This window comes from Microcebus murinus, chromosome 5, assembly GCF_040939455.1.
Source record: "Microcebus murinus isolate Inina chromosome 5, M.murinus_Inina_mat1.0, whole genome shotgun sequence".
NCBI lineage: Eukaryota > Metazoa > Chordata > Mammalia > Primates > Cheirogaleidae > Microcebus > Microcebus murinus.
Genome location: NC_134108.1, coordinates 34,997,113 through 35,573,828, shown reverse-complemented (window position 1 = coordinate 35,573,828; position 576,716 = coordinate 34,997,113). Strand labels below are relative to the sequence as shown.

The window sequence follows — 576,716 nt, the reverse complement described above, 5'->3', positions numbered from 1 at the left end:
ATAAATAGGAAAATTTCCACCGCCCCCACAAAAGTCTCAGGTACACCAAACGAATATAATACTATAAACCTTGGGAGAGAACCTGTTCTTTCAAGATTCGCAGACCAATTTTTCAAGATCAAAAGTGTTTATATAAGCTTACAAAATTTTGAATCTTTTCCAAGACTAAGTCTCTAATACTTCTGAGGTTGGCCTATTACTAATATTTACAATATTTTTGACATTTCATGGGATGGACTCATAGGCCTTTGTGATAGGTAGGCTTCTTAACATCATGCAGTAACGGAACAATTTGCTGTATGTGAAAAGCAGTCAGATGGAACTGGCATTTGGCAACAGGAAGGAAATGATTTATAGGTACTGTGAGCCTGTTGTATCTTGTCAGCTTTGGTAGTTTAGAAATGTCACTGGGGACCCATTATTAGTACACAGATGACTGTGCTGCCCACCTGAGAAGCATGGCTTGCCAAAGTGATTCGAGACCTGTGTTCAGACAATGTTCCTTCCTGTAGTATATTACCTTTCCTTACAGAAAACTTTTAGAGAACGGCCCTTAAGTATGCTGATTCTCTTAACCCTTTTGAACCAAGACCTACAATAGCATCGTGCCTTCCATTTACTAGGCCATTATAATAAGACCTTTCATGAAGTCCATGCCCTTACCAAAGTGGTCCATGTAAAATAAAGTATATTCTAAACTTTCTAATGATTCATTTATCCACCGTGATTTTTTTTTTTGCAACGTTTGCTCATTTCTAACAATGCTTCCTTTAAACTGGAAAACAGTTGTAAAATTATTGTACTATGGTGCCAATGACAAAAATAGGGTAAAGCCACAGGAGTTCAGGCTTTTCACCCACCAAATTAGGATTCTCCTCAAAATCAGTATTGTTACTCAGACTCCTTTAAGAGATCCATTTCTCTGGATTGTGAGGGTTCCCACCTGCAACGTTCATGCTCAAGCTTCTCCAATCTTGAAGTTATTTTGTGAGAATAGATGTAAGAAACTCCATTAAGTACAACAAAGATGCGTTAACTACAGATGCTGCTCTCAGAGAGCTTCAATCGAATAGCGGAATCAAGACAAACACATATCCAGGCAGTACCACTTATCAATCGCCAGCAAGTGGTATTAGAAAGCAATGCTATAGAAGTGGGTCAGATGCCCTTAGTGAACAAAAATAAGCGGACTGATAATTATATGTTTCCCTCTGCCCTTTAGAGAATGTGAGCTATAAATGAGCAGAAACTATCCTCCTTCAACCATCCCCCAGCCCCAGTTCTCCCACCTCTGGCAGCTCAGTCCTCTTCCTGAGGACGCTGTGCTTCCTCCTTCCTCACTCTCAACAGCGTCCAAGCCTTTACCCTTTTCTTTTGTTACCCTCCCCTAGCCTAGCTCGGTATAGGACTCTGGTCTTTCACTTGCCAGAATCCTCAGCATGATGAGAAAGGAACCGTTTTAAAGGACAATAGAAAAAGTTAGCACACCCTCAAGGATGATTCCAACTGGGGTTCTCTTCCCCCAAGTAGTTCCACATTTATTAACGTGGTTGGTAATTTCTACCTTGTAGTCCTGCAACATAGCCTTAGGCTGTTTCCAAGGCAGCTCCCAGGTGACCTGGGGCAGCTCTCAGCAGTGCATTTCAGGAAGCGAGTAAGAGCTGCCCTCTGAGAGTCCAGCCCTGTCAGGATACGTCCTGTAAAGCAAGGCTGCCAGTTGAAAGGAATAATGAGGAGTGGCTGCCTTACTGCTATGGTGATAGAAACTTAACCCAAGTGTTTTCAGGTAACCGCCAGCCCTGGGCCTGGCTGCCTTCCACGGGTCCCACAGCACCTAGCCCTGTGTGAAGTGGGTGTTTTACAGCAAGTGACAGCAACACAGCTGTTTGCATTAGAACTTAACCTAGGTATGGCAAACAGCTGTGCCAAAGCAAGTCTACTGTTTCATTAACTCAAAAGCAACCTACATTAAAAAAAAATTTTGAATCTGAGTGCTTGTTTCAGTTCTTTCTTGATAAAAAACGAGTTATTTAATTCAATTGAATAACACGTTTTTGAGTACCTACTATATGTTTGCTACCTAGGAATAAAGAAGGTACAGGCCCTAAGCCAAAGGCAGGGATATCACTGCAACCTTTAAGCCAGTTTTTATCAAGTAGGGACACACACACAAACACACACACACACACGTGCGCGCACACACACACACGTTATTATTCAACGATAGATATAAAAATAGAAATAAAAAGGAGCTCAATGGCGATACAGAAAAGAGAATGGTAACTTCTGTGTAGAGTAAACATAAGGACTTCCCCAAAGTGATGTTATTTAACTGGACTTTATAGGGTAAATAAAAACTCTCTAAGCAGAAAAGAGAGGGACCTGCCCCAACAGTCAAAGGGAGTATAACTCACTGAGGTATGGAAATGCGAAATAGAATGCTGCTGTGGAAGAAAAATGAATAGCTCAAGTTTACTGAGGCTAAAGTGAAGTCAAGGATAGTGATTTGAAGGTGAACAACCTTTCATTTTTCTGATTGAGTTGAAGGCAAATTCACGACCAATCTTCCATCCAGGCCATATAAATGTATGTGATGTTTAGACAGACACAATTAACACAGCAAATAGTGGCTGTTTCCACATCTGTATTAAAGACCTTCTCAACTTAGAGTTGTGACTCTGGGTCTGAGGAATAATCTTCCACACTAACGATATTTGTGCAGTATATGAACAATATGAGTTATAAGACACCCTAAATAAATATATCTAACAGGAATAGGCCTTCTAAGTACTAATTGGTGGTTATATTCTATATGAACCTCTCACAGTAAAATAATTAGAAGTCTTACATCATATTAATTTGTTCATATTCCCTCATCTCTCTTCTCTATATTTCAATTAAGCCATTAATCCACACCTTAATGTCTTGAGGGGAAAAAACAGAATCTAGCAGTACCTCAGGGTCATAATTTTGACCTCTACTTTTCATAGTACAATATACACTGAATAACAAAAAATGTAAGGATTTTAAGCTGGTATGTACAAAATTTAAAACAGACCATTGAAATTGTTTCAGTTTTGATTTTATTTGTCTGTTCTTTCATTTAATACATCACTCCACTGTCAAAAAAAAAAAGTTACCCATTCCTTTGACAAAACAGCAAAGGCAATGTGATGGAGTAGAGATAGTCTTTTCAACTCATGTCCCAGTCTTCTGGGACAAGTGAACATTCATATGCAAAAAAAGATTCATCTAGATATAGACTTTACACCCTCTATTTTATAAGAAATAACTCAAAATGGATCACAAACCTAAATGGAAAATGTAAAACTATAAAACTCTTAAATGATAACATAGGAGAAAATCAAGATGTCCTTGGGCATGGCAATGACTTTTTAGGTATAACACCAAAGTAATGGTCCATGAAAAAAAAATAATTGACAGGCTGGGCTTCATTGAAATTAAAAATTTCTACTCTACAAAAGACACTATCAACAGAATGAGAAGACCAGGCACAGACTAGAAAAAAACATTGGCAAAAGACATGTGTGATAAAGGACTATTTTTCAAAATATATGAAGAGCTTAGAGTCAACAATAAGAAAACAAACAACTCAATTAAAAAATAGACCAAAGATCTCAACAGACACCTACCTCCTCAAAAAAGATATACACATGACAAATAAGCATACAAAAAGACACTCCACATCATGTTATTAGAGAAATGCAAATTAAAACAGTAAGATATCTCTACACACCTGTTAGAACAGCTAAAGTCCAGACCATTGACAATTCCAAATGCTGACAAGGATGTAGAGCAATAGGAACTCTCATTCACTGATACTGGGAATGCAAACTGGTACAACCACTTTGGAAGACAGTTTAGCAATTTCTTACAAGACTAAATACACTCTTACCATACAGTCCAACAATTGTGCTCCTTGGTATTTACCCAAAAGAGTTGAAATTTATGTCCACAACAACAACCTGCACATGGACATATTTAACAGCTTTATTCATGATTACCAAAACTAGGAAGCAACCAAGATGTCCTTCAGTAGGTGCATGAATAAATAAACTGTAGTTCAACTAGACGATAGAATTTTATTCAGTGGAAAAAAGAAATGAGTCATCAAACCATGAAAAGACATGGAGGAAACTTAAATGTAATTACTAAGTGAAAGAAGCCAATTTGAAAAGGCTACATACTGTGTGATTCCAATGATATGACATTCTGGAAGAGGCAAAACTATGAGATAATGAAAAAATCAGTAGTTGCCAGGGCTTACAAGGGAGAAAGGAATTAATATGTGGAACACAGGATATTTAGGGCAGTGAAACTACTCTATATACTCTTATAATGGTGAATACATCTCATTACACGTTTGTCCAAACCCATAGAATGTACAACACTAGGAGTGAATACTAATGTAAACTATGGACGTTAGGTATTATGACATGTCAGTGTAGGTTCATCAATGGTAACTAATGTTACCATTCTGGTGGGTGGTGTTAGTAATGCGAGAAGCTGTGCATGTGTGGAGACAGGAGGTATATGTGATATATCTGTACCTTCCTCTCAATTTTGCTATGAACTTACAACTGCTTTAAAATAATAAAGTAAAAATAAAAAGTATAGCTAAATATGTACATTAAAAAACTAAAGGTGATCACTAATCAAATGAAAATAAAATCAGTAAATTTCAAAGCAGCAAAGGAAAAGGAAAAGAAATATAGAGAAATCAACACAAAGAAAAGATAAAGTTATCTATCCCTTTATCATTTCTCAGTCCCATTCAGCCTTTGTGCAATGGCTGATGCTATCAATCATTCCTTCCTTCCAATTTTGATTCCCTCTTATCCTCCAAGATTCTCCCTTCTTCTGCACAGCATGTGGTGGTTTTGTATTTTATTATGGTCACCTGTGCACCAATTCCATCCCTCTTTCTAAATGACAAGTTTCTTAAGGGAGGCCTTGGACCCTATAAATCCATATGCAAATACCCCTCTGCAAAGTGTGTCTGTCTGTCATAGCAGGCACTCAATTGAACTGAACTGTCCTAAATATTGTGATAACTCCTGCCATGAATCTAGTAACCTCATCTGAAGTGTAGTAACAATTATGCACAGGGCCAGCTTCATGGGTGCGTGGCCTGTGCAGTTTCACAGTTTCACCTCACATTTGGTTAATGCTCTGCTGTTGCAAGTGAAATTTATTTTAAGATTGTAATAATTTCTGAACAAGGGACCCCACACTTTCATTTTACACCGGCCCCTGCCCATCATGCAGTCAGTCCTGACGACACAGTACTATTTCCATACTCATCCATATACATAGACAAACGAGCAACCAAATGACACAACCAGTTTTTCAAATATTAGTTGAAGGAAGGATTTCCTCAGTCAGGCCCATTCGCAAAGACACTTGAATCTTTAAGTGGAGCTTGGGGGATGGACACGCTTGAAGCTCTTACTCGAGGGGGGAGGGGGGCATGGGCAACATATGTAACCTTAACACTTGTACCCCCATAATATGCTAAAATAAAAATAATAATAATAATAAAAATAGCTTTGAATGTTCTGATGCGCGCAAACATAGTCTTCTTTACTATTCATCCACTGACACCCTGAAATAACAGTCAGGTCAATTACTTTACAATACAAACCAAAGCAACAACCAGATTATTCAGTTACACTGGAATGCCATGTATCCTCCATTATTTTAAACAAACAGGTCATAAATTGCATGTTGAAAGTCTTTTTTTCTTTCCTTTCCTTGGTAACATATTTTTTCATTGTAATGTTTATTGTAACAGAACTTGAATTGCCCTGTAGCTTTTAAAGTACAAATTGCCATTCCCCACCCAATTTCCCCACATACTTGCTAAAGTTTACAAAGATAGTATTCAAAAATTCCAAAGAAGGTTGAGAAGAGTTTCATGTGGATAATTGAGACTGAATAACCGAACCCACTTAGGGTTAATGCAGACAGATTTCCGTGGCTTTAAGAGTTAAAACAACCAGACCCCCATCTCTTGACATCTGTCCCCACTTTACATATGAGAAACTGACAGAGCCCAACCAACCTCAAGGCAGGACAGAGCTGTGCTGGAATGCCCGCCCATAGCGGGCCAAGCACACACAGCGTTTGACTTTTCGCCCCATTAGTCAGCTCTGCCCAGATTTCCAGGAGAAGGGCAAGCCCACCTCCTTCCCTACTGCCCTGGTGCTCCCAGAGTCACAAAGAAACTTGCAGGACAGTTGCTGTGAGGTCTGAGACTCCCCCAGCACTGAAGCAGTTAACTTTTAGGAAGATCCAGAGAAAGAAAAACAGACTAAGAACTGCCTTGTGCTGGGAGGAGGGTTAGAAAATGAGGCTGTTGCTGTTGTTTTCATTGTGTGCACTCTAATCAGGGAGAGTAAGAACAATAATGCATGTAATGCTGATTTTGGAACGTGTCCATGCAGCTTTTCCCAGGCTAGACAGCCTTGGGAACCACTGATAGAGTGGCACACCAGGGGCACAGCCTCAATCACCAAGCACAGGGCAGGGCAGCCTTTTCTGTGGATAAAATATGTGAGGGATGACAAGAATCTTCCCAGCATGGGAAGTGGCAGTAACAAAAAAATATACAAGTGTTGGCGGGGGAGTGGTGGCTGGAGGCCTTGCATCTCACAGCCCAGCCATGGGGACATGATATTTGAAAGATACAATATTCCACTCCATCCCATTTTCCTTTTTTGTTTGTTTGTTTCCCTTTTTTCATTCAACTTGCCCTCCCTTTTATCCCCATTCCCATCCCCCAGACTCCCTCTGCCACACTTTGAAGCCGAGATGAAAGCCGTGTGTTGTGGCTGCTGGCACCAAGCAAGTGCAGAAGTGTGCTTTAGTTTAAGATGCTGTACTTTTCTCCCAAGGAGAAGGGGGGGGGGTAGATCAGCTTGAAACAATACATTGCATTTTGCTGGAGAGCATGCTTGTATGTATCTAGGACTCAAACATGGTCCCAATTTTTCAAAGCTTTTGTTTCCAAGGATAAGGCAATAGCTAAAATGTGGCATCCTCTCTCTAAGTGAATGCATGTAACTGCAAGGGTTTTGCAGTGGTATTGTTTAATAAAATAAAACAAGAAATAGACAGAAATCAGGCACATGAGCTTTCTGGTGTTGACACAACAGCAGATTGTAACTATCTTTAAGTGTTGTTGAAACAACTCCCTTACTTTTAAACAGCACAATCAAGCTATGCTGTACTGAATGATTTTGAAGGAATAACTTCCATATGTTTACTAGTTGTTTGGTTATCATATTTAGCAAATAAAAATTCAGGACATTCAGTTTAATCAGAATCTCAATTAAATAGCAATAAACTTTTAGTATAAGTATATCCCATGTGATATTTAGGATAAACTTATACTAAAAAGTTACTTGTTGGTTATCTGAAATTCAAACTTAACTAGGCATCCTGTATTTTATCTGGCAATCATACTTATGATATTTTAAAAATTGACACAGCTTTTTGAAAAAAAAATATGTTAAAACATTTTTAAGAGCCTAATGTTATAATGGTGAATTTATTTGAGACTCATCATATTTGAACATAAAGGGATAATCAACATATTATTCTCACTACAACAGAGACAGTCTGTAGTAAGTTCCTTTCCTTGCCCCTGTCAACTCGTCCCCTAAACACACATACATATATACAATAGCTCACACTAGACACACATGCACACAGAGAAAGGTTTTTAAAGGATTTTATACATGTATTTTTTTCATCAAAGGCAATATTGGCTAATATATTGCTTAGAGTAATACATCATTATTAAAAATCAACTCATACCATGGAAAGTGCATACAGCGCCCACTTGGCCATTACTTAAAACTATAGCTGCTTTGTCAAATAACAATAGCTCATGAGCTCTGAGGCATAACTATTTTCAGTTAAAACTTTTCCCCAATTTATCTACTTAATGCCCTGAATCCTAGTTTCATTATTTAATTATTTCATATTTACTTAAGAAAACCCACGTGCTTATAGACAAACAATTAGTCCAAAGGAACCCCTAGGAACGCTCAGTTGCCTTGGTCCTGGATGCTACGTCTGCAAACCCTCATATCCACTCTTGTTCGTGTGATCTTGTGTTCACTGGAACTTGGACCTGAGGTATTTGTGCCTCATAACTGCCATCCTGGAACATGACCTGTGAGGCTGGAGAACTTCCAACTCATGGGGACTGAAAAAGAAGCTAAAAGAAAGTCTAATAATATGAGGAGGAAAGTGCTAGAAGAGAAGTATATAGGGCCATTTAGAAGTCCCAATATATTTGAAATTCAAGTGGTGCTTAGATAAGTGGCGAAAGTCGCCCCCTGTGGCTGGAAGACTGGTGGGTGTTGTCCAGAAGCAAGTCTCCCTTGCAGGCCATTTTCCTACCAAAACTATATTTTTGATTAAGTAAAAGATTACTTTGTTAGAAAAGCAGTTCCTATTAATCAGTTTTCAGTGTAAGTTCACTTCTGCTTCCTCTTAAATCAACACCAGAAAATAAATCATTAGAAAATTTCTTTTACGTCAGTAAGCTTTTGAGGAAAACTAACAGAATTTCAACTTGAGGATAATCTTGAACCTAGATAGGCTTTACATGAGCATAATATTACGTGATCCTTTGGTATCCAGTTTTCTAAATATAATCAAGATAACTCAAGTGAGAGCAAAAATCTACTTTATTCATTAAAAAGAATAGAAGAACTATAGTTATCTACCTCATTGCCCCACTATTCCCACACCCCCCATGCTCATTCCCACTTCCACACCTCTGCTGGTACAGCAAGATAGCGCATTTAAACAATGAATTCATTGCCTGTTTCACTGCTGGGATGATATGGTGGACTGACAGTCTGGAGAATTGGTTCTAGTTTCAGCTCTGATGCTAATGACTGGATAAATTTGGACAAGTCTATTCTTCATTCTTAGTCAACAGACTGAGAAAAAACAAGATAGTTTCGTTGGTATCAGTTTCCTCACTTGAAAAATAAAAAAACAACTGCTCAAAAATTCCTTCTTCTTCTGAAATTCTGATTCTATATCTGTTTCCATCAATAGGTCCTATTTTCTACTCCAAGGAACAGAAGGCAATGTTTGTGCCAACTAATTGCGTTTATTAAACATTTTTTATGGTAATAGTATATGGACATACTTTTAAACAGAGGCAAAAAGAAGCACCTGTAAAGGAGTGAAATTGTCAATGATTCAGTCTATAAACCCTGTACCTTGGGAAGTTAGAATTTTTGAATATTGAATTTGGCCAGTGGATTTTCAAGCAAAGTTAATACACGGGTATAAAGGAGTATCTATTTATTCAAATGATCTGCCTATTTGTGGACAATCACCAGTTCCAGGATTTCAGCTGCATTTGGGTATAGACAAACAGACACCAAAATAAAACACAATTTTTTAAGCATATAAATGACACTAGCATTGCTTTCAGCAGTGTAATCAAATATAAAAGGACTTGGATCAATTATGGGATTGATATGGCATATGGCAAACGCTATTCTTTTAGGAAACACACACACACAAAATATGGAGACTGGGAACCAGGAACCAATCAAGCGAGTATCTGAAAAATGAACAAACATCCAGCCTGCTGATCAGAACCAGGACCCAAGGATTATTGTGGAGACATCATTGAAATCATCAATAGGGCCTAGGGAGAGTAGAAATGACAACCTGGATAAAGGGATACAGGGAGAAACGGCACAATAAAAGTATCATGAGGGAGTCGTTAGAGCCCCAGAGCCCTTTCTTCAGAGCGCTGAGCCTCCAAGGTCAGCTTTCTTCTCTCTGCACCTCCCCGGCAAGTGGAATCCACAATTTTCCTGTTCCCTCTTCCCAAATTCAAACTTCAGAGATCTGGAGGCAGAGTGATACCAAAAGAGGGAATTTGTTGCTTTCTCTGTTCTTAAACATCTTCTTTTTTTCCAATATATCTTTTCAAAGTCTTTTTATAATGAGATTGCATAAAACTGACATCATGTACCAAGTTATGATGCATGACTTCACTGCTGCCAAAATTTTCTTGGGATTAAAGCTTTAGCCTACCTGTGTAGTTCACCCAGATATTTATTTGAGGGGAAAAGATTTTTATATAGCACATGTGATTTACTTTATGTTCGTTTTATTAGTTTGTCCATTATTTTAAGAATTAATCACATCCTTTAAAATACAAATGTAGATCAAGAACCTGTCTATAACATTCTCTCTCCCTAATACAAAGGCATTTACACTCAAAGCTAAAGTTGCTTGCCATGCCTCCTTTAATTGAGCTGAATTATTATTTAAGTTGGCTTCCTGCTGCCAACGAATTGTCTCCCAATCAACTATAATGTACACAACATTTCCCCTAAAATAGATATAAAAATACCATACACGGAAGCACACTTCCACGCTGATTTCCAAGTTCAACTTAGAACTATGTTTTCTATCTGTGGAAGGAATAGAAAGGGGACCACTAACAGCTTTCCCAGGCCACACCTTAGCTGGATAAGACAACAACAGAAGAGAAGAGGACTCACAGGGGTTTATAACAGAGGAAACTCATAGTTCCTCCCCTAGACAGGCTACTGAAGACCCAGAGATCAGAACATTGATCTCAACCCAGATGAAAAAGTTCCCTTTTTCTCCGAGACACTAAAAGTCATTTTCTTCATTCTGACTATAGCATGGACATTCCAGTTGGTGTGTCCCACCCTCCTTCAATCTTGCTGGCAAGACCTGGAAGGACATGGAGATCCATGGAACACGGATCTCTGGCACTGCCCTCTTCCTCCTCATGTCACTGGGAGGCAGATGGGTGTCATGTCTCGTTTGCCTTTTTCTCAGACTATAGTCCCAGGAGAACAAGGATTTGTTCACTATTTAACAATTATTTAACAAATACTACATGAGCAGGGGGAGAGGACATGACAACTTGGATGCTTAATGTACACAAATTAATTGAGAAAAGTTTCCCCCAATATTATGCTCTTCTTGTGTACTCACTGTTTATAAACTTATATCACAATCTAGTAACAATATTAATTTTTTTCATCATTAACATGCAAGAGGTATTGATAAGTTTTGTATGGTATCAATTTCTATCTCATCTGACTTTACCAGCTCCCACAAACAATGATGTCCACCTTATAACGGCTTTGTCTATTCCCAACTTCTGAAATAGGAAGGTTATCCTCAGCTTTAGGAAGTTGCCCTCTTTGTGTCTGAATGAGATAATTATAAGTCTTCTAAATCACCATTTTTTAATACCTATACATAAAGTAAATATTTGCTTGTGAAATTTTAAAACTAGCAAAGTATCAATTAAAAAGAAAAAGAAGGCCGGGCGTGGTGGCTCACGCCTGTAATCCTAGCACTTTGGGAGGCCGAGGCGGGCAGATTGCTCAAGGTCAGGAGTTCGAAACCAGCCTGAGCGAGACCCCGTCTCTACTATAAATAGAAATAAATTAATTGATCAACTAAAAATATATATATACAAAAAATTAGCCGGGCATGGTGGCGCATGCCTGTAGTCCCAGCTACTCGGGAGGCTGAGGCAGTAGGATCGCTGAGCCCCGGAGATTGAGGTTGCTGTGAGCCAGGCTGACGCCACGGCACTCACTCTAGCCTGGGCAACAAAGTGAGACTCTGTCTCAAAAAAAAAAAAAAAAAAAAAAAGAAAAAGAAAAAGAATACAGTCAATCCAGAGATAAAAGATGCAAAGTAATAAACTTTAGGAGCTCATGTATGTACACAAACAAACTTTTTCTCTCTTTACCAAATAGAAAAATGGGTGATAATAGATGTCAAAATACTTGATTCTTTAAGGGGTTGCAGAATCCTCCAGTGACTTTAAAGCCCTTAGACTCCATTTCATATCTTTTAGATGTGGAAATGATACAGCTATACTATACTTTCACACGTACCATAAACTTTTTCCAAAATGTATTAATGATACTGATGGTGGTACTTCTACCATTTATTTTTTTTCAAAATTCTAGCACAAATCTTTAACAGCTAAAAATAAATTATTGCTACAATAATAAGCTGTGCCACTTGCTGGATGTGTAATCTTGGGCAGGTAACTTTCATTTTTCTCATCTGTAAAATGAGTGAATTAAGACCTATCTTACAAGATTATTGTCAAAATTAGAGATAACATGTGAGGTCTCTTGGACCAAGTGAGCACTCCATGAATTGGGGTGAGATAGTGGTGATTAAAGGGGATTGTTATAAGGTTCTGATAGTTTAATTTATTGTCCAAATAACAGAAAAAAACATAGAGTCCCATATGTAAATCATATCATGAAAATAAGAAAGCTTTAATGAAATAGTTCCTTTTTATAAAGTGAGAAGAGGACTCAATCATGTAGTTGCCTAAACAAAGAAGTTCCTACATGAAGTTACACTGTTCAGGTATGGTGAAACAGCTGGCATATAAGGATGAGACAAAAGGAAATAGACTTAAAATTGCAGCCAGAATGACCTCTGGTTGTGAGACACCAGAGTGGGTGAATAAAATAAAACTGAGGCATCTCCCTGGGTGGTTCAGTGAGTGCAAGCTCTGTGTGTGGTTAGCTGACAGCCCACCAGAAGAGTGAAGAAGAACTGGGGAATCTATCAGGGTCCCCATGACCCACTGGAAATTTTCCATTATGTCTAGTAATGAAATTAAACTCAAATTAAAGTGACTAGAATTGTGTGCCACAATTCTGCATGTGGTATCATTTTATCCACTAGAATAGTTTTTTCTTACAGTTTACAGGAGTAACTACTACCTACTTCTATGTGATTGAGTCAACTAGCAAAGTCAGCTCCCACAGAGATACTATGACCAGTTTAATAAATTATTCTTATTCGCTTTTCAAATGAAATTTATTCCAAAGGACATTAAAGCTGTGTAAGATAGCTCAGTATGGTTACCAGTTGGTGTAAACTTCTTAAAATTGTTTTCAAAAGCCATGATTTTGCCCTTTGTCAATATACGAACTAACATATTCTGCTTTTGGTAAACAGACACTTGTTCCTTTAAATTTGTATATTTATTGCTTAAAATCATCTATAAAGATAGTTCACTGGAAATATTAAGCTGGTATTCTAGATAGATTGTTAATAATTTAGATGTAAATGTTTCCTGACTTAACCACTTGGAGAAAACGACCCAATTTTCATTCTCTAAAATAACTTGAAAAGTACTTCTGTTGCAAATTGTATAACATATGTTATCCATACACAACTCTTTAAATAGGATTAGGTTAATCCATGGCCTTAACATTAAAAATATTTGACTCTGAGTAACATGGTCTCCAAATGTGTGAGAAAGACACGTGAACCTGTCCTCACCACCATGAAATGCTTAAGGAGTATCCATCAGACACTTGAATCTCAACTGGACACCATGGATTTACATATTCTAATGTGTCTTCTGTTCCCAAGGAACTCCCTTGTTCTGAGGAATTTACAACTTCTGGGTTTGGTTAGCTGACAGCTGCCCATATATACTATATATAATATATATAGGGTGTGTATGTGTATGTGTGTGTGAAAACTTAATATTAAGAAAACAAACAACCCAAATTTAAAAATGGGCAAAAAGATTGGAATAGACATTTCAATGAAGATTTACAAATAGCAAACAAGCACCTGAAAATATGTTCAACAGTCATCAGGGAAATATAATTTAAACCACACGGGATATCTCTATACATTTCTTAGATGGACTAAAATTAGGAAGACAGATCATATCAAGTACTGGTAAGAATGTGGAGGAACCAGAACTCTCATAAACATAGCATGGTGGGATTATAAAATGATACAACTGCTTTGGAAAACAGGGGCTCTTGATAAATGCATCGGAATTAATCTGGGAGGAATATTAAAGGCATACAGTTATATAGGTTGCACACTGCAAAGTTCTCGAGAGAGCCGTTTGCAACCTAGTCTTTGTGTAAGGTTTGCTCCTGGATATGTGCACAGAATAATCTGGTGGCCTTCTGTGGCAGATCTTACTAAGGAAGTTGGTTTTGAGGTGAGGAATAGGATGTGACAGGAGTGAGGTGCGGCAAGAATAATATATCTGGAAACTGAAAAAAGAAGGCCATTCTTGAGGGGTAATATGTCAGTTTTGCCACCATCCACTGTATAAAAGTTACTAGTAGTGAAAAAGAGGATGTGTGTGATTCAGTGGGCAGGCCCCAGTGACATTTGCTTCCCATGCTGGCAAGTAAGGAATGCAAAAACTCACTCAACAATACAAATCAACACCAGAGTTTGAAATAAAGGAAAATGAGCTAAAATAAGTGAAATTGCTATAATGGGCAGTTTTTCTATTAAGCAACATTGACCTTTAGAAGATATGAGAGCCATATAAGAAAATGGCAAAAGTTCTGCCATATAAAAAAAATGGCAAAAGTTTCTCTCCCAAACCTACACAAGTTCTGTAGGGCTGGTGCACATGGAGAGATGCTGTTCCAAGTTTCTTAAAGAGAACACAGGCAGGGAAGAATACTAGGAGAAATAAGATTCACTGAGCATCTGTCTGCTGGATGTGGATTTACTGTGGTGGGAAAGCTAAGGATTAATAATACTTCACTAAGTGCTCCCAACTCAGTGGTAAACAGTCTTTATGGGTAGTCCAATTCAATCTCCATAACAACCAAATGAAATAATGTCTATTGTCCTCATTTTATAGATGAGGATAGTGAAGACTAGAGACTTAAGGAACTTGCATTGACAAACAGCATGGAAGAGGAAGAGTTGGAACTTTAACTCAGATCTTAGTTAATCTTTCACTTACCCAGAACTGAGACCAAGGATATAAAACTCCGTTCTAAGAAAGAAAAAAAAAACTCAGCAAATAACATGATTACAAAAACTTCTACTTAGCAATTAATGTCACCAGTTGACAAAAAGAGAAAGGGAGTGAGAGGCTGAGACAGAGGAAAGAGTGAAAAGGGAGACACTTGGTGAGCAGTCTCCATTTTACAACCCTGTCCCACCCTGCAGTTCTCCAGGGTCATTCCAAGACAGCAATGTCAATTTTCCCTGTATAATCTGTCCTCCCAAGGGATTTGCAGTCTTGTATGAATCAGAAAGCAGCTTGTTTCCTATTTAAACTTCAAATTGCACTTTTGAAATGAAGTTTGATTTTTCCCAGAAATCCTGAACATTTTCAATGATGGGAAGGAATGATATAAATTTGCAATTTTCTTTTCCCAAAAAAAAAAATATTTAACTTTACAATGGTTCTTGACCCAGGTCTCACATCAGAATCCCCTGACAGACCAAAGCCCAAGACCCCACGTCAGATCGCAGTGAACTCAGAATCTGTGTGGGATGGGCATAGGCACCCACATAGTCTCTCAAATGACTCCTCCCCCAGGTGTTTCTAATGTGCAGCTAAGTTTGAGCACAAAGTTTGGAACCAAAGTTCTAGTTTACAGTTAATTTATTTAACTAGCATCCTGCAAATCACATGGCATCGAAAAGCCATCTGATGGCTCCAACTTTCTCTTTGAAAACTCAAAACTGACTCATCCTTCTGTGCCTGAATGTCTCATTCAAGAGGAGACTAAGCTTTTCCAGTTCTTGTACTCAGCCTAAAGAAATGCAATGGAGCTCTGGATCGCAATTCAATTCCTCATCTTGGATGTAGGTAACAGGGGTCCCATCCTGGGAAGGAAGTGGGAAAGGGTTGGCCCTGCCAAGAGAGACCAAGTGACAATTTCTCAGCTGTTTGGTTTTTACACTGGAGCCTTTGGCAAAAGCTCAGGAAGGCAAAAACACATATGTGTAATTTCTGCAGCAACATAATGTCCAGAATTTTTCAATTTTCCAGAGCTAAATGGAAAGCCTTCCACCTACAGTTTATCAGGGAAGGAAACATATAAGTCAGGAAAGACTTAACAGCATTCAATTGTAAAAAGGATTTGAGGCCTTGAAGCCATCTCTTGCACCCCCAAGCACCCACGCTGCAGGTACTTTGTGAGCAATGTCTGGGTGCGATGGGACTAGGTAACAATCAGAAAACTGTGATTCAAGTCTAGGATCAGGCACTAGTAACTGTGTCACCAGAGGTAAGGTACTGACTGCAGTGATCTGTAGAACGGGGGGGGGGGGGGGGGGGGCAGTACAAGTCCTGCCTATCTCTGGATGCCAAGTCAAAGACGAGATAATGCATATGAAGGCATCATATATGGAAGCCCTATGTATGTAAATTGCTTTCATTATTTTTTCATTTGCATTACATGAGTTTTAGCACCCTCCCTCTAGGCAGGAATGAAGCTAAACCTCTTGCTAACCTCAGACTAATTGGAACCAACCTTACACCACTTCCCATTGGCCTGCTTCCATGTGCTGTGGAGTCCTCAGACTTGCCTTTCCACCCTCAGGCCAGTGGAATGGCTAAAATAAAGTGTAGGCGATCTTATCTTGCACTTGGAACACTGGATTGATTAAACATTGGCAATTATTGGGAAACGTCATGTTCTTGATGACAGGGGGATCCTGACTCATTGTATTTATCAATATCCCATAAATTATTTTTGTAAAGAAACTCTGCTTCTGTCATGCATTTGGTATGAAGACACTCACAGACTCTTGGGCACCTTCAGCAGCCTTATAGAACTCTTCATTATCACTGCACATTGCAAAGCCCTTGAAGAGCAGATTTCTACCTAGTAAACAGAAATTGAGAAATTGAGACAATAAGAGAAAAATCACACTTTTGATTGGATTAATCAAATGAAAGGTTAAATGATTCTGACAAATGCAGACCATCTTCTCCACTTTCCAATATAACAGCCGCTATCCACAGGTAGGTCCTGAGCATTTGAAGAGTGGCTGGTCCAGATTGAGATGCACTGTGCACCAGATTTCCAAGATCTAGTTCCAGAAAGAAATGATACAAAATATCTCAATAATTTTATAGTGATTACATGTCAAGGTAATCAACATGTAATATTGGTTTATTGGTAATATTTTACATTATTGGATTCAATTAACTTTATTATTAAACATAATTTTACCTTTTTTCTCTTTTTTAATGTGCCTTCTGAAAAATTTTAAATTATATATGTGACTTGCATTATATTGCTGTTGAACAGTGGTGATTTAGATCTTCATTTTACCCTCAGGAAAACTGTTTATGGTTTTCTAGTTGCTTCTATAATGCTCATCTGGTTAGAGTAGGCGTCCTCAAACTATGGGGCCACATGTGGGTGTTTTTGCCCGTTTGTTTTTTTACTTCAAAATAAGATATGTGCATAGGAATTTGTTCACAGTTTTTTTAAAACTATAGTCTGGCCCTCCAATGGTATGAGGGACAGTGAGCTGGCCCCCTGTTTAAAAAGTTTGAGGACCCTTGGGTTAGAGCTTGTAATCTAAAGGACACAGCCATAAACATACAACTAAATAGGAAAGTGCACCTTAAGTTGTCACTGGTTATCTCTGTGTGTGTGTGTGTGTGTGTGTGTGTGTGTGTGTGTGTCTGTAAGTGGGACAAAGAAGAAAACATTGCCTCATCTTCCCTTAGTAGCTCTAAATAAGAATTAGTCAACTCCCAGAGCAGTGGAGAGGAATCAGGAATCACACTCAGTAGCAGCACCACCTGGAACAAGTAAGCCATGCAAAGTCTCCAGCCCCACCCCAGACCCTACTGAATCAAAAATTTGGGGAATTTGGGAGGATACTGAAATTTGTGCTTTGATAAGCCTTCTAGGTGACTCCAATGCATGCTAAAGTTTGAGAACCACTGTGTAGACAAACCAAAGGCTTAGGACTTTCCCAGATTTGGTATGCTTGGTTTTACCAAAGCACACCAGCTTCTTCTAATGCTTAGAATTCTTTGTCAGCAAAGCACACAGCCCAGACAACCAAATGATGACTTAAAATGAGATTGTTAACTTTCATCAGTTTCATCATGTTTCTACTTAGTAGAAAGGTCATTATTTGTTAAATTTAAAATTTCTTGCACAAAATAGATGCTCAATGTATATTTGATCATTAATTGACTTTCAAATTTTTCTGGAACATTTTATAGTTCACAGAAAGAAATACATTAAATATTGTAGTTCACATTGTTGGTGACCCTCCCAGATCATCTTTAGCGATCTGTGAGTCCATTCCTCTAGCTGCCACCAGTGGTGAGCCAAAGGCTTACACCCGTTACTTTCTCCAGAGAGTTGTCCCCTGTTGATTGGAGTCACTTTATCAGGAAGCCTTGGGAGGATACACCACCACCATAACCGCCACTACACTCATCACCACCATCACACTCATCACCACCATCACACCCATCACCACCATCACACCCATCACCACCATCACACCCATCACCACCATCACACCCATCACCATCATCACATCCATCACCACCATTACACTTATCACCAATATCACCACCATCACACTCATTACCACCATCACACCCATAACCATCATCACATCCATCACCACCATCACACCCATCACCACCATCACACCCATCACCACCATTACATCCATCACCACCATTACACTTATCACCAACATCACCACCATCACACTCATTACCACCATTATCACCATCACCATCATCACCACCATCACACCCTCACACTTATACTTTACTCTCTGCCTCCAACAGGTGGCCCATGACTGACTAATATGAATTGGTACAGCCTGGCTCCTTGTCCTTAAGGTGGGAAAACTCTGCAGTGAAATTTAAATTACAAAACTTGCCCTCCCCACACTCAGACCAAGGATCATATTCTTGTAACTCCCCCTTCCACCAATCTGTTTCCTTATCTTTCTTCACTCCTTCCTTTACAAGAGTTTCCTGAGAATCCCACTCCATGAATTACATATAACTATATGCCTGTCTCAGGATCTCCCTTTAGGCAACTTGACTATGACAACTGTATTTAAGTTATCTACTTTATGTGTTATCCATTGAAAATTTTAAAACAGGGTCTTCTCCTCATTACCCAACCAACTGCAGAATGCTTCTCCCTGCCATCAAGCCACTGATCAGGAAGCAATGCAAAATAATTTAATAATGTCTAAAACAAAATGTATATAACAAGGTAAATCTGTAACTATTCAGCTTTCTAAAACTCCAGCAGATGTCAATATTAGCTAACTAGCCAGGGAGATGAGACTAACATTAAATCATTCAAAGAACCAAGAGAGAGATTTGTTTATTTGCTAAGTTTAGAATAATAGTTTTTAATCATTTAGAGTACTGAAAGCCTCTGAGAATTTGATAAATGTTAGGGATCCTCTCCCACAAATAGGCATAAAAACACATACACACAAAATTTTTCATAAATTTTTAGAAACAGTGTTAGCTTTCTGAAGTAAATCCTAGATTCCAAGCAAAGAATTTCTGGCTTATAGTAATGTGACTCCACTCATATGAAGGGTTGATAATTATTTGAATTTAGTGCTTGCTAAGTTAATGCTAAAAATATATATAATTAGTTTGATATTCTATATTTAACATAAAAGGCAGAATCTACAAGGACTTTACCCAAGTGCAGACTTGTCAGGCTCTCTCCCTGGTATTGTGGACCTGACTTCTGGGAGTCTGACTGCATAGACTGTTCCGAAGAGCATTTTAGACACCAAGAAGCCAAGACTGCTGGCTCATGACCATTTCAGCCCACCTGTCTTAGTCCGTTTTGTGTTGCTATAATAGAATACTACAGATTGTGTAATTTATAAAGAAAAATTTATTTCACAGTGCTGAAGACTAGGAAGTCCAAGGTCAAGGGGCTGCATCTGGTGAGGGCCATCTTGCTGCATCATCCCATGGTGGACAGTAGAAGGGTAAGAGAGCATGTATGACAGCATGAGAGCAAGAGGGACCAACTCACTGTACAACAAACCCCCTCTCAATAACCACCCACTCCCAAGATAACAACATCAATCCACTCATGAGGGTAGAGGCTTTGTGACCTAATCCCCTCTTCTTGCGCATCACCTCCCAACATTGTTGCATTGGGGATTAAATTTCCAACCCATGAACTTTGGGGAACACATTCAAACCACAGCACTGCCCTACTCCCAAATGAGACTAAAACTGAAGAGCACAGTCTCAGATTTAACACCATTTGGAATTAATACCATCTCCCCTCTGTCATGCCTTGTTACCACCCAAAACATGACACCCTCCAGGAGTCCCTCCTTTTAAAACTTCACCTCCATACTGTTTGCTGCTTCCTTTCCTCTGTCTCCTCTCTGATCATACAAACCTTTCCATCCTCCCAGCTAAATCCCCCATGCTACGATAAACAAGCCACTCTATACCCATTACCTCTTCATTGAAAGTTTATTTTCTTCACTTCTTTGCCTTAATTAAAATTGGAATTTTTCTCCAAACACAGCTAGAACAGTTGTTGCTATTCAATCTTCCATGCCCCATAGATCAGAGGAATATTAAATTATTTTGTTTGTCCAGAGCAGCACACCACTTCTAGCACATTCCTCTCCAACCAGATTCACAAACTTACAGTTCAAAAACCAGCTGCATTTTCACCACTTATTTTAGGATATTTTATTACATACCTATTTAGGGTAGAAGACTTTATATTAAATTCCTTGGTAGATAATATATGAAACAGGTGACTTTAATGCAAATGTCTTAAGCCAGTTTCTCTAGAAACATCCTGAGACAGGGACTCAGTTGTGCGTGGTGCAGTATTTACATCAACATGAAATATTTGGGGAGTGTGGAAAGAGGGACCAATATATGCTTGATCTTAGCCAAACACAGATTCCTATGAAAACCTCCAAAATGCTTGAAAAGTTTCCATAAAAAGGATTGAAAAGGCTCTGCAGACTTCAAAGGGCTGTTTAAAATGTTTTGATGAGTTACGTGTAAATGAACATGCAGATTAAGTTTCCATCTAAGTCCACATGCTCTTAAAACATTGAAGGGAAAGGTTTTGCCAAACATGCTCTGGGTTTTTCTGAACTCAAAGCAGTTTGCAATATTCAACAAACCTAAATGCTCACTCGTTCCTTCTTTGTCTCCTTACTAATTCAAAGCACAGTCACTAACCACCAAGTGTCAATAAGAAAGGGAATTGTATGCGGAAGATTAAAATGAATAGAGCCTTGTTTTCTCTCATTTAAAGAAGCCGATGACTATCTTATAGCTATGGAAGTTTGTTTCCTTCTCTGAAATTTATTTGGACACTTACTGGTTCAATCAACAAACATATTTTTGAGCACTTACTACATGCCAGACACTATAAAAGAATCAAAGAGTTATATGAAATTCCTCTTGGCTTTCACAGGATACAGAAGAAAGATTTCTTTTGCAAGCCTAAATATAGCACCACTACCTCGAGGACAGTGTCCAAGTGTAAATGAGCCACAGGAAAAATAGGAGGAGTAGAAAATGTTCACATACATAAATTCTCCAGCTAACAGAGCAAGAAATGGACACCCTGTAGTTTAAGTACTCTTGAGGTAGTTTCAGGGCTAGAAGTGGCATCCTCAACCTGGTGCCCTGCTCAGCAACTGCTAGTCCTGCTCGCCCTAGATCCCAGCATCCCAGCTTCCTGGTTGGAGTTAGGGCATGTAAGTCCAGGTCACAAAACACTGTTGACTGCCTCAAATGGGCCCAGAAATCCAATTGTCAGCAAATAGCCTGGTGACAAAACTAAAAGAAGCATAATTTGGGGTTTTGCAGATGTAAAAAAGAAGTTCTGTGCATGCTGGGCAAAATTCCCTATTATTTAAGGTCTTGATCCCAAGGCAGGATGAGATTCTACCTGATTCAAATGTGGCTGCTACTAATTAACACTTTAAAAGCTTCTCAGCCCGTTCATATGTTCCTAATGAAGAATAAAATGCGATCATCTCACTGTCCCCCAAGGCAGACCCCAGAAAGGCAGGAGGACAGTTGAGTGACTATGCTTAAAATCTTCAAAAGAGAAAAGATTACAGGAAATGGAGCCTTTTGATTTTAGGCATTCAGAGAGCAGGGACCTCACATTCTTTTTCATGCTTCCCTATAATGTCTAATTCAAAAAACACTCTCCAGTAACTAATGAAACCTCTCAACGCTAAAATCAAGGTCAAAGGAGGGAAGGGCAGGGGTTGCAGAGGAGATGGAGGGAGGGGAGGGCAAGTCCCAGAGGAAGGACACTCTGGTGACAAACTACAACCTTTTCCTCTTCTGCTCCTGGTTTGCAGTGTTAGTCATTTCGGGTGAGGTGAGAAAGGAGAACATTCCCCACTTGAGTGACGATACACGTTTAACTCCAAATCTCTAGCACATTCCCTGGGCAGACTGAAAACAAACAGGACAAGAGAATGAAGGAGGGAAAGGCCTGTGCCCTAGAAGTAAAAGGGCTTTTTCATGCAGGTTGTTGCTATCAGTTCTTTCCTCAGCAACTGTCACACGGCGATTGAGTTACATTAGATATTGTGGGAATGAATTGTTATGCTGGCTGCAGCCTCATGTTCGAGAAACTCTCTTCCCCAGATCAAGGGTCACAGAACTAACCAAGAAGAAAAATGCACTAAAAAATCTCTTCCGGAATGTAGAGGTTGTTGAATTTCCATTTGAGTGGTGTTGCATCCTTGCCACATACTCTGAGGTCGTATGCTGAATTCTCAATTTTTGACCTGCTTCTGAGCTTCGCAAAACAAAAGACTCACCAAATCAGATTTTCCCAGTACATAAATTACATTCCGGGAGTAAATCAGGCACCTTTGGAAGCAGCATGGACTTTTTTAGGCCACCAGGACTATAACTGAATGATTGCTTCTGTGGAATAAGTAGACTCTTGTCTTGATCTTAGTGAATTCAGTTTCTTAAAGGGCCAAATCTAGTATTTTTTGAAAGACTGGAGGTTCAACAGCAGGCGGGTCACATGTCAGAGGGCTATCCCTGGGATGGCCATAGGTTCCTGTGGGATCAAGGCAGGTCAGTCTGGTAGCCAGAGAATGTGATAAAGGCCTGTGGCAGAGGGTCAATGACTTCACTGATGCATATATTCCTGAAACTTCAAAATCCTGTGTCTCTTCTCATGCTCATTTCCTTTTCTTAAACTCAATGGTCTTGGGCGAGACGAGGGAAATGAACAAGCAGGCAAATGCCAAAAAACTCCAGCCCAAATAGGGTAAGACTAAGACCTGTGCTGAAATAACACCTGAGATATGGACTGAAGGGTTGGGCACTATCTCTTCTCCTAACTGTGCCTCATCTTGATCACAGGAATCTTTTGTGGGTTGTGTAGTTAATTTGCTAGCTGAAAAAAGATGACTAAATAGTATATGTGTTTGTCTAGGTATTAGGCAAATCAAGAAAGAATGATTTTATACATATACATTTAATTATGAAGCCTCTAGAGAAAAACAATCAATTTCACTGATACTTTTAAACCAATGAATATCTTCAAACATAAAAATAAAAAAATTACAAGAAGCAATAGGATACACTAAATGATATAATTAAACTTTTTGTATAAGAGGTAAATGTTTTAAGTGCTTAACATATTCTAAAAGTTATTTTAGGCACTTTATATTTTAAAAATTGTATTTCTTCCTGACATGTAAATATATATTCTAGAATAATAAAATTTGATAGTATCTAGAGAGTATTTAGCCGGATCACTTCATTTTTGTCAGTTGGTTTTCTATTAATATTACACTATATTTGTAAATATTTTTACTTGAAAAATATTTTTTAAAAAGAGACATTCATAATTTCACAACTTAATTGCCTCCTTGAAAAATTTCAGAAGCTATAAGAGTATACCTCTCCAACTCTACCACTAGAAACAGTTTGAAGACTCCCTTTCTGACTTTTTGCTATGTTGATCGAGATATTTCTTCACTGAGAAAGAAATAAAAAGATAGGGAAGGAAGGAGAAAGAGAGAGAGAGGGTTTCTTTTTTTTTTTTTTTATCATGTTCTACCTTTTTATTCAGATAATGCATTTTCAATTTATAATAAATCAAAGAAGCTCTTCATTCTTTCAAATGGTTGCATAGTACTGTATTGCATTAAGAACCATAATCTAGTCAATTCTTCCTCTATTGATGGGCCATTAAATTCTTTTCTACCTTTTTCTATTATAACCTAAGCTAAAATGAACAATCTCACATATACATATATATACATCATGTATATATACATATATATGAATCATATATATCCATGCATGTGTGTATACATATATATGTAAATTTTTCTGGGCTCTGGGTTAAACTAGCAAAAGAAGATCCTAGATTAAAGACTTCCCATTTGGCACACAAAGGAACTGATGCCCTCAGCATGGGTCTACAGAGATTAGCTTGATTTAAGCCAGGAAGCTTAGTGTCCCTGAAATGGGGAAAGAAAAGGGAACAGAGGAAATGTCAAGTGAGGAATTAGAAGTCAAAGACTCTTGTTTCACTCTGCAAGTTAGGAACCTGCTTGGGGTGATGTGTCACTATCAAAGCCTCATTACAAAAGAAGGACTCTGGATGGAGTGAAGAGATGAATCAGAGGCCTCAAACCCAGTGGAAGACCAGCCACAGTGGAAGCGGGGAGCCTAGTGTCTGATTGCAGCCGCTATGGTTTGAATGTATGTGTCCCTCTAACATTTACATGTTGAAACCTAATGACCAAGGTGATGCTATATTAGAAGGTGGGGCTTTCGGAGGTGATTAGGTCGTGAGAGCTCTGCCCTCGTGAATCGGGTTCATGCCCTTACAGAAGAGGCCTCAGAAAGCCGCCTTGCCCTGTCAGCCAGCCCTCTGCCATGTGAGGACACTCACTGGTCTCCTCCAGAGGACACCAGCAGCAAGGTGCCATCTTGGAAGCAGACAGCAGCCCTCACCACACACCAAATCTTTCAGCACCTTAGACTGCCCAGCCTCCAGAACTGTGAGAAATTAATTTCTATTATTTATAAATTACCCAGTTTAAAGTCTTTTGTTATAGCAGCACAGATGGACTAAGGCCCAGCCCCTGAGGACAGGAGAGTGGGCGGGACTGGAAACAGGGAGAAGAAGAGAACATTACAACACATTGAGGGAGAAGGGGCCAAGCCCCACAGCAGCTGGTGAAGGTCACAGACGACAACATGCTCTGAGGGGTTTCAAGTTGTTGCCCATTCCATGACACCTCCCCTTTGTCCCCAAACCTTCAACGAAAGCTGCTGCACATCAAACCCCTGTATTGGTAGGTTCTTGGGGAATAAAGCAAATAAAGCACAAGTTCTGGGAGAGGCAAAGGCAGCAGAGCCTGGAGTCAGGTGGGGAGACGGAGGCAAGAGCAGAAGCAAGCTGGTGCTTGGAGGGACCCGGAGCAGAAGAGACATAGACCAATCTACCCACACGTGCTAGAGTAAGGTGACCTGGAAGAGGGATGCGGGGTCCTGACTCTCCTATTAATATTTTACTGAAATAGGGGCTGTCCATGCAGCAGACACGTGGGTCAAAAATGTACAGCCCTGTAATCTTAAATCTTTTGCATTTTAGCAAATGTACCAAAAATACATTCACTTCTAAATCCAATAGCAGCTTCAATAGGATTTTTTGTCATCTATTCCTTGCCATACAGATCTTAAATTCGAAATACCGTATCTCTGTGCTGGCTCTCAACTGTTTGCTTCTAGCACTTCCCAATTCTGCCGGCCCCTCACCCATGCTCAGCCTCTGTCACTTTGCAGCCTGCCTCCCACTGGCCCCAAGCCACAGCTCGATGGCTGTGCCAGTCTGGCCAAATGCTCCTAGCAGCAGCACATACACACTTGGCATGGAGGGGAGAAGACAAGGACTTATTTTTTTCTATTCTAATGGATCTCTCTCTTTTTCCTCCCCTCTCTATTTCTCTCTCTTTCTCTCATGTTGCAAGTCACAAATCAAAACACATTTCCCTCTACATCCTTCAGTTCTCTAGGCACATGTTACTTGGGGAAATACAGCCCATCAGATTTTAATGTAGTGAAAAGACAGAGAAATAAACTGTAGTGAATTCTCCAGGGAAGACCATGTCCAAAACTAAGATTCTTGTAGTTAATCTTTCCATGTATCCTTGCTCACAATGTTGCAGTAAGTAATTACACCGTTCCTGTTCAGCCAAAGAACCTGGTGGAATATAAACTCCACCCCCACCTCCCCGGAAAAAGTTGGATTTTCTGACACAATGATTGTCTTTATTAGAGTTAGAGCTTAGGAGAAACAGCTCACTCTCTTGCTTTGTCCTTTAGACATTGAGTTCAGTTGTAGGGTTCAATACTGCGTATTGTCTTTTCTGTGATCACTACACACTGTGGAGCAGCCTATCTGCACTGCTCAGTGAAATCAGCGGGTTTCTGGGTCAGGACTTGCTGCCAGGAAAATTATGTATGTTATTTGTGAAGGGAAAGGGCTTCAAGGAAGCAATATGGTGGACAGGTTCTTTGCTCTGGATTGTTAGTTTCTTGCTCAAATGGAAGAATCACATTCACCTCACAGGGTTAAATCAGCAACATACACCAAATAAAAAGTAAAATCCCTCCCATAAAGGATCTCAGGATAGTTTTTCATTACTTCTGCCTGTGAGGCTCTAGAATTTGTGCTTCTTGTCAGCTTACCTCATGGGTAAGCTCCGTTCCTCCTACCAGGATCTATTATATTATGACTATTTGATAAAGGTCTATGAAATTACAGATAAGGGCTGTAATTTCAAGCAAGAAAAAAGAGAGGGAAAGAGACTGTCTTGACACATATTGGGTGTCTTCAATGCACCAGTGTATTGCAAGGAACTTTATGTATTATTGTCTTTACTCAGGTTGCTTGGAAACAGATTTTGACATGGAGAATTGCATGCAGAAGTTTAACTGAGAGGTGTTCTCAGGAGATGCACCTGCAAGGAAGTGAGCGGGCCAGGATGGTGCAAGAGAGCAATGCTGGCCTGCAATGAAGTAACAGCTGAGGCCTCAGCTTACCATGTGGGAAGCTTCAGAGCTGGAATCCTTTCACAGTTATCCCAAATTGAGGCAATGGGTTGGCTTTTGCATGTCCACATAATCCAGTCATTGGCCAGAGACGACCCCTGAGAGGGAATATACCTTGGAAGTGGCCGTTTCATGTCATCAAGGGCAACTCCTACAAGGGCACAGCAGCCAATATCACAAGTGAGCGAATATACTGGGCCTGGGGGTTAGGAGGGAGATCCAGATGCATCATCCCTGAAGAGAAGGTACTGGCAGAGCAATACCACAGTATCTACTACAGTCCACCCCTTGCACCATTCAGATCCACTTACTTCTAACCATAAATTTTCTCCATCTGACAATAACTTCTCCAGATTCTAGCTGGTCTTGTTCCCCAGTGACCTTTCAGAAAGGACAGGGAATGAACCAAGCCACTGCTGCTGCAGCTGATCTGAAAGCCATAAATGATAGTCACCGTTCCTTTTCCACAGTCTACACTAGATTCCTCCACTTTTACCTAGTACCTCTGCTGGTCTAGGCAACTTGCCTGGGATGGTAACTCATACCCTCATCCCTGGTCACCATGCATTTCTCTGGCCATGGCTGAATACTTGTCCATTCACTGTTGCAGCTGGGTGTGTGAGCACCAGACATGTTCCTTCCTGTGCTCACTGTGTAGCAGCAGCCTTACCTCCGCCCAGTGACCAAGGTCGATGACTCCCATCAGTATAGTGACTCCTTTCCTGTTAGTCTTGTGGCACAAGGAGCCTGAAGCAACCCCAGATGACAGCCATGACTTCAAGTTCATGGCACTCCTGCTACTCCCTGGTGGAAGCATTTGGCTGTGAGAGCCAGAACCTCTACTCATAGAACCTGATGGTTCATACCACATTTTGGAGGATGATGCCCCATCCTTGGAGATGCATTTAAAAAGCCCATCATACCATTCTCTCAGGCCAGCAGTTTCCATGTGTGATGGCATTAGGTAGGCATGTTGGGTAGGTCATTATGAATATCAAAGAAACAATGGAGTCACAGTCTTCATTTGTGAGATCCAAGCTACACACAAGAAGTCTCTAGAAGAGCTTCAGCATTTAGAGTCCAAACATCTAATGAAGCTCAGTGTCATAGCAGTAATGGAAAGGTGTTGGCATAATTTCTCAGAAACCTGAAAGAGGGCTTCTGCTTGCTTTTAGGGGAAAGCATCTCAAGCCAAAGTACCCAATCCACCCTTCCAGAGTTGACCTATTATCATTAAAGAGCCATTGCTGGTCTTCACCTGAACTCTCCACTGTCCATCTTCTGATAGTATTAATGTCTCATGCTCTACAGGGCATCAAAGGGGTGTTAAATAAGAAGTCTCCAGCCTCAGATCCCACTTTGTTTTCGCCTCATTTTCTCAGTGTTGGGAGACATCGTTGGTGACATCAGCCACAGTTCACTCGAGGAAAATGTTTGCAACATTATTTTTCCTTCGCTATTGTGTAATGAGATGTCCTAGGGAGAAGATCCACGTATATTTCCATGGCTACTACCAGATACTCCTTCAAAGCATCTAAAAATGAAATTAGTCCCAGAGTTTGCCAGAGATTGAGTTTCAGTGGCCAAGACTCACTTCCAAGTCATTGTGGTCAGTTCACTAAATTGGTATTAATGAAGCTCGGAACTACTGATTTGGTTGAAGTGCAGAGCAGTTAGCCTTGTTCTCATCTCTGATTATGTAGCCCCTAATCCCAAACCCAGGCAGCTTGGTCCCAGATGCAGACTGGGTCACGGTGGAACAGACGGGGCATGTGAATGGACCACAAATGAAAATCACAGCCCAAAAGTCACCCTTCTGATAGCAGGCCAGCTCTCTTAACCTCCACAGGGAAATAAAATCACTGCGAGGGAATATGAGCACTTAATTATTTGTGAAATTAATGGATAAACTCCTTAAATGGGGGAATTGTTCTCTGGGTTTCACATGTCTGCCCACGGTTTGTCTGTTTCCGTGTTAAACTAGAAATTGATGCTGAGTATAGCTTTCCCTCCTCCTCATCCCCTGGCAGGAAACATATCATGTCTCAGCTCGCCAGGGGATACCCGGTGACCTGCTGGGGAGCGTGAGCTGGAGCAGTTCCTATGACAGCATGTGCCACTTTGCCTTAATAAAAATTACCAAACTTAAAACAGATGACAGCTGCAGACGCTGAGAAACTGAAACATATAAACAATCTCCCCTACTTGGTATGATTTTCTCATTTGGTCGGTCTTTTTTGGACCAATTAAGTGTGTGCCGGTATGAGTGTGTGGATGTGGGGGTGTGTGAGTGTTGTCTGTGTGTTAATGGACAGTGTGGGAGGCCCGTGGCCAGGTGCTGTGCACAAGGCTGTGGCCTGAAGAAATAGCTCCCTGGGACACTGACCAGATTTAGTTAGATGACGGGGTGGTCTGTTCTAGAAGAATCTGCCACCCACAGGGGGTCTCTTTTGATTATTTCTACTTTTGTCATCAGACAGAAACAATGGGAACTCTATTTTCCTGATTGTTCCTGTGTTGTTCTCCCTGTCCTGCACCCTTTTCCTTTAGGTCACTCTATCAGTCAATGATACCTATTAAAATCCTGTTGGAGGCAGAACACCTCCATTACATTCCGTGAAATACAAAGAAAGAAGCAAGATATCCCTGCATACAGATTAGTGTAGGAGAAACCATACACGAGCATGTGGCAACTTGACATTTCATGAAAGCAATAACATACCACAGTGTATAATGTCGTCAGAATCAGAACAGAGGGCAATAAAGCATGGGAAAAACTAGAGTTGAGCAACTAGAGTTCAGGAGCACAGGCCTTCTAGAAGGGGTAAGCTTTAAAGAAATTGCTAACATATCCACATACTACATTCTAAGTGGCAAATGATTCATCAAATTATCAAGTTCCTTTGATTCTAACTTCAAATTTTCTTTTGTGTTATTTTTTAAGCCTGCTTTTCCTACCACCACCACCAAGCCATAAAGCACTTTGCTCATATAACATATTTTAACTGGCCTTTAAGTGTCCAGCCTCTCTTTTATTCCATCTCTGTATTGTATGATTGTCACATTTCCTTTGTGAAATGTAATTAATTCCATTAAATCATTGACCTGCTCAAGGACCAATAATGGCTCCACGGTGATTCTCAGAAGAGGATAGAAGAACTACACCTATAGAACCCATGCATAACCTACAAATAAGTAATCATGTATCAGGTAAACAACACTATATATGTTATTATTAAATTCTCGTTATTACAATATAGTTAATTTTTTAGTAAATTGCCTGTTCTTGTTGTCATAGATTTGGTTTCATTATTCAATGAGAATTATTTGAGTCTGAATTAAAAGGATATCATCAAGCTATGAACTTGAATCAGGTAGAAGTTAACAAAATTTGGAATCATTACACTAATGCTTGGAGTGCAGAACAAAATAAGATATACTGTTTTAAGCTAGGTGTACCATCCTTTACCCAGATACCCACCAGCTCGATGGTAAATTGATGAGGCAGCAAGCAGGAAAGATCTCAGGCTACAAGATCTAATATTTAAATTAACATCCCATTCTACAACTTCTACACAAAGAGGTGACTTCGTCTTCTTTTCACTCTGTAAATTTTTTCTTACTTATTATTTTTTGAGAGATAGAAGTAAATCTTACCAAAGACCCTAGTGGCAAATAAACTAAGTAAATAAAAGTGGATACATAAGCAAGAAGAGTTGGAAACCTTTTTAATGAAGGGAAAACTAATCCTACCAGAAATTATAATATATAGGAAAACTAAAATAAATAAAACAGTGTGGTACTTGTTCATAAATAGACAATCATATTAATGAAACAAAATAAAGTCAAAAAGTAGATCCAGTTACCTATGGAAATTTAGCGTATGTAAAGGTCACATTTTAAACCAGTCATTAAAAGATGGTGCTCAGATGAATAGGTAAACTCTTCAGAAAAAAAAAATACTTGTTTTCCTACCTCACCTCTAATTTCAAAACAAAATTCAAAATATATATAAGATTTTAATATATAAACAAATGAAAGTTAAATATATTTTTTAAAAACTCAAGAAGATAATGTGCAATAATATTTTATAAAACAGAATAGAGGGGAAGCTGTTTTATAAGACAGTTTGCCAACTCATTGAAAAGTTAAATATAGCTACTGTAAGACCCAACAATTCCAGTCTTAGGGAGATAGCCAAGAGAATTGAAAGTATATGTTTACACAAAAGCATTCATGCTTGTGAATGTTTATAGCAGTATTAGTCATGATAGGCAAAAAGAGAAAGCAATCCTAATGTCCATCAACTGATTAATAAATCAACTAATGTGGTATACCCACACAGCGGAATACTATTCAGTCATGAAAAGTTGTAAATTATGGATACATGATGCAACATGGATGAACCTTGTAAACATAATGCTAAGCAAAAGGAGTCAGAAACAAAAGGCTATATATTGTATGGGTCCATTTATATAAAATATCCAGGATAGGCAAATCATAGAGACAGAGAGTAGATTAATGGTTGGCAGGAACTGGAAGCACGGAATAATGAGCAGTGACACTAATGGGTATACAGTTTCTTTCAGGAGTAATGAAAATGTGCAGGAATTAGGTAGTGGTGATGGTTGTACAGCCTGGCAAACACACTAAAAACTAATAAGGAAATTGATTTTCTAATTAAAACTCTCAAAAAAGAAATCTCTAGGACCAGATGGTTTCCCTGGACATCAACCATTTAAAGAAGAATTAATACCATATCTATACATTCTCCTCCAGAAAATAGAAGGGTAGGGAGCACTTTTTAATTTGTTTTATGAGCTACTATTACCTTGATATCAAAGTCAGATAGCATACAAAAAGAAAATTACAGATCATTATGCTCCAAGAATTAAGACACAAAAATTCTTAATGAAATATTATGAAATAGACTTCGGTGATATCTAAAAAGAACTGTACACCACGACCAAGTGGGTTTATTCCAGAGATGTAAGGTTTGTTCAATATTGGAAAATCAATCTATATAATCTACTATGTTAATAGGCAGAAGAATTTTAAAAATTACACAATGATACTTATTCATAGCAGAAAAGGCGTTTGATAAATTTAATACCCATTCATACTAAAATCTCCCAGAAAATTAGGAATAGAAACGAACTTCTTTTTTTTTATATCGGCATATTATGGGGGTACAGATTTTAAGGTTTCAATAAATGCCCTTTCCCCCCCTCCCCCCACAAATCTGAGTCTCCATCATGACCATCCCCCAGGTGGTGCACATCTCACTCATTATATATGTATATACCCGCCCCCCTCCCCCCTCCCACCTGCCCAATACCCTATTACTGTAGTACCTATGTGTCCACTTAGGTGCTGTTCAGTTAATACCAATTTGCTGGTGAGTATATGTGGTGCTTGTTTTTCCATTCTTGGGAAACTTCACTTAATAGTCTGGGTTCCAGCTCTAACCAGGAAAATATAAGATGTGCTATATCACCGTTGTTTCTTAGAGCTGAATAGTACTCCATGGTATATATATATACCACATTTTATTAATCCATTCTTGGATTGATGGGCACTTGGGCTGTTTCCACAGCCTTGCAATTATGAATTGTGCTGCTATAAACATTCGAGTGCAGGTGTCTTTTTTGTAGAGTGTCATTGGATCTTTTGGGTAGATGCCCAGCAATGGCATTGCTGGATCAAATGGTAGATTCACTTGTATCACTTTAAGGTATCTCCATATTGCTTTCCACAGAGGTTGAACTAGTTTGCAGTCCCACCAGCAGTGTAGGAGTGTTCCTCTCTCTCCACATCCACGCCAGCATTTATTGTTTGGAGACTTTTTGATAAAGGCCATTCTCACTGGAGTTAAGTGATATCTCACTGTGGTTTTGATTTGCATTTCCCTGATGATTAGAGATGTTGAGCATTTTTTCATATGTTTGTTGGCCATTCTTCTGTCTTCTTTAGAAAAGTTTCTGTTCAAGTCCTTGGCCCACTTTTTAATAGGGTTATTTGATTTTTTCTTGCTGATTTTCGTGAGTTCTAAGTATATTCTAGTTATCAGTCCCTTATCGGATGCATAGGATGCAAAAGTTTTCTCCCATTCTGTAGGTTGTCTGTCTACTTTCATCACTATTTCTTTGGCTGTGCAGAAGCTTTGCAGTTTGATCATGTCCCATTTATTTATTTTTGTTGCTGCTGTGATTGCCTTTGGGGACTTCTTCATAAACTCTTTGCCTAGGCTGATGTCTAGGAGAGTGAGAAACGAACTTCTTGAACATGATAAATAATGATCTACAAAAATCCACAAGCTAATATTATATACTTAGTGAGAAAAAACTGTATTATTTTCCCTTAAGATCCAGAACAAGGCAATGATATTTACTCTTATTCAACACAGTACTGGAAGTTCTAGGCACTGAATAGGCATGAAAGGTTAATGAAAGCTATACAGATTAGAATGGAAGAAATAAAACATTCCCTATTTGTTATCTGCAATTGTATTTCCATATACTAGCAAGGAACATGTGGACACTGAAATTAAAAATATAATAGTATTTACCATCACCTAGAAAAAAATGAAATATTTAAGTGTAAATCTAACAAAACATGTACAGAACTTGTATGCTGAAAACTACACCACAGCAATGAAAGAAATCGATGATCTAAGTAAATGGAGAGACATATCATGTTCATGGATTAGAAGACTCAACATAGTAAAGACATTAATTCTCCCCCAAATTAATCTAAAAGTTTTTATCAAAATTCCTGCGAGATTTTTTTGTAGATATGAACAAGATTATTCTAAAATTTATATGTAAAGGCAAAGAAACTAAAATAGCTAAAACAATTCTGCTAAAAAAGAAGTGTGAGGAATCTGTCCACCCAATCTGAAGATGATTATATAGCTATCTTAATCAAGACTGCGATATATCCAGAAAAATACGCCCAAATGCTTTCTTACAAAGTTGCAAAAGTAATTCAATGGAGGAAGGATCACTTTAACAAATGGTGCTAGAGCAAAATTGGACACAGGCAAAATAACAAAGAAACTAACTAACCTCAGCCTATGTCTCACATCTTACACAAAAATTTGCTCAAAATAGGCTACAGACTTAAATTTAAATCATAAAACTATAAAACTTTTATTTAAAAACATAGAAGAAAATCTTTGGTATCTAGAACTAGGTAAAGAGTTTTTAGACTTGACACCAAAAACAAGACCCACAAAAATAAAAACGATAAATTGAACTTAATCAAAATTAAATTTTTGCCTTGTGAAATACTCTGTTAAAAGGATGAAAATACAAGCCAGAGAAAAGAAAAGATTTGCAACTCACAGATTGGATAAAAGACCTACTAGTACATAGAATAAAGAGTTTTCAAAGCTCAACATTATTTTTAAAAAACGTTCAATTTGAAACTGAGTAAAGATAGGAACAGATATTTTGCCAAACAAGATAAACAGATGACAAATAAGCACATGAAAAGTAGCTCAATATCACTAGCCATTAGGGAAATGCAGATTAAAACCACAGTAAGATATCACTACACACCTATCAGAATGGCTAAAATAAAAAAATATCAACAACATCAAATAGATTCAGAGAAATGGGATCATTCAAACATTCCTGGTGGAAATGTAATATGGTACAGCCACTCTGGAAAACAATTTGGTAGTTTCTTAAAAAAAAATGTATATATATATATATATATAGAGAGAGAGAGAGAGAGAGAGAGAGAAAGAAAGAGAGAGAGACATTTACCATATGAACCATCACTTTTACTCTTAGGCATTTATCCTAGAGAAATGAAAGCATAAAAACCTGCACATGAATGTTTATATCAGTTTTATTTGAAATATCCCCAAACTAAAAACAATCCAGATGTCTTCCAATGGATGAATGGTTGAGCAAACTGTGCTACATCCATACCATGGAATATACTAAGCAATGAAAAGAAACCAACTGTTGATACATACAAAAACGTAGATGGATCTCCAAAGAATTATGCTGAGTGAAAAAAAAAAGCCAATCTCAAAAGATTCTATATTATATGATTCCATTTATATGACATTTTTGAAATGACAAAATTTTAGAAACAGAGAAGAGATTTGTGGTTGGCAGGGGTTAAGGAAGGTTGGAGGCAGGTGTGAAGTAGCATGGCTATTTGATGGCAACATGAGAAATCCTTGTGTGATGGAAATATTCTGTATCTCGACTGTACTAATACCCTGGTTGTGATATTGCACTATAATTTTGCAAGATGCAAATTTGCAGATGTTCCTCCATTAGGGGAACTACTAAAGGATACACGGGATCTCGCTATATTATTTCTTACAACTGCATGAGACTCTACAATTATCTCAAAATAACAGGTTTAATTAAAAGACACAAAATTGAGAAAATCATTCTAAGTATAAAATAAAACACAGAAGCCATAAGATAAGAGGTTGATAAATTTGACTACATAAAAATATCTGCATGGCAAGCATCATGTAGGGCATAGAGAAACAAAAACATGGAAGTAAATGTTGGCAACACATATCAATCACAAACTGTGCCTATCCAATATGAATTTCCCTTTAATTTCTTACTAAAAGAATCCCAATTTTGTTTAGAGTAGCTATGTGCTTCCCCAGCTTCTTTAGTACCTAGGAGTGGGTGTAGGACACAATCTGGCCAATAAACTATACCAGAGTCTCTTGGAAAGAAAGGGATCTCATAAAACAACAAGAGTCTTACAGAAAAGGTCCTTCTGCTTTCTTCCTGCCTGGAACTTGTTCTCAATGCCTGGCCATCTTGTGATTTGCAGACAAAGGCCATTTGCTGAAATATAAAAAGATCACACCGGTATATTTGATTTTCCTCAGCCTGTAGAATAGAAAAAGATCATCTAAGAAGGCTATTTCAGTAATCCAGTTGGAATTGTCTCAGCTCTGGGAAGAAGAAAAGAAAAATTACCCATAAAACATGATGAAATCCAATAACGAGGCATAAAAGCTCATTTCGTTTTTGCTGGGAACAGACTAGATGACAGAGTCACGAGAGAGCAAAGCACATACCCATCTAGAACAGTAAAGCCCAACTCTGGCTTCTCCCTGAGCATCTAGCTCTAATGGATCTGATTCACAGACACTTGATTTCTTCTATTTCTTTCTTGACTTCAACGCAACTAGTACCTTTCCACATTTTATTCCATAATTAGTCCAATCTACATAACATGGAAAAATTTGAAAGATGACATGCACTAGAGAAAGGTTTCAAGAAATACAGAAACGATTTTTGTCATTGTTCTCAATCGACGCTTAGTCTCTCCTGCTCTGCCTGCCAATCTTAAATAATTTAATTGACCCTACATCTTCCTTAGCTTGTCTTAGGCTAGCCAAGTCTCTACAACACCTTTAAGACTCCCTTTAGCACAGTTCCCAGGCACTGAAACCTTTGAGATATTGTTCTCCTGTACCTCTACTGACTCTGGAAAAATAACCAGATGTGTTTTTGTTTTCCATCTATTTCAAGAAAAGCTTTATCCCTTCATTATACCCTTAACATCCATCTAAACCAGGCATCCTCAAACTACGGCCCTCGGGCCACATGCAGGTGTTTTTGCCCGTTTGTTTTTTTACTTCAAAATAAGATATGTGCAATGTGCATAGGAATTTGTTCATAGTTCTTTTTTTTAAAACTGTAGTCCGGCCCTCCAGCGGTCTGAGGGTCAGTGAACTGGCCCCCTGTTTAAAAAGTTTGAGGACCCCTGAATTCTAAACAATCGGCTTTTCTTCAATTTTCCCTTTTATGGTCAGAGGCCCCAGAAGAAAGAACATTATTAGCCTTATTTAGTGCTTGCTTTGCGCTCCACCTTTGCTGGCCCTTCCACCACACTGCACAGTCTCTTCCTGTCCCCACCCTTCTCAGAGCTCTGAGCTCTGGAAAAGCCCCTCCTGTGCCTTGTAGAATGCTCATTCAGCACCGCCCTGGGCAGCACACTCACTTTCACAGTCACGATCAAAAGACTTGACGTTTCTAAAATCCTAGCCAATATTAATCCTAGCACTTTAATTAGTTTTTAGTTAACCAGAATTTTCTAAATGGAAATATGAAAAAAATAGATGTATAAATATAACTCTGCAAAGAAATTAGATATAATCTATCATTTTAAAGAGAGAAAACCAGCCTGGTTAAGGTCACTCAGAAAGTCCGCAGCTGTGTCAAAAGAAAGTGTTTTATCTACACTGTTTTCTGTTGCTAGCTATTAAGAACTTTATATTTCCAATATGTATCTTCACGTTGGAATAAAAATAGAAATGCCAAGCAAAGTTTCACAAGGCAATAGCAAATCTCTCTCACACATGAAATGAATTTCAAAGGACAATTTTTAGATAGGTGGAAATCTAAAAGCACCTATCTGTATGGTGAAAATCAACAAAAAGCAAACCAAAGATTATACTCTGTAACACAAAGAAGTAGCCATAATTGAAGCATGATTTACCAACTCGTTTTTTTTTTTTTTTGAAAGGAGGGATTCCACATACCACTCTTCCACCATTCTTCAGCACCACCATTCTCAAGTTATCAGGATATAACTTCTGTAATTATGGTCAGCTTTCACAGGATCTTTTGACTCTCCCAACTTAACCAAAATTTTTAATTCCCTTTTTTTCTCTAGGGTTGTAATGACATCCACCTCATTTAATTGTGTTAGCATTATATCAATGGCTTATTCAATCATTGTAGATATGTGTTATAAATATTTCATATTCTGACATTTTAAAAACAATGCTGTTTTTAAATAGAATGACTCAAGGCTTAAATGCCAGAATGAGCTAAAAATATAAATCCAAAGTGTTTCTCATCTTCTAAAGTAAAGGTTACCTAAAACGTTTGGAGACTGACCTTCTATCACTTTGAAAATCCCAGAAATAATTCCTTATATTGTATAAGGCTAGTAGATCTTTGAAAAATTATTACACATATGTAACAAATTTCTAACAACGTTGTTACCACTTGAGAAATTGAACTTTATAATTAGAGAAAGTACAATTTAGAGTTAGAAGGGAATCCTGGAGCTCAACCCCCCATTGCACAGATAAGAGAACTGAAGGCTAGTGAGGGTAGAGAACTTTCCTGAGATCACACACTTTATCAGGGACCAAGCTGAGATCACCAACTCTGGGACTAGTGTTTGTCAATGCACCGTACTTGGTCTTCTATTGCCTTGCGTGTGTCCATCTCAAATCCCCATTATAACCTGACCACAGGAACCATGCATTTTTCTTCTCTTTCATTTCTCCTGCAGCACACTATATGCAATAGATTCTTATTTTTACATGTGTGTGGAGCTATCCTTATTTCACTAAATGCTTGAAATTATCACTAGTCAGTTTTTTACTGGGATTATAACCTACAACATCCAAGACTTTGCTATAACTTTTCGAGTCATTTGCATGTATTTTCAAAGAATCCCAACCCTAACACAGACCACCAGGTGCATGTCCCGATGCATAATGATATAAAAATAAGAACTCAATGCACAGCAACCAGTAGCAATACTCACGTCAAGTGGAAATTGTTCATTTTACTCTTACCATATATCTTCCCAAAGGTGGAAAGATCAGGTAATTAGATAATTGGGGAACCCTTTTCAACTTATAGCCTTGGATATGGGTTGAAATTTACTCTAGAAACTGAACTGTTAAAAAAAAAAAAAGTGATAGAGGGTGGAGAGGTTCCTTTGCCTCTATCCAGCACAAACATCACACTTAGTTTTAACTCAAGTGAAGGATTTGACTTCTCGTTTTCAGATTCATTACCCCAGCTAACACTGTGTTCTCTCAATAAGAGAGGAAACACAAGAATGACTCATTTAAGCTTTCTAACTCTGTGGTCTGTGAAATGAGGATAATCCTTGTTAGTGATCATTATTTCACCATTAAGAGTTCACTGGGGCCGGGTGTGGTGGCTCACACCTGTAATCCTAGCATCCTGGGAGGCTGAGGCCAGCGGATCATTTGAGCTTAGGAGTTCAAGACCAGCCTGAGCAAGAGCGAGACCCCGTCTCTACTAAAAAGATAGAAAGAAATTAGCTGGACAACTAAAAACTAAAAAAGAAAAAAAAGTTCACTGGGCCTTGAAATCCCAAAGACTTTACCTATTCTGCATTTTTTTTCCATGTTCCATTCCTAAATTGAGCTTAATACTGAATACCAGAATATACTAGTGTTCCTAGGCATTTTCCCCTTCCTCTGGACAGAGAAGCAGACCTTTAACAGTGCCTACAAGTCATGGAGGAGAAAATGCCTTCTACATTGAAATAAAAAAAAAATCTCACTACTTTAAGTAAAGAATTCTATTGTTACTTTTAAATCTTTTTATTTTGATATAATTTCAAATGTATGGAGATGTTATAAAAATAGGACAAAAACTTTCATTTATCCTTTATCCAGATTTACTAATTGTTTATATTTTTTTCCATTTGTTGTCTGTCTTTCTCTCAACCATTTGTAAGTTGCAGATATCATGACACTTTACGCCTAAACTCTTCATTGTGCATTTCCTAAGCGCGAGGCCATTCTCTTACATAACCACAGTAGACTTCTCAAAATCAGGAAACTTAATATTGACATCATGTATTGTAGTTACTTTTTGAAAAATAAGATGCTGATTTTTACACGCTTTCTTGAAATCTGCTAATTTTAAAACAATGATGGTTTTTAAAAATGATGTTTTTTCAATTCATTGGTCCTTATTATGTACCCGTCACTTTTCTAAATACCAAGCCCAACAAGTTATAATTGACGGCAGAGTTAGGAGCTGGTGCATGTGCAGACCCACACATTACTGTGCACTCTGACAATGCCTCAGGGTCCTGAGGTTGTTCCTGAGTTGGAACAACCATTGCAGCTAATATCTACCAGCAGAGCCCAGAAGAGTGGGAAAAGTTGTACAATAACCCGCAGGCCACATCCTGTTAAATCATTGGCGATCTGTTGGCATAATGACACACTTGATTTCCCTGCTCACATTTTCTAAAGTAGGAAAAATTAAATAAGAAGAAATTAAATAAGAAATGTGGAAGATATGAAGAGAGTGATTTATAAAAGAGAAAGCTGAGTATCAACTGTGACCAAATGTGAACCTGAAAGAGCTAGTGCTTAAAGATAGATCCTGAGTGGCTACTTGGACCGACATTTTAAATGGAGCCAAAGAGCTATTTTCTGACTAAGTTCGCGGAAAACTCACACCTCTGTTCAACTTTGGGACTTTCATAGCGTATCTGAACCAACCAATCAGAGCTCACCTGCCTTGGCCAATCAGGGTTCAGCTGTAATCCATTAATCAGAACTCAGCTATGGCGACCATTTAGAACTAATCAGGTCTGAATCCTACAGTTGCATAAACAGGCCTGGTTGGGAACCTGGGAGGGAACTTTTGCTATAAAACCAGAACTCTCCCTTTGTTCTCTGGAACGTACCTTCATTTTACACGGGAGGCTATGTCTCCTGTGTTTGCAAACTGTTCACTGGACTAAAGTCTCTTTCCTCCCAAGTTTCTTTTTCAGAGAATTTTTGTTCACACAACTAAAAGAGAAATTTCAATTTTAAAACTCAGCAAGTCTCCCTCAGATTTCAGCATTCATGGACTACAGATTTTGGTTATCTCACTACTCTGTTTTTGAATTTTAAATTATGCAGCTCCCATGGAGTAACCAGTTTATCAAATAGTTTACCTTTCAAATTATTACTTAAAATATGACTAGAATTAGGCATAAAGATAAACCCAAAAGCAATATTTTTATTTATACCCTACCTTATTCCAAAAAGAATTATAAATGTTTACATAAATGTATAAAATATAACAAGAAAAGATAGATTTTTAAATCATTGGATTAGAAGAAAATGTGACAAAGTTAAGTTATAACCCAAAGTAAAGTTAGAACACTGTTGGAAGCACCCTTCCCAGCCTCCTGTTCAGCATCTAGCTGTAGTCAATAATTATTTGTTGATAACAAAGGCAAACATTTATAGAGTGTTTTCCATGTACTACATTCTGTTCCTAAGGGGGGGGGAAAGTATTATTTCATTTAATTCTCACATTCACCTTTGAAGTACATTCTATCATTATCCCCATTGTACAGACGCTTACACTGAGGTTCAGAGGGTAATTTGTCAACTGTGGCAAAGCTGGCCTACAAGCCCAGACGGGCCAATTCCTAGGCTTTAAACCAGGGCACTTGCAGCCTCCAGAGTTAACTGTCTCCGAATCCCTGCTCATGAAATCCCTGGTAAAGGACAGAGAAGTCCTTTACTGGCATCACCTCAGCTCTGTTGATTAAATGGAGGCATAAATGAATGTGATTGGCCATATATTTAGTCCTAAGCTTTCTATGTACAAAAACAAGGAAGACGACTTTAATTCTATGATTCAGAAAAAAGCAAACCAACTTCTTGAGAGAAGCATAAACAGTAATTTATAATTTCCTGGTGCACACAAGGATCAGAAGACAAAATGGAAATAGTGACAGTGGAAACACCAAGTGTAAACAGAAATATTAATATTGGGAATATATTTTTCTTTAATTAGGGAGAATTTCAAACAAACATTAAAATATAATGACATAATGAACCCTTATGTTCACATCACCCAACTCAATCATTACCAATTCAAGGCAAATCCCATTTCTTCTGTACCCGCCCCCACTATATAATTTGAAGCAAATCCCAGACATATCATTTCATTCACTAATATTTCACTATGGATTTCTTAAAGATAAACTCTACATTTTTCTTAACATAACCACAATACCATGACTATGTCTAAAAATAGAATGATTCCTTAATATCTGCTAAATGTTCACATTTTCAGTCATCTCTTGAATGTCATCATTTTTAAAAACTTGTTTGTTTGCATCTGGATCTAGAAAAGATCCATACATTTTAATTTATAGCCACTTCATATGAACTCACAGAAATGAGAAACCAGTTGATTTAACTACAATGTATAGTGGAAAGTGTGCTATTCCAAGGGTGAGGAGTCACGTGGCAAAATAGAAGATCTAGGTGCAAGTCCAGTTTCAGCTTTACCTTGAAAAGTCACATGACCTCTGTTTATAAAATGAAGGGGGTACAAGATGATTTTCTCCATTTCCTTCAAAGTGATGATGACTGTTCAGACCTTTCTGCTTGATAAATGACAGGCTGAAGATCAGAGAGTTGAGTGGATCACAGAATTAGATTTATAATAAAATAATTATTTGATATGGTTCATCAACTCATTCATAAATAAGTTCTGAAGAAGCTTAAAGCAACATTCCTCAAATGACTTGGAGCCTTTGCTTCTTTTCAATGATGAATTTCACCCTTAAGTTTTTATGGGCTCAATTCTGTGCCATCCTGGTTATCATCAGAAGCAATTCTAAAAAACTCAATACCTTGACTATTCAATATACATATAATGTTTAGCTTCAGCCCCTCAATCAGTCTTTTTCCCTGAAGTTAATCTACCTAGCTGATAAATTAACTGGGATAGAGGGAAAAGAGCGAGAAAAATATTTATTGAGCTCCTAAGCATTTTTCACAGGCTGTCTTGTTTAATTCCTGGGAAGTTAGGTGAGACAGAACAGGAATCTGAATCCAACATCACTTTTCCAAAATCTGTGCTCTAATGTTGTTTAGAAAATGAGAAATAATAGTCTCAACTTCAGAGCAATGTTGTAAGTATTAAATGAAATAAGAAATGTTAAAAAAAAAGTTTTAAGTGCTTTATAAACCATAAAATCCTATGCCCATATACAATAGAGCACATGCTTCGTAAAGAATATTTTATTTATAACTTTTAAGATGTCCAGACTCAAGATTGGTATAGGACATATCTGGTTGCTTCTATGGGCTCCCAAATAGAGTTCAGAAAAATACATTGGGACATCCTTAAATTCTGACTTCTCCTTCCACACAAATTTCCATCCACAAACAACTGTCCTGAACCTCACCTGTCTTCTCCCTTCTTTCTCTAGGACTTCCCAGTGCTATGGGAGAAAAAGAAGCCACATCAATTGTTACACCCAGCCAGATGAGCACGTAGCATGAGACATCCAGGAAGTACTTTTCAAGACATTTGATTGCATTAAAATCATCACCCTTTTATTTCCCTATAAATTGGATTTCCTACACAAACAGCAAGCTAGTGGCCATAAAAGTTCAGACTCCATGTGGCAAACCCAGCATTAAGTATGGATTCCTGTCCCATTAAGGGAAGGGTATTGTCAGGTTTGAACCCATGAGAGAGAAACTGGGATACTTAACACAATCAGAGAGAGGAGCGGCATACGCCCACCGACTTGTGGTGTTCATTCTAAATGGGTGACACATGAACTTCAAGGAACATTTTACAATGCATGGCATAGTCAAGGGTGGCTGGAATTGAAGAGACAAAACAAACATTTCCATTTCTAGCTAGAGAGTTAACCAACTGCAGTGAGCCCTGCTCGTTAAAGTCAGGGTCTGGACTAAAAAGTGTAGTGAACATGCAGAGCTCATTATTGTGCTTCCTAGTAAAGTGAACAAAAAGCCCATTTCTGAAATAACGTTTATTACCATATCGTGTATTCTCTTAAGAGGCTCAACAGCTGCTGTCTAACCACTGTCTTAATGGAAAGCAAATTTAGAACTCTGGAAACTTTTGGTGGTGTTAGGGATTGGACAACTGGCATTGAGAGAGGGCTTCCTTTCTTCTTTTCCTTCCTTCTTTCTTTCATTCTTTCTTCTATAATTTTGCAGATATTTTAATATTAGATTGGCTGGGTTATTTAACTGATCAGTGAGTAAATCTCAGGCACGCCAAGTATAAAAAAGACTAAAGTTTATGCATAGAGAAGGGATTTTTTTCCCCAAATAACTAAATCGCTGACCACTCCAATGCATTATCCTCAAGAAGAACAGTTTGACCATCCTACCAGAAAGGAAGACGAATTCAATTTATTTTTGCAAAACTTCCCAACTTCCCTGAATTCAATACACACTGAGTTTGCAGACTCACTTTGCAAGTCCTTAAGTAATTCTTAACAGTAAGTAAAATCTTTGCAACTTATTTTCTCATCCTGTTCCACACAGAGAGACGTTTTGGCACAGCAGTCTTCCAAAGTCTCTACACTAACCAAAAACAACCTCTTCAGACTATGTAACAAAGGTTGGGCAACCCAATCCAAAAATAGACACACACACGCAAAGTCTATTAATGTCACAACATACAACAGAAGAACGGCCAGGTGACAGGTGTGCCAAGAGCCAAGTGATGCTAGGCTGCCTTGGGAAAATAGCATAAACTCTCTGAACAGATGACTGGCATGTATGGGCAGAGCATGAAGCAACAGCCCAAGAGTCCCTGAAATGTTATTTAAAGCCCAGAATTTCAATCACCACTCCCAGGATTAAACTTGCTGCCTTTAAGTACTGATTCTATAAACCTGTAAAGTTAGATGAAAAGGCAAAAAAAAAAAAAAAAAAGAGAGAGAGAGAGAGAATAAGGAATATACAAACTGAGTACAATATTACAAAAGGAAAGCACTCAGGGAAAATCAGCACTTTAACCCGGAATAATTCTTCATATTACTGCAGATCACTGTGGTGGCTACCACCAAAATGAGCATGTGTTTGGTACTAATTAGGTGTTATTATACACTTTGGGGTAAACTGATTGAGCTTCCCCATACCACAGAACTTTTAGATTCATCCCATTTCCTGATTCCTCATGATTGGTTCTCATTGTCCGACTCTAGATCATCCCAATTACATTTGTAGCTGAGCACATCTGCAGCACAGCAGTGAACACTGTAGACCTCAAAGGAAAGTCATCCACATGAAATCCATGATGTGTGTTTCCAATGTCAAATGCAATTAATTTTTAAATGGAGACTTGAGCTTTAGGGGTATTCACCCAAGGCTCACACTGGTGATTGCCTGAGTGATGAGTACAGTTCTGCTCATCAAGGGCAGCTGTCCCTTCCATCCACTTGCTCCTGGCAGAACCTGACACCCATCCAAATCTGCTCAGCGCATATGGGCAAGAGTATCACGTACATGCCCATTCACAACCATCTCCCAAAACAGGAGGACACTGGGAGGCAGAGACAATGTTTGTGAGAAACATTCTCCACTATTTTACACCATGATTAGGATTTTCTTAATCGCTCTTTGCAATGTGCAGACTTTAGGTATAAATAGATATTGGAGTATAAGGTTTAGACTTCTCTATTTCCTATATAATTATACATCTGCTGTAATAATAGGCAGCATTTCGTTGGGGTTTTCTCTCAGGAGAAGCCTTATTTGTGCTGACTGTAAAATAGTTCATTTTTCTGCTATCATTATTTCATCATCCTGATATTCAGAAATGCTTTAGATCCTTTCCTTTCTCTGTCCCCTCACATTTCACTCACATGTGAAAGTTTTTAGATCATGGTTATTACAGGTAAGTGGTTTCTCCTTAAAATTAGTTATAGTTTATTGTGCATTGGGAAATATGTAGTCAAGATCAGAGCTTGAGTCTAAGTGGGATTCAGCTATATTTGGGTCTGTGGTTGCCCAAATTGTGGGAAGGACTCTCTGAAGCCATTTGTCTGTGGCCCAGGGCACCTCCTAGGAGCTTTCACACCTGAGATCACAACCAAGAGCACTGGTGTGAGGGAAGGGATAGTCCTGGTGTACCTGTAACTTCAGTTTCCCTACTAGCCAGCCCAGTACTCACCCTTCCCAACCCTGAGAGCAGGAGGGGTATAAGTAGAGGAGGGAGGGTTGTTTCTCTAAAGACTCTGTAAAATTTTGGATCGTAAGAACGGTTGCTTTAAGACTTCTCTAACAAGAGTCACACAGCACTCTCCCACATCGCTGTAAGTCACTACATAGCTGGGCACCACAGGGATTCAGAGCATCCATGGCCATGGAGCCTGGAAAGAGCAAGGTGGAGGGTCTGTTAAACACATGCACAACACCCCGGAGACTCACAGAAGCATCTGGGGAGGAGAGGGGTTGTACATCAGCAAGCGAAGGAAAGAGCCAGCAAAATCCAGGCTTTGATGCTATTACAACCCATCTATACCCACAGGTGGTGAGGGTGGAAAGACCAGTTTACACTGGTTGATGTGCAGGAGGGGCTCTGTCTTGTCCCTGGCCAATTAGAAAGACTGATCAGGCCAGGTACAGTAGCTCACGCCTGTAATCCTAGCACACTGAGAGGCCGAGGCAGGAGGATTGCTTGAGGCCAGGAGTTCAAGACCAGCCTGAACAACGTAGGGAGGACCCCATCTCTACCAAAAAAAAAAAAAAAATACAAAAATTAGCTGGGAATGGTGGCACTTATCTGTAGTTCCAGCTACTTGAGTGGTTGGGGCAAGAAGATCACTTGAGCCCAGGAGTTTGAGGTTGCAGTGAGCTATGATCATGCCACTGTACTCCATCCTGGGTGACAGAGCGAGACCCTATCTCAAAAAGAAAGAAAAAAAAAAGCATAAAATAATAGAGATATTGATCAGTGAAATAGACTACTTAATTTCAACTGATTTTGGAGTTCAGGATTAGGATTCAAAACCACCATAGGAAATTAGTGATGGCACACAGTGCCACTATCTGGTGAGTGGGGCAGGCTTTCAAGGAGTTCTATATAAAAAGCCAGATAGAGAAATATAAATATGAATAAATGAATGATGAAGCAGGCCTATTCTCCAGATGATTTTATGGTAGGATTTTGGTTTTTAGGGGTTTTTAAAGTTCATCCTGTAGTATATCCTGTTGGCTGTCAAGTCCTCACCTCTTCATGTGTTGGACAAACCTACACCCTGATGGGGCTGCCAAGACCCTGCTGCCTGGGCTGTGAGGGGGAAGTACAGGTTCAGACACAGCGCAATTCTATCCAAAACCCCTGGCAAAAGTACCTGCAATTAAGCACATTAGGTGTGTGACTGGTGCTGAATTTCAGATATAAATATTAAATGGAAAAAAAAATACCCAAAAGGAAGTGGCTGAGATTTGGAATTTATTTACCAAAAGAGAGGAGAACTAATCTGGATTAAATGGCACTCTTGAAGAATTGTACGCTAATGATGATTTTATGACAAGAGATCAGTTGATACGCAATGATTTCAGACTGTAAAACAATTTAATTCAGTTTAACACATGCTGAGTGCCACGTCAAAGCCCACACTAGCCAGTGACTGTCCAAGTTCATGGTAGATATTTATGTTGTACAGAAAGAAAGGTTTCCGTGCATGCGTGTTATTAGGCAGTGAAACTCATTGTGAGAAAAAAGATGATTGTAGAGTATTTTTTGATGATTTTTAAGAGTAAACATCCACCTTCTATAGGTAGAATAGGGAAATCTATCATATCATCTAATATGTTTCTTTTTTTACTTTTTTTTTTCATTTTCCTGTTTGGACCTCTCTGAATAAATTATGATAATAGTGACCTAAGACTTTAGATTTGCCTAATGCGTATGATGTTCCACAGTCACTTTTGCCCCCTCATCAAAGAAAGAGAGGCAGACTCTGGGATGAAGAAGCACTCTTACTGCAGACTGTAATACGAGCAGACCTGGACATGGTACCAGAGAGCCTGAATTAGCTTTCTGGCCCTGCCACTTATTAGCCAGGTGACTATAGGAAAATTATACAACTGTCCAAGTGTCATTGTCTTCATGTATAAAATGCTGATATTGAAAATGCCCATAGTAACATTCTTAAGATTAATTAACTTCTGGAATATAAGCTTCCAGCACCTAGGTAGACACCTGGTCCATAAAATATGCTTAATAAGTATTCATTATTGAATAAATAAATAATCCCATAAAATACATATATGCATTTATTTTCCATAATTATTAGGAAAAACCAGAAACTGGCATAACCTCCTTGGTCCCACTGCACTTCTGTAATCATGACATGTTATTCAAGGATCTTATAAGAATGCCCAGTAGGCAAGCTGCATGCTGTAGCTATAGCTATAATCATTCTTGTTATTCCTGTCATTTGTCGAGATGTACCATGTGCCAGGCACTGTGCTCAATGCTTCACATGCACAGTTCCTATAATCCTCACAGTAACACTCAAAGGTAACCAGATTTATTTCCTTCATTTTACAGATGAGGAGACCAAAGCTATAACAGGTTAAGTAATGTTTGCAAAGTCTCCCACCTACTAAGGGTTGGAGCTCAGAATGAGAACACAAATATCCGAGTTGAGAGCCCACGCTCATGGAAAAGAGCAATAGTTTGGAACAAGGAAGCCTGGATTTGAGGACAAGCTCTGCCCTTTACAAATGTGAAAATACTGACGTAAGCTTAACTGCTCCCAAAAGTGAACTGCTCTCAGCCTAAATAATCATATCTCAGAAAGAGAAATCCTGCCTCATGGGGTTATTGTGAGGATCAAATAAAGTTTACTTCCCTAAGAATTTTCTGAGAGTAGACCATGTCCTACTAATACTTAAAGCCTGAGCACCTAGTACATATAGTAGATCCTTAGGAAATTCTGTTAGATAAATTACTAATATCTATTAGTTGCTTTTTAGCTATCAATCACTTTATAAATTTCAATTGTCCTCATTATAGACAACTTTACTGTGTGTTGACCAAGGGCCACCAGACTGTAGAATCTAAGTGATTCCAAAACTCTCTCAATGAACCTGTACTCTTTGCAATACAGAGACGACTTTGAACACCACTGTCCATGAAATCCTGATCTAGGCCTTATAATACAAGACATGTAGCTGGTCACCCTAATTACCAACAGATGATTTCAGAAATGAACATTTTTTTTCAAAGAAGTAGTTGAAAAATCATTAGAAAAACATTCAAAATGTGGTCAACAGCAGGGACCCAGCGTGGGGCTTGAAGCAAACAGTGGGATCTTTGGAAGCCTACCCTGTGTGCCCGAGGTCAGGGGAGCAGACACAAAGCTCACTGCCGCGCAGAGCCACCGCGGGAGCCAGAGCACTTCTTCAGCCATCTTGCCTTTGGCAGGAAAAAAGGATTATAATAAAAAACAAGGAAAGTAATATCGCCCGTAATATAAATATCCCAACCACGGACCCCGCCATATATGCTATCTCGTCTACTTAAAATAACCCATTTCCAAAACATAATTTGTCAAATGTGTCCTATTCTGAGATGAGGTGAACTATGGCTAACTGTACCCTGAGACGGATTGTCCTAAAAACTGCTGGTCACCTACCTGGATACGGCAGTAAGTACTTCAGTGGGTTCGGCAAAAACGTAGAAAAGACCCAACCCCTGGCCATTCTGCTTATGTGATCTGAATATGTCAAACAAGACAAAGGTTGAAAAAACATCAAAAGAAGTTCAAATCTTAGCTCTCGAGAGGCAATTTAGCATATGGTTTCACTTTTAAAACCATCAATATCCATCAATTCTTTCATTAAAAAATATCTTTCATGATATGACACTCAACATAAAATAGGATAGACTAAGGGTGCAAAAATTTTATGAAGATCAGAAATTCCTTTTGACCTGAACTTGGAATACTACATTTTAAAAACAGAGACAATGCATTTACTTCTAAATCTTTTCTTTCATAAAAACGATTACAGTATGTATCAGAGAGCGTGTGTGTGTTGGTGAAGAAGAGACTACTAGCCTAGAAATCAGGAGCCTGAAGTTCTGTTCCTGGCTCTAAGTCAGCCCCTTTTGGTTTCTTCATCGAAGAACACCATCACGCTATTGCAAGTTGGACATGAACCATGTGCCATGTGTTTCCAAATAGGTTACTTCATTTAAGCCCCTCATTATTAGTCCCACTTTGCAGATAAAAAAACTGATCCACATGAGGCCAACTGTTAGATGTAGTGAGAAGAGCAGAGGATGTGGAGTGTGAAGATTTGGGGTTGAGTCACTGTCTACCATACACCATTGCATGGTCTCTAGCTTAAATTTATGTAAAGTGTATCTCAGCGCACCCTAGAAATACAAACTCTTCTTCCGTAGGGACTCTGCTGGCCTCTTCCTCCATGCTCAGAGACATAAAACTCTGGAGCACCCGAGCTAGAATTCAAATTCAGATACATTGATTTAAAGGTCCATAAATAATCTTTATTTCTCCAGAGATAGTGACAGGGACTTTCTGAGCAGGAAGGTGACTCTGAGAATATACCAAGAACAGAGTTGAGAGAGCTCAGAGGCAGGGACCAGCAAGAGACCATGAGGGCTGCCCTACGTCCTCCTGCCCACCTCTGATGAGTTGTACTGTGGCAGCCTGCAAGACACTACTTGGCAAGCAAACCAGTGTTCACATCTCCTCCTTGCTGATTCTAGAAATATGTCCAGATGTTGGCTGTGGAGCCGCAGGGTTTTGCAAAGACTTAGATTGAGGAAACTTCTCATTCTAAATGACAAATATTTTTAAACATAAATTATGTACGTTATTTCACAGAAATCTGGATTATAAAACATGCCATCTCTGGAAATAACAAAATAATGTCTGCTAATAACAGGGGAAGGGGATCTCAGCAAAATGTTAACGGTTTGGTGTGTTTACATCCAGTATCTTTCAATGCATATATGTTATAAATTTGCATAGCACATATATATAAATATGAAATTAGAATCACACTGTTTGCACAGCTTTGTACTCTATTCTTCTAAATTAACTGAAATTGTTTGTGAACAAAATTTTTCAGACTGTAATCCCCTCCTGCTAAGTACATTGGTTATTTCCAATTTTTTACCATGGTAATAAATACTACAGTGAGCAACCTTGTACATAAATTTGGCAAAGCTTTTTTCAACATGCAGAAAGATGTTCCAGGTACACTTTCAGCATGGTACGAGTGTTTACTACATGCCAAACACTGTGCTATATTTTACAAACATTATCCAGCTCAATTCTTGCCAAAATCCTATGTGATGTCTCTGATTACTATTCCGTTTTGCATATGAGAAAATTGAGCAGACGATAGGTTAAGTAACTTGTCCAAATTTGTACAGAAGTAACAGAGCCAGGATGTGAACACTCCAGCCTATCGCCAGAGCCTACATTTTTGCTGAGAAAATCGCCTGACTTGCCACGTCTCTGAACCCCATGCCCTATGCTCCCTCCCTTTCCCTCCACATTGGCTGTAGTGCTAGGGAGTCCACTCTTCCCTTTAGAGAGTCCAGCTGGGATGACCTGGAAGATTTGGAGCTGCCCTTGGGTTGCTCTGGGTCCAGATGTCATCAACATGTAACCTCCCAGCTCCAAAGTCCACCCAAGCCCAGCTCCTGAGTCCACCCTGTACAACAGAAAGGCCATTTATTTCAAGATCGCTGACAATGCACAACCTTATAAAGCCATGCTGCAGACAATTCTGCAGGCCTTTCCTCTAAAGTTGATTTTTCATCTTGTTGCTTAACAGCATGTGTCATTCTGTACCAAATTTATCTTGCTCCCATTTTTGTGCCTGCTGATTAATTGTTGTCAAGTGTATCACAAAGTTGACCTGTGAAGAGTAAGCCTACTGAGAATACATATAAGAGCTTTATAATTCGGTTTTTTGGGGGGGAAGAGTTACAAAATGTACAAAAACAAGCAAAAACAAGTTGTTTATAACACCTGACTTTATTTGGAAGCTGAGATGATCTGCTCTGTGCTAAAGAAAGATGCAAACAAACTATGGCAGATGGAATCCCAAAGAGCAACCCTCGCTGTCTTCAGGACTGAGGGTAGGATGTGTACAGAAGAGTGAACAACCTGAAAGTGGTTTTAAAGTGTGTAGTCGGGGAAGGCAGGAAACAGCATGCAGCCCCCGGGAGGGGAGAGGGCTTGGGTACAAAGGCTGTGCCTGGGTGTAACGGGATACAGCTGAAGACGGGAAAACTCGAGATGCATATCAGAGGAGACTTCCTGGCAGGGAGAACCTCTGGATTGGAGAATGGCCTCCCCAGGGAAAGGCGGGAAGCTCCCTCACTCAGGACACTGGAAACCGGACAGAGCCAAACAGTGGCGGCTCCGCTGAAGGAGGAAACCCTGCACTAACAGAGGATGAACTGGATAACCTGCGAGGCCATTTCTACCTGGAGTTACTTTGATTACAGTAATATAATCCTGCAGGGATGTAGGAAAAGTTGTAGGGGGTGGTTTGCTTTAAATTTTTGAGTGAACTTAATTCTGATGGAAGGTGCTGGACTGACATCCTAAGAGACAAAAGCGCTCTATTCACCCATACAACGGATACAACATTGACAGGGATACCTTTCCCCACTGGGCTTTACCAAATGTGTCCCCAGTCCGGGCATTAAAGTAGAAGGGAAGCTGGATCCTTTCACCCCTTGACTCTTTCTTTGCTTCTCCTTGTGGCTCCACAACAACAAAGGGGGTGTTGGTTACCAAGATTGACCCTCAGATTGAATCCCCTGCTCCTCCTGCCCCAAACCCTAAAAACAGAATTGCTACATTTTGAAAGGACCACATAGAACTTTTTAATGCATCTATCTGGGAAGCATTAAAATGAAGCAAATCACTTTCAAAAGACGGAGTGTGGCAGCAAGCCTTGGTGTCGTATTCTCTCTCCTGCATGAGCAGATGTTAAAAAGGCTGGCTGGATAGATGGATTTGCATATAATTCCTACATATCTTTGGCTTCTAAGTCATGAGCAGGAGGATTCCATGTAACTTCCTTTTCTTTTTCTTGTCCTTCTTTTTCTTCCATCTCCCTTTCATCCTTTTCTCCCAAAAAGTAATTTTTATCTTCCCTTAAATTTACTTAGAACATGCCAGGCTAAGAGATCTCAGTTAGAAGAGGATAAAGTATAGATCTTCACCCACCAGACGCTGTGCCAGTTAATTCAGCTCCCTTGAACACTCCTGCATCTCTCCTGAGTTACTGGTTTCCTATTTTCTTTATTTGAATTTTTGCAGAAATGACCTCAAAGTGCTGGCAAAGGTCCGCACATAAACTAAACAGTAACATTTATCTGAGACTCAGCTCTTTGATCTTCTCTGCAAAGTGTGGGCAAATCTGCATGCTTTATTTTCTAGGTGTCTCATCTGCTCAAGCCCAACAACACTGGCATGGCCACATAGCTGCCCATCTTCCTGTTACACGAAGGCTTGGTCTCAGTCCATCCCAGTGCAAATTTTTAAATCTACTTTTCTAGCCTCAAATTACCAGAGGATGTGAGAGCAGAATGCATGCTACCTCTTCATTTTATGTTGGGCAGGTATTTCTGACCAGCCATACCTGCCATTTATTCGAATGCAAACCTCAGAGAGGCAAAACCTTGGACTCAAACAATGGTGCCAGGGGTGTGACTAAGCTTGCCTTGGGTCTGAATATTGATCTCAGGGATATTAGGCATAAAGGGAAAGTCTAGTTTTGACTGCCCCTCATTTTGTGCAGTGATGGTTAACAAAATTCCCTGCATGTTCTAGCAAAGAGTATATTCAATTACTAATTTCCTACAGAAAGTTTCTTTTACATTGCAATCGACAGGTGAAAACAAGTCCTCTCCAGGGGCCCCACAGGGTTCGGATGGCATTCTAGCTGATGCTTGCTCACAAAGGTTGGGACTTATTTATCCCCTCTATGTTTAAGTAATCAAAAGAACATCTACTCCATGAGAGAGAGAGAACTGAATTTGTCAGGAAGTAGTTGTTACCTCTGATTTCCTGCTCCTTCATTACAAACAAAAGCCTGCTATATAGTTACCCACAATTGGCGTATGGTGTACATGACAGACCACAATGTAGGTGGGTAATGAATCCTGTGAGAGTCTCAGTGACATGACCCAAGACCCCATTCACTAGTGGAAAGACAATTTGGAGCCTATAAACACATTTTTTCCAAGTTAGTGAAAAGCAATTTTTAAAAAATTAAAATCGCAGAAAAATAGAACACAATGACTGTCCAAACAGAGAGTGATTATTCCCATGGCTAATGAGAAGAAAGTGATTCAATATATACAATGTCTGACGGTAAGGCATGTCCAAATATAGAAAAGGCTCCTCAGTGAATAATTAACTCCTTGAATCCACTGACTACCCAAAGATCTCCTGCCTTAGGACGCAGGCATCTTCACCTCTGAACCAGCTAGCAGGAGAAAGTTTCCTTGAAAAAGTATCTGATGTAAACTTGTAATGTAGTAGAGCCATGATAACCTCTCCATGGCCCCGGGAATAAATGTATCGCTCTATCTGTAGACACGTCTGCTTCAACTCAGCATCAGTACATTGATTCCCTTGTACTTCCAACACTGAAGGTGAATTATCACTTCCTTAGTCCTTCAGTCCCTAAGCAGGAGCACAGTTTGCCAAGAGTGTCTCTCCTGAACAATAGGTCCACACCCCTCGCCAGGGTGTAAGATGACTAGCTCAATCTGTGCACTGTCAGTCAGTGAGCTCCAACACAGGTGGCAGGGTCATGGTAGCCTTGCATCCCTGCATCTAATCCACTGGCCATATCATGGCTAAGGTAGTACCCGGGTAGTATCCTTTTACACAGGGACCAGTTTCTCAGCTAAAAAGACCTGATGTCTTTCTTGATTGAGTATGAATTCAATCATTTCCACATGGTTTTTATTTTCCTTTTAACTCCCTCATAAGTAGACCTCCCATTCAGCTGGGTCACTAACATAGTAAAGAAGCATTTATTCTGAACAAATAAAATAAGTCATAGGTATATAAAGAGTTAGTCTATTGTCCCAGATCTGCTTTGCGGCCTTACACCAAACCCACTTCAAGAACTTGGAATGCTCTGGCCAATTCTGCACATGAAGGAGTCAGGTTCTTTCAAAGCCTTCTTGATTTGAACTCTGACTAACTAAGAGGACCTTGTCTATAAGCTTCCCAAGATACTACCTGCCACGTGACTTAATCTGAAATGTCTTTCCATGAGAACCCAAGCACAAAAAGAAGGTCGTGGTTAAAATGTTCATAGCTGACTAAGCAGCAGCCTGCTTGTTCTCTCCCATTACTGCCCAACTGTAACAATCCCCTCATTCCTATTCATGGCTTTCATAACATTATTTCACAGAAATATCTTTTAAAACATGTTTTATTTTATAGAAATAGCTCTCAAACATCATTTCTAGAACACTTGAAGGACCTCCACACATGATCTTCCTCTTTTTTTTTAAAGAAACTTAGTGACTTCAAACAACCATTCTATTTCACTTATTATTCTTTGTGGAGCAAGCTGGGCTGGGTGGGCAGCTGGGAATGGAGACCCCTTTTCTATAGTGATCCTCTGCTCAAATGTCTGGTTCTCAGTGCTCCTTGGCCTCTCTCTCTCTCTCTCTCTTTCCACATGATGGCTCATCCTCTAGGGCATCTCCATGTAATTTGGGCTTTTCATGAATTGAGGTCTTGGGACAGTTGGACTTCTAGGAGTTATAAGAGTTATGAGAAAAATCATTCCAAGAGACCCAAATGGAAAATGCAAGGCCTCTTATGACTGAGCCTCAGAAATCCCTGAAAATCACTTCTGTCATATTCTATTATTCAAACAAGTCTACAAAGGCAGTCTAAGTTCAACAGAATGGGAGAAGTAGATTCTACTTCTTGGCAGGGGAATGACATACAGGAAGAGAGGGACTGGGTGGCGGCCATCTTGGACATAAACCACCATGGAGGAAATGCCACTCCTCCTCCATCAGTGTTACATGTTTCCACAAAGGTGTGAAAGCAGTTCTGTTTGTGCCTCAGTTTCTTATAAAATGTTACTTTAAAAGGTCTTTTTTGGCCGGGCGCTGTGGCTCACGCCTGTAATCCTAGCTCTTGGGAGGCCGAGGCGGGCGGATTGCTCAAGGTCAGGAGTTCAAAACCAGCCTGAGCAAGAGCGAGACCCCGTCTCTACTATAAATAGAAAGAAATTAATTGGCCAACTGATATATATATAAAAAATTAGCCGGGCATGGTGGCGCATGCCTGTAGTCCCAGCTACCCGGGAGGCTGAGGCAGAAGGATCACTTGAGCCCAGGAGTTTGAGGTTGCTGTGAGCTAGGCTGACGCCACGGCACTCACTCTAGCCTGGGCAACAAAGCGAGACTCTGTCTCAAAAAAAAAATAAAATAAAATAAAAAATAAAAATAAAATAAAAGGTCTTTTTTTCCCCACATATAGCACCACTTAGTCATAGGCTTCAGATATATATCAATGAGAGGCTGGATTCATGAATGTCATGAGTGAAAAAATCACACTTTACTCAGAAACTCCTCCATGCTAATAATGTGTTATAGAAACAAGCTTGTCTGTTGAACTTGTTCCTACCTTGGGACAATTTCTCTTCAAGGATGCTCTTCAGTTCCATCAAATTCTGAAAGGGTCATCTTGCCATATTATCAGACATGCCTAGACATTCCATACTCTAAAAAGTGACTATAACTCAGGCTCAAGCTGAGACCACTGCTACACAAGTTAGTCCAGCACTTAGGAGATGCTGAACAAGTGTTAGTTCCCATCTTCTTCCCATCTCTGACTATTTAGTAAGACTTATGTTAAATATCGGATTGTGATCCCCATTTACAGATGATAAAAGTGAGGCTCAGAGAAGTTAAGAGGTCTGCACTAATTCATATAACCAGTATGTAAAGAAATTGAAAGATGAGCCCAGGTTTTCTGATGTTTAGCCTAGAGTTCTTTCAACTCCACCAAGGATCATCAGAGTGAGTTTACTCCTTGAATTCAAAGGTTTAAAATAGAGAACAGATTCTTCAGTGTAAAAGAATATAGTAGTAAGAAAGACAGGGTTCCAGGCCAAGCATTGAAATAGAAGCAGTGTACTATAAAATTACATCACCCACTCACCAGTTTTGCCCAGAGCCAGTCTTATTATATTCCCCACAACTATTATTTCAGAGGGTTTGCTCTTGCAAATATATAAAAACGGTGCTCTTTTTGTTCTTCAGGCTAGTAGGTAATTTTTAGCCTTGTGTTGCCCACTCCAAGTCCCATTTAATCCCTCACATCCTGCTTACAGTTAATGGAATGCAAAATTCCATCTCGCCCTGGTCTTCAGATCTCCCAGCAGGACGTCATTGCTGTGTATCAGTTACTAGGTGTGGGTTTCTTTTTGCACCAGCTTGTCTGCCTTCTGAGTGATGAAATGAAGCTTTCCCCAAGGAGAGAACCCAACATCATTGCCTCCTGCCTGGTCAGCTTCCCGGACCGCCTGTGGCAGCCTTTGCTTCCAGCGACAACAGGCTGTGTATCCATAACAAAGACAGCGGGAGGCTGTGATCTGGCCGTCTTCAACTCTTGTCATTTAGCCAACACAGTTTCCAAGCCCTGTCCCAGAGCCCTACGCCTCTGGTCTTTGGTGGCCCTACCACCTGGCAGACACTTAGGTGTCAGCAGACAAGATGAGACTAAGTTCCCCTCTCCCTAATTCAACAGATCCCTCTGACTGTGCTGAGTAAAACTTACTTCCTTTACTAAAACTGCCAGAAGACATTGCTCTCCAAAAAGGTCAAGTCATAATAGGTCAAGCCATAATATAGCACTTTTGGGACAAAATGCATAAATAGTGGTTAGAATTAGGATATGTTATACATCCTGGAGCAAGAAGCAAACACGTGCTTTAAATTCTATGATGATTTTATTTTAAATTATGTCACTGGCACACTGTACTTATTAAAATATATGTGTTGAAATTCTGAAAAGAAGACTAGGGTGAGAATTTCTTCTTTGAGTTAATTTAACTGTTTCTTCTTAGGGAAATATGCCCAGTAGTGTCTGGTATTATAATAAGAATTAGTCCCACTCTAAAAACAACATATTTAACACTAGAGCCAACAAAGCAGGGAGGGGATAAAAGGAAAACAAATATACTATATTCACCTATTTAAAATGGCCAGACTGTAAAACAGCCACAGCCAATCCATTTTGTTAACTTTTAAAATACTATAAATTATATAAAGTCATCATAAAAAATTAATTAAAAAACAAATAAAAAAGAAAAATTAAAATCCCCTGTAATCACACAGTCTTGGCATAACCACTCTAAATGCTTTGGGATATATATTCTTCTAGACCTTGCCCTATGTGTATATATATAATTTTTTAAATACAATTGAGACTGTGGTCTGTAATTTTCTGTCTATATTTAATAGAAGCATGGATATCTTTCTATATTGATAAATGTACATCTATAACTCAAAATATCACCACTTTTTAATTATAAAGGGGAAAATGAGCCTTTAAAATAAAGGAAACTATTATCCCCCAAACAGTCAAGGTTGGCTTTGCCAGTAACTCGATAGCCTGATAGTATATGTGTCTAGACGTGATGTAGTGAGAGGTACATGCACCACCTACAAAGTGTTCTTGCCTGAAATGTTTAACCTGAATCTAATCATAAAGAAACAGATTAATCCAAAGTGTTGGGCATTCTGCAGGAAGTTTTCTCTGGACTTTTCAAAGGACTCAAAGTCATCAAAGAACAGACGGGATGGTGGTCAAAGATTGAAGGGTATTATATAGTAGACAATGTCATGAGTAAAATTGCATTGGAATTTGGATCGGGAAAATAAGAGCTATAAAGAATATTTTAGGACAATTTGAGTATGTTTTTAAATGATTTTATTGAATCAATGATAATTTTCTTAGGTGTGGTAATTACTGGTGTTGCAAAAGAGAATATTCTTCCTCTTGAGAGGTGTGCCAAATGAAGTACTGAAGAGGTGAAATGTCATAACATTGGTAGCCTACTTTCAGAAGGTTTAGCAAAAAGGAAGAATGTACACACATATGCACAGACAGGTTGTTAAGGTACTCATTGCACCACTCTGTCAACTTTTTGGTGATTTTGAAATGTTTCAAAGTGATACATATATTACATATTTATGTGTGTATATATATATACATATAATGTGTATAAAATACATATTTCTATCCCATTCTATTATATGTAATGACTAAATGTGATTCCATTGTATGTATATACCATAATGTAAGAAATTTCTGGTTTTCAACATTTCATTTATTCCAACTTTTAACTAATATGTACAAGTTTCAAAGACAATTCTTATAGTTAATTGTATATATTTTTAATTGTTTATTTAGAATAAATTCCTAGAAGCAATTGTTTAATCAAATTTATGGACATTTTAAAAGTTTTCAGCATGACTACTTATAACACAATTATTTGATTGGGCCTTAAATATTTTCTGTGGCCCTCAAGCTCCAACACCTAACAATTTTCTTTAAAACGATTACAGCTGTCAAATGATAAGACTTCTAACACTGGCATTTTATTTCCTAGGTTACTCATTAAAATTAATGTTCTTAGTTCTTGATAATACTTACTAAATTTTTTTCATACCCATGGACATTTCAACTCTACCAAACTGCTTTAGCTGTAACCATATAGAACCTAGGAATTGTTAGTCATCTTTCCTGTCCTGCCCATCTGTTCTAATTAATGTCTATTCATTACTGGCAGCAATGACATCTTCCGTCATTGTCTCCAACAAATGCAGCACTTCCCTGGCCCGACCAGAGGCGCTAGACCTACCTAACAGTGTACCGCAGCCGTGTGGCACTTTACGCAGTCACCACTCTGGAGGAGATGGAGTTTGAATCCCACCATAGAGATATCACAGCTTTGACTACTGTCTCCAAGGAGTCATCTCCCAACACACACTAGGTGATAAAAACATCTCCAAATCACACTTATTAGGCAATGCTATTAAGTGTTATTAACACTATTAGTCCTATTATTGTTAATAAGATCCATTAAACCAAACTTTAGTCATGCAGTCTCAAAGCTGTTCCTCACAGGTTTGGTCTATTTAACAAGCCATGCTCCCCACTGTTTAACACATTGAGATGCAGCTGGCTCTCACGCTTGCTTTCTCTCTCTCTCTCTCTCTCTCTCTCTCTCTCTCACACACACACACACACACACACACACACACACACATACACACACACTCATTTTCCCTACACTCAAACATGTATATCCAGAATATTTTCCAGGACCTCACTCTGGTTGAGAGACCAAAAAGGAAAGTAAAGAAAAATAGACATAGCCCTTTTATGTAGTATATTTTTTTGCCACTAGAAGTGAAATAGTTGACCCAAGAATCCAAACAAATGCTGTTTTAGCTGGATCCCTTTCAAATAATAATAATGATCAAGAAAGCTTCAAACAACTAGAATGAAAGTTACCATTTATGGAAGCATTGAGATAAACTCGTGCCCATTTCATGCCTCTCACAAGTTGTAGGATCAATATTTTCTGTTACTGGTTCTAGTGTGGTATCCAAGCCCAAATCACGTTGACTAGCAACAGAGAGTGCATCCAAAGAAAACAGATAATGAGTTCTATTAAACCCCTTAATCCCTTTCCAGAAGCAATTATTTTTCTTAGGAGCTCATGGGAGATCAGAATTCCAATCCCTCTTTGCAGCGGTTTTGGCTGCTGTTCTCACTGCAAACACACCGGCCCTGGTTCTTCCATTGACTCATAAGGTATAACACACTGCTTTCCGGATACAGAGCCACAGTGGGATGGATGTTCGTTGGGGTGAGGCATCATATGACGGAGCACACAGGAAGTGCAGATCCAGGTAAGGTGTACTGGATGCCTGGATCACCCGCCAAGACCGTAACCTCAGGCAAATCTCGTAACTTTGTGTTAGCCACAGATTCCACATTTGTGGCTCTGGCAACATTAACTCAAACCCACAAAGTTCCTGTGTGGATTAGGTGAAGAACTCTATAAACTGTAAAAGTTAGACATTTATTATTTTGGTGTGTATTAACTCAAGGGAGAGTATTTAGTACATTGAGATGGTTTTCTGACCTATTTTTAAGAAAAGGTCAGCTAACATGAGACTTAAGAAGAGTCTTATTCTGAGATTGCCATTAAGCTGTAAATAAAATGGGAAAATTTTAGTGCCAAAGAAAATTGTTTGAAAATTTATCACTAAAAAATAATCTTCAATAAAGTATGTTCTATTATCTATATTATATAAAACCAAAAGATATGTACATCTTAATTTTAAAGAATCTCAGAGGCATATTTATCTTATCTATTAGGTCAGTGTTCAGTGGGAGACCATATTCTGCACCTGTCTGCCAGGGATGATGTTTTATCTGGCTGTGACCACACATGGGTCTGGCATTGGGCCACAGCAGGAGCAGATCCCAGCTATTCCACTTAGAAGCGATGTGACTTTGGGCATTTCCTTTATTACCCCATGCCTGTTTCTTTTCCTGCCCAATAGGGACAAAAACTTTTTCTTTGTGCATCTGGTGACTGATTTTTATTAAGAACTGATACCCTCACCCCAGTTTAGGATGACAACTCGCAAATACTACCTCGGCTCCACAACTCTTCATAAGAGTAGCAAGTCTTTGGTTGCAAAATTATTGTAATTCAGCTTCTTCTCTGCCTAATCCTTGTTCCTTACCCCTCAAAGATTTTGTTGCCAAGAGTACTTCCCAACACATCTTCGGTACACAAATCTCAGAGTCTCAGAGTCTGATTCCTGGGGCCTGATTCCTATGACACCCATCTTCAGCAAAAATGGAGAAAATATCTATGTCATAGATATTTGTGATGCTAACATCATCAAAACCAGAGTAAACAACAAGAAAATCTTAGTGATCTAGATTCCCACTTCTTCAGCACATTTTGTTCTGGAATCTTAACTAGAGCAACTTAACTCCAGCGTATATGACAGTGTCTGCTGTGGATCGATGGCTCTCACTCCCTGCAGCAATTCTAAGTGTTTACGTTTCTCTTCAGATTTGCCTCCCTTTCCCATGTCAGTTATTCTTGCTTCATCTTCTAAATATGCAAACCATCCATGTAATGGGATCATGGTGTATCCTCACATGCAAGCACAGATTACATGCCCAGCTCTGACAATGCATGTTCTGACTTTACTTCTCATTCAAGTTGTGTATGACATAGCCAAGTTGTGTATGACATAGCCAATCCTATTTCTTTACTGCCTCAATCCTCAATGACGATGAGAGAGCTGCCCAACACAGAGAATGGGAGAACTTCAAGGCTGACCTAAATTGACTCAAGGAACACTGACGATGAATCCATTTTTCAAAAAAAGTACCAAAGGCCTCCTGAGTAGCATATAAAACCCTCTTTCTGCAAATAGAACCTTTAGGATTGTATTTAGCCCAGGACATTTTCTCCTCCCTTTTATTGCTAGTTGATGTTTATTGTCTCTGGAATCTGGTTCTAGTAGCCATCCAAGAAAACCAAGGGAATGTCTCAAAGTTGTTGCTAGTATCTACCTTCACCATTGCTTCTACATTGCTAAACCATCTAAATACCTCAGTTCATTAGGGACTAGAGGATGGTGACCATCTAGACACCCTCTGCCACAACTGCTGACAGTGTTGTGGCCCAGCCCTGGTTTTCCAGATAAAGGTGAAGGCCAAGTATAAAAACCAAATATTCCCTTGACCGTGCTCACTTTGGCAGAATCGGGCCTTAGAAGCTCACATGTCATAGGCTGAGCTTTCAAACTATGGATTTCAATAACAGCACAGACAAAACGTTAGTAGATCCATTTTGTTTTTAAAAGGGCTTAGAATGTATAAACTTTTAAATAAACACCACTCTGGTATGAACCTCATTTCTGAAGTGCCTTTGTGAGCACTGACTTATTTTTTCTTCTGTTCTTGCCACACCAAAAGGGAGTTGTCCTGCTGAACTCACATCATGCCTGAGACAGACCCGTCCAAGAGGCAATACTTTGCGCAATGTAACAATGCTTATAAATGTCGCATTGTACGTTTTCGCTCATAACTCTAAATAAAGGAATTCCAGTATTTTTTAGCCCGGTTGATTGAAGGGGGGGTTCCCCAATTAGTTTCTCTTTCTCCCTCTCTTTCTCTCTCCCTCTCAACAAACTTCTTAGGAGGTCAAATTTTTTTTATGTCTAATCAGTGACAAGAGAAACCTATGTGTACTTTAGTGAAAAAGATATGAATTTTTATGTTGTGCACACATCATAGCACCTCTTCAAAATTAAGATAAATATTTTTTGCCTCTTTCTCTGCATTATTTTCCCAATTTTCCAGTCTTACATGATATTATGTCATGAAGCAAAAAATAATTGCTTAAGTGCAGTTTGAATAGAACCAAGGAGCCATGATTATTGTGTGTTAAAATTACCTCATGATCAAGAATTAAAACTGACATATGATGAATTGAGCTAAAGGATGAAGGAGATGAATTTTTATCAGTAATGGGTTTAAACTATATCTGGCTCTCCTAAATTTAGAGTAAATCTAACTGAAAATGCTAATTTTTTTTTAGAAACAAGGTCTTGCTACATTGTCCAAGCTGAACTCAAACTCCCAGGCTGAAGTGATCCTCCCAGCTCAGCCTACTGAGTCACTGGCGCTACAAGCATGGGCCACCTCGCCCAGCTCCTATTAATAATATCTTTTAATGTTACATCAATATTTTTAAATAACGAACATTGTATTGTTGAATGGATTTTCTGTACTTAGTTATTTTTAATTATGAAGAAACTAAAGGAAAAAAAGATTGAAATATCTTTATCCTTCTAATTATACCTGTAATTACATTTACAGTTTTTAAAAAAAATGTATAATTACAGGAAAATATTCTTAGAAATCAATGTGGGTGAATCTTGGGAAGCTCCAGGAACATTTTACAACTTTTTGAAATGGAAATAACATAGTAATTAATTTACAATTGATGTTTGAAGTGCCTTTGTGAGCACTGGCTTAATTTTTCTTCTGTTCTTGCCACACCAAAAAGAAATTGTCCTGCTGAACTCACATCATGCCTGAGACAGACCCATCCAAGAGGCAATACTTTGTGCAATGTAATGATGCTTATAAATGTCACATTGTACGTTTTCCCTCATAACTTTAAACAAAGGAATTCCAATATTTTTTAGCCCGGTTGATTGATGTTTGTTTCTTCATGCTTGTGTTTAAAGTCTTTTTCTGTGAGCAGAGCCATAGAAAAAAACAGATTAAGAAAGTTGAAAATAGCTCATGAATATAATTTTAAAACCATTTATAAATATTACTTAGAGCTATAATTTGGTCTTGTTTAATTCTGCATCTAGGATATAAGCTACTGTAGAGGTTCCTGAGAGAGGCAGTGAGCAACAGAACAAGAGTCAAAACACAGGGACGAGGAAACAGTGGCTTCTGTTATGAACAAGGTAAGATAGCCAGCTAAGTCACTTGACTATTCTGAGCCTCGGTTTCCCAATCTATAAAGTGATTGCCAAGGCCTCCAGCATTCTGCAATTCCTTATTCATTCAATAAACCTTACATAGAGCATATTCAATGAAAATTTACCTTAGAGATCATTTTTGTCGCCCTTGTTTCATAGATGCCAATGTCAAATATCACATGCTCATACAACACTTTACTTTTCACATCATCTCCTTTAATCCTCAGAATAATCCTGTTCAGATAGATCAGAAATCGCCAAGATCATTTGTGAATGAGTAAAAGGAGCCACAGAACAACTAAATGACTCATCCAGCACCAGCACAGCTAGCAACAGGATCAGTTCAAGAATTCAGGTCTACAGGATCCAAAGGAATAACCTCTCTCCTCGAGCATCCTTTGCACAAATAAAAGTGCCTGCCGCCATATTACTGCCCTCTTGTTTCTTTACTGTAAGAATATCTTGCATCACATATTCTAGGAGATCTGCTGACACTTGCTGCATAGTACCTGAGACCAGGGCTGTGGCTTGGTCCCAGCCTCTCCTGCAACACCCTGAATGACCCTGGCTAGGGATCCACCCATGGAATAAAGATCTGCAACACTTAGGATATTCTTGGCATCAGGCTGTGTTACTGTCTGAGTATGTTGTGAGGGAAAATATCTGTGGAGTCCTTGAACTCATAAAGAAAGGGGGGATAAGGCAATAAACTTTATAAATAGGCTCCTACCAAAGTTTTTTCAAAAGAGAAAGTGAGCTTTTCCAATCCTTGCTTTCTCAAAGCCATTTCTGACTAACATCTCTTGGTTGTCAAGGCTACAATAAGATCATTAAGACCATCATCATGCTCATTTCCATATTATATCCTCAAATGGCAGAGCTGGTGTCAGATTTCTTGAGGTTTGGCAGAGCGGAGTAATAGGAGACTTGCAAATGCCTGTGGAGGTACTGAAATATTCCATATACCTCTTATACGTTGTGAATGACAGAAAGTCAGACTTTTTCTGTAGCAACAGATTTCAACAGAGAAATTCTCTAGAATCTAAATTCAAGTTAAGATTTCTCCCCCAGAACCTGACTCATCCTTGCAGCCTATTTCAATCACATTCTTTTTATACCTCTTCCTTGGACCTCAAGTGGAGAAACTGATCAAACGCATTCTGCACATTCCACAAAGGCGGCAGATGCAGCCTCCCAGCTGCGGTACTAACCTCACAAATTCACAGACTACCTCCAGTTTCCCCAAGTAGAGCAGCTTTCTTGACTAGAGAAATACCCCAAACCCACCCACATGATTCAACTTGCCTGACTTTCGCAGCTCCGCACTTAGAATCACGGACACCATTTTTCTGTATAATCGGAAGTTACTGGATGAACAAAATTTCTGTCTAATATCAGCAGAAAGATCTTCCTCTCAGTACTCTTGCATCTCCTCATGAGGTGCCAAGACAAAGGTTTACAGTTGGGAAAAATTGGTTTTATGCAGTCTATATGTGAAGAGTTTGGCAGATGAAAATTCAGATATGCTGCCAATGAGGCAAACATTTAATCTTGGAGAAAGCCATTCGCAGGAACGCAGTTGACATAGAGGAAAGGAAACCACAAAAACAACAGGGCAATAGCATTAAAGACAGGTTTACGCACACCAAAAGAAAAGGAAATTTAGAACTGACTTCCCTTTCCCTTCTTATAATTCATCACAACAGTATGAAATATGCAGATGTTTTTTCCTTTATGAAACTGGAAAAAGTACACAAATTTCAAAATCAAATTAACATAAATGTCTAGCTATTCTTTGCACTGTGATAGTTATCTTTCATTTCGGGTTCCCAAAAGACTTTGTAACAATTAATCTCCCAATTTCATAGCTGGGGAAAATGAGATCCAGGGCAGCAAAGTAATTTCTGCAAACACACAGAAAATCAGAGTCACAAATTGAGTTGCAACTTTTTTCTACAATATGTTATAAAAGCCATTTTCTCTACAGTATGCTTTTCTCAAGAAGGAATTTGTTTTTATTTAAAAGCATTCAATAAGTCAAATAGATATTCTGTAAGATCCATTGATATAACAGTAATTTGAACAATGTATGCTTTATATAAATTTTATTTCATTTGTAATAATGTAAAAATTATTTGATAATAGCTCTTTCCCTTTACCAGCTCACCTTCTAGTTCCAATGATTCAATAAAGTTGCAAAGTCTAATTATATCTGATTATCTGAGAATAATTTTTTTTACCTCTTTTCAGTGAGATTTAAATATCAGAAAACAGGCTGGGTGTGGTGGCTCATGCCTATAATACTAGCACTTTCAGAGGCAGAGGCAGGAGGACCACTTAGGCCAGAAATTTGAGACTGGCCTGAGCAAGAACGAAAACCCTATCTCTACAAAAAAATAGAGCAATTAGCCAGACATGCTGGTGTGTGCATAGTCAGCTAGTCAGGAGGCTGAGGCAGGGGGATCACTTGAGCCCAAGAGCTTGAGGTTGCAGTAAGCTATGATGAAGCCACTGCACTCTAGCCCAGACGACAGAGTGAAACTCTTGTTTCAAAAAAAAAAAAAAAATCATAAAACTTTGAACTTACTAAACCCCAAATACAGGGCAGTAGCTTAAATATTTCAGATAAAATTAATATCTACTTAAACAAGTTTTTTGTGTATATTTCTTAGGTATGTGTTGGGAATTTCACTTGATTTCTTCTAAGTAATGTTTAAATTTATAGCTTGATAAATTGTGAGAAAGCTTCTCCCATGCTCCCTAAGATCCTCTCTGTCTCTTCTGTTAATATGTCATCACCAGAGTTTTAATTTTTTGAACCAACCCACCAGAGGTTGTGCCTATAGAAATTGTTCTGAAGTCAGAGCTTCCAGGATTCAAGTCAAACTTGGAGAGAGATTAATTCAGAGTGGCTGGATGCACCATAGCTGGAATAACTTGGGTAACAGTCAAGAAGGGAGCCAAGAGCCTGCCCAAGAAAACTGTGACAACCATGGTCTGAAGGGGCAAAGCATGATCACTAAAGGGAAGAATGTAAAATAGAGTCAGAAGGCAAAAGAAAGAGAAGGCCAGGTAAGTTAGGAGGCTGATCCTATACCTGGAACAAGGCAAGCCAGTGAGGAAAGGGATGGAAGGTGGGAATGATGAGAAGATGATGAAGTTCCCATTTTTAGTGGAGCCATATTGCTGAATGTGGATGGGCTGAGAGGCACAAAAGAACTACTCACAGACTTCTGGGGGGGGGGGGGGGAACAGGCCCAAGCAAATAACACTGAAAGAAAGAAAGTCATGTAAAGGTCAGTAAATTTTACTATGAATTTTTTTTTAATTACTGTTGATTCTTATTGCAGAATAAAGGTAAAACAAAGGCATGAAAAAAGTGCAAAGAAGAAAATCAAAAGAGTTCACCTCTAGCAGACATGCCCCAAAGGAATTCCGAAGGGTGTTCTTCAAGCAAAAGGAAAAGGTCTCAGATGAAAAGATGAAGATCCAGGAAGGAATAGAGCATCAAAAGTGGTTAATATGTGGGTTAACCTAAATGACTGTTGAGTGTACTAAAGAATAATAATGGTAGATTTAAGCCCAAACCTCAAGAAACATGGGATGCAAGGAACAGGATAAAATTGTAGGAATTTCCAAGAACGACAGTCAAGGGAGATCCCAGGATGACAGCTGTACCAGAAAGGGATGACAATTATTAATAGTTAACATTTGAACAATGTGGCTCAACACACAGACTCACAGGGAAGGTTTTATCATCCAATCACTGCTGCCATGTATCTCCTTTCTATTACAAGTTGAGCATGCCTGGTGAGCTGGCCCAGACTTTTATCTGTACTTGGCTTGTGCTGACTACCTGCTGAATGAGTTACTGCTCTCCACCCATGCTGTGCAGCCTAGATCAACTGAGGACATTCAGTTCACTCTGCAGAAGTATTCCCTATGATCTGCTCCTGAGAGCTGGAGGTAGGCTTAGAATCTTAGCAGCAATGGTAAACTGAGAAGCGGAAAATAAAAAGCAAGTCATTCCACTACCATTTTCCTCCTAGACAGCTGGTACCTAGCCCACGACACAGTCCAGGGTGCTGGCCCAACTGTAGTATACCAGCCTGATGTTTCCAAGATTTGCTCAAGATCTTGCCTGATGACTTTCCCAGATGGGGGTCTTATAAACTTTGAGGGATGCTGAAGCTAGCTTGTGACCAACGGGTCTGTACCCTCATCTCTGGGAAGCCTCTACCTCACCCTTTCCCTACACAGCTAGGTTTGTGATTGTTACAGAGTTTTCCAAAACTAAGCAATCGTGTAGGAATATATACCTCACTTGTATGTCTAATAAAGAAGCACAAGAGAATGATCAAAACAAGGCAGAATGATGGTGGCATCTGGGAGGCAGGAGAAGAATGTAATTGGGGAGGTGATCACAAAGGCTTTTGAAGTGCTGGCAATGTTTTCATTTCTTAATCTTGGTGATGAATACTGAAGAGTTTATTGTAGTGTAACTCTTCACATTGTTCCTGTAGGTCCTATACATAATCAAAAACAAATGAAGAAAAGTCACTTAGCCACTCCACTTCTATCTCATCATCCCTAGCTTACAATGCTCGGTATTCTCTTGCTCTTTTCTACAACCCTGCTGCCACCATTGTCAAACTAGTGCCACAACTTGCCTGAAATATTAAATAATTTCCTAATGTGTCTCTCTGCTTCTAACTCTGTCCCCCTTTTCCACAGAAAAGCCTGAGTGATCCTCTTAAAGTCTAATTTGGATCTTGTCACTGTTCTGCTCAAAATCTCCAGTGGCTCCCACCGAAGACAAAATAGGAGATTGTCCCAGGGTCCTAAATGACCTGTCCCTCTGCTCATGCCTGCTGGCTCCCCTTCCATTTCCAGATAGACCGGCCTCCTCACTGCTCGGTGAACTCACCCAGCACACTCCTACCCCAAAGGCTTTCTCTTTCATCTCAGGATGTCCATATAGCTCACTTTCCACTTTATTCATATTTCAGATAAATAACTTCTTATCAGAAAGGTCTTCCTGACTATACATTCTATTTAACTATTATTCCCCTGACCTGCTTTATTTTTCTTCTTAGACCTTATTATGAACACAGGACACATACATTTATTTGCTTATTTCTTTATTCTTTTTTCTCCTGTAACTAGAATGTGAGCTCCATGAGGCTAGAAACGTTGAAAGGATTTTTTTACTGTTGAATGGTGCCAGGCAATATAGTAGAAGTTCTTTTACTATCTGTTGAACAAATGATCCTTATCCTCAGCCAAATCTAACAAAAAATCCTAGATTTACTAGACTCTCTTGTTTTCCACTCAGATTCTTACAAATGATCACTGGAAGTAGAACAATGACATGTCAAATAAGGCACTCAGACAAAAATTTTGAGTTCATAAAAGCAAGGGGATTATAAAAATATTAGTGAACTTTGAAAAGCTCAAATCTGCATTATGTCCTTAATAACAGAAATAAACAGAGTATAGGGATCAAATATAACTAAAGAAAAGAAATACACCTATGAACATGCATGACGTATGACTGATTCTAGTTGAAATCCACACTTCTCAAGAAAGAGAATGTTATGGACTAAATAGTTGTGTTCCCCCCAAATTTATATGTTGATACTCTAATCTCCAATGTGATGGTATTTGGAGATGAAGCCTTTGGGAAATGACTAGGTTTAGATGAGAGTGGGTCTCCCATGTGAGATTAGTGTCCTTATAAGAAGAGGAAGAGACCAGAGCTTGCCCTCCACCACGTTAGACACCAAGAGAAGGCAGCAAGTCAATAACAGGGCTCTTACCAGGAAGACAATCTGCCAGCACCTTAATCTTAGACTCCAGAACTGTAAGAAATAAATGTCTGTTGTTTAAGCCACTCACACTGTGATATGTTATAACATCCCAAGCTGACTAAGACAAAGGCCATTTAACTTACAGTATAGGAAAAGACACACCCTCACCTATCCCCAGACAATATAACTATATTTAAATGATCATGAAAATAAATAGGGGTCAGGGTATTTGAGATTTAAACTACTATGAATTAATTTCATTTAACTGAAGTCATAGACAATTGAAAAGAAATAAAGTGAATTTTAAGAAAGAAAAAGGATTCACAGCCGTATTGGTCAAAATTAATGCTATTTCAAAACTTATTGCTACATCTGTTTTCTTTATCTTTGTTTTTGTCCTTTTTTTTCCCAGTAGAAAAGTTCATGGCAAAATTTGAATCAGTTTTTGTTGGCCCACATTCCCAACATCAATCTTCTTTAGTTCTGTTAAAAATAAACAAGTATATAAATAAATAAAATAAACAAGTAAACAAATAAACCATTAACTCAGATCAATAAGTGACAATAAATTGAAAAAAAATTTAGGTTAAAATTCTTTAATCCTTTATGACAATATGGCTGGATTGCAAAAGTTAATTAATACAGTTCATTCTGGATTTCATTTTTTATTTAATGTTTTAAAAATTCAGATTTTTCATCAGAAACCTAAGATCCATTACCATCATTTAGCCACATTTCTGTCTCATGTAATTTTGGTTTCAAATTTTTGAATATTTATTACATTAAATGCAAAATTAAAGAAGACCTAAATAAATGAAAATACATTCCATGTTCATGGATTGGAAGACTTCATATTGTTTAGATAGCAATATTTCCCAAATTGCTCTACAGATTCAACACAATCCTTGTCAAAATTCCAACTACCTTTTTTGCAGAAACTAACAAGCTGATCCCAAATTCATATGGAAATTCAGGGGTCTATAATTGTCAAAACAATCTTGGAAAAATATAACAAAGTTGGAGGACTCACACATCCCTATTTCAAAGCTAGAGTACTTATTACAAAGCTACACTAATGAAGACTGCATGGCACTACCATAAAGATAGACATATATAACAATGGAATGAAAGAGATAGCCCCCAAATAAACCCATATATTCATCGTCAGTTGATTTTGACAAGGGTGCCAGGACAATATAGTAGGGAAAATAATAGACTTTTCAACAACACATGGTACTGGGACAACTAGATATTCACACCCAAAAGAACCAAGTTGAACCCCTGTCTTATACCATATATAAAAACTAACTCAAATTAAGTCAAAGGCCTAAATATAAGAGCTAAAATTATTAAACTCTTAAAAGAAAACATGGGATTAAATCTTCATGACTTGGATTAGGCAATGATTTTCTAGATATGATACCAAACACAAGCAACCAAAGAAAAAATATATAAATTGGACTTCATCAAAATTTTGAAAATTCTGCTTCAGAGGACACTTTCAAAAAGTGAGAAGAGGCCAGGCATGGTGGCTCATGCCTTATAATGGTAGCACTTTGGGAGGCCAAGGCAGGAGGATTGCTTGAGGTCAGAAGTCTGAGACCAGCCTGAGCAAGAGCGAGATCCCATCTCTACAAAGAAATAGAAAAATTAGAGAAGCATGGTGGCATGCACCTGTAGTCCAAGCTATTCGGGAGACTGAGGTAGAAGGATTGTTTGAGCCTAGAAGTTTGAGGTTGCAGTGAGCTATAATGATGCCACTGCACTATAGCCAGGGTTACAGAACAAGACCCTGTCTCAAAATAAAGAAACAAGGGAGAAGATAAACAAAAAGATGGGAGAAAATATTCACAAATCATTTATCTGAAAAGGCTCTAGTTCCCAGAATATATAAAGAACTCTTACAACTCAACAATAAAAGACAAATAACACAATTAATAAGTGAGCAAAGGATTTGGTTTCTCCAAAGAATATATGCAAATTGCCAATAGGCACATGGAAAGATGCTCACTGTCATTAGTCATTAGGGAGATGCAAATCATAACCATAATAAGATACTGCTTCATATCCACTGGATGACTATAACCAAAAAGACAAACAATAACAAGTATTGGCAAGGATGTGAAAAAATTAGAACACTCAGACACTGCTGTTTTGAATGTAAAATGGTGTGGCCACTTTGGCAAACAATTTGGCAGTTCCTCAAAAAGTTAAATATAGGTCATCATATGACCTGATAATTCCACTCCCAAGCATATCCAAGAGAACTATAAACAAAAGCTTACACACTAATACTCATAACAGCATTATTTTTAGTAGCCAAAAAGTAGAAACAACATAAATGTCCATCAACTGACGAAAGGTTAAACAAACATATATCCATATGATGGAGTATTATTCAGTCATAAAAAAGAATGAAATACTGATACATACTATAATATAGATGAAAGTTGAAAACAATACGTTAAGTGAAGGAAGTCAGACAAAAAGGCCACATATATAATCCTAATTATGTGAACTGTCCAGAACAGACAAATCCATAGAAAAAGGAAGTAGGTTATTGGTCGCCTAGGACTGGGGGAGGAAACAGGGAGTACCTGCCAATGGGTACGGGGCTTCTTTTGGGGAAAATGAAAGTGCCCTGGAATTAGATGGTGGTGATGGTTGCATAATCTTATGGATATACTAAAATCTACTGAATTGTACACTTTCAAAAGGGAAATTTCATGATACATAAATTAAACCTCAATTGAAAGAAAACCTGAATCTGGGGAGAAATGAGTTGTGTGAAATACACTTTATCCTGGGGTGTTCTGTGCTCTGTTACATGCAGGAAGTTAGGGTAAAGTGAAAGAGGACAGGTGGAAGTATATGGCTAGGAAACTGAACAAAGCCAATAATTTTTTTTCTTCAGGCCGTATAGTTCTTATTCACCTATGACGGGGAAGTTAGTGACTATTTCCAGAACCTATGTAGACTGAGAAAAATGAAGTGGCTAGTGCTTAGATATGCCATTTGTGGTTTTGAGACCAAGAAATGCAAGGTGTCTCAGTTCCCAGATCACGGTTTTTTATTAGGTAAACAAAAGTCACGGGATAGTTGTGTTTAAAATTTGCACCCCTCCCCAATCAGGCCCTCTAGCCAAAGACATGCTGTGACATGTTCCCTTGTCCTAGTTAGCATGGTGTTTTGGGTTAAGAGAAAAGAGCGTGTCACCAAAAAAGAGAAAGTAAAAAGAGACTTTATATTTAAAAAGTCTCAACTTTGATGAAAAAAATAAAATATCTGTTGGTTTTATACTTTTAATACAGAGAGAATACATATACATACCATTTTAGTATAATAGTTGCCTCCAGAGAGGAAGCAATGGGAAGAGGAAGGAGAGTAGAGGCTTGAGGACAGTGTTAGCACTATCTTTAACATTACATTTTTATAAAGATGGAGAAAGAGCTAAAGCAAAGTATTAATATTTGTTTAATATATCTGTGGTGATATATTTAATTTTAATGATAGATATATGGGTATCTGTTATTTCATTTTCTGAACTTTTCGGTGTGTTTGAAATATTTCAAAATTGAAAACTATTTTAAATTTTTTAATATTAAAATTATGTTTGCCACTGTAATAATATTTTCTCAACATGAACACATTTTATGCTTTATATTTTAAAAATGTTCCACTTGTAGTTAATAATAGCTAAGTACTGTTCTAAGCTGGCAGAAAGTCCTTAAAAATACATTCGGTCAGTCATGAAACATTTATTCAGGACCTACCAGGGCTCTATGGGCCAAGTGCTATGAAAGTGCTTGTGATACAAAGATAAATAAGACACAGGCTCCATCCTCAAAAAGCTCTTCTCCTGGTGGATAATTCAGATGGGCAAATAGGTAATCTCAACATAATTTAGTAAGTACTATGAGAGATGTATGCACAGGAGACAGGCATGGACTCAGAGAAGCAAATGAAAAAACAAAATCAGTCACGTGTACTCCCTTGATGAATTAAACACTAAATACCTCAAGCCCTTGTGGGAAGGGAAGGAAATAACAAAAAAGTGTTTGTTTTTTCTACCATAGAGACAAACCTACCAAATGTGGGCCACAAAACTATAATTTTTCCCTCTGCAATTTTTAAGGGTTTAATTTTATATAGCTATTTTGATCCAATGCATATAGCCAACCATGAAATTACTGCATACTTTGTACCTAGGAATCTTTTTTGGCTAGCATTTATGTTTCCACTATATGGTGGTCATTATGCATGGAATATTTCACAAAATCTTCATAATGTCTGTGAAAGATAGGTAATATTATTATTCCCATTTTACAGATGAGAAGACTGAGCCTTCTAAGTAGCTCCAAAATTTGTCTAAATTGGCATGTTCATTTAAACAGTCTACTTACCCATCTGTCCATGCTATGTCAATGTTAGTTATATAAGGGAAAAACAAAAGGTCCATACAACCCTCTATTATCACAAGGATTATTTTCATCATGTTGTCTGAAATTCCATCCAATTTTTAAAATTAAGAAAGCGCTTGAAATTACTGGGCTTAATACATTTTAGTAACAGAGTGCCTGTATGTTTAATCATTAACTCTGCAAATTGTGCAAAGGAAAATCAATCTAATAGCATTCATTTTCCATGACCAAACAACTGGATTTGGTTCTGGTCAATTAAAATGGTCTGTCCAGGACTCGGAACAGGGTGATGACTGGTGTCAAGAAAGAGCCCTTATTGAGACCTACTGGCTGCTTTATAAAGAAAACGCACAAGGATGCCATTCCTTAGTGGTATTTGGATGAGGGGGGACACAGCGCCATTGGCAACCAGCAGGATGTTAGAAAAAACACAATGAAAAGGCATGTATTGTCTAATAGAGATCAGCTGCTGAAGAAACACTTATCAGAACCCCCTTTGTTCCCAAGGCTGGGAGGATTCGCCACAGACTCACCAGACGACAAGAACGCAAGCAGGGTCGCACATATGAAAAACACATGAGAAGTACACCCAGGAGCCTGAGAAGCCCGGATGATAGCCACCTCCGAGTGGGAGTGGGAAAGAATGACTGTCCCAGAGGCTTTCCAACACTGTGAGATGTCAGACTTCTGGGGCAACAGAGGCTAAAGCTTCAGGGCTGCCAAGAGACACAGAACTGTTGCCATTTAAATGAAGCCTGAAAGGGACTTGCTGCTCAGTTTTTATTGTTTTGAAGGATTTTAGTTCAGGTCTGTGCTAAGTGAGCTCCTGTGTTTCTCAGTGACCCAGCTGCCTGATGGGCTGCACACCCGTGGGGCCACTTCCCATCCCATCAAATGTGACAACAAATTTGGTCCATTCTCCTCCAGACAGAGCTTGGCAATCACACAGCAGGTTGTGTCTCCCAAACAAAGGCAATTTTTTATATTCCAATGACCCTTGCTTCCATCCCTTATTTCCACCTTTAAGCACCTTCCTCAGACACTATGTTACGTATACCATTGCTTTGGAGGCAGGGGAGACTTCTTGCATTCTTCATTATTTGACAGAGGGTATAGGTCACAATAGTGACAGTGACAGTCCTCAAAGAGCCTGGGCCAAGGGGGGCATCCAACTCCCTGACAATTGTCTTCATTGGAAACAGTGCATAAAGCAGGAATTCCAACTGGATGTCTTGCTTTGAAACTTACTTAGCTTCTCTCTTCTCCCTTTTTTAAGAACACAAAGTAAACAGAAGGCTAATTTCGCTAGGGTTTCAGAAAGCAACATCCAAATGATAAGTCTCCTAAACAAAGTGACTTATTTATTCCTGGGGACAACTATAGAACTATAAAACGAACAAAAGCGCTCTGAATGTATGAAAATGCATATAGCACTGTAAGTTGAAAATTGAACTAAATATTCAGTTTACATTCCCTATTTAAAATTCTAAAAGCTGCCAAGAATAACAAAGATCCGAATTTTAGGTCCTTAGTATGTATGGTAAGGCCACCATTCAGAAACACATGCTTTGTATGTTCATCAGTCTCAGAGAAAATGGGGCCTCCAAGTTTGGGGTTTCTTACAAAAACAGCTCTTCTGTAATGGCTTAGGGTTTCATGTGGTTGTGATATTTCCAGGATGACAGACTAAATCAATCCTGATGAAACTTTGAAAGATGCCACCAAGTCTAAGTGTTTCAAAGCCAACACTTCAACTGCTAAATCATTCCCTCTGTTTTAAGGAGTGATTATTTGATTGGCAATGGGGGTGGAGAGAACTCCTTCACCAGCAATGCATATGGGGACATCCTCTCAATGATTACATATGAAAGAGGATGGGATCTGGGGAAAACCTCCTGATTCATTCGGACATACAAATCATCCAAAGGAGGGGGTTATCCCTTTTTCTCTTGAACTCTAGTAGGAAATTTCCCATGCCATAATTGTATTTGTTCTAGTGCAATGATCAAAGTCAATAAATTCCTCCATCTATTCCCATTCAAGGAAACCATATGGCACGACTAGGAGGATCACATGTAATGCTGGTTTCTCGTATACATGATTAAATACCCATGGGGGAAGGGAACACTGGGGAGAGCAAAAGCATTTAAAGGAAGAGACTAAAAGTATGAACTTCAAGAGACACGTGTATACATATTCTACTTTTTAAAATCTGAAGTGGTAGATCCATACAGAAGACTTACTGCAGTAAGATCATGAAAGGAAAAGAAGATGGATTTCTAAAACAGAAATAGGTGATTTTTCTCAGTAGCTGTGCACATAGAAATCACTTAGGTCTTTATCAGAATTTAGGGCTTCTAGGAGGCAGATATGTCCATTCTGAACATATTAGGACTGCCTGGTTATCGCAGACAGTCCTAATATTCATTGCTCTGTTTTATTGCAAGGAAAATGTCACAATTTAATGAAAAGCAAGGAGATAGCATTTTTTTAATTTTCAGATTAATGAAGATTCAAAAGTTTGATAACTCCCAGAATCAGCATGGATAAGAGAAAACAGGTATTATCAGAGTGAATAAGTTTTTGGAAATGCAGTTTGATCATATTCATTAAAATTTTTAATTTGCATAAGCAATGGCCCCACAAGTCCATGCCTAGTATCTAACAGAAGAACAAGCACAAGAATATATGCCCATGATATCTACTGTAGAATTTCTCATCCTAGCAAAACGTGGATAAAATTTGAATATCTAGCAGTAGAGAAGTGGCTAAATGAATTAGAGTAATCCATGTAATAGAAGAATATGCAACCAATAAGAAGAAAAAATAAAGTAAGTCTACCTGCTTCAGTGTCCAAGATTTTTTCTGAAGTCGTCGTAGAGTGACTCTACTTGTGTAAAAGGAAAAACTTTAAACTGTAGACATACCTGATAAATGTTTGTTTACACTATACATTAAAAACTTTTGGAGACTAATGCAAAAAAATAGTTTCAGTAATATGAAATAATATGAATAAGAAATGAGAATCTGAAGGGGAAAGGACTTTTACTTTTCATTTTATAAACTTTTGTTCTGTTTGACTTTTTTCTTTTAAAATAAGCATGCCAACTCATATAATTTTTGAAAGCTAACTTGTAAAACATGAATCGTAACTCAAAGTTTTCTCTTTTTTTAATCAACCTGTATTGAAGTACAAATAAAATTCACCAATCTTAAGTAAATAATATAATGAAGCAGGAAAAATGTATACAATCATGTAACCATCATCATAATGAAGATATAGTATATTTTCATCACCCCCCAAATTTTCTCCTAACCCTTTGCTGCCAATCCCCTAGGCCCCTGAGCTCTGGAAACCACTGATCTACTTTCTCTCACTAGTTTTCCTTTTTTTAGAATTTCATATAATGTAATCATATAATATGGAATTTTGCCTCTGGCTTCTTTCACTTAGCATAATACTTTTAAGATTCACCTATGTTGTATATATCAGTAATTACTTCCCTTTTATTCCTGAGTAGGATTCCATTGTGTGGATATACTGTAATCTGTTAATCTATTCACCAATTCATAGACATTTGGGTTCATTCCAATTGTTGACTATTATAAATAAAGCTACTCTGAGTTTGAGTACAACTCTATCTGTGAACACATGCCTTCATTTTTCTTGGATAAATACCTAGGAGTGGAATTGCTATTAAATATATTACATTTCATTGATTTTTCTCTTTTTGTCCCCTCTTTTCTCTTCCATTAATCTCTACTCTAATCTTTATTATTTTCTTCCACTGCTTACCTTGTGATTATTATTATTATTATTATTAAGACAGAGTCTCACTTTGTTGCCCAGGCTAGAGTGAGTGCCGTGGCGTCAGCCTAGCTCACAGCAACCTCAATCTCCTGGACTCAAGCAATCCTTCTGCCTCAGCCTCCCAAGTAGCTGGGACTACAGGCATGTGCCATCATGCCCAGCTAATTTTTTTTTCTATATATATTAGTTGGCCAATTAATTTCTTTCTATTTATAGTAGAGACGGGGTCTTGCTCTTGCTCAGGCTGGTTTCGAACTCCTGACCTCCAGCAATCCGCCCACCTCAGCCTCCCAGAGTGCTAGGATTACAAGCATGAGCCACCACGCCCAGACTTACCTTGTGATTAATTTGTCTTTTTCTAGTTTCTAAGGTGGAAATAAAATTAATGCTTTAACTTTCCATCTTAGTATTGCTCTTCACTGCATCCACATGTTTCAATATATTGTTTTCATTTTTATTCTGTTCAAATAATGTCTAATTTTCTGTGCAATTTTTTTCTTTGGCACTTTTTTCAGTATCTTTTTAGCATTTTGTTTCAATTATTTCCAAATACTTGAAAATTCCCCAAATAAATATTTTTCTATTAATTTTTAATTTAAAACTATTTTGATTTAAAATAGTACTTTGCATGATTCCGATCTTTTTAAATTTAGTAAGATTTAGTTTATGGTCCAGAATATAGTCTACCTTGGTGAATGTTCCATGGACATTTGAAAAGAATATTTACTCCGCTGTTGTTGAGTACATTTTTCTGTAAATGTCAGTTAGGTCATTTGGACTGATAGTGTTGCTTAGTTTTCTTTCCCTTACTAATTTTTCTTTATCAACAAAGAGGGCTGTTAAATCTTCAACTATAATTGTAAGTCTGTCTATTTCTCTTTTCACTTATATTAGATTTCGTTTGATATATTTTGAAAGTCTTTTAGTAGATGTATTAACATTTAGGCTTGTTAAATTCTCTTGATGAATTTACTAATTCATCATTGTGAAATATACCTGTTCATTCATGGTATATTCCTTATTATGAGATCTACTTTGATATTAATATATCAATTTCAATTTTCTTTTGAATATTTGCATAGAGTGTCTTTTTACATCCTTTTACTTTTATCCTACCTGTGTCTTTATATTTAAAGCAGATTTCTTACAGATAGCATATAGTTGAGTCTTGCTTTTTTTAAAAATCCAATATGACAATTTTTGATATTTTATTGGAGTATTTGGAACTAAACTGTACAATATGGTAGTCACTAGCCACATGTGGCTATGGAGCACTGAAATATATCTAGTATGAACTGCAATGTGATCAACTTTTTTAGATTCCACATATAAGTGAAACATAGAAACAGAGAGTAGAAAAGTGGTTACCAGAGGCAGAGGGAAAGGGAAGATGTTGATCAAAAGGTACAAAGTTTCAGTTAGACTGGAGGAATAAGTTTGAGTTATCTATTCCACTGCATGTTTACTACAATTAACATAATGCATTGTGCATTTCAAAATTGCTAATATAGATCACTAACATTCTCTTATTATCTCAAAAAATAAGTTGGTGCGGTGATGAATGTGTTAATTATCTTGATTTAATCTTTCTATAATGTAAACAAAAATCAAAACATCACATTGCACCCCATAAATATACATCATTATTTGTCCATTTAAAAAAATAATAAAAAATAAAACTATAGGCCAATATCGCTAATGAACATGGACACACAAGTCCTCAACAAAATACTAGCAAACTGAATTCACCACACATTATAAAGATCATTCATCACAATCAGATGGGATTCATCCCAGGGATGCAAGTATATTTCAATATACACAATCAATAAATGTGATACATCAACCAAATGAAGGTAAAAACCATATGATCATTTCAATGATGCTAAAAAAAATTGATAAAATATTAACCTTCCCTTTATGATAAAAACCCTCAAAAACTGAATATAGAAGAATATTCCTCAACACTAGCCATTTATGACAAACTCACAGCTGAATGGGGAAAAACTGAAAGCTTTTCCTCTGAAATCTGTAATAAGACAGGAATGCCCATTTTTATTCAACATAGTACTAGAAGTCCTAGCCAGAACAATTTGACAAGAGAAAGAAAGAAACAGCAACTAAATTGGAAAGGAAGAACTCAAATTATCCTTGCTTGCAGATTATATTATATCTTATTTTAAAAACCTTAAAGGCTCTATCAAAGAAACTATTAGAATTGATAAACAAATTCAGTAAAGTTGTAGGATACAAAATCAACATATACAAATCAGTAGCATTTCTATATACCAATAAATAGTAAACAGTCTGAAAAAGAAGCAAAGAAAGTAATCCCCTTCACAATAGCTATAAATATTAATAAAATACCTAGAAATAAACTTTATCAAAGAAATGAAAGACCTCTACAATGAAAACCATACAACATCAATGAAAGAAATGGAAGAGAACACCAAAAATGAAACAATTTTCCTTGTTCATGAATTAGAAGAATTAATGTTAAAATGTCCATACTACCCAAAGCAATCTACAGATTCAAACCAATCCCTATCAAAATATCAATGACATTCTTCACAGAAATAGAAAAAATAATCCTAAAATTTATATGGGACCACAAAAGACCCAGAATAGTCAAAGCCATCCTGAGTTAAAAGAACAAAGCTGGAGGAATCATATTATCTGACTTCAAATTATACTATAGAACTGTAGTAACCGAAACAACATGGTGCTGACATAAAAACAGACATGTAGACCAGTGTAACAGAATACAGAACCCAGAAATAAATCCATATATTTACAGTCAACTCATTTTTGACAAAGATGCAAAAAACATACAGCGAGGAAAGGACAGTATCTTCAATAAATGGTGCTGGGGAAACTGGATATCTATTGGCAGAAGAATGAAACTAAACCCCTATCTCTCACCATATACAAAAATCAAATAAAAATGTTTTAAAGACTTAATCTAAGGCTGGGTGCAGTGGCTCACGCCTGTAATCCTAGCACTCTGGGAGGCTAAGGCGGGCGGATTGTTCGAGGTCAAGAGTTCGAAACCAGCCTGAGCAAGAGCAAGACCTGTCTCTACTATAAATAGAAAGAAATTAATTGGCCAACTGATATATATAGAAAAAATTAGCCGGGCATGGTGGCTCATACCTGTAGTCCTAGCTACTCGGGAGGCTGAGGCAGTAGGATTGCTTGAGCCCAGGAGTTTGAGGTTGCTGTGAGGTAGGCTGACGCCACGGTACTCACTCTAGCCTAGGCAACAAGTGAAACTCTGTCTCAAAAAAAAAAAAAAAAAAACTTGATCTAAGACCTGAAACTATAAAACTACTAGCAGAAAACTTTTGGAAACACTCCTGGACATTGGTCTAGGCAAAGATTTCTTGAGTAAGACCTCAAAAGAGCAGGCGACCAAAGCAAAATGAAATGAAATCAAGTTAAAAAAAACTTTTGCACAGCAAAAGAAACAATCCACAAAGTACAGAGACAATCCATAAAATAGGAAAAAATATTTGCAAACTACCCATCTGAGAAGGGATTAATAACCAGAATATATAAGGAGCTCGAACAACTCAATAAGAAAAAAACAAATAATCCAACTTTAAAATGGGCAAGGATCTGAATAGATATCTCTCAAAAGAAGACATACAAATGGCCAACAGGTATGGGAAAAGATGCTCAGCATCACTAATCATCAGAGAAATGCAAATCAATAGTACAATGAGATGTCATCTTATCATCTCACCCTAGTTAAAATGGTTTTTATTCAAAAGACAGGCAATGACAAATGCTGACAAAAATGTGGGAAAAGGCATTTAAAGACACATAAAGTGCTCATGATCTAATGTTAAGTGGAAAAAAACCCCAGAAAACTAGAAATTTTCTACAGTGTCCTTGAAATTGTTTATACTTTGCGGGGAGAGAAGAATGATACAGGGATAATAAATAGGAAGTTAGGTAATTTTTCACTTTTTTCTCATGCATTTGTTTAATAAAATTTTTAATTTGATATATCCTATTGAGTTCAGGAAATGTCTTTTTCATTCAGGATGCAGATTATATAATATCTAAAAGCACTACTAAAGTTTAATTTCATTGTGTGTTTTTTCTGTGCAAAGTTTACCTTCTACATTTTTGTTTTTGCATTTTTCTGAGTTCTTACAAACTCCAAGATAGATATGTTTCTATTCCTCCAGTAATATAAGAGTTCCTTATCTTTTCAAGAGATTTAAATAAAACAAAAGTAGTCTTTATTTTTACCCCCATAGTTACCATTTTTCAGAGCACTTAATTCTTTTGTGTAGATCCAGATTTCTCTCTGATGGCATTTTCCTTCTGCCTGAAGGACTTCCTTTACTATTTCTTATAGTGTAGATATGCTGCTAGTAAATTCATTTATCTTTTGCATGTCTGTGAAAGGCTTTATCACCTTTGTTCTTGAATGATCCTTTCGCTGGCAAAGAATTCTGGATTGACAGGTTTTTTATTTCAGACAATTTAAAGATGATTCTCCACTGTTTGCTGGCTTGTATTTGTTTCCGATGACAAAGCAATGATAACCCTTATCTTTGTTTCTTTGTATTTAATAGGTCCTTTTTCCTGCTAACTACTTTTTATCATTTCTCTTTATTGCTGGCTTTGAGTAACGTTAATGTTTTTATCATGTACCCTGGTGTGATTTTCTTTATATTTTTTCTACCTGAGATTCATTGAGCTTCTTAGATCTATGAAGTTAGTTATGTGCTTCTCTGCTTCCTTCTGCCTTCCAGTTAAGTTTAACAATAGAAGGCCCTGGCAGAAGGTTCAAAGGTAGGAGGAGATGGTGATTCCATCCCCACACATCCTTTGACAGCCAAGGTCATAGCAATCACTGCATTCTTCTAGTTATGGCCAAAGATCTTAGGAGAAGCCCTTTCCCATGGCTCCCACACTTGCCAGCTTCTAATTACACTACTGAATCTCTCCTTGGTTCTTCAGGCCTAGGGATGAAAACAGCTTGACTTTCCATCACTGGGACTTCCTGAGTGTAGCACTATCCCTTGTTTTAGTTTTTGTTTTGCCCTTCCCACACCTCTGTAAACAGTCCCTTTATTAAACCCTCTTCAGTTAATCCTTTAGTGGATCATTCATTTTTTTCCTGAGGACTCCACAACCCCAGGCCACAATATTAATGTTCCACCTCTGAAGTCATAAACTCAACATCCCAGTCTCTGACCACAACTTCCTATCCTTTCAGTGCTCTATTTCCATGACACTTGACCTGCATGGTCTTTCTCTAATCCCTTGTCCAGTCCTCCTCTCTCTGGCTTCTTTCAATCTTTCAGCCATTTTTAGGCTTTGTTTTCTTCACAATCTGGCCTAGATTCAATAGTCATTCATGTCACCTGCTCTTAAGTCACCCACTCTTAAGTCACTCTACATTTCTGAGAGTTCTGACTCAGTTTGGTGATCAAGGTTTTAAAATACTCTGGGCCTTTATTTATAAAGAGTTGGAAAACATATTAGTAGGATAACTATTGCCCAACTGGGTTGCTTTTGAGAGTGAAAGAAGGAGCTATTAATTATTGTACCAGGACAAATGGACAGTCCCCAGGAAATTGGGCACGTGAACCCCTATCTCTAAAAGCCTTCCGGCTATAAAATGCTATGAGTATACTATATATGTTAAAACCAGAAAATGGTTCTCAGATTTTTCTAGAGTCATGAGCTTGGAGTTTCCACTGTTTCGTTTAGTGAATATGACGAAACATTTGGAAGAAATAAAGATAAGAATAAGAAATCAATGACTGGTGGGGGTGGGGCTGTGAAGTGTAAAGACAGAACAAGAAGAAAAGATTGACGAATAAGTGTTTCCTTCCAAATATCAGGCTTATCAGACAGTTGCCCACAAGGGAAGGCCCTGCTTTTTCTGGCAAGCAAGTGGAAGTGGAAGCAAACCCACAAAACAGTCTACCCATTTGAGTACAAAGGAAAAATCTAGTGCCCTCCTCCCTTCTTGTCCTCTCACTTCCATTTTCAGTTTTTAGTTTCTAACGGCACAGAAGCTGATGCTCTGCCCTGCGTGCTGCCTCCTACCCCATAACACAAAGACTTCTTCAACTGAATAGGCACGGTCGCCATGGCAGCTGGGGGCTCATAAACTCCTGAGCTGTGGGTCTTGGCATGATTCCATGCATTATCTGCATCTTCGTGCAAATCAGTCCCTTTATCTAATTAGTAGCCTTACAAATAGCCACCTGCCCTAGAGCTTAACCATTAAAGACGCAATATTGGCTGAATAGCTTGAGACCAGGGGTGAGGATAACAGAAAAAAAAACTGAAAGCTGATCTGAGTGAGGCCCTGTCTCTCCTGGCTACAGACACCTGCAAGTCTTGGCCCACCCACCTAGCAGGAGCTCAAAAGGAGGCCAAGAACAAATCGCTTCTGTCTTCTTTTCATGACTCACCTTGGGTGTCTTCTGATCCACTGGCCCCCACCGAAGTTGGACCTGCTGACCTCTGCCTAAAGGACCTGCTTAACCACTCCTGCTTAGGTGCCCAACTGCTGCCTGCCTCAGAGCTTCCTGCCTCAGAGCTTCCTACCCATGACCACCAGTGTGCTCTCGCTTGCTCTCTCTCGCTCGCTCTCCTCTCTCTCTCTCCCTCAAACTCAATCAACCCCCCTGGCCCACTGTAGTCAACACCCTGGTCTGGACACTTTAGAACCATCTCCTGATTCAATCCAAAGACTGGATCCTTTCTGACTTGTTTAAATGTTGAAACTTTCTCTTGCTAAAGAGACCATACTCCAGACTCAAATCATCCAGATGTTTGTCAGATTCATCTCTTTTCCTTCCAGAAAAGAATTTTAACAACAAAAAACAAAATTATTTTTATTCAACATTTACTATATAAAAGCAAATATCGACAGGGTGGGGTGGCTCATGCCTGTAATCCTAGCATTCTGGGAGGCCGAGGTGGGAAGATAGCTCAAGGTCAGGAGTTCGAAGTCAGCCTGAACAATAGTGAGACCCCATTTCTACTTAAAAAAAAAAAAAGAAAGAAATTATCTGGACAACTAAAAATATATAGAAAAAATTAGCCAGGCATGGTGGTACATACCTGTAGTCCCAGCTACTCAGGAGGCTGAGACAGAAGGATTGCTTGAGCCCAGGAGTATGAGGGAAAAAAAAAAAAAAAAAGCAAATATCTTCCTACATTTATTTGACAGGTAATAATGGATCAAAACTTTTTAAAAGTCGAAACCAATGCATTCTGAAGGTGTACAATGTGGCGAATCTGCTTTTTTTTTTATCCTGAGCTGAATTTCAGAAATACTATCAAGTTTTGGCAAAGGGTGAAGCTAGGGGTATGGGAGAGGAGTCCGGCTTCAGTTTTAAAGTTGATGCTGTGGTACCACCTTTGAGAGTTTCTCTTTTTTTGAGCATTTCTATTATGAAAGCAAAAGAGGGCTCTAATAAAATATATCTGCCATGAACTTCTGGAATCAAAACATACTGAAAACCTTCTCAATTTTCTCATTAATGATGAATATTTGTTCCGTATTTTGAAATTCCTTGCTTTTTATTATTGTACTATAGTTTGTGAGAATATATATCCAGTAGTATATAATTGGTGGATATATATCCACTAATTAAACTAGGAAATGATTATCTTTATTATGCTGGCAATGGTCAAATATGAAAACTAGAGGAAAAAACTCAGAGGTATAAAAGCTTTACTAACTCTTTTCATCCGTTCTCCTGTTAATACAAGCTATTATTTCTTTTGCTTTACCATCATATTACTCACTCCAATGATATCATACAACAGGGTTTCTAATAGTTCCTTAGATATGCTATTCCAGAAGCTAGCAGATCTAACCAATATAGGCTTTTTGATATTCAGATATAGCCTCTTTTCTTGACATTTCCATCATTCCTATTTATTAATTTACATTTTTAAATAAAGTATCTTCAAGGTCTATGAAATGAAAGTCAGTGCTTTGAATCTGTGTCAGCAAAAATAAAGCCAGGCCAACATTCCCTCCCTGCCCACTGTGATTTCTCAGGCCATTCCAGGAGCAACCAGATTAAATAGTTGTGCTCTGAACCAAAGCCCAAAGGCCATTGTTTAGCTTTCTCTTGAGAAAGGGAGGAACTGCAAACTCAAAAACAAGAGCTATCTTTGTGAAAATTCCACTTTTCTCCTCCAACCCTCTTAAGTAAGTATTGTCAAGTATTTGATGTAGTTTGAAATATTCCTCTCTGCATTTATCTTCTTGGCCAAGTCTAACAACTTTTATCTGGAGTTCGATTATAATCTTATTAAACAAAAGTTTTCAGTACTTAAAGAGTTGCTATCTTTCTGGTGTGTAATTACCTGTTCGATGTCTGATTTCTCTCCAGACTTTGAGCTCCGTGAGGGCAGGGACAGTTCATTTCTCAATCACCACTCGATCCTTGTGAACAGATGTTTAGAATAGGAATAAAGTGTGCAATGACCTCTTCATTGTTTAAGAACTATGAAGAATAGTAAGTTAAAATTCTATGGATGTTGAGAATTAAAAATTACCATTTATATTCTCAGTAATCTCTTAATAATATAAACCATATTATCATCAATTAATAAGCGAAAACAGTGTTTGGTCTTCAATGGAAAGGATATACTTGCTGAACCTGTGACTCTAAAAATTAAAGAAAATAAAAGTTTCCCCAGCAACCATTATGTTGAAAGAACACTCATTTTGTAACATGTTGAGTTATTCAGAGGAAGTTGTGTAAGCCTAAATGCATTGTTCAGAAATGCTGGAGATAAACTCTGATTCCTCACTTAGGTGGTCTTTGGGATGTAGCTTTTGACTTAAAGATAACCTTCCCAACTTGACAAATTTATCATTACGAATAATAAGCAGAATCTTTTTTCTTTTCTCCAGACAATCTCATCCTCCTCTGCAAATCCCACAGAGGACACAGTAGAGTGGGCAAGAATGCAAAGAAGTTCTGTGGTTTGGAACTGGCCCAAGCCAAACTGAATTTTTCTGAATATACATTAAACTGTCAACAAAGAGCACCATGACCCAGAGTTTGAATTAAGGGAAAACCCCACAGCACTCTGAAGTCACTGGTTCTATAAGTTATTTTAGGGAGAGAACAGACAACCAGGAATTATTCACATTATTAAACTGTGTCCATCCAAGCCCCGATAAAACTTCTTGATGAGCAGAAAACTGAAATTATTTCCTTTTCTTAATCCCAGATTGAGTGTAAATTCCCCTGAGCAGTTTGGTTTTGAGAGCACTAGCTGGACCTATAGCATCCATCCCCCTATAGCATCCATCCATCTGCTCTCAAACTCACAATGTAGGGTCCTGCCCACATCCTAAAGGAAGGTCCCAGAAAACTGATATCTAAGATCTAGGATTGCAAGATGGTAAGAACCTAAGGCTGAGCAATTGGCCCTAATTCTTCCTGAAGCACTGCCTTAGAGAGACCAGCTTGTGGTATATGATCCCTAGCAGAACTGTGGGGAGGGGGGAGAGGGGACAATGGTGATAAAGGCAGCTCCCAACTCAAGACTGGCTTATCTCCCCTCATTCTGGGGTGACTAGTTGAGAAAACAGGAAGTGGCATCCCCCTTACTCTCATCTGTTTCCACAGGCTTTGGATCACCCACAAAAATGGGAACCATCTACCCTCACATGCTTATTAAGCTCCTAGAGTGATTCTCTGGTGACTATATTGATTTATACTCTGGGAACATGAAACTTAATATGGCATCCTTGACACAGAAATAAAGAATAGATAGAAATCATACAATTAAACAACTTTAAGACTCTGGTGTCTTTTTACCTAGCTGTGTAAATATGAGCAACTGAATTAATATTTCTGGGATCAATTTTCACACCTTTTAAATGAGTAAGATGAGGACAAAAGTTTCTAACATCATGTCCGGCTTTCCAATACGGTTCTCTGTCCCTACTGATGAATTCCTGTGAATAGTATGTGTAAGCCAAGTAGAAAACATGCTGTAAAATGTTCAGTAATGGCTAAGAAGGAATCATGAGGGATAATGAAAATTGGCTGCTTTTTTCTAGTCATCCTAGAGGAATTTGTGAAAGAATAAGATGTTTTATGTGTAAGAATGTCTGCTGAGTTTAAGGGTGCAGGCTTTCTAGACATGAGTTGTAGCCAAGGAAATAAGGCTTAAGGATGGAGTAGAAGCATTAAAGAAAACTTCCTAGAAAGGAACAAATGTAGGGAACAAGATGGGAAAGGCAGATAGAAGTTAGCTCATAGAAAGCAGAGAGCTTTGGAATATAATGTGAGAACCCAGACATATTTGAGAAGTTACATCATGGTCAAAACAAAAGACAGAGAAGATGACACAAGCCCACGAGAAGCCAATGGTGGTGCTCAGTGAGAATGAGGAGGGTAGTAATATTTTACTAATTACTCCCATTCATTGAACACTTACTAAGAATCAGAACTCTTTGCTATGAAATTTACAAACACCTTGTCTACTTTCTAGAAGTCTCTCCAGAAGATATTGTCATATTCATCATACAGATAAGTAAACCACAGCTCAGGAAAAAAAATGACTTTCCCAAGGGCAAACCCAGGTCTGTCTGTGCTATTTTCAGTTATTGTTTGTCCATAAAAGGAAAGCCCCTCAACTAGGGCCTTAGGCGGAGGGAGGGGGTCAGGGGCAATATTTGTAATCCTAACAATATTTGTACCTCCATAACATGATGAAATAAAAGGAAGAAAAAAAAAAAGAAAAGAAAAATAGTCACAGACAACCATTGATAGATCAGATAGAACAATTTCACCTTGAGCAAAGGGACAGTGTTTTATCTGTTTGTTCCCTGCACGTAGCCCAGGATCTGGCACCCTGTGACCAACAGAGATGTATCAGATCCTCCTTCAAGAAAGGATTAGCTGCCCAGCTGCTACAGGTGCAGTCAGAGCCATCAGGGTTGGCCTCAGGCAGTAGATCTGCCTGCATATGTATACAAACCAGATGAAATTGGAAGAAGCAAAAGCACTCAAAGGACTTTGCACACACCTATAACTGCTCTATCCTCAGTGCTGGAACAATAACAGATGATGCATTTTGTCATCTTATTTATCCTCAAAATTCTGCCCAACTCCCTGAATTTTCCCTATATCATGACCACACCATCAACCCCATGCCATTTTGTATCTGTCCAATATTTATTTCCGTCAGTGCACATCTTTGCTTCCCCTTCAGTAATACCAAGTTTCGAAAGGGAAGGAAGTTTTTCCTAATTTTATATTCTGTCATTTAAAATCTCTCCCCTCATACCCTTGTTCTCACCCACTCACATCTCCAACTCACCTTTGACCCCTACGCTTCCCTCGCCTTTTCATCACTAACTTGGTCTGAGTCAGAGGAATGATTCATGGAATCATAAAACTCAGAGTGGTAGAGACCTTAAAGGTCAGCTAATTCAACCACCCAACTAAGTGGAAAAACCAGCTCTTTTTATTCTTTCTTCTTTGACTTCCCAAACTCAATTGCAAACATAAAACAGTGTCTCTAGTTGTTATGGAACTTTCTGCTTTGGATATCTTTTTAACTGGGGTAGATTCTCCTTTTTCTAAGATGGCTTAGGTAGAATCCTGTCCATGGTAGACAATGGATTACAGATGAAGAAAATTCCAAGCAAAAAATCAATGATTTGGAAACCTACAATCCTCTTTCTCTAAGGTTGGCTTAGACAAAAAAGAAAAGAAAAGAAACCTATAATCCTCTGAATATAGAGTTGGTCACTCTTTCAAAAAAACATTCAAAGGTGAGCATATTGTTTCATTACCCCATTTATTCCATGGGACTACTAAATATTGTTCCATTGAAACAGTATTGTCAGGAAGTCCAGAGATAAACTCAAAATATAGTGTATGTGATAAAGACGCAACTCAAGAATCAGGAGCAAATTTAGACTCTTAAATAAATGGTGCTGGGACAACTGGCTAGCCATTTAGAAAATGATAAAAATTCAATCTGTACCTGATACCATAAGAATAAATTAAAAATGAATTAGATATCTAAATGTAAAAAACGAAATCCCAAAAGTACTAGAAGAAAACATGAGGGGATTCCTTTTTAACATGAGTGTAGGCAAAGGCTTTCTAACTATGCCTGGAAATCTAGATGCAATAAAAGAAAACATTGAGAAATATGACTAATTTTTTTAAAAAAAAATAGCATGGCAAAAAACCAAAGCACCATTAAAAAGCAAGATCAAAAGGCAAGAAAAGAACTAGAAAAAATATTTGCAACATATATCACATATATACACACACACATATATACTATAAAACCAAAGGTAAAAAAGGTCCAATACAAAGATGAGCAGATGATATCAATAGAAAATTTATCAAAAATAGAAGATAGAAAAATAGAAACTATTTTTTTCTATAAAAAAATAGAAAAATTAGCTGGGCATGGTGCACCTGTAGTTACAGCTATTCAGGAGACTGAGGCAGAAGGATCACTTAAAGCCAGGAGTTTGAGGTTACGGTGAGCTATGATCATGCCGCTGTCCTCAGGTCTGGACAACAAAGTGAAACTCTGTGCCCCAAAAAAAAAAAAAAAGTTAACATGTCCCATAAATACATGAAAACATAATCAACTTCATTCCTAATAAGATAAACATGATAAATATTAGTTAAAATTACAAAATAATTTTCTTCATGTATCATATGGCAAAAATTAAAGCTGGTACTCTCATACATTGCTGGTGTAACAAAATCTTTATTGTGGACAAGGATTTCTAATATCTAAAAAATCTACATATGTTTATCTTTTGATCCAGCAATCTCACTTTTAGAAATTTACCCTGAATCCAACATTACAAAAATATATCTGCAAAAGATTGTTTAATTATTCATTATGTATTGGTCACAATTATAAAATATTGGAAACAATCTAAATGCCCATTTATAGGAGGGTAGATGAATAAATTATGGTATATCCTCAAAATGGAATACTATACAGCTATAGAAAATAATACAATCTTTATGAACCAATATGGAGTAGTTTCTAGGTCATATTATTAAGTGAAAAAAGCAAAGCATATCTTTAGTAAGTTATTTTTGTATAATAAAGAAGAATTTGGCCAGGTGCAGTGGCTCATACCTGTAGTCCTAGCATTCTGGGAGGCCAAGGCAGGAAGATTGCTTGAGGTCAGGAGTTCAAAACCAGCCTGAGCAAGAGCAAGACCCCATCTCTAGTAAAAATAGAAAAAATCAGCCAGGCAACTAAATAGAAACAAAAAAATAAGCCAGGTATGGTGGTGAGCACCTATAGTCTCAGCTACTCTGGAGGTTGAGGCAGGAGGATTGCTTAAGCCCAGGACTTTGAGGCTGCTGTGAGCTAGACTGACACCAGGGCACTCTAGCCTGGGCAACAGAGTAAAACTCTGTCTCAAAAAAAAACAAAAGAAGACAAAGAATTTAAAAAATAGACATCTGTCTACTCATTAGTACATAAAGGCAGATACAACAGAATCTAATGAGATGGTGAAAAGAATAAAAGGCATGGTGGCGCAGGGCGTTGTGGCTCACACCTGTAATCCTAGCACTCTGGGAGGCTGAGGCGGGCGGATTGCTAGAGGTCCGGAGTTCGAAACCACCCTGAGCGAGACCCCGTCTCTACTATAAATAGAAAGAGATTAATTAACCAACTAAAAATATATATACAAAAAATTAGCCGGGCATGGTGGCACATGCCTGTAGTCCCAGCTACTCGGGAGGCTGAGGCAGCAGGATTGCTTGAGCCCAGGAGTTTGAGGTTGCTGTGAGCGAGGCTGACACCACGGCACTCACTCTAGCCTGGGCAACAAAGCGAGACTCTGTCTCAAAAAAAAAAAAAAGGCATGATGGGGAATGACACCTCTTTTTGTATAATTCTGACTTGTGGAACCATGTTAATGTTTCATGTGCTGAAGAAAACAAGGATGGTGGAGGGGGAGACCTCCAAAACAGAATATAAACATAAACAAACAAATAAACCAAATGGAAGGGGGGGAGGACTAACTCAACGAACACTTGAGTGGAATATTTGGACTATATACCTTTGGGCTAAAGACAAAAAGAATTGGTAACAATTATTGAAGTCCAATCAGTACAGTTTTTTCTCACAGGCATAAAGTTAGCAATTCTGAAACCACTCTCTGTGTATTTGATGATTAGGCAAATAAGTAAATATATTGTGATTAATGGTATCCAGGTTTCTCATTTTCAAAAAAGAAAGTCACAAATATGAAAAGGAAGAAGGTCTTGATCTCTGTGGCTTTGAATACATATCTCCTTAAGTTTATACTAATACTTGCAATTTATATTATATATAATTATATATAATATTATATATATATATATATATATATATATATATATATATAGTACTGTGTATAATTCTATTTCCCAGCTCTGTCTGCTGACAAGGCCTTGAAGCAATGACACCCTTCTCCACTTAAAAACAAAATGTGTCCAGGGTAGGGAAAGAACAACATGAGTCGGGAATATCTTTTTTTGCCAGAAAGTAAGAAAGGGCTCAAAGAATGATAAAAACATATCAAAAGGCAAGGAAGCCAACTCAAAGTGCTTCCCACTAGTCAAATCTTGGAAATTTAAGCATCAAAATAATAATGACAGTAACTTATTCTACCCCCTTGAATAAAATAAGAATCCATGAGTCCATAGTGACATACATACATACCTACAAAAGAAGAGAATGCTCTTCCTTACAACACAAAGCAAACTAATAAATATTAAAAGAACAATAGACTTGTGAACTCATCATTTAGCAATCATGGTTGAAATAATTGATTCAGGCAAGAACATTAATGGATGTTAAACCAGCATGTGCAAACCTGATTGATTAGTAACAAGAAAGCTATATAGTCTCAACATTTCTCCCTCAGTACATTTATTAATTACAATGGGAAAAAAATAGTAGAAACTTTTCAGTAGAGAAACCTAGCAGATACAACTTAACCCAATGGTCAAATATGGGCAGTAACGGTACCTGTCAGCATCATGCACATTTGACTTGATGCACACGAAGGGCATAGACAGCATCACTCCTGTGGAATTCCTGCTTAAAAGGTATAACCTGAATCTAATCAAGAGGAAACATCAGACAAGTTCAAACTGAACATCATTCTATAATATAGCTAGCTGTGCACTTCTAAAATGTCAGTACCATAAAATACAAAGAAAGATTGAGGAACTACTCCAGGTTAAAGTAGACTGAATTGAATGCAATGTGTGATCCAGTTGCTTTTGGTTGGTGTGTGTGTGTGTGTGTGTGTGTGTGTGTGTGTGTGTGTGTGTGTGTTTTGTATAAAGGAAATTATTGGGACAAGTTGAAAAATCTGTATATTAGGTAATAGTTATATATCAATGTTAATTTCCTGATTTTGATAATTATACTTGGTTATGTAAAAGGTCTTTGATTTTAGGATATATACTTGAAATATTTAGAGGTAAGTGGCCTCATATCTGCAACTTCCAATTTTTATCTTTTTGAGAATGTGGGGATCTGAAATTATGTGAACATAAAAACTTAAAAGAAAAAAACTGCATTATCCTCATGTGGTTGATTTCACCCACGACTTATTTGCAGTTATCACATGCCCTTCACTCTACTTCATTTTGTGTCTCATTCTGTGGGGACTTTCACCCACTCATCCTAGCAACAAAACCGAGAATTTGGGTAACATAGGCACATTTTTTATTGTACTAACTCTCAGATGTAAAAAGCATACATATTTTCACTTTTGTTCAACATTTTTCAAGTCCATCTTCGCACACAGTGGTTGTCATAGGAACATATGCTGCTTTCATTACGTCATCTATCAAAGGTGGCTGCAAGAATAAGATGTGGGGCATTAGAGTCAATTCCGACTCTTTTCTATGAATCTATGTAAAGCAAACTGGCCATTCTAAAGCAGCAACACTTGGAGACTTGTATAGTTGGTCCAAAGAAGGTGAGAAGAGACCAAAATAGGTACATTTTACTTTTTTAAAAGTATCTATAAACTTGAAGATGAGCTTGTGTCCACTGTATTTGTGGCTATACAAATGTGTATCATTCATTCATTCATTCAGAAGGCTTTATGGAAAAACGAGTATTTGCAAGTTTCATGGGTAAGTTTTGCAGATTTCAAAGCCAAATAAGAGAATGTTTTTCTTCTGGAACAGTATTTTCAAGAAAGAATAATGTGGTAAGTGCTGTCATTGAATTAATTATATATTATAGAAAGACAAAGAACAACACTAACCTTACAAGAATTGGTATTACATCATAGAAACACAAGTCAAAAAAGCCATAAAGCATACCTAACCTAACTGCCTTTGCCAAACTAAAATCTTAAATTCTATCTGTGGTATTCTTGACCAGTGAACATGAGGAGGGCTGTGATCCAGCCCTGTGCTTTGGAACTGACTCAGAAGCAGAGGCCAGGCAGAGGCCAGGCACTGAGGTGGGTCTTGACCAGAGCCACAGAGCTCCTCCTGGCCATCCACCTCCTCCCATTCATACTGCCTCCACTTTATTTCTTTAAAATATAGGCTTACCACATAATTAATTTCATTTCATAATACTTCATTGGATAAAAAATATTAGTGCTAAATATTTGAAAACTCAACATGAATCTTAGCACGTGATCTCTCATATTCAGGGGTGTGTAGGGGTGTTTTCAAGTGGAATGTAATTCTCTCCATATTTAACATCAAAGAGGCTATGCTAACAATAGTTGGTTTATGTCAAAGGGTATTTATTGATGTATTTATAAGAGTAAAACACTGATATAACTTAAACATCCAGCCATATAATGGTTAGATAAATGCCACATTGTGCCATCTTATGGAGGAATTTTTCAAAGAGCTAGATTTATATGTGCTAATATAGAAGACTGTCCAAGATATATTGTCTAATACACATGTAATTTTATTAGCATTACGATGCTAATGTAGGATGAATCTCAGTTTACAAACTCAGATACATAAGAAATGTAACTTTGTTAAAATAATGAACTTATTTTCTGTTCTAAACCTTATTTTGCTGTGGTGATAGAAATTTAATTCCTGATATTGTGTCCCAGAAAGGCTTCTTTAGGGCCAAGCTGTGGGTAAGGAGAGATCTTGTCCTTGGTTTTGTCATCTATAACTGCTAGAGTCCTAAAATCTATTCTCACCCTGGGTGGCCACTCATTTAGGATCATGCATGTCATTGCTGCATCTTCCTCTTCCCAGGTCTGGCTCTCTCAGCTTCCTCCATGCCTTTCCCAGGAGTCAGTCCATTCATGCTAGGCTGCAGGAAATTCTGAGACATTGTCTAATGTTCAATGAGTCTAGACACAACCAGACAGCATGTCTTCTGCTCCTAGATCCCTGCCACCACCCCTGTCTGAAGGTCTACCAGGGAAGCAGGCACAACCTCTCTACCTTCAAATTCCCTAAGCACACTTGAGTCCTATCTCTACACTACCTAAGTTGGAGACACTGCTTTCTCAGGAATGGGCAAGGTATCATGCCTCATACAGTCACGTGGTTTGAACAGTGCATTTGTGTTCAAAGAGTACACCATACTTGGTTGGACATGACTAAGGCTGAAATCTAGAAAGCCAAGACCCTTGGCATGCAGCCAAGGCTGCTAGAAAAGGGAAGAGCCTTTATCTTTGCACAAAGGTGATGTCATCGGGGAATGATCCACTCAACAAGGTACCTAATTGTAATTCAGCCACCCAAAAGGGATCTTTTTCCAATTTTCAGAGAGAAGCAGTATAAACTGCCAGACATCTTTCTTCCTCTCTGACTCTCTCTCCCTTCCTAAGAATTAAAATCTTTTTTATCTAATCTTGAAAGCTCTAAGCCTTCTTATGACTTATCATATATTCTTCCAAATCTCCTTTTATGCACTATGTCTTTTTCTATTCCCACAAGGGCTAGAAACTCAAAAATTTGACACTGAGAAGTTGTTAGCTCCCTTTAAAAATGCATGCAGTTGAGTCATCTTTTCTCTGAAACTATGAATGCAGAATGCACTAGCTGATGGAATGGGTAAAAGGCCAGGACTATTAGGAAGTACAGAGGGAAAAAAATACCTCAGTTAATATTTTAAAATGTCATCCTGCCATTGTGTATGCATAGAATAACTCTAGAAGGCTACATATTTGTTTGAACTGTGAGCAGGAATTCCCCTCAGGAGTGAAATTTAGAGATGAGACTTCTTTTTGTTTTTTTGCAAGATAAATTTTCATATTTGAATTGTTTTTACAAAAAGTTTGTGTGACTTTTGCAATTTTCTTTTTTGAAAGACAACCTTTTTAAAACTGGAAGAAATGCTCTAGTGTACTTACAGTGATAGCATTCAGAATGACAACTTGCTTGTCCCCCTTTCACATTGCTTTTTTATAGTACACCTCTCTAATGGGGGGAGTTAAACTATTTTTAAGTTCTTATTCATTGCTTACATGATGACATTAGTGTGAATTATAGAAATGGCAAAATTTGCTGATGGAAATGATATGGTTTAAAATGTACACAATGTGCATAACTTACTATGACTTACCTCACAGGCGGAGCCATGAAGGGTTTTGTATTTACCACCTCCTTTTGCAGATGAGGAAAGGCTAACACTTGACAGATAGCGATAAATCCCAGTGGGCGGCCCAGAGGAAGAGAGCCTGAGAGAACTGAGACGAAAGCTCCAGTCCTCACCATTGCTGTCCAGTGTTCTTTCTGTCACAGAGCGCTCTTTCTCAGTGTGGGTTGCTTCTTCTCCACCTCCCTGAATATAGAATGGTGAGCAGAGGTGGATGTGAGTGAATGAAACTTCAGCTTCAAGGGCCTAATTTGCATGTACCCACCCTTTCCATGTGTTCACATGGACACACGGTTTTTGTAAAATTTGCAAAAGTAGTAATTTTTTTAACTGCAATTGGTTAAGGCCACTGTTTCTTTAAGCTCCAGCTTCCCCTCATACTAAGTGGCATTGGGTAGCCATGTGCCTTTTGAGGATTATGAGTAAGGGGCAATTGATTAAGTTGGGGATACATATGATTTCAGTACAGTAGCAGATATTTATAAGTGCTCAGATACTTCTGTGAAAGTTATCGCCAGCTATCCCAGCATAGGAATAGATTCCAAGAATGCCCTTCCTGCCACTGTGCCAACCCCTGGTCTCTTGATACAAAGGTGTAGGGCCAGTGGTACTGGAGGAGAGACATGGTTAAACCATATGGAGCCAGAAGCTAATCTGTAGAAAATTCTTCCAATCACCAAGTATGTAAATTTTAACAGAGAATTTGGTTCTCATCAAGATCTAATCAAAATAGATTTGTTTTTCTTGTCGGGAATATATTTGATAATGCAGCATATACAATTATAAAATCTCCATATTTCTCATATTTTTATGGTGATGGTGTAAAATAAAACTTGTATAAAATAGAATTACTAGGGCTTGAGGAAAACAAACCTGTAATTATTCTAAAAATAGAGAGCAGCCCTACAGCAATTTGACAATATGATAAGATGTTTACCTAATTTGACAACAGTCAGAAAATTTCACATTTACTAACAATGATGGGGTTAAGATTTTGTGAACTATCAATAATTTTTTAAATATTCAATCAGTAATCCTAAATGATCTTTCTATTCTCTCTACAGACTATGTGATTGAAATTTAGCAAAGAGGCAATCACAAAGTATACAACCAAAAACAATATTTTAAAAAGCATAGAAAATAGTATAGTATAGAAAAATTGATTTTCCAGACTTTTTTGGTACTTGTGGACTTGTGAGCTTTTATAAATTTGTAATTTGTGTGATGTTTTTGCACTTAATTTTGTATTCTTTTTTTGAAAGAGGGCCTCAAATTGTATAAACTTTAGATAGCTATTACATCCAGATTTGCCCTGATGGTAAGCATAATTTTAGTTTTCTTTTTTTTTTTTTTTTTTTTTTATTTTTTTTTTTTGAGACAGAGTCTCGCTTTCTTGCCAAGGCTAGAGTGAGTGCCGTGGCGTCAGCCTAGCTCACAGCAACCTCAAACTCCTGGGCTCAAGTGATCCTCCTGCCTCAGCCTCCCGAGTAGCTGGGACTACAGGCACAAGCCACCATGCCCGGCTGATTTATATATATATATATATATATATATATTAGTTGGCCAATTAATTTCTTTCTATTTTTATGGTAGAGACGGGGTCTCGCTCAGGTTGGTTTTGAACTCCTGACCTTGAGCAATCCGCCCGCCTCGGCCTCCCAGAGTGCTAGGATTACAGGCGTGAGCCACCGCGCCTGGCCTTTTAGTTTTCTTTTGACAATTGCCTCTAGCAGTTTCATTAATACATGCATTTTTTTTATTTTAATAGATTTAGTGTCCAGCCTGAGCAAGAGTGAGACCCCATCTCTACTAAAATTAGAAAAAATTTGCTAGGCTAATTTTTGGTGGTGTGGCCTGTAGTCCCAGCTACTTGGGAAGCGGAGAGAGAAGCATCTCTTGAGCCCAGGTCTTTGAGGTTGCTGTGAGCTATGATGATGCTACTGCATTCTACCCAGGGTGACAGAGCAAGACTGTCTCAATAAATAAATAAATAAATAAATAAATAAATAAATAAATAAATAAATAAATAAATAAATTTAGTGGATATTAATCCCTGCATTTTACAGAGACTTCCTGTCCCATTTCTACCTAATTCTTCTGCCCCTCAACCTTGAACACAATAGACACAGAAGCCTTCCTAGGATACCTTATCAAAATAACTGTTTCTCTTTTCAATTTCCACAACAGCCAGTTTTTACCTCTATCATCATACTTATCAGAATCTGCCCTAGATTAATTTACTTGTTGAATATGTAACAAGGATCATTTGCATGCTGCATTCTGTACTGAGTCTCAGCACGACCCTTAGACCCAACTTTGCCCATGCCCCTGTATTTAAAAATTTGTTTAAAGGCCATTCTAGCCACAACCCCCCAAGTGAATTGAGGATCTATGAGGCCAAGGGAACATGCTTATCTAGAGCCCTGGTCTCTTTTCCTAAATCACATTCTGGGTACCTGGGATTCCAGAATTCTTTGCTTAAATCCACATTGAGTCTCCTTCCACCTGAGTGTCTTCCCCCATCCTTCCTCCAGTGGGCATATTTGCCTCTGGTACGCTCACTCCTAGGGTGAAGGAGAAGCTGTTCTTTGGGGTTGAGGGGAGAGGGTACAGTGCTTGGACATGAAAGCTGGGATATCCATACGCAGGTGCCATGTGACCCCACAAAGATAAGAGCTACAGGGGAAAGAAAAGTGGCTACTGGCTCCATTTGTACTCATGCCCTGAACCTACAAATATTATTATAGTTATAGATCTGCTAGACCTATAGTTGAATTTCTATGTCTTGTTTTTATCTCAGAGTTTCCTAAACTTTCTTGGTTGCTATAATTTTTTAGTTTCTCTATAATTTTTTTCATGGCATACCTGGGACAAAAGAAATTTCCAACAGTTCTGTTTATTGAGTAATTAGGTCCAAACAATTTAATAGAAGTAATTTACATGGTATCTGGCAGATGTCACTTGTTTCCTTCAAAAACGTAAAATATCCTGAAGGTATCCTGTGAGTAAGCCACAGAGACCTGGGATGTTTCAATACTCAGTTTGAGGACCATGGTTTTATCCACTAGATAGTGAGCTTCATGGTGGCAAACTGTATTTTCCAAAGATGACCACATTTCCAGTCCCACATGCTTTTCTATTATAGAATCTTATACTCCCTCAATGAGATATGAAGTCTATTTCTCCTCCTCTTGGTTTGGAAGGAATTGGTGACTCGCCTGTAAGCAATAGAATACAGAAGCAATGACACTGCACTGCTTTCAAGGCTCATAAAGATCGTAAAAGTGATATATCTTCTACGCTGTGAGCCTGAACAAGTTGCTCTGAGCTGCCCTATAAGCAGTCCAAGTGCTCAGAAGCTGCCATGCTGTGAGGAAGCCCAATCTAGCCCACTCAAAGAGACCACATAGGGAAGCTAAAATTATAGCAACAGAGAAAGTTTAGGAAGCTCTGAGATAAAAGCAAGACATAGAAATTCAACTACTGTTCTAGCAGGCGTGTAACTAACATTTGTAGGGTTCAGGGCATGAGTACAAATGGAGCCACTAGCCTGCTACACGAAGTCCTCAGCTGTTCAAGCACTCTGCTATTTCAGCTCCAACCACTGTTAGAATACAACCATATTAGATACCCCAAGCCATAACCACCCATTCGAGCCCTTCTGAATTCCTATCCCACAGAAACTGTGATCATAATAAAATGACTGTTGTTGTTTTAAGCCATCAGTTCTGGGGTCATGGGTGATGTAGCAATAGTAACTAGAAAACATTTTTTTAAATTGCCTTGACAGTTAGTATAGTATTTTGAATATTTTGGAAGGTCAATAAATGTTCATCAAATTAAATTGAAAAATCTCAAAGAATCCAAGCTTCAATGATGAGTATAAAGAACAAAATTACAGAAGTATATGTTGGAAATACAACAATTTAGTTTAAATGTATATTGACCCTAGTGCAAACCCTGCATATTAGAATTTAAATTTTTTAAGAACTTTAACAAATCCTTTCATGAGTCTATTTTCTTGCCTTTTGCTTTTGTCTCCTCACAACAAAAAACTGGGAAAAAATTTTTAAATACTCATATATAAACTCACTATATCATGAAGTCATCATAGAGGTCACATATGCTAAAATACTAGTTAATGGAGTATTTTAATTAGGCAATTCAGATAAGCAAGGTACTACTATAATTGGTTAATTCCAGAGGCAGCCATCTGTTCTCTTTGTATTAACATTATGTCATGTGAGTCTAGCATGGAAAAGAATTTGTCAAGTAGAAACTGTCTTAACATTAGCAAAAGGTAGATTCTTAGAAAATAAAAGAAAGGGCTAGAGGAGCAAACTGACTAAAGATCAGAAAAAAAAAGAAAAGAAAAAGCCTATGAAAAAAGGAGGCTATCAAATTATTTACTATGTTAAGAGAATTAAAACTGAACTTAACCTTAGATGTCTGCTTGTGCCTGGCATTTTTCACTGGAGTAGAGGGAGGTAATTAAAATGCTATGTACTTGCTTGCCGTGTATGCATTTCTAAGCATAATTCAAACTCTTATGAATCTGTCCTCTCAAAGAAATAGCTGATTATAGAAACAGAACAAAACCCCTTTGATCTCTCTTGCGATACAACTAGGTCATGAGAAGCAAAGTTCCAAATATATTCTCAGTTTTGAATGATTCTTCATGGAAGGTTTAATTTGGGGAAGTTTCAAAATGAACAATGATGGAAACCAAGGCAGAATATAAAGCAAAAGATTTGTTGGCATGAAAAAACACAAACTCACCAGAGGTTACCTAAATGAACTTCTTAAATATGATTATTTTTTTCTAACCTCCACTGTAACGGGTTTTTTTCCTTAAAAACAGTACCCAAAGAGTACAGGGATAAATATCAGGTGTGAGAAAAGGTGGATGAATTTATTATGCTGTGCAAAACCCTGTAACATATTAGATACTCGTGAAAGTTTTTAAAAAAAAAAAAAGGACAACATTTATGAGTTTCTCATAAACTTGACCTGTTTTCTAGTGACTTTGTTATCTAAAATACATAAATGTCTCTTTGCCTTCTAGTCAGAGAAGAACTTTTGCGCTTTCAGAATTAGTTATACCTCCTTCTAAAAGCAAAAACAGGCTGGGCAGGGTGGCTCCTGCCTATAGTCCCAGCACTCTGGAGGCTGAGGTGGAAGAATCAGTTGAGGTTAGGAATTTGAGTCCAGCCTGGGCAACACAGCAACACCCCACCTATGCAAAAAATAAGAAAATTAGCAGGGCATCGTGGCGCATTCCTGTAGACACAGGTACTCAGGAGGCTGAGGCAGGAGGCTCACTTGAGCCCAGGAGTTGGAGGCTGCAGTGAGCTATGATGGCACCACTCTACTCCAGCCTGGGTGACAGGGTGAGTCCCTGTCTCAAAAACTAAATAAATAAAATAACAAAAGCAACAACTTGATCAAAATATTTTGTGGAGAATCTAGTATTTTAACATTTACATGTAAAATAATAAGATTAGGATAAAGCTGTATATCAGTTAAGCTTTTTTCCCACGTTACAACCGAATATAAAGTAGTTTAAAAAACAGGAGACTTAATGGCTCACCTGACAGTAAAAGTTCATGGGTAGGACTGGCTTCTGGTGAAAGCTCGGTCAGGGACCTGGCCCTGTTGTCCTGCAGTTTTCTTGGTGTTGCCCTTCTCCATGTTACACTCAGGCTTCTTTTGGAGTTCCAAAATGAGTCTCCCAGGAAGATGGGTTTCAGGTTCTCACTCAGATCTCCTAATCCTCTAACTGGCTGAACCTCCCTGGAGCCAATCCTCATGACCTGGGCGCTGCCACATGTACATACATAAGCCCATAGCAAGCACAAGAATGCTCTCATTGGTTGGGTTATACCATATCAACATCCAACCTAGACTAGAGTCAGTTCGATGTCACCTGCCTGATGGCTACTCCACAGGGGTGGTTGTTCAAAAGAAAATCTGAGTATTGCAAGGAGGGAGGGAAAATAGATAATGAATACTAAGAAGATAATTAACATTCACTACAGGTAGTTCCTGTCAACTGTCACAGTGGCACGTATATTTTTCTGGGCAAATGTAACTATGAAATAAGATTTTGCCAGGAAAAAAAAAAGAATCCATCTATTCTGGATTATATAAAAAAGTTTAAAATGAAGAAATAATCCATAAGTTTATCAGAAATAAGTCAAGGAATCAAATTAGCCAGGATTTTAACCAAGGATAATGGCTTAGTAGTGGTTCTGATTCATTTAGCAAATACTATGTGAGTGCCAGTATGTACTAGGTACTGTGCTAAGTTCCTGCCCAGGCTGAGGTGCAATGGCTATTCGCAGGTGCAATCATGGCACACTACAAGCCTGGAACTCCTAAGCTTAAGTGATCCTCCTGCCTCAGCCTCCCAAGTAGCTGGGACTACAGGCACATGCTACTGTATCCAACTATTTTTTTTTAAGAGATGTGTCTTGCTATGTTGCCCAGGCTGGAATGCAGTGGCTATTCACAGGTGCAATCATAGTACAGTACAGCCTCTAACTAGGAGGCTCAGGTGATCCTCTTGCCTCAGTCTCTTTTATTTTTCTATACTAATTTTACACTGGAAAAAATGCCTATCAAATAAACAGCAAAACAACTTGTTTTCCCATTTTGAAGATTGATTAATCAAAGACACATAAAATATAAGAAATTATAAAAGGTGAAAAATAACCAGTGCTGAAACATCAAAGACAGGTGACAATTTTATTGTTGTATTTAGTATCATTGTGATATAAATAGATATATTATTTCTGACAGTCTAAAAAGCATTAGTAAAGATTTAAGTAAATGGTATCACTCTTAGTTTTTTAGAAGTAATGACTGAATAGTACTCCATGCTGTGTGTGTGTGTGTGTGTGTGTGTGTGTGTGTGTGTATATATCACATTTTATTAATCCACTCATGTATTGATGAGCACTTGGGTTGTTTTCACATCTTTGCAATTGTGAATTGTACTGCTATAAACATTTGAGTGTAGATAGCAATGGTGACATAGCACCTCTTGTATTTTCCTGCATAGAGCTGGCACCCATTCTACTAAGTGAAGTATCCCAAGAATGGAAAAATAAGCACCACATGTACTCACCAGCAAATTGGTTTCACTGATCAACACCTAAGCAGACATATAGGAATAACATTTCTCGGGCATCGGGCAGATGGGAGGGGGAGGATGGGTATATACATACATAATGAGTGCGATGAGCACCATCTGGGGGATGGACACTCTTGAAGCTCTGACTCTTGGGAGGAAGGTGGGGGAGGCAACACACGTAACCTAAACATTTGTACCCCCATAATATGCTGAAATAAAAAAAAGAAGTAATGCCTTTTGCCACAAAAATATTCATTACTACTTTTCTGAATCACTAGTGATGCAAGGACTCCAGATTAGGAACTAGGATTAAAATAAAACAAAATAAAAAATGTAAACACATACAATACATATTACATATATAATAGCAACAGTGTAATATAAATCTTATACATGACTGCTACTAACTATAAGGCTCAATTCTCCAATAAGTCATTTCCCAGTGATAAGATACACTCTGATATGAGGCCCCAAAGTTTCTTATTCACCATGGTTATCATTATTATTACAGGCAGCAGTTAGATCAAGCTCAATTTGGGGTTGTTTCTTCATCATATGATACTGAGCAACTCAACCCCAGAAGTCAGGGTGGCACTGAGTATGCAGTATGCAGAATTGATCATAAAAATTAATATACTCAGTATTCAAGTAGCTCATATCACTCACAAATTTTTCTCTAACAAAGAAAAGCATCTATTGTATATGTTAGTAGAAAACCTAGCAGAAGTGTACACAGGACCAGCCAGCCACACAGCTGACTTTGTATCAGCAATGAATACACACAGAGCACCCACCTCCCACTTTTCATATTTCCATACTGCCCACACACAGCCAACCTCTGTTCAGATGATCATTTTTACTAAACGCTTCACCTCCCACAAAGCAATAGTGTGCAAGGTTTATATAATTAATGCTTGTAAGGGGCTATTAGAGCCTTGTTTGAAAGATGCCTTTGAAGAGGAAAGGATTGTTGATACTATGATGTCCTGGATTTCTTATCCTTATCAAGATTGTTTCTATGGGGAAAAGCTACAGAAATGATAGATGGGACCACTTTTATTCAGCACAGTTACAGGTGGCAAAACACGGCTGCAGGACTCAGGCAAGAATGTGTCCCTGGGCAAAATCAACTGTATAAACATGTGTCCTGTCAATCACTAAGAATTCAGGTACCATACTTTATAGAGTAGGGATAATGCTAATTCCATCCTGCTTACAGTGTGCTTTGTACTAGAAAAGTTCAAGGCTCTTTGCAAGCACCATAATTTAGCAAAGCATCAAATGAAAGCTACACAAAAGAAAGTTGATGCATTATGAAAAATTAAGACATTGTTTTTATTCAGCCATTAATCCAGGCAGGATTAACATTTGGTGCTACAAACTCTTTCCTCTATACAGACTACTTTTGTTGTCATTTAGGAAAGGAAGGAAAAGGAAATTGATCTTCACTGAGTATACACAATGAACTATATACTGCTAGGAGTTTCACATTTAACTTATTTGATCTTTAAAACAACTCAGCCAGGTGTATTTTTCAGTAGAGGAAACTAAGACTCAGAGAGAAAAATTAATTTGGCTTAGATAACATAGGCTACTAAGTGACAGCAATGAATTTAACCCAGGTCTGCCTGATTCCTAAGCCAATGCTCTTTCCATCATACATACAAAGCAGAAGAAAATAAACCACCAATCTAGTAGTTTCTTCCTTCTAGTTTATCCTTACCCTTGAAAAGAACAGAGAAAGCTATCTCATACTCTGCTAGCCCTCATTTCTCTTGTCGAACCCTGCCCTGCCCTGTGGACTAAAATATACAACTTAGCATTTGGTTACTTACAGGAAGATTCCATTTTAAAGTAGTACCTGATCCACACCTATCCACTTCCAATCACATACACATACCACCTCCCCTTCCACGGTCACAGGGATCACTAATGTCATTACTATGGTAGGAATTCCAAAAGGAAAAAAAAAGAATCAGTGTATTCGGTCATGGAAAATAGAGAAAATCAAATGGAAAATAGACAAAATATCTGAAAACAACAGTAATGACATAAGACACCTTGTATGGGAAGCTAACCCTCAGTTCAAAAATATGTTACCCATGTGTAGACCAAAATTTTAAAAGATACTTTGTTATACTATTGGAATTCTACAAAATAGCAAATCACTTAAGTTCACAAACAACCTTTTGTAAAATACACATTCCACCAAGAGGGCTAAGAGGCATTAACATTCATAATTTAGGGACAATTAGTTCACATTGTTTCCCCCCCAAAATACCTCTATGAGATTAACTGCACTGAGAAAATGTCTATGTTTATTAGGAGAAAGAAGGTGGAAGTAGATAATTTCGAAGCACAGGGTAGCTTGATGGGTGGGAGGAGAGGTTTAGGGATCAGGGAATAATGCTGGTCTTGGGCTCGTATGAAGCACTCAATACCACCAACCCAGGGAAGTAGCATTAACAGAATGTGAGACAAATAGAAAGGGATATGAGAGGATATTAAGAAGAAATTAGGGAATTGGGGAGAGTTTTAACGAAATGGTTCTAAACTTCTTCCAGAAGTGTAAATACAATGGATGCTGTCAACAGGTGAATGGATAAACAAAATGTGACATATACATACCATAGAATATTATTCAGCCATAAAAAAGAATGAAGTTCTGATACAACATGGAGAATCTTGGAAACATCATGCTAAGAGAAATAAGCCAGACACAAAAGGACAAATATTATATGATTCCAATTATATGGAATATCTAAAATAGGCAAATTCATTGAGACGGAAAATAGATCAGAGGTTACCAGAGAATGGGCAGAGGAGGTAATGAGGAGTTATCACTTAATAGGTACAGAGTTTCTGCTTGGGGTGATGAAAAGTTTTAGAAATAGGTAGTGATGATGGTTTTACAGTATTGTGAGTACAGTTAATGTTACTGCATTGTACATGTTAAAATGGTTAAAATGACATATGTGTATATATCATGCCACAATAAAAAACATGTTTCTAAAATGCAAGGGAGAAGTTCAGAAAAAAATTTTAAGCAAGAGAAATGAAGTTATCTCTTGTCTATTTACTAAAAGACATTGTTTTAAAATTATAATAATTAAAACAGTGAGATGCTAACACATACACAAAAAACCAAATAAGTGAAATTAAATATAAAGTCTATCAGCAGATCTAATTATACACATGTATTTGGTATGTCACAAAGCAGGCATATATAAGTCAGTAAAAAAGTAATGCATGAGCATCAACAGTGGATTTAAAGACAACTTAATGAACCATTTGAAGGTGCAGCTGCTTGGTGAGGGCGAGCATTCTGCCTGTACCATGCACCAATTTCTCCCCAGGTAAAAGCATGATACCTGGTATATTGTAGGCATGCAGTTAATGTTTTGTTGAATCTATGACTTAAATTCACTCCTAAATAACAAAATATACCAAAATAAATTCTAGATTGAGTGACTTTTTTAAGTGGGAAAAATATAAAAAACTGATCAACTTGATAAGGAAAAAACGTGATGCATTTACATATCAAAAAGTACATAAATAAGATTTTTTAAATGGTAAACTGAAATAAATATATATGTATATTTGTAATATATTAGACAAATATTAAGTGTCTTGATTTAAAATAAGTACTTTTAACTCAATAATAAAAAGATAACTACCTCATGATAAAAATTAGGCATACTAATAGTCAATAAAATTACAAATAGCTAATAAGATTATGAAAAAAATTTCCAACATCATTAATAATAAAAAATTAAAATGATAGATATCATTTCACCTATCAGATTGACATGTAATAAAATGTCTAGTGTTGGTGATGATTCAGGGAAGTGAGTCTCACACATTGTTGGCAGAGGTATAAAGTGATCCAACAGTTATGAGAGGTAATTTGACAGAAAATATCAAAAGTATTTAAAATGTAAACACTATTTTGTCACCTGATTCCATTTCTAATAATTTAGACTAAAGATAATTTAAAACATGCATATTTTTTTGCTACAAGATTATTTCAGCCTTTTCATAATAGAAAAAATATGTAAACATTTAAATGTCCCATAATAAGGAATAGTTAAGTAAATTTATGATACTACCATACAAGGGATTACTATACTATTGGGAGAAAAAAGTTGTTACAAAAAATATTTAATGAAATGGGGGGATGTTCATTATATACATTTAGGTTTTTAAAAAAGGTTACATACTATTAGGTGAAATGATCTCATGTTTTGTGAAAAAGAAAAAAAAATACAAACTGGAAGGAAAATCATCAAAGTATTGACAATAATTGTCTCTGGTTGTCAATTAAATGGCAGTTTAAATGTTCTTATCAGTGCTAACACAATTTATTAATTTTTCTGCATTGAACATGTATTGATACTGTAATATAAAAGCAATGAAACACGTTTTTAATTTTAATAAACAACAACAAAATAAATCAGGGAACTTTATCCCCTGTTCTGAGGAGCCAGGATTAATCAGCTATATCTTTCTCTTTCCATGTGTTAAACATGTTACTAAGCATTTGACATGCATTATTTTATTTGATTTTTATTACATCGTTACGTATCATTAAGCCCACGGATGAGGTCCTGGTTTCAGAAAAAATAGCATGCTCAGGGGCAGGCAGCTAGTGACAGAGCTGGGTATGACCAACCTCCCTAGTGTCTGATTCCAAAGCTTGTGTTCTTAATCACAAACTTCCCTGGGTTTTACTGTGGAGTAGGTAGTCTTTTTGAGGGTAGACTCAAAACACTAACTGCCAAGTATCACATGGTCTCTATGAGAAAATGTTCCGACAATCCAAACAATATATTTATAAATGGCCTTTGGGAAACAGTTTTTTTGTTAAGTTGTGTGTTGCTTCTGCCTGTTTGTGTCTATGTCACATGCATTATTCTTGGAGGCAATGTCCAGTAATGGATAGGAACACTGGCTCAGAATTAGATTCCTTGGGTCGAGCCTGACCATACGCCTTCATACTAATAAAACCACTTAACTTCAGTGGACAGTCACTTAACTTCACTGGATCTCATTCCTTACCAGTAAAATAAAGATAATAATGATTGTACCAACCTCAAGGAGTTCCAGTGAGGATTAAATGAACTAATTTACATGGTGCTTTGTGGATTAGAAAAAGTGTCAGACAGGTAGCAAGCACTAAATAAATGATAGCTATCATGGTCATTATTAATGTATTCTCTGGGTAGTAAATTTCCCAAGAGCAAGAATTACATGTTGCATTACTTTTGCATTCCTTAAAGAGCTCACTAGGTGATTGATCAAGAGATTAAAGCTAGAAGTAAAGTAATTTCTCACAAGAAGTTATCAGCACTAAAAAATAGCCTCTCTGATTTGACAAGAGTGCTCCTTTGTTAACTTTTATTGACTAATAGGAGCCTTGTTTTTATCTCATGTGTGATGAGGTGACTAGAAGAAAATAACTATTTTAGGCTGTCTTGGATTTCCTTATTAAACATCACTATTGTTTACCAATTGAATATTCAACATTTAAACACAAGTTACTTTCATTTCAACAAGGCCTTTTCAGGAAAGATATAACTTTATGTGACTAAAAATAGTTAAATGACACCTGAGTGTAAAATCCTTGAAAGTTTATTTATGGCACCTTGTAGAAGGCTAACTGTAACTTATTTCTTTCAGTAAGAAACTAGCAGGAAAGAATCACGGCTCAATCTTTCAATGAAAGCATTTAATCTGGATAAGTCTGGAGATATCTAGCAGTATTCATGTACTATGTGTTACTTTGAAGTCAATGAAGCTGGAAATCTCACTTTAAAAAGTTCTCTTAATCATTGAGAGTATAACCTTGTTCTGATTTTAATTATGACATGGCAGATTTTAAAACAAATCTGTAAATACTGATGTGCAAGTCCTGGCACAATTACGTGAATACTCCATAAAGCAGATAGTGAACATGTTTTTTCATATAAATTGGGTCATATTAAGTAAATTCAAGCAATTTGATTAAAAGCAGTAGCTTCCCAAGTATTGAGCCAACAGTCAGTCCTACCTAATGATGCTTTTCTAATAGCTAAATAACTTGTACTGAGAAATAAAAAATATCAAAAATTCCATTTACCAAAACAAAGTGTTAGAATATTTCCTCTATTGTAGTTCTTCTACTGTAATGCCTTTAATTTGAGTTGTTAACAACAACTAGAACAAGGAAGAACCTTCACTAGATTGAGCAAGCATATCTAATGAATTATAGCTCTAAACATCTCACTTCTCTTAAAAACCTCCAGTGGCTCTCAAATGAATTCAAGAAGATACTCAGCTCAGAATGCAAGCTTCTCTATGATTTGCCTACAGCCTAACTCATGTTCCAAGACAACTCTCTCCCCTCTACTCAGTTTCCCTCCATTTCACTCCAGCAAAGAAGAACCCATCCTTCCTTAAGAATCACTTGCCCTGTTCAGCCTCTGTGTATCTTTGCAAATGCTGGTCTCTCTCCAAGAAAGTCTATTTAAGACTGTAGCTATTCCACACACCCTTCAAGGCCCTGCTCAAATGCCTCTTTTTCCCTTAACCCCATGATAGCACCATAGAATAGATAAGGGGTTAGCTACCTCCTTCCCATAATGTTTAAGAGCAATATAAAGACATCCCAATAAATATAATATCTAAGTAAAAATAGGTGTGCTTATTATGTAAATGAAGCTTACAGATAAAAATCCTTGGGCCACCACCACCCTTCCAACGGGACCTCTGCCTCTAATCCTGTACAAAAAATACAAAAATTCTGGAGCTACCACTGGTAAACTCTCCTTTTAAAAACAAATCCCTCGGCCGGGCGCTGTGGCTCACGCCTGTAATCCTAGCTCTTGGGAGGCCGAGGCGGGCGGATTGCTCAAGGTCAGGAGTTCAAAACCAGCCTGAGCAAGAGCGAGACCGTCTCTACTATAAACAGAAAGAAATTAATTGGCCAACTGATATATATATACAAAAAATTAGCCGGGCATAGTGGCACATGCCTGTAGTCCCAGCTACTCGGGAGGCTGAGGCAGAAGGATCACTTGAGCCCAGGAGTTTGAGGTTGCTGTGAGCTAGGCTGACGCCACGGCACTCACTCTAGCCTGGACAACAAAGTGAGACTCTGTCTCAAAAAAAAAACAAAAAAAAAACAAATCTCTCTTTGTGGCCATAGCATGTAGTTTTCTATTTACTTTGGTCTGTATACATTCCATCTTGAACAACAGTTATTTGTGTTTAGAATCCCATATTATTTTCCCTACTATTTCCTAAGACCAGGAATTGAATCTTGTTTACTGTTTATCATCCACACTGCTCAGCAGAAAGCTTTGCTCAAAGTAGGTGTTCAATATTTTAATGCCCTGCAAAGAAGAATGAATGAAGGAAGAAAGGCACAGTCTGAAAAATCAAGCCATGATTTATGAAAGTTAGTTTTATTACTTTCAAGTACACACACGAACAGTTTTGTCAATAATCTCTATCCACAAACTCTTTGGTTTCATTTTTAAATCATCCCCCCACCCAGTTCCGTTTATGTAGTCGTAGTCCCCATTATGATGTTCCTACTAGTTCTAAAACTACATTTCTTAATAAGAACAAAGTGTATAGACATTCTTTTCCTGATTCACATTCCAAAAAATTTGGAATGGTTACAACTTTTCAATCTAAAATTATGTTCAAACCTTTATTATCTCAACTAGAATCTATGTACACAAGTATGTAGGTACCTAAATTTAGCCATATTTCATGGATTCAGGCAAAGAGGACATGATTTTTCAGGTGTTCCACCTGAACACCAGAGGAAATCGTTCTCCCAACCCTATAGCATAACAATCTTATTTCCATTACACCAAGAGGCTTAAAATACTAAAGTCTATTTTTCTAAGGGTCTACATTTTTAAAATTGCATAAAAAATGTATTGAAAGTATAAACAATAGGCTAGATAAAAGATAAGGTATTTCAGTGTCTAAAATAAACTGACACACAAAGAATGCCATTTTCAAAAATAGGTTATACAAAAATACATAAAATTTATAAATTCCATTTTGCAAATGGTTGTTTAATTACAAAATGCAGCAATATCCCCTCTAACTTGAGTTACTGGACTGTGCCAGATATTACCATAGGCTTTTATATATCAGCAATCAAGTCCAGTCAACTATAAAACCTTAAATTATCTTGTGCCTTTTCTATTTATCTACATATAGATAGTTCCATTTATTTGTAGATGGACAGATAGTCATATATATACCCATATACATGATTTACATTTGTCACGTATTTTCTATTCATATTTTGCCTTATATTTTCAGACTTTACAAATGTTCCTATTGAGACAGTTATTCTAGCAAAATCCACTGGCCAGCCTTGACAAGTAAATCCTGCAGTGCTGTGAGTTTTGATTCATGATTCAATAATGCCCTAGGTGTCTCAGATTAAAAATGCTATGGAAACGTACAGTGTCCCTTTCTTCCATATTCAAGACACAGTACACTGCCCTTTTCCACCCTGCAGCTGAGCATGATTGCTCTATTAAGCAGCATAACATTCTGTTTCCAAAGAGACTGCATTGCCCTGATGAATACTGAAATTTCTCACCAAGCTATTATTTTATTTAAAGTATTCATTTCCTAGGAATGGATGAGCTATTACTCAAGACAAAATCTATCTTTAAAAGTTCCCAGTCCAATATTCCCAACATATTATTATATTATTAAATTATTTTGAAGGATAAAGCCAGAAAAATCTAGTCAGATTCTTATCTGACTAGAACCAATCCAGCCCTATCTAGGAAAAATGCCTTGCTATTTTTCTAAATTTCTTTTAAAGTACATATTTCAGTGGGTTTGCAAAACAAGAAGGTCCAAAATTAGCCTGTATTTCTTTCCACAGTAAATCTAAAATTAGTAAGTTCTTATTTCTAATCTATAAAGCTTTTTTTCCCTAGAAAGTCACCTACCAATTTGAAAATAAGCAGATAAGGGTATAAAAGTACGTGCAACTACTAAAACTGTTCTAATAAAAATGGCAAGAAAACATAGATGTTCATTTGCATTATAGTGGTAAATACAAATTTTAGTCTTAAGAATTTCCACAGCACTTGATATTTCAGAAAACTATAGAGCCCCTCTCTCTCTTTCTTTCACTTTCATCAAGTAATGCCAACCAAGCAAATTTGGGAATCTTTGATTTAAAATTTTTTTCTGAATCCAAAAGCAGAAACTTTCCTACAGAGAATCCACATTTTTGGAACTCTGTGAGACATTGGTTCTATTAATGTCAATTAATTAATCTTGACAGCTTAATGGATGGCTTATTCAGCTATTAGGAGATAAACTATTGTCTTTATGCATAGTGTGAATGCTATTTTTCATGTTATAAATTATAGAGATACGTGGGAGAGAATTTTAGACCAATAAGGTAATTGTTTTAAATAATTAAAATAAATTCTTAAAAGTCTATGAACAAGGCAAGCATGCAGTTCTTTTAGAATTTAGTAACTGGGTAACGTTTCTCTTTTTTAAAAAACAATGTGTTTTCCTTTTTCTGATTACAAGAATTAGAAAACTCACTATATTTCTCTTCTGACTTGGCTGCCAGGAAGCTCAGGGCTTGGACTTACAGCCCATTCACAGTAAATTTTCCTACTGACATGTGGGCATAGTTTCTTCATCTTTTCGTGGCCTTTTAGTTCATAGTCGCTTATTTCTGTTTTATTATTCAAACTCATGTAAATTGTATATATGGGAAAGAAGATGAGAGTTCATTAATTTTAATAAGAAATGCATTGAAAACCATTTATTGTGCACCTACTGTGTTCCGGGCATTATTCTAGGAGATAGGGATGTAGTTAAAGAACATTTTCATAAAAGAAGTGAATATATTTCATTGTATCTTTAAAAGAGGAGAAAAAAATCTTTCAATCAACCTACTTCAAGAAAAGAGAAATTTAAAAGAATGTCCTTAAAACAAAAGCCTACCAACATCTATTTAACCCCACAAAGAGTAAAATTAATACAGTGAGTGTTCTGATTGTTGCCTAGGGGCATATGGAAACTAGTTACTTCCTATATGGCTGTCTTCTCAAGGGTCCTGCAATGAAACCAGTCTCCATCCTTGGGCATGGGCTAAGCACTAATAACACCATAAAATAAAACCTTTTAAATAAGTTGCCTTTTAACAACAGAGATCAATTTAAACATCCTAACTTCCAGGAAAGGGAGCTTTGGGTCTTAGATTTCCTGCCTTGAAGCCTCTGATGTAACAAATAAGTAGCACCTACTGAAGCAAGCCAAGAAATATGATGCATTTTGTGCAGCTGACCAGGCAAGAAAAATTGTTAACTGGTAAAGCAGCTCCCTTTTAGAGATGACTTCAAGGTTGGTAGGCCTAGATTTGCAGTTGCCTTCAGCTTTGTTTTGCTTTAGTGGTTTGCAAATATGTGTCAGTGACCCTAGGCTGGCCAGCCTGTTGCCAGCCTGATGTTGGGAAAGGAATTGAAATTTACAAGGATCTTGCCCTTGGCCTCCTCTCCCAGGGCACAGAATTCTCACACATTTTAAGGCATTACCAGCTCACTATAGCCTTGTAGTCAGGGAAGGCAGCCCAGCAAGGCTGCCCACAGATATGCACATGCTTGTCACCTGCTCCAGCAATTGTAAATAGACTAGCACTTCTCAGGGTAACCTGTTTGTCTTCATTTTGCAAGAAAAAGCCATGCAAATAACTATAATATTTCACATGGGGCAAAATATTGGACTTCTCGGTATGGACTGTGTGCACCTAGGTTTCTCAGACCAACACAAAGGTTTCTAAATAACAGAGCTGCCTTTATTTCACTAAGAAACTAAAACATTTTTTTAAATGGTGTCATGCCTTAGTGATTTTCTGAGCCAACCAAACACCAGAGTGGCCAACGTTTTTTAAGTAATTGCAAGCAGCATCTCAAAGGATTCAGAGGAGCAACAAATAACAAAGTGTGACAACTGGACTTGAAAAATTAGAGGGCTCTAATGAAGGCAAAAGCAGACCAAGAAGAATTTTAAAAGATCCCCAGTTCGTTCCAAAAATGCTGCAAGGGAGTTTTAGAATTACAGCAAAACAATTACTTCATTGGTTTGTGTAACCAAACTCAAAATTTGGGGGACAAGATAAGACTTGGTCAAGACAGCCAAACTTATCACTAACAGGTGCAAAAGCTGTAACTTTATATTAAATGGGTGAGGAAAGAATCGGAAAGGAGGACCAGGACTACTGAATCTGTTATTTCCAGATCTCTGCCTTGGACATCTCACTCTCACGCCTTTAAGTGAGTTAAATTAATCTCGTAAGTACAAAACAGGCAAGATGACCAATTTCTTTGGAAAGACGACTGAGTCTTCTCTATTCTCTTTAGATCCGTCGTCCTGGGCTTTTTTTGTGTTCTACTGGTATTTCGTTTGCAAGAAAGTCCCTCGTATCTATTGGTCTAATCGACTCATGGTACAAATCTTTCAAAAAGAAAGAAAGAATAGAACTGCAGTTTGTTCTGCGCGCGGACGTCTCTTCTTCTGCCCTGGCGCTCAGTAAGCCTTCAACCAACTTTCGCTGAAAAGGGTATGGCAGAGGGGTGATGAGGCTTGAAATCCCGCCGTTCTCTCATTCTCTCTGCCTACGCCACCCCTACACCTCCCTCACCCCACCCCACCTCCAATCCACAACCGTTTATAAGTCCGCTGGGGTGCTTTAAAGAGTTTCCTCCCTGGATGGCCTCAGACGCACTTTCAGTTGAAGGCGCTCAACCAGGGGACAGGCAAACGGAATACCTGAGAGGTGTGGAAGACCTAAGGAAAAGTCCCGTGTTCCCTAACTGCTATTAAGCATTTTGTAGATAAATAAGCATATTCTTTTGATAGTATTCAAAATGCTGAGCTCTTTAGCCATATGCATTCTTCTTTATTTAACAGACGTAATAGCGCTTACTATGTACCAGGCACTGTTCTAAACACTTTTTAAAAATGAGACGTTTTGTTTAAAAATATTTTAACCAATATTAAATCCGTGTGTGCTTTTGAATGTCCCTGCTATATTTTTCTTCGTAACATAGTTCAGCGGCTAAGTCTTAAAAGACAAATATGGAAAAACTTTAACCAGTTGCTACTACTTTATTACAAATCATTTCCCTCTTTGCAATTTTTCGCTATCGTTATAATGAACACTAGTATTAGTGAGAAAGAACTCTTGGATATTTTTTCAAAGATGATGTCTTGTTTAGCCTCGGGCGTTTGGAAGCGCCCGCTAATTGCTCGCGTGGCAAACGTTAATTGTACCTGTAGGGATTCGCTTTCAGAAAAACCTGCAGAGTTCACGGTTACTGTGAATGAAGGTCGAGTTCGCACGTGTCTGGCCACAGCGCTTTCACCTGTGGCCACGACCGACCCGCCAAGAGCGCCGGGGCCTGGGAAGTGCGGCGGACCACCAGCGTTTGGGGCTCACGCTCTGCGGGACTGCGGGGCCCCGGAGCCGGGGTGGTGTCCGGGTGCGAAACCGCGCCGCCCGGTTCAGCGAGCTCAGGCCGCCCGCGCCGCCGCGCAGCAGACAGGCCCGGCACGCCGCGCGCCGAGCGCCCGCCCTGGGGCTGACCGCAGAGCTGGGGGTCACGGCCCCCGCGCCCGGCCGTCTGCCCCAAACCCCATCTAGCCCCGCCAGGCACCGCCCGGCCCCCGCCGAGTACGTGATTTGCCCCGGGTTACGTTTCAGAAGTCAGGATGAAACGTTTCGGGTTTCTGTTCACACGGTTATTGAAGGCGCTGCGGTGGGGACCGCACAAAAGAGACGAGGGCGTGTTGGAGAGGGGGTTTGTGCTTGAAAGAAGGTTTAACACGCTGGCTGCAGGTCCTCCGCGCCGGCCAGGCTCCTTCCCGCTCTCCCCCAGCCCAAGCCCGCCGGGCCTGTCTTCTCGCGTCGCGTCCCTTCCTCTGCCCGGCCGGCGCGGTCCCGAGTAGGAGAGAATGGAGTGAGTGGCACAGGGCTCTCTCTAGGCAGATCCCCGAGAGACGCGCACCCATCCGCGACGGAGGGCTGTGGCGACTGGTAGGCGTCCCTTTCCCTGAGCCTTTGCTCCTCTGCGCACGGAGCTGTCCCCGCCCAGCGCGGCGGGCTCGGGCCGGACCCCAGGCGACCCGCCGCCCGTCCGGCCCTGCCGCGCCCGAGCGCCCGGCTCCCGCGTCCCGGTCTCGCCGCCTCACTGCCCTCGCAGGGCGCAGTGCCCTGCCCTGCTCAAAAGTCCCGAAGAATGCGGGGACACAGCAGCTTGAGAACATGTTTGAAAGCGCCGCTCGAGTTGCACACAAGCAACCCACGTTGTCCGAGGCGCCAGGAACTGCCGGACACGAATTAGTGCTTTAGGAAACAAGTTCGATTTCCAAGCGCGAACCTTCACGCCCTGGATTCTAATTCGCCCTGCAGCTGCGACTGCACACACACCAGGGGGACTGGAGGGGGAACTGAGGCAATTATCTGGGTAATCCAAGCCCGAAAAACTCGAACTTGAGAGCCTACTAAATTGCGTCCTGAAATCCCCGCGTCCTTGCTCTGGTCCCTCCTGCCACCAGGGCGGACACTCCTCCAGCCCGCGGTCTACTCAGCGGGGTCCCGATCCACAGTTCTGTGGCCGAACACCAAAGGGAAATAACTGACGGACGCCAACCGGAAACCGTACGCTGGCCGACCTCTCGGCCGCTCCGACCGCCGGCGGTTAAGCACCTGGTCGGGGAGGCTCACGTCCTTCCCTGTCCACAGCCCGGAGGCCGCGGACGCAGCCTCGGGAGCTGTCCGAGAGGAAAGCAACTTTGATTTAAGGCTTTCAAAGGCCCCAGAGGGCCGATGCGGCCGCCGGGGCCAGCCGGTCAGCGGTTTGCGGCCCGACGAGGGACAGCCGAGTGGCGCGTCTCGGACGAGCCACGGCGCCCGGCGACGTCACGCGCGCTCGCTCTCACTGAGCCACGCGCTCGGGTCGCTCCTCACACACAGGACTGAAACTTTCGGGGGCGACCGCGGCGCGCGGAGGAGGGCGCTCGGCCGGGTCCAGGGCCCGCCCCTCGCCGGCCCGCCGCGCCCGCGCGCCCCCCGGGCTGGAGACTGCGAGCCCGCGCTCCCGCTCGCCGCGGCCTCTCCAGCCCGCGCGCAGCCCCGGGTCGCAGGTCCGCGGCCGCGTTCCCACGCCCGGCCGGACCCGCGCGGCCCGCATTGGCGAGCGCGGCCCCGCCCCCTCGCCTCAGCCAATCGCGAGGCACGCCGGCCGCCGAGGAGGCGGGGTCGGGCGGGAGGCGGGCGGGCGCGCGGGGGCGGGCGAGGGGGCCCCGCCTGCGCGGGGGGGCGTGGCCGGCGCCGGCTCTTGCGGCCGAGCGGGGTTGCGGCGTGGGAAAGAGCCGCCGGGAGCAGACCGCGCCGCCGCCGGAGCCGCGCCTGCCGAGGCCCTGGGAGGGCGGAGGCCGGCGGGGAGGGTGCTGCGCCCCGCTCGGCGTCCTGGGTTTCGGCCGGGCTGCGTCCCGCGCCGGCTTGGCCGCGATGAAGCGCCCTTGCGAGGAGACGACCTCCGAGAGCGACATGGACGAGACCATCGACGTGGGGAGCGAGAACAATTACTCGGGGTGAGCGCGGGAGCTGCCCGGAGCCCCGGGGCGTTGGTTGGCGGGCGGTGTGCGGGAGCGGCTCTTTGGAAGCCCCAGGCCCCTCTCCGCAGCAAGCAGACGAGAGGGAAAGTTTGCCCGAGAAACTTTGAGCGGGGGGCGCTCGCGGAGCGAGTCGGGGGCGAGGGGCTGGGCGAGAGGATGGAGACGCGACCGAGAGGGACAGTGCGGGAGGTGGCGAAGCAGGGTCCCGGCCCTCAGCGTGGGCGCGCCGACAGGCACGTCCGGGCGGCGGGCGACGCCCCCACCACTGAGACTGTATTCGGGGGCACTTTCAAAATAGGTCAGGGGAAAAGAAGAGCAAGTTGATGTTTAATGTTTAGAGAGGCTAAAAGCACGACTTGCCTTTTGGAGAAATTAAAGCAATCTGCGATGTCAAGGCTGAGAAAGTTGAGCTTTGCAGGGTGACCGTGAGTGACTGGGCAGACGCGCCAGGGAGTGACTGATGGAAGGATCGGAAAGGGCATCATTTCTGTGACTGCTCGTTCTCAAGTCTGGAAAAGATCTGCGTTGTGATCACAGAAGCTGAGACCTCCACTTTCCTGTGACAGAGGGAGATTCCCGAGGCATTTTAGAGCCCAGGCGGGTCAAATGATAATTGCTCCTAATTGTCATCCCCAGAAGCACCTTAATTATTTATCTGCAGCTGTCACTCAAACAGGGAAATTTTCCCTACCATTGGAAAACAGTTTTTCTTTCATTTTGTTATTCCAACACGCACACACCAAGGCCTGAAATCAGCAAGAGCAAAGATACGTGAAACGTTGTTTGCAACGTTTGAAATATGTAATTATTAAAGTGTTGTATCGCCTTAAAAAATGAGGTCTGAAAAAAAACGGAAGATGTCACGTGAAAGGTGAAACCAGTAGAGAAGGGGTGAGAATGAGGGAGACAGTTAATTCAGAAATAAGATCCAGAAGTGAGAAGGTGAGATAATAACAACCTAGTGTGTGCAACATTTCTGAAGTGAAAAAGAACAAATAACAAGAACTTGGGGAATTTGCGAACATAAAGAAGCAAAATATCCATGAATTGTGTAGAGAAACAGACACAAACTAGAAAGCTTTGTAAAATTTATGTGACCAAGTAATACTTTGATTGAACTTTCAATATAAAAATATCTTTTCATTAGTAAACTCAGGGTGGATTGCAGCTTCTAGAAATTTAAGCTTAGATTGAAGCCTGAGAGATACCTTCAGTTTCATTTGCAAAGTAAAACATTCACTTAGTAGTAAGCCTAATTTTAATTTCCCTAACAGTGACATATTTAATTTAGAGCATACTTTTGGAACATTACTATATAAAACATCAAATTTGTCAGTTTTTTTCTGTAGTAAGATATGGCTAACTGAAGTTTTGAAATAATAAGATAACTTCTGTTTATTTTTAAGATTGCACCTAGGGACAACACTTTGACATGTGATGACTTTATATCTGTTTGATAGGGTGCTTAACACTTATTTTTAAAAAGTGATAATACTTTATTCAGTATGCCTGATAGGAGGGAGGAGGAGAGATGCTATTAGAGGAGATTAATTGACTTTACAATGTATATGAGTGGACCTAGGAAATACTAATATCTAATTTCTCACCCTCACTGCCCATGATTATTTCACTGGGAAACTTAAGTAAAAGTTTAGGGATATTTTTGCCAATGGATTTAGCGTCTGGATTACCCATTTAAAAACTTTTTTATACGGTATAATTCCTACCGGAAAAGAGACCGAAAGGCTGAAAGCAAAGTCTGTTAAGAGTGAAACAAGAACTAAGAATAAAATAACACAGACATGAACTGTGGAATCACCCTGAATATTTAATGGGTGCCACCAAGTATCCAGAAGTAACTATTGTTACGTTAATGCAGCACCTGACATACTCTTTCTATTTCTTAGGCAAAGTACTAGCTCTGTGATTAGATCGAATTCTCCAACAACAACATCTCAGATTATGGCAAGAAAGAAAAGGAGAGGGGTATGTGATTTTTTTTTCCTCTTTATTTCATGTAACCCAGCCTAATGTGGAACAGTTGTATTTTTCCATTTGAGTAATTTTATTATTTGTGTATTCATACACTTTTGTTGTTTTGCTTTCTTTGGGGTAGATTATAGAGAAAAGGCGTCGGGATCGGATAAATAACAGTTTATCTGAGTTAAGACGACTGGTGCCAACTGCTTTTGAAAAACAAGTAAGCTACTCCCACCTGAACCCCCGCCCCCAAAAAAGCTCAAACAATCTGATTCTCTCATCTGGGAATGTGGGTTCTTGCTAAAGCTCATTAAAATAATGGTGTATGTGCCCTGATCTGGCACAGAGCAGCTATTTCAATAAAATGCTTTGTTGTGGCAAAACTATTAAAAACATAATCCATCATGAAGTTGAAAAACATTTCCATTCTTTAGTTTACTTTTCCCTTAAGGGTAACAGTGTTCATGCTTTCTCTGTTCTTTCTATGAATACCAGTAGTGGTTTTGTTTAAAACTGTGCTACATGTAGTATTCTTCAAAAGAAATATCATATGTGAAATATAATTTTTTTCTCAAACTGTTAAAAAAAAAAGTAATCTTTGTAATTAGAAAATAACCAAAGCCCAGGAAGTAACATCTCCAGCTCTATTTCCTAAATAATAATACTAATAAAATTTATTTACCAAACCACTTGCTTTCATTTTTAATCCCTGGGTTAATAGAATGACGTTTGATTTGGGGCATCTTTTTGGAAATTTGGCAAAAATCAAATTAGTCATAAATGTCTCTTTTCATAGTGCAAGTATTCCTTTACAAAAACAAACAAACAAGCAAACAACAACAACAAAGATTTTGCACACTTAGAATAGAAAGCCAAATGTTTCAATCTTCCTTTGTGGTTTTAGAAAAGTGGTGTTTCTTCTCCTGCTGCAATGGCTAATGGCACAGATTTCTAAAAGCATCTTTCAAAGGCTATGGCAGCATGTCCTTGTTGAAAATATTTTCAGTTTAATTCAAATAGTGCATATGACAGCAGTTGTTTGTTTATTCCATTTTTCTGTTTACTTCACAAATCCATAAACATTATAAAACAAGTCCTACAAAGCCCTTGGAAATTATCCAGAAACTGCAGTTTCAGTTATTAGTCACTTTCACTGAAACTACTTGTGTATCTTCATGGAAAAGTTGAATACTGACAAAAGTGCAAGTGTAATATGCTATTGACTATACATTTTTAAGACAAAAAAGACATCCAGTCTATATGCCAAGATGGTCTTTGATAAGCTAAATAGAATATGCAAATTGTAGTTTTGATTAGTAGCATTTTCAATGACAATAGCTGCAAATGAAAATGACAGTAATTAAGGATGTTTTTGAAATTTGGAGTACCAAAATGTCTACAGTTATCAGGAGCAGTCAGTTGGGGATTTTTTTCATGGTTTGTTAGATTTTTTTTTTTTCTTAAATGTTGACTTAAACCTAAAAAGCAAACCTCAGTTGTTTGGCAGTTAGTTACCATAAACACGAGCTTTCCCATTTGCAGAGCTTGGCTACCAACCATAGTGAGCTGGCTCTGTCACAATACGATTAGAAGAATGTTCTTTAGAGCAGTTAAATAACTCTGGCACTCTCATTATGTTCTGGATGCTAATAATTTTCACAAAACGAGTAAAGTATAGGAACCTGAAATAAGCTTTAGTATCCTTTTCAAAAGAAATATTGGTATAATTATTTGGCTCTTGCAGGAAATTAAAAGCCACCCACAGCCCCCTGAGACAGATAGAGATGGCTCATTTGTATTTCAGTTGGTTTCCAGAGGTTGCTTTATTTTAAAAAGGGAAAGGAGGGGAAACCAAAATTCCAATTATTTCCAAGATAATTTTATTAAGAACTATTTTTAAAGTTTCAAAAATTCTTAAGCATTTATGATGCTTCCTAGGTAAATAGTAAATTATTCTGGCTTATGATCTTGGAATTCACAGTGACACCTGCTGGTAGTTATGGAAGGAAAAAAGCCCTTAAAAGCCTTCCTTTTTTAATTTTTGGATCTGCTCACCAGTGGTCTAGTTTGAAGTATCTTTTTTTTTTTTTTTTTTTTTTTTTTTTTTTTTTTTTGAGACAGAGTCTCGCTTTGTTACCCAGGCTAGAGTGAGTGCCGTGGCGTCAGCCTAGCTCACAGCAACCTCAAACTCCTGGGCTCGAGCGATCCTTCTGTCTCAGCCTCCCGAGTAGCTGGGACTACAGGCATGCGCCACCATGCCCGGCTAATTTTTTTTTTTATATATATCAGTTGGCCAATTAGTTTCTTTCTATTTATAGTAGAGACGGGGTCTCGCTCTTGCTCAGGCTGGTTTTGAACTCCTGACCTTGAGCAATCCGCCCGCCTCGGCCTCCCAGAGAGCTAGGATTACAGGCGTGAGCCACCGCGCCCGGCCTAGTTTGAAGTATCTTTAAGGACTTATTAAAATTTTCTATATTTGAAAAATCTACTTTTAACAATAATTTGCTCAAATCCTATTTCCTTATCTTCCAGAGTTATACAACTATTTGATTCATCTAGACTTCAGCATTGTATAAGATTATTGGATATGCCATAATAAAATATGTTAATGATAAAGATAGAGATTGGATACAAAGTTTGAGATTTCTGCAGTAGAAATGGTTTTGGTGGAGTGATCTTAGAAGTATAATTATTCTGACGATAACTATTATTTTGCTTTCTTTTTAGTCTTTAAAATTTAAAACGGCAAATATGTGTCATTAAGTATGACAGAGTAATTAGTGCTTTCATGTAAAGTTTGGAAAGAATTCATATTTTTCTGTAGAAAAATTAAACTTGGACTTTTCCAGTGAGAGGGAAAATTTAAATCATAATGCTAAATTCAATGTATAATGTTCCAAATTAGTTTTTGTAGGACTGATGAGACTTTATAATTTGTTTATGAAGGGATCTGCAAAGTTAGAAAAAGCTGAAATATTGCAAATGACGGTGGATCATTTGAAGATGCTGCAGGCAACAGGGGGTAAAGGTAAGTAGGTGACTTCATTTTTTCCCCCTTTCTACCTTTCTCTTTTCATTTTTTTCCCCCTAATGTTGCAGGGAAGTCATAGTTGAACAGTTCTTTAACAAGCTGAGATAGGCGGTCCCAGATTAAAGCTGTGGAAATCAATGCTAATGGCAGGATTGAACTCGTGGGAAAGAACTTTTGGAACAAAAGAAGCACTTGACCCTGGGCTTGTGTTTGCTTTCATAATACTGTGGGAGTAAGGCTTCATTCACAGCAGCCTGGTCAGAGATTTGTTTGGGACTTAAGAAGGGCATGCTGGAATCTGTACAGAAAGAAAAAACAAACACACAAACATCCAAATATAAACAGGAGGTTAGAGGCAATCCTTTTTTCTTCTTTATTCTCTTTCTCTTTCTCTTCCTCTGCTGCTGATTCTTCCTCTTCCTTCTCTTCTTTCTCCTCTTTTCCTCTTCTTCCTCCTTCATTAGATCAAAGGTGGGACTCAAAATTATTTAGCTGTTCGAAAGAAAGCAACTCCAGAGTTATTTTCATTATTGTTTGCAGGTTTTAGTTGGTCTTGGATTTAGAGTAAACAGAATATTGAAAGTTCAGGTAGGAAAGCTCTGTACTGGAAACCATTAATGGAGCAGAGTTGTTCCTGGGGAGAGCAGACAGGAGCAGGCACTCTGGGTCCAGTACCCTAAAGAGATATCCTCTGTACTGAATAGTGACTTAGGGAGGAATTGTGTCAAGGGGGTGAGAGAGGGACCTTCATCTCATGCTAAAAATAGACTTGAGATCCTAAAAGCTCTAATTTCATTATCCTACTTGTGCATACATCACTTAGACTTGCTTTTGCCCTTTTGTGTCTTTTATCACCCTTCAAAGAAGCCTTTGATATTCATCTTATAGACAAGGGTGTTATTCGGTATATTTAACAACTGAACAAGGAGTGGGTATCACAAGGAGTTAAGTGCTGCTACTAAATCCAGGGGGCCTCTCTGTGCCCAGCATTAACCTTTTACTACGTAGTATATGGGTCCTGGATCAGGGCAGAGACAAGGCATTGAAGGGAAATAGCTATTTACCAGTTGGTTTGGAAGTATTTCAGTACTTAACTCCTATATGCCCACAATGCTAAGGACTTGTAGAACATTTGCCCTGATCTCACCCATCTTTTACTTGTGTCAGGTGGTACTGGTGGTGATGGGGTGATGATTGTACAAAGAAACCGACATCCTGCGACTTATCCCAGGTTTCACCTTCTTAAGAAACTATCCTGAATGAGTGAAGAGTGGTGTAAGATGTAGACATTCTTATGTAATAGAGAAGAAAATTGGATTACATCGTGGAAGCCAATGATCCAGCCCAGCTTAGCCACTGCCTTGCCTTTGCCCTAAGACACAAATACTCTGCTATACTTTGAGGCCCACACTAGCAGGATGAGCTCCAAAGGCCTCTCCAGCCCCATGATTCTGTCTCTACAACTGCTACTTCAAGATGTTAGAATTCTGATTAAATTAGTAATGAGGCAAGAAAAATTGCCCTACCTCCCTTGGCATTGTTAGCCACAGGCTAAGTATTCTTACCAGGGTTTCAAATATTTGGCATGAACTGTACTTCTAAACAGGAATATTGTTCTTAGACTTTCTTATAAAAGCTGAGTTCCATCTTGGTTGCTATTCTTGGCTACCTGGACAGTCTTAAAATTGGTCCCGGAATAGTTTGTGAACAGATATTTCCAAGCAGGCTCCATACAAGTTGCCTGACTGCCAGGTCATTAAAGAGATCATTGCATAGGAGAATGCATGGCCTTGAAGAAGGGGGCTGGCAGTTTGTATTCACATTGTCAAAGACTCCCAACTGCCTCAAAGTGTAGTGTGTGAAGGGCATGGACTGTGTTGCCTGATTTCAAATCCTGGCTCTGTCATTTATTAGCTCTGTGACCTTGGGTAAATTACTAAGCCTCTCTGAACCCCAGTTACACTGTCTGTAGAATTAGGACAGTGATAGTATCCACCTCACAAGGTTGTTATGCGTTAATTCACTTAAAGCCCATAGAATAGTGCTGGCACAGAGGAAGTAGTGTAGACATGTATGTGTGCTATTGTTGGCCCAAGATCCATTCACAGGAAACAGCTACTCATGATTATTTCCCTCTGCACTTAACAATAGGATAGGAATTACATAATATATATTTCTTAAGATGCAACAGAGGACTCAGCCATATACAACAACATAGCTGGCAAACCACAAATTTCACTTATTTCCTGGCCACTAATGAAAATTCTTGGATGCTCCTGGGATTCTTATTCTACTGATTCATTCTTTACATCTGTCTTGGTATGACAATAGTTTCTAGAGAGGATTTAGTAGAGTAACCTAAATTTCTAAATCCCTATGGATTTCTGGACTCTGTCTACTCTAATCATTACCTCTTTCTATCTCTCATGGAAATCAGAAGGCTACAAAGCCCTACAGAGAACCCTGAGCACTACAGTATGAAATCTTTCCATGGAGGGCACTTCCTCAGGAATAGCTTTTCCTCCTAATCCAAGGGGCTCTGTTTGCTAACTATGCCAAAGTGCTGGGATGATAACTATTTTTGTTTCTTTCATGTTTTATGATATTCTCTTATATCAGCTTTGTTCTGTTGTTTCTGTCTTAATGGTGTATATATATTTGCCACAAATATCTCTTTGGACTTCTAAATTTGTTGTAATTCTAGCTTTGGGACTTTGAGTATATGTGACTACTATTTTCCAAAGCACTTTGATTACAGATTAAGATAGCCTAATTTTTAATAGATGATAAATGAAACAGGTAATACTTTATTGGTAAAAACATAAAAAGATAATGTAGTAAATGCTATAGATAAAAATAACCTTGTTTGAATGTGATATTTCTTATTCATGTATACACACATCCCAAAAGTGAATAGACTAAACTTTCGGTTTGAAAATTACTTTTTAAAAAGTTACAATTAAAAAGCATCTAAAAGGATATGTTTGTATTTATACCAGAGTTCACTGGTTCACTTATTCAAAGTGGGTGACATTTCCCCAAATGCTTAATTATCATTGTTCTTTAAACTGGTACTATAATAATCAGATGTTGCCATTTTCTATTGTCATATATTATCTCTGGGTAAAAAGAAAATCTAATAAATGTGAACAAGCTTCAGCTATTTTTATGGTAGTAATCATAGATGTAGGGGTGTGTGCATACAGACTGACACAATTAATACACATTTTTTCTTGGGTGGGTGCCAGCAAAAAGTAAGCTAACCACCAAAGGACATATATATTTGAAGTTCAGAAAACCTAGGAGATATAGTATAGCAAATTCATATCAGTAAAGCAGCCTTATATTCTTGACAGAAAAATAAAATCTTCAAATTAGTAACCAAATTAAATAAAAAATTCATTTTGTTTTCATTAAACCTTTTTAAATACAGAGTTATGACAAGATGTTTTCACTTTGTTGATAAAAAAACATTGTGAGTCAAGAAGCATTTATGCATTTATTGAGAGTCTAGTGCATTTCTAAAGAAAGTCCTCACGCTGCTAAGATGCACTTGGCCGCTCTGTTAAAATGCCAAGAGGGTAAGGATATTTCAGATAAGCCCTTTAATCTCCGACTCCTGTGACAGAGACAGACAGACTAGAGCTCTGTATTTCCATGAAAACGTTTCCTGGGGAATTTCACAATCCCACAATACAAAAGGAGGGACACCATTTTCTTTCTCTGGAAGTGTTTGAAACTTGGACGTTCTTAATTTCCCCCCACTGTGATATTTAGTTGCAAGAACAACTGTAGCAAATTGCATTACCAGAGTTGTCACATACGGGAGTTGCAAAGTATACTTCCTTAACTTCAGCAAAAAAATTAAAACCATAAACAACAGGCAATGTTTTCAGAAAGGATTATCGACTTCAGTCTTCTGAAGGACAGAGTGGAACATCCGTGAGCTTTTATTCTTGGTAACTGCATCATTTTATCTGCCCCCCCCATCCCTGCCTCTCAATCTCTCTCCTTTCCCCCACTTTGCTCAACCCCCCGCTTCTAGGCTACTTCGATGCACATGCTCTCGCCATGGACTTCATGAGCATTGGGTTCCGAGAGTGCTTGACTGAGGTGGCGAGGTACCTGAGCTCCGTGGAAGGCCTGGACTCCTCGGATCCTCTGAGGGTGCGGCTGGTCTCTCATCTCAGCACGTGCGCGTCCCAGCGGGAGGCGGCGGCAATGACGTCCTCCATGGCGCACCACCATCACCCCCTCCATCCACATCACTGGGCCGCGGCCTTCCACCATCTGCCCGCAGCCTTGCTCCAGCCCAACGGACTCCACACCTCGGAGTCAACCCCGTGTCGCCTCTCCACGACCTCAGAAGTGCCTCCTGCCCATGGCTCTGCGCTCCTCACAGCCACGTTTGCCCACGCAGACTCTGCCCTCCGAATGCCGTCCACGGGCAGTGTCGCCCCTTGCGTGCCACCTCTCTCCACCTCTCTGCTGTCCCTCTCTGCCACCGTCCATGCCGCAGCCGCAGCCGCCACCGCAGCCGCACACAGCTTCCCTCTGTCCTTCGCGGGGGCGTTCCCCATGCTCCCCCCCAGCGCAGCTGCAGCGGTGGCCGCAGCCACAGCCATCAGCCCGCCCTTGTCGGTGTCGGCCGCGTCCAGCCCTCAGCAGACGAGCGGTGGAACCAGCAGTAAACCTTACCGACCCTGGGGGACAGAAGTTGGAGCTTTCTAAATTTCCCTTGAACTTCTTGCAATAGTAACTGAATGTCCTTCGTTTCAGAGTCAGCTTAAAACCTCTGCACCCTGAAAGTAGCCATCCAGATGCCTACAGATCCACAAAGGAACAATAAAGCTATTTGAGACACAAACCTCACGAGTGGAAATGTGGTATTATCTTTTTTTTTTTTTTTTTTTTTTTTTTTGGTTTTTTGTTGTTTGTTTAAGGCAGCTCGGTAACTGACATCAGCAACTTTTGAAAACTTCACAGTTGTTTCCATTTAGAAGTTTCCTGGAAAGTGTATGGACGGAACCATCCAGCAGTGCATCAGTATGTCTGAAGTGGGGAAGAAATAATGCCCTGACTGAATTCTCTCGAAACTAGATGGGGGGGAAAAAACTCATGTTTCATAAGTGCCTGAGCTAGGAAACTTTTCTTCTGAACATATAACATTGCACAAGTAAAGAAGAGCGTGGAAGTTAGGTTAAGAAAGGAAAGGGACGGAAGTCTTGCAATAGGCCACAGACATTTTAATTCAATTCCAGAGAAGAGTACTCAGCTGAAAGCCACAGGTTTTTCTGGTCAAAAGGATTACTGAAAATAATTTCCAAGTTGAAAGAGCTAGATTTATCTTAGTTTGCTTCCTTTTTACAGACTTGCCAAGTGGTGACATTTAGCAGTGCATTGGTATAAGCAATTATTCCATCAGTGCTCAGATTAACAAGTATTTCTGCTCTGCCTGCAAGCCCCCAGGCACTTTTTCTTTGGATGGCTCAAAATATGGTGCTTCTTTATGGAAATTTTGCATTTATATAGTGCACCTAGGAGCAGTTGCCTACCATGTGCCCACCAGAGGCTATTTGATTCATGCCAACTTGAAAACTCTCCAGTTTATAAGAGTTTGGATTAATTTATTCAGTTTCATTTGGACTATTTTTGTATATTTATCCTCTTCATTTTCTCCTGATAACGTGCAACATCTATTCTTGTCACCTTTTGGGAGAAGTTGCATTTCTGGAGGTGATAAAACAAGGAGAGAGCATTGGGAAGAGAAAAGCCACGATTTTTAAATGCTTTGTCAAGGTAGCGGTTGTATTTGATCCCAAAGCAAGATGAATGTATGCAATGGGATGTACATAAATTATTTTTGTCCATACCTAGACTAGTGCTACATATGGTGTTGTGGTTTTGATTTTTTGATTTTTTTTTGACAAAATAATCTCTTAATACAATGAAATCAAGCACGTGAGACTTTATGTTTGAAAGATAAGAGACACAGCATGTATTATTATGCACTTCATTTCTCTGCTGTGTGGAGAAAGCAATAAATATTATGAGAATGTTAAACATTATGCAAAATTATACTTTTAAATATTTGTTTTAAAATTACTGTACCTAGTCCTTTTTGCATTACTTTGTAACCTTTTTCTATGCAAGAATCTTTACATATCACTAATTAAATGAAGTCCTTTTTGACTATTTTTATGTGGATGAATTGCTTTACAGAATGGAAAGTTGACATGAATTTCAAGTGAGGCCTTCCTTTGCTAATAATTTAAGCCATGGCTTTTCTTTCTCTCTTTCAAAATCATTTGACTGATATAATTCACAGCTGGCTTGAAAATAACATTTATCTGACCTTATAAATCAAATTAAGCATAGTCAGGTAAGACATTTGGAGGCAAGAAGTGATCAGTTTCCTCTGACTTTTATTCTTAACCATGGTTCTTGCAAATGCAAATACAGGATTTCTAAATGAGAGTATGAATACCAAATACATGATAATAAGCTAGAGTGTGTCATACATTTCATAATTCAAAAACATTTGTAGCATTTTTAAACATCACATACGTACAGGATAGGCATATCTGTTTATATCCTGATGGTAAATCCTCTGTACTTCAGTGACAATTTCTTTTCTTGGTGTGGAAATTTTGTGGGTATTTCCCCCTCTTCAGTGGAGCCTAAAATAAGCTATTGCAGAATTCTTGAAGGTATTGGGCCAAACAACATGAAAAGAATGAAAAAGAATATTTTTATTATTCTTGTCACTTGTCAAAGGAAAAAGTGGAAAGGCTTTATATTGTTTTGGTTTTGAAAAACCAAGCATAGAGTTTATCTAATTTCTCCTGTCTATAAATAGGTTAAAAAAAATTGTGCAAAAACAAATCATCTTATTTCTCCTGTCTCTAAGCCCTTCAGTTCTTATATCTTTAGATAGCTCTAATGGAATTAGGTAGCAAATAAGAAAATGGATTTAGTAGTATTTGGAGTTTGCTTTTTAATCACAATTTGTGAATAGCAGACATATACATTTTATGATCAAAAAGTTGATTCAGTGCCTATTGTAGTGTCAGTATTCAGAGGACTTCTCCTTTTTTGAAATGTAAACTGTTTTAGAAATCAGGAAATTTTTAAATTTGGATAAAATATTTCAAGATAAACAGCCTTCCCCCCCTTTTTCTTCCCTTCCCAGTTATACATGGATTATTATTTTTCAATTTAACTAAAATATTTGGAAGTCAACTGGACACATAGCTGATAGGAAGTGTTCTTAAAGGTAATCATTGCCAGTAATTTTAGTTGTTTCAAGTTAATTGGTCTATACGATGTTTCACATCATCAGCTTTTAACATTACACTTTACTATTTATATTAAATTAACCATTGAGTTTGCCATCTCTGATCTAAGTGTTCTTCGAAGGTGGTGTTCCACCTATAGGTATAGTAATTTTCATGTTGTTACCAAAATACTAAAGGAGTTATGCCTTTTACATTATTTTAGGGAAAAAGAACTTTTAGGGTTTGATTTACTCTTGTGGCTTTTATTTGTGTAAAAGTCCCAAAATTAACTCAAAGGGTCGTTAGTAGGATAAAAGGAAAAAGGGAACTTTTTTAGATATTTGGGTTCCCCCAACTGTTAAAAACTACATGTATGTCTAATTAGAACACAGTTTTGTATTTCACATTAGTGAGCCACAAGGTATTTATTGAATAGCTACTGTGTTCCCAGCACTGTACTGTATATGTCAGGTTTTGAATGGTGTGTAGTAGCATGTGAAAGTCCAGTTGTACAGGCTGATGGTGATAGCTACGGCTGCCTCCACAGCGACCCTCAGAAGAAGGAGGTGCAGTGACAGTGAAGAAAGGGGTTTCTGGGAGCTGGTGGGGGAAGCTTTTTGCTCTTCTTCAGATCTTTTGCTATTACAAATATAATATTTCCTACCATATTTGAAGAACTCTGGTGGGCTTTTAAAGTAATGTTGAAACATAAAAAAATCCAAATGTTAACTAGAGTGATGGTTCTCATATCCACTTGTGCACGTGTATTACCAAACTTAATGAAGCCTTTTGGATTGTCTTTTTAATTTATTCAAATTGTTCCTTTTTCCAATCTCTAAATTATCACAAAGAGTAATCATCTTAGATAACATCATCACAAAACAGTATAATTTTAGAATTCTTTATTCCCATGAATCTAAGACTCCATCAGTTGTAAGATATATTATTGGTTGAAGATCAGTTTTTAAGGAAAAAGAACCACTACAACATACCTTTCCACAGTAATCATAAAACTGCCTAATTATCAGAAAAATGAAAAAAAAAATGCATCTTGGATATGAGGCAATGCAATAACACAATATTGTACTCACAATAAATGCAATTTTAGAAACTCATGGCTAGCATTGTACGTAGATTAAAATGTGGCCGAATTAGCTTACTTTAAAGGTTATCTCATTAGGACCCAGTCCTAGTCAAAGCAAAGAATCAAGATTGACTGTGTAAGCCTAATGATCTAAAGATAGATGTATTTTTAAAACTTTTCCTCTTTTCATTGCCCAATGGGACTACTACTAGTAGTTCTGCTGAATTTTACTTAAGAATGGAGCTTGACTTCCCCTTATAATTCTTTTAAGATCTAAGCAATGGCTGAGGTTGTGATTATTTCAGCAACTACAACAAAGCCTTACAGCAAACATGACATCATAAACTGCGACTATAGCTCATATTCTTTGGAAGGGTAAGTCTTTGAACTTGGATGGAAAATCTTAAGAAAAGCCCCTGAGCTTACACAGACAGACAATCTCAAGTGAGGGCACAGAGGCATATGGGAAATGTTTCTCTAGGCACCAGGTGGTGCTTTTTCCCACGGCTCCCTCACCTCTAACTTCAAAGGACAGGAAAGAAATGGCATTGGTCATGGAATCGGGTCCTCTGCTATATGACTGTCAGAACCACCCACTGTAAGATGCGGGTCTAAAAAAGAAAATCGAATGTGTACTAACTGCTAATACTCTTCAGTTGTTCTCTGTGCTAAGGCTTATGCTAAGTGTTTGAAATCTCTTTCCTCATTTAAGCCTCATAACTGTCCTATAAAGTAGATAATATTATTACACTTAATTGCATGTTAGGAATTGGAGAATAAGTGGTTAATTGTCCAAGGCTATTCATAAGAGGTTGAGTTAGGACTCAACCCAGGCCCGTCTGATACTGAAATTCGTATTTTTTACCTTTAGGCGGTGGTTTTTGACATTGTTATTTCTTTGGTCTCAGACTCATTCAGACTCTACCAGGATTTCAACCTGCCTGGGACGACTTTGGACTAATGACAAGAGTAAATCTGTAATGTTAACCTCCATTTCACTCTTTTAATATATGAAAGCATGAAAAAGGAATAATCACATGTTATTCTATGTTACAACATAAGGGGGGAGTTATTTGGGGAATTCTCTAGTTTTAACTTGTCAACTTTAAACCAGGTCACAACTACTTTATCTTAATCAATGAAATCACCCTATGAATAAGGCCACCAAAGAATAGTCCATAATTTCACTCAATGTGGTTGACAAAGGTGAGGCAAAATGGCGAATTGTTAAGACAAGGTGCCAAGTAAATAGAATTTGAAAAACAAAATCATCCCCATTCTTCCATTGGATGTAAAAGATAAAGAGTTGTTTCTTTTTTTGGGGGGGAGGGGAGAATGCTGGATTATTCTGAATGTTTGTACACTCGAGGTCTATCATGCCATAAAACAACATTCTTCATTTGGCCTATGAAGATCTGCCCAGCAACCCATTAACTTTAACAGTTCTCATTAGCAGGAAGGGCTTTCTAACTAACCGAAACTCTTTGGCCCATAGTTAAGAATGTTTTTTATAGCAGTTAACAATTAATATGCATATAATTTTTTTAAATCTCAGGCCAGAGACATTCTTATATGTTCTGAGCCTTCTATAAATATTCAGTTTCCTCCACTTCTGTTGTCATTCTGTTCATCTGTGAGAATGAAGAGATTCGTGCATATGAAATGTTACGTGTGTGTAAGAGAATGCATTATAAGCCTTTTTCTAGGGATACAAAGAGGTTGAATAACTTTGGCGCTTAACTCTAAAGTTTCTTGCATCAAGTTTGCATTGTAATAGCTTTGTGTTTTCATTACAATGAAAACGAAGACACATTTTCTCATGAAGAAAAAAGTATTTTGCGAAGAATGGCTATTATTCATAATGCATCACTTGTATAAGTGCAGTGATAAATTCTAAACTCCAAAAACAACTATCTTAATTGAGTTAACCCCTCCTTTCCTGATTATAAGCTATCAAGCTGAATATTGTTTACCATACTGTAAAACTCTGCTTCCTAGATCTTTCAGCACTTCTTTTTTAACCTTTTCCCTTAATTACAGAGAACCTAAAGACTTTTTTTCACCAAAACAATACCACCGGAGCTTTGCATGACTCTGTTTGTGTAGACTTCCTCCTGAGCCAGCAGTGGCTGGCTTTTTCCCTTGTCCTAGCCAGTCTGTCCCAGCACAGCTGCATTAAATCGGCTTCTTGGGGATCTGGCAAGATGATGGAGATGTGTTTGCAATCAGGAGGGCAAAACACAGAGGCACACAGACCATATTTTTCTCTTATTATAACACATTTCTCTGTCACAGTTACAAGCCACTCTTAGATGGGAACTAAGCTAGTCACTTTTGTCTCACAAGCAGTCCCTATTAGATTTATTTTATTATTTTGACATCTTTCTGACGGCAAAAAGATAAGCTTAGAACAGTACAAATGGTAGAGTGTGGTCTTAATAACACCATCAAAACCCATGTGCAAGTTGAAGCCTGGCGGCATATGCTAGTAGTCTCAGCTGCTCGTGAGGCTGAAGCAGGAGGATCACTTGAGCTCAGGAGTTCAAGGCTGCAGTGCACCGTGATCATGCCTATGAATAGCCACTGCACTCCAGCCTGGGCAACATAGTGAGACCCTGTCTCTAAAAAACTCAAAACAAACAAACAAACCACATGCAGCCTGATGATCATCAGATGAGGCTATAGCCAAGCTTAGTGGACAAGCATTGCCTATAGTGACACATATCCTTTACTGCTACAGTAGAGAGGCTTGAGGGGCCATTGGACCCATCGAAAAGATCTTTATGAGTCTATCACTGCTGAATCATTAAGCAAACTTAAGGCATATGGGCTGCACCAAGAGAACAGAAAAACACCAAGTGCCTCCTGACCATGGCTATCGTGGGAATGGTCTCAGCACTCAACCTGTGAATTATCTGGCCACACTGACCGGTTCTCACACCAGAGCTACTTCTTTGATGTGATCCTCAAACCCCAAAGATTCCCAAGAGTGGAGCCACAGACAAAACAACACAGGAACAATAATTCAATATAAATGCATTTAGCCACTTCCCCAAACACCAAGATCCACCAGACAGCCTCTTTACTTTCAGTATCTGGAGCTTGAGACAAAAGAAGAAACAAAAGTTGGCAAATTGTTTGTCTTCAGGATATGACATAGTGAGAGAAGTGGTGAAAGTTATTTGCCTAATTGTTTTTTTAAAATGTGTAGCTTATGGGTTAAAATTCTGTAAGTGTATCCTCTACTGATATGGTAAAGAAATATTAACAAGGAGGTTGTTTGCTCAATGACAGTGCATCTTCACAGCCATATCTAGGATGATGCATGGTTAATTATGTAAATCATGTCTGTTAAGCAGTTTTATTTAAGATGTAGGAGCTTATTAAAATTCTTGGTGCTTATTCAACAGAGCACTTATAAATAACTTGAAATCAATATTTATAATTCTAGTGAATTTATTTGTATGCAATATTTGTAAGTCATTTTTAAAAATCTTAATACTTCAAAAAGTGTAATAAATAATAATAGTGTAATGACTAAGGACAGGTTCTGAAATCAGACAAGTCCGGATACATCTTGAGATATATTAGCTATGTGATTTTAGACAAATTAATGAATATGCATAAGCTTTTTCTCATTCATAAGATGGGTTTTTTAAAAAAAACTATCCCCAAGGATTTCTGAAGATAAAATGAAATAATGTTCAAATGACTTGGCACATAGTATATATTATCAATAAGTGGTAGTGCAGCTTATTCAAATTTGTTTCTTAAAAATGTCTTAAGATGCACATTGTCCCATTTTTTGTTTTGTTTTATTATTTTTTATTTTATTTTTGAGACACAGTCTCACTATGTTGCCCAGGCTGGCCTAGAACTCCTGGGCTCAAGAAATCCTCCTGCTTTGGCCTCCACGCAGCTGGGATTTACAGGCATGCACCACTGTGCCTGCCTGGCATTAAGTCTCATCTGGTCTTACACACAACTTCTACTTTCCCACTCACACACTTTTTTCAAGTTCATCCCAAGGTAGTCCCCCAATATCCATTTTCTTTATATTAAATTAATAACATGGACATATTACTTTCCCACAGTCACATGAACCAGGTCACCTGATTTCTAATACATGGCTCTTTCTGAGATAATGCAACCATAAGGTAAACATCTTTTTCATATATTTTATATTTTACATGGCCAAAGTTTTTAATTTTCTTGTGGATGAGCTAAAAAGGTATATTTTTTTGTTAAGACAGCACACTTTGTGTTTCCTATCTTCAAAAGCAATGGTGTTTAGTCTGATTCAAAATAAACACAATGGGGTCATGTTCCCTTAAAAGAAAAATCTTAACTCTAATACATGTGGCCGAGATTGAAATTGTATTACTGTTTTTAAATGGTGTCCCCCACTATCAAAAAGCTAATCACACACAGGTGAGCAGAGTTGTGCTGCTATCTAGTACTCAGGGTGGAATCTCTCGTATGTGCAGTCTGATGCAACTACTGACTCTCCAGTGATCCAGCATAGGCTGTGAGCTGCTCCTGCACCCTCCTTGCTGTGGCTCCCTAACGCTTAGTGTGAAGATAAAATTCTTAACCTCACTACAAGGCCAGGCAATGTCTGTCCCCTGCCCACTTCTTAGGCCCCTCTTCACCTCTCTCTGCCACCTCTGACTTGCCCTCCAGTCCGCGTGGCTGTCTTTCAGCTCCTGCCAGTCTCCTCACTCCCTCCTGCCACAAGGCTTTGCGCAACATGTCCCTTCCATTGACAGTTCCTTTCTCTCCTTTTTACCAAGGTAACGCGTCTTCATTTTTCAGATCTCAACAAATGGATCATTCTACTGACACCCCCAGCTGATTCAAAACCTCATTGCAAAATTGCGTGAGCCACACATTTCTCCTTTTTCCTTCACAAAATTTTACAGTCATAATTTAAATTTGTGATTGTGATTACTGTCTCCACCACTACATTGAAAGCAAATGATAGTGACTATGTTTTTGTTCACCATTGAGTCTCCAGGGCCCCTTTGTCCTTTGTCTGTCTGGTACAGACAAGAAGCTTAACAAATATTTGTGGACATTGGTTAAAGGAATAAATATATGAATGCATGACTGACTGAATGAGGAATGAATGAATGAATGAATGTCATATGCTGGACCAGCATACTTGTTGCATTAAATTTATTTGAATGGCTTCCCCCAAAATTTAATCTAATAGCACATTATATATACAAGTAAAACCAAACACAATTGATGATACTACAAGAAAGAAACTAACAGAAAAAACAAAAAAAATCCTCAACATTTCAAAGGTATATGCCATTACTTGGAGCAAAGAATCACAATAAGACATGAGACCAGGATGCCACCTTGTGGTTTATTTTCACATTTACCATTTTCAGCTTGCCTGGAATTTTCCTACTTTAGAAAAGCACCATTTTAAACTGTGGCAATAGAGATAAGAGGAGAGTGGAATTTTGCTCAACTAAATATTACTTGCATGCCATAATCCCAAAGAGTTAACATTATCATTCAATACTTTTAATTTGTTATTTTAATTAAATATTGAATTGATACCAAGGAATAGCATAACATACATATAAGGCATAAATAATCAAGTGAGAATTAATAAATACTTGTGTACCTAACCACCCACCTTAGCACTGCCAGTACTTTAAAAGCCCCCTGTGTGCTTCTTTTCAAACCATTTCTCCATTCTTCAGGAGTAACCAGCTTTATGTATAGTTTACCATCTATGTATATCAATAAACAATATTTTTAATTTAGCATTTTAAAACTTCATGCATTAATAGAATGGGATCATACTGTATTTGAATTTCTTATTAAATTAAACATTATTTTCCTGGAATTCATCATGTTGATAAGACAAGATGCAATTCAATTGTGTGTTTTTTTTTTTTACTACTCTATAGTATTGCATTGTATAACTATACCACCATATACTTAGCCACTATACTCTTGGTGGACATTTAAGTTGCTTTCAGTTTGGGTCCATTATGAATGGTGCTGCTATGAATGTTCTTATACACATCTCCTGGTACACATCCTTGGGGATTTCCAGGGAATTGAATTGAGTATGGGAACCTCCAACTTTACTAGATAATACCAAATGTTTTCCAATATATTTTATTGCACCAATGTACATTCCCACCATTAGTATATAAGACTTTTATTGTTCTACATTCCTGTCAACACTTGATATTGTCAGATTTTTCCATTTTTCCACTTGGATGGGTGTAAAGGGTATTAATATCTCTTTTGTTTTAGTTTGCATTTCTCTGATCATGAAAGAAGTTGATCCTGTTCTCAAAGATTTATTGATTACCCACATTTTTTCTGAGAGGTGCCAGTTCCAGTCTTTTGCCTCATTCTTTCATTTATTCACTCAAGAGTCATTTGAATTGCTACTGTATGCCAAATACTATCATAGCCTGGAAGATACAAAAATGAATACAACATAGACCCTACCCTCCTCTGCGGATCTCTTGGCTTATTTATCATTTTATTGCCTTCAATGGTCAAACTAATTATAGTGACCAAAAAACAGCAAAATTTTTGACCACCAATTATATGATTATCACTTTGCAACACAGAAGAAGTATAAATTACAAATTCTGGCCTCAGAATTTACACAAAACAATGGAAAATGATAAAACGTACTACACATTACAGAAATTCAGAAGATATAATAAGCAGAAAAAAAGCTAACTGATCAACTAGGTCCATAGTTTAAATTTAACTTGGTGTCCTTTTATATAACTAATGTAAAAATATTTTTTCTATAGTGTACTCATTAAAGTAAGAAGATAAAAAATAACCATAAAATAATAATCCACAGGGAGATGTGGCAAAGATTATTTTTAAATGAATAAAAATTGCACCAAAGGAAAAAAACACTTTCATATATCTACTTGCCTACCATAAATGCAAGTATTAAATATAATTGTGATTGTCATTAAATTTATTAATAAAAATTTTTCACATCTTTCTATGGAATCCGGTAACCCCTAATAAGCAGCTACTAGGATTAACTATCGCCAGACTTGTAATGTGTAGAATTCAATTATACGCTTGAAAAAGATCTTGCAAAGTCATATAATTCCACTTTGCTTCTATGCAGCACTCCCCGTGAGCCACCCTATTTGTAATGACTTCTCTAAAGAGGACTTCTCAGTGCCACCAGACAATTTGTTGTAGTGTGGGGAGAGTTTAAGAATGCAGGATTCAGGTTAGGCAAATCCAAAGTGGGAACCTGGGTCCCTCACATACTTGTGTGACTTTAAATGAGTTATATAAACTTTCTGAATCTATGTTTCCTAAACCACAACACAAGGATAATTATTGTAATGACTGATTTGATTGTTGTGATCAGCATCTAATTCAGTGATAAGCATCTTAAAAAGCTCAATAAATGTCAGACATCATTCAGAATAACTCAGTTTAACTCTATTTTACTTATTTTTCTCTTAGCAGAAACATAGGGCTGTCATTCACATAAAGATATTAATAGCATTATGATGAACTCAATCTGTATATCATTTTTAAGTGAAATCCTAGTCGTTTATGTCTTAGTTTAACTGACTGTTTATTTCATTCATTTAACACCAACCATATGTCAAACACTATGCTAGATGCTAGTAAAAGTCCTTTCCTTCCTCCTTCCCCACTCTCAGGCATCCTTATAATTCTCAAAATGCCTCAGTCCAAATCACCACATCCATTGTAATAATCTAACCCTGGATGAATAATGATGCTGTATTTAAAATAAAATAATTGAACAGCCCAGGAAAAATAGTTTTGGTATATAGCAAATAGCCTTTACTTTCTTTAGTGCAGATTAAATAATACCTATTCCTCTACCTTGAAAATACCTCTTCATATTTGGAGTATTTCTGCAAACATTCCATCTGCATCCGCCATTCTTCATAAGCACAGAGTTGAGCACAATACTCTGGCTCTACAAAGCAGCGACTTTGAGCTGTGTGTAGATGGTGTGGTACATTGCTGTATTTAAACAACAGTAGCACTTAGAAAATGTATAATTCTTTGACTACAAAGTATAGTCAAAGTATAATTCTTGACTACAAGAGTATAATTCTTTGACTACAAATAACATCAGAATATGTAAAACATAATAAGGAAGATACTAACTAAAACCTCAAAAAATTTGTTAAAAATTAGCCAAACAGAACACTTAAGAAAATAGGCATAGAAGGGACATACCTAAAAATGATACAAGCCATATATGACAGACCCATAGCCAACATCATACTGAATGGGGAAAGATTGAAATCATTCCCACTTAGAACTGGAACCAGACAAGGCTGCCCACTATCTCCACTTCTGTTCAACATAGTGCTGGAAGTCTTGGCTACAGCAATCAGACAGGAAAATGGAATCAAAGGTATCCAAATAGGGGAAGAAGAGATCAAACTTTCACTGTTTGCTGATGATATGATATTGTATCTAGAAAACCCCAAGGATTCAACCAAGAAACTCCTGGAACTGATCAATGAATTCAGTAAAGTCTCAGGATACAAAATCAATACACAGAAATCAGAGGCATTCATATACGCCAACAACAATCTAATTGAGAACCAAATCAAAGACTCAATTCCCTTCACAATAGCAACAAAGAAATTAAAGTACCTAGGAATATATTTAACCAAAGAGGTAAAAGACCTCTACAGGGAGAACTATGAAACACTGAGGAAGGAAATAGCAGAGGATGTAAACAGATGGAAATCCATACCATGCTCGTGGATCGGCAGACTCAATATCATCAAAATGTCTATACTACCCAAACTGATCTACAGATTCAATGCAATACCTATTAAAATCCCATCAGCATTCTTCACAGATATAGAAAAAATAATTTTACGCTTCGTATGGAACCAAAGAAGACCCCGAATATCAAGAGCAATTCTAGGCAACAAAAACAAAATGGGAGGCATTAATATGCCAGATATCAAACTATACTACAAAGCTGTAGTAATTAAAACAATATGGTATTGGCACAAAAACAGGAATGTTGACCAGTGGAACAGATGTGAGAATCCTGATATAAAACCATCCTCATATAGCCATCTCATCTTTGACAAAGCAGACAAAAACATACGCTGGGGAAAAGAATCTCTCTTCAATAAATGGTGCTGGGAAAACTGGATAGCCACCTGTAGAAGGCTAAAACAGGACCCACACCTTTCACCTCTCACAAAAACCAACTCACGCTGGATAACAGACTTAAACCTAAGATATGAAACTATTAGAACTCTAGAGGAAAAAGTTGGAAACACTCTCCTAGACATCGGCCTGGGCAAAGAGTTTATGAAGAAGTCCCCAAAGGCAATCACAGCAGCAACAAAAATAAATAAATGGGACATGATCAAACTACAAAGCTTCTGCACAGCCAAAGAAATAGTCATGAAAGTAAACAGACAACCTACAGAATGGGAGAAAATTTTTGCATCCTATGCATCCGATAAGGGACTGATAACTAGAATATACTTAGAACTCACGAAAATTAGGAAGAAAAAATCAAATAACCCCATTAAAAAGTGGGCAAAGGACTTGAACAGAAACTTTTCTAAAGAAGACAGAAGAATGGCCAACGAACATATGAAGAAATGCTCAACATCTCTAATCATCAGGGAAATGCAAATCAAAACCACAATGAGATATCACTTAACCCCAGTGAGAATGGCCTTTATCAAAAAATCTCCAAACAATAAATGCTGGCGTGGTTGCGGAGAGAGAGGAACACTCCTACACTGCTGGTGGGACTGCAAACTAGTTCAACCTCTGTGGAAAGCAATATGGAGATACCTTAAAGCGATACAAGTGAATCTACCATTTGATCCAGCAATCCCATTGCTGGGCATCTACCCAAATGATCCAGTGACACTCTACAAAAAAGACACCTGCACTCGAATGTTTATAGCAGCACAATTCATAATTGCAAGGCTGTGGAAACAGCCCAAGTGCCCATCAATCCAAGAATGGATTAATAAAATGTGGTATATGTATACCATGGAGTACTATTCAGCTCTAAGAAACAATGGTGATATAGCACATCTTATATTTTCCTGGTTAGAGCTGGAACCCGTATCCCAAGAATGGAAAGACAAGCACCAGATATATTCTCCAGCAAACTGGTATTAACTGAGTAGCACCTAAGTGGACACATAGGTACTACAGTAATAGGGTATTGGGCAGGTGGGAGGGGGGAGGGGGGCGGGTATATACATACATAATGAGTGAGATGTGCACCATCTGGGGGATGGTCATGATGGAGACTCAGACTTTTGGGGGGAGGGGGGGAAATGGGCATTTATTGAAACCTTAAAATCTGTACCCCCATAATATGCCGAAATAAAAAAAATTAATAAAAAAAAAATTAGCCAAACAAGAGACATTTGCTGTATGCAATGACTGCACAGCAATCTCCAGACTCTTTTCTTCTTTTGTCTTCCTTGACTCTCCCTTTTCCTGACTTTCCTCCTTCAGACTTTCCTCCTTTGTTCTCCTCCAGCCAAAGTCAAGCCTGCAAATTTCAGCTTTTCTTTTTGCTGCTCTCAAATCTCTTGGCAAGCATTTCCACTTTTGAGGCTTCAGTTCTCACTCAGAACTGAATCTCCTTCAAATCTATCATCATGTACAGGACAGCTTCACTTGGACGACCCCTCTTAAGTGCAAATCCAAATGCAACATGGCTTCCTGCTTTGCCTCCCTCCCAAACAGCACCCTTTCCAAATGAATAGGCCATGATCAAAATCTTAATCATTTTCTCCTTTGAGTCCTATTCTATTGTAACAGAGACAGTGTCATTCACTTTTCTATACTTGTGCCTACAATGGTGACTGGCCTGCAGTAAGAATTCCGAGTTTGCTAAATTAATGAATGAATGAATGACAATACCTCTGTGAAGTATGCATGGAAGCTATGAATATCACTGTTGTATACATTAGGATCAAGAAGCTCAGAGAAGTTCAGTCACTTATCCCAGATAACCCAGCTGACTTTGGCACAGTCAGGATTAATTTACAACCTCTGGCTCTAGAACAAGGTGTTTTCTTTGCTCACATAAAACCTCTTTTTCTTCTCCATATTTGCTCTTCCACAACATCTAACTCATAGATAAGTCTTGTCTTTTTCCCCACATTAATCCAGTCCCTCAGCACCTTGAATCATGTTTCTAGCAATGACCTCCCAGACAGACTTCCTTACTGTGGCCTGTCCTACACTAGTCTATTCTGCACCTGTCTTTGCCTAATCTCCTTCATCTTCTCCTTGATCTCTTCATGATATATTATTTTCTTCATTGTTGCTTCCTTCTGGAATATCTCTTATTCCTTTGTTACCTCTCTGACTAGTCTCACTATTTTCTTTGCTAGTTGTTCTACTTCTCCCATTCTCCTATATTATACTCTCTCCTGAGATTTTGCCTTGGTCTTCTGTCCTTTTTATAGATTCTCATCTTGAAAGCGCCCAAATCTTCTCAAACTTCTAAGCTAATGGTTTTAAATCTATACCTTTAACTCGAACTTAGCACCAAGGTTCTATCCTGTATTTCCAGCCACCACTTAGTTATGCTACTTCTGTGGGGATCAAACTGAATTTAACTTCCCCTTTTACTTGGTTTTGCCATCTCAACCTCTCTATTATTTTTAATGTCACCCCAATTTTGCTAACCACACAGAGCATAAATCATGGATTCATTACTGATTCCTCCTTATTTTTAACCCTTTGTATATTATAAAACATCAAGTGCTCTTGGGTTCCCTTTGTACTTCCTTAGCTTGTCTTAAATTTCTCCATAATCTGGCTGCAGCCACCTATCTGATGTCATCCGCACTGTTCCCCAGAACAGGTCCCCTGCTATAGCCAGCCCAACATAGCCATCTTCTTTGCAGATGCCAGGCCTGCCTTGGTCATCCTGGATCCTTTAGATGAAATGCCCATTCTCCTCTTCTTAGGCATTCCAGATACAAGTAGCCTTAAGGTCCGGCTTGAAAAACAGTTTTCAAGTTCTATTTATATTGTGATTATTTGACATGCTGATCAAATAATCAACGAATGATGCCTATTATTTTGTTAATGGCAATAATAATGACAAATATATTTTTGTATTAATTCTCCAATGAAATGAAAGCTCCATAAGGACCAAGATCACATCTTTTTTTCTCAACCCTGTGGCCCCTATCACCATGCACTTCCTGGACCATTAATAAAGACTCAGCATTCTCCTCTTCCAAATCAATCTTAGCACAGCTAAAAGGAAAGCAAAACAAACCCATTTTATTAATAGTTGTAGTCAAGCTTTCAATCCATTTCTATGCTGTTATGAAGTTTTTATTTTAAGATAAAATTTTATTTTAAAATGAAATGGCAAAAAAACCCAACAGCTCAAAAAGTGGAAAAGGTTAGAATAGTATAGAAATTTCACGGCTAAAAAAAGTTAATGTCTATATAACACCTTTTTCTTCTCTTTGACTTCAATACTTCCATATTTTCTTTTGAGGAACTCACAGAATTCTACTGAATAAAAAGATAAAGCAACTATTTTAAGAGTAATTTTAGTTTAAATTTTAATAGGTTTAGTCACAATGTTTTACACAACGTACAGAAAGGGTACAGTGAAAACCACCCTCCCGGTCTTATCCCTTCCTCCTTATTTCTTGTTCCCTGAGATTACCAGTGTTACCAGTTTCTTCTGTATGCTCCCAGAAATATTCTATGCATATACAACAAATATCTAGTTTTTTTCCCAACTTTTAATTTTGAAACATATCAAACCAATAGAAAATTGCAATTATAGGACAATGAACACACATATACCTTTCATCTACACCTGTGCTGTATAATCTAGTAGCTCCAGCATGCGGCTATTGTGCACTAAAATACAAACCCTGAGTGTAAGAATACCTAATGAAACTTAGGTGTATTTTTGAGGGGCCTATATGATTTATACACTGGAAACTGATGCTCTGTATGTAAGAAATGTACTGTATTTGTGTGACTCTCTCAGAGAAAATTTAAAACTTAACAGACAAAATAATTAACTAAAAGGGTTATTAAAAGAAAACATAATAAACCAGCTACTTAATAATTAACCAACCACATATCTAAAAAAAAATCTCATATTCATAAAGGACAGCAGAATAGGAATGGCTTTGATACAGACGAATAGTCTACAAAGAACATAATGTGAATATATAGAAAAAATAAAAATTGACTCTAAGCATAATACAAAGTAGATACAATTCCTCCTAAAACTATTTTCCTGTTTTATTGGTTAAACAAACTAAAGGCCGAATGAAGGCTGTAAAAAAAAAAAAAAAAAATCACTATTTGCAAACACATCCAAATTATTCTTAGAGGCTGAAAAATGCAATTTTAGAATTAGGGATCTTTATGTTGTTTAATTGATTATAAATAATATTTGTAAATAGGTAGGCGTTTTAAATCTTAGATTAAATAAAAGATAAAAACAAATCGAATTTTTATGATCGAAGAAACCCAGTAACTACCAAATCAATAGTAGACAAAACTCAAGATTTCTAGATTTAAGACATGATGAGGGAAGAAAAGATTACACTTCCCTGACCGGGAATCGAACCCGGGCCGCGGCGGTGAGAGCGCCGAATCCTAACCACTAGACCACCAGGGAACTTACGAATGTGGCTTCCGTAACTATACTTGCTTCTTTAAAAATCTGAACCTAACTCTCCCCACCACTAGAGGGTAGCTTGTCGCCTCCAAGCCACATCCACTTTGCTCTTGCTCTGAGTCTCAGCCCCAAATTTAGTTCCTGAAATTCAAGGAAATTCTCGGCGCTTCCCGCCGAGCTCCGCGATGACTCCTTAGAGAAAAATCTGTACCCTCCAAATCTAGTACTCCCTAGGCTGCAGTGCTGGAAAAGACGTCCTGAAGTTCTCATTGCAGATACGTCACGTGCAAATCTTTCTCTACGCCTCGGCAATTGTTACAGTCCTGTCCAGAACCTGGACGTTTGCTTTAGCATTTTCTTAGTCATTTGAGGCGCTCTTTCCCAATCTAACTTCTCCCTCTGACTTTCTGTCTTTCTGCCACGCGAATGCTGAGTTCCACCGGACGTTTCACTACACCTAACGGCAGAGCGCCCCCTGCCGGAGCATCTCCCCGCGCGGAGCCGGCGCCGCGCCTCGCGCGTCCGGGGCACAAAGACAGAGCGTGCTCTGCGCGTGCGGGTGGGGGGGCCTCGCAGCCCCTCAGGATGCGAACTGCGTGTGGCTTATTTGGTGCATTCAGGCTAACGAAGCCGAGAGGGCTGTGGGCGGCGTGCCCAGGAGAAAGCGGGCCGTCCGCACAGGAACCCACGTTCATCCTCCAAACACTCTTGTGTTTATTATCCACTTATTTTCCAAACGGTGCTGTTTTCTGGGCAATTGCTTCCCTTCTGCGCGTATTAAATATACTAGACACGGCCAGGACATGATGCAATTGCCAAAGGGGTCAAGAGAACTTAACAGCCCACTCTCAGTTCAGAAACCGTCACAAGATAGATGCAGGAGGCAATAGGGTGTACCTCAACTTGGAAAGTGCCAGCCGTTACAGTTGAAGAAATATAACCCAGGAGAGTCAGTTCTGCTGCAAGGTGGAAGGAGTCTTAAGTAAGGCATAAATTTGTAATGAACTTGCTCTCAACATCCGGCACCGCTGTGAGTGACAGCTTTCATCCATTACCACAAAACTAGGTGGGCCTGCGTGCTTGGATATTGTTTCTTCTTTTGAGCAACTCAGAGATGGAGTTTGAATCATAGATATAATTTACCTAAAATTATTTGATAATATTTAAACAGGAAGAATAAAAGGAGTTATTAAGATTAATGAGCAAAGATGGAAGCATCATTAGAAGAAATTTCTAAACTGTTACATTTTAGATGGGACACACATCCCTTTCCTATACCAAGAAATCTTAGGAAACGAAGTTCAGTAGGTGGAGCTCTTACCTGTCATTTGAGGGGTTACGAACCCTCAGCATTGGAGTATCTACTTTTGAATAAAAAGATAAAGCAACTATTTTAAGAGTAATTTTAATTTAAATTTTAATAGGTTTAGTCACAATGTTTTACACAACGTACAGAAAGGGTACAGTGAAAACTGCCCTCCCGGTCTTACCCCTTCCTCCTCATTTCTTGTTCCCTGAGGTTACCAGTGTTACCAGTTTCTTCTGTATCCTCCCAGAAATATTCTATGCATATACAACAAATATCTAGTGTTTTCCCAACTTTTAATTTTGAAACATATCAAACCAATAGGAAATTGCAGCTATAGGACAATGAATTTAAATGTTCTATAAGTGTTGAATACAAACTGGATGTTAAGCCTTAGTATGAGAAGAAAAATAATGTAAAATACTTCATTAATACTTCTTACATTGATTGCCTTTTAAAATTATAATAATTAGATATATTGGGTAAAATAAAATATTAAAATTAATTTCACCTTTTAACTTTTTAAATATGGCTACTGAAATATTTAGAATTATGTATGCAGCTTGCATTATATTAATGTTTCTATTTTACAGTACTGATCTAGATTTACCTATTGTTAATATTTTTCCATGTTTGCTTTCTCTCTATTTTTTCTGAAACATTTGAGGTTAGTTGCAGACAATGTGGCTCTTCTAGACACTTTATCTACAAACATCTACTAAGAACAAACAATATAATTATCATGCTCAGAAAATTTAAGTTTTGGGTTTTTTGTTTGTTTGTTTGTTTGAGACAGAGTCTCACTCTATTGCCCTGGGTAGAGTGCAATGGCATCGTGGCAGCTCACTGCAGCTGCAAACTCCTGGGCTCAAGTGATCCTCCTGCCTCAGCCTCCGGAGTAGCTGGGACTACAGGTGCATGCCATGATGACCGGCTAATTTTTCCACTTTTAGTAGAGAGGGGTCTCACTCTTGCTCAGGCTGGTCTTAAACTCCTGAGCTCATGCGATCCTCCCACCTGGGCCTCCCAGAGTGCTAGGATTACAGGTGTGAGCCACCACACCTGACCAGGAAATGGAAATGTAATTCTATATTGTTGTTTGTTATATAGTCAACAATCAAAATTTCCATTTGTCCTAATAATCTCTTTTGTAGTTTTTACTTTTATTTAAAATCCACTCAGAAATGATACATTGCATTTGTTAATAGTTGTCAAGTGTCTATAGTTTCCTTCTTTCATCTGGAACAATTCCCCCAACCTTTCCCTTTTACAACATTGACCTTTTTGAATAGTAGAGGACAGTAGTTTCAGAAAGTCCTTCAATATTTCTTGCTACAGGAAAACTATCCTAAGAGATGAATCTCTCTCAGAGCACTGTATCAGAATGCGCATGATTCAAGAGTTACAAAATTATCTGCAATGGGTAGGTGCGCTAGGCCGAATAACACCCCCCACCCCTCGCCTCCCTGAGATATCCTTTTCCTAATCCCCAGACATGTGAACATGGCAAAAGGAATTTTGCAGATGGGATTAAATTAAGGATCCTGAGATGGAAGGGCTTATCCTAGATTAGCTGAGTGGGTGGGCCCCGAGTCATCACAAGGGTCCTTATGAGAGAAAGAGGGAGGTAGAAGAGCCAGTGTCAGAGTGATGTGATGTGCAAAAGGCTCCACTGCCTCCGAAAATAGAGGAAGGGGAAGCACAAACCAAAGAATGCAGGTGGTTCCTAGAAGCTGGAAAAGGTAGGGCAGGCTCTCCCCTAGAGCCTCGGGAAGGAAAGCAGCTTTGCAAACATGTCAGTTTTAGCCCAGTGAGAACTGTGTTGGACTTCTGAACTACAGAACTGTAAGATAATAAATTTCTGTTGTTTTAAGCCATTAATTCTGTGGCAACTTTTATAGCAGCAATAGAAAACTAATACAGTAAATTTGATCATTTGGTTAAGGTGTCTGCCATATTTCTCCATCATAAAGGTACCTTTTACATTTGTAATTAACAAATAATTGGCAAAAGCAAATGTCATCCATGCAGTAATACTTTGAGACTATGTGACTGTTCTGTTCCTCAGCAAACTTTCGCCCAATGGTTTTGTCATCCCCTAGTGATCTTTGCCTGTATCAATTATTGCTATGGTGATTGCAAAATGGTGATATTTTAATTTTATCATTCTTCTGTAAAGAAGAACTTTTTCTCCTCTCCTCCCTCTTTTTATTCTTTATTTAATTTGTATATGTCAGCTTGGACTTGTATTCTTTTTCTGTTTTGTGAATTTTTATTTGATGTGATATAATTTATTGCTGTCATTATTTATTTAATACTTAATTGTCCAAAATTTGGCCAGAGGGAGTCCCATCACGATGGCTCCTGTGTTCTTTTGGCATATCCCTATAAATTTTTGAGCACTTCTTTACTTTGTAGCACAATGTGGCCCATATGCATGCATCCCGTACTTTATAAAATAACTTAGGGAGAATTAATATCTTCATGCATATATCTATTCTTAATTCTTTTTTGATTTTTACATAAATGGTAGCATACTCTACATACTTTTCTCTAACTTTTTTATTAATATCTTTTGAAGGGTATCCATTACATAAAGAGTTTTCTCATTATTTTTGACAATTGCATAGTATTCCATTCTATAGCTATTTTATTAAAGGAGTTCCATATCATTGGGTATTTTGATTGTTTCCAATCTGTTGCTGTTATCAAACTACTACAACAAATAACCCTGGATCAACAATTTAGCATTTCATTTTTATTAATTTTCCCACAAGTGATTCACCTTATAGAATGCCAATTTATGATTTGAAAATGTTTTTATATATTGGAATAAAAATTATGACATCCAATACAAATTCAGCTATAGTTATAATTTAGTGACAAATTAATTTTTGTTTAATTTCAACCTAACTCAGCTATTCTTCTTTTGTTCATTAATTTGTTCATTCATATAACAAATATTTATTGACTCTAATATATGTCAGGCACCATGTTGGGTACCAAGGACGCCAAGGCAAACAAAACAGAATCTCTGATCTTAAAGCTTAGACTGGTGGGGTTAATGTAATCAGGCAATTACAGTATAGTAACCAAGTAACCAAGCAATTACAGTATAGTAAAAGAAATGTATTGCTATAATAAGTTTATTTAATAGAGTAAAAACTTATCTTTCATCACACATACATGCTGAAGGGAATATAAAATGGTACAGCCACGCTGTAAAATAGTTTGGTAGTTTCTTAAAAAATGAAATTTGTATTTTCCATATGACCCAGCAAATGTATTCTTGGGCACTTGTCTAAAAGAAATGAAAATGTATGTTCACACAAAATCATCAAATGAATGTTCATAGCAGTAGCTTTATTCGCAATGCCCAAAAACTGGAAAGAACTGAAACGTCCTTTAAGGGGTGAATGATTAAACAAACTGTGGTATATCTGTACCATGGACTATTTATCAATAAAAGGAAGGAACTATTGAGACATATTATGACAGGGCTGAATCTCAAGAGAATTATGCTAAGTGGGGGCGGCAGTCCAAAAGGTTACATAAAGGTTACATACTGTAGGATTCCATTTATATAGCATTCTTGAAATTATAGACATAGAAATAGATTACTGGTTACCAGAGAGTAGAGATGTGATGTGGAGGAAAAAGGATGTGATTCTAAAGGGGTAGCTTGTGGGAGCCTTGTGGTGATAGTTCTGTATCTTATTGTGGTGGTGATACAAAAATCTATCCATATGATAAAACTGCATAGAAACACACATACACACAGGAGTGTATGTAAGGCTGGTGAAATCTAAATAAGCTCTCAAGATTGTACCAATGTCAAATATATGGTTTGATACTAGAAATAAGACCTAGTGTTAGATCAGTATGGTGACCATAGTTTACAATAATCTATTGGATATAGTTCAAAATAGATAGAAGAGAAGAATTCACATAGTTCTTCTAACATAAAAGACAAATAGTGACAGTAATGGATATACCAAAAACACTGATTTGATCTTTGCAAATTATATGAATGTATTAAATTATCACATGAACCCCCAAACTATGTACTTCTATTTTGCATCAATTTTTTAAAATGGACAAAAAAAAAGATTGTACCAATGTCAATCCAAACAACAACTACCACTTAATGTCACTTTTAGTTTAGAGATTCAATTCAAAATTATAAATTATGTCTTAGCACCAGCTTATTTAAGTACATTTTTCAGAAAGTGTAGAAAATATATATTGAATTCTCCAGCTACTGAACAGACTATTTTTAGCAGAAATCAGACAAGATGAAACTGTCCAAAAGCAGATATTTTAAAATTAGCTGTGAATAAAAGAAAAGGGCAAATTCATTGGACTGACTCTAAATAACCATAAGTGTGCAGTGCCGACAAGTACCCAGGCAGCAATCCATTTCTATATGTGCCAATATTTCTTTCTCTGTACATTCTGGTAGACTCCTCCTTTCAAATGCCAAGGTGATTTCCACCTTCTCTTCAGATTTATAACAAGCCAAGGGAAGCGCTGAACCTAGATCTATCCACAAAAGGACCCTTTTATATTCTTCTCAAAACTCAAGATGATATCATAATGAACTAATGGACCAATGACTCTAGTTCGTGAAAATGAGCCACTGCCTTCAACACTATTAAATAATAAACTCTCTTCTGCCTCTTTAGATGCAGTATGGCTAAGCATATGCCTGCACAGAGGTCATCAGCATTTACCTCCTGTGTCTCAACCAGCTCCAGTCGGGTGAAGGAGGGGTTTCTCTCTAAACCTGAGAAAGGAGGATAGGTTCACCCATGAAAGCGTGAAAGTTTTTGGTGCCAGCAGCCCAAACTCATCACCCAATGTACAAATCTTCTCTCTCACACCTTTGCAGAGAGACTTTCAAAGAAGTTTCAATACCTCCTGTGGTTGAAAACTCATTACTTATCCAGGGAGCCGTTCCTTTTGGCAAAGTATTCCAGCAATATTTGTTAATATTTCTAGAATTCCAGCTTCATGAGAGGTTACCAGTGCTGTGTGTAAAAACAGAAATACTAGCCATATTTCATTACAGAATTATCTTTAGATAAAAGATAGGTGAGAAAAGTACAAAAGACGTTTGCATGGTTGTTATCTTTGGTGATGCTTCTCTAAGCCCTGGGGTGCCTATACAACCCCTCCAGAAAGTCACTTGGGTGAACACCTGTTGCCTGAACTCAGAGATCCATCTGCCTCCCACTGGTCTGCCTCCCACTGGAGCAAACAGAGGGCAAGGCAAGTGAAATGACCCCTCTTTTCTTTCTTTAAGAGCTGAAGGGATCTCTGCTTCTCTGTACCTATCCTAAAGTCTCATCATACAAGGGTTGTTTATATCAGAAAAAGTAAGGTGACAATTCCATCTAAATTGTCCTATAATGGCCTCTAGCCTTCAACAGAGAAATACATTATTATAATCATGGCTAACTTTTACTGATGGCTACATGCTAGACAAGGTTAAGTAATTTACCCAAGGTCAGCATGTGGTGGAACTACAGTCTGAAGCCAGAGCCTGAATTCTAAAAGATTACCATGTTCTTAAGAAATACAATTTCTGATGAGGTTTGACCTATAATGTACTAAGATTTCCTAAGTTATTTGATGTATTATAGTTTATTTCCCAATCAATATGTGACCTTTTATTTAGGGCAGTGCTGTCCAAAATAATTTTCTACAGTAATGAAAATGTTCCATTCTGTGCTATCCAAAAAGGTAGTCTAGCCATAATTTAAATTTAAATGGCCACACATGGCTAGTGCATACGGTATTGGACAGCACAGATCAAGGGGATAAGGAAATGGTTTTTTTAATTCTGATTTCTCAATACTGTCAAGACTTATGTAAGTCAGCAAATACTCAGTTAATGAAAAAGAATGAGCAAAGAATCAGTAAGGAGGAAATTCCTCCCCTCCTAAGCCAGGGAGAAGAGATCTTTATTATATCAGGACTTTCACTGTAATAAAACCTTATAATAAGCATGTGATACAGCATGCAGCCCTAGAGAAGTTCAAGAAGATAGTGAAGGGGATTCTTAAATTACTTGCAATGTTGTTGAAAGACTGACATTTTATAATTGATGGCTACTACTTCTAAAACCCATACTTACTTTATCTCTTTGTCTAATAAAAAAAAAACCACTGCTTAATTTATTCCTTGACAGAACATGGGATCCATAGAAAAACAAAAGGGAGATGGTGATGAAAGGATGGGAAACTGAAGAACTGAAACTCAATAGACATTTCCTGCAGAGACTACATTCAAAACTTATAAATTTTGTTAAAGAGTAAGCAACTGCCAAATTCTCCTCCTAAGTGACTTCATCCTGTTACTTATACATCACAAATGTACATACACATTCCTATAATCAAATAATTCTCAATTTGGTACAAAACATAATGAATAATAATAGTAATCTTTTTTCACTTTATATAATACAACACATTTTTAATATAAAAACAAATGACCAATTTTATACATTGCATTTTCTTCAGAAAATCTAGAGCAAAGGCTCACTGCATATTTCCATAACAGTTCAGCATTACAGATTGAAAACAACTGTTTAGAAAACGGCTGAACTTCCAGACGAAGTTGACTTCCACTTGATTGTGGAATTCAAGATTTCTCAGATGTTAAAAGCAGTGGATAAAACTTTGCAAGTTGCTTGTGCTTGTTCCAGGCTGTTGCACTGATGAACCCACAGGCTGTATTCTCCATTGCTTTCATCTGTGGTCTTCGCAGCCAATAAGCTTTTTCCTGCACCCAGACCATCATCATCACACACCATCCAGATGATTAAATATAGAGCATGCCTGTGCAAAACATCATACTGATCTGATGTGGATACTTTTATACCTTCCTTGGAAACTCCCATAATACATTCTTCCTCCAGAGAACAAAAGGCAACTTCCATCTTGCTGGGCAACATCTATGTACTTTATCAGGTCTAATGGCCCTTCCAGACATTTTCCCTCATATAGCTTCAGCTTCTAAATGGCACAAACATATTTTATTTGAAATTCTGCACAGGTATCTGAATTATTGTTGCTTTGTCCTGAGCTTTTGGTAGAATCTGTATCAAGACTGGCCACAGTACCGGATGGTGAAAGACACCCAAGGTTAGAATCTACAGTCTTGCTCTTAGTACTGATTTCATTATTTTGAGAACTGCTACTACTGTCATTTTTTGCCTTTCTGAAACATTTTTCACCATAGTTTGATCCAGTGAAGAGCCCTATAGAATCGAACACTATTTTATTGTCTTCAAAGGTTCCACTGAGAGCAGTCTGCACAGAGAGCTTTATTTTCCTTCTGATATGGTCAATTCTTTTTGGAGAAACAACGTACCAGGATAGCAAGAGAGTCTTATTCCAAGGTCTGCACAAAACTGGGTTAACTTCGCTGCCGTGGGCCCATCCCTGGAGTTGCCTGCGCTTCGGGGAGAGTCGGAGGGCCCCAGTCGCTGGTGCCCAGGCAGCTGCTCCAGTCTTCACTCAATAATAGTTGTCTTTTGAAAATAATGTGGGGCTGTAGATCAACCAGAGTCTCAGGAAGCAGCCAAGTCACGTGCCCAAGTGCAGTGCAGCTCCCATATTGCCCCACACCCCAACCTCCAATTTGCTTTAAAAAACTATCTCAAAAAATCCTATTCAACCACAATTTGTACTTGCCATTAATCATGTTTTTCTTTTGCCTTATTTTTTTAATAACCTTAGATTTCAAAATCATAAAAACACTCATCAAAGAAGTGAGACAAGCTGAGTTTCTCTGGAGATCTCAAATCAAGTTCTTGTGACACAGCGAGAGCATCTCCTTCTATTTTAGGAACCTAATTTTCCCTTTTTAAAGGCTAAATAATTTACAATAACACAATGTTTAAAGAAAAAAAAGAGAAAACGCCTAATTCTTCACATTCAAACCAGAAAGATGTAAACCTGGGGTCCAAATTTATACACGCTCAGTACAGAACTGGACGGTTATTCCATATTTGCAACATAGTATAAGACGACAATCTGCAACTGAAGTGTTGAAGGCTTTGCTCCGCCTTCCAGACAGGCTGTTACAGCTTAAGCAGCATCAACGACTCGCAGGAGGCCGCTACCTATTGTGTGTGTGGATGGCCTCTGACACAGTTATGAGACCAGGGGCAGGCTCTTCCTTGAATTTTTTTCTGTGCAAGGGTGAACTCCACGGCTAGAACCTCCTAGTCATCTTGCAGTACTGGTCATGGGACCGCAGAGGGAACAGCACCCAACTGGGGGTGGGAAGCTCACAGGGACAGGCCTCGCTGCTGATGCAACCTTCCCAGCCAAAGTTCTGTCGGGTCTCTGCCAAGAGTTGGCTGGAGGGCCCCATTGCTACGTTCCTATTGCTGTAATGATTGCAATTTGGCAGCATCCAGCGTGTTGTACCGGGAACGGGAGGGGGAGGAGATGGGGGGGCCTCTTTGCTAAACGCAACGCCGGAAGGGACAGAAGGATGAATTTATTGTAGCCAGCAGTCCCGAGCTGGAAGGAAAGTCAAGGGGCTTTAAAGCGTGGGGAGACTCTGTAACTCCAGCTCTGCTCTGCTCTCAAAGCCTTACTTCCCACGAACAGCGGGGGCCAAGGCGGGCCAGCTGTAGGGGATGCGGCGGGGGGAAGGTAAGCCGACCCTCCCAGGTGCGGCTGTCAGGCGGCCGGCGGCGGGGCAGCAGCGCGCTCGCGCTCGGGAGGCGTCACAAAGGGCCGAGGCCTGCGGAGGCCGCGCGCGCAGCTCTCCGGGGCGGAGCCGCCGGCCCGGGCTGGGGCTGTGCCGGGACAACCGCGGCTGCAGCAGCTGGGGGTGGCCGGGGTGCCCAGCCTTCCAGCTCAGCTCCGAGGCCGCGGGGGCAGGGAGGATGCTGCAGCCCGAGCCACCGCGCCCAGCCCCCGAGCTCCCCGGCCCCCGCCGCCGCGGAGGAGCGCAGAGTGTGCCGCGGGCCGGGCGGAGCTAGAGGCGGGCGGCTGCACCGCGTCGCGCCACCGGCAGCTCCCCGCCTTCGGCCGGGCCCGAGAGCCTGTCGCAGCCGATGCCCTGACGGTGGGCGCCGCTGCAGAGGCGGCGAGGCACCGCGCGTGGGGAGAGGCCTGAGAAGCCCCGGCGGCGCCTGCACCCACCAGCTCTGGACGCGGGGCCCGCGGGAGCGCGCCTGGGCGCTCCCGCCTCCTCCCCTCGCTCCTCCTCGGCGCACGGTCCTCCCCCGACCCCTCCTTCCTCCCACCGGAGAGGATGCGCTCCCCTGCGCCCAGCAGCAGAGGCCACCGCTCCCAGAAATGCACGAGCCCGACCTTCTTCTCCCGGACCCCAGGAGCCGGCGCCCCCGCCCTGTAGGTAGGTGGGTAAGGCGGGGCCGCGTTCTCGCCGCCGCCCGCAGCTGATGCTGCCGCCGGGGAGAGGCCGCGGGCAGGGGCCAGGACCGGCCGAACTTGCCTCCCGCCGGGGCCAGGCGGAGCGCTCGGAGGTGTGTTAATGGCGCTGGGCGCAGCCCCCTGTTAACCTGAAAACCTCTTCTTGAGCTCTGGAGGTCGGGCGAGAGGGCGAACGAGAGCTCGACCCTTCCCCGCCCACCCCCTGGAGGCCCGTAGGGTGCAGGCTGGTGCGGGGTTGGGGGACAGGTTGGCCTGTGGCTCATTGGGGGAGAAGACCGTTGGATTTTCAGCGGCTCAGGTAGAAATATATCACTGCATTTTTTTGGTGAAATTAGCAGATACGTTCTTCTTGTCTTTTTCTCTAGAACATGAAGATCGGAAAAGCTCATTGTAGTGACATATAGAAGTCGCTGTGGATTTTTGTGTATTTCCTAGCTGTCCGCATGGTAAATAAAATTGATGGTGCAAACTGTTACCGTCCACATTTTAAGGCCAGTTGCGAGAAGGTCCTAATAGAAGTGAAATTATTCAGGAGATCGATGAGGCTGGGATATTCTTGTGCTGCCTCCTCAGGAGGCTGCTGCTTACGTGAAGGGATGTGTGTTTTGAGTGGCAAGTTTGATACAGGTGTCGAGAGTTGAGATTCTGGTGCAAGCATGCACCGGTCAGCCAGCAGGGGCAGCCTTGCGCTCAGCCTAACTTCCAACTCAGTGCCTTGGTTTGTATTTCTGAGAAACTGGTGTATGAGTTCTTTATTCCCTCCAGGTGTAAAGTTCCTCCATCAGAGCTTTTGGCAAGATTATCTCTTCCCAGGCTGTCAGTTTTTATTTTATATTAAACAATAAGGGTTAGAGTTCTGGAAGATGGATCAGTATAAGCTCCCATGTTATATTAACTCATTTAGGTTTAGAGATTTGGAGAAATGAATCGGTATGAGCTCCAAGAGGACAGAATCTTTGTTTCTTCCAATCCTGTAATCCCCGGCGATTGATGCATAATAGGCGCTCATTAGTTATTTGTTGAATAAATGAACCGTGTTTCAAGCTTCATCTTAAAAAGGACAATTTAGAATCACAATGTATTTGTTCTGTGTCGGGTGAAATTTAACTGGATTTAAAAATTTCTTTGTATAAATAGGCAAACTCGGTTATTTTAACATTTATATTTAAAGCCTGACATTTTTAGGACCATATGCTACCCTTCTGTAATATGTCATTAAATGAGGCAATTCTCCCCAACGATTAAGTTCATCTCATGGCTAAGCTTGCAAATTTTCCAGTCTCATTGGTAATCAAATTTCAATTAAACTTTAAATTTTAAAAGTATAATTCATTTTTAAGTGAAAATGCTAAGTTACTCTGGGGGAACAGTGATCTGGTTAATAAGTGAAATATTAACTTGTTTTATAGTTGAGTTTTTCTGGTTTGATCTAATTATAATGCGTTTTCTTACAGGTAAAGGTAAAAATAAAACATTTAGAAGTGTCTTTGATTCCCAAAGTATCCAAAATATATGGTATAGATATACATTTTAAACTGTTTTCATCAGTATGTAATCATATCAGTTTCCAAGTTTGATAACCAGGGTGGTTGTGAAATGAGGGGTTTGGAAGATACAGTGTCTTTCTGCTTTAAAATGTTATGCTATTTTGAAAAAAAAATCAAGGTTCATTGCATCATATTTTTTTGCTATATTTTTGCACTATGATATTTCTGTTAACATTTTTGTTTTCTTGTCATATAAATTTTATGAGTTAGTGTCAACTTCTTTTCAATCTCTGCTTAAAATTATCTGGGAGTGGTCCCAGATTTTCTTTCTTTTTGTCATTTTAATACATCTTCATCCTCACTTTATATTATCCAAAAGACTTATTTTCATAAAATATGGTAAGCCATAATTTATTACTATTGCTTCTCTAACCCAGGTGGGTTCTTCTTAAGTGGGTGAGGAAATAACACTTCTCTGTAAAGGGTAGTAAGATTAGAGGAACCAATAGTGGGAGGGAACTTATGAAAAAAATCTAATTTGTTAAAACAAAGCAAAAATTCCCGAATGTGATGAAGATAATTAGATTTTACACATCTTTGTAATCAAGGTATGGAGCAGTTTATTTACATTGTCTTCCTTGCTCACCTTACATTTTACAAAAGAGCCCTCCCTTAGGTTACAGTAAATTTTTTGCTTTGTTTCTTATAAGCACTTATTTGTTCATTTGACCAACAGAAATTGAGCATTTAACAATGTGCTATTACTTTGAGCCTTGGAATTAGTCAAATAAGAGCTCCTTCCTAATCTCAGAATTGAAGAGGCATTTTTCTCTTCTGTTTGTCCTGCATCCAAATACATAGTATATCTTAGATTATATGACTCACTTTTTGGGTCCTGCCTCCTGAGCCCCCAGCACTCTGCCCCCACATGCACCACTAGAATGAAATTCTAAGACCTGAATTTTCCGTATCATATCTTTCTGGATCTTCCTAAAGGTTTTATTTTAGAAACCTCTATCCCTTCTTTGCTAAATGTCATTTACCATCCTTTTTAAGATTGCAGCCCAAATATTTTTTTTGTTTAAATCCAACAAGATTCACTCAATTCACATATAGTGGAATCAAAATTGTTACGGTTATCGAAAAAATAACACAGAAAATATACAGAAAATTTATATAATCTCAAATTTCAAATATATAGTTGAAGAATAATTGGTTTCCCCTTAAGAGTGGTTCAGAATGCCTTTGTTGCTACACCTGCTAGAGAATATGAATTGCCTGTTTATAAATTTGATCAGGAGCTTAATTGAGAGAAATGATGTTTACAGAGGTTGGTGAGCGAGGGTCATGACATCTGCCCATTCCCCTCTCCAATTCTAGATATTAGATCAGGAGCCTAGCATGATTTTTCAGAAGCTATTTACCATGGTTACCCTGTTTTGCATCCTTGACCTTACCTGCATCCCCCACCCAACTCCCACCCATTGTGCTCACACTGAGGGATATTATTAATACAGTCAAATGGTATTAATTTGGCTAAGATCATGGTCCCTTTTTACGGCTCCTGTTTGAAGACCCATGCAAGAATTCCATTTCGCTCTAGATGCCAAAGAAAACCTTTACTTCCCCTGAACAGTTAAAATGTGTGTCTTTATCATGCAAATTGAGAATCAGATAATTGATTATATTTCTATTTGGCGAATAGGAAATGAAGAGTCAAATTTGCAACTCAATTTTAATAATCACATAAAAACCTGGGATTGGATGACCATAACCTAATATTGATGTTCTAACTTTCCCTTTGGTCTTGAGCTTCTGTTCTATCTTGTTTTTCTTGATGCTGATGTTTATCTAATTATATTTTCCCATTTTATTGAATTATACTTTTAAGCTGACTCACATCCTTTGTCAAACAAGGCAAAATATAAAACATTAAACCAAATAAATGAATACATCACAGAATTGATTTTTGGACATGGTATGTTTTTGGTGAACAAATTTAATTGGTTACATAAATATATTTTGAACAAGTAATGCAAGTTTAGTATATCTGAGCTGAGATATATATGTATGCATAAATACAGCCAAATGCAAAGTAATGTTATATAGTTTTACAAAACTAAATTCTTATTTTTTTAACTACCTAAATTTATGTACACTTATCCTGAATTTGGAGTTGGTAATGCTATTCAATTTGTCAATTATATCTGGAGAAACTGCCTTATATACTGTATTAGGTTGAACAAGAGTTTCTCTATAATTTAAAAAGTCATTTTTAGCCAAAAGTCTAGCTTAAACTAGCTTAACACTCTACACTGGATCACCATTCTGACCTTCACATCAGTGATACATCTGATTTACCCTTCTTTTAATAAATGAGGTATAGATTCTTTTTTTCTGAGCCTCTTTTATTTACCATGATATTTAAAGGATTGGGCCCCCTGAGTTAATTGATCATACTTTCTTTATTTTGGTGTTTTGACAACTAACTGTTAAGTTGGTTTAACTTAGCCAGGTAAATAGTTCTTTATGTCTATATGATGCCAAATTAAGTTTGATATGTTTATAACCTGGGTCAGCACAGAGATTGGCCCTTCTTAAGGGGTTGGTCATTGGTACACTCTTGAGAGCCCTTGATATAAAAATAATCTGAATTCAAAAGTGCAATTTAAAATGTAGGAAGGGGGTTTGGAGAGATGCCTGGACAGATTTTTATATAGAGGCATCTCATTCTGATAACCTCCATGTCTTTTTTTTTAATTTATTTTTAGAATAGGTAATATGCTCAAGAGATTCAAAAGGTGCAAATGGATATGCAATGCAAGCATTCCCTCTCATTCTCATCCCCCAGTCACCTTCTTCCCCTGTGTTATCAGTTAATTGAGACTCTTCCAAGGACATTTTATGCATATAAAAGTAAATATAAACATAGAGCCTGTTCATTTTTTTTTGCTAACCCACTACTCTAATTCACTCCTGTCCATTTCCACTGCCTTTGTTTGGCTCCTCAGATGTCTTCGACTGTTGCCTGCATTCTGCCTCGTTCTGCATTTCAGCCCTCCACATCTCAACCAGCCTTCCTTCTAAACTTCCTTCAAACCTCCTAAAGGATTCCCATCATACAAGGAAGGAATCCACACATCTTAGCCTGGTCTCTTGGATCCTGAGAGATTCATCTCCTAACCTGCCTCATTCTTAGCTAAGCCTCCCTCCCCCATTTCATGGGCCTTTAAAAAAAGCTGATGCAAGTTCAAGGTGTTATCACACACATGCCATTTGCCTGCATGTCCTTGTTTATGGACTCAAGAATCTCTTTTTTAGCAATGCAAAATTAATTGATACTTCTTGCACATGCATAGAATATAAATTTTCTTCTCCATGCTGTTCTCTCTACCTGGAACACTCTGTCCTCTTGTTTTCATGAGCAAGCCACACTCAGTTCTGGTGTCATCTCTAGGGGCCTTTATTAGTTGCAATTCTATAAACTCATGGAGACTTCTACATGCAATTTGGTATATAATTAGTCCCAAGTAGGCTTCCATACTAGAAACAGGCATTTCTTATGAATAGCAAAGTTGCCTTTCTAGTAAAAATTAACTATGATTAACTATGTACGATTGATTAAGAAAAGAAAAACAAAACAAAACAAAACAAAAAGCATGTACCTGTGGTCTTAGCTACTCCAGAGGCTGAGGCAGGAGGATTGCTTGAGGCCAGGAATTTGAGAACAACCTGGGCAACATAGCAAAACTCTTGTCTCAAAAACAAAACAAGGTTAAAGCTTTGAATTAACCATCCCCCTTCTTCCCCTACCCACTCCTACCTCAATATAATTCAGTTGTCCTTTGGTAGCCTCATGGGGTTGGTTCTAGAACCCCTATAGGTACCAAAATCTGTACATGCTCAAATTCTTGATGTTAGATGCTGTAGTATTTGCATATATACTCATATTTGCATATATGCTTATACTCTTTTGTATTTTAAATCATCTCTAGGTTACTTATAATACTTAATACACAGTCAACACTGTGTAAGTAGTTATACTGTATTGTTTAGGGAATAATGACCAGGAAAAAGTCTGTACATGTTCAGTAAAAACTCAAGCTATCCATTTTTTCCCAAATATGTTTGATACTTGGTTGAATTCATAGATGGGGGACCTGTGGGTACTGAGGGCCAATTGTACATGTCCATACCATTTGCTTAAACAGCCCTTGCTTGCTTTACTAATTCTCTCTCAGTGTGCTAACACTCACTAAAAATAGCTTTCGTATTTATTATGACCCTCATGTGGGAGAGTGCCACTTTTATGCCTCTAACTCTGGGTTATCTTCTGTAGTTGGTGCATAAATAGGGCTAAAACCTCCAATTATAGTGTCACTAAAGTTTAGGGATCTAATAGGCAAAGTGGTTACTCTTAAGAAATTGAAAGTATTAAATATCAGACCTAATAGGTGAAATGAACCATCTGGAGAGTGGCCCAGGCTACAAAATGACTCCCAAGTGTATGAATAAATAAGATATTTTTAATTCCAACCCAAGTAATCAGAGGTTAGGTGCTTAGTTTACTTCATAGTGCCTAACATGAGGCAATTTGTTTTTGATGACTGATTAACAGGATTTAGAGAGTAAGAATTTACTAGTGTTTGTTCAGCATTATTCATGTGGAATTTCTAACTTGTAGGTTTTTCTTATCACTAACCAGGTATGCCTTGTAGAATAGGAATAATTAGATAACTACGTAGGTTTGAGATCCTTCAAGATCTTTTATTTTCCTTCTGTAATTCTGAGCTCACTATGCAAACATTAGATTTACTGATTTGTTTCCCCAGGCTTGTTGATTCCAATAATTGAGAGTGCCCTGAGTAGTAGTGGTAAATATTCTAGTCAATGGATGAGTGTAGCACCTGCTGTATGGTATAAATCACAATTTCAGGTTATTAATCAGTCTGTTCCGAGGGCCTGCTCAGTCCTGTGGTCTCAGGTGTTTATAGCTGAGCCCTCATTTCTAGTTTCTGGAGATTTCCCCCAAGGTACTACCTGTCTATAGGGTCCCACTGAAAAAACTAGTTAGCAACACTCTCTGATATTTTGAATTACAGAGCCTTCCAAAATAACTTCAACTTAACATTCTGTAACTCTTTAAAAAGCACTGTAATATTAGGAATAGGAATAGAAAATTCACAACACAGAAGCTTAAGATGGCCAAGACATGAAAAAATATTGACTTCATTGTATCAAAGGAATGCAGATTATAATTAGATTTTAAAAGTCAGTAGTAATGCTGACAAGAATGAAGTTGTATCAGATCTCACTAATGGTAAGAAGGTATGTTGGTATATATTAGATAGAGAGCAGTTTAGCTTATGAAATCCCTTGGCATTAGTGATTGATTCTATTCTGAGTGTATTCTAAAGAAATAATCAGAGATGGGGTTGAAGTTCAGTGATGAGCCAATGATCTTTAAGAGGAACCTGGCATGGTGGAGCCAGATATATGGCTTGGAATCCTGATCTACCAGTTACCACCCATGTGAACTTAGGCAAGTTAGTTTCTCCACACTTTGATTTTTCTCATTTGTCAAAATGAGATAATAATAGTATCTACCTCCTACTTTGTACAGAGAATTAGGTAGGTTAATTTATGTAAAGTACTTGGAACCCTGCCTGGCACAGAGTAAGCAACATATAAGTATTATTATCAAGGGTAATATTGTGAAAATTCGAGAAAAGTCTGACAGTGGAGTCATTTTTTTATGTAATAGTATGTACGTATGATAAAATAGCCATTAAAACAGTGATTTTGAACAATATTTAATCACATGGAAGACATTGGTAATAACTGAGTTAAACCTAAACTATATGTATAAAAATATCCTAATTTGATTTTAAGATTCATTTGCATAGAAGGCAGGAAAGTGACAAAATATTACTTTCTTCCCATTGGTGGGATCATAGGTGATTTCTTTTTTCATATTCTTATTTGTTATCTGTATGTATTACAATAATTATTAAACATTATAATTATAGAATTCTTATTTTTTACCTTTTTTTTTTACCAAATGCATATTCATTTTGACATATTTTACTTTCTCTTCCTCCTTTCAAAGCTACTATTTCACTTCCTCAAAATCTTCACCCACACATCATCTGCTTGATATTTTCTTGCATTTAGCTCTCTTGCTTTGTGTATAGATCAGCCTCCAGTCTATTTCTTCAAGAATAAGTAGACCAAGTGAAATGATTTATGAGATTTTAGTGGTGATGGCTTTCTCTGGGAAGTTTAAGTCGGAGAATGCTGCTTAGGTGATGATGGCACAGTGTCCTCTCCACAATTCATGCATTCAGCCTTGTCTCCCACTCTGACTCTGCACGAACTTGTCTCTCCAGTGGGATCAGAATCCTTGGTAATCCCACACACATAAGAGGGTAGTTCCTGACTTCAAGCCTTTTGCTGCCCTCCCTATCTGAAATTGTCTTTCACATTTCTTTATTTAAATTCAGTCTTCCACACCAGGCTGATACTTAATTCCATGAACACTTTTCAAGCCATCTATTTTATTCTGATTTCAGTTCTCTTGGCACTTAAATGTATGTACCACAAATGAACTAAATATTGGCTTGCTTTTGCTTAGTTCTTCCAGTATGCTTACAGGGATTGTGTTTTATGTTACTGTATGTCTTTTGGTTTTCTAGCACAGCATTATGCATCTAACATGCATCTAGAACACAGGAAAATTGGATGTTATTGTGTTGATTACATTTTTAGAGATGGATTTTTTAGTTTTCTGCTTCATCTTCCCTTTTGCCCATCATTTTCTTTTCCTTATTTTCAAGATGAGACTGTTACATCAGTTGGTATTCTCAGTCTTAACAGATACTTGCCTGAAAATCTGATAATAGACTTTTCCTTTCTAAAATCTAAAAACTAACGGGTTCAATGGCAGAGAACACCACAGTTAGCAAATGCATTTATAATAGGGGTTTCATAATATACTTATTAATTTCTAGTTGTAAGAAAAACTCTATCATCAATTCTAAAATATTGCTTGTTTGATCTAGATAATTTCACGAATCTGTCAGAGACTGTGTTTAAAGTTTGGAAATGTTTTAGAAGTTCATAGATTTTGCTTTTCCTAGAAAGGACCAAAGCCCAGGAAATGTCTTAACATACTTGCACTCATAGTCTAGACCAGTGATTTACAAAGCAGGGTTCATGTGCCCCATAAATAAAAATAAATTGTTAGAGTGTCTGTATCATTTTTTCATGACTTCTGGTTTTGTTATATATCTTGTAAGGTGTAAGTGCAGAAGACATGTTTTTATAAGTAAAAAAATTAGAGTTTTATGCTCAGATACTTTTATTGATGTGAAATATTATTTTTAAAAGTGAAGACCACTAATCTGAATTAAAGGCAAGACAATAAGTTGTTCCATAACTTGAAGACAGTTTCTGTTTTTTAGCCATAACAAGTCAAAAATCAACTTACTAAACATGAATTCTGTGTCCAGCCTTAACTAGGAGTTGTGACCTGTGTTGGCATGTGTATCTTGGCATGAATGGACAACATAAGACACATTCCTTGCCTTTGGAGAGCTTGTAGTCTGATTGGAAGGAATGTAGGCAAGTAGAACAATTAATGAGATACTGTCACAAAGTAGCGTTAAGTGTGTGCTGAGAAACGCAGCAATATGAGTTAGTCTAAAATTGCTAAAGCAAGTGTGATGAGAGTGGCCTAGTACATGGCAATGCTGCCTTCCCAGAATATTTCAAAGCCCCTTGAAGGTTAAAATATTTCCTCGATAATCAGGTCAGTTCTTAGCCTATGTACTTAAATAAGCTGTCCTTGAATTGTCTCCTGGGCAGAGATGTTAACTGGATGAGCTTTTTACTCTATTCGAAATAATATTTACCAGTTTTCTCAGTGACAAGCCCTGCGTTTCCTTTGAATTGTAAAAGAATGTGACAGAATAGTCATGGTGAGAAAGTAATGAAGTTTTTGGAGCAATATCCTTTTGGAGCAGTGATAGTGTATAGAACGAATTTAGAAATCAGTGTATCAATTTCCTGGGACTGCCATGACAAAGTACCACGAACTAGGTGGCTTAAGACAACAAAAATGTATGTCTCAGAGTTCTGCAGGCTGAATGTCCAAAATCAAGGTGTTAGCAAGGCCGTACTCCCTTGGAAGCCTATAGAGGACTCCTTCCTTGCCTCTTCCTAACTTCTAGTGGCTTGTTGGCAAACCTTGGAGTTCCTTGGCTTGTGGCTACTTATGCCTGCACCTTCACATGACATTCTCCCTCTGTGTCTCTGTCTCCACATGGCCATCTTCTTATAAGGATTCCAGTCATTTTGGGTTAGGGACCCATACCAGTCCAGTATAATGTCATCTTAAGTAATTATGTCTGCATTGACCCTGTTTCCAAATAAGGTCATGTTCTAGAGTACTTAGGATTATGACTTCAACTTATCTTTTTCAGGGTAACACAATTCAATCCAGAACACTAAGTAATACCAAAGTCTATAGATGAACATACCAAGACAATGCACAGTGGCTTGTCAAGTGATACTTTCTTAAGTAAAGCTCTATAGCCATTCAAATTGGTTAGCCGGTGAATGACAGCTGAAAGGAAAGGAAGCTTCCTCGGCTGTTTGTATCAATTGGCTGCTTCTGTCTCTGGGCTTTGGTATCCCAGGCAGGTAGAATTATTTATATAGACAGTACAATGTGCTATGTGGTTTTCATCTTCCTGGTGAAACTCCACAAAGTAATTTGTGGATCAGGATGTTTGTAAGGGTGTATTGGTGTGTGTATGTGTGTGTGTGCACTGCAGAACAGCCTCCAAACCTCAGCGGTTTATATCCACAAATATTTATTTCATGTTGATAGATCTGCAGTTTGACTGTGGTTTGGCTGCTTTTGGCTGGATTCGGCAGGGCTGAGCTGAACTCCAAAGTTGAGGTGAGGGTGTTTAGGTCTGTTGCACATGTCTTCCTTCATCCTTGAGTCCCAAGCTGAAGGAGGAAAACCAGTTACCGGGAGTATATTCTTTTGGTGGAGAGCCAAAACTTGCCAGGTCTCTTAAGTGCCTCAAGTCAATATCAGTAACACTATTAATCCTCACAGTCTATTGGTCAAAAACAAGTCACATGGCAAATTGAATGGAGATATACACTCCACTAGTGCAAAGTGCCACAAAGTTACATAGCAAAGGGTATGGGATGTATATAATTCTCTTACAGTGAGGGAAGTAGTGCTTAGTTAAGTACAACAATCTAGTCTACCAGAGCCCTTTTTCTATTGAACTTTGCAAGACCTTTTGCAACAAGCAGTCCATCAAACTTTTTTTTTTTTTTTTTTTTTTGAGACAGAGTCTCGCTTTCTTGCCTAGGCTAGAGTGAGTGCCGTGGCATCAGCCTAGCTCACAGCAACCTCAAACTCCTGGGCTCAAGCGATCCTCCTGCCTCAGCCTCCCGAGTAGCTGGGACTACAGGCACAAGCCACCATGCCCGGCTGATTTTTATATTATATATATTAGTTGGCCAATTAATTTCTTTCTATTTTTATGGTAGAGACGGGGTCTCACTCAGGCTGGTTTTGAACTCCTGACCTTGAGCAATCCGCCCGCCTCGGCCTCCCAGAGTGCTAGGATTACAGGCGTGAGCCACCGCGCCCGGCCCCATCAAACTTTTAAAAGTATTTAAACCATAGACTTGATTTATTAATCCAGTCTCCTGGAAAATTATAATTGAATATCATATACATAATTTTTTTCCAAGAAGTCATAGTACTTCAGAAAGCTGATTCATTTGCACACTGAGCATGTTTTCTGTCTCTTAGACACTTTTTGTCATGGCTTGTTCCTGAACCCACGTTTGTGTATGTACCACATTTTAGACAGTGTTAGCCAAAGCAGTGCATGCCTCTGTCTGTTCTTATTCAACACATCTAAGGCAGAATCTGGTAGACTTGCTAGCCTGTGGAGTGTGCTCTGATAGAGAATATTTTCATTAAGTATAAAAACTGTTTACAGATGTGATTGTTGATTGTGCAGCACTATTGAAATGTACCCATGACTGGTGGTTTTTGGAGATATCCTTCTTCTAACACCCTCCCTAACAGCACTGGGGCATGTGACCTGGCTGTTTTCTCACTTCCCATTAGCACTTCCTCTGTATATCATGCATTTTATTTATCATAAATATTTCATAAACTCTTTTTTTCTGATTGTTTTGTTTATGTAAACCTTATGCCCCTTGTCAAAAATGGAAGTTTCTTTAGAGCATATTGAGTCCTTTTTATATTCATAGGTTTTAGATAAATAGTACAGTGGTAGGCATAAAATGAGTTCTTAGTAAATGCTTACTGAATTGAAGAAAATTACTCATAAATGTTTCAGGGCACTAAGGAGTAAGTGTAAATTATTTATTGCCACTTATAGTCTCCATGTGAATAAATATGCTGAAAGCACATTAAAAAGAGTAATAAATCAGTTATTTTTTATTTTGCATTTTTACAAGTCTGAGTGTATGTCAGTATATTTTGAAAATACATTTAATTGCAGATCTTATCTACAGAGAAAAAGCATATGGCCATTTCCTTAGTTAAGTGGCAGTTTACCTGGTAAAGTCAACTTTGTGTCTTACTGATAGTTTCAGAAGACACTCAAATTTAATTCATGAAAACTAGTGTTTGCTATCCATATACTATATATTTTTTGAAAAGACATTGTTTAATTTTTAATACTTTTTTTCATCAAAATTTTTTTTCATCAGTTAACTCTTAATTCAGATACATCAAATAGATGCTGTCTCACAGTTTACGATTCGGTGAGGCACCAAACAATAATAATTATTAATCATGGCAGTAATAGTGATAGTAGTATCAGTAACTATTGGTCATATTTCTTTCTTTCCTGGAATTGAAGGAGGAAGGCGTGGTAGAAGACCAGGACCCATCTGCTGTGAGCACAGGGTGCTAGTACAGTGATTCACATCAGCACCTATTCTCTGCGAAGCTTTGGGAAATGAGATTGAGTTTTATACTCATAAAGAGACTCCACAAGAACAGCGTGGAGCCAGTCCCTTTTTGGGCCAGGGTTAGAAGATGTCTGAAAAAAAATCAAATGGGCCAGAGACCCTATGATTTTAGGAATGAGTGTGACTGATAGTGATTGATGTTAAAATGAATTCCAGAAGTAATTGAGAACAAACCTTTTTTCCTTTGTTGACTGTTTATTGATGCTATTTGGAGTCTACCACCTTTTGATTTGTCTTGGAGATCCTCTGAAGTTATCTTCCAGTGCTGGAGCAATAGTAGCAGGTGTCTCCAGAAACCTCACTGTGGGTGATGCAGGCATCACGTTTTTTTCCAGCTCTTGTGAGGAACAAACATGCATGTAGTAGGTACCCAGTAAATAGTGATTGATGGTGAGAAAGAGGAAGTTTTCTGCTATGGCTGGAAGATTAGATCAGCAGAGTACTCTGTTCTGTTTCCATTGCCTCCATTAACTTTCTGCATGACAGTGTAGATTTCTCCCTTCTAATCTGTCTTTGTGTACAGGTAGAACTTTTCAAAACTGACTTCTTATATTTTATGAATATTAATGAGTGAATGCATTCAATATATTAAAAAGTTTTGGTAGAAATTTTATAGAACCATAATTTTTAGATCTAAAAAGGAGCTATAATTTTAGAGCTTAGAAAAAAATGACTTTTGTAATTTACAATCCATAAGTTTTTTTAATCAAAATTCCAAATTCTGGCCGGGCGCTGTGGCTCACGCCTGTAATCCTAGCTCTTGGGAGGCCGAGGCGGGCGGATTGCTCGAGGTCAGGAGTTCAAAACCAGCCTGAGCAAGAGTGAGACCCCGTCTCTACTATAAATAGAAAGAAATTAATTGGCCAACTGCTATATATATAAAAAAATTAGCTGGGCATGGTGGCGCATGCCTGTAGTCCCAGCTACCCGGGAGGCTGAGGCAGAAGGATCACTCGAGCCCAGGAGTTTGAGGTTGCTGTGAGCTATGCTGACGCCACGGCACTCACTCTAGCCTGGGCAACAAAGCGAAACTCTGTCTCAAAAAAAAAAAAAAAAAAAATTCCAAATTCTGATTCTTTGTATTTACCGATTCTTTTTCTCTGTGGGGAAATAATTAGACTGGCGGAAGATTACATTTCAAAACAACAGAAACAGAAAAAAATTGCCAACCGCTAAGAGCATATTCAAGGACATGTCATTACTTCTGTTCTTAAAACTTAAGGAGTAATTCATTTAATTTAGTGAACTAAGGCAATATGCTTTCCAGTTAGCTCCTCAAAAACCTAGTTGATGTGATAAATATTTATTGAATGTAGTGACTTATTCACTACAGTGCATTTAGTATGAATAGTAATGGCTAACCCGAATACGAGTCAGTGTTTACATCCTAAAGGACAATTGGCCAGAAAGCTGGGTTGATCCTCTTTCTTTTTTAACTGTGGTTAAATCTAGAAAGAACCAAGCAGTTGATGTGAAAATTCTGTGTGATTACAGCTTAGCCTTAAAGGCCATGATAAGTGGTTCTTTGGGGTCAGACAGCTGATCATTCTAGCTGTAACTCTTATGGTTGCTTGACCTTGAATAAATTCTTTAATCTTTCTAAACTACAGACTCCTTATCTGAAAAAAGATTGAGAATATTAACTCCCTCATACAGTCATAAAGATAATTAAACTGTGTGTAACAGTATTGAACACAAACTTTGGTGCATATGGTTAATGTTCAAAAAAAGATTTAACTATTGCTACTTTCTGTCATCTTTGTATTCATTAGACCTGCCTAGCTTGTTAGTTCACCATGTGGTTTTTCTATTTTGAACACATTTGAATATAGCTCTCCAGGTGTTGTTGAAAGTAGTGTTTCATGAACACTTGAATATTTGAATTCATTGAAATCTCAGTGGGTAGAATTTTCTGTTCCATGGGACACCAGACTCTACACATTAAATCTCTATAACAGCCATTTTACAGATAAGAAAACTGAGGGTTGGAGAAATTGGGTAACTTGCCCAAGGCTACATACCTTGTAGGTGGTGGAGGCCTGTCTTGCAGTAAAAGTGCTGTTCTACCTTAATAACATGCGTGGTTAAGTGTTATTCAGATGAAACACAGCATATTGGAAACAGAACTACTCAAGTGTGTAGAGTTTCTAAAATCTCAGCTTTACAGGAATTTTTGAAATTAAAAAATTTAATTTAAAAATGAATTTAAAATATTAGTTTACCCAAAGAGCTTGATTTTCCTCACAGTAGTGGTTCTCAGTGGGTTTGGTACCAATCCCCCAGTGCATTTTGGTTGGCATGGTTATGGGAGATGCAAACTGGCAGTTAGTTAGATGGAAGCAGAGGTGCCAAATGCCCTTCAAAGAGTAAGACAGTCCAAGAAAACCAAGATTTGTCCTTTATTCTCGGGGATTTCACATCTATAGGATCTACATGAATCTATGTTATGTCTTCTAATGAACTTGTGCCTGAGAATTTACATATTGAAATACCTATTATCAATTACTTTCCTTTTGGGCATTACATTGATTTTATAAAATTAAGTATGTAAGTAAGCTACATTATCTGTGAATTTCATTATTATAAAGGACATATATTTATTTAGGTGAGATGTTGAGTATGGTAAGGTTGGAAACTATCCCTTTACAGCAATCATGCAAAAGGTCGCTCAGCTTGAGTTCAGTCCTCTTGATGATAAGGAAGCCACTTTATCTGCAGGCTCTTTGTATCTGTCTGTCAGTTCTTTAATGAGTCACAGGCTCTTTCCCTCCATATCTAATGCCTGGTCCTAGGTATACCCCTTGAAGATCTATCTAGCCTAAATCCTCTCCTGGATGAAGATTCTTCAGATATTTGAAAACAGTTGTCATTTAATCCCAAGTCTTCTCTCCAAGCTAAACCTGATCAACTCCTTTGACTAATATTCCTAAAATTTACTTTTATGTCAATGAACCCTCTGGTTGCTCTAATTTCCCTATATTTTTCCTATAGTGTGAGATCCAAAGCTAAATGCAGTAATCCTGATATATTCGCATCCTCAAAAAGGGTGCTACAGACTAGCACAATTCTGTTTATTCTGAGTTGATTGCACTAGTGTTTTTGTTAAGGGGTGGGACTAATGCAGCAGAATCACACCATTGGGTGTAGGGATCTTATTGGCATCTAAAACTGCAAATCATATTAACCCCCCAAGCTCTACCTTGCTCCTTCCTTAGCAGCTCACCAGTAGAACTGAGATTCATGAGGAAAATTCCTCCTCATAATAATTGACTACTTTCTACAGACAGCTGAGGGCTTTCTGAATCCTAATGCTATTGTCCAGGCTGTTATTTATTCCTCCAAAAGGCTGATAAGGTGGTCTCCCTAGTTTCATTCAAGTCAGTGGTAACGTTATTGAGGAGGACAGGGCCCAGCAAAGGATGCCGCGTTAAGCTATTAACGTCCTCCCTCTAGGTTGAGGATGGAGGTCAGCTCCCAGCTCTGAGTTGAGGTTAGTCAGTCAGTCAGCAAATACCTGTTGATGCAGTGGTTCAATGATTTCTTTCATCGATCCATAGAAACAAACATCCACCTCCACTTGCAGCCCGCAATTCTCCACCTTATCCGTAAGCAGACAAGAGAAATTTATCAAATGCCTTTTAAGTAGAGTTACACCGTGTTTATTACCTCATTTTCCTGATCCACTAGAGTAGTATAATAGATATGTCGAAGAGGGAAATGAGGTCAGTGTAATTTGACTGAGCCAGCATTCCTTGAACATACTCTCCTCCGCCAGCCTGCACTCCAGCCATACCAGATCACTCAGGACTCCCTGAGCACTGCACGTTGCCTCCCTGCAGCGTGCACTTCCTCATTCTGCCTGATGAGCCCAGCCTCTTCTGCGTTCATGGTCTGGGACACTCCTTCATAGCCCAGTGCCAGTATCACTTGTGATGTTGCCCAGACACTCCTTCCCTTGGAGGCAGGGTAACCAGGTAGAGTAAGCTGTTTCCCTGGCTGTGCTCTGTGGCTCCCAACATCAGAGCACTCACCACTTCCCCTTTTATCAGCTGATAGGGTGCAGTTGTGTTCTTCCTGAGCTTCCTGACTTATGAATGCTGTCTTCATTTTTGTTATCTGCAGCAGGGTACTTAATCCATGGTAGAAGTTCCAAAAGGGGATTCACTTGTTTGTTGTTCTGCAGAATGGTTTGTTTTCTGGAAACATTCTGGATTTCAGGGTTTACTGCTTCCTCTTTTAAGTCCTTGCCATCTTGCCTTTAATTATCATTTCTAAAGTTTTCCTGGGGACCTAGGTGATTTCCTTCAATGTGTAGTTTGCGTGATCCCCTTTCTAACTTTTGTTGAAAATTAAAATGCATTTATTTGACTAAAAGAGTCAAATGCTTCTGGCATTTCCCCATCTCTTACAATTCCTGAACCTGTCAGTGACTTTTTAGAATTCTCATTTGCATGTTCTTTTCTTAGAACTTATAAAATGATCTATCCAGTCCAGAGATTAGTCTTCATTTAGAGCATCTAGGAGCTTTAATGTTATCTCTTTACTCATCTTAGGTAAGAGAGCACTGAAACTCACATCTACTTGATTTTTTTTCCACATCAAATTTTAGTTCCCTAGGCAGGGAACAATGGAAGAAGAGTTGATTAGTTCTTCATTCATTTTGCCATCCAAAGACTTCCTACGGTTTCCCAAGTAGCAGATTGGTAACTGTCCTTAATCATCCTCTTGCTTCAGGCATAACTTTTAAACTTTGTCACCCTTACATTTTGTTTTTTTGTTGCTGTTGCATTGTTTTTGTGATACACATTTGTTTATTTGGGGTGTTGTCTCCTATTTGCTCCCCTTCAAGTTTGTGGCACATGCTCATGTCTGGCTCTATGCCCTTCTTCCCAGGTTTCTCTCTTGTTAAAGTATTCAAATTTCTGACCTTGGCTAACACCAAAATTTGAATATCCTTCCTTTTTCAGATGACAGTATGGCTTTGAGAGGGACTGAACACCTGTCATAGTTTGGTATAAGCGTAAGTATTTTCTAGGAGGAAATGTCTTCATAGAAAGGTACATTGTGGTCTGTTCCCTAAGTGGCCAGACTCAGTGTGACCAAGCCTCAAAGCATGTTCCTGTCATTCTTTCATTTGTGTATTAGGAAACATGTTATTGGGAAAACAGTTGACAGGCATCACGGATACACTGCTGTTTCTCGTCCTGACTAGTTACACGTGAATGTTCAAGGAGCTCAGCGTGTTACATGTGAATTCAAAAAGCCATATTGTGCTGTGTGGGTCCACACTGGTTAGAAGGAATTAGGGATTCTCTGCTAGCTCTCTCCTTAAATTGTGTTTAAATGGTGTGATGATCTCAAATAGGGAACACTATGCTGGTAATACAGAAAAAGTTTGTTTTCAACACGGCTCTTATGAGGTAAGGATTTTGTATGTGCTATTTTTATTTGAATAATGAACTGAATTTAGATTTTAATGGACTATCCTGATTTGAGTGAAAGAAGAAATATTTAGATGCAAGATTCATCTTGTGCTCTCTCATAAAATGCTTTTTGGTTTGCAGTACACCGTAAGTGCAGGATACTCTTATAAGTCAGTGTTTGGATGAGTCCAGAGTGTATTGATGTGAGGGAAAGTCAACATTAATTGAATGAAGGGCTTTTAAGAAGCCCATTATAACCACTTATAATGGAAAATGTAGTTCCCATTAGAGATTGATTTAGGGATCTCTGCTTCTTCAGCGAAGCATGAAGGCTGCTGTGTGGTGTTCTGTGCAAATCACTTTTACGGTATCCTCTGCTGAGCTCTTTCTGTTTAATCTGTTGGTGTGTCTAAACCTGAAAGGACTGCATCTGTCTTGTTTAAGGAATATGAAAATTTCTAGAAACTTAAACCAAAGATTAGCATATTTTTCATTTATCTAATAGAATATTGAAAAATAAAAAAAGCTTTACCAGTTCTAAACAGACGCAGCAACACCAGATGTCAGTTCTTGGATCATTTCATCTTTTTCTCTTGTGCTTATTTTTGTTAATATTTTTCTTCTGGAACCAAATATTAGTTTCTGGCTCTGCTTGCAATATAAAAATTTTCCAATTAGATTGCTATGACTTCATTTTTATTCATGAGGGGAAACTTAATAAAGATCATTACATATTTGTGGCATGCAGGAGATGAACTTTAAAACAAACCACCTGGCCCAGGGCAGGGCAGAGAGCCTGGAATTTTAATCCTTTCTGGAGTCTGAGGGAGGCTGGCATGAGTCTGTATCTCCCTTCTCTACCTAATTCTTGATTTGGGAGGATTCCTTGGATTTGTATCAGTCAGCTATATGATTGACCTTACTCCCCAATTCTGGATTAATTTAACTCCTTGCTTAGCTTTTATATGGATTGTCTGCCTACTCCCATGCCAGGTATTTAGGGAAGTATAAGGAAAGTGTGAAACATGGTAGTGTTTGACTGGAAGGAACTCAGGCCTTGGAGCTGAGGAGGCAAAGTAAAGTGTCATTGTCACACAGTGTATGATTAAGTGCCTTGTAGTAACTGATGGGTGACATGTGACATAAGCTCCTAAGGAGGAGAGGGACGGGCACACAGTGGTCAGGGAAGGCTCTAAAGCAGAACTGGGCCTCATATTGGACCTGGTCAGGACGAGGAGCATAGCAAGGTTACCTCAAGCTCGGGGAAAGAGTAAGGGTGAAGGTACAGAGATGGGGAGGAGCCCAGCGGTTCAAACCATAGTGTGAGAGTGAGCTCATCAGAGCTGGATACTCAGCCACCATCTTTACTTTTTTTCTTTCTTTTATCACCCGCATCCTTGAATGAGTACTAACTACCCCAGCTCACTGTAACACAGCCTCCACTCCCACTGCTCCACTAATACAGTCCTGTTGGAGGTCTTCTGTGACCACTCCCCATCTTCTGGTGGCCAGCTACATTCATCTTAACTTGCAGAATCTATGCTGAGGCATTGAACTTTGTTGATTCCAGATTAATTTTATAGCTTATTTCCAAATGCTTTCTGGCTCCAAAGGTATTGAAAGACACTGGAGTGTGCACCAAACTGGATGTAAATCCCTGCTCCACCACAGCTACTGCTGTAGAATTAGAGCAATTAATTAGCATCTCGCAGCCTCAGTTTAATGTAAATAAGGATACCCAATTCTAATGTGATTATAAGGATTAAAAGAGATAACATATGTATAATATGATAAAATAAATGACTTATGGTAGGCATTACATGACTAACCAGCCATCAAGGTTAGTTCTCTATCCCTACTTGGTAGCCACTCTGTCCTCCTTGCTTGAATGTGCCTTGCTCTTTTCATTTCCATCCCTTTGCTGAGGTGTTCCTCTTTCTGGAATGCCCTGTCTCTCATCTTAACCTGTTGAAATCCTCACCAGGATTGCTGGGGCCAGGAGTTCCAGACCAGCCTGAGCATGAGGGAGACCTCTGTATCTGCAAAAAATAGGCAAATTAGTTGGGCATGGTGGTGTGCATCTATAGTCCCAGGTACTTGGAATGCTGAGGCAGGGAATCACTTGAGCCCAGGAGTTTGAGGTTGCAGTGAGCTATGATGATGTCACTGCATTCTTGCCAAGGTGACAGTGTGAGACCCTGTCTCAGAAAGAAAAGAAAGAAAGAAATTCTAACCACTTTGAAAGGTTTATTTTATCACCTCAATCATAATTGAGCTTTGTGTCTCCTGGGTTCTTCGTATTGTTCATTGGATAGCTCCAAGTTACTACCCTACGATTTAGTTACTTGCACAGTCTTATTTTTTCCATTGGATGATAAACTCCTTGAGGGTGAAGCCCACATCAGGGACAGGGAGATAAACCAGTAAGAGTTAGGACTGTATGCCCCATTGTTTCTGTACAGTGCCGTGTGCATAGTTGTTAGGCTTCCAGGGTGATCTCACCATTGTATGTTGTTTTTTTCTTTTTTTCCTAACTGCAACCATATGTTGATCATTTCTAATTCCTTTTCTCTAGCCTTCACTGCTCTTCTGTGCTTTCCATGTAATCAAACGTGCGGTGACTGTCTCTAGCTGACTATCCCATAGGCATCTCAAAGGCAACATGTCCAAAACTAATCTCTCATCTCCTTCATCCCACACACGGTCTGCCCTCTTCATATATGTTGTATCATATCCTTGGCATGGCAGTCCACTTAATCCCTAAAGCAGAAACTTGGAGGGCATTCTTCATTCTTTCCTTTCCTATGTTGAATGAGTCACCAAATCTCAACTCATTTGCCTTCTAAGTATTTCTTGAATTTGCCCCTCCCCCCCATTTCTTTGTCAACTATGGCTGCCTAGGTTTGGGCCTTCCTCTATAAACTAGTTTTACTATAATTTTTAATAAGTCTACTTTGCCCTATCCTTAATCCTCTCAAGTTCATTCTCTACCTCTATAATCTGATTATGCTACACTCCCTCATGTTAAAGTAAACCTTTGGTGACTTCCTTTCATATGCATCAGGGATTTGAACATTGGTTTTATCTCATGAACCAGCTCTGATGGATTTTGTAGTGGCCTCTGCAAGTGCAGCTGTTGAGTTCAGCATGATCACTTAGTGATGTCTGACAAGGTGCAGTGAAGCAGGTGGGCATTGCACAGTGCATAGCTAGCATTAAGTTCAAGCTCCTTAGCGTAGCATACAAGGTCTTCCATGGCCCTGAGCCTTCCCAAGTCTTCATTGTCAGCTCACTTTACCCTGGGACAATAGAGAACTATTTTTTCTTGCTTTTTCCTCAATCTGGACCTACTTTCTTGTACCCTTTACCTGGGAAGCCCTTAGTGTGTGTATGTGTGGAGTGCCTGGGGTGGGCCCTGTGTAAGGCTTTTTTTTTTTTTAATTGAAAAAAATTGTATGTGCTTATTATGTTCAACGTGATATTTTGAAGTATATACATTGTGAAAAGGCAAAAGTGAGCTAATTTGGTGTTCTTCTTGTAGGCTCTAATGGCACCCTTTGCCTCCTCCATAATAGTACATATCAGATTGTCTTGAAATCCTAACAGTCTCCCCCGCAAGACAGTAAATACCATTAGAGCACATATCACGTCTCATTTAGCTTTACTCTCTGGTACTTATCACAGTACATTTCATGTAATATGTATTGTGGATTAAATTGTTTATTGGACTGAAACAAGTTAGTAGATAATTTTGATTGTGAACACACTTTGTTTTTTTTATTTAAATTTATTGGTGAATATACTTTTGCTTTGGGGTGAAAGGCCAGATTTTTAGGAGTGTTAGTGCTCTGTGGAAAATTTTGATTGGTGAATCGGGCGGTCAGTGGACATTGGAAATTTTTGACCAGGGGAGTGGCATGATGAAACTGGTCTTTAGGAAAGATTGAGCAGGGAACAACCTTTTATTATAGGTTTAAACGACTTCTGGCAAGCATAGGTGAGGGTCACAGGCCGAAGGCTGGGGAACGTGTGGCCCTGTAGACCCCCAAGTGCCGCCTCTCAACTGAATCCAAACGTCACGGAACAAATCCCTTCATTAAAAGGATTTGTTCTATAAAATTTAGATTCAGTCAAAAGGCCGAACTCATGGATCTGGAAGGCCACATGTGGCCCCAAGGCTGCAGGTTCCCCACCAATTTCTGAGGAATAGCTTCCCGAGTCTTTGTGCTTTGTTTCCACATTTGCTCGAGTGGGATGTACTTGCTGGCATGTTTCCGAAAATAAAATAAGAGCGCCGAGGTTATTTTTATTTTTAAAGAAAGAACATTCTTGTAAAACACCTAAGAGCCATTTTACATAATTGTCTATGAGACATACTCATTATTAATTGCTTGATTATGAGTTCAAAAATTTTTTTAAATAGTGTCTGCGTAGCTAGGCTACAATCTCATAAAGTCAGTGAAGGTTTTTGTTTTGGCATGTCTTAAAATGTTTGCTAATTATGAGGAAAATACTTCAGTTTTCCATCAGCCCTTTACTTTATAGTTTAACATCTCCATTCTAATTGTGGGTTTGTGTTTTTCTTTTACCTCCCTCCCTGCCGTGGGCATTTGCATTTTGTATTTGACTCGTGACTGTTTCCTGGTTAAAGTTTATCTTTCACTTGTTTTGGGATATATAACTCTGCTCTGCTTTATTCTTTATGTTGGCTGTTACACACTTTAAAATTTACAATTGCTTTGTTATTTTCTATTGCAGGGTTATGACTCATTGATTAAAAAAAAAGGACTTTTTCAAATACTTTGCACTTTTGATTGTGTATTATGGATACCAAGGAAGAGAAGAAGGAACGGAAACAAAGTTATTTTGCTCGGTAAGCATTCACTTTGCAAAATTATATCAGTACTTTAAAAAATATATATTTGAGGGACTTTGTCCTTAAGTATTACTTGGCCTTTTTTGTTTTGTGACTGTTTATAAACAGAGCGGATTAGTAGAAGTTAAATATACTTTGCTTTGTCCATTTTCTTATTTATGTTAGAGGAGTAACATTTGGTTCTTTTCTATCTTTGACAGTTCTCTCAGGCAGTGCTGCTCAGAGAAGCCAGCTGTTATGCACTGACCTGCAAATTGCTCTGAATCTTATGTTTAAGAATCTACCTTGAATTTAAAATCCAGAGTGCTTAGCTCCTGCTGCTCTGTAGCCTAATTAGTTGAGCTGTAACTAAAAATCTGACACATTTAAAGCTGATCACCTTGTGGGGAGTCCATTAAAAAAATGTTTTTGTAAGTAGGTGAAATGGGTAAAATTATATTTTGAATCAGTATCATTTTTAAGGATTGAACTTGTCCAACACACACACATACTTGTTGATATCTGAAGAGATGTAATCTAATATTTGATTGGTTACTGTTTACAGAGTTAAACATCTATCTGGCAGTCAAATGATATGCTAAACATTTATAAGTCATTTTGATAGCCAGAATGTTTTCAAACTGAGAAAACGTAGTCTTAAAATGATCATAATGATTCTCCTAAGTTGAAGTACTTCTTAAGGACTGAATTTAGCCTCGTTGTATCCCCAACCCCCAGTCTATGCTCATTAAAGATGCATTTTCTGTTTTCTAAATACAAGCCATGGAACTAAAACCAAAGTTTGCCGTTGATGTTTTTATGCAGCAATTAAGGTGGATTTTAGCTTGTTAATAGGAAAAGGAAAGAAACAATTTAAGGACCTACCATGTACTAAGTGTTTTATTTATTTTATAATCTTCAAACTAAACCTATGGCATAGGTTACTTTATCCCCATTTTACTAGTGAGGTAACTAAGACTCAGAAAGTATTTTGTCTATATCATGCAGCATAAGAGTCAGTATTCAAACATAGAGCCATCTCCACAGGGCATGCTCCAGTTAGGAATAATAAACCATGAATAAGGGTTTTTGGAAAGCAAGTGTTAAACTACTAATTTTAGTGAAATGTTTTGTGCTATTAGGATTACAGAGAGTAACAAGATTGAGAAAGGAAGAAATCAGGTATATAATGGATGAGATGTTAGAAAGATAGGCTATTTAGAATAAACAAGAATTACATAACTTTTTATTTTGAGATAATTGTAGATGCACATGTAGTTGAAAGGAGTAATAGATACCCTGTATCCTTTGTTCGGTTTCCCCTAATGATGACATCTTGCAAGACCATAGTATAATATCACAACTAGGAAATTGATGTTAATACAGTCTACCAACCTTGTTCAGATTTTGTTAGGTTTACAAGCCCTCGTAGTATGTGTGTATTTGTGTGTGTTTAGTGTGTGCAGTTACACCCACATGTAGATTTGTGTGGCCACCATCATAGTCGAGAAACAAAACAATTCCATTGAAAGGATCCCACAAGCAACTCCTCTGTAGCTGTACTTACCTCCCTCCCTCCCTCTACTTGCCACCCTGACAATGTGTTCTCAATCTCTATAGTTTGTCATTTTCAAGAATATTGTATAAATGGAATCATACAGCATGTAACCTTTGTCATTTAGCTTTTTTTTCACTCAGTGTAATTGCCTTGAGCTCTGTGGAAGCTGTTGAGTGTATCAATAGCTTGTTCCTTTTTATTGCTCAGTACCATTCCATGGTATGGATGTACCACGGCTTTCTAGTCATCCATTGAAGAACATATGAGTTGTTTCCAGTTTGGGCTATTACTAACATAACTGCTAGGACCATTTGTGTACACGTTTTTTGTGAACATAAGTTTTCAGTTCTCTGAGATAAATGTCAAAGTATGCAATTGCTGGACCAAACGGTGTGTGCTTAGTTTTGTAAGAAACTGCCACACTCTTTTCCAGAATGGCTGTACCATTTTACTTTCCCATCAGCAAAGTATGAGTGATCTAGTTTCTCTGCATTGTCTCCAGCACTTGGTGTTATCACTATTTTTTTATTAATATTTTAGCTATTCCGATAAGTATGTAGTGATATCTTATTGCAGGTTTAATTTCTATGTCCTTAATGGCTAGTGAAGTTGAACATATTTTCATGTGGTTATTAGCCATCTGTATATCTTCTTCAGTAAAATCCCTTTGCATGTCTTTTCCCCATTTTTAATTGTTTGGTTTTTTTATGAGTATATTTTATGAATATACATCCTAGAAACCTAGTTCTTTGTCAGATAAGGGGTTTGCAAACATTTTCTCCCAGTCTGTAGCTTGTCTTTTCATCCTCTTAACAGAGTCTTTTGCACATTAAAAGTTCTTAATTTTGATGTTGTTCAACTTATCCATTTCTCCGTTTATGAATTGTGCTTTTGGTGTCAATTCTAACATCTCTTTGCCTAGCTCTAGATTCTGAAGATTTTCCCCTGATTTCTTTCTTAAAGGGTTTATAGTATTCTGTCTTATATTTAAGTCTGTGATCCATTTTGAGTTAATTTTTCTATGGGTTGCCCCCTACCCCCCGCCATTGATGCACTATGTAGTGATTTTAAAAGCTATAGTGCCTTCTCAGACTGAATCCAAACTGAATGTGTCAGGTTTCAGTGTGAAAATATTGGTTCTTTTTTTTTTTTTTTTTTTTTTTTGAGGCAGACAGAGTGTCCCTCTGTTGCTGGGGCTAGAGTGCTGTGTCGTCAGCCTAGCTCACAACAACCTCAAACTCCTGGGCTCAAGCAATCCTGCTCCCTCAGGCTCTTGAGTAGCTGGGACTACAGACTTGTGCCATCATGCCTGATTATTTTTTCCTATATATTTCGTTCTATTTTTTTTTTTTAGTAGAGACAGGGTCTTGCTCTTGCTCAGGCTGGTCTCGAACTCCTGAGCTCGAAAGATCCACCTGCCTCGGCCTACCAGAGTGCTAGGATTACAAAAATATCGGTTCTTGACATGCTTATGACTGAATAATGAGCAGCTGGACCAAAGTAAGGCAAGCACGAAAATGAGGTTTGTTGAGAGAAAGATAGGATTATAGGGCAAGAGCAAGATATAGGTTTACAAAGCATGATACATACGCCAGACGACCAGACCCATTGTCACAGCAAAGTGAGAGCAAAAGGAAGGATGCAAGAAAAAGGATGTGGTTATGGCCTGAATCTTGATTGGGACCTCCCTTGGGGCTTAGACGTCACCATTGGAACCACTTTGATTGGACAGTTGGGAGTCACATGACCTGAGTCTTAACTACACCTGCAAGGTTGTTCTCTGTGAATTTCCGGACTCTGTTATACCTATGCCAATTGGCCCTCGGGCTAGAGAATCCGCTGCATTCTTTTGCAGCTGGCACACTAAGTTATTTGTGATTGGCAGAGTTGTAGGGTATTTACTCCTCTCCCAGGTATGGAGAGGATTAGGGTGGGACAAGTGTACCATGGCAAAGCATCCACTTTTGTCCATAGGAGACCTGGAATCCCTCACTATCTACTTAACGATTCCTGTAGTAAGAACAGTAACTGCTGGTTCATGAACAACTTGCTCACTGTTAACCTCTTCTTATCCTAAAATGTAGAGTAAGGGGAACCTTAGACTCGGAATACAAGCCAAAATTGTTCTGGAGGAACAACATAGTTTTTTCAGCTCAGAAATGTAAAATTTAATTGTCATGCTTACTTTGACCTCATCTGAAAACTATTCTAACAAGGAAAAGAAAAACATATCCCCAAAGATGAAGTATGACCTTGGGATGTAGGGACAGTAGGACTAAGACAAAAATCAGTGGTGTTATTAAAATAATAAGATGACATATATGTTACTAGGAAATGAGAAAGAAAGAGCGAGAGAACACAGACTGACAAACCTGTAGTTTAGCTGTTACAATGTTATGGTGCAGTGGAAGCCAGAAATGGTCAAGCTATTAAAAGCAAAAAGCAAACCCAAAAACCCGTAATTGGAAAAGAGCCAGCCAAAGTTATAAATTTTTTCAAACGGACAAAATCATAATTACCAACAGAACTTACTTATAAGCCAGTTTCTGACAACATAGGGCAGATTTCTCTGGAGCAGTGTACTTAAGGGCAGTCCAAGTGAGATCTCTGAGGAGGAATGTAAAGTCAGGCCAAGGGTAAGGCCAAATTGATGCAAGCACAGTTTTCTCTAAATTATACCACCTTACACAGATCTCCACTAGTGTTCAGAGGAAATCAAAAGGAAGATTTGCCCTGATGTTTGGCCTGCCACCACCGTTGTGTATCTGAAAGCCTAAAAAATTGCTTTTTAACTGTTTCCCTCCTTCCTCCTTACCTTTTTTCTCCTGAGTAATTAACTAGCCAATGTTTTGTTTGTGTGTTATCATGTGGTTTCATAAACATTGTATCATTGAGTTTGGTAAATAATTCTTTCTAACCCTGCTTTGTTGATGTTTCTTTCTCTCTCTCTCTCTCTCTCTCTCTCTCTCTCTCTCTCTCTCTCTCTCTCTCTCTCTCTCTTTCTCTCTCTCTCTCTCTCCCCCCCCCAATTTAAGATCAAAGCAAAGGTAAGTTTATAAAAGACCCTATGTTGCTAATTTTGGATTGAAATTAGTGATTTGAGGGTCACTTAATCCTTCATTTCTCATAATTTATCTTGAAATGTGCCTGTGTAACTCTAAATAGAAGGGTGGATTAGTATCGCTGCTAGCAGATTTATTCTGGATAAGTCCTGATGAATCTTCAGGATCTCCTGACCCTGCTCCACCTGGTTTTCAGGAGCTTTAGTGTAGATTTATACCAGTTGTTTATTTTAGAAAAGCTTTTTCAAATCTTTTCCTATGTTTTTGCAAATAATTTGTATACACAAATTCAGTATATTATGTATGCGTGTGAATGCCTTGATCCCTGATGATCTTGAAAACCAAATGAAAAACAGAATTATTAAAGTAAATTATACTCTCTGTGCTATTTGTACTCTGTACAAATTATACTGTCCTCTGGGGTGAATGTTGTTCATTATCACCTCTGTTCCCGCTTCCCTCCCCGGTAATTAGAACACAGGTATTTATTCAGTAGTCCCGCTAGGGCTGTCTTCTTTTGTGCTCATTTGACATTATTTGGTGTTTGTGATTTTTTGTGTAGGTCCCTCTATGCCGTCTGTATGTGTGTTTGAAAATTCTGTGAAAGCATATTTTTCAAGATGAAAGGTTAATTCAAGACATCCAAAATACGTTTGCAGTTAACCCAAAGTGGTGTTCTGTGGAAAGTGTACTTTTTCCCTCTGATAAGGTCTGAGAGGGCCTGTGAGTGAACGCTGAGTGATAAAGACTCTTCAGACCTTGTGGTGTTCATGTAAGTCCCTCTTCCCTCTACTTGCTGGCTTCCCACCTCTGCCATTCCCTGCTTATCGTGAAAAGCAGACCTGCCACTCCCACCTTCTCTCTTCTCTTACCCACCCCCCTCAGGTCCAGCCTGATACAGGATGTGGCATGTAGAACATACATAGCTCCCATCCCCATCCTCTGCCCTGACGGTTCTTCAACCTTGAACCTCTGCTTCATCAGAACACTTAATGTATATAACACTCTGGTATATAACCTTGGGCAAGTTTTCTACGCTTCCTTTACCCAACGTTTCTTCAGTGGTTTAATGTGGCCAGTAATAACCCACTAACAAGATGGTTTTGAAGAAGGAAGTGTCCCAGCTGGAACTGGGGAGAAGCCCAAATGGGCCACAGCAAAGAGCCCGGAGCTGAATGGCTGGTCACTGATTCCCTTTTTCTGGGAGGAGATCTTTAAACCCACTGTTTGTCCTTTTTTATTAAGTGTCCATAGTACACTTAGTACACTTTCTTGTTCACACAAAATGAAACCAAGGTGGCTGTGAATATTGAGGTAATGTATAAAGAGTTCCTTGCATAGTGAGTACTCAGACATTCCTTTAATAACAAATCATTCCTGATCTTACATCTGTGCCTGCCTACACCTTTATCTTCACCCATATCTCATCTTGATACCCCCTCATAGGTGAGCTGTTCCTCTTGTTCAGGGAGGAAGGAACAAGCACAACAGTCCAAGTTGGAATAGTACATTTTCCCAAAGATACTTTGTTATGAGCGCAGTTATGTTCTGGAATATCAGGAAGTGGAATTATTAATATGTAGTCCAAAGGCCTTTGAGAAATCTAAGTCACTCTTTCATTTAACAGTTGGAACCTAAGCCTGTGAGGTGAAAGTGTCCATGATGTGCTGGCCCCATACCAGGGCATTTTATATGTATTGATTTGTAATCAGAGCCACACTACTGGTATTGCTGGACACACTATCATGGCTTGGGTAGGCATGCCAGAGATACTGACCCGCTCAGCCCTCGTAGGGGCCAGGCAGGGATTGAGATGGCCAGAGACTTGGGCTGGTCACCTTTAGCTATGACCAGTATCTTACCACAGGGTTGAGTATAACTATTAATCTATCCTCTTTATGCATGCCCTGATTATAAAAAAGGGTTGTGAAAACTGATCCAGATTACCCCCACATCAAACACCTGATAAAAAGAAAATGTTCATCTCCAGATATGATTTGACTGATATGCAAATTTTGATTCAAAGGGATTGTATAACTTCACTGAGATGAAAACAGGTAAATCAGGATTAGTGCTCAGTTCTGTCCTTATCCATCTGCAGGGGTCCTCAAACTTTTTAAAGAGGGGGCCAGTTCACTGTCCCTCAGACAGTTGTGCGGTGCACATTCCACACATGTGCACTGTGGGCCCGGGATGAGTTGGCTGCTAAGCAGGACAGGCAGCGGCAGCAAAAACACCCAGCGGGCTAGATAAATGTCCTCAGCAGGCCGCATGTGGCCCGTGGGTCGTAGTTTGAGGACGCCTGGTCCAGAGCTTATGCTCAGCATTGCTGTCCAAGGGCACGTAGCACCTTAGACGCAAATGGGGCCTGTGAAACACAGGTTACCTGACCTGCTGCTACTGACAGTGTGAGTTGCACAGACTTCTATGAGCAGTCCTGACAGGTTACATTAATTTACACTATTGTAAATTCCTTTGGAGAAATGCATAATGGGTTCTAAAGATCTAACTTGTGAGTTAACCTTTTAAAAAACAACTTGTTAATAACTTGAAGACCTCCCATACTACATGTCTTGTCAACTTCATCCATCTGTAATGTGGATATGGTTAATGTCAGAGTAATAACCTACCAAGGCAATAGGAAACCTGCTGTCTGTATACTTCACCTATATAAATCAGGGTTTTGCATTACAGGCATCCACTTTGCTCTCTAAGATTGCATCTTGTCTACAAAGAGTAATTGCCCATCATAGAAATGAATGCAGAAGTACACGTGAACAGAAAGCTTCATTTGCCGCCTTGGTCAAATAGAGAGTCTAAGATCCAGTGGAAGCCATCACCGAGATGGGTCTGGCTGGCTGATCTGCAGCACTGGATGAGAACATGGGGCATGCTCACCCTCTCCAGCCCCATAGGGACAGTCTTTGAACCCCAGAAAAGAGCTATCTCTTTGTGGTACGCCTGTGCCAAGAATGAATATGCCACATGGCTAGAGTGGTGTGATGTGAACTCTTGCCCTTTCTTTAGTTAACAATCTGTAACATTGTTTTTTCCTGCTGGCCAAGGGCCATTAGAGATTTGACCTTCCTTAGTATGTCTGAAATTTGAGGAGAAACTTCCTACCAGTTGGATTCAGATATTCACACATTTGTGTTGATGAAAAGCAAATAAACAGTTTTAAGAATTGGCAAATGTTAACTCTATACCTTTTTAATATTTGGTCATTTGTTCTATCAGTTTCATTATGCTAATAAAAGCTAATAATAATAGCATTTTTTGGTACTTTACAAAGTGCTTTCAAAAACATTCTCTCACTTTATCATCATAATGATCCTACGAATAGATACAAATGCAGGTGGTGAATCTGGTGTTGAGGTTAAATAACTTACCTGAAATCACGTAGCCTTTAAATTGAGGGTCTGAGTCCTGAATTCCTGTCTGCTGTGTCTATATTTCTGATTCTATTTTTTATTCCATGTTGTCTCAGTTTACATTGCATTAAGTATTAATATTTACTTTGTCTGAAAGGGGGATTAGAAGATGCTGTTAGCATCATAATGTGATTAAATAGGAAAAATTACATATGGGCTTGGAAGTGGAATGTTTTAGTTGACTTCCTAGAAACCATGTTTAATTTCAGTTTCAAAGAACCATCCTCATGACTCTTGTGTTGTGTGCCTGTAGTCATCCATAGCAGTGCCCAAGAACACTCTCTTCTGTGATCTCCAGAGCTCTTGTTTGTTTATGGGTTTACAGTCTCCCCCTAAGTGGCCATCTGGAAGATGGAGACTCTGTAATCATTGCTCTTTCAGTGTGCCTGTTAAGTAGTGGTTGGCATATAACAAAGTGTTAAATATTTGTTGACCAACTGACAGACTAAGAATATTTAAAACAACTGCTTTATGTAGGCTATAAAGGGTTTGTGAATCTTAATTTTTATCACTACAAATATTTCAGTATTCAGTTTTATTAATCTTAAAAAGATTAATATTTCAAAACCATTTCCTATGAGAAAGCTGCTAGTGCCTTATATGACAATATTACTTATTACCAACTAAACTCTTGCATGAGCTGTAATGTTTTTTAAGGCTTATGTTTCCTATTTTCTTGGTTGAGTTCAGACCAGGCAGCTCTTAAGAGAACATTTACTAACATTCATTACTGGGAAAAACATCCATGGTCAAGTTTTATCTGCTAATGTTTTCAGGAAATCATTAACTTTTTTCTAGAGATTGAAAAAAAGCTTATAAACATTTAGCCATTAACAGACTCATGCTTTTTGTTTCATTTTAAGGAACAAGCTGAGTTACTTGATTTAATTCCATGTAGAATGCTGCTTTTCAAGCTGTAGGTTACAACCCATGAGGGTGTCATGAAATCAATTTAGTAGACAGGAATCAGCATTTTAAAATCTAGAACAGAATAGATTAGAGTAAGCTAGACTGAAATTGAAAATATCAGATTGTGTTATATGTAGTTAGAATAAATAATAGTTCATGAAAATTTTGTTTTAAATATTTATAAGTATATACAATAAAAATAAGTTTAAAATTGCATTTTTATTGTGGGCCATCATAAAAAATGACTCATTGATTTAGAACATGCTTTGCCTGATAGTATATTGGGAGCGAGATTACTTTTTATAATTGAAAAATGAATTTTTTGAAAATTATTCATCTAACACACATTAACCCGTTGTTCAGAGGCAGCCATGCATAAAGTACCTATGCTATAAATATATTAGTATTTTCCCACAGTACAGTATAGTGGATTCCTCTTCTACTAATTTCAAGGATCAATAATAAGCATGTTTCTGTTTGACCTGAAATCCCAGACTAATCTAGACATTCCAAATCCTGGTTCAAGACTAGTAAAGTTGTAACCTAACAAATCCCCAGATGGAACTATTGTGATCCTGAAACTTGAGAGACTTGTGCTTTTGAACCTCTTGTATGTTTCTTCTCTGTAGAACTATTTAACAGTGGTGGGGCCTTGGGTATAGTTTTCATTTCTCTAAAATGGGACTAATAATATTACCTACCTCATAGGTTGTTGAAAGGATTAAATGAATTAAAATATATAATGTCTTTAGAATAATACTTGTAAAAATCAGCACTAATGAATTTTAATATGAAAACATGCTCCCTAAATGAGGAATTCAGGAATAAATGAGAAAATAAGAAAAAGTAAGAATAAATACATAGACACACATTTTGTTTAAATTTCCTGGAGTTTAAGGCCGGGCGCGGTGGCTCACGCCTGTAATCCTAGCTCTTGGGAGGTCGAGGCGGGCGGATTGCTCAAGGTCAGGAGTTCAAAACCAGCCTGAGCAAGAGCGAGACCCCGTCTCTACTATAAATAGAAAGAAATTAATTGGCCAACTGATATATATATAAAAAATTAGCCGGGCATGGTGGCACATGCCTGTAATCCCAGCTACTCGGGAGGCTGAGGCAGAAGGATCGCTCGAGCCCAGGAGTTTGAGGTTGCTGTGAGCTAGGCTGACGCCACGGCACTCACTCTAGCCTGGACAACAAAGCGAGACTCTGTCTCAAAAAAAAAAAAAAAAAAAAAAAAAATTTCCTGGAGTTTATATACTTATATATCCCCTAAAACTTGCCCATAAGCATGCTCTCGTCATAGCCTTCAGTGAAAGACCTAAGACTTCAGACTCTAAGACATGGCTTCCAGGGGAAGAAAAGTGACTGATTTAAGGTGCCCTCTACACACTCACATTTTTTAATGTTGTTGCTGACAGTTGAGGAATACTTTAGCTGAACTACTCCCAAATTTGGACTTAATGTGTTAAACTTGACACTGTTGGCTTGAGACAACTTTTGTCACATTGCTACGGACTGAATTATATTTTTATCCACCTGACCCCCTAAATTCATGTGTTGAAACTCTAAATCCCTAATGTGGTGGTATTTGGAGGTGGGGCCTTTTGGAGGTAATTAGGCTATGAGGATAGAGCACTTATGTTAGGAATAGAAGACACACAAGAGAGAAGCAAGTGAATGCTTCTCTCTCTCCCCCTGTCTCTCTCCCCCTCTCCCGTGGGAAGACACAACAAGGAGACCCTCTGTAAACCAGGAAGAGGGCCTTTTCCAGGAACCAAATTGGTCAGCACCTAAACCCTATACTTCCCAGCCTCTGAAATTGGAAAAAATAAATGTTTTTCTGTTTAAGCCACCCAATCTGTGGAATTTTTTATATTAGCAGTGAGAACTAAGACATACATGCATTTGAAACCTTTCATTGTTGCTGGTACAACTACTCTTCAACACGAGAAAATTGAGTTCTGAACCAGAAAATGCTTTGTGCTCTGAAGCTCCATAGCTCACACTTGCAATTCAACTGGTGGTGATTTTAATTTAAATTTTTCTTTCTTTTCCTCCAAAACTCACATCTAAAATTCCAAACAATCTTCACCTACATAAGTCAAATGCTAACTGCATATCCTCCTATGGATCTTGCCATATTAGTATTCCTGGGCAGAGCTCAGATAAGTCACTTCTGTCTCCTAACTTCTTCTTTCTAGCCTTTGAGGTTCTGCACAATATGGCTCATTCCTACCCTTCTGTCTTTATATCCTACTTTGATTTTCTGTACATGTTTTACATTTTGCACCCTTAGAACTTTGCCTTCTGTATACAAAGAACTGCCTTTCACTGTGCTCTTCTTATATACAGCTATGTGCACATCCCTCTGTCAACCCACCTTTAATTATGGCATTGTCTCCTTGACACTTTTCCTATTTTATTTCTGTCCCACCAACACACGTAACTAGATGTGCCCTCCCCTGCCTTTAGACTCCCAGGGTATTGCTAGGCTTCTGTATGCCTTCTCTTGGGGCCTTTATCACTGTCTGGGATACACCCAGTAACACTCTAAACACTCTCATTTCTTACTTTTTATCTTCCTCACAGGACCTAGCCTTGTACCCTGCACCTACCAGTCATTCACTGTAAGTGATAGCTAACATTTGCTACTAACAGACTGGTTTGCCTCCTCATGTAATCTCATTATTACCCCCCATTAAGTAGGTCCTGTTAATATCCTAATTACAGATAAAGGTGCTAAGCCTTACAGATGTCATGTAACTTGCCTAAGGTCATGTAACTATACAGTGACAGATCTTAGTGTCAGCCCAGGTGTGCCTGACCTCACAGCCCACACTCTTAATCACTAATCTGTATTTTTCATTAAGCTATGTTGAATTGAATTTTATAGAATCTTATGAGTTCTCAAAAGAGGATAAGTGGGACTCACTGATCTACATGATAAAATGATTAAATCTATTTAAGAACTAAACTAGTGTCTTTTGATTTTCAGTATAAAGCTATTCTTAGGAACTTTAGAACAATCTAGGGAAGCTCTGTTTTACCAAGGAAACGGAACTTTGCAAGTTCTTACGTTCTAGCAAGAAAAGTCCGCAATCTCCTGACTTTAAATTTTGGGGGTGTGGCAAGAATTCTTATATTTCTGCCTGTTTGGATTCTGGGTTGGAGGTCCTAAAAGCTGAAATTCTCCCAGCTTGGGCACTTCTGTTGTGAAAGCAATGACCTGGTGTTTGAGCCAGGGAGCATTTGTTCACATGGTTTTACTTCTCTTTTCCTTTGTTTACTATTTCAAATAAAATTTGCATAAACAAAATGGTTAGGGTTCCATTTTGTGTCTGCACCCATTTTTGTGGTGTATTATATATACCAGCAAACATGTAGTAGCCTTGTCTACTTGTTTTAACATCTTTGCTTTTCACACATAAATGAAATAGTAATGAAAAGGATAGTAGTAGGCCGGGTTTAAGGAGACCCTGCAAGACACAGGTTGGTTCATGGTTTGCAGACGTGATTTGACACCAAATACAGCAAAGTCAGATGTGTCAACAACATAGAGCATGCACCTGAGTGTCCTAGGGACAAGAAAGGAAATTCAGTTGGTTGGATCCTGGCTTTCTTCCCAAAGCAAAACAGAATTTAGCATCTGCTAAGGCAGAAGATGGTGGAGAGTGAGAAAAGGATCTTAATAATTGTGTTATGAGAAATGTACAACTGATTTCAGTTGAAGAGTCAAAAATGGCTTTGAGGTAGGAATACCATGGACTGAAATGAGAAATGTAGCTTGATTGATGTGAGACAAGAATTGTTTGGGTATGGAGAATAGAGAGTGTGAAGTCAATATATAGAAGAACCAGAGCGCAAGAATATGAATTACATCAATACAATTTTAAAATGGTGTTTGTTGGTGTATTTATGGAATACCTGATAGACTAAATGGCCAAAATATGATCATTGAAACTTACCAAGCAGTTAAGTTAAAGGCAAGTTATTCATGTTTTAAATATTCTTTTCAAAACTAAGAAAAACTATATTTCTTACCCTATAAAGATATATAACTATTATGTACCCTTAATGATTAAAAATAAAACAATTTTTAAAACTCCATATTTTGAAATCATTCTATGGATTTTTAAAATATAATTTACACATATATATATTCAGGATCACATCTGTTGTACAAAGCAAAATAGAATCAAAATTGATTAATCCCACTTTTGAATAGGTGGAGTGATTTAAATCATGGTCATGGATGATTTGAGCTAAGTCATTAATCATTCCATTAATTCTCCTGTGTATGTGAGAATATGTTACTGTTGATTTGACAGCCATAGTGCCTGTCCTCACAATTTAGAGCTAGAAGGGCTTTTGTTTTAGAAGTTGCATGATATATAGAGCAGATGAATTTTGATATTTCAGATTAATTTTGTTGGCACAGCAGAAAGTTGAACAGTAATTTGGTTATTTCATTTTCAGAAGATAATTGAAGCACATGCTAGTGAGGTCATTGGGGACTGAGCAATCTGCATTCCAATGGCTACGTCGACTTTTTTTTTTTCTTTTGGGGTGGATATGGTGTGGGTATTTTCCTTTTACTGCCCTAAGTCAACTGTTTTCACTAGATAATGAGAGGAATTTAATTTAACCACAGCTCTAAGCTTAAGTAATCTGGATTTTTTTTAATAAGATAGATATATTTTAATTTTAAAAATGAGTTATATGCAAACATATGTATATATGTAAAAAGATATTTTTCTTTTATAAGAGCGTATGGATTTTAAATTATAAAAATTACTTGTAAACACACATGTTTAAGTGCAATTGATAAGAAATTGTATTGTCTTAACAGATCACTGAAAATGTAAAATTATAAAATTAATTGGGTTATGAATCTTATACACCTTCTTTAATGCATGGGAAAATCTTCCTCTAATTTTTAATAAATTACTATTTTGATGCAACTAGATACTTAGGACTTCTCCCAGTTTCTTTGATTTAATGTAAGAAAATATTAGCATCATATAATGTTTATCTTTGGATGTGAAATATGCTATTTGTGTCATGGGTAGAAATGTGTGTGTTGCTTGCATTTTGGACTAGCCTTATATGCCTGTACCTGTTAATCCCAGAGGATTGAGTGGTAAACAAAACAAATGTGGTCCTTGCCTACATGGAGTGGACATTTCACAAAGATGTTGTCTTAGTCTGTTTTGTGTTCCCATAACAGAGTACCACAGACTGGGGAATTTATAATCAACAGAAATATTTTTGGCTCATAGTTCTGGAGGCTGGGAAGTCAAAGAGCATGATGCCAGCATCATGATCTTAGTCATCCTGTGGTGGAAGATGGATGGGTAAGGGAGAGGGCAAGAGAGCAACAAAGAGATAAACTCACTTTTATAACAATGCACTCTTGTAATAACAAGCCCATTCCTGAGATAATGATATAAATCACTCATGAGGGCATAGCCCTCATGGCCTAAACATCTCTTAATAGTCCCACCTCTTAATACCATCACAATCCAATTAAATTTCAAGAAGAGTTTTGGAACGGACATTCAAACCATAGCAGACATTAAACAAAGAAAAACATAAATGCATATGCCATTGTAAGTTGCAGTATTTACTATGAGGGAAAATAACAGGATGTTATAAAAGAGAATGTGTGGGTAGGATTCACTTTAGATAGGAGTGATGTTTAAGAAAGACCTCTGGAGAAAAATGACATTGGAAGGTTAATTAATGCTCATACATTAATGACATTTAATGATCCTGGGTTATGAGCAAGAGTTCACCAGGCAATCTGTGTGTTTAGGAGAAAGGCTTGGAAGAGAAGAAAGGAGGGGACTATTCTAGGTAGGGAAGACACTCAGATTAAAAGTCTTATGATGACAAAACCCTGAACAGGCTGCTTTGTAGGGAAAAGTGCACAAGAGGGGTAAAGAGGTAGGCTGGAGCAGGTCATGCAGGGCCTTGATGGCCATGTTTAGGAATTTGGATTGAAAAACTAGATGAATGGAGGTGCCATACCTGAAATGGAAAAACTGGAAAAATAACAGTTTGGATAGGGAATATTAAGAATTTAAGTTTGGATATGTTATGCTTGAGATGCTTACGAGACATCTCAGCAGAACCTCTAAATGCAGTTGGGTTTCTGAATCTGGGTCTGGGCTGAGATGAAAATTTAAGTGTTGTTGGCCCTAGCCATGGGAAAGGATGAGATCATATAGGGAGAGAGTGTAAAGTGAAAAGAGAATAGAACTAAGGAATGGGGAACAGAATTGGGAACCCCCAATGTTTAGTGGTATAGTACAGAAGGAGAAGTTAAGATGAAATTCAGAAGAGGTAGAATCGCAGCAGACAAGAGAAGAAAGCATATCAAGGAGGACGGAATTAGCAGGTTTGCAAGCAACTGAGAAGTAAATTAAGATGAGGACTGAAAAGTGTCCATTAAGATTGACCACTTGGAGGCCATGGATGATTGATTGCATAAAAGCAATTTCCGTACAGTGGTAAGAGAAGCCAGTTTGATGTGCCTGGGATGTAAGGAATTGGAGACTAAGCTTCTATGCTAGTCTTTCGGGAACTTGGCTGGGAAGGGAAGCCAAAAATTCAGGCTTTGGCAGGAGGAAGTTGTGAGGGGTCACAGAAAGGTGAGTTTTTAAAGGAGCAGGAGAAAGAGGAGGTATTAGAGCATGTTTGTCAGCTCATGGGGATGATCCATCAAGAGAGGAATTGCTCAGGGAGGGCAGCTCGAAGGCTGACTCTTATGTAATGTCATGAGGATATTAGCAAAGCAGGACAGCAGCAGATGAGCCACGCTGGGTTGCAGGCGCCCTGGCCATGTAGGGCCTGTGACATCTTACGGTTTCCCTTGTGTACACTGATGGCACTATGGGCTTTCCTCTGCTGATTGCTCACTCTGTGCCAGGACGTTTACACACATGACCTCATTGAATTCTCAGAAGAAGCCCTTGAGGGAGGTGGTATTAGTTTCCTCATTTTTACAGGTAAGAAAACAGGCTTCGAGTGGTTTAGTGACTCCCCAAGTTACACAGCCAGCAAGTAATAGAGCCAGGATCCCTTCCTACTTCCAGCTCCAAAGGCTTTGTTCTTAATTATCTACTGCCTCCAGAGTACCCTCTAGATAGAAAGTAAAAATAATTAGAATAATTCTGTTTCATAATAGAAAAATTTCAATTGTAATATCTTAGATGAAAACATTAGACATTTTAGAATTTAAATTCTAAAAATAAAATTTAGAAGTTTTTCCATAAAAATTGTTATGACCATTAGTAAACAAATGATTATAATCTGCCCTCTTTGTAATATATATCTAAATATAGTCAAAGAATTCCTAAGTGCTTTGGTTTTTTGAGTAGAACTTTTGCATATTATTTTAAGAAAGAGATGTACAGTGCCAGGAATTAGAGTACCCTGGTGGTATTAACTTTCTTCCTAACAGACATGAGTTTTTATTATAAAATAAACTTCAAGTGACTAGATTTTAACATATTAGTGTCTTAGTATAATCCTGTTATAGGTGAGCATTAATCATTCATGTCTATATTAAATGAAGAATGCTAATCTTAATGCTCTAGGCAATGATGTCGGTGTAGCAACTTGATGGACAGTGTGTTTGTGAGGAATAGTCAATTGGATGTGTTGTAGCATCGTCTTCTCTGTAAAAGGAAGCCACTAGCAGATATGTTCCTGTGTTTCCAAGTAAACAGCATGCAGTGAAGTCATTATGTCTGTGTAGCTCTGATAACAGCTGATAAATCTCCTTTGCTGCATTCAGAATTCTGAGTGTCCCCATGACCTTTTTTTAGTGCTATTTCACAGTGTCTTATTTTTATAGGTAGGCACATCATATGAGAAACTTTAGTCCCCTTGTAAGAGGAGGTTTGGGTTGTGAGAAGGACCAGGTGATATAGTAATTAGATGATGCCCTGGAGGCCTAGAATTGAGAGGCCTAGTAATTGAGAGATTAGAAAGAAAAGACAAGTATGGTAAATGCCCAAAAAAAGACAGCATTTTTCTTTTTTTTTTTTTTTTTAATTTAATACCTCTGAGTATCCTTTATTTTATTTGTAAAATGTAAAGGATAGAATATTTTTAATATTTCTCTACTGTTCTATGACATTGTATATAAGAGTGGTATATGATTTAGAGCAAGATTTAAGGAAATATAAACAACCAAGGTACAACTAAGCTTCTTATTAATGCTTTAAAGTCAGTCCTTTTAATTTTTCAAACCTTCTAGTTGTAAGTTGACAAACTTTTAGAAATATTTATATATATATTTTTTTAATTTCAGAATATTGCAGGGGATACAAACATTTTGGTTACATAAATTGCTTTTGTACCATTTGAGTCAAAGATAGCATTTTCTTTCATAAGTGTCAGGTTCATATTAACTTGATATCTTATTTTTCTTCTTCTACTTACCTCCTTTATTCAGACACCATGCCTAACTTCAGAATCATAAAATCATTTAGTTGAAAGACAGAGGTCATCTGGGCTACCATAGTAGGGCTGGAATTTCCACTGCATCTGATAAATAGGTTTTTTCCAGCCTGGACTTGATCTTTTCCAGCTATAATAATGTCTTAGGGACCCCCAATGTTGCTCAATTTCTTGTTTGAAAAACTCTTATTAGTAGAAAATTGTTTTTTAATTTTTGGTTAATTTCCTTTCAACTCTGCCTATTCCTAGTTACCTAGGATCCACACAGAATAAATCAGATCCCTATTTCGTATGTTATCATTGCATGTGTTTAAAGACACCATGTTCTCTCTTAACCATTCTTTTCTGGGGTAAGTAGCCTAAGTTCCTAAATCTTTTCACCTAAGATGGAGTTTTCCCATCTTGATACGCACTGATTAATTGATTTATAAGAATATCTCTTATTATCCTTTATTTCTGTTAATAAAACATGATATTTCATTATTTTGTTGACAGTAGTTATGTTCACACTGGGCGAGAGGGAGGAGTGTTTTTTCTTATGAATTGGAATTTTAACTTGTTTGTTTTCCATCCATTCTAGTTTTCTAGGAATTTTGAGGCCTTATTTTTAACATTGTTTCTATCCTTCCTGGCTTGAGTGAGACATACAACTTGAATAGCATTTCATTCTGTGTTCCTATACAAGTAGTTCTTAAAAAGGCTGAATTGGAAAGCTTTATGCATTTAGCATATTAGTACCATCAGTACATTAAGAAATTATCTTTAAGTATTTCAGTTTGCTATAAGCTAATTTGTTCTAAGTTTACTTAACCAAATTCTCTAACCCAGCTGTTTCCATCTTATTCTCAAGGAGGTAGCAGCAGATGTTTTCAAGGGCCTTAGTGAATCCTGATGTACTACAACATTCTGTGACTGGCCCATCAAAATGCCAAATCCAACAGCCCTACCAAGAGAGAATTATGTTCATTTGTATTCATTCCTTTTAGTATGCCAACGTTGCCTCCTAGTAGTCAATAATTCATTTTTAAGTAATCACTAATGATTTGCGTTCTGTCAGTTTATTTTTCTGACAGTTGGTATCAAGCTGCTCAGTTTGTCATTTCTAAATGTTTTTTTCTTTTGAAAACCAGGTTTGGGGGTTGGTTTTTTTTTGTTTTTTTTTTTATTTTCTACTTCCAATCTTCTTTCTCAGTGATTCTTCAGAGATTACTGGTAATGATTCTGCAACTCAGAGGGCTGCTTTATGCAGGACTAGAGACTTTATCCTGGATTTCACTTTTCTTCTTAGCCATGGATACGTCATTCTTTTTAGTTTTCTGCTTATTCTCTTTGCTAAAACTGGCAAATAGGCTTGGGCTGTATCTGTTTTCTGTCTTTCATAATTTAACTTTACCCAATGGGTGTATTGCTTCTTGCCACTTCATCCTCTCCACAGCCCTATAATTTCGTTGTTGCTTTTCCTTTGTGTTGTTTGCAAACTTCTGCTCACTCTGAGCTTTTGCTTTCCCTTGTTGTTTTATAGGTTTCTGTCATTTGCTTTTTGCTTTTGCTTGAGCTTTATTATGTACCTTTTAGCCATCCCTTGCATGCATGCCCATTAAAAACTTGAGTTCGTTGGGCCACATTTGTTTCTTGAGATGTTTTCAATGTTGCCTCTTCAACTGGGTCATTTGTAATGGAGTTGACAGAATTTGTGTTGGAGAAACATATCATCCTTCTCAAGGTATTTCCCTTGTAGTCTCTGGCCTCAAGGTTGTACTCATCCATCCTTTTTCCTCAGCAAACATTTGTAGCTATGCAGAGTTTAGTGTCATAACAGAATGCTTTTTAGGTAATAGCAGTGGGCTAAGTGCACTATCCAAGGTGACTGCCAAGTACTTGAGGGTATGGGGCAGAAGGCGTGACTGTCGAAAAATCCTAGATGTCATAAAAGAGGTGGCATTGGGCTGTCATTGAATGTGAGTAAATGTTTGCCATAAAGAAGAAGGGGAGTTTGAGGAAGAGTGGAGATGATCCTGTGACTGGGAAATTGAGAGAGATTCCTTATATTTTTTGAGAGAAGCTAATCATTTGGTCAGTTCTTGCACATTGTCTACTGTATGCTTCTAAAATCTTCCTTTTGATTTATAGTCACAATCTTCAATTAGAAAATAAGAGGAAGTGTCACTGAAGGCCCAGATCTATAAGATTCTTACCCAGAACTTCAAAGGCACTAGGGAATCATTTCAGGTTTCTTCCATTGGGGATCAATTTCTTGACCATGTGGCTGGACAAGTTCCTCTTAAGTGATGGTTATAGTAATTTTTAGGAGGTTCTCTGCCACTTTGTCATTTTGTGCACTAAACCTACCTAACCCTACCAGGTTAAATTTTGGTTGCTTTATATCCCTTTGATAGGGAGGCCCTGAATATTTTACTTTTTTAACTACTAAAGACATCAACAAAACAAGCACTGAATTTACTACTTGCCAAGCAAGAGAACACACACCCATTCATTGGTTATGCTGTTTAAGGATTGAAGTTTACACTCTGGATAAAGAAAATGAGTCCATAAGGTCACAAATGATTGGTTTTAACTAGTCACATTTGTCATTGGTCAGAAAAGAGCCTTCCATGAGGGCATAGCATACCAAGGATACTCAAAGACCACAGTTTTATATCAGCCTCAAATCATAAGCAGCTCAAAATTCACAACCAGTTAACAGTGAATCTCAGCATCAAGTGTATCTCCTGGGGGAAGAGCTGCTACAGGTTCTTTGGCAGGACTTATGAAGGGCTGGCATCTGTCACCCGGCCCCTGTTGTTTTCCACAGCCAGGGCTGGGTCAGATTTTAGGTCTGTGGGACATTGTCACACAGTTGTGTTGCAGCGTGGTATGGTCTCTGGGCCTTCTTTCTCCCCTGCCATATGTTCTGCCCACCAAAATTCTGTTACTGGTTTCGGTTTCTTTCTGGAACTTTGGAATAGTTTTCTTTTTTGCATGTTAAAGAAATTATTTTCCAAATTCCAGAAATTGTGCCTAATGAAACATTTTTTTCAAAATAAAATTTCTGTTCCAGTTTGTGTTACCACAGAGTGAAACTGTTGTCCCCAGAAATTTGGTGTTTTGTAAAAGGAATTGATTGCATAATTTAATCTCATTAAAGAGAGAATGAGAAATTAAAAAGTGGAAACCAGAAAAGATAAATGTGCTTATAACTATGATCACATACATACAAATAAAATATTTAGTCTAGTAGCCAGACAACTGAAACTCTTGGAAGAAACAAATGGGATGGGTCCTTTGTTTCAATCAGGGTGAAGACAAGAGATGCTTTGGGGGCTGTAGCTTCTTTCTCCTCCCCCCATGCCATTGCTATCAGCACATGCTACCCCAAATAAGCATGCAGTCCTAATAAAAGGTGGCAGCTTGCGTAGCAATTGCAGCTTTAAGACAAGACCCTGAGCCTCCCCTCACTCCCTCAAAACTCAGTTTTGCCCTTAATTTCTTCCTGTAGAGAAATTACCTAGTGGCTACTAGCTTTAAGGCCCTTCTGTTTCTTGCTGCTGCTTTGTTGGTTCTACAGTGGTGTTTCCTCTAAGAAATAATAATAGACTTTAAAAAAATTATCACGTTAAACCATAAAGTTATTTACTTTTCTTTTAAAAATCATAATGCGTGCAAAACATTTGGTAGTTAGGATTATCAAGAAAGGATGAAGAATCGTTAAAAATAAGATGTACTTTGATAAACAGTGGGAGGGTATTAAAAGAAACATGTGGGTGTCTTATTTTTATTTTTTTTTAAATAAAAACAAATGTTTGTTTTTAACCATGGAAAGCTCTCATGAAATATTTATCTGTGTGTTTGAAATCATCACTAGAGAAAACTTAAAGTGACTTAAACATATAAATAATACTTACTAAATACACGTGGACATAGTATAGTTAATCTTCTGCAGATATAAGAAAAGTCTTTAAAAAAGTCAAAGAATAACTGAAGATTTTTGTTCTCTGAATAATCAGTCTCCATATGACTTAGATTTATTTATTTATATGGTTTATTTTTAGAGGCATGTAAGGCTGGAAAATACCTTAAAAATTACCTAAGCTAACTTCTTGGTAGAGAGGAGTTATTGAGGTATTAAAGAGGTTGCTGTTTAACCAAAGTCACCAGACTCTTAGCTGGTGCAAGTCACAAAGGTTTTCTCGTAGCGCTGTATTTTCATCTCCCTTTACTTTCAGCAGAACAGTTACATCCCAAGCTTCTCTAGTTTCTTGTAAGACCTCATTGAAGGCTAAAAGAAGTAGAAAAGTCATTCCAGAATTTTAAAAATTCCTGTGAATCCCCCAATAATGCATACTTTGATAGCGATACAATCTGTTCTTATGATAAAATTGCCATCGTTTTATTGTCATGTGATAAAGACTGTCAACTTCCTGGCTGCAAACTTTCCGGCTATCATCTAACTCCAGCTCAGCTAGTCAGTCCCGCATTTGGGGGTTATTCACATGGTGCAACCTCCCTTCTTATGCAAATTTCTATAATAGGACCCTCATTCTCCATTCTGGGGTCAAGTATCAGAAAACAAATCAAATTAGCTTAGCAGAAAAAGGAGTTTTGGAATTACTGGCTCACATAAATTAAAAGCCCAGAATTAGATTTGACCTCAAGAATGCCTGGATGTGGGGCTCAAATAATGTCATGATGACTCTGTTTGTCTCTATCTCAGCCCTTCCATTTTTTTTTTTTTTTTTTTTTGAGACAGAGTCTTGCTTTGTTGCCCAGGCTAGAGTGAGTGCCGTGGCGTCAGCCTAGCTCACAGCAACCTCAAACTCCTGGGCTCGAGTGATCCTTCTGCCTCAGCCTCCCGGGTAGCTGGGACTACAGGCATGCGCCACCATGCCCGGCTAATTTTTTATATATATATCAGTTGGCCAATTAGCCCTTCCATTTTTTTAGCTTCCTTTCTCAGGCTTTACTTGCTAAAGACTACCAACCCAGGATCTCCCATGTTGTGCAACAGCAGGCAAAGCCAGTGTTTGTCAATAGGTCATACAAGTCCTGAGATTCACTCTGATTGGCCCAGCTTAGATCAGGTGCAGGTTTTTGAAGGCATCACTGCAGCTGGGCATCGAGGGAGGCAGCTGGGGACTCAGCACTTTAATTGGACAGGCCTGTGTCAAGGTGGAGTCCTACCCAGATCGGGTATTGGAGTGAAAAGTATATTTATTGAGAATTGGGCCTTGATGCTAAAATAAGGAGGAATAAACTGTGAGGAGGCCAACAAAAATCTACTACAGGTATTTGCAATGTGAGTTAAAGCTTTTAAAAAGTAGAATGACATACATTGAGTCTTGATGAGTTTCTACGCGCTGGAGTGTAAATGCAGTACTTAATTCCTTATTGAATGAATGATTTGATGAGATGATCTTTAAGGAAATTTCCTACCTGAGATTCTGTGATTTATGCTTCTCAGAAAACAAAATAGAAAAGATAATTTGTGCATTAGTTTAGGCAATTATTTTTACATTTCCAATTATAATTTAACTTTCAGAATTTTTAATATTGTGACAGCTTTATGTAGAATTCAGAAAACACAGATCAGTGTTTAACACCACAACTCCCCTAAAACAATATAGAAGAATTAATAATGTTGATAGAGTGCTTTTTTCTTTTTCTTTTTTTTTTTTTTTGAGACAGAGTCTCTGTTACCTAGGCTATAGTACCATGGCATCAGCCTAGCTCACAGCAACCTCAAACTCCTGGGCTCAGGCGATCCTCCTGCCTTTGCCTCCCAAGTAGCTAGGACTACAGGCATGCACCACCATGCCTGGCTTATTTTTCTATATATTTTAAGTTGTCCAGATAATTTATTTCTTTTTTTTTTTTTTTTTTTAGTAGAGACGGGGTCTTGCACTTGCTCAGGCTGGTCTTGAACTCCTGAGCTCAAACGATCCGCCCAACTCAGCCTCCCAGAGTGCTAGGATTACAGGTGTGAACCACCACACCTGGCCTAGAGTGCTTTTAAATATATATATAGTAGGCATACTAAGGATAGAATAGTTGATAAATGCTGAATTTTAGTTTTTGTCCATGCCATTATGAAATTGTATACATGGGTTAAATATCGAGGCCATCTTTTTAAGGGATGCTTTGCTAGGAATAATTGGAGATTCTTGGCCTAATTCATGCAAATAGTAATGAGATTTTCTTTTATTTGAACTGTAGCACATACACACCCTGCAAGGAGTCTCAGTTAAAAATATTTTCCCCCATCTGATGAAATATTTTTTATCATTCCACTTTGGTTTCCTTTAGCAGCCTTCTTTAATCTCAGCCAAAATAAAGTCCAGCTGAGTTTTCTTATGGCTTTAATGCAGGAGTACGGAAATCCACAGGAAATTTGGATGACTATTATTCCAACATTACGAATGTTTAAGAGGGTTTTATAATGTGTATGAAAATTAAAAGGAATGTCTGAGAGCAGAACATTTAAAACTACAAAAACAAGCACAAGTCTATGAGAAATTACCTTGCTTTTTATCAAAAACTATTAAAAACATAAAAAAAGCGTAATAAAATCAAAGCAAAAGTTTCTTGTTAAAGACTGCTACTGGAGAAAGTGGTTGATTACTCAGTTAATTTCAAGTAATGAAGTTGGTTTCACCTATAGGTGCCAAGTGACATATTAGGTGTGAAGGAGAGTTCATGATAGGAAATTCCAGTTCTCTTTATTTGAGGGATAATGTTCATGTGGTGGGGAATTGTTAGGTCTTGGGGTAGCTGTCCCCTGCCAAACACCTTATATTACTCATTAAATTAGTAGGTTGATGTTGACTAGAGTTTGCTTTCTCTCATTATAAGGGTGTTGGGTGACTTCACTTGAGATATTCCTTTTAGCCTATAGGACATGGTCAGATTCAAGGGTTATATCAATTTATGAAATGTGACATAGATAACTTATAATTAGCTTGCTTTATCTTTCTTCTGTTTGCAGGACTGAAGTTTGTTCCTTTTTTATTTTTGTTCATTCATTCATGCCCCACCTTTAACGTACCTTAGAAAACCTACACATATTTAACCTCCAAATATTCAGCCTTTGTTTTTATCTGGTCCCAGCATTAAGTCCACATTCAAAGAAATAAGGATACCAGAGGAAATAGTTGAAAATAACTTATTTTACTTCTCAGAAAACATCCAAGAGGGGAATAAATGCATTATATTTAATAAAACTTCTAAAAATCCTTTATCCATCTCTCTGACCTTTTACATGGCTGTCAGCTGCTTCCCCATACTTTCTCCTTGAAACTCACCCCAGAAGCTCTTCCCAAATCTTGCCAATGTATCTCCTCATGTCCTTACATTTTTCCTTTCTTTCCCTTTAGGTCTGTTTTCTTCTATTTCTTCTGTCCCTGTAGGTCCTTTTTGACTTCTGTTTTCCTCCTAATTGATTTCTGATGTCTGTGTTAATAAGCCCAGAACCAGGGAAAGGGAGAAAAGCAAACCCAGACGTTAACTCAGGAGGCAGCACAAAGATTGAGGCTGAGATCATCCATATATTAATGTATTTTCTTTGTTGCCCTTATAAAAAATTACGAAATACTATTTAAAAACTTAAAGTACAGAACAGGAAACATATAAATTGGTGTGAAAAAGAGGGCACTAAATTGCATGCCATTAGTTGTGTGGCTGACTTGGAACACTCCTGACTCCTTTGTGTGTTTTTCCCTATTCATGAACAGAATACCAGTTCCTCAGATGACAAGCCCCTCTTCTAATCCTTACCTCTGAAATGATACAGGATTTCACATGGGAACTCTGAAAAATGTAACAGTAGTGTCTTTAACAACATCCGTAGAGGCAATTTATTGCAGCAACCATAGGTGGAATGAGAGGGCACTATGCCAGTGCATGACTTGGTGAAAGGCATTCTGCAGTGGACCAGCACCAGATGGGCTAAGACTGCAGCTTTCTGATGATCTGAATTGACCCAAGAATAACACTTTGTGCTGTCTAGAGCCAAAAAATGCAAACAAGGACCTTCAGGACCAACATGGTGATGTCATTGGGGGAATGATAAGTGGGTAACTGCCAGCCTCGGGTGTTGGGGCATCCCGGGGAAAGAAAAGCAGGGTGATGGGCTAACACGTGCCTTTTTAGAGAAAGGAGGCGGCTGCTGCTCAACTCTATCCTGTTTTGCCATGTGGGGCTGTAGATCAGTGCTGTTCTACTTTCTGATTCTTCCGGGTGAACTTGAAATCCAGATTTTTATGTGAATTGTCACCATTTTTAATACTCATCATTTGGTTGTCTGGATTTTTAAGAAGTGCTCATGAGCTGAGCAGCATGTACATACCAGCAGGTATTCCATCATCTGTCTCTGATCACAGGAAAGGGTAGACTGCATGTTTTTGAACAAGCCTTTGTCAATCTTACTTCCATCTTCTCTACTGTGCACCAGATCGACTCTCTGGCAGAACCTAGCATGGGGCCAAGGGAAAACTTCCCCTTTACCCTCTGAAGGGTTGCTGAAAAATCAGCTCACAAAAGGCAGAAGAGAAGGCGTACGCATTTATTAAATGTGTACACGAAGGTGGAGGGGAGAACCACAGAGTGATTACCCAAGCCCTCAATGAGATACAGAAGCTTATATATCATCTTGAGGTTACAGAAAGAATGGGGGCTCTGAGCATGGCCCAAACCAGGTTATTTTGGTAAATTAGGTTATACGGGCTAGACAGGTTGTGGAAGTGGGAGAAGAGGAGGTCTGGCTAGCGAAAGTAGTCTTATTATATACATGAAACCTCACTGGTAGCAGCCCTCAGAAAGAATAGATGGTGTTTCTTTCAGACCTTTTAAAGGTGTCAGACTCTCAGTTAATCTTTCCTACAGTTGGACAAGGGAGGGCCTCTGAGGGAGCTTGGCTGCTATCCTGCAGGTTCTGCACAGGTGCAAATCTTTCCCACAAAAGACAGCTTTGCAGGGCTACTTCTGTTTACATGTCCTCCGAACAGCCATCTCAAACTATGTCAAAGAAGTATATTTTGGGGTGAATTATTTCTATTTCTTTCATTAGAGTTTGGTGTTCTCTGATTCTCCAACACCAGCAGGGCATCCAACAGTTCGATTCAGTTCTGACATTAACCACTCAGAATTAGCATCAGGCTCCACAGATTTAAGTGCTCAGTCCCACAAGACTGCACTCATTTCAGATGTCATTCGTAAGTCCCAGGTCCCTAGATCACCCATGCTTCTGTCCGACTTGGCTACAGATTTGGGGGTTCCTCTGACCCCCTCCTCAGGTTCGATATTTCACTAGAATGACTTGTGGCTCTCAGCAAAACACTTGACTTAACATTTCCAAGTTTATTATAAAGCATACAGCTCAGGAACAGCCCAATGGAAGAGACACATGGGCCAAGATACAGGGGATTCATGCCCGCTCCAGGTTACCCACCGTCCCAGCACCACAATGTGCTCATCACCCTGGAAGCTCTCAGAACCTTGTCCTTTAAGGGTTTTTCTGGGAGGTTTCATTACATAACGTATGATTGATTCATTGGCCATTGGTGAATCAACTCAATCTCCAGCCCCTCACCCCTTTTCCAGAGGTAGAAAATGGGGACTGGAGCTGAAAGATCCAACCCTGTAATCCTGGTTTGAGCTCTGGTGACCAACCCCCATCCTGAAGCTATCTAAGCACCTCCTTCCTCCCCAGCTTTGAGTCCTCTCATTAGAATACAAAAGGCACTCTCTTCACTCAAGACATTCCGAGTGTTTTAGGAAGTCAGTGCCAGGAACCAGGGGACAAAGACCCAATACTGTCATGCTCAGCTAAACAACTTTAGGGCCATCACTGACCACATATGCAATGATATTCCTTTAAGATTCTAATGGAGCTGAAGAATTCCTATCACCTAGTGATAGCATAGCTGTGGTAACCATGGTAACGAACTAGTGCAACACAGTACTCATGTTTGTGGTGATGCTGGTGTAAACTTACTACGTTGCCAGTCATGTGAAACTATAGCACATACAATCAGGCACAGTTAGTTCATAATACTTGATAATAAACGATGTTTCTTGTTCATGTGTTTACTTCTTGTTATTTTAGAGTATACTACTTCTACATATTTGTGTGTGTGTGTATTTATATACAGCTAACCATAAAACAGCCTCAGGCAGCTCCTTCAGGAGATATTTAAGCCGGAGATGACAGCTCCATGCATGCTATTGCCTCTGAACACCTTCCAGTGGGACCCAGTGGGACAAGTTGTGAAGGTGGAAGACAGTAATATAGATGATCCTGACCCAGTGTAGGCCCAGGCTAATGTGCCTTAGTTTTTAACAAAAAAGTTTAAAATGTAAAAAAAAAAAAATTTTAAATTTTAAAAATAGAAAAAAGCTTATAGAATAAGAATAGAAAGATCCTTGCCCATCTCTATCAAATAAGAAAATAACAAAAAGAATAAAAAGGAAGAAAATATTTTTGTACCACTGTACAGTGTGTGTTTTAAGCTGTTATTAAAAAAGAATCAAAAAGTTTAAAAAATTAAAAAGTTGTTAGAGTAAAAATGTTGCCGTAAGCTAAGGTTAATTTGTTATTGAAGAAAGAAAGACGTTTTTTTTTTTATAAATTTAGTGTAGCCTAAATGTATGTTTATAAAGTCTACAGTAGTGTATAATAATGTCCTAGGCCTTCACACTTACTCGTCACTCACTCACTGATTCACCCAGAGCAACTTGTATTTATGGTTAAGTGCCCTATACAGGTTACCATTTTTTAAAATCTTTTAAACTGTAACATTTTTATGTTTAAGTAAGTTTAGATACATAAATACTTACCATTGTGTTCCAATTGCCTATAGTATTCAGTAATATGCTGTATAGGTTTTATCTTAGGAGCAGTAGACCATACCACATAGCCTTAGCATGTAGTAGCTTATACCACCTAGGTTTGTGTAAGTACACTCTATGATGTTTACACAGTGATGAAATCACCTAACAATACATTCCTCAGATCATATCTCCCTTGTTAACTGACATGTGACTGTATTTACTTTTCATTGTATCACAAGTATTCTTTGTAGATGATTAAGAGCAAACTGGTATCTTGAGAGGTGACCACTGATGAGGCTTTGTGAAGAGCCTGATCAAGACCATCTTGTGACTGGATACGTGTTGCCCTGGAGATGGGCCCTTAGAAATATGAAAGCAAGGCCAAGGTTTTTCTTTAAAAATCTTATTTCAAGTTCACCTTTACATGTGAATAAATTATCCAAACTCAAAGTTGCACATTAGTTTTAGAAGGGAAAAATTTCAGAGTAGGTGCTACCAATCTCCTACTGTATGGGAGCAATGTTTCTTCCCAAGGTAATGGCCAGTGTACATCAGTTGGAAAAAATACCTGTAAGATACTGAGTGAATATATAAACCAACTATATTGGATATAAACCAACTAAATTGAGAGCATCTGCCAAAATAATTTTTTAAATTTCATGCCTGAAACTGGATTATTCTTTCTGAAAGTACCTATCATGACAGGATGAGTTATGAGGCCACTTCTAGTTTATGACAGTGAAAGCTCATTATCATAAAAGGGTAAGTATATGTGTAACTAAAATTATTCCAAAGCAATTTAAAATTAATAGAATATATTTTTAAAAGTTGGGAGGAGGGAGAGAAGTTGAGCTAGAACATATTAGAATTCTGTCAGCAGGCCATTTCAGCTGATCATAAACTTTGTTTCACTTACTAGGCTTTCAAGAGAGCATGAACTTATGTTCCAAACTGATTCTTTTCAAGATTGTATTTTTTTTTTTTTGGTCTTTATTTTCTTCCATGTCTCTGTAGTTTAAGTACTTTAACAGGAAAGTAGGTTAAAATTGGAGAGCAAAATCCCTGGCATCATTGTATTTCTGCTTAAGACTTTTTGAGGCAGCTATACTTTAATTGCCTGTTTAACTAAAGTGGCTTCAAGAAAACAAACTTGCTGTTTCTCCAGAATTAATGTCACTGAAATACATGGCTGTTATAGTAAAATATGTGTCACTAAAATATATCCCAAGGCTGCTTTCTATAAAATTCATTGGGTAGTCAGAGCATACAATTCATTTTGAGTAAAAAACATTTTTTGAGTAAAAAAAGTTTGAGTTAAAAAATTAAAAAAAGAATTTCTGGGCATGCTAAGGAGCTGTAGTAAAAGAAAATATTTTGGAAGACTTCCCTGGCTTTGTAAGGGATCATAAACAGTAAATAACTGATTTCAGTGTAAACTGAAGTAATTCGGTACGAAATGAAATTTAACCCTTTAGAAATCCTGCCTGTTAAGATTTTCCTTCCAATACCTCCACCTCCGAGGGACTGTATTAGAGTCACCCAACATAAAACAAAAGGTCATGTCTGTAATATTCTCATTGCAGCTTGAAATTTCAGGGTAGTCCTGAAAAAACTTTTTGTTTTTGCTTTAGAAATGGGCTTATTGCTGATCACTGCCAGCAGTGGACTTTTTCAAGTAGCACAGACACAATACATCGAATAAGCATGGTGATGCTTTGGACTTGGAAACTAAGATACTATGGTGATATGATGCTTAGTTTACAATTATCACTAACATAAAAGCTAAATTAGCCAGTATGGTAGCCCAAATAATGACTCCCAAAGATATCCAGGTCCTAACACCCCAGGGATTTTTAGAATGTTACCTTTATGGCAAAAGAGATCTTGCAAATATGATTAGGTTGAGGATATTGGGATGGGGATCTAGGATTATCTGGGTGGGTCCGATATGCAATCACAAGTATCTGTGTAAGAGGGAGGCAGAGAGAGATTTGACTGCAGAGAAGGAAGGCAGTGTGCTAAAAGCTGGCTTTGAGGGTGGAGGAAAGGTCTACCAGGAATGCAGCTCTAGAACCTAGTAAGGCAAAGAAAGAGCCTCTGGGGCAGAGTGGCCCTGCCAACACCTGGATTTCAGCCTGGTGAGTCTGATTTCAGACTTCTGACTCCAGAAGTTTAAGAGAATAAATAAACGTGTGTTGTTTTTAAGTCATCAAGTTTGTGGTAATTTGGTACAGCAGCCATAGTGAACTAATATATTCAGTTAGTTTAACTCTATTAAGTTAAATAGGCCACATGCACAATACTATTGTAAAACAAAAGGGAATAAACAACTTCCAAATACTTTGACACTTCTTAACATTTCTGTTTGCAGATTTTGATTAATTTCTGTGTTGCTTTGTTTGTCAGCTTATTCTTGGTTAATAAGCAGTAAAATTCCTAATATGTAAATATCATATTTCTTGGACTTTGCTGATTGCTCTTAGCACAACACAATTCTCTTATTGCCTGGAGCAAGTTCTCTTTTCTGGTTCCCTTTCTCAGTTGATAGCTGAGATATATATTACCTTGTCTGCATCACTGATTTCCCTCTAACTTCTTCAGGTTGTGACTCAGCATCCTGACTTTTAGAAAAGGGAACCAGACTACCACATGGGCCTCCTATATATTCAACAGAAACATGTTTTGTTTCATAAATGCAAGGCAGACATTCCACACAGTGTGCATCCATTTTGCAGTGGTGTCAATGTAATCTTGGTACTGGGGGGAATTTGTAAGGTTCTCTGAATTGTCTCCTATGAACCCACCCTGAGGCTCCTCTGAGAGAGTGAGAATTTGTTTTTGAACATTTCTGGCACCTGCACTTTGGTTACCAGATTTCCCTAAGAACTGCTGACCCCACCACTGTTTTAATAGTACAAGGAAATCCTAGAGAGGGAAATTGCATTTTTTTTTTTTGTTTCCTCCTGATTGGCACTCTATTTATTGGCCTTTATTAGAATGTAGTTATTCCTTGAGGCCAAGGGAAATTCCATTATGTATAAGTATACTCATATTCGTATGAGGATATATTGCTAGTTATTCAACTCAAAGCTAAATGATTTCTTTTTCTAATTGTATTGATTCTTTAAAACCGAGTATTTTCATTTTAACTGATGAAACTCGGTTTTAGGAGTGGGTGGAATCTCATGACAACTAGAAAAAGTGAAGAAAGAATTTCCATCTCAAGGATTGACACTAGAATCAGGTACATCTATAGATTTTTTTCAGGGATTACTCCTAAATTTTTTGTTTTTATTTGACCATGATTCCAAGAGAGAATTTTCATTGAGTTGTTGTTTTAACTATTTTTTATCCCCTGCCTTTAAGTTTGATTTTATTTGGCATATACTATATCACAATTAGGGATTTTCAGTAGAAAATTTCAGTAGAAAATCCAAACTTTATGAAATCACAAAATGAAATGGAATACAAGAAGGGATGTTCTTCTAGAAATAATAAATAGCTTTGTGGTGGTGACTAAATTCATAGAAGAGTTAAATAAAATTTATGTACAATGAGAAAAAGGATGTGAGCATATATTAATATTTGAGATTTTTCAGATACCTTCATTGTTGTGTTCTCTCATTTACTTGGGTTCCTAGTAAGAATAACAGCAGCACAGCAAATTGGTAACTTTTGGTCATTGAGCTCTTACTGTAAACCAAGCACAGGTTACAAAAATTAAGTATTCTGTGTACTGTTTACTTTAATCTTCACAAAAACCCATCTAAGGCTTTTATTTTTATTTCAAGGACAAGGAACCCGAGGCTTAGATTTAGTAACTTGCTCAAGGATGGGCACCCAAGGAACAAAAGAGGATTCAAACACCAATGTTTCTTTTGAAAGGCTGAGCTCATTCCTTTGTAGCACCCTTTTCCCGGAGTGTGGGGCTGGCAAAAGTCAGACTTAGACAACCAGGAAAAAACAACCTAGACTCTGAAGGTCATAACAATACAATGACAAGGTCACAGAACAGCCAAAAATAAGAACCAGGAGAAGGTCCCTTTGAGGGAGATAGACCAGCTCTGCCAGCTCTGATTTAAAAAGAAAAAAAAAAAAAAAAAAAAACAACGTAGGATTGCAGTCCAGGAACTCACTGCGATAGCTGGACTCAGCAGAAAGAATAAACCATCCAAAGAGATTTAGCAAAATGTTACCATAGCTACAGATATTTAATTTTTGCTGTTGTTTATTGGCCTTAGAATTATAGAAGTAATATTATATGCTTGCTGTACAAAAAAATTCAACAACACCAAATTATATAAATGTAAAGTAAAAGTTCTTCTCTCCCTTTCCTGTTGACCAACCATTTTCTTGTACATCCACCAAACCTACATACATATGTTACCGACCTCATGGTTCTTAGTCCCTGAGTCAATAGAAGTTGGAATGTTGGAGCAAGACCAAAAAAGGAATTTATATAAGCAAGGGTTTATGAGGGGGGAGATTTTGCTTGAACAAAAGGGGAACCAGTGCTGGTTAAGGAGTAACCAGACTGGTTTTCTGTGTAAAGGGCTGGGGAACTTTTAAAGGGTAGAGAAGTTTGATGCCAACATTGAAATCATAGCATGTAGGGACAGAGTTTTGCTGCCAGCTGCCCATCCATTGATCATGCTTCTTTATACATTGCATGTCTCATTAGCATGTTGAATCTCCACCGTTGGGTGTGATTTCTAGGATTAAAATGAAGCAAAAGATCTATGAGCAGTCAACTTTGGGCTTCATTTTATCAGTAACCAGTCAGTTCTGGCTTTGCCTGGGGCTCACACCTGTAATCCTAGCATTCTGGGAGGCCTAGGTGGGCGGATTGCTCGAGGTCAGGAGTTCGAAACCAGCCTGAGCAAGAGACCCTGTCTCTACCAAAAATAGACAAAAATTAATTGGCCAACTAATATATATAGAAAAAATTAGCCGGGCATGGTGGCACATGCCTGTAGTCCCAGCTACTCGGGAGGCTAAGGCAGGAGGATTGCTTGAGCCCAGGAGTTTGAGGTTGCCGTGAGCTAGGCTGATGCCATGGCACTCACTCTAGCCTGGGCTACAAAGCGAGACTCTGTCTCAAAAAAAAAAAAAAGAAAAGAAAAGAAAACACAACTACCTTGTATTGAAGGTGGGTGTTAAGATTACTTTCAAGCTTTCGTTCAGTGTTGTAAGCAGACTTAAGCTTTGGCTCAAGGCTCGGGCAGGTAGCCAAAGTCCACCTTCTATACTACCTCACATATATATTTGTATGCATATAGTTGTTGGTTTGGAGGATGTACTTTATTTTGTTTTTTTACCCACAAAAATGGAGTCATACTACAATACCATTGTATAACTTTTTTCACAAAATAATGCTATATATGCATCTTTGATGTTGTATTCTATTTCCCTACAGAGGAAATTTTAAGGAAAAGTTTTGTATTAAAGAGGACTATACTGCCCTCATGGTTGCTCGAGGTCAGGAGTTCGAAAACAGCCTGAGCAAGAGCGAGACCCCGTCTCTACCAAAAATAGAAAGAATTAATTGGCCAACTAATATATGTAGAAAAAATTAGCCAGGCATGGTGGTGCATGCCTGTAGTCCCAGGCATTTGACATTTTCTACTTTTTTTCCTGGAGCTATCAGCCCCAAGTTGTGGAGCAGTGTTTTTTGTTATTGGTGGTGGTAGTTTGGTTTTTATTTTTGTTTTGACAGCCTTTGTATACGAATAGTGCTCTGTCTTGACCTCTGGACTTTCCCAGAGCTGGATGTTCTGCAGTGGCAGGAAAATGTAATCAAAGTGAGACTTAGAGAAAACACAGGGAAGTACAAAACTCCAGGGAAGGTTTAGTTTGGATTAAAAAAAAATTTTTTTTTAACATCAAAACAGTTTTAACACATTTCCTAATCTTCTCAGCCAAGTATAAACTGTTAGAGCCAGGCTGGACCTTGAAAATCATGTCAGCTTTTTGCTTTTGTTTACTTAGAAATCCCAGAGGGTTTATCATATTTCCAAAGTTCACCCAAAGCTGATAACAGAGAAAGCGAAGCCCAGAACAAGATCAGGGTTCAAATCTTCCTGTAAGTGTGCTTCCATTGGAGCCCACTAGATTGTAAGGCCCCCAAATAGTTCATGGAATTTCCCAAGTCCCAAGTCCAGTGGATTTTATTTTAAAGTCAAGATATACTTATATGCCACAGACTATATTTAGAAGGTGCTCCTGGGAGACCCTGTGGCAATTTGCTGTAACCTAGGGTTTTGAATTCCTACTCCACAACTAAACTGTGCCCTGTGGCCTTGGGAAATGGCCCTACTTATCTTCAGTCTTCCTTTTCTTATCTGTAAAATAGCAATAAAATTGGCTACCTCCTTGGGCTTTTGTGACGATAGGCTAATATATGTTAAGTACTTAGTATGGAGCCTGGTTCCTTAGTCAACTCAGTAGTTGCTGTTAGAAGAAAGCTCTTTTAAGTGTATTGTAATTTTTTTAAAAAGTAAAATTCAGTTAAAATTTGACAATATTTCTGTGTTAATTTATTCTTGTAGTAGAAAAGAGACTTCACGGACTAAACACAATTTTTTGAACACCTGTTGTACATGATATGAAATTCAAAAGGTACAAAATAAAACACAATGAAAAGTAATTTTTCTTAATCCTTCCCCCTTATAACTTTCTTTTTCTGGAAACTTTTTTAACCAATTTTTTTGCGTGCTCTTGTAAACATATTCTGTGCATATACTCATTAAGTTTTAAATATTACTATCCTCACCCTTCCCTCTAGGGTCTTGTTATAGGACTAAGGCTAATTGTAGCTCTAGGCCAGTACTGTCCAGTATTTTCTATGATGATAGAAGAGTTCTATGTATATTGTGCAGTAAAGTACCCACTAGCACATAAGTCTTTTTTTAATTTAAAAATATTAAGGGGGTACAAATGTTACATGGATAGCTTTTATAGTGCTTAAGTCAAGGCTATTTGTGTGCTCATCACTCCAGTAGTGTTGATTGTACCTGTTAGGTAGGTTTTTAACCCCTTCCCATGCACATGAGTCTTGAAATGTGTTTCTTATAACTGAAGAACTGAATTATAAATTTCTATTTAATTTTAAATTTAATAACCATAGGCAACTGGCTGGTGGCTACCATGTCGGACAGTGCTATGCTAGATATTTTTGTCTATGGCACTTTTTTCAAAAAACATGGATCCCAAATTATAAAATTAAGGAAAGAGTCATATAAAATTATTAATTTAATATTAATTAAAGAAGTTTGTCGTTTAATACATTTTTAATTGTATGTGGCTAATATATTTTATTTTTAAATTAAGTACGTAATTGAGGATATGGGAGTTTATTTTTGAAAATGCACTGCTAATCAGGGAAAGCTATGAAATGACAAGTGTGTAGGAGAGCAGATCTCAACTAAATCAGAACATAGGCTCGTTTATTTATTCATTTAAGAAATGTTTCTTGGGTACCTCATGTGTGCCATGCACAAGCCCTAGGAACACAGCACTTAACAAATCTCTGCCTTCATGAAGCGTTCACTCTAAGTGCTAATGAAAGCCTCCTCATTTGGTGCCTTTTTGTGTTGCTGTCCACTAACCTTAGGGAGCCATGAAGGGACCTCTTACAGAGACTCAGAAACTTGCCAAAGGCAAATGAGAATGCCCTACCAAGATAGATATATAAATGAAAAAACAAAAGAGAAACTCTAAAAAATAAAAGCCCTAAAAAGGAGTGTTTGAAGAGCATTAACTATACCACCATTCATCAGGTTGGCAGTTATTTGCCTTTGTTAAAAGTGTGTTTCTATGCTTGGAAGGAAGGATTTTGCAGAGAGGGCTTCTAGAAACACATCTGATATCTGGTTGCAAGATCGAAATGTTCCAGTTGTATGGATAACCTCCAGAGAAACAAATCTCATGAGTACCCTAGTCAAAACAAAAGATGTAGCTGATTGTAGAATTTCTAAAGTATTAAATTGTACTCTGCTGTTAAGCTAGTTTGGTATTGCTATTTTCTAGCATTTTTTTCTGAAGTAACAACTACCCTTGGCTGTATGTGTTGACAATAATGGTCTGTGTGGAAGGGTGGGGTGGGGGGGTGGGGGGAATGAATAAAACAATAAAACAATGTGTCCCATTTTGTTATTTGCATGTGTGAAAATCAGTCTCTAATGAGATGTCCCCAAACAGTGCTGCCTTCATCAAAACACAAGCCCTAGATCTGAATGAGTTTAATTATCATGGGGACAGTGAAATGAGGACATTTAAATCAACTTAAAGTGGAAAAATTCAAAAGATTAAGAAGCAGCATATCTCAGGCCACATAGAACTAAACTTTGACATCTCTTTTCTCCTAGAAGGAATTATTTCTGGAAGGGGCAACAGGGTTCATCCTAAACATGTTTGTGATCAGCCAGTTTATCAGAACAAGATCAGTGCATCAATAGCCAGCATTTTGGATAAAGAGATCAGCTCTTTGTATAAACAAACCTCCCTATGTAAGAGATGATCTCTGTATGATATTTAGGTTGCTGCATATTAATTTCATCCTAAAACAGGAATTTTGATCAGGAGATAAATTTTTATTTTATTTAGGAGTATTTTCTGACTCAATCTTATAAGGAGCCACTTACTATTTTACCAGAAAACAGTTTAAAATCTAAGGATAGAAAATAAAAACATGTTTATTTACTGAAAATAACCCCTTTTTATGAGACTCTGTTTGGTTTGTGATTTTATTTTTGGTTTGTTTTAAACAAGCAAACATAAAAAGATAGCTAAACTAAGATATGGGGAATATATTCATCTTTGGCATTTTTCTAGCTGTCCTCTTAGGTTATATACTCATTTATTAGCAAGTGAAAATCTAAGTACCTGGCTGCTCAGTGTTCAGTAAATTACAGCCTAGTTGAAATATCATGTTGGAATGTGGGACCCTTACTCCGGAAACTGAATGTTGTATATCTTACCATGATTAGTTGTCATGTCATTGTATGATTGTATTAGGGGATATTTTACTACTTCTGTTTCTGATTGTTTTGTGTTACATGTTGACATATATCTCAGTCCCGAAGAAAGACCCTGTTAGATGGCTAAGGCAGTATAATTATCACCATTTAATATATGAGAAAACTGAGGCTCAAGGAGTTAGATTCTTAGCTGAGGTCAGAGCTCTCTTAAGAGTCACAGCCTCAGGGAGGGACATCTCTAGACTGTCAAATTGAGTTGTCCAACATCACAGAGCAGTGCAGCAGAAAATCAAACCTTTGTCCCTGTATTATCTTATAGTTGTCTCATTTTTCTACCCAAACATTTTCTTATCCATTATTCAACATCAAATTATATAGATGCTCAAGAGGGCAAAGGAAATAGAAATGTATAAGAGAAAACTATGCCTAGAAACTTTCTATCTAGACACAGGGAAAACTGTCCTAATTGAAAAAAATATTTACATATGAGCAGAGTGCCACAGATATTAGAGGCCAAGGTCCTTATTCTCAAAGAGCTTACATTTATAATAAGGCAAAAACATTCTCAGGAAGGACTAGCAAGTACAGAGTGACACGTCAATTAATTACAGAGTGATGCATCAGTTGGAAGATATTTTTAATTATTGGATTTCAGTGAATTATGATAAAATTCATCTCTTGCACATCCTTGACTTAGGAGTAAAGAAAGCATCAAAAGTTAAGTAAGGTATCAGTCAACTATTAGAAATCATAATGATAATTATATATTGTTATTATGGCATTTTCTATCTCAGGAAAATCAGCCCTGTTTTCAGTACTATTGTCATGTGTGTAAAGGAAAGAGTCGTGCAGACCTGATTCAGTTCACACCTTGCCAAATCTTTATAATCAGCATGTGAGCCCTTTATAAAGGACTTGCTTTGTGCAAATGTGATTACCCATCAGTCCAAATTTAACACTGAAAACCAGAAGCACTTTTTGTTAAAATGCAATCCTCAAACATGTCATTATAGTAAGGTTAGTGTACACCTTGATTTTAAAAAATAGTTAGCACTTTATAAACTATAGAAGAATCTCATTTTTCCTTAGGCCTAGAGAATTTCCCATTAATTTTCTGAGACACTCTCCATAGCAAGTAGCAGAAAGAAAAAAAAAAAAAGATAATTTTCTGAGACATAGTATTGAGGATATAAGATTAAAGAAAGGTCACAAATCTCCATATAAGAATGTGTAAATGATTAGAAAAGGAAAAAATAACAGGAAAATGTAATGAACAATATTATAAGGAAAGTGTTTCCTATATCAGTTTTCAAAGCCCAACTGCATGAAATTAATGATTCCTACCAGCAAATCATTTCTCCTTTGTTTTTCCTTTTTTTCTTCACTCCTAGATTGAAAAAGAAAAAACAAGCTAAACAAAATGCAGAAACAGGTTCAGCTATAGCTGCAAGGACTCATACTGGGAAAGAAGATGCTAATGCAGTCATTTTAGAGCAAGACAAGTGCAACATTGCTGTGGAGGAGGAATATATCACTGATGAGAAAAAAAAGAGAAAAACTAATCAGTTAAAGGAGATCAGGCGTACAGAACTAAAGAGATACTATAGTATTGGTGAGTATTGATGGCACTATTGTAGTATTTTCATTTTAAAAATCTATAAGAATTTTTAAAAGACTATAAGTTGTAAGTGATCATACTAATAAGAATAACAGTTTATTGAGCAACTACTACATGCCCTGGGCCCTTGGTTTATATACATAATCTCACATAAAGGGATCACAATGAAATAATGTTATCTTATTCAGCTTTGTGTTCCCAGCATCTAGCACAGTCCCTAGAACATACTGCATGCTAATAAAAATGTATCTAGGAGGTCGTGCGGTGGGGGTCGATAATGGAGGCATTCCCCACAATCTCTTGCGGTGGCTCAAGATGGCGGCGCTCAATGGCGCCCTGAGGGATTCAGATAACAGCAATAGCAGCTGCGATGCGTAGGAGCTGACTCGGTGTGGCGAGGCGGCAATGCCAGCCAGCCTGGGGCTTGGAGCAGCGCCCGCGGGGTCTGGAGGAACCGAGAGCCGGAACTGCACGTAACCAGTTGGCAGCCTCCCGCCCGAGCCTCAGGCTTAAGGTGGACAAGCACGAACAAGACGGCAACGAGCTTCAGACCACCCCTGAATTCCCAGGCCACGTGGCCAAGAAACTGGGAGCCTTACTAGACAGCATCACTGCCATCTCAGAAGCAGTGAAGGAGCCAAGAAAAGCTGAGGAACAGAAAGTTACCTCGGAGGATGATGGTTTCCGCCTTTTCTTCACATCCATCCCCGGAGGGCCTGAGAAGGAAGCTTCTCCCAAACCCCACCGGAAGGGGAGTGGTGGCGGTGCCGGGAGACAGCCATGTCGGCATCCGACATCCTGCAGGAGTCCGCCCTGCACGGCCCAGTCGTGGTGGAGAAGGAGGCGGAAAGGAAAAAGAAGAAAAAGAACGCCAAGAAGGTGGCCAGTGTCGACTCCGCTGCAGCCACCTTGGCCAGCGCCGCCAGTGGGGCCACGGGCAGGAATCAGGAAAAGGAGGCAGGCGAGCTCAACGGGGACCACGTGTCACTTGGGACCTAAAAGAAGAAAAGGAAGAAAAAGGCGAGGAAGGCTAGTGAGCCTTCCCCAGTCCCACCAGCAAAGAGCGCCGCGGCCGAGCCTGCAAACTGACCCCGGCTGTGGGCGCAGGGCCCGGCTAGTCTCACGGACAGGTGCCCGCCGGGCGCAAGGTGTTTCCACGCCCCGCCTCTGTCTCCAAGTCCAAGGACTTGGCTGGCAAGTGCAGACTCTGCCCGTGAGATCCTGGTCGAGATGGGGGCTTGCCCCAGAGTCGGCAAGATGTGGCTGTAGGGTGAGAAGCCTGAGCAAGGCCTGCCTGCCTCTCTGTGCTCCCACAAGGGCAGGGGCAGACATGTTGTACCAGAACATTCCATGGGAATGTTCAGGAAGAAGGAGCCTTCCGGTTATTCAAGACTAGTGACCAAGTGGTGCAGCTCCCATCTCCCCAGAACTGTCTGAGGTGGGCCAGCGAAGGGACACCTTTCTCAGCCTGGTGTGAGAAGCCATCTGTCAAAAATGAGGGAACGGGTCCCCATGATGCCACAGCTCAGAGAAACTTTTGTTCCCTCCCCTCAACCCACACAGACTTGATAGAATTGCCTGAAAGAGAAGAGAGATATTTCTACCACCACCCCCCACTGGCTTTCCAGAATTTTCTTTCTCCGCATTTGTGAATTTACTGGGCACAACGGTATCTCTGAGGCACCCAGATTATTGAAAATAAATTGTCAAGAGACCCACAACAAAACTTAGAGTGATCTCAGTGCCGCCTCCCTGTCAATGCCAAACCTTAATGAAACATTTGAAATAAACCTCCTCCTGCCTGTGTCCCCGGGACATGTTCCTTCACCCCAGTGTCAAGACCTCAGGAAGTGTGACGCAGCACTTGCGGACTAGGTTTCATGAACAAGGGTCTTCTGCAAGAAGAAGTAGAAGCTCAAGGTCAAGGTGAAAGTCTGGCTTCATCCTTCATGGTGAGACTTTCATCAGAGCAGCGACAGCGGGGACATGGGGTATGTGAGCGTGTGGGCGGAGCCCGGCTGCCCTCCCCAGGCCCCAGGCCTGCCTCCGCCTCCCAGCCTGCCTGCCCAGGCCCCAGTGGGGTGCTTTGTGGACAATTACGAGGTATCCAGTACATTTCTTACTGACTTTACTAAAAGTTAAATAAATGTACAGGTTTGCCCTTTAAAAAAAATGTATCTAATGAAAGGTCACTTTCCCTTTATGAGAAATACGTATTTTCCTTAATGAATACGTTGATAGAAATGGCTGCACTTTTTGGCAATAGGAAATGGAGGAGACATGGCCTAGCATGTGTCACTTAAAAAAAAAAAAAAAAAAAAAACAAGCACTTGAGAGCTTTAGCTAAAGGGAATCTTAAAATGAGTTCACGGTGTTATATAGTTTCTCATAATAGTTGTTGAATCTGAAACTGCATTAGTAGAAGTTGGCATATCTAGCTTTACTTGGATCATACGTCTCACTCTTACTGTCCTATCATGTACAGGTCTGCAGTATGTTCCAAAGTGAATGCAAATAAAATAAACAAAGGGTACCAGTAGTCAAGACTTGATGTGGCTGGCACACAGGTGGTAGCATACTCGAGTCTCTGAGAACAGACTGCAAATACGGTGTATGAAATGTGGTCTTGTAGCAGACCAATGAGACTGGTTCTGGAGGGCCCTAAACTTGGTCTCTAAGTTAATGCCAAAGTTACTGGGAGACATATCTTGTGTGGTTGCTTAATGTCACTTTCTAACAGTGCTCTAAAGATAAAATGGACTGCTCTTGAGTTGGCAGTGAATGCTGCTTTGCTGAGAATACTCCCACACAGGCAGATGAGCTAACTGCAGCCGAAAGCATGTGGTTTGTAGCATTACAGTGGGCTGAGATGCTTGTATAAGGTATTACATTTCTTAATAGATGCTTTTAATCTCAAGCCATTCAGTATTTTATAAAAAGCTGTAACTGTTAACCAATGGAAAGAGACTTGGGTTGTTAATAAGTTTCCTCCTAAAATTTAAAGTATTGTGCGTTATCCCTTATTTCCAAAAAAAGGAAGGGGATTAAGGAAAATTGCATGTCACATCATCTTTTACACCCAAATTCTTGCTGCATTCAGATAACTCTCCAATGTGATGTACTGTGTTGCATGTGTAATGTAGAGTCTGAAACAATACCCTTCACTCTTTACCTGACCTACTATTACTTGGCTTAACCAAATCAGCTCAGTCATTCCTTCTGGGAAGTTGTCCCTATCCAGGTTAGACTTCCCTTGTGCATTGTTATCATGGATTTATCTGATTCCCTATGTACAGGGAGGGGTGACTTAGCCTATAGCATTGGCTTTGTGTCGAATCTACAGCATTATAGCTGCTCTTAAAATGTGCGTTGAAGGGAAGAATTAATACATAGATGAATGAATACTCTGTTTTTATTTGTTTGAAGTTCATGAAAATTCTGGAAGGATATAGGTGAGTGTAGTTATTGGATAAGAATTATCTTGTAATTTTATTTGGTAGCAATAAGTAAACAAATGCCTTTATAGTATGCCATCTTCTCTCAAGACTGATAATGATAACAACTGGTTTGGACGTTTGAGGCATTTCCTCAGGAGAATTCATGGCTTTTATAAAACTTCTGGGTGGGCCACTGAATTCAGTATTCTTTGGCCATTTTCAAATCTGACGGGGGTGGCAAACTCCCAGCCTGGCAGGTTTGCTTGATTTCACAGTATCTGCCTGGTGTATTCTCGAGGTTCCCGACCCGGGACGCTCTCTCTGCCACCAGGGGGCGCATCAGACCTCAAGTTACAGATGGTCTCAGGTCCAGTTCTCTGCTGCTTTTGGTGGCTCTTGTCAAGGTGGCAGAAGAGAGGAAAATGGGAGGATCTCATTGGCCTGCTGAGGATTTGGACGTTATCCTGTAGCCTGTGGGGAGCCAGTGGAGGAGAATTTCAATAACAAGTGAAATTCTCTACTTTTTCTTTGTTATACGTTTTTGTTTCCATTAACTCTGCCATGAAGATGAGAGAACAAAGGCAGCAGTACTGGTCTGACACTGAGCCTGCAGGAAGGGGCACACTGAGGGAGATTTTGCTCATAGAAATGGCAATATTTGGTAACCAGTATAGTGTGTGAGGGAGAAAGGGAACAGAGTAAAAACTGACAAACTAGGAAGCTCAAGGAGGAAGGGAGGTAATGAATTTGTGTTTGGAGATATTTTTGAGATGTCAAGTTAATTTGTCTAAAGGGACTTAGATTTCAAGTGAAGGGCCTACAAATTGCTACTTACAGGTGTGAGCTGAATTCGTATGTGTAAAAAAAAGTAATCCAGGGAACACAGAGAGAGTCAAAATGAAACGTTATTGGTCAACAAATGATAATTAATACATGTATAGAGAAAAAGACCACAAGGATATTTAACAATAAGTTGGTATTTGTTTTCTGTGGATATAGAAATTGCAAGGGAGTTTCTTTCTTTTTTCTTTTTTTGCATATTACACATTGTGTAGTTATTTTTAATATTAATAATCAGGAAATATAGAAAACAATAGTAGAGTAAAGGCAAGGGCTTTGCAAAAAAAAAAAAAACATTAAACATATACAAAGTTCTCTAAGCAATGTGCAAGAAAGTAATTACTTTTTGTAGGTATCCATTCCACATCTGTTATATTACCTGCCTGATCTAAAGAAGTATATTTTAAAAAGGAAATGTTTTCACTTGTTGAATTAGGTTTGTCTGTGCCTCGCTTAACCCTTTGCACTCGCTTGCTTTTTTCTCATCCACTCGACATTATCCACACTCGACATCCAAGTGCAAAGGGTTAAGCCTTGGGTAATAATCCATTGCTATCTCTTGACACTTAGGAAAACACAACCCTAAAGATAGTGATAAAGGATGTTATAGAATGATTGAGTCACTAGAATTGCCTCATTGTAACAACATGGTACTGATTTTAAAAATGTTTTGTTTTTGAAAGGAGAGTAGGAGAAAGGAAGTGTAATAATTATATTAAGCAGATGGCATCAGAAAAATCTAGATCCAGCACCTAGCTCAGCACCGGGCACATAGAATAAGTGAACTCAACCTTTCTGTGCTTGCATTTATATTTATTCATATAAATAGAGGATTCATTTTTTATTTATTCTGTTTATGTAAATGCTTACAGAATTGTTTGGTAATATGTCTTAATATATTTTCAATATTAACTTAAATTTGATACAAGTACGTTGGGATGTTTATAAATGTGTCAAAACATGTTTGGTCTGTATTACAGTATCAAAATATATTAAATTGGCATGAATTATATCACAGGATACTTTCATATTAAAGGACTACATTTTCCTTAATCTTAGAATGGTGCACTCCTTTGCTTCTAAGAGCATAGAGATAGGAATTGGAATTTTACAAACATGGGTAACATTTCAGTGTAGGGAAGTTCCTCAGTTGAAACATAGCTATGCAGTCATAAGATTGGAAAGAGATGGAGACATTTTATAAATATGGGATCCAAGCCTAATTGGAATAAAATACATTATTATGACTATGTAACGTTCTAATATAAAAGGTTAATACCAAGAATCCTGTATAGTAAAGTAGAAATATTAAGAAAATTGTAATTGCGAAGTCATAAAAATAACAAACACAAAGGACTTAAATAGGAGTATGGCTAGTTTTGTGATTATCATAGTTAGATTTATTTAAATAGAACCTCTCCATTATAAAGAATGAATTTAGCTTTCAGTAATAAATCTGTAATGTCTATATTAATCATCTTAAATCATAGTTTTCCCTCCTGAATTCAAAAGAAAATTACCAAGAAAAAACAAATATAACTCTCTCCTTTTCCTTTGCTATATATTTTTGTTTTTCATGACATGAAAGTAACCAACTACTGAGTTATTTCCCACAAGCAACCCTGACACTTTTCTGTACATAAATTACATTTTCTTAGAGCTTTTGTTTAACCACATGTATGAAGATTTTATCTCTCTCATTAGTCTTTGTTTCACATAAGCAAGTTCAGAAAGCCAAGATTATATTATTTTGATAAGTTAATTTTCAGACAAAAATAGGTAGTCACAAATGTAGAATGGCCTTGCTCTTTCATTTAAAAGTGGTGATCATTCTGCTACTTTCGATCTCAAAGAATCAAAGAATACAAAATTAAAATGAATTTTTGTGGGGACATAGGGTACAAGAACCTAATATTTTTTTAATCAAGCAGAATGACCTTAAGGGTTTTGAGTATAAGATAAATTGAGATTATCAGGATGGAAATAGGCCTGTGCTTTGTGGGACCATCAAGGCAGTCAGACTGATGTTTTAGTGATGTCATACCGTGAAAACCTACACAGTGAGCAGGACAAACGGGAGAGGTATCCCCAGAATGCATGGAATGTGGCTGAACAGTGAAAATGATAAGAGAATGTGACAGAAATGGGAGGCATGAATGAAGACTCTCTAAGAATCAAAGATGTTCTTGGAGAAAAGGCCAGAACAATAGAAGCAATAATCAAAGGCAGTGTCAGATTAGAAGAATGCTTTTATAAGCTGATACTCAGACCTCAGTGTAGAAATCAAGAGTTCATTATATTTAGGCAGAATTAAGGGGGAAACTCAGCGCTTTAATAAACTATAGCAGATGTTTACATGTCATGGCTAAATGATAAAGACAAAAATTTTTTTAAAAGTTACCTACAAAGGAGCAAAGAGGAGAGTCAGACACAGACTTCTCCGTAGCAGTGAACACCAGAGGAATTAAAATCTTTTTCAGAGTTGTGCGATGAAAGTTGTTTTTCAATTTCAAAAGACAACCAAACATTCTTGGACATACAAGATCTCAGAGAGATACCACTTGAGTCATAGGGTGCCTGAAACAAATTTACAGAGAGGGAGGGATGTTCTTGTCTGAGACATGTCAAAATGTAGGCCTGAAGAATAAATAAGTCATTTTATGAAAGAATTGGTAGTAAGCATTGTAACTAATTAAACATAAAATTCAAAATATATAATCATTGTAATTATGGTCATAAGCATGAATGTAAAAGGCATTCTTAAAACCCAAGATCTGATACCTCCCAATTATGTAGTATTTAGTTTTATAATTCTTAATTAACAAATATTGAGAAATGGAAGTAGAAAGAGAGCAAAGACAGTAAGCACCCTAAATAAGAGGAAGTCCAAATACTCAAATATCAAATACTGCAGACCTTCCAGCCCCACAGCATTTATTCGTATTTTATAATCTGAACAACCTAACTTCTTGGTTGCCATTCTGAGCAATTAGTGAACACCTGAGACATAAAACAGTCCCATGGGTTAGAAAGATGTTTCTGTTTCTCATGGCTTAGAAGCTCTGTAAGCCTCCAGAGGAGATTTTGGGCCATTTTTGGGCCTCCATAGACTGTTGTTGCTTTTTCTCTCTTCTCTGCTCTATTGTCAACAGCATCACTGTTGGCATTTTCATCTACATTGTTTGCAAAAACTCAAAATATCAACAATGTGGTAAACCTTGTTCTATAGAAAATATGTTCTATAAGTAACCTTAACACTTGTACCCCCATAATACGCTAAAATAAAAATAAATAAATTAAAAAAAAGAAAATATGTTCCAAAGGGAAAAATGGATTTATAGTCTAGAATTTCAGAGTTATATTTCCTTATAAATTCTGGTAGTCAGGGAGCAGAAATGTCTACAAGTAGCTCTGAAACAAACACCCCTGAGAACCTGGCTGTGATTATACCTTTGGCTCAAGGGACACTCCTGCCCTGCCCTCTCACGGCCCCAGCACTCCCCATTAACACATATTTTCTTGTTGGTGGAACAGAAAGGTACAGTCACTGAGCCACGCTGCTGTGTCTTAACCTATCGTGCTATGTGTGAGCTTGAGCTCAGAATCTGGTCCCATTATAACCATAGTGGTCTGCATAGTACAAATCTCATTCCCCAATTAATCTGCCTTGTTCTGTCTGGTTGCATTATGAAAAAAATCTCACTCTAGGAGAAATGCCCAAATGTGGTTTGGGCCAAGGGTAAGACTTGGGCCAAGTGGATTAGACTAAATATGGTCAGTGTTTTTAAGCTTTGAAAAATCAAATTAGAGGTAAACTGGTGAAGGGTGCAAGGGAAAAAGACTCTAACTCTGTGATAATGAGGAATGAGATAAAGCATCTAGCCCACAGGGGATACTCATCCCCAGTAGGTTCTTTCTGCTCTTTCTCATGCCTGGTGTTGCTACTTTTCTCCTTCCTACCTTCTTTCCCACCCTCCAAGATACTCTTTTCAAAATGTCTTTTTATAAGAAAATGGACCTAACTGGGAAAATTTACACTTTAGAAGAAAATATAGGGAATATAATAGCCAATTTCATATGACTCAAACCTATGCATGTCCATTGTCTTAATCCATTTGGGCCGCTATGGCAGGTACTATATGCCATTTTCTTCTGTGTCAGAGGTTAAAATACAAAGTTCATATGGGGTGCAAAGTTCATTCTTCCCTGACACACTTAATTTTAATTGTAACAGCTTATAATTTAGATTTTCCAGAAGTTACCCTTAAAGTGCTAAATGACAGTACTGAATATTTTAATTGCACTTTTTACATTGTCAGGACAATGTAAAATAATTTGAGATGTATGCATCACCAGTAGAGAATGTTGTTTCTTGAAGCAAATACAAGTCCTATATTTTCTTCAAAGACATTTATGACCTTATTTTTTTGAGACAGAGTCTCACTCTGTTGCCTGGACTATAGTGCCGTGGTGTCAGCGTAGCTCACAGCAACCTCAAACTCCTGGGCTCAAGCAATCCTTCTGCCTCAGCCTCCCGAGTAGCTGAAACTACAGGCATGCACCACCATGCCCAGCTAATTTTTTCTGTATATTTTTAGTTGGCCAATTAATGTCTTTCTATTTTTAGTAGAGACGGGGTCTCACTCTTGCTCAGGCTGATTTCAAACTCCTGACCTTGAGTGATCCACCCCGCCTTGGCCTCCCAGAGTGCTAGGATTACAGGTGTGAGCCACCACACCCAGCCTATTTTTTACTATTAAATCTTTAATCCATCTGCACTGATTTGAGAATGGGCCTAAACTTTTCTCTAAATATTTGCCAATGTTTGATAATCCTTAATGTTCCTGAGCCCTTACTTTGCACATTGCAGAGTACTTTTCTTGAGTTGCCTTTTCAAGTCCTTACAGTAACGTTTTGGAGTTCATAGCACCCCCATTTTACACACTGGGAAACTGTCTTTATCTTTGCTTAAGTAAAGTCATTTGCCAAGGTCACCCACTGAGCAAGGGGCAGACCAGGACTCTCATTCACATCTGTGTGATGCCAAAACCTCCCCTCCAACGTGAAGTTACATGATATTTATGGAAAACAACAGCCTTTTCTCACTGATTTATAATGGTGCTTGTATTTTACACTAAATTCCTATTTTTTAGTTATGTCACCACAATGTTTTGATTGCTATGGCTTTATAATCATGTGTTTTAACATCAGTAGAGTGTTCCTAGCCTCGCTTATCTTTAGCCTCACTTATCTTTTAAAAATATTTTTGGATAGTCTTACGTGTTACTGAATAATTTTATGAATTCTTAACATTTTTATGATAATGTTGGTTCTATAAGTAGAAAATTCATGTGCTAATAATCACATTTTTATTTCTTTTTAGTATTTCAAACTCTTACCTGTTGCTTTGACTGGAGATTTCAGAGCAAGGTTGGGTATAAACCATAAAGTAATATTGGTAGTGTTTTGCTTTAAAAAAAAATTGCTTCTGGTTTCTGATATAAAAGCTTGTCTCAGTATATACAAGTACACTTCAGGAGAGTTTAGGATGGTGCTCGATTTCTCAAAAGATTATCCATGTGCACATGGTGCCTATAGTGCATTTGAGCCCAGTTGTTGCTTTACAGCTCTGTACCTGTGCCAGGTAGCATCCAATGAATGGTGGGGATTCCCTCTTCATCCTTGAGATTTCCAAACTGTCTCCATATGTTTGTAGTGTTGCTGCTTTTATTTCCACTGCAAAGTTTTTCTTTATCACGTTAAATACTTGTGGCCTGGCCTCAGGTCACATAAGCGTAGCCTCTATGTTGTAATTCAGTGGCGTGGTAGATACCATGCCTTAAAAACTTTGCTGGAATTGTGCTTGTGCATTGCCTGTGAGTATCTTTCCTTCTGCTCACCTGGAATCTTTCTTCCATAAATCTGGGGGTAGGGGAGCTCACCAGACCTTAGTTCCATAATTAACCAGCTACTGCAGACCTGGGAGTGATATCATGAAGTCATTCAGTTTCATTCCTGTGGGGAAGTTGCTTTTGATATACACACACACACACACATACATACACACACACATACATATATATACACACGCACACACACTCTTTAGTGTTGCCTTGCTTTTTTAGAAGCATATTTCTAATAATATCAAAAAATAATGAAAAATTCTTCATCATGTTAAGGAAGTTCACTCTAAGTTTTCTAACAGTTGGGTGGTTTTTTTTTAATTTTGTACTTTTAAAAAATACAATAATGGCTGTTTAATTTCATTAAATTCTTTTTGGGCATGTATCAAAGTGATCAGACATGGTTTTTCTCTTAAACAATTTATAATAATCATATGAATATTATATCACTGCTGCGTTTCTGGAATGAAACCTTTTTGCTCATGGTACATAATTTTTTTAACACCGTTCAAATTGCTATTTACTTATGTTGACTACATTATTATTAATAATAAGAGCATTTGTTAGAGTTACTCTTTGCCAGACTCTGAGATTCACACTTTATTCATCATCTAATTTTCTGAACAACATTATGAGATAGTAGTTCATTTTATAGACCAGGAGAGCAATGCACAAAGACTTCAAGTAACTTGCTTAATGTCAACATAGCTATGAAAATGTGTGGGTTCTAGTCAAACCCAGCTCATTTTGCCCTAAAGCAAATTGTAATCAGAAAAATGTTTGGTGACATAAAGGAGATGGCACATGATCTGATTGTGTGGTTGATATCATCAAACTTATAGCTGAATGCATCAGTTTCTAGTATAGGGGCATGCCTCTCACTGGAAACAGATTCTCCTGTTCATAAATCAGGGTACCCCTTTCTGAGAAAAATCTAGAGAGACACAGACAATTTTTGCCTCTATTGGATGCTGTGGAAACCATCCTCTCTCTTTAGATGAGGTATTGATGGCACTGGGCTGCTGGCCTCACATAACCCATTCAGATACCCTTATAATAGAGATAGGTGGAGGGGGGAGAGCTGATTGTTCACAGAGAATAAGGAAAGAAAGAGACACATACACTCCGTAAGTGTAAGCCCAGCACAAATTTGGTCCTGATAGAATTTGAAAACCTGATAATTTCAAAAGTTCTATTTGTGCTTATTTGGGCAATTGAGAATAACAGGAAAAAAAGCTATTTACTGTTTCTTTCTGTCCTTCCTATATCTATAGAAAATATGGAATCAAGATCCAGGGAATGCACAGATGTCTCCTTTGTTTCTGTTTTCAAACACCATAATGAAGCATGTCCAATGTCCTGGCTTCACCCAGTCCCCGGTGGTCTCTGACAGAAGCCAGATGCTCAGGTTTGAAGGACATTAGTATTGACTCAGTCTTGCCAGTTTTTCTCAGATCTGAATATCTAGCCAATCCTGCATTCCATAACACCTCCCAGCACACTCTTTGTCCACATCTGAGATCACTACTTGAATCCTCAAAAATCCCCTCATTGAATCTCAACCTCTTTTCTTGACTTTCTTTATAAATCTGTTCTCCATTTGTGGTAGGCAGAGTAGTCACCCCCCACAGATGCCCCTGGCCTAATTCCTGAAACCTGTTAGGTTACATGGCAAGGGTGCATCAAGGTCGTAGATGGAATTGAGGTTGCCAATCAGCTGACCTTAAGAAGATCTACCTGGATTGTCAAGGTGGCTCGGTGTGATCACAGCCATCCTTAAAAGTGAAAGAGGGTGATAGGAGAGAGAGAGCTAGAGCAGTGGCAGTGTGAGATGGACATGGGCAGCACTGCTGGCTCTGCAGATGGAGGAAGGGCCTTGAGCCAAGGAAAGCAGCCTGCTGCCAGGAGGCAGGAAAGGCAAGGCAACCAATCCTCCCCTAGCACCTCCAGAAGGAAAGCGGTGAGACCCATGCCAGTCTTCTAATCTACAGAATTGTTCAGGTAATAAATCTGTGTTTATTTTTACTTTTGAGCCACTAAATTTGTGATGGTTTGTTACAGCAGCAATAGGAAACTAATTTACCATACTGTTCTCTCCTCCAGCATCTCCCTGTCCCCCACCCACCACTGGTCTAGCTCCGTGCATCTTCTACAGGTGGCCACTACAGTGGTGTGCTTGCTTACTCTTTACATGACTGTCACCCTGGTGTTGAAACCCCACCCCTGGGTAAACCCTTACTGTTGTGTAGCTTCTTAATGTTCACACTACTGCAACCTTATATCTGTGCCATGGTAACTCTTCCCAATTTCACTACCTCTTACTCCCCCAGGCCTGTCTTCACCCTGTTAGTTTTAGCAGATGATCTCACCCCTCCTCCACTGATAGGGTTGACACCATGTCTTGAGCTCCCTGCACTTTCAGGAACTCTCTATGACACCCAATTATCCACTCCCAGGTTTGCCTCTCTAGGCCTCTGTGTGGCATCTGACAGTGTCAACAACACCTCCCTTTAAGGTTTTTCCATGGCCTCTGTGACCTTACATTCATTTTCTCATCTATTTACCTTTTCCCCCTCCTAATGCCATTGTTTTCCACTCCTTAAATCTAAGCCTTCCTTAGGTTCTATTCTTCAGAGATCACCACTAGCAGGGGTTCCTTCACATCCGGCCGTCACGCCCCTCCAGGCCCCAGGCATCCTGCTGGATGGCACCTTCTGTTAGTCCTAATGCACACAGAGAGCGGAATCTTCTCTCAGCGCACTTGTGTCTGTGATTGTCTCAGATGCAGGAGCCAAGAGCCTGTGTTCCGGGCACTCTCGGGCCTCTTATGGGAAAGATGCGCTTGGGTTGAGGTCAGTGCCGGTTCCTCATTCCAGCTCCCGCCTCCAAAGTTTATGCAGCGTGAAGTGGGCTAGGCTGAAGGGCTTGTGTTTCTTTTATTCCTCTGGGCTTTTGTCACAAGTACTTCCTTATTGGACTGGGATGCAGTTCATACAGCCAGAGTGGCTTCTGAGGAGCACCTGGCCAACCTTCCCTTCTGGCAGTAGACACTTCAGGTTCCTGTAAACAGAGGGAGGGCCAGGGTTTGGGCAGGTATAAAGGCCTATGAGGAGGCCTGGAGCTGGAAGTGGAAGTGTCAGTGTCACTGAGAGACAGGGACAACCTTGAGATGGTCCTGGGTTCTCACTTGAAACACTGGAGGTGGAGCCCCATCCTGAAGCGCCTCAGAGTGGCCCTTTCCCACGGCAGCTCACGTGTCTTCCTGGCTCTCTCCAGGGCCAGAAACCTCTCCAGGGCTTTGCGGACTGTGTGCTGCAGAACGCGTCTTGGTAAGACACTCAGGGAGTAGACATATAATTGGCTAATTATGTGAGACATATAATTGGCCATCTTTACAACTCACTGCAAAAAGATCTTTAGGAAGCCATGTGAAACCTTACTTTGGGCTATAATGATGTAAAGCCAATTAAATTAGATCTTTAGAATTTGCCAGTTGCCTCTCTGCTATCCCTATTGAGCTGGTTGTAAAACGCGGTGTTCAATGTGTGGCTTTGACAGGTGCATGTGATGTTAAATCAGTGGAAAAAAAAGTGTTCCCTACAATCAAACACATCAGGCTCATTGCTGTATACCAGGAAGTTTATTCAACCATATATACAAGGTATCATATTAAGGCACAGGACATTCAAAGATGAGTACACCATGGTCATTACCTCCAAGATCTCAAAATCTTAGACTCTGAAAGGAAGGTGTTTTTTTTTTTTCCTTTTAGTAATAATATTACATGCTTGACATTTTTCTAGCCTACCCACTTGCACCAATAGAAGGTAATTTAATTTTTTACTAATTCAAGCATACATAGTTAAATTTATCCTGAAAGGTTCAGACAGCACACATTTTTTGTTTTTGCAGTTGGACACGATGTAAACTCCTATGTGTTGGTGGCTTAAAGTAGTGTTCCCCATTGGGACCAGAGGTGACTACAGCTTATGGAAGGGTGTGCACAGATGGAAAGAAAGGAAGCGCTTCGTAGGCTTTACAATAGGAAGCAACTATGAAACAATATAAAGAGACTATTCTGAAAGTGAGAGCACCTAAAGTGACAAGTGTTTATTATGATAGCGAGAAGGGCAGAAGTATGCAAAGAAAGTAGAACTGAGATAAAAGGAGTGAACAGCATTTAACCTTATGCCAAAAGTTATCGTGGGAAGAGTATGTCTGGGAATGTTAGCCTGGGTATTCATCTTCCATGTGAACAAAGCGAAAGCAAACAATTAAAATTTTTCAGATTCTTTAGAAGGGAAAAAGAAGGAAGAGTATTGTTAACATTTTATTTCTTACCTACCAAGAACTATGCAAAGCAGTTTTTACATTTGTTATTAAATTTGTAAATATTGTGATTGAATTTTTGAATTATAGAGCTATGTAGAATTTTCTTAGCTGGAGATCTAAAATCTATAGTCATTAGTCCCATCTTCCTGAAGGAATTGAGATACGGCCATCGAAAGGTTGGGAGGTCATTTTTTTTATAGTCTAGAGGAATTTTCTGGGTTTCTTTGATTCTACAAATGGATCTGATTTGAACATATAGATGACTAGAGCAGGATTCTAATGGCAGCTTCTATTTAAATATATTTTTTCTTCTTGGTTTTAAATTTTAAATAATGTAAAGGGAATATTGAAAAGTCAGATAAGTCCTATGTGAATTAATTTTTATTTTTATGTTTCTGTGTTACCTTTCGCTTTGTAGCCAGTATGCCCATCTTTTGTTATGTGTATGAAATGATACCATTGATACATTTCTGTATGTTTGTGTGTGTTTGTAGTATCTAGGATGTAGAGGGCTGAGTTTATCACCCTTCTTGGATCCTGGTGTATCATCACTGGTCTGAGCTGGGCTTCTTGTTATTCATTAATTCCCTTTTTTCTCATTCCCCACTCCCATTTCTCTCCCCATTTCACACCATTCTGTTGTGTTCAATGTGTATAGGCTTTTATGTATCCTTAAGAAATACTTTTGCTTGTTTTATGTCCATCTGTTTTAAATGTACATAAATGATACATTTGTGTACATCCCATTCTGTTTCTCTTGATGTAAATTTGTTATGTATACTTCTAGCTTGTTATTTCTAGTTACTGTCTGGAATCTCAAGAGTTACCACATTTTACTTACCCTTTAGCTCACCACTGCCACAGATAACCCTGGGATAAATATCCTCAGGAAGGTCACTTATAGTATACATAAAGTGTATATCTCTTGGGAGAAGATGTGTATCTGTGAGTTAAACTTCTGGGTCATATGAGCTATATATACTTAATTCTCTGGAATGACTGAACCAGTGTACATTCCTAGTAGTTCATATTTCTATCAACATTAGAACTATGCAGCTTTCTGATTTCACCAGGCTAATAGGTATAAAATGACATATGGATTTAATGTGCATTTTTCAGATCACATATAAGTTGGAGCATCTTTTCATGCTTAATTCAATTTATATTCTTTTTGTCACTTAAATTTCTATCTATTGCAGTGTATTTCTGTGGTTTTTGATATATGGGTTAATATATTGAGATATATTTAACCATAGCAATTAAGTTATATGCTGCTGCCAAAAATGCTGATGGCCATTTTTGACCCCCCAAAAAGCAAAATCTATGGTCCAACTTAATATATTATTGGATATATAGGTCTTTCCAAGTTTTCATTATTATAAATAACATTGTAATAACCATATGCTGTGTTATATAGTGTTTTTTTCTTTTGAATTTGTCCTTAGGATAAATTTCTAGGAGAAAGATTACTGAGTCAGAGAATGAATATTTTTGTTAATACTACATATTGCCAAATCACTTTCTAAAAGGGCTGGTACTGACTTACATTATGCATCATTTATATTATGACGATACTGGTTTTACTTTAGCTTCATAAACATTATACATTACCATTTAAACTATTAATAACTATAAAAATTACCTCATTTTTACTTAATTATAGCTAATGTTAATCACTTATTCAGGTGTTCATTGATGAATAGTATGCTTCTGTGAGTATGGTCTACTTGTGCCCTTAGTTCATTTGTCTATTAGTGTCTATTTTTCTTAGTCAATTTGAAATGGGTTTTCACATAATATAGATTTATCCTGTCTTCTTAAAAATGAAATTATTTATTTATATATAATTTATTCTTCAGATGACAATCAAAACAAAACACATGATAAAAAAGAGAAGAAGATGGTGGTTCAGAAGCCCCATGGTACTATGGAATATACTGTAAGTATAAACAAAATATGTGAACATTGTAATACTACTAGGTTTACATATTGTTTATCCCTGACACATTCTGCCTCTCTGCTGCTTTACTCTTGTGTAGCCATTAAATATTGAAGCTTCTTAAGACTGGTTCTAGATCATTTTTTTTCCCTGCATATTTTCTCGTCAGGCAATCATGTAAACCAGTTTCTTGAGAATATGAGGAGGGTGATCTGCTGGCAACCTCTGTCATCCTATTGATCACCAGTGTTGCATAGGCCAATCTGGCTGACAAAGCAGGTGTCCCCTTCTTCCCTTTTGCTTCATGTGTCTCCCCCTTAAAGCTGTGATGAAGAGGGTGACCTTCCTCAGTAGAGGAGGACTCTTCTTCAGTCAAGGGTATTCTAGTAACTGTGGTCTACTACTAGGACCTCGAAACAAACCGATGACTTTATCTTTGATATGACAGTGACTACCAGATTTAGATCTCCATCCCAGACACCTTTTCTAAGTTCCAAAGCCACCTATTCAGTCGACTACTCAACATGTCCACTTAGTTTTCCATACCTGGTCCTTTCTCAAGAAGCAGTGGCTTCATCATTCGTACATTTATGCTTTGCAGATCCTTATCCTTGACATCTTCTTCCCTTTACTGTCCATGTTCATTCCTACCTTTTGTGACTATCGAGCAAGTCTAGGCCAGATCCTTTCTTTTTATACTTTCATAGAATCAATGTTCCTTTACATAATTTATCTCAGTTTAACATTATTGATTTATTAGTGTGATTGTTATTTTGATGTACATCTCATGGCTTAATTTATATATACATGGAGAGACACTAGACCCGATTTTGTTCACCATTGTATTCCTTGCACCTTGAAGGGGGTGTAGGCCACCATAGTGTTGAATCAATAGATGAATAATAGATGAGTATGCATGTTCCATTACTGTAACTGCACGCTTGTGTCAGCTCTCATCTCTCTCACTGCACCGCAAGCTCCTGGAGGCCATGAGCTGTATCTTATGTATCCTAGACTTGGCACAGAGTGAGCACTCAGAGATCTGTTTTAATTCACTATGAAATAGCACCGTTGATGAATGTTCTCTTTAACTTCCAAGAGGAAACTAAGTGCTATTGTCACTACCCTTGTTATGTTTTACAAATGTGTACTTGTTTTGTACTTACTATTTGTGTGCCATGCCAGGCCCTATATAAGGTAAGCAGCAAGGTCTGATCCTTCTCTGGTGTTTCCTTTGGAATGGTAGATCTTCTCCAAGCCTCTGCAGACTCACATTGAATTGCCTGCCATAGGCATTTATTTTGGGTTCAGTGCCCTGTGAACATCTCTAGGCATTGTTCTGGACTGTCTAGGCCCAGGCATTTCAGAAAGGATTTGGGGTAATTATATCTCACATTTAGACAGTGGTCTAAAATATGTTGTTGACGCTCCTAACACTCAGTATAGTGCCTTATCTCAAAATAAGCACTCGAGAAGGATTGGATTAAATTATTTATTATTAATAATAGTATTAGTTCTAGAGCCGTAATCCTTGAGATCTGCATGTATTCATCCACCAGTACGATTGACAAGCCCCTCCAAAGAATTGAGAAGTGCTGTTTGCTAAGAGTTGCTTCGCATAGTATATACTTCTAAACAATGCAGTGGCCGTAAAAACCAACTTCCAAATTAATAAATATAAACAAGGGATCAAATTAGTATGCCTGCCTGTTTGAATTATATGCTATGGAGAGACTTATTTTATTTTAGTTTTTTGTTTTTGTTTTTTATCTGTGGAATCTTTTTTTTTAATTTCAGCATATGAGAGATTTATTTTATTTGGCAAGTTATTTTTATACTTTCCTTGGAAATAAAAGATAACTCACATAACTTTGTGTGTAGAGAACTTGCTCGCACTTCCTGGATTGCTCACATTGCTCCTGAGCTGTGGATATTCAAGCACCTGGTTTCAAGCATTTAATGATACCAACATCCCTCAGAGGTCCTCAAACTTTTTAAACAGGGGGCCAGTTCACTGTCCCTCAGCCCGTTGGAGGGCCGTTGGAGAGTGCATCGCACATTCCACACATGCACACTGTGGGCCCGGGACCAGTCAGCTGCTAACCAGGATAGGCAGCAGCGGCAAAAACACCCAGTGGGCCGGATAAATTTATCCCTTGGCGCAAGTCTGTCTGGTGACTCTGGACAGGGACTTCATCCTGAAACATTGACATAACCACAGGAAGCAAATTCTTTCTGGGTGGAGCTATTTTACTGTGAATTTCTCATCTTCTCACTGCCCTCTATTCTTACTCCTCCTCTACTATGGAAGGAAAGAAAAGTATGTACACCTGGAACATAAGTCACAGGTTTTATAGATTTAGAGAATAACACTAATTTGGCTGACCATAGAAAATTATCGTTTTCGTGACAGGGAGCAATTACTGGTAGCTAATCTGAATTTCTTTCACAGTATTCATTTTTGAGTGCCCTCCGTGTGCCAGGCACTGTGCTGAGCACAGGGAAAAACAGCTGCTAACAGGCTACTGTCCAGCAGCTTATAGTGCAGTGACGAGACAGACAAATGACAGAAATTATAAGAGAGGAGGTAGCCCCACTTCCCCGAAGGGTGGGTACTGTGTGTGTGTGTCTTCTTTCTTTTCTTTTCACAGTTGTATATTATACCTCTTGGAACTCTACTCTATACATCTAAGTTGTGCCTGAGTAAAATTAGAAATCTATTAGTGGACAGTGAAATTTGAAGATGAGGGAGCCCAGTGATAAATTTTATTTAAGACTTTGCTTTTATGTGATTTTATTAAGAATTGAGAAGATATCCACTATTTTTCATAGTCCTTCTGTATGGAACTATTACTTTTTCATTTCCTTATATTGTGAATAGATTAACGTTATCTATCAAAAGGACTTTTTTTTTTTTTTTTGCTTTATGTATTTACTCTGATTTGTTTGATTATTCTAGGCTGGAAGCCAGGATACGCTAAACTCCATAGCACTGAAGTTTAACATCACTCCCAATAAATTAGTGGAACTGAATAAACTTTTCACACATACTATTGTTCCAGGCCAGGTAATTATTTTCTTGTTAAATATGACTAGAGAATTGTGCATGTATCTTTTATTGCCATTTTTAATGCCTCGCTGTTAGCGTCACAGGATTGTCTTCAATATTTCCTCTCCTTTAAATCCAAGAATTCTGAAAGCACCCTAATTTTTATGACCTATTCAGAGACGAATACATTGCAAATGATTAATACAGCTTGTTATATGTATTGTTCATTTATATAGTAGGTGTTTCCTAAGGCATCAAGAGAAGTTCTAAATTAATGTGACTTTTTTTCTGTTGACTATAACAGATATTCTTAGACTGTTTATATTCAGAATTGCAAGTTTCTACTTAGTCCATTCCTCTGGGATAAATTTTGGCCATTGTTTTATTTTAATGTAGGCAGAATTTTTGAGATTTTTGTCTCAATTTGATACCATGACAAGAATGGTCAACCTGGTCAAAGACAGAGGTATATTCAGCAGGACTATCCACAAGAGGCCACCCTGGGTTTTTTTTCCAGGTTTTTAGTACAGTCAAGTGCTGCATAATGACATTTTGGTCAGTGATGGACCACATAAGATTACTGTATTTTTACTGTCCTTTTTCTAAGTTTATATACAAAAATACTTACCATTGTGTTATAGTTGCCTGCAATATTTGGTATGGTAACATGCTGTACAGGTTTATAGTAAGGAGCAATAGGGTATAGCATATAGCCTCAATGTGTAGTAGGCTGTACCGCCTAGGTTGTGTGAGTACACTCTATGATGTCAAACAATGACAAAATCACATATTGATATTTTTCAGAACGTATTCCCATCATAAAGTGATACGTGACTGTACTTTTTTTGTTAAACTGAATGGATTTGACAAATTATGTAATTTTGCCACACTAGGTTAATCCAGTAAACTTTTTTAAAAATACCTTCTACATGACGAGGTAGTCTTGCATCTCCACTTTAAACCATGTTCAGCCAGTAAATTTAAACGGCTCAGTCACTGAAGGAACTTAGCTGAGGCCAAGTCTCCAGTCCCCTCCATAGAAGTACCTGGTTGCCATGAGCATGTTTGGGTTCTATTGTTAATTTAGCAGGGCATCTTCCTGCATCTCTGCATTACAGTGACATTTAATTCTTTCAGAAAAGATAATGCTCCTTTTAAGCACAACTTCATTCAGGCAATGATGCTGTTGTTCTTTGCATTTCTTTCAAGGGCAGCACATGAAGGCAACAGGGTCACAAGTTGGCCAGTTTGTACTATAGTATTTTTGGTATTTATGTTCTTGTGAAAAGGAGAAATTAGTATACTGCCAGCACCAGGTAATGTGTTTGTGTGGTGGGGGGAGATCTGCTTTAAAACTTTTCAAAATTAATAAATTTTAATCTCTAAGATAACTAACAGACTTTAATCTCTTTCATTGTGGGAGTAAGCTTAAATTCACTAGTTAAAGGCAAAAGACTGTAGTCACAGGAATGTAGTAAAATAATTTGAGGTGATTCTTTATACTATGTCCGTAAACAAAATAGTTGATTGGTGCTAGATTAAGGTACAATATCTGATAGGAATATCAGGGCTGTTTTAATATGCTTGCTGTAATGGTGAAAACACTAGAAAAAGGAGCCCCAAACCTTTGTTTCTGTTTGGCTTTGTATTAGCTATATGACCTGGGCAAGTCACTTCCTTTTTTGTATCTCAGTTTCCTAATCTCTGAAATTAAAAGTTGGGCCACATTATCTCAGATGTCCCTTCTAGCCTTTGTTGGGGTGTACAGCCCTTACAGAGTTAAGTAGGTATGTGCTGTTAGCTGTCCCAGGACTCATCTATACTCAGGATTTTTGCTGGTAAAGAAAAGGGATTGAGAAGAATGAAACAGATTGAGGGCCTTTCAAAAACTGCAGATGACCTTTTGATTTCAAAGATTACAAAATACTCTATTTTGGTGCCTGAAGGGGTAGGTATCCCTCTCATCTCAGTAGATCTGATAAATCAAAACCAGTTTGATCTGCTCTGGTTTCAGAAAATGTGAGACTCATCCTTCTGGAGACTGATTTGATGATCACCTTGAGATAGAAAAGAAAACTGGTCTGGCTGGGTCAGTGACCTCACGTAAGAGTGATTTTAAGAGGAGGTTACCTGAGAGTTTATTAAACTAAAATCTTATTCTAGACTTTTTTTCTTTATATCAGAAGACAAAAAACAAGATCAGACTCACTTAAGAAAAAAAAAAATAACTGAGGCATAAAATGTTTTTCAGAAGGTCCTGAGTTTGGCTGTTAGTTCTCTATACTTAACATCAAATTTTAGGGCACATATAAAAAATGGACCTCTACAAGTACTTTATCTTGAGCACACTAAAAAATTATACTGTGGATATATACTTTAAGATGTTTTCATGTTCACAGGATACCGTGGCTACAGATGCTTAAACTTTTTTTCTACGCTAAAATGACAGCCTTGCTTTTATAGAAAAGAATTTTAGGACCTCAAAACCACATTTGCCGGTGTTGGAGCAAACCCAGAATTATTTTCTGAGGGCAGCAGGAAACCTTCACAACTCCCTGGGATCTAGGCTCACTTCCATGCTGGGAGTAGCTCATGTTCTGACTGCTACTTACCTATATCTACTGTGCAGGTAGCTGTTTAAGCAAAGGAATAGATCTTAGATTCAACATTTAGAATGTGTCAGATCATAGAATCTGAATTGAATCTGTGTTGTCTAATACTTCCCAGGAGTTCAGGTGCAAATATATATATATATATATATATATATATATATATATATATATATATATATATATTAATGGAGAGTTGGTTGGGGGAAATGTTGTCCATACATTCCTCCAGTTTAGCTATTTAAGGTAAATAAGAGCTGCATACCAAAACCACATAATGTTAGTCCTTTGTAAATTGTTTTTACAGAACTCCAAAATTGGGCATTTGCCACTGACCCATATTAAAGATGTTATAAAGAACAGGCCTCCACAACTGGTTGTTGTATTCACTGTTAGTGTATCATCAAGGGCATAGTTCCATCTAGGACACTCCTTTTTATGAGACTCCATGGGGAGGAGAAACTGGTTTCTTCTTATGTTATGGAAATTGAATTCTGCTCACAATTGATGTCCATCTCTTTGCATTGATTATATGGAAACTCAGAGCCAGTTTTATGACCCACTTCTCAATGAGTGTTTAGTAATTTTGGAGCATTTATTTTCAGTAATAATCAGTCCTTATATCCTCTTGACTTTGATTTTCCCACCTTTATCTTACTGTGTCTTTTATTGTCTCAATTTTTTTTCTGGATTGAAGTGAGAGTTAAATAACTAAAGTTAAAACAGAAATATGGCTGGAAGGATGGAAGACAGTGAATAATAGTATTGATCAGTGATCAGTTATATGATTAACTCTTAATTCTATTTTATAACATTAAAGGTCATCATTTTAAGATTATATTTGACATACACCAAAATGTAGCATGTCTCATTAAAAGAGTGTTAAATGACAGAATCATAACATTTTGAGAACCAGAATATTAATCAGAAGAGGGTTATTTTGTGCATTTTTGGATTTTTATTTTTATTTATTGTTTCAGACAGAGTCTCGCTCTGTCACCCCAGCTAGAGTGCAGTGGCATCATCATAGATCACTGCAACCTCAAACTCCTGGACTACAGAGATCCTCCTGCTTCAGCCTCCCAAATAGCTAGGACTATTGGCATGTGCCATAGTACCCAGCTAATTTTTCTATTTTCTGTAGAGACAGGTCCTTGCTATGTTACTCAGGCTGTTCTCAAACTCCCAGCTTCAAGTGATCCTCCTACATCAGCCTCCCAAGAGTGCTGGGATTAAAGGCATAAGCCAATGCTCCTGGCCTGTTTTTATTTTTAGATACTGATAGAAGACAAAGTATTGGGATTATTGTATTGATGTTACTTTGTACAGTTTATCATATGAGGACCTTACTACTTTAGAACTCAGGGCCTGCTTAGAGTTAGCAACCCTGGATTGGTTCCATTTCTACCTGACACAGGTATTATGTTTAGAAGCATCACATACTTCTCTCTCCTCAATTCTCTTATGCTGTTAGTCCCTTCACCTGGGGGACTCTCCCACCCTCCCATGTAATTTCTACTTATTCTTCAGGGCTTCACTGGGATCTGCTTGCTTCACATGGCCTGCCCAGAGTACTTACCCATCTTGTTCTCCCCTTTTCTGAGCTTCTGCAGTGTCCACAGATGTGTTCCACACCCTTTGCACTGCACACATGCAGATTGCTGAGTTATTGTTTCATGGATTAGCCTAGAAGACCCCACTTGCTTGTAAGTCTTATGAAAGCCAGCCGGATCTTAGTCATGCATTAAACTGAGCAGAGAATGACTTCACTGAACACTGGCTAGTGGTTTGCCTGATTCTTGGGACTTCTTCATCTCTTCTTTCCCATTCTCAGGTCCTTTTTGTGCCAGATGCCAACTTTCCTTCCAGTACCTTAAGGCTGTCATCATCCAGTCCCGGTGCTACTGTCTCTCCTTCTTCATCAGATGCAGAATATGATAAACTGCCTGTATGTATGCTATGTGCTTCATGTGCTGAAGTTCATTTTTATCAAAAAGATTTTTTGTGAGTTGTAGAATTCAATGTGTTATTGGTTTTTTGTTTTTTTTTTTTTACAAGTTTACATCTGAAATTCTCCCTAAAGAGTTAGGATTAGGTAATTGGAGAATGAAATGCATCCTCTCCAAGAGAAACCTGTTCACATTTAAGATCTCAAAAGCAAAAATGTATACCTCTGTAAAAGTATAAACTCCCCAAGGAAATAGTTCCTTTGTACTCCTTTTTTTTTTCTTTAGAGAATTTAAATTAAAAGTCTAATATGAAGCATTTCATTGAGTTTATGTTCTGAAGATATTTCATGAGCCAGTTTCAGGGGTTCATACGTATACACCCTTGCTTTTTTTAAAAAAATCTTAGTTTTATTTGGATATCTGTTGTTATATTTGTGATATTTTTAAAGGAAGAAGGACACTGCCTTTTTTAATGTTCAAGTTAAATAGAAACAGTATACTTACAGGGCACTTATGTGGCTTGATTTATACACATAATTTGTTCTGAAAAATTTTGACTTTGGAAATTTTTGTTTTCATAAGGATGCTGACTTAGCACGAAAGGCCTTAAAACCCATTGAAAGAGTCTTATCATCTACTTCCGAAGAAGATGAGCCGGGTGTGGTGAAATTTTTAAAAATGAACTGTCGATACTTCACTGATGGAAAGGTATATAGCTAAGCAGTTTGTTTGCTTTTTTTGGAATTTGTGGAAAACTAAACAAGTTTGCAAATTACTGGAAGGGAGGCTACTTTAAAATATCTTACCCAAAGTTTCAGTTTCAGATTTGACAAGCACCTAATAGGTTTCCTCTGTTGGATGCCTGGCATTTTACTTATTGAGGAAACATGATCATTGAGTGAAAAATGTGCTTCTTCGTGATCTTGGATTTATCACTTTGCCTTTGAGTTCTTGGCCTATGGTTAGGGAGACATTATAGAATATGTTTAATAGCAAATGCTGGAGTCAGACTCACTGAATTTAAATTCCAGCTCTACCACTCACTCTGAAACCATGAGCAAGGTATTTAAATTTCCTAAGCTTCCATTTTCTTCATCTATAGAATGGGAACAATTAAAAAATTAACTAATTAATTAATGTGTGAATTAAAAGAGCTAATTCATGTTAAGAGTTCTGCATCTAAACTGGAAAATGGTAAGCTCTTAACCTGTGTTTGCTGTTGACAATGCTAATATTAATGTCTACCTTTTAGTGTTTTTGTTGGTGGTTTGTTGTTTTTTTCCTTCACAAAGAAGAAATCCAACGTTTAGTGAGCCTCTGAAGATGGGGCTATGTTGATATCAAGTGAATTCCTGTGGTCATAGCAGAGGTTTCATATCAGGTTTCAAATAATAGGAAAATATGCTTTGATCTGCATTTCTAACTTTTGAAAATAAGAATAATGCTTAAAATACAAAACGTTTTTTACAAGAGAGCTTTATTGAGATATAATTCACATATCATACAGTTCACCTATTTAAAGTGTGCAATCCATTGGTTTTTAGTTCACATAGTTGTAAAATCATCACCACAGTCAATTTTGGAACATTTTCATCACCCAAAAATGAAACTCCATAACCATTAGCAGGCCTTCCCCCTTTCCCTCCCCTCACCTCCTACCCTCTCCACACCTCCACATCCCAGACACAGGCAATCACTTATCTACTTCATGCATCTATGTATTTGCCTATTCTGGACATTTTTTTTTTTTTTTGAGACAGAGTCTCACTTTGTTGCCCAGGCTAGAGTGAGTGCCGTGGCGTCAGCCTGGCTCACAGCAACCTCAATCTCCGGGGCTCAGCGATCCTACTGCCTCAGCCTCCCGAGTAGCTGGGACTACAGGCATGCGCCACCATGCCCGGCTAATATTTTGTATATATATTTTTAGTTGGTCAATTAATTTATTTCTATTTTAGGTAGAGACGAGGTCTCGCTCAGGCTGGTTTCGAACTCCTGACCTTGAGCAATCCGCCCGCCTCGGCCTCCCAAAGTGCTAGGATTACAGGCGTGAGCCACCACGCCCGGCTGGACATTTTTAATTCTTCCTATCTAACTGTAATTACAAAGACTTTGACCAGCATCTCCCCATCTCTCCCTTCCTCCTAACCACCCATGGCTCTGGTAACCACCATTCTATTCTCTCCTTCTATGAGGTGAACTTTTTTAGATTCCACATGGAGTGAGATCATGCAGTATTTGTCTTTCTGTGCCTGGTTTATTTCACTTAACATAAGGTTCATCCACGTTGTTGCAAATGACAGGATTTCTTTTTATAATGGCTGAATAATATTCCATTGTATACATATATTACGTTTTCTTTATCCATTTATCCATTGATGCACACTTAGGTTGATTCCATATCTTGGCTGTTGTGAATAATGCTGCAATAAATGTGGGAGTGCAGATATCTCTTTGAGACACTGATTTCATTTCCTTTGGATATATACCCAGTAATGAGATTAGTGGATCTACAAAACTTTTCACAAAGATGATCACTAGACTCATTAACAGTACCAGAATAAATTACCTACCTTGAGGGAGTCATCTGTATCCTTCTGTCCATGGTAGATAATATCCCTGTTGCCATTAAGGTCTGTAATGTAATCTGACCAAAATCTAAAAGTCTTTAGACTTTTAAGATCCCACCCAGCTACTGCTTTATGTTTTTACTTTCCATAGATCAGCTATATTCACTCTGGCTGCAAAGATTTCATATTCCTAATTGAGGTTGATTTTGCTGGATGTAGACTTTATAAACATTTTAGAGAAGAATATTGAGGCTATTCTTTGGCACCATGATTCTGAGAAAGCTGCTCTCTTAGCACAATACACTTGGTGAAGACTTGCTAAGTGAATTGTAAAGCCCCATGGTCTCGATCTGGAAAGCACTTGGAATAGCCCCTCTTATTTTACAGAGAACTAGGACATCTGAGACACACATGTGTGAACCAGGATTGCTCTGCAGTTGTGCTGTTGCAGCGGCTGTGCTAGAATTGGGCTTGGTTGATTGCCACAGCAAGGCCAGTCTGTTTTCTCTGCCTGTCCATTCAGCACCCAGCATTGCATTTCTTCAGCCTGATCTTCCAGCCCTCATATAGAGGATGTGATTGTCACGTAGGAGACTGTGGTTCATTGTCCGTGGAATGGCAGTGTGAGTCAATGAAAGCTTCTGTGGTGGTTGCTGAAAGCATTTCTCCCTGGAGTGATTCTGTCCCGTGCTTTCTCCTGCAGGGTGTGGTTGGAGGTGTCATGATTGTCACTCCTAACAACATCATGTTTGACCCTCATAAGTCCGATCCCTTGGTTATCGAAAATGGGTGTGAAGAGTATGGCCTCATCTGCCCCATGGAAGAGGTGGTCTCCATTGCCCTCTACAACGACATTTCTCACATGAAGATCAAAGATGCCTTGCCATCGTAAGAGACATTTCTTTGTTTACCACAATAAAAAGGGTATTAAGAAAATTACATGCAGTTAAAAAATGAGGACATTTGTAGGATCAAGGGATTGCATGGAGGTGAATTTGAAGGTGGATGATTTGTGCACTAAATACAAAAAATAGAAAAATGAGAAGAAATGGAAATGATAAAGTCAATGATAGGGGAAAGTTGAACAGAAAGGAGAAAAGCAAAGAAACCAGCATGTAAAAATGGTGTTTGCTTGGCTTATTTTTCTGAAAAGCAATTTTGTGTTCTTAATAAATTTATGAAAAGAGAAATGGTATTTCTCTGAAAGAATTTTAGTCTGATTACCAATAAGTGAGAATAATGCTTTCTTTTGGGTTTAATTAAGGAGAGTTATATTTGTCTTTATTTAAATTCTAGGGAAAGGCAGTCTTCCTGCCTCATATCCTCCCTTAATCCTGCATGGAGAGAGGTTTGAGTGGACCGTGTAGCAGCCACCCTCCACCCCCATGGTGCAAAGAGGGAATAATATTAGTTGGTTTTTTTCTCTGAAGCATAGATGAATATTACTTTAGTCCTAATTACTTTTGCCTTATAATGCTGGGTTTATTGTAAAAAAAAGAGAGAGAGAGAGAAGCTCCCCATGAAGAAAGGGTTAAGAATGTTTAGGGAATCAATATTAACTTATAGGGATAATCTGATTTTCACTGTCCTTTGCCCTTGGGACTCATCTGAAAAAAAGGGAAGGTGACTAGGGAACGAACCTAGACACAGAATCCATGGGGGTTTACAGAAGCAGGTTCCCCTGGATGCCTATGGTCCTTAGCATGTGACCCACTCAGTCCCTACCCAGCCCCAAGCCATTGAAGATACCACCAGATCATGGGCACTGAAGTGGTATCTAAATGCTGCTGCCAGAAGTGTTCAGGTGAGGGGTGTGGGAGGCATGTAGTAAGGCAGCACTGCACGGCGATCTGGTCTGGAGTCACACTGCCTGGGCTTCTCTGGCTCTGCCGCATATGGCCCCATGACCTACGTGAGTTACTCAATCTTGTACCTCAGTTTTCTCTTCTGTAAAATGGAGTTAATAGTATTCTTCAGCTTACAAAGCTGTTGTAAGAACTAAACACATTGATATACTAAAACTCCTAGAAAAAAAGCCTGGTGTTTAATAAGTGTGGGCTGTTATTATTTGAACTTTTAGTTCATATGGCAATCTTGTTATCCATGCGGACTGAGGCTTCTGATGCATCTTAGCACATGCCTCTTTCGTGCCAAGCATATGAAGTTGAGTGGGTTATGGCTGTGCCCTGGAGGAGCCTGAAGTTTTCTGGGTGCAGCAGATACGTGGACAGGAGTCGTAATTAAATGGCACTATAAAAATAGCAACACACACAGTGTTTCATGAGAACCCATATAGGGGAATGTCCCACTGTCTCGGACTCTTGGATGAGGAGGAGGAGAGGAAGTGAAAGAGCTAGTTTTAGAAGGAAGGCATGAATTTTGGGCTCTCTGCAACACAAGGAAAGAAGAAGAGTGGGTAAAGATATAGGTAAGTTTAGAAGTAGATAGATGGCCAGTGAAATAGGGTCATTTCTTACTGGGAAATGACTTTTAATGGAGTAATACAATTGTACATCTTCAGCCTAGGATATTAAGTATTCTCTTTAATAATAGAAAGGAAAGGTACATCCTAAAAAAAATTTTTTTTTCTCAGTGTGACATTATGTTTAATGATCTAGAATTCAGGGATAATGCTGTGACTACAGGAAGGGAGAAGAGTTATGAATTGGCTTCCAGTTTGTTGAAATTTTTTCAGGGTTGTGCATTGATTGATTCCTGCCTTGGATGCAGGTATATTAAGGATTTTTAGTCTAAAGAGCAAGAATATGTGAGTGGAATCAGTATGAAATAAACTTTGTATTGTCTTCAGAATTTCATCAATCATTTAAAAGTTTAAAATTGCTTAAAATGTCATTATTCCTAAAAGTATAATGGTAAAATATTAAGTGTAAATTATCTGGCTGCAGTGTGCAAGTAGTTTTTGAAAGTCAGTGTGTGGGCCAGGCACAGTGGCTAATACCTATAACCACAGCACTTTGGGAGGTTAAGGTGGAAAGATCACTTGAGGCCAGGAGTTCAAGACCTTTCTGGGAAACATAACAAGATTCTGTATCTACAAAAAATAATTAAAAAATTAGCTGGGCATGATGGCCTGTGCCTATAGTCCCAGCTACTCAGGAGGCCACGCCTGGGAAGTTGAGGCTGCAGTGAGCTACATTAGCACAACTATACTCCAGCCTGAGTGACAGAGACTCTTTCTCAAAAAAAGAAAAAAAAATATTGTAGTGTTTATGACATCTCTCCTCACCTTCAAGTTCTGTAATGTATGTTTGTGCAGGACATTTTGTAACTCCAGCTGCCACATTGTAGGAAGGAAACAACTGTGAAGGGGTTATTGATCATCATTAGGTGCCTGGCTAAGTCTGGAAAACACTAATTAACAATAAAGCCAGTTGACACCACTATGTGCTTTGCCCCAGCTGTGCTTGGCAGCTGCAATGCAGAAAAATCAGGTGGTTAAATTAATCCCAAGTAGGATGTTGCCAGCTTGGATTAGATAGAAGAACAGGAAGGGAGAGATGGACAAGGTAATTTAGGAGGCTAATTATCTGGGGAGTCAAGCTAGGTAGGGAAGGAAGAGTTGAGAAAGGAGCTTGGATGTTTAGGAAGAAAGTTTTAGTTATTAATTAAGCATGTAGAGAGCTGAGTTTCTTCTTACAGCATTGAATATGCGAAATTAAATTTTTACTTCCATTGTGGAGATTATGCTACATTACAATAACTTGCTTGACTCTGGGATTGAAGCATCTTCAATGTATCCTGGGATACTAGTGCTGGGCAGAACATTTTGTATATGCAGGTTCCTGCAGAACAGAGACTCTGTCACAATTGTATTTTATAATATAGTACTTAGGGGCTCAATGAATGCTCATTCAGTTGAAATGAGTTATGAATTAAAGAAGCTTTTTTAAGCATTTATCAGAGCCAAGCAATTATGTAGGCTTTTATTTTCTACTGGAAAAAGCATGGACCTTTCTATTCAAGAGATTTCTATAACTTTGGGAAGACAGTCTTCTTGTAACTTCAAAACTGCCTGGTACTTTGTTGTTTTATTGTCATAACCATTTATTTCAAAACCAGAATAATAAAGTATTACTTAAAGATGATCTTGCCTTTTTAGAAAGTAAAATTATTTCTGAAATTGAAAATGTTATTTTTTAAAAGGATTTTTATATCTCTGCATTTTTAACCCCATAGTGGCACTACTACTGGTTGTGGTAAGTGGAAATACAGGGTCGCTTAAGATATTTCCAGTCATATTTGTTTTAAAGTATATGTTTCTTGACTATTTATTTTAAGCTCAGAAGAACATGTTTAACCAATATTTTTGTGTAATTCAAATCTAGGTAGTAAAGCATCTGTTATTAAGGAAAAATAATTAACTAAATTCCAAGACAGTATGTTTCAGCTGATAAACCAGTTGCCCTATTTCATAAAGTAAAATGATATTGTTATAAAAGAGATGTTTAATTAAGAAATTTAAACTAAGTTTTATACATAAGAGCTTTTTTGATAAGATTTACTTTTACACATTTTTAAACTGTAAAATGGTGCAACTGCTCTATATTCACAATAATAGTGGAAGCTTTCTCTTGCACCTCCTTTGGGGAGTGGAGGGGTATCCGTGATTAGAACTATCAAATCCTAAGCCATGAAACCCCAAATCAGGGTTCAAGGTTAGTTACTTTATATAGAGCAGTTAAATGAGTAGCTACTAAGTCAGTGAGCCTTTTAGAGTTAATGTAGTATTTTCTATACTATTTTATAAAAAGGAAAAGTTTTAGACTTTAGTACTAAAATATTTTCTCTCCTTTGTCCTTCATGAAAATCAGAAACATTATTATGAAGATTTCATATTTTAAAATCTTATGGGTAACATCTCCATATTCATGTGTAACTTCCAAAACCATTGTGTGCTTCTAGTAGGAATGTGCAACTCTCATGGTTCATTCTTTTGCCATTTCTTTTAGTTGAGTTATGTTTCATTTTGAAGTTCATTTCTTGATTTTATTTTCTTGTTCTGAAATCATTTAAACATAAATTTATGTTATGGTATATTTATGTTTTGGTTTTTGGTTGGGTTTTAGTTTTGTTTTTTGCCTTTCCTCCATTTTGTTTTTGATTTTATTTTTAACATTCCATGTGCACCCACCATTTTTCCCCCAACAGTGACCTACCTCAGGATCTTTGTCCTCTGTACAGGCCTGGAGAATGGGAAGACCTGGCTTCAGAAAAGGATATCAACCCATTCAGTAAGTTCAAATCCATCAACAAAGAAAAACGACAGCAGAGTGGAGAGAGAACCATTACTTCAGATTCCAAATCAACAGGACCTTTGGAGAAATCAATAGAACACACACATCTGAAGCCCTCAGGCAGCTCTGTGTCAGAAAAATTAAAGACACTGGAATCTTCTAGGGAGACAACTAGTGACTCTCCCACAGTGACTAAGCTCAGCAAGGAACCTTCTGACACTCATGCTACATTTGAATCTTCAGCCAAAGAAAACTTCCTTTTAGGAGAAGATGATGACTTCGTGGACTTGGAAGAACTTTCTTCTCAAACTGATAGTGGATTGAACAAAAGAGACACCTCGAAGGAGTGCCTTTCTCTTGACCCAGAGGAGCTAAAGAGGGCTGAGTTGCAAAGAATTAATTCTGCTATGGAAATGCAGGTACAGTCAGCCTTGAACTTTTCAGGAACAGGGAATGATGCTGAACTGAAGGGGGCCCTAGATTTAGAAGCCTGTGAGAAGCAAGACATAATGCCAGAAGTGGACAAGCAGTCTGGTTCCCCAGAAAGCCAGGTGGAAAACACACTGAACATACATGAAGATCTCGATAAAGTGAAACTTATTGAGTATTACCTTCATAAGAACAAAGAGGGGTCACAGTTATCTGAAAATTTGCAGAAGACAGAATTAAGTGATGGCAAAAGTATCGAACCAGAGGGAATAGACATCACCCTTAGTAGTTCTGTTTCTCAGGCAGGTGATCCCTCAATTGAGGGAAATAAAGAGCCAGATAAAACCTCAGTGAAAGAGGGAGAGCCCCTTCCAATGAAACTGGACTCTTCTACAGAAGAAAATATGATTAAAGAGTCTCTAGACTCCCCTCTGGAATCTACTCTGGACAATAGCTGTCCAGGCACACAAACAGATAATAAATCAGAAATTCAGTTATGGCTATTAAAGAGAATTCAAGTACCCATTGAAGGTAAGCTATTTTTCTTTAATGTCTTTGTATTCTGTCATATAATTGCCTTCTAAAACTGATACATGTAATACCAAAGTAGTTTGAGAACAATATTTTCTCGATAGAATATTCATGCTAATAGCATTAATAATGGGGGTGAGAATTTGCAAGATATGATACCCCACTTTAGGAACTTGAACTATGACATAAATTTCTAGAGTTTTACTTCAAAAATAGTTTACTTTTTAAAAAATCTTTCAAGTAATTTTCTTTTTTTACCTTGAATTTCCAAATCTAAAGGAATTTAAAATGTTTTTTGAAGAGATTTCAGTTCTGTACTTAATTGCGTTCTGGTGTATTTGGGTCCTCAGGACCATTCATTAAGGTGGATTCTGGTGGATTGTCACAATTCTCCATTATTTGCTCTTCTGTTGGTCTGTATGCTTATTTTTAGTATGTAGCATCTCATGTGATGTAGTCCATCCTAAAACATGCAGAGCTTTTATGTTTTGTGCTAAAGAAAGTCTAAAAATTTTCTTAGTCATCATATGATATAGTTGTATGGTATTTCTATCATATTTTGACTAAGAGGATTGGACACTGTTCTTCGTAAGGTGAAAAGTTCTGTCACCAACATTGTCAATATTGAGGAAGGTTTCTTCATGTGTGATTCAGATATACTTCCTTCAAAAGAAGAAAAAAGCAAGACCCCACCCATGTTCCTGTGCATCAAAGTGGGAAAACCAATGAGAAAATCCTTTGCCACTCACACCGCAGCCATGGTCCAGCAGTACGGCAAACGAAGAAAGCAGCCTGAGTACTGGTTTGCTGTTCCTCGGGAGAGGTGAGTATGGGCTGCACTGGAAAACCTGCTGATTGGTTAGATTCTAATTACATTTTGATATTCTTTATCTTAAAATACTTAATTTTATTGTTGAATAAGCGCCTTCTTTGAATTGTAGGTTTTAGAATTTCTAGAAGGATATTATTTGAGTGGCTTTCCGCTAACAGGTGGTTTTAATATGACAAACATGAGGTTATCATAAGTACTGTGTGGGGAACCACTTTCATAACTTTCTACCTAGTTGCTTTTTAAAGGACGGATGATTTGGATATTTTCAAGTGCCAGCAATTGGAAGTGCTGTTCTGTTGAGGATAAAGGAATACCATGGAGGCCGGGCGCGGTGGCTCACACCTGTAATCCTGGCACTCTGGGAGGCTAAGGTGGGCAGATTGCTTGAGGTCAGGAGTTCAAAACCAGCCTGAGCAAGAGTGAGACTCCATCTCTACTATAAGTAGAAAGAAATTAATTGGCCAACTAATATATATAGAAAAAATCAGCTGGGCATGGTGGCGCATGCCTGTAGTCCCAGCTACTTGGGAGGCTGAGGCAGCAGGATTGCTTGAGCCCAGGAGTTTGAGGTTGCTGTGAGCTAGGCTGATGCCATGACACTCACTCTAGCCTGGGCAACAAAGTGAGACTCTGTCTCAAAAAAAAAAAAAAAAGAGGAATACCATGGAGCAGATCCAAACTCTGCTAAGTGCAGTAAAGAGGCAGGATTGTCATTTTAAAAATGGCTGTAACTCTGGGGAGCGAAAGGTTCTTTGGCCTTATGGAGGGAGTATTTGTGACTCAGCAGCAGAGAAAGGTGACATGGAATCTCCTGGGTAGGTTCAAGGGGCTGTATATCACTAGGGAGATTTGTATAATATTTTTAAATCATTAAAGAAAATACTGTATTGTTTATGTGACAATCTATGATAGAGGGATAGTGGCATAGAAATTCGTCAGCTGTACATCACTGTGGATGTCTTTATAATAAAAATAGGAAATATTTGTTTTGGACAATAATGAAATGTTTTTCTTTTGTATATGTGGTAGCATAAAAAAATGTCTTTACAAATGCCTTGCAGTTAGTTTTCAAAATTGTTAGACCCACGCAGCTTGCCTTTTCCTAAGTAGTCATCAAACATGATCATCTGGGCAGACCTTGGCTAACACACTTGCCAAGAACAAATATGCTCAGCAGGCTTCCTTCACATGAATTCTCAATAAAGCAAAACTAAATTCCAAGCAAGGGCATACCTTCTGGCTGATTCCTACCTAGAATGATAATTCTCATTAGGAGAGCAGTCTCATTTTAATAAATTATAATGTAATGTGAAAAATAACAGGATTTTTATTAATGAATTTGCTAATAACTTTTCCCTATCTTACACACAAGCCCACATTGACATGAACATTAAGCATAATTTGTTTTGCATTTATGTAATATACTCCTTCTTTTACCTGTGCATGCAGCTCCCACAGTATTTCATGGAAACTTTAAACTAGGGATACTGGGGCAGGTTGGGGGGGAAATGTGTGCTTTTATTGCGATTTTAAAATGTTTCAACAGAAGCAATGCAAATTTCTGAAACCCTGTTAAAACCGGAGCCCTAGAATCAGAATTTCAGAGCTGAGCAGTACTAGAGATTTAGGCCAATTTCCGATTTTCTAGGTGAGGAAAACAAAGCACTGTCGGCCACATTGTGGGTTTTGTGGACTTTTGTCATCAGAAAAATTATCTATCATATATCACTTTTTCTCTGGGAAAATATTTATGCTATAAGAAAAAAAATTTTTAAATTCAAGTTAATTATCTTTAACAGGACTGTGTGCACCAAGGACTCTTATAGAATAATTGAACCAGTCCCACACATATAATTATTTTACTGTCATTCTTTTTTTTTTTTTTTTTTTGAGACAGAGTCTCACTTTGTTGTCCAGGCTAGAGTGAGTGCCGTGGCGTCAGCCTAGCTCACAGCAACCTCAAACTCCTGGGCTCGAGTGATCCTTCTGCCTCAGCCTCCCGAGTAGCTGGGACTACAGGCATGTGCCACCATGCCCGGCTAATTTTATATATATATATATCAGTTGGCCAATTAATTTCTTTCTGTTTATATTAGAGACGGGGTCTCGCCTTGCTCAGGCTGGTTTTGAACTCCTGACCTTGAGCAATCCGCCCGCCTCGGCCTCCCAAGAGCTAGGATTACAGGCGTGAGCCACAGCGCCCGGCCTTTACTGTCATTCTTTAACCCAGGAGAAATCCTTAATGCTGAAATAGTACTTCTCTTTGACTTCTTATGCAAGTGGTTTTTGTGAGATTTTTAAAGTAGGTCACTTGTTGAATGCCATTATATTGTATTTCATAGCATCCATGATTTATTTGTCCTTGGATAGTAAATGACCTGGAACACTTGGTTTTCTTTTTTGAACAATTATTAACCAAAGGTTTTCTTAGAGCCATCATATCACACTGTGTTATTAACGATAGTTTTTTTATGTGTAGATTTTGGGAAATTTTGTTGTAATTGTTCCTTTATATATTTCCATGTCTACCTGCCCTAAAGGAACCCACATTTTAGTTTATGAGGGGAAAGATAGAGCAGTCCTATAGAATTCCCACCCAGACCTCCACAATAAGAAATAAGTTTATTTTTGTTTCCAATTCGTGAAATTCTTCAGGACTTAAGTCTCAATAGAAGTCCTTAAGGGAGAGCTAAGAAGTGTCATGTATTGCTTTTCTTACTCTCATGATAATTTATGAATTCTCTTGTTATACCAAACTGAACATTTCTGTAATATTTACCTTTCTGTTTAATAGATTCATGTATCTGTTGGAGTTTCAGCACCAGAGTGAAACTACGCTAGCGGTGGTTCCTTCCTAGGTTGTAGTGTCCTCTCATAGACCTTATAGATGTGGCAATTTGTTCTCTTTAGTTATTTTGTTCTCAGCTTGTTCTCAGTGCTATCTGACTCAATAGACCAAAGCTCCTTGTCACAGGAAAAACATATTTTGATGTTGACAGAACTTGATAATTGTGTATTTCACTATTCCTGTCTGTCATTCCTAGTACTTTCTTTAAATGTCTTTCTCCCTATTTTGTTATTACTAAGAAGTTAACTCTACAAAACCATTCCTTCTTTGTTTATAGTGTGCTCTGTGGCCTCCTTAGCTCCATCATTGAATGAATAGTCTACCAAGTAAGAAAATGGGGAGGGCAGAGGATAGGAACAGCAATGATGGAGACCCTGCATAGTCTTTGTTTATCTCCTTTGTTTTTTGTGAGTGTTTTTTCCTCCAGCAGTTCTTATTAAATTTTAATACTAAATTAAAAATGTGAAGTAGTTAAAAACTGCCAAAATATATAATAGTTTTATTTACCTTGGTAGAAGTTGTCAGGAGATACAGACTCTCTGTGAATCCAGGAAAGCTGGGAGTTTCTTCTTGCACACCTGTACACTGCGACTTAAAACTTAGATTCACTGGGGATTAAGTGCGTGTCAACCTTAAATCCTCCCTGTCTCCATTGCAGCTTGCAGAATCATGTACTTCTCTTGAATCAGCTGAAGGTGACAGTAGTGTGCTTGGGAATTTGCAGTTTCTAGAACTTCACTTATAAACCTGGGAGATCCCAGCTCTTCCTGCTCTTATTCTTGGTGCTGATTTAAACCTGAGAACAGTAGATAATTCCACCATGTTTTAGTCATCTAGTACAAGATTTCTCAACCTTGGCACTATTGACATTTTGCACTGCATAATTCTTTGTGGCAGGGGAATGTCCTGTGAATTATAGGATGTTTTGCAGTACCCGAGGCCTCTAGATGCAAGTAGTACCTCCACAGTCCTGGTGAGCAAAAGTGTCTCCAGACATTGCCAAATATCTTCTGCAGGACAGAATCATTTCACATTGAAAACCACTGGTTAAGTATTAGACCTGGGCCTACGGACCATTCTGAAAGTGGCTATGAGCCACAATAGCTAAATAGTTTAGGGATTTGGCTACTTACAACTTTATTATATTTGATCATATTCACAACATTTATTTATCTGCATACATTTTGTTTCCTTCACTAAACCCTAATTTCTTAAAACTCTTTCTGCAAAAAATTTCATTAAAACTTTCTTATTAATCAATAATTATTTATATATAAAAATAAACCATTCCTTTAGGAACAATGCTGTTATCTGGAAGGGAAATCCTAAATTGATAGAGAACGGACAAACAATAAGGTTGTTAATATTGACAAGCATCTGACTTTGCATAAGCCTCCTCTAGGAGCTATCTGAGATCTAAGAGATGACAATACTGTCCCTTGCCCTGGAAGAGGTATGGATTCTTGGGCCGGAATAACAGGCCCCAGAATAAGAGCCCCAGGATCAGGCAGATGTGAATGAGAATCTCTAGGAAATGTGGGCCCTTGAATGAGATACTTTATCCTCTTGAGGCATAATTTCTTAATTGGAAAAATGGGTCACTGAGTATTAAGTAATTAGATCATATTTGCACAGTTATTGAATGCATACTTCCTAGCAGGCATTGAGCTAGTTCTAGATAAATAAGACTGGTACCCTACCCTGAGGACCTTATGAAAAGCTATTGAAAATAGTTCCTAGCACTTTCTACGACTTAATATATGATAATATTCCATGGCTTTGATTACTGTTCTATGTCAAAAAAATACTATCATAGTCTTTTTTTTTCTTTCTAAATACTAAACAGATTACTTCCTTGTTTAGAAAGAGCCAGTAATTTCTGTTTAAATTAAAAATATTCTTTTTTCTAATTATGTATAGCCTTTTAACTTATAAAATGTTTTATAATAATTCATTTTATATTATGCTGCTTTTAAAATAAATAAGTTGGAAATGGTATAAAATAGCAGGAATTATTTAATATGTAGAATGTGCCAAGTCATGCATAAATGTTTAATCCAAGCTGAATTACTTGGTTAGTGTGATTTGTATAATGAGTAAACTAATAAGAGGGGGAAAGAGGAGAAGGAGAGGGAAAGCCCATGGGTTTCAAATGTTTTTTTAAGTTAAAGTAATGATGCTTAGATAATTTTAGTAACATTTGAACATACTAGTAAGTCAAGAGGAAGTGGGGGCAGAATCTATTTTGCAGTCAGTTTTTTTTTCCACTTAATATGTTGTGCATATTTTTCACATCATATGCTATGTCATTATATGTGTATAAACAATATATGGCAGGACACAGTGGCTCACACCTGTAATCCCAGCACTCTGGGAGGCCAAGAAAGTAGGATCACCTGAGGCCAGGAGTTCAAGAACAACGGGGGCAACATAGCGAGACCCTGTTTCTACAAAAAAATTTTAAAACTTAGCCAGGTGTGGTAGTGCACCTAGTCCTAGTACTAGGGAGGTTGAGGGAGGAGGATCACTCAAGCCCCAGAATTTGAGGTTATAATGATCTATGATCGTGCCATTGCACTCCAGCCTGGGAGACAGAGTAAGACTTGTCTCAAACAAAAACAACAATATAATTATCACCACCATGATGTTTTCTGATTGATTTAATCATGCTCCTACTTTGGATATTAGGTTGTTTTGAATTTTTTGGCCATTATGAAACAATACTACGTCTTTATAAAATCCTTCAAGTAGTCTTACCAAATCAAAGAATATGTTTAAGGTTTTAAGTCCATGTTGCACATGAAAGTGTGTAGCCATTTATATACCCACCAGCATGAGAGTATTCTTTTCCCCAGATGCTGGGAAACCTAAGTATTATGATTCTTTTTTCAGACAGGATCTTTCTGTGTTTCCCAAAACAATACACCCTCCAATGATCCCTGACTAGACTGACAAGTATTGTCTTTTCCTAACATACCTTGACTGGTGAATAACACATTGTCACTAGAAGGAAGAATCAGAGTCCGGCACCCTTTCCTCATGCAAGAACAATTAGTCTTAGTTTCTAAATTCAGAAATGTTGGAGATTAAAGCTTGCAGAGGGATGTATTCTGTTTCACAGTTACAAAGGTGGATGGAATTAACAAAGAATTTGTGGCTTAGCTCAGTGGGTGCCAAGCTTAGCTATGTAACAGAACCTTCTAGGATCCTTTAAACATGCATGCACCCAGGTCCTTCCCTGAATCTTCTACTGCTTAGGTTTTGGGTTAGGACCCTAGAATCCATTAGGCATCCTCCATATTGTGATAAACAAAAGGGCATTATCTTGTTCTTCTTTTCCTTTAATACCATTCATTGACTGTGTCTCCCCTGTTTCTTTGACACCCTTCTTTCTTCTCTCTACCATTCCTTCCCATTCTTTTCCTGCTTCTGCTTCCTCTTTATTTTTTATTTGTTTTTAGAGACAGGGTCTCGCTCTTTCATCCAGGCTGGAGCACAGTGATGCAGTCATAGCTCACTGCAACCTCAGACTCCTGGGCTCAAGTGATCCTTTTCCCTCAACATCCTCAGTAGCTGGGAATACAAGTGCATGCACCACACCAGGCTAATTGTTTAATTTTTTTTTTTTAGAGATAGGGTCTTGCTATGTTGCCCAGGCTGATCTTGAACTCCTGGGCTCAAATGATCCTCCCGTGTTGGCCTTCCAGAATGCTGGAATTATAGGCGTGAGCCACTGAGTCCAACTTGCTTCCTCTTTAAATGTTACCCTTTTAATGACTCTGTCTCTTTTGCACAATTGCCTACACCCAGTAATCTAATTCTCTCTAATTGGAAATCATTTCCAGCTATCTTTAGTCCAGAACTTTCTACTAAGCCACAAACTCATACATACCTACTAATCTTCAGTATTTGAATCGTCCGTGGATCAAAAAACTTAAGACTAATGCCCTAAACTAGGTTTCTTATTTTTACCTTTATTCCTGCCACTGTCCCCACAGCTCATGCCTCTTGATTTCTCCATGATAGTAAATTTATCCATTCGGTCTCTGAAGCCAAAATGTGAACATCATCTCACTTCTTAGCCACCTCCCCATGTCAGCTAGTCACCATAGCTAGCCCATTCCTTGTAACATCTCTCAGATATTTTGCTTCCATTCCAACCTTTCTTTGGACCACTGACCATGTTTCAACTTTAAGAATGTAAATTCCACTTACCAGATAGCTAGCTTGGGGTGCCTGACTTCTTTCCCCATAACCTCTATCACCTAAGTGCACAAGATTAAGTCAAACATCTCCTCTAAGAGACTTTCCCTGTCTTGTTTCCATGCTCCTCCAATGAACTCCCACCTTTGTCACGGTACTTACTACATACACTCGTCTACAGCTGTGGATTACCTGTGGCTTTTTCCTTCTGGACTTTACATTTCTTAAGGGCAGGGACCAAGTACTGTGATATTGTGTCCTGCAAACAGCTTAGAGTCTAGTATATAATAAATATTCTTTTTTTTTTTCTTTTGAGACAGAGTCTCATTCTGTTGCCTGGGCTAGAGTGCCGTGGCATCAGCCTAACTCACAGCAACCTCAAACTCCTGGGCTCAAGTAATCCTACTGCCTCAGCCTACCAAGTAGCTGGGACTACAGGCATGCGCCACCATGCCCGGCTAATTTTTTCTATATATTTTTAGTTGGCCAATTAATTTCTTTCTATTTTTAGTAAAGACAGGGTGTCACTCTTGCTCAGGCTGGTTTCGAACTCCTGACCTTGAGTGATCCTCTTACCTCAGCCTCCCAGAGTGCTAGAACTACAGACATGAGCCACCATGCCCGGCCTATAATAAATATTCTTAAATGTTAGTCAGATGGATGCATGAATAAATGAGCCTATAATCTAATAGATAAAAATTTATTCTTCATAACTAAAATAATATTGAGATTTTATATAATGTTTAAAAAATATAAAAATGTAATAATGACTAAATTAAAATCTCATGATTTTATTACACAGAGCTAGCTACAATTCATTTTATTTGTGTAGCCTTTTAGCCTCTTTTAAATGCATGGATTAATAATACTATATAGACCGTATATACCCAGTACATGTAAATTGCTTTTGCTTAAAAGAATGTCTTTCTGTGTCATTAAATATTCTACTGCATGTGTTTAATGAGCATGCATTACTTTTATAATGAGAGACAAAATCATAAAGAAAATTGATTCTCTTATTAAACTCATTTTACAATGGGAAGATGTTCAAGACTGTCATGAAGACTGAGCAAAATGCTCTTAACAGCACCTTTCGTAGAGAATAAAGGATGAATTAAAGAAATTACAAGATGACCTAGTTTTCTAGCCTGAAATCTTTAACCATAGTTAATGTGAAATTTTCTGATCAAAAGTCACCTTGCTTTTAATGAGATCAGGGCTAAATTGGAATGACTAAATTTTAATGACTGTCAGTGCCAAGAAGACCATAGTGTTGAACATTTTCTTACTACTATATTTTCTAGAACTACTTAGGTCCTATTCAGCCAAACCAGGTTTATTTCAGAATATAAACCTTGTGATTTTTAAGTACCATGCACCATTGTGTCATGCTATATGTAATCTAACAGTGATGTTTTAAGGTGAGAATGTCACCAGTAAAGAAAGAACCCCAAAATGTCTCCAAAACAATTGCTAAAGGAATTGTCTTTTTCTCTTCCTATTTAATATGAATTTTGGAAAACCACTGAACAAATATATAATTATCAGTCATTTCTATGCGTATTCTCACTTCTATTTTTTAGAAATATATTAAAATATTTTGAAGCCATACTGCTTGTTCCTCATTCCTTTCCTGGTCATTTTGCCTCTTGTTTCATCCACTTAAAATTCTAGAAATTCCTCACCTTCCAAAAACACCTTATTAAGCAGCCACCCTTCAGTAACTTTAGTATAAGCCTCAAGTTAATCATTGACTCTTTAGCCAGACCTAAGCTCATGAAAAAAATAGCCTCTTTTGTGAGGGAGCTCTTCACAGTGGCAGCTGTGCTTCTGGTGGTGGAGCGAGCTTTGAGACAGTACCTTTGGAGAGTAGCTGGGGACCCATTTCTACTGCAGGCTAATTAGCCCCTGCCAATGGGTGCTGCACACAGTGTCTGGGAGTAAGTATGTGGAAACAGTAATTTTTGCAAACCTCAATGCCTTCAGGGGCCAGTCTGTGGAATGAGGATGAAGGAAGTTTAGGGCCAAGAGTTAATTACAGAGCCCTTGCTCTATGCAACAACTGCTGTGGACCTTAGCTCGTAGGAATGGGAACATGGGCCTGGTGTTGCTAGATCTTCTGATCTTTTTCAAGGGAAGCTGAAATATGGATTATATGTGTCAAATCTCACCAATTTTTTAGTATTGGCCACTATTTAATTAAAAAAAAATAGTGAGCAGACCAAAGAGAACATATCCACTCCTGGGTCCAGGCTATGGGGCTGCCAGCTTGAGGCCTCTGGCATTGATATTAATATAAATTTTTAATTTTTACTTATTTTTGAGTGATCTCTTTTATGACTACAACTATTGTTTTGAACAGTGATTCTCAAAAGAGCTATTCTGTTATTTTTGGTGAGCCACAACAGAGAAGTGTATTTTTTTCAAGCTTTATTAAAGTAGAATGGACAATTAAAAACCATATATATATATATATATATATATATATATATAATGGTTTTTTTTAAGGTGTACAACCTGATGGTTACATATGTGTATACTTTGTGAAATATAAACCATAAGCTAGTTAACATATTCATCACCACACCTAGTTTCTATTTTCTTCTTTTTTGGTGTGTGTGATAAGAATACTTATTAGCAAATTTCAAGTACCTGCATACACTATAATATTGTTTACTATAGTCATGTTGTTGTACATTAGATCCAAAGAAGAGCAGTTAGTTGGTTTGGTGTGTCATAAATAATGTTTTCTTTTCATAGTCATCCTAAGACCCTTTAAAAATGGACATTATACAAGGTAGGGCATTACTAATTATTGGTTTAATTTGGAGATGGAGAATATTGAAACTAGAAGAGACCTTACATAGCAAGGAAAATTACCTATTTCACATTAGGACTTCCATTTAGGCCATTGAGACTAGATTTTTAAAGTTTTAATAGTTTTCTAGCAGCAACCTCTGGTAAAGAATGCTTTGCCTACTGGCTTTCTGTAGCTATATTCATGTGTCCTGGAGATGTGCTATTTGCTATGAATCTTCCTGGTGTTTGGTAACCATCTTGTATCTGGGCATCTGGCGATATCAGGGAAGTTTTCCTCAATAATTCCCTTTAATAGATTTTCTATGGGTTTAGCTCTTTCTTCTCCCTCAGGGATACCTATCATTCATATGTTAGTTCACTTCTTATAATCCCATATCTCGCTAAGTGCTTGCTCACCCTTTTTATTCTCTTCTCTGCGTCTTTCAGTGACTGGATTAGCTGAGAGCCTTGTTTTCAAGCTCTGAGATTCTTCCTTCTCCTTAGTCTGTTGCTGAAGCTTTCTCCTGTGTTTTGAAATTCCCTAAATGACTCTTTCATTTCTTTAAGTTCTAGTATATCCTTTCTTACGTTGTCTAGCTCTTTAGTGACTTTTTCATTGATTTCCTGAAATATTTTTTTGACTTCGTTTTGTTGGTTTTCAACCTTCTCTTCAATTCCATTCATCTTATTTACCATCCATATTCTGAATTCCATTTATGCCATTTCAGCAATTTCCTTGTAGTTGGATTCCACTACTGTAGCTCTATTGTGATCCCTTGGGGGTGTCAAACTGTTGTTTTCTGTTTTTTTGTTTTTTTTTCATGTTGCTAGGGATCTTTTGCTGGTTTCTTATTTGAAACCTCTTTTTGTGTCCCAGGGCCTACAGGTTTGCAGGGCAACTGTTCTTTGCCGGGAATTCCCCTGCTTAATTGGAAGAATGGTGATCCCTAGATGGTGCTTTTTCCTACTCTGGAGTGTTGATATGGCAAGGGAGGGGCATGTGCACTAATAGTCTGTAGTGCAGCTGTTCTGATTTGTCCTGCTCACCTGTGATTGCCACGGTTCAAGCCCGTGCTGGGTGTTGTTCCCCAGGTCGGAAATTTGAGTTGGGGGCTGGGTGAGACCCTCTCCATGGAGGCTGGCATTGTGGAGATTGTTCTGCCTGGATCTCCTCACAATGGTGACATGGCAGCTGGGTAAAGCTATCCAGTCAGTGGTCGTGGGTTCCCGGGCTGTGGGTGTTTGCTTGAACCAAGTCCCATTATAATGGTGGCTTGAGGCTGAGGGGGCTCCTGGTGGGGCACTGGACATTGGGACAATTCCACAAGCCCAGCAGCAGTGGTAAAGACTCAGGGGTGGGTTCTTGGGGTCCAGGTGCAGCACTAGAATCATGGGGACAGTGTCCTGTGCCTGGTGAGACCTCTTGGGTTACAAGACAGGAACCTCAGGCTCCCACACCAGAGTCTCAGAACTGGGACTGAGAAAGAGCCAGAAGCAGGGCCCTATGAGTGGCCAGCTATTTCCACCTGGGGCAGGAGACAGGGCCACAGAGGTGGCGGGATATTTCCACCTGGTGACAGAGACAGGTCTGCATAGGCGGCAGGCTGTTCTGCAGGCTCCGGGACTACAGATGCCAATGCAGGCAGGGGTCGGTTCCAGCAGACCGTGGGTGGCAGTTCTCCGACCCCCACCCCCCAACCAGACCTGCTGAAGCAGTCACCCAGAGCTTCCCAGGTTGGGGCCTGGGTGCCCAGAGCAACTCCTATGCCCAGAGCCTGTTGCACTGGAGGGGAGGTGCGCTTCTACGGCTCAGAGGAGCCTTTGCTCAGTCTACTTGCTTCCCCACTCTGTGGGGGTGATGGGAAGGCTAGTGCTGCAAAGCTGAGTCCTGGGCAGACCTGGAGACAGCGTCAGCTGTGGAAACCCAGGATTGGCTGCCAGCAGATCCTTACCGCACACGTTCTCTGGTGTAATTACTCTGCACAGACTCTAGGCATCTCCCTGGGTCCATTCTGCCCAGACAGAGTCCTGGGGTGGTTTTGGGGGGAGCCTTCTCACAACTCGACCACAGGGTCTGTGGGGTGAGCGCAGTGCCCCAGCACTCTGTCCTCCTAATCTTCCCCATGTGTGCACGCCTCCCCACAGATCCCTTTAGTCTTGTCGAATGTATCGCCTGGTCACCTTCTCCTTCACTCTTAGTGTCCTGCCTTGCTTCTCTGTGATTTCAGTGTTCCTTCTAAGAACTGTCCATAGGTAGGCCTCTGCCTGCAATTTGCAGTCCTTTCCTTGAGAGTGGCATGCTCATGGCTGCTTCTAGTCTGCCATCTTAAGGTCTCTGCTGCTGTATTCAGAATGACACTTCTAGAGGTTTTTGGCAGAAGTGCATTTGAATGCTTCAATTTATAATCAACAATGCGAGTAGCCGATGGGACTGCAGACACATGGATTTCAGCACTTCCTAGGTCACATCCTTTCTTCTTCCCTTTCCTAACATGTGTTCTGTCGGTATTTCCCAATCTCTGTGCCACAATATACTCTGCAATGTGTTTTTAATGTAATCATTATTGAATTGTTGAATGGGTCCTGCCTACAAATGTTAAGTCAAGTGAGTAGCATAGGGGTTATATTCTGCTGTGTGTACACCTACTTTCTTTTCCTACCAGTCAAGCAGCCTTTGACAAAACAATAATGCCTTAACTGCTTCGGGGTAATATTGGTCAAGTTTGTTGGTTTATGTGGTGGCAAGATTTTAGGTCATCATATAGAAGAGACTTTCTGTAAGATCTGGCCAAAAGTAGAATGAACTTTCTTGTACATTTAATGCTCCTGACACGGATAAGAGGAGCTAGGTTTTCTTAACCTTCATTTTAGAAGCTCAGAGAGATTAAGGAACTTTCCCAAAGCCTCCAGCTTAGGAGCTCAGGTCTTTGACCTAGAAATCTGTGCTTTTTAAACTTTATCTTACAGCTGTGTTGTAAAAAAAATTGTGTTATGGGAGAAGCAACAGTAAATTAAATCCCACCATAACTAGTAGTGACTCTTGTTCAGTAAAATAGATTGTAATTACACCTACAGTCCATACACCTAAGGTGTGAATGGTAGAATAATGTTTTGCTCCAAGCATCAATTCTTAGATTTTTCATTAGGTTTTCTAGCCCTTAAGCCCTGTGGTTTTGTCAGTGACAGGCTTTTATGAACTGACAACACTAGATCAGTGGGACTGACCCTAAAGGAAGTGGTAAAGCATATTAAGACCATGAACTGACCTGGGTGCACCCTTAATGTGCCGTGTGACCTTGACTGAGTTAATCTGTGCAAGCATCTGTTTCTTCCTCCATTAAATACGATCATAGTAGTGCCTACCTGGTAGGCTTATAATGAGAATCGATGAGCCTGTTTATACAGTAAGTGAAAGTTGTTGCTGCTGTTGCTATTACTTCATCAACGTGCAATGCTTTGTTGCTTCTGAGTAAAGTGCTGCCTTCTGAGAACCTGTATTATTTACCTTCTATGAATTTCTTCTTTAGAGATGACGACTTTATCTGCTAAATGGGAACTTGCAACTTGAATATGGTGTCTCCTTTGGAGTGAATCCCTAAAGGAGACTTGTGTTGAAGTTAAAGACCTTTGAGGTTTATGAAGAAATCTGATTAAGCCCAAATTTGTCATTAAATAGAAAACCTAAGCAAAGTCCAAGTGCCAGGTTTTGGTGTTAACTGTCACTGGATAGGTTGGCTTTGTGCCTGGTGAAGTGCGTATGGCAGGTTTCTCACCATGCCCTTTTGCCATGCATGGGGTCTGGCCTTGATCCTCTCCTGCTTGGATCAGTTTTTTAACCATAACAACAAAGTCATTGTTTCTGTTTGGTCCTATCTCTTCCTGGTCCTCCCTACTTGGCTCCATAGCAATGTTTCTCATCCACAGATCTGGCCATGCCTTGTCCCTGCTGGAGCTGTGGGCATTGGTTCCCAGTGTCTACAGAGTACTTCTCAAGCTTCCACTGTTCACATACCTGCTTTCCTTCACAAATATCCCTAGATCTGTACACCATCTGTCTATTGTGTACTTTGTAGTTGTCTTTAAAGGATTTAAATCAAACCATCTTTTTTTTTTAACTTAGCCTTTTTCCAAGATCAGAAGTATAATATATGCTGGTTGTATTTATTACGACACCCTTTCAGTACATACATAACTATTCACATATGTTCTGTTACCCTCTGGAATCACTGGGGCTGCCCCTGCCACACTTCAGGAATCAGTGGCTTCAGAATGAGGTCCAAGCACTTTATCTTATGCCTGGGACTTTCTGTGACCCACTGACCCACCCCCTCTGGCTTCTTCCTTCTCGTCTCCTGCCTTTCCATTAAAGCACAGGGTAAGTCTTGCTTTTTCATTCCTCCTGTCAGAAATTCCTCCCCTACCTCCTGAGTTCCTATTCACCACAGGCATCCCAGCTCAGATGCCCACAAAATGTCTGTATTAGGATTTTTTGTTTACTCCCCACCACCTGAGCACTCTGAGGCAGAGCCGGGGTCTCCTGCATCTCAGCAGCCCTGTCCCCATTGCAGAATCTGTCAGAGATCCCCAGTGACCCGATTGCATTATCCTCCTTTTTCTCTGCTGTGTCCACTTCTACCTTATGACAGCATCCCGCTGCTCTTCAAGTCTATGCACGGGTTCCCTCTGGTAGAATGCCCTTTCCCCTTCTTCCTGTAGTGGACTCTTCTGCCTCCCTCAACACCCAGCTTAACCATGGCCCCTGGGAAGCCTTCCCCAACCCCAACCTCAGATGCTTCTCCACGGGGCACACCTTTTTCATCACTCTTATTTTAAAAAAGAAAGCAGCAGTGTGAGCACACAGCCAAAATGGATGCTGGCACAGATACTAGAACAATGGCTGGAACAGAGAGTGCATTTTGGAGAGTGGCACAAAACGAAGCTCCCAGGCAGCCATAGGGAGTTTGAATTTATTCCAGAACCTACGGGGAGAAACATGGGAAGGATTTCACATAGCTTAGTGAGGTGATGAGGTTTGCATTTAGTAAGATTGCTTCCACCTCTCTGCCATTTCTCCTTGGCCCCCTTCCAGGACCGCTTCTGCTTCCTCCTTCTATGTTAGTTTCCCAGGACCCAGGACCTGACCCAGTTCTCTGCTCATAGGTGTTCCACACCCACTGCTTCAGGAGCAGTGAGCCAGAGTGGCTGTAATTACCGGTAAGGTATTGTGCTGGCTCGCAGGAGGCCCTGGATGGTGTCGCGGCATCTGAGGCCCAGAGAAGCTCAGTGATTCATCCAGACCATAGGATGAGTCATTGAGGAAGTGCCAGAAAAGCCATCAGCAGGCTGTCAGAGGGCAAGACCAATGATGGCTGAGATATTGCTGATTTTCACAGTTGGGCACTTTTGAGAAAATCAGCTTCACTAAAGGGATGAGGGAAAGAACAAGATTTTAAAACTCTGCCCTCTCCCAGAAAGCATCTGAGCCAGGTTTGATTTAACAAAAGGTATATATACAAAATGGTGAATAAAATCAGAATAGAAGAATTGAGGAATGAAAAGCAGTTGGAAAATCTGTTAACCCAAATGTTAACAATACACTCTGACGGGAAAGTGAGGCATGGGAAGGAACTTTAGGAAGAAACAAAATCCACAAACTTATTTTTTAAGAACGCGGAAATGCAGACAGATTTATAGATCTAGAAGGAGTTAGAGGTATGGAAAGAATGAGTGTGGTAGGTGAAACTCATGGAGGAGATTCACCAAGGAGTGGGAGTATCAAAAGTGCAGAGAGGAGGTGAGAGAGAAGTTACTTGTTGTGAAGAAAAGGTTGCTAAGAGAGATGGTAGAGAGGGCGCATTCTAAGAATGGTACTGTAGAGAATCTCCATTCAGAGAGGGGCAGGTAGGAGAGTGGCGTTGGAGCTGAGAAAGAGGAGGTCTGGATTAGCTGCTACATGGAATAGGAAAGGGGCTACAGGTGAGTTATGGAGATGCACCGAGAGAGTTTTTTTCCCCAGCCCAGGGTAGGTGCCTCTGATTTGTTATGGACCCATTAAGTAAGAATAAGCAAACCCAGCAACATTCATCATCCCAGGTCAGGTTATAAAGATGGTTGTGTTTCTGTTTGTGTGAGAGGGTGTTTGGAAGGGCAGGTACAGAAGGCTCACTGCTGTGGGCTTCTAGGGACTGCTGGTGAGTTGGAAAGGTTGGCCCAGAAGTATGTGAATCTGGGGGCACCTCGGCTGGGGAATGCAGAGGAGCAGAGGTCAAGGTAGGCGAGAACTGGTAGAGCCAGGAGGGAAGGAGTGGGTGAGATGGAAGGCAGGAGGACAAGAAGGGGAATTTCAGGACTCGAGGTCTGTTTCCAGAAGGCAGGGCTGAGTTCTGGAAACTAAAACACTAGGAAAACCCAGTTAGCTGAAAATTAGCCTTCCAAGAATTAGGTGAAATAAACTCAAGGCACTTCTAATCTAGAAGGAAAAAAAGATGAAGTCACATCCTCTCCCTCCCCACTTAAGTAGTAAAAATAACATAAACAAAAGATAGAGAATGGAGCAGAAGTACGCTGGGAAGAGGGACATTGATTGCTTCCATGTGGTCTCCAGAGGCCTTGGAACTTAAGTAAGCAAACTGATTCTACATGAATCTTAATATTCTCTCAGGGACAGGCCATTTTCATTCTTCATTCCTTCTACTTTTCCCTCAGAGGCATGGCACGAGGGTCCTCTCTGCATGAGAGAATGAGGGAATCCTCTGCGGGAAGCCGTTGTTGAGGGAAGCCAGGGTGTGCCAGTGCCCTGACGTGTGAAGGAAAGTCGCCAACATTTCCCATCTGGACGCCCCAGTGCAGAATCTCCCCTGAGGCTTCCCAAGGTGGGGGTGACTTGGCTGCAGAGACAGAGCCCATGGCCTGAGCGGGGGGCAGTTGTTCAGGGCTGCTGCCCCTCCACGCCCCCCAAGCACAGAGCACAGCGCTGACTGGGCCTGAAGGGCAGTGCCAGGAGTCCGCCAGTGGAAGGAGCAGAAACAGGGACTGGGCCTCACATGTCCTAAGGGCCACATGGGACATCTCGCTAACACTACTTCAGCTTCATTAAGACAACCCAAAGCTGAGGAAGTAATTGACCTGTACTTCGATATGAGACATCTGACAATGGGCAGGTATAAAAACGTACCTGCCCTGTTGGAGTTTAGTTTTATTTATTTATTTATTTATTTATTTATTTATTTATTTAAAGGCAGCTTGGGATGGCTGGAACATTTCCAGGGATGGTGTGATGGGCACATTATTCAATCTTTCTGAGCTTCAATTTCCCTATCTTTCAATTGGGCACAGTAATACATGGCTCATAGAGTTATTGTGCAGTGTAAGATCCTTGAGGCAGCATATCACAGCTTTTCTTTTTAGGTAGCTGGTATGTTATATTGCACCAGCATTGGTTAAAACATAGGTTGCTTCTCTGTTTGGTGTTAAAATGTTTGTGACTCTAAGCCTCTATTGTGTGATATTTTGAGAATGCCTTTCCCTCTTTTCTGGAGACCTTCCTCGTGTGCTATGTCCCCAGAAGCCCTGTGCTTAGTCAGCTAAAAGGACCATCCTTAGCCTGTCATTGCCTGCTGCACGTTAGGCCACACTGGGCACAAACAGACCCAGTGCCTTGGTTTACCACTCACTGAAAACCCAGCAATCCCAAAGAATATTCTTGGGATATGCCCCATTACCTGGTCACCCCAGATTCCTGCCCTAGACTGAGATACTACTTCTAGAGAAAATGCACTGGTAGACAAAAGTGCTCCATGCCAAAATTAAGCAGCCCACTCCACCCCTTTCCTTCCCGCCTCCACTCCATTATAGCTCCTGAGCCACCCATACATATACATGGGCAGCATTTCCTTCCGTAGCATGCCTACAGGGCAAGGCTTGGTCTAAGTTGCAGAATCAGCAGCACACCATGCCCAAATGTGTCTGCTTCTAAAATGATTATGGCAAGACCCAACCACTTCCCCCAAGCCCATTGGAGAGTTTGCCTTCAGGAGCAGTGAGATGAAGAAAGGGATATTGTCCTTTCCTGTGGCCTTATCTCAGTTAGGACTACCTTAAATCATTAGGGAAGCTCTAATAATGCTGAATTTCAAGAGAAGATTTTGGACATTCAGTTCCTCCTCAGGAAATCCTTTGGACCTTATACAAAGGTCCAAATTATACATATAAGGGATTATACATATATCCCTGTCTCCGATCTTCCACCCCATCCACCTTCCCAATTGGTTGTAGGAACTAGTTGTCTTCATCAAGGAATGCCCAGTCATTTTTAATATATCCTCCCCGACCTTGGAATAGTAAGTTCTACTTACATTTGCATGATTAAACAGGGTAGTTCAAGTGGTCTCCCTGAGCAACTTAATGTCTGTCACCAGAAAGGGAAATAACTGGCAATGGTTAAGATAGGTTCTCTCCCTAAAATCTTCATTGACCTTTTCCACACTTTATATTTTCTTTTAGTGCCTAAGGAGAAATGAAACTTAACTCCAAGTCTGCAACTTATTTCTCATTCCCTTACAGTCTTGCACAAAATTACACAATAGCATGAGCTATTAACATTTTCAGAACATATCCTTCTTCACTCAGTGTTTATGTTTGTATGACAAATTCCTCAACAAGGATAAAATGTTAGAGGAGAAATGAACAGTGCCTCGTGGAAACTGGGTCCCAAAAGTAACAAAAATGTGTATTATGTCATAACTAGGAAATTAACTGGGAAATGGTTCAGTAATCAATGTGGAATAAGGGGAGGGCTTTATAGTATGGAAGAAAGAACCCTGATTGCCACCTCAGGAGATCTAGCTCTGGCTGTGATCCTGATGGTTGACTTCAAAGCCCTCATTCCCTTATATCTAAGGAGAGTTCATTGATTTAATTAATATTCAGCTTGCAGTGCTAATATTCCAGAAAGTAAGCTCCTTTCTGGAAGAAAGGGTCATTGAAGACAGGGTCATTGGCACATAGTGGGTGCACAGGAACTGTTTTCAAAGGAAGCAATGCCAATTAGGCAGAGACCACCAGGAACTTCTGCAGTTGAACAAGTTGGGTTGACTGCTTGCAATAAGAGGGAGCACACACAATAGGGAACCATGGGCCAGCTCAGTACGAGGGTGTTAAAGAGGAGTTAGAGGATTTAGGTTTGTGGTAGGGGAGGACTTGAGGAAGCAGGACTGTGGTGTAAAAGGGATGCTGTCAGGAAGTAGAAGTAATTTTATGATTGGCTATTTTATGCTAAAATGAAACGCATCATTCATAGTATCCAGATTAGGGGGATGTTTGGTCATTTTTGTGGCTAGACAACATTCATGTTTTTGATTGTTTTCAGATATGGTAACAGAGTGGTCTTGTTTTTGTCATGATTCATCATGGTCACAGAGTGGCCTTGTTTGATGTTTATGTTTAATGAAGTTATATTCAATAGGAGAACATCAGGCACAGTCCTGAATGCTAGGCCAGCTCCTAGCAACACTGAGGCCTGACTGGTGTGGTACCAGCTAGCTCCCAGGTATTAGGGACTGCTTTTCTATTACTCACAAGGAAGCTAGCAACCAGTATCAGAAACCCATTTGTGCCCATGGATTTTCTCCAATATGGATATATACATAATAAGTGTTTTATTTTCCAAAATTTAGAGTGAAGCATATTTAGTTCTCAGCTTTACTCCAAAAATACATTTGGGATGAACTAAACTTTTAAATATTAAGAAAACTGATAGTTAAAATTGTATCCTTAACAGACCTCTCTGGAGTGGTGGTTTATTTCATACTTTTGAAGTTAATTTTTAATGGGGACATTCATACTACATGGTAAAAAGAGTTCAGAGGTTCAAAAAAGATATACATTGCTGGTGGGAGGGCAAAAATAATATAATCCCCCTACAAAACAATGTTGTTATATATCAAAATGATGATAAATGTATTATTCCTTTGACAGTGCAGTTCCACTTCTGGGACTATGTCCTGTGGCTATACCTGTATACGCGTGAAATGAGTCACGTACAAGGTTAATTCCTCACAGCAAAATCTCGGAAACAACCGTGTCTAACTACAGAGAATGGTTACATAAATTATGGTAAATTCACTTAGTAAAGTACCATGTAGCTATAAAAGAAAGAATGAGGAAGCTATCTATACTGGTAAGGAAAGATATCTAGGCTCTATTGTTAAGTGAAAAGGCAAGGTAGGGAATAATAATAAAGGAAAGACAAAAGAGATATAGATTTATATATCTACATAAATAGTACTACAAATACATGAATGAATGAAGTCATATATGGGCCTTGGGGTGGACAGGCATGTGAGTAAGAAGGAAATGTCTCATTATGTGCCTTGTAAAGTAGAATTTTGATGCGTGACTGACATAAATGTACTACCAATTCCAAATGTTAAAATAATTTAAAGATATAGATAATATAAAATGTCTTTCTCCCACTCCATTCTATTCCCCAGAGGTATAACCATTTTGATCAGTTTCTTTTTATAGCCTTTCAGAATAGTCCATTGTATTACTCAAGGTTCTCCAGAGAAACAGAACCAATAGGACGTGTAGAGAGAGATTTATTTTAAAGTATTGGTTCGTGTAGTTGTGAGAGCTGGCAAGTCTGAAATTATCAGGGCAAGCTGTCAGGCTGGAGACTGGGGAAGAGTTGATGTTGCAGTATCAAGTTTGAAGAAAGTCTAAAGGCAGAATTCCTTCTTCCTTAAGGAGCCTCAGTCTTTTTCACTAAGGCCTTTAGCTGATTGGATGTGGTCCACCCATATTATGGAGAGCGATCTGCTTTACTCAAAGTCTACTGATTTAAATGTTAATTATATCTTTAAAATACCTTCACAACAACATACAGGCTGATGTTTGACCAAAAACTGGGTACCTTGGCCTCACCAAGTTGAAATGTAACTGTCATATCTATGTATAATCATAGCATCTATCAGTATCTATATTTATTTTTTAATAGAAACATTAACCTGTACACTAAGACACACCTTGTGTGGGATGATAACTTTTCGTGTTTTGAAGGAGAAATCTAAAATGAAATATACCTTTAAAGTATATGAATATTGGTAATTCTTTACTATGGGGGGGAAAGACATGAGTAACATAAAAAGGGAAACAACAGCTTGGAAACCCATTTGATAGTGGTTAAGGTTCACATTACATAAAGGCTCCCAGAAATTGAAAAGAAAATCACTGATGCCACAAATCAAAAAGGGCTAATTCACAAAAGAAAAGCTGCAATCAGGAAGAAAACACTGAAAATGTTCTAACCCTTAGCACTCAAAGAAAGGCAAAGCGAGGTGGGTAAAACTTACATATGTTAAGTTCTTTTTTTGTTTCTTTTTAAAGGATAAGCTTGTTAATGAAACTTAGACATAAACTACAGTGCTGATGTCAGAGTAAACCAGTCAGCCTTTCAAAAGCAGTTTGGCAAGATAAATCATGATCTGTAAAATCATGTCCTCTGGCCCAGTAATCCCTTTTTGGGAACTGATCTTGAAGAAATAATTCAAATGACGGTAAAAGGCATAGATTGTATAGATATTCATTGCAACATCATTCATATAATCAAAGAAATAGAAACAAGCTAAATTTCCTGACAATATAGAAATACAGGCTAATTGTGGCTCATTAATTTCATGGAATGTAGATTTTAAAAATGAGTACAAAGACTAGCAATGTAAGACCGGGCGCGGTGGCTCACGCCTGTAATCCCAGCACTCTGGGAGGCCGAGGCGGGCGGATTGCTCAAGGTCAGGAGTTCAAAACCAGCCTGAGCGAGACCCCGTCTCTACCATAAAAATAGAAAGAAATTAATTGGCCAACTAATATATATAATATAAAAATCAGCCGGGCATGGTGGCTCGTGCCTGTAGTCCCAGCTACTCGGGAGGCTGAGGCAGGAGGATCGCTTGAGCCCAGGAGTTTGAGGTTGCTGTGAGCTAGGCTGACGCCACGGCACTCACTCTAGCCTAGGCAAGAAAGCGAGACTCTGTCTCAAAAAAAAAAAAAAAAAAAAAGACTAGCAATGTGGTAAACATGTATTATGCAACATTACATACCATAGACACTTAGGTCTTGGCTCTGATTGCAATGTAAAGGAAACTGTGGATAAACTATGTATACATGTGGACAAGAACAAATAGGGATGTGGAAACCTAAAAACAGTTTGATCTATTGGAATATCAGAATTGTGTGCAATACTTCTATTTTTGTTTTATTCTTGTTATAATATTGTTATCTAATTATAAATTTTAAAATTAGTAATAAGTTAACATTGTCCAAACAGTAGCCTCAAATTGGAATTATTATTTTGTATTTAGAAAAGACTTTAAGAATCACTTGATCCTTCTCATTGCCTTTTCCCCTATTGTGATGGTTATACGGTACGAAATCTAAGGTCAGAGGGCTGTGACTGTCAGACCTTGGGTAATATTGCGGGTGCTGGAACTAAGAGCCCACTTTCTCTGCTCAGGAACTATACATATTTTTATTGATTAAGCCTGGAGAGATACTTCAGAACCCTCATACAGTATATATAAGAGAACAGAAAAATTGGAAGCAAAGTACATTCCTACGCTGATAAAACTGGAGTCTCGGGCCGGGTGCGGTGGCTGACACCTGTAATCCTAGCACTCTGGGAGGCCGAGTTGGGAAGATTACTCAAGGTCAGGAGTTCGAAACCAGCCCGAGCAAGAGCGAGACCCTGTCTCTACTATAAATAGAAAGAAATTAATTGGCCAACTAATATATATAGAAAAAATTAGCTGGGCATGGTGGCACATGCCTGTAATCCCAGCTACACGGGAGGCTGAGGCAAAAGGATTGCTTGAGCCAAGGAGTTTGAGGTTGCTGTGACCTAGGTTGATGCCACGGCACTCACTCTAACCTGGGCAACAAAGCGAGACTCTGTCTCGAAAAAAAAAATGGGGGTCTCTTTCTAATATTAAAATAGTAGCTGGCATTATTATTTCTGATACTTTCTAGTTATCAAAGATATTTTATTAAAATTATAATCTAATAGTAGTTTGATCTACATAAAGACCCATTGGAATATTATTTCTCCTTGTTCCCAGCTAAAGTTTCAGTCCTATATTTTTTCATAGTGATGACAATTATCCAGTAAATGAAGACTCAATGAGGAAAAAAACATTTGGTGTAAATATTTTGTTGTGTTTTTCAGTTTTATGTCCCATCTCTTGATCCTTCCCTCATATCGAAAGATAGTTTGAACAGTTTCTCAGTGCGTGTGGACTTCTGCTTTGATTTGCTGGCTCTTATTTGTCTGAGTTTGGAAGGCCACTTGAAGAGATAATCTTAACAGTGTGAAATTTCCCAATTAGCAAAATGGATTTGCCAAGCAGGGGAAAGATGGTTTTTGTACCCACGCTCCTACTAGTGTCTGTCAGGAAAGTGGACTTGGTGTTAATACCTGTCACAAATGTGTTTTTCAGGGTGGATCATTTGTACACGTTCTTTGTTCAGTGGTCTCCCGATGTCTATGGGAAAGATGCCAAAGAGCAAGGCTTTGTGGTGGTGGAAAAGGAAGAACTCAATATGATCGACAACTTCTTCAGTGAGCCGACAACCAAGAGCTGGGAGGTGAGCACTTGAGATGGGGCTGTTGAGTCCCTAAAGTACAGTGTGCAGTCGAAATGGACTCGTGTTCAGATTCCAAGTAACTGGCTGGTAAGAAATTAGAGTCCTTGTGCACCTGTGAAATTAAGGTGCAGCCACCGCACCCGGCCCGAGACTCCAGTTTTATCAACGTAGGAATGTACTTTGCTTCCAATTTTTCTGTTCTCTTATATATACTGTATGAGGGTTCTGAAGTATCTCTCCAGGGTTAATCAATGAAAATATGTATAGTTCCTGAGCAGAGAAAGGGGGCTCTTAGTTCCAGCACCCGCAATATTCTTGTGTTTGAAGCTAGTTATGTGTGTCAGAAAGACACCACCACCATCATGCACACGCTTCATTCCGACTACACCAGGTGGATTCACCTATATTCTCACTCACAGCTCCTTGCCTTAGTTCAGAGGTCAGCATGTGTTTTTGGTGAAGGGCCAGGTAATAAATATTTTTGGCTTTGTAGGCAATGTAATCGCTATCACAACTACTCACTGCCATTGTAGAGCAAAAGCAACTAAAGACAATACATAAACAAATGGGCATGGTTGTATTTTATTTCATACAGTTATTATATGTCACAAAATATTATTAAATTTTTTTCAATGACTTAACATGAAACGACCTTTTTAGCTCAAAAACAGATGGTGGGCCAGATTTGGCTGACAGGCTATAATTTGCCAAATCCCAGTTCCCTTCATCCAATCAGGCAAGCTTGTATCAAGTATGCCTTTTGGTGAAGGCCCGGGAAATATGATGATGGCTAAGATAGGCTGTCTACCTCATAAGCTTGCAGAACTGGGAAGTTGGAGAATGAGGAAAGGAAAAATATGTGTGCTTCTCTTCCCTGCCACTAAGCCTGTTCTCCAGCCTCATGGATCTCTCTGGTGTCTCGTTTCTTGACTCCTGGCTGTTCTGCTTCTCTCCTGGACCCCACATAGTATTTCTTCTTCCCCAGCTTAGACAGATGTAATGAATTTAGGGACACCCTTACCCCCAGGAGTCATGAGTACTCAGTCCCACTTCTGTCTGCTGCATCCGTCTAGCCTGCCTGCTGTCCTGGATGAATCCACCCTCACACTTGCCTTGCCACCAGGCAGCCAAGCATTGCTGGAGAAAACCTGTCCGCCAGGGAGAATGGTGGCTTTACAAATACACACAATTTCTGAATAATCCTTTTACATACTTCTAGTCTCACCTCCATTTCCTAACCTCTTACTGTACTTCTTATGCTCTATGGCCCACTTCATCTTCTATGAATCCCAGAGGTTGGCTTTTCCTTCATTTTGCAAGAAGCCACCACTGGACAAGATTATCCTCACCTTCCTCCTTCTGCATTTCTTACTTTAGCTGTTATTGCACCCATCATTTTTGGCTCAGGAGAGGGGTTTATCTTTCCTCTCATTAAGGCTGAGTTTTTTTTCTTTTGAGACAGTCAGCCTAGCTCACAGCAACCTCAAACTCCTGGGCTCAAACAATCCTTCTGCCTCAGCCTCTCGAGTAGCTGGGACTACAGGCATGGGCCATTATGCTCAGCTAATTTTTTCTTTTCTTTTTTTTTTTAGTTGTTTGGCTAATTTATTTATAGTAGAGACAGAGTCTTGCTCTTGATCAGGCTGGTCTCGAACTCCTGAGCTCAAGCAATCCTTCCACCTCGGCCTCCCAAAGTGCTAGGATTACAGGCGGGAGCACCGCCAGGCCTAAGGCTGATTCTTATCAGTTACAGCTGTCCTTTTGTAAGTCATTATTGTGTCCGTCCTGCCTGGCTCCTTCTCTTTTACCAGGTCATGGTAAAGATTTTTTTTAAAGGAAGAAACTTCTTTCCAGGTTCTTTCATGTTCCCCTCCTTTCTATCACCATCAAACTTCTTGAAAAACCTAGTTCGTATTCATTGTCTCCAATTTCTCAACTGCCTTTTAGTCCTCATCATTTGCAACTCAGTATGTTCTCCAGCCACCACTGCAATCACCATCTGAGGTCACCATAGACCCTCCTAATTCTGTCTTTATTCTATGTGAATTTCCTCTGCATTTGACACAGCTGGCTTCACCCCAACTCTAAAACTCTTACCCACTCGGCTTGCATAGCACTCTGCGCTAGCTTCCCGTAACTTCCTCTGACCATTTCTTTCTACTTCTCTCCCTTGCCTTCTTAAATGTTTTCCTCCCCCACATTTCTGTTCTTGTTTCGTCCATCACTCCTAGAGGCCTCAGTGAGCACCTGAGTGCTGACCATTCTTAAGTGTTTTTCTGCTTTCTCAGCCTCCTTCCCCTCTTGCATGCTTAACCCATGTACCAGCTCAGGACATCCACCTGTGGTCAGGGATCATGTCCAACTCAACACACCTGTCCTAAGGGTCCTGTTTTGCCCCATATCATCTTCATTTTGGTTAATGGTTGCGTCAGTCCCCTATCACCCTAACTAGAAAGGTTTGCGTCATCAACTGTTCTCTTTCCCTTGTCTTCACATCTGAATAGCCCCCAATTTTTTCTAGTCCTTTCCCAGGAATGTTTCTTACATCTGTTCTGTAATCCTTCCTTGTTGATGCCTCTTGACTCGCTCCAGTTTGCCACATCCCACCTGTGGTCAGGGATAATCTCCAACCCAACACTCCTGTGCTCAGGGTTTTGTTTTGCCCAATGTCATCTTCATTTTGGTTAATGGTTGTGTCAGTCCGCCATCACCCAAACTAGAAAGGTTTGTGTCATCAACTGTTCTCTTTCCCTTATCTTCTCATCTGAATAGCACCCAGTTTTTTCTAGTCCTTTCTCAGGAATGTTTCTTACGTCTGTTCTGTAATCCTTCATCGTTGATGCTGCTTTACTTGCTCTTGTTTGCCACATCTCGCTCACTGATTTCATAACATTGACCCTTCCCATTCTAGTACATCCTCTCTATCTTGGCTCCAGTCATCTTTCTAGAAAGACTTCATTCATTTAACTGTTCATTCAGTGAATATTTGAGTGTCTACTGAGTGCCAAGCCAGGTGCCTTGGATACAGTGATAAACACAATAAGGATCGTCCCTGACTTCATGATATTGATAGTTGAGACATATCACACCCCTGTTTAACAAATGTTTCTTGGTCTTCTTTACCTACTGGAAAAAATTAAAGATCCTTTACTTGGCCTGAAACTCACTTGATAATTTTTTCTGCACACTTACCAAGCCCTTTCCTTGCTAGAAGCACAATGGGTGAGATAAGTAGAGTTTCACATCAAGGAATATAATAAACCATTGTAATATAATGAGATAATTGCCACTGTAAGTAAAGTGTCGAGTGCAATAGGAACATGTAGTCACTCACCTGAACCAAGCCAGGGGGATCAGGGAAGCTTCCCAGAAGGAGTGATCTGAGCTGAGATCAGAAGAGGGAGTATGTGTAGTTGGGGACGGAGTGGGACATGGGGACATGTCTGGTCAGAGAATGTCTGTGCAGAGGAGTGACCCCGGAATGAAAGAGATAGCATGGGGTATTTGATGAACTAACAAACATTTGGGAGAGGCAGAGTTATAAAATGCAACCGAAATGTTTGTACTCTCATATTTTCTTGAAATAAAACAAATAAAAATTCACTGTGGCTAGAGCATAGAGTACAAGACTGAGGGGGTGGTAAGAAATGAAGTGGGAGAAGTAAGCAAGGGCAGATCATGAAGGACCGGACGACCACTTCCTAAGGGCAATAGAAAGGCCGTTTTGAGCATGGAGAAGTACACACAGACATGCATTTTAGAGAGCTCTGTCTGGCTGACAGATGTTGAATAGATTAGAGTTGGACAACCCTTGAGGCTTAAAGACCCATGAGGAGACTCTGGCAGTAATCAACAGAGATATGCTAAAAGATAGCAGTAAGGATAGAAATAATTGGGTGCCTTTGAAAGATAGATAGAAGGTGGAATATACAGGACTTTGTGAGTAATTAGATGTGAAGAGTAAAGGGTCAAGATTGAGCTCATGGGCCGGGCGCGGTGGCTCACGCCTGTAATCCTAGCTCTCTGAGAGGCCGAGGCGGGCGGATTGCTCAAGGTCAGGAGTTCGAAACCAGCCCGAGCAAGAGCAAGACCCCGTCTCTACTATAAATAGAAAGAAATTAATTGGCCAACTAATATATATAGAAAAAATTAGCCGGGTATGGTGGCGCATGCCTGTAGTCCCAGCTACTTGGGAGGCTGAGGCAGAAGGATTGCCTGAGCCCAAGAGTTTGAGGTTGCTGTGAGCTAGGCTAACGCCACGGCACTCACTCTAGCCTGGGCAACAAAGTGAGACTCTGTCTCAAAAAAAAAAAAAAAAAAAACATAAAAAAAAGATTGAGCTCATGGTTTTTAGTGGGATCTGGAGTGATCGTGATATCTGCTGGTCACTAAGATAAGAAGCATAGCAAGGGGATTAGATTCAGTAAAAAAATCTCTGTGTTCCGATTTTAACCTGAGTTTGAGGTGCCTGTGGAATGTCCAAGAGGCAATTGAAAATAAAGCATTGGAAAAAGATCTGAAGATAATATTTTTTTGGAAATCATTAGCAAAATTGAGATTATGGGTGTAGATGAGGCCATCCCAGGAGAGTATGTACCCTGGGAAGAAAACATGGCCCAGACCAGACCCCTGAAGCATTAAAGGGCCAAACAAAGAAAGCAGAGCCCATGAAGGTGACTGAGAAGGAGCAGCAGGACAGAGAAGGGAAGCAAGGAAAGGCATGTCTTAGAAGCCAAGGGAAGAAAATGCTCCAAGAAGGGCATCATTGGTCAGAAATAGCTAATGCTGCAGAGGAGTCAAAAGATAAGAACTGAGATGTGGTTTTTGGGTTTAAAACCAAGGGAGTAGCTAGTGACTTTAACAAAAAGAAGTTTCATTAAAGTGGCAGGGCCACATTTTAGATGACAGTGGTTCAAAGAATGAGCAGGGGGTGAGTAAGTGGAGCTAGTAAATGGGAGCAAACAACTCCATTTGGTTTTGGAGAAGAAAAATGAGATAATATGGTAAGCTGGAAGAAGAAGTGAGGTTGAGAGAGGGTTTTTTCCCTTGTGAGAGAAACTTTAACATTTTAGAGGACATCAAAGGGAATGATAGAGTAGGTGTGGAAGATAGGGAATAATCCACCTGGAATGAGGGGGGCAGGGCAGGATTGACTTTCTGTGATCAGACAGGAGAAGGGGAGAATAGGATATGTGCAAATAGGATGTAGATGCAGTGCTGGTAATCCTAGCACTGAGTTGTAGCATACTCATCTGATGATTTCTGTTTTCTCTGAAGTGGAAGGAAGATGCAACTCCTAGAAGTTGAAGGGGGCATTAGAGGAAAGAGGAGAGGGTGTGAAATAGCAACTGTGGATACTAGGAAAAATGCTAAGTGAGGAACTATAGTAGGATGGCTGCCTGGTGCTGAAGGTCCCCTTGAGGTCTGACCCTATCCACTTACTGTGGCACCAGGCTGCAGAGTGGGGTGATTTTTCTCCAGCAGTGCTCCCAGCCTGGTATTGATGCATCAGTCAGATTCTTCCAGGGCTGGAGCCTGGCCAGACTAGAGCAAGCAAGCAGGGGCAGCAAGGCCTTATGTCTGATCTCTTTGGAATGCCAGTCCTTTCACTTCGTGCTTTCTCATTGTCTCTCTCCCGACCTGAATGTGTGCCCGAGCAGGCACAGACCTTGCCCTGGCAAATTCCTATCATTCTTCAAGGGTCCGGCTCATTTGTCAGTTCTGCGATGCCTTCGGGCCAACTTAATTCTCCTGTCCTCAGTAGCTGCTTGTTCATAGTTCTGCAGTAAGTTGCCCAGCGTTTGCTTACGTGCTGGTCTCCCCACAGTGCATGAGCACCTTGCTTGAGACCTTTGTTTGAAGATATTTAATCCTGCCTATTTGAGTTCCCTCTCTTAGCTTTTTTATATCAATTTCTTTGGTCTCTTTTTCTCTTGTCCCTGGCCAGTCTTTTTGAATCTACTTAGCTTGTCCCTTTTCTTGTGGTGCTCCCTAGGAGTCTGTCCTGGGCTCTCTTCTCTTCCTGTTTATTGCATCTTCCTTAGGTGAGCGTTTCATCTCTTGTGGTTCATGCTGCTGACCCCCACACCTGCCTCTGCCACATACGTCATTTTCCCGAGCTGCTCCTCTAGAGCTCACAGATGCCCCACATGCCCTGCTGGAAGTCTCCGTGCGGCAAAGATAGTGTGACATTGGGGTTCCAGCCAGAGGACACAGGAATATCACATCCTATCCTAATCATCCCTGCCCAAGTGGTCCCCATGAAATATGGGCACAGAAGAAGCAAAACCAGAAAAGCTGCATTTTCTCACTGAGGCTGTGGCCTTTCACCCCAATAGAGAGTTCCAGAAAGAAGGTTTAGACCAATGTGGGGTGTAATCTTTTGTTGACCAGATAGGCCTCTGAATATCTTGAGCCGGAGCATTTCTCTTAAGGCCTGTTCTGCTCTTTCCATGCATCTTAGACTTGTGTCTTGGCTCTTGACAACTCTAGTGGGAGAAGAGGCCATATATACCAACACCAGAAAAAAAGGAGCAAAAGGGGTGTATAGAGCGAGAAAGGTCTGCTCAGGATCTAGAGGTGGGAGAGTGAGTTGGGCAAGCTGCCCCACTCCTTCTCAGGCCAAATGCTAAGGATGAGAAGTCAAATTCTTCTGGAAAATAGTCTCTAGACCTTTAGTGGAAGAGGAGGAGAAGAGATGGTGAAGGAGGAAGCAATGAGTTGGCCTGTCCCAAGCTTCCAGTGCTCTGGCCAATGCTCATGACATGTGGGAAGAAAAGATAGCTGGAGAGAGGTGACTACACTGTCCAGCCACCTCATGGCCACTTTCTGTCAACGTGGAGGACAAGAGTCCAAAGGTGCAATGAGGAGAATGCTGGCCAACCTCCCTCCTATTCAGGAGGAAGCTCTGCTCACTAGCCTTATCAGAAAGCCAGTCCACCATCACAGCATCACTCTTCCTCTGGGGGTGAGCTAGGAAATCTTGTACCTAACAGGCGTCTGAGCTTCAGCACGTCCAAAAGAATTTATCATCTTTCCTCCAAACATGCTTGTCCTCATGTATCCCAATCTTTATCAATGGTGCCCAAGCCAGAAACCTAGATAACAACCCAGATTCTTCTCCTTCATTGTGTCTAGTCAGTCAGAATCTTTTTTTTTTTATTTCATCATATTATGGGGGGTACAAATATTGTTAAGGATACATATATTGCCTTTGCCACACCTCACATCCCCCAGTCAGAGCTTCTAGTGCATCCATCCCCCAGGTGGTGCATATCATACTCATTTCGTAAGTGTACATCCATCCCCTCCTCCCCCCTCCCACCGGCCCAGAATATTGTTGATTCTGATCTTAAGTGGGGTGGGGGCCTCTGCCCCCCTCCCCTCCACTGCCCTAGGCAGGCTTCCTGCAGCCTCCCCCTGGATCCCAAGGGTATCTCTAGTCCCCACATAGCCACTAGTTTGTCCTCCCATAGGCAAGATCCTTAAATAAGCTTTATTTTCTCATTTTATAAAAGTAATACCTATGTACTATAGGAAATTTGGAAATGCTAGAAAAGTACAATGCAGAAAATTTAAAAATAATATCTAACAATGCTTAAAACTTTTGTATACTTCAAGTCTTTTTTTTTTTTTTCTATTTTGTTTTAGGGTATTGTCTAGGTGGGGGGGAGTGAGTCTTGCTTTTCATTTTTGCAAAATGAGGTTATTCTCTAACTATAGTTTTGTATCTGACTTTTCTCATCTGACATGTTATTAAAGATTTTTAAGAGCCTCAATTTAAATTGCATGGTATTTTTGATCTCCATTATAATTTATTTAACAGCTCTCCACTTCAAGGAATCAATGCATTGGTTCAGGCTTTTCACAAGGATGAGAATGATCTATATACCCCTTGTCCCTTAGTTTCCTGGAAGTGAAATTATCTGGTACTAATTTTTTAAGGCTTTTAATTTTTTATATAATGCCAGGTTAACTTGCCAGCAATGTGAAGAATGTACTTCTGAGCTTCTACCAAGAGAAAATATTATTGCTGTTGTTTCTTTCTAAAAATGTTTGCTAATTTGGAAGCTGAGAAATGATATACTTTAATTTTATCTTTTTGATTACTATTGAGGATAGAGTGAATATAAATACATATTAACTTTTTGTGTTTATTCTTTGTGATATCCACTCATTTTGTTTGCCCATTTTCCTAATGGAGTCTTAATAGTTTCATTACACTCTTTGAGCTCTTTATGATTAAGGATACTAATTCTTTGTCTTTTGTATTTTTGACAGATTTTTTTCCTAGTTTGCTATTTGTGTTTTAATTTTGCTCATGTTTTTTATTTATGTTTTTGTCTTATAGTGCTTTTATGTATAAGTGGCCCTGCAGTATCTATTTAAACTCAATATACAGTTGATTTTTTGATGTGTGATAGATATTTTTAATAGTTTTTTTATAACATATTTAATGATTTCTAATATTTTCTTCATTATGTTGAAAGGGCTTTTATGTGGACTGTGCTATCATTAAAATAATACAAGCAGACCAGATGTGGCTTACTCCTGTAATCTCAGCACTCTAGGAGGCCAAGGCAGGAGGATCACTTGAGGCCAGGAGTTCAAAACCAGGCTGGGTGACATAGCAAGATGCTGTCTCTACTAAAAATAAGAAAAATTTGCCAGGTGTGGTGGTGCATACCTATAGTCCCAGCTACTTGGAAGGCTGGGGCAAGAGAATTGGTTTACCCCAGGCATTTGAGGCTGCAGTGAGCTATGATCATGCCACTATACTCTCCTTGGGGCGACAGAGTGGGACACCATATCTTAAATAAAAAACAAAAATACACAAGCATGCTCATACACTCCTTACTTACAATCCTCAGTGGCCCCTCGTTACCTATATCAATTGTCACCTACCTGGCCAATCATTAGACTAACCACCTGAGATTTTTAAAAAACTGAATCCTAGACCCTTATCACTGGAGACATTTAATTCAATAGATCTTGAGGAGGAATGTTGGAATCTCTATTTTTTTAAAGCTTCTAGATGATTTTGAAGAGCATCCACGTTTTAGAAACACTGACCTATAGAACAAGTTCTAAGACCTCGTGTGGTGTCAGTTTCTTCATTTTCTCTACTCTTTCCCCCTCCCCAGCCTCATCTACCTCACCCTTATCTGCTTCCCTTGCTTTTTAGTCCCCAGCAGCAGTAAACCTAGAACCCTTCTCTGTATTCCTTCTGTGCCTTCCACGTGGAACAACTCCCCACACCCCACCCCACCCCACCCCCTACTCTGCTTTCAAACTGAAGCACCACCCTCTCTGAATAAGCAACCTCCAAATTCTCCAGCTGACCCTAACCTCTTCTGAGCTCCTACCACAGCTTTTAGCTTCTGTATTACATGGAATGGCATCCGTTTATTTATAATTGTCTCTCTACTTATCTCCCCACCCCCTGGAGACTGTGGAATGCTCTATGTCCCTGTGCCTGGTAAAACACCTGGCTCCCACCATCATGTAGGAAGTACTCAATAAACCTGAGCCAGGCCAGGAGAGAGCACTGTCTCATGGGCACTCGGCTCCAGTGTGTGCCAGGTGTTTGCATTGGGAGTCAATTCTGGCTGACCTGGGACTGGTCTCTAATTATCTGCCAGAGTCCTCTTTATAACTCCCAGGAGGAGCTACTCAGTAGCACTCTGATCCTATCCCCTTATAAGTCTCCAAGACAGAAAAGCCACTTCAGATCTGGAAGAGTTCCAGAAAGATCACTGAAAATAGATCTAGTGGTGATCTACATTTCTTTAGAACGCCCTGATATCTGATCCAAGGAGTAGAAGAGGATTCAGTCTGCTTATTAGTCATTAAGACTAATTCTAAAATGTAAAAAGATAAATATTATTTAGCCAGCTATTTTGTAAAACTGCATCTAAGATGACATCTTTCACAGCCTCACTTAAACTATCCTCCCATTCTTTGAAGTCCCTCACACTCAATAAACATGACAAGGTATTGAAGTGAAATGCCATTGTTTGAACTATAAGGAAACTACCTCCCATAAAGACTCCTTTTCATCCTTTCTTTGAGATTCAAACTGATTCTAAGAAACATAACATTTAAAATGGAGATTTAGCCTTAAAGTGCTGGAGAAAAAAAAAAATCAGAAAAGGCAGGACAAGAAAAGCTGGGTTAGCTGGAGTACAATTAGGAAGAAAGTATAAGATGGAAAAGGAAAAAAAATAATGAGGTTTTATTGTAGTGTTAGGAAACCACCATTTCAAAGGTGAAAGTGTCATTTTACAGTCTCACAACTATGCCTGGCAGGAAGTGTGTTTGCTCTCAATCCTAATTTGGGTGTGTTCCTGTAGAAATGTTGAACCTCTCCTAAGGGAAACAGAAACTCAATCGTGCAGGAAATAGATACTGAAAAAACAGTGGTAGCTCAGTGTTGCCACAAATAACCGTGGTGTGGAGGGAGACAGAGAAAAAACTTGTTCCTCGTTAGAGAGCTAGCCACACTTCTCACTGCTCACAATGAGAAGCCGAAGATTGCCCTTGGACATCCAGATTTTCTATTGTGCCAGACCTGAGCAAGAGCCTTTTGTCAAGGTATGTTGGAGTGTGTCCCTGAGGGCTAACCCAGTGAATTCTCAGTGATCTGCCACTCAGTATGGTTTGAAATGTGTTCTGATAAGCTAGGATTGTGCTGACATTTCAACCAGAGCAGGTATTTTATTCATTGTGGAAATGGATATGGTATTGTGGGCCATTCCCCTTGGAGTCAGAAATTCATATATTTGGTTTTTTTTTTATTCGACAGCCTCATTTTGTACTTGTGATAAATGTAGAGTTTGCCAAAAACATGGTAGTTTATTTAATACATGTAATGCGGGATTTGTGAGTCTGATAGTTACAATTCTTTGATACATAAACCCTCCTCGAGAAAAGATGGTAACATTTGTACACTTAATTTTCTTACCTGTAAATCCAGCTCAGACTGTAGGGGGTACTTTGTATTAATATCTGTCACTGTACATTTTAGAAATTGAGTTGTAAACTATCTGATAACTTTTACTAATGTGTTTTAAATGTTTTTTCTCTATAATATAAAAGTCATTAATACTGGTGCCCAGGAATTTTGATGGATTAGTTGTCTAATATAATCCTTTACTTGAAGGATTAGGCTGAGATGCCTAATATATCTCCTTCAATTTCAAATAACTCAGTGATTTATTCTGCATCAGAGTGAAATCTGACAAAAAATGGATTTTAAGGTAAAAGGGACTTTGATATCAATAGTTCATAAGCATGGCTGTAATTAAATAATAAATGTATGTAATATAAGGCTTCTCATTTTAGAAGGGAAGAATACTTTGATCATTTCTGAACTTTACATAAAGAATCGTAAATTATTTAGTCATAATTTAGACTAAAGCTTTGTGTTTCTTTGCATTGTTGTTCCTGGTTGCTGTTATCATTCATTATTTCTATCAGAATTGTTTGCATGACCTAGAAAGTAAACAGGAACCTTTATTAAAACTATTCTTTTCATCCATAATTCCCTGTTTGAAGAAGACTTAGTGATTGGTCTCTGATTAGTCCCTTACAAATTCAAATTTAGGTGTAGGCTAGTGGTGAATAATTTAGGGCCTTCTCATGGAAGGAGCAATCAGCAGCAGTAGTAAAACTGGAAGACTCATGACTTTAATGTATATATTCAATGCCTTAGCAGTACTGCCTTAAATTCTACATTTGTTCTGAAATTGAAACACTAACCATTTCCCCCAAATCCTGTTCCATCTATTAGTAACTCCTGCCACCAAAGCTCCACCTTTTCAGGCAGTTGCATACCTGCTAGTTTTTTCCTAGCAGTTGGAGGAAAAACAAATATGTTATTGTTCTTGGCTTGTGTGTCTTCTCATTTCAGATCATCACCGTCGAGGAGGCAAAGCGCAGGAAGAGTACGTGCAGCTACTATGAAGACGAGGAGGACGAGGTGCTGCCCATCCTGCAGCCGCACAGCGCACTGCTGGAGAACATGCACATAGAGCAGGTGGGCGCTCCCGGACTGAGGATGGGGATCTTCCAGGCCTGGAAGCGTATTTCCCATCCCTGACTACATTTGCTTTTCTCACTGGGGATGAAGAGTGAGTCACCGGGGGAAGGCGGAAGGCCAGCAGCTCACCCGAGGCCGGTGCCCCTGCTCTGCTTCTGAGAAGCTACAGCATATTTCTTTCCCCACTGCCTTCTTAGGAGTGTGAGGGCTTGCTCAGGTGCTAGCATCCTTGTCTCAAACCTGAAGGGAAAGCCATTTCTTATCTGAAAAAAAAAATTGTTTTAAGTGTCCTGTCATAGTCCTGATGCACTTAAAAAGGATCCAAATTTATCCTAGAGATTATTGCAGAGTTCCAATGGCTGTCATTTACAGGGCTCAATAAAAGTAACCAAGCAAATACATCTTACTGCTTTATGAAAAATATCTTTCTCTAGGAAGAATTTTCCTTTTTCTATAATTGGCTTTATATTTTCTGAAAATCTGTTACTTGAATATTGTGAAATACTGTTATAATGTGTTTATATTTGAAACTTATTAAGGAATCTTTTGCATTTCTCTCATCAGTTAGCTTAGAAACCTGAATTTCAGAGACTTTAAAGAATCTTGAAGTTCAGCTCCCTCAGCTTACAAATGAGCCGGTGAAGGCCCAAGAAAGCCCAGAGACTTGACCAAGCAGTTATAGAGACGGGCCTCACGCTGACACTAGAGCTGATTTTACACACTCTGAAGACTTAGTGCTTCATAGCATCCTTCAGTAATATTTTTGAAGAGACACATGTTATTAGTGTTTAGGGCAGCCATGTTTAAGCTGAACATTGATGTAGGTGAAGGATACAGGTGTTATGAGGACAGACTACATCTGACTTCTAGCATAAAATACTAGTGTTTTCTTGCTCTCATTTCTGTGGGAAGCTGCGTTTGTCAGTAGCTGCTCTGAGCCTATAAGGATTGAGAAAGAACAATTGGAGAAATAGGAACTGATTGGTGAAAGTCAAGTTGAAGTGGAAAGGAAGAGCATATGTCTAGTTAATAGCACTCTGTCTAGCTTGATCAGTGTCTCCAAATGTATAGTGGCATAGGGACCCCACAGTTAGGTCCCCAAGTGGGGAAACATACTCTGGGCCCTGCCAAGGTGAACACTAGCAAGCAATGATTTTCCTTTCTCTTTCTTGGTTTATAGTGGCAAATGTTTGCCCCACAGTAAAGAGGAATAATAGGCAAATATATGATTTTGAGTTTGAGCCACAGGTGCTTGTTTTATGCCACACATTCATGAGTGTTTTGTGCCTGAACCGTCTATTTACATCTCCTTCTTTGGATTCATAGCTGGCCCGGCGCCTTCCAGCAAGGGTGCAAGGGTATCCATGGAGACTGGCCTATAGCACTTTAGAGCACGGGACCAGCTTGAAAACTCTCTATCGGAAATCGGCATCACTAGACAGTCCTGTCTTATTGGTCATCAAAGATATGGATAATCAGGTGAGACCTGTTTCTCTCATTAAGAACATTTTTTAATGATTTTTCAAACCTACCAAGCAGGAAAGAAACTAGTACAATGAACTATAACCCAGACTCCACAGTTAGTAGGATTTTTACAACATTTGCTTCATGTGTCTTTTTTTTTTTTTTTTATCTTTGCTAAAATATTTTGAAGTAAATTCGAACCCTTATGTCATTCACTTTTTTTTGGAGACAGAGTCTCGCTTTGTTGCCTAGGCTAGAGTGAGTGCCGTGGCATCAGCCTAGCTCACAGCAACCTCAAACTCCTGGTCTCAAGCGATCCTACTGCCTCAGCCTCCCAAGAAGCTGGGACTACTGGCATGCATCACCATGCCCAGCTAATTTTTTCTATATATATTAGTTGGCCAATTAGTTTCTTTCTATTTATAGTAGAGAGGGGGGTCTCGCTCTTGTTCAGGCTGGTTTCAAACTCCTGACCTCGAGCAATCTGCCCGCCTTGGCCTCCCAGAATGCTAGGATTACAGGTGTGAGCCACCGCTTCCGGCCTGTCATTCACTTTTACATATTTCAGAATCATCTCTAAAAACAAAATGGAGCATATTTACAAATACATCGTTTTCTAAGAATTTTTTTCCCATGTTCACTATCCACTAGGAAAGTATAATGATATCCTACAGCCTAAAGATGCAAAAGTTGGGGAAAAGTCAAATCTGGATTTGGAGATAGTGGCAGAAGTAAGTTCCGGTGCCATACCAGAACTTCACCAGGTAGCTGAAGTGCTGCTCACATGCTTGCCTGCATGGTGGCCGTGAGTGATGCAAAACAGTCAAAGCCATGATGTGCTGTGCCCGAAGGGACCCAGTTGTTAAGAAACAGCAGAGAATGTACTGCACTATTCCTGACTGCACTTTCATCTGTGTTATAGTTGGTCTTTCTTGGAGGCACTGCTGAAATCTAGATACTACCCCTATCTACCCCACACTGTTACTTCTTCCCTCAAATCAGCTTGGACTATGAGTAGAATCCGTCTAGGTTTCTTCCAGGCACTACCCAGTCAGACTCTTACATCACAAAAGAAAGGCATCATTCAAGTCTGTTCTTCATATATTTCTCTTTGATCTGTGTTATATTGAGAAGAAATTCCTCTAAGATTTTAAAGTGTGGAGGACATCCTTTCCTACTTTTGGGCATTGAAGAAGGTTTTACTCAACAGCCATTTGTTTGTTTATTTGTCCATTCAGCAAGTGTCTAATGAGTGCCTCTTATTTGCTGGGCACTGTTAGGCATTGAGAGCTTGCTGGGAAGTGCAGAATTTTTATATTGACAACATGCCCACCTCAAAATAAGCCGTATAAGTGGGATCACTTTACGGGATCACAAATTAGGGGAGAGATGGGGATACTGAGGATACTCTTTCTCAATGGTGATCTTTGTGATTTTATTGCAGTATTATTATACCTTAAGAGTTACAGGGAGGAGTTTAGCTGTTATCATTGGTTACTATTATTATTTCCTGATTGATGACATTTAATAATGAACCAAGCTGAATAGTGGGTAGAATCAATATAAAATATTAAAATAAATGGTTTAAAATGGAATTACTTATTAGTGAAATGTTTCAAAAGTTGGGTGCTATGTTTTGGATGAGGTATGGTAAGATTGTCATAGACCGTACATACAAACCCTTGCCCTAAGTATGGATTAGTTCTCCTATTTATTTGCCAAAGATGTCAAACTTGTTAGGGAATGTGATGGTCCACACAGAGAAGATGTTGATGAAGCAGTTTCCACAAGCTTCCTGTCAGCAGATGTGTAAAGGGGGCCTACAACTGAAGGTTACACTGTTTGTCAGGGGGTGGAGTCTTACTGAATCATGTACCCTGTTGTTTAAGGACACTGGGACACTAACTCTGCTTTCCTACCCTGTCTATCCCCAAGAGGAGAATGTGGCTTTGCTGTGTTTAAGAACATGACAGAATAACACCTATACATTTATCTGAATATTATATGAAATTAATTCTGGATTAGATGAAATTCTAATAAAAATATTATATATGTAGATTAGCATCAATGAGCAGCTCTGCAGATTCAATCCCCAGTGAAAGAACCATAGCTGGTGGAAATTATAAAAACAACCATCACTTAAAGGCTCTGGAAATTGTCCTAAGGGCATATAGCAAGTGAAGAAAGATTCAGTCAAGAAAATCTAATAAATCTCAGTAATAATAGTGAGATTCTGTTGCACTTGAGGCACGACCCCCTCTCTCTCCAACTCCCAGCTCAGACTGATGGTGGGTCCACTCTGGGCATGTGTGGCCAGGAAGGTCGGGTTCCCTCTCCCCCAACAGCTGCCAGTTAGGGGCCGTGGTATACCCATCTCTAGGTGCAGGTCCCCAGCATTTCTTATCCCCCACCCAAGATCTGTGTTTCAGAGGCTAAAATCCAGGAAACTGTGGCCTGGAGATAGACCTTCTTCCTCCACTCAGTCCCCACTGAGAAGGCTGAAGTTCCACACCAGGTGAGGCAAGCCAAGACCAGAGGCTGCTGCCACTATCAGGAGCGATGGTTTAGAGATTGTTCCCAAGGGAAGAGGCATGCAGTATGTCACATCATAGGGCTCTGAAACTCTTCCCTAAGGAACTGACTTTATGTAGACAAGTATGGGAGATTTCAAGCCAAAGGGCACTCTAGAATCTAAACAATGAGAATTTTTGTAGTAAACATTTACAAGGAAGCTCGTAGCCATGACAACACAAGCTAAACTAGACCATCTAGTTTACCAGCAAGAACCAGGAAAAGAGACAACCAAGGAAAGCCTTCCTGGAGTCAGGATGAACTTCCTAGTCTGGCCTAAGAAACCACCCCTGCAAAGGGATCTGAATTTAGTCAGATCAGGCTGTGGAGTAATTGATACACCAGGCACTGTTGAAAACATTAGAGTAACCATCAGGTAATTAGTAGAGCCAGATTACCAACTTCATTCCAGTGAGGTATGGAAATATTACCCTTTATATTCTCCTATTCCACTATAACATCTTTCTACTGTTTATAGTACTATTATACATATTACCTCTACATGTATTACAAACCCAATGATTAAATTGATTACTATTTTATATAACTTTGTATATCTACTAAAGGAGTTGAGAGAGGAAAGGAGAGCAGATACACATTTATATGTTTTCTTATGTTAACCTTCTTTTTATCATTTCTGATGATTCTTCATCTGTTCCTGTGGATTCTTTTGTTCTGTTATTACTAAATATACTACATTTTATATGGTATAGGCTAAACAGTAATACCATTATTAAATATTTATTGTTTCATATAATTTCTTTCTAAATTAATTAATAGAAAAAGGAAAAAAGAAAACAGACATTTTCTTACATAATTACAATGCTATAAACCTAGCAAAATTAACAGTAATTCATTAATGTCATTCAGTCCCTATTCCTTAAATGGATTTCCATGATCATTAAGAAAGTTTTTAGCTAAGGAAGAAAATAATTATTTAGAATTCTGTAGAGGGTGAGAGTTAAGTATGACTTTTCCTATTGATTAATCAGAGAGGGACCCACTTTCTTCCACTGACAACCATTGCCCCTTTTGTCATCTTTTAATACCATGCTTTTAAAAATACCTATCTCAGTTGAGTTTAGTTCTTTTACTGAAAAACCACCAGAAAAAGGGGAAAAGATGTTACTATTTTGTGCTTCTTTGTTCTTGGCAGCTCTAGGGAAAGGTTTGGTACTAGGAAGTATGAAGAATATTGGTTTAAAAAAGTTTCTAGGCTTCTGCTCTACCTAATATTTAGTGGTAGTGTTGCAGGTAGTCAGAAACTGAGTGTAATTGGTGAGGAAGAGAGCATAGAGGTTGTCATCCAATTAAAATACTTTATGAAAAATGATAAGACATTTTTCAGATAACCTTCATTTTAAATAATGTGGACAAGGTATATCTGAATCACCTAGGGACATTTTCAAAATGTTCTCACCCCTGCCAGTGCGGATCAGGATCTGAACAGAAGGATAGAATGCAGGGGCAGTGGATGTACACATTCTGAAAACGCTGCTCTCAATGTAACTTGGCTCTCTTTCTACCCCTCAACAAGAAAAAGTAAAAGAATCATTGATCTAAACACATCTAAATCACCTTTCAAGACCATAGTATTATGGAGTTGTCATTTTTTTTAAAGTCATTTAGAGCTAAGATATATTGAATCAGTCTATATTAAGGATATAGTTTTAATAAGCATATTAAAACTCATTGTTAGAAATCAATAGGAAGGAAAGTTCATTTTCTTGGGGAAGTGCCTGGCTGTGATTCTATTTACAGAACACATCCAAGAGGTGACTCTGTTGTCCCAAGCACTTATTTCCGTGTCCAAGATGCATCTTGCTGTTTAATGTTCCCAGTATGTCATCTGTTTTCACTAAGGCAAATTTGTCTCCATAGTGGGCTTTGGAAGTCTTTTAAAATTGGAACAAATTGTTGGCTTTTGACAAATAAGTTCCCTGAGCTTCATCTGATGGATTTTTCATGCACCAGGAAGCCTGGCCACTTGGGTTCCAATTAGAGCTGGGGATATTTTGTTTATTCTTTTGTTAGTGGTCTGTTTTATTTAAGAGCTTCAATTTAGTAATAATCTTTGCTGAAAGAGGAATAACAAGGTCTCAGAACAAGAATGTGTCAAAAATATTTCATAAAGTCTTTGTTTAAGAGGTTTAGGCTTTGAACATAGATAACATTTCTGTTTTCTTTTGGCAGATTTTTGGAGCATATGCAACTCATCCTTTCAAGTTCAGTGACCACTATTATGGCACAGGAGAAACTTTTCTCTACACATTTAGCCCTAATTTCAAGGTACCTAGATTGGAGAAATATCCCACTTCCCAGTGTCACAATGTCAGCAGCGGGGCAGGGGTGGGTGTTGGGGCAGCCCCCTGACCTATACCCTCATCTGGACTCTCTCCAGCCTGGGTCAGTCCTTCATGACTGTAACACAGAAACTGCCTAGGATCCCTGACCTGGAGTTGCTCAGTCTGGGTTCCAAGGAGGAGTTGCAGGTCAGAGCCAACATGTGCCTGAAAGGTCTTTCCTACTTCATAATGCCTTTGGAGATATCATTCTGGTGTGGGCCAGGTCTTGCCATCAGGAGCTTCCTCAGTCAGTGAGGTGGTTCCCTTTTACATAGAGATGTTATTTAATATTGCCTCTTTGCTCCTTCTCCAGATTAATGACTGTGCTCTGTTTTGTGTTCCTACCCCAAGGTCTTTAAGTGGAGTGGAGAAAATTCATATTTTATCAATGGAGACATAAGTTCTTTAGAACTTGGTGGTGGAGGGTAAGGTTTTTATTGTTGTTTTTTTACCACCTGACCTGGGTGGGTCTGTTTTGATCCAGGTAACTAAAACCTTGGTGTCAGATAATTGTAGCTATTCCCCATGTGCTTAGATCAGGGGTCCTCAAACTTTTTAAACAGGGGGCCAGTTCACTTGTCCCTCAGACCATTGGAGTGCCGGACGATAGTTTAAAAAAAACTATGAACAAATTCCTATGCACACTGCACATATCTTATTTTGAAGTAAAAAAACAAATGGGCAAAAACACCTACATGTAGCCCGCGGGCCATAGTTTGAGGACGTCTGGCTTAGATGAATGAGGACAGTGGTCTAACACATGACACTAAGAGTCAAAGATAAAATTTTTTATTTATATGTCCAAATGAGGGATTATTACCACTTGTCTTTTAGGAAGACAGGTCACTTAAATGAAATAAAGGCAGTATACCCTTTGTCTTACAGGCGGTTTAGAATTTTGCCTGTCTAAGACATAAAGGAAAAAAGAGGGGCAAGAGAAGATAGAAAGTGTGTTTTTAACATTTTTTTTTAAACATTTTCAGGGGACGATTTGGTTTGTGGCTAGATGCTGATTTATACCATGGACGAAGCAATTCTTGCAGCACTTTCAATAACGATATTCTTTCCAAAAAGGAAGACTTCATAGTTCAGGACCTAGAGGTATGGACATTTGAGTGAAATTCAGACTGCCTTAGAATACAACATTAAAAAGACTGGGTTATATCAGCCCTCCTAAAGCTGGCTGGAAGACGAAGTCCCAGCTGAGGCTGCCTCATCCCACCCTAATGCTTTCTTTCTGCCATCATCTCAGAGCATGATCACATTGCAGAAAGATTCTGAAAGGTATACATGGAGGGCAGACACTGAAGAAAGAAATTTGAAGTCTAGATTGTTGAAAGACTTTGTACTTCCACTTCCTTCAAGTCCATACAGTGGGGAATCAGAGTGTTTATAGATGTATGAGTTGAATGCAATTTTTATTTTTGGTAACTGTGAAAAAAATATACTGTGGAAATATATACATGCCTTGTGTATTTATCGGCATAATTTTCATTACCAAAATGTATAGCTATTGTTTGCCATGGAAAAGGTTAGTCTCATTTAGAAAAACTGAGAGTGCACAGCACTTAAAAGGGAATATATGATTTTTTTAAAAAAAAACTGTTTTATTTATTATTTCTAGTATATTGTCTAAAATGTGTTGGCAGTTTTTTTCTTTTAATGTGTCAAATCTTGAAATAAAGAAATGTGTACATTTTGTGCTGTGTTTTGGGAACAAATCTGTTTGATTTATATAGTTTTATATTGAATTTTTTTTGCCCTGATTGTTTAGGGTGATAGGTCTTAAGTAGCATATATGTATATGTATATGTACATATATATGAGTGTATAATTCTGAATTTTTAAAAACTTATCACTAATGTTCATTGATTTGACTATTATAGGCCATCTTTCCATTTAGTCATTAAAAGGTACATTTTTAGTTACTTACCCTGAACATATTTGTGTAAGGAAGAATACACCATTTCTCACAGTCTTAAGTTGATATTTATAGAAATGGATAACCCTTATGAAACTAGACTTAGAAAAAAACCCTGCTTTTGAAATGAAAATGTTTTGCTTCTTATAAAATCATGTGTATTAATAACAAAAACTTTATTTTCATAGTGTTTTTTGCATAACTTTCCCAAGCTTTTACATTAGTGAGCAGGCCTCTGTTTTAAAAGGGACCTAGAGTTTTAATTTCTGTGTTTTTTAAAATCAGATGAAAAATGTCAAATTGGACCAATTGTCTTGATTTCTAGACTTGTTTGAGAAGAAACAATACAAAGAAATCCATTCATACCAAAATTGGAATAAAAAAGAAAACCTATTTTTTAAATATAAACCCATTTTCACATCATAAAACATATTATTGAAAATAATAATAAAGCTTTGTTAAAAACTTAACCAATATTATTGATTGCCAGACTTTTATGAAAGCCAAAGACTGCTAGTGGAAAAAAATTTCAAATAATAGCCAAAGCTGAGATTTGGTCTGTCATAAATTACTTCCCTGGTAATCTTTAAAAGGAAAAGTTATTTAAAAAAACAGTACTTGCATATGTGCATTTTAAAAATTTACAGAATATTTCATTTAGATTATTCTCCTGTTTTCAACTATTTGTAGAAGTTTAAATTTATCCAGTGGCCTCCTGTCAGACCAACAATTATACTCTACTCACATTCCATGCAAATTTAAATGAATGGTATAAAATTTTAAATCTGTATCCTGGGTGTACTTTTCACCCAAGTTCTCTTACTGAGAACTCTTAATTAACAACATATTGGCAGTTTCATCTTAATCTGCTTGTTAAATGTATTGGTGTGAGATATCAGGAATGTCTCAAGATGATCACATTTACCATTTGCTCCATTTGCAACCATATGCTATCAATAAACAAAGTGGTCATTTTGCATATAGTTCACTCTGACCTAGTTTAGTCCATGATATTAATACTATATTGTGAGAGCATATCCAGATGCTGTGTTCCCTATTTAAAACAGTATTGTCCAATCAGAAATGTGGATTTATGGATATTGACTATATGTAATGCAGTGCTATCCCAATATTTTCAATAAAGGAATTTATGCATTCAATGTGATTTTCTTTCCTGAGAATTCATTCATCATGAATTGTAATTCATTTAAATTTAAATAGCCACATGTATTTATTGGGTACTAGAGTTTTTTACTTTTCTGAGAGGATGATGAAATATCCAAGGTCCAGTGCTCATGTTTTCATTGCTGCCCTGGAAACTCCTCTTCATTCCCTGTAGCCACTCTCCTATTGTCATCAGTTCATGGAAACTGCTCTTGTTATACTTCTTAGACATAACTCTTAGCTCTATCTACCAGCTTCTTGTCTGTTTTTATCCTTGTTGCTGTTCTATGAAGAATGACTTCCTCCTTTTAATATCTGTCTCAACCTGCTTCCTAATTTCCGTGATGGACACCTTACCCTCTGATAAATTTCCTTTGGCATCCTGTCACCTAGCCCCTAGAGATGAGGGCTCCAAGTAGTCATCATTGCTTCTTAATTTCTCATTTCTAAGTCCATATTAAAGGATTTGGGTGGGAAGATGTTTCTTCAGACTCAGTTGATTTCAATATTATCCCCTTGCTACAAGCTACCAGGGATACCTTGAACTAATATGAAAAGTATGTCTGCTCTTAATAGGATTTCCCTTTCCTTGATTCCTTTTTAAAGTTTTAGAGACACAGAAACAGGACTAATAAAAGAACTCCTTTTTTGAGGAAGGCATTGAGAATCTCTTACATCAGAAAGGGAGTTAAGACTCATGTTTTTCTTAGGATGCCTAACCTGTTTTTATAAACTTAACCAGATAGAGGAAGGTAAGGAGGTCAGAAGCCAAGGGAAATTCCAGAAAACCCAAGATAAGGGCAGTCACATTTACGTCTTGTGTAAGCATCAAAGGTACCTTTGACCACTTCCTTCTGCCCAATCAGGTCACATACTCTTTGTCATTCAGGGGAAGCCCTAACACACATTATCCATTGTGATCCCCTAATAGAACATGTCTTTACTGAGAAAATTAAGCTTCACAATTCACACCAAACCCTAAGGACCCTTTCTTTGTATTTCAAATCTCTAGTGGTTCAGAATAAAAATTAGACATGGCCTCCCTGGTATAGTGAATCAAGTCATCAAATGTTTCTTAATACAATATCTTTGGGGACTTTTTGTTCATCTTTTAGATTAACACTGCCTGATGGAACATGCTACAAAGATGGAAGTGTTCCATGAATTTTCACTGTCCTTTGTGATAGCTATTAGTTGCCATACTAATGTTGAACACTTGAAATGTGCCCTGGGTGATTGAGGAGCTAATAAATGAATAAACTTTAATTTATTTAAATTTAAATAGCCATCTGTTACCAGTGGCTACTATATTGAACAGCACAGCTCTAGATCAAGATGTTAGTACTGAATCATATTTTCTTCGGCAATTAAATCAAACTATGACTCCCTCAACAGAAGAGACGCCGTAGTTCTAAGATTTTGATTTGTCTATGCCATTATGGATCTTCAAACAGCTTGGTACCACCTAAGCCTTAGGTTACACTGTGTATCTCTCACTGTTTAGGTAGTCAGCTTATAAAGTGACCAGACACCTGAGAGTCTTTCCTTACTGAAAAATTAGATATCTCTAGGATTATTGATCTCCACCTCTAACCAAAGCTAAAGAAAACATCTTCTAGTGCCCAAGCCTTGTCTTGCCCAAAGTTTTCCTGGCCATCAGCACATGTTTTGTTCCTATACTAGACATTCCACTGCTCATGGCAGCCCTGGTAGGGTGCTGTATCCCTTGCCAGGTGCCCATGCATCATGCATAATGGACCACAGAAGAGAAAAAGCAACTCATTCATTACACAAAATTGTGCATCCAGTCCCAGAACCATCAGGAATAAGGGAATCTCCTAGAATGCCTCACATGGTGCTATTCAGTGACCAATCTTCTTTACCAAGTTTGCCAACTGTGATGCCAGCAAGCTGCATGTACCTGCCTGCACGTGGAAAAAGTGTTCAATAGCTACCTGTTAGAATAGAAAACAACAAAAACCCATAGGAAAGAGACTATAACCTTAACATCCTATTTTTTTTAGACAGTCTATAAACAAAATAATGGAGGAATTCCTTTTTCTATTAGAGGAATCACCTAATGATATAACAGTTACAAAGTTCATCTTCTAAGATAGCAACTTATTTACTTTTTAAAATTATTTTCAGACATATTACAATGGCTCTCATTTGCTATTGCGATATTTTTAACTAAGGTTTGGTTTCCTTTTTTGAATTGTAACAGTAAACATGTTCATGGTAAAGTTTTCAAATGGTACAGAAGAGAATTCAATAAAAGGCAAATATTTCCCTCCCTACATTTACAGATGTAACAGTTTCTTGTATTTTCTTCTAGAGCTTTTCAGTGCATATATAAGTTTATTTATACCTATAAACAGAAATATATTATACATACTCTTCTTTAGTTTGCCTTTTTAATTTAACAATATACTGTGAACAACATTTTCTATCAATATATGTAGATTTACCTCATTCTTCATTGCATGGGTCTATTATTGTTTAAACAGTCTTCATTAATGGAGTCTTTTTGGCTATTATAGACAATTCTTAGTGGACATTCCTGTATCTAGAACTTTGTGCATTTATGAATTGCATATTTGTAGGATAATTTTTATCAGAGTGTACTTTTTTGTTTTAAAAGATACTCTTATTCTTCCCCAAAAGTTGACACTAGTTTATACTAACAGTGTATAACCATGTCAGTTACCTCACACCCTCACCAATACTGGTTATTTCAATCTCTTTTTATTCTTTGTCCAAATGCTATCTTAATTTTCATTCTTTAATCATGAATGACGTTGAACATGTTTTCACATGTATTTGCTATTTATATGTCTTATTTTCCTAACAGTCCATGAGCTTTATCCATTTTTCTATTGGGTTTTTTCATCATTGTCTTACTGCTTTGTATATGTTCTTTGTATGTTCACAAAATTAGCCCCTTGTCTCATATATTTTGCAAATATTTAGTTTATATTTTTAAAACGTGCTTTTTTCATTATGAGGTTTTCTTTTATTACAATTTCTTTGTAGTTAGATTTATCAATCCTTTGTAACTTCTGGATCATAATTTTTTAGGTCAAGTACCATTGGTTCAGCATGATTTTCACCTCTCACTTAAAACACCTCCCAAAATTATGTATTAATGCCATCTTCTACCTTATCTAGAATGCATCCTCTTATTCTGTACTAAATTACACCCCCCTCATGCTTCAGAACATTTAGAAATAACCTTCTCAAAATCACTTTCACTTTTCACTGGCCTCTTATTCCTTTAACACATGCCAACATCTTCAGGAAAGGTCTTAGGGCAAAAACTGAATGTTCGCCTTAAGTAATATCCTCTAGTGAGTAAGCTTGGGCTAAGCAAGGTTGATGGACAGACTTCTATGTAGATCTCCAGACCCTGTCACGATGTCTTGCTGAGGAACAATTTATATACTAAAAATAGTCATGAAGAGGAGGAGGAGAAGGACAGGTAACATTTATTTAGCATGACTATCCACCCTCTTTTTTTTTTATTATATGCATTGTCTTATTTGATCCTCAAAATGAAGATAGTACAATTATTATTTCTGTTTTAGAGATGAAGAAACTGATTCTTCAGGAGGTTAGGTAACTTGCCTGAAGTCACAGAGCTAAGGAGAGTTAGTGCCAGGATATCTTCGGTTATGTCTGTCCCAGAGCTGACCTCTTAACCACATAGTGCTCTGGCTTTGTCCCATCTTTACCGTATTCTCCACCACTTGGTTGCCCACATTCTGCTTAATCACCTCAGGCACCACCATCCACAGTCCTCCACACTAGAATGACAGCTCCTGAATGTCTGGGAGCTCCTCTCTGGCCAGCCATGTCTTTCTATCCCCAAAGCCTGGCAGGGTGCAAGGCACGTAGGAGGCTTATGTTCAGTAAATGCTTGTCAAATTCAACAGAACTGAAGGAAATGAGCCCCACAGAAGTTAATAGGTTTGTCCAATGTTCCACAGCTAAATGGCAGAGCTGGGACTATAGCACAGTTTGGATTCCTAGCTCTTCTCCCCTGTCCCCTGCATAATGCCGAATCACAAATTTACGAGTACATTCTTGAGATGGGCTACTGCCATTCAGGAAGGAGTGATTCTCTCTCTAGCTGCTAGAGTTCTTCCCTTTGGATTTTAGGGATATAAATATGTACAAGGCTGGGAAGAAATTTCTGAGGGATGGTTGTTCCTGGAGAAGAATTTCTTCATTTTCAGGTCTCTTAGTTATTAGCATTCTGAAGAACGTAGACTGACAGTTCTAGGGCCTCAGAGCTTTAGGGCATTGGCACTGAGTCACATTCTGGGTTTCCAAATATCATACTTGGAAAATGGTTCAGAAGACCATTTAAATGAAAATCAAACTCTGAATTAATTTTGCACTTAGGTGATGAAGTTGGGAGACGAGTGCAAAGGCATGTGATTAACTAGATTCTCTAGTCCTAACTTGTGTTGATTTAGGAAGGAAGATTTATCAGGCAGAAAAAAAAAAATTGAGAGGGACATTTTATAAAAAGCATGTTTTATAAAATAGCTAATCTAGGCAAAGTAGCACTGTGTCTGGTACTGTGTAAGCGTACAATAAATATTAGCTAGATCCTGGCACCTCCACTTGTTAGCAAAAACTACCTAAACTCTCCCTCAGTTTCCTCATCTATAAAATGAGAGTAATAGTACCTACCTAAAACAGATGCTATGAGAAATAGATTGATATATGTAAGGCATCACTATACTATATACATTTCCTTGTTAGAAACTTACTCTTTTCCTTTCCCTTTAATATTGTTTTTAAGATTCATGTTGTTTTGGAGACATTTCATTTGTGTGTGTGTGTGTATGTGTGATATTCCTCTCTGTGAACATACCTCTCTACTACTATTTATCCATTCTCCTGTCAGTAGATAGGGTTGCTTTCAGTTCTGTGCATTCTAGAGTATGTGAATGTTTGACTTTGTGGGATAACATCACAATGTTTGGCAAAGTGATTGCACCATTCACATGCCCATCGAAGTATCCCGTCCAACACTTGACATTGTTAGACTTCTTAGTTTTTGCCAGTCTCATGGGTGTGTAATGTTATTTCACTGTGGGTTTTTGTTTTCATTTCTCTGATTACTAATGAGGATTAGCATCTTTAACTATGTTTCTTAATCATTCATATTTTTTCTTCTGTGAGATGTCCCTTCATGTCTTATGCCCATTTTTTAAGTCCATCTTCCTGGAAGAGGTCACGTGATATCCTCTCTGTTCCTGTCTTAATAATAATAATAATGGAGATTAGTCAGTCTGTAATTTTATATACTTCTGATGAGGAAGACAAATAGTTAACTTGATGATATCAGAGAGTCTCAGGACCTACAAGGATATTTTCTCAAGAGCCTCCCTTAAACTGGCAATACCTAAGGAAAAGATTTTTGTCAGTTTGTGTTTTGCTTTGAAGGTTTGGGCATGTATTTGCACTTAACAATTAGATTATGTGATTTTTTTTTTAGAAGCAGCATCAAGCAGTTTGGTTGGAATATTAGCAAGCATTTACCGAGCACTTACGTGCTAGGTATTATTCTGTGCAGTTTACATATATTAATCTTCATAATAATTTGATGGTCATGAGAAATGTACTACGATTATGATTTTCCAGTTGAAGACATATAAACCCTAAAACATTAAATGATTTGTTCAAGGTGGAATCACTCTAAATGGTAGAAATGGGCTTCAAATTTAGGGCATATGACTTCCTGACCTATGTCTTGAACCACCAGATGACCACAGGAAAAAGCAAGTTGGGAATATAGCACAAAGAGGGAGGTTGTCATCTGATGGGTACACAGAAGAAATTGAGGGAATTGATGGGCCTTTGGAGTATGCTGGTAGGGAAGGAAGTAAAGACGGGAGAGTGGCTGAAAGTGTTGAAGAAAGCAAGATCAAGGGCAGAAATCGCTACAAAGAAGAGTATGAACATCGCTGGGGCAGGTGTTTGCTGAACAGTGAATAATCATTGCATTTCAGGTTTCAGAGAATCTGGGTGAACATAAAGTGAGGATTTTGCCACAAGGGCAAGTTGTGTTAAAGAGAAATGGAGGCAAAGGGCATTGAAATCCAGGTGTTTGAGAAGCTGTGAATCATGGCCATGGAAGTTGTCTGCGATAACGGACTTTGGCAGCATTTGGGAGCCAGGTGCTGAAGCTCTCTGTGAATCTGGGAGTGCTCTAGAAGCCGGTAAATGATGATGACTGAGCTTCATGCTATAGCATGAAACTCAAAAGAAGGCATAGGGTGGGGAGTTATATGAATATATAGGTAGGAATGGAATCACCTGGAACTGGCAGTTAGAAGCCAGGAGAATGCCAACCCTGCTTCCAAATCTTTCTCAGCATGTTGGGTGGTGGGGAGAGCAAGCAGTTTTTGCTTGCCAAGGCTCCAGGGAAGTGATGTCCCTGGGGGAAAGCCAGGTTTCAGTTAAGGAAAGGAGGAGAAGGTATGATTCTGCAAGAAGGTTGAGGATATAGATTAGAATGTTTACTCTGAAATTGTGGTTTTTACAGTAGAAAGAGTTTCAAAGGAGATTAGTGGTGGAAAAAAGTTCGGGGAAAATAAGCACAGGAAAGTTTGGGTATGAGTAAAGAGAAATTTTTACTCTTAGGGTAACTAAGAAGAACAAGGATGAGTGGTGTGGATGAGATGTATTGGCCTTGAGATCATGAAGGAAATACAGGGGTAAATTTGACAAGAAAATTAACATTAACTTCTAGGTGTTGGAGGTATGCTGCTTTGCATAGTGGCTGTTTCCTGTTGCTTTTGGGGAGATGAGAAGTGCCTCCAGTGCCACTAAAAGGCTTGCAAGACAGACCCCTCTATCATCCATTAAGTCAATTCATCTTCTCCATCGTCTCATTTTCTCCATTTCTAAAATAGAGGTGATAATATCCTCTTCTCCAAGTTGTCATGAGAATCAAATTAATTTATGTATATGAAGGTGCCTTAGAAAATTGTAAATTTCCAAAGTTAAATTAGAGTTATTATGGTGTTAGTCACATCAAACTTTCTTTATGCTGCATTATTTATCAGAAATACAAAGTCCAGGTATACTTTGCTACTGATTTTTTTTTTTTTTTAAGGAATTACTTTCAATGCCTTGTTTGAGGACACGGCTTTTGAGAAAGAGCTATGAAAAAGCCAGAAGTGCCTGCATTATATTCTGTAGACAGGTAAACAAAAGCAATTTATCAAGGAAATAGCAGAGTTTTTCTTTTGTCATTCTCTCCATTACACATGATTTACACAGTTTCCACTTGACAACAGAACAGGACTTCCCTTAAAGTCCTTTAGCAAACCTCAAACAGCCAGCATTGGAACTTTGGGCCACCTGCCAATATTTGTTCAAAGAGAGCTCTAAGTATGGCAGTTTAATAATCAGAAACTGGAAATTTCTCTCTTTCCCACACACAAGCACTCCTCCCTCCTCTTCCTTTGCCCAGACATTTCACAATCACCCCAACAGAAGGAGGCCAACAGGCACGCAATATGTAATAGCAGGCAACAGCCACTTTAGTCTTCAGTATTTCCTTTATTCTTGTTTTTTTTTTTTTAAGGAGAGAGAATGTTTTAATGCTTGTTTCTCTTTTACCTTTGGAAAAATCTAATATTCTTGAGATGCTGTTGAAATAGCAAAAATTTATTCCGATTTACTAAACATAAGCCAGGGAAGGTCTTTGTATTCATGTTTAGGGAATTTCTATTTAGGATGTAAAAAAAGAGATGCCTATTGTCAAAATGATATTTTATCAAATTAGGACAAGCCCACCAACGCACTTTCCACATCCTTACTGTAATACGGAAAGAAATACGACACTATATCACACATGTGGTCATTGCGGCTCCCTTGTCCACCTCTGTCAGAAATACCAAGAAATCTGCTTGAAAATGCCCTGTATCTTCTGATGTCAGGGTTGAATAACTCAAAAATTTATAGAATGAGATCATTTATGAAGCAGGGAGTTATTAAAGGAAATGAAGTTTACCTGGAATCCTGAATTTAAAAAAAAATCAGGATGTTTTCCTTATGACAAAAGTAATATATTCTTGTTGTTGAAGATGTACAATATACAGATAGACAGAAAGAAGGAAAAAATTTACAGATAAATGAAAAGAAGGAAAAAAAAATCAAGCCATAATTTATCCATCCAGAGAGCTAATATATTTCCTTTCAGGCATTTGGTTATAAATCCTTATGTATATTTAGTAAATATGGAATCATACTAGACATACTCTCTTATAATCTATTAACATATTCATGTATCTTACTACAGTGGTTAAGAGCACAGGCTCCTGTCGATTGCTTGGGTTTGGGTTCCAGCTCTGTCACTGACTAATGGGATGACACTGGGCAATCTTAATCACTGAATCGAAATATCAAATATGCAGCTGGATTGAGCTTTGGAGAAAGGTATGAAGAGAGTTAGAATGTAGGAGTCATGGGCATGTTGATATTTAGAGCTTTGAAACTGGATAAAATCAAGGAAGTAACTGTAGAGAGAGAAGAACAAGGACTGAGCCCTAGAGCACTCCAACATTAAGAGTTTATAGGGAAGATACAAACAAAGGAAAGGGAGAAAGAGCTTACTTAGGAGGAAGAAATAAGACCAGGAGAATTCAGTGACATGAAAACAAATGAAGAAGATGTGTCAAGGAGAGAGGCTGTAATAAAATGTGCCAAATGCTGCTAATAGGTCAAACGAGAAAAGGACTGAGAATTGACCCCTGAATTTGACAATGTGGAGGTTACCTACCATCTCTAAGAGCACTTGGGATGGAGCTTGACAGAAGAATGGGTTTAAGGGAGAACTGGAGAAAAGAAATGGGACAGAGCTAGTACAGACAAATCTCTCAAGAAGATTTCCTGCAAAGAGCATCAAACACCTGGGACAGGTTCTGATGGGAAAAGTGGGCTCAAAAGAAAGTTTCATTTTATTTTTTTAGGGTAGAGGAAATTATAGCATGTTTGTAGGTGGACAGTAATGATCCAGTAAAGATAATAAAATTGATGATGCAGGACATAATGGGAATTTCTGGAGTGGTGTTCTTGAGTGAGCAGGACCCCTCCTTATATGAGATCTAGCACATAAGTGGGGGAATTAGCTTTGATGTGAGCACAGGCTGTTATCTTTGGTAACAGTCAGGAAGGCCAAGTAAATGAGTCATCATTCTGGAGGGAGTCAGTTGAAGTTCTCTTCTGATTGCTTCAATTTTCTCATTACACAGGAAGCGCCGGAATCCCAGGCTGCCCCCCACTTCCAGCTCTCTGACCCTCATAAAGCTCTGTACTTCCCATAGCAGTCTCCTCCCACCCTCACTCCTGAAACTCTTTCCTTATACCATCAGGAATGTAGGGTGCATCATTTCAATTATGTGTGACCCTGACAATACTGAATGCTTTTATATAAAGGAATCTTTGCTAATTTGATAGTGGAAAATGTTATTTCATTGTTACTTAACTTGGACTTCTTTGATCTCTAGTAAGGCTGGATATATTTTTTCATATGTTTTTTGTCTGTACTTTTTCTTTCCATAAATTACTTTCATTTCAGCTGCTTATTTTTCTACTGGGGTTTTCCACTCTTTTAATTGTTTTGTTAGAACTCTTCCTATATTAGGATTATTAATCCTATTTCTCATTCATGCTGCAAATATTTTTACCTAAATTGACATATGTGTTTCAAGTAGTTTTGGGTATGGATAGATACTATAAAAATGCTATTTTACATCCATCAATAATTTATTTTATGGAATCAGAAAGGCCCTTTCCTTTCTACCCCCCAAAGTAAATATTCACCTACATTTTTAAAAATCCATTACATTTTTTTGGTTTCATTCTTTTACATTTAAATATTTAATTTCATCAGAGGTGTGTTTGGATGCATGATATATATTTTTTCCCTGAAATGGTGGCATTGTTCCAACTTCCTTTATGAGCTAATCCCTTGTGCTTAAAAGGGCTCATTGTCCCCTTCTGAGGGTACTACTCAGCTGGCAGCTCCCTACTGAGAGAAGAAGCCCTGGGATGCTCTTGAAAAAGGATTTGATTGTCAATTGGGTTGGGCCCTGATCCAAGGCAGCCTCTTAGGTTCATGGCAGCTTACTAGGAACAGCTCCATGAAGAAGACTGATATTATCTGATACCTGAAGCAGCAATAAGAAGAGAATTGTTCATTTGGCACCAAGGAGAGAAATTAGAACCCACAAAAATAAAAGCTGAACTTGAAAGGACAATACCAACAGCTATGCCACCAGTGATGCCATTGAGAAAATGAGATTTTACCTTCCATTTTTTAAGGTGTACAATCCACCCATCCATCAAGCAATTAATGTTTTTCCTATGCCTACTGTGTGCCAGATACTAGGCTGGATGTTATGATAAAGACGGCCACATTTCACCCAAAGAGCACTTGCATTCTAATGGAAAAATATACAGAGACCTTATAGGAACATCTAGGAAGTATCTGTCTCAGGTATAGGCTAAAAACAGCATATAATAAAAGAATAATTTAATAGTACATGAATAGAGGAGTCAATAATAAAGCTTGGAAACTGAAGCAAGTATGTAAGAATTAAAAATGTGATAAAGGTAAAGTTAGAAAACTGGTGGGGAAAGGATGGTGAGTTAGTTCACCTTCCGCAGGTTGCAAGGAATGGAGACACTTGAGTAGGTGAACTTGAATGATAGGTATTTACTTGGAGTTGGTAACAGTCATGTTGCTTGGCCATTCCATCATCTCTGCCTCTCCTGGTCTTTATCAGCAGAGCCCATGGTCTCTGATATCCTTTGTGCACTTACTCTTTTTTCTTGTGAATAATTTGTTTGGTCTGTTCATAATTGCTGCGTTAAATTCCTTTATATCATTCTCATATAAACCAACTAGAATCATACTTTCTCACCAACCTCAACACTAAAATGACTTTTACCAGCTTTCCCAAGGACCTCCACTCAATTCCCAGTCCTCCTCTTTTGCACCTTATTAGCAGCTTTTGACATAGGTGATCCCTCCCTCCTACTTGAAACACCCTTTGCTTTGCCTTCAAGACATAACTCTCTCCTGGCTCTTCTCCTGTCTCATAAAACAACTTTTGCTCAGTTGTGTCTGATCATTTCTTATTTCTCATTTCTCTGATTTCAAAATACTAGAGTGCTCTAATATCAGTCCTTGGAACTTTTCTCTTTTTCTACTTATACTTACTCCCTGGGTGATCTCTTCTAATTTTATGAATGGAAATATGGTACTATATGCTGAAGACTCTAAAATTTTATCTGCAGCCTGGATTTCTCTCTTGAACTTCAGGCTCTTATGCCCAATTGCTAGTGATATTGACACTTAGATGTACCAAATAGGCATCTGTAGTAGGTTGTATTATTGTTCAAAATATTTGTTGCTTTTTCCAGTGCTATAATTATATTTACCCTGTTCCAATGATGTCAGGTTTGGCTGTGCAACTTGCTTTGGTCAATGACATGTGAGTACAGGTGACATGAGCCACTTGGAGAAGCCATAAAAGCCATCACATAATTCTACTGTATGTACTCTTTCTTCCCTCTGTCCTGACACCAGAAATATTCCAGTTGGGGGCTATTCCTTCAGTCTGGGTCAGGAGATGAAGTTTGGAAAGCCACAGCCGGACTGCAATGGACACAAATATCAGGAAGAAATAAACCTTTTTGCTTTAAGGCATTAAGATTTTTGGAGTTGTTTACTGAAACAAACCTAGCCTAAACGGAAGGATGCAGAATCTCAAATTAACATGCCCAGAACTGAATGCCTGATCTTCCCTGCCCCTCCCAAACTGCTCTTCCCACGGAGTTCCCCATCTTGGAAAATGGCAGTTCCAACTTTCTGGTTTTCAGACTAAGAAACTTAGAAGTGTCCTTGAGTACTCTCTGAATCTGACACTCTACATAAAGTCACTTGGGATACATCAATAAACAAAACAGACCCAAAAGATAAAAATCCCTGGCAGATATCACATTCAATAGAATTGAAGCAGACAATAATGAATGAGCCTAGTATTTATATATATATAATACATATTACTGTATCATATGAAATATTTAAATTTAAATATGTAGAAAGTAATGCATGCAATGGAAAAAACAAACAGAAAAGGTTAAAGGGGAAGGGAGTACTAGGCATGAGAGTGAGGGGGTAGTTTGCAAGAGTAGTCAGAGTTGACCTCGTTAAGGAAGAAACAGTATAGAAAAGCCTTGAGAACTGTAGAACTCTTGGCATGCAATGACTATGCCCAAACCTCTACACCAAGAGACCACCACGCTGTGGCATGGCTTCTAGCAACATAAAACCATGTCCCTAAGATGACTCCAGCAAATGCCTGCTTTAGAAAGCCCACTGCTGCCAGAAGAATTTACTGTTTGTTCTCAATCACCCATGATAATAGGCCCTTGGCCTTCTTTTCCTGGAGCATTTACTAAAAAGGGCTTATAATTGTGAATCTGTATCTCCTGCAATGCAGAAGAGTCTTTCTCAAGGACCTGAAAGCCGTTCTTTTGCAATGTACTCATCAGGAGAGACCAGGCCTCTGTCCCCCAGTCTCTGTGGGAGGACAGACCCTAATTTTGATAATTGCCATGTAACAGACACAGTGGGTCTAATCACATTTACACTGACCAACCTTTTGTAATTTTTCACTTCTGTAACTCTTCTTGAACCCCCCCCCCCCAATCAACTCTGCAAAAATCAGAATGGAGCTCAGCTCTACCTGTTACTGTCAGTAGTTACTGAATAAAACCTGTTTTCACTGCGTTAAACTAATGCCTCGCTGTGTTTATCCTCGACAGACTTGAAGGAGGTGAGAGGACTGATCCACATGACTAGTGGTAGAAAGAGTGTTCCAAGCAGAGGGACAGCCAGGGTCCAAACTCAAATGTAGGAGCATGCCTGGCCCATACAAGTAACAAGGAGTTCAGTGTGGCAGAAGCAGGGTAAGCGATGGAAATATTGGTGTCAGCTGATGTCAGGATGTAAAGGGGTGGGCAGGTGGCACATAGAGGCCCTCATAGGTAGGTACGTTAGCTTTTTACTCTCAGTGGGATTGGGAACCGTTGGAGGATATTGAGCAGAGGAGTGACATGATCTGGCTTGCATTTTAAAGGGATCAGTCTAGCTGCTGTGTTGAGACTAGATAGTAACAGGGGGTTGGAGGGTAAAGCTGGATGCAAGGAGACTAATTAAGAAGTCACCAAAATAATTCATGTGAAAGGTGGCAGTGGCTCAGTCAAGGGTGATAGCAGTGATAACAACAGATCCTGGATGTATGTTAAAGAATTTCCTGATGAATTGGATATGAGAAGTTAAAGAGAAGCAACAGGTATGATTTCAAGGTTTCTGTCCTGAGTAGATAGAAGAATGGAGATTTGCTCAACTGAGATGGTAGCAGTTTTTGGTGGAGGGGGAGGGGCACTCTCCCCATAGTAGCTCAGTTTCAGATACATTTATAACATTTGTTAGACATGTGTGTGGGGTGGTTGAGTAGGCAGTTGGATATTCAAGTCTGAAGTTCAGGGGAAAAATCTATACCAGAGATTTAAATTTTGGAGTCATTGGCAAATATACATATAAAGCCATGAACTGCGTGAGATGACCAAGGGAGTGAGCGTAGCTAAGGAGAAGAAAAGAGAACCTTCAACAATGAGAGAGGTTTGGAAGAAGGGAAAGCAGCACAGGAGACCAAGAAGGAGCAGCCAAGAAAGTGAGGTGTCCTGGAAATGAAGAGAAGAAAAGTTTATCAAGGGGCAGGGAATGACCAATTGTTGCTGAAAAGATGAGGACTGAAAAATGATCATTAGATTTAGTGACAGGGTCATTGGTGACCTTGAAAAGAGTGGTTAGGATGGAGTGGTGGCAGTAAAAACATCACAGGAGACAGTGTGAGAGAGAATAAGAGACAGGATTTGGGAAGCAAACAGACAATGTTTTTGAGGAGTTTGATTGCAAAGAAGAGCAGAGGAATGGATCGGTCAGTGACAGGAAAAGCAGTGTTCAAAGTTGGCTCTTAAGTGTTTGCAACTGATAACAGTAATGAGACTTACATCCATATCCTAAATTATTTTCAAACAAGGCGATGTATCATTTGACATGCAACACAATCATGTATTAGTGTCATTATTATTCCCATTATCCCCATTTTATAGATGAAAAAACAGAAAGCCTCAGCACAGGAAGATAAATAACTTCTGTGTCTCAGCCCAGAAAGATAAATTTCACCCAAGTTTTCACAGATGGTACAATGTAGAGCTGTCTGACCCTAGAGCCTGCTCTGAAGCAGGGCTGCTGCTAGCCCATATGGTACCCCTGTGAAATTAGAAAATGGCACTCCATTTCACAAGTCAATATTGTCACACAATCTGAATGGCTGTTCCCCAGGGGAGTTATTCACAACACCCACTACCCACTGGCAGCAGCCCAGCCTGTGCACACACGAGTGTCTGTACCTTTGCATACTCCCACACAGGCCACATCCTCTACACAATTTTCAAATACTTTGTGTTGCTCCCCCGACTTCCATAGTAGCCAATTATATCAAGTTGAAAGTTGGAGAATGAGAAGGAAGCCTTTCAAGGTGCCAGGTAAGTGAGAGAAGCAATCACAAGTGTCACTAGGAATGCATTCAGGACAGATGCAACTTTTGCACATGTGTGTGCCAGTATGTGGGTAATTGGTCTCCTGAGTGTATGTGTGTGGCCATATGCACTAAATGTCAATTTTTTTTCATAGCTAGCAACTTCTTAAAATGTTACATATACTATTCTCAAGGCACATCTGGTGATATATTTTATAACACAGTAAGTGTCAAAGTATGTTTAACATATGATTTCTTCAGGATCTCTTCCCTTTCTGAATTCCAAATGGAGGAACTGAAAGTGTGATGTAAAGACTGGCGATCCATATTCTCTCTTTGGCAAGCTTGTATAAGCACTATTGTAGGGAGAAGGATCAAGATGGCGGACGAGAAACACCGCCAGAAAGAGTGTCTCTGCAGAAAAGACAGATTCTAGCAGAAATTAGAAAAAAGAAGCAAGAAGGCGAGCATACAGCAGATGAGGGCCGGAAGGAGGGGTACCTGAGACCCCGGGAGACTCCACGGGAGGAGGCTGCAGAGGAGAGCTGGAAGCTGAGACCGCCGGAGCAGCCCGGAGACCAGCGGCAAGGGTAGGTGGATAAATCACCTTTCCCCTCCCCTGCATTTGGGACTGCTGGTGGGCTCCCCAGCAGGTGGAGAGACCTGCTGACACCAGCCCAGAGACGGCCACCACCAGCTAGCGGTGAGCCTATAGCGGACGCTGCACCAGACTCACAAATCCCTCGGGGCACCTCCGTGTGCACAGACCCGAGCCGCGCGGCAGGCGCCATATTGCCTCCTCCTCCCCTCCACCGACCCTACCTGTGGCTTCCCAGAGAGACAATACAGCCACCAGCCGGAGGCACCTCCAGGGAACGGGACCTTCTCTTTTTGAGACCCTACAGCTGACTAAGGGGAACTCAGACTGTGAGCTCCCTACCCGCCAGCCCTCCCAGGTGCTGCTGGCACAGTGTTCCCAGGAGAACGGTGCCGACTCAGAGGCTGAGAGACACAGACACAGCTTGGGGGCCCTGTGGGTGAATTGGGACCGGAACTCCTCTCCCTGGTGGGGATACAGTTTGAACTCTGGGACCCAGAGGTCGGACCTGCAGACCAGATCCCGTGCACCGAGGTCTGGCATTGCCCGGGGCACAGAAGGGATATTTGTGAACAGCCTGCTGAGGCGTGTGTGCCTTCAGGGGCAGATCAGCGTCCTAGAGGGCAACCCTTCCCCCAAAGGGAGGCCGTGTGCCCAGCCCAGGTGGCGTTCCTGCGCAGGGAACCTCCCTGCCGGCATCACAATCCGGGGAGGCCTAGTGGCATGTGGTCTGGCCTGCTGGCAGAGGCCCAGGAGTAGCTGCAGAGTTGGGGAGGGTGGAAAGACGCCAGGCCCACTCCAGACTGTGGGTCTCAGACAGCCTCACCCCCACAAGCAGACTTTCTGGCTGAGCAGGACCATTCCAGCCTTGACCTGACAGCTTTTCCTGGAAGCAGAGAACAGAACTTTGACCCCTGCTAACAGCATTGGTGGTGCCTGAGGGCAGGCTTACCCAACCCAGCTCTGCCCAGAACAAGAGCTGATAACAGGACCGAAAAACAACAGCATAGCCTGTTCCTCCAAGCAAGTGCCACCTACTGACAGGGACAGCATCCTGCAGAGCCTTTTCACGGCACCCACTGACTCATTATACAGGGAGTGGTCGAATCTCACCCACAGACACCACCTAATGGCTCAGAATCTAAACAAGGTGTGTGAATACCCAAACAAAAACCTAAAGGAAAGTAACAACAACTGATCGACATGGGAAGAAATCAGCGAAGGAACTCAGGAAATATGAAGAACCAAATGGAAAACACACCCCCAAAGAGGAGCACCAGCCCCCTAGAAATGGACACCAACCCAAATCAGGCAATCAAAATGACAGAAGAGGAATTTCGTATGTGGATCATAAGAACACTCACCGACCTGCAACAACAACTCAATAACCAACACAAAGAAACCACAAAAAGCCTCCAGGACCTAGAAGAAAAGTTCACTAAAGAAATAGACACAATGAAGAAAAGTTTAACCGAACTCCTGGAAATGAAGAATCAATTCAGGGAACTACAAAATACAGTGGAAAGTCTCAAGAACAGGGTAGATCAAACAGAAGAAAGAATCTCAGAGATTTTAGATAACACCCTCCAACTAAATAAAACCATCACAGAGATAGAGCAGAGAAACAAGAGAAAAGAGCAAAGCCTACAAGAGATGTGGGATTATGTGAAGAAACCTAATGTGAGGGTCATAGGGTTACCAGAAGGGGAAGAGGACAACACCCAAGGGTTGGACAAGCTATTTGAAGATATAATAGAGGAAAATTTCCCAGGCCTTGCTCAAAATCTCGATATACAAGTTCAAGAAGCTCAGAGGACCCCTGGGAGATTCAACGCAAACAGGAAGATGTCACGACATGCAGTCATCAGACTGACCAAAATATCAACTAAAGAGGCCCTTCTAAGAGCTGTAAGACGAAAGGAGCAAGTGACATACAAGGGAAAGCCAATTCGAATAGCACCAGACTTATCTAATGAGACTTTACAAGCAAGGAGAGACTAGGGCCCCATTCTCACTCTTCTGAAACAAAACAATGCCCACCCTAGAATCTTATTCCCTGCAAAACTAAGCTTCATATATGAAGAAGAAATAAAGACATTCTCAGACAAGCAAAACCTCAGAGAATTCACCAAGACAAGACCAGCCCTACAAGAAGTACTCAAAACAGTGTTACGCACGGAACACCATAATAAAAGTTCACGAATATAAAAACAACCAAAACCCAAAGATTAAAGGCCAGATAATACAATGGCTCAAGAGAGAAATCAAAGCAACAACATCCAACCCAACAGAATGAACAGTAATCTACCTTATCTATCAGTTCTCTCAATAAATGAGAATGGCTTAAACTCTCCACTCAAGAGACATAGGCTGGCTGAATGGATAAGAAAATACAGGCCAAGTATATGCTGTCTTCAGGAAACACATCTAACCTGCAAGGATGCATATACACTAAAAGTAAAAGGGTGGAGATCAGTATTCCAGGCAAGTGGAAGCCAAAAGAAGGCTGGTGTGGCAGTTCTAATTTCAGACGATTTAGTTTTTAAACCAACAAAAGTAGTGAAAGACAAAGAAGGTCATTATATAATGGTGAAGGGCACACTTCAACAAGAAGAGATAACAATTTTAAATATATATGCACCCAACTTAGGTGCACCCAGTTTCATAAAGCAAACCTTACTGGATCTAAGCAAATGGATTAATAGCAACTCCATAATCACCAGAGATTTCAACACCCCACTGACAACACAAGACAGATCCTCCAAACAGAAAATTAATAAAGAAATAATGGACTTAAACAAAACCTTGGAACAACTGGGTCTGACTGACATCTAGAGGACATTCTACCCAAAATCCACTGAATATACGTTCTTCTCATCAGCTCATGGGACATTCTCTAAGATTGACCATATCCTAGGACACAAAGTAAATCTCAAGAAATTTAAAAAAATAGAAATCATACCATGTACCTTCTCAGATCACAGTGGAATAAAAGTAGAAATCAACCCTAACAGAAACTCACATTTCAACACAAAAATGTGGAAATTAAACAACCTCCTACTAAATGATTGCTTCATAAATGAAGAAATCAAGATGGAAATAAAAAAATTCTATACTCCTACACTGCTGGTGGGACTGCAAACTAGTTTAACCTCTGTGGAAAGCAATATGGAGATACCTTAAAGTGATACAAGTGAATCTACCATTTGATCCAGCAATCCCATTGCTGGGCATCTACTCAAAAGATCCAATGACACTCAAAAACAAGACACTTGCACTCGAATGGTTATAGCAGCACAATTCATAATTGCAAGGCTGTGGAAACAGCCCAAGTGCCCATCAATCCAAGAATGGATTAATAAAATGTGGTATATGTATACCATGGAGTACTATTCAGCTCTAAGAAACAATGGTGATATAGCATATGTTATATTTTCCTGGTTAGAGCTGGAACCCATACTATTAAGTGAAGTTTCCCAAGAATGGAAAAACAAGCACCACATATACTCACCAGCAAATTGGTATTAACTGAACAGCACCTAAGTGGTCACATAGGTACTGCAGTAATAGGGTATTGGGCAGGGGGGAGGGGGGCGGGTATATACATATATAATGAGTGAGATGTGCACCATCTAGGGGATGGTCATGCTGGAGACCCAGGCTTTTGGAGGAAGGGGGGGAAATGGGCATTTATTGAAACCTAAAAATCTGTACCCCCATAATATGCCGAAAGAAAAAAAAAGCACTATTGTAAATGTGACATAAAAGAACTGTAAACTAGGAACTTCTTCAGCTTATGAAACACCATTCAGGACTGCTATTGCTTGAGTGTTTTCTTCTTTTAAGGTATCAATCTTTTCTTCTCCTGGGGTATGCTGTAGCTTAGGAATTTCATTGACAGAAGCATTCGTTGGACCATTTTTTGCATTTTCTGAAGGACCACGCTTTCAACAGCATCTTTTGCCTAGCCCATTTCCATTAAATGAAGCTACTTCAGTCATTTCATACATGAGAACAGCATCTTTATCAGTCCTTCATCTATGAGCCTGCCTGGCATCAATGTCTGCAGTCTGATCCAATTCTGTATTATCAAGTCAACTGTATGGATTGCTGTCTGGACCTTTATTTTCTTAAATTTTTTTTTGAGACACAGTCTCACTCTGTTGCCCAGGCTAGAGTGCCATGGCATCAGCCTAGCTCACAGCAACCTCAAACTCCTGGGCTCAAGTGATCCTCCTGCCCCAGGCTTCTGGGTAGCTGGGACTACAGGCACGCGCCACCATGGTGGCTAATTTTTTCTATTTTTAGTTGTTTGGCTAATTTCTTTCTATTTATAGTAGAGACAGGGTCTCGCTTCTGCTCAGGCTGGTCTTGAACTCCTGAGTTCGAGCAATCCTCCCGCCTCGGCCTCCCAGAGTGCTAGGATTACAAGCGTGAGCCACCACACCCTGCCCTGTCTGGACCTTTAAGCATAGAACTGATGGAGGATTAGCCATCACGTGGTCCACCATGACCTTGACTCCCTGAAAAGATTCTGCCTTTTCCTCCTAGGTGTCTCCTGCTGTCATGATGTTGGCTGTCTTGATCGTCTTCTCCTGCCAATGATCAATCACTCACTTCATCTTTACCCTCAGAATCTGTTTCAAAGGGGTTAGCTCAGAATTTGTACCATAACTGGAGGTGTAATTAGGGCCCCAGCAAACTCTGCCTCTTCCACTGTAAGACCTAGAAGCTTGTACAGAGGAGATGTACTTTCATCAGTGGCCATATCCTGTCTCTTTTTCAGGCCCTCTGGTGGAAGAAGATTTGAAATGCATACTGATCTGTAGATGTTCCATTCTTAGTTGTTCTACTTCCTTTAGATAGCAATATAATATTCTGAATGAACTTGCACATTTTTAATGTTTTCTTTAGCGCCAACAAATACAAATGGAACTACCCTGTCTTCTCTAGGTAGTTTATTTTCATTGTCTCCTTCAGTTCTCACCAGAACCACACCAGATTTAGCCACAATTTCTTGAATAACTTTGCCATTTTTCCCAATTACTTTTCCAACAAGATTCCTAGGAACCCAAATAAAGTCCTCCACAAATTCCAAGAAACCTCTAGCCTTTTTATTTTTTTACAGCATCAGCACTCTCTCTATAAATTTTAAATGTTCCAGTATCTTCATCTAGCTCAATAGGGAGAACTCCAGGATCCTTCCTAGCTTGCTGTATATTACTACCGTGTGTTCCTATTGCCAGATCCATTAAATCTTCTCTCACAACAAACTCCTCATAAAAAGCTTCTGCAAGTTGTTTTGTGTATTATAAATGATTAGTGGCCTCTTCATTTCTGGACATAAACATCAACTTTATATGAATACTTCACAAATGCATGTCACAAAATATTTACTCTCTTCATAGTTACTTCACAATATAATTAATAGCTGTGTAGTTTCTGGATGGTAAAAAATTCTGCATGCTCCTACTATTTCTTAAAATCTTTATGAGCATTTCCACTAGCTATGCCTCTCAAATCCTTGGGATCATCCACTGTGTGTTTAAAGAAGGTATTTATTTGACAGTTTTATTTTTATTGACAGGCCAAAGTCATTCAAATGTGACTATTTCATTGTAAGCATCACAAGCAGCATATTCAGTGACATAAAATTCTCCTTTCGTCATCTGAACTGTAGCCACCCACCATACACACAGGTCTTGGTCATTTGCTCTTGAATATAACTCAATTTCACCTCCTTCACTGATTTCTTTTTTTCTATCAGGTGGTGGTGGGCATCTAACTTCATTAAATGGAACCTGGCGTTCTGGTTGCCAATTGTTTTCAAAAACAACCGTGAGGGAGTCATCATGAACATCTTTGATAAATCCCTTGTAGAAAGAAAGCCCTGTAGGAACCATAAACCTCCACTGTCAGCTCCGCCATGTCAGCTCTGTCAAAGGAGTAAGCGTCGGCCGGGCGCTGTGGCTCACGCCTGTAATCCTAGCTCTTGGGAGGCCAAGGCGGGCAGATTGCTCAAGGTCAGGAGTTCAAAACCAGCCTGAGCAAGAGCGAGACCCCGTCTCTACTATAAATAGAAAGAAATTAATTGGCCAACTGATATATATATATATAAAAAAATTAGCCGGGCATGGTGGCGCATGCCTGTAGTCCCAGCTACTCGGGAGGCTGAGGCAGAAGGATCACTCAAGCCCAGGAGTTTGAGGTTGCTGTGAGCTAGGCTGACGCCACGGCACTCACTCTAGCCTGGACAACAAAGCGAGACTCTGTCTCAAAAAAAAAAAAAAAAAAAAGGAGTAAGCTTAAGTTCTTATAGGAGTCAGCTCTCCATTGCTCCAGCACTCGGCCACGAGTCCTGGAATGTCCAGGCCTGTCTGGTTTCTATAAGTTAATATATGTCTATGGTGTGAATTACCACACTCTAATTTCTGGAATCCTTGTACACTGTGAAACCTGAACACTCTCATGCAGTGGCCTAACTCCTAATCATTCTTTTGTTCATTGGACAATTGTTAAATGTCTACCTGCATGTAAAGCCATGTACTTGGCATTATGGGACATTCAAAGACACTCGTTCTTATTGTCAAGAAACAATTTCTAGCAGGAAAAATATGAAAATAGCTAAAGATTCAAAGTAATATGTTCTATAAGAGAAGTAATGAAAAACTGCTATATGAATCCACAAGAGGAAATGCCTATTCCTGTTTGGTTAATTAGAGAAAATTTCCTGAAGGAAGTAGCATTTGAGGAGTGGCTTGGAAGGTGGATTTAGATGTGATGAGATGGAAACAAGAATATTTTGGAAGGAACAATGTGATATGAAGGTGTGGTACAGACATGGAAATAGTGAATACTTAAATTTGACAAAATCTAATGTATTGATTTTGAACTCTGCCTTAGGCTGCTGAGGGGATGTAAAGCTATCATAGTGGTTACCCAAACTACTGGCCAACTACAAATGGAATGAAAAATTTCTTGAATGTTTATGTACAACTATTCAAAAAACGTATAACTACTTTTTCTTACTACAACATAAATTCATTTAAAAATATTACTAAATTCACAATAGGACTTTGTTATTATGTATTTTCTAAGTCAACAAATACTAAGGGTACAACCACTATAATAAGCTAGTCCAAGAAAATTTTTAATGCTAAAAAAGGAGTTTTTCGTGAGTTCTCGAGTTAAATAAACCTTTATCAAAACCCTGTCACAAATCAGTTGTGTGGTACTGGGCAAGTCTTTTTGAGTTCTTCATTTCCAGAGTGGGGATGATAAAGCCAACTTTGCTTGTTTTGACAATGAGATGGCATATTTTATATGCTTGGCAAGTGCCAAGTATTATAAATTGAAATACTGAAGTCAAATCAGAGTCCACCATGAATACCAACCTAAGGAACTGGTATTTTTGGGGGGCATGATAGTTGCTGAACAGTTTTGTCTTCGTGACAAGAAAAATCAAGAAATAAGTTAATAACAGACTTAAACCTAAGGTGTGAAACTATAAGAATTCTAGAAGAAAATGTTGGAAAAACTCTTATAGACATTGGCCTAGGCAAAGAATTTATGAAGAAGACCCCAAACGCAATTACAGCAACAGCAAAAATAAATAAATGGGACCTGATGAAATTAAAAAGCTTCTGCACAGCCAAGGAAACTATCATGAGAACAAATGGACAACCTACAGAATGGGAGAAAATATTTGCATGTTACATATCCGATAAAGGGCTGATAACTAGAATCTATACAGAACTCAGGAAAATCTGCAAAAAAAACCCTATCAAAAAGTGGGCAAAGGACATGAACAGAAACTTTTCAAAAGAAGATAGGCTAATGGCTAACAAACATATGAGAAAATGCTCAACATCTCTAATCATCGGGAATGCAAATCAAAACCACAATGAGATATCACTTATCTCCAGTGAGAATGGCCTTTATCAAAAAGTCCCAAAACAATAAATGTTGGCATGGTTGCAGAGACATAGGAACACTCCTACACTGCTGGTGGGACTGCAAACTAGTACAACCTCTGTGGAAAGCAATATGGAGATACCTTAAAGAGATACAAGTAAAACTACCATTTGATCCATGAATCCCATTACTGGGCATCTACCCAAAAGAACAAAAGACATTCCTTTTTTTTTTTTTCTTTTTGAGACAGAGTCTCACTGTGTTGCTCAGGCTAGAGTGCCATGGTGTCAGCCTAGCTCAGAGCAACCTTAAACTCCTGAGCTCAAGTGATCCTTTGATCCTTCTGCCTCAGCCTCCCAAGTAGCTGGGACTACAGGCATGTGCCACCTTGCCTGGCTAATTTTTTCTATATTTTTAGTTGGCCAATTAATTTCTTTCTATTTTTAGTAGAGATGGGGTCTTGCTCTTGCTCATACTGGTTTAGAACTCTTGACCTTGAGTGATCCACCAGGCTTGGCCTCCCAGAGTGTTAGTATTACAGGCGTGAGCCACTGTGCCCAGCCAAAAGACATTCTTTTAAAGAGACATCTGCACTCGAATATTTATAGCAGCACAATTCACAATTGCAAAGATGTGGAAACAACCCAAGTGCCCATCAATACATGAGTGGATTAATAAAATGTGGTATATGTATATCATGGAGTTCTACTCAGCCACAAAAATCAATGGTGATCTAGCACCTCTTGTATTATCCCAGATAGAGCTGGAGCCCATTCTACTAAGTGAACTATCCTAAGAATGGAAAAATAAGCACATGTACTTACCATCAAATTGGTTTTAACTAATCAATTACTATAAGTGCACATATAGTAATACGATTTCTCTGGTGTTGGTCAGATGGGAGGAGGGAAGAGAGGATGGGTATATATACACATAATGAGTGTGATGTGCACCCTCTGAGGGATGGACACGCTTGACTTGGCTGGGGCAAGGGCAGTATATGTAACCTAAACATTTGTACCCCCATAACATGCTGAAATAAAAAAGAAAAAAAATGTGACCCAATAAAACTTTATTTACAGACAAATACAAAAAGAGAGAGGAATAAATTAAAATGTTATTGCAGTGGTCCAGGTGAGGCATAATGATGCCCTGGCATTGAATTTCTGGAATATTTCAGACTATCAATTACAGGACTCGACGTTTACTTACACATAAGGAATGTGAGATAAGAAAGGTCACTATTTTGATGTATCTGGTGCTGTTAAACAACAACAAAAAGTCAATAGAGATGTTAAGTTCAGTTTGGGACATTTTTAGCTTAAACTCCTAAACTTGTCATAGCTGAAAATGCATACATAAAGCGCCAAACATGATCTATGCTGAAAACAAGGCTCTAGAGGTTTTGCTACGAATTCCTAAAACCAAACTTTAAAAGGATTTTTGAAATATTTAAATTACAAGCGTGATACAATATTGGAACATGCTATGTAACAGGCTTTGGAGAAAGTCTGTACATAATACCCGATGGGCACCATTAAGCCAGACGTTACCGCGCCCCAGTGACGTCACCCGGACGCGCGGCGCGCTTTGCGTTTTGGCGGACGTCCTACGTCATTACCAACGAGGCGCGCGGGGCGAGGTGACTCCTGAGACGCCGTCGGGCGCCCCCTCGTGGCAACCGAGGCTTCGCTGCCCACCACCGTTTACCACTGCGGTCCGCCTGGCTCCGCGCGTGCGCCCATCAGCCTGCGGCACGGCCCAGCGCCCAGGCGAGGGGCGACGCCTCGAGGTAAAACGGCGGAGGTGCGGAAGGTGGAGGCCCTTCGCCGGCCCAGTAGTGCTGGAGAAACCGAGGCTCTAGGCCGCGCGGGGCGGGAGCGATGGCGCAGGAGCCGGTGAACTTGGGCTCTGAGCTGGCCCCAGATTATGAGGCGGGGGCGACTGCAGAACCTCCGGTGCCCTCGGTTGAAGACGCCGAAGACGCTGAAGACGCCGAAGACGCCGAAGACACCGAAGACGCCGAAGACACACCGGAGGACTACGACAGCGAATGCGTGTTCTGCCTGATCTCGAGCGGGCAGGGAACCAGCGCCGAACTCCTGCCTTGTGAGGTGGGCAGCGACGCGCGGCCGGTGTGGGTGTGTGGGGAGCGAGGCCTCGCCGGTGCGGACCGCGGTGGGGAGGATCCGGGTCGCCGCCCAGAGCTGGCCGAGGCAGGGCTGCCCTGTGCGGACGTGGGGGAGCCGGGAAACCCGCCTGGCACCGCTCTGCAGGGATCTTACTGTTAATGACAGACTTACTTTTCTCAGGGGACGAGGAGTGTTTCCCGCAGTGTCCCTGCTGTTCGGAGGGGAGAAAAGATAGTGACAGAGCTAAATATCTCGGCCTGTCTGGGCAGGTACTAAGGGCCTTCGCATAAAATAGCAGTCTGTGGCTTCTGCTTTTATTACAGGGATTCGTCACCTTTCTCCGCTTCTAGATACTGACTGTAAATTCTGCATATTCTAATACTGATACTGAAGAGAACATTAGTAGAAAATAGGTAATGGTAATTGTGAAAAGCTGTTTGTTAGATTGGCTGAAATTAGGCTGAGGGGAGTAGATCTGAAGTCGATCTTTGACTTAATGGCCTCTGATTTCCACTGTCAGTTGGGATGAGTGGAAACTTTCAGAGCACTAAGACTTCGCCCGTGTATATATATGGCACCATCATGGCTCACTGCAGCCTCAAACTCCTGAGCTCAGGAGATCCTGCCTCAGCCTCCCAAGTAACCGGAACTACAGACACGCAACAATATGCCTGGCTAATTTTTCTATTTTTGGGTTTGTTTTTTTTTTATTATGGCATATTATGGGGGTACATTTTAAGGTTTCAATAAATGCCCTTTCCCCCCTCCCCCCACAAGTCTGAGTTTCCAGCATGACCCTCCCAGAGATGGTGCACATCTCACTCATTATGTATGTATATACCCGTCCCCCTCCCCCCTCCCTAATTTTTCTATTTTTTTTGCAGAGATGAGATTTCACTCTTGCTCAGGCTAGTCTCGAACTTCTGGGCTCAGGCGATCCTCCCACATTGGCCCACTTTCCATAAAGATATAAGCTTTTGAGAGAATCAGCTCTAAATATTGTCTGTTGTAGTAATCATTCATTGGTTAAAAATAAATAGAATTGCTTCTAAACACCTTGTTTTAGAGATTCAGTAGTGAGCAATATAAAGGATAGTCACTCCATGTCCAGATTTTATAATCTAAAGAGTAGAATGAATACAGAGGAAGCAGCCAATCACAATGCCCTGTGCTGTGGTTAGGTGGTTTTACACTATTTTGGAAGCCCCTGGGAGGGGCATCTAATCCAGATTTGAGGGGTTAGGGAAGGCTTTCCAGAGGAAATGAGACATGAAGAAATAAGGAGGAGATGACCAGGTGAGGAGAGGAAAAGAAGAATGTCCCAGGTTAGAGAGGTTCAGTTTGTACTATAGGAGAAATTGTCTAACTGGAGCATAGAGTTTGAGGAGATGAGTGGTGAAAGATGAGGCTGGACAGGTAAATAAGGGGACAAATTGTAAAGTGTGTTGCAATTCATGTTAAGGACTTTTGTCTTTATCTGCAAAGCGAAGAGAAACTCTAAAATGTTTATTGTTCAGTTGGGAGGAAGGGGTTGAAGAATCATATGAAGGGGTTTGATCTTTGAAAGGTCATTTTGGCAGCACTGTGGAGAATGATTTAGAGAGGACCAGTCTGTTAGGAGACTATTTGAGTGATCTAGCCTGATGATGGCCTGAAATAAGAATGTGGTAGTGGGATGAAGAAAAATGGATCAATTTAAGAGATGAAGTATTTAGAAGGTGAAACAGGACTATGGGTAGATACAGATCAGTGGTTCTCAAATGGGGGCAATTGTACCCTCCCAGGGAATATTTGGCAATGTCTTGAGATACTCTTGGTTGTAAGAACTTTGGGGAAGGGGGAGGTGCTACTGGCACCTAGTGGGCAGAGGCCAGGTTTGCTGTTAAGATTGTACTGTGCAGGACAGCCCCCACTTTCCCCCCCAAAACAAAAATAATTATCTGGCCCCAAAATGTCAATAGTGTTGAGGTTCAGAAACCCTAATTTAGATGTAGGAGAATGAGGAAGAGAAAAAGAGGGAAGTCAAAGATGACTTCCAGGTTTCTGGCTAGGGTAAACTGGTAGTATAGTGGTAGTACCATTTAATTAAAATTGGGAATATGGGAGGAAAACAGATGGTCAGGGGAGTAGTGGGAAGTAGCAAAGTGATGAATTCAGTTTTGGAGTTGTGGAGTGTGAGGTATCTAAGTACAAATGTTCTTTAAATAGTTGCATAGTCTAGCATTCTGGAGAGAGAGCTGTATCTCTTACAGGAACTATCATTTATAGATGGAAATTGAAAAGAAGGGAATTAATGAGATCACTCAGGAAGTACATGTGAGTAAAAAGTGAAGGGAGGCCTATACAGAACTCTAAAGAACTATAATATCATAGGGACAAGCAGAGGAAGAGGACCTGAAAAGGGCACAGAGAAGAAATAGAGAAATAGAATGAAGGCTTGGAAAGCTAAGAAAAAGGAGTATGTGAAGAAGAAAGGAATTGTCAGCAATTAGCAGTAGTTCCCTCTTATGTGCTTGCAGAGAGGCCAAGTTAGATCAGGACTGGTTTTGTCCCCAAAGTGATGATCTTTAACCTTGAGGAGAGCAGTTCAGTGCAATGGTGAGGCAGAAGGCAGAGAACAGTCGATTGAGAAGACCCAGGAGAAGGAAAGATAGGAAATATAGACAATTTTCACGGAAAACTGGCAATCTAAGGGAGAAGGGAAGAGAATGGTAGCAACAGGGGGAGTTGGGAGTTAAGAGAAAGCTTTTTGTTAATAAAACAGTGAAGACTTTGGTGCATTCAAATACTGATGGAAGATGCCCATGCAGAATGATTTAAAATGGCCCAGGGGGATAGAACTTTGTCCCTGGAAGGAGGAAACTCATTCACTTATTCCTCACTCAATATTTGAATAAATCTGTGTGGCAGGCACTGTTGGAAGCATTGGGATGCAGCAGTAAACAAGACATGCAAAACTACCTGTCCTTATGGAGCTTACATTCTAGTCACAGAAAAGAGACAATAAGCAAAATAATAAATAAAATGTATAGTTTAGTAGATGGTGAAAAACAAAGAAGAGGGGGTTTCAGGTTAAAATTTTGGTCAGGAAAAGCTGCATTAAGAAGGTGACATTTGGGTGAAGTCTTGAAGGAGTTGAATGAACAATTATGTGGCTATTTAGAAGAGGACACAAGGATTGCTGTATAGTGATGAAGGTTAGTTGAGGTTGAGGACATTCAATTAGGTCATACCAGTGACTTCTGCCTCCTCTTGCAGTGTAAGTCTAGGATCAGACAGGGTGGACAGTTGTGTTGATCCACGGTTGTGGTCTTGCCATGCGGGTATTATAGATGTGTAATGGGACAAAATTAAGAATTTATGGTAAGAGAGTGGCTACAGTGATAGACCATGGAATCTGTGCTGAATAGGGGAAGGAAATAAAGATAGCACCTGGCAGGGTGAAAGAATATCAGTTGTCTGTCTGCAGGCCATTGTTGGACTGACCCATAGAGTAAGAAGGGATCTTGCTCTTCATTCATTCTTTATTTTACTAAATATAAAATTAGACTAAAGAGAGGTAAAGTGCATTTTTTAACTCACAGAGTTCAATATTTAGTATACCCCTTGAAACTGCTTTTAAATTTTGCATACTGCAATTCCAGTATTGAAGAGGAAACTCATAGAAAATAGATACTAGTAGCTCTGCAAAGCTTTGTCTAAAAACAGTCATCACACAAAAAAATGGAAAGATATTCCATGCTTATGAATGAAAAGACTCAATATTGTTCAAATGTCCATACTATTCAAAACAATCTACAGATTCAGTGCAATCCCTGGCAAAATACCAGTGACATTCTTCACAGAAATAGAAAAAATGATTCTAAAGATTTATATGGAACCACAAAAGACCCAGAATAGCCAAAGTCATCCTGAGAAAAAAGGACAAAACTGGAGGCATCGCATACCTGACTTCAAATTATACTGCAGAGCTGTGGAACCCAAAAAGCGTGGTACTGGCATAAAAATGGACATGTAGGCCTATGGAACAGAATAAAAACCCAGAAATCCACATACCTATAGTGAATTTACAGTGCCAAGAAAATATAGTGGGGAAAGGACAGTCTCTTTAATAAATGGTGCTGGGAAAACTGGATAGCCATAGCCATATATAGAATGAAAACTAGACCCTTATCTCTTGACATATACAAAAGTCAAATCAAAATAAAGACTCAAGTCTAAGATCTGAAACTACAAAACTACTAAAAGAAAACATTGAGGAAATGCTTCAGGACATTGGTCTGTGCAAGGACTTCTTGAGTAATACCCTCACAGCACAGACAACCAAAGCAAAATTGGACAAATGGGATCATATCAAGCTTAAAGGCTTCTGTACAGCAAAGGAAACAATCAACAAAGTAAAGAGACAAGCCACAGAATGGGAGAAAATATCTGCAAGCTACCATCTGACAAGGGATTAATAACTAGAATATATAAAGAGCTCCAACAACTTGATAGGAGAAAATCAAATAATCCAATTAAAAATGGGCTAAGGATCTGAATAGATATTTCTCAAAAGAAGACATACAAATGGCCAACAGGTGTATGAAACAATGGTCAACATCATTAGTTGGCCTGGCGTGGTGGCTCATGCCTGTAATCCTAGCACTCTGGGAGGCCAAGGTGGGTGGATTGCTCAAGGTCAGGAGTTCAAAACCAGCCTGAGCAAGAGCGAGATGCTGTCTCTACTATAAATAGAAAGAAATTAATTGGCCAACTAATATATATAGAAAAAAAAATTAGCCAAGCATGGTGGTACGTGTTTGTAGTCCCAGCTACATGGGAGGCTGAGGCAGAAGGATCGCTTGAGCCCAGGAGTTTGAGGTTGCTGTGAGCTAGGCTAATGCCACGGCATTCTAGCCTGGGCAACAAAGTGAGACTCTGTCTCAAAAAAAAAAAAAAAAAAAAATCATTAGTCATCAGAGAAATGCAAATCAAAACTGTTAATTAGATAAAATGGCCTCAGTTAAAATGGCTTTTATCAAAAAAGACAAGCGATAACTAATGCTGGTGAGGATGTAGAGAAAGGGGGACACTTATACACTGTGGGTTGGAATGTAAATTAGTGCAACCACTATGGAAAACAATATGGAGGTTCCTTAAAAAACTAAAAATAGAACTACCACATGAGCCAGCAATCCCACTGCTGAGTATATATCCAAAGGAGGGAAATTCAGTACATTGAAAAGATATTTGCACTCCTATTTTTATTGCAGCCCTATTCACAATAGCCAAAATATGGAATCAACCTAAGTGTCATCAATGGATAAATGGATAAAGAAATTGTGGTACATATACACACACAATGGAATATTATATAGCCACAAAAATAATGAAATCCTGTTATTTGCAACAACATGGATGAAACCGGAGAGAATATTTGCACAATATGTTAAATGAAATAAGCCAAGCAGAAAAAGACAAATCTTGCATGTTCTCATTCATATGTGGGAGCTAAATATTGAAAACAATTGATCTCATAGAGACAGAGTAGAATGATGGTTACCAGAGGCTGGGAAAGGTAGTATGGAGGGGGAGATAAAGCCGGGATGGTTAATGGGCGCAAAAATATAGTTAGATAGAATTAACAGTATTTGATAGTACAACAAAGTGACTATAATCAACAGTTAGGGTATACTTTAACTAAAAGGGTGGAATTGGAATGTTCCTAACACAAAGAAAGGATAAATGCCTGAGATGATGGATACCCTAATTACACTAATTAGATTAATTCACATTATATGCCTGTATCAAAACATCATGTGTACCCCATAAAGATATACAGCTATTGTGTGCCCCTAATAATTAAGAATAAAAAAATAAAAATAGCCATCAAAAGGGGATGGGATGGTCTAGACTTCTATCACAGCCAACGGTCAGGATTTTTTCTTTATTAGGAACATTCTCAGAGCAAAAAGAGCCTGGGAGCATTTTTATAGAGGAAATTAGACATGATAAATACTTTTGACTAATCTACACCCTAAATAGCAGCACAGGGTGAATATATACAATAGTCCATTGTCAATGGGCAAAATACAAATTGTGTTTTTTCTATTCTCTTACTTAACAACAGCAATCAACACAGAAGATTTATATGACCCAACCCCCCACATACCAAGCTAGCAATCAGTTCTGCAGCAGATACCAGCTGAGTGCCCTCTGATTCAATTCCAACATTATCTACCTAGAGATAGCATCAAATCACACAGGTTGAGGGCTCAGTCTCCAAGACTGCTTCATGCCTCCCACCAGTTGCAAGTCTGGGCCTCCAGAACCTCTAACTGACCAGCTTCAAGTTGGAGATCCCACAACCCTCAATCTCTTTGGATTCAATAAATTTGCTAGAGTGCCTCACAGAACTCAGGGAAACACTTAGGTTTACCAATTTTTTGTAAAGGATATTACAAAGGATACAAATGAAGAGATGCGTAGCGTGAAGTATTGGGGAAGGGCGCAGAGCTTCCGAGTCCTTCCTGTGTGTGCCACTCTCCAGGAACCTCCACGTGTTCAGCTATCCAGAAGCTTTCTGAACTCTGTCCTCTTGGGGTTTTTATGGAGTCTTCATTGGATAGACATGATTGACAACTGTGTGTAAATGTGATTGGACAAAAAGGGTATGCTCTAATACTAGTAGACTGAGTGGGGCAACCCAGTAAGACCTGTCTTTTCAGATTCTTCTTGGTCTTTCTGTGCAGCATTCCTTCCTCCAGGGCATGGGGCAGGACCCTTTCTGAAATGAGAGTCTATAACCTGCAACTAAAAAGTCAGAGGAAGATTAGAGTCCTGCCTCGGGTGTGTGAAAGAACAGGAGGTCAGACAGAGAGAGAGATTCACTTTTCTGAGGCCTGTTTCTGAGGCATAAAGTGACCTAATATTATAACAAAAGACTGTAATTAGGGCTATTGGAGTTATGAGCCAGAGTCTTGTTCTGTCACCAAGGCTAGAGTACAGTGGCATTATCAAAGCGCACTGCAACCTCAAATTCCCAAGCCCAAATGATCCTCCTGCTTCAGCCTCCTGAGTAGCTGGGACTACAGGCGTGTGTTACCATGCCTGGCTAGTTTTTCTAATTTTTTGTAGAGACAGGGTCTCACTCTTGCTCATGCTGGTCTCAAGCTCATGGGCTCAAGTGATCCTCCCACCGTGTCCTCTCAAAGTTCTAGGATTATAGGTATGAGCCACCACACCTGGCCTCCTATTCCTTCTTACACATAAAAGATAGCGTAACCACTCCCTTGCTCCTTGGTATTTTTTTTTTTAGCTTGAGTATATCATAAAAATAATTTCATAAATATATAAAGAAATTCCTCATTCCTTTTATAGTTACACAACACTCCATTGTGAGGATTTACCATAATTTCTTCAACTAGTCTCCCAGATGATTTATGGACATTTGTTTTATTTACAGTCTTTTGCTATCATGAATCATGCTGCAAAGAATAGTCTTATACATATATCATTTCATATTTTTTGCCAGTGTGTCTTTTGAATAGGAGGATCATCTTTCTTAAAATGAGCAATCTGAAGGATGGCTGGGTCAATAGTAGGAATGGAAGAGAGGGTGATGTAAGAGAGCCAGTTTCAATATTTTAGAAAGATTAGTGGAAATCTAATTCAATTTTATTTTGATGCTTATTTGATGCAATTTTGTTTTAATGCTAATTTTATTTAGCATAGGCTAAATAAAACATCAACTTTCTTTGTTTTTAACAGGGATGTTATCTATTGCTGGTGAAGACGGTTATGTTGATTGGTAGTTTTTATTAATTGGAATTGGGAAAATTATTTATATGTGACATTAAGTAAACCCTTTCAAAATAGGGATTGGAGGACCGAGAACTAAGCATTTTGGTTCATTCTAATAGCTGAGTCATGGGATAGTAAATTTTTAGGAACTTCTTGTTATCCTTCTAAAGGATAACTTATCCTTTAGATTGGCACTTACTAGTACTGTTAATCTAAAGAAGTGTTACTCCTGCTATGGAGTAAAATTCAGCTATATCATTTCAAACTAATTCTAACAAGGATGTGTTCTGTGTCAGAAAAACTTACCTCTGGATTTTTGAAAATTAATGCCATAATTGAGGGGAAATAAAAATATATGACATTGTTGTGTTGTGAACCAATCTTGGAAGTATGATTGTGGCAGTTTTGTTGTGCTTGATTTGACCCTCAATATTAACTGTTTCTCAGCTGGAAGTATTAAAGAAATAATAGAAAAAAGTTTAAATAATCAAAAACATTGTGGTCCTTGACATTTCCTTTTCTAAAATATTCTGTGGATATCAATATGTAATTTTACTACTGTTAGGTCTGGAGCAGAGAGGGTGACACACGAAGTCTTATGTGTAGCAAAATGCTATTTTGAGCATCTGAGTGCAGATGGGTGGAGGTCAAAGAAGGAGGGGAAAGCCTTGAGTTTTATCTAGAGAGGTTTTTTTTGGGGGGGGGGAGTGAGTAACACCTGCAGAGACAGGGGAGGGGGGCATCTTTGTCTTTATCAGGGGGTATAGGAATGCCAGTGTGGCTGCAGCTGTCTGTAGTTGAAGTTAGATTTATAACCTTGGACGCTCCAGACTCCTGTGGCATTTGTTTCACAGGCTTTATGATATTTTTTGAGTTTCCACCTGGAAAAAAACCTAACAACTACCAGGCAGAAAAACCATAATAAAAATGGATTAAGAGTGGTATAATTGTCATGTTTGTTGTCTTATGATAACCAAAAATATGGGAATGGTTTGGAGGCCCTTGTTTGAATAGAATTTTGGCTGTTGGAGTGGAAAACTAATGAGCAATCTGTACTCGGAATTTTTCTGAGGGAAATTATACTTATTGATGTTGATTTTATTTAATTTTGACTTTATATTTTTATATAAGACATTGAATAAGGTTATTTAGGGAGCACAGATTTTCTCTTAGAAAAGTTTGAAACCCAAATATAATAAGTTAACTCCCTTCTTTCCTTTTCTTCTTTTTTTTTTATTTTTAAATTTCAGAATATTACAGGGGTACAAATGCTTTGCTTATATAAATTGCATTTACACTGCCTGAGTCAGAGCTACAACTGTGCCCATCCCATGCGAGCACTGCACCCATTAGGTGCTAGTTTACCCATACCTTCTTCCCCCCTCCCACTGGCCTGCCATCTTATGAATGTTACTTCCATTTGTGAAAATAAGTGTTGATCGATTAATATCAATTTAATGGTAAGTGCCTGTGCTGTTTGTTTTTACATTCTTGTGATATTTCACTTAGAAGAATGGGTTCCAGCTCGATCCAGGCTAATACGAGAGGTATTAGTTCACCGTTTTTTATGGCTGAATAGTACTCCATGGTATAGATATACTATATTTTATCAATCTACTTATGTATTGATGGGCACTTGGGTTGTCCCCACATCTTTGCAATTGTGAATTGTGCTGCTATGAACATTCGAGTGCAGATGTCTTTTTCAAGGAATGTCTTTTTTTCCTTTGGGTAAATAACCAGTAATAGAATTGCTGGATCAAATGGCAGTTGTAGCTTTAGTTCTTTTAGGTATCTTCATACTATTTTCCATAGAGGTTGTACTAGTTTCCAGCCCCACCAGCAGTGTATGAGTGTTCTTATCTCTCTACATCCACGCCAATATTTGTTGTTTTGGGACTTTTTGATAAAAGCTATTCTCACTGGGAGTTAAGTTATATCTCATTGTGGTTTTGATTTGCATTTCCCTGATGATTTGAGTTGTTGAACATTTTTTCATGTGGCAATTATTTTCTCCAATTCTGTAGGTTGTCTATTTGTTCTAATGATAGTTTTCCTTGGTTGTGCAGAAGCTTTTTAATTTGATCAGTTCTCATTTATTTATTCTTCTTGTTGGCGTGATTGCTTTTGGGGTCTTCTTCATAAATTCTTTGCCTATGCCTATGTCTTATATAAGAGTTTTTCCAACATTTTCTTCTAGAGTTATTATGGTTTTATGCCTTAGGGTTAAGTCTGTTATCCATTGTGAGTTGATTTTTGTGAGTGGTGAGAGGTGTAGATCCTGTTTCAGTCTTCTACATGTGGCTATCCAATTTTCCCAGCACTATTTATTGAATAGAGATTATTTTTCCCAGTGTGTGTTATTGTTTATTTTGTCAAAGATCTGATGGCAATATGAGGATGGTTTCATATCTGGGTTCTCAGTCCTGTCCCATTGGTCTATGTCTGTGTTCTTAAGCCATTATCATGCTGTTTTGGTTACTATAACCTTGTAGTGTAGCTTGAAGTCTGGTAAATTGATGCCTCCCAATTTGTTCTTTTTGATTAAGGCCACCTTGGCTATAAGGGGTCTTCTCTGGTTCCATACGAAGCATAGAATTATTTTTTCTAGATCTGCAAAAATTGGTATTTTAATAGGGATTGGATTGAATCTGTAATCATTTTGGGTAGTATAGACATTTTAATGATATTGATTCTATCAATCCATCAGCATGGTGAAGGAGACGTCTCTGAGTCAGATTGGCTGAGACCCAAAATCAGCAGAATGGGAGCACATTGCTTATTCCCAGAATTGGCAAGATGTGACTTGTTGACCAGCAGAGAGAACTGTTCCTCAGGGCAAATGGTCAAGGACCTGTGGTTTTGCATGAGAGCCAAGGTTGTCTGTTGTCCTGCACGCATAACCAGATGCTGAAGGATGGGGATGCAAGTGTCCCCTCCCCTTTCTCTTGAGCTATGTCTAGAGGAACAGCTCCTGCTGACATCTGGCAGTCACATCCTGGGAAAGTAGCTGCAGGATGCTTGCCAAATTGAACAGTATAAAAATAAAATGACTAGTGCTTTAAGTGCTGCAGTCTTGTACTGTCTTTTGTGTCTGTGTGTTTTTGTGTGTCTTTCTGTATTTATCCCCTCGTCCTGCAGTCGGGCCACGACAGCATGGTTTAGGTTTCCATCTGTTAATGTCCTCTGCTATTTCCTTCCTCAGTGTTTCGTAGTTCTCCTTTTAGAGGTCTTTCACTTCCTTAGTTAAATATATTCCTAGGTATTTTATTTTCTTTGTTGTTATTGTGAAAGGTATTGATTCTTTGATTTACTTCTCAGCTTGACTATTGTTGGCATATATGAATGCTATTAATTTGTGTACATTTATTTTATAACCTGAGACTTTGCTGAATGTATTTATCAATTCCAGTAGTCTCTTTGCAGAATCTTTGAGGTTTTCTATAATAGATATAAGATCATATCATCAGCAAAGAGTCATAGTCATAGTTGGACCTCTTCTGCTCCCACCCCCACCCCCCATTCGGATACCCTTGATTTCCTTCTCCTGTCTGGTTGCTCTGGCTAGGTCTTCCAGCACTATGTTGAATAGAAGTGGTGATAGAGGACAACCTTGCTGGTTCCAGTTCTAAGTGGAAATGTTTTCAATTTTTCCCTGTTCAGTATGATGTTGGCTGTGGGTTTGTTGTGTGTGGCTTTTATCATTTTGAGGTAAGTCCCGCTAGTGCCTATTTTGTCAAGCAAGCATTCTTATAAATGAGTGCTCAATTTCGTCAAATGCTTTTTCTGTGTTTGTTGAGAGGACCTACAAAGAACTTGTACCTATCCTGCAGAAATTATTCCACAACATTGAGAAGGAAGGAATCCTTTCTAACACATTTTATGAAGCCAACATCACCTTGATAACAAAGCTAGGAAAGGACTCAACTAAAAAAGAAAACTACAGACCAATAACCCTCATGAATATAGATGCAGAAATTCTCAACAAAATTTTAGCAAACCAAATTCAGCTGCTCATCAAAAAAATAATCCATCACAACCAAGTGGGTTTCATCCCAGAGATGCAGGAATGGTTCAACATACACAAATCTATAAATATAATTCACCACATAATTAGAAGTAAAAACAAAGTCTTTTTCCTCTTTTTTTGTGCATTACTTGTGTAGAGTAATGTAAACCAAAATGCTGATGCCATACATGTTATGGATTTGGCCCATAAGTTATTACAATATACTGGAATTTGTTTTAGCATTTCAAAGTCTTTTTAATGCTGTAAAGTGCAACTAAACATAAAGAAAAGTATATATTTGTAATTGCTTTAAAAATGTTTAAAAATGTAATCCCTGAATATGTAGTTGCTTGCTGATGTTCTTGTTATATCTGAGGGTAATGCCACTTTGGAAAAAAAGTTAAATGTAAAAAGGAATTTCTCTATTGTGCTGTAATTCTATAGTCAAACCTTTAAAAGTACATATTAAGAGTGAAAAAAACTTTAGGGTAGGGCTAGAGAAATGTATAATGAAATAAAAAATTCTGGGATTATTGGTAATGAAGTTTTAATGAACTTCACTCATAATTATTTTCCTGAAATAGACTTCATATGTCTTTTTATGCTCTAGAATAAATGAGCATCTCATGAAGGAAGCATTATGAACTTAATGGATAATTATAAAATTGCCCAGTAGGGCTTAGTTGTAATGTAAGTACCATTTCCCTATCAGACAGATTTATGATGTTTAAGTCATGCCAGATAGCATTAGGAAAATAGTTTTAAAAATTCACTAACAAATATGTTTTTTCTTTAGAATGAAGACCTAGTTTGCTTCAAAGATATCAAACCAGCAGCACCTCATCATTATCTTGTAGTGACAAAGAAGCATATTAAAAGCTGCAAAGAGCTAAAAAAAGATCAAGTAGAACTGGGTAAGATGATGGTAATATTCTTCATTATTATATTAATATATCATGTTGAATTGGCATCAGGGATGGCAGTGAAGATTAAAAAGAAAAAGTCTGTCCAGGTATTATGACAAAGGAACATAATGACTTTTTGAAATGTTCATTATAAAAAATTTTAAATTATACAGAAATAAAGACAATAGTATAATTCCCATGTATTTGTCACTCAGCTTCCACATTTATTAACTCACAGCCAATTTTTTTTTCAGACATTACCCTTCTTCCACAGTGGATTTGAAGCAAATCCCAGACATTGTGCTATTTAATCTTTAAAATCGCTGAAAGAAAATACCTCTTTATGCTTTTTTAAATGATGCCTTTTCTTGACTCTGAAATGAAAGGTGCTATGAAAAATTATAAACAAACAAGTTATGATATGGCATATGAGCTCATATTGCCTGATGGTGAGATCATGTTGGTACTTGCCTTGTAGTTTCCTATAAAGATGAATTAGCACCAAAATTTAATTATGAGATTTTAGTCATGAACTTTTAGATTCTGAAAAGGAGATTCTGAAATGTAGTCTGTTGCAGGATTATTCTTCATTTTCCTACTCATGCTTTCTGTGACTTGCCACCTATCATTTTGAGACATTTTTAACTTCACTTCAAATCTACTTTGACAGCCTTTTTCACCAGCATCTGAGATTAGTTTGATTAATACTTTAAAGTAGCCTTACAAGATAGACAAATTGGGCCAGATTTTTAAAAGGTGAGTAACCTCTTTGATATAAAACCTTGATGTGTAGTTCATTAGTGTTTAGGCTACTGAATTAACAGTATTTAAACTGTTTATTCTGTACTGCAAAACTTTTTAGTCATTTGAAGTTCTGTCAGTACATTTCAGAATATATATGATTTATAACTGGAGGGTAGCTTTCGAGTTTATAAAGATCAGATCCAACTTCTATTTACCTGAATGATTGAAACATTTCTTCTTTCTTATTAAAAGTTCCTATTTTCATTCTTATAATTATTTCCTAGAGATCATACTGTAGCTTTTGGGAAATTTTTCAATTTATCTTCAAATTAGAGGTGAGTTTGTAGAGAATAGAGGCTGCTGTTATAACTAGTTTTTATAACTGTTCAAATCAGATGTCACTAACTTTGAAGCAGCTGGTGGAGTATTTGAGATTTCATTATATTTCTCTCTGCTTTTGTGTATATTTGAATATTTTCATAATAAAAGGTAAATTAACTTTTATACAGTCTATAAAATTGGGGAAATAATAAGCATTTGCAAGAGCTCAATAATACTATCAAGCACTATTACTATAATTGACATTTATAGAATTCCACCTAACTACAGAAAATACATTTTTTAAGAAGCATGTTTACCAAGGTTGACCATATTTTGAGCAATAAAATAAGGTTCAAAACATTTCAAATGATTGAACTCTTATAAAGTATGTTTTCTGAAGACAATGTAATTAAATTAGAAAAAATAATAAAATATACAGTTGCACTAATTAAATAACATCTAAATAATAGCACAAAGAAGAAAATATTTTGAATTGATTGGCAACAAAAAGATATCAGAATCATATGGTACTGGCCTGGTCATGGAAGTCTGCAGTCTCTCAGCTAAAGCCTGACTTAAACATTGATGATTTTATAAGCCTCAATATAGCAACCATCCTCTGTAGATTCTTTTACTTCCCCCCTTTTCAAATGTATGGTTACACCATTCAGAAACAAAGAAGGCCTAAGGTTTAGTATTGTGCTCTCAAGATCCTGGGTTACCAAAATTTTTCTAATGTGGAGGTTTATCCCCATCTGCAGGCCATAAAGCACTAAGACAAAAGGAAGATGGAATTTGGAAGCCAAAGTTGTCCTACAAATAAATGTTTAGCTAGTCAAGACTAGTGTGACTTCAAGGGAAATCATATCCTTATTTGGGTTCAAAGACAAATTCAAAGTTTTCCTATCTTTCTTATTAATTTAAACAATTTCTGTTTAATTAAATACTTAGTCTCCTTATGATTAGAATTAGTACGTAGTATAACCAGATGTCCTAAATTACCACTTGATAGTACCTCTCAACAACTGTCCAAAGCCTGCCTATGATATTTTGTGAGCCTGTCTAGATATTTTTTGATAGTGATGTTCCAGTGTTGTGTTGCAACATCCAGTGTAATGTTGCAATTTGAAACTTCATTTCAGTTGTAGATAAAATCAGCAAACTTCTCAGTAACCTAGAGCTATTGAATGTGTCTTTTATTTTATTTATTTATTTATTTATTTATTTATTTATTTATTTATTTATTTATTTATTTATTTATTTATTTATTTTTGGTATTTCAGCATACCAAACCATGTTTGAATGTGTCTTTTAAATGTTTACCCATTGATATGACTTTTGACTAGGAGCTGAAACATTAAGATTAGTAGCAGTTTAGTGAACTTAATGTTTCCTAGCTGGTAATGCAGATCCTTTCCTGTTTTACAGTTGAGAACATGGTAACTGTTGGAAAAGCCATTCTTGAAAGGAATAATTTCACTGACTTCACAGATGTGAGGTATGAATATTTCAAGGTAGAAACCAAATATTATACATTATAAACTTTTTTGAAATATTTCATGGAAAATGGAAGGAGCAGTGTCAGAGTTTGTGGTTTAAATGCAGTTTTCCTGAAAGTGAGAATATAGTTCATTGATAGTATAAATTTAATAAAATTTCTTCCTCTCATTTCTCAATAACTTCCAATAATCTCCACTTACAGTTTGGATAAACAAGTACTAATACATACGTGCCATAGGTAGGGAAAATAGTTACAAGTCTATATTTCTTTGTTCAATATGAGCATTCCTATAAAATTATAAGTTGAATTTTCTCAGAAAAACTTTATGTGGTTTAAAAATACATTATTATACTTCTAGCATGAAATTAACTTGAATTTATCTACTGAATTCTGGCATACACCAATGTTTGAGCAAAAGCACATGATGTTCAATTTGTCAACTGTTTTAATTAATCTAAGTAATGTTTTTCTTTTTAAAATATTTGTAACTTTGCTTCTGTGACCCAGGCAGTTCCAAGGCAGATATATTAGTGATTACTTCTAGCACTTTTGAGCTGGAATTCAGAATAGAACTGAATTCTAATGCTGTCCATGTTACTTGTTGTGTACTTTACTTACACTGGCTGTAAGTAAAGATAAGTCACTCAGACAAGTCATTTAACCTCTCCAAGATAATACCTGCTCTGCCTGCTTATAGGCTTAAATGAGATTATGTGTGTGAAAATTCTCTGAAAACTGTTAAGCATTATCCAAGTGTAATGATGACAAGGAACTGATGGTGTTTGAGACCCTTTGGCCCCAAGCAGCACATTTCTTTCCTAGTGATAGGAGTGCTCCTTAAAAGAAATGACTGTTGGAAAAGGAGTAAAGAGCCGAGTCTCAATCACAACTCTACCACTGACTAGCTCTGTGACCTTGGGAACTATCTTAAACTTTTTGTATCGTGGCTTCCCCATCTTTAAAATGAAAGGGTTGGGTGAAGCATTGAGTTACTTATAGCTTCTAGATTACTTGATTCTGCATTATATGGCTGTTTCACAGAAGGAAAATCTAGTCTCCTCTTCTAGGTAGTGGTGGAAGCTTTTCAGTATGTACAGCATATCTGACTCTATACTGTTAGTCCCAGAGGATCACTGATGCAATATAGCATTTCTCCTGTGCCTTCTTTCCATGCTCCCAATCATTTTTAGTTTGAACAGGGAAATATTTCTAGGCTTTGATTTTTGTTACAGGTGTGCCTTGCTCCACTCAGCATACTGGGACTTACAAAACTGTAAACTGATTTTTTTTTTTTTTTTTTTTTTGAGACAGTCTTACTCTGCCCGGGTTAGAGTGCCGTGGCGTCAGCCTAGCTCACAGCAACCTCAAACTCCTGGGCTCAAGCAATCCTTTTGCTTCAGCCTCCCAAATAGCTGGGGCTATAGGCACATGCCACCATGCCCGGGTATGTATGTATATATATATATATATATATATATATATATATGTATATATATATTTTTTTTTCTAGCCAATTAATTTCTTAGTAGAGACAGGGTCTCGCTCTTGCTCAGGCTGGCTTCAAACTCCTGACCTTGAGCCATCCTCCCGCCTCAGCCTCCCAGAGTGCTAGGATTATAGGCATGAGCCACCACACCCAGGCTATAAACTGATTTTTAAGAAGTTAAATCATATTTTTAAAACTTTTTTTTTTACTATTTAAAGAAATTCTCTTAGAAATTTTTATAAAGTAATTATGAATAATTATTTAATTTCAGTATTAAGCAAGAAACTTAAGTGATGATAAAGTTTTTTTATGATGACATAATTAATCTCACTACTGAAATGTTGATTGGTAAGGAAATGCCTGAGCACATTCTTAAAGGAAAAAGCATGCCATCTACTGGCTATGTCTTAGAATAAAGGAACACTACTACTTGAGCATCCAGTGATTTTTTTAAGTTCATTGCAGGAGCATATTTTAGGAGAATTAAAGCTTAAGATGATAAGGACTGAAGTGATAAGACATTATGCCAACTCAAAATTCATAAGGATTATACTGATGCATAATATGTTATTAAGGCTTTCATTATGGTAAGTTTATTTTACTGTGAACTTCAACATGAAAAGAAGAAGAAGTGTGTGAATACTCTGAAATACATAAAGAAAAACTGTAAAAGATTTGTGAGTAATAATCTGCCTTAGATGTCTGTTTTTGATAAATCTTTAATATTTCTGTATTTTCTTCTGAAAAGTGGCTTTAAACTGTTGTAGAATTGATTTTTCAATCATTTCTTACCTTTCTGTTGTAGGATGGGTTTCCATTTGCCACCATTCTGTTCCATTTCCCACTTGCACCTCCATGTTCTGGCACCAGTCAGTCAACTTGCCTTCTTATCCAGATTGGTTTATAGAGTCAATTCTTATTGGTTTATTACAGTAAGTATTTAAAATATTAATCCTTTTTGTTGCAGTTTTTCTTTTCTTGGCAGTAGTAGGCACTTACAGCTCTTACAGGCTTGATCACCTGTTTTAACATACTGTTTGCACATACCCAAAATAATATTTTTAATTTGTGGGATTTTCTAGGTCATCAGACGTGTAGGAAGAGAAGCTATAAGTAAGTGTCTCCCATTGTAAGCAGGGGATATGATATAGAAGAACCATAGTATTCAGAGTTCAAACTATGGAGTTAGATCTGGATTCAAATTCTGGCTCCATTGCTTACTTGAAAGGAACATGTGAAAGTTACATTCCTTAAAAGAGTTGATGAGATAATTTATGTGTAAAGCAATTAAGGCATTATCTTGCAAATAGGAAGTACTCAATAAATGTTACCTGTTGCCTCTATTATCATATTCATAAACATCATTGTAGAAATTGAGTGTTTATATTTTTTGATAGTAAGTCTAAACACCTTAGCAAAGGGTTGCAGTAGTGACGTCAACTGCTAGATCTGAGGATGAAGCTTTGAGCCTAAAAAATTGCAGAATTCTGCTTTGCTGAAGCAAAAGTAGAATAGAATTCAGCTGTTTATATGCCTGTGGTCTGAAAGTTAAGCCATAGTTATTAAGTGACTCTGGCCCCTCTAGGGCCACTTGACCAGTAATTTATTAGGCTGTTACTTTATGTGTCCATGACACCTATAGGTAAGGTGACCTATAGTTGCTGTAGGTGAATAATCACTAGATAGTATTTATTTACCATTAGTAAATGAATTACATTACTCTCGTCATAGTACAGAACAATTGAAAAAGTATCTGATTTCTAGAAACTTCATATTTCAAACATATCATCCCTTTCTTCAACTTGTTCAGAGGATTTCATTTAAATAACATATATTATATGAATATGTGTGTATATATGTTTGTATGTATTTGAAATTTAAAAAGTGGGACATTCTGTAGGATAGCTGGTTTGGTTTCTTTAAAAAGTCAGTGTAATGGAAAAGGGATTTTAAATTTTTAAAGAAATTCAGAGTATTATGGGGATACAAATGTTTTGGTTACATGAATTGCTTTTGTACAGATTGAGTCAGAATTATAAGTGTGCCCATCACCCAGGTAGTGTGCACTGTACCCATTGGGTGTGAATTCACCCATTTCCCCCTCCTCCCTCCCACTTACTTGATTTCCATTGAATTTTCCTACTGTATGTGCACATGAGTGTTGATCTATTAGTTCCAATTTAGTAGTGAGTTCATGTGGTTTTTGTTTTTCCATTCTTGTGATATTTCACTTAAAAGGATGGTCTCAGTTCCATCCAGGTTGTTACAAAAGGCATTAGTTCACCAATTTTTTTATGGCTGAGTAATACTCCATGGTATACATATACTATATTTTATTAATCCATTAATATATCAATGGGCACTTGAGTGGTTTCCACATCTTTGCAACTGTGAATTGTGCTGCTATAAATACTAGAGTGCAAGTGTCTTTTTTTAAATAAAATGTCTTTTTTTTCCTTTGAGTAAATACCCAGTAGTGGGATTTCTATTTCAAATGGTAGGTCTACTTTCAGTTCTTTGAGGTATCTCCATACTACTTACCATAGAGATTGTACTAGTTTGCAGTGTCACCAACAGTGTGTAAGTGTTCCTTTCTCTCCATATCCACACCATCATCTGTTGTTTTGGGACTTTTTGAAAAAAGACATTCTCACTGGAGTTAAGTGATAATCTCATTGTGGCTTTGATTTGCATTTCCCTAATGATTAGAGACATTGAACATTTTTTCATATGCTTATTGGCTATTTTTAAATAAAAAAATTAATGAAAATATATTTTTGTAATGTTTTTAACTGTATTCATTATATGAAAGACTTTTTAATTAGAAAACATGAATGTTAAAATTATGAGATGTATTAATTGTTCAACCTGGGAATCAGAACTCTTAAAATCTGGGACTTCTTTAATATATATTATGAGACTGAAAAAAATCAAGAGAAAGATACTGAAGTTTATTCCAACTATTATATAATGTTTTATTTATTTTTTTTTTATGCCTAGTAAGATTGGCATAATGTTTTAGATTACATAGCATGATTGAGAAAAACTCTGAAATGATGTAACTTGAAGATTTTAGTTTACTTTAAAAAAAATAGACTTTCTTTTTTAGAGTGCATTTAGGTTCACAGCAAAATTGAGTGGAAAGTACAGTTTCTTTGTACCTCCTCCCACACATGCACAATTGCTGCACTATGACATCCTATATTACAGTAGTACATTTGTTGTAATGGATGAACCTACACTATAAATTGTTATCACCCAAGGTCCATAGTTTACCTTAGGATTCCCTCCTGGTTGTACGTTCTGTAGGTTTTGACAAATGTATAATGATGTGTATCCCCCATCAGGATAGTATCATACAGAATAGTCTCACAGCCCTAAAAATCTTTTGTGCTATGCCTCTTCATCCTTTCCTCTCTTCTAACTCCTGAAAAACACTGATCTTTTTCATGTCTCTGTAGTTTTTCCTTTTCCAGAATGTCTTATAGTTGGAATCATACAGTATGTAGCCTTTTCAGATTGGCTCCTTTCACTTAGTGACATGCATTTAAGGTTCTTCCATATCTACTTTCCTTTTTAAAACTTTAGTATTATATTTATTTTCCTTATCTTATTGAAACTTTTTAATGGATTTTCAATGTAGGTAACAATCAGCCTATTCATATATAATGTAGAATACCTTTACTATAATTTATTATACTGAGAGATTTTTGTAAGATATTTTTAGGAACAGAGTGTATAGTACCTAACTTTTGTGATGTGCCAGTAGAATTATTTGATAGAGATTATAATATCTAAAATTTAAAAGTATGTGTTTTTAAATTACAGGCTGACCATTTGATTGAAAAACTAAGGACATGAAAATGTCAACAGTGGAAGATTTCCCTAATCTTGGCACAATATTAAAATATTTTGGTCCCTTTGAAGTGTAATTGCAATTTTAAGGTTTGTTGGGTTTTATGGGAGGCTATTAGTGAGTAGCCTTAAATCTTTTCTGAAATGTCTTTTTCCTGAGATCTGTGATCTAGTTATATGAATACTTTGTCACTGACTTCTTTGGTTTAATGGTTACTTGTCTAAGGATTTTACATATATGATGCTATAGATAAAATCCCATTTAAAACAAATTCTGTTAATTGAGAAGGGTTATGTATTTTTTTAAAAGTCAAAATATTTTCATGTCTCAGTAAATGGTCAGTTATAATAGTGATTTATTTATGAAGAATAAAATTCCATAGAAAGTACTTTATTGGAACTTTTATTACTGTGAAGGAGAAAAAGAATTTAGCTATTTCTTGACAATTCTACAGTTTTACACATAAATTTTCAAAATAAAGAATACTATACCACACAGTGATCTCTCTGATTTTGCAGATGGAAAGAATTATATATATGTCACTTTATATTCAAATTTCAGTTGCTGGTCTTCACTTATTGAAGTCTTGTATCTTTTTAATAAACTGGCCCTGAAAACTATATAATATATATAATTTCTAACAGTGAGTTTACAAAAACAATCAGATTGGCTATCAGAAGTCACTGTACTGGAATTTTGCCTGTAATAACATAAAGGGGAAGAAACAAAGTGATTCTAATGTATTAAAGCTAGCAGAAACTTGCTTTATGGCCTTTTTTTTTTTTTACTAAAAGGAAATTAGAATAAAAAGTGGTTTAAGAGACTTAGCTTTTATCATGAAAAGAGCCTTATTTGGAAGTAGAGATAGATAGGCTTAGATGAGAACATTATTTTAGTAATACAATGTTAATATTATTGATAAATCATTTTAAGAGATATATTTCTTTAGGAATTGTCTTGTGGTGCCAATCTACAGTCACAGTAGTGAATGTGAATGAAGAGTAGGTACTGAAAGCTAATCCTACATTGTGCCAGGGTGCAATAGTAACACATACATGAATATAAATGAACATAAAGATTAATGTATTGTCGGAAATAAGCTGAGATTACTAGTTTTCTTTTTTTTTGGCATGACATTAAACATAGTTTTAAGTAACAAAATACTGCAATGCTTAGTTACAACATCTGGAATCAATATTGTTTCATTTGTTCATTAATTTATTCATTTAGCAAACACTGTGTTAAGCATTTAATGTGTACCAGACACTGGCAGGATCAGGAAATAAAGAAATGAAAATGGAAAGTCTGCCTGCAATTGCTATACAGGGGTCAGACAAAATCAGCTATTGGAATTTAATGTGTTAAGTGCCATAATGTCCACAGAAGAAACTGTGGAGGGGGAAACACTTCTGAGAGCAGGTGGCAGTAGATCTGAGTATTCAAGACTGAATGTTAGGCAAGTAGACTGTGACGGTTTAGGCTAAGAAACCTACATATACTTTCCTTGAGTTCTGCTTCCCCTGTTATTTACTTTACAATTGACATAAGTGTCCAAATTCCATCTCATTCACTGAAGGTGAAGAGAGGAATTGGAAGTAGGAGTTTGGGGCTCTCAAAATTAGATTTAGAGGCTCTCCAGCACTGCTTTGTGATATAGCTCACTGAGCAACTACAAAGATTAACAGTTACAAGTTTCTATAAATCATAATATGACTAACCTCAGGGAAGGAATTTTCAACAGCTGCAACCTTGAGTCTTTTACTGTGTGAACTTGCAATGATATAAGTGATAACATTATAACAATAACATGTAAAGTATTTAAGGAATTCTCAAATACTTTACGGACCTCTTAAAAAATGTAATTAGCCAATTGATCCAATTTATGTAGGTTGATACTGTCTTATATAAGTTTTTCTTTGTTAGAAAACCTTTGGAAACACATTTTTAGTGGAAGTTGTCTTTTATTTATTAAACTTAATAATCAAATTACTATAATTAAAATCCACTTAGCCTTTTCAGTAGTCTAAATATTTGGTAACTCCCTAGCTATCTATAACACTAGTTCAAAACAAAGCTAATTTATAACCTGTCTTAAAATGTTTTAAGTGGTACTGAGAGTGTTATTTATGCATGTTGTGATACTATTTGTGTAATTATGTAATTGTAAAATTTTTATAATGAGCCATTTCAAACTGTGCTTACTTAGCTAGAAGAAAATGAAATAAAATGGAAAAATACTGTGTCAAATTTGCCTGTCTGGACTTTTTTAATAGTACTGAACACAGAGGTTCAAATAAAAGGTGTTTGATAAATTGGTTGATTACAAAGCATGAAAGGTTCACTGTAGAGAAGTGTAAACACACTTCTTTCATATAAAGAATTTAAGGTTAAGAGCCCAGTTTTTATTAATGGCTCATATACTTATAGTTTTTGATGTCAAAAAGTCATCTACTTGATGCTTACAACTTTTATTAATTTTTTAGTGTATACTAGGTACAAGTACTCCAAGTCACTAAAATGAAGCTAAAACCTGTTGATTCATATGTTATGTCAGCTTTTATTTTAGAAGTATAAGTACAAAAAAACATCTGTGATTCAGCTTAAATCAACTTAATGAAAATATCTAAGTTCACTTCTGATGAAGGAGAATGAGTTCCTTATTGTATGATTAGTTATTTGAAACCACCATAGGTAGGGAAGGATCCATAATCAACAGTGGTGCATTAATTAGACCAATCTCTAAGCCAAATATTTTTTGAGGAAGTATCTTTTCTATTCATATAAAATAGGTATCTCAAGCTTAAAATATTCCTCTTCCCAATCCATTCTTCTCAGTTTTCCTCATCTTTTTTTTTTTTTTTTTTTTTTTGAGACAGAGTCTCGCTTTCTTGCCTAGGCTAGAGTGAGTGCCGTGGCGTCAGCCTAGCTCACAGCAACCTCAAACTCCTGGGCTCAAGCCATCCTCCTGCCTCAGCCTCCCAAGTAGCTGGGACTACAGGCACAAGCCACCATGCCCGGCTGATTTTTATATATATATATATTAGTTGGCCAATTAATTTCTTTCTATTTTTATGGTAGAGACGGGGTCTCGCTCAGGCTGGTTTTGAACTCCTGACCTTGAGCAATCCACCCGCCTCGGCCTCCCAGAGTGCTAGGATTACAGGCGTGAGCCACCGCGCCCGGCCATTTTTCCCCATCTTTTAATGGCAAATCTAACCTTTTGTTACTCAGGCCAAAAATCTTGGAGTCATCCTTGACTCCTGTCTCTCACACTTCATATCTTGTCAGTAGTACCTTCAAATTTTATTAAAAATTTGAGCATATCTCACCACTGTTGTCATCTTGGTCAAGTCATCATCATCATCTCTCGTCTAGATTACAGGAGTAGCTTCCTCACTGTCTCCCTGCTTTTGTCCTTTTCCACCCTACTGTCTCTTCTCAATATTTACACTTTGAATAAACAGTACATGTATGCCTGTGTTCTCTCAGGCCCACAGGTCCTAAATACCTTGCCCTCAGATACACACAAAAGGTTTGGGCACCATGTGTCACCTTCAAGGGATCTGAAACAAACATCAGTTCATTCCTCTCGGTGCCCAGTGTCTCTACCTTTTCAGACACTTGTCCTCTCTTGCCTCGAATATTGCTAGAATCTCTTGACGAGACTCCATCCCTCTAGTTGCTCCTTTTCTAACACAGCCTTCATCAGAGTTCTTTTTAAATAACTGACTAAATTGCTTAATTGATCATGAAATTTTCTTGCATACCATTTACTCTCAAGATTATTCCTCAGTTTTTTTCAGCTTTATTTCCTGCACTTGTACCCAATGTGCTAGCCATTTTTACAACTAAACTGAGCACACCTTTGAAAATCTCTTCACCGTTAAAGTCCAGGTTTAAATGTCACCTCCTCTGTGAAGCCTTCTCTGATACTTCCCATCCCCAACTGCAGAAATATTAATTCTTCAGCTTCAGTCCATGGTATTTTGTTAATTTTCCTAGCATAGACCTTATACAATCCAGCCAAGATACAATAGGATATCTCTTGCCACTGGATTTTGAGCTCCTTTGGAGCTGGAGGATTGATTTTTAAATTTATCTTTGTATTTGCATTGGCTTAGCCCACAAACTAATTTATATTATTCATATTAAAATACGGAAAATGCACTTTAATCTTGAGTCCCTTAAAATGTTATCATAACAAATCAAAATATGATGGAAGGCTCTGATTTCAGTCAACTTTCAATCCCCAAACCAAAAGTATAACCTAGATGTCAGCTGGATCTTCTTGGCTTTATGTCCCTCATGGCAGTATCCATGACCAGTATCACTCAAGCATGAAACCTTTTTGTGTTTCAGAAGACTCCACCCACACCAGGCATTTCAAGCCTTTAATTTCAAGCATGTTTATATGGCTATTATTAGCTCCTGCCATCTTGCTGACTCTCTCTTTTCCTCTACTGCTTCTCACCTTGCCTTTGGAACACAATTATCTTATTTTCTCATTAGACTTACTTTAATTTTCTCTGAAGCCTTAGTTCTAGCCTAGATGCCTGGCCCACAGGAAATCACCTAACTTAAGTAGCCTTATTTTAGATAATTTCTCAGCTAAAGAGATTCTCTCAAGATTAATTCTCAATCCAGCTGGCAGGAGAGAAATATTTTCTTCTTGTAACATGTCCCTCTGAGAAAAATATTTGCAGCACTTTGGAAATTTATCACATAAAGTCTCTTTGCAAAGGTGGGTAAGAAGACAACAAAATATTTATCTGTGTTACTTGGGATTCCTGGGTTTTGAAGCCCATCCATCCATCCCACATTTTCCCAGGCAGTTATTCTTAAACCTGTCTGCACTTCAGGACCACTTGGTGGGCTTCCTTAAAACCAACTGCTAGACCTACCCCCAGAATTTCAGATTCAGTAAGTTTGGGGGTGGGGGAGGATTTTGCATTTCTAATGATTTCTGGGTGATACTGGTGCTCTCTCTCCTAGGACTATACTTTGATAATTCCCGCTATAGTGGCTCTTAAATTTGGCTGCTCATTAAAATCAACAACTGAGGAGCTTTTAAAAATCTTTATGTCCAGGCCACACCCTGGACAAAGTAAATCTCAGGATAGATTCCAGGCCTCAGTATTTTAAAAAAAACTCCTTAGGTAATTGCAATGTGTAGGTAATTTTGAGAATCTGTGCCCTATGGTATTGAGTGAAATTCCTTCTGGGGCTACACTCTCAAGAAATTCCCTTTTATGGGACCTGCCATGTTCTATACTATATATAATAATTTTCCTACAAATGGGCAGTAGGGGCAAGAGATAGGGATTACTAAGAATTGTGCTTAAATGAGAATCTGTGTGATTAAACAAGCATCTAGAAGGTGAGCCACATACCTACTTTAAGTGAGAATATAATAATTGCAAATTACTTGACAGAAGTCTTTGTTTCAAAATCATACTTGTTTCTTATTATATTTTATGAAGGAAAAAGGGAAAGAAGAAGGGAGGGAGAAAGGGGGGGATGAAAGACCTGGCTCAAATGAGGCAATGTGCTGTTATCCTTTATCATCCTTGGTTCACACATTCTGCTAAGGGAAGTAATAAACGGGGTCCCATGCAAAGACATACAAAGCCTCAGAAGCTACAAAGCTGAAGCATGGAACAGAGTGGATAAATCCAGGTCTTGCTTGGCCCTCTATTTGGAGCAAAGTAAAAGAAGAATGAAATCTTTTTGGTATCTTGCAATCTGGATGTCATTGCAGACAAAAGAATCAAACTGAGGACTGGTCCAGAGAGGCAGTTTTGGCAGGCACCAAATTAGCATAGTTTGCCACAAGGACTTCAGGTTTGTTTGGGGCAGTCTTTTGACCCAAGAATGGGGTCTACTTTTCTCCACTTCTGAAGATCTTGCTTGTTGGAAATTTGACCTCAAGGAGCTGAGTCATACTTAAATTAACTTCAGCTACTTAAGTCTGGATTCATTTCTCTGATTATTTCCTACTAGCCTCAACACTGATAACCAAAAGCTCAAGATACAAAACTCAAAGTTCAAAAGATAAGACCAAAAGCTCAAAGATACAACCAAAGCTCAAAATTTTCCTTTCCAATTCCTGGTCCTTACTTCCCAGGAATGGCCTCTGTTTTTTTAATAATAGGCAGCTTATACAGAGGCTTTAGTGGCTTGCACAATTAGCAGCCTCACAGAAGGAGCCAAGTCTCTTAAGAGGTCTGTCCTAGAAAGATGGAGCATGGATGGGGATTAGATCACTTCCCAGAAGTCAGACCATGAACCTCCTTTTACCTTACAGTAAAAAATAAAAAAATAAAAAAAATTTGCAAGTCTCTGGATGCTAGTTTGGCTACCAACTTCCAAAGGCCTTACTCTCCTGCTGCTCCTTAACCATTCTACTAAATTAAAAAAACTTTGATTAGGTCTGGCTGTGAGTCCCTGGAAAACAATTTAATTGATTTCAGAGTAGTTCCACACTAACCCTAATCCAACAGTTTGAGATTCTCAATGTAGATTCTCTCCTGCTCATTTCTTTCTTTTTTTTTTTTTTTTGCCAATAAACTTTTAATTGGATTTATGTTGTATATACCGTGTTATGAAAAGCTGTAAATGCTGTATACTCACAATATTTATAAATGTGTAGCATGAGCCTGTTTGGTACTTGATCATTAAGTTTCCCATTTCTAGGACTACATTCCCACTCCTCAATGATAACATCAGCGTGTGCTGTTCATTTGCAACAGGTGCATTTTCAATTGTTGTGGCAACGTGTGCAGCTCTTGACTGGGGAAAGAACCGCCTCCTGCTCATTTCTTGAGTGAAGATTTAGTATAGATTTAATCCTGATCCTTATAGCAAAGGAGCTTAAGAAATTTGCTTAAGAGCATGTAGGTGGTAAATGATGGAATTGAGGTTTGAATCTAAGAACGACACCACAGCCTATGCTCTTAATAACTAACTCTAAGCATTAACTATGTTCCTGGCACATGGTGCTGGAGATATGTCAGATGCTTACTTTTTCGAACTTTGTGCAATATCATAGTGGAATGCAAGAAATCGGTCTCAACATGGCAAATGGCTCAGTACTCTCAAAAGCGATAGCAATGTATACATAGAACATGCAATTAAAATATATTTTATAACTATCTGCTACTGTGAAATCTGTGCAGTTTGAATAGTTAGAAACAACTGTCATCGATGGTTCTAATTTACAGTTGGCTGTACATTAACTGATCGTGTGAGTCTAACAAATAACATAACCTAATATTTCTTGTGGACTTACTTTGAAAAAGATATTGTTTAAGTTTCTGTTCAGCACAGAGTGAACCATGAGAGATTATTTCGGTCCTCAAGAGCTTATTCTAATTGGCGAATAAAGCACATGCTTTTGAAAAATTATCCCCAAAATACAAAAAGCATAGTAAATGTTAAATGAGTGGTCCAGGGAAGTCAGTCCCTGAAACCTAGGTTGGCTGAAGTCTACACGGAAAACGTAAAATTTCTGTCCAGATATAAAGAGTTGTAGAGAAAGTTGGAAGTACATTCCAGGTGGAAGGATCACCGGGAACTATGTTTTATCGCAACCTGCTCCTGAAAACAATGCGGCCGCTCGCACGAGGTACTCGTTCTCGGAGACCCCTGCGTGAAAGGTAAGTGAACGCCTCCGACTGCGACCGGGGTTCAGACTCCGGGCGCGAGCAACGTACGGACAGGATCCGCCTCGCCGAGCTTCCGTTTCCGGTCCTCAGGCTCTGACTCCGCGGAGACTTGGCTCTCTAGAGAAGGGGGTGGGCCCTCGCGCGCCGCGCAGGCGCACGGGGGGCAGCTGCAATGGCGCTGCCGTGCAACCTGAACAGGTATCTGCTTCTCATGGCGCAGGAGCACCTGGAGTTCCGCCTGCCGGTGAGCCCGTAGCGCCCCCTGCAACTTCCGACGGGAGAGGACAGCCGAGTGGAGTTGGCGTGGGGGTGGAAGTGTCCTGCAGAGCTCGACGATGCTGGGATTCCGGGATCTGTGCTTGTCGGGGCAGATCGTGCGTCCCCAGTGCAATCCTTTGGCCCGTTGGGCGGGGTGAGCCTGGCAGAGGATGTGTGAGAGAGAAGTCTGGCTAAGCGTGTTTATTCCTTCCTGTGTCTGCGTGCCAAGTACCGGAGTTAGGCAGGAGAATATGATGGGTCCTCTCCCTCCAGGAGCTTCTCGTCTGGCGGAGGCTAGAGACATCTGTAGGCTAGAAGTGCAATGTGTTTTAACTGGCAGAATATGCGAGTCAAACTCGGTGGAGGGGTTGGTGGTGGGAATTAGATGCTAGAGAAGTTGGCGGAAGTGTTTTATTTATTCATTCAAGAAACATTTTCCGTGTGCCTATAATCGAATGTGTGGGTGCTGAGGATATAATGATGACAAAAGCAGCCTCTTCCTTCAAGGAGCTTGCTGTTTAGACTAACAGCTGAGCAGGCACATATCGTAGAATTGTAAAATAATGTTGGCAAATGCAATGATAGATGCACGGGGAAATATCAGAGCATATAGAAGGGGAATCTAATCCATCCGAAGGGTGTGGGATGTTGGCCTTTAAAAGGCCTTCCATACGGGGATGACACTTGAACTAAAGGAGTAGTAGGAGTTAGCTGGGCAAGGAGAGAAATATGTAAGTTAGAATTATAAGATGTTCATTATTACTTAGTCACCAGATGTGTGACACAGAGTGGTAAGAAGAGGGCAAGAGATAGAGGGGCCAGAAAATGCAAAGCTTTGAATACCCTGGAGCTTGGAAGAGAAATTTATTGAATAATTTTAAGTAAAGAAGCAACAGAATCTTTTTTTTTTTAGGCAGAGTCTCACTCTGTTGCCCCTGCTAGAGTACCATGGCGTCAGCCTAGCTCACAGCAACCTCAAACTCCTGGGCTCAAGCCATCCTCCTGCCTCAGCCTTCCAAGTAGCTGGGACCACAGGCATGTGCTACCATGCCCGGCTAATTTTTTTTTTCTATGTATTTTTAGTTGGCCAATTAATTTCTTTCTATTTTTAGTAGAGATGGGGGTCTTGCTGTTGCTCAGGCTGGTTTCGAACTCCTGACTTTGAGCGATCCACCCGCCTCGGTCTCCCAGAATGCTAGGATTACAGGCATGAGCCACCACACCCCGCCAGAATCATTTTTTTTTTTAAATCATTTTGACATCAATATGGAGGATGGATTTGAGAGGAATAAGACTGGTGGCATCAGGGACTAGTTAGGAGTCTGTTGGAATAGTCTTGTTAATAGACTAAGCAGGCCTGACCTAGGGCAAGGGGGAAGAGAATTGGATAGATTGGGAAAATATTTAGGTGATAAAATCATTAGATCTGGATTGATTGAATGTGGGGGGAAGAGGGACTAGTGAAGGATGACTCCTGGGGTGGATATAGTAATGTCTCCATTTAAAATAGGAAACACAGGCGGAATGTATGATTTAAATTTCATAGTGAATTTGATGTGCATGTGTGACATCAAGTGTAGATGAGGCAGTAGATATATGAATATGCATAGAGGCAGTGTAGGAGGCAGTGGATATATAAATATGCATAGAGCATGGTACAGTGGTCTGGACTGGCAGTAAATATTTGGAGTCTTCTGCGTATGAAAACTGGGAGAAAAGAGAAATTACTCAAAGCATAGTGTTAAAAGAGTAGTGGACTAAGTACAGATGCTTGGAAGTATTGATATTAAGGGAACGTCAGAAAGGAGAGGCCATGAGGAAGATAAGCAAGTGTCAGAATAAGAAGGATGTGAGGCCACAGAAATTAGGAGGGCAAAGTTTTAGGGAGCAGGGATAAATTGATAATGTTGAATGCAGTTGTTTTTTGGTTAGGAAAGTATGAAAATATGTTCATTGATACTCTCTACTAAAAGTGAATAGGTGATTTTGCTAGAGCTATTGTGTAGAGTTTTAGCAGGGGACAACCAGAGTGCTTGGTTTAGTAGTCACTGGAAAATAAGGAAGGGCAGATAAGGTAGACCGCCCTTAATTACAGCATAAGAAGGGAAAGTAAGAGATTGGTTAACAGTTTGAGGAGGACCTAGGGTCTAGGGAGGACTCCTTCCACAGAGAGATTGAGCTTGAGTGTGTTTATAGGCTGAGGGGAAGGGGAGAGTGGATATAAGGGCACAGTGGGAGGTGTTACCCTTTCACTAGAAGGGGAGATTGGTCAAAAGAGAGTTAGGATGGGTATGGGATAGTTGCCTGAGGGCCTGGTAATGGATGAGTTGAAGTTATTTCTTGAGAGATGATGGGTCAGCAGTTGAATGGGGAAATTGAGAAAAATAGTAAAATTTAAAATACTCATTGAGAGCAAAGGAGAGAGTTGTCAAGGCCAAGTAAAACCATTTAGTAGAGAAGAATACAGGTATTAGAACAAAGCTGAAAATTAGCTGAAAGTGGAGATCACATATTTGTATTGTAATTGTGCAAATATTGTATGATTTTCTTTAGCATTGCTCAACTCATTGGCCTAAGGAGCATGAAAGAAGATTGTAGCATTGATCCAGTATTAATGTTTTGAGTATCATGGAGGAAGTAATTTTTAATATTAATTAAAGTATTAATTGATAAAGAAGATGTTCTGTTGGTGAAGGGGACCAGAAAGCCCACTTCTTTGAGAATCAAAAGTAGGCTTAAAGGCACAGAGGCGTGGTTGGTTGGCAATTTGGGAGGCTTGGGAACAAAGGATGAAGTAGTGGGCAGTGAGACTAGAGAGGTGGTAGGATCCATATTTGGGAGTGTTTTGATTCCATTCCAAAGAGTTTGGATTTTGTTTTAGATTTAATGGGGAGCCACTGACTTTTTTTAGCCAAGAAGTGACAAGATCGTTTGTGTTTTAGAACAATAATTCTGGAGAACCAGAGAAAAGATACCACTTAAAGCAGCAATCCTCAACCTTTTTGGCACCAAGAACCAGTTTCATGGAAGACAATTTTTCCATGAACCTCGATGTGGGGTGTGGGGCAGTTCAGTATGACTCAAGTTTATCACATTTATTGTGAAGTCAAACCTCTCTGCTAATGATATTCTGTATCTGCAGCCACTCCCCAGCACCACCTCAGCTTCACCTCAGATCATCAGGCATTAGATTCTCATAAGGAGGAGGCAACTTAGATACCTCATATGTGCACTTTACAGTAGGTTTTGTGCTCCTGTGAGAATCTAATCTGATAGGGCAGAGCTTGTGCAGTGATGCGCGCGATGGGGAGCAGCTGTGATACAGGTGAAGCTTGGCTGCTGGCCCTCTGCTGAGCTCACCTGCCACTCACCTCCTGCTGTGTGGCCGGTTCCTTATAAACCACAGACCAGTAGGTGTGTGTGTGTAGGGGGGGTGACTGCAGACTTATAATAGAGTGGGACTTGGTAGAAGCCAAAGAGGGTTAGTGCCTAGAGTAAAGTAATGCAGTGAGAGTGGAGTGGTTACGCTGTACTCTCCAGAATCATATCCCTAGCACTTGGTGATTTTACTAGTTCTTCCCACTGAAATTCTTCTTACTGTATTACCCTAGTGCCAGTTCAATCTTTCAGAAGCTCAGTTCTGTTTTATGTCCTCATTGTCCCAAGGATACAGCTCCTTAGTCTGGCATTCAAAGCCCACCACCGCATGGTTCTCTTCTTCGTTCTCGCACTCCCCCCAAGTCCTTATGGCTGCCAAACGTGACTCCCCATTATTCCCTGAATGATACCTTCCATTTTCCTGCTTTAACCTTTACTTCCTGTGCACCCTTTAGTCTGGTTGGAGTCTTTCCTTTCCCATTTTTTAATCTATTGACTTTATATAGTCAATATTCATTTAGATTTATCTATGTATTTATTTTAGGCTTATATTTTTCACATGATTCTTTTTCAGATCTGTAATTTCCTTTTTGTAGTTTTTCCTCCTCTGGCAAAATTCTTAATTTTTGTCTTTTACCTCCTTCAATATAGAAAGCATAAAGTACATGACTGATATAAGGGGTCCTGTTGGTCTGCGTCTATTGTTTATTGTTTCTTTTGATTCTTTTTCATAGATTTGCTGGGTTATTTTTTAAATGTGTGCCAGATGCTGTATTTTAAAATTTTATTTGAAGAAATAATTGAGGCCTAGGATGATATGCATCCTCTTGAAGAAGTAAGGAACGGATAGGAGCATGAGTAATTTAGGATCACTTTAACACATTTTCAGGCATTAAACTCTGTGTTCTGATTCCCACCTGCTTTCTAGGGTCTGTAGCTTTTTGGGATCCTAATCTGAACTGGGTGGTTTATCAAGTCTCCTTTGTTCCTCATGTGTGGCCCTTTGATTTTTTTGTCTCTTTCACTCCATCAGTTTGTCAGAAGGGCTGTTTATTCTCATATCTGCTTTTGGAATTGATAAGTGTTTTAGGGAAAAGAGTGCCTCCACCTTGGAATTTCTGTCCTGTTCTGGATCGTGGTTTGGTAATTCTTAATTCTTCAAGTAGATGTCCAGCTTTTCTAGCTCTTCTTAGCCGGAAGCTTAATCTGAATTACCTAGTTTGCCATCCCTGGAAATGGAAGTCCTCTGTCAATTGATTTAGATTCTTCCTGTTTTTCAGGGCTTAAAGTCACTTTCCATGAAATGTCCCTTCTCAAACTGAAGTAGTCTTTTCCTCTCTTATACTCTAATACATTTTTTTTTGAGACAGAGTCTCACTTTGTCGCCCAGGCTAGAGTGAGTGCCGTGGCGTCTGCCTAGCTCACAGCAACCTCAATCTCCTGGGCTCAAGCAATCCTGCTGCCTCAGCCTCCCAAGTAGCTGGGACTACAGGCATGCGCCACCATGCCCGGCTCATTTTTTCTATATGTATTAGTTGGCCTATTAATTTCTTTCTATTTATAGTAGAGACGGGTCTTGCTGTTGCTCAGGCTGGTTTCGAACTCCTGACCTCGAGCGATCCACCTGCCTCGGCCTCCCAGAGAGCTAGGATTACAGGCGTGAGCCACGGCGCGCCCGGCCTCTAATACATTTTTGCTTTTACTTCTTTAAGAATGTGTACTGTTTCACATCCTTCAGTTGTAAGGTTAAATGTTTTATTTCTCCTAGACTTCAAGCTCCCGAGGATAAATATGTGCTTATTTGTATGTAGCTTATTTGTATGTAGTGTTTTGCATGTATTAGTTGCTTAATATGTTGAGTTGAGTGAAATAGGATCCCTTCTGGGGAAGGAAGTGAAAAGGATAGTCTGTACTCTTGGGCCTATCTACTGCAATAAAACCGGTAGGCAATAAAGGTGTAATGAGAGGCTGCCTTTGTAAATTAAAATGAGAGATTAGAAATGTAAGTATGGTCCAATTTTACCTCTGATAGAGTTTAATTAGGGCCAATTTTAGTTGGCAGCTGTCTTATTGTACTAAAAGTAAAGTTTAGACACCTGGATTTTACTGCTGGTCCTAAAACAACCTAAATGGGTGAAAAAGTGAGTGGCTGAAATAACTGAAAAGTTCATGTGAGTTAATGCATCACATATACCCCAGATCATGCCATATTTTTATATCCAATGCTCAATATAAATTCTCTTTTGTTCCTAATATAGAAAGATTCTTAACTGAAAAGTGAATTTGCCATACAATTCGTGAAAATTTTATGTTTTGCTTTGCCAAGTTGGTAATGGAGTAGTTTAAACATGTTTTGCTTTTGAATTTGAAACTGAGGTTATCATATTTATTCTCAGTTTTAAGTGGTTGCTTAAGTTTTGGGTAGTAGAACTAATGCTATGCCATACAACTTCTGATAATCCATCACTTTTAGGATCTTTGTGTTTTAATCTGTTGCTGATTTTTAACAGTGTACTTCATGTGCAGCCATCAAACTTGGGTGTTTTAACTTGGTTGCGGTTGGATGTCTTAAATGTAAAGCTGATTTTGCAACACGCTGTAGTGTAAAATGATCTTGGAGTGGGGAACTTCCTGGACTGGATATATGTTTCAATTTTAATGGCTGTGGCTCATGGTGGGCTTGGTATTACAGGCTCCTTCTGGTTGTGAGGAAAGGGGGTTGTCAGCAGCCAACAGTGGGGACATTTACTTCTTGTTGGGTTACTTCCTCCATAAGATATACACAGAGGAGTGGGATTCTACTTTCTTTATGTTATTTAAGGAGATAATTTGTTGGTAGTACAAATCATAAAATTTGTACAGTGATCTTGTGTTTATCAATATAAAGTGATGGCTTCAAATATATATATACACTATCTGAACAGATTTTAATATTGCATGCATGATACTTTTAAAGTATCTATTAGGTTAGTTTGCTTTCTAGTTCTGTAACTTTATCCAGAAAGAAGAGGAGTTTAAGTTAATGTATTTGTTAAATCCAAGTGATGCCCCCTATTTATTTATTTATTTCCAAACATCCTCAAATCATCTGTTTAATTATTCATTTCATTTTTATTGACCAATTGTCAGATTTACTAATCTGTAGTTTCTGTATTCTATTTTTTGCCTTTTCAAAATTAGGACTCTTCTGATGATGTCTTTGGCAATTCTCCTGTTATCTAAACTTTCTCAGAAATTATTTAATCATGGTTATTACTATTAAATTTTTTCAGAACTCTGAATTGTAATTATCTGGTGTTGAAACTTAAATGCCTTAGTAGATCATCAGCCCACCTTTTTTGATTTTTTAATCATATTATACCTGTCTGTCTTAGTAGACTCTGAACTCCCTGTGTTAAAATGTATTCTTTTCGTAATATTTTCAATTTAGGAAATAAAGTCTTTGCTTTCACTTTTTGGAGGTCAGTTCGCTAACAGTCAGGAAACATATGGAAAGGTAAGTTGAGTTTTCGTTAAATCATATGTAGTATACTTATAATAGAACCTTGGATTTTAAGAGAAGTGCTTATTTTAAATTCATATTTGTGTGCTTACTTGTATTTGTTTCTAGAGGCAATGGAGTAAAAAGGATATTTTGGAAAAAATTGTGGTTTTGGAAAATATTTCTAGTATTCATTTATTTTATTAATTTTTAATTGAACAATTGTACCATAATTTATATCTATCCTTTCATTGATAAAATGACTGTCTTCTGTTGATGTATATTTAGAAATAGAATTTAGAATTTAGCTGAATTTTGGGCTTATATTGGAGACATTTTAAAATTTGATATTGTTCATTGTGTAAGATTGTGAAGTTATGAGATTTATATTTTGTATTTGTAGTTTGTCAGTATATTAGAGAAATTTGAAAAATAGAAAATGAAAAATACCATTCACAATTCTTCCTCCTTGACATGTCTTATAATTTGTGGATACTGCCCTCTAGTCTATTTTTTCTTGTACTTTTTTCCTATTGTAGTGCTGCTTATCATAGATTTAAGAATACTTGATCTGACTTTAACTGAAATAAAAGTCGCTATAGTAAAAAATAGTAATAAATCAAATTAGTAAAAAATCAAATTAGGATAATATAGTACAATGTAAGAATACTTTTATAAATGACTCTATAAATGAAAATATCAGCAAATTAAATTTAAATTTAGGGTTAATTTTGTATTTTTCCTTTAGTGTAGTTTGACTAAAAAAACCCTAAATTTAAATTTAATTGTACGATATTATCCTAATCAAGTATTCTTACATGAAAATAGAAATTGTGATTTCTCCTTGTTCGTATCTTGAATAAAAGCATATGAAGCCTTGTAGCCACTTAGAATTAAATTGTGTGTTGTTATTTCTTTCAGTCACCATTTTGGATTCTTAGCATTCCCTCTGAAGAAATTGCAAGAAACTTAATGAAACGGACAGTGTGTGCCAAGTAAGACAAACTTATGTTCTCCTGTGTGAGTGAACACGTACTTCTCATAACTACTCAGTCATACTTTTTCTCTATATTGGCAGAAAGAAGTGGAGTGGAGGGAGCTCAGTTTAGGTTGCAGTTACATACGCCTGCCACTAGGTGGCGGTGGGGGAACAGAGGAGACATCTGCTGAAACTGAGGGTGAGAGATCTCAGCGGGGGTGGGGGGGAAATGTAGAAACACTTGTTTTTAAATAATTTTTTTAAACTTCCATATTAGCAGCATTATAGTATGAGATGTAAATGGTATGTTCTTACATAGGATATATGCCACATTTAATTGTAACCAAGATATTGAAAATGCTTTTCTTATAGTTGGTTTTTATTTGGATGAGCATTTTGGTGAAGTGTAAGATGACAAAAAGTGGAGACTGGCATGAAATATATTTTACTGTTTTACTTGTTAGAGAAAGGAATTCTTACAATATCACATCTTGGTATGAATTAATGTAATGATGTTGATCATTTATCCTGAGTGTTTCTGGATTTTGTCATTGGTATGTGTTCTTTTTTTTTTTTCCTTTTCTTTCATTTCTTTTTTCTTTTTTCCATTATTGGAAAATTTTCTGTCATCAGATTTGAAAATTAAACTGCATTTTCAACTAGCATCTCAAAGATTGAACAGCTTGTGTTATCTTTGAGCTGCTTTTTTTCCTGAACATTTTGGTAGATTGCTGAAAACTTTCTTTTCCTTAGAAATTATATTTGATAATGCAATGCCAATAAAAATTCACATATATTTAGTTTTGTTAACATGGTTAGTAATACTTTGTATTGTGATACGTAATTGCTGTTTTATTAAATTGGATACAATCCCTTATTTAGTTAACTTCATCCTGTTAAGAACTACCTGGAGCTCTAAATCTAATCTCTTAAACTGAAGCTTGTTAATAAGTCTTATTATTCAATAAAAATTACTAGAAAACAGAAATATAACTAAAAAACGCCCTTTGAATAATTACTATTTCAGATTTACATATTAAAATTTATAGCTTTAAGAGATGTCTAAATTCCAAAGGTATAGCTTATTAGGTTAAGATAGCTACTTGAGTATAAGAACTTGTACACTTCTTTCAAAGCTCTTATCTCCTGATGCATATATTTGATTAAGGTATAATTAATAATTGTACAATACTTATATAATCATTTCTTAGGCTGCTTTTTATTCTCTGTATATTTTGTATAACTGAGGTATACCTTTAGTGATAGCTAAGTAAGAGTACTATTACTGTAGAGACGTTCTCTCTATAAATTCAATGGATAGAAAAGGAGGAATTTGTTTTCAAATGATAAAATTCACAATCTAATTGTAACATCAGTTGTACTAGAAGGAAATAGACTTTTTTAGATTCAAAAGTAACTTAAATTCAACTTTTTCTATGGTAGTTTAGGGATTGAAAGTTCATTTTAATTATTTTTAACATGAAATATTTTGAGCATAACACAAAAAGTGAAAAATATAGCAAGCATCTAGGTACCTACCTTGTTAGATCTCAATATTTTGAGTAACTTAGTTATTAAATGTTATTAAATCATAGCTAAATACTAATTATTATAGTAACATTTTAGTCTGATCATTGTTCTTTTTGTTTTATGGAGAAGACACAGGGAAAATTTGGATTTTTTGCAACTTTCACCACTTTCGTTAAAATAACTAAGTGATTTTATGGCATCATTTGTTATAGTATAAAAATATGATGAAAACTTGGAAAACTGCTGACTTATATTGAATTTCCTCAACTTCTTTGTGTGCTGTGGATTTAAGATATATTTGTTTCAAGGATACAGATTTTTCATTTATAGCTTAGAAAACATAGACAATAATTCTTTTAGTGGATGGGCACAACGAACTAGTGAAATCACTATTATGTATCACTGTGTGAACTGAGTTCTTTTCTGAGGTTAGTACCAATCATTTATTTCCTAGGTCTATATTTGAGCTATGGGGTCATGGAAAATCTCCTGAAGAGCTGTACAGTTCTCTTAAAAGTTACCCTGTGGAGAAGATGGTACGTAGTGAAATGCAGTTTTATACTGGCATATGTGCAGATTCTGTAGAATTATTAAGCTTAAAAAACTAATTTGCTTCTCTTTTAGGTTCCATTTCTACATTCAGACTCTACATATAAAATAAAGATTCACACATTTAATAAAACATTGACCCAAGAAGAAAAAGTCAAACGAATAGATGTAAGTGAATTTAGCAAAAACAAAAACCTAGAAGATTAATGTCATCTAGCCATTGTTGATAATAAGAATACCTAATGTCTGTTAAGTGCTTATTTTGTACCACATTTTGTGCCAAGTGCTTTTCATGTTTTATCTTATTTAATGCTGACATTAAACTTACAAGTAGACATTGTTAGATAAGCACTATTTTTGTTTGTAAAGTTTTATGGGACATTAGAATTACTTTTATTTTTTAGGCCCTTGAGTTTCTGCCATTTGAAGGAAAAGTGAATTTAAAGAAGCCACAACATATATTCTCTGTTTTGGAGGATTATGGTTTGGACCCAAACCATATCCCTGAGAATCCACATAATATTTATTTTGGTAGATGGGTAAGCAAGTATTCTTTCTACTTATTTTAGTTTGTTTCTTTAAAAGCTAAATGTTAGGTCTTTGTTTTTGACTTTTTTTTTTTTTTTTTTGAGACAGAGTCTCGCTTTGTTGCCCAGGCTAGAGTGAGTGCCGTGGCATCAGCCTAGCTCACAGCAACCTCAAACTCCTGGGCTCGAGTGATCCTTCTGCCTCAGCCTCCCGAGTAGCTGGGACTACAGGCATGCGCCACCATGCCCGGCTAATTTTTTTATATATATATCAGTTGGCCAATTAATTTCTTTCTATTTATAGTAGAGACGGGGTCTCGCTCTTGCTCAGGCTGGTTTTGAACTCCTGACCTTGAGCAATCCGCCCGCCTCGGCCTCCCAAGAGCTAGGATTACAGGCGTGAGCCACAGCGCCCGGCCTGTTTTTGACTTTTTATATGTAGAACTTTTAAGCAGCTAAAGAATCAGAACTACTATATGGATTAAAGTCAGTTAGAGTACGTGATTATGTGTGTTGATCCCCCCCCCCCCCAGATTCCTATGAAGTACAAGAGCCTTGCTAGATTGTTAGATATAGGGCTGAGGGGGGTGTGATGTACCTGGAAATATTAAAACAAGACTTTTTCAGACATCTGGACTGCTTTTTTGATAAAGCAGAGAAAAGGCAAAATGCTGTGATCATTGAGGGGTCTCATTTGTGGAGATCTCCAACGTAGGGCTTCCATTCTGAGTATAAATAGAATTACCATAAAGCAGTTCTGTCCACTTTTCTAAGGCTGTGAGTGAATGGGAGCTGTGACTTATGTTAGAGATTATTGCTATTTAGGAGAAAAAAGAAATGGGCCAAGTTTACTAGTTACCAACCCCTGGAATAATTGCATTCAAATTCAATTCCTGTTTGGTTTGAAAACACAAAGTAAATGGAAAGACATTAAGAAATAAAAGGTTTTGTACATAATGACCACAAGCATATTATTTACAAGGAACGAATTTAGAGCAGTGGTAGTGGAAAGAAGTTCTTGTCAGCAAGATACTGAGGTTTTATTGTGAAGGATTATCTCAAATCTGTATGGTTATACTAACTGGAGAAATATCTCTGATCTAGATTGCAGATGGACAGAGAGAGCTTATTGAGTCATACAGTGTCAAAAAGAGACACTTTATTGGAAATACAAGCATGGATGCTGGCTTATCATTCATCATGGCTAACCACGGAAAAGTGAAAGCAAATGATATTGTCTTTGATCCATTTGTTGGAACAGGTATTTTTATTTAACTGTTAAGCTAGTATGGAGATGTTGCTTTTGTATTAGTGAAGCCCATAGCAATATTTTTGCTAAAAGATTAAACGTACAGAAAAATCTTTTAATTATCATTGGATAATGGCTAAGAGACAACCACATACTTGTGTAATAGCCAGTATTTAACACTTTTGCCACTGCAGTGATTATGCAGATAGAATTTTGTGGGTCTTATTCCAAGTAAACCACTAGGGGGGAGCATACATCTAGTTTTTTAAATAGCAGAACTTACAATATTATACACTGTAGAAATGTTGTAAAGCTGTATAGTTTATATAGATAGGAAAACCCTTGGTGGGGAAGAGAGATTGGAATGACAAGATCAAAAAAAAAATTGGTTCATCCTTTTAAGTTAATAACCATATTAACCAGATGGAAAAAATAGTTAATGTATTCTGTTTTTAATTTGGTTTGTGGAGGTTTATAAATAGGTATGAAAATAAGAAAAGTGATGAAATATTAATGGGATAGAGGCCACTGTGGCAATGAGCTGGGTTCTGTGTGCACTTGAATGGGATGTCCTTGTAATTAACTTTGTGTGGAAGTCCTAAAACGCCAAGTTTACTTCATCTGACTCTGAAGACTTTTTCCTCCGTCAGCTCATATTGCTTGGTCTTGCCCATACCATACGCAGGGAGTACTCACAGTAAGGTTTGTCTGGCTAACCCAGTGAGGCTCAGTTTACGGTTGGAGCTTCTATAGCCATCTTTCCCTTTGAACACTGATGATGCAAAGCTAACATTTGTTGAATAGTAAATGTGTCAGATACTGTGCTATACATTCTAATGTCACTATCTAATTTAACTAGGCCCGTAGTTTGAGGACCCCTGGCACAGAGAGAGGTAAAGTGACTTAGCCAAGATTATGCAGCATATATGTTTCATAGGATTCAGACTCAAGCGGTCCAGCTCCAGAGCTCATTCTCTTAACTACTGTCATGGAGCTGCCTCTCTCTGTTTTAGGATCTGTCAGCCAGCCATCAGACCATACAATAACTTGAGGAGGATGACCACATAGGATTAGGAAAAAGTAGTATCGAGGTTGAGATCTCTAGCTGATGGAATGATTTCTTATATTGGTTGTTGTTGAATTAATTCATTTGTGAGTCATTCTTCTCCCACTCTACTAGTGTCTCCGTACAGTCCATCCCCAACATACTATCTTTTCTTTCCCATCCTTATTATCCTGAGTGTCTCCTCCCACATTTTAAACTTTCTATTGGAAATAATACTAAGCTTATAGAAAAGTTACAGGAATAAAAATAGAACAAAGAACATCCATGTGTCTTTAACCCAGCTTAAGCTATTATTAACATTTGGCCTAATTTGCCATATCATTTGTTCTATTTGTGTTTATATACGTAATATTTTCTTTGCTGTTTCATTTGAGAGTTGTATTCATCATATCCCTTTACTTCTCAAATACTTGTTTCTTTTTTTTTTTTTTTTTTTGAGACAGAGTCTCGCTTTGTTGTTGCCTAGGCTAGAGTGAGTGCCGTGGCGGTCAGCCTAGCTCACAGCAACCTCAAACTCCTGGGCTCAAGCGATCCTTCTGTCTCAGCCTCCCAAGTAGCTGGGACTACAGGCATGAGCCACCATGCCCGGCTAATTTTTTCTATATATATTAGTTGGCCAATTAGTTTCTTTCTATTTATAGTAGAGACGGGTCTCGCTCTTGCTCAGGCTGGTTTCGAACTCCCGACCTCGAGCAATCCGCCCGCCTCGGCCTCCCAGAGAGCTAGGATTACAAATACTTGTTTCTTAAGATATATTTTCTTATATAACCACAGTGTAGTTTTTAATGTTAGTAAATGTAGTATTAATATACTACTTTAATATTCATATTCATATTCCAGTTTTGTCAGTTGACCCCATGATGTCATTGATAGCATCTTTTTCCCTTTCTGGTATAGGATCAGGTATTATATTTTATTGTCAGTGTTTCTTTGATTTCTTCCATTTGCAACACAGGCAAAGATTTCTTTTTAAAATTAAATTTGTACTTTTGAAGAATGCTATCTCTCCTCCCTTTATTTTTTACCTAGAATGTTTCTTATTTTGGCTTGTTTGATGTTTCCTCATAATTTGATATAGGTTGAACATTCATAGCTGGACAAAATCAGTGATTTTGTATCCTTGTCATAGTATACACATGATAGCTCTCTACCCCTCACTGGTAATGTTAATTTTGATCAGCTAGCCAAGATAATATTTGATTTTTCCACTGTATGATTATTGTTTTTTTTTCCTTGCCATTATTAAGCAGTTGTGGGAGACACATTAAGACTATGTTAATATTTTGTTCCTTATCCAAATCTCCCCTCACCTCTGTCAAGTTGTCCGTTGATGATTCTTGTCTGAACCAGTCTTTACTTTGATAGTTTCAAAGGGATAATTTTCCAACTCTAGCACTGAGTCTATAGTTACCAGTCAATACTCATTATTCTGTTGTAAGCAAGAGCCCTTTCTTCTCTTCCACATATTTATTAATCTATTTATTGTTAATATAAACTAGTAGTTCCTGCTTTTTCTCCCTGGTGGTCTATAATTCATTATGTTCCTTAATTATTTGGTTGCTCAAATTGTCCCAGATTTGCCCAATGAGAGCCTTTTTACATTGAATCTGTATTTTGTTTGTTTTGAGCACTTCCTTTCTGACTTCTTTTCTACCTGTTCGAACTATGGCATCAGTCATTTTTCCAAGAAACCCTTCTTTCTTTTAGTAGGGAGATGGTATTAGAGACCAAGATCTGGGTTCTAGACCCTTTCAGTGGACAAGCCAGGAAACATATGTATGTGTGTATATACAAAATGTGTATAAGTGCATATGCAAGTACACATGCATGTATTCCCACATACTGTATGTATATGTGCACATATAAGTGCAGATAAATATTTTAGAAATTGTGAATTTGCACATATACTACAAATTACAGTCTAACTTTATGAATTTCTTTTTGCTTACCCCATACCATATTATATACATCGTCTTCCACAGTAAGGACCCTTGTTCCTATCAGTGTCAACACATTGATACTTTTGCTCATTCCTGTAATATTTCTAAAATAGTTTCAAATTGCTTTGCTCATGCTATTTCAAAGAAATCCCGTTAAGAAGAGTTTAGGATGTATTTTCAGTTCCCTAAGGGGAAATAAAGTCAAATACTTTTCCTGCTTCTTTTTCCCCTTCCTTTAAAATTCTGTTGAGTTTATTTGTTCCAGTTTTCCCTCAGTTTTAGTTTGTTGTTGTTGTTTTTCAAGACAAAGCCTTGCTCTGTTTACCCGGGCTAGAGTGCAGTGGTGTCATCATAGCCTACATGCAACTTCATACTCCTGAGCTCAGGTGATCCTCCTGCCTCAGCCTCCCAAGTAGCTGGGACTATAGGCACATGCCACCACGCCTGGCTAATTTTTCTAGTTTTTTGTAGAGATGGTATCTTGCTTTGCTCAGGCTGGTCTTGAGCTCCTGGCCTCAAGTAATCCTCCTGCCTTGGCCTCCCAAGGTATTACAAACGTGAGCCACTGCACCCGGCTGAGATTACTTTCCTATTTGATGTGAAGAATGGATCTAACTTATCTTTTTCTAAATGCTAAAGCCTTTATTAATCCTTACTCATGTTCTTAGACTTTAAAAACTTTTTCTGTGAAGTGAGAAGAATACATAAATGTACAAAATGATTAATATGTACATACATGCACAGACCAGGCCATAGAGTTTAAAAATAGAGTTGCCAGTACAGGTAACATTTTTTTCTATTGATGTGGATAAGGCTGAGTATATATGAAATTCTAACTTCACAGAAGTCAGTGTGAATCCTTAGTGGTGAGGGGCAAGGAGACCTGCTTCTATTTGTTTCAGGACAGCTCCTCACAGTGGTTGCATATTTTGATCATCTGACTGTTCACATATGAGAGGAGGATCTTTGCAAAGATCCTCCAGATGCTGCTAAAATACATTTTCATAACTTGTGTTTGTAGATTAAGCATAGCTTTAGGACATTAATCAGTTTTTGATACTTTTGTTTTAAAACTGGTGATAACCAATAATTGTGAATAGACATAGTCTTAAGCACAGTTTATCCTCTCTCTTGGGCCTTTTGCCTCATTGATGGGTAGTACCTTCTGAAGGATTGGAGAATTACATAGCCCTTTGCCCTCCTCCATGGCCATAGTTTTTCACAAAGCATTTAATATTTTTTCTTTCAGTTTCCCTTTTGTATTTTTTTTTAATTCAGGTGTAACTAATCCTTTTTCTATTTTCAAGATACAAAACTGAAGTGTATGTAGTTTCCCAAATATATTACTCACTGACTACTCATGTCTTGTGAGTAGGGTAGAAAGGTTCTGGGAAATTGAAGGAGAGATATAATCTTTTCCTGCCTAAATTCCTTTCCTTTTTCTTGTAGATGGTTTGTTATCTAAGTTGTTTGGAATGACATGAGCTGCAGAAACATACTTTCATTTCTATTTTAGCAAATACACTGATTTTCATTTTAGTAAGATTTTTTTAAAGTTGTGTATTTCCACTTTCCATTCGATCAGCTCTCAGTACTTAGAAATTACTACTGTTTACATATGAGTTTGGCTAAAGGAATGATCAACATGAATTTATTGAATACTTATAATGGCACAGCCTTGCTTGTGATTTGGTATAAGACTTATGAATGGTATACAACTGTCATTTACTGAGTGCACAGGTTTACTTACTTCATATAATTTGTTTAGTAACAAAACTTCCATTTGGTTATCTATTTGGTAAGTTAACTTATATTTACTTCTATTGGTGCTGACTTCAAAGGAGTTAGTATGGTATAAAGGCAAGAACAAATAGAGTGAATTAAATCTTTACAAATTATTATATGAATTTGGGCAAGATTCTTGTCTGGGTCTCAATTCCATTATTTGTAAAATGGTGATAGTAATATATTGAGAAAATTAAGTGAGGTAATATATGTATATAATATTCCTAGGAAGTTGTCTGACACATGGTGGACATTCAGTGAACTCTAATGGTTATCATTATTATTTTTTAATTATTGATAAAAACTTAGATGCCTTTTTGGTGAAAGTTGTTAGATATAGCTAATATTAAATGGTGATGTTGAAGAATTTGACCATGAATTTATTTTCTAGTCCCTTTTTTGGCTGATTTCCAAGATATTTGTAATTTACAACTATTGGCAAATAATAGCAGCAGGCAGGAAAATTGAAACTTAATATTGTACAAGTCAATTTTTTTGTTCATAGTTAAAATAATTGGTACAAGTGTATGCTGTTGCCTTAGATAATTTAGAGCTCTGCAACCATAGCTCATTGATTCCTTCTCATGCCCTCAAGTGAGTCAGCTCCTCTAGTAATGAGAATGCACCCAGGAGACTAATGTATATTCCTTGGCATTGTCTACCTTCAGGTGACCCATAGGTGAAAGGAAAGGAGTGTAGCTCCTTTGGAGATTTTTGTCATTGCACAATAGTAGACACAGGAGTCAGGAGTTGGGAAGCTGACTGTCCCGTTTCTGGTGGGAGACCTAGGGGAGGAAAAGAGAAAGCTGGGCGAGTGAGATAATGGATCTCTGTAGGTTTGTGTAATATCCTTCCCATTTTTTCTAGTACTCTTTGTAGTCCCCTCTTCCTGGGTCTCAGAGTTTGTCTAGCAGGATCTCTATTTTTAGCAGTGTTCTTTTGCTCAGGCTACTAGTTTATTTTATTTAAGTAGAATTTTTTTTTAAAAAGAATAAAATAGATGCAATAATATTACCATTTTTCTTTATTTTTCTCCCTTTCTCTCAGCAAAACCAAAGCCCAGTCTCTCATTTCCCCACCTTTGCAAAGCTTTCCACTTAGCTCTCTAAAGATAAAAATCATGAGTTTCCATATCATAGAATAAATTCTACTTATTTATTGTATCCTTTTGCCTATAAGATATTACCCTAGCCTTAAAGTGGTTACTATTTAAGTGATGAGAATTTGAAATACCGAGTTACTGGTCTAGATCCCATATGCTGCATTTTTACTTTTGATGGCATAAAATGAAATGAATGAGTCATGTTACCTGCCTTCTTGACACTTTGCCCTCCTTTCGTAGCACCCTTTTTCAACCAAAAAGCTTCCAAGAAAACTCAAGCTGAGGTATAACTAAATGCTAAAAGTGCATCAGTTTAATCAAAAGAACAACTAGATGACTAACAGTGATTACCCAGTGACCAGTTCAGACAAGCTAATTTATTATGATTTTATTTTTAAAAATTAAAAGCTTAAAAGGCACAAAGTTGACTATCAGATGCAGTCTAACAGATTATTCATCTCCTTTCAGCAGTGTACTGTAAATTGGGTCTTCTCAAAACTCACTCTAACCAAATGGATAAGGTTCTGTTTAAGGAAGCACAGGAAAGCTTTTCTGTTCCCCTTGACAACTAGTTCTTCTAGGTGAGTATCTGCCTTAATTGGCAGAATTGTAGTAATTCCTCATAATTTGGGTGAAGTGACTTTGTGACTATTTCAAGTCATCACATACACTGCCTTTCCTAAATAGGGGCTGTTACATTTCCAAAGCAAGAGTTATGAGGACTTTTTTTTTTTTTAAACTTCCCTCTCACATAAATGCTTTTTGTAGTTATGAGAGATCCTAGGTTTTGGTTTCTGCTGTACTGTTAGTCTTCCATTTCTCTTCTTCATGGGCTCCCATAGGAACTAGTCAGTTATAATATATTCATGAGCAAAATATTTTTAAGTACATGTTACCAGACTATATTTTAAATGGCTATGGAAGGAACACCATTAATTTATAGACCTTGACCCTCTGGAGGCACTACCCATCTTAATTTTAAAGATTACATTTCAAAAGGATGTAGGGAAAGAGCCTTAGTTTTTTTTTCCTTGTCCAAGTCTGTGCATATTTTATAGTCTAAGAATATATTTATTATTTCAACTTGACTGGCAGACCTTTCTACAGTGTAGCTAATTAGGACTTGCCCAAGCACTAAAAGCCTTTTAATTTGAATGATTAAACAAAGTGAAGTTTAATGAAAAGTACAATTATTAAAACTTTATTTAACTTTGTAAAATTTTTTTCCTAAACAATTTAAAAATACGATTACCTTTTATTTTAAAGAGTTTAATTGTTATTTTAATCTTTATTAGGGTTTTCCTTCATGTGTGAGCTGGTCACATCTGTCAAATTACTTTGTCAAATTTTATTGGGATAATTGTTTTTACTTTGGTCACAGCACTAATTGAGCAACAATAATTGTACTCATTATTTTTGTGTATGGTTGTTATTCAGAAATTTATATTTACAGTTTAAAATAGGAGATACTTGATTAGTTATAGGAGTAACTAGTATAAAAGTTAACACTTAGAAAAGTTAAAATATGTCTTAATATTTTAACTTCTGTAAGAGCTAATGTCTGACATATTAATTATGCCCTCTTTAGTTACATGAAACTCTGTGATTGTGGGAATGGGGTGAAATTGTCAGAATTTATTGCCAGCTCTTTGTGTAAGCAGCGTTATGTGCTCATTTTTAAGAAAGAGGCAAGATACTTTTGTACAGACATCTCAAAATAAGAAGAAAATGTCTAAATATACATTATTTTGACTAAAAAAAAATATAATTTTCCCTAACTAGTGCTGTTTAAAGTAATGTTGCCAGGGCATACATTAATTCCCTATCCTGCAACCAATTTAATGAATACAGGTTAGGGGATATGTTTTTTCAGTTTTGAGGCTTGCTAAATATGGCCAGGATCAGTGTCATTCCAGGGTACTCTGCCTGCAGCTAGCTTGTAAAACTGGATCAAATTAATTACAGGAAGAAACTGAAGTCTGGGACTTTCTGGTTAACATGTCATAATTGTGTGATTTTTCAGGTGGCCTCCTGATAGCTTCTGCTCATTTTGGTGCATATGTATATGGGACAGACATAGACTACAACACAGTTCACGGTTTAGGTGAGTAGAGGTTATAGACAGTGTTATAGTGTTTGGTGTCATGCCAATTCCTTTAAAATAATAAAATACATACTGTGGAGATTGAGGCAGGAGGATTGTTTGAGCCCAGAGTTGGAGTCCAGCCTGGGCAACATAGGGAGACACTGTCTCTGGACAAAAAAAGGCGGGGGGAAGGGAGATAAAATAATAAAACATAGTTGACTCTTGAACAACAAGGCCCTCTTATATTTGGATTTTCTTTCACCTCTGCTACCCCTAAAGCAGCAAGACCAACCCTCCTCTTTCTTCTCTTCCTCAGCCTACTCAATGTGAAGATGACGATGAAGACCTTTATGATAATCCACTTCTACTTAATGAATAGTGAATATATTTTTAGTACCTATAGTAAATATAACAATAAGCTATTAGTAGTAAAGTTTTTGGGGAATCACAAGTTCTATGTAGGTTTTTGACTGCACAGCAAGTCAGCACCCCTAACTACTGCATGTCCCAGGGTCAACTGTAGTTTTATATGGTATTATTTTAATGTTAAAATACACAATTGGAATGTAATTTTACTTATTTTTATAAAACTTCATTGAGTATCTACTTTTATGAAATAATCCACTATGAGCAAAATGATTTCTTGAAGGAACACAAAAATGAATAAGAAAAGGCCCTCCCCTCAAGAGGTGTTTGTAGACTTAGTAGGGAGGTAAACAAAACAAAACAAAACAAAAAAAGTAGGCAGACTATATCTTTGGGAACATAAGAGTTGGGAGAGAAGAAGTAATTATACATTCAGTGTATATTGGATTAACCAGTCTTTGAGGTACCATATATGTTTTTAATTTCATACCTGACCAAAACATCTTTGAAACACTTAAAGGTGACAGTAACTTTAAAGATTTTGCCTTAGACTGAGGGTACTTGAGACAAGCATCTGCTTTGCTTTTGAGGTAATTTTGGAAAATATTTTAAATTCTTAAAAGCGTCAATAATGATGTGTAATTGGATGGAATTGAATCAAACTGAAGAAGTATTTTCTTATAGCTTAATGGTATTAAAAATGTCAAGTTTTTATTGATGGTTTTGAGATTATTTGTGTTTATGGTGGTATTCCATTATAGTAACTTGTAACTTGAATCAGCCCTTAAAACATTCTTTTCCTTTTCCTCACCCAGTATCTTATATGGGTGTGAATTTATTATATTAGTAGTTTATTTTGTTTTGCTGAAGCAATTTGATATATTGTATTGATGACCTTTTTCTCCACCTCGACTATAAAGAATTTAGTAATATTTCTTAGGAAGAAAATTAGTTATAATTTATCAGGTTTACATAAATGCGCTAACCAGAAAAGGATATTCTTTATCTGCAATATGTTAGAGTAGACAAAATGCTAAGAAGAATTATTTCTGTTTGCTTTTAGAAGTAGTATATTTGCTTTAAAGAAATTGACTTGTATAATTTACTTGAATTTTTATTTATTAAAGTTATGTTTAAAAAGTTATAACCTTCAGGCTACTTGGGTAGAATTCTGATTGAGGTAGAGTCTCTTCAGAGCTTATTCAAGATGCTGTTAGGTATGCTTTCTGTTTCCTATACTTTTTTTTTTCTGGAGATAGAGTTACCTCAGCATCATCATAGCTCACTGCATGCAACCTCCAACTCCTGGGCTTACGTGATCCTCCTGCCTCAGCCTCCTGAGTAAAGATGGGGTCTCACTCTTGCTCAGGCTGGTCTCAAACTCCTGAGCTTAAGTGATCCTCCTGCCTCAGCCTTGCAGAGTGCTAGGATCATAAGCATGAGCCACCACACCTGGCCTGTTTCCTATACTTCTAATCTCTTACTGTATTCTAAAATAGTCACAAGTTCCTCTGGTTTTAAAAGTATAAAACTTTTTCTATCAATCCTATAGGGTCCTCTAGCTATCACTTTGTTTTTCTGTTTCTTTTGCCAAAATGCTTCTTAAAAAACTAGTATTAATTTGCTATTTCCTCTTCATCTCTCACTCTCTCCTCATTATTTTCCAGCTTCTGTGCCTACTGTTCTGCTGAAACCACTTGCTAAGTCCACAGATATACAGCATTTGGCAATGTTGACCTTCAAAAAACCTCCCTTGATTTCCTAGACAGTGGTCTCATTGGATGGTACTTTTATTTCTTTGACTGTTTCATCTTAGTCTCATAAAGACCCTGCAACTTTCTGGATCTCTGTTTACTTATTGTTTTTTCCAAGCACTATCTTTGACCCCTTCTCCTACCGCAGTGCTTGTTGTTCAGAGTCATCTCATTCTTCTTTTGATTTATTCTTGTGAAGCTGATCATAGTATAGAAGAGTATATAATATATAAGGATAATTATAAAGCAAACACATATGTAACTACCACCTAGGTTAACAAAAACTGCCATTCATTCTTATGGATTCAACTTAAGTTTATATATTGATATCTCCCAAGTGTATATCTTCTAGCCTTCAACTACCTGCTGGGTGTCTCTTTCTGAATGTTCTGCAGGTATCTCAAGGTATATCAAGATTGATATATCACAAATAAATCTCATCTTTTTTCCTGTGCTTGTTTTTTCTCCTGGTTTTCTGATTTTAATCACTGGTATTATCACCCTAAACTGTCATGTCTTCTAAAACTACAAACTTTTGAACTTTTTTAGCCTTCCCTCAGCCCCCACTTTAACTTTTCTTCATCAATAATGTCTCCATTTTGCCTCCTTTCTTCCTGGTCATAGCCACTGCATTTCTCAAGTTAGTTGTCTTCATTTCTATTTTAGTTATCTGATTCATCACTATCTCTATGCAGGACTGTTTCCTGCATAGAGAAAAGGGGCAAGGTTCTATTCAACTCTGTATCTTACTACTAATTGCTTCGTACTTAGTATAAGTACGAGTTTTGTAAGGCAGTTTTACTTAAAAGGTGACAGAACAAGATCGGTTAGACATCAGTATTTTCTCTGTTCAAAATATATTTACATAATAGGTTGAAATAAAAATAATTATTTACTTGTGTATATAAATTAAGATTTTAAATGAAAGTAAATTTTGAGTAAATGTAGGTTTAGATGAGTTAAAACATTACTTTTAGCTAACAACAGGAAGTATGAATGCTCTGTTTGATCTCATGTTTTCTATCTTCCTTTTTCTTTCCTTTCAGGAAAGGCCAGTAGGAAGAACCAGAAATGGAGAGGACCAGATGAAAATATTAGGGCAAATCTTCGTCAGTATGGTTTAGAGAAGTACTACCTTGATGTCCTGGTTTCAGATGCATCTAAACCTTCCTGGAGGAAGGGTACATATTTTGATGCAATTATCACTGATCGTAAGTTTATTTTTATACCAAAGTAGAAGTCGGATTAGTAGGATTGGTTTCCTAAAGTCATTTCTATTTCAAGTACAAAATTTGTCAACATATACACACAGTGCCAACTTGTGTTGGTTTTCCTCCCATCCTCAACTTCTTCATATACTGAGAAGGAGAAAATTATGAATGTAGGGTAGATTACCAACTTAACTAAATCATTAATGGTTTATTTTTTTTTTAAGCAAATATATTGACTTGCCATCTATTTTTATATCTTTAGAACTTGTCATCTGTTTTCCCCTTCAACTTATTTTTTGAGGCATATATTTGTTTTCATAATGACTGTAATTGGTTATTAGTATACCAATTGGAGCTAAAATGTCATTTGCAGTTTGTTATTAAATTTTGAAGAAAAGAGTTTCAGATATCACACATTTCTCTTTGTGTAAGCATTTGTGTTTTTGTAGTGCCTGTTTTCCCTGGCGTCTCCTTTCTAGAGTTACAAGAAATTTGGTCTTCTGTGAACCACTGGGCTTGTGAACCCACTGAGTTTTAGGAATGTGCATGAGAACTTGTTTTCCCATGCCTCATGAAGTCTTGGGCTTTTTAGGCAGCCTGTCTAAGAATAGATCTGCCTTTTCTATAGTATTTGACAATAAATCTATAAATAGTGGCAAAGTTGAGCCCTTCTGCCTCAGCCCTCTTTAGTTCTTTGGTAACTTAAATGGTTTCAAATCACAAAAGAAAAATAAGGCATTACAGTGTCAGTGTGAATATACTTTATAAAAATTGGGTGATTTTTAAAAATTAACAGTTTGCTTTACTATTTGCTCTCCCACTCTGTATCTTTATTTCTATAAAATAAGGAATTTTTTCTTCTGATCAGCTTGAGAGTAAGTGGCATTCATTGTGGCCTTTTACCCTTACACTTCAGTGTGTATTTCCTAAGAATACAGAAGTTCTTAGGAATTTCTTAGAAAGCCAAGGTACAGTTTCTTTCAGTAAACACATATAATACTTTAGTCTATAGTTTGTCACCCAGTTTTATCAGTTAACTCAGTAAAATCTTTTATAGCGTATATTTTCTCTCTGGTACAGGATCCACTCTAGAGTCAGTTGCTGCATTTAGCAATGATATCTTTTAGGCTTCCTTTGATTTGTAACATTTCCATAGCCTTCTTCATGTCTTTTATGACATTGACTTTTTTTTTTTAATTCAGGATATTATGGGAGTACAAACATGACTTTGACATTTTTAAAGACACTTGCCCCTTGCCCAACTCTTTATGTTGTGTATCTTGCCCAACTCTTTATGTTGTGTGTTCTCAGTTGGAATAATGCATAGGTGATGTTGTATTCTCAGGATGTCACATCTGAAGGCACATGATATATGTCTGCCCTTCACTGCTGATTTGGTGACTGTTTGTGTTACCTGTGTTTTCTGTCTAGCTCCATATGGTATCAGAGAATCTACAAGAAGAACAGGTTCACAGAAGGAAATACCAAAGGGAATAGAAAAATGGTAAGCGAAATTTAAATATGGTACACTAGAACTTTGAGAAGCATGTTGCTTCTTTAGTTAACTTAAGCAATCTTAAAATTTTTCACTGATTTTGAAATTCTGTTTTCTTTGTGTAGTCCAGAAAGCCACGTTCCTGTTTCCTTGAGTTATCATCTGAGTGATATGTATTTCGACCTGTTAAACTTTGCAGCTGAGACCCTGGTATTAGGTGGAAGACTAGTCTATTGGTTACCTGTGTATACACCAGAGTATGTAATCTTAATTTTATTTTTAATTTTATTTTTCTTACAATGTTTACGTTTCTAGCATAATTTTTGTTTATCTCTAATTGTGTTCAGCATATCATTGTATTTAATGTGTGATAGTTTTTGTTTACCTTCATATGTGTATAAAATCGTCTCCTTCCTCTTATTGACTGAATTGTTTTGACTGTTTTATTTTCTGTCAGGATTTGGCAAACTACAACACGTGGCCCAGATATGGTCCTCAGCCTGTTTTCATAAGATGCTTGAGCTAAGACTGGTTTTTAAAGTGTTATTAAAAACCACACAAACATACACATAAAAGAATATGTGACAAAAACACACAGTATATGGCACCCCAAAAATCTACAATATTTACTCTCTGCCCCTTTACAGGAAAAGTTTGCCAACCCCTATTGTATACCAGACTTAGCTCAGTGCCTGTTTATCACAGCTGCTCAATAGCTATTTTGCCAGTCTACAAACAAAACAACTTAGCTGACAACACCACGGCAGTCACTCTAGCCAGGGCAACAGAGTAAGACTCTGTCTCAAAAAAAAAAAAAAAAGTTATGCATATATTTAAAGCCCTGATTATATTCAATGTTACTGGCTTGGGTTTTTTTTTCTTTTTTTTTTTTTTTGAGACAGAGTCTCACTTTGTTGCCCTGGCTAGAGTGAGTGCCATGGCATCAGCCTAGCTCACAGCAACCTCAAACTCCTAGGCTTAAGCGATCCTGCTGCCTCATCCTCCTGAGTAGCTGGGACTACAGGCATGCGCCACCATGCCCAGCTAATTTTTTCTATATATATTAGTTTAGCCAATTAATTTCTTTTTATTTATAGTAGAGACGGTCTTGCTCTTGCTCAGGCTGGTTTCGAACTCCTGACCTTGAGTAATCCTCCTGCCTCGGCCTCCCAGAGTGCTAGGATTATAGGCGTGAGCCACCACACCTGGCCTCTGGGTTGGGTTTTATTATTTAATAACTGTTAAGTATAAGTATAGCTATATACATCAATAGTGAAAGACAAAATATTTGAACAAGTTGAGTTTTTAGATTTAAAAGATGGTATCAAGCTCAAAATTTGGTTATTTCTTCAATCTGCCATAGAAATATGTTTTATAAAATTATTTAAATTCCTATATTTACTATATATAATTGTACAAAAAGCATTATACAAAAAACAGTGATAACTTGTTTGTTTTTCACAATGGTGGATGGTTCCTTAGCAGTTGGAACTTGTGTTGGTTTTTGTTGTTTATTTTACAAATGTTGTATTAGAAGTTATCATGGCCTAACTTTAGTCATGTATTTATCAACTGATAAGATAATACATACTGATTCCTAAATCCCTTAATACTGGGTTTATGTTTTGTTGCCAGTGATGATCTCATTTAACCTCTTCATTTTATAATGGGGACAATTAATTTCAAGGAATAAAATGACCGATCTAAAATTAAAAGCTAGCTAGCTAATTGGTTTCCTTATTCCCAGTGCTATGCTCACTTAATTCAACATCCTACCAGATCTCATATACCTGGTATGTGAAACAATAGGTGGGGTTTTATTAACCCTTTTAGAGAAGAGCATATTTGTTCATTTCTATGCAAAAATGGTTCCTGCCTTAGATAAACTGAATTTCAGCAGCAAGCTACTTACTTTTTGCTTTAATTAAAGTTGCAGGGCTAAAAATTTAAAAAATTTATTGTGGAATAATTTCAAACTTACAGAAAAATTTCACATATGGTATAAAATCTCCCATTTCTATGCTCATCCAGATATTCCAAATATGAATATTTATATATGCTCCTATCCTCCCACCCCCTGCACATATCCATTATCATTAATCTTTTTGAAACCATTTGAGAAGCTGCAGGTATGATACCTTGTTACCCCTATATACTCTACTGTATTTCTCAGAAACAAAAACAGTCCTGTCTAGCCACTATCAACTCTCTAAGTCTGGAAATCAGCACTGGTGACAATATTGGCATCCCATTCAAATGGACCCCATTCAAATCTTACCAGTTGCAATCCATCCAGGAAAATGTGCTGCATTCATCTATCTTATCTTTTGGTCTCCTCTAGTCTGGAATGTTCTTCAGTCTTTCCTTATCTTTTGTGTCCGCAACAGTTTTATAGAGTATGTAGCTTATATTCTGAGGGTTGACCCTCAGCCAGGGTCCAGCTGGTATTTCCCCTATGACCAGAATAAGATAATGCTTTTATGGTAAGAATACTGCAAAAATGATCTTCGTGCAGTACATCATGGGGCACTCAAAGTGAACTCTGCTGGTGATGTTAACCTTGATCATCTGGTCATGTTGTTCTCTATAAGGTTTTTCCACACCGAATCCTTATTTTCCTCTTGGATTTGTATTTTGTGGGGAAATATTCTAAGATTATGCTGATATTGTGTTTTTCATCAAACCACTACTCACATTGATGACGCCATTGTTGATAACTGCTGCTATAGTGGTTGCCAAATGGTGAATTTTCTGTTCCATCATTCCTTCTGTGTTTGTAAGTTGGTATTCTGTAAGGAGAAGCTTTCCTTTCTCCCCCATTTTATTTATTCATTTATGTATTTATAGTGGTATAGAGTCATGGATTCTTTTATTATTCATTGGGCTGTAATTTATTACTGTCATTATTTATTTTGTTGTTAAAATTGCCCCAGATTTGACTAGTGGGAATCTTTTTGAGCTGGCTCCTCTGTCCTTTTGAAATATCCTCATTAGTTGTTGTGTACTACCTTACCTTCTAACATATCTGACTGTTCACTACTTTGTAGTTTATTGTTTAATTACAACTGAAATTATATGCAGTTAAGAATTACTTTTGGAGTTCTATTATGATTCCTTTTTAAAAAGTAAAATTATAGGTACTTTAAATATATTTCTAAAGACTTTAAAAGTAGCCACTGGATATTTCTTCAGCAACTTCTGTGTTTTACTAATTTTGGATAAGGAGAAAGTTCCAAATATATATAACAAAAGGGATGTTTTAGAAGTAGAAAAAGTACACATGTTTTATTAATTCTTTTTTTTGCCTTAGATGTTTTCTTGAGGAATAGATTTCTTACAGGTATGTGGCTAACACACACGGGAAGACTACTGTGGCATTTATGTCCCTCACCTGTTTATCCTTGGAGAGAGTTATTTTCAGGTCCTCTGATGTTCATTACTAGACCCCGGTTGTATCTTCTTCTCTCCTTAAGCCTAGTGATCTTCTTAATGAATTACTAATTCTTATCAATTGTTAACTTATTAATGAACTTAGTCTGTCTTGAATTTATGCTAGAAAAATGAACTATTCTCACTTTTGCAGTATATATTATTCAAAGTCTTTACTCTTTTTAAAATAACACCGTACTAAGAAGAATTTAAGACTAAAGTCACCTGTAAAAATTTGAAATAATGTTCTTGCTTCTGAGTTAAACAGTTTAGAATTATGTTTTATTGAAAATGTAGCTTTTTATTGGACCAGGAATAAAAAAGGAATTTAATGTAAAATTGTGCCTTAGAACAGTGTAATTTTAAGACTTTTGTGTTTTACTGAATTTTACTTAGTCAGCCAAAGCTTATTGTGTGATTCAAGTTTAAACATAAGAATTACACATTATAACCAAGTTCAGGTATTATTTAAACTCAGGACTGATTGAAAAGTTTAAGATATAATAAAAACAAAATACTGCCTAAAGCTTAGTGATATGTGAAAAATTGTTAGCGCTGTTGATTGAAAAAGGACTTTCTCACTGATAATTTAAATTTCAGTGAAGAAACTGCTACTCACAAACTTCTGCTGTTTTTCTTCTAGTCTAGACTGTTTCCACTCTAGTATATCACGTTTTTTGTCAGGGTCAAGATACTCTGTATACTTTATCTTTTCACCTTTATTTATTCTTCCCCCATTGCTTGAGATGCTCATTCTTCTTTCCTCTTGCCTCTGACCAAATTGTAGTCATCTTTCAAGGTCTGGCTTAATTCTCACCACTTCTGTGACACTTTCTCAGACCCTTCTCAGCAGAATTAATCAGTTCTTCCTCTGTGCTTTCATAGTAGTTTGTTCTTACCACTCATAGAGACTTACCACATGCAATTACTGTAGACTATTGGCATTTGTGGGTTTACTATTCACAATTTTGACTCCTTGCAAATGACCCTGAAGATCTGTGTTATATTCATGTGGACAGGGCATAAATCCAACACATGTATGTTTGATGTCATAGAAGTTGCTAAGCTACTGAGTAAATGTAACTGTTTGACCAGGTTCCAGATGTCCATATAGGCTTGTTATCTAATTTCATTACACACACACAGATAACTCTTGAAGTACTTAGAAACTGCGTTTCTTTGTGAAAGATGACCTTTAATAGAAATCCAATTGCTAGTGTTCATAATAAAGGTGATGACTTACCTATATCAAAACATCGCATTATACCCCATAAATATATATAATTTGTCAATTAAAATTTTTTTAAAAGATGACAAAGAAACCTAATAATGTGACCCAAAGTAGGATTTGGGGATAAATTTTAATTGTAGTAAAATTAACTTGGTGGTGGCTCAGATCAGTAAAGAGAACATGTTTTCCATCTTTTATCTAAGAAACAGGAAAAGGTGATTCCTTAAGCTGTTCACAGTAAGTGTTCAAATCGATGCAAAATCTGTTTCTTGTAAGGAAGATGAAATTCTAGTGACATTTGGAAATTCTAGTGACATTTCATGCTTGAGGCGTGAAGATACACAGAAAAATGAGTGACTTTAAAAATTGATTCATGAAAAACCTAGGGGCCTATATACACAACTGTTTTTGCTTTTTTTGAAAAAATTGAGAGATGATTGGTATACCTTGAAATTCAAATTCACTCTTAAATTATACAACTCTGAGGTTTTTAGTATAGCCACAAAGTTGTGCAACCATCACCACTATCTCATTCAGAATGTTTTCATCATCCCCTAATAGTACCTCATACTGATTAGCAATCACTACCTTCTTTCCTATCTCTGTGGATTTGCCTATTCTGGCTCATTTAGTTTTTTAATAGATAACTTGGATTGTAGAGTGATAGTAATGAAAACAGGAAATTATGATAGGATTCTATATTACCATTATAGTTCAGGCAAAATACAGATTTATATCTTCTACTTAACAGTTTGCAGACAGTCCACTGGTATGAAATACATCAGTATATATACAGTGAATAATTTTTTTAACTGCTATTTTTTTTAATATGGTATTTTGGGAGAATACTGTTAAATTGATTGGCTTGCTAATATAATAGATTAGTGTTAAAAATAAGTTTGTTAATGATAATGATTACTGATATGATATTCCTTTATGCTTAAAATTAAAGATTGAGTTGAAAAGATAATATAAAACATGTAAATATATTTTTCTGCTGTTAAGCAAACACAGCAGTTTAATTTCAGCAGTTTAACATCATTCATGTCACAGATGTTCATTAAAATTGTATTGGTTTTGTACTTTTGGATTTTATTTATAAATATATTTTGGGTTTTATAGTTATATTAGGATATAAGGATAAGAAATTTCAAATATATGTTTGTACATATTTAAATGATATTTTAATAATAATACTTTAAGTCAATCTACCAGAAAATAAAAGTTTTTTTTCTTTAAAAAAAGGGTACATTACTAAGTTTGATGAACATTGTTTCAGACATCCACAGGTCAAGAGTATATCCTTTCTCCATTACCACTTTTTACTTTAGTCTCAACCATGGTGTAGAATGAGTTCCTTCATATCATAAATGCTTTGCATGAAGATTGCAAATCTGATATCAACTAATGTTATAAGAAGTATAATGTTTCTGGCTATATAGTGAACATTAAAGAATTATTAGATGAGGTGAAATCTGAAATGGTCATTCTTGTTGGACAGCTCTAAGGAAGGAGGCAGAGCATGACTTCAAGAAAATTCCTTCCACTGATAATAAAGTGAAAGTGCATTATGAATGTTGCTTGGTAAGTGGGTGATGAAGGTTTTGAGGATGTGGTTGAGGTAATGAGAGAGAGCTCATCCAAGGTCAGAGGGACCTAGAAAAGTCAGTAAAAGAGTGATGGTGAAGACAATGTTGATGCATTAGTACAGCTAGCTAAGATCATGGTCCTTTACGTGAAGAGCTAATCAGCACCTTTCCCATTTTGGACCAGAGGTTTAAGATGCCCATGTAATAAATGTATGCAGACTTCCCAAAAAAGTCATAAAGATTTGCAAAGGAAAAATAAAAACTGGCAATCACAGCATTCTTAAAGGTACCTATATCTAGTGAGCTCCCTTCCCTGCTGTTCTGCATTCTGTTCCATAGCTATTTCCCCCAAATCTGTCACCTGTATCTTCTGCCAAGATTGATGTCAACAACCTGTCAGATGCCAGGCTCTGAACTATTGCACCTGACTGTCCTGCTTTCTAGTGTTCTCATCTTCATTCATGTGCTGTGCAGCAGCAGTCTCCAGCACTCATTGTCATAGCTTCAGTTTTATTTCCTGGTCTGTATGTCCAGAGGACTAATATAATCTGTAGTGTTTACTTTAGATGTAGTTTAGTTGAACAATTTTACAAATAACTTTAGTCTTGTGTTTGCAAACTTAATAGCTGTCTCAAGATGTCATTAAAATTTTGCAAGGGCACTTCATCTTATAGGGGAAAGTATATGCTATAGTGGACTGGACTTGATACTTTGAGAATTATAAAAATCTACAGATGAGGCCGGGCGCTGTGGCTCACGCCTGTAATCCTAGCTCTTTGGAGGCCGAGGCGGGCGGATTGCTCAAGGTCAGGAGTTCAAAACCAGCCTGAGCAAGAGCGAGACCCCGTCTCTACTATAAATAGAAAGAAATTAATTGGCCAACTGATATATATATAAAAAATTAGCCGGGCATGGTGGCGCATGCCTGTAGTCCCAGCTACTCGGGAGGCTGAGGCAGAAGGATCACTCGAGCCCAGGAGTTTGAGGTTGCTGTGAGCTAGGACGCCACGGCACTCACTCTAGCCTGGGCAACAAAGCGAGACTCTGTCTCAAAAAAAAAAAAAAAAAAAAAAAAAAAAATCTACAGATGAATCTGTCCCTCATAAATGTCAAGGAGTGTTGCAGAGTATATTTCTTTCTGTTTTATCTGCTCTCATAGCATTTTATGGGGTGGAATCATCATCTGTTTTTTTATGGTTTAAATGTTTTACATTCTTCAATGAAACACACTTGTATTATTTCTCTCTCCCTTCCCCTCCTCTCTCATCTTACAGGTGTAAATTAAGCTGCATTTTTAGATGTGGTAAAATTAAAATACTTTGCTTTGTTAGAGTACAGTAGATTGTTTATGAAGTATATGAACAGTCAGCATATATGGAAAAAATGGTACAGCATGTGGTGAAAGGATGTCCCGCACCACACCGGATGGCCCCCATGATGATTCTGTGTGGGCAGCACATGTGAGTGTTCGTAACAGTCAGCTGTTCTCTCCTCAGGTACAGTGAAGAGATGGTGCCCTGGCACCCTTGCCTGGAACTCATTAGCAACTGTGAGCAGAAGCTTTCCAGTCACACATCAAGGCGCTTGATCACAATGGAAAAGGTGAAGAAATTTGAGGTAAATTTCCCTGGTATTTTTAGGTAAATTCTGAAAGAATCAAAACTGGATTTTTCTAAATAGTTTTTCTGTGATGGAGTTTGGAAATGTTAGTCTTTGATTTTTAAAAAATTACAGATGAATTCAGGAAGAGGCAGAACTTGAAGAGGTTTGTGGCATTTGGTTGGAGTTGGAGGGTAGGAGTTGAACATAGAAGTTGGGTAGAAGAATAGAAATAGAAGTGGACCCTAACTTCCCAGGCTTTATTCGACATACTTGTTGCTAACTCAGCTATAAAATAGCATTCTTAAACAACTTTTGTCTAATTAGTAATCTTCCAGTTACCATTTTTTTCCAGAAGTAGAAATCAGGTAGTACATAATTTCAGACAATAATGTAGACAATACGTTGCTTTATATTAGGGAGAAAGTATATTTCCCCCATCTGTTAGGGCCCAACATGTGTTCTCTCTTTCTTTCTCTCTTACACACCCCCACACCCCCCCACACCCAGCCACACACACACACACACACACACACCCTCTTCATTTAAGCCTGAGAGGAAAGAATAAAACATCTGTTATTTCATGTCGAGATCAGAATTAATTATGAATAATGCCTCATAATGGAGCTTAATTAAATCTACAAAATGTTCTTTGAGTTGTACTTTTCTGGATTGACAACTTAAGCGCTCCCAGGTTCACTGGAAACTTGAACAAGCCCCAAAGGTGGTGATATCTGAAGATTTTGTCATATGCACCTTTGGTCTGCATTTGACTTGTTTTCATCTAATTTATACCTTATAGATTCTTTCACAGTAGTGAAACCTAATATTTGTTTGGTGCCTTTTGTATATATTATTTTATATCATTCTTGTTTTTGTTTTTTATTTTTATTTCCATTTGCTGTCTCTAATTGAGACCCGTATTACCATACACCTGATTTATGCTGACAGTCTCTTCAATGATCTCTCTCCTTCACACCTCTAGTTTTTATCTGTTAAATGAATCTTCCTAAACACTGCATTCATTATATTGTAACTTCCTATCCAAATTTTTTTAGCGACTCATTTTTATTACTGAATAATATTCAGAATTTTCAGTGTGACGCAAACTATCTTCAGTAATCAAGCTTCAATATCAGGGCATTTCAAGAAGCTAACCTATACATGTTTATTGGTGTCTACTATATATGTATGTGGGGTGTATGTATACACACACACACAGATGTATAGATATATGTGATATAGTTAAAATGAGAGTATATGGTAGTCATTTTTAAAGCAATAGTACTAGAGACTTATATTAAAATGTCTGATATCCTTGTAATGGCATCTTTGTACTCATTCTATTTCTTTCATAATTATTCAGCATGTTCTTGAAACTTATCTTTTAGATTTGCCTTTAAAGAAATATGTTCATACGTTTAAAGAAAAATGTTCATATTAAACAGTTATTTTGCTTTATAGTAATACTTTTCTTCAAATGATATTATTAGACTTTGTTGCTCACATTTGATACCTGACAGCTCACTAAATAAAAATGTTTGGAGATCAAATTCTGTTCCAAGGATGATGGTTTACCATTAAACATTTAAAACGTTGCATATTCAGAAATTCCACAAGTGGTTTCCAAATTGTTTGACACAATGACAACCTTCCAAAGTGACAATTTTGAATAACCAACACTCATTTGGTACATAGAAACCCTCTTATCTAACATCTATTTCAAACTCTGTTGATTAAACCGTACTTGCCATTCCTGCTCTATAATACACTGTCTGATGCCTGTAATATGCTGAATACTTTCAGCTGGTGAGTTACTTGGTCTCTGCTGTGTCTACATACAGCACTTCTGTACCTACCAGCTGAATTATCTGTTTACCAAGAATCAGTTATGCTGTTCTCAGAGCTGTTTATGCCAGTTACATTTGTTATGGTAATTTTGTAATCTAATTAAATACTAGTTAGATCAGTGAAATATGAGTGTAAGACTAAAGTTGTCATTTCTGTAAAAACGAAGTTGAATGCTTTAGAAAGAATAAAGTGAGTTGCTAAAATAGAGTCTTGAATTACAAGTGAGTTGGAAAAAAGTTATTGCAATCTAGTTTTTTGTACCCACATTGCTTTGTAAGTGCCCAAACTGAAAATCTTTATGGGTCTTAATTCTACATCAAAAAATTGTCAAATGAATATATAGTTTTTTAAGTTAAAATAAGTTTAAGCATTTTAATTTTTTCCTGCTCTTACGGACTTTTTCAATTAAGTAACCATATTAGTCTACTCAGGCTGCTATAACAGAATGCCACAGACTGAGTGGCTTAAATAACAGAAATTTATTTTCTTGTAGATCTGGAGACTAGAATTTCAAAATCAAAGTGTCAGTAGGATTGGTTTCCGGTGAGACCTCTCTTTCTGACTTGTAGGCATCTACTTTCTTTCTGTTTTCACATGGCCTTTCCTCTATATCTGCACTTTTTGGTCTCTCTTCCTCTTTTTATAAGGACACCAATCTTATTGGATTAAGTCTGTACCCTTAGACCTCATTTAACTATAATTACCTATTTAAAGGCCCTATCTCCAAACACAGTTACATTGAGGGTTAAAGACTAAACATATGAATTTTAGAGTGGGACATAATTTAAGTCATAAATCAGCCCATAACAGCAAACATTACCAGTACCTATCATATTAAATTAAAGGCTTCTGTTGTATGTTAAGGTATGTTTTTTCCCTCTCCTCTCTTCGTCACTTCTCTTGTATATGTTTATCTTTATATGTGTTTGAGGAAAGTCAGGCATTTGATAATTCAGATAGTTGCAGCTCTTAGAAATCATAGCATTTAATGGAATCATTTGAGTAAGTAATAATAGTAACTAACATTTATATGCCAGGTACACATGTAACACATGTAAAAAACAATATTACCTGTAGAGTTTATAATTTTAAGTCATGATATTATAGAGTAAGTGTCATTAGCATTCTTTATTGTGTGGTCCACATAAATAGTATTCCAAAGAATTGGAAGAAGGAAGATGTCGAGAAAAGACTCTTTAATAATTAATCAAGCCTCGTAATAAATCAGGCATTCTATTTCAATGGAAAAATTTAAAAATTAAGACCCATTATGGGCTAATTTCATATGTGCTTTCCTCTGAGTTTTATTTGTTTAAAAAGTCCAGTATTTTTTCCTGATGTATACTATTTCTTTAAGCAAATTTATTTGAGACTCAAGTAAAAAATAGGCTTTTGAGAATTTTTGTCCTGTATTAAAATGATAAATAAGGGCACTCACCTTGGGTATTTTTAAACCTATATAGGCAGTGTTAATTTTTGTCTAGTTTCCTTTTATCTTTTTACTTCTGTCCTTTTCAAATTGATTTTTTAAAAAACAAGGAAAAGCCCGATGCTCACGTAATTTTTTGAAATGGCCTTCATTTTATAAGATCAAGTTTAATTAGTGAATTTTGACTAGCATGACATTTACTATAACTGAAAATACTTTGTCATGTTAAATTAATCATGTTTGGTTTTAAATTAATTACTTCATTTATACCTTTTGTTTACATGGAGAGGAGTGTATATAATTGCAACAAGATCCCAGTCCTTTATAATGCAAGTGATGACATAAAATTGTCAAACAGTTCTCACACGTGTCTAACAAATTATTCTCCGGCTTGTTCAGTATTGTTGATTTTGGAAATGCAAGACTATTAATTTTAGATTTTTACACTTTTGTATACTGTGTCCCTTCATTTTTGATTTGTCACTTGTTAGGTTTAACTTCAGTATAACTTTTGGCCCACTTGGTATGTTGTTATAAAGTATTCTGCCTCTCCCTCCTTTTAAAATGTAAACATAAGTTATAACAAAAATTGTCTGAAGAATATTGATGTTTTATAAAATTTTGTATCCTTACATTATTGGCTGCAGTTTTTAGACTTGCTTATTGTACATAAATAGTAAAGAAGAAAATTTTTGATAACCATGTTAAAATTACAAAGATACCTGGTAAGAAGAGCCAGGTTTTTGCATTATTCTTTGTTGCTATATTCTGAAAGCTAAGTGAATGATACATAAAACTTTTATAATGCTTTATTAGTTTACAAAACATTCCTATTCATTTGACCTTATTATTAACATTTTCCCCATTTTAGAGACGAGGAAGTGGCCTAGGCTTAAATAATAAGTTGCAGAGTTGAGACCAAAACTCCACCTTACACTTGAAATTCTGTGTCCTTCTTTCTCCATCATGTTGTCTCTCTACCAAAATATATTTCTACCTTTAGAGTATGCCAAGATTAAAAGGTAAATATTCTTGAGTAGCCTATTACTAGTTTCTTTTAAAGATAGTGTTTCCTTGTCCTGTTCTGTTCTGCAAGTGTTGCTCATGAGGCCATGGTAGAGTGTGGTTTGTTTTACTAGAACTCATTTTCCCTCTTGACACAACATGTAGTTAATGCTGCTGTATATTGTTGTGGTCACGATGGTTACCTCTATAAAACATTTTTCTCATATAAAATTTATAGGTTAAAAATGCTGATCTCTAAAGTTGTCCAGGACAGATCAGAATATAATAGTTGTGTCTTCAATGAAAGTCACCTAAAACAATACTCTTTCAACCTTTTCTACCATAATCTATGTGGACAAATGAAAGAGTATGCCAAGTAGCTCTTTTCAAGGTTACCTTTAAATCTTTTTTAAAACTTCATGCAACTTTTATAGTCTATTCCATAATAGATTCTTGATTTAATATTAAAATTATTTTAAATTACCATTGCATTAAATGGGCCATAATGTGCCCTATTTATTTTGTGTCTTATTTATCTGACCTGCTACCTTATACTCCTAGTGGTTTGAGAAGTACTGAAGTATAGGTAAATTTAATTCTAGATATTAAATGGCTATTAACTTAGACTAAAGTTATAATGTTTTGTAAATCAGTTGTCATTTTTGTAGCTGAACAATACCCAGTATCGTTCAGATGATTTAAAATAAGGAATATTAGAAGGTCACAGTGGAAGGTGATGAAAGTTTATGTAATGTTTTATTTTGGATTGAATGAGAGTCCAGTAACATGAAGCTGGTGAATGCGTTAATCAGAATGGAGTGTGGCCAAAAGTGAGGGTTTTGACTAAAGGACTGAAAGATTTTGAAGCTGCAAAGGACAAATAACCATTAACATTATAACAGTATTTTTTAAATGAATAAGGGAGAGGATGGGCACTGAGTTCCCACTTGAGAAAATGACTTATACATGTCTTGAAGTGCAAAAAATTAGTCTTTATGATAAGTGGTTTACATGTTAAAATGATACTGGCATTGCTAATCATAAATTGTTGTGTTTTGCTGACATATTACTGATGCCTATTTCCATTATGCATTATCCTTTCTCAGGATTAATGTTGTTAGTTGTGTTTTTCTTTGACAGCTATTTGAGTTAAAGGTAGTCCCTTCTGATTGACTTTTCCTTCTGATGTATTCTGTGATTTTTGCCCGTCTCTTGCCAGGACTGTGGATATTCCCCTTTTGATTAGAGCTATGAAAGATTAGAGATTGAGTATGAAGTATTTAAAACATATAAATGGTAGAATATAGATGATACCTCATTTATTGGTGAGAAAAATAAGGTAGGGTGACACTAAATAAGAGGATGCTAATTGGAATAAACCCAGTCTAGGTCTTACTACAATACAGTATTTATTACTATCAAAGTGTGGTAAATGTGTGTGTGTGAGAGAGAGAGAGAAAGAAAGTGAGAAAGAGAAAGAAAACCTTAATTATTTTGCATAGCAAGTCAGAAGGAAACAAATTTATATTATCTATAAATTATGTTTTAACTTGATGTATTTGAAAAAGGCTCAGAAACAGACAGGAGCCTGGTGATTCTGCATATCATGCTGCTTGATTTCAGTTTTCAGGTTCATGTGATCTAGTTAGTTCCAAATGAATTTGCTTTTGTTGTTGATGGTATTTTTTCTTGAGTTTAAATCTTGGAGGATCATCATTTGATTTTTTCTTTTACATGTCTGCAACTAAATGATTTTGCCAAACAATGGATTTTTTAAATTGATGCTACCATAATTGTTTTACATTATTGTTTCTGGTAAGCCAAAAAAAAGCAAAAGTCTGTTCTCCACAGTTCCAGGAAGGCAATCATTTAAGATATCTAGATCTTGCAACTTATGTTGCTGTTTAGATATGACTATTTTATTTATAGGAACAAGCAGTTCTCTGAAGGCAGAGAGAGCATGTATCTTTTGCTCATGTTTTTCAACTGTTACAGTAAAACAGTCTTTAAACTCCTAGTGTTATAGAATCTTAGGCACAGGTCAATTACAAAATATAAATATGATTCAAGGATTCCAAAGTATGAATGGTTTAGGGAAATGGAAAGTTTCTATGTGGAGTCAGTATAATCATCTGAAACTTCTTTTATAATTCTTGCATGAGTGACAAATTTTTCTCATTTTTTTTTGTATTTTTCTTTATCATATGGTTATTTAACTTAGAATTGTCTTTCTGATGTTTTTCAAATGTAAACATGAATTTATATGCTCTCCCCACTCCATGACCCTCCAAGAATTCAATCTAAAGATTTTAACATGTATTTTTTTTACCTAAAACATAAATGTACAGTTTAATGAATGATAAAGTGAATATCCATGTACCCACCACCAAGATCAAGATTATAGAGTAATGTAGCACCCCAGAAGCACCCTTCCTTTTCTGACCATTTCTGACCATTAGCACCTCCCCTGAAGGTGTTACCACTATTCTGACTTTCATGGTAATCGTTTTCTTGATTTCCTTTGTAATATTACCACTACTGTAATCATCCCTAAGCAAAATCATTTTGCCTGTTTTTGATCTTTGTATAGATGCATATACATTTTTATTAATGTTTCTTTTAATGGATTATGAAGATGTTAAAAAGTCACCTAGGAGAGGAATAGTTCCCAAATTAAAGTGATAGAGTACATATGCGCATGCTTGGACATGTTTTGGTCTGTTACTCATCTTTCACAATAATACTTAAAAAGGTAAGCAAGATTCTTCTTAGTTTTAATTAAATATTAAATACAGTAACTAATAAGTTGCCATTAAATTTTTATCTAGTGCATAGACTTTGTATTCTTTTAATATTTGATATTAAGTTTTGAATTTTATAAAGTTATAGATTTTAGTAGATAGCATATAGAAAGTGCTGATACTTCTATGTCATCATGATAAGCACAAATATCTATAATGCTTTTTTTATAATTAGAAATTATGTGCTGAGTGCCAGATGTCAAAGTTCACTCATTAATTATCACTCATTTCAGAACTCTAGATATGAAAATTTTAATACATTAAAGTACTGTCACAGACTTTAGGTAACTTAATGTCTTGCACAGTAATGAAATTTTTTAAAAGAATGGATTACATGTAAAGACCTAACTTAGGGCTGAAGATTTTCACTGGCACCTTGTTTCCCCATTAAGAATAATGCTAGAGGTTTCTCTTAATAGTATTGGATGCCAGACTTTTGACCTGCTTGTCCTTGGTTTGGGAATGGCCTAGTGCTGTTTATAGTTGTATAACTTTAGCACAAGTGGTTTCTATAGCTACTGTCCAGTACCAGATGTAGAACAGTGGGAAGCTTTGATAAGGAGAGCAGGATTTTTAAACAAAAGCCGGACATGGGTAATTACCCTGAAGCTGAACTGAGGCCCATTATATTCAGCACTGTCATTTACATTTCATTTCACTCTCTGCTGATTACAAGGAAGTAAATCTACCCGCTGTTTCTCTCTTCTATCTCTTTGCCTTCTTCCTTGCACCTTATTTAAGAATGTATATCATAGCTTTAATCTGTTTCATGAATCCTAAAGTCTTTCCTGACAAAATTAGATGAACAACACCAGTTCTGTGGCTTTCACTATAGTGACAACGTCGTTGTTTTTCACTTATCTTAGAGTAAGTTTCATAAGCCATTTGTACTCAAGTGTTTGCAATGAAACTGCTGTTTTGTATAAACTACTGTCACTTTGAGAATATAAATGACTTACGGTTAATACTAGTGAGGTAGAAGAAATCATTATCTCATTATCAGGAACTGTCAGTGACTAAAAGGACAGATTAAACCTGACCTACAATTAAAATAGAAGCCATTTGATTTTCTGCTGAATGACTAAAGAGCTCTGCAACTTCATCTCCTAGAAAGGGGAGATCCCTTGTTTTTAAAGAACAGTAATTTTATAAATTGATGATCATCCTTAGGTATTTGCTGAAGTTTCAGGGATTCTATAAAATTAACTCTTAGCAGTAAAGGGGCAGTCTGAGAGAGATTTTCTGGTTTTGGCCAGAATGTGGGTAGGGAGTGATGTGAGAAATGAGGCTTTAGAATTAGGCAAGTAGGAGCAAGTTTGTAGTAAAGGATGGGCACGGGGTGGGGTGGGAAGCAGGGAGTTGAGGAAATTCAGACCTGATGACTGGTGTTTTCTTCGTAAAGAAGGATGTAAGTTTTTGCTTAGAGTGAATAAACCAATATTAATGTATGAATTTGAGGACAGGTGAAATTTTAGAAAAAGTGCTATGAGAAATAGGAAAGGAAGCTGTCATTTAAAAACTTTTACATTTGTGAACTTTTCCTATTTTTATATACTTTCTTTCCCTGACTTGATTACCTGTTCCCTGAGGGGAAAGGCATGGTTTTCATCACTCAACATGTTTATGGGACCATTTGTTTCAGGTGTTAAGGCTGAATGGATTAATAATGCTTTGTCCTTAGAGAACTTGTACATCAAGAGAAATATTGTCACCCAAACCATTCTATTAATAATATATAATGTGTTCTGTAGCGATCTGTGAGAAGAAAGCACCTACCAGAGTAGATGGTGCTTGAGGCAAGAGAGGTGAGTAATTTGGTCGGGAAGCCGACATTTGAAGCAAGTTATGTAGGCATGAGAGGGGCTGTGTGGTACATGCAGGGAGCCCTAGACATTTCCCCATGACTGGGATACTGAGCATGTGTGGGAAGAACAGCTGGAGATGGCCTGAAAAACTAAAGAAAGGGATGCGCAGTGATGAAGGGCCTTACATTCCAAAGAGTTTTAAGTTTATTCTATTGGAGAAGGCAAATCTGTGAGGGATGTCAGTTAGGAGAGTGGCAGAAGTTCATGTTCTATGAATTTCACCCTAGCCTCAATATGTAGGTGAATTTGAGTTGTGGGAAGATACCTGTGATACCAGTGAGGAGGCTCCTGGCATGATCATGCAAGGATGATGAGGCTGTAAACCAAGAAAGGTGGAAATGGAGATTGTAGAGGACGTGATGAGCTTGAGAGTTTGGGGGGAGGTAGACATGGCAAGACTGTGTGACTTGGATAACTGGGGCCAGGGAGATAGGAGTTCAGGATGACTTTTCAGAAATCTGGCTTGGAACAACTGAGTGGATGATAGTTTTCTTGCATATATTTTTATTCCTGCATATATTTTTATTCTTGCCCTTGCCCCAAGGACCATGGTGCAATGTCACTTTCCTGACTACTGTAATAGTCTCCCTGCTTCTGCAGTTTCTTTCTCCATTCCATTTCCTAAACAGTGGCCAGAGTAGCTTTCAGAATGTAAATAGATAATAAAACTCCCCTGCTTAACTCTTATCAATGACTTTCTGTGGAGTTTAGGATAAAATTCAGAATCCCTCATAAAACCTCCAGGCCAACCTCATCTGCTTCTGGCCTGCCTCCAATTTCATTTTGTGCCACCTTTTGTTTGCTAAGTCTTAGCCACACTGATCTTTCATGTCCCAGAATGGACTTAAACCTTTTTCTAGTCTCAGAGTCTTCTCACATTGTGTTTCCTGTCCCTGGAATGTTTTCTTCCCCTCTCTTTTTATGAGTAAGTTTAATACATCCTTTAGGTTTCAGATAAATGTCACTTCCTTAGGCAAGCCTTTCCTGTTTACTCCCTTCTCCCCCTCTAAATAAGTTTCTCCTTATATTCTTATGGTACCCTTTTCTTACCAGTGTTCAATCACAGTTTGTAAGTATATGTTTGGGTGTATATTGTTTAATGTCTCTCTCTCTTACTGCCATACAAACTCTGTATAGTAGTCTGAATTCACAGACTTTGAATCTTTTGCTCACCACTTAATAAATATTTATGGAAAGAGTAGTAACTTCTCTGATTACTTTGGGCCTTTCTAGAATAAAAATAGCCACATTCAACAGTATTTAAATCATCCATTGAAGGATGAGTAGGAACAGATAGTCATCGCCAGCCCAAAGTCTTCTGTTTGGAAATACACTGGATTTTATCATTACTCTGACATTACTCTTCAAAAATCAGTGGACAAACACATTTTAATCCTATGATCCCCAGGCCTCCTTTCTCACGAGAAACAAACCAAGAAAGCAGCCAAACTGACATACTGTGGAAAATCATAACACCTTCCTTTTATTTAAGGAGGAAGTAATAAAAGAAAATAACACATTTCTGGGAAAAGGCAGTAATTAGGAGGCTGGTTTTACTTAAGTGGAAGTCTCAATGAATAATCTTTAGTTCTTTTAAAGTCTGAGCTGTTTATGATGCTCAATTTAAGAAACATTTTTTAATATATGTAATCTCACAGTATAATCCAGAGTGTCATTAGTTCCATTTAAAATGGCAATTTCAAATGTTACTACAGAACATACAGCAATACAGCTTTTTCTTCTTGAGCATTAATTCCCCTTTAGATTAAAATTTATTAAATTATAAGTGACTGAAGTGCTCTCCTTTTAGAGTCTTTTTAATACTGTATTTTTGATGTACAGTTAGTTGTAAAAATTATTAAGGATTACCTTGAATAAGGTAAGTTCATGTACTTTTTTCTTTGTTGTTCTAGAGAGTAATTTCCAATTTTAGGTGAAGACAGACGATAATGATCCACTTTAGAATCACTGAGGTGAATACGTATTTGTATATTTCTGTTTCATTCTTTAAAAATGAAATGGTGGGAATAAATGCCGAAGTTCTCTGCAGAAAAGGCCCTCCTGGTCATGTTGGAGCTGTGCGACTCTAGATGTTTACAACAATTAGGACTCACAAATAGAGCAACAGCGCCTGTGAGATGTACAGTCTACTCTGCTGTGAATTCTTTCAATCCCCATCAGGAAATACTATAAAGAAGGATTTGTCTGTTCCGGCCAGCAGAGGGTAGTGTACACATAAAAGTAAACTACCAATTTGTAAGCCTTCCTTTGGTTTCTTTGGCAAGTGTGTTAAAATTCCTTGAGTGGTTTATGTTTAGAATTAGCAGTACTGATAGGACAGGAAATTGGTTGAGTGGGACAGTGGTTAAAGGGGCTCTGTGTAAAAGTTGAGATCTGAAATATGTGCTACCATAACGTTGCTGTTCAGTGAGGAATGTCCTCTAAATGTCAGACTCCATTGAATGACCCACTAATCCACCATGTGGGAAATTAACTCTTTAGCCATTGTTTTGATGTAATTTCTACTTAAGAAAAAAAAAAGAGAGAAGCATAATGGAAAAAACATGAGCTTTGAAGTCTGATTTAGGCTACTATTCTGGCAATGCTATTACCAGCTGTATGACCTTGGTAGCTTATTTAGACTCCCTTAGCTTCTGTTTCCCTATCTGAAAAATTTAGATAATAATCTGCAGTGAAAAGATGCAGAAAATTAAATAACTTATGTAAAACACATAGTTGGTAGCAAATATATATTTCTTTCTTGAATTACAATTTGTTTCTTGTAAAATTTACAATTCCTGATTGTCTTGTAAGGATAAATGATAGGTCTGAAATCTGTATATTTCCCTTATGTAGCTATTTATGGCTAGCACAAATTTTCCTACAGAAATTCTTAATTTTTGGTTCTAAAAAATGGTGTTATTAATATAATCAGTAGTCTTAGTATAATATTTTATTTATATCTCCTTAATTACTACCAATAGCTAAATTTGAGAAAAGTGGTCTGTAATCTTTTATCACCATAGTATTCTCTCTTGGCATGTCTTAATTCTTTGTGTATTTTTATTTTCCATCAAGTATTTCTTGCTGACTAAAAATTGGCGGAACTCAGGTTTTATGATACATAGATGATATCATGATGGATAGTGGTAGACAGATTTGGAAATGTTAGAGAAACCAAGACTCAAAACACTGGGGCAAACTTGAGTTAATGAATGAGATCAAAGATTGCGTTGCTTAAGGATGCTCTTCTCCTTCTAAATAAACACTTTGGCCTTTTGATACTGAGTTGAAAACAAAACAAAACACTTTGGCCTTTGAGATACTGAGCTGGAAAAAAAAAATTGCAGATATTCCTGGTTGAGATGGGCTGGGAATGTGAATAGAGAAAAGCCATGAAAAGGTGATGAAAAATATGTAGAGTTGAATATCAACATCTCAAGTGTAAGCCCTGGCAAACTAAACTAAAGATAGGATGAAAGAGAGGGAGAGAGAAAAGAGAAAACAAAAATTTAGTTTGCTATTTTCTTCAGCATTAAGACATTGTAAATTCTGAATACTGTAGGTAGTACAGTCTTATGGAATGGGTATTTTTTAACTGTGTCTTGTTCATAGCTATGTGATATTTATGTGAATGATCGTATGTGATGATATGTGTTAGACCATAGATATACTGAAAGTTTCTGAGGAACATTTTATGAACCATGGATTTTTCACTTATGTGAAAATAGTAGCCACAGTCCATGGAGTATCTGGTTTACCCTGAAACAGGACTTGTGGTGCAAGGGTGATAGACTGGCTCTTGATGGATCTCTGGCTGCCCAAGGTATTTGGAGCTTTTGGGTTTTCCAGAATTTCTGTTATAAATGTTCTGTTTCACAGTCAGAAGACAACTGATTTTGTAGGAAGGGGGCAGTCCAGCACAGAACCCATACATACACCTCCCTCTTGTGAGCTGCATAGTAGCCGCTGACATCAGCCAGGCACACTAGCAGCTGGGCCTGAGTCAGTGCGCTGGAATCACACATTTCTCTCTTACCTTATCCTCCTCACTACTGCAGCTCTAGGATAGTCCGTGAAGTCACCCACAGTGCCTTTTGAGGGGGAGGTGATCTGGCCTATAGGGGCCATGGGGAGAGGGGAGGCCAGGGAAGGACTTTATTGCCTACCTGTGTTCTAATTTCTCTTGTACAGGAGAGGAAAGTGAGATGTCATTCAGCAAACTTGTGTGTAATTGAATCTAACTCTCAAATGTTAAGGGAAAAACCTGAGATTTTGGGAAAATTGGAACTCATTTAGGTTTTAGCCAAGGGGCTAGCATATTAAGTTTGCATTTTAATAAGCTGAGTTTGGTTTCAGTATGGAGAACAGACTGGAGAAGGAGCCTCTGAAGGCAGAGCAACTGGCCATTTAAGGGAAAAAAAAAAGGGAGATGAGGAAGGCCCGGTTTAAAGTACTAGAGTTATGGGGTGAAGAGAAATAGATATAGGATACAGAAGCTAAGATTTTAGAACTACAAGAAGAGGCAAATGTGAGAAAAGGAGGAAGAGGGATTTGACCTAGGTTTCTGATTTTGATGACTGGGTAGAGAACGATGCCATAAACTGTGAGGAGAAGTATAGCAGCAAGAGAGATGACAGCATTTGGATACAGCTTTGAAATATTTAATAGAACCAAGGAAAAACATTCCTGCCAGGATTAATGTAGCCCAGGAAGTAGACAAGCTTTCTAGTGATCTTAATTGACATAAAGACAGAATTTAGCATACCTGGAGAGGAGTAGATAATGGCATGTCCCTTCTTTTCCTGTGACTTCAGTAGGACTTGATGAAAGTTGAAATGACGAAGTTGAGTTTAAATGCTGGAGCGTTGTTCTCTGTAGCTGTTTTCCTGGTATTGTCCTGAGATGTGGACCAAATTTCAGTCCACCTGTGGAGTCAGCTGTACTCCTATGGTTTTTTTTTTATTTTGTTTGTTTCTTTTGAGACAGGAACTTGCTGTGTTGCCTGGGCTAGAGTGCAGTGGCATCATCGTAGCTCACTGCAGCCTCAAACTCCTGGGTTTACGCGATCCTTCTACCTCAGACTCCCCAGTAGCTAGGACTACAGGCATGTGCCACCATGCCCTGCTAATTTTTCTATTTTTTCTAGACACATGGTCTCATTATGTTGCTCAGGCTGATCTTGAACTCCTGGCCTCAAATGATCCTCCTGCTTTGGCCTCCCAAAGTGCTAGGATTATAGGTGTGAGCCACCCTGTCCAGCCAGTCCTAGGGTTTTGATAACCCTCAGCATCCCCTTGACATGCCAATTATGTATCATTAAAATATATCCTCCCAGTTAATAATACTCTGTATCTAGTTCTGTTCCTTTCTTGGTGGGCCACGCAGCCATCAAAGCCTTAGTCCATCACCTGTTTATTCTCAGAGCTCCTCACTCTTCTGGAGAAAACCTCATTACCTTGTCATTAAGAGGGCAGTTTCTGGAGTTGGACAGATCTGTGCTCTCAGATTCTGGCTGTGCCACTGACCAGGACCTGTGTTATCCTGGACCTAGACTCTTAAGCAATTCCTCATCTGTAAAATGGGCATAATAGTGTAGTTATCTCTTACAGCCAATGAGTTTTATTAAACAGTACGTATAAAGCATTTAGTATCATTTTTGGTCTGTAATAAGTATCCAGCAAATAATTGCCTTTCATTTGATGTCTGTAGTTGTATACTTGTGGATTGATTCTGTAAAATTTATCTTTTGAGGATTGTATATTGCCTGAAGTTAGTAACCATTGATATGTTTTCATGTGCTTGCAGGAATTTGGAACTGTAATATACTTAGTGCCATAAAATTTAAGTAGCCACCTACTTATTTTTGATAAATCAGGAGGAAATCTGGGCATGTTTAATAATTTTTAATTATTTGGGTTTTTTGTGATTTTTAAAAAAAATATATGGTGGCAATAATAGTTTCTGAATAAACAAATGACCTGATGTTATTTTGGTTAAAACTAGATTTTTGATAATGTTAAATATGAGAAAGAATGAAGATACTTATTTCACCTAGGAATAAGGAAAAATATAAAATATTCTGAAGATTTTATCTTCTAGATATATTTTAATTTTATTTTTAGCTACCATTTTAATACTTAAATCAGTATAAAAAATTAAGGTTCAGGTTTTCTGATTGAGCCTTCATGTCTATTCTCAAAGTCACATTCTTTGGAAGGCTGAGGCAGGAGGATCTCTTGAGGCCAGGAATTCAAGACTAGCCTGGGCATCAGGGAGACCCTGTCTCTACAAAAAGCACAAAAAATTAGCTGGGTGTTAGGGCATATGCCTGTAGTCCCAGCTACTCAGGAGCCTGAGGCAGGAGGATCAGTTTAGCCCAGGAGTTTGAGGTAGCAGAGAGCTATGATCCCATCATTATACTCCAGCCTGGGTGACAGAGCAAGACCCTGTCTCACAAAAAAAAGAAAAATCACATGAGTGCATGTATAATTGAATATGAATTTACAGGAGTACATGGGAAGTGAGATTTTATTTCTAATTAGATTTTTTCACAATTTGGCATGGTTAGTGAAATTAGATGAGACGCTGATGTCAGTGTTATTCACCAAGAACCTCAATTTTCTAGGTCAAAATATGTTTGACATTTAACTCAGACTGACATTTCCATTAAGTATATCAACCTGAGCACTAGTCCTTAGTTGTCTGTGAAGTACAGAAGTGTGGAAATCTCTTGTTAGCCTGCTTCTTCATCTACATGATTAATCTACTATGATTATTTAAAGTTGTCAGGAATCGTTTATTTTGTTAACTGAATATGGATAGACCCCCAAACAGTTTTTTGAGTGTGTTTGATATCATACAAATGCAATCATTTGTTGGGTTACAACTTTTTCTTGAGTAGAAGCTTCCTTGTTTGATAATTCTTATCCATAGCTGCAGATGATTTCTGTGTGTGCTGAACTAAGAATCAGAAGAAAGCTAAAGAGAACCTGGAACAGTTCTCTTTGCTCTAACTACAAAAAGTTTTTGTCCTCTGTGCAGAGAGGGTTGTTGTAAGGATCAAATGAAGTAAAGTAAGTGAAAACACTTTGGATATCCAAGCATGATATGGATGTAAAGTGAAAAACAGCAAGAAAAAAATCAAACAACCCTATCAAAAACTGGGCAAAGAACATGAACAGAAACTTTCCAAAAGAAGATAAACTAATGGCTGACAAACATATGAAAAAATGCTTAACATCTCTAATCATCAGGGAAATGCAAATCAAAACCAGAATGAGATATCACTTATCCCCAGTGAGAATGGCCTTTATCAAAAAGTCTCAAAACAATAAATATTGGCATGGATAGGAACACTCATACACTACTGGTGGGAATGCAAACTAGTACAACCTCTGTGGAAAGCAATATGGAGATACCTCAAAGAGATACAAGTAGAACTACCATTTGATCCATGAATCCCATTACTGGGCATCTACCCAAAAGAATAAAAGACATTCTATAAAAAGGACATCTGCACTCAAATGTTTATAGCAGCACAATTCACAATTGCAAAGATGTGGAAACAACCTAAGTGCCCATCAATACATGAGTGGATTAATAAAATGTGATATATGTATACCATGGAGTTCTACTCAGCCACAAAAAACAATGGTGATGTAGCACCTATTGTATTATCCTGGATAGAGCTGGATCCCATTCTACTAAGTGAAGTATCCCAAGAATGGAGAAACAAGCACAATATGTACACACCATCAAATTGGTATTACTTGATCAACACTTAAGTGCATACATAGTAATATTTGGGGAGTGGAGGCGATGGGTATATTCACACGTAATGGGTGCAATGTGCACAATCTGGGGGATGGACACACTTGAAGCTCTGACTCTGGTGGGGCAAGGGCAATATATGTAACCTAAACATTTTTACCTCTGTAATATGCTGAAATAACAATAAAAAAGTACATTCAAAAATCAATATGAAACAAACAAACAAAAAGTGATTGTGTATTTCTAATTCAACTAATAAAGAAACAGATGTATACCAGAGAGTGAGATTTTTCTTAAAGTAAATGAATGCTTTGGTTGCAAGCTAACTAAAGAAACAACTCTAACATCTTTGTGTTTTGTATTTTCCAACCAAACAGAACCGGGACCAGTATTCACATCTACTAAGCGATCATTTTCTGCCATACCAAGGTCATAATTCCTTCCGTGAGAAATATTTCAGTGGGGTAACAAAAAGAATTTCCAAGGAAGAAAAATCCAGCCAGGAATGAAAATTAAGATTTTGACAATGGAGAAAGAATAAGGAGTTGATAGAAAAGACGTCTGGATGTTAACTTCCATGTGTGATCCCGAAAGCATGTACTGTCTTAAAATATTTTATATAAAAAAATGCTACAAAGTAAATTAAGCAATTCTTTTAAAGTTATCTTTGTTTTATAAACTATTTTGTTATATGTGTTATAAAACTTTTTGAACCTTATTTAATTTATATTTGTACTTTCAAGTATTAATGGGGATTGACTCAAACAGTTATATTTTTTACAATAATCTACAACAGGAATTAATATTGTTGAATTTTTAAACATATCTGCTGGATATGCTATAAGCAATTAATAATGGTTAAGAATTTACTCATTAGGTGGATTTATTTAATTTGGCTTTTGATTGTACTTGATTTACTCTGCCACTAATAAACGTCATTGAGAATTTCTAAAATCTTGTAGTATTTAGTGCTTTGTCAGAGAGGATGTGAAAAGGGAAATGGATTTTTATTTTGAAATTACAGACAAGGAAGTAATAATGGTAATGGTGATGATCGGAAAGGCAAAGACCTGACGACCTAAAAGGATTCTAAACTCCTTAAGGCCTGTCCACATCTGAAGCTCGTCTGTACCTTGGATTTGCTCTTGCATTCCTAAACCTTGACTGTTGCTCAACTTAACTACCCACAATTTTTGGTTTAGAAAGTAACTGATAGTTAAAAGCAGTAACAACAACACAAAACCTTGATGGTTCCCTAATGGTATTAAGCCTAATCAGTGCTCTTTGAAATAGAAGCTATATTTTTCTTGAAGGAGAAACTTTGCTGAGTCCACATTGTGTCCATCATTAAAATATCTTGTTTGAAAACCACTACACCCATTAATTCAGGATGCTAATAGCTTTCCTGCCTTTGGTGGTCAAATGTACCTCAGCAGGGCGGCAGTAAATGGATCCTTTCTAACCAGAGCCTATTTTATTTATGTTATTATTATTATTTTAGTGTAACCGCTGATTTTTATGGACTCACGATATGAACGTGCATGGCTTAGCACCTCCAAAAGCCCAGTGCTGCCCAAGCAAAGAGATACCAGGCTATCTGCCTCCTTCTCCCTCCTTTTTTTGTCTTGCAGCTCTGGATTTCAGCAGTAGAATTCAAACATTTCAGTAATTATTTTGTTTGGGTTTCTGGATGTGATTTGTGGTACAATGGGAAAAATCTAAAAGTATTCAAGGGTGATTTATTTTCAGTATTTCTGTTATGAACCATTTATTTAAAATTGTTTGAGGTTATATGGGGGGTAAATTTGAAACTTTGTATCTGACTCAATTTGGAATATGAGAGCTTAGCCCCCTTTTTGGGTTATCACAAAAATTAGTCCAAATAATTCTGGAAAGTTGCAACATTAATTTTAGTCACCTTGTCCTTAAAAACAATTTCAAATTATTTTTTATTACTCCTAGTTGAGGTCTTCTAAACTTTAATTCTTCTTATTGTGAGACTTATTTTCATATTCACCAGTAAGTTCACTTTCCCATTCCTGAAATGGCACTAGGCTCAGAGTGTACATTTGTGTAGTTATTTTAAAGTTGGTACTCAGAAATGAAAAAGAAACCTGATCACTCTCAACTAATTTTGATTTGAGAGCATAGGTCTCAAGCCCTCTTATTTTAAAAAGAGAGACTTTCTTTTCTGGCAGTGGGATCATATTACTTTCTGCATAAGTTACAGCAGATCATTTGCAGGATTGCTTTAGTTTTATGTGTTACTGCTGTATTCCTTATGCACTTACCAGCAGGAATACCACCTAGTCCTAGCAAAATGTCTGAATGTCAGATAGTCCTGTAGTTTGAATTTACAGTGTCATCTGTGAGGGAACCCTCGGTGGTCTGTGGACTGGCTTATTTAATGTTTATAATATGACAAAATCTATAATTTTGTTTCTGGCATATATTAAATACCCATAAAATCCAGACGGTTACCTTGATGGTGTTTCATTGAAGTGCCTCCTTCCTATCCTTTCTGGTGAGTGCTTTTTTGCTGTGATAGCTGGGAGGAAAGAGTGGAGTAGGTGGTCTTTGGTGTGTTTAGCCAAAGTGGCCAGCAGATTTTTAAAAAGTTGAAAACCTGCTGCAATTTTCTCAGCCACTTCCTGCCCAGGGTGACCTAGCTTTGGGCCGGCTTGCCACCAACTTCCTTATGACTAACTTTTTAAATATAAGGATTGAGTGATAAAACATTTTCAAACTGTCTTAAGCTCTGGGAGGTAGTGTTGCCACTATTTCCTTGTTGAGAAAAGTCACTCAAATATTGAGATTCCCCATGTATTTGAGAAGAATGATGATTATAACTAAAAAACTTATTTCAAGTTTGGTAAGGGCAAGTAGAGTATGAGTTAACATCACTGGATGCATTGTAGTGAGTGTGTTTATTTTATTGCGTAAAAAAATGTGCTTTAAAAGTTTGAGACATGGAAATAGCTTTTAAGGTAATATATTTTATACTCATAAATTAAAGAAGCAGGGATTTGACTTTTTTTTAACATCAGGAAATTAGATGTTAAGGTTGTGTTATCTAGATGCCAATATAAGCAAATCTGGCTCTTAAATAAAAGGTCTTAGTCATTTGGTGTTACAAGAACTGCTGACATCTTATGCTGGAAATATTATCAAGTAGTGCTTATCCAAAGAGATATGGAATAAAACATAATGTTTCTTTGTTGAAAATTGAAGGTGACTTTTTTGAGACATGATCTTTCTATACCATTTTAATAAATCTCCCTTGAAAAAGCATAATGGAACTAAGTTGATGTTAATAGTTCTAATAGGAAAAAAAATCCTTTGTAGATAAAACAGGGCATAAGTAAATAAATTCATTAAGGCAGTGTAGGGGTGGGAATGGAGGTGGGTGTTGCCAAGGAAATTGATGGCCTTATTGTTGATCTGTTTGACCAAAAGAGAATAAATTTTTCCAAAATAAGAACCTTGGCTCTTTTTGCAAGAATATGGTCCTGCTCTATTATAAAGATATTTAGCAAACTAAACACTTGCAAGAATCTTTTTTCTTAGAAGGATTGTATTCATAGAATAAGTGCAGTCTAGTTTTCATTTCCAACTCACACACTCCCATTTTTCTCAGATATTTATCAAGTAACGTGGTTTATAATCCAAACAAAAAAAGTGTCTTAATCCAGAACATACACATGGACACAATAACACTAGATTGATGGTGTCTGTACTTTACTAAAACATTGAGATCTTCTCTAAAACAGAGTGGTTTGAGACCATAAGGTCTAGAGTGTAAAGAATTATAATGGAATGATAAACATATCCATGATTCTATCTAGCCATAGAATCATAGAAACAGCACATTCCTATCTATCCTTTGCAGTGAAAAAACTTACTAGGAACGTGACCCTATTCCTTTAAAAGAGGTCTGCCTCAGGATGTTCATATGTTTCACTATGTGGGATAAGCAAATTGACATTTAGACATAACTGAGGCCAACCTGGGATTTGGCTCTTATCCCTTCCTTTATAAGCCATTGTAGACAGGCTCTTAGGGGGCTGGAGGTTTAATTATCATCGCAGTCTCTTAGGAAGCCTGAGTCATGGAACAAAATGGGGCTTACTAGATGAATGTTAAGATATGCCAGCTTCCCTTCTGTAACTGCTAGCCCTATTTCTTGAGATATGAGGATATGCTTTGTATATTTTTGTTCTAGAATTTGAAAGTTCTTACCAAGATAATCATGTTGTGGTCATGCCAAACTGAATTGCCCAAAAAGGAATCTGCTTTGACCTCTATGACTTTAAAAATCTCTCCTTTAATCAAGCCCCTCTGACTCTCTCTGGAGGATTTATCAGAAGAACTCTATTTTGGCTAACATTCAGCGTGGAGATTAGCTGGACTTATGTGTGAAGTTAGTCAAATTAAAAGAAAAGAAAAAAAAGGCTGAGGAGAAAATTAAAACTGAAAATGTAAATGATACTTATGATATTGGAGTTGTGCTTTGATGGATTGCCAAAATATTTTTCTAATGTGTTGTAAGTTGGTGAAGTGGATCAAGATGGTCAGAGTTGTTATTGGGAAGCTTTAAAAATCTGTTAAGGGTCCCTTAATATTTGTGTATAAATCATGGACTGTTTTACTACAAATCTGAGTTATTCCAGCACAAACAACAAAACTTATTGTCATTTTTTCATTTTTTTCTTTATAATTTATACCTATTGAAAAGTAATCATCCACAGATCTCTTGCATTTCTTTGTCTTTCTAATCGAGGCACTGGACTTCCTGGGTCCTGGACTACCTTTTTGAGGATGCTTGTATAGTGAGCAACCTTGGAAAATAGATATAGTGTCTTCCCCTCTTTTATCTCTCCCTTCCCTTCTACTCTGGAGCAGAGGTCAAGTTAACATACTGCCTTGAAAAATGGTGTCTTGCCTCCAGAGTGAAAGGCATGCTTACTGCCCATTATAAAAGATTTGGGTTCCCTAAGCTCAAGGTTCCTTCCATGTAAGGCAACCCACTGTATGTGCAGACACCCATCTGGGCCTATCCAGGTCACTCCTCTGGGACTTGGGTACAAGGAAGAACTGATTAAAAATATACTGATTATCATGCTTCTTGCTGTGCCATGAATAATAAATTTCTTTGTATTATATGTGCCCCAGGAGTCTCATGTCTTCTTCTAGTGTCCATGAAAGTGGCAGGATAACTTAGTTTACCATAGAGCAAAATCTCAGACCCTTCACAATTCTTGACAGGTTTTGGTAATGAGGATGGGATGCTGATAGAGACATGGCTTTCTGGGAGAGGATGAGGGTTTTGTGGCCCATTAATAAGATTTAAAGAATGTCCATAGGAATTTTTAGCAAACATGTTGACCAAATTTCAAAGTCTGCCTTATGATACATGGTCCTCAACTTTATTGCCTGTTAATGAGTAAAAAGTCAATGGTTTCAGGCCAAGTCTCAGGAAGATAGGTCCAGAGAGAGCTACCAAATGGTCCCTTGGTTTTGGCTAATCCTTTTATGCGTGGAGGGAGAGGAGTTTCCTCACCAATCTGCCAGGTACCTTCGAGTCCATCCCACTGTGACAATTATTACTAAGATACATCCTGGGTGGGCTGCAAGTTCCATTTAGGTGATAGTCACATAGACACACACCTACACTAAGCACAAAAGAGGGAAATTTGCAAACTTTTTAGGCAGAAACTAGGTGAATTATTAGAACTTTGGTTGTTTTGCTTGGGAGATATGGCAGGGTGCACAAATACTTGTTAAGGAAGAATGGCAACAGTTGTGCTATTTTGCTGTGCTGCCCCTCTTGGCAGTCCGTCCTGCCAACCTTAAATACATTCAGAGATAGTAGTAAAGGGTTTTTCTTCCAAGGTCCTGGCTGCTGTCTGGGAGCTTTGGCCTCTCAAGGAAATAACCCTGAAACAAAATCCAGTAGGAAGGAATGATGAGGTATTGATGAGTATTCGGTTCTTTACTGCCCTGGATTAAGTTTAGTATGCTGGTAAAGGTGACCTACTGGAGAATGAGAAACTGGCCCAGAGAATTCTAGATGAATTCTTGCAGTCAGCCTCACTACCTTAGAAAAATGTTCTTTTATGTTAAAACAAGGCAAGAGCTTAAGAGCTATTTCTTGGTAATGGGGCAGATACTGCTAATGAACTTCTAAAAAACAGATGAACTCATTAAAAAAGTCATCAGTCTGTGAGTCAAGCTAGAGTCAGCCAAAGTGTACAAAGCCAGTGGCCCCAGCCTGAAGGCAGTGTGTCCATGGCTGCTGAGTCAGAGGGGTCCCCAAAGCTAAAATAGATATTGTCACATGGTCTTGCTCTGCTTTGGGGATCAAAAACATTGGAATTTCATTTGAGCTGCAAGCAGCTACCATACTACTCAAAATTAAAAGGAGATATAAAGCCTTGCATACTAGCATGGAGACCCCACTCCCACTTTAACCTGACATCAGCTTCTTTAAGGAGAATGATGCCTAGGGATAGGGCCCAGGTCTCCTGTCCCAAAGGAGGACCAAAGTCCATATGTGCCCATCTGAGTTAGACTAGGAGACTTTGGGGAAGAAAGGACGGATTCAAACTTTTATGGCTCTGTTGACTACAGGTGCCCACTTCACCATCTTAGTCCTATGGGGAAAGGGGAAACTCACATTCAACTGATAGGGTTTGGGCAAGGTTCACAGTAAGAAAAAGAAGATAACATGACCTTGTGAGTATTGCCCATTGAACCAATTCAATGTATTACTGTTCCTTCTGCATCTGAATATATAGTAGGAATTGACCTGTTTTATGCTGAAACTTTCCTGCCCCATAAGAGCCAGAGGGAATTCTTCCAACCAGAAAGAGCCCCATTTAGATAAGTGCTAGTATCTTTGAGGCCACACAACCCTAATGATCACTTTGAGCTACAGAATTTCCAATGACTAATGATTTTGCTGGTGGGAGCCCCTCCATCCCCATCCAGAGGTGCCCTTGGAGTTTTGGATGCCTGGACTCCTTAACATGGCTATGTATACCCCTTCTGAAAAACTACGTATTAACATTCTACTGGGCTCTTGTCAAAACTGAACACCTGAGCTGTGCAGCCTGATATTTCCTTTTTGGGGTGGATCAAACAGATGCATGACATCCAAAGTATGAAGGCCCAACAAGCCTGGCTTGTCAAATGCAATTGTTATAGGCAAGAATGCAGCAGGCTCGGCCCCAGTGGCACCTTGGACCACTGCCTGAAACAAAGCCCCTCCCTCAGTGGCACCTTCATTTCATAAAGGTTACATTTAGGGGGTTTAAAAATATAGGTTGCATTTAGGATATACCTCTAAATGCCTGTTGCCTCTTTCATTGATAGATTGACTAAGCTGAAAACCAGTGGTGTGTGAATGAACGGCTATGGCTGCTCAACCTTGGTGCCAGGTATGCAGAACTGAAAATGAATGGAGTTGATGTGGTCAGTGGATAGAACTTAATGCTGTTCTCATAGTTCCAGCTGATACTCTCTTGATGAACCATGATGTTATGTTTTTACTGATTGTTAGGCTGTTACTAATGATCTATGGCTTGATCTGCCACTTGGGAAACTATAGATTGGTGGATTAAAGACACCCTTTCATAGGAGCTTTGAACAGTGGAACAAATTGTAGCTGCTGATAGAACTATCTGGATCACTTATGTAGATACCCATTGTAGAGTCTCATTCTCTGATGATACCAACTAGAATCAAGCTGTTGACTGAGCCATCAGCAGATTGCCATCATTATTGCCTGAATCCGTCATTGTACTGGACATGGCAACACAGCCACTGTTATAGGCAGGGTACTAAGTAAACCATTCCACATTTCTGATGCAGGGACTACCAGTAGCTTGATCCTCAGGCTAAGCAGCTTTTCCAAAACCAGCACCCAAGAGGGAGCTATAACATCTGGTTGAAAAGAACCACTTTACCTGGTATGCTTTATCATTGATGTTGAAGCAGGCAAATCAATAGTCTAGTTAATTTATTATTTTTATTTTTTCTCTCTTTATATTTTATCTGGATTCCCAAAAGTGTTAATGTTTTTCTACTTTATTTCAATGGCAACTGTTGTTCCTCTATATTAATTATATATTATACTCCATATTCCCTGCAATACATGTTGTAAGTCTTATCTATTGGTGATTGGTTGATTGGTTGATACCCAGGGGAGTTCCACACATGGGTGTAAATAACCCCAAAGGAATTTACAGTCTGGTTGGAGTGATGAGACTAGCAAAAAGCTAGTTAATACAAGGCAGAATGAAGTAAGTACTCAGGAGAAGCCTCAGTGGAGTTTGAAAGGAGGATAATTTTCTTTAGAGTGGGATATTTAATAAAGGTTTCACAGATATGGTAATCTGGACCATTATAAATTTTTAAAAATTCAGTTAAGTAGAGAGGGGAAAGACGTGCATTCAAGGTTGGGGGTGTGAAGGGAATAGTAGGAGGAAAGTTCGGATGTAAGAATGTGCAAGTCAAGTTCAGGAGATGATAGGTACACCAGACTAACTGGAGTGAAGGTATGTGTGTATGATGGTGGGAGAGAACCTTGGAAAAGGTAGGCTGGGGTCAGATTGTGAAAGTCAGTCCCAGGCATGTCAGTCCAAGGAATTTGTAGCAGTAATTGTAGACAATGGAAAGTGGGCATGGGACTAAAGATTTGAGAACAGAGAGTGATGTTTTAGAAATGTGATTCTGGTAGTGGGCTGTAGGATGTATTTGAGACAGGCCAGGAAGTAAATGAAGAGTCCAGGTGAGAATCTGAACCTAGAGTGGGAATGGGACAGTAGAGACAGATGGGAGACATGTTACTCATCTATCCATTCATTCAACACACATTTAGTCCACTCTGGCATGCGAGGCACTTACAGGGTCAAAGATAGGGAATGATAATCCCTGCCCTGAAGAAGCTTGGAACCTTCAGCAGTTGTAGAGACAGATGATCCTGGCAATGCATCAAGTGCAGTGAGATACAGAGAGCACTGCGGGAACAGGCAGGCTGCTTATGTGAGGAGTGGAGGATCCTTGTATGAGACAGATAACCACTGAGTTAAGATACACTGTACAGCTCTAAGATTTCGTTTGGGGCATTTTTTCCCCTCTGCATGATATGTGTGTTTGGCAAAAAGGATTGACATGACCCAGTACTCATGAGACTGGATCAGGCAATTCCAAGTTTATTACAAGTGACTTAGACTAGAATTACTTAACGAGATGAAGTTACTCTATTGTCCCGCTTGAAGCTGCTGAGAACACTGGCTTTGGGTGATGTGTTTCTACCTGAACTGGATGGGTGGAGGTACTCCATTTGTTGTATGAGTTAGTGTGCTACATCAAAGAGTTAGGAAAGACTTAAAGAAACTGATAAGCTGTTATTAGTTGCCTCTAAGAAAAACCTGCTAAAGAAATACACAGGCCACTACTGTTTGGGATCAGGATGTGGACAAAGAAAAACCCAAAGTGTTTTTCTCTCCTCTCTTTATCCTTTAAAATTAAAAATGCTCCCCCTTCCTTTCTCTTATTTAAATAACTACATAATAGCTTTTGGGCAACAACACAAAAATTACAGGGGAGGCCAGAATATGAGGAAGATTTTAATTAAATCTGGGTTTTTTTTTTTTATTAAAAAAAAGCTGGGCCAAAAAAAAATCCCAATTTCCCTCTGCGCCCCCCCCTTTATATATTCATATGCATTTGGCAGAATTCATGACAACCTCTTTCCAGCTGTGGACCAGCCAAAAGCCTTTTCTGAAGCGCCTACTAATTTGGATTATACTGACTGGTTAAAAACCACACAGAAATGCTGCCAGGAATGTCATAAGGTCCCTTGACATTTAGTTCTACAGTCTTATCTTTTGGAGCAACATAATGAATAAAATAGTTTTTGATCTTGCATTTGTTAGCTTGTTTTCTCTCTTAGTTTTCGAGAAATAGTTCAAGAACCTGAACAGAGTAGAACCTTGCTTTTGCCTCCAGTCTGGCTTTCTGAACCCCAAAAGACCCTTCATGGTCATAGGTGGGCTCCTCAAGAAAGAAGGGCAAGACTGTGATGGTGTGTGATGAATTGGGCTTTTGGGGAAGACCTGACCCATTTCCACCAGGAATAAGTGCCCCAGGAGACTCACTCCTACCGGAGGAGACGTCAGCTCATGCATCGGGACCCAGAGCTAGATCTTGGAGCCTAAGTTGATCTCCATGTGATTTGTTGCCACTCTCAACAACAAATAAGACAGAGTCCCTGTTTTCAATGAACTTAGGATCTGGAGGTTGGGGGTGGTGGGAAACAAAGAGGTAAGTAGTCAATTAAAATAGTGTGGTCAGTCTTCCTCTAGGGTGAGCCCAGGGTGAGGATCAGAGCAGCACCTAACCGCTTCGACAGTGGCAGAGTGCATTAACCGCATGATTCTGATATTTTGACATCTGGGGTTTTGCTGCTCTTCCCAGGGCCAGCCAATTCTAGAGATAAAGGATTCACCTGCCTTTGAGTGTGTCTTTCATATAAACTAACCAGTCCAGAGCCCACACACCCCATCACCTCCTCTATACGGCTTTTATACTTGAGGCCACTATTACCTGACCTAATCACTCTAGGGTCAGGCACCAGGCAACTAGGGACAGCCCCTACACCCCAGAGCCTACTGAAATTATCCCAACTAGCTAGTCCTATGCCTGTTTACCCAGCCTCACCTGTCCCTGCGGAGATCATGAAAAAGTCTCTCGCCGCCTCCATTTCCCCCTTACTCCCCTTGCCTCCCTCCCGCAAGACCCTGGGACTCCCATGGTCCTCCATGGTGTGAGCATGCGCCCTCCTCTTGGGAACTGCAAGGAAAAAACTATCTTTTCAACAGCATTTGTCTTCTAATCTGTTGGTCTCACCATACCTGAATAATAATAAAACCTACATTTTAAATCATAGACGTGGGAGAGGATTGAGTCAAGAAAACCTTCGGAGAGAAGATGACATCTAAACAAACTCCTGGAGGACTGAAAGTTGCTAAATAATGTCATGGGGTGAGGGCAGGGAGGCGGATTCCAGGCAGAGGCAAAAACATGGGGAAAAGTGTATTTGGGTAACAATTCAAGTGGCTGGTATGCCAGGAGCTATATGTGTTGGCCGGAGAGGAGCATTGAAGCTAGGGAGGCCATGAGGGCCAGACGATAAGGGACTTGTTGCCGTGCTATAGAATCTGGACTTGACCCTGGGAGCAGCTCACTCCCAGCGGATGTTCCTTCCCCTGTGGTAATAATGTCAAGGCTCTTCAGGAAATTTTGACTTCTTTCAAAATGGTGTCCTGGGCTGAAGTGCTTGACTTCCTTGACATAACGCCTAAGTGCCTGTGGACAGGGCGTGTGTCTTTGCCTTACCTCTAGGGTCTGTTTCTTCTTTGGTTCTAGGTCTCAGTTAATGACCTCTTCTGTGCTGGGCAAGCCACATAGTTGAGGCTGCCTGGAGCCTCAGTTTCTCCATCTGTGAAGCCTTCTTAGGTCCCCAGTTGTACTGTGTAAGAGATTTCCCAGATAAATGCAGCAGAAACCTCCCTGACCTAGACTGACAGATCCTTGCCCCAGAGCCAAGAAACAGTCTGGAGTTGGCCTCCTGCACCGAGGGAGATGATGTTTATTGACTTCGCTCTTCACACAGTGCTGACGGTGGAGGCCTGCGGAAGAGCAAGCTGATGAAAATAAAGATTGTGGGCTGCCAGCTCGTGTTTGTCCTTATCTCCAAGGAAAAGCAGAAACACTATCTCAGGGAGCAGCTTCTCCACGCCAAGACAAATGAGCTGTTGAAGTGTCATGAGTTTGAAACCCTAGTGATAGTCATAAAGAATATTTTACTGATCAACCTCAAGGAATCTGTCATAGATAAAAAAATAGTTTGTGAGTCAAGCACTGTCGTCTGTTTGAGGACCTCGCCTGGGAGCCCACTGTGCTGTCTGCTAAGACACAGAGCACTCCCTGGAAGACAACAGCTCAGAACTGCCAGCACTTCTCTTCCCCATCTCTCCTTTTGAGTCACCATATGCTGATAACCTTTTAAGAACCTGTGACTAATGGCTGCGATGGAATCCTGTAGTCCTTGTTTGTGGTCCGTCTGGTCCCCTCCCCTGTCTCACTCCCTGCCTTTTTCTCCTTCACTTTCTCCTTCATTTACTTCTCTCCTGGCAAATGCCAACTGCCAACCACTGTGGGCACAAGAGGTGAATAAAAGGTGTTTCTTAGGCCGAAGAGCTATATGTCGTCTTTGGCTAAACTCATTTTTGTTAAATTGTTTTTTAAAAAAATTACATTTATTCTGATTCTCAAACTCTGGCACTTAAAAAAAAAAAATAAAATCAAAGCCAAACAAAAACCAAGACTATACCACTTTCAATATATTGTTGTCTGGACAAGACACTGAGTGAGGTTGGGAACAGTAGGGGAGGCAGGTGAGGTATAACATTCGATCTTAAAGGAACTGAAAAGCTTTTCTCCTTTAGTGTATATTATTTCTTTTCATGCCTAAACCATTTTCTTTAAATGTTCATGTTTCCTCCTGTAAAGTTCTACAGCCATCTTTTTCATGCTTCCTCAGTGTTCAATAAAGTGCTACAGTTCGTTTTTTAAATTTTCACTTAAAGTTTTTGAGTAGGCAATAAATGTAATGGTTTCAAATTCAAACCAGTTCAAAAGTGTGTGTCCAATGAAAAGTTTCTCTCTCTCTTTTTCTCCCTCCAGTGGGTCTCTCAGCCCCTCAGCATCCTGCCCTGAGATGCCCACTGTCACAGTTGGCTTAGCTCAGCGCCAAACAGTACAGAATGGTCCCAGTGTGAGCCATCATCACAGCACCCATGTGGAACAATGGCAAGAACAAAGGACCATCTCAGCCCTACCAGGACAGCTCTGAATTCATCTGTGTCTTATTTCTTGCTGTTAACATAAGAATAATAATCTTTCCTTAGATATGTCCCTTGGAATGAGAATCTATTGGGATGATGTGTATGAATGCATTCTGAAAAATTTATAAGAGTTATAAAGACAAAGAAGAGAAAAGCTAGAGCCTAAAGCTAAAGAGTTGAATTGTCCAAGATGTTGCCCAAGAAGCCCTTTTATTTGATTTCAAAGCTTCCACTGCAGACATGTGGGGAGGCTATTGGGCCCAATAGGGAAGGATAAAAAGTAAATTTATTTCCTGTCAGTTTTCAAATCCTGTCTTAAATTTTCCCATCACCTAGCCAGAAGCAGTAGCCTCTCTTAGGTGCATAACTAAGCAACGGATACGACTCCTTTTGTAGATGCCTGGTCCGCCACCTCTGGGGTCAGCTGAAGCTTATTTCCTGGGCTACTTGATTCCTTTCTGGTTTGTAGAGTGGTTTCCAATCAAGTAAAGATACGGTCAAGGTGTGTGAGTTGGGAGGCAGCGCAGACTGCTGTGGGGCCATTGCTTCGGGACAGATGTCACCGTCCTCCTTGAGGCAAAGCGTGCCATTTACTTCAGAGGAAGCTGTGCTTGGGGAAGGAATGCAGACTCTGGTGCGCAGTCGAATGTGCACGTGTGAGGGGACTCTGGCCTGATAGCCGGGGGCTGGAGCCCTTCTTTATCCACAGAAGATAGGGAGCAAGGAGCAGAGATAACGAGGCTTTCACTTCTGTGCGCCTGCACCTGGCCCCAGAGCTGTGTCTGGTGAGATAGGAGCCCTGGGTCGGCCCACTGAGTCTTTCATGGCGTGGGAGTGTCCTGCTATTCAGTGAACTCGGGCGTGGTTTTATCAAAGGAACCCGAAGCTTATACCCTTTGTAGACTTCTTCCTTTTTTTAAGTGACAGTTATTTCTTTGCAGAAACTCAATAAATACTAAACTTGTTCTGAGCATTGTTTTCCCTTCAAAAAGCAGCCTAAGGAAAGCCCTAGGAGTTTGGGAGAGAGTTCAAAGTTCAAAAGCCTCTGCAGCTCTCCTCTTTCCCTCTTTCCTCTCCCCAGTCTTTTATGGCAAGAAGTAAAGGTGGCTCCACAGGTTACTGTCTGATGGTGTCTAGGGTCATCTTGACTTTCTTTTTTTTTTTTTTTATTTCAGCATATTATGGCGTACAAATGTTAAGGTTACGTATATTGCTCTTACCCCCACTCCCCCTGATGCTGGGAATTGATTTTTTATGTCTTAGATTATCTTTGAAGTGACTTATCTTCTGTGGTAGGGAAAAATCAGATACTGTTTGAAGAGTGTGTTGGTGAATTATACTGGGATATCTGGGTGGGGGCCCTGATTCTAGTAGCTGCTCTATTAGGGGATCTCTGGAGGAGCTTAGAGTACCCCACTAGCGTACCCCATTAGAAGGGATTGGTGGCTTTTTGGTCAGTGTTGAATACACATCAGAGCTCTGAACACTGTAATTCTAGAAGAAATCATACTATCCAATGAACCAAACAGGCTTGGTTAAAGAAGTTTCTTAAAATTCACTGACACCAGTAGCTTTGTAATAGGTTTGGTAACAATTAAAATAGCTAAAAGGCTTCTGCCTAGGCAGCAATTAGTCCTCAGAAAACCACAGAAAGTATGTCATCTACACTATTGCCTTCAGTCTGTCAAACCCACCATCTGCATGTGAGATGGTTTTAGTGTTTTGACAGCAGTGGAACTCAAGGAACCCAGGTCAGGACCCAATGGCCTAAGAGTTTACCTCCCTATTGCCTTGGTCTTCAAAGTCTTTCTATTAGTCTGTCTTTGCTAAAGGGCAGGAAAGGAGTGAGGGGCTTAGCTAGGCAGCTCCGTCTCCCCAGAGGTATGGCAAAAGGGAATGGCCCATGGAGGTGGCTGAGCTGGCAGGATTTTGTTACTATACCTCAGACAGGCCTAAGAGCCTGCTTTGGTCTTGAGATTGTTTTCTTGTGCCCTTCAAGAGTATGGAGGAACGAATTGGCTCCTTTGCTTTCTTTATTGGAATACTCAGTCTCCCTGTTGATGGCCAAGGACAGGACAAATAACAGCTCTGCTGTAAAGTGAGTTAGTTACCAGATATTTGCTTCTGTTTTCTTCTAAGATCAGGGACCCAGAAAGATTGCGGAGGTGGAACAAACCAAGAGCAAATCACAGTATTCTGGGTGCTCCTCCTTATTCTCCCAATATTTTTTGCACCAGGCATCATTTGGCTAAAAGGAGTATCTATGCCAGCTTTCATTAGCAAAACAAAACATGAACAGTAGGAAAAGCAGTCAGGGGACAGAAGGTGGGTGCTGGGAGCAAGCAGATTCAATCAGCTGCAGTACTTGCATTAATAATTACTAGTATATACTAAATATCTGACATTGTGCTTTCTATGTGATGTTTAATTTCCAAACTCATTTTATGCCATAGGAGTTACTATATCTATTTTACAGATGAAGAAACTGAAATTCACAGAGCTTAAGCAACTGGAGCAGTTTAATGGTGAGTAATGTTGGAGGTGGGATTTGAACCCACATCTGGCTGATGAGATCTGTGCTTCTGACCTTTAGCCTCTACTCTCAATAGCTGTTAGCTCTCATCTCCTCCAGATGATAGGTTTCTCCAGGATAAGTACCCAGAATAAGGCCTATTCATCTTGCTGTTGTTAATGCCTAATCATAGTGTCTGGTTGTATTGAATTAAATCTTCCTCTCTCAAAACTCTAAGGCTTCCATTGATATGGAACTGCATGTTATCATGTCTAAAAATAGCTCTGAGAAAATATTCAGAGGATTTATCTGGAGGAAAAGAAGGAAAAAAATCACAGTCAATGGAAACGTGTTAAGGACTGTTTCTAGTGACCATGATGTTTTTTTTTTTTTTTTTTTTTTGAGACAGAGTCTCACTTTGTTGTCCAGGCTAGAGTGAGTGCCGTGGCGTCAGCCTAGCTCACAGCAACCTCAAACTCCTGGGCTTGAGTGATCCTTCTGCCTCAGCCTCCCGAGTAGCTGGGACTACAGGCATGCGCCACCATGCCCGGCTAATTTTTATATATATATCAGTTGGCCAATTAATTTCTTTCTATTTATAGTAGAGACGGGGTCTCGCTCTTGCTCAGGCTGGTTTTGAACTCCTGACCTTGAGCAATCCGCCCGCCTCGGCCTCCCAAGAGTTAGGATTACAGGCGTGAGCCACAGCGCCCGGCCGACCATGATGTTTTGACTAGTCCTTCACACTCCAGCATCATAGTGAAAATGAATGGACAAGGACCATCAAGGACCAGAGGAAGAATATATAAACCCTGTGGATTTATTTCAAAAGCACTGTAATTTTTCAGGAGTAGGTTCTGTTTTCTTCTTTTTTTTTTTTTTTCTTCATGCTGTAGGCCTAACCTAGACCTGCTAGCAGTATTTTTATAATATTATACTTCTTAAATTCAGAACCTTGGGTCAAGAACTCAAATGTAAACACTCAGGAATTGTTTTCTTCTAAGGATTAACTACTCTATTGCAGTCTCTAAAAATACTGTTTTGCCTCAGAATCTGGCATCTGCTGTTTCTTTTATACTTTTATCACTGGCTTTCCAGCTCATCCACCAGAGAAGGGAAAGCCCAGAGGGGCTGTGATGTCCGCCCACCTCTCCTTTACGCAAGTGAGACCAAGACCACTCTAAGAGCATTGTCCCCTCTGCCTCTCTCCAGAGAGAATAGGTCATTCACAATCAGCTCTGTCACTCAGAGCATCTGTGACAAGGTGCAGATCAAAGAGCATCACAGCACCCAGAGAGTCTGGGTTGGCCCTGCTCACAGGATGTGGCTAGTCACTGCCAGAGGTAAGGACAAGGCCTGGGCTCTGTCCAGTAGGCACACAATAGCTTAGTTTCAAAGTTTCTCCTTTTTCCTTTTGATTGAGAAATGAATCCCTCAACTCTGATGACAGATAATGCCCCATTTGAAGGATTGGGGGGGGGGTAAGCCCGTATATTAGATTTCCGAGTCTAGCAGCATTTTGAGGATGAAACATAGAATACTTGTTTGCTTTCAGATCAGAGAACAAATGCTTTATGTAGTTTTTGTGCTCAGGGACATGAGATCACTTGAATAAAGGCAATCCACAAAAGTCATTGTAGTGGGCCATTTCAACCTCCTTCCTCACCAAAACTTTCTAAGAGATGCCAAAATGTAAGTGTCCATTTGTTACTGGAAATGCTGGTGAGAAGTATAGTGGCTGCAGGGGACTGCAGGAGGTAAAGGGACAATCACGGATCCGCACAGGAGGGGAGAGTCCGTCCTCCAGCACTTTGCTCTTCAGAGTGTTGTCTGGAGGACAGCATCATCGGCATCGCCCCAAAGCTTGTTAAAAATGCTGACTCCCAGGCCCCACTCGGCCCTGCCACATCAGGACCTGCTTGTTAACGAGATCCCCAGGTGATTCATATTTACATTAAAATTTGAGAAACGTGGCTCCAAACTCAAAACAAGATACCACATATATTACAACTGTTGTGTGCTAGCAAAGACGATAACTAAAGTCATTAACAGAGTTCTACAACTTTTGTTAACAAGATTAATCAACTGTTTTTTTAAGCTAAAATGGCCTGCTTTCTCTGAAACCATTTATTGTGCCTATCAGTAAATTGTTATTTTTATTCACAGGCTTCCTTATTTTCTACTTGCTTGACAATTCTCAGAATGGACTAAGGATCAGTCAGTTTCTCTTAGTTAGTGACACCTGTAAACATTTGACTATGCCGGCATCCTTTTTGCTGCCTTAACCAGAGCTTAGGGACAACACTTAGGAAATAGTGGCCATTGTGGACAGCTGTTGGTCTTACCCGCCCAGGTACTGATTTCTCCTTCATTTGGTAATGGCACCCTCCTTGTTAGAAGCCTGCAGTTTGGTGGCACCATCACCCACAGTACTCCCTCCTCCATTGGCTCCTCCAAGGAGTTGGCATGTAACCAAAGTGGTGCCAAGTGGACACTGTCAGACAGAGACTGAAGCTCATTTGTTCTATCACAGTAGTTGAAAGGACCATTTCCCACCTAGATCCTGAAGCCACTGGATGACATCCTGCCCAAGACCTGGCTCTGCAGCTATTCCATATGCTTGTGATACACTCTATTTTTATTTGCTTAAGGTAGCCAGCATCCCTTTCTGTTGATTCAACCCAAAAAATGCCAGCTGAGCAAAGTAAATATGGTTCATGTCATGGAAAAATAACCATTTTGTTCTTAATAAGGAGGAAGGGCACTTTAGCATCACGACAACTTTACACTTTGTTTCATTGCTTGGATTGTGTTCCATAGCCAGGTATTAGTGATTTTAAGGTTGTTCAGCTTTTATTTATAATTTTTTCCCCTTACCTTGCTGTGGTTTATTATATATGTGTATATCTGTGAAAAGACTAATATTGATTAATAATCACCAGGATACAGGTAGTCCATACTTTTGTGGCAACTTCAAACTTAACCTCAGTGTGTTTTAGTTTCTACACTTAGGACTTAAGTCCTAAGTGAATTAAAAATTAGCCCTGGGACAAGAAAGAACACATGTATAACATCATTCTAGCACATGGAAAACAGCAGTATTCGTACAGGCCAATCTACTTACTGACCATCAAAGGATGTTACTTAGTTGACAGGTTTTAGTTTTATCTATTTATAGAGCTGCATAAAAATTCATATACCTATTTCCCATAAATGTATTGCTTTTCTGATTAGTGAACTTAAAGAACTGAAGGTGATACAGATTAATTAAATCAATAAATAATGCTGCCTTATGAAAAAATCACTTGAATTAAGGCTCAAATATAATGACCATATACCTCCTATCATACTTCCAAAAAGCCTTTGGAAAAAAAAAAGAAATGGATCCCGGTAAAACACTGGCTAATGTCCTAAATAATCAATACTCTTTGGCCATTAAATAATATTGAAAATTAATATTTATTGGATGTTTCATAGTAGTTAAATAAGAAAGTTATATAACATGTGATCACATTTTATAATCTGTTATTTATAATAATGTTACATATACATGGAAGTATTATTCCAATGTGTTACAGTAGTTATCTCTGGGTAGTTTTGATTTGTTGATTTATTTTCATAACGATGATACGTATTTTCTGATTTTTCTATAAACAACTTTTTCTTTTATAACATGAAAAAAGGAAAAGGTTACTTTTAGTTAAAAATAAATTAGAGACCCAGTGGGCTTTGTGCATAAATTAATATGGAAAGATGTGTTAAGGTTTAGATATCTAGACTAAACCTTGTTGTACCATGTGGAAATAGTATAGAAATACTAAATTTCCTTAAGAATGTGGGAAAAGTCTTATTAGTTTTTATTTTTAATTATCAAATTCCATGGAACTTAAATTAAGAAAATATTTCTGTAACAGTGCTGTTTGATATCGTAAAGAAGTCTTATAGATGGAGATATAAAAAAAGAATGAATAAAACTTTGTGTTATAGCAAACATTTCTGTCTTCTAGATCAGAGCTTCTCAAATTTGCACTTGTAGACGAATCCCCTGGGCATCATGAAAACACAGATGGGTCTGTGGTGAGGCCTGAGATTGTTTCCAACATGCTTGGAGGTGAAGCCGGTGGCTGGTGCTGATCACGTGCCACGTTTTAAGAGACCTGGTCTCTAGACAGAAGTTGTTCTTAATGACTTTGGAAATCACTCCAAGCCAAGGAAATATAAACAATCGGTGAGCAAAAGCTTTTACAGCTCAGGGCAGAAAGCTGGGGGCATCCAAGGCTTCTGGGTCTGGGACTTGAATGTGTCATCAGAGAGGAACTGACGTCAGAGATGTAGGAGTAGGAGTTGGGGAGGGGATGTTGGCTCAGAACATGGAAGTGGGCCCAGGAAGGACCTCGGGAGCAAGAGCATGCCACTGACATGGCTGTGTCCTGCTTTATTATTTGATATGTCATTCCTGCAGATGCCATTACTCAGGGGATTAGAAAGAGCTAGAAGTCAGTAGCCTTGGAGAGGAGGAGTCAGGAGAAGGAGTGGGCTTGTGAGCACAGGGAGAGAGAGAGAAGGGGGGAGGGCTGAATGCTGGCACTGGCTGGTGGGCAGAGGAGGGCACGGGGTGGAGGGAGAAAGGGCACTTGCAACAATTTGGGACCCTTGACCTCTGGTGTGTCTAAGGGCAGCCCAGGGGTCTCTGCAAATCTGTCTGCATGCTGACTGATATCCTGGATTAAATTATAGCTCTGTGGATCCCTTTTAAGAATTTGTAAACAGCTCCAGAAGGAGTAGTGCCTTCTATTCTCAAAATGGGAATTAGCTAAATGTAATACATGGCTGCCAGGGGAGCCCAGAGCTGTGGGCTTCTGGAGGAGGCTGCATATGGGAAATCAAGGCAGGAGCCATTAGATCACCTTTCCTGATTGAGTTGCATTCTGAAGCTGGAAAGGCAGTCCCATAGGAAAAAATTAATTTGTCTTCAAGACACAGTAACTACCAAATTAAAGATTAGGGACAGTCTTTTGAACTGTTGTAATAACTGTGACTATTTCTGGCAAGATAGTAACATTTGATAAACCACAGAGTGCAAATTCTATTTTGAGAGCAAACACCAGGTCCGAAACATGGTTTCTGGAAGCAAAAAAATTATATATATATATAAATATAAATTAAAAAATAATACAATTCATGTAAATTAGACCCCAAAGCATGGGAGCGTGAGCTGGGCTTCTTGGCTAATGATCCCTTTAAATTGGTGGTTAACTCTATCTTTATCCTAAGGTCACTATTTCCTTTAAAAATCTGTGATGGTAAATTGTTCCTCCTATGGTGGTTTTTATCTAATGTTCCATCTCTCAATCATCTGTTTAGCAGCCTAGTGTTATGTTTGTTTAGTTAGTATCTTCAGTGCAGAACAGGGATAGTTAAAAAGGATAATTAGCTATAATTACTTGATACTAGAACAGAAACTGCTTCAACTTCAGAAGTGTAGGCTGATCCCCCAGGCAAGGATGGGGCTCGTGCTTTGAGTCTAGGAGCATTCCGGTTCATTGCTGAGATCTGTAGCAGCAGAGCTGTACAGAGCCACCGCTTATACTAGAGGACCAAGATAATACCAAAGAAGAGAGAAAAAGGAAGGGTAGTTCCTAAAGCTGGAGATCACTCACAAAAATGTGAACTGATTGCCTGTGTAAAGGAGCCCAGAAAACCAAAGAACTGAATCTGAAGGTTTTTCTTAAATTGTTAAGTAAAATCTTATGATCATCAAGACTACCTACTGGAAATGGAGTATGTTAGCTAGAGTAGTGTAAAGAAAAGAAGATAATTCGTTAAATAATCTTGTTCTATTGCAATGTCCCCGAGCCTGGACACTGGGAGAAGGCTGCACGACTCCTGTCGCGGGTCCCATGGCCACATGGAGGCGTTCCTTCAGGCAACAGGTAGGATGACCTCTTTGTGTTTTCTCCATTGACAGTGACCTGCTCTTGGTACATCTGAGTCCAGACTTGAAAATCAAATAACTTACCCTTTAATTCTGGGCAACTGCTGGCTAAAGTTTGTGGTTAGGCAAGCTTGGTTCATTTCTTTTTTTTTTTCTTTTTTGAGACAGAGTCTCACTTTGTTGTCCAGGCTAGAGTGAGTATTGTGGCGTCAGCCTAGCTCACAGCAATCCCAAACTCCTGGGCTCAAGCGATCCTACTGCCTCAGCCTCCCGAGTAGCTGGGACTACAGGCATGTGCCACCATGCCCGGCTAATTTTTTCTATATATATATTAGTTGGCCAATTAATTTCTTTCTATTTTTATAGTAGAGACGGGGTCTCGCTCTTGCTCAGGCTGGTTTTGAACTCCTAACCTTGAGCAATCTGCCTGTCTCGGCCTCCCAGAGTGCTAGGGTTTTGGTTCGTTTCTTGACTCTGCCATTCACTAATTATGACACCTTGAAAAAATTACTTAGTCTTTCTGTGTCTCAATGTTCTTAACTGTGAAATGGGAGCAATAGAAGTACCTATCTCATGGAGTTGTTGGAAGAATTAGAAAATGAATACACACCAAAGTGTTTAGAACAGTGCCTGACACATAGAAAATATGCAATAGGTAATAATAACAGAAATTATGGTATTATTATTCTTTAGCTGTGTAGTCACAGGCAAGTTGCTTTGTTTCTCTGGAGTTGTCCCTTAGGTGCACAAAGAAGATAATCGTATCTATTTTATCATGGGTAGGAAAGGAAACATGTAGAGACAGATGCTCTGACGGTGTAGACAGGTGGAGCTCAGACGCTGCCAGACAAGTTGGGAAGACTCTGGGTGCCTGCACAGCCATTTACGTTTACATGGGAGCAGAGGCTCCTTAGGGAAACTGAGTAGGGTTCAAACTCTTTCCTTGTTTGAGGGCTGGAGGGAGCAGTGATCAAGGCCAGATGTAAAAGTAGGTGAGCAAGGAAGAAACTCACTTCGCACACAGGCCAGGAACAAGGCTGGCCTCTATCCCCGGGCCAGGGTGTGAAAGGGTGCTCTGGGGCCAGAATTCATCTTGCCCCGGCTGTTTGGAAGGGACCCTTCATGGACTGTCTCAGTCAGTTTGGGCTGCTACAACAGAATGCCATAGACAGAGAGGCTTCAGCAGCAAACATTTATTTCTCACTGTTCTAGAGGCTGGACATCTGAGATCAGGGTGCCAGCATGGTTGGGTTCTTGGTGAGGGCTCTCTTCCTAATTATGTCCTCACATGGCCTTCCTTGGTGCATGTATGCAGACAGAGGAGCGGACAGAGAAGAGGGTGGAGGGACAAGGCTCTTTTTCTCTTCTTATAGGGACACTAATCTCAACATGGGGGCTCCATACTCATGACTTCATCTAAACCTAATTACCTCTCAAAGGTCCACCTCTTAATATCATCCCATTGGGGGTTCAGGTTCTAACAGGAATTGTGGGGAGACATGAACATGGAGTCTCTAACATGGACTGAGTTATAATCCTGCAGTCAGGATACTCCATTCTCTTACCTAGAGATGCTGGTAAGTGCTAGATGAATTGTTAGACCCATCCTGAGGTCAGGGCAGTGGGCAAGACACAAGGCACAGCAGGGCGAGGCTTGGCTGAGTGCCATCCACCCAGACAGCCCGGACACTGGCTCCACTAGCCACAGTAAAAAACGAGGGTGAATGGCTTAATGCCTGGGATGCTGGGAGCCTCAACAACTTCTTTCATGACTTCATTTAAAAAAAAAATTATTTTGCAAAGTACATCACATACAGTAAAATGCATATAAGTTAAGTATACTGCTCAGTAAGTTATCACAAAGTACATCTCATGTAACCACCACTTAGATCAAGAAATAGAATACAGTATTGCCAAAGTGCCACTTTCCAGACATAATTGCCTCTGCATCTGCTGAATGTAATCAATATCTTGACTTTTAGGTAATCTTGACTGCTTACCTTCATAGTTTTACTACCTATGAGGGCATCTGTAGACATAGTTTAGTTGCTTATGTTGCTCATGAGTTTTGTAAGATTCATCTGTATTGTTGCATCTAGCTGAAGTGTATTCATATTCTTTGCTGGGTAGTATTTTACTGTGTGTACTATAGTTTATGGTTTTTATCAATTCTAGTGATGACAGACATTTAGGTTATTTATAACTTTTGGCATTCATGAGTAATACTGCTGTGAACGTTCTTTTACATGTGTCTTGGTGAATATATACATGTGTTTGGTTGGGTTTATACCTCAGAGATGACTTGTTAGATTATAAATCTACATATTTCTTACTTCAACAGATTATGCCAAATTATTTTCCAAAGTGGTTGTACCAATTTATACTCCCACCAGGAGTGGTTAAGAATTTTAATTGCTCCATATTCTCACCAACACGATCTTTTTAATTTTAGTCATTTTGGTAGATGTGCACTAATTTTGCTTGTGTTTTTTAAAAAATTTAATAACAGCTTTATTGGATGTAATTTCCATGCCATACAATTCACTCATTTAAAGTATACAGTTCAGTAGTTTTGATATATCTGTGGAATGGTGTTAACCATCATTTATTGCTTATAATTTTATTTTGTTTTCCCAATTCCTAAGGCAGATGAGCACCTCTTCACATGTTCATAGGCCATTTGGATTTCTTTGTGACATGTCTTTTAAAATCTTTTGCTAATTTTTCTATTGGGCTGCCCACATTTTTTAATCGTTTCCTAAGAGTTTTAAAAAAATATTTTGCATATGACCTTTTCTTCAATTTGTAGCTTTTTACTCATTTAATAGTACTGTCTGATAAATAGAAGTTTTCATTTTCATTGTAGTTAAATTAAATTTTTTTCCCTTTAAGATAAGAACATTTTGTGTCCTATTTAAGAAATACTGTATTTTCTTGACCCAGATCATGAAGTTATATATAATCTCCTATATTTTCTAGAAAGTTTGTTGTTTTGATTTTCACGTTTAGATCTATGGCCCACTTGGAAGTGGTTTTAATACATGGTGTGAGTTAGGGAGGTCAATGTCATGCCTCCTTCACTGCTCGGTAGCGCCACCTTTGGCATAAATTAGTACAAGTTCATGCATGGGTCTGTTGGGGAGCTTTCTTTCTTATTCTATCAATATAATTGTACATTTTTGTGCCAAGACCACGCTATTTTAATCACCATAACTTTGGAATGTGTTTGGATATTTTATACCTGTGTAAGCAAGTCATCCTACCTTTCCTTTTCTTTTTTATTTGAGAGTCTCTTAGCTACTTTTAACTCACTACATTTTCCTATACATTTTAAAATCACCTTGTCAAGTCCCACAAAATCATCTGTTAAAATTTTGACTGGAAGACTTGCTTCATTTAATCTTTTTTTTTCCTTTCCATTTTTACTTAAGTGAATCCCCAAAAGACTTATTTCTTCTTTGTGAGTCACAATACTGCAGGTCTACCAAGTTCAGGTGCACTGCAGGAATTGTGGGCCATGATAGCAGCCTGGCATCGGTTTCTGTAGGAACCAACCTCTGGGCTAGCAGTTGTGGAGTTGTCCAGGCTCTAGGCCCATCAGCATTTATGGCCTATGAGATGGGCTAGGATTAATTCAGGAGGTTAGTAAGCATATTTGGGGATTCTTGGACACATGAGAAGGTGACTTCAGGAAAAGACAAGAGTCTGATAATTTTAAGAGTGAGAATTTGGATTCATCATAATTTATGATATCAAGGTATATACCTTGAAGCTGAGGACATCCAGTCATTTTGGTTTCATGATGATTGAAAGAATAAAATGGGTCTATGAGCCCCAAACTGAGAAGATGCTCAGTGAATAATGTACCTTCCTCCCTTCCCTTGCTTTGCCCTAACACAGCTGAACTAGGCTATAGATGTTAGGCAGCATGCTAAAGCAGCAGTAGACCAATGGCTTAGGACTTTGTGATCAGGGATAGGAAATTTCTTTGGAGCAGTCATGTTGTCCATGACACCAAAGAAACAAAGCTGTGAACAACCATCAAAATACCGAACATCTATTGACTATGCCTTGCTTTAATCTTACTGCTTCTGGGAGAATTCTGAAAATATCCCTGAAGCAATAATCATGTGGGTATCTTTGGTTTCTACCTAGTTTTCTTTTTCTTAAATGAAGTAAACTGCTCAAACAAAACTCCAACACTGGATTATACCTGGTATTCTTGCTGGTTTAGTGGCTTAGACCCTTGTTCGAGCCCTGCACTTGGAGAAGCCATCAAGCTGTGAAGCTGCCTGTTTTCCTACCTCCCCTTTGTTAGTAGCTTTATGTTGGCAACTCTTCAGTGCTGCTGCCAGTCCAGTGTCTCTGTTTCCAGAACTTGTCATTTAGGACCTGCCAGCCTTCAGAAGCATCATCTTCTCTGGTTATTGGAGACTTTGGAAGAACAGTTTTCCTTCTGTTTTTTAGGGCTGTAACTGTGGACAGGAGGTGAGAGATTGACAAAAGTGATACCTTTGGTTTCTGTAGATGAAGGAGGTTTCTTACTCATTTTATTGAAACAAAAAAGGATCTGTCAGAAATGCCCTATTAAAATCACCTTTATTTTTGAAGAGTCAAATAGAGGAGTTAAGATATGGCTACTTTCTAATTGGTCCTTTGGGGAGGGTTTGGGGCAGATAGAGGGTCCTACAGTGGCAGAATGACATGAATCAAAATAAAATCAAACACACAGATGACATATTAAGTAGTAGCCCTGGGTTACCTTTCCTTTTCTGAGTTCTCTGGGTAGAAGCTAACTGCAAGCAAAAGAGAGGAATGTCTAGAGACAGTGATGGGGAGGTGCTTCCCATCAGAGAACCGAGGAACTTTGATTTATTTGGCTTTCTCTCTGGGACCCCCATATCAGGATTAAGAGACAAGTTGGTTCCCATAGTAGCTTCCAGTTTGCTACAAGTGGTCAGAGTTCAGAGAACTTTGCAATAGGCCAGGCCTGTCTTTGCTGCATGGACACCCTCTTCTCTTGTTTTTGTCTCTTTGCCCTTTACCATATTCCTGGTACTCTTACATATTCTCTGTCTCTGAATTTGAATAAAAAGTGACTTTCAGATCTCACATTCATCCTAAGGGATGAGATGTTTGCAAAACCAGATGGACTCATGAGATCAGAAACCTAAAATAAAGGAATAAAATTCCACAAATGTAATTCTAGGAATCAGCCAACTGGTAGGAGAGTTTTGAATGGTTTTCTCTCTTTCCCTCCTTTTCTCCCTTCCTCTTTTCTTTTTTTTTTATAAAAAAAGTCACAAAGCTACATTGCTTATTCTCCAGGAACTTACATTCTAGTTGGTGATACCATCCCATATAAACCAAATTTGAACAATAATGACAATGTGATAGCACCATTTATTCAACATTTACTTAAACAATTTGCTAGGCATCTTCTATGTGTTATCTCATTTAATAATTAAAACAGGCTGGTGTGGTGGCTCACGCCTATAATCCTAGCAGTCTGGGAGGCTGAGGCAGGTGATCGCTCAAGGTCAAGAGTTCGAAACCAGCCTGAGCAAGAGTGAGACCCTGTCTCTACTAAAATAGAAAGAAATTAATTGGCCAACTAAAAATATATCGAAAATATTAGCTGGGCATGGTGGTGCATGCCTGTAGTCCCAGCTACTCGGGAGGCTGAGGCAGAAGGATTGCTTGAGCCCAGGAGTTTGAGGTTGCTGTGAACTAGGCTGACACCACAGCACTCATTCTAGCCTGGGCAACAAAGTGAGACTGTTACAAAACAAAACAAAACTTAAAAACAAACAAACAAAAAAACCAACTACTATGATGTTAGTATTATTATTCGCCATATTTTTAAAGATGGGGAAACTGAGGTATAGAGAGATTAAGAGCTTGTCTAACCTTGTACACTCACTAAGTGACTGTTCTGACTCCCAACCACTATGCTGTGTCTGGAAGACTACATGCTTTGGATTGTAGGAAATAAAAGGCCAGTGAGGGAGGTTTTGTGGAGTTGATGAGACTTAAGCTGGTTATGAAGGATGCAGGAAGAAGTGGGCAAATGAATGTCACATATGGCCTTATTATATCCTCAACTCTGATCTGTTCTGTCTTTCAGAAGCAATTGTCCTTCTCCTTACTGTACATGAGCCTTTGGAGTGTGGTAGATTTCCACTTGGAGTAGAAACTGGTTATCATTAACCACTGCATGCACCCCTGGTTCCTCTGGGGCGGGGGTCTCTTGGATGCTGATAAGCCAAGCCTTAAGCCTTTCTAATTAGCTACAAAAATCATGAAAAGTCAACATCATGTTTTAATCACAAGCCACTTGGGCCACTGGCATTCATGTCGTAGCTTGAATTCTTTTTTTCATTTATCAAATTGCTTAGAGTTTATGACCTCTAAGCATTTTGACCTCTAGCATTTATATTTTAGTAGATCTCTTATAAGTCCATAGAGCTCAGAATTACAGAATTCTATGAATTGTTTTCAGTAACTCAATCCCAGAAAAGCAAAGCAAAAAAAAAAAAAAAAAAAAGGCATTAACACATTTTCAGCGGTTTATTTTCCCATGTGTTGGTGGAATATTAAAGATCTTAGAGATCTTTTCAGATCTCAATGCAGAATGCAGGCATGGTTCTAAAACAAAAGCTGGCATGCTGATCAGTGAGGGAGAAAATGGTTTTGCTTTTTCTCGGAAGCTAAAGTGAACTCTTCTAAGAGTTGGGGAGAAGAATATGGGGTTGGAAGCCATACTATAATTGGTTTTTAGTGTTGAGGTATAGCATCAGAACAGGTTCAGAAAATCAAGTCTCAACTAAAATCTTCTCCATTTCATGGTTGATTAATGGTTCTCAAACTTTAGCATGTATCAGAACCATCTGGAAAGTTTTTTATAACACAGATTGCTGGGCCCCAACCAGGGGTAGGTCTTGGATGGAGCCTGAGATTTGCATTTCTAAGTTCTCAGATAATACTAATGCTGTTGCCACCAAATTTTGAGTATCTGATTTCCAATCCCAACTCAGTGCTAATCAGCTGTGTGACTAGAGCACTTCCTGGAGTCTTTTGTCTTCTTAATTACCTGCATCTAATTCAGTGCAGATGTAAGAACCACTTTGAGAACCACTGTGATATATCTAACAGCATCTACTGGGGACCCAGCTTGTAAAAATATTACTTCATTGTTCCTTTCAGTTGGAGTGGGATCTGCTTTGCTTGAAACCTCAGTGGGGATTTTCTGTTTCTGGGGAGCTCTTAAGATGAACTAATCCTGTTCTTCAGCATAAGGTCATGCAACATGTGTCTCTGCATCTGATTCTCATATGAATGTGGAAGCTCCAATATTGAGCATAGCACAATGTGGGCCTGATAATTTTTTTAGCATTTATATTTTGAAAAGAAATCACTATTATTTCTGAAAGTCACATGTTTGTGTTCTTGTCTTCATGTACTCCATAGCACCTAACAGAATGTCTTAAGTATGGTAGGTGTTCACTAAGTTCTTATTGAGTTGAAACATTGGATTTTAAGTTTAAACTTGGTGCCAAGATCTCATATGGAAAATAGTATCCTTTGAGTAGATAAAAATAATCAAAACAATTACACTTTATATGTGTGTCTTAGTTCAGTTCAGGCTGCTATAACAGAATACCAATGACTGGGTGGCTTAAATAACACGAATTTATTTGTTATAGTTCTGGAGGCTGGAAAGTCCAAGATCTAGGTGCTGGCAGATAATCTGATTATCAGTGTAATCTGGTGTCTAGTGAGGACCTCTTCTGGGTTTGCATAGTATTGTGTTCTCATGGCAGAGAGCAGAGATCATCTTCCTCATGTCTCTTCTTGTAAGAACACTAATCCCATTCATGAAATCTCCACCCTCATAAGCTAATTACCTCCCACAGATCCTCATCTCCAAATACCATTGCATTTGGGAGTTAGACTTCAATGTAGGAATTTGGGGAGATAAAAACATTTAGTCCATAGCAATGTGACCTAGGATTTCAACAGAGGTGGAGAACAAATTATCTGTCTTCTTCAAAAAATCTTCATAAAAGTTGAGTATAATCATAGAATCTTTGGGGTTCAGACTGGGGAGGTTCCTACATGAGGAGTTCTAGTGTTCCCCTGACCGAGATTTCTAGGAGCAGGTTTTTAGCTCTGTGCTCCCGTGGAAGGCATTGCCCCTGTAGTCATCAATGGCTGGGTCTCAAATGCCATTGGATATGGCTTTGTATCATGGCAGACATGCCTTGAGCCCCAGATGTACACCACCTCAGGGTGAGCTTTGCCCATTCTGAGCCCAACAGTACTACAAGAGACTACTGAACACCACTCTCTTGGAAAATGCAGTCTGAATTATTGAACTCAGCATACTAAATACATATTCATAATTCCATCTTGAAATTTTTCAACATCAGGGCAAATTACTTAATTTCTTTTAGTTAATAAATGAAGCCCTATAAAAATTATGTGTAACCCACACTTGTTATTTATTCTTAAATGGGTATGTGAATCAAAAAGTCACAACATAAAATCACTTTAGCAATAGTTGCCTAGTAATCAAACAATTCATGTGACATGAACTATAAAATGGTTTGTATTTTATTCTTTTATTCTTCTATTATAGTCAGTGGGCATCAAAAGTTTGGTTAGATAGAAAGTCAAGATACTTTTGTAATGCTTATGAGTATGTTATTTTTTAGTGTCTTAGGGAGAACTTTGGGAGATTTGTTTTTTGGATATTACTATCAGGAATGTCAGTGTTTGTCCTGAACACATGGTTTCTTTTAATTTTGAATAGTATGAAACGTGTGGCTAATCAAGTTTTCCTTTTCACAGTAGCTATTAGATAGCTTGGGCCCTATTTGTGACTCATTTATCAAAAACATATTTAACTTTATGGAATATGGTTTTGAGCTTTTGCCTTTATATGTTTGTGTGTGTGTGTGTGTGTGTGTGTGTGTATTCCTACACCTTTCTCACCTACTTTATAAAAAAGACTTTATAATTGCAAAATAATTCATATTTATCTTATAATATTTGGACAACATAGAAAAGCTAAAACAAAATAAAAAACCAAAACCAAACAAACTGGGAATATTTTTGCAGTCTTTCTCTATGCCTATATGCATCTGTTTATTTAAATAAATTGGCATCATAGTATGTAACTCTGTTGTAACTATGTTTTTTAAAAAACAGCATGTCTCTCTTATCACCTACTCTTAATTTATGCCATCCTTCTGTGTTTCATATGTCTTTGTAAGCTACAAAGGCATGAAAAGTGTTTTCGTAAAAATCCTTTTAGAACAAGGGAGGATATATGTGAACTGTCCTTCTGAGAAATAAGGCACAACTTATTTGGTTGTAAAATCATATCTTTTGTAAAGATGGTCGATAAACTGCCAGTGGCTCCAAATAAATTCCTGAATATCCTGATTACACAAGAAATGAAACCAGCCAATCTCCTTTGCTCTGTGCCTAAGCTCTCAGGCTGGAAGGTCCTCCCTTTGCATTTTTACCAGGCCAGGCATCCCTGAGCACCAAACTAAGACATCTCTTCCTCAGGGCCTCCTTCTCCAACTCCTGGGTGTGCTACGTGGCTTCATGGCACTTGGTCCTTCTCACACCACGGTTGCTGAGCACTGTGTGTTACACTGGGCTGCAGCCATCTTAAGCTCAGGGCACAGGTTTTGTTTCTTATGACAGGAACACGATATTTGTTGAATGGATAAATTATCTCTAGACTTTTCTCATCAAAGAAGACTTCTTGGGGTTGGGGTAGGGCAATCTAAGCTAAAATATTTTGAATACTACCCCTAGCTAAGACACATTACCAGGAGGGCCATTAACATGGAGAGAAAAGACATTAGGGCCTAAGAGTTATCTTTTATTACTTTTTTGCTACGTAGGCCCTGGGGCAATGTCTGTTTTTCTAATATTCTTAGCGTAAAGTATCTTTTATTGGCTTTTTATTTCTTAAGAATTAATTTTTTATTTGCTCTTTTCCTCAATCATAAAGAAGATGCATCCAAAATAACAATGTCTCAATTTCTTATTTCAATGAAACTAAATAAATAGGAACTTAAGTAGTCACAATCCTCAATGAACTAGATCCTGCCTGCACTAGACTTTAGGGGGAAAAAACAAATTAAAAAGGGCAAATAATTAAAGAATTATTTTCAAGACTGGCTGCCAGAAAAAAATCCAAAGATCAGTACTCATTCGGTCTATTTCTTCACTCACTGAAGTATGTAAAAATAACAGATTTTTATGATCATGTTTCATCAGCAAAAAATAATTACTTTAATAAAAATAATGATAACAGAAATAATACATTTTAGAAAGATTCTCATAAAGGCTCAAAAAATGATTTTTTTTTTTTTTTTTTGACAGTTTCAGATGATTATTTAATTTGTAAATATTGTACAAATTTTAATAGCTTAAATTGTATATACGGCCAAATAAAAACTTGCATTAACGACTGGTGGGGCTTGTGTCATAGCATCAGTGTGTCGGGCTCCATTTCCTTGCTGAGGCTGTAGACTTGAGCCTATAATTTCCAGGAGTGAGGGTTTCACATAAGCCAGCACTATCCTTGGGACCCTGTTGACCATGAACCGATTGGGAAGATGTGCCCATTTTACATATGGAAAAATTGAGCCCCAGATAAGTTCAATATGATGCCTCAGGTAAGATACCAAGTAGGAGAGCCAGAATGTGAAAGCTGTCTTAGCCAGTTTGATGCTGCCATGGGGTAGGGCCTCAGGCCTTTAGCCTGTGACTCCAAGGATGGGGCAAATGTGAAGGCTAGCTGGGTGGGATGTGATGGCAGGGCAAAAGGCTACCCTTGATTCCAGGTCAGCAGGCTGGGGAGGATGGCCCTGTGCTGGGCTGCAAGGAGCTCCCAGGCACTCCCTGGTGGTAGGACCAGCTAGAGCTGGAAATGCTGTCAGGCCCAAGTCTGGTCTGGAATGGAACAGAGACCCAGAATGGGCCTCCTACCTCTCTCCACCAGATAGAGTCCAGGGGCTGACATGGGCACTCTGTGCCCCCATGCTCAGCACTGCACTTGGAACTTAAGGCCTCCAGGACCCATGCCTGAGAAATCTGTCATCTCCATAGCCTATACCAAGTCAGGCCTAGAGCAAGGGCTCAGGGATGTTTGCAGCAGTGAGCCCTAAAGGGCAAAGGAAGGAACCTGCCCAGTGGCTCTACCCTGTGCTACCCTCCCCTAAATTAGGTTGGGCTACTGTTTCCACCAGATAATAACCCCTCGAATCTGAATAGTTGAGCCCAAGGAACCCCAATGCAGGAAGAAGCCAAAGTGTAGGAGAGGGACAGCAGCCAACATCCCCCACTAGCTTGGGTGTTCCTGGTTGGTCTCCAGCGTCAGGTAGCTCTCCCCCAGCACTGACACCTGTGCACAGAGTCCCATTTATCCCTTTATGCAAAAAAGGCCTGACACTCTGCACTGCCCAAGCCCTTAGCCCTCTCTGTATCCCTGTCCCAGGGGCTCCGACACCCACATCCCTCCTCCTGAGGTCCCTTGGACTACAGTCTGTCGTAACGCCATCATGCAGGCTGCTCAGCTGGGCCTCAGAAGCCCTTCTCCAGGAGCCAGGCTTTGAGCTGCTGGTCAAAGTAGCCTTTAATCCGCAGGGTACCTGTCACCTCATTGACCTGGGTGATGGGTGTCTTCCCCAGCAGTGGCCTCAGAAACTCTTCTACATCTTTCTGCAGGGCCCAGATGTCCCCCTCCACCTTCCGGATGACAGTCATCAGGCGGTTGCCATGTGTGATGTCCCTGTAGACAGGGATGTTATGCATCCGAGAGCGCCGCACAAAGTAAGGCAGGTTGGGTGGTGGGTCTCTGGGAGGCTGCCAGCCGCTAGGGGTGGGATAATGTTCATGCTTTGGGGGTTTGGGGATGCTGGTGGGGGGTAACAGGCGCTCCACAAACTGGTATTCATCCACGGACTCCACAAAGCTGGGGTAACCCGGAGGCCCCTGGGTCTGGCTCAACAGCCGTAACCCGCAGCCCCGCTGGACGCCGGGTAGCCAGCCGCGTAGGGTAACCCGCAACATGGTAGCTGCCATCTTGGAACGCCAAAAAATGATTTTAACATAAGCAGAACATCCTCTTTAGGGGTCGTTTCTGCTATTATGTCCTAAATGCCAATTTAAGTGCTGTGTATAAAGAAAACACATAGTCAACGGATTAGTCATGAGGACACATGCAGGACACTTTGAAACAATTGCTTTTTACTTTCTTATTAAAGGAAACTTTTAATGTAAAGAAGTCAGAAAGGAAATGACTATGTTATAATAGATCCACAAGTAAGGCTTTTTTTAACTGCTAGTTCCCATCTGTCTGCAAGGCTTTCTGAGAAATAGTAATGTTTTAGGTTAGGGTAATTACCCCTCACTGCTGTAACAGGAAAGTCCTCACGTCTCAGTAACTTAGTGTAATAAAGTTTATTTTTTGCTCGTGTGGGTCCAGTTTGGGCTGGGGAGTCCTCTGTCATCTGATAACCATCCCATCTGGACCACAGAACCTCCAAGGTCACTGCCATAAAGGAGGTGGAAGATGGAGAAGGCACATGGTCTTTAACTGCCTTGGCCCAGAAGTGACACGTGTCACTGTGGTTCAGAGTCTATTTGGCCAGATCTAGTCACAGGGCCCCAGAGAACTGCAGGGCAGGATGAGGAATATATTTTATGAGCACGCAAATGGTTGGTGAACATTAACTGCTTCTGCCACAATATTCTTGACAGAATCTCACTCATCCCCTTTTTCTGACTGCTAGTGTGCTACTAAGGTTAGCAGGGTCAAGTGTGGGAGGTAGGGAGAAACTGCGAACATGAGGATACATGTAGTGGATGTCTACTATCTCCTTTGATAGCCGAACTGACATTTCCTTATGAGAACCATCTGTCTCCCACTTTCAGCTCACATAGTGCTGGCTTGGCCTTTCTGCTTCTCTCAGGGCTGGGCTTATGCCCCACACCTGACCAGTCAGAGGCAGCTGTGGGACAGAAGCGCCCTTCTCTCTCCAGCTTGAAGGGCTAGGCATGCCTATACTGCCAACACCTGTGCCAATATAGTGCCTTCCTGAAAATAGAGCCAAACCAGGAGACCATCAAGCCAATAGAAAAGAGACAGAATTTGGGTGGCACTGATAGATAGAGCCTCTGGACCAATCGGTGCTAGTTCCTACCTTGATTTCCACAATTATGTCAGGCAGGTATTCACTTAATTTGGGCTACCTTGAGTTGGGTTTCTGTAACTTGCAACTGAAAGAGAAGAGCTAGCAGTTATCATTCCCCAAAACTTCCAAACATCATCCTTACAGCCCTTTGTCTCTAAATGCAAATAGCTAGCAGTTGTCTAAGAAAGTACTGGTTATTACAGTCTACACATTCACACTAAAGAATTGTTGCTTTTATGATATAGATATCACATAAATGAGTGTCTAATTGTCCTGTATGTGTTCAGGGGTGGGGAACCTGCAGCCTTAAGTCCATATGTGGCCTTCTAGATCCTTAAGTGTGGCCTTTTGACTGAATCCAAATTTTACAGAACAAATCCTTTTAGTAAAGGATTAGATTCTAATCTCAACTATGTCATTCACAAGAAAAGGATGAAAGAAGATAGGCAATAACTTTCTGGTGACCGACACTATTGTAACCTCAGTTCCTAAATCACATGACATTTGTTTACTTTCTTACCAATGGGCTGATTAATTATCTGTCTTTATTTAGTGTTCTAAATCAGAAGCCAAAAGAAGTGGGAGCAGCTGGGGCCAATTTTTAAATTTAAAACTAACAGAGCAATTCAGCTGTCTGATGAACTGAAGAGCAACTTTTCCTTAACATTGTCATCACCACAGCATCTAACCCGCTGTCTTCCAGATGTGCAACAACTGGGCTTTGAAGAGTATGACGAAAGAATCAAACAAGACACGTGGACATCCAAATGAGATAAAAGGATCCAGCAGATCTCATTCCTTTCTTATGTAGTTTCTCTTGTCTGATTCTGTCAACATTTACTAGAAACTTCTATCAGGAACACAGAATTCTTTCTCTTTTACAAGCAAGGCAGCAAATGTAAAGAAAGTTTTATTGTCCAAGATAATTAAATGAATTGAATAAGAATCCACATAAAAAGTCCTTCAAATACCTTCCCATTGAATATTCTCAGGTGATAAGTTGAATCAAGCCAAACTCCTCTCACTACATAGAAAGTGTTGCTGGCACTAGATGGGTGGGTGCTCTGGAAGAATTGGGATTCCTCTTCTACGAGGAGTGTATTCTACATTTCCTTTCTTCCATCTTGGAGTGTTTTTTTCCCTTCAACACATAGAAAGTAAACATTATTTTCTTCCCTATGTGAGAGTGAAGATTTAACAACTCCATTGGCAACAAATGACCATAACTGATACATAACAGATTTGACTCCAAAAGGATGAAGTTAGGCTTTAAGCAGGACTATTCAGGAAGAGAAAGAGGTTATCATTTTATTATTAGCTTATTCTTCATTAAAACTTCCCTTCTGATATGGTTAGCATGATCATCTCACGTCTAAAAAAATCCTGAAGGTACGTAAACCAGATCTGGGCGGAAGCTAGTTGTCTCAGTTGAATATTAATGCATAATCCTAATGATTGGGCAAGCATCTGTTGTCAACAATCAGTGAGTCTTTGTTGAGGATACTCTATGAGCCACATTAAGTGAATGGGAACAGCAGATCAGGTCCCTATGTTGTTCACAATCTAGTTGGTGGGATAATACTAGCATAGAGTAAGCACTTGCTAGTAGTTAGAGGCAGTATACCATCAATACTAAGTTATGTGGTATAGACTAAAACTCTCAGAAAAGAGGCTGCAGTCATAATAAATGACTGTGAGATTCAGGAGTTGTTCAGGGATTTCAAGAAAGGCTTAATCATAGATTGGTGCACCTCACCCTCTACATATGCCTAAAAAAATACACACCCTTAGTGACAAGATAGACTGGATTTGGGAATAGAGGTAGCCCTGTGAGATTGCATCATCCCCGCTAGGAAACAGGGTTTGTATTCTGCTTATTGTGCCTTTGTTGCATACAATTTATGCTCATTATAGAGAATATTTACCCATAATCTATGCTATCCTTTCTTATTCTTATAAAAGAAATCTCTGAAAGGTAAGAGGGTTACTTTCCCGAGAGAAATACAGGACTCAGTGATGGAAGAGGCACTGCGGGACAGGGAGAATTGCCTGTGAAATCAAGCTTAGGCCAAAAGATAGTCGAGCAGCCATATGTGAATCGTTCCCTCACATAGAAACCATGGTGTGCACTGGATAATTCAATACAAAACATTAGTCATTTATCATCCTTAATTATCAGTCATCTCTAACTGCATCTGGTTTGCATTTTTTATTAGAAAGGGTTTTTATTTTTTGAGATGGACCCAGGCATTTATTTCTCCCATTCCTGATTTCATTTTGTTATTCTTTTTAAAATTCCATCACTAATTCCCATGATGTGAAGAGGTTTCTATTTCATAAGACACAATAAATCAAGCAGCGCCTCTGTCGTAACGTCGTCCTTACTGTGCATTTGTCATAGGCTCTGGATCGCTGAGTTTACTCAAGGTTAGAGAGTCAAGCCGCTTTGAGGACAAACTCAGCCAGTGCCGTGGGTATGCACGTAGCCCCATCAGAGGAGCCGAAGGTATAAAACTTCAGTCAACTTGAGGGAGTACAGCTGCTTTGGAAAAGCCCAGTGGCAAAAACTGACCCTGGAACATTTTGGAGTTTGAGGGCTGTTGTCCTGGTACTCTGGACAATGTACGATGTCCATGTCACGCTTTTGTATATAGAGTTGATGGGTAATAGTCTTCTCTCATACAATAATAGTAATGGCTAATATTTATTAAGAATTTTCTACATGTTCTGCATTATGCAATGTGCTTTTTTATTATACATTGTCACATTCAATTCTCACGTAGACCCTTTCATGGAGGGAAATATTATTTATATCTTTTAGATGAGCCAACTGTGGCTTTAGAAAGACATAGTTGCTTGTTAATTTCTCAGCTGGGGAGTCCCTTGACCATGAAGGCAGAATAAATCATAACCCTAAACCTGCAGGAGGTAGGCCAATGTTACCATGTCTCCAGAGAGAATCATTTTAACCATGAGAATCCTAGGACAAGATAGGTAAGCTCCCAGTTTTTTCCCCTATGTTATGGGGTTTCTTTTCTTACTGAAGTTGTAAATTTGTATGTTTAATTTTTAAGTGATGACTGTGTTTAACAATTGGCTCATGAAACTTCTGAAAATTTAACACTATGCTTTTGTGAGCTAATATGAACTGGCTCCAGCACATAACTGCCTATATATATATATATATCTATATATATATATTTTTTTTTTTGAGACAGAGTCTCTCTCTGTTGCCTGGGCTAGAGTGCTGTGGCGTCAGCCTAGCTCACAGCAACCTCAAACTCCTGAGCTCAAGCAATCCTACTGCCTCAGCCTCCCAAGTAGCTGGGAATTACAGGCATGCGCCACCATGTCTGGCTAATTTTTTTCTATATATTTTTAGTTGTCTGGCTACTGGGTTTTAAATGTGGTTATCAGAGTGATGTTTCTTAAAGCCATTACTCAGCTTTATTCAGTTATGGTTAATTTCCATACTGCAAATAAGCAACTATAAATGATATTTCTTTACATTGCTGCTGTTTCCCAAAGACTTTCTGATGTGTTAGGGCAGTGGTCCTCAACATTTTTGGCACCAGGGATTAGTTTTGTGGAAGACAATTTTTCCATGGTATAGAAGGAGGGAGCAATGGTTTCAGGATGATTCAAATGTATTACATTTATTTTGTACTTTATTTCTGTTATTATTACATTATAATATATAATAAAATAATTATACAACTAGCCATAGGTTGGGGACCCCCTGCTCTAACCCTTTTTCCTTCCCAGAGCACTCTCCCTTTTCCCTGACCCCAGTTCACCTATGTCTGAGCATGAACATCTTTTGCTGTGGAAGATCTTCTATGACCCTTTGCACTAGGTGTAATCCCTTCAGTTAGATCGTCTGCTGTTTACTTCCATAGTACTCTGTACCTCTGTTTTCCTAATTTTCAGCAAATTTTCATCATTGGTTAAATGTTTTTATTATTATTTTATTTTAAAAATAAATTTTATGTATATTTAAGGTATAAGACATGATGTTATGGGATACATACAGATAGTAAAAAGGTTACGCTAGCAAAGCAAATTAATACATTCATTATCTCATACAGTTTTCCATTTTTTTTGATTATTGTGGCAAGAGTAGCTAAAATCTACTCATTAAGCATGAATTCCATATACTGAACAATTTTATTCCCTGTAGTACTCATGTTGGACATCAGATCACTAGACTTGTTCATCCTACACATCTGCTACTTTGTTTCCTCTGACCTATATTTCTCCATTTTCTCTACTCCCAACCCCTGGTAACTACTGTTTTGTTCTCTATCTCTGTATATTTGATTTTTTTTTTCAGATTACTCATATGAGTGAGATCATGCAATATTTCACTTTCTATGTCTGACTTATTTCACTTGACATAATGTCCTGTAGGCTCATCCATGTTGTGGTAATTGACAAGAAAAATGACTGCCCTTTTTCCATTCCTTTACCTATCCTCATCACATCATTTATCAAGGTCTGTCAATTCTACCTTCTACCACCTCTCAAGTCCATCCCTTCTTCTATGTTTGAATTTCTACTACTGTGGTTGACAGTCTAATTATTTCTCAAGCAGGTTACTGCATCTACTTCATCTGGTCTCCCTGTCCTCAGTCCAATCTCCAAATCACAGCTGTGGTACCAGGGGTCCTCAAACTTTTTAAACAGGGGGCCAGTTCATTGTCCCTTGGACCGTTGGAGAGTGCACACTGTGAGCCCCGGACTAGTCAGCTGCTAAGCAGGACAGGCAGCTGCGGCAAAAACACCCGGTGGGCTGGATAAATGTCCTAGGGGGGTGGCATGTGGCCTGCAGGCCATAGTTTGAGGATGCCTGAGCTAGACCATGCATCTCCTTGCCTGAAGTACTTCAATGATTTCATGTTGTCTACAGAGTTAATTAAGCTCATGCTCTTTGGCATTCCAGATCTTTTATACTTGGTTCTTATTCACATCTTCAGTCTTATCTCAGGTCACTTACTTCATACTCTAAGCTTCATGGAATCACATGACTTTAGCCTTTTGTACGTACTGCTTCCCCTGAAGGACTGACATGGCCTTTTCTCTTTTATTTGTCCAGCTATAAACTCTTTGCTTTGACTACAGTGGAGGCACCAATCTGAGATTCAGTTCTCCTACTCTGGCCTCCCCATAGCTCCCTGTGCTTACTTTATCTTGGCATTATTCACATTGTATTCTAGCTCTCTCTTTATTTTTCTATCTCCTCCTAATCTCTCAAAGAATTATAAGTTATTTGGAGGCAGGAGCTGAGCCTGATTTGTACCTAGCTTGGTGCCTGGCACAGAGAGGGGGTTTCAATAAACACTCATTGAATGAATAAATCAATGAGTAAAAGAAAAAGAGTAAATATCTCAAAGTTTCCTACTCCCTTTATTAGTTCACAAACTTAGTCAAGTTAATAGTTTACCAATTATAAACCATCATAAGCTCTATGCAGGAACTCACTTTTGTTCTAACCAAACACACAGTTCTTCAAAGACACAAATGACATTAAATGTTTTGTAAATGAACCCACTGGAGTGCAAGAAGGAATATTATATTGGAAAACATTAAACAACCTGAAACAAAAAGCAGATCATTTCCCAACCACAAATTGCAAATTAAAGAAAAAAAATTCTCAACCAACATTAAAACCTACTTTAAAGTAAATACTGCCAATACTTTAAAGGGAGGGTACACCAAATCAAAGGGACCCAGACCAAGACTGCAGAATGAAGACAAATAGTGAACTAAAGAACATTAGCCAAGAAAACAAAATGTCAGGAAGCCCACTAGGACAATGAAGGACAATGAAACAAACTCAAGAGTTTTAAAAATATTTCATTTCTATAAGGTTGCTCCATTGTTTTTGTTTTTGTTTTTCCTCATAAGCTGATTCCAGAGACTTTTCCTTTGTAGGAAGAGGCTACAGCTGTCATTTTATCATGGTGCGTGTTTTTTCCCACGCTCCATAGGCAATGAATTACAAAGGAAAAAGAGCCTTGTAGGAGGCAGGGGCAGGCTGGTCATGCTTTTAAACTAGGTAGCAACATCTGAGGCCCAGCTAGAAAAACGACTTGAAAACTGGATTCTTCCCCATGTACACCCCCCAAAAGAAATGCTGAAATTCCTTCCCCCTTTCTTTCTGTTTCTGCAAATCTTACCTCTTCACAACTTGTCTCAGTTTCCCCCAGCTTCCAGCTACCCCAGAGATTCCAGCCACTTTGGCATTTTTCTCCTGACCTCCCTGAGAGCTTTGGAATCAGAATTTTCAATTATTCATATTGTTGTGTTATAGTTATCTGTAATTATGTTTTTGTGTGTAAACATTGTCTCTCTAATCAGATTATCCCCTCTGCCAAGAACTCTGCCATTGACTTTTAAAAAATATTTGACAGTTATTAACACAATGTGCAACATATATAGTAAGCACTCAGTAAAATTACAGTTAAATTGAATTAAATTTTATGACAGATGATTTTACCCTTTCAAAATTATTAATAGAAACAAAAATTAGAATATGACCATCTTCATTGTCCCTGTATATAATAAGTATTTATTTTCTCCTTCTCTTGTTTTTCAAATTATAAGTAGGCATTATACCACATGAGTGGTTTTCAACCCTGGATGCATATTTGAATTATCTGGAGAATTTTTAAAATATCAATGCTAAGGCCACTACTTAGACCAATTCAACCAAAAGGCATAAGGAGTTTTTAAAAATCCCAGGTGATTCTAACACGCAGACAGGGTTAGAAAGCACTGTGCTACGCCAATTGATGAGTCAGTCAATCAACAACATTTACTGCACACTAGGGATAATGTATTCAAGATTATCATGGTAACTGCTCCTGTGGGCTTCTATTAGCTGCCTAATACATTACGGTGTGCCAAGTTGTATATGAGCTTTTAGGCTTCTCTAATATCCAAATATCCCCTTCTTCATCTACAAGTACTTTTCTTCTAATCATCTTTATAGTAAACAATATAAGCATCTTTTAACTAGAGAGTAAACTGGGAGAACCAAAGTCCAAGAGTTTAGGGAGTTTAGTGGGAACACATGTTTAGATTGGTTTTATATACTTAAAGGAAAAATGAGAATTGACTTACTTTGCTAGAGAAATCAAATCCCTAGTGTTACAGCTCTTTTAGAATTTGTCTAGCAGGTTTTCCGGTCCTCATGGGGAAACGCCCCGCCCCGCCCATCTCCCCTCCCCGCCCCGCCCATCTCCCCTCCCCCACCCATCTCCCCTCCCCCACGCCCCACAGTGCGCGCGCATGCACGCACACACACACACAAAATAAGAAAAAAAAAAAGAGAAATCAAATCACAAACCATTTCCATCAGAAACCCTCATCACTTTTTATATTTAAAATAGCTGGTTGTTTCTGAAGAATGAGAATTAATTTTTGATTATTTGGATAATTGCATAAATTCCTAGTTTTGCTTTTATTTACAGACGAATCCCACGTTGTCTTCTTTTGGCCTTATTTTAAAGTTATTTATTGAGCTCTCACTACATATTAGACTCTCTGCAAAGCTCATTACATATAATCTTATTTAGTTATCAGACTACCTATTTGAACCATGTGCTAGTGTAACACCTGTTCCGTATGTACACAAGGAAACTGAGGCTAGAAAAGATAAGAAACTTACCCCAGGTCACACAGTTACTGAGAAGCAAAGGTAGGAGTCAGTCCCCATCTGTCCAGCTCCAGAGCTCTTGACCTCTGCACTGTGCTTCCAGGAATAACTTCCACCACCTGGTGCTGTTGATTAAAGAACTGAATGAAATGCTTAACCCGAAATTCAAGGGTAATGGAAAAGAAATAAATTGTAGAGGTTTTCCTGTTCATTTAAGTTCAACTGTAAGTCATTTATGAATTTATGTCTACAGTAATTGTGTTTGTAACTTTCCACTAGAATGTGTTTTGCATGATCTTATAAAATTTCAAAGAAAATTCATGGGATTTTTTTCTCCCAGTGTTAAAAGATGGGGAAGAGCAGAAATCTGGCTTTAATGCACAATTTATTTACAAGGAAATCATAGAATATCTTAATACAACTGCATCAAGTTTGAATCCAGTGACAGTTCAACTCCTGGTTCTTGAACACACTGTGCCATTTCATGCCTCTGTGAATGTGTACATGTCTATGTGTCAAATTTCAGCCAATCCTCCAAGATGCTCAAGCATCTTTCCCTTTGTTGAAATCTTTTCACTGCCCAAGATTCCCAGTGAATCTTTTCACTGGGAGCTATACATTTTCCTTTATGCCCCTGAGCTCAGTCTGTACCTTATGACTTGCTCTGTTACAGGGTTCACAGATCTCATGGCAATCCAATCCCGCGTGTCTCTCTTATGAGGTGGGAAGCTTCTTTGGTGCAGGGCTATTTCTTGATCCTTGTATCCCTAGTGCCCAGAACATAGTGTATGTTCAACAGACGGTTGAATTTTTGAGGGAACTATGAGTTAGACAAATTGGAATTTACCTAAGAGATCATGCTGTGAAAGTTGAGCAATGCCTTCATCCTGATCTGATTAGATGTCTACTACATTTGAAAACCTGTCACCCCCTAAAATTTTTTTAAAAGAAGGTGTAGGTATACATATATAAATAAATACATTTAATGTTAAATAAAGATAGGGCCTTTCCTGGAAGCAATTAGTTGATTTACAGTGCCATTGGCAGCAGTTTTGTGTATATGGGAATGTACGAATGTAAATCTTGGTTTTATGGAGTCATTTTCTCTCTTTTGAAAATTTGGGATTCTATGTAATATTAAAATTTAATACTCTGAGACATGCTTATAACAAAATTTGACTAATACACAAGGCTGGTTCATTCTGACATTCATCTGTGGGGTTTCCGCAACTGAAATAACCACTTTAAGAGAGAATTAATCTATACATGTGGGATGTGGGTGTTAGTTTGTTAATATGGGAAATATTAATAGCATCTGAATCGGCCTCTTTTTTCAAAGCTTTCTTTGAAACAGATGTGCTTTCTCAGATTGAGAGAGATTTGGAGCAATGTCTCTTGGGTGCACTGAGGCCCACCTGCCTAGTGTTGTGCTAGGTCATTCGTGCAGGTCTTTAACACAGAAGAGCCAAGGTGTCATATGGCAACTTGACTGTTTGCATAGAAGCCTAAGGAGCATAGTTGCCTTCTTTTGTGTTGAAATATTAAAACTCAAACAGTTATCTGTCAGTGTAAAGAATGCTGAGCATCTTGATGATACATTGATGCTTTCCTTTAGTATTTTCTAGCCTTAAAATCACCACATGGATATTCATTCAATTTTTTGAGATTATTTTATTTGTTAAAATTCCTGCTTCCTAAATTGTTAATATTAATACATAGCTCATGTTTTTAAGTGATCTAGAATAGAGGTTTTTAAAAAAAAAAACCTCATCACCTGTGTCTATGAGTCTTAAGAAACATTTATGTTACATGTAATCATATGATTTTAAAATTTAAGAAGCTGTGCCAAAGATATAAAGCAGCCAGTTAAAGTAGATATTCAGATGACTCAAATTTAAAGTAGTCTTAGCTGGGTATGGTATGTGCCTGTAGTCCCATCTACTCAGCAGACGGAGATAGGAAGATTGCTTGAGCCCAGGAGTTCAAGGCCAGCCTGGGCAAACTGTTGAGACTGGGCAAGCTATTGAGACCCCTCCCCTACCATCTAAAATAAATAAGGTAGTGTTATATTGAAACTTTATTTGGTATGATTAATCATGATTGCTCACTCATAGTGCTTGGATTCTCTATGTAGATTTAGTTTTGATTTTAATTTAAGTTCCACATCTGGTTTTCTGGAAAATGCAATGAATACAATCATTTGTCTTGGTGATTTCTAGAAATATCAGATAATTTTACCAATCCAGTGAGCCTGTTTTCAATTGGATACTGGAATTCTCACAGATAAATAAAATGATACACTCTTAATTTGTGATTCAGAAAGTGTGTGAGTTCTGCTTATCTTGGTGGAGACAAATTATACAGTTCTAGAAACTGTGCAAGACTTTTAAGTTTATTTCAATATGCCCCAGATCCCTTGCTCAACTTTCTTAAGTGCTTAAGTTTATGTGAAAAGGAATCTTATATTTTAATCTTCCTATGAACTGTTTATTATTTATGAAATATTTTCCACAATGCTTATATAATGGAAGTGGAAAGTGGGAGATATTTTTGGTGGGGGGGAAGGTATTATAAGTCCAAGCATAATTTTGAGAATTTTATATCTTCACATTTGGTCAGCCATACATCTGAGTTATCTGGATAAAATAAGAACATATAATAATTAGTAATTTCGCTTGGCACATTAACTTCATCACATTGTTTCATTTGAAGTTCAGACACCTGAGAGGCAGAAGTAAACACTATTGGCTTTCCCTGTAGTGCTGCCAGGTTTCTTTCCTCATTTCACATTCTCTGGGATGCTATGTATTTGGAGTTTTAAGATAAAGTGACTATATTGATAATTAATACCAATGTAAGTATGTGGGATGAGAAGTTTGGAGACCAGTAGCAGAAACTTATAACTGCTTTCTCATTATGATTGTAAAAGGGTTTGAGACCAACTGGGACTGATGCTGCTTTGATCTTCAGTGTATTGGACAAGATTGTCTCATTTAGTACTCTAGTGCAGGCAACAGGGCATTATTTTTCCTAGTACTGGCTGATCAGTTGGATGCTGGAACATAATCAAGAACTTTGAAACAGAAAATAAGACAATAATATTAACTCTCTTAGAGTGTTATGAAATTAACATATTAGGTGGGAGAGTACAGTTAATCAGGCAGTTGAGTAGCTTGAGATTTATAGTACATGTATACACCCTAAAACTAATAAGTTCATTTAGCAAGTTCATAGGACATAAGATCAATCTATAAAAATAAATTGTATTTCCAAATACTAGCCGTAAATCATTACAAATTTTCTGGATGACTAAAGACTTAAACAGAATGCTTCCCTCAGCTCTAGAGTTTTTCCAAAATATCATGTGAGTGGCAGGGAGACCGAATGTTTCATGGAACCATGTCCTTGAGCTGGCTTTCAGGGTGGTATGTTCTTGAGCAGGTGGTCTTTGATTTATGGTTATCTAAGCCAAGTGGTGGAATAGAAAAGGTGAGACAAGAGAAATATACACACACACACACACATAACTAAACAAACTAGTAGGACTGTGTTATTGATCTTTGATCTTGGCTCTGACTACATTTTTGGTGAAATACCTGTGGGGGGCAGTAGTCTCATAGGCTATTGAAGTTTGTGCTTTTCAGAGCAACAAAATCTCATGTGTCATTTTGAGCATGGTAATATCCTTAAATCCTGTGTGGAGCTAAGATCTCTGTCAAAGAAGAGCGTATGTCCAGTAGGGTGGAAAAGGATGTTCCTTTAAAAGAAAAATTTTATCATTTAAAATATTTACAATGTTAAATGGGACTATTTTATATGTATGTGTGTGTGTAGAGAGAGAAAGAGTTGGCAAATTTATGTGTTGATGGTGACATAGGCTCAATGAGATTTAAAAATTGTTCCCCTGGTCCCCTAGATTTGACACTCTTGATCTTGCCATAGAGAAATAGCATCTCTGGCATATTGTGTCAGATTTTCTGCCCAAACCTAGAGCCACAATAAGGCACAAGTTTTCACATTTCCTTCAGCATCTCAGAAGAAAGGTTATTCCCTAGTTGGTGGGTGGAATGCCAAGGATCTCATTTAGGCCTGGCCTAGATTTGATTGCAGAAAGAAATAAAACAATGGTTCTTTTAGTAGCTCTTAATGACTGATGTGTGAGCTGAATGTTCAAGAACATTCTTGGAGTGAACATTGCAGGTCATGTTAACTGTGGTTTTTTCACTACTTAATTAATAGCAAGTATGTTATAGAGAGGCTTTTCAAAGAACTCTTGCGTGTGTTTATCTACCAACACATACCATGTAATTTATCTTCACAATGATTTTGTAAGGCAGATGAAGATCTGCGTTTTGAAATAGTGAAAGAAGCCTGGATTGAGAATCAGATCTAGATTCTGGTGACTACATTTATGGCCTCAGTTTCATCTTTAAAATAAAATGCTTCTAAAGTATTCATTATTTTCATTCTATATACAGATAAACTATGAACCTCAGAGAGGTTACTTCTTCAAGGTCACATTTTCCATGTAGTTAGGGCTGGCTCTAACCTTGCAAAATAGCATGTACCTCTAGAATTTAGGGATAATGCACTTGGAATGTGGGATACCAGTAAGGTTTGGAAGTGGATCCTAGTAATAATCAGCACATGATGGATGAGAATGGTCCTTCTATGAGATCATTTAAACATCAAGTCCTCCCAGAGGAGACAGGTAACCTGAGGAGTATAGACCTGGAAAGTAATCTCCTCAGTTATTATTGCCTACTGATGATTGATGAATAGTTGAATTAGTTATAGGAATCTGTCAGGGTTTTATATATAGCCTAGGGGTGAGGGAGCTGTGGCCATCCTGGTCCTTGTGAAAGATCCTGTCCTAGAACACAGGTGATTGCATAATGCTGGAATTGCTGGATGACTTGCTTGTGAGGAATATTTAACTCCCTTGTTCTATTTCTTTGTATGCTGTATAACCTTCTGATACCAATGTAGCTTTCTATGTAGACTCACGTTATTTGGTCAGCAAACATTTTTTAAGTCTTCTAAGTCCTAGGCCTATACAGAGTTCAGAAATGTGGTCCTTGTCCTTGTCCCTTTGGGCTTTTGGTCTACTTGGGGTGGGAGAAGGGAAAAGAAACCAAACGTGTAAAAAATAATTATTTTAAAGTGGTTTACCTATTCCAACAGAGGTCTGAACAAAATGTAATGGGAGCAACTACCTATGCTGGGCCCAGATTTAAGAAGGAGAGAAAAAGGAATCAGAAAACTTTTTCCCTGGGGAGTGATGCTTACTCTGACTTTTGCAGTATAGGAGAGAAGGAAAGAAGAACCTTGTGTGTGGGATCAGCCATCTGTTAAGACATGGAGGCATGAGAAAGCATCGCTTATGGACAAAAGAATGCCAGGATTTTTGTGATTGGAGTTTTGATTTGGGGGGTTTATGAGAAGCCATGGGAGAAAGAAAAGAGATAAAATTGGATTGCAGTTGGCATCAGATACTGACTTTGATTGCCAGACCAAGGTTTTTGGTTTTTATTCTGCATAAAATGATGAGCCAGAAGAGGGAGAAGAATCTGCCACGTCCAACCAGTAGGAAAATTCTGGTTCTCTAAGTAGTGAACTCATGGCTGAAGAGTAGAGTACTTTGGTTTCATGTGTAGTCCTTCTTTTGGACCAGTGGGCCCATAGAATTTCAGGTTCATTGACAACTAACCTCATTATCAATGTAAATTGGTAAAGTGATATTCTGGTTTACCATTCAGTCTATTGTAAGTTTTGTTAGTTTCAATCTCCTCTGGGGCCTGATCAGCTATGGGTATCTCCAGAAAACTTGATTTTCTGGATCTGGAAGACTATAGAAGACAATGGAAGACTATTCTCTAGATCACAGACCACCTTCTGTGATGTTTCCTACTTCCTTAATCACCTTGTCTCCAACTCTTAGCAGAAAATTGAGGTTAGACTCTAGATCCTCTCAGTCCTAGCCCATTGCTCACCTCATTAAGTCATGCTACCTCTAATTTCAGAAGACCAAATAAATTACATTTCAGGTTTTTTTCTTATGAGAATCTAATGCTTTAAACAGCATGGTGTTCATGGGCATTAGAGCATTGTTGCTGTTTGTGGCCTTGTCTTTAAACCTCTATAAATCCGAATAGGTCTGCTTAATCTTTGTGTCCCTCACTGTGCCTGGAATGATCCTGTACATATAGTAGAAACTCAGCCACTGACCTCTGAAGAATGACTTCACAGTCGTATTTCTCCTAGAAGTAATTTTTGGATTGTACCTAGAATCTGTCTCTTGCTGTTATGCTGCATTATCTATTAACATGAAAATTTTTTAAGTTGATTCAACTTTCGTGGACAATTTCCTTTAAAAAGAGGCTCATTATATTAGGAATGTGAAAGGCTAAAATTTGGAGAAGAGAATTCAAGGCAGTGAGTCATTCCTGCAGATACAAGCTTGGGGTTTATAACCACAGTCAATGGCTGGAATCGTTTGTAATTACAGGGAACATTATTTCTCTCATCGGACTATTCCAGATTGCAGACTTTTCTTCCCTTCAAACAGCATAACTTTGATTTGATTTTCACATATCAAAACTATAGAAATGAGTGGGTTTGCATTTTCCCCAAAATGTGTGATTTGAGGGCGGTAGCTATGAAATAAAGGAATGTTCTGATAGTATTGTCATGGGAGAAATTAGTCAACTTCAGGGTTCTAATAAAAGTTAGATCAGAAAACAACTTTCCCTCTTGGGAAGGCAGTCTCCCTGCCTCAGGCTCTCTGTTAGCCTCGTTGGTGTCCAATAGCTGCTAAAAAACAGCAATCAATAATGCTTACATCACAGGACCTATATTTTATTTTATTTTATTTTATTTTTTTTTTTTTTTGGAGACAGAGTCTCACTTTGTTGCCTAGGCTACAGTGAGTGCCGTGGCGTCAGCCTAGCTCACAGCAACCTCAAACTCCTGGGCTCAAGCAATCCTCCTGCCTCAGCCTCCCAAGTAGCTGGGACTACAGGCATGCGCCACCATGCCCGGCTAATTTTTTCTATATATATTAGTTGGCCAATTAATTTCTTTCTATTTATAGTAGAGACGGGGTCTCGCTCTTGCTCAGGCTGGTTTCGAACTCCTGACCTCGAGCAATCCTCCCGCCTCGGCCTCCCAGAGAGCTAGGATTACAGGCGTGAGCCACCGCGCCCAGCCAGGACCTATATTTTATATCAAGAAGACTGTATAGTAATAAATGGTAATTATTTTAAATAATTCTCCAGCGAAAGCAAACTTCCAAAGAATACATTTTCAATGTGCTAGACTGATGAATAAAAGGAACATTTTACATCATGTTAGCTTTCCTTTCCTTAAGGCAATAGTATATTACGGTGCTTGCCTGAGAGACATGGCTCAATTTTTATTTTATTGCATGCATATCAAGTGTGAAACTTTATTTTTAATGGTTTCTGAAGCATGATTCAGGAATCATTTCTTTTATCCTCCATGTTCTGAAACTTTGTAATCAATTGAAATAAAAAGAAATCTGAACTCGACCAAGATTTTATCTCATTTTTATTTCTTTCGCCTCTAGAGCTTTAGTTGGCTTATAAAGACTAAAATTTGTTTAAGCTCTATATTTCCAAACTCCTTCCTTAACATTTCAATATGTGTGTGTTCTTGGGGCAAGGGCTGGTGGGGGGGTGGGCAGTAAAGAGAGGAAGTGGAGAAAAGCACTTAAAAATACCTTTTACCCTTTTAAAGATACATCTCCAAATTCTTTGTTTATTCTTATGGTAAGTGGTTTTACAAAGTGCTGGCTAGGATAATTACCCTGAAATTTTCCCTGGATTTTAATGACCTGACGAATTATTCCAAATTTCTTCCAGAACACTAACTGGAAGGGCAAGGGCGTGTGGTCTGGTCTGGAGTTCCCTCACTGTTTTTCTGGACGGGTCACACCTCTAGCCTCAGCAGGCCACCCTGGAGGAGACTTGCTCCTTTTCTCCTCCCCGCCTCCCCACCCGCTAAGCTAGAGTTTGAAGTGATTTGTTCTTGGTGTCCACTCACTTCCCCTTTCCACTTTGCTCCCCTCGATGTCTTTGCTGCCACTGTCATTTCCTCAGCCAGGTGTGGCACAGCCCACGACAGGTGACAGGTAACAAGTAACAACGCCTTCCAGTTCTGGCCCCCTAACTCTCCCACCCTCATTAGAATTTGCCTTCTCTTTGTCTCAGGCACTATGTAAAATTTGAAGAATGATTCTATATGAACTGTATATATCCATCTTAGACATACTTTAATTTTAATTAAGGGCATGCTTCAAATGTATTATTGTAATGCAAAAAAAAGGAAGTGTGTTTATTTCTGGCTCCATAAAGGTCTGAGCTTTTAAAAAGTGTACCTCAAATCACTCCCCATAGGCCACAGTGACTGTGCAACCCTTTAAAATCCTAACCCCGGCCTGCTTCTCTCTTCAGCAGCCATTCTTGGTCTTTCCCTCTGACACAGTTGCAATTTCCTCTTTTCTTTATCCTCTTGTCAGAGATCTGCGACATAATGTTGAGGGGGGACAGGGGCTATGACAAGTTGGAGAATAAATAGTTAATAGAAGCTTCTATGTGCCAGTTCCTCACTCTAGTGATCACTTGAGGATCAGTTTCCTTGTTAAATGGGCCTAGATAATACATACATATGCCTACACCATTTTGTTCTTTTATGTTTCAGTAGTTTAGGAGATTTCCAAAAAAGGAAAAAGAATTTTGAAAAAAGACTATGTAAGAAATTATGGGCTTAAATTACTAATTAATTTAGAAAACATAGGCATTTAGCGTTGATTAACTCCGTAGATAGGTACTGAGTACTGGCCAGGCACAGTGGGTAGAATGTAAATTGGGTAGTTGTCACATAGGATCAAATCAACCTAGGCATTGCTTCTCAACCTCCCTCTTTTGGAGGTTACTTCTCATTGCTGGAAACTTGGTGGCATCCTTAAATCATGCATTGATAGCTTCCTATCATTTGGTTACCCTTTAGGAATATGTGGCATGTATGTACAATGGTGTACTGCTTTGAGTGTGCTGTTTTTTGAATTCAGGAGGGAAAGCTCCCCCCAATTTCAGTAAATCTATGCTCTTTGGTGTGAATATCATACCTCTTTGCTCTCACTTGCACATTCTCCTCATCCCATCACATCCCCTGCTCAGCAAAACTGTCAATTCAATGGTCTTGTTCTCCATATCCCCTGTTAAATGAAAATAAATTTTATGTGTTACTCAAAATTTGGTCACACACCTGTGAATTGATATGAGGACTAATGCACTATCAGTAGTTGACTTTCTCTTTAGTGTTAATTGTGACTTAATGGCAAGATCTTCTAGATGATTCCATTCAACTTGGGGGATGGAAAGTGGATCCCTGTGCTTTCCTGATAATGATAGCAGCTCTTGTTTATTGAAGTCAACTGGGCTGGCCCTTATGTAAAGTATCTTATTAATTCTACGCCAATCTTATAGGATGGTTCCATCTATTTTCCCTATTTTGCATTTGAGAAAACAAACTTAGATTAAGTAATAATTTAGCAGATATATTTGGGAGTGTTCAAAAAATCAGGTTCTTCTTTGGCATCTGAGACATAATAAGGGTACAGTAAGAGAATTCTTTTCTGAATACATTTTGAGGACGAAAAAGAAAATGAAACACTTTAAGAGTTTGTAATCCTCCCTATATCTTTTTAAAACTAAGGGTAAAAACTAGGGGAAAAGATTAGACCATAGTAAAAAACCTGATGATATTATTAAATCTGTCTTCATTTTGATATATTTTGTATGACTGAATATGAAGCCAAGTATTAGGCTATTTCCCATTTTTTCAATGAGAATATAATAAAAAAATTATGGCCAAACAATATACAAATTCTTTTAGGAATATATGAAATAGGTAATTAGTACCTATAATATGTGGTTGATCAATTAGTTGCCTATACATATTTGAAATAAAATTTTATGTAAAATAATATATTGATTTAGAAATTCCTTTTTTCCCACCCTTACATTTCACGAAACAATTTTATTTAAATTCCTCATGTAGATCTTCAACGTTAGTATCATTTTTATCACTGGAAGACTGGTTTGAATTATCTATCAAAGTTTTCCAAACAATATCATCTTTACCATCACCTGTTTGAGTTTTAATATTGATTGATTTTGTGTGTGATGCTGACACTGGAGATTTTATTCTATTTGTAATTTCTGTATTATAATCACTTACTGTAAAGTTATTTTCAAAAGTCCTACTTACAGTGCTAAATCTGTGTCAGGTTTCTTTGCTTCCTACCTAATACTCTGGAAAAAAGGCGAGCCTGGTTGGTGGGGGGGAGTGGTGGGGGTAGGTGGTAGTACATAGGTAGCTCCAGAATCAAAGGAAGAAGTAGAATAAATCATCATCAGTATTATTATTTTCAAATCCTAGAGATTGAAAAGGAAAGCAATCAGACCTCCAAAGGGGTGTTTGGAATTGAAAAGAGAGAAATAGCTGTGGTTCTGGAAGAGCTGTACCCCTGCACCAGCCTGGGCTCGGGGCCTGTGGGGCAGTTGGGACTTTGGAGAAGACTGGTGGCCTGGGTGGAGTGGGGTGCCAAGGGAGTCATGCTGCTGGCAGTTTTACCCTCTTCCCAGAGACCATACTGACTGATGGCACTCTTTGCGTGGCTTTGATTTGAAAGTTAGGAGACACTCTTCTTTGGCTTATTTAAGCCTCCTAGGGTTCTCAGATGATGCAGGGAAAGAAGAGGGGAGAACCAAGCCAGTATGAGATTCTTGAGTGGGTTTAATTATATTTTGTAAAATAAGAAACAGGATCATATTTGCACCCCAAGTGTCATGAGCATTTCAGACCAATTCCATCGTATGTATTAGGATGAAGGCACTATGAGATTGTGGTTTGCTCAATGTCATGTGGCTAGTCATAGCTCTGAGATTGCAACACTGTAACTGGATAGTTTAGACAGTCTCATTCCTCTTCTTATCCATTACATTCTCTTTTTAAAAAGTTACTCTCCCCCTTTATTTTTACTTTTCATTTATTATTGTTTTAGAAATCTTTCTTGTCGCAGGTGACAGAAACCCAACTTGAACAAGCTTGAGTGAGAAAATTTGCTACGTGGAATTTGAGATATGCTTCAGAGGGTATATCACATGCTGGGGATGGCGATGTGACTAAGCTTTACAAATGTCATCCCAATCATCTGTGGCCAGGCTGGACTTGTGCTACACTGACATGCAGGCCCCCAGGCTATTAATGAAGTCTGGGCTGGGGGAGGGAGAAGGCGAGGGCAATAACTAAGGGGCAGTTCCCAGAGAAAAAGGTGTGCTTGTAGGTGGACATAAAAATTTTTTACTACAGCTAATAATAGTGATTTTGAAATTAATTATGTATACCCTGTTTACTTACAAAATGATTCAATGAAGCTAATAATAATAATATTTTATATTTTGTGAGGCCATATATGCTCCCTGATCTTATTCAGAATCACAACTCCCAATGCAGTAAATTGGCAGGTGTATCTGTTCCCATGTTATAGATGAGGAAACCGATGTGCAGAGAGATTACGCTATTTGCCCAAGGACACACAGCTGCTAAGTTATAGAGATGGAACTCAAGACTTTTCCACCACATGCTCTTCCTAGAGGCTTCAGTGCTTAAAATAAATCAACTCTGTTGTTCAGGTCTTTTTCATTTATTTGAAAGACACAACATTCTGGATTAATTTTAAGTACCCCGAAGGCACACTGAGTTTTCAGACATGGACAGCTGATCATCTGATGGGGCTGTAGCATTTCCATTTCTCTTTTGGTTGGGAGGAAGGCCATTCTCCATGCTCCTCTGTTCTGGCAAATTCCTATTGGCATCTCTGTTTCCCTCCCTACTTTTCAACATTCAAGCCAGATGCCAATTGTCTGTGTAAAAACACACTGCATCTCAAATATACCAAGATGCCAAATGTATGTGTAATATTTGACCATATGTGAATATTCCAGTAAACTCCTGGGGACTTATGTTCCAGTGTCAGTGCCGAACAACAGGAAGACCATAAATTTCATCAGCTTACTAGAATGCTCACATATTTATAAATATGCCTCATATTAATAAATACCCCAAAGATGTAGTCCATTCTAAATTTGACTTTTTGATACAATGGAGGTGTCGCATGCTCTCTCCATGGAGGCAGTGGCAGCTTGAAAAGGTACAAATTGATGGGATCACTCCAGGTTATTGCTGTTATCACTGATCATAGCAAGTGGTTATTGTGGAGAAACTTGCAAACAAGGAACATTTCTCAAAATGAATCCTTAAAAAAAAAACAAACTAAAAAAGTAAAGAATGTATAAATGGTAGCCAATAGATGTATTTTTTTTTTTTTTTAAAGTGGTACTAACTATATCCTGGGCCAGGGTAATTTCCCTGAAGCTTGACAGGGTAGGATTAAATTCTGCAACTTCTAGCAAAACATTTTAAAGGACAGAGAGGCTAAAATTTTGAACAGTACCTTTATCTTCTTCATTCTCTTCCTCCGGCAGCCTCATGAGATACTGGCCTACTCATCATTAAAAAACAAAAACACAAAAAAACACTTCAGGAGGATTTACTTCATGCCAAGCTTTATTTTGGACCTGAGAATTAGGAAGATAAAATAAACAAGGCCTTTGTTCTCAAGGCCCTAATGGGTTAGTACAAGGAATCCCCATTGTCATAGCAGTGCCTAACAATGCCAGGCAGAAAGCAGGAGCTGAAGGCAACTTTTCTTTGGAATGGTCAGTCCTGGGAGAGAGGCTGAGACTCCTAGCTTGCCTCTGAGCTGGCTAAAAGACCTGGTTAAAAGGGAGCTCTCTTACTAAACTGTGTTGTCTTCTTCTAGCAAATATTAAAAATCTTACTGGTCATAATAATAGTAAACATTTATCAAGTTCTTACATGTGCTACACATTTTGATTCTCTTTGGTATTTGATTTTCAAAACAATGGTACCATTTCAAAATAATGATATCTTGTAAAGAAGATACCATTATTTTTCCTGTATCACAGCTGAGGGAACTGTGGTTTAGAGACAGAAAATAGCTTGCCAAAGTCAGATTTTTGGGTCATATAATTGTTGATCCCATACAGAATGGTATTTTCATTCTACTGAGATAAGGGATTATTAATCATTTTCTAAAGGAGGTGTATTTCCTGTCTCAAATGTGTGACTCCTCATCTCTGCCAAAGCAAGACCTATTCATCCTGCAATAACCATGGGACTCCTTCTACTTCTATCATAAACTCTTCTTCGGACCCAGTGATCTCTCTTCCTATAGTGTACTTGGAGAACTTATGCCTGCCTCAGTCGTTTGACAATTGATTATAAACTGCTGTATGCTAACTCTCATTTATCACATGATATTGTTTAATTTTGTTTAATCTTTCCAGCCAGATTGTAGACTCCTTCATGTTGGTGGCTTTGTCTAAGGGACAAAAAAGTTTTCTATAATATCTACCAAAGTGCACACTGTGAACATTCTTGTTTGTATTTATTTGGATTAAAATTCTATTGGTTACTTATTGCTACATAATAAATTCCCACAAAAGTAGTGGCATGAAACAACACATCTGTATTATCTTATAATTTTTGCGGGTCAGGAGTTGGGTATGTCTTGACTGGTCCTCTAAAAATTTGCAATCAATGTGTTAGCTGGGACTTAACTTTCATTTGGAGGCTTAAGTGGAAATAGCCCTGCTTCCAAGCTCACTCAGGTTGTTGGCAGAAGTCATTTCCCTGTGGTTGTAAGACTGAAGACTCCAGCTTCTTGCTAGCTATGAGGTAGAGGCCTCTCTCAGCAACTAGAGGTTGATCCCCCCGCCCCACCTCACCCAGTTCCATGGTCCATGGCTCTCTCTTATACATCCTCTTAGCAAATGGCAATTTCCTTCTTCAAAGGCAGTGACTCAGAAAAGTCTCTGGAGTGAGTTTGCTGTTAAGATGAGGTCTTACATAATGTAACGTAATAATGGGAGTGACGTCCCATCACGTTTGCTATATCCCATTGGTTCAAAGCTAGTCACAGGTCTTGCCCACCCTCAAGGGCATGAACAATGAGTTGGGAACCATGGGGGCCACCTCAGAGTCTATCCACCATAAAAGTGAAATGTGTAGGAGACAATCAAATTCACTTAGCAAATCAGTAATAGTGCTTATAATCTAGACACTTGATTCTGATATTCTTGTTCCAACTACTAAACCATGACTGTCAAAATGCAGAAAGTTTTGGCTAAACAGCAGGTTCTAGCTTGTGGAGATGGAGCCCAGAATGCATCATCTAAAGTTTGTGTGTTGAGGGAGGTAACTTGCTATGAATAGTCACTGTCCAAAGTGATGTGGTCAATTCAAGCTGTTCTCTTGCTGGAGCTCAGATACAAGACCAACTAGTCAGGATTGTGTGGCAAGAAACTGGGTGTAGTACGACTGGGATTCATCCAATCCTTCAGGGAGAGAAGTTGGAAAGGTCCAGGTGGTTTGTCAGGACCTCAGCCTAGAGGCACAGGGATATAGCCTCTTGGGGAATTAAGCTGCTAGCAGTAAGCTGAGGTTAAGCTACAGCTGTGAAGAAGGGACCAACATGCAGGTGGGATTGAAAGTGGACTGTGACTCAGTGGGCATGTCCTCACTCATGAACTGGCATTTGGCTGTACCTGTAGACAGAGGGGAGACTCCTAATGTCCTCCCTGTGAATGGCTTCCCTGAAAGGAAGGGTCTATGAATTATCTCATGAAACCTAGGCTCTTATTCCTCTATAGATTTATTCCTTTATTTTGGAGGCTCTTATTCCTCTATTTTTTTTTTTTTTTTTTTTTTGAGACAGAGTCTCGCTTTGTTGCCCAGGCTAGAGTGAGTGCCGTGGCGTCAGCCTAGCTCACAGCAACCTCAAACTCCTGGGCTCAAGCAATCCTCCTGCCTCAGCCTCCCGGGTAGCTGGGACTACAGGCATACGCCACCATGCCCGGCTAATTTTTTATATATATATATCAGTTGGCCAATTAATTTCTTTCTATTTATAGTAGAGACGGGGTCTCGCTCAGGCTGGTTTTGAACTCCTGACCTCGAGCAATCCGCCCGCCTCGGCCTCCCAAGAGCTAGGATTACAGGCGTGAGCCACCGCGCCCGGCTATTCCTCTATTTTGTTTGTTCCTGAATATAAGAATATAAAACATATTTTACTTAATTATTTTTAAAAAGATTTCATTTTTTCTGTCTTCCTTTCTCTTCTTCCCCCATTATTTAGAAACTTTAGCTTTCATTAAGACTTAGATTTCTATCCAGTTCTTTTTTTTATTGAAACCTAATGACAAAAATATAATCCCATCACTTGACTAAAGCGGATCAGATATGCTTTTCTGCATATTGTTTATTTATTATACAACTTCCTATGCCTTTTTAAATAACACATGTTTTATGGGGTCTTTCTCCTGTGACTCATTTTTGGAGCCGATCCGAGGAGTTATTCTCCAGACGTGGCACCGTTGACCCTCATTTCAAACTACATTTTTTATTTATTTTTAAAAAGATATTTCATTCACAGAATCCCCACTGAGCTTTTTATTGTGAAAAATTAGGGCCCGTAAATCATCCCCCTCAGAACACTATAAATTTTATACAATTGAAACATTCCATGGACTGAGCTTGGCACTTTGATGAAATCACTCCTTTGCTTCTCATAATTTATGAGCTTTCCCCATTCTCCTCCCTCCTGCTCCATCATCACCTTGCCCTCCCAGCAAGAGAGGGGGTGGTATCTTGCCTTTAAATTGCTTGCTGGGGTTTATTGAATATAATTTGTGAGTGAATTTATATGAGCCCGCAATATTGCAACTTATCCCAAATCATGAACAATAAAACTTTTCATTTTCTCTTGGCAGGCAGTAGGGACTTGGCTTGATCATGCAAGAGGTAGCCCAGCATGGCGCACTGGGGAAGAACAAAGTCCCTGGGAGCCAGATGACATGGGTTAGAGCCTTGGCTCTCCCAGTTGTTTCTGTGAGACTAAGGCCTCAGTGTCTACATTTGTAGACTCCGAGCATGGGCGATCTTTAAGATCTTTTCAGCTCTTCCACATTCTGATGGTTCTTGGCTTGTTGCTTCTTTTAAAGGGTAATTATGAAAACCAACGTGATATATTTCAAAGGTTTGTTTTTGTATGCAGGTGGTTAACTCTTGATTTTTAGGGAAAAGAAGAGCAGAGAGTTAGGAGAAAGCACAAGAGTAGCAAAGTGCAAAGCACTCCTGATTCTTGTCTGAAGTTTTGCACTGGACCATAAGGTCCTTGAAACCAGGGGCTGTATCTTATTTAACTTGGAAGCCGTAGATTCCAGTACAGAACCTGATACCTGGGTTTCTGATAAAAGCATTGAATGAATACAGCAAATCCAGAGGTGGGTTACCACCATAAATTCAAGTGCCTGAATAGTACCAGGAATATGGTAGGTGCTCAATACATATTTGATAAATTTCCAGCAAATGGGCTCATTGCTATCATTGGGATCTTGGAGTTTCCCTGTGTTTACTCCCAGTTCACATGACATCTTTATTTTTTTCTCACTAGACCTCTGAATGGGTCTTCTAAGAAATTGCTAGCTTTTTGGCATCACTAGTACTCACACTCTTGGAAAGAGTTTTGTTGCTAGAGAAATAAGCTAGAATTAGAAGGATAGGGGTGATATAGCAAAATGGCTTAGCTTGAGCTCTGGAGTGAGACTTGGGATAAAATATGGGCTCTACGATGTATAAGCACTGTGACCTTGAGTGAATATTTTCCCTTCTGCTAAGCTCTACCCTCCTTCCCTGTAGAGTGGGGAATAATAAGTATACAGGGACCTAGGCCAGTCCTTGCATATAGTACATATTCAATAAAGATTGGCTATGACTTGAGTTTAATTATTATTATTAGTATTGGTATATGCATCAGTAATTGCTACAGTTTTTACTTTTGGGTTAAAATTCAGATTCTGTTGGGGAGCTGAGATTATTGTCTGATGTAAAATTTATTGTAGTATTAACTTTACCATTTCTTTAGCTTTTCAGGGTGTATTTTGACATCCTTTTGTTAAAAGAAAGGAGTACCCCTGATATTTATTAAAAGAACCTCACTATTTTGAATAGAGAATTTTGCTTGGATTTTTATTTACTTCTTAGTGTAGTTTTTATGATTCCAGGCTTTTAGGAAAGAATGAGAATACAATGCTGTTTAAGAGGGTTCTGGTATTTATTTTTTGCCATAAGATGGACAATTTCTTTCTGGATAGTTGTCAGCTAAGACTTTGCCTACATGCAATCATAATATAACACACAACTGTTTTAAGACTATCACTAGGTTCAGAATGCAAAGCAGTCTGAAATACTTGAAAATCAAGGAGAAGTCAATTCCTTTTTCTTTGATCTGCTTGCAGAATACCCAGACAAGGTATGAACTGGAATATGTGTCTTGGAACTATTTACCCCTTAAATATTAAAAATGTAAAATAAGTGATGGAGTTTGGGGTGACAGAGGATCTAAAGTGATGGCCACCCAGTCCTTGAGAGTAAAATATGGCTCACTTGATGACATTTCAGTCCTAAATAACTGCACTGCAGACAAGTTTGCAGCTGAGGGGTTTGCAGGAAAACATTCCTTCAGGACCATTTAAAAAGGCTGAATAAGCAAAGAATCCTGTGTGACAACGCTCTGAATATCAAAGGAGCGGTTCAGGTACAGGTATTATGGCCCATGGCTTCAGCCCAATAACCTTTTCCTTGTAGAGATAGATTCCCTGGACAGAAAACAAATCTCTTTCCAAGTTAGAGAACTTTATCAGATTTATCTCTCGTTGTCAGATCAGCATACAGGAAACAAATGAAGGCTGCAGCATGATTCAAATCAGAAGGAGAGCAATTTACAGTGCTCACTGGCTTCTCGTAAACCTCATTAATGTTTGGCATGGGGTGCCAAGGAGTCATAAAGAATCATCCTGCTGAACATTTATATCTGCTTAGTCTCTTATTATATGTCTTCAACACAGCTTAAATAATGGCTGCCAGAGCATCTCGTGAGCAGGAAATGAGAAAGTAACACATGTTTTTGTCTCATAATCAAATATTCTTCCCTATCTTTTTTTTAAGTCTCCCGCTGGGAGGCAAAGTACTATTTTTTGGTTTCGTTTATCCTTAAACTGTTGCCTGAAATTTCCACTTTGTTTTAGATTTGTCACAGCCCTAAAATGGAATTAAGTTACTTATTTATGCTCATGTCTTCTATTATATTGGATTTGGGGCATTTCTTAATTCAGTCATGGCTATACAGTTGCTCAAATTCAATTTCTTTTGAATTCTGGCCTGTTGTGCCTTGATGATGTGACCGCATAATAGATAATGCTAACCTACTTATTTATGAGGTTCTCTACATATTTGACCTAATAATAATAATAGGTGACATTTGTTGAACACTTACTAGGCACAGGGAGCGTTATGTTTATATTTAATTTCATCATCACAACCACATGAGGTAAGTACTATTATCAGCTTCATTTTAGAGATGAAAAAACAGTTCCCCTGAAACACACTGCTACTTCTGCTGCTGAACAGAAGAGTTGGGAATTGCATCCTGACAGCATATTCTTTCCTGCACTGCACTCCCTCTCTAGACCATTAATTTATAGTTCACCGAATGCAATGCCCTAGAAAATACGAGTATAACAAAGAGAGAAGGAAGGAAGAGGATGGGAAGAAAGAGGATAAATGTAGAAATGATGGACAACATGGGATTCTACCAACAGTGGTGCTGAGGGAATATTAGTTGCACAATTGGTTCTTGTTGAATTGAATTGGCATCGCAGTTACCTTATTAACGGACAGTGATATGGGTGGGCCATTCAACCATTTTGAGAAATAGGAAAGGACAGTCTTTCACTATAGAAGATAAGTTTTTTGGTAATTTTTTGTTCTAAAATAATTTTACATTCTCAAAAAGTTATTAAGTACAAAGAAATCCCGTACCCGTTCCCCAGAATTCTTCAATTGTCAACATTTTACCACATTTTTAAAAATCATTTTCTCCCTCTTTGGATAATTATAATGATTATTTTTGAACCATTAGGGAATAATTTGCTGACACAATATTCTTTTATCCTTAAATACTTATATAACCACATTATAATTATTATAATCAGGAAATTGAAACTGATTCAATGCTACTGTCTAATCTACAGACTTTATATTTTATCATTTGTCCCAGTGAAAATAGTTTGGGAAGGGATGTTCAGGGACCAATCTAAGATCACATGTTGCATTTAGTTGTCATTGTCTCTTTAGTCTCTTTTAGTCTGGAGCAGTTCCTCTTTCTTTATTTTTATTTTTTTTTGTTTTAACGTTTTTAGAAAGGAGTACAGGTGATTTGTTTTGTAGACTCTCTCTCAGTTGAGCCTGTCTTATTCATGTTTAGATTGAAGTTATGTTTTGGGCAGGAATAACACTGAAGTGATATTGTGTTCTTCTCAGTGCCTCATATCAGGAGGCCCCTGATGTTAATTTATCCCATTACTGGTGATGTTAACAGGCTTCTCTATTGTAAAGTTACACTTTTTTCAGTGGATTAAGTTAAAATTTGATTTAGATACCAGTCTCCTGGGAATTTGGTTCAAATAAGATCCATCATATAAGCAGCATTGGGTATCCTGAAGAAACTAGCTTTCTGATCTGTAAGTTTCAGGATCAGTCTGTGGAAAGTGGTGATTCAACTGAGATATTTTCTTAGGCGGCATTAAGGTAAATCCTATCCCCACTATCATAATCTCCAAATTGTGATTCTGTTTATACTTGGAAAAGTATTTTGATATTTGGTGAATCTGTAATGAGATAAATGGAATATCAAAATATTTACATGTCAAAACAAAAAATGATTTTTATGATAGACTCAGATATGGGTGAGCAGAACATTCTAGAGCAATTGCTCTTGGGGTGGGAAAGGAGGGTGTGGTCAAATTAGTTCTGTGCTGCTGTTGGACAGTAAGGTGGGTAGCCTCCTATCTAATAAGGAGGTCAATTCACTGCAGCAGGATTAGACCAAGTGGGAAGGGCTGGCATCTAAAACTGCACCTTGTCCTAGAGTGAAGGAAGCTCAGTTTCACAGAATATTATTTCCTACAAATAAAGCAATAAGTACTAGTGCTATTTCAGAACAGTTGGTGATTGCATTAAATGAGGGAGGCGGTGAGAGTGAGACAGCAGGCAGTTCAGGCCACCAGCAGTCCACCAGTGTGTGCGTGCGTGTGTGTGTGTGTGTGTTATACAGGAAGAGTATGTGCGCTTGCATGTGTCATGAGGAAATGGGGAGCATGAGTAGGTAGGGTGGTGTAGACAGAGAAGAAAATTAGAGGAGGAAAGACAGATGAGGACCCAGTCATAAAGGGCTTGGGAACTAAGCAGACATAGGAACTAGGAACTCCAGCTCCCCGGAATAAACCAGAAGATGGCAAAATCAGGGTATGAGTCCAGGTCTGGTCTAGCACCAAGCATGCCTTGAAGGAGGCTGCATGGATGGTGCTAGAGAACTAGTTACACTTTTAGCCTAAAGTCTGAACTGGTCTGAGAGACTGAGGAAGAGAATTAGAGAATTCCAGCCAGGGAAGAAGCAGGGTACAGAGCCTGAGGATGAAGCCTGACGACCTGACAAGCTCTCGCTGTTAAAGATTTCAGACTCGTAACCAGCAGTTATGCATGAACAGTTGCACTCACCTTATCCATGCCACTTTAAAAATGCACTATTACTGGGGTTTTGGAGGGTCATTTTATGGAATTTTCTCTTTCAAGGTTATTCTTCAATAATATATCACTTATACACTGCTGTTGGAACTGAGAAACACATATCCTGATTTAATCTGGGCTCCATGCCCTTCCAAGACATATCTCAAGGCTGAGAAATATGGTCTCCTTTCCATACCTCTGAGTTGGGTGAAAGTGGATGAAGAGAATCAGAATGCTCAGTGAAATATGTATTCATTATAAAGTGTCAGAGTAAAATTATTTTAGAAAATAAGTGCTTTAAAAAATCATCACCCATTCTTGCCCTCTGTAATTCTCTGTTTACTTTCAGATTTCTTTATTTCAATCCCTTTCTTTTCCCCTGATATTTCCTATCCACTTAATTTAAGCAATGTTCTTAGCAACCACAGCAATGAGATGTTGTATGAATATACAATGGGACATAATGGAACTGCTTCCTATGGTAACAGAAACCATAGAAACATTCTGTGTGTGCGTGCATGTGTGTGTTTACACGCACATATGCGTACAAAGCTGCTTTGGGGTCAAAGCTTTGCAGAGTTCATGCAACTGAGAAAATGAAGTGTTTCACTGTAATCACATTGCTGTTTGAGTCTATTGTTGTCATGATGATTTAACATTTATTGCATGCCTATAGTCCTCTGAACAGATCCTGAAACTAGATGTCAACTCTATTTAGTGGATTTATGCTTGAAGTTAGATAGTAAAACCACAAAATTCAAACGATGAGAATACTCCAAAACAGAAATACTGAATATGCATTCCCAGAAAAATTAAGTAAGGAGGAAAGGAGAAAATGAGTTTGATCCAGGAAGTTAGGAATGAGGCATGTGTGAGGAAGCTTCCATGTCTAGATTAGGGATGGTTTTTAGCCATTTCCAAGAACCATGGGAGGGACTGTGCAGGCTGTATGATCTAATACTGTAATCCTCTTCTGCCTTAGCTCAGACTCGGTGGGGTGGAATTTTGATGAGCAGACTCCCTGTCTTGAATAATAATAACAAGCTGTCTTCTCTATAGGCAAATTTTCAGGTGGAAATCTTACTCTATCACTTGCATAACTAGTGCAACAAATAATCATGTCCTCAAGCTGCATGGGAAACCCTGAAAGGATATTTTTTAAGGATGTAAAGGTTATAAAAATAAAGATATAGTGTCATAGAATAAGTTTGTTTCTCCTTTACAATGTGCCTGAGATTATCTTTTTTTTCCTACTTCAGACACCCCCCACTTTTTAATATTAAAAGTCTCTTAATAACAAAAGTAAACTGCATGTTATTTATGGAAACTGCAGAACATTAACTTTGCTAATTACATGGTTACTCACTTTCCCAGGACCAGATCACCTCTTATTTGTTTTCAACTGCTATAGCCACCATGTGTTTTAAAAGTAAGACAGAAATAATAAACTGTAGGTTTCCAGGGTAATCACGTGTTATTTCTTCAGTTTACACAGGGAATCTATCCTCTGGGTTTGAAGGGCATATCGTTCCAAGACAGTAGAGTTAGTAGTCTGCCTATATAGCCATTGATTCTATGGGGAAATTCCAAATGGACTTTTGGGGCCAAAAGTCAGATGCCTGACACAGCAACTTCCCACTTAGGTGAAATCTTCTCTGCCTTTTCTGCAAATAACTTCTTTGCCTCTTGGTTCTCTGTATATAAATTGGGGATAATTATGCCCAATTCCTCGTGTGGTTCTGCGTCTTAAGTGAGGCTATACAATATGGTACTTGACATAGGGTAAGTTGTTAATGAATGGTGGTTCTTACTTTCTTTCCACTCCATTTTAGTCTCTTCTAAACTCCTGAGGACTAAGTTGAGAAGGCATAAAAGATGGCATGAAGACAAGCCAGCTCCAAATCCAAAAAAAGAAGCCCAAACTGGGCTATATTCTGCAAAGGGGATTTGCTGTCTTATGGGAGCTGTTTGCTCGGCTTTAACCCTCCCTCCCATCTCCTTCGTTAGCAACCTGGTGCCTCTGCCTGCCTGCTAGAGAGTCTGACCTATCTGTTCAGCCATGGATGTCTCTGGATCCCAGCACCAAGCTTGAATAACCTCCCATCTCAGTCAGTAACCTTTCACTAACATCTGCTAGGGATGGTAAGAATGGCTCAGTCCCTCTAGATCTGGGAAATAATTCCTGTGGTTACATCAACTGCTTGGATCTTTGGATCTATTCATGCTTTCTGTCTCTTCTTTTGTGAAGGGTTTCCTATGTGAATGCTGTTTCATCTCAAACAGCCAGTTCCATTTTGACATAGTGGAGATATGAAGCTTCCCTCCACTGACACAACTTGGCCAGATGCCAGCCAAGAGTACCTCCAGGATATTTGGGCTACAGGAAAAGTTACAGACAGCCTGGCCTTGCCCTCTGCAATGATCAGTCATAGTAATAACAATCTCTGGGTGTACAATTTGTTGTCTGAAAATGTGAACCTTATTCATTACCCTTCATTTCTGCTTGGCTGCTAACAACTCTAGACCCTATTTCATGGCATTCTCTCATATGTAGTTTCTACCACAAATCCCCTACAGATCTTTAACTGCCTACTTTCCTCTACTTCATTGTCTTTCAGTCACTGGATTTTACTGTAATTTTTTACCACACCATAGTTTTAATATCCTTTTCAGTTATAAGGAAAAGGAACCAAGTCTCCTTGAATCAGTTTCTTCCCATGTCTTCTGGTTTCCTATGTCTGTGATAGCCTAGATAATCTATTACTAAGGCAGGTTGTGTGTTTCTAGACTATCAAGTCAGTTCGATAGGCTCTTTTTGAACTTGATGTGGCCAGGCCCTAGGTGGCACTGGAGACACAGGTGAACTACCCCCCTGCCCTTCAGGTGCTCACATTCCAGCTGGGAAGCTAGGCATGAAGCAAACACTCATGATATGATGTGCTAAGTGCTTTCACTAAAAGCATAAACAAAGCGACTTTTGGAGGTGTGATGCTGCCTCCATGTTGACTTGAAACGAGCTGTAGTATTTTGACTTCTAGAGTAACTACATGTCTTTGCATGTCTGAGCAGTCTGGTTTATTATTTGAGACCTCTTTTACTCTTAGAGTCTCTATTTGGATGATAAATTGTATGATATCCCTATTTATAAACCAAAAACCAATCTATGAGGCTAGTTTAATTTGGGGACAATTATGTTCCTATTTATCAAGAATTCTTGAATTGCCTGGCTTTACATTAATGGTTGAGGCAATGTGTAAATTCCTAATCTGGTTCATCTTTTTTACCAACAGTAATACTTACACTTTTGCAAATTACATCAAATGTCCAGTGACATATGTAAGTTGTTTTTCAGTGAATAATTTCAATAATAGTATGAGTCTCTAAAAGCACTTTTTTCTCAGACATTTGAGTTTTAAAGTAACTCCTGCAGAGTTGATGAATATCAATATCTGGAAAAAGGATCCAAACCTTGGCTTTATTATTCTAAATCCTCTGTACCATTCTGACTTAGATTAGTGGATGCTAAGGAGAATTGCTTATAATTATTCCTAATAGTTTAGCTTTAATGTAAAGGTGAAAGCAGTTTTTGGTCATGGAAAAATCTAGATGTGAGTTCTAAGTGATTCCAAAGGATAAAACTTCAAGTTAGTATATTCATGAGAGACTGCACTGATTGCATAGCCAAACTAGAATTCAGTTATTCATTCCTTCATCCATCCACTGAATGGATAAAGTCCACACTTACTGAGCACTGTGTGTCAGCCAATCTACTAGGCACTTGGGATACAGCGATGACCTGTACAGACATATCTCTGCCCCTGTGGAATTTACAGAGTAGAGCCTCAGAAAGTGACTTTAATTTTATCCATCTGTGTTGTGTCTTTTATCTAAATTCTTGGTACCCAAAGTATGGTCTCAATTCCTGCAGTATCAACATCACTGGGGAGCTTGTTACAAATGGAGAATCGTGGCCCACCCTAGACCTATGAATCAACATCTGCATTTTCAAAAGATCTTCAGATGGATGTGAGCAGACTCTGCTTCAGTAGGTCTGGGGTCTTCACCTCTAACAAGCTCCAGATGATGCCAATGCTGCTAGTCTGTGGATCACACTTTGAGTAGCGAGGGACTGCTGGACCAGTGTTTTATAAACTGTGGGTTGCAGTCTACTAGTGGGTCATGAATCAATATAGTGGGTTATGACCAGCACATTGAAAACTATTTTTAAATAGGACAGAATACAAAAAAAAAATCAGAGTGTACATGTCATGATGAAAGTGTTAATTGATGTAACTTGAATCAGCTTTTTATACACAGACACACACAGACACATGCATATGGATATGTACTAAGTCCAGGTGAAAATGTATTTCTTTTTTTAAATTTTAGCATATTCTGGGGGTACAAATGTTAAGGTTATGTATATTGCCCATGCACCCCATCCCCCCTCCAGTCAGAGCTTCAAGCATGACCATCCCGCAAACGTTGCATATCTCACTCATTGTGTTTGTATATGGCCATCCCCTCCTCCCCCCTCCCACCTGCCCAACACCAGATAAATGTTATTCCTATATGTCCACTGAGGTATTGATCTGTTAACACCAATTTGCTGGTGAGTACATGTGGTGCTTGTTTTTCCATTCTTGAGATACTTCACTTAGTAGAATGGGTTCCAGCTCTACCCAGGAAAACACAAGAGGTGCTGTATCACCATTGTTTCTTAAAGCTGAATAGTACTCCATGGTATACATATACCACATATTATTAATCTACTCATGAATTGATGGGCACTTGGTTTGTTTCCACAACTTTGTATTTGTGAATTGTGCTGCTGTAAACATTCGAGTGCAGGTGTCTTTTTCATAAAGTGACTTTTGATCTTTAGGGTAGATGCCCAGTAGTGGAATTGCTGGATCAAATGTTAGATCTACTTGTATGGCTTTAAGGTATCTCCATATTGCTTTCTACAGAGGTTGAACTAATTTGCAGTCCCACCAGCAGTGTAGGAGTGTTCCTATCTCTCTGCGTCCATGCCAACATTTATTGTTTGGGGACTTTTTGATAAAGGCCATTCTTACTGGAGATAGGTGATATCTCATTGCAGTTTTGATTTGCATTTCCCTGATGATTAGAGATGTTGAGCATTTTTTTATATGTTTGTTGGCCATTATTCTGTCTTCTTTGGAGAAGTTTCTGTTCATGTCCTTTGCCCATTTTTTGATAGGGTTGTTTGATTTTTCCTTGCTGATTTTCCTGAGTTCTAAATAAATTCTAATTATCAGCCCTTTAACGGATGGGTAGCTTGCGAAAATTTTCTCCTATTCTGTGGGTTGTCTATTTGCTCTCTTGACAGTTTCTTTGGCTGTGCAGAAGCTTTTTAATTTGATCAGGTCCCATTTGTTTATTTTTGTTGCTGCTGTGATTGCCTTTGGGGTCTTCTTCATAAATTCTTTGCCTAGGCCAATGTCTAGAAGAGTATTTCCAACGTTTTCCTGTAGAATTCTAATAGTTTCACACCTAAGGTTCAAGTCTGTTACCCAGCATAAGTTGATTTTTGTGAGAGGTGAAAGGTGTGGGTCCTGTTTCAGTCTTCTACATGTGGCTATCCAGTTTTCCCAGCACCATTTATTGAATAAGGATTCTTTTCCCCAGTGTATGTTTTTGTCTGCTTTGTTGAAGATTAGTTGGCTATATGAGGATTGTTTTATATCTTGGGTTCTCAGTTCTGTTCCACTGGTCAATGTCCCTGTTCTTGTGCCAGTCAAAAGCTGTTTTCATTACTATAGCCTTGTAGAATAGTTTGAAGTCTGGTAAATTGATACCTTCTATTTGGTTTTTATTGCCTAGGATTGATTTTGCTATATGGGCTCTTCTCTGGTTCCATACGAAGCGTAAACTTATTTTTTCTATATCTGTGAAAAATGATGATGGTATTTTGATAGGGATTTCGTTGACTCTTTAGGTCACTTTGGGTAGTATGGACATTTCTTAATACAGGTCTTAGATGATAACAGTTTGAAAGTTATTTCCTTAAACAAGTTTATGTAGGCATAAAGTCCTCAGAGGTGACTCCAGTCTAGAATAGAGAGCTCAGACCACAGGGATTCTGTTAATATTAGAACATCCAGAATCCTGATGAAGACTTCCAGGAAAAAGTAGAACAGTGGTGCTAAGATCGTCTATCAGTGGTGTCAATTTGTGTGATTAGATTAGAGATACTCATGATTGGTCGCATGTACCAGCTGACATTAGGTTTTTGCAAGACCTAACATTTTGGACTACTTGGAGGCAGGCCCTATGTGTTACCCCTAGAGACTAAAACATTGTTGCCCCATAGCAGCAGTTTTCATAGAGAACTATGACTTTTTATAACTTTTATTCTACTCTATGTACCTTATGTTGTAATTGAAGTTTTTCCACTGGGAAGCATGTCTTACTCATTTTTGGTTTTTTTGGGACTAATTCAAAACCTAGACTATGGCAGATATGCAGAAAATTCATTCGTTTTCTCTGTTATTCTGCAAAGAATATTTTTTCTCAGTTGTGCTATAGAAGGCACACAGGTGAACAGGCTTGATAAAGAGCAAATCTGTGCAAAAAAATCCTACTTTGGCCCAAATGGTATCAAATCTACAGAGCTAGAAGGTAGAAATAAGTCACCCTGGGCACCAAGTTTTATGCTGTGTTGTTTAACTTTCCATTTCTCTTGCTTAAATTTTAGTATCTCTATTAAAATTATGTTTCTACCCCTAGCGTTCCGATCTCTAAATGTTTCTTGCTGCATATCTGTTTCTTCCAGATACTGTGCTTCCTAATGCACTAAGGGGCTATACTAACTGCCTAAACACCCACCTCCCAGCCACCTTTCAGGAGGATGTCAACTATATTTCTGCATAATGAGGGTTCTTCATGGCAGAGGGCTTCCTTCCTTACCATCCCACTTCTCAACATCTCTCACTTCTATGATAGCTGGTGCTGGGCAGCTGTGTTCAGTATTATCCACCTTCCCTGTGTTTCTCAACTATGCCTGCACATTATAATCACCTGAAGAGATTTTAATATCTCCCATGTTCAGGTTGTACCCCACATCAATGAAGCCAAAATCTCTGGGGATGGGACACAGGCATTAGTAGTTTTTAAGCTTCTCATGTTTCTGATGAGTAGTGAAGGTTGTGGACAACTGCTTTGGCACAGAATGCAGCCACTTGATGTGTGAAGTTTAAGAAATGTCTTCAGCCCTCAAAATATGTTCATCTCTCTTCTAGTCCATATTTGCCCTGCCCAAATCTGCAAATATTTACATTGCTGTTCAATCTAAGTCAAAACAGTAAAATGTTCATGTTACCCAAGAGGAAAAAACATTAGACCATTACTTGATGTATCACCTGTGTGGTTGTTAAGCTATTGTTTCTACTTCAAAAACACTTTTCTGTATTCTACTTCGTGATTCTGCACTGGGGCTCTCCAGATGACTGTTTTGCTTAGCCATCTGCCTCTTAGGAAGAACTAGAGGAGGACTCCAAGCCTGTAGGAGGGAGCATTCCTGTAATGCTTCCTGTTCCATCAGTGACTTTTCAAACTAGAGTGTCAGGGAAGTTTCTAGATTCTTTGGGTACTCCCAGAATCAGATTTACTATACCCCCTGATAGGTACCAACAGCAATGAAGTGTGTGTCCCAGGTCTGAGCTCCTCCAAGATTCTGGATTGCCATAATCTTTTGTGCTTATTACCTGTGTTATCTTAGTGTCTTTTGTTTTTCTTAAATCTTCTAAGATGTGTCCAACCAGTTTCCTATGCTAAATTACTATGTGGGGATATCTGTTCTTCTCTTCTTTGACCAGACCTGACTAATATAATACCTTACTTCAAATTAATCTTTAGATTATCTGTAACAAAGTGGGCTTTCTAGGAAGACAAAGAACAAGAAAGCTCAGGTTGCTTGTTTCCATTTGGAGCTATGGGAGTGTGCTGAGAATCTTCCAAGTGGACAGGGTTAGGAGAAGATGCTTGAATGAGGAGGTGGACAGGCATAGGGGATGAAAGTACACTGGATACAAACTTTGTTACTTTCATAATTTTGCTAGATATGTCTTAGCTGAAAAACTCTGTGAGTATGAATCAGAGATAAATGGTAAGCAAGAAAGAATCCATAGTAATCCACAGTAACATTTATTAATAATATAAACCTTCTGGTCACCATCACCTCCAATTCCAATAAGCCCATAGTTTATAACTTTTTCTGCACTTGGTGGTCTTGACTTTAATAATAGTATAGTACAAATAGTTAATCTTCTTTTGGGTGTAGGATTCACCACTTCTACTATGAAGAGTGGTACACCTGAGACCATCCTGTTCTTACAGGAGTCCTCAAACTACAGCCCGCAGGCCACATGTGGGTGTTTTTGCTTATTTATTTATTTATTTATTTATTTTTTTACTTCAAAATAAGATATGTGCAGTGTGCATAAGAATTTGTTCATAATTTTCCTTAAACTATAGTCCAGCTCTCCAACAGTCTGAGGGACAGTGAACTGGCACCCTGTTTAAAAAATTTGAGGACCCCTGTACTTGTAAATCCATGTGGATATTAGTCTCATTAAGATAAAAATTTAGGTTCTGCTTTCTCAGAATTGTCCACTTTGGTCAGAAGTATTTTAGCAATAAAAATAAGGATGGTTGCATTTGGTACAAGTGTCCCTATCACATATAATATATTTAACTTTACAAATAGTTTTGTTTTGAGACAGTCTCACTTTTGTTGCTCGGGCTAGAGTGCCATGGCATCAGCTTAGCTCACAGCAACACTAAACTCCTGGGCTTAAGTGATCCTCCTGCCTCCCCAGTAGCTGGGACTACAGGCATGCACCACCATGCTCGGCTAATTTTTTGTGTATATATATATGTTTAGTTGGCTAATTAAGTTCCTTCTATTTATAGTAGAGACGGGGTCTTACTCTTGCTCAGGCTGGTGTCGAACTCCTGACCTTCAACAATCTGCCTGCCTCAGCCTCCCAGAGTGCTAGGATTACAGGCGTGAGCCACCGCACCCAGCCTACAAACAGTTTTATATAAGTGATGAGTTGATCAATATATTGTAATGAGTAGACTTTGGGCATTTTTGAGGGAGAATTAAATTCACACACCATTTTCCTAGACTTCTTCACTGTCTTGACACTTGACTATTATTATTTTTATTTTTGGAGTTATTTTATGCTAAAAATCAAAAAAGTTTTTAGTCACTTCCTGATAATGTATACATGTATACATTATGTATAATGTATAATGTATACAACAACGTAAAGGGAAACTATCCCTTGCTAAGATGCTGTATCTAGGACCAACCCCTAGCTTAGGGGTTCAACCCCAGTCCACGATTCAAATTGGTGTGCCAAACAATTACAAAGGTGAACTTTGGGAGTTACTTTTACACATTTGATTTTTGTATCCTTGTTAAAAAAATGAGTTAACTATTACCCAGTATATTTAGGAGACATTTCTTACTGTCTGGCTCTTCTGCTATGAATTCTATATCTCCTGGTCTCCAATGAAACCTTTAGTTCTTGCTTCTGATACTTATTATAAACTCTAAAAAAATTTTAGTCCTAGAATCTGTGGAATTGGCTGAGCAATACTGCAGTTCTCTCTTCTTAGCTCAAAAAAAATCTCATCTGCTTTTCTTTGATAAGTCTGTTTCTCTGTTGGATTTGTTTCTCTGTGGAATCAACATTCTCTCTCTATGTGTCGGAAGGGATATTACATGCCCTCGTTGACAGGGAGAGGCACTTCCTGTTTGTCATCTCAAAATGGCTTTCTATTGTATGAAAACAATGAGGGAGCAACCATCCTTCTCTTACCTGGAACTGGTAGGTTAAACCATATTTGGAATATTGTTGGGTTTATTCTTGTGTTGATTGTATTAGTTGGATTGAGTGCATTTGTGTGATCTTGACTTTCAATTGAACCTATCGTTCTGACCCATGATTATTCAGTAGGACCCCAGATCCATTCACTAACTTAAGAGGAATATGGGTGGCTAACTGTAACCTTGCCATATAATTGGGGGGAGGAAAAACGTACGGCAATGAAACCTTCGAAATGTATGTCACCAGAAAGCACTGAATAGCAGAAATATCACTGTAAATGGGGTCAGGAAATGTGGATTCTAGTCAAAGAACTACCACTTATTAACTGTGTGACCATGGGCATGTCACATTACCTCACTGAAGCTTAGTTTACTCTTCTATAATGCAAAACATAAGTTATTAATATAATATGCATTTTGTTACCTTGCAGACAAAGAACTCTTAAAAGAGTCTGGAATTTCCCCCAACTCTTCTGTTCAGGTTGACTTTCTGGAAAAAGTGCTTTATTTTCAGGGGATTTGGTTATTGAGTTATCTTTACATTCTGCTGTTGTCAGTAGATTTGCCATAAATGTTTCCTGAGAGTCTCTCTCTTGAAGAGATTCAGGCCCCGGTTAAGTTCATCCCAATTAAAAATAGAACCCTGAGATGCAGCAGCTGTAGCACCTCTTAAACCTCTTCAAATAACATTGAACGATTAAGTGCCTGCTACTGTGGAGATAGTGTCCACAAAACCAGCAGCAGGCCCTCTCAGAAAACGATAACACTCTAAGTGGCTGTCAGTCCTTAGTAATTTCTAGTAGTTCTGGGGATGTTGCCTTATCTTCTAAGAGTTCTAAAAGTTCCTGGGGAAAAAAATTGCATATTCTTCATTTAAAAAAATCCCCCTTTCCACAACAACCAGAAAATCCTCCAAAACAATACCAAACAGGCACGCACAATCCTAATGAAGTCTATCATCTGAATGAGGTAGTTATAATTCCCTAATGTTTCTGTCTGGCAGATTTGGGGAAAAGGGCTGATGAAGTGATATAGTTTGGCAAATGTGCATTAATTCCTAGGGAATCAATCTTTTCTTCCTATTTCTTGAATAAATGTCTAGCTTTCCAATATATGACTCAATAATTGAATTCAGCTCTAATGGATTGTTTTACAACTTTATTTCTTATTTTATTTTGATTTTTAAAGAGTTTTTTAAAAAAACTTTCTTTATCCTCTCCATAACAGAAAATTTGACTATTAAGATATTACCAAGTGAAAAATTATAGAAGTCACTAAAGCTCAGAGGAAGATCTCTTTATCATATTTCAACAGCTATTCACTGTGGAGTCATTTATTTTCCTCTTTCTTAAAGCTAAATTGCATGTATCACCATACACTAATAAGCAGAATGACAACTATTTAGGCTAACAAATCTCTTTTATAAACATTTCCTTAGCTAGGTAGGATTTTTATATACTTTCCCAAAGGGCCAAGTTGACAGACATGGAGTTTTGCTTTATTACCACAGAGCTCTGGATCCAAATCCCTGGGTCAAATTATATGCCATTCACTTCCTAGTTTTAGTCCTGTGATCCCTCTAAAGGCTGGCCCAAGAGAGGCCTTTATGATGAGACTTTTAGCACAGCCATTAGTCACTAGATAAACATGTGAGCAGGAGACATTTGCAAAGTGAAAGCTCCCCAAACAGAGACTTGTCCTTTACAACAAAGAACAGGTACAATTTTCTTTTAATGTTCATGGTTACCTATGGGATATGATTTGAGAAATCTTGAACCTTTTGTCCCAAATACTTTTCCAGTTGAGCTCTACATTTCATAATGTTTTGCTCCTGTAGATTAAATCTGGCCTCCCTAGGCCATTTTCTTAAAAAAATGGCCATACTCTTGGGAAAGATCCTGATGCCTTATTGTGCTGGACTTTATAAGATTCTTCCTTCTTGACAAAAGAAATAGACTGGGACAAGAAAATCGCGTGGCTGGCAGGGAAAAGGTGTTGAAAAAAGAGAACTAATGCATGGAATGGAAGGTGAAGTGACAGTGGGCCAATGTGAGTCAGCCTGTTCTCTATTAGATGTTCTGAATTTAGGAGTGAGGATTCAATATGCCTGTGTACTTTTGGAATGCTCTCATGAGCATCCTGTGAAATATAAATTGAGAATGTCTTCCTGGAAAAACAAACTGGGAATATTTATCAAGGGGATAAAGAATATACATATACTTAAAACCAATAATTTGAATCACTGGAGTCTATCCTAAAAAAATAATCAACAATGAACAAATTTCAACCCAAAGATGTTCATTGGGACATTATTTATAACAGTAAAAATATTAGAACAAGTTAAATGTTTCTGAATACAGGAATGAATACTACAGAAATGAATTTATGCTATGTAAGTGACTAAAATGATATATAAAATATGCTAATAATACGATCTTAAGCTTATAAAATACACATGAATAGATCAAAGAAAGGAATTTTAATAGCTGTTATCCATGGACAGTTGTTATCTTTCTTTATTCCTTTTTGTATTTTATAAATTTTTCACAAAGGTAATTTATTACTTTTAGATACAAAAATGTTATTAAAAATTCATTTAAGAGCAAATGTTTGTGTCAATGTTATAAACCTAAAATATGGGTGTCCTCTAAGGAGGTTGACTATTACTATATAGCAATTTCCCAGTGAATAATTAAAGATCTGTCAGACTTTCCCTTATGTATAGATTCTTTATGTTCAAGGGCTGTAACTCTACATAAAATGTCTACATAGTATGAAATTTGGCACCTGATGTCTGATTTTGGATAGTACTGTAGCTTGCTGTGGCCAAATTTGAGATAAAAACAAGTTGGATGGAGGTTAGCATTAAGAGATGTTTTCTAAGCTTTCCCCCTAGAACTGGACAATGGCAGAAATATACTTGAAACAAAGGAAGCCTGTGAAATAAGCCTCTCTCAGCCCAAAGGTATATTTAACAGTTTCATCTATTCACTGGACATGGACCTGGGTCATCAAACTTTTTTCCTGAGTTTTGTTTCTTCACATGTTTCAGACACATCTGACATAACTGAAGAGCAAGTTCTGGCCTCATGGCCTTGGTACCATTTTGGTGGTCTTTCCTCCATCTAGAATGCATCGTATGCCTCTCCTCTCTCAGGTCTTTAAACCCATATTAAGTGATAGCTCTTCTCTGAAACCTCTACTGTTGCCTCCAATGGGCATGATCTCCTCTCCTTTGAACATCCATGGCATGTGTGTTTTTATATTAACTCTCTATTAGATTGTCAATTTCTCCTATCCAAGTACTAACCAGGCCCGACCCTGCTTAGCTTCCAAGATCTCAGACAAGATCAGGAGCATTCAGGATGGAGTGGCTGTAGACTAGATTGTCAATTTCTTAGGCACAAGGCTTTCTGTATCTTACTCACCTTTATATTCACCATGCTTTGCCCATCAAGCCAGAATTAAATTTATTTCTTTAATGAGTCAGGTGCTAGTTTGGCTGTCCAGAATCTGGCTTCTTCCTCATGTCATGTAATTTAGATATGATACCCATATATTAGCTCTCAAAATCACTACGAGTAAGTATGACAATGAATTTTTCAAAACTTCTACATGAAATATCTTTCTAAGGTAAACAATCTGGAAAGTGAAAACATGGAGCACAGAGCTACAAACTTATCAGGACTGTCTATTATGGTTGACTTAACTTTAGTAGAGTGGAAGACAACCTAGGCTTTAGTGTTATAAAGAACTGGGGTTGAACTTAACCTTGACAATTACTGGCAGTGGGATTTTGGGTTAATGATCTGTCTTCTTCATACTTCAGTTTCTTATTCACAAAATATGAGATTAGTTAGTCAATGGCTGTCTCCTAGTGCTGTTGTGAGGTTTATATGAAATGATGTGTGAAAGCACTTAGTGCAGTGCACACAGATGTCTCTATGGTCATGAGGACAGAGGATCCATCATGTCCAAGACAATTATGTTCTCTAGGAAAGTCAGAACTATGCCCCCTAGACATTGCAGGGTAGTTAATTCCTGGGTCTATTACTCTGAAATCACTAATCTGTTTCCATAACTCACCCCTCCTCCCTACAAATAGCTCCTTTGAAAATTTTAAGGGAATATTGAATAAATTTCTTTAGTAAAAGGCCATTTGGCTATAAGTATATAACCTATGAATCTTTTACATAATCAAGGCATAATTCACTAAAATAGTGGGCTCCAGAACTAAACCACTTGGCTTAAAAATCCTGCTGCTAGACTTAATCTCTATGTTTCTGAGGTTTCTTATCTAGAATATGCTATGATAATAATAATATTTTCCTTGCAGACTTGCTTTGAGGATCAAATGAGCTAATGTCTACCAAGCACTTCCAACAGTGGCTGGCACATACTAAGCAATAAAAGCTAGCAATTCCCAATAAATTGATTTAAAAGCTAGAGTCCTTAAAAGACCAAGTTGAGCCAAAGTATTGCAAACACTAAACGAAGCTTCTGTTGTAGAGCTGCAGCCATCTTTCGTGGAGAGGAAGGGAGTGTAACATTTGGAGATTTGTGCCTCACAGTGGTTTGGATTTGTTAATAGCACTACTCAAGGGAACATGGTGCGCTAAAAAAGTTGCCAGACTCCAAAAGAGATAAGGAGCACTGTGTGAGTAGTGACAGACTTGAAGACTCCCAGAAAATTGACAAAGGAGGCGATGGCTCTGCTAAGAAATCTTGTTCTTCAACCTGACCTCACTGGATTATATTTTGGACATTGCTGACCATATAAATAAACACAGGAACTTTCTGATAGTGGAATATTTTTGTTTTCTGATGTAATTCCTATCTCTATTCACAGCATGAGTGTTTAATATAATAGAAATGAAGTAGCATGCTTGAGTGTATAACCAAACAATGAGATTTCCTGATATTAAGAAATAAAGAAATTGCATAATTTGCTCTGGTTACCTGATCTACATTTTATGACTAAGTCATTCTGACATTTCAGGGACTTTCTTCTGGTACCTAGCCTTTTATTTTCATATATTGGATCTCTTCTACTGATTTATTAGGTTTTTCTGTTCTTTTTTTTCTCTTCTATTTTCCATCTCTTGTCTTTTGCCCTTCTTTGAATTTTTAAAAAATCTTTTTATCTTCTAATCTTTTGAATGAATATCTATTGCCACTGTCATGGCTTTTAGTGTGTAATGTAACAGATAATTTACTTAGTTTTTAAGTTATTTTCTGCTGAGTTTCTTTCTAGTTTTTTGGTATGTTTGTTTTTTGGTTTTGGTTTCTGCATTTTGTGTTAAGGGACCTCAAATGTCTGGTGAATTTAGGTTGTCCATTCTTAATGATAAGCGGTGCACTAAAAAGGTGTTGGCGATGTGCTTCACAGAAGATTAAGAAAAGAATAAACCAGATTTCTCATGGGAGAATGTCCCCAAAGTGTTTGAGTCTTAGTTCTTTTTTCTTGGATCCATCTGCTTCTCCGGGAGGAATTTAGCACTGTCTAAGAGGTATAAGATTGGATGCCAGTATCCTCAGAGCTGAATGTGGGCATGGGGGGGGGGTGCCTCACTGTTCAGCACACACTTTCACTTAATTGCCCTCTTTTTTTAGTACAGGTGTTGTAGATAGCAACAACAGCACCAATTCTTCACTGCTCCTTGTATTTACACCCTTGGCTGTCTGACTGGAGTCTCTTTCTCCATGCCTAAGTCTGGCCTGGCTTGTGACTTACTTTGGACAATAGAAGAAAATAACAGAATTAAGAGTGTATCACTTCTAAGCTTAGGCCTAAAAAAGCCTTGCACATTTTTGCCTGTTCTCTCATGCCTGTCACCAGTGTGAGAACATTTTGAGCTCCCCTGCCAGAAGATGAGAGACTTTTGGACCAAGTCACCCTAGCCACCCTAGCCAAAGCCAGCCTAGATCAGCCAACCGATTTCTCAGCATTTGGGCATGCCCAGCCAAGATCATTCTTCTAGCCAACCTCCAGCTACTACCATATTCATAAGCAGTACACTTTTATTATTGAATGCCACTGTGGTTATGTGGTTGTTTGTTACAAAGCGTTATTGCCATAACAGATAACTACAGGGTTTCATTCCCATCGTCAGGGCTGCAAATCTCTTTAGAAATTAACCTCCTGTCTTCTGCCCAGATTGGGGAGGAGAAATAACCAAGCTGTGTGGGGTGGGAAGGGATTGAGACATCAAACTGCCCCTTACACTAATCTTCAACCAATTATTTTCTAAGCCGTACCCTGGACCCCACACTCAGAGGTCTCTCTCTGATGAGAAAAATTCCCGAGTTTTTCCAGGGCTCTGTGGTATAAGTGGGGCTTGCTTTTTTTTGAATTTTCCTCTGCAGGTACCAGGTTTTGACCTTCTCCTGTTGGCTAAGTCTATGCCCAGCCACTTTCTAGTTTCTGAGATTTTGTTGCTCACTTTTCTTTGTGTTGATATTCTCCTTGGTTCTCTTTGTACTTGGGGTTTGGGCCCTTTAATTTGTTTCTTCTCATATAGAGAGATTTTAGGAGGAATAGAGGGCAAATGTGTGCTTTAATGTTTCATGCTTAGCCAGGAACATCTCCAGTCTTTAAATTTTCTCCCTGATTCCAAGCCTGTTTTTTTTTTCTCCTGTGAATGTTCATATGGTAAGTGTGACTTTCTTCATGGTGTTAAGTGATATGATTATAAATATCTCTCTGAATAATTTACTATAGTAATAATTGGTTTCTCTATCAATGCTTTCTTCTTTCTTGAATGTCATGTATTAATTCATTCCATGGATATTTCACAAAGGTCTACTGTGGGCCACATATTGTGCCAACACTGGTGAAACACTGGGGAACACCATAGTCATAGTTTCATAGAAACTAGTCATAGTTTCTCTCCTAAAGAAACCCACAACACAGTGGTCTACCAATATTCTCCCCTAAGCACTTCTTTTTGCCTTGTTTTAGTAAATGTTATTTAGAGTAGAATCACATAGTTGTCAATTTAAATATTGGGCAGTAACTAACCCCTCTTTAGGTTTTGAGATCTTCGGTGTAGTGTGAAGTACTAAAACAAATCAGAATATATTGTCAACATTTCAAAATCAAAGTTTCACTCTTCTTTTTCCCTAATGTGGATGAAATTACATTCCAATTTCTAGCTTCTTTTGAAAAATCAAAAGACACTGCAACATTGGGCCACTTTCCTACATGACACTGGGAGGAACTCAGTAAGGGCTGGCCTCTTTAGATGGGCATGGTCTGTGTCATTTCCCAAGGGCCCCACCACTTCCCATTATGACAGATCTGGTTGTTTTATGCATTGATTGTACATCATCTGTCTGGCCTCTGTGGGCATTTAAGTTTTCCCTCTGCTCTACTACTCCAATTTTCTAATTGGAGTATTATTTTAAAAATATGCCTAAAGGAATATTTGGTTAATCTGTAACTTTCAAAGACATGAGACATTCTCTTACTTTCCTCAGATATTATTGATCAGATATCTGTGAATATGAATGTATTTACTCATATATACAGTAATATATTTTAAATGTATTTTACTATTTTGTTTCACCAGGACTTGTTAATGACTGGGTTATAGATTCTGAACTAGCTTTAGCCTTCTTAGGTATTTCATTCTATGAAATCCTTAATCAACCTGATTTCTGGCCCTTTGTGCCAGATCACTGTACCCAGCTGCTCTGGTCTACACCTTCTGCCTGTCTCCACTTTGATCTAGTCTCCAGACAGTTCTGAACCCATGGCTCCATGTATCATGCTCTCCCTCTGAAACAGTCTTCATGTTTGCACTCCTTGATATTTTGACTGTGGGCATCCCTTAAAGATCCCAGTCCAGCTCATTCTTCTAGTTGCACGTGCCTCCCATTAACTTTGGTGGTTGAACAGAACTGTGTCCTGCCCCTGCATCTCTGCATGTTCTTGGCTGGTCCAGTTATGCCTACCTTACACCTTCCTAGGTCAAAAAAGAGGGCTAAGATATCCTGTAGCCCTAAGGTCCTGTGATAGTTATCAAATTGAGAAGAACTCTTGAGATATTACAATTGATTGGAACACTTGAACTCTCCACCTATGGAAACCTATGAACAGGGGTTTATTTTCCTCTCCTCCTTAGGAGAAAAAGAAATCTTTCTTCTTCATCTACTATTTGGTACCTCTGTATTATATCAATTTCTTCAAGAGACATGGGGTTAATAAAAAGCAAAAGTAATCCTAGGGTATTGTGGTAGGAGGACAATATTAGAAGAAGGATGTTGACAGCTAGTCGTCTTCTCCGTAGTGTTTGGTGCACTTCTGAACATTGTGTTTTGACCTGTACCCCACCACAGAAGGGAGGTACAGATAAACTAGGGGATGCCACAAGGAAAACCTTCAGGATAGATTGTTGGAACCCAAAGGGAATCCATGTGAGGTGTGGTTGGGAAGCCTGGGAAGAGTATACTTAGAGGAGATGTGGAGGTGATTTGAGATTGGGTAAGGAACATAGCTGTCATCAGAACTATCAAATTGTGATGTGGAAGACAAAGTAGATGGATGACTCCAAAGGACTGAAGTTGGCTCAATACATAGGAACCCCAGAAATATCTATTTGGGTTAGTTTTTTTCTTTTTCCTTTTTTTTTTTAATTTAAAGAAGAGCAGTTTAAATCTGAACTTTTCTGTTCAAGGAGACTCTACACTAACAAGCATAAAGTGGATGACCACTTGGTGGGGATATTGTAGAAGGGATTGATTCATTGACAGGATGATTGGACGAAATGATCTTTAAGATTTCCCTCTATCCTGGGATTCTAGAGTATATGAAAATTGTCATGACAGGAGATTCCTGTATATTTTAGAAATTAAAATTATTGCATTGTGCATATTTTATACACCCTAGGAATGAATTTAATTCTGCACATAATAGTGGTGATAATGAAATATTAATATGTGGATATATTCTGCTTAAGGCTTACTCATGTAGGCAAATTATGCCTCTTTATTGGTGAACAATTGCCACTACATATTGGCAGAATGTGGCTGCTTTTTCCATAAATAAATTACTCAGGGGTCAATTAAGATAAGAACATAAATGTCGGTTCATAACATATGTCACCCAATTCTTAGCCCCAAATTCTGGGTAAAAAATAATATTTCTTTATTTTCCCTCTTCCTCCCTTTCTTCCAAATTAATAGAGAAAAGATATAAATACTACTTTCGTATTATCATATACAGTTAAGAATATGCTAAATCTGAAAAATTCCATTAGGAGGACTTATAATTGAATAATTCAGCCTCATTTTTTTTCACATGGGATAAAACTCAGCTATATTAGTTTTTCTCCCCAGAGCCTTCCCTAATCATCTCAATCTGAGTTCTTCCCGTTTTTCTCCCATGTCCCTGGACCACTTACCATGTTTTGACTAGAGCATGGTTATTTGTAAACATGTCTGTTTCCCCAGTGGATGGCAAAAAGGAATCTGTCTTGTACACTTTTGTAATCCCCACTGTACCTATTGCCCTTTCCTGCATGGAGTGATTCTCAGTAGATGTTTGTGGTTTGAAATGTTTTCAAACCCACAAATAAGCTCATTTGCTTATTCGCCACATATTTGGGCCAGCAGTTAATATGATAGCACTCATTAAATATCCTACATGAGACTGTGATGAACTTGCTTTGGAAGTCATTGATCGCCACCATTGTGTGTGAGGGAGGACAAACCTAATGGCTCTGAATACATAGGAGAATGGCAGAAAAGAAAGTGCACCTGCAGGGTGGTTTTTTTTTTTTTTTTGAGACAGAGTCTTGGTTTGTTGTCCAGGCTAGAGTGAGTGCCATGGCGTCAGCCTAGCTCACAGCAACCTCAAACTCCTGGGCTCGAGCGATCCTTCTGCCTCAGCCTCCCGAGTAGCTGGGACTACAGGCATGCGCCACCATGCCCGGCTAATTTTTTATATATATATCAGTTGGCCAATTAATTTCTTTCTATTTATAGTAGAGACGGGGTCTCGCTCTTGCTCAGGCTGGTTTTGAACTCCTGACCTCGAGCAATCCGCCCGCCTCGGCCTCCCAAGAGCTAGGGTTACAGGCGTGAGCCACCGCGCCCGGCCTTGTTTTTTTGTTTTTTGCACAGGTTTTAAGTGGGGAGAGCTTTTTCCTTGTGGTCCGGCGCCATTGTTTCCAGAGCTTATGTGGAGTTATAAAAGACAGGACACCTCAGTCTAGTCCCAACTCTACCACTAACTAGCAATGTGGTGCTGAGCCAAGCACCGAGCCTTTTTGGCCTTAGCTTCCTTATCTATAAAATGAGCTTCCTTATCTATATCATAAAATTAACTGGATTTCTAGCCCCTATCACTTGTAAGATTTCTTGACAATAAATTGAGAGATTTTCCCTATCTTTGACATTGCCCCCTTTCTCTCCACCCCTCACAATGTGTGCCACTTCAAACAAATCCCTTAGCCTCTGTGTGGCTGAGCTTCCTAACTTATAAAATGAGGCATACCTGTTTCTTAGTGTTGTGATCAGGATTAAAAGAGTTAACTGCATGTGAAGTGTTGGAACAGTGTCTGATGTGGAATAAGCACTAACTTAATGTTATCTCTTTTGTTTTGCTACTTTGCTAAAAATATGTTAGTCTATCTCCAATTATTAAAATTATAAACTGATTCCTGACATGGTGCCTGGCATGGGAACTGTACTCAATAGGGGCACCACATCTATTTCATAGCATTCCTCTTTCAAGTAGCATTTAAAAAGGTTATATGTCCATTTGTGCTTAGACTATCTGTCTGTGATCATTCACTCACTCTGGTCCACAACTTTTTACCTTTATCTCCTACTCTGTGTTGCTCAGAATGTTGTTTTTATACAGCTAATCTTTGGCCAGAACACATTATCCTGTGTTCTGGCACCACACAGAGACTTTGGTCATTGCCATTTCCATGCTCATGGAACTCATCAGTGGTATGAATGGGGACAACTGGTACATAGATGTGATGTCTTTGGGATATCGCAGTATAATAATCTAATGGAAGGCCTAGCATGAGAATACCCCATCTTCCAGTGCCTTCATTTTGGCATGGGGCTTGATGGATGTTACACTGGCATAATTGGAGGGTCCATCAGTTCACTTCAATACATTAGAAGATTAATTAAATCTATGGAACATTTGATCTATGATAAACTTTGTTCTAGTTTTGTGTATGTGAGAAAATATATCCCACATGGGAGAAAGATATGAAGGAAACAGCAGCAGGGTCTTTGGTCTCAACAAGTTTGCACTCTTATTTGAGGTGGTGCTCTAGGTATCTGGAACAATATTCCTTGGAAGATAACAACTGTCACCTACTAAGAAATTCATTGCCTACAAAATCCTTTTATATATGTAATATCCTTTATTCATTCATCACTATTATATGATTTAATTTAAGAGTCAACTGAGTTTCAGAAAAGTTAAAGAACTTGCCAGCAGGTTGCTGAGCCAGAATGTGAACTCAGAAGGGTCTTCTGACTTCAGGGTGTGTGCTTCAACGTGCTTAGAGAGAAGACTGTGATGACATGTCTCTGCCAAGGAAAGTTTGGGTAAAATGCAGAGGTTCCTTTTATATTTCACTGGTTTTATTGCTAGTCTGCAGTATACTTCTGATATTCCTAAGTGGTCCATAATTTTCCAACTTTGAATTTTTGACAGAGTCATGATTTAAAGCTTCAAGCATATGATTATGAGATGGTGATTCTCAACATTTACCACAACCTCCCAGCAAACCACACAGCAGCCAGCTCTCAAGATTTCTTCCAGGAGGGTAGAGGGATTTTTCTCCCCACATGCCATCCAACTCCATGGGAAAACATTAGCACTGACAAATGACCCTGGATGAACACTCAAATCTGAGGTGAATGTGAACTTTTGCTTCTCCATACACGGAAGCAACCATCAGAGTATTCTGCATGAACAAATTTGAAGGACATCGTCTGAACAGTTTTGATCATTGTCCATTAGCCTTCAGGAGAATTTCTGTAATTACTAAGCATGCATCAGGAAGTGTTATTGCTTGGAGTCAAGTCTATTTATGTTGATATTTATAGATATTTATGTTTATTTTCTTTGGCAAATGAGGACAAACACATTTTTGAAAAATACTTTGTGGAAAAACAAAGCAGAATATATTTTTAAAAATCTACCACAGAAAGGATAATAATAGCTTCCATGTCTGCAGACAACAGACAGGCATAAAATATAAGGGAATTATTTTATCCTGGACAAGAGAATTGCTGTTACAGCAGATTTTGACCCTGTCACAGTCTGGATAACTCTTAGGTTTAAAACTTCCACCCCCACAGACCTCAGTCCACAGAGGAGATAACTGATCTGGGGCTTAGCAGTATTGGCAGGGTGGTGCATTATGGGACTTAGCTATAGAGTGTTTGCTCCCCAAGGAGAGAACTGCAGGAATTTTAAGAACTTGCATCAATTCCCTTGTGTAGAAGCAGTATGTCTAAGTATATTTCAAGTAAATCCTCAACTCAACACATAAAGCTGCAGTTACACCACACCTTTAAAAGGAAATTAGAGCATGGGAACAAGGCCAGGCTGACCCTCCTGGAGACAAATCCCCCGTTCATCTCTTCAATTGCCCTGTCAGTCCTTGAGTATGTTTACTCCCCATCCCACCCACTCCACTACCCCATCAGTTTTAGGCTTTTGATTTTTCCTTTAAGCCCCTAACAGCATGCAGCAATATATATATATATGTGTATATATATATATATATATATATATATATGTGTGTGTGTGTGTGTGTGTGTATATATATTTTTTAATTTCAAAGTATTATAGGGGTACAGATGTTTTTGGTTATGTGGATTGCTTTTGTAATGCTCGAGTCAGGGTTAAAAGTGTGCCCATCACCCAGACTCTGTTCATTGTACCCGTTAGGTAGGTTTTCACCCATCCCCTCCATCCCCTACCCCCTCCTTGATTTCCTTTGAGATTTACTTCCCTCTATGTGTATGTGTGCTCATCAGTTAGTTCCAATTTAATAGTGAGTACATTGGGTGTTTGTTTTTATATTCTTTAGATACTTCACTTAGGATAATGGTCTCCAGTTCCATCCGAATTGTTGCAAAAGGCAACAAGTCATCCTTCTTCATGGCTGAGTAGTATTCCATGGTATGCAGATACCGTATTTTGTTAATCCACTCATGAATTGATGGACATGTGGGCTGATTCCATATCTTTGCAATTGTTAATTGTGCTGCAGTAAACATTTGAGTGTGAGTGTCTTTTTGATAAAATGACTTCTTTTCCTTTGAGTAAATAGCCAGTAGTGGGATTGCTAGATCAAATCATAGGTCAAGATTTAGTACTTTGAGGAATCTCTGTACTGCTTTCCATAGAGGTTTTACTGATTTGCAGTCCCACCAACTTTTCTCTGCATCCATGCCAGCATCTATTGTTTTTGGATGTAAGAAATTTAAATTATGTCTCTAGAGATGTTTCTCTAGCAAACTGACTCAGATCACAATGCTTTTCACAATAAATTTTTAAATGTTGATTATCATTTTTTAAGAAAGTTGAGGGGATGGGTATATACATACATAATGATTGTGATGTGCACTGTCTGGGGGATAGACAAGCTTGAAGCTCTGACTCTGGGGGCAAGGGGAGGAAAGGCAACTCATGTAACCTAAACATTTGTACACTCATAATATGCTGAAATTTTAAAAAATGTTCTTCAAAGGGTGGATTTGCTGTGATGGGTATAAGAGAAAAATCAGTCTTTGAATAAATATAATAGACATTAATGGCATAATAATTAGGATCAAGGGTCCCCAACCTATGGTGAGTTGTATAATTATTTCATTATATATTACAATGTAATAATAATAGAAATAAAGTGTACAATAAATATAATATGCTTGAATCATCCTGAAACCATTCCTTCTACTCTGGTCCTTGGAAAAACTGTCTTACATGAAAATGGTCCCTGGTGCCAAAAAGGTTGGGGACTGCTGAACTAAGTTACTTAAAAAGAGGGTGCATGTTAATTAGGGCAATTTAGTGGCATATTGACTAAGGTCATTTATTCATATTGTTGATTGTTCTTCAAATGTAGTCTGGGAGATAGTACCAATAAATAACCATTCTACCTGCTTCAATAGAGAGAGTGAGATTCCACATGTAGAGAAGATGGGACAATAACACAGATAATTTCGCAAATTCATAGTTAACAGTTTTCTATTTGATACTGACAATGTTTAACGGTTTTAGCGCCAAACACATGTTAAAAGTAAATCACATTGCCTGTAGAATTTAAAGATAATATTATCATCTATGTGTGTGAAGTAGCACATTTTTGAAAAATACTTTAAGTTTGTGTAAAAGCAAAGCAGAATATACTTTAAAAACATGAGGCATGGCAGCACTGGTTCTAGAATCTGTGACTTTGGACTCATTCCTGCATTGTTTGATTGCTTGTTTCTAGTCACCTGCATCTAGTAGTTGCTTTTGGAACTATTCCAGGAAGGTCAAAATGACCTGCCATTATTCAAGCTGTGCTTTGGTGTTTTTCCTGTTGACTTTTTGTCTGTTACTTGAACTTTGGTTAAGTAAAGAGGCACAACATGGAGATTTTGCCATTTCATAATCTGGCGAAGTCTTGTATCTATCTCAATGTATAGCTTTAATGCAGTCTTACTGTCTCATGGGTGCTAGTGAGGATCACATATCATGGGTTTGAAACAAAAACTAACTTTATTTTTGAAGAGTAATGACCAATACACCATTCTTTCTATTTGACTAAAATTGATCACAATAGTAGATTATGGTCTCTTCAAAATGATAATGACACCATGACTGTTTTTAATGACTTCCAACATAGGAAGAAAAATTTAGAACTCAGAACTCAGGGTGGGTGCAGTAGAAGAATTATAGTATAAAATCCATATGTTTTAGAGTTGGTTCTGCTATAGTAGGTTGGAAGAGCTCAGGTATGTTTTAGGTTAGTCTAGTCCCTCAAACTATTTCTTTCAAATGTTTTCTTTCAACCAAATCTGAAACACATTTTGCCAAACCTTTCTTCCCTTAATTTTTAAAAGCATGTGTATTTAAAGGGACATTTAATCCATATGTTTTGGCTCATTTACACTTAACTCATCAAGATATTGTTTTTAAGAGTTATTTGAGCTCCACAAAACCCATTTTATAAGTCTTTTCTTCCATAGTACTAGGAAGTTGTGTTTTCTGGAAACAGAAATTGAACCCACAAAATAATTAAGTTCGGATGAAATTAAGAATGCAAAAGATTTTTGAGAGCCACTAAATTTAACTTAGAAAAGCATATTATTCTTTTGTAGTTTTTAAGTTACTTCTAAATACAAATATGCTTTGGTCAAGATGCTAAATTGGATCATCTTTTAAATCTTTATTTCACAGTTAAATGTCTAAATGTTTATTTCCCAAAATATCTTCTTTAGTATAATGGATAAAAGCAAGGTAAAAAAATAAAGAGCATATACAAAAAAAGTGAGCTCTAAACTTTTTTTGAGGTTGATGCAGAGACGTGAAATTGAAGCTTCAGTATGCCTTTAGTGTCCCCACTAGCCTTTCCATGTAGTTATGCCTGCTCTACCCTTCAAAGTTCCTTCTGCTGTATTTCAGGGAGATGGGCAACTGCTGCTGCAGAGGATCTCACTGTGTCTATATTCTGAGCACCTTCATAACCCTCAGATATTTCCTACTGCATAGAGAGATGGCTCTAATGCATTTAGTAGACATGTGGTAGGATTGCCCATCACTTTAGGATTTCTCAGGAAGTTTGGGATCTGAGAACATTCTCAGAGAGAACTTGAGTCAACACATACCTTATATAGGGCATCTATAGATAATGTCCTGTAAGAGTTGGGAGGTTGATAAAGCCTTCAGATAAGCAATGACCTGAATTTCAGGAAAGAGTTGAGCACCTATGAAACAAGTTTTGTCTGTTGAACCTCAATATCAAATGAAAAGAATTACCCTTTCTCAACAACAAAAAATTCATCTACATACCTGAGGATTCCTTAGCAAGATTTCTGGAGTTCAGCTACTGACACTCCCCTGTCTTCTCATGTTTGGTGGGTATATGAGTAAAAATTTGCTTCGTTAAAGAAGATATTAGTAAAAATCAGTAAGATTTTTATAGATCATAGTAACACATAAAAATGTGTGTTATACAACAACTAGTAAACAAAATAGCAGGAATGATGCCTTACCTATCAATATTGAATGTAAAGGGACTAAACTCTCCAGTGGCTGAATGCATAAAGAAACAAGACCTAACTACAAAATGCCTACAAGAAACTCACTTCACCCATAAAGACACACATACACTGAAAGTGAAGAATTGGAAAAGATATTCTATGTAAATGGAAACCAAAAAGGAGCAGAATAGTTACATTAGATAAAACAGACATTAAGTCAAAAACTGTAAAGAGAGACAAAGAAGGTCATTATATAATGATAAAGGGTTCAATTTAGAAAGAGGATATAACATTACTAAATATATATGTACTTAACATATATAAAGCACACAAATATATAAAGTAAATGTTAATAGACCTAAAGAGAGAGATAGGCAGTACTACAATAATAATAGGGGATTTCAAAACCCCACCTTCAGCAGTGGACAGATCATCAAGGCAGATAATTAACAAAGAAATATCACAGTTAAACTATACTCTAGATAAAATGGACCTGACAGATATCTATAGAACATTTCACTGGACTGCTACAGGACACACATTTTTCTTATCAGCACATAGAAGTCTCTCCAGGACAGACCATATGTTAGGCCAAAAACAAGTCTTAAGAAATTCAAAAAAGTTAAAATCATAATTATTTTTTCTGATCACAACAGAATAAAACTAGAAATCAATAATAAGAGGAACTTTGGAAACTGTACAGATACATAAAATGAAACAACATGCTCCTAAACAACCAATAGGTCAAGGAAGAAATTAAGAAGAAAATTAAAGAATATCTTGAAACAAATGAAAATGGAAACACAACGTACCAGAATATATGCGATACAGTAAAAGCAATACTAAGAGAGAAGTTTATAGCAATTAATGCCTCCATCAAAAAAATAGAAAGACTCCAAATAAACAACCTAACATGCACCTCAAGGAACTAGAAAAGCAAGAAAAAAATCAAACTCAAAATTAGTAGAAGGAAACAGATAACAAAGATAAGAGCAGAAATAAACAAAATTGAGATAAGAAATACAAAAAAAATTAACAAAATTAAAAGCTTGTTTTTTGAACAGATAAGCAAAATTGATAAACCTTTATGTAGACAAACTAATAAAAAAGATGAAAGACCCAAATAAATAAAATCAGATAAGGAAAAGGAAAAAGGAAACATTACAACTGATACCACAGAAATACATACAACAGATTATTAGAGATTATTAATGAATAACTATATGCCAAAAAATTGGAAAACTTAGAAGAAATGGATAAATTCCTGGACACATACCACATACCAAGATTGAACCAGAAAGAAACAGAAAACCTGAACAGACCAATAATGAATAATGAGATTGAAGCAGTAAGGAAAAATCTGTCATCAAAGCCCGGGACCTGATGTATTTACTGCTGACCACTACCAAAAATTTAAAGAACTAATACCAATTCTACTTAAACTATTTCAAAAAATTGAGGAGGAAGAAATACTTCCAAACTCATTCTATGAAGCCAGCATTACCCTGATACCCAAACCAGGCACAACAACACAACAATGATACAACACAACAACAATAAAAAAAGAAAACTACAGGCCAATATCCCTTATGAACATAGATGCAAAAATCCTCAGCAAAATACTAGCAAACTGAATTCAACAGCACATTAAAAAGATCATTCCCCATGATCAAGTGGGATTCATCCCAAGGATATAAGGATGGTTGGACATATGAAAATCAGTAAATGTGATAAATCACATTAATAGAATCAAGGACAAAAAACATCATTTTGATAGATGCTGAAAAGCATTTGATAAAATTCAACATTCTTTCATGATAAAAACCCTCAAAAAATTGGTTATAGAAGGAATATCCTTCAACAAAGTAAAGGCCATATATGACAAGCTCACAACCAATATATGGAATGGCAAAAATTGAAAGCCTTTCCACTCAGATCTGGAATAGGACAAGGATGCCCACTTTCGTCACTTTATGCAACATAGTACTGGAAGTCCTAACCAGAGCAATTAGGAAAGAAAAAGAAATAACATACATCCCAATTGTAAGAGAAGAAGTCAAATATTTCATATTGGCAGAAGACATGATCTTTTATTTAGAAAAGACCTAAAGACTTCACCAAAAACCTCTAAGAACTGATAAATGAATTTAGTCAATTTGCAGGATACAAAATCAACATATAAAAATCAGTGGTGTTTCTATATGCTATATAGATTGCTATATTAACAGCAATCAATCTGAAAATGAATTCAAGAAAGCAATCTCATTTACAATAGTTACAAATGATAAAATATCTATTATTTTATAGCATAAGTGAAATCAAGTCTAAGTAGTTAAATAACTTTTTCTTTCTCATAATGTTGCTTTAAGACTTCATTATTCCAAGGCACTGTCTCAACTGTCCTTCACATTTCCCTGTCAATTTTTAAGTATTTCCTTCTCTCCCTGGGAAAATGTTTCCAATTTCTCCTAACAAGACCACTCAATTTCAGATCAAAGACAGATTAAGTGGTTAGAGATTTGTGTCCTTTTTATTCTTCCTTGCATTATTCCCTCAATAAAATTAAACTGTAGTGCATAGCAGTTTTATTGGTGGAAGTCTCTGGCTTTTTTTGTGATGAGGAGATTTTCTAACTCTTACCTAACTCTTCCTGCCTAGGGAAGAAGATGGGTAATTCATAGAAGAAATAATATATTGAATAGAGGAGGGGAGGGATAATTGTCAAGAAAATCATACTTGCATTGCTTTATGGAGCAAGGAGTAGACTCTTCAACTCAATAATGCCACATCCTTGAGAACCATCTCTGTAAGAGGAGGGCACAAATACCAGATGTATTGTGATTGCTTTGATGGCATTTTAGTTTGATTGTATTTGTGTTAAGTTATGATTTCTGAACATTGATATTATCTATTTTAAGTACATGGAGCTTTCTAAATGACTAAATGTAAATTTTATGCAGCAAAACATTGTAACTTTCAATTTATAGGTAGAAATAACATTAATAAATAATAGAAAGAAAATGAACTTTATAGTTAGAAAACCCAGGTTAGAATTCTGGCTGTGCCATGTTTTAGCTGGATATATTTGATGAAGACACTCACAATTTCTTAGTTTCAGTATACATGTCAACATGAATGATAATATCTATCTCTTTGGGCTGTTGTGATGATACTATGAACTGTCTTTTGTAAAACACCAGTAAGATGTCTGGCACATAAAAGACCTTCAATATCTATTAATTCTCCTTTCTCTCAATAGCTATATTAACAGTGCTGGGAGCAAGGAGACCCCCATTCTATTCCAGATTCCATTGCTCACAAACTGTATGACTTTGGTAGTTCTTATAAATGTTCTGAGCTTCAGTTTTCTTAAATTTAGAATGGGAAGAAGTATTTTTCCACCTGAACGACATGTCTTAGAGAAATGTTGTGTCTATCAAATGAGAAAATAATATGCAATAAACTTTGAAAATTATACAGCACTATAGAAATATAAATTACTTCCTTTAAAAGAAGATATGAATTCAGGAACTACTATTGTATACATTGTATTTTATCTCAGAAGCACAATAGACATTCAGAAAAGAAGAGTTCTTAATATATCACCACATATTTCCTTGTCAGATATCAGCACATTTAGCTTTGGTCATTTTCTAAGTCAATGTACAAATAGGATTCTGAAAAAGGATTTTTGTTCTGACTATTGTCATTTTTTTTCCAAATAAAATTGTGAGTCACTAAAAGGCCTTTACTTTCCCAAGAAACAACCGAGATCAACTTGAATCTACTCCTAGAATATATATAAGTATAATAGCACAAAGAAGATAGGGAGTTTTATTTTGGATTAAAAAAAGTGAAAAATTTTAGGTTAAAAGAAAATGAGCTTATTTACCAAGGTCAGACAAAAATTAATGTATGTATTAGAAGTTATTTTTTAGAAGATAATACTTGTCTTAAAAAATGCCTCTTTACAAAATAGATTTGCTTGAGTGGCAGATATTCTATTTTATTTTATTTTTGATAAGTGCATCAGATTTAGAAAAGAAATAAGAATTGTCTTTTATTGTCATTTATACTCTTTCCGAACAATAGAACTAACTTACCAACACAGAAGAAACATGATGCCAAATCACTGATCATAGCCCTAGATTTTTTCAAAATTAAATTGTATCTTCAAGTTTGAGAAATTTCAGCATGTTTTTCATAATCCTTGAGTTTTTTGAAATTGGAATAACTCATGACATTGCTTTCTCTAATTGTCACTTGGCCGCATCCATAAGCTTTGTGCTGATAAGTGAAGAGTGTGTTATAATGCTTAGAAATACTTAGTTTGGTGTCTGGGCTGTAGATGGGGCCACATGACTCGCTGTGATCTCAAGTGGAATGCACTGTTTTATTCCACAGCCATCTAGACAGAAAGTGAGGAAGAACAACTTACCAGTTAAAGCAACAAAGCGATTTGGGTAGACAGAAAGTAATGAGTTTTTAATGATCTTTTGGAAGTCACATGAATAGATTGATTTCTGTTTTGATCTTGTTTGAATTAATAGCTGCTTTTGAGTCTTCAATCCCACTTCAGCATGCATTGTTTCTCCATTTCACGGTCTGGCACTCCCAAAGTTTAGGTTTTACTTGGCCCATTGTTCCATTTTGTAAAGCTCGGCCTGGTGTTTTAGTGTTCTTCAGCTTTAAACATTGTTGTGGTGTTTTCCATTTATTTCTATAGCTGTTTCCTCTTGGGAATTTGATGAGGTTATTATCACTTCCATAGAGCTAACATCCAAATTGGAGCTTCTTATTTGGAACTTGAAATTGGAAGAAATTGGACTAAATTCATTTCTCACTAAGATAGTAACACAGGCTCCACGTACCTTGTGAAGAGCAATTTTAGCCCAGTCCTGGTTATAGCCCAGACTCTTTCTTCCCTCCTTTTTGGATTATGTGAGTTACTTAGAACCAAATAATGAGGCTGCAGGAAGCAGTTTGTATAGACAGAGTGGCTATTATGACTAAAAAGCTTTTCCCTGAAATAAATAGTAATTTGCTTTTTCCCAAAGCTTTGCAAACAATTGAATGACAATATTCCACATTTTTGCCCAAATATTGTCACCAACTCCCTTTTTTCTTGTCAGACAGATGGCTACATTTTTCCACTCTTGCCCATTTGATTTTCAAACATTTTTCCCTGTTAGGAAGATAGTAAAGGCTTAACATATTTTTATTCTATTTTGTGTGTGTCTTTGTTTTGATCAATCAAGCTATGCATGTATATTTTTTAAAATAATTTTTAATAAGATGTAGAAGATTTAAAAAAGCCAAATTCCTACCAACCAGAGACTTTCAACATTTAAAAATAGACTTCTTGATTTTTCTATATAATTATATTCTTTGATATATGATTTTTATGTGATTATGCTTTAAAATAATTTTTCACTTGAAGTGATTATCTTTCCATTCCAACAAGTGTAGATTGCCATCCTAATTTTTAAAGACTGCCAGTAAAAATTTTGTATCTCTATGGTGCTGGATGTTAGGGTGATTGTAAAAAGGAAATTGGTATAATCTGAAAATAGTAAAAGAAGATCAAATAAATATCATTTACTAAGATCTTCTAGAAAGAAGAAATGAGAAAAAACTGGTTTTACATTGTCAAAAGAAATCATCTCCTGTGTGAATCAACAGATTTTAGAACACTAACCGAACCCTACACTTACACTACGTGTGAGTTAGCATTTTGGAACTGTAATTGATTAGTGCTGGATGCTGAATCTCTTTAGTCAGTCCTTCACCACCACTCACTCCCCAGCACAGAGAGAGAAGTGAAACAAGGGAGAGGGAGCAGGAGCATGGTAGCAGATAAGGTGCAGGAGCAAAAGTGGAAAAGAGGGACAGGCAGAGAATGCTGGGCTAGCAGGTTGGAGAAAGCCTTAAGAGAAAAAAAGGGAGAGGGGACCTTGGGATATTTACAGCCAATATTCCATTTAGCACCAGGCACCCAGTGGAGAAAAGGCAATTTATCCTTGTCATAGACCTGGCTTCATGGCTTCTCCTGCTGTCCGGCATTTTGTTTCCAGAAGGGGCTACGCAGGAATGTAAGGAGAAGGTAGGAGAGGAGCAGAGAAGGCCAGGAAGGGCGTTCAGAGACAGCACCCCAGCCATTTTCAGCAGCTATTTCAGGGTTATGTTACAGCCTTGTCTGTTTACCTTCTATGTTTGTTTACTGCTCTTTCTGGGTGTCAATTTTGTGTTTTGTGCAATTGGGTATCTCTAGCTCTCTCCTTCTTTTAGCTAAGTATAATCCTTTAAAAAATTTTGTTTAGGCTCCTCTTCTAACTGCACTTTATTTAATCCTTTTTTCCTCAACCCTTTACTTTACTTTCCTCAACCCTTTACAAAAGGTCAGAATCTTTTGATATTTTAACAATGAATTTCCAGTCTGACTGAAGGTTCATATGAATCTATCATCTTTGTGGTCTTAGTATTTAATTGGCAGATATCCCATATTATTATTTTATTTCATAAGGACATATGGATACGGCCTATTCACTGAATCCTGGAGACCTAGCCTTCATGAGAAGGACTGCTCACCAATAGTTTTGTGTTAGTGACTGAGTTTGCACGTACATGATGCAAATGCACATCTGCCCAGTGATCTTTAGGATAATTTGGACTTTTGGCAATTTTCCAAAATAAGGAGCGACTGGATCAATTGTTTCTCATTCCTATGAATTCAACTTCACTCATAATCCAGTATTTTGGAAATTTCCCACTTTTCCCAGCAGAAGTTGCCTAGCTTTGATAAAGACACTGTGTATTCTCATCCTGAGTCTTATTTTATGGAAAACCCTGACCTTCTTGCTCCAGAGGAAAAGAAGTGGCAGGATTAGGCAATGGATTCAAATTCCAGCTCTGTCTTCTTCCATCAAAATGATTTTCTAACTGTAATTTGGTTTCTTCATGTGTTTAATAAGGATATAATAATAATAGTATTGACCTCGCAGGGTTGTTGTGATGACTAAATGACATTTTATATGTGCTTGGTAAGTCCTCCATAGGTAGTAACTGCTGGCATTATTAAATATTCATATTGTTTACATTAATGATAACTATTAAACATAACATCAAGATGCTTATATTCTATTTAGGGGTTAAGATTATCAAACATTAGTCACCTAGAGCAATGGTCCCCAACTTTTTTGGCACCAGGAACCAGTTTCATGGAAGCCAATTTTCCACAAAGGGGGTGGGGCATGGGAAATGGTTTTGGGATGATTCAAGTGCATTACATTTATTGTGCAGTCAAATCTCTCTGCTAATGATAATCCGTATTTGGAGGTTTATACAGCTGCTCCTCAGCACTAGCATCACTGCCTCAGCGCCACCTCAGATCATCAGGCATCATTCATGAGGAGTGCGCAACCTAGATCCCCCACATGCGCAGTTTACAGTAGGGTTTATGCTCCTATGAGAATCTGACGCCTTTGCTGATCAGACAGGAGGTGGAGCTTATGCGGTGATGTGGAGTGGCTGTAAATCCAGATGAAGCTTCGTTTACTTGCCGCCACTCACCTCCTACTGTGTGGCCTCAGACCAATACAGGTCTGCCACCAAGGGCTTGGGGACTACAGACCTAGAGGCTATTGAAGTACTAAAGTATATGATGATAACCACATTTTCAATTGTAGGCAGTTAAGTTAATGAAAGATTTATGTAGGTTAGCAGATGGGGATAAGAAGACCTCTCTGAAGAGGTGAAGACTGAATTGGGCCCAGAAGAGTGGATAGAATTTAGGACTCATGAAATGAAATTTAAGGTTCAAAAGAGAGGAGGTCAGGTAAGAAAAGGTGTGAGAAAGCATAGAACAAAAAAGGATAGGATTTCAGAGCTGTTTTTCTGGATTTATTCTTTCTCTGTTTTTTGGGTTTTTTTTTTTTTTTTTTTTTTTTTGCTTTTTATTAAATCTTCCTCAGCTTTTTTTAAAACTATTACCTGTGCCAAGATATTAAATATGATTATAATATCATATCACTTTAAATCCTTAAGAATTTTAGTTTATTATTCAGCTTCCTATTAATAGTTGTTGATTTGGAAGGACAGCATTCTGGAATTAATTCTGGGGAGCTATGTGTGCAAGAGTGCTTATATTTTAGGCAAATTGCAAGAGCTTAGATTCCTAGGGAAAAGCTGCATTCCACTACCCAGTAAACACAATCTAGGGTTGTTGATGGTGGTTGCTCCAGCGTGGTCAGCTGTGAGTAAAGCACAGTGCTGCTGGAATGTTTTCTGCCTCCGGTTTGTTACCTCTTGTCCTCAGCTCTCTCTTATCGTCATAGACTGTGAAGGAAGCTAGGAAGTGGGGATTTAATGAGAAGAGGAACCCTCCCAGGGAGTCAGGGGGCTGCTGAGAATTCTATAAATGAAGAAGGTTAAAAATATAACTCCAGATTTCTCTCTTTGTAAATGGAAGATTAGGGAGGCATTTCAAAAAAATCTGGAGATTGTATGATGCTCTGTGTAATAACATTTAGAGAGAGTGAAATTAAATATTACATAGCAATTTATTCATTTAAATATTACTCTTAACCACTCTTGATATCACCCTGTTGACTTCTAAGTTAGTCTGGTCCATGGCCAGGGCCTGACTAGAACAACACCTCACCTGGTGAAGGTAACACAGCCTCATTTAATGCCAAGTATATCAACCCACATGTAGAAATGAGAGAAAATATCACAAACGCATTTTTAGCTTTAGACCTTTAATTAAATGTAGGGGCAGTTTATGTGATTTATTTAATTACATGCATTCATTCCCAAAGCACTTTATTTTCCATGAAAGCCCCTATAATGAAAGGTTCTATTGGTCACTGTATCTGGGCATTGGAAACATATTAAGAGAGGCAATATAACTTAGCATGTTTGAAACTAAGCAGATGTAGGTTGAAGTTCTGTCTTCACCACTTAATAACTATATAATTTGGGTCAAGTTATGTAACCTCTCCAAGCTTATATTCTCCCCTGTAAAAGAAGGCTAATAATAGTAGTTATTGCAAAGTTTTTTAAAAAAATAAAGATTAAAAGGGAGTATAGTTAAGTCATTTAGTAGAGTGATTGATATATAGTGAATCACCACTAAATAAGATGGATAATAGATAATATTAACATGGTGAATGTTAATGCATGTAATGATTATAAATATATTAACATTGTTAATACATGATATAAATATAATGATTAACATTAAAACCCATAATGTTAGCTACTACTATAATTATTATCATAATGCTTGATTTGGTTAACTTTTATGAGTATATTTCCTTATATGCAATGTGAAGATAATATTACGTACAGACAGATGCTTTGAACTACATCCAGGTGTGCTGTAGAATTAAATGAGATGGTGGGTGTGGCTGCACTTTACAAACCATGAAATAATATTATGGCAAAGCTGAAGGCAAGTAGATGGTAGCTGGTAGTACTTCTGACCTCAATAGATATGATGAGAATCTGTAAGACAGCATTTTGGTAAGTGCTAATCTTTCTGGAGTGTTTCTGGAGATCCAGAAGGATGGTTTGTAATGAAGCAGCCTGATTTGCCCAGAAGGCTGGGTGCACGGTTTCAAATTCTGTTTCCTTTGCTTGGCATAGTCATTTTAGCTTTAGTATTGTTATAGCTACTGTGGAATCTCAGATGATGTCCTAGTGTACAGAATTAATAACCCTTTTCCAGGAGAATCATTTTGATAAGGAATATTAGTTTTTCTTCTCTTCCTTCTCCAACTCTATTGGGATCAATTCACTGGGCATCCATCTTGGGCTACATACTTTGTGAGACATTTTCACTGATGTTATTTAATATTATCCTTACAATCATCCTCTGAAGTAGGCATTATCATCTTTATTTACAGACAAGGAAACTGGGGCTCAGTAACCTGCCCAACATTAAATGGGAGAGCTGGTATTAAAACTTTTATCAGACTCAAGTTAGGTCTGTGCTCTTTCCACTGAATTAGTTAACTGGTTCTCATATTATTTTAGTATAAGTATAGACAAAGGGGAGGCAAGGGGAGCTCTCAGCAGCCTGAGTAGTGCTGCCCTCCACCCCTGAAGTGTTTGAAAGGGGTTTTGATTGTCAAGTGACTGGGTTAAGGGATGCTTCTGAATTTGTGGGGCTGGGACCAAGGATGACAAATATCCAGCAGTGCTCAGGACTATACAATTAAAGAATTATCCCACCTGAGATGCCAGTAGTGATTCATGAACATTTCTCTTGACTTCTTCTGAAATTGTAAAAGGGGATACCTGTGTTAATGCAACTGTATTTTATAGTTTTCACTTAGATACTTTTTATGATTCAGGAAAACCCAGATCTCACTTTCCAAGTGCTATGGTTTTAATATTTGCCCTCTCCAAAATTCATGTTGAAATTTAATCCTAAATGTGGCAGTATTGAGAGGTGGGACTTTTAAGAGGTGAATGGAGCAGAGCTCTCATGAATAGATTAATCCATTCATTGATTAATAGATCAATGGGTTATCATGGGAGGGAAACTGGTGGCTTTATAAGAAGAGGAAGAGAGACCTGAACTAGCACGTTAGCATGCTCAGCCCTCTCACCATGTGATAGTCTGCCTGTCTCAGGACTCTTCTGAGAGTCCCCACTAGCAAGAAGCACCTCACCAGATGTTCACCCTCAACTTTGGACTTCAAGGTTCGAGAATAGTAAGAAATGAATTTTGTTTTTTGCAATTTATAAATCAGGAATTCTGTTATAAGCAACAGAAAATGGACTAAGAAACCAAGCAAGACTAAATTGTTTCCTCTTTAGGTGTTTTGTTTATATTATATGTTTATAACCCTTATCACAGTATATTAATCACTATATCCATGAGTGTGGGCACCATCTTATTCATTGTTGGGTTTGTAAAACCCAGCATAGAGTCTAGTTAATAGCAGCTGCTCAAGTAACACTGGTTAATATGAAGGCATAGTGGCTTCTCTATCATCTATAAAGCTTGGAGACAAATTTGAAAGCATAGATTTCTTTGTGCTTACTGCACCCTTCCTTGCCCCCCAAATAAGCAGAACCAGATACCCTAGCTTGGCTTAAAAATGTTATTATTTCAGTGGTCATTGAAAGTATACTGCATATTGCTGTTCCTGAATTCTTTCTCCTTTTCTGACTAACAAATGATCTGATAGCTCAAGGTTCTCATTGGGTCACCAGGAACCTTATAGGAAGGAAAGTTCTGTTCCTTGAATCTGGCTGAGTTACTGGTCACTTACAAAGATTATTTTTCATTTCAGCTTATCTATGTTTTAGATCTGTTTTTCCCCTTGTGTACTTTGAATAATATAGCCCTTTCCAGAGCTGGGATCAGATCTGTTTTGTAAATGGTTGGCCAGAGCAAAAGCCTCACATCAGATTTTTCAGGCAGGCACTTTAATGCATCAGAATCATTAGTTCTCATTTTTTATCTGTTAACATTTATTATTATTATTTATAATAATAATATGATAAATATTATTTAAGATATAATATAAATATAAATATTATTTATTTTTCCTGATGGCATTTCTATATATATATATCAGGGTTATTTTTCTCTTTTTATCATTCAAATATGCTTACATATATTGTTGATGTATGTAAATCACTTCAGGTTGGCACTATCCCTTTTCAATTACTAATTAAAATGTCATAAAGCCCTTTGAGAGGGAATTGCATAATTCTCCCTGTTTTATTTATGAGCCTTCAGTTGTCATGTGACTTGCTTAAGATCCTTTAGCAATTTAGTGCAGTGGTTAGAATACGAAGTAAACATCCTTGATTCCTGGTTATTTGGCTTTGACACTTTTTCTTTTTCCTTCCTCCTCCCTCTCTCCCTTATTTAGTCCTTCTTTTTTTTCTCCCAAGGAACTCCATTGTTTACTTTCTTCTATATCTTATATGAAATTGTTAGTTTCCTTGCTATAATTATTACCTTACACTTAGAGCTCAGGGTAGACCCAAGTATAGATTGTTTTTTTTTTTTTATTTTGGCATATTATGGGGGTACAAATTTTAAGGTTTCAATAAATGCCCTTTCTCCCCCTCCCCCCACAAGTCTGAGTTTCCAGCATGACCATCCCCCAGATGGTGCACATCTCACTCATTATGTATGTATATACCTGCCCCCCTCCCCCCTCCCACCTACCCAATATTCTATTACTGTAGTACTTATGTGTCCACTTAGGTGCTGCTCAGTTAATACCAGTTTGCTGGTGAGTATATGTGGTACTTATTTTTCCATTCTTGGGATACTTCACTTAGTAGTATGGGTTCCAGCTCTAACCAGGAAAATATAAGATGTGCTATATCACCATTGTTTCTTAGAGCTGAATAGTACTCCATGGTATACATATACCACATTGTTAATTTAGGTCAGACATGAGCACTGTGGGATCTGCCCACACTCTCTCTCACCTCACCAGATGTTTCCCATTTTCTTAGTACTCTCTCCTATCAGTTTCTTGAAAAAAATGATGATCTCCTATCTCTTTTCCTACCTTTTTATTTACTCTTCCAACCTTTTCTCACTTAAGGTTTCTTTATATTTATTTCTATTACAGGCAGCACATAATATGATTTTGTTTTGTTTAGTTCTCTAAGCTTTTTTCAGGGATGGGGTAAGTATGGTCATGGGTTATGTGTCTCCAAATATAAAAGTTTAAAGCTGCTTTTTGAATGAAACTTATGACTTTCTGAAATGCAAATTAGGTTGTGACATGCTAGTTCATTTTGGATCCATGCAATGTTATCAAATGGCAAAAAACAAAAACAAACAAACAAACAAAAAATCAAAACAACCCAATCAGCACAGTTTTGGCTTTTTAGAGCCTTTTAAGGAAAATGTATGGTGAAAAACAGAACAGCAGACAGAAGTATACTTCAGTCTCTATGAGAATTGTCTTTAACTTGATGATGTGTGTTTGAAAAGAAGACAAGCCAGTGGTTTGGGAAGTCACTGCCCTCCACCCTGGGTGAAATCCAAGGATTATTAGCATTTCAAGAAGCAATTGCAGATTATGGTTTACTAAATGGAGAGATTACTGAGAGGTAGACATATGCCTCAGGCTCAAAGAAGTCAGTGGAGATTAAGAGATTATAATGAATAGAGAGATATTAACTGTCTTCCCAAGGGTGAATATAAAGAAAACAAGAGCAACTCATTCTCAGGTCAGAATGGGGAGTGGTAATGGAGTTAAGGTTGCTTTTAAATTTTCCTTCAAAATTTGGCCCCAAATTCTTTAGGGAGACAGATTGAAGCCATGCTGATTTGGACACTATTTCAAAACTCAGTCTTGATTCCCTGTTTCGTACATGCACTTGTTGCCCTTCCTGTCACTGCTGTTACAATTCAAGTACTGTAGGCTTGATAGCAATTGGACCCAAGGCAGTTAGGACACAGAGTATAAATTCCGGGACTCGTTTTCAGAAACCTGGATTCTAAACCCATTTTTGACCTAAGAGTGTGAGTGAATTTCTCAGACCCTCAGACACTTCATCTGCAAAGCTGAAGAATGATGCTGGATGATTTTCACAATTCCAAACGTTGCTAAAAATATAGGTACCTCTCAAAGATCTACAAACATATTAACTGGAAGCATTGAAAATTTCTTCAGTTGTTCATTGATATTGTATTTTGGAGATATCATTTCAAGATGAAAGTTCACGAATGTTTTCTCTTTAAGAAGGCTGTAACAGACTTAAACCTAAAGTATGAAACTATTAGAATTCTAGAGGAAAAAGTTGGAAACACTCTCCTAGACATCGGCCTAGGCAAAGAGTTTGTGAAGAAGTCCCCAAAGGCAATCACAGCAGCAACAAAAATAAATAAATGGGACATGATCAAACTACAAAGCTTCTGCACAGCCAAAGAAATAATCATGAAAGTAAAGAGACAACCTACAGAATGGGAGAAAATTTTTGCATCCTATGCATCCGATAAGGGACTGATAACTAGAATATACTTAGAACTCACGAAAATCAGCAAGAAAAAATCAAATAATCCCATTAAAAAGTGGGCAAAGGACTTGAACAGAAACTTTTCTAAAGAAGACAGAAGAATGGCCAACAAACATATGAAAAAATGCTCAACATCTCTAATCATCAGGGAAATGCAAATCAAAACCACAATGAGATATCACTTAACCCCAGTGAGAATGGCCTTTATCAAAAAATCTCCAAACAATAAATGCTGGCGTGGATGCGGAGAGAGAGGAACACTCCTACACTGCTGGTGGGACTGCAAACTAGTTCAACCTCTGTGGAAAGCAATATGGAGATACCTTAAAGCAATACAAGTGAATCTACCATTTGATCCAGCATTCCCATTGCTGGGCATCTACCCAAAAGATCCAATGACACTCTACAAAAAAGACACCTGCACTCGAATGTTTATAGCAGCACAATTCATAATTGCAAGGCTGTGGAAACAGCCCAAGTGCCCATCAATCCAAGAATGGATTAATAAAATGTGGTATATGTATACCATGGAGTACTATTCAGCTCTAAGAAACAATGGTGACATAGCACATCTTATATTTTCCTGGTTAGAGCTGGAACCCATACTACTAAGTGAAGTTTCCCAAGAATGGAAAAATAAGCACCACATATACTCACCAGCAAATTGGTATTAACTGAACAGCACCTAAGTGGTCACATAGGTACTACAGTAATAGGGTATTGGGCAGGTGGGAGGGGGGAGGGGGGCGGGTATATACATATATAATGAGTGAGATGTGCACCATCTGGGGGATGGTCATGATGGAGACTCAGACTTGTGGGGGGAGGGGGGAAATGGGCATTTATTGAAACCTTAAAATCTATACCCCCATAATATGCCGAAATAAAAAAAAAAAAAGAAGGCTGTAACATTTATGACATAATTTATACAGACATTATTTATATGGTTTTGGAACAACTGATTTCATTTTAAAAGGGCTAATAACTTTTTATTTAAGGATAATAAAATGAATTTACATATAAAACATAAAACACTAAAAATTTCCCTAAAGTGTGTTTTGGTCCAAACATTGCTAATTTGTGGAAAACCATTAGATAAAACACTTAACATTGAAGTAAACTGAAAGGAAGTTACCTGATTTAGTCTTAGTCTGAGGCATTTCATTCAGTTGCAAAATTCCTGTAAGAGTAAATCCATGCTTCACTAGTGTTCTTGCACTTGATGTAAGATTAAAATACATATTATAATATAAATTATAACAAAAATATAATTCTATAACTAAGAAGATACTGCCACTTTAAGCCTTTCTTTAAAAAAATACTAGGAAACAATTTTAGTGGTTGTACTTTCCTTATTTAGCTGCTTTAATCTCTTAGTTGCCAAGGGCAGATTGATTTGTTTATAAACTTGTTAAACCATATCTGCACACAACCACATCACAGATGATAAAGTGGGAAAAGACCCCTCAAATTGTCAGTCTGTATCCACTCACCACCTCTGTCTTATTAATGTCTAATTTAACTTTTTAAGCAGTGTATTCCACATTGCATGCTTTGCAGATTGTATTTTTAAATGATGTGCTGACGATCATTGTTAACCATGTGTGTGGGTGTCGCTGAAAAGACCCGATGTGCGACTAGAATTCCTTTTTCAATGACATACCCAGGCTAGGCTACTACTGTCAGCGAGTCATTCTTGCTGTGTTGACACTGGAGACCCCATGTGCGGTCTTATATTTGAGACGGGCTGCCAGATGCCAGGCATGTTTATTCCACATTAGTACCACTAGCAAAGGGAGGAGTGTATGCCACTCTTTGGTTACTGGGAGTTAAAAACTTTCCCTGGATGTCTGCCACTTTAAATGAAAAGAAAACCCTAATTTTGGAATAAATAAAATCAGTTCTTTCCACTACCATTTATATAATGAGCATTCAACCTTTATAGCATATTGTTATCTAACACATGGAATTATAAAACCAGTGAGATTGAAAATTTCTTTAAATGTCATATGTAGTTTTCTTAGCAATTTTTACGATGGTATTGTTGCCCTGATAGTGATAGATATCAGTGCTAAAAGGTAGCAAAGACTCTGTGTGTGTGTAAGTTTAAAGAAGGTAAAGTGACTTTGTGACAGATGATAGCATTAACCCAAGGACAGACAAATTTTATCTACTGGAGCAGGTAGAAATTTATACATCACAACTTAAGAAGGCAGGCAGGTGGTGTGTTTTTCTAGGATCAGTCTTGATTTTACTCTTGAGGTCTCATTCTGCCTACAGAAGATAATGTAATTTTTTCTAGCCCAGTAGCCTCAATTTAATCCAGTTGATTTTTTCAGCCAGTGTTAAATATTTTAATCTCTGTTCATTTCAAAGCTCTGTTGCTTTTCAGTAAAGGGCATCATGAAGGATTTCTTTCTATTTTCCTCCTTGGCATTTGGGAACAAGGGGGAAGTTTACTTACAATCACAGCAGTAGTACAGGGGCATGAATCTGATCGCCTTGCTGTCCTTCCTGGTCCCTGCTAGTCTTGGCTCAGCAATGTCTGGGCTTGCCTGGTCCCAGTACATGACTAGTCTTTTTGGCATCCTACAAATTTCGATAACTGATGCTTGTGTACCTTGGGTTTTGTTTTTTTTTTTTTTTGAGATTCCTGTGTATGATTTTGTTATTTCTGATCAATGTTGTAGGGCTTTTTTGGACCCAGACACTGAACATCTCTGCATCCCCCGTGATAGTCCATGGGGTCCTTCATTTTCCACCTCCCTGAGCTATGGAGACTGCCTCCCACTCCCCACTCCTGCTGCCCATTTTGGAGGCTGTGTCATTCCAAAGGTAGAGTTTCTCAGAGAGGTTGTGGTAGGTCTAGTCTCTGCCCAGGAAAGCAGAGGATCGACAATGGCTCCACAGATGCCCCCACACCAGATGGGTGTTTCCCTGTCCACGGCCTGCTCTCTGTCCCTGAGATTTGACCCTGGGGTAGGGAGGAGGGACGTGGGGCCCTCACATCTGACACTTTGTCCCGCTCTTCCTCTTGTTCTTCCTTTTTCTGCCATCACATAAATGGCTTTTCATTTTCAATTCCTGTCTTCTAGGAATTGACTCTGGGTTATATATTTTTTTCTTTTCTACTCTAGGGCATTTCATTATTGATCTTTTTTACCGCTTGGATTTTATATGCAAAATGTTCAGGTTTGGGAAGCTTCAATAAAACCCGTTTCTTCTTCAAGAAAGCCTGGCTCCTGCTAAATCAAAGGGCTTTGCATTCAGGCAATAGCTTTGCTATAGATGTAAAATTTTGTATTGTAAAACTGTAAGCTGATTGATGACTGCTGTTCATGGCTGTGTGTTGCTCTTTTCTTGAAGCAATGAACCCCATTGAATCAAGAGGGTGCAAGCAAGATGAGGAGAACTACAGGAAAATTAGGATTTAAAATTTGCCAGAGAGGAAACTGCATTGGTTTAATATCACAAAAATATCATATCCATTACATCAACATCATGTATAAGTCACCAATTTACTGCTGAGATTTTTAAGATGGGTCTGATAACATTTGGATTTCTATTAATGACAGTGTATTTTGTTCAAAAGGAGAATCACTCTAGTCTTTTTTACTTTGCTGTTATTCAGCCATTTTTCTTTCTTTTATAATTTAGTTTTTACATTTTTAAATTATAAAATAAAATGCAGGTACAGAACCCCCTCCTCATGCAGGTATGTATACATTAATGTATTGCTTAATGAATTCTAAGTTGAAAGCCTTTGTAGCCAACACTAAGTTAAGAAATAGAACTTTGTCAGCCACTCATAAGCCCTCCTAATGCTCCATCCCAATCATCATCCCTTCCCTTCTACCATATGCAACTATTATGCTATGTAACAGTATAATAGTAATAACTCTTATTACTATTATTTACAATAATCACTTCCTTATGTGTGTATATGTAGTTTTAACATTCAAAGAACACCATAGTTTAGTCTTGCCTATTATTTAACATTTGGTAAGTCTTTTAAGATTTTTTTTAATTTATAGTTCCTCCTTCTACCACATTCTATTCCTTACAATTTTTCTATTGAACACTTTGACTCTTTGACCTGTAACGTTTCCCATAGTCTAGATTTTGCTGATGGTACACTCATGGTGCTATTTAGTATGTTCTTTTGTTTTTTTGTATTTTCTGTAAATTGGCAGCTGGATGCAGAGGCTTGATCAGACTCAGGTTCAATCTCTTTGGTAAGACTATAGGGAGTGTTTGGAAAGACATTAGGAGGCACCTAATGCCTGATTGTCTCTCTTTTTGTGATGTTAGCAATTGGTGCTGTTTAGTGGCTAAATCTGTTATATAACATATTCCTTAGTGCTATTTTCGTACTCTGGATTCTTAATCTATATTAAAGATTCGGAAAATGTTAGGTAAAAAGGAGATAAACTTTCCCAAATGGTATTGTTTTAAAAAAATCCTAAATGTGTTTTACTTACTTTCATATTTGCTATAAACCAAGTTGCAAAGGTCATATTAAGCTTGGAGAAGATGTAGAGCCACAATTACAGGGAAAAAGCAATTTCCCTGGCTCAATCTCCCTCCTGCTTTTGTGGAACTTCTCTTTCCTACAAAAGTCTCCCCTTCTCACTGGTTACTACTAGAAGTTCCCAGATGGTGTCTCATATATCCTTTGAAAACAGTATTCTCAGCTACCATGTGGCATCATTCTGTCCCTTCTCTTGTTACCATCCAGCTCTGACTCCCTTCGGATTTCCTTCTGGACTCCATGAAACACTGTTTGAGTGGCCCATCAGAGCTGCTGCTGCTGCTACTGCACTGATGTTGGTGACATCTCCTATTGATGCCCCAGAGCAGAGTCTGCTAATTGTTCTCCTAATAGCCACTCTCTCTTCCTCTTGGATACGCAGCTATATTACATTTCTAAGCCTCCCTTGCAACTTGATGTGGCCAGGTAACTCATTGCTAGACAATGTTAGGTATTTGGAAGTGATATGTGCCATTTGGGGGGAAGCTGGTTTGCCCTGATCAAACTCTTTTTCCCCCTTGTGCTGGCTAGACGCAAATGATGATGATGCCCTGGGGCAGAGGTCTGAAAATATTTTAGGCTTTCAAGGCCAAATGGTCTCTCTTGCAATTGCCAATTCAGCTGTTACTGTGCAAAAGCAACCCCAGACAATGCATAAACAAATACATCCATGGTTATGTTCCCATACAACTTTATTTACAAAAAGCAGCAGTGGGCTGTCATTTGCTGGCACCTGCCTTAGGGGATGGCAGAGCCATCAGATAGAAAGAGCTTGCCCTCACTGTATGGAGGAAGGCTGCTTGTCAAGCAGGAATATTCATCTTCAACTGTCATATTAGAGACAAGTAAACTTTTATTGTATTCGATTCATATATTAGTTTCCCAGGTTTACCATAACAAAGTATTACAAACTGGATCACTTAAAAAAGTGGAAATTTTTTGTCTTATAGGTTAGAAGTCCAAAATTAAGGGCTATGCTCTGTCTGAAACCCGTTCCCTGCCTCTTCCTAGCTTTGGGTGGTGCACATCAGTCCTTGGTGTCCCTTGCCTGGCAGCTGCATGCGTTATTCCAATCTCTGCCTCTGTTGTCACATAGCATTCTCCCTGTGTGCCTGTCTCTGTGTCTCTTCTCTCTTATAAAGACACCAGTCATATTGCATTAAGGGACCCATTATGGCAGTGTGACCTCATCTTAATTAACATCTTAATTACAACTGCAAAGACCATATTTTCCTATAAGGTCACATTCATAGATACTAAGGGTTAGGACTTCAAACTATCTTTTGGGGGGGCACAATTCACCTCACAAAAACTGTTATCCCCATTTGGGGGAAGATTTATTATTACTGAAGCCCACTGGACTATGACCATATCAGTGGCACACTGTAATTCATTGATGTTGGAAAAATTTATTTTTCACACTTTTTTATACCTCACCCCATGTATCTCAGTTTTTTAAAAAAACAACTATTCACCTAAAAGAAGAGTCACTGTGTTTCTAGAATGCATGCTGAAGTCCATGGAGGGCCGGAAGGATGGAGAGATGGTGAAGGAGAAGTGAGGAATGCCAGTCATCTCAACCATGGAAAGGCTTTGTGCTTAAGCATTGTTCTACCTGCTACTCCTGGTGATGGCTTTGCTATGTGTCTTCTCTCCTTGCCTCAGCATAGGCTCTTTCCAGGAGGCTCATTAGTCAAACAGAGTCACTTCCTTTTCTCCTGACCTTTCAAAGGTCCTACGCCCACAGACACGACCAGACATGTTAATCCTAAACTAAACACAGCAGACACTCCTGCTTCCTATGCTTCCACTGAGCACTAGAAAAAGTGATAAAGACAAAGGATAACTAGAATTTCACCTCCATCTCTAATCGACAGTCTTCTTCTAGGTGAAGCTGAACAGAAGTGACTATTTGACAGGAGACTATCAGGAAACTCTGGTTTAGACAATTTCCTTCAAGCAAAGTTTTGAAATCAAGGTACAAACCAAGGTGAATCAAAAGATAAAAACTCAATCCATGGTATACAACTGGTAAACCTGTTATTTTGGTTCTTAAAACATAAATTTGCTATCCTGTGGTCAGCCTACATAAAAAAATAAAGTATGAGAATCGGTAAAGTTTGAGAAAGCTTGAGAAGGCAATGCTCTTGAATATGTGTGCATGTATGTGTCTGTGCCTGTGGTTACTCAGTAATTTTTCTTAAATGTACACAAGTGGTATAGCACAATGTGTGTTTCCTAGTCTTCATATACTTAACAGGCCGGCCCTCTTTCTCCTACCTCAGACATGTGTTTCTGGGTAGGTTTGCTAATTTCTAATCAGCTGAGATATTCACTGTGACTTTGGTCTCAGTGACTATCTGGAAGGACTCCATCCTGGGAGAAGCTAAACATATTATTCAGAAGTCTGTGATATTGGAAAGAGAGGAGGTTTTGGATGAGTTTTGTTTTTCTTTGGACTTGGGTCAGTGCCTCCCATTTGTAGCTGGAATGTGAACTGGATGGTTTCAGATGTGTTTTGTAAGACTGATGTGGGCCTCATGAAAGTTGCTACAGTGGGGCCTCAGGAGACCCTAGGAGCAGGTTATCTGGTAAGAAACACATCTCTCTTTATCAGTGAATATTGACGCTGAATAATGAGGCCCTGGAAATCCTTCTTTTATGCTGACAACCTCAGTCCTCTTAGGCAAGCTGCATAGTCAGAACCAGTGCCAGGAAGAGTTCTTCCTTGTGACTTCTCCAACAGGCTTTGACCTCCAGTAGAAAGGGATGACCCAGGAGATTTCAAGCCCAAATCTCAGAACCAAACTGATTTCTATAAATGACATGAATGCATATCATTGGTGAATGGAAAGATGCTGCTCTGAATATGCAGAGCAATAGGAACAGATGCTAGAAGTGAGGTGCATTTGCCAGCTGTTTCTACTGATCATATAGGCCATCATGCAAGCACCACCATCTTGCCTTTCCTAGGATGAAAAGATGTCTTAGAAAAGTACAGATCACTCCTGCTTTTTTTTTTAATGGGTGGGTCTACTTGTAGTGAATTCACTTGTTTCATACCATTATGTCCATTCCTTTACCTTTTGATCCCCTTTAAAGTTATTCTAAACCAAACCAAACCAAACCAAACCAAAGAAAACTAGTTGTCAAAATTTAGAAATCAGGAGATTGCACCTAAGAATCTGCATTGGTGACTTGTAAAGCAGGTGCAATGTGGCAGCACTGAGCCTGCATTTCTGCACACTGGACCTGGGTGGACAGAGCCACCCTCCGATGGGACATGTGCTCCCAGTCTTACTAAGGCAGGCCAGCTTTAGCCAGTTACAGGAACTGCCCTGTTCTTAGAGGCATTTGAATTTTCAATGTCTGATCTACAGGAAAGAAAGCGTCAACAGTCTTTTTTCTTCCTTGAGATACTAAGTGGTTTTTATTAAAACTGGAAATGGGTCGGGTGTGGTGGCTCACTCCTGTAATCTTAGCACTCTGGGAGGCCGAGGTGGGCAGATCGCTCGAGTTCAGGAGTTCGAAACCAGCCTGAGCAAGAGCGGGACCCGTCTCTACTAAAAATAGAAAGAAATTAATTGACCAACTAAAAAAATACACACAAAAAATTAGCCGGGCATGGTGGCGCATGCCTGTAGTCCCAGCTACTTGGAAGTCTGAGGCAGTAGGATCGCTTGAGCCCAGGAGATTGAAGTTGCTGTGAGCTAGGCTGATGCTATGGCACTCACTCTAGCCAGGGCAACAAAGTGAGACTCTGTCTCAAAAACAAAAAACAAAAAACAACCGGAAATGAGCCACAGTCAGGCACTGGGAATGATCAGTGAAAATACACAATTAAATAGAGTTTCCTAGAGCCACGACCTAAGTGCATTTAGGCAACAACTGTATTTAGTGTCACCCATGTGTGAAGGACTGACTAGACAAGATGGCCAGAGCCAGGCAGGCTCTGTATTTACTTTTCACACATACGCATTTCAAGGGGAGATGTTTCTCCAAGAAGGTGAGCCCTCTCAGTCTTGACTGCCTGGAACAGTTTGTTAAACTGGAAATACAGCTTCAAAGGATCCTGCATCTCATGCTGTGGGAAAACACGAAGTCACCTGGCTGGCGAAGAAAGTTCCTGTCTTGGTAATATTTTACACAGGACAAGAAAAATGCAATGCTTTTGGACTTAGTTAAATCTTGTTCTCTCTTCGACTCCTGCTTGGAAGAGATGGTAGCCTCAGAGGAGTACTCGCTTCTCCTCCCAGGGCAATCTTTCAGGTTCCAATTGGTAATGAAGAAATTAGACTTTTTGTTATTTAGAAAATATAAACAGCAAAAATAAAAACCATGATAAATGAAATACAAGCTCTTCTCTGGTTTTCACTAAGACAAATATTTTTTCTATACATGTTCATGTTTCTGATTCTCTTCAATGCCCTACCTTCTCATGATTTCTATTCTCTTGTGATCCATTTTATATGGTCTTTTTCCAGGAATCCTTCCATCTCATTAGGTTTTCCTTTTTTTTTTTTTTCCCTTCCATACTGCTATATTTTCCTTTTATTTTAGAATCTGTGTTTAATTTTTTAGCTCTCTACTTTTATTCTTATTTTCCTTTTGTCAGCCTGGTGTCTTTCATTTTCTGTCTATTGTTGTTTCATTTTCTTCTTCTCTGTGCCCTCCTTCATGTGCTATTACACAGAGTTTGTTTATTTCTCCCTCCTATTTAGTTTGTTTTGTCCTGTTACCATAGTTCATGCCTCCTGCTACAAAAACCAAAAAATCAAAAACTGATTCTTACTTGTGTTAATTGTAGCTTTTCCCTCAATTTCTTTACACTAATACCACACTATAAGTCAGTTTTTTGTACTCTAAATTGCCAAATTTCATTATAACTTACAATTCCCCCCACCAACTCTCTATAGAAAATTAGAAGTTTTTGTTGTTGATTTTTGAAGGAATGAATGTTCTTTCCATGTGGCAGTTGCATATGATAACCCTGGACCAGAAGTCATTATGTTAGGTTGTGATCCTATTTTGTCCCTCTGCTGGCTGTGTTACCTGACAGAAGCCACACTCTCGCTCTGGGTTTCAGTTTTTTTTTCATCTGTTGAAGTTAAGGCAGAGAACTTCTTTGGTACTCAAAGCGTGGTCCTAAGACTTGCCACAGGAGAGTCAGCTGTGAGCTTGTTAGAAATTCACAATCTCAGGCCTCATCTCACACTCTCTGACTTGGAATCTGCATTTTAACAAGATCCTCTAGGTGACCTGTGTCCTCACGGAAGTTTGAGAAGCACAAATTAGATGGTCTCTGAAGGTTTCTCCAGCTTTCACTTTGCTGAAAATAAGTGAAAACCTATTTTAATAAGTGAAAAAATAAAATGAAAATCGCTTTGGTCCCAAGGCTCAGTATTAACAGAATCACCTGGGAGGCTTCAATAAAATTGTTAATGCCTTGGGAATCCTAAGTTCAACTAATTCAGAAACTCTGGGGATTTTTTTTTTTTTTTAATGTCCCAGGTGATTTTAATGCGCAGGTTACACCCCACTGACGTAAACTACTATTTGAACGTTTGCTTTCTTTTCTGATGCTGTTTGTGCTGCCTTCTTTTGGTTATAAGGGTAATAATTACTATGGAAAGATGAGCCCTAAAGTTTTTGGTTTTACTCAAATTTTGGGTAAGAGTAAAGAAGACAATTATTTAAGGTGACTATATGTGTATGTGTATAGCATTATGGGAGCGAAAAGCAGAATTCACCTTTTTTTTCCTCCTCCAGACTGACTCAGACTTTTGCTGACAAAGGGAGTGTTTGTAGTAACAGAAGGAAGTCACCCTGGTGAGTGATAGATATGGCATTGTATCCTGGGAGTTCTGAGGGTGGTGGTACTGGGGGAGGAGGAGGGGTGGATATGTCAGTGTAATGGTTTCATTTCATCATAACTTGGTGCTGGTGTTGACCAGGTAAGCACAACCAGCCACATGCCATGACTGGGTTACTGAACATTAAGTTCTAATTTATTTTTAATTATTTCAGGTTGTTGACCTGCAGCTGATTTAAGAAAACATGAAACAGATTATTTTTTTAAACTGCCATTATAGTATCTTTAGTATGAGAACTGGGGAAAGAATAATAATAAAACAGTTTGTCACAAGAGCAGAGGATGTGACAGTACTATTGTGGGATGATTCTGTCATTCTTTTATGGTAGTTTTTCACATCAGACCTTGAGAAATTGTGTCTTTAAATTTACTTTTTTTAAAAGTTTAAATGTTTTTCACCAGTGCTCAATGAGAAACACAAGCAAATAATTATATTTTTTGGAGTGATTGAATTACTTGATCGAAATTAAGACAAAATTATATTTTCCTTAAGCGGTTTCTGCTTAGTACAACACCTTCTTTTCTCAGTTTTCATGTCCTGAATTATTTCTGCATCATTAAGTTTAGCTGAGGAGCCAAAATTCTGTCATTGTGGCGGGATTTCTTAGGTGTCACATCGACGAGGAGAGATATTTAGAATAAGATGTCATTTTGGTCTGCTCTCAAGTGTTACTCCAAGAAGTTATGTGAGCAGAGAAACACTAATCTTGTAGGCCATCTGTCTTTCCCATCATGAGGCAGAACCCCCAAGCAGAATTGTTAGTCAAGGTTGGGCCATGGCTGCATTTCATTAGGTCTGAAGAGAATCTCTGGTAGTTATGTGATTCTTACCTCACAGATTGCTCAGAATCACATAAAGACTCAACAGATATTTCCTCACAAATTTATTTTAGCTCTGGTCAAAATTGTGAAGTAGGAGATTTTTCAAGTGTACTTTTTTTTCTCTTAGGGAAACACTTAGTACTGTTGGCACTTCTTTGTGTCCTTTTTGCCACCTCTCTGCCCTATTCACAACTGGTATCTCTCTAGGGAATCTTTGCAACCTAGAATCATCCTAATTCTTCAAGACACTAGATTACTACCCATTTTTTCTGGATAAAGAAATCACTAAGCTGATATATTTTTATTATAAACAAGATATCTTACTTTTACATTGTTTGATACATCTCCTTCTCCTCAGTTTTCTTTATTCTTTTGTAAAGTGGAGAAAGTTGAAAAGCTTTTTTGCCAAAAAACTTGATTGGGGCTTCCTAGTATGGCTATTTTGTTTGATTTTGGGGGAAAAATCCAGAATATCTCTTGATTCTTACCTCTTATTTTTAGAGAAAACAAGTCTATATTCCAAAGATAAATAAAAGTGTCAAGTTTTCCCATTTTTTTAGAAGCTTCTAAACAGAAAATATGTTTGCCCGGGCTCCATCGAGATAGAATGAAGGGGTAGAGTAACGCTCGGATGGGGGTGGACTGAGGGGTGGGTGTTGCAGAATATGATTGAAGCTTGGAAATCAAGCAAATCATAATGTTTTTTCCCCTCATTTTGATCTTTATGGTATTTGTATCTTTCTGAGTCTTTGAAACCATAGTGTCAGATGGAGGTATGTTTTGTGATATTAAAATTTAGCTACGTGAACAAATAGCAGATGACTTCATCTTAGCTTAGAATTGAGCTCTTGTTTGTTTGTTTGTTTAATCATAAGACTGACTTTGCAAACATTACCTTTATGGGTCTGGAACCTTTTTGATTTTGAGTGATTGGCACTTTCTAAATTCATATTCATGGCTTTTGAGTCGATCTATTTTCTGGGAGATAGCAAATGTAGTTAACTAGAACCAGGGCTCGAACCCACAAACTCCAATGACATTTAATGTAAGTGACTTCCAGTGCTGCTTTTTCTTGAGGGTGCTCCTAAATTGTGGCATAAACACTTCAGTTAGAACATACTCCAGCCTTATAAAAATTCTCATACCCTTGTTAATGCTGTGGAAAATTTAAAGAACAATAACAGTAGGCTTGGTACTAGTTAGGATGTGATTTCTCCTGAGAGTATTTGGAATTTGCTATGGGTTAATGAAAACATTAGTTGCTATTCCAGTTCACAAGGTTTCCCTCTGGCTGGTAGAATTTTTTCACTATTTCTAGACTGCAGAGAGAAGTATGAAAAAATAAGCCCAAGTTTGAGATGGGATGGCTTATTAGTATTATTATCATTATTTCTTTGTCAAATTTAAGTATTTGAGTTCTCTCAAGTGTTAGCAGTTGAGCTGGCAGAGATGTTGGCCAGCATTTGCTGCTCAATTAAGAAGCCTAGTAGGTGTGTCAGAATAGGCTGGTAGTGCTCTAGGTGCTCATGTTTGGGAGCCTGTTCTGCCTAGGGTAGAACAAGTAACTTACCTGGCACTACTTAGTGCTATTTGAAGGTAGTAAAGGCAGCAAAAATAAAGTTCTCCCCTACATTCTTTCCATGGGGCCTAAATGTCTCATCTTTAAAGTCCTGCCTTTTAGTTAGGGCCATAGGGAATGTCTAAATTGGTATCTGAGAATCTAGGCTTTCTTTGCTCATGGACTAATAAATTTGATTATTTTGCTGTTAGAGCCCTGAAGGAAAGGCACACAGAAGAGGTATATTTTGCTTGTGGGGTGAGAAGGACAGTCCAGAACATGGGGTACTGTGAAAAGATGTTAGACCTTGTTAGGTTTGGCAAGGAAGGGAACTGGGCAGCCCAAGGATACCCTGTGGAGCCAATTTTTAGGGTGGATAATTCTCAATCATTTCTGTGCTTTATCGTGCCAGAGAACTATCACATTCCTTGACCTACAGCAGGGACTTCCTGCTAACACTCCTTACAGACGTGGTTCTGAGCCCTGTGCATAATGAGGTGTCTATTAGATTCTGGGGTAGGGTATCATCTGGAAAAATCAATAGAGTCCTGTTTTAATAAAATAGATGAAGGTCACTTAATTGTGAGCATCATTTACATAAAGCAGTTAATTTTTTAAGACGGCTAAAGTTTAATTTCTTGTAGTTTTATCAACATCGAAAATAGGTGGCTCTGAATTGGAATTTTAACTTAAGTCAGTCCTCAAATTCAATCTGTTCTGCTGTAGGTGAAGAATCCTTCCATGGGTCTAGGCATAGGTATTGTGCTGAGAAAGGATAGTGGAGCCATAACTCACACTTTTCCTAAACTACTGCTGCAAAAGAAGCCTCTGATATATGCAAGATCAGGGAAAATGTAGAACAAAGGAGACATATGAAAAAGTTTAAGACACTGGTGACACTGGGAAGAGAATAAATTTGTGCAGAAGAGAGAAGGCAGTTTATAAAGTGTGGGCAGAGTCAGGGAAGGCTGGAGAAGGTGAACTGGGCCATAAGAAGTATGTATATAGTATGTAGATATATACGATATGCCATGCGATATCACGATGGTCTCACTACAATTATGGTAGGCCAGCTACCTGTAAATATTTTCTGAGCATCTATGACATGCCAGGCATTGTTCTGGGTGCTGGGGGCAGTAAATGAGTCTGGCAGAATTCCTGCCTTCAGGGAGCTAACATTTTATTCTAGTACAAAAATTCTTTTGTCCTTGCTAAGTTTGAAATGCCTGCTTAGGGCAAAGAAGTACAAATGGGAGAGGCTTTATGTAAAAATATATGATTTGTCTTGGCAAATCATCCTTGAGCAGAGATTAGTACAGTGAAGCAAAAAAAAAGTATTGAGTAACATTCTCTCTGTTTCCACCTTTCTGTCAGCTCATAGATATAAATTACAATTCTGGCGCTTGTTCACCCTCACAGAGCTTTCTGGCTTCTTTTCCCGTTCTCTGAACATGAGAGGAATGAGAAGGTTAGTTGGAAGGTCATTGGATTGAGGAGTTGTCCTGCTCCAGTTACTGGAGGATCTTGAATTTCATCTGCGGACTGCAAGGCAGCCGGGGCAAGCTCACTACGAGGAGTCAATTGGTGAGCAGACCTTAGAGATGAGAAGCATATGGGACGTCAACTCCAGGATTTGCTTCTTTAAAAAGAATAGGCTGTGGATGGCTTTTAAATCCTACTCGAAATACAAGACTAGTGTCAGGGGCTGTTTTCAGAGAAACCAAAGGAGCTTAGCATCCCTCCATGTGTTGCAGAGACTGCGCAGCCTCAAGCAGTGAAGCAAGGGATTCTTTCTGTCTTTTTTCTCAGATGCCCACCCTGTGACCCAGCAGAATTTTTGATGGTGTATCTGGCCCCTGTTGTGTTGCAGAAGTGATTAGTGTGATGCTGTGGTCTCATTCTCTGCCCCAGGAGAATGTCTGGAGAAAACAAGAGCAGAGTCCTGTGTAGGACGGGGTGGGTTAGGGAACTGTTCCTTCTCAATAAAGAGTGAGAGAAGCCCTGATCTAGGGTCCTTGCTACTCCAAGTGTGTTCCTGTCAGCTTGCCGGATATGCAGACTCTCAGGTCGAACCCCAGGGCCTGAAGTTTGCATGTGCAGTGCTGGCCTAGACAACACAGGTCCTTCCTCACCTTCCTGTAGCCTCTCGCACTCACTCCTCTCAGGCCACCCTCAGAAATGGCCTTGGTGGAGGACTGAGTGAAGCCATAGGCCACAAACGTTCTGTTCTTTATTAAAGTATGACACCAAACTTGGAAGTGTCTAAATCACAGAAAACAAAAGAACAGTCTTGTTTCAGACACATCTATGGTCTTTGCTGGTTAAATGTCAGAAAACCCACAAAAAGCTGCCAGACATTTTAGGGTGTGAATTTTGAACCTGTACTTCTTGACATCTATTTGGCTGTCATGAACTTCAATTTACCAAAATATGGAAACTTCGTTATGGTATTCTAACCCACATAACAAGGAAAATGTTGATGTTTGTCTCAGCCCTGGGCCCCTGAAGCAATACTGTCCTCAACCACATTTTCCTATATAGCACTTTATACAAAAAATAAACCAAGATATTGTTTCCCTGCAACTTAATATAGATGAAGTTTTACTTTTTATAAAATAGAAACAATACTGAGACCCTTTGATAATCACAGATATCTTGAGTAGAACTCAAAATTCTTCAATTGATGTTCTATTTAGCTAAAGGGATTTTCTGCAGTCTATATCTCCACCCCAAATGTTCCTGCCCTTTTAGTTCTGTGTGGATAAAAGGTAAAAGCATCCTTGCAACTTCACGCTGTAATTGTGCCTTTGGACTTTCAGGGGAAAAGACAGAGTGCAAGAGTAAATTGAGAAGCAGGAAAGTGAGAGACAAAGAGAGAAAATAACAGGAATGGAGAAGCCTGGTAAGTCTCAACCACATCCAATTTGGTGATAGCAACCCAAACATAAGCAAGTTATTTCTTGATTTTTTTAATGGAATATTGTAGCAAAAGGGGTCTGTTATATTTGCAAGATTGAGACAGCTTTCCCAGGCTGGCTTGAAACTATCCAACCATAATATTAACATATTACCTTCAGCCAGTAGGACACATATACTGGAATGTTTGGTATCATTGCCTGCTTTTCCTGTGTCTGTCAACCTTGCTGTCTCAAACCCTTAGCATTGGGACAGTAATTGAACCCAGGTATTCTTGTCAAAAATAACTGGAGCAGTTTAGCAGTAGACCAAGGTGTAGGAGAATGAGAATGAGACCTTGCTATAGCTTGGTCTATTTTGAGATTAGAGCGTCCAGGATCCCTCTCTCTAATCCTACATACTTGACCCTTTTCTTTTTGACATACGTTTAGTAAGTTTTGTGTGAATGTGTAGCTATTTTTTCATTCCTAAGGTTTGGCTTCATTGAGAAGTCAGCAGTGGAGCCAAAATACCAGAGGCTGACTGTTTTTGTAGTAAGAGTTAGTTTATCTTGTGGTTGAGGCTGAAAAGGAAAAAGCTAAAAAATACCCTCAAATATCTGATTTAGCTGATTGCTAGGTTATCTAAATCAACTTGAAAACTTTGGATAAGCATTATTCAGACACTAAAGGCAACAAAACTCTATTTAATTGTATTTGCTCTTATACCTAGCTCCCAGGCTGACTGCTCTCATAGTTCCTCTTAATCCTTCCAGAAGCCTGAGGAGTGAGCATAACAGAAAAGGAATTTTACTTAGTTACGATGAAAAAACATGAACATCATCAATTCATATATTTTTATTCAAGTTAATACTCTACAGACATCCTTGTTGGTATATTTTATACTGGGGAATTGTTAGAAATAGAATGAACCTTAATGACTCTTTATAAGTTTCTCCTGAAATGAAGTTTTGGTACTCAATACTCTGAAGATGATTTGACTATAGATAACACCAAGAATTTTACTCATTCTTGGTCATCAGAAAGACAGATTGGATCTCCTTTCCCTCTGCCTCCCGTCAACCTTGCACCACCTTTCTCAGAGATGAACCAAGGGAACATTTTGAAAAGTATTCAGTTTTGGTTAGGAAATAACATCATTATGCAAGTTTGGGTGAGGGGTATGTAATCACTGAAAGGCCAATTTGTTAGGAAAGCAGGGATTAACACCCTTGCTCTAGTGAAAAAAACAATTGGTATAAGACTTTAAGTAAGTAGAAATGATGGAGCTTGGATTAAGCTCTTAGCAGAAAAGGAAAGGGCCAGAGTGAAAGGAAACCTGAGTTGGCAAACCCTGTGAACAACTGCAAGCCTCTGGTTAAATATCTTTTTCTTTTGACATAGAGAAGTTAATATATTGATACAATTCAATATAATAAGCTCCTTTCACTCTAAAGAGCAATGATTTTATTAAAGAAAAAGAATCCATTCAACCCAACCCTTATATATGACTCTATAGTTCTTGGATATAAATCGAAAGTCAAATCTGGAAAGAGAAAACTAATCCAATTGACCACTTGAGGGAGGTGGTGGGTTATCTTGTCTAGAAAAAGAAACCCAGTTCTTAATAATGTGAAATTTTAAAAACTTTGAAAATCTCTTCTGACTCATGGGTAAAATGAGATCACAGGAACTCAGACAATGACCTTTTCTCCACTTGGATCCATTCTCTAATTTTCCTATTAAAATAAAGGGAATGAAATAGATTTACAGAACACTTGTGTTGGTCTGGTAGACGGACCACTTTAAAAAGAGAGAAAGGGGTAAAGTATGGGTAGTTTATTTTCACAAATCAGTTTTAGTTTCTTTCTATGAAATAAATGAACAAGAAGCCCATTAAAATGATTATAACAATTCTTCTTTTTAATTGTTTACTCCATCAAGGTGACAATACTTGACAGTTTGATCTATGAACAGTGTTCACTTGCCCAACATAAACATCAATTATAACATGAGAATCTGATGGTCTTTGAACCTTTCATTCACTCATCCAGGTTAGGTTAAATGTAGAATTTGGAGAGAAATCAAAATTAAAGTTACTTTTTTACATAGACTCCAACAGCTGTTTCTTCTTGTTTAATGGTGGCTGAAGAAAAGTTAGCTGAGATGAAGGGTAAAATGGGTCAAGTAGGAACAAAATCATTGTATTTCATAAGAGCCAAGAAAATTATCAAGAAATTGAAATGGAAAATCAAATCATTAAAGTCAGCCCTAGTACAAACACCATCAGTTCACTGATTTCTTCTTTCCCAGGTAATCATAAAATATACATGAACTTGTACTCATTCCTCTTGGACTGAATTGCAGCATTATAGATCAAAATTTTCAAAGGGATTGTATATAAAATGATGGAAATAGGAATTTTTAATTAACATCTTATTTTATCAATTTTATGTAGATCTATAGTGTATAGAAGCAAACAGTATTATAAAATTTATAATGAAAACCAGCAGTAGTCTGTTCTACCATTGTCATCTCCAATTCTCAATGTGCAGATGATGCCATTTTCAATTTGCTTAGCTGTTTCTTCTGTCATATACCTCCAAATGACTAAATAATGCAGTTATATGATACTATTCTTTTTATGCTTTGTGTATTTCCTATTGATTTTTCTTACTGGAGAAAATAATTCAGCCCTATCAACTCTCCACACACCACTTGACATATGCTTCCTATTTCTTCATCTTCTAAAATAGGTAAATCATCCCTTTTAGTATAACCTATTGTTCAGTGTTAGCTGTATTATGACTATATAAATACTGTACACAGCTGAGCCAAACAGGGTGCTCTGACCTTTTTTTCAACTATTATTTTCCTACATGAAAAATTGCATTATTTTTTCATGAGCTTATTTCTATGTAACCTAGTATTGATTCACCCTCCAAATCCAGAGAGAAAAATTGAACCCATCTGGATACAAATATAAGTGATGCATCAGTTTTTGAAAGTGTCCATTCCCTTTCCTCTCAAGCCTTCGGGCAGCCTCCTCCCACACTGGCTGTTCTTCGAGTGTATGGCAAGCTCTCGTCTTGGGTCTTTTCTTCACTGTCAAACTGGGGGTACTCTAGCTTTTCAGTCTTTGCTCCTGTTTCCTGAACCACATACTTTTCCAGTTTATTCTCTCCTTTTTCTGGAGTTTATTCTCCAGTTTATCTCTACAAGAAGATAAAGAGGAGGAAAATATGTCTTCTATTCTCACATTTTATTAAAGCTTGGATAGGTATGATATTTTGAATGGAAATTATTTTCCCTCAGAATTTTAAAGATGTTGTTCCATTATTTTCTATTTTCCACTTTGCTGTTATGAAGTTCAATGCTATTTTAAGTCCTAATCCTGCACATGGGATCCACTTTTTCTCTTTGGAAGCTTTTAGGATCTTCTCTTTGTTTCTGGAATTTTGAATTTTCCCCCTGAAGATCCCTGATTCTTATGTGAGACCTCTTTACACAATCCCATATTTCTTGTAGGCTTTATTCTTTCCTCTTGTTTCTCTGTTTCTTATCTTTGACTGACTTGTTTAATCGAAAGGTGTTATCTTCAAGCTTTGAGATTCTTTCTTCTGCCTAATCTAGTCTATTCTTAAAACTTTCCACTGTGTTTTGTATTTCCTTGAATGAATCTTTCATCTCCATAAGTTCTATTTGATGTTTTAAAATAATTCAGTATCTTTAGTGAATTTTTCATTTCCTGGATTATTTTTCTGGTTTCTTTGTATTGGGTTTCCATTTTCTCCTGTATTTCATTGAGCTTCCTTATAAATCATATTTGGAATTCTTTATCAGTCATTTTAATATCTTCATTTTGGTTGGCATCCATTGGTATGGAGTTATTGTTTTCTTTTGGGGGTGTCCTTTTGCTCTGATTTTTCATGTTTCTGGAGTTCTTTTGCTGATTCTTTCTCATCTGGCTTCTCAATTGAGAGCTGGGTGTACTAGGCCTGGCTTGCGAGCCTGTCTTCAGGTCCCTGAAGATTGATCCATAACCATGGCAGGGAGAGGCGTGCTGGTCTCAAGTTGCCTATGGGGAGTTTGAGGAGGTTTGATGAAACTCTTGGGTTGCCTCTGACTTGCCATGTTCACCTCTTCCCCGCAGTGTGAATTGGGAGGTGCCACAGCTCCCAGTTGGCTGAGCTCAAACTACTTTCTCAGATGACAGGTGCAGAGGAGGAAGTAAGCACAGCCCTTACAGCTGGCTGTAAGAAAGCCAGCACTCTGGTCTGTCATGGCACTCTCCCATTGGGTGCCCCTTGTGGACACCCCAATTCCTGGGGCTTGCTGGTTCATCCTATTCTTCCTAATTAGCCGTCATGCCTGGGCTCATGGAGGGTGGAAAAGCCTTCCATATACTGTGTGTCTCATTGTTCACTGAAGGCACATGGGTGGGGGAGGGGAAACTGCCCTTACCCTTTTATTGGGATCTGAGCCTCTATGTTTGCTCTGCACCATTATCTTCCCTTCTCCACCTTTGTCTTTCTCAGCTTCACAGCTTTCCTCCGTGGGGTCCCCAGTCATCTTTGTTGTTTTGTTGTTGTTGTTTTTTCTTTTTTTGAGACAGAGTCTCACTCTGTTGCCCCAGCTAGAGTGCCATGGCATCAACCTAGCTCACAGCAACCTCAAACTCCTGGGCTTAAGTAATCCTTCTGCCTCAGCCTCCTGAGTAGCTGGGACTACAGGCATGCGCCACCATGCCTGGCTACTTTTTTCTATTTTTGGTAGAAACAGGATCTCGCTCTTGCTCAAGCTGGTCTTGAATTCCTGAGCTCTAACTATCTACCCGCCTCAGCCTCCCAGAGTGCTAGGATTGCAGGCCTGAGCCACCGCGCCATTTCCCAGTCATCTTTGTTGATTCTCTCTGTGATCCACACCGGTGTTGCGACTCCTCTCTGTTCTCCTCAGTCCAATATCCTGCCTTCCAGCTGGGACAGTCTGACAAGAGATGTCTCTAGTTGGCCATCTTGATTTGTCCCTTTCTTCAGCATATTCTGTATAATGTGTGTTATTTTTGTGTATTATTTATTTGATAATTTTCCCTTCATTTTATCTATCTAAATATCTAATATTTAGATATTAATCCCTCTGCATTATTTCTTCAATATTAAAAATTCCTTTTATTCAAGCTAGTCCCAAAATCTTTCTCTTTTTGTTTAATTTTTCTGAAAGATTTTTTTCAACTTTATCTTCTACCTCTCCTGTGGATTTAAAAAAATTCCACTATTATAATTTTTAATTATAAGAGCTCTTTTATATTCTCAGAATATTCCATGTTTAAAAAAACTACATAGCATTCTTTTCTGCTTTTCTTGTTTCACCAGCTGGAATAATATCTTCATTTAGCATCCTAAAGATATTTATTACAATTTCTCCAAAGTTTTTGTGTTGAACACTGGATATAACCCATAGATCAAGGAAGGAATTGTTGCCTGAGATCACCTCCCCTTTTGGGGGTATCTCAAATCCAAAAATGGTTCCATGTGGGATATGAATGCTTAGCCCAAGTTGGGCTCATTCTGAAGGGCAATTCTGGCCCCAGTAACTGAGGCTGAGGCTGAAATGGGGCCAGCCTTGCAACTTGACTTCTTCCTCAGCCCATACCTGCTTTTGTTCCCTCCAAGGAAACTCTTGGGTGCTTAAGTTCATCTCAGATTCTGCCTCCCAAAGGCAACTGCAAATAAAACTGCAATTATTTTCTTTTCTATACAGTAGTATATCCGGTTCTTTTTACCTTTATTCTATTTATTCATTTTAATCCCTGACTTCTATGCTAGTGGCTTTCTATTCTGCCTTATATGGAAGACAAGTTGACTAGGAACTTAAATGTGTGTGGTACATATTTCTTTAGGATCACTAGGGAGAAAGGGTGAGAAAACCAGGGGTTTCTTTGTTATCTGTAGGTCTTTTGGCCTCAGATAGTTTATGCTACTTGGGGAGCATAAACCTGGCTTGCCCTTTTCTAGGACCTAGTAGGAGAAGGGACTGGGAGTTCCATGGTTAGTATAAATGTTTTAATTTCATAGTCTAGGATTTTAGTTTGGAATTTCAGCCCCAATTTCAATTCTGCCTGGTAAACCTACTTAACTTCTCTGTTTTGAATTCTCTAGAGAATTTTGTTTAATCTTATTTTCTATCAGAGTATAGGAAGGATAATCTCAGGGTATGTGGAGTTGAGGAGTGATTTGAGGAATCTAATTTTTCCTCATACGAATTTTCAGCCAATTTCTTTGAAATTGGAGTTATCGGCTCCTTTTCCCTCTTCAAAGGTATACTTCTAGCACTTGATTTTTTCTGGGCATCTGCAGTATAAATTGTGTTGCTTTTTGAAGACTTCCTTCTCCACTGTGAATGCTTGAAACTCTACTTTCAGCTAAGTCCATTACTACTTGTCTATCCATTTTTCATCTTTCAAAATTTTGTTGATATTACTCAACTGCTGTCATCTCTGCTTCTATTCTCTTTGTCCATGTGGGTTCAGATTTTTATTTACTTATTTATTGTCATTTAGGTGGACTTTGAAAGAGAATGGCTATATACACATGCTTTGTTGGATCTCATTTGAACCTGTAAGAGTACTCTTCCTATATCAAATCAATGGCATGTGACAATGTTGATCCTGTCATCTTTTTAGAAACATTCCTCACTTGTCATTTAGGACAACACATATTCCTGGTTTCTTTCTACTTTACGGGGTGTACTTTGTCACAGTATGCTTTTTAGTTTCTCATTTCACCAAAGACAAACTTTCCATGAAAGAAAAATCAAAATATGGTTTTTGCCAAATAATATCAATTCAAGTACCAGAGCAGATACCTTTAGATGGCAACATTGAAAGACTAAATGCCAGATTTCATGCATAGAAAAGAATAACTATAAGACAACTCACAAATGAAAGCAAAGCACATACTTTGTCAAATGCATTCATTTAGCACTCAAGCAAGAATGACTTTAATACTTTTCTTTTTTCTGAAATATTATGAAATTTAAATAATTTGTTGAGCCTAATAATTAAGGAAGAAAACTTTCAAAAACACACAAATTAATGCTTTTGCTGAGTTTCTTTTCCCTTATAGACTATGTCCATGGACTATAAAACTTTGTCAAACTTGTTTCTACTCAAGAAAGGGCAACAACATTTTTGTAAGCTCTGTCATAAATGAGAATCAATATGCTTGAACCACAAATAAAAATTCAAACCTACTTTGTTCAAAAAGAGTATACTCTGTGATAAAGGGATTAAAAGATAGTTTGGAATGAAAAAAATTAGGAAAAAATATAATTTTAAAGACAAAAAACTTCAATTATTATATTTCTTTATCATTTACTTAAGTTATATTTTCAGAAATATTAGGTCATTTTAGATAATCTGCAAAGATTACCTATTGTGAATATGTATTAAAAATTAAAAATATACACAAGTATATTTCATGCCTTTCAAATTGGAGTTTGCACCAGAGAGCTAGGTATTTTGTATGATTAGTAAATACTTTTTTCTTAAAGTCTAAACCATAGCAATTGTTGCCATTAGCCAGGTAAACATAATATCACCTTCATTTATTAGGTAGTTTATCATGTTTGCAGCAAGGACACATTTGGCAAGGAAGATATAGTGTTAGAGTTATAAACAAATTATTTTTTATAATGTTAGTCCTTAAATTAATTAATATAGGAATGCAATAAGTTTAGGTCAGAGGTGTAACATACAGAAGCAAGAATGATACATATGCCGGCAATACAATCTCAAAATTAATGAATTTCTGTTTATTTTTCTTCAATAATTGCATATGTATGTGACCACATGAGCCTAAGACAGGTGCCAATGCTTCAGTCATTTGGCCACACAATTCTATGGCTTATGAGTCATGGGAATTGCTTGGCTTAATCTGACTGCTAAAGTTCTATCCTATTGTGTTTTCATGTAATAGAAACATGGCTTGGATGACAAAGCCCAACTAATTACACAACTTAATTTAATAGTTTGAAGCGCAAAGGCATTCCCTCAGCAGTAAAATCTTTTGTTTGGAAATTTTAAAACAAATTATATTTTACTTTATGTTTTATTATTTACGTAATAAGTATTTACAAGAACACAATTTTCTGAAGATTTTAAGTGCTCATTGTTCCATAAATAGGACACACATTTAGAAAGAGGAGTTTTTTTTAAGGAATATTTTATTGATTACCTCTTGCTCAAAACATAAAACTCTTTCAGTGTTTGATGTTACCAGAATCTTGCCCTAGATTATTTCCTTTAATCTTCTCTGTAAGGTTAATAATAGAAATGTTTTCACTCCCAATTACTGCTTTGAATTAAAATTTTGTGTCTGGGTGAATTTTCCCTCTGGTTTAATGAGCAAGCTGGTAGAAATCTCTCACCTAAATCGTCTATTTGTTTTCTGCTAGAAAGAGTCATAATCCCAAACCCGAATAGTTAGAAGTACATGTGATGACTATTAGTTTTACTCCTGTCCCCATATTTTAATTCCCCTGTCAATAACCTTGCTTAGTATTATCATTCAATTTCTGTTTGGTTACTTCTAGTCGTCATAGAGAAATTTCTGTCCAATTTAGGCATCTTGGGTCATGTTACCAGCAGTTTTCACCTTAATAAAGATTCCTACCTATCAAAGGGTTTTGTGGATTGGACCTAGAAACAAGAAGACTTTGCCTTAAAAGGTTAGGAATGTAAATTGCCCAAGGTGAACTCTGACCTAAAAGAGAAGGGCACCATTGTTCCAGTGGGCTTGTGATTATGGTAGTTAATAGAAAAGATTGTCAGCCATGTTGGTTCTGGGGGTGGGGAAGGGGTTGTTTCCCAAGACTGGGATTGATATTAGTATCCTGGGAATTTAAAGTGTTCTAAGATTCGCCTGTTTTTAGGAGAACTGAGGCACTGAGACAGCTTACTGAGCCAAAGTTCTCACTACCCTGATTTTCTTTCCTTCACTGATTGCTTCATTCTAATGACTTTGGCCAACACTTAGAGGTAAGGAATACTATCTGCCAATAACATAACAAATCATCCTGTCAGAAAACAGGAAAGAAGTATCTGGGCTGAGAAAGGAAATCTAAAACAAACTTTAGGCAATCCCATCAGTGAATTTACAAACTGATGGGAGGTAAGAAAGGAGACAACCAACTCATAAATAAAGCATATAAAACATGAAAACTTTTGTGACTTTATAGAATGTAAGTATTACATATTGACAGCAACTCTGGGATGCACAGATTCATCAAAGCAGAATGGGGTTGAGAAAGTTTCTAGAAAAGAGAGGAAAAGAATATGGCTTTTCAGAGTTGTGGGAAAGCTTTTGGGGAAGGAAGAGGTGTTCCTGGAGGTGTAGCTAAGGGGAGCCTTAGATGATCAGCAAATCCTCACAGAGGAGAAGGGTTGAAGGGAGTTTGTGAACAGAGCACTGCTGATTTGGGTAGCATTTCTTCATTTCCTTCACTTCCTGGTGATCTTTTCTTCAAAAGGATTTGGCCTCTCCCTGCCACTCGGGAGGATCTGGTACTGGATTGCTTTGCCTCACACCTGGGCAAATGGGGTTGGCTTGTCGAAGGCCTTGGCAATTTCTTTTTTGAGCACTTTGTGAGACCCTTTGGAGTCTGTACTTGAGACCAGCATGGCTGCCTGGGCTGCCCTGCAGTACAGTCCGCCTCTGGGTATTTTATCTCCTTTCCTTGAGCACCTTGAACAATACTGTAAGGCCTTTCCTCCTGACATGGGCTTGCTGCCTTCACTCCTGTGCAGGTCGGCAGACAGCTTACAAAATTCACTGTTAGAGGAATCATTTTTAGGACTCTCTAGGACTCTGGTGATATCCTGAGCTGAGAGTGACTTTGCCCAGGAATGAATTGCATCATTGTCCGTATTTTGACCCTCACATTACCTTTGTTATTCTGCAGTCTCTACCCAGTCACTATGTATTAACCTGGCTGCACCCACTGAGAATGCCTTTGTATATTCTGTAATTGAAAAGCCAATTTCAGGCCCATTTTTACTGTGGCTATTGTACTTCATATAAGTGGAAATTCACCTGCCCCCTACAGAAAGGTGGAGTTTGTGATACCACACCAGGAAGCTGGAATAGAAAGTGAATTCACACATCCCTCCCCTCAACACTACTCACCCACACACTGCAGGCTTCTTGGACTGATTGATGACATTTCCTAACATAGCGGGGATAAGATGACTTATTTTGAAAATAGAATTAAAACTTTCCCTTTTTAGGAGCAAGGACTACTCTGGCAACACTGTCAACCCCAAGCACATTAGTTCTTGTGGTCAAAACATTAATAGCGTGCTTTGTTAACAAAATGTTCAGGTCATGATAAGGCCAACAAAAGAACTGTAAGATATTTTATGAGCTGAGTCTTTCCAAATAGTGCTCCAAGTCAAAAGTACTGAGAGTAAAACTTTCTCCTGTAAACAGGGCCTGTATGATCTGGGTTGAGAATTTTCAGGAGTGGGCAGAGGTATGGGGGTATTGCATTGACCAAAATAAGCCACCTCATAAAAAGCAGGGAATGATTGGTTGGTCCACAAATGGTGTAGCGCTCTGAATCATAGGAGTAAAGGATCTGAGATAGGCTTACTAATTAGCCTTCTTGGGAAGCTTAGGAGAGTGCCCTTTAAAGAGGTCCCAGGGAGTACTAAGTGCTGGGGGAGTTTATTGCTGTGCTCGTAAACAATGGGACTGGACAGGGAATTGAAATGAGATCCTGTGATGTGCAGAGCACCTGCTCTGGAAACTCATCTTCGTGAAACCTTTCCTGACTCCAAACTCTGATTGCTTTCCTACTCTATCACCTCAGCATTTTAAACTAGAATTCCAAATTAATTGTTAGCGTTTACAAAGTGCTCTGCCTTTTAATGCATAGAAGACACAGGGAAGAGTGGAGAGAGGGACATCTGATGCCAACAACCTGGGAGAGAGACACTTATACCTGGTGCAAGTCGCCGTTCTAACTCTATCTTTTCAAATTAATCATGAAACTTCTATAGATTCTGTTTTGTCATCTGTAAAATGAGAGAATTGGACGAGATGTCACTTTGATCTTGAAAATCACTATTAATATCTTACAATTATTATTGCCTTAACACATCTTATTTGGCGTAATAATCCTTGAGGTAGGAAAAACAGAAAATATGATCTCTGCTTTAAGGAGAAATAATAGAAGACTCAGAGCAGTCAAGTGATTAGCTTATGAACCACAGCTGTTATATAGTACAATCTGGGGGAAGAATCCAGGTGTTTTGATTTCTAGTCCTTTCTGTACCTCTCAGAAATTGTAATTTAACTAGAGTTTTTCTTTGAACTAAGTACTTGAAGGCAAGAAAGGCGTACTATAAATCTTTAATTCTCCAGTGCTTAATAAATGTTGCTTACTGACTGGCTAAAAAGAAGCGGTTGGGATATTATGTGAAAATGACCTTAGTTCAAAGTCCAGACTATAATAAAAATAATAGTTACAGTTTCTTTTAACTGCTATACTGTGCTAGAATCATTAACAATAATGACCTCAATTATTGTTATTATTTATTTTTAAAAGATGAAGAATCTGAAGCTCAGAATAGCAAATCACACAGCCAGTATGGTGGAGATGAGATGGGCTCTGGACTGAGGCTGCCTGTTTCCCAGAATGGCAATCACTTGTCTATCTGACCTTTTCTCTCTTCCTGTATGTTTCTCCTGGTGCTTCCTACAGGTCAGAATTCTGAGTCTCTTGGGGTCCCTCAACTGAAGAAAAGAAACTGAGAAAGTTTGTGGACCTAGTTGGTGTTGTGAGAATTCTGTAGGTTCCAAGAGTAGGGGAACCTGAAACTGGCTCTTTGATGGTGTCAAGTGTTTCCCTGAAAAGGGAGGCTGTAATAGTGACCAGTGAGAAATGGGACCACAGGCAGCCTCGGAAAGGTTTCCCTTCCCCGGAAACCTGACATAGGGACAGTAACTGTTTTGGGATCAAGCAGACGTGAATGACAGACTTGGTTTTCTGCTTGTACATGTTTAGCCAACATTAAGTGTATGTAACACCAACATTGTGCATCTTTGAGATTCTTTCTTTCTTCATGGTTCACTCAAGTTTGAGGAACATTGTTCTAATTCAAAGGGGGTGATTCCAATTGTAGCTATTGAAAGTCAAGAAAAAGGAGAAAACATAGTAGGTGAGTAAGGGAGGTATTTGGAGGCAGTCCCCTGGAAATAACTCACTTTTATTCTCTATTCAAATTGTTCTTCAGCTAACTTAGGTTTGCTTTGAAGTACTTATTTGGTAATAAAGATTTACCTCTAAGTGAAGAGTAAAGTCAGTAGGATGGGTTTAGATAAGCTGAAATGGTCAGCAAAATTTATCTTTACTGTTACACATGTCCTTAGGATACCATCAAAATCTCCTTTGGTTGCTCCTCACGGTCTTTTTGGGGGGACCCTTCAGCTTGTGGCATGGTGAGAAATCATCTGGTAAGGAGCAAGCCTTCCTTTGCATGTTCTGGCCTCCAGCTACTCTCAGCATCCACCTAAAAATTAATATTGTGTATCTGTTGGGCCTCTGTATTTTAAGGAGAAGTCACTTGTTTTCTCTTACCAATTTGCTTTTCTAATTAAAAAAATTCTGCAAAAATTAATACTTAATTTTTCTATGTTCTTCTATTCTCTTGTTTACTGTTTCCCAGGATAAAAGCCTATTCATATAATAAATGAAACCTTAATTTAAGATAGTAGCTTTAAGATTTAGATAGCCCTCCATAATGGCATGTGCATTTTAAAAGATCCTTCTGAAGGAAATGCTTACTTCATTTGTCAGATTTGGGCTCTATAATTTTCCTTTAAGGCCACAAAGTTCTTTCATGGCCCACCAAATAGCATGATGTAGACAGTTTATTGGTTTACAGTACAGAAGGAAAGACATCTCTATTTATTTTGGTTAAAGTTATACCTATCCTGGGTACAAAATAACTATAGCTTTGTTTATTTTTGTCTAAATTCATTATAAAGTAATATTCCTTTTTTAAAATTTAATTAGAGAAGTACATTGATTTGGGATCTACAAAAATATCTAAATGTAACTTCAAAAAACAATTAATTAAATAGTTTAATGGAATTTTCAGAAATGTATAATGATACAAGAGGTAGGATATAGAACTAAAAAGCTACATCAAATTGTGATTTTGGAATAGAAAGCAATGCAATACTTTTGTTGCATCTTTCAGGTGACTATAAAATGTAGATCTGAGTTGACAAATTATATTTAAATATCACCTAGAAAAGTGGCTATTTTAATTAACTTAGAAATCTCATGTTGACTATAAAATTATCTTTTCTGATATCTAGGAATGTTTCATATGTATTGTGGGAATTTTGTTAAATATCCTCCATAGAGCTTTGTAATGTGTAATCACTTTTTCCCTTGATATATTTTTGACACAGTCCCAAATTCTGCATCTGGATCTTGAATATGTCCCTCATGGTCTTTAGTTTTCTGATCACAATAGCTCATACAGTGTTGGATAAAATTAATGAAAAATGGCCTTGAATTTTGAATTTCAAAGATTAGAAAAATATCCATCCAACTTTTATAAAAGTGAATACCTATTCATGACAAAAATGTCTCTGCAAAGTAGGATTAAAGTGGAACTTCCTTAATCTGATGAAGTCATCTATAAAAAGCCTACAGTTAATATTTTATTTAATGGTAGATACTAAATACTTTTGCCTAAGATAGAAAAATAGGGAAGGATGACCATTCTCATCAACATTGTACTGAAGTCCTAGCCAGTACAATAGGAAAAAAGAAAGATATAAACTTATTTTGATTAGAAGAAGAAGTAAACATTTTTATTTGCAGATGAGATGACATGATTGTGTATGAAGAAAACCCTATGGAATGTCCAGAAAGACCATTAGAACTAAGAAGTGAATTTATATCTATATTCATAAGGGATATTGCTCTTTAGTTTTCTTTTGTTTGTTGCGTCTTTTCCTGGTTTTGGTATCAGGGTGATGTTAGCTTTGTAAAATGTGTTGGGGAGGATTCCTTCCTTCTTGATGTTGTGGAATAATTTCTGCAGGATAGGCCCTAGTTCTTCTTTGTAGGTCTGGTAAAATTCAGGTGTGAAACTGTCTGCTCCAGGACTTTTCTTTATAGGAAGGATTTTTATTGCTGCTTCAATTTTGGTACTTGATATTGGTCTGTTCAGGAATTCTATTTCTTCATGATTGAAGGTAGGGAGGCTGTGTGATTCTAAGAATTTGTCCATTTCCTCCACATTTTCCATTCTCCAGTACATAGAGGTTTTTATAGTATTCATAGATGATATTTTGTATTTCTGTGGCATTAGTTATAAGTTCTCCTTTTTCATTCCTGATGGAGCTTATCAGAGTCCTTTCTTTTCTGCTTCTCATTAGTTTAGCAAGAGGCATGTCAATTTTGTTTGTTTTCAAAGAATCAACTTTTTGTTTTATTTTCCATATAGCTTTTTGTTATCAATTTCATTTAATTCTGCTGTGATCTTTGTTGTTTCTTTTCTTCTACTGGGTTTGGTGTTGGTTTGCTCATCCTTTTCCAGTTCTTTGAGACAATTATTACATTGTTGATTTGTGATCTTTCTTTTAGATGTAACCGTTTAATGGGTATAAATTTTCCTCTTGGGACTGCTTTAGCTGTGTTCCACAGATTTTCATAGCTTTTGTCTCCTTTATCATTTTGTTCAAAGAATCTTTGGTTTCCATCTTGATTTCCTCCTTAACGCAATAATTGTTCAGCAGAAGGTTGTTTAGTTTCCATGACTTTGTGTAGAGATGAGAGTTTCTGCTGGAGTTGATTACTAATTTTATTCCACTGTGGTCTGAGAAGATGCATGGTATAATTTCAATTTTTTCAAAATTTATTGAGGCAAGCTTTGTGGCCAAGGGTCTGGTCAATCTTAGAGCATGTCCCATGAGCTGATGAGAAAAACATATATTCAGTGGTTTTTGGGTGGAATGTTCTTAAATGTCAGTCAGGCCCATTTGTTCTAGAGTTCTGTTTAAATCCATTGGTTCTTTGTTTATTCTCTGTTTGGAGGAGCTATTATGGTGTTGCTGTTTATCATTTTGTTTAGATCAGGTAGGATTGCTTTATTAATATGGATGCACCTGAGTTACGTGCATGAATATATAGAATATAAATGCAAAAATTCTCTACAAAATCCTATCAAACTGAATTCTGGTGCTTATCAAAAAAATAATCTATCATGAACAAATGGGCTTCATTCTAGAGATGCAGGGATGGTTCAACATACACAAATCTATAAATGTAATTCACCAATAAATAGAAGCAAAAACAAAGACCATATTTTATATTAAAAAATCACAATAGATGAAGGGAAAAGTTTGCAAATCTCCTAAGCCAGCTAACCTGTCTGGCCTCTCTTCTTAAACCTCATCTTCATAACATAGAGCTGGTCCAAAGTTTATGGGTTTGAGATTTTTATTCTTGTTCGAGAGATAAGTAAAGCCTCTTGTAATGTTAAGTTTGCGCTTGAAAATAGATATAGCCTTGGAAAACCAAATGATTCTTTTCAGAATTCATTAGTTTTATTTTTCATGTTTATAATATATGATCTGTTAAACCATTTCCTATCTTGACATTTTCCAAACACCAAAGAGAAAGTCACACAGATTCGACCATTTCAGTCTCCTTCATTCAGGTATTCTGAAATGTCACAGAGGTTCATTTGGGGGTCACCTGAATAAAACTGTAAATGAGCACCTGGAAACAAGCTAACAAACAGTGTGAGTGGCTTTGGATTTGTATGCAAAAAAGTTCTGGCTCTATGACTCTATTACTGGCTCTGTCAAGGCTCTTTGAACACACAAACAAATGGCTTGGTCTTTCTAAGCTTCTTCATCTTTACAGTGAATATATATATCTCTTATAGGGTCATGGAGGGGAACATTGAGATTGGAGTTTCTCCTGATATGTAAATTACTTTCTTGAAATGAGGGTGGCCTGAAAAGAGAGACTTTGCTGAGGTAAAAGACTCCATGATGTAGAGAAGGGTAGAGAATGAAGAGAAAAGCTGGTGCCAAAGGAGAAATGATACCAGGAAGCAGGAACAGGGACTCTGGGAGCTTCCTCTGTGTCATTTACTGGCATTCATTTACCCACTTGTTGAACAATCAAAGCGGGAAGCTTTGCCTTGTGCAAGACACCTTGCTAGATACAGAACATACAAACATTACCAAGACTTGGTCCTTTCTTTTAAGGAGCTTGTTACATACTGGGAAGACATATCAGTACCCTCACAATACAATGTGATAGGTGCAATGGAAACATTAGGGCAGAAAGAGTAATTTGACTTGGGTAGGAAAGACAGGCTCGTTGATCCTTGAAAAAAGTGGGAGTTGCTTGGTACAGAGAAGGGAGACCATTTCAGGGAGAGGGACCTGTATGTGAAAGAAATAAACATGTAAGAGAGCCTGCTCAGGGAATGGCAAAGCAAATCATCTGATATGACAATCAGTTTGGAATGCTTAATGGGTGGTAAAACTGACAAGCAGGCAAAGCTCGTGGTTACTCAGCTAACTCAATCTGCAGCTCTGCTTAGAGCCAATGACTCTTCAGTGTGTGTGTGTATGTATGTGTGTGTGTGTGTTTGTTATTTTGTAGCAAGTTAAAATTGAAAGAATACCCATGGCAAATGTTCCTCTTCTAACATTTTGCATTGAAAGGTTTTGAGAAGCACATTAATAGGCAATGAAGTTTTTTGAGAAAAAATGTCCTTAATTTTGAGTGTAATTTGAAAGTCATTGGAACAATGAAGAATGTTAATGCTTGCTACTGTGAGATTTTCCAGGACAAGAAAGAATTAGAAACCACTGGTCTTGAATTTTAAGAAGTCTGAGTGGAGCTTAGTAGAAAGCTGCTGCCTTAGGGCATTATTATATAGCTTTTTTATTGTGTTTTATTTCATGTGCATAACTGTTTATGAAGAAATATTTGTCTTTTCTCAAAAAAAATTTTTTTATCGCTATGACTAAGAGTTCCTCAAATCCTAAAGAAGGTTGGGGTTGTAACACTTTAAACTTTTTGCCTATTTGATAGGCAAAAAATCTTGCAGTTTTTAAAAAATGAATCTATGGACAATCAAATCTTCTTTTATTTTTCTCTATATAATCTTATAGAAAATGGGAAAACTGTTGCCTCATTATTTCCCTGAAGATTAGGCAGAAAGAGGCTCCATGCAGCTGCATCAGGTTCTGAGGTTGTTTTCCTTATATGGCCAATAAACATAAAAACAAGTTTCACTTTTCCTGTAGTTCCTGTTATTAGTTCTTTGGGTTTTATTTTGTGGTTGAACAGGATTGGGTACTTCTGGCCAAGTAACATTATAATTTTTCTCTTCTAGCCAATACAATAAATTATTATACCTATAATTTCCATACTGTGCTATAAAATACTAGAACTTATTCCTTTTACATAACTATATTTTTGTACCCATTACCAATTTCCCTTCATCCCCTACCTTTACAGCTTCCAATGACTACCATTCTACTCTCTATGGATCCATGAGATCCACTTTTGTACCTGCCACATATGATTAAAAATCTGAAATATTTGGCTTTCTGTGCTTGGCTTATTTCACTTAACATAATGATCTCCAGTTCCATCCATGTTACTGAAAATAACAGCATTCCATTCTTTTTATGGCTGAATAATGTCCTAGTGTCTGTGTGTGTGTGTGTATGTGTGTGTACATACACACCATTTCTTTTATCCATTTATCCATTGATGGATACTTAGGTTGATTCAACATTTTGGCTAATGTGAATAGTGCTGCAATAAACATTGGAGTACAGATATCTCTTTGATGTATTGATCATACTGATTTCCTTTCTTTTAAATATATACCCAGCAGTGGGACTTCTGGATCATATGGTAGTTCTGTATTTAGTTGTTTGAGAAATCTCCATACTGTCTTCCATAATGGCTGGACTATTTACATTCTTGTCAACCAAGAATATTGTATCCAGAAAAGTTACCTTCAGAAATAAAGGAGAGGTAAAGAATTTCCCACACAAACAAAAGCTGAGAGAATTTACTACTACCATACCTATCCTACAAGAAAATGCTAAAGGGAATTCTACAAACTGGAAAAATACAATGTTAACATGAGTGTTATACTACTATTGTTATGGTGATGTTTAAAACACTTATATAATTAGTAAGAAGACTAAAAGATAAAACTATGAAAATTAATAATAACTTTAATAATTTATTAAGAGATAGACTATATAAAAACAAATCATGACATCAAAAATTCAAAATGGGAAAGGAAAAGGGAATTAATGTGTACAGATATTTTGTTCTTCTGTTTTGTAACCAAAGTTAAGTTGGTATCAGTTTTAAATACTTGTTATTAATAGAAGATGCTTTTTCTAAAGTCTCATGGTAACCAAAGAGAAAACCTATCACATAAATGATAAAAAAAAGCAAAAAATTAAAATATAATAACAGAAAAAATCACTTAACCACAAAGGAAGATAATAACACAAGAATAAAGGAAGAAAGGAGAGATAGAAAACAACTAGAAAACAAGTAAAATGGCAATAGTAAGTCCTTACCTATCAATAATGACATTGAATATAAATGGACTAAATTCTTCAATTAAAAGACATAGAGTGGCTAAATGGATAAAAAACAAGATCCAAATATATGCTGCCCACAAGAAACTCACTCACACCTAAAGAAACACATAGACTGAAAGTGAAAGGTTGGAAAAAGATATTTCACATAAATGAAAACCAAAAAAGAGTAGAGGAGGTATACTTATGTAAAATAGATTTTAAGTCTAAACCTTACAAGGTCTTTCTCCTTTCAGGTTTTGTCATCCATTTTACTGAGTAGAAAGTATAGATTCTTGGAGAGATTAAGAGAATAGCTCAAAATCATAAGTGACAGCCAGTATTCAAATCCTGGTCCATCTAATTATTAAATCATTTTTTTCTTAATGTACCTTACTGATTCCATATTTCTGTACTCTAGTATAGCTAAGGCAATATATTGTATAGTAGCATTTAAAACACACAAATACTGCATGGGTTCAAATCTCAGTTCTGATGCATATCTGCTATGTGACCTTGCATGAGTCCTTTAACTTTTTCTTTGCTTCAGTTTCATCATCTTAGGGCTTTGGGCATCAAATGGTCAATGTATATGAAACACAGTGCTTAGCAAAGAGTATGCACTTAGTAAAGAATAGCTATTTTTATCGTTTGCTTTGGTGCCTGATATTATGTGTTCTTTTTCAAAGCAATGGAAACATTAGGATCCAAACTTTCCCTAGCCCTTTACATCAAGTAGTCACTCTCTTCTTTGTGATCTTTTTCATTCTACTGATGGTGCACGTCACTGATTGTTTATATTCAATTATTTCTTTATAAAGTTGTCTCCCCTTGTGCACTCAGTGAGACTTTATCTTATTCATCTCAAACCCTAATATTCACTAATTCACAGATACATTAACAAAATCTCTTTGTAATGGTTTTAGAACCTATACTGGATTATCAAACTTTGAAATCTGCTCTAGATGTTTTTAAAAACTCAGATATTTCTTATCTCCTGGACATTTTTAGTCCCAAATATTGGTGGGGGAATGGCCTAGGTGACTTTTCACTGTCTCTTTTAACTTTGTGAATAAACTTTAATTTATTTACTTTGCCTTCAAAAAGGTAGTTTACTTTATACCAGGTCTAAAAAATGTTAGTTATTAAAAAGTACTGAGGCATCATCACAGAACAGTGGCCCTAATTTATGTTTTCACCTGTAGTATTTAAAAAATTATTAGTTAGTAAAACTAATCATTTTATGATTCAGGCAATTCAATTACACATAACCTCAACTGTAGGCTTTTAGGAAAATGTGTCTCCTCCCTTAAAAGGCTTGTTTTTATTTTCAATAGAAACAAAAGTTTCTTAGTGAATATTTAGTAAAAATGCAATTAAATCATGATGAAGAAAAAATAAAATACATGATTCTTAAAAAATAGAAATATCTCTGCTTGTCCTATGGTCACACATAGATTGCTCTTTTGCCTTCATCCAAATATTGTCAGTGGTAATCTCACATATCAAGTATTTGGGTAAGTTTTTATTATCTTGTGTTTCTTATGACAATCTTTAGAAAAAAGTTCAAATACCTGTCAGGTATGATGTACACTATTCTGGAGATGGCTACACTGAGAGCCCTGACTTGAGCATGATACAATTTATCCATATAACAAAAAACACGTGTACCCTCTAAAAAAGAAAAAAGTTCAAATAGAAACAAATCAAAGGAAGAATGTAAAAACCATTTACAGATGTAAACATTCTGGTGTTTTCCCTTCTAGGCTTTTTTTTGGAGACACTGTTGTTTATTAAGTGTACATCTCCGACTCTCACCATCCTTCCTAATACAGTCTCAAGTGTGTTCAGGTATCTTACCCCTCCTCATGGTCATGAGCTTTGGAGAGAGAGATGACCCACTCATTGCCCAATCATGGTTGTTTCCCTTGCTGGTGATTGGCTTAGGCATGTGATGCACTAACCAATGAGACATGAAGGGAAGTCATCTTGGTGGATCATGGAAAGAATTCACTTTTCTAAGAGGTACACACAGAAAGAGATAATCTCTTTCTTTCTTTGAACATTTTCTTGTCTGTGTGTGGCCTGTAACTATAGTTCTCAGTTTTCATCTTGTGGCCATGAGGGATGCTAAGCTAGCTTGAAAGAAAAGTGTTTACATTAAGGATGTCAGGAGCAGAAGACTAGAGATAACTTGGATCTTTGATGACTTCCTTAGGTTGCTAAATTAACCAAGCTTAGGCTGTTTACCTCTGCTCTTATGGTTCAGTGAGATAAATCACCTTATTATTTAAGCTGGTACCTAGAAGAGTCATAAACTTTCCAAGGGGTAATGGGTATGGATATAACTTCAAAGATATCAATTTCCAGATTCTCAACTTCCCTAAATACTCTTTCCTAAAATTTATTGACCTTTGGAACACACATGAAATGAAGATGTTATCTTGGTTCTCCTTTCCTACCTCTCTTTCATACTCAACCATTTTCCATTTTCAAAGGAGAGAGCTACCACTTACCCATTCCAAATCTTACTAAGGGTACTTGCCCATAGTGTAAAATAACATCCAAAAAAACCTCCCTTATTGGGACATCAAACCAAATTCATTATTTATCTAATTAATAGTATTTTCAATAAAATTTTAATTATTAATCATTTTAATAATTTATAAATTTATGGCATTTTGACTAATTCCATAATCATAATATTTATGATAATGACTCAACTACAAGATACTTTTATTACTTAGAGCCTTATGGTACCAGAAAATTAATTTTTAAATTTAAAAATTTTTAAATATTTTTGTTGCAGAGAAGTATGATGGGAAATCTAGAAAAGATTTTCAAGCATAAAAGTTATGCTTTATTAGAATAGCTGTGAGGGGAGTTTAATGAAAGTAAAAATTCAAGAAGGAAAAGGAATAATTATTTAAAAAGACTTTTTTCATTCCATTTTAAAATATATGACAGGCATAAAATTGTAATGGCATTAAATTTCCATTGTTTAATTCAAAATTAGGATTTAACATTATTTAAAAAGTCAATGTTTACAATTTGCTAGGCATTATATACTTTGGAAATATTTAAACTATGATAAAAAATTTTAGGTGTCAATTAAAAAAAGCAAAAAGATATATAGGTCTCCAAATTGTTTTATAGACTACACTAGTCAAAAATTTTTGAAGTTCACTGCATAAACTATTTTGAGTTGAGTTTTTTGATACTCAAAGCATCCGCCTATCTTATCCATCATCTAGCTAGCTAGCTAGCTTATTTATCATCTATCTATCAACATTACATGTATTTAATTTAGCACATCTTGAAATTGAATGATCCTGACCACACCCCAGCAATTGCTGGAAGTTTCACCTCCTCTGCTTTCCCTGTCCAGTTATTGCTCCTTCATCTACTTTCTAGCTTCTGACATTTGTTGGCATTTCTATTTGGCTGTAATTTCCTTTCCCTTTTGCTTTGACTTTTTGGATTTATACCTTAGAAAAAAATTTTACTGTAATTTGAATGGAATTTCAGGTTGAAACAAAGATAAATGAATTGTTTAGTGTGTCATGTTTTATCCAGGGGCTGCCAACTTCTTTTCTAACATATTTTAACTTAATCATATAATGGGAGCATTTTCCCATACTGTTAAATGTTTTTGATCTTGACACATTTTAAAGGTTATAGAGTATTTCACTTTATGGGAAGTTATTAGTACAATTTCTGATGGGTGGTCTAATCCATACAGATTTCTGTATGTTCTTCAGATTCTTTTATCCTGTATTTTCACTACATTATACAAAGCAGACCTGATCCTCTTCCTTTCCTTCCACAAAGATCAGCTTTGTTATATCACTGACAAGACCATTTAAGATAGGAATGTAGTAAGGACACTAATATGTAGGTTTTCTTATTTTGGCTTCTTTCCTTTGGGTGTTATATCGTACCACTTTTGTACAGATAGAGGTATCACAATCCTGCTCCTCCACTTCCCTCAGCTCTCCCAAGGTGAAAGCTGATAAAATCCAGAGGGCAATGAAGGGACCAAAGGAAAACATGAACACAAAGGACATATACCATCTAACAAAAGGACCTCTCATAACAAGTAGACCCTTTCTTATCCAGGTGAGAAGAAATAATAAAAGCTCCTTATCAGTCAACTTGATCTGGAGTGGAGAGAATGAATGCTTTCTTTGAAACAGCTTAATAAGGCAGAATGGAGTTGGTGGGAACATTTTAGACATAGCTTACATTCTGCTCTTAACCTTTCAGGACACAGTCACTGCCCTCTGTCAATTACTGCCATCTCTTCATTGACAAGGCCGATGGGTTATAAGTACAAGAATCTTCCAGATGCATGGCAAAGGAAAAAAACAGACCTTTAATACTGCTATGGTACTTCTGGTCTAGGACTTAGGGTCAGAAAGGGAAGAAACCATTGTAGGGAAAGAATCAGCCTGAGAACTGCTTTCTATCAAACAAATTTATCATTGTGTCTATTCTTGTAGGGAGTGTATATAAGGATGTTTCTCTTTCTCTTTTGAGATAATTTTAAATGGGTATTCATCAAAACTAAGAGACTTTGGTTTCTTTGCTCTTTCTCTATTTCTGTATCTTGTTTTCAGATAAATCTTTCAGTGGATTCCCACCTGAACCTGATCCTAATTCCAGGAGCACAAAGCCTGGATTCTTTGTGTTCACTACATTTATTCTGTCTTTCCACGAGCTAAGGCTGTAAATCCCACAGTGAAGCATGCATAAACACAAACTAGACGGGATTAGACCACACTATTTAGTTAATCTCAGTTTACAAAACCCCTTCTTTCTTTGTCTGAAAGGCTGCCACAGAAATTTAGCAAATGCAATTTGCAAACCAAACGTGAGAACTTTCTGCACTATGGATAGAGAGGACAAAAAATAACTACTTGCTTTCATAATCCTCTCTCTTTGAGAAACCCTAGGGATGTTTTTCAGGGTGAGGGATGTTTTACAGTTCATGCTTCAGATCATCATGTTGAGAGAGAAGAGCACAACAGCGTTTCCTTCCAAAATGTAAGCAGCACAAGCTCCAAGAAACTTGACATGTGTAGTTAAAACTACCAAGAAAGGAGCCTCTTCCTGATTTCTACCTTCCAATTTACACCTGTCACTCATGTTTAAAAGGTTTGTGTTTTTGAATCCAGTGACAGTAATACTGGTAGGACTATAACCGATGTACTTTGAATTCTAGGATGAGGCACAAAAGGATGATTTTCTATAGTATGTTCACAGAACTGGACACCCATTAAATAATTGGTTTGCAGCTGGAAATAAAAATGGCTTAACAGAGAAAAGTTCCTGTAACAGCTGTGGGCACAGAGCCAACAAAGGACTTGTGGGATAAACACTTCTAATATGCTTGCACAATCACCTGATGTCATGAGCACCTGCTTTATAGGAAAACCACTGTGGCAGAAGCACTCATTTGTACATGTAGGGTGACAAACATTTCATTTTAGTTCAGCATTTAGATAAAAGATGCTCTAGTAGATTTTTATTCCATGCAATCCTAAGGCCTGGGCTCTGCAGACTACTCTTTGAATGTCCCAAAAGATCATGTTTGCTTTGGTCAAAGATCAGATACACACCCCAATGTTCATATACTTTGCTCTCCCAAGTTGGAACCACTTGAGGATGCTTTCAGAGTTTAAGTGTCTTCAATTCTTCCAAGGCTGTTGAGGTCAGTTTTCAAGTGCTGATATTATAAATTACAGAATTTAGTTTGTCACAGAACAAAATTTTATTCCAGTGGAAATAGCAACTGTCATGGATATATATTATGGGAAGCTAATCAGCTGTAAACCAAAGAGAAACTAAAACTAGCAAAGGGTGGTGATGGTGGAGGTGGTAGTGGTAGAGGAGTATGTGTGTGGCTGATATAAGTAGGAAAGATAACCACATTGGGTGCTAGGCTGTCATTACCATAACAGTCTCTGGCCTTAGTGTTTACCTACTTTCATCCAGAGAATAGCAGTGTTACTTTAAAATACAAAGTCAGAAGTTAAAAAAAAATTACTATGTTTTAATCTCTGGAGTTTGTACCTAGTTATTAGCTCACTGCTAACCAACATGTAGTGATAAAACCCTACTCTTTGGTGTTTAAATCTCCATCCCACTCTAACATACATTTATAAATAAACACTGACTCATCATTGGCCTGTCCTGATTTTTCTGACTAGCAGTAGATCTCTCTGTTGAGGTGGTGCTGTTTAGATAAGAGTGCAAACATGTACTCTTGAAGCACGTAGGGTAGGGAGTGTTTAGACAGAGATTGTGGAGATCTGTCTGCTAACATGGTTTTAAATACAAACCCAAATAACAATCCAAAATGTACTGCCTGCCAATATCATATTCCATAAGAAATCTTGGCATCTTTAACAAATGATATGTTTATTGATTCAGTCTCCTTGGTAACAACTTGGTCCATGGAAAACTGCTTCTTTATATCTGGGACAGCCATGACTATTCACCATAAAAGTTTTGGATATTGGCCATTGATTTTTTTTTTTTTTTTGAGACAGAGTATCGCTTTGTTGCCCAGGCTAGAGTGAGTGCCATGGCGTTAGCCTAGCTCACAGCAAACCTCAAACTCCTGGGCTTAAGCAATCCTTCTGCCTCAGCCTCCTGAGTAGCTGGGACTACAGGCATGCGCCACCATGCCTGGCTAATTTTTTCATATATATTAGTTGGCCAATTAATTTCTTTCTATTTATAGTAGAGACAAGGTCTCGCTCTTGCTCAGGCTGGTTTTGAACTCCTGACCTGGAGCAATCCGCCTGCCTCAGCCTCCCAGAGTGCTAGGATTATAGGCGTGAGCCACAGCGCCTGGCCTTGGCCATTGATTTTAAACAATAAAGATTACATTTGAAATTTGCTTCTATTAATAAAAAAAATCCTAATAGAAAAAAAATCAACATGGGTTTCATTCTAAATCACTCTTTGGACAAATTGCTTTCCTTAGATAAAAACCAAGGTGTGAAAGTTGGCAGTTATAAGGAATGCTATCTTTCAATTGTGTATACTATGTGCTGCCTGTTCTATCGTACATCTTCCATATGGGATCATCGCCTTCCAAGAACTGGACAGCATTTCCACAGATGTCCTTTCCTGAGAATTGGTCCTGATTCTATCAGTTATACAATGGACCCAGGCAATTATAGAATAAGCCTGCTGTCCAGGTTTTGTGCAAAAGACATTTCACAGAGCTTTCTATCTTTCCCTGTCTTTCTTCCTTCATGCGTTTGACTCCAGTATCTCTTTGGTTTTCATGATAGTTTATTTCTTGATCCCTCTCTTATTCTTTTTCTTCTTCTCTGTTCTTTTTCTATATAATGTTTCCTTATATTCTTTAATTTTTTCCCCAAAATTATTTGTCTACTCTTCCTCCATTCTCCTTATTTTCTCTTATATTTCTTACTCACATGACTCTATTACTTCTTTTTTGTCTTTGATAGTTTAAACTCAATTTAGAGTACTTTCATATTCTGCATTAAATTGTATGGAGTATACCTGTGGAAACTTATAGTGTGTTCAATGGAACCTTATTTGACTGCCTTAACTGTAATTATTATGACTGTTCTACATTCTCCTCCATTTTATACCCTATGGTGAACAGTCTTGTTTTTATGTTTATATTTGTATTCTCTGTAGTCCAACACAGAGAAGATGCCCTGCAAGTGTTTGTAGAATGCTGAATAAATTAACATTGTTTGAGCATTTTCCAGCCACAGAAATGAACTAACAAACCCTCTGTAGCCCTGGTACATAATACAATGTCTAGTATATGACATAATACAATGTCTAGTGCCCAATAGAGCCCTGTCTGATAATTATAAAGTTCCAATTAATAAAATAATCAAAGGCCAATGTTATACTTAAAGCCTGTTTTAATATTTTATTCTCAACATAAACATATTTTGTATTTCTAAGGTTAATGTACTCATATTCTGGAGTAAACTGGTTTATTTGTAAAGAATATTCAGGACTCAATGGGCCAGTCAGAATTTCACTGACATCCTGGGGCTTGCATGTACCTTACCCATATTTTAAATCAACATCTCTTCTGACCACCTATCTGCAATTATTTCTACTTTTTCTCCTTTAGCTAAGACCACAAAAAGCTTTGGCTTGTAGGAAATATATATTTCCATGGAAACCAAACCAAAAGCAATAAAAAAAAGGAGGTATTGAATATAAAATGTCTATGGTTGCCAAATTTCAGCCCATTGCCTGATTTCCTTTAGTTTTGTGTTGATTTCTTTAATTCAGTATTAACACATAGACAAAGGCTTTTCAAATTAAAGAAAAGCTTTAAAAAATAAGGTATACTATGTTGAGTTGAAACATATACTTACAAACATGCACAAATGTGCAGGGTTTAGAAAAATAGCATTAGTGGAAGAGGTTTGTGTTTTAATGTGATTTAATGGGAGCTTCATCTTTACTGAGTTAAATGTGTTTGTCATAAATTTAAACTGTTCCCTGACAGATGATGACATTATTCATTTATAGAATTAGGGTGACTTTTCCCCTTATATGAAGTATAAGGAAAGTCTGGTGGGACATAGTTAATGGGAAGTAACAAATGGTTACAGTTGCAGTTGCATAAAAGATGCTGCCTGTTTTTCAGCAAGCTTATGAATTTCTGAGAAGCAAAGCAGTAGGCCTGACAACTGGCTGTATATGACCAAGTAATCATGGCAGACAATTTTGGGCAAGCATGAGAGCAGCACCATTTTCTGTACCTGGGATCTGTGTAGCTGCACAGACCGCTGAGCTCAGAAGGGCCTCATGCTTGGTTTAATGCTCTGCTATTGCTGTCTTGACATTCTCAATCAGTTTTGAACAATTTAATTGTTGTCCATAAATGAAAATGTAAAAGTGTTCATATTTTTATTTTGTAGCGATCCCTGCAAGTTACCTAGTTGGTATACTGGATGGAACTTACCTTTCATATCATCCTCATAGTTGGTATGAATAAAGTTCCCTGACCATTTAAAATGTATCAGACAGATTTAAAAAGGTGAACATAAATATCAGGAAAGGTGTACCCTTCCATATGAGACCTTTCTGATGTACCAGGATTCTGTTTTATGACTTCAGCCTATGCTGGTCACCACTGGTTGAGTGTAATCCATTTCTTGGGCAGTGAAAAACAATTATATTGTGATAAGTAAAGATCACATCAAAACCAACATGCCTTGAAATATATATTTATCTTAACTCAGCAATTCCATCCCTAGGACAGTGTATACAAAGCTGTTGTACAAGCATGTTCACAATATTATTTATGATAGTACAAATTGGGAATGATCTAAATGTTCATCTATACATAATTAGTTAAATAAATTATACTCAATGGCATATCAAGCAGTCATTAAAATAACATTGTAGGTGTGTACTATTTTAAAAATAATATTACAATATACTATGTATAGTGTTAATATCCATTTAAAAAATCACTACATAAATTAAGTTTACAAAGTTTACAAAGCTGTCCAACATAATGTAATTATCTCTGAGTGGTGAGACAATAGATCATTTTTTTAAATGTATCAGTATGTTCTAAGTTTTCTAGAATGAGTTTGTAAAGCAATAATATTAGTTAAGAACAACTAACCAACCAGGCAAAAAAACAACCAGTCATTGCCAAGCTTTGTTTCCATGTTCAAGAAAACTGTATTATGGCTTTTTATTATTTTAATCTGTAAACTATAGGCATTGAAGAAACAACCATGCATTAAAAAGAAAGTGTCAGTGGAGTGTTATTTTCTTCACTTTACAGATATTATAAACATCATCATTTTCTTCTAGCTAGTCAACTATAATTTACTATTCTTTGGCCTTCCTCTGAAACTTTTCCAGAAACTGCAGCAGGTGCAGAATGCATCACCTCAGCTGGTATTGTATGTAAGTGTGAGAGAAGTGGCAAAGCACCCATCTGTGAGTTACATTGCTTGCCAGTTTCATAAAAGGATTTTGGACCAGATTTTTTGCAGTTAGACGATGACTCTCTCTTACAACCATGGAGGAAGAGAACATATTGTATATACTAGAAGGCCTATGTATTGTGTTTCAATTTCTCCTACCACCTCAGATTATTCTGATAAATGCTCTTAGCTCTGATTCTCACTTTAAAGAGCAGCCACAAGGTTGAAAGCTTATAAAACCACCCTGTCTGTACTTATATTTGTGTGTTCCCTTCTATTAGGTCTTGATTCTATGGAAGACTGACTGGCAAGAGCCCAGACTTGTCTTGTGGTAGCCAAATTTCATTTCCTTGGGTGTTGATGGAAGTGAATTACAGTTCTTTGTGTCTATCTGAAACTTCTGCCAACAGTGTGGAGCACTATGCCCTACCTAATGCACAAAATCATATATTATAGCTTTGCCTACAGCAGTAGCAACACTTCTTGGGCCAAGGATTAGTTAGTAAGTCAGGCAGGGCCAGTTGCCTAACCTTGTTGGCCTTTTGATAGAATATTTATGATAATTGAATCTGTTAATGTTCATTATAAAATACCTATATCTATGAACTTTTCCCTTTCTATTCAGCCTATATAGTATTTAAAGAAATCAAGAGGCATCTGAGAAAGTTTGGTAAATATGTATTATTTTTAAATGAATGATGAAAACTCTTTTGTTATTGCAATCAACAGTGTACTTTAATGTTAGTGTATTCAGACCCAAGTTTAAATTTGAACAGATGCACAAGAGTGGGGATAAATAGGAAAATTCAGTTACTTTTTATTTTCTTGATCTCTAAGGATGCAAAATGAAAAAAAACATTTTTTAAAAGAAAATAGAGTATAGTGTTTTAAAGATGGTTGTCCATTAAGAAAATTAACTTAACTTAATTCACCTTAACTTAACATAACTTTGAATTAGACTCTGTTTTGATTTGGAAAACACCTACACTCTTTTCTTGGGTGTTAACAAGGTGGAAAGTGTTTCCTTGAGGAAAAAAAATATAAATTAAAGTAGTATCTTTTAGCCAAGTATCCTTGTCTCTATTTCTTCTTGGCAGGAGAAATTGAAGGCCTCATGCCATGTAATTTAATGCTAACTTTTACATTTATGATGTTTAATATTCGTAGTGGACATGATGTCACTGTTTGTCCAGTATACTTTCTCCTGCCCTTGGGAATTTATTCTTTCCACTTCCAATTGAGTGATTCTAGAAGGGCTTCCTGAGCATTTTTTCATATGTTTCTTGGCCATTAGTCTGTCTTCTTTTGAAAAGTTTCTGTTCATGTCCTTCGCCTACTTTTTGATGGGGCTCTTTGATTTTTTTCTTGCTGATTTTTCTGAGTTCTATATAGACTCTAGTTATCAGCCCTTTATCAAATGTGTACTGTGCAAATATTTTCTCCCATTCTGTAGGTTGTCTGTTTGCTCTCGTGTAGTTTCCTTGGCTGTGCAGAAGCTTTTTAATTTGATCAGGTCCCATTTATTTATTTTTGTTGTTGCCATGATTGCCTTTGGGGTCTTCTTCATAAATTCTTTGCCTAGGCCATGTCTATAAGACTTTTTCCAACGTTTTCTTCTATAATTCTTTTAAGATTTGTGGCCTAACATATGATCTCTCCTTGAAAATGATGCATAAGCTGAGGAGTAGAACATGTATTCTGCAGCTGTTAGATGAAGCAGTCTGTAAATGTCTATTAGGTCCATTTGGTCTATAGTGCAGATTAAGTACAATGTTTCATTGTCGATTGTCTATCTGGATTATCTATCCAACTGCTGAAAGTGGAGTGTTGAGGTCTCCAGTGATTATTGTATTAGGGTTTATCTGTTTCTTTAGCTCTGATAATATTAGCTTCATATATCTACGTAGTCCAGTGTTGGGTGCATATATATTTGGAATTGTTATATCCTCTTGCTGAATTGACCCCTTTATTTAATGACCTTCTTTGTCTTTTTTTACAGTTTTTGTCTTGAAATCTATTTTATCTGTTAGAAGTATAGCTAATCTTCTTTTTTTTGTTTTCCATTTGCATGGAATATCTTTTTCCATCCTTCTGTTTTCAGTCTATGTGTGTCTTTACAGGGGAAGTGTATTTCTTACAGACAACATGTGATTTACTCTTGTTTTTTTTTTTTTTTTTTTTCCCATCCAGCTACTTTATACTGTGGGGCACGGTGGCAACGCCATTCCTAGATGGCGCCCGCTTCCTGGTCACACCCTACTGTGCGTCTGACAAACAGATGTTCAGCGCGTGTGCAAAGCCTTGCCTCCTCTCCTGTTCTGTGTTGACCAATCAGGTTATGCCCCGTGTACTTACTGTCTATATAAGCAGCCGCAGAGAACGCCTCGGTGTCTTCCGCATGTAACCATTTAAGCAATCCCCATTAAAGCGCTGTCACTGCTGGTGGAACTGCAAACTAGTTCAACCTCTGTGGAAAGCAATATGGAGATACCTTAAAGCGATACAAGTGAATATACCATTTGATCCAGCAATCCCATTGCTGGGCATCTACCCAAATGATCCAGTGACACTCTTCAAAAAAGACACCTGCACTCGAATGTTTATAGCAGCACAATTCATAATCGCAAGGCTATGGAAACAGCCCAAGTGCCCATCAATCCAAGAATGGATTAATAAAATGTGGTATATGTATACCATGGAGTACTATTCAGCTCTAAGAAACAACGGTGATATAGCACATCTTATATTTTCATGGTTAGAGCTGGAACCCATACTACTAAGTGAAGTATCCCAAGAATGGAAAAACAAGCACCAGATATATTCTCCAGCAAACTGGTATTAACTGAGTAGCATCTAAGTGGACACACAGGTGCTACAGTAATAGGGTATTGGGGAGGGGGGAGGGGGGAGGGGGGCGGGTATATACATACATAATGAGTGAGATGTGCACCATCTGGGGGATGGTCATGATGGAGACTCAGACTTTTGGGGGGAGGGGGGGAAATGGGCATTTATTGAAACCTTAAAATCTGTACCCCCATAATATGCCAAAATAAAAAAAAAAAAAAAAAAAAAAAAAAAAAAAAAAGCGCTGTCAGAAGAACTCCAGTTGCCGTGTCTTCCTTGCTGGCGAGGGGGGCGCGACATTATACCTTTTGATTGGAGAGTTTAGTCCATTCACATTCAATGTAATTATTGATAGGTAAGGACTTATTGCCATGGTATTATTTAATTTTAGTTGTTTTGTGTTCCTCTCTCTCTTTTTTACTTCTTGTCTTTTTGTTAAAAGTGATTTTCTTTAGTAGTGTATTTAAATTTCGTGCCTTTTAGTTTTGTGTATCTGTTGCAGGTCTTTTTGATTTGAGGTTACCATGAAGCTTACCAAAAATGTTTTATAACCAATTATTTAAAATATATGACAACTCTACTTACAAAGAAACAAAAAAATAAACAAAAAAAAATCTAACTCCATTCCCCCCACCCCTCAGCTTTAACTTTTTGTTGTTTCTGCCCATGTAATTTTATACTGTCTCTCGAAAAGTTATTTTTGATAGGTTTGTCTTTTAGCTTTCTTACTTTAGATATAAATTGTTTATATACCACAATTACAGCAATAGAGTATTCTATATTTGTGTACTGTTACCAGTGAGTTGTATACCTTCAGATGATTTCTTATTGTTCATTAATGTCATTTTCTTTCAGATTAAAGAACATTTTTTTTTTTGCATATCTTGTAGGACAGGTCCAGTGTTAATGTAATCTCTCAGCTTTTGTTTGTCTGGGAAAGTCTTCATGTTTGAAGGATATTTTTGCAAGATATAATATTCTAGGATGAAGGTTCTTTTCCTTTAGCACTTTGAATATGTCATGCCACTCTCTCCTGGTCTGTAAGGTTTCCATTGAGAAGTCCACTGCCAGAGGTATGGGAGCTCCTTTATATTTTATTTTTTTCTTGCTTTCCTTAGGACCTTTTCTTTATCTGTGACCTTTGGGAGCTTGACTATTAAATGTCTTGAGGTAGCCTTGTTTGGGTTAAATCTGCTTGGTGTTCTATTACCTTCTTGCACATGAATATTGATATTTTTCTCTAGGTTTGGAAAGTTTTCTGTTATTTCTTTGAAAAACTTTCTACCCCAAGCACTCTCTCTACCTCCTGATTAAAGCCAATAACTCTTAGATTTGCCTTTTTGAGGTGATTTTCTAGATCATGTAGGTGTGCTTCATTCTTTTTCAGATAGTCTGTCTTCAAGCTTACTAATACTTTCTTCTGCTTGGTCAATTCTACTGTTAAGAGATTCAGATACATTTCTTAGTTTGTCAATTGAATTCTTATGCTCCAGAATTTCTGCTTGATTTTAAAAAATTATTCCAATCTCTTTGTTAAATTTCTCTTATAGGCTTCTAGATTCCTTTTCTGTGTTGCCTTGAAGTTCACTGAGCTTCTTCAGGACAGCTATTTTAAATTATTTGTCTGAAAGGTTGTATATCTCCATTGCTCTAGGATTGGTCATTGGTACCTTATTTAGTTCATTTGGTAAGGTCATGTTTTCCCAGGTGTTATTGATGCTTGTGGCTATTCAATGATGTGTGGGCATTGAAGAGTTAGATATTTATTTTAATCTTCACAGTCTAGGCTTGTTTGAAGCTGTCCCTCTTGAGAAGGCTTTCCAGGTATTCAAAGGGAATTGAGTGTTGTGACCTAAGTCTTTGCTAACAGCAGCCATATCAGCACTGGGGGTACCCAAAACCCAGTAACTCTGTGACTCTTGCAGACTCCTGATAGTAGTAACCTTGGTGGACTTGGATAAGACCTGGGAGAATTCCCTGGATTACCAGGCAAACTCTTTCACTCTCTAACCTTATTCTCTGTGCTGGCCTGCTGGAGTTGGAGGAGGAGTGATGTGGATACTCCCTAGTGGCCACCAGTGCCAGCTCACCTCTGAAGCCAGCCCAGTCTCACCCGATGCTATGGTGACTACTGCCTGGCTACCTCTGTTGTTTATTCAAAGCCAAAAGTCTCTTTAGTCAGGTGGTGAATCCTGCCAGGACTAGGTTGTTCTTTTCAGGGTGGCATGTTTCCTTCTGGCCCAGAGTTGGTCCAGAAATGCTATCCAGGAACTAAGGCCTGGACTCGTGGTCTTCAGGAGTATACTTGGTACTTTATTTTACTGTGGCTAAGCTGGTGCCCAAGTTGCAAAACAAAGTCCTCTGAACTCCTCTTTTTCCTTTCCCCGAGTAGAAGCAGACTCTTCCTGAGCTGCATTGCTTGGAGTTGAGGGAGGGTTGACACAGGCACTGGCTTGGCCACCACCACTGGGTCACATGTACTCCAAGTCCATTGATTCCAAGCTAGCACAGCTGCAGGAATTGCCCAAGGACTGCAGCCTTTGTGGCCTAAATGCTTTATGAATTTATACCAGTCCCCAGTTGCTTTTTGTCAGCCAGTAGTGGGGCTAGCTGGAACTTGGGTTTTTGGCGTAGAGGCTTTCTCTTTGGCCAGGCTGGTCTAAATGCTCCCTCCATGGGCACTGGCAGAATTCTGCCCTTTGATGTATTCTCCTATGCCAGGGTGACCCTGAGTTTCTATGCAAAGCCCCACAATCACCTCATTCTCCTTCCCAGGGGCACACAAATTCTTTCCACTTGCGCTGCTGGCATGGCACTGCCAGGGCATGGGGGTGGGGTGACATAGGCAATGCAAGATCGTATTTTCTGCCCTCTTTAGTGCCTCTTTCCTTGGTATAATGTAAAACCATGGAGTATCATTGCTTGCCTGAATTTTGGTTCTTCTGAAGGTGCTTGCTTGCATGGATAGTTGTTGAATTTGGTGTTCCTGCAGAGGGACAATCACTGGAGGTTTCTATTTGTCCATCTTGCTCTGCCCCACTCCTTACATTGAGAATTATGTACTTTATGGGGTGCATTACATGAATTATATCTGCTATCTCATTAACTTCTCATAAAAATATTATTCCTTTATTTATATAAGAGATAAAGCAGATTCATAAAAGCAACTTGCTCAAAATCACACAGTTGTTATATAATGGAGTATATACTCAAATATACTATTGTTTCCAAAGCCAATCAACATTCCAGTCCTCTGTGGATGAACAACATATAGTTGTTGAGTGCCCCTATCTAAAGGACTGGTAGGGAAATACTAAGACATATAATTCACAACACAGTTCAAATGTTTTGACTAGAAATGGAGGCAATACACTTGCAATAAAATGGAATTTACAACATAGTTTGAAGTGTTTTCAGCAGAAATAGAGACAATATGTTGGCCATAGGACAGAATAATGTATTTATACAGTAATTTTTATGGCCTCTTGGATGGATTATATAAAGGAAATCATTGAGGAGAAGTCCTAGAGCACTAAGGAAAAAGATCTGTAATCTTTTCAAATTATAAATTTCATATATGTTAGCAACTCTGAAAAATGCTACAATATTGTGCATTCATATGACCCCCTTGCATGTCTTTTGAAAATGTAATTGGTAAGATAAGCAAGGGATTGTATGAGAATTGCATCTTGATGACCCTAGAGCATCTTCAGGCTTCCTTGCTGTATTCTAAGGTATGGATAAAATAAGGAATGGAATGGACTCTCTTAAATAACCTTACTTTTATCATATTGATGATTATTTTCTGCATAAAGCATCATAAACAATTTTAAACTCATGGAATAGACTTAATAATTAAGTCTATTATTAGAGTTAGGAGCTCTGTGATTCAGTCATTCACTGAGTGAATGACTTTGGCAAAGTCACTATTGCTAATTAGTATCATCATTGATAAAGTAAGGAGGTTTTACTAGGTCATTTCTAACTTTTATTCTATTTAGAATTTCTACTGCATTATGAGTCTCAAATATTGGTAACCTTCTCAGGCCACATCCAACTTCTCTTATTAGGTTGGAAAGCCTGAAATAGACCAATTATTTCAAATACATTGGTGTATTTGTGGTTAAGCATATTAGACTTTCAATCATGGAAACATTAACAATAATAGAGCTTCTACTTCTCTCTCAATCTCAGTCACATTTATCTCATTATTAAATACTGGAATTCTTCATGGCTGTTTTCCTATGCTCTATGTTATTCTCACTCTATACTTTCTCCCTAAGATATCTCATTTTCTGACATGTGTGGTAAACATAAGTCTGAGATGGCCACCAAGGTTCCCACCCTCTGATGTACATATGTTGTATGTTTTTCTTCCTTTAGCATAGGCGGGATTTATGAACATAATGGGATTTCACTCCTGGGATTAGATTACCTCAACTGGCAAAAATGGAGGGATTTTGCAGATGTAATTTAGGTCCCTACTAAGTTGACCTTTTGTTAATTAAAAAGGAGATCATCCTTGCTGGACCTGACCAAACCAGGTGAACCCTTTAAAAGAGGGTCTAGAGCAGGGGTCCTCAAACTTTTTAAACAAGGGGCCAGTTCACTGTCCCTTAGACCATTGGAAGGCCATTGGAGAGTGCGGCATACATTCCACACATGTGCACTGTGAGCCCTGGATGAGTTGGCTGCTAAGCAGAATGGGCAGTGGTGGCAAAAACACCCCATGGGCCGGATAAATGTCCTTGGTGGGCTGCATGTGGCCCGCGGACCATAGTTTGAGGATGCCAGGTCTAGGGAATTGCAGTGAGAGAGATTCCAAGTAAGAGAGATTGGATGCTTTCTTGTTGACCTTGTATTAATAGAAGTTAACTGCCATGTTCTGGAGAGAGTTATAGAACAGAAAGTGGTAGGTGGCCTCCAGGAGCTGAGGGCCTCAGTCCCAAGCCCATAAAGAACCAAATTCTGCTATCAACCAATGAGTTTGGAAGATAACCCTGAGTACTGGCCAGCATTAGATTGTAGCATGTAAAATCCTGTACAAATAACCTAGTTTATCCTTGCCTGGACTCCTGACCCATGGAAATTGACATAATAGATGAGTGGTGTTTTTAAGTGACTGAATTTGTCATAATTTGTGATGCAGCAATAGAAAACTAATATAACATGGCTTCAATTATCACTAGATGACTAATAAATTTATATATCTAGCAAAACCTTCTATTGCACACTCAATTGTCTATTTGACATCTTCTCTTGGCTGTCTCAAAGCTACTTCAATTTCAATGTGTTCAAAACCAAACCCTTGTTCATTACTCTTAAATTAAATTCATGGAACAGCATCTATCATTAATCAAGCTGAGAAGCAAAAAGCCTAGGAGTCTTTTTGATACCTTGTTTAGCTTCATCCCTTATATCAATTCCATGACAGATTCCAATTCATTTTAATTACTTGTAGCAGATGGATGCTTCAGCCTGGTACTCAACATCTACTTTATCCTCCTCAAATATTCCTTCTTTGTAGTTTCAAGTTAAAGATGACATTTACTTTTTTGTAGCTAAGGTTTCTCATGAGGCTTAGGTACCATGAGGCAGATAAATTCATGTGAATTCTGTAAGATGGACACAATGAGAGGTGGCAGCCATGCATGAGGAGCTCAGACCATCCAGCAAGCATGGTTGAGCAGACCATTGGTTCTTCTGGGGACAGCCAAGGCAGTAGTTGGTCCTTAGCTTCATGAGAGCCATGAGATTTTCACTACACCAGTTGGTTTTGTAGTGTGGTTGATGTTTCTCTTTGTTGTATTGCTTTTGGCCATGGAGCATTCCAGTTTGGTGCTTGGACCCTTCTGAAAATTCTATAAGCTACTTAATATCTTGAGGTACATCTATTTTTTGTTTACACTAAATTAGATGGATGAGTACATTTTTGAAAAGCCAACTAATCCATCCTTTTTTCTCTGGCCCTACTACCACCAAAACCACCACCTATTACAAGCTATCATTATCTATTGAATGGACTCTAGCAATAGCCTTTTAGCTGGTTAACCTCTGTATCCACAATGCCCCTTTGTAACCCTTATAAACCACTCTTCGGCTGGAGTGATCTTTTCAATATATAAACCTCTCTCACTTAAAATGGTCTATTATTCCCCATTATTCTTTAGCTAAAGACTAAAATCTTCATCAGCCTACTTAACTCTCTAGCTTAATCTTGCACTTCATTTCCCCTTAGTCACCACTTCAGCTAGAAGCTTTTTTGTCTCTTGCAGTTACCATGCATCTTATCATCACAAGTCTTTTTACAAAAAGTTCCCTTCCTCAAGGAAAGCTCTTTCTTTCCAACTTTCCCCAATCAACACTACTCTGTGACATCCATAGCAAAGCTAAATCAGTACTCTGTTAAGGAAGACTTTGTTGCCTTCCCTGGCTTGTTTAAATATCTCATATGTTTATGTTGTATTATCTACCTCTTAGGGAATTTACAGAGTTGCAATTTTATATCTGTATAAGCATTTGACTAACAACTGGCTCTCCCACACTGTGGTCAATATCATGTGAACAGGTACTTTTTGTTTTAACTCATGTTCCATTCATTGGCCACTTATTTGTTGAATATTGAATGAAGCATTTATAATGTTCTAAGTGATTTGTACACATTATCTTGGTTTTACTTTTTGAAGATACTATGAAGTATGTAGGATTATTTTATTCTATTACTCAGAATAAGCTAGGATATGTTGTGGTAATAGATAACCTCCTAAAGCCAGTGTCTTAAGATGATCTTGGCCAAAATTTGTTTCTTGCTTATGCCTCATGTCAAATACAGGTTAGCAGGTAGAAGGCTTTATTGCAGTTAACCAGGGATCCAGATTAGATGTCCCATCTTGACACATGCTTCTAAATTGTTGCAGCAGGGAAGATAGATGATGGAGAAACATGTGCCAGCTTTTAAAAATGCAGGAACTATCCCTGCATCTCTGGGATAAAGCCCACTTGGTCGTGATGGATTATTTTTTTGATAATCACCTGAATTTTGTTTGCTAGGATTTTATTGAGAAGTTTTGCATTTACAGTCATAAGGGATATTGGTCTGTAGTTTTCTTTTTTTGTTGATTCCTTCCCTAGTTTTTGTATCAGGGTCATGCTGGCTTCATAAAACATGTCTGGGAAGATTCCTTCCTTCTCTATGTTGTGGAATAATTTCTGCAGGATAAGCACCAGTTCTTCTTTGTAGGTCTGGTAAAATTCAGGTGTGAACTTATCTGGTCTGGGCCTTTTCTTTTTAGGAACTTTTTAATACTGTTTAAATTTCAGTACTTGATATTGGTCTGTTCAGAAATTCTACTGAAATTCCTGATGAGCCTAGGGAGGCTGTGTGTTTCTCAGAATTTGTCCACTTCCTCTACATTTTCAAATTTATGTGCGTAGAGATTTTTATAGTATTCATAGATGATATTTTGTATTTCTGTGGTATCAGTTGTGGTTTTTCCTTTTTCATTCCTGATTAATCTTATTAGAGTCCTTTCTATTCTGCTTTTGGTTAATATAGTGAGAGGTGTGTTAATTTTGTTTATTTTCAAAGAACCAACATTTTTGTTTTGTTATCTTCCATATAGGTTTTTTGTTATTGATTTTATTTAGTTCTGCTCTGAACTTTGTTATTTATTTTCTTCTGGTTTGGGGTTGGTTTGTTCATCCTTTTCCAGTTCTTTGAGATGACTCATTACATTGTTGATTTGTCATCTTTCTGTCTTTTAGATGTAGCCATTTATGGCTACAAATTTTCTTCTTAGCACAGCTTTAGCTGTATCCCACAGATGTTGATAACTTGTGTCTCCTTTATCATTTCGTTCAAAGAATCTTGATTTCCATCTAAATTTCTTCCTTGACACAATCATTCAACAGAAGATTGTTTAATTTCCATGAGTTTATGTAGAAATGAGTGTTTCTGTTGGAGTTGATTTCTAATTTTATTTCACTGTGGTCTGAGAAGATGCATGGTATAATTTCTATTTTTTAAATGTGTTGTGACATGTGTTGTGGCCTAGGATATGTTCAATCTTAGAGAATGTCCCATGAGCTGATGAGAAAAATGTACATTCGGTGGTTTGGGGTAGAATGTTCTGTAAATATCTGTCAGGCCTTTTTGTTCTAGAGTTCTCTGTAAGTCCGTTATTTCTTTATTTTCTGTTTGGAGGATTTGCTCTGTTCTGTCAGAGGGGTGTTGAAGTCCATAGCTATTACAGGGCTGCTATTTATCATTTTATTAAGATTGAGTAGGATTTTCTTTATTAATCTGGATGCTCCTGAGTAAGGTGCATAAATATTTAGATTGTTATGTATTCTTGTTGAATTGTACCCTTCACCATTATATTGTGACCCTATTGGCTTTCATTACTTTTGTTGAAGATTAAGTTATTTGAAATCAGAACTGCAATGCCAGCTTTATTTTGGCTTCCATTTGCATGGAATGTTATTTTCCATACCTTGAATCTGAATGAGTCTAAATGCATCCTTGTGGGTTAGATGTGTTTCCAGATGACAGCAGATACTTGTGTATATTTATCCATTTGGCCAGCCTATGTCTCTTTAGTGGGCAGTTCAAGCCATTCAAATTTATTGAAAACTTGATAAGTGGAGCAGGTTTTTGTTCATTTTGTTGAGTTGAACTTTGTTGCTTTGTTTTCTCTTTTGAAACATTATGGTATCTGGCCTTTGATCTTTAGCTTTTGGATGATTTTGGACAGGTGAGTGTCTACTGTGCTGATCTGTGTGTAATGCTGTTCTGAGTACTTCTTGGAGGGCAGGTCTTGTCTCTATGAATTCTCTCAGTGTTTGCTTGTCTGAGGTCATCTTTATTTCTCCTTTGTATAAGAAACTTAGTTTTGCAGGATACAAAATTGTAGGTTGGGCATTATTCTGTTTGAGAAGACTGAGAATGGGGCCCCAGACTCTTTAGGCTTGTATGGTCTTGGTTGAGAGATCTGCAGTTAGTCTGATGGGTTCTCCTTTGTAGTTTACCCGCTGCTTTTGCCTTATAGCTTGTAGGAGGGCCTCTTTTGTGTTTATTTTGGCCAGTCTGATGAATATGTGTTGTGGTGTCTTCCAGTTTGCAATGAATCTCCCAGGAGTCCTTTAAACTGCTTTTTACCTGGATATCTAGCTTTCTATCAATTCCATGGAAATTTACCTCCATTATTCCCTCAAATAAAGTATCTAACCCTTGTGTACTTTCTTCTTCACCCTCAGGGATACTTATGATTCTTATATTAGGCCTCTTTACATAATCCCACATTTCTTATAGGCTTTGTTCTTTTCTATTATTTCTCTGCTCTATTTCTGTGACTGATTGATTTAATTGAAAGGTGTTGCCTTTAATCCCTGAGATTCTTGCTTCTTCTTGATCTAGCCTATTCTTGAAGTTTTCCACTATGTTTTGTAATTCCTTGAATTAATTTCTCATTTCCAGAAGTTCTGTTTTATTTTTCAATATTTCAATTTCTTTAGTCATTTTTCATTCATTTCCTGGAATTTTTTTGTGTTGTGTTTCCATTTTATCTTGCATTTTCTTACATGTTCAAAATTCTTCATCTGTCATTTCAATGTTCTACTTTTGGTTGGTATCCATTGCTGGAGACTGGTGTTTCCTTTTGTGGGTGTCCTTTTGGTTTGATTCTTCATACTTATGGAGGTCTTTTACTGATTCATTCCCATCTGCAGTAGATGTTGCTTTTTCCCCCTTGGATTTTCATTTAGATAATGACATGCCTAGTTTAATCTCTGAGCAAGTACATGATGCTTGTGGGTGAGAATTGACCACACCCTGTATGATGAATCAGCAAATGCAGTAAAAAGGCATGCAAGTTGATTTCCCTGTCAGTAGATTGTGCTTGCCAGGAGGATCAAGCTGTAATGTTGTTTTTGGGTCCTGTGACCATATCTGGTTCCTCTGGAGAAACACTCTAGTGCTCCACATGGTGGGTGAGGCCCTGAAACTTCCAGGTGTGTCCTTATTCTCTACCTCAGCATCAAAGGGTGGGGGAGTATGGCTGGTTGGGCTGGGCTGGGCTGGGCTGGGTGAGCCTTCCCTGAAGCTACATAGATGCTTTTAGCAGAGGTCAAAAATCTGTAAAATATGTATTTTTTATTTTAGTCATGGGACAAGAAGAAAGAGAGTGGGAAGCTTGTGTGTGTTTTTATTAATTATGTACTAGCTTTTGACTAGTATTTCAAATAAATTTGTAATTTTGCCTGATGATCTATTTAGGATTTATTTTGCCAGTTAGCAGAAAATACTTTTTTTTAAAATATAAAATTTCAGGCAAGGAACCATATAAACCTTGTTAATCCCAATTTCAATTATTTAAGAATATGATTTGTTATGTATTCAGTGAACATTTTATAAACATTAACATTTAACCAAAATAGTTATATTACCTGCTAAAAATATTTTCAATGCTAACATTAAAGAAAATTCTTTGTTTTTTCTTCCCTTTGTTTGATTACAAGTAGAGATGAATTATAATAATTTCATATCTGGAAATGTTTATCAAGTGGAGTTTGTTGCCTATTTTAAGAATGCAAATATTATAGTAATTCAATAATGCTCTCAGGGGATACATCCCTGGGACTAGAGGTAGAAAAAGAATGAAGTAAAATAAAACATATTAATACTATAGAAATTATTTCTGGGTATTTGTATATTTGCTACCCAGCCTACTTTTTAAGTTCTTTATTCCTCATTTAAAAATGTATGTTTTTAATGGACCAGTTTGTATAACATTCATTTATTTATTTTTAAGTTTTTATCTTTAAGTAAATGCTATAATAACTAGCAAAAATCCACAAATGACTGAAGTAGCTTTCCAACAAAGGCTTATCCAGAATCAATACTTGCTTTATTGAAAAAGCAGGCAAGCAAATGTGCTGTTTGCATTGAAGAGCCATGTGGAGAAGACATCATAGTGAGGAGTTTGCCTATTCTGAGTGACACTGTCAGTGCCTTGGTATTCCAGGGTTCTAGGTGTCAGAGGCCAGTTTAAGTCTCAGCTAAATAGGAGACTCCTATTGAATCCAGCCAGAGAGATATGAGAGTCTTATCCAAGCAGGACAATCTTTCTTCTCTGCAATGGAGCCTGAAATTGGACATATTTACATATTTCCACAGAACATTTGCCTATTTAACCATCTGAGAAAACATCATAAAAAACTGATGATGCTTTATAGATCCTGAAGACAAGTATAATCCTATTTCCCCTAATATTAATGAAATTCTCTCCTAGACTCTGAAATTAACATTCAGAAGATGTTTACAATGTGGCTCCATGTAGTTTCCCTTACAATGCCAGCCCCTTCTCTATTTTTAGTTTCGCTAAAGTCTAACACACTGTTTACTGACCAGCATTTTTTTCTCTCATCTTTCTCTCTCATCCACGTCTGTCCCTCTGTCTTTTTCTATCTATCTGTCTCCTTTCATATGACGCTAGATTCTCAAAAGCCCCCTTGGAAATGAGACCACTTCCTGTTAAGCGATCCTTAGGAAGGTGGAATGTAAAGACAGCTGAGAACAAGGTGGGGTGTCCCATTGTAAATGTACATAAAACATAAGAGCCAGGGAAGGGGGTAAGGGTAGGAGATGAGGGTGGTGAGTTTTGCTATGTGCTGTTTCTCTCCAGATCTGTTTTTTAAAAGTCACTTCTGGCTCCTTGGCCAATCTGCACTTAATTACCTGTTCCTGCTCTATTCCCTAGACAGCCAGCAGTGTAGCCAGTGTATTCCCCATCCCTCTCTGAGGCCCTGCTGTGGGGCTGAGCTGATGCATTACAAATGCCTTGTGGACCAAAACAATATATGTGTCTGCTGGGATTTCACTAAGTGGTCAGGATGCCAACCACAGTCCTGATCATTTTAAATGGCTCGTGATCTGAGGCTAGGGAGATGCTCATTAGTGGCCGTAGGAGTCTAGTATCAGGAACAGATTGAATCAAATCTCTCTGCTCTCTGCCAGCACAAGCATTAATAGAAGAGACTATGTCAATAAAAGTTCCCAAGATGAAGCCATAGAATAAGGCACTTATGGACAATTATAAATATTTTGCCCTGTGGTGACTCTCCTCTATCAAACCTACTCCAAGCCTGATAAGCGCTGCCTCTTTAGGGGTCATTAATTTCCCTGAAAATTTAAACAGCTGTCACTTGTGATCCTCCTCAGGTGCTCATGTGGGAGAGATTAGCTTGTGTTTATAAGCTGGTCTGTTCATTAAGCGCCTGCCCGTGTGGAACCCCCTCCACTGGCTGTGAGTCAGGCCCGCAGATCTCCCACAGATAATTGGGGGCTGCTGCGAATTACACAGAGGCGCTGGTGGCCTCAAGGATGGTGTGGCCTTATTAACATCAGCTGGGTACAGTTCACCATTTTAATGATTTCCAATAAACTAAGGCAAGCTCTCAGAGCTCCACGAGAGTTTGGGCACTGACAGTTAAAGAGACTGCACAGGTTTGGGTTTGTTGTAGTTACTGTCAACTTCTTTCTCATTAACACTTGAAAATCTGGGTTTAACTCTGCGATGCAATGATTCTTCCATGGTCTGCTTCTAAGTTCAAATTACTCCTCGTGTTTTTAATGGCTGTTATAGTAGAAAAATATACTTCATGAAGCTGTGTGGCTCCAAATGGAGGAGGTACATTTTGGCTGTGCTTTCTAAATTAAGATACTTGTGTTTTAAATAACATTCTCTATTTATATAATCTATTAGTAAAATTTGATGTATTTATATATTCTCTGATGTTACTAAGTTCTTGCAAACTAATAAAAAGTGTTATATTTTAACATTTTTAATGGGAGCTCAAAACTTATTGAAAATTCTTTGTTTGGAAGATCTTTAAATAGGTTGGACAATTTGTTTTCTAGACTGATAAATATGTAAAGGAAAGATAAGGGATAATTTTTAAAATATGTGAGACATTTATATCATTTTCAGTAACAAAATACTATTAAAGTAGAAACATTTCCAAAGACCTTTTTCAAAATGCTGTTTCCATTGCTTGGTTTGCTTTTTGCTTTTGAAAAGTAATCACTCATACTCATCATTGGAACATCCCAACTTTTAACTCCAGCAGACAGATTAAATGTATTTATATTTTAAAAAGTATTCTTAGCAGGATAATATGGACAGTCATCATCACAGAGGTTGGCAAATTTGACAAATTTAAAAGATATGTATCCTAACTTTAAGCTTAACAACTCTTTTAGGATCTTTGCCATGAACTTACCAGCAAATCTTTTGAAGTGTAAAATATTTTCTTGATCGTTTCCCACCTTATTCAGAATATTCTAAAGATTCTACTATTTTAAAAGTCTTATTTCTATAAAACTTATTATAGTGATAACATTCTATGGCTTGAAGAGCTCCTCTAGCTTTAATGTCTTTGCTGCCCCACTTGGCCTATGAATGATGCAGGAAGTGGTCTATTGTATAGTGCTATCTCTGTAAGCTTAACCTCAAATACTTATATTATAGTCAAGGCAGTGGCTCTGGTAAAGATTATAAAATACAGTCTTAAAAGCATTGTTTTGTTAAAGAATTTTTGTACTATCAACAACCTATCTCCTTTATTTTATCTTTCCTTTCATGGCTGATACAAAAAAAGTAGTCTTTGTATTTCATGTAAAGAAAATCCGACAGATACCATAAGCTGAGAAATGAAGGAACATCACTACATTCATATAACTTATACCAAATCTCCCATACGTCATAATGTTATATGATGCTTCTTTTGCCAAAACTTCACCAATGCTTCCCGTGCATCTTCCAAATATATTTGTTGATATAGGAATGCCTTGCAGTTTGTCACTATATTGATTTCTATAAATTGTATCAGACATTTTAACTAGGAAGAGAAACTGTTTCCCCAAAAGTATGTGCCTTTCACTATTAACTAAGAAACCATATAAGTGACTTAGAAGTATTTAGAAATAGTTATCATTAACTTTGGTAAAATGTTATAAATTGCTGGTTTAAGAACAGCATGACTTTAAATACCACTAAAAATGATTATGCTATATTTTACATGCCTATATTAAATCTGCCTTCTTAAAATCATGAATTAATATCTTAAGATACAGTATGACCTCATAGTGAAGTTCATTGATAAAAATTGTAGTTGTCCCATTGTTACAAATAGTGAAGGTAAACCCATATTTCAAATAGTGTTTTTGATAATTTTGAAGTTTCAGACTGAGATCCTTTTATACATGACTAAATAATCTTTTTTAAAATATATAATGTGGCTGAGAAAAATTTTTATAATAGGAGTTAAAACATTAACTTTTTCTTTTTTCTGGTGGTTTGCTTTTGCTTGAGTTACAAGCATTTTTTTTAATCTTTTGGGTTATCTGCAAGAAATTTTTTAATCTACTTGAAATTTTGTGAAAGTAAATTCATTTAAAGTTGGATAATCTGTTAATCCATTTAGTGAAATCTGCGAAATCAACAACACAATAGAATACAGTTGACTCTTGAACAACATGTGTTTGAGCTACACAGATCCACCTATACATGAATTTTTACAATAAATATATAGGAAAATGTCTTTGAGATTTGTGATAATTTGAAAAAAACTCACAGATGAACTGTATAGCCTAGAAATATTGAAAAATTAAGAAAAAGGTATGTCATAAATGTATAAAATATATGTAGGTACTAGTCTATTTATGTGTTCATTGACTATGTTATTGGGAAGATTTACCATCAACAGTAGGCTATTAGTAGTTAAATTTGAGAAGAGTCAAAAGTTATATGCAGATTTTCAATGACATAGGGTCTGTGCCCCAACCCCACATTATTTATCAACTGTACACTGGAAACAAACATAAGAGAAAGTGTATTGCCCTGACCCCTGCCATGTTTTGAAAGTAGCTCCTCTTTTATCTCAGGATATTTTGCTCATTGCATGAGGCAGAGGGTTCTGACATACAGGCTGTATGAAGGGAATGATGTCAATCTATGCAGTAAAGCTTAGTTACTTTCTTATTGCTTAGATTACAAAATAAGGTTTTAATATCCCTCCCCCCCATAACAGATTATCTTCCATTAATGCCATTTGGGGAGCTACTCCTCAAGGGAATGGAAAGAGTATCTTTGCCTCCCAGTCATTTATCTAGCTCTGGCTGTGGCTACCAGAGAGTGTTTGTAACAGGATGGGCAATGCTATGACTTCATTTAGTGGTTTCCTGTCTTTGTAGATCAGCTTTGATCTTAAAAGATAAAAGTATATAATTACAAGGTAAATCTTCTGGTGAAACTCATATAGTTATATCCAAAGTGAAAAAAGTTGGAGGTTTTAAAAAATGCATTATTGGGATACATTTTGTGTGTGTGTATGTGTGTATAGTCGAATGCTGAATATTTCATGCATATATTTGTAAGAAGAATCTTGATTTTTTAAGATTCTAAGATGAACTGGACTCTCCTAAAAAACCAAAGAGATCCCTAGAGAGCAAGTGATGTCTGTTCTTACATTTGTTTACTCTAATGGACAATTAACAGAAGAAAATTCTGAAGATCAACAAAACATTCCTTTTTAAATAAAATATGGCTTTTATAGAATAGCAAAACACTTTTTTTTTCTGGCATCTTTAAAGGATCTGAAACTCAGGTATATATGCTAAATATCTTAGTCTTTAAAAAAGGAATTTCAATTAGTAACTAGACTAGTGTATTCAAAGAACAAAAGTGACTCTGATGGACACATAGGTAAGGCAGGAAAGTGCCCAGGAGGGACGAACCTATATATCCTGAGTGTTAGAAGGAGACAGGTCTGGAAGAGAAGGAATACTCCCCAGGTCTGTTTTGGGGAGTATTTCTCACTAAGATGCTTTTCCCAGATATGTTTTGTAGAGTCTCATCTCAGTATGATGCTTTGTGTTAGTGGACATCAGCAATTATCAGAGCCAAAAAGCAGTGTGTAAACTTAGAGTCGAAATTAACAAATAAGCAAAATGTGCTGGATTCATCATTTATGTGAAGTATCCGTTTCTTGGAAAGTTTCTAATACTTCCTGTAAGTAGTCATAATTCAAAATGTCAAGTCATGTGGTACTGGCAAAAATCCACATTAAATGTTTCATTTTTTTTCTTTCCGTTTGTTTTTTGTTTGGATTCTCTTTTGATGACACTTATTGGTTCATAAAGTTTATGCTCACTTCTTTCCCTCATAATTGCTTTATTTTCTATGCTTTTTTGTATCTCTGAAGGGAGAAGACAGTGTGGGAAGGCAGTGAATAGAGCATAGGTTTTGAATATGGGCTAGATCAGGGTCAAACCTGGCTGTATTTTTAGTTTGTACTAAATCACATTGAACAAATCCCATCTGTGCCTTCATTTCTGCACTGTAAAAAGTGATTCTATTACTTTGGGTATTGGTTTGGCTGCATGCAACCAAGACCCCAAATACTAGGGACTTAAACTAGTAGAAATTTATTTCTTGTTTGTATTAAATCTGGGCTGGTATTATGAGTCTGCTCTGGGAAGTCACCAGGGCTCTGACAGATGTCAGAGACCCGGACTCTTTTTATCTTATTGTTTCGGCATCTCTAGAGTGTTTTCTGCATTTAGCAGGTCCAAAGTACTCACTCCCATTTCTGAATTCTAACTGTAGAAAAAGAGAACCCAGCCTGGAAGTTGTGCCCATTGCTTTACACCAGCCATTGGCTGAGGTTAATATCTGGCCACACACACCTACAAGGCAGTCTGGGAACTGTAGTCTTTACTTTGGATGGCTGCGCACCCGGCTAAAAATTGGAGATTTCATTGTTGTAGAAGAAGAGGTGAACAGTTAGTGCAGTTTGACTAGCGTTATCTGCACATTGCCTCATGCTCACAATACTTTTTGGGGCCTACAAAATGGCCCAGGGCCCACAGAAGTCATGATATGGCCCAAGCCATAGGAATGATAATAAGGCTTCCCACACAATATTGTAAACGTAGAAATATTGTAGGTAAAAACAAATGTTATAGTTACTTCTTTTTCATTGTCATTATTCCATTAATCCTTATAACTGTGATGTTAGTTTACCCTTAAAAATACTAATTTTCATGATTTTTAACACCATCATCTTATTTTCCAGTGGACTACTTCTTCCATATAATATATAGTTATACCTACATCTCTGTTGGAGAGATGGCTCGTATAATTTGAGGACAACAAAAAGGCACGTTGTCTCCAATTCTTTCATCTACTGACTTGTCCTTGCCTTTGGGTTAAGACATTAACTCTGAGAGGCCCTAGTTGAAAATTCACACAGTTTGAAAAAATTTCAAGAGTATAAAATATAAGATCTTTACCTGGAAAGATAAACACCAAAATGTATAAAACATTTATCACTGCAAAATGGTATTTTATTTGAAATTTAAAATGGATAACTTTATGACAGAAGCTCACAATAAATATAATTTTAAAATTTAACTATATCGATCAATTGGCAGTTAAAACTTACTAGAATTGATTGTATTAATATGATTGTATCTTGACTGAAAACTTGCCCCAGATATACAGGATCATGGGGTAAATGCAGGTACTTCTGGGATAGAATCAGGAAGATGCTAGATTTGTGAGGAGAATCTTTACCCCTCTTATTTTTTATTTTTTCAAGGGGGGGTAATTTATTCTACTGGATATATTGGAATATGTTTATATTAATAATATATTTCTCTAAGTGTCAATATTTAAAACTTTAAAAATTTATATATATATAAGTTGTATCAGTAACATTTACAATGACAAGCTCCTTTTATTCATGCTTTCTTCTAAGAAATGTGATTAAAGCTCTAATAATTTTAAATGACCCAAAGTCTTGCCTTCAAGCTAGTGTGCATTTTGTCTACTCTCATGGATAAATACAGTGCATCTTTCTGAGACAAAAATTTTACTCCATTTATATTTACATTAAGACAAACAAAACTATTACAGAGATAGAATAAAATGAGAAATCCACATGAATTTTAAAAAAAGGCTCAAATAAACTCCAAACATGTGAATGACAACTCCAGGGGCTGCCTGTGGAGTCCTTACTTTCTTTTGCCTTTGAAATTATTTCCATGGGAAAGTTTGCCCAGCACCACTTTAAACATTTGAAGTTCTCCCTGATCCAGTGGATACTGCACGTGGTGTGAGTACTTGATTGGGCCATTTGAAACAAGACCGTAACTCAAGCAATTGGGAGATAGCCAGCTGCCAATTTCCCTTCTTATTACACTGCAAGAGTCACGGCTTATCAAGGAGGAGACTGTCTTTCGTGATCTTATCTGGAGGTGACCCCAACTAAGGGAGGGCCGTTTTGCAGTCTAGTGTGCTACCAGGATTTGGCATACTTAAGAACTTGCGTTATCTGTAACATGTTCCTGTGTTCTCTGGAAAAAAGCAGGTGTCAAAATGCCTGAATACCACCTCAGTTTTTGTGAAGACACTTTTTGGAGATTGAAGATTTTTTGCCAAAATTGAGAGTCCCAACTTTCAAAGTTACCAAATTCACTTTTTGTTCCTGGTCTTATTGGCAACCAAGCAGTACTTGCTATATTTACTGGCTATAACTGATCCCTTCCAGCTAGGCAAGGATGGCTATTTTCTTTGGCTTGACTGTCTGGAATCATTTGCATTTTGGTTATTTGAAAAATATCTTTAACAGCTGAGTCCCTCTTCTCTCTGCTTTGGTCTGTTAGACAGAACTTGTGAGTTATTCTCTGTGACTATGTTGGTACCTGGAGAATGTGTATTTGTACATGTCACCAGGTCTTATCCAATAGTTTATTGCTTTGATTTCTTAAGTAGACACTTGTGACCTGAGTTAGGATTCTTTTAAATGGATTTCACCAGTTATGCTTAGGAAGTAAACTTTCTCTTATGTGGAAGGTTAGGTTTAAAAAATGTTTGCATTAGCCCATAAGTATCTGACATGGTATAGAATATAACACAAAAAATGGAAAGGCAAGATTAAACAAACCATAGGCCCTTCTACCTTTCATTGCCTTGTTTGGTTTAATGATAATGGCCTTGAGTGATAAGGCCCCCACTTCTTTACTGTGAGTATGATTCCACAATCTAATCAATTATCTTCTTAGATTTGGTTCATATTCAAATTTAATTTTATCTCTTTGTATCTAACTTGCATTGATCTTCTATGAAGTAAGAAATTATCTTGCCATAGATTACTATTGATGCTGATGCTTTCTAGCATTTCTTGGATTTTAAAAATAGTTGTAGGGGGGATGAATTTACATCTGCAAAGTTGCACGTAAGGAGTATAACTTTTAAATTTTTATGTAATTCAGCTTAGTACCTATTTGAGCTCTCTTTCTATTAGATAGAATATTTATCTCCATTAATTTGGTATTTTCCTTTTTTTATTTTTCCTAGGGAATGTATCTAAGATTTCTGAGAGGATGTGTAGTGCCAAGGCATTGGGGAAGGTATCCATGTGGTCTCTGTGTCATAACTCCATGGAAGTATCAGATGAGATATCTACTCTCCTAATTGGCACTAGGTTATCAATCTATATAATTTACTGCTGAGATGTCCTCAGCTTCCTGGGCAAACTCCTTTGGCTGTAAGAGCTTTTTCTTGCTTCCATGTCACTTACAGGAGCGGGGAACCTTTCTACTTCTAGATGCTGAGACATTAGCATTTCTATGAGGCTGTCTATGGTCTCTTAAACCTGGAGGTGTCACTGAGCCTTTCCCTTTCTAGATATTTGTCCTCCTAGAGATGGAGAGAGAGAGAGAGAGAGAGAGAGAGAGAGAGACTGATTATTGACTTGTATATCTATAAACACCTTTCAGAACAAGTATAGATAATCTAATTTGTACTTTTTAGAATCTTTTCCTGGGAACAAGGTTCTTTTGGTTTCAGTGCCCCACAAAATATCTCAGGTCCTTATATCCTACTTGGACTCTTGCCTACTTGGGAAGCAGGGCACAAGAACCTACCACTGGGATCTGGGGAGATTTTTGTTGTCATCAGAACTCATTTCTATCTTTCTCCATCTCTCTTGCTGGAAAACTTTTATCTAGTCTGGACAGAAGTAAGATTATCTTTAATTTCAAAATTCTCTTTAACAAAAACCAGGAAAGCTTGCCCTAATTAACCCTTAGTCAAACAATATAGAGAAGACAATCTGGTCAAATAGAGGAAAATAAAGAAAGGCCAGAAGAAAAAAGGGACATAGGTAAGTGTCCCAAAAATATGATTCTATACCACATTTTGGTCTTAATTTTCTACGTGAGTTTCTGCTGTCTGAGCATTCAGAAAATAAAACTAAAGTCTTTTATGTGTTTTCTAAATTTTTTTGGAATTGAGCACAGTTGAATCATTCATCCAAGTGATGCCTTTCTAAGCATCTTATATTTCCTCTTTCTTCCTCAATACTACTTCCCTCATTTTAAAAATACCTCTGTCAGGGTAAAGAAAGAAAAAAAAATGCAGTAAAACTAAAACTCAAATCATTAGTAATATTTTGTTATAAGCTTAATATAGAGGAAGACAAATTATTGGCAGTGTTTGCTACATTCTGTGAATTTCCTTAAACTAAATTATCTATGCTTTATCTGAAAGTTGTTTGTAGGCATATAGGCCAATAATCAATCTCTCCCTCCCTTCCTTTCTCCCCTGCTCCTTAACTTTCCCTAGGAGAGCAAGTACCTAGGATATGATCTGCAACTCTAATTTGCTCATAGCTGACATTGTTGCTCAGTTCTGACACTCTGTCTGAGTCTAGTGACAAAATATTTTAAACATCCTGCTCATGCAGTAGCTATCAGTCAATCAAAGATAACATACAAGGTGAAATCTGTTTGCTGTCTTTGACTAGTGGTTAGATATGCAGGTTCTGATATCTGATATCACTGGGGCTGTTTTCAAGCCCCAGTTCAACCATTTAGGAACTGGAGAAATAACTTGGCCAAGACATTTGACTTTTCTAAGACTCAATTTTTTATGTATAAAATGATGCAATAATAAGACCTACCCAAAACGTTATTTAAAAATTTAAATGAAACATTCTATGTAATGAAGTTAGAGTAGCGCCTAGTATTCAATGCATGTTAGTTTTATTATTATTCATGTGATGTATTTTCTATTTGAAATATCCAGATGAAGGTTGACATATGATTCCAAATGTGTGAAAATCCATTTGTCTACATTTTCTCAAATTTAAGAAAGTCTTAATGCTTTTATTGGAAGAATATGTGGGAAATCCTTCTAGGAGCCTTTGAATGAGGAGGCAAGTTGCTTGGACCCATGAACAGTTAGAACCAGAAGAGGAGCTACCATTGTCTATAGTTTACCACTTTATTGGTGGTCAGATAATTGTGCTGTGTGGACAAAGAACTGAGTTTGTTTATTTATTTAGTTTTTTAAATGCATATACAGAATCTGTGGTGGTGGGAAAACTTGTATAATTTGAAATTATTTTTCTCCTCCTGGCAGAATTACATAGAATCTATGTCCAGTATCAAAAGTTATTAAAGTTGAAATGTTCAGACTTGAAGGGCAACTATTACAAGCTTTCCTTCCATGGGAAATCAGGCTTAAAAAGAGTAATTTAAAGCCAAAACAAAGGGTGGACTGGCAGAAATACACATTATGCACTTAGGGACAGATGGATTGAATCTGCACTTGCATTGGTAGCCAATTAGGTAAGTGAAAACTTCTGCTTTGAGACTTTTAGCTTCAAAAACTTGATAAAACAGAAGTTTGATTATAGTAACTGAAATTAGAAATGGAATTACAGAGTTGAATTATAATTGGAAACTGGAAACTGGCATGACTCTTTGTTCCTCTCAAATTTTTAGTCTCCAATTTTTGTGGGGAGGAGGAGTTAGTGAGTTTTGAATACATTGTACTATTAGGAAATACGTTATACAAAAATTATGGTAAAGAGAAAACCCAGGGATGAGCTCACACCAAAGAGAGCAAATTATAGATTAATTATTGATGGATTTATGAAAATAATTCAAGAATATGGCATAATAGAAAGATAACCTTAAAATCAGTTCTAGATCTTTTCAACTCTCACTAATTAAAATATTATTGAGACCTACCATTTCCTCACATTGGATGGAAATGTAAAATATAGCGCAAATAACAATGGTGAATAGCCTGGCAGCAGGAGCCCAGAGGGAGATTAGAGCTGGTCATGTGGAATGGGTTCCCTGGCATGAAGTAATAGTTGCCCCCATGAAGGTGAGTGAAAAACATCCACAGAGAATAAAGAGGAGAAAAGAGGAGATAGAGATGGATGAAACACCAACATTTAGGAAAAGATAAAAAATAAGAATCCAGCATTAATGGGACAAGTAAGTATCAGAGAAGTGGCAGAGGATAGGGCTAGGGAAGAGGACTTTGAAGTTGAGGGAGTAAGACTTCTGTTTCAAGATAATGGGTTGAACATATGTGTTTCTATTCTCATTCCACAAATCCCATTAAAATAAAATTTAAAAGTACCAAGGATAGTAAATTTATAGTAGTTCTCAAATCAGGCAGAGACACATGCAAACCATTAATCTCGATGAGTTTCTGAAAGATAAAAAATATGTTATATATTAAAAAATAAAGGAGTCAGGAGTGCAGCCCAGAATATGTAGTCACAGAAGGCTGGGTACAGCCCAACAGTGGTGCCTCTGTCATTCTCCCAACCTGGAGGTAAAGAAGTCCAGCTTCAGGAGTGGGTAGTGGCCAGATTTCTATGCCTATGGTCGTTTTCCAAACAGCTGTGCAAATTAGCACCTCCTCTCCTGCCATTGCTTGCCAAAGAAATTGGTTTGGGATTCCCTGAGTAAAACTCAGAGCTGTGTGGGCCTAGCCTGCTCCCTGATTTCTGCTCAAATAGTTTAAAGGAAAGGCGTCTGTGGGCTTAGAGCTCACAGTTCATCTTTCCCATTGAAGAGGCCTTGTGGAGGACAGAACTGCATGCTGGCAGAGGGAACCCAGGCCAGATGAGTGTTTAAGTGTATCAAGTAAACTAGCCCTCAGTTCATGACTTTATATAGGCAAATATGATATTAGAGGGAAAATAATCACAGATATATACATATACATGCACACATACACAATGCCAGTATGAACTGGTGAATTGATCCCAAAATAAATAGATAATTTAGGACACAGAACATAATTTTATATATCTATATCTATCTATATTCATTGACATCTGTAGAGAGATTTGAGAAACTATTAACTCTGTTAATAAAAGAAAAGGCTATTATAACAAAGAAGCAACTAAAGAACAATAAAGACTGCTGGAAACTTTAAAAATATGGTGTCTGAAAGTAAGAAAAATTAAAAATACATGTTGGAATAAAAGCCTGGTGAAATCTCTTAGAAATCAGGGTAAAAGAATATTAGAAGCATATAGGAGAAAAGTTTAAATAATGGCTAACAAACATATGAAAAAATACTCAACATCTCTAATCATCAGGGAAATGCAAATCTAAACCACAATGAGATATCATTTCTAGTTAGAATGGCCTTTATCAAAACGTCCCAAAACAATAGATGTTGGCGTGGATGCGGAGAGATAGGAACACTCCTACACTGCTGGTGAGATTGCAAACTAGTTCAACCTCTTTGGAAAGCAATATGGAGATACCTTAAAGCGATACAAGTGGATCTACCATTTGATCCAGCAATCCCATTACTGGGCATCTACCCAAATGATCCAATGACACTCTACAAAAAAGACACCTGCACTTGAATGTTTATAGCAGCACAATTCATAAAATTGCAAAGCTGTGGAAACAACCCAAGTGCCCATCAATTCATGAGTGGATTAATAAAACGTGGTATAAATGTACCATGGAGTACCATTCAGCTCTAAGAAACAACAGTGATATAGTACATCTTGTATTTTCCTGGATAAAGCTGGGACTCGTACTACTAAGTGAAGTATCCAAAGAATGGAAAAACAAGCACCACATATACTCACCAGCAAATTGGTATTAACTGAGCAGCACCTAAGTGGACACATAGGAACTACATTAATTGGGTATTGGGCAGGTGGGAGGGGTAGGGGAGTGGGTATATACATACATAATGAGTGAGATGTGCACCATCTGGGGGATGGTCACACTTGAAGCTCAGACTTGTAGGGGGAAGGGGAGCAAGGGCATTATTTGAAACCTTAAAATTTGTATCCCCATAATATGCTGAAAAAAAAAAAATCTCAGAGGATCTCTCCAGGAGAGGTAGAGTCCTTCAAAATGAATTTTAGAAAGAAAAGAACAAAATGTCCTAAAAATTACTAGAGAAAATTGATTTTTTAGACACATGCATCTTCAGCTTGGAAAGGAGCACAGAATGAAGAGCATATGAATGAAGATGAAAGACCATAGCTATGTAGAGACGCCTAAGATATAAAGATCCTGAACGTCTCTGCTTATTATTTTCAATAAACGGAAATTCAACTTCTTATCAAAGACATTGTATGTTTTCAGATTGAGGTCTGAGAAAAATGTTATTTGGAACCTAGAAATTAAATGCCCAACCAAAGAGACCCAACTCTTAATCAAGAGTTCAGGTCACATAAGGACAGTTTGGGGTATGTAGGACTTAGAAAACTTTACCACTCATAGATCTTCCACTGAAAGACTTCCTTAAGTCACTCATCTAACAAAACAAAACAAAAAAGGAACTCAATAAAGAGAGGAAAGTGAGATCTATGAAACAGAATACTTAATCTGTTATGTATTATGGTTATGTAGCAAAATACCACTGTTTTGTAGGAGATATACACTAAAGTATTAAAAAATGATGGAATAAGAAGTCTGCAACTAACTCTCAAATGGTTCAGAAGTAAATGCTTTATATTGTATCTCCAACTTTTTAGCTTCATGATTAATTTGAAACAAAGATAATTTTAAAACATAAGCTGAAGGGAAGAATTTGTAAAAGGTAAAAAAACAAAGTCACCTTTCAGTGAGCCCTGCCTCCTCCTATCTAACATTCCATCCCCATTCTCCATTCCCCAGCACTCCCTAGACCACCTTCTAGCATCAATCAACAATTGACTTAATATTAGGTATTTAATTGTTTATGTGTTTCTCGTCTTTCACCTCTGCATCAAAAACTAGCATGAGGAGCTCTGTTCACTGCTATGTCCTCTGAGCATGGAACATTGCCAAGGACATACTGATACATATTTGTTGAATGAACTGAAAACCTCATTATTGCAAATATTAGTAATAAGTAAAATGTCATTCTTCACAAAATATTAATACTAAAATTACAACTACTCAATATTGCCTGTTATTTGAGATTACCAATTTGAGATCGCTGTAATTTTTATGTGGAAAGGAATCTACTCAAACACCACTTGTAAGATTATTGTCTCCTGGGATTTTCTTGAAAATGACTTGTTTTCTATCTCAAGGGAGGAATATTTTAAGTGCTATTACAATCTTAAGATACTGAGAAGGTGTTTTGATATACCATTCTTTTTTCAGAATAAGGTATAAATCAAACTAAGATAAGTACCAAAAGATTTTTAAAAAGGAAATTAATTCCAGGGTGACAGTTAGTTGGTCTAGAATGCAAATTAGAACAGGGAATAAGAGGGCTCCAGGAAGAATTTTCTTTAGAAGCAAAGTAATTTCCTATGGCAAAACAGATGATTAAGAAGCTAAGAGACCTTAATGGTAAGGTGAAGCCAGAGCATCATAAAAATAAATGAACAAATGAAAGCATTGTGCTGCCCCGTCCTTCTCTATTTATTAGTTATGTGCTTTTTCCAACAGCACAAAGTTAATGCCGGGAAACCATCTCCACTCAGTGGGCACTATTGGATTCTGCAGGGAACTACCTTTAAATAACTATAATATTGTAAATGCTGGGGTTTAGTGTTTTTTGGTTTTTGTTTGTATTAACCTATAGATGGAGCAGAGTTACTTTTAGTTATAAGCACAAAGTGATATAAAATCGGACACAATAAAAAATCAGATAATGCCGGGCGTGGTGGCTCACGCTTGTAATCCTAGCACTCTGGGAGGCCGAGGCGGGCGGATTGCTCAAGGTCAGGAGTTCAAAACCAGCCTGAGCGAGACCCCGTCTCTACTATAAAAAAATAGAAAGAAATTAATTGGCCAACTAATATATATATATAAAAATTAGCCGGGCATGGTGGCACGTGCCTGTAGTCCCAGCTACTCGGGAGGCTGAGGCAGTAGGACTGCTTAAGCCCAGGAGTTTGAGGTTGCTGTGAGCTAGGCTGACGCCACGGCACTCACTCTAGCCTGGTCAACAAGTGAGACTCTGTCTAAAAAAAAAAAAAAAAAAAAAAAAATCAGATAATGCCTAAAATGGATGAGTCAAGAAATAGAAGGTTGTGTTTTATTTGAAGACATAGATGAGCAAATAAAAACACATAAAAATACTTAATATGTACAAATATGCCTCTTAGAGTTTGGAAATGTGAAACGTGGGAATAAAGAGGTAAGAAAGCAGTGTAAGTCAGCAAAATTCCTTACTCTTCACAATAGAGGTAGCAATTAGAGCTAGTTTAAATTGATGAATAAATAAATGAATGAATATAAATATTATGAATATAACCACAAAAAGAAACAAAACTCTTTATTACTGGGTATCAAAAATGAGGAGTAGGACTGAGAGCAAAGGATAGTTTTTCAACTCAAATCTTCTCTTTCAGTTTAGATTTAAAATTTTAAATTATGTATTAGATGTGCATGGAAAAATGCAGGTACGATAAGCACCAGCTGTGAGCGATTGTTCCCCCATCAAGTGGGACAGAGGGATAGTGAGGAAGAGACTTTCTTTGTTAAACAATTTTCAATTATTATTTTTGCAAT

At 38.1% G+C, this 576,716-nt stretch overlaps 5 protein-coding genes, 2 non-coding genes and 3 pseudogenes across 20 annotated transcripts; 6 read left to right on the top strand and 4 right to left on the bottom strand.

The window, feature by feature from the left end:
• The first annotated feature begins 118,299 nt into the window (after window positions 1-118,299).
• On the top strand, window positions 118,300-128,468 carry HEY2 (hes related family bHLH transcription factor with YRPW motif 2). Its single transcript, XM_012777509.2, has 5 exons — window positions 118,300-118,566; window positions 120,498-120,576; window positions 120,707-120,790; window positions 123,517-123,598; window positions 127,647-128,468. The coding sequence occupies exons 1-5, from the start codon at window positions 118,484-118,486 to the stop codon at window positions 128,330-128,332; spliced, it is 1,014 nt and encodes a 337-aa protein (XP_012632963.1). The 5' UTR covers window positions 118,300-118,483; the 3' UTR covers window positions 128,333-128,468.
• Window positions 128,469-145,577: 17,109 nt separating this feature from the next.
• Window positions 145,578-145,649, bottom strand: TRNAE-CUC (transfer RNA glutamic acid (anticodon CUC)). The gene has a single exon. It is a non-coding gene; the product is annotated as a tRNA-Glu (tRNA).
• Window positions 145,650-153,561: 7,912 nt separating this feature from the next.
• On the bottom strand, window positions 153,562-155,340 carry LOC142871009 (integrin beta-1-binding protein 1 pseudogene; annotated as a pseudogene).
• A 111-nt stretch (window positions 155,341-155,451) lies between these two features.
• NCOA7 (nuclear receptor coactivator 7) lies at window positions 155,452-296,689 on the top strand. Of its 9 annotated transcripts, none has more exons than XM_076002988.1 (16): window positions 155,452-155,627; window positions 179,086-179,200; window positions 217,802-218,022; window positions 234,400-234,479; window positions 237,439-237,546; window positions 241,972-242,085; window positions 242,669-242,794; window positions 245,357-245,541; window positions 249,823-250,868; window positions 251,523-251,691; window positions 275,041-275,188; window positions 287,100-287,225; window positions 288,555-288,707; window positions 293,457-293,552; window positions 293,960-294,033; window positions 294,592-296,689. In XM_076002988.1, the coding sequence occupies exons 2-16, from the start codon at window positions 179,151-179,153 to the stop codon at window positions 294,725-294,727; spliced, it is 2,832 nt and encodes a 943-aa protein (XP_075859103.1). In that variant the 5' UTR covers window positions 155,452-155,627; window positions 179,086-179,150; the 3' UTR covers window positions 294,728-296,689. The 9 variants fall into 9 exon arrangements, with proteins under 9 accessions (XP_075859103.1, XP_075859104.1, XP_075859105.1 ...); XM_076002989.1 differs by lacking the exons at window positions 155,452-155,627; window positions 294,592-296,689 and adding exons at window positions 155,724-156,336; window positions 293,665-293,755; XM_076002986.1 differs by lacking the exon at window positions 155,452-155,627 and adding an exon at window positions 155,725-156,332.
• LOC142870936 (protein CUSTOS pseudogene) lies at window positions 218,030-234,390 on the top strand (annotated as a pseudogene).
• Window positions 296,690-315,877: 19,188 nt separating the features above from the next.
• LOC105878196 (RNA-binding protein FXR1-like) lies at window positions 315,878-317,858 on the bottom strand (annotated as a pseudogene).
• Window positions 317,859-321,295: 3,437 nt separating this feature from the next.
• HINT3 (histidine triad nucleotide binding protein 3) lies at window positions 321,296-344,830 on the top strand. 2 transcript variants are annotated; one of them, XM_076002985.1, is made up of 5 exons: window positions 321,296-321,958; window positions 334,567-334,684; window positions 337,169-337,254; window positions 339,533-339,659; window positions 342,556-344,830. In XM_076002985.1, the coding sequence occupies exons 1-4, from the start codon at window positions 321,728-321,730 to the stop codon at window positions 339,632-339,634; spliced, it is 537 nt and encodes a 178-aa protein (XP_075859100.1). In that variant the 5' UTR covers window positions 321,296-321,727; the 3' UTR covers window positions 339,635-339,659; window positions 342,556-344,830. The 2 variants fall into 2 exon arrangements, with proteins under 2 accessions (XP_075859100.1, XP_075859099.1); XM_076002984.1 differs by having other exon boundaries at window positions 321,298-321,958; window positions 337,169-337,238.
• Window positions 344,831-350,357: 5,527 nt separating this feature from the next.
• TRMT11 (tRNA methyltransferase 11) lies at window positions 350,358-404,302 on the top strand. 5 transcript variants are annotated; one of them, XM_012777490.3, is made up of 13 exons: window positions 350,358-350,491; window positions 357,314-357,379; window positions 358,286-358,359; window positions 360,328-360,409; window positions 360,498-360,590; window positions 360,827-360,961; window positions 362,054-362,210; window positions 370,115-370,195; window positions 373,344-373,508; window positions 374,940-375,012; window positions 375,129-375,260; window positions 382,749-382,869; window positions 399,953-402,982. In XM_012777490.3, exons 1-13 carry the CDS (start codon window positions 350,420-350,422, stop codon window positions 400,082-400,084), a joined length of 1,383 nt encoding a protein of 460 aa, XP_012632944.1. In that variant the 5' UTR covers window positions 350,358-350,419; the 3' UTR covers window positions 400,085-402,982. The 5 variants fall into 5 exon arrangements, with proteins under 5 accessions (XP_012632944.1, XP_012632945.1, XP_075859098.1 ...); XM_076002983.1 differs by having other exon boundaries at window positions 350,398-350,445; XM_012777491.2 differs by lacking the exon at window positions 370,115-370,195 and having other exon boundaries at window positions 399,953-404,279.
• A 27,044-nt stretch (window positions 404,303-431,346) lies between these two features.
• On the bottom strand, window positions 431,347-433,053 carry LOC109730850 (large ribosomal subunit protein mL49). Its single transcript, XM_020287376.2, has one exon. The coding sequence runs from the start codon at window positions 433,045-433,047 to the stop codon at window positions 432,547-432,549; it is 501 nt and encodes a 166-aa protein (XP_020142965.2). The 5' UTR covers window positions 433,048-433,053; the 3' UTR covers window positions 431,347-432,546.
• An 8,253-nt stretch (window positions 433,054-441,306) lies between these two features.
• Window positions 441,307-441,370, top strand: LOC142871257 (U7 small nuclear RNA). Its single transcript, XR_012919511.1, has one exon. It is a non-coding gene; the product is annotated as a U7 small nuclear RNA (small nuclear RNA).
• Window positions 441,371-576,716: the final 135,346 nt, after the last annotated feature.

Coding starts and splice junctions, on each gene's coding strand:
- HINT3 (XM_076002984.1), top strand. CDS start 321,728: ATGGCGCAGGAGCCGGTGAACTTGGGCTCTGAGCTGGCCCCAGATTAT. Junction 337,239..339,532: donor ACTGACTTCACAGATGTGAG/GTATGAATATTT, acceptor TTTCTGTTGTAG/GATGGGTTTCCATTTGCCAC. Junction 339,660..342,555: donor ATTCTTATTGGTTTATTACA/GTAAGTATTTAA, acceptor TTTAAATTACAG/GCTGACCATTTGATTGAAAA.
- LOC109730850 (XM_020287376.2), bottom strand. CDS start 433,047: ATGGCAGCTACCATGTTGCGGGTTACCCTACGCGGCTGGCTACCCGGC.
- TRMT11 (XM_012777490.3), top strand. CDS start 350,420: ATGGCGCTGCCGTGCAACCTGAACAGGTATCTGCTTCTCATGGCGCAG. Junction 358,360..360,327: donor AAACGGACAGTGTGTGCCAA/GTAAGACAAACT, acceptor TTTATTTCCTAG/GTCTATATTTGAGCTATGGG. Junction 370,196..373,343: donor CAACACAGTTCACGGTTTAG/GTGAGTAGAGGT, acceptor CTTTCCTTTCAG/GAAAGGCCAGTAGGAAGAAC.
- NCOA7 (XM_076002988.1), top strand. CDS start 179,151: ATGGATACCAAGGAAGAGAAGAAGGAACGGAAACAAAGTTATTTTGCT. Junction 242,795..245,356: donor GATACTTCACTGATGGAAAG/GTATATAGCTAA, acceptor TTTCTCCTGCAG/GGTGTGGTTGGAGGTGTCAT. Junction 294,034..294,591: donor TTAGAACTTGGTGGTGGAGG/GTAAGGTTTTTA, acceptor AAACATTTTCAG/GGGACGATTTGGTTTGTGGC.
- HEY2 (XM_012777509.2), top strand. CDS start 118,484: ATGAAGCGCCCTTGCGAGGAGACGACCTCCGAGAGCGACATGGACGAG. Junction 120,577..120,706: donor CAAGAAAGAAAAGGAGAGGG/GTATGTGATTTT, acceptor TCTTTGGGGTAG/ATTATAGAGAAAAGGCGTCG. Junction 120,791..123,516: donor CAACTGCTTTTGAAAAACAA/GTAAGCTACTCC, acceptor TTGTTTATGAAG/GGATCTGCAAAGTTAGAAAA.